The following is a 576,716-nucleotide window of genomic DNA, read 5'->3' as shown; positions in this document are numbered from 1 at the left end:
AGGAAATGCTTGAAAACTATGAGAATCTTATACGTTTTAAAGACTAAGGACTTCCATCTACAAAATAAAAGCCATCCTCAAATAAGTTGTATCATTGCCTTGCTTACTGTGTTCCTCCAGGCTTCCCAAAACTGTTAAGCAGAATCTCTTGGCTCCCAAAAGGGAACTGTCAAATATCAACGGTATACTGGAACCGTAATCTATGCTAGGAAAGTGACTGCCTTATAGTGTGTTGCTTATCCTAATTTACAGGTGGCGCTGCTGGAAATCTTATGGTAGATCTTTGGATGAGGCCTACCAAACTAAAGCTCAATTCAAAAAACATGAAGGCACTATTAAGTGGTTTCTTGGCGCCAGGTGGGTGACTTTAGTTAGGGGTGCATTTAAGTCTTGGTAGTCGTTAGGTTTAACAAGTCAGAACTCTAAACAACTTCTGTAATATGGAGTGTTTTTAAACCATTTTGGGTGAGTTCTAGTTAGGTCTATATTTGGAGAAAATTTCTTGGATGTAATAATCCAATGTTCTAAACTGCCATTGTAATTATTGTAATACATCATCCTACCTTGAAAACAGACTCAAGGGGAAATAAATGAGTAAATACAAGGCACAGAAAGAATATTAACTGAAAATCTATTTCCTTGCTGTATTTTAAGCTAAAGAGAGAGTAACAAGGTCACAACAACAAACATATTTGTATGTACCTCGACTTGAAAAACTCATAAAATTTAAAAGGTATAAAAATATTTAACATTGTATTTTCCAAACAGCACTGCCTGTCATTAGTTCCATGGAAACTGTTTTTTTTTAATTTGCAAACTAACAAAAATCTAGAGAATAACTCATCCACAGTTAGCATTCCAATTCTAACAATGGAGTAAAGCCATTTCATTTCAGCAAAAGAGCACCAAAATTTCTAATTGATACAATTGAGCAACTAAACCACTGGACTGATGGAATAGAGAATGGGAGCAGGTGTCCTGATGGAAAGAAATGGAAAGCCAAGAGGAAATATTGATACAGAAAAGATAGAGGTACTGTTACTATTGAATCACTTTGTAACAATTGTAAATACTCACCCACACCCAGCAGTTTATTTGCAATGTATTTTATAATACAGTAAGATTGTCAAGAAGTTTCATAGACAAGGCTATCTGTGCAGCCTGAAAGACCAAAACATCCAAAATACAACTGGGTAATTGAAAGAATTAAAATACTGGCTAGTATAGACTTTCTGGCGTGTCCAAACTACTTGTCAATATTTAATAATCTTTAATATGAAACTAATATAGGATTTTCTCATTATTGGCTTATATATTAGCACTTAGTATGTAAGAAGTTTTTCATTCTTTTTTGGTTCTTTATCCTAAAATAGATCAAGAATCATCATTTTCTTAGCCTGAGTATATTTTAAATTTGAATAGCAAATCCATCAGGTTAGCATCTTCTGCAACATCAAGGAAGTATCCCAAAGTAATGATACAAGAATGGAAAACATGTAGCAATTAACATGTTGTGACTAAAGTAGCAATCATTTAGTCAATTATTAGATTTTGAGTAAATGCGTAAATGAGCACATTTTAATTTTTATGTTATGGGTTAATCTATGGACCTGTCATTTAGTGTATTTTATCAGCCCATTTCCCAATTTTTGGGACTTAAAAGAATGAAAATAATAATATATAATATGGAGTTCAATTAGCATACTATGGAGTCCCATCTACACATTTTTGTTGTAATAGTTCAGTGTAATCCCACTGAGATACGAGGAAAGTTTCTCTGCTTGTGGAAACACTGATGTGTTCTCAAATAAAATTTTATATCCCATCAAACACAAGAATATCTAACTCAAGCAGATGTACAACAATTTGAAGTAACTGTAAGCCACATAACAAATGCTGTTTGCAAACAGAAAACACCTGTCAAGAGAGCAAACTCTAAAAACAGATCATTCTGAATTTGAATAGAAGCATTTATTATAAAAATGTTTTCAAGACAGGCATAAAAATGAGCAATTCTTTTTTAGGTGGCAATGCCAGTAAAATGTGACGCATGGAATATAAAATGACTATTATTTCAATACCTCCAGTTATATTGGACTACAGCTACCAGAATTCCATGCCAGCACAGCCAAAGGCATCCAGTTGACAATGTAAAAATAAGACTCCAGAATTAAGAAAATCGCTGTTGCATGGTAGTTGTTTCCATTCGTTTGCAAAATAAGTTTTTCTCTTTTGCACAGTGCTGATTAATTCCTACCTGTCCTGCTCCTAAGCAATCATGCATTCCTGGTGGCCAGACCCTAAGCCGTAGACTTATCAGCTATGCTTCTTTTTTCCTAAATGGAAGTGGTTTACACTTCCCCATTGAGTTCTCCCTATTAAAATGTCATAAAAGCTTTGTTATAGTTGGAGTTTATTAGGATGGTGTGCTGTGGAATCGGCAAAAAGACTTCAGAAGATGCATGGTTTCCATGAGTTGCGCATGTTGAATACCCAAAATTATTACATGAAAGAACCATCAGTTTGGCAGGAAATTAAAGAGTGTATGGTCCAATCATCTGCCCAGTGCAAATCTTCAAATGAAGAATGTTACCGTAACTACATTCAGATGATGGTCCTCTAATCTCTATTTCCATTGCAGAATCTCCAGTTTCCAAAGTCAGATTAATTAATCTACTGTTAAGCCATTTTTAGAAATTTATTTAATACTTACCTGTATTCTGCTTTCCAACAATTTCCATGCATTGTTTATGGAGGAAAGGGAAAACAATTTCCTGTGTCAGCCATTTGGAAATTTAGTAGCATTTCTCCCCTTGATTTTCTGCACCCAAGGCTTAAACATTCAACTGTTCCTCATATCTTGAAATACCCCAGATAAACAAGAAGTAAAATCTCTTGATTCATCTGCTTTAATGTTTTCCATGATTTCTTTGTACTGCATCCCGTGCTGGAAACTCTGTCCATAAAGACTGGGGTAGATCAACTAGCAAGAATCCCCCAATTTAGTAAGAGTTAAATCAACCACCCAGATGCTTACAGTTGACATCAGAACAAGTCAGCATTATTGCATGCTTGAAAAACGTAAACATCAGTTAAGCCATTGATGACTATTATACAGGGAAATGTTTTTCAAGGGAAAATTATTGCTGGATTCCGTTTATCAAAGTCTTCAGCGACTATTCAGAAAAGCCCCCTTTACATAATACGAATAGAGTATTATGTAAAAGGGGCTTTTCCAAATAGTCACTGAAGTCTATTTATATTACATACCATATTTTCCATTTCTGTGTAACATGTGCTCTGTCCCATTAGGTGGGTTACTTGAGGGAGAAGTAGGATACACTGCCACGTTATAAAGTTTTAGCTGTCACCCCACCGTGCTTTCCTAGTGATAATAAACTGGGGAGGATCAGCAAGCTTTCCTCAATATTCCCTACTCCAAACTTATGTTCATATTATGGTAAACCTATATCAGCAAGTCCAGAATGAAGAAAGCTAAACAGATGGATGGATAAAGACAGGAGGGATAGAAAAAATAGTGTTAACAGCAACAGCAGAGTATTCACTAAAAGTAGATAAGGCAGAAACAATCTCTGTACTGCTAAAATTCTGGCTCCTGTAACTGATAACTGAAACAGCGCCTCATGGGGCAATTTTATTTTTGAACCAAGGTATTTCAAATGTGCCAATTTATAGAAGGCATCCAAAATCTGAGACCCACGATTCCCCTGGAGTTGAAATTTGGCAAATTTGATAAAACATTTTATGTTATAACGATCATGAAGCAATGTATGACACAATATGTCATAAAACATCCTGTGCTGATGTTCGACTGTGCTATACAGTTCAGCATGGGCTACTTTCAAGGAAGATACACCTCTGACTGTATCCCAGACTTTCCAGTGAAAACAGTACATTAGAAGTTTTGTTATTGTTGAAGGCAATGAGGAATCTGTTAAGGAAATATCTCTGAAAGGAATGACCCATGGGGGCATAGGTTGTCTAGTTCCATTTAAAAATCAATGGTGACAAGACAGCTGTGGCTGATAACTTCCCTCCTGCCAAATAAAAACCAATATCTTTATTTCCTAAAGAAAAAAAATGCACATGATTAGTAAATCTAATTGGGCAGTTCTTGTTCACCACATCTATCCCATTATCATATAATATTATTCTTCTGTTATCTTATAAAACAAGGGATGAGGTTTGCTTTTACATTAAATATCAACACAAATGAGAAGGCAAACTTCAGTCATTGTTCCAGCCAGAGTAGAAAAAACATTGGCTGGAAATATATATGTATGTATGTATGTATGTACATACATACATACATACATGGAGAAAGGAAGCTATTTTTGCCACAACTTTCCAGCCAATGTTTTTATATATATGTTAAAAACTACAAGTTCCAGGTAAAACTGTGGAAAAAAGAGACAGACATCCCGATCTCTGGAACTAAAAATGTATATTGTTCACTAAGTATCATTAGCCTCTGCTAATGTTGTGTTTAGCCGGTAGCAGGTGCGGACGGCTGAGAAGAGCGAGGACTCAGATGAGGGGCCAGGACCATTAGGGAGTGGACTGCTGCCTTCAGAGATTGTGGGGGCAGGCAGCAGTGATGAGGTTCCTGAGGAGCCTGTGCCAAGTGCACATGCATGCAGGATTGCTCGCAGGAAAGAGCAGCTGCAACAGCATGGGCAACTCAGATTGCAAGGTAATGGCCCCTCCTTCAAGAAGATAAAAGCCAGTTGTGAATGAACATACTTTGCAGAAGGCAAAGACATTTGAAACTCCAGCCTCATGGACATTCCAGTATCCTGAATTTGTATTTGAACATTTTTTTCTTGCAAATTATTTCTTGTCTGTTTTCTTTTGGCAAATCTCGCACAGTTTGGCAAGGCTTGTGCTTATCACAGCTAATTATTTTGTAAAAGCATTACAAGGTTTTTGTTCCTTTTGGATTGTGTTTGATTTGTTGAAAAAGGGTGTAGGTCAGAACAGCTAACATCATCAGAGTATAAAATAACCATCAAGGAGATATGTGATTTTATACAACATTAACCAATGGCCGTTGTGCGCATGACTTTGACAGCATTCTCTCTAGTTCACTCCCTCATCCGAACAGACTTCCGTCTTAAAGGTCCCTTTGGTTTGTCCACTAGATTCATTTGTTGCTTTGCTTGTGATGGGAAGCAGTCTCTGCTCTTCTTGCAGGATCTTTCTTGGTGCCTCAATGCTTGGTAGGCTGGTAGCAGTTCAATGTGTCTATTAATGGAGTTGTTGTTGGAAAACCAGGCGTCCTTCAGTAAGCGTCCCCCTTTGGTTGCATCACGGGCAACAACTTTGGCCTCTTGAAAATTAAATATGTGATTGTGTTCCTTCATATGTGTCTGGATCTGGGAGCGCTGTTCTTTGCACCAGACAGCCAATTCATGTTTGTGTACTCTGGTCTGTTGTCACTTGGCTGTTTCTCCTACATAGTTGGTTGCAGTTACTGCAGTTGATATGGTAAACCACCGAAGATGCCTGTTCTTTGGGTAATGTTTCTTTTGGTGCATTACTCTCATTCTCAACATTTGATCCGGTTTGTGCGCCACCTTGACCCCATGTGGCAAGAGAATGTGTGCAGCAGTTTCAGATACCCCCGTATATATGGGAGCACCCTCCACATAGATGTTTCACTAGCACCTTCAATAGGTTGTCAGGCTCTGGGGGTAAAACATCTTTGGATAAAGTCCATAGAATAACCATTGAGCTTACAGACTTGATAGAGGTATGCCCGCTCTTTGGCTTTGGCTGTCAGTGTGCTACAATGGGTATCTATTCTATTGAACAGCGCCCAAATACAACTGATTTTGTGTGCGGTGGGATGATTACTTTCATTGAGCAAAATGTGGCTTGTGCTTGTGATTTTTTGATGTACACCTGTGTCAAGACTCCTGTCTGGGTTACAGCTGACTAATACATCCAAGAAGGCCAGTGTATTATTGGCCTCTTCCATCGTGAATTGAATGTCTGGGTATATGGAATTGAGGATTTTCATGAATCTGGTCTTATCTTGCTGTTTAATAATGACAAACGTGTCATCGACATAACTTGCCCCAAACTTGGGCTTGTATATTTTCATTGTTTCATATTCTAATTTCTGGAGGACTGCCTCTGCAATCACTCTCGAGATTGGAGATCCCATAGGTGCACCTTTTATTTGTTTGTACATATGGTGGTTAAATGTAAAATAAGTTCTAAGGCTGAAATTCAACAGGAGGAGGAGATCGTTTGTGCTAGGGGATTTGGGGTTCCATGACACTTTCTCCAATAATAGTTCCTTTATAGTTATGGTCGCTAACTCCTTGGGGATGGACCTAAACAGTGATACAACATCAAATGACACCATTGTTTCCTCCTCCCCAACCTCCACTCCCTCTGTTGTAGAAAGTCGGTAGAAGACTTTACGCTGGTAGTGGTGCCTTTGATCAGCTGTTGTAGCTGTCCATATAGCTATTTGGCTAAACCAAATGTAGGAGTGCCACAAAGGGAGACAATGGGGCACAGGTAATCCATAGAATCATGTTATGGCTAAGTCTTTTGGTCGAATCATTTTTAGATCCTCTTCATCCACTTTCCCTTGTCTGTTGAGTTTATCAGCTATCTTGTTAATTTGGTTCTTGAAAGATGTCATGGGATCCTTATCCAGGAGTCGATAGGTATTCCTGTCATTAAGAAGGTCATAGACCTTATTATAATCCATTCTGTCCATGACTACTGTTGCCCTGCCCTTATCAGCTGGCAGTATAATGATGGAATTGTCTTTTCTCAATTCCTGGAGGGCCAACATTTCAGATTTTGATAGTGATGCTCTGCTTATGGCTGGTAAGGAATCCTATCAGCTGTTGTCTGATGGAATTTTTCACCTCTTCGATACCTCTAGTCAAGAAATCATTGACTCGAGGGCTGCAGCAAAATCAACCGGTTTGGTATCAGTTAAATTTAAACTGGCATCATGTTGTAGAACCCAGACCTGTGTGTCAGTGAGTACTTTAGAGGATAGGTTGTTCACCAATTTTTTTTCATCTGGCGGGCCCTCAAGGACCGCAGTGTCTCTGTTTTTCGTCTAAGTATGATGTTTTTTTGCAGGCATGTGTCTCGTACCACTTGGGATATTGTACAATCAAGAGCCTTAAAGTGGGTGTCTGTTAATGCCACCCGACATTGTGCTTGGCATTGTTTGGTTCTTACCATTTGTGCACTGATTTGTCTGTGGCAGTCATTGATCATTGCATATAACATTCTGGACTGGCGAACCGCTGCATGGCTCTCTGGTGTATCTACTATACGGGTCTTTTCTGCAGTGATTTTGGTGGTAAGCCATTTCGAATGCAGTTATGAAGTAAGGCTAGCTTCTCATGATTAGTTGCCTTTTGTTGGGCATTAATCACATATTTAATTTTCAAGAGGCCAAAGTTGTTGCCCGTGATGCAACCAAAGGGGGACGCTTACTGAAGGAAACCTGGTTTTACAACAACAACTCCATTAACAGACACATTGAACTGCTACCAGCCTACCAAGCACTGAGGCACCAAGAAAGATCCTGCAAGAAGAGCAGAGACTGCTTCCCATCACAAGCAAAGCAACAAATGAATCTAGTGGACAAACCAAAGGGGCCTTTAAGATGGAAGTCTGTTTGGATGAGGGAGTGAACTAGAGAGAATGCTGTCAAAGTCATGTTGTATAAAATCACATATCTCCTTAAGATATATGATTTTGTTGTTTTACATTTTGATGATGTTAGCAGAGGCTAACAAAAGCTTAGTGAACAATATAAATTTTTAGTTCCAGAGATTGGGATGTCTCTTTTTTCACACACACACACACATATATGTTTTCTGAGGTTCTCGCGGGTATTAATATGTGGATCTTTGGTTATTCGGGTTTTCTCCCGCGTAAGATTGGAAGTATCTAGGCAACGTTTCGATGAAGAAGCTCTGAGAAGCACAGAGCCGAAGAGACAAGCCTGAAGATGATGAATGAGACTTCATCGAAACGTTGCCTAGATACGTTTTCACATATATGTGTATGTATGTAAGTATATGTAAATATATATATGTGTGTGTGTATATTATATATATATGTGTGTGTGTGTGTGTATGTATAATGTGTAATGTGTATATGTGTGTGTATATATACATATACATATATGAACACTATACAGAAGCCTGATGATGGCAGATGAGATTCTGCCGAAACGTTGCTACAACTTTAAAAGCACAACTACAATGATGTGGGAAAATACCCGAACAAAGCCGAATGTAAGTACCCACGAAAACTTAAGTGTGTATATATATATATATATATATATATGTGTGTGTGTGTGTGTGTGTGTGTGTGTGTGTGTGTGTGTGTATATGTATATGTATGTATATATGTATATATGTATATGAGATAACAGATTTTATCCCATTTATAAGCAAATTAGATAGCCACACAAACAAAGCATATTTCTTTATCTTTTCTAGTTTGGGCCATGTTGGGGAAAAAAAATTGGGACATGCTTCATTTTCTACTGAATTGTTATTAAGCAGTGTGATTTACAATTGACACATGATACACAGGGGTCATAAATGGAAATCATAAGAATATGACCATGTACATAAAATAGTATATTAATATAAAGACCCCAATAACATAGATAACCACCCAGACAGGGAAAATGCAAGGTTAGTCAGTAAAGTAACTTCAAGCTGCATGATACGATTTATTTCAAAATTCAGACAGAAACCCTGAGTAACCAGCTATACAATCAGTTAAATTAAAAAAGGAAAAAAGGAAAAGAGCAACAAAGACTTTTTTGGTTGCACTTAGCATCATGGAGGTGCTGGATTGTGCTGTTTGGCAGAGTTTAAAACAAACAAACAAACAAACAAACAAACAGAAACCCTTTCTCCATCTAGAAAATCTGAATATCTTCACCATTGAAAAAAGCATTTTCTTGCAGGCTCATTACACATTTAAAAGCTAGATACAATCTGGCATAGACTTCAAGAGTCCACAGGATTTGAAGATTTAGAAAAAGTATATATAATTCCAACCAGTCGGGTGGAGTTGTCTTCAATCACATGATGTTGAAAAGGGAAAGAGGGAAGAAGAGATGAGTCAGAGTTGTTCAAAACCATCTTGAGTAATGGCCGCCTGGTGTGGATGATAAGGAGCAGGAAGTTCAAGCTTGTGCACACGAGAACTCACAAATCATGTAAAAAGTGTGTGTCTGTACAGAGGGGCCCTTTTTTTAAAAAAGCAAAACAAGAACATCTCCACTGGAGCGATCTTGATGAGAGAAGCAGTGTGAAAGCACACTTTCAGCTGTTACCAGGTTTGAGTTGCTGAGTTATCAACTGGTCTAAGGCATGGCCATTTGCAGGTAGAGGTTTTTCGCAGGAAGATTATTGCATGTTCATCTTCTTACCTACATCTACATAGATTCCTTTGTAACTGTAGACTCTCTGTTCATTTAAGAACAACACATCACAACAACAACAAAAGATATCCATGAGGAGAACAAGAGCTAATCTTTCTGAAGGCACTTGGCCCTGATGGACTTCTTGGTGGAGTGACACTTTCCTGGGCCCCTGGAAATACCAGGGGAGTTTGTGCAGAGTCACGACTTGGGGTGGTGGAGAATTACCCTGTATTCCCATATCACAGAGTGGTAGATGGGAGCTTCTTAACCCGCCTCTGTGCCAACAAAGAGGCTTCGATAGGCTTCAGTTGGGGACTTGGCTTTGAGTTGTTCAGTGCAGAGTATGTGGCAGCCATGGCACCCTGGAAGAGAGATGAGCCACAGGAGTTTGCTTAAGAGACAGGCATGTATAAGATGCATAGCCACCAGGGTTGACATCACTACAAAAAACTGATTATTTGCTGATCTCTTTAGGCCCTCAAAGCACTAAACTATTCACTATCCCATCTGGCCATGCTGTTTGGAGACATAGCATTTTCATTCCAACCTAAGAGAAATTTCCTGACAGAGCAATTAATCACTGGAACGATTTGCCTCCAGAAGTTGTGAATGCTCCAACACCAGAAGAGATTAACAACCATTTGTCTGAAATGGGGGGGTTTCTTGCTTGAGCGAGTGGGGTGGAGGGTTGGACTAGAAGAACTCCAAGGTCCAACTCTTGTTATTCTGTTATTAATTCATGTACACATTCTCCGGTTTGGGGATTTAATATATCACTCCAAAGTGCGCTCCCAACTTCAAGGGCTCACCTCAACGAGCAATGATGATAGGGACAACTGATAGACTTGCCTTTCCTAGTTCCAAGGCTCTTATTAAAAAGGTTATCTTTATCTGTTTCATTATCCATGGAAATCTCGTTGCCCAAGATGAACAATTTTACTAGCGCTAAGCCTCAACTGAGACGGAGCAATTTAACCCTGCTTAAGGGAACAAATCAAGGTCTTGAAAGAAAGCAACGATCACTTATGTGTTTGTTTCTTCAGGCAAATACTGGTAAAAACAAGAATGGAGACAAAATGTTTGTAGACCTCCATGGAGCAATGAAGTCCACTTCTCTGGGAGTCACAATTAACTGCAGTTTCCCTGGTGAATGAATTTGGGGTAGGAGAACCATTTACTGTATGAAACAGCCTGACTTATTCTTAAAGAAATGTAATGGCTAGAGTTCCTGAAAGGAGGGCAGCCTTTTTATTTTAATCATTTCAAGCTAATATTAACTCTAGTAACTGCCTGGACAAGTCGCTGCAGTTTTCTTGACAAGGTTTTCCAAAGAGATTTGCCACTGCTTGCTGCCTATGGCTGCGTGTTTGACTGGTACAAGGCCAACCAGCTGGCTTTGTTCCTAAGGCAGGTCTAGCCCTGAAAACTTTAACCAGTACACCAAACAGGCTCTCTGCACCTTCCATTTACAGACTAGAATTCCTTCTCTCTCTCTCTGACTGGTGTTTTCCTGCTAGAAGCTGCAGATTTTGCCAACTGGGAAACATTTCCCCTAGCAAAAGCTGTATGTGGAAGTTTTAACCTAAACAATCCGAAGCGGCTTAGAATATCCGAAGAATGATTTCCTAAGGGTTTCCATCAGGTACATGCACATACATAGGACGGGGAGAGAGCTAGACTTGCTATTCCTATCCTGATGAGTTTGGTGTTTTAATTTATTTTTTAAAGTACTATCAAGTACTTTAAAACACAGGAAGTGCCAATTTCAAAGGACTTCTTCAGCCAGATTACTATTGTCTGCTTTGGCAACACTTGTTTTTTTCCCCCCCGCTTTTCAAACATGAGATGCCACAAATAGAACATGGATTTCCCACATGTAATCTGAGTTGTGCCAGCCTCTCTCTCCCATGTTCCTCTTTTTCCTCACTGACCCAAAGATACTGAGAGAAAACTAGGGCTGTATGACAGAATATGGCAGGAAGTACCGGTATGCAAATCTCTTCATACCTTTACAAGCTGTACATCCTGATGACTTAATTGTCTCTGAGGCAACTTGTCCTTCTGGGTTATCCACGGGTGTTGGAGTACCTGTATGGCAGTCAAACGCTGATGCGGATCAACATGGAGCATCTTGGATACTAAATCCTGCAGTAAGTATTTAGAAAACATAGCTGCTGAATATCATTTTCCCCTTGCCAGTTTCTTGGCTACAATGAAGGAGACAGTGCTGCTTCTTGGTTAATTTGAAAGTTACTTCCAGGTGTGTCACATATCTGGGAACAACAATGCCAGAAGATTTAAAAAAAAAAACTTTGCCCTCTCCCAAACTTAGATTCATTCAATAATACTGAATTATGAGAGAATTAAGACAGATAAACAACTTATTTTGTTATGGCAGAGCATAATTTAACTTGTGGGATTGGTTACCACACGAATAAGTAAAGGCTGCTAAATTGGGCAATTTTAACATTCCTGGATGATGAGGTTATGAAAAACTCATAACCATGACCCCAAACTCAGAATTCATAACTTAACCATATCAGAATGGATAAAAATTACTCTCCAGAATCAATGCTCCTCATGAGGAACATGGACAGGAAGGTGTGATGGCTCTCCTAGAAGCACCTGATCAGCCACTGGACGAAATGAAAGTGGACTAGATAAGCCCTAGTGCCAAACTCTCGGGTTTTATGACTCAAGCTGGCAACTGCTTTATCACTGCCTGAGCTTAAGATGCTAAACCTTACTTTGGCTGCATCAGAAACAGTGTTCCAATTTCCTCCTTTGAGGGAAAACCTTCCACCGCCTATCCGAACAAGGATCTCTTCGGGGGTATCACTGGGCCCATTTGCAAATGGAGTATACCTGAAAAAGGCACAAGGGGCAGGGAGAATGACAATAACCACATATTTAAATACATGCAATACCATAATGTCAGATGGAAGAGATGAAGACAACATCTAAAGCCACGGGTGTCAAACTCAATTTCATTGAGGACTGCAACAGGATTGTGTTTGACCTCGAAGGGGTTGGGGGTGGGCATGGCCATAGTGACCGTGACACGGGGGCCAAGTGCTAATGCAGAACTTCCCTGAGACCCTCACTCACTCTCATCATAATCTTCACCCCCCCACCCTGTTTTCACTGGCAGAAGACTACAGGAGGCCATTGTGACCAAAAGCGGGGCACAAGGGGGCTCCACGTGCACCCCCCTTTTGCTGGCAAAGGGCTGCAGGAGCCCCCACCAGCTCCCTTTTTCCTGGAAGTGGCACAGCAGGCCAGTCCTTTGTTGTTTCCCTGTGGGCCGGATCTGGCCTGTGGGCCTTGAGTTTGACACCCCTGATCTAAAGCATGGGGTGAGAGTACACATGAGTAGAGAAGACAGGAGGGGCCTGCAGAGGAATGAGATTTGTCACCCCCATCTCAACAGCATCCAATTTGCAGAAAACCCATTCAACTCCTGGTAGAGATTTAAGTACACATTATTTTCACTGTAAGGTTTGGTTATTTTTTAAATAACAGAGATCCACTACTTCGGCTCAGCAGAGGCCGGGATTCTCAGGAGACAAATGGAGACAGACTCTGAACTGAGAGATTTCGTAATTCATTATAATTATGAGCGTGTAATAAGTCACAGTGCCCTATTATGGAGCGGAATCATACGGTCTGGTCTGTTAATGATTGGTTGGGAATGGAAGATTTGCTGTGGGGCAAAGAATTGGCCGGCCTGACCTTCAGGTTTGTTTCCGTTCTCCAGTATAACAGCAATTGCTAATAAATGCCTGTAGCGGCTTGGAAATGTGCAAGCATTTCCTAATTTTTAAGCAATGTTATGATGAGCCTGCTAGATTTTATTGATAGCTAATTTATAGAAAATCTTCCCCAAAGAGCATAGAGGGGCTTCAAATGCCTACCCTAAGCAGAACAAAAAAAAAATCTTAATTGGGATAGGGTGATTACAATTCCAACTGAATCAATTTTTTACTCACTGATGGGAGAGAAAGGCTTAACATGTTGAGTAAACTCAATTTTGCATAAGTTAGTCCCCATAACAAGTTAAGCCAACCCTCCCAAATATTAATGTGTCTTGTGACTCATGATTGCTACCTACAAGTGATGTGAAGCCAGAAATTCTGAAATACTCAACAAAACAAACTGAAAAAAAACCCATGGTTAATAATAGCGAAGTTGCCAATAGCAGGGCAAAATACAGAATACCAGGATTGGAAGGGATCTTGGAGATCTTCATGACCAACTTCCTGTCAGGCAAGAAACTCCAACCCTTTCTGGACAGATTCCTATCCAATCTCTTCTTAAAAACCTCTAGTTATGGAGAACCCGCAGCTTCTGAAGACAAGCCGTTCCACTGATTCTTTCTGTGAGGAAATTCCTCCTTAGATCTAGGTTGAATCTCTCTTTGATTCATTTCCAACCACTACTTCTTGTCTTGCCCTCAGGTGCTTTGGAGAAAAAGTTGCCCCCCTTTTCTTTGTGACAGCCTCTCAAACCAGAGGCCTTCTATCATGTCACCAGTTAAGAATGCAGCCAAAGAGGAGACAGATTCTAATGTCTTGCTCAAACAGAAGATTCACCAAGCAATCTCAAGTTAGTCATCGTACCTATTACTTGTGTTCATACACTCTTTCCTAAGCACGAGTTGCAGCATTCACATTGTGCATAAGACCGTGACACATAATGGAGAAACCATAATGGCTAGGTTCATAAAAAAGATTAAACCAAAACTAAGCCACATGATGGCTTAATTCGATTGAATTGTCTCGCCCTATCCTGTCTCACAGAACTGTGAGATAAAAAGGAGAGGCAGAGGATCACTTATCTCTCCAAGCATTTTTTGGAAGGAGAGTGGGTGGAATGAAAATTTAACAAAGAAATACAGTCACAATTTTTGTTCTCCCAGCAACCCCAATACATCCATCTTACCCTGCTAGCATTGTGTAGAGAAGAATTCCTAAGCTCCAAATATCACAGGCCTCATCGTAGCCTTGGCGTTTCAAAACCTAAATTAGAACAAGAAAACATGGAGGCATAATTATCAACTGAAGGAAGAATGGGAGAAAACATTGACGAAAAGGGAAAACAGGGAAGCTGATGGTGCTCTCTGCTGATTTTCTTGACTCTGAAAAATGGAGAAGAAATAAAAGAGGCATGGGTGACATCTCCAGCAATTATAAAAATGCAGAAAAACCACGAAGTAGCTCAGTTTTGAGTTTCTCCTCTCTTATTACTCCTGAACATCCTGTTAAGATGATCAGTACTTGTTGGTCTTCTTTACCTTTTCTTACCCTCTTTCCATTTCCTGTTTATGTCATCTAAGAAAAAGTCAATTCCACTAATTTACAGCCATTGGCTGTGCTATTAACCAAAGATGTTTCAAATACTGTGTAGTTACAAAAAAAGCAACTGGTCTAATTAGCCATCTTATCTATGAATAGTTTCTAAGCAGGGAAGACAACAGTCTCTATACGCAACCTTCCCCATGGTGGATCTTCCAGATCAGAGATCCCCAATCTCCAGACCGCAGCCCACTACCCGCCTTTGAGCCACTCAGGTCGCAGAAATAGCAGGCAAGCTCGTGCACGCTCAGTTGTGTCAGTGGTGTACCCACCACTCACACAAATAGAGCTGCGTGCACACACTTGCCTGCTTCCATGGAACCATTCCCTCTCTACCCACCCCGCCGGGCCACAAAACCAGAAAGGTTGGGGAACTCTGTTTCCGATGAATTCAGCTTGCAACACCAAAGATTCCTGTTTTTTTCCTAGGACAAAATGGGAGATGCTTCACTCCATACAAAAAAGACCCTCCTTGCAACTGCAGAACGTCCCGTTCTTGCCTCCTAACATTACATCTCCCCTTTCAACATTCTCCTATCAACTCTTCTCAGGAGATAGGGACTTCCTCCTCCTAAGTACAGAATGATCATGGTGTAATCCTCCCAAACAATCTGGAAGGAGCCTGCTTGATGGGGGCCAAGACTACTTCAAGGGTCCCCCAGGCCTTTCAGATAAAAAAAAAAAAGGTAGCATTTGGAATTCCAGGTATATTCTGGCTTTCTTACCTAGATGACACCATGAAAGCGCAAGAAAGGAAGCCATGAGTATTTGGGATAGTTACAAAAATTCAGATCCAGTTTCTATGTTGGCCTTTATCCCCAACCCAAACATGCTAATATGATGATCTGGAGAAAATCCGCAGGAGGAACATAACTCAAGGCTTTCAGCTAAGAGCAAAAGTAGGCTTCATTTTCAGTTTGGGGACAGACAGCAAGTGTTCAGACAACCTTTGCGCTTGATTCCATTGTAGCACATTATCCTACAAATATTTGTAGGCACAAAGCATATCAGTCAGGTCTTTAATTTAGCTCACTTGGGTGGAGAGAGTGATTAGAGAGACCTTCCTAAAATGAATAATAGAACAAGTATGTTTTCCTTGAGAATTTGACCCCAACAAACTTAGGTTTATGAACTGCTTACCTCTGGAGCAACAAAGTTGGCGGTATAGCAAGGAGTCATGAGGAGCCCATTGTCTGCCCTCAGTTGCTTGGCAAACCCAAAGTCACAAATACGAATACATTCAGGGTTGCTGGACTCATCTACGTAGAGGATGTTGCTAGGTTTCAAGTCTCTATGGACCACCTGCAAAGCAAAAGTGGAAATTGCAGGTCATGAGCTTGCGACTGCTTCCTTCCAATTTACAGATATGTGCTCCCGTTCCAGATGTTAAGCGTCATTCTGATCCTACAACTGCAGTGTATTTCTGTTCTGCTTTTGGGTTACAGAGCCCCTAATAAGGATAACAAGAAAGTTAGCAGAAAACATAGAAAAAAGGATGCAATAAAACAGAAGTCACAATAGATTGATAGAAAAGGATTGCTAAAATAATGATGTAACGGAGACTACAATCAACCTGAGGCTGAACCCGCAGATTTTCACCATAAAGACGTTCTAGAGATTTGCTACCACCAGAGAAAAATAATCCCTGGGCCTGGTTTGTATATAATTGTTTGTATATAATTGTCAAATCTCATGTGACAATTGAATTTATAGCCAAGACAAAGCAGAAGCCATTGTTTTACTTTAATTTGGGCAAGTGCGTGACTGCCTTCAAATTCAATGCAGCATCCCCAATTGGGTACTAACGCCTGCAAAAGACTTGATGTCTATCCCTCCTGATGAATCTCCTCTGACGTTTGCCTTGTACTTCTTCCACACCCTGATGATACTTTTCTTCATCCTAATTTTAAAAAAAGAACCCCGACTCTATTGGATTTACCCTGACTTTTCCTAGTTTTGACATTGGTTTTTGCTGCAACACAGGTGATTTTTATTTGCAGAACAAATCAAAATATGCGATGCACATAAAAGTTTTGACATGCATAAAAAGCAACCATTTTGATGTTATGACCATATACCATGACACAAAGTGCAGGGCAGCCCAGGGAAGCGGGAGGATCCTTGCCAGCATCTTCTACTCACCCCTTGGGAGTGAAGATATTCCACAGTCTTGCAGATCGTGTGCAGGACGGAGCTTGCTTCTCTTTCTGAAAAACACTTCTGCTTGAGAATCCTGTCTAGCAGCTCCCCACCTCTCATTAGTTCAGTCACCAGGTAAACATGTTTGCCATCATCGTATACCTGCCAAATGGATATTTCTGAGCAGGTCTGAGAAAAATGATTTAACTTGTTTCCCCAAACCGTCTCCCAGCTTCATATACTCTACATACAACTTGAGGCCCGGAAATTGCACAGGATGCAATTCTGCACAGGGATAAAGATTTCTAAAATACAGAAACAGCATCTTGACAACCATGGAATTGTTGTGTATGATGTCTGAGTTCTGAAGCAGGGGCTTGTGTGTGTGTCCCTCTCTCTAGCAATATTATGCTGAATCAGAATTGACATTGCCAGCAGAAATCTGGTGGACTACAGCTTTTTAGGGCACCAAATACATAGGGTCACCTCTTTCACTGTAACCTCTGCTTGTTTTTTCTTGTATTTTACTTCAACAAACACCCTCTGTAAAAAGGAGAGCCTGCTCTGGCACCAGGAAGGAATTCAGAACTGCCTCTGAATACAGCCTCAAAATGTCTGTGTCTTTTACAAATCCTGCAAGGCCATCATAACCAGGGGTGGGATTCAAATTTTTTAACCACCGGTTCTGTGGGCATGGCTTAGTTTGTGGGCATGGCTTGGTGGTCATGTTATTGGCTGGGTGTGGCCAACTCAATATCACTCACATTGAGGCACGCATCTCCTCGCCTGGCCTCTCATGACTGTGGGAATGCTGCAACAGTCATAAGTGTGAAAAATAGTCATAAGTCACTTTTTTCAGTGCCATTGTAACTTTGAATGGTCATTCCACACAAGCAAAGTACCAGGAAAGGAGGAAAAAAAACTCCAGAGAAGTTCCAGAGACAGGAAGTCCAGTCCTGCCAAGAATGTAATAAGGGTTAACAGAGAGGCAGTTTCTGTAAGCAACACCAGAATGTCTCCTTCCTGCCTTCCTTACAGGATTAGGCCAGGAATTTCTTCTAACAACCAGTTCTCCAAACTGCTTAGAATGTTAACAACTGGTTCTAGCGAATAGGTGCGAACTGGTAGAATCCCACCCCTGATCATAACTGTGAGCAGATCTAATCTGGGAGTGAGAAAGAGAGCAAAGGGATGTTTGTCTACAGGGTTGCACTTTTCACCAATGAACTATAGGTAATTCACCTAACAACCACACTTGAAATTGGAATATTGGTCATTGAGTGAAGCAGTTACTAAGTGAGACATCATGTGATTGCTTTGCTGAATGACTGCAATCTTAGTACTCCTTGGTTGTTCGTTAAGAAATCTCATGGGTCATTAAATAGATGGGAGTCTCAGGTAAGGAGCATGGGATGCCTTAAGAGGATGCCTGTAGGCCATGCACAAGTGTTTCTCCATTCAGGAATGGAAAATCCTCCCTGCTGAAATCCAAGTAGAATTTTTCAGACCCTGAGTGGAAAGAAACTCATATATGGCCTATCCCAGGCTTCCCCTACCCCAAGGCACCCCATACTCCTTACCTTACGACGATGCCTCCCTGCTCTGGAATTGTAAATCCTCTGTGACTGGAAAATCCTGCGTGGATTTGGGGATATATTTTTTTTTAGAAGAGGGAGTCCTCGTGGCAGGCAATTTCCCTGCCAGCTTCCCCACTGATTTCCTGGGGAAGCCAGCAGGGAAGATACAAATGGTGATCCCATGATCACAGGGCGCTTGGCAGTTCACCGTAAGTGCAAACCAGCTGCCAAGCATTCAGATCGCAATCATGTAACTGGAGGGGCACTGCAACGGTCATAACTTCAGGCCTGGGACACAAGTGCTTTATTCAGCACTGTTGTAATTTTGAACAATTGCTGAACAAACAGTTGTTAAGCGAGGACTGCCTGCACAAATATTCTGATCTACTGTCCTGCCCGAGTCATGAATGAACAACTGCTTTTCCCTCACAAGCATAGTCTGTTGATAAGCTCTGTTTTGCTATGACACTCACGTCCTTCAGTGTGATGATGTTTGGATGCTGTCCGTACCGTAGGAGTATCTCAATTTCCTCGGAGGGATCTCGCTTACTCTTGTCAATAATCTGCAAGAAGTATATGCTGTCTTACAACAACTTACTACTACTTACTGCTTGGTGGGGGACAGATTATATTTAAAAGTTGAAAACATGACATATTTAATTGCAATCTCTCTAATAACCCTGCAAGGTTTTATTACTTAATTATTCACTGTACCTCTAGCCCATCCAATAGTCTTGAGTCATGTACAAAGCAATTAAAACATGCTATAAAATAAATATTAAGCAATATAAAAAGGCTTAATTTATAAAATTAAGCAGCATAAATCATCAGCATCAATCTAAAAATCACCATCCATAAAAATAACAACAAATGCTGAATAAAAGAATAAAGTTCTACATCAATTCACACCCGAGATTGGCAAATACAGTTTGAACACCCAAATTCAGTGATACGAGAGGCTAAGACTTCCTTGCGTATAGAACCCCCACTTTGCTCTCCTGCATTATATCCACAAGGATATAAAATGAAGAGTGGGATTTTAAAGGATTTCACCGTTCTCGGGCTTGAAGAAAGAGGAAACTCTGACCTTGACTGCGTATTCTGTGCTGGTTGCCTTGTGAATACACCGCTTGCATACCGAATAAGAGCCCACACCGATGGCTTCTTTAACCAAGTAACCATCATTAAACTGGAGATTCTTCCCATGCAGTTGCTACAAGGAAAGGCAATAAGGAAAAATCAAGTTTGCTAGACTACACACACAGTCTCTGTCTTGCTGAAGCTGAACCAAGGTGGAGAAATTCAGGTAAGGTTGTCTATATAGGTAGTCCTTAAGTTACAACCGTTCATTCTGTGACTGTTCTGTGTTACAAAAGGACTGAAGAAGTTACTTATAATAGTCCTCACACTTAAATGGTTGCAGCATCCCAACAATCATGTGATCAGAATTTGGTTGCTTGGCAACAGATATGATTGCAATGTCCTCGGGGGAAATCACATGATCACTATTTGCAACCTTCCCAGCTTTCTGCCAGCAGGCAAAGTCAATGGGGGAAGTTGGATGCACTTAACAACCAACTGATTCACTTAACAACTGCAGGGATTTGCTTAACTGTGAGGAAAAGATCATAAAATTGGGTGTGACTCACTTAACAACTGCCTTGTTTTAACAATAGAGATCCTGGCCCCACTTGTAGTTATAAGTCAAGGACTACCTGGATGCTATTTTCATATATATAATTGTTGCAGAATTAGTTCCTAATTAAAATTCTCCTCCTCACTAATCTAAATTGGCACTAAACACCATAGCACAAATAGCAGTTCTGGAGCAGGTTAGATTCAACAAATGCAAAAAATGCGTTGACATTCACATATTTCATAGAATACATACAAATCATCTTTGACAGAGACATAAATTGGCAACAATATCTTTATGTATGTATGCACAATTTTTTTGCTAAGTTAAGAGACAGCTTCGATATGGCTTTTAAATTACATACAAATTTTTGCTTGATTTGGGAACAACCCCTCCCCTTACAGGGGATTTGAATTTTTTTTTTCAAGAATTCTCCAGTCTTTTCTTACCTGAACTACAGAATGCAAGGGCATGGGTGGCGATTTAGCTTTCTCATCCTCTATCAGTCCAGTGGCCACAAAGCTGAATCCTCGGAAGAGCTGATGGGCTCCTGCACTAGGTGGAATTCCAGGTGAATCTAGAACAAAATGGAAAAAAGACTAGAACTCAACTCATCGGAACAGTAGTATGTCAGGAACTGACCACTGGCTATTCCTTCCCCAAACATCCAAGACAGAGATAGGACAAGAGCTGACTGGGGAATTCTGGGAGTTGAAGTCTACATATTTTAAAAGTTGCCACGTTTGAAAAATACTGCACTAGCCAGTTCTAATATTTAAACACAAAGAGCAGGATGAGGAACCCAGTGGAGTTGGACCAACCCTTTTCCCTCTGACCACTGCTGGCTTGGAGGTGAGAGTCCAACACCTGGAGAGTCCTATGTTATCCATAACTGCTGTTTCTACAATTCCATTAACTATAGGAACATAAAAGGCTCATCTGAGATGAGCAGAAAGGAAGAAATCTTATAGAGTCCCAATGCATCTTTTTGTATTTATTTTGTGAGAGACCACTTTTCAGAGACAAAATACCTTTTCTCTGTATTGGGAGAGGGTACAGAACCCGATATATGCAACAAAAGCCATGAGAAAAGGTCAAAGAAATGTGCGAAAGAACAGGCAAGGATCGAGTTCTTGTGGGTATGAATGAAATGATTTCAAAATGGAGGCAAGGGCTATTTCTGTGTCCTATGAACAGATGTCCATAGGTGTCCATACACACACACACATACACACACAAAGAGAGAGAGAGAGAGAGAGAGAGTGTGTCTTGTCTTCAGATTATTAAAAGCCAAACACCAACCTTTGGGTGTGCGGGAGGTAAATTCTTTGTCAAAATAAAAGGTGTCATCTGGCCGGCCCACAGCAGGTTTGAACGGTGGCTTGATTTCTCGACGGAAAAGTTTCTGGAGGATGAAAAATCATACAGAAATAAGATGATTAGGCTCAGGGTATCGATGCACCAAGAGAGCCAAAGATGCAAAAAAAAAAAAAATCAGTCATAGGCTTCATTTTTTATGGAAATGGTGCGCAAGTATTTGAGCAGTACCAGTTTGGCCATCAGGAAGACACTAAGCTGGGTTCCAATTGGTCAGCTATCTGCAAAAGCTTGGAAACCAAAGGAATTCATGTGTCTTGGGGAGGGGCTCAGATCTATAGTTCCAGGACACAAGCCAGCATACCCAGAGTGGCTTCTATCGTGGTTTACTCCATAAACAAGCCAAATCTATATACAGGTAGTTGTGATGACCCGTAGTCTCTCAAAATAACCCAAAACCCAAAACATATATTAAAGTCCGATAAAGCCTTCAACTTAACTTCACTGTTTTATTAGGCACAGTTTAAAGTCACAAAAGTAAATAATGAGGCAAACAGAAAACCAAAACAAACTGCATTGATGAGAGTTCTGAAGCAAGCCGAGATAACTAATCATAAACTCCAGAAAAATAACCGAGAAAAGTCCATGGGAAGAACGCCAGCAAAGATAAACCTCTTTCAAGGTGAACACTAATTGACTCCAGCAATTCTAACTACATAGTTGAAAACTTATATACATAGCTCCCACCTGCAAGCCACGAGGAGGATCATGGTAATCTCCTCTTGAGTAGACCTCGCTTTTCCCTGATCCTCTCCTCCCTGTGTGACCTAGGATGGATAGGGGATGGGCCTGGATCCTCCTCTGACTGCTCAGCCAGCCTCTGCCCTTCCCCAGCCTCCTCCACCACCTCTGGAGCCACGCTCCCACTCCCTGTTGGCTGTTCCTCCTCTTCCTCAGAGTCAGACTCCACCAGGGGCATGACAGTAGTCCTCAACCTAGAACCGTTTGTTTGGTCACCATTCAAAGCTACAATGGCACTGACTTATGACTGTTCCTCGCATTTCAGATTGTAGCCACACCCACATGGTCACATGATCAAAATTTGGCCTTGACAACCACTGTGTATTTACAACGATTGCAGTGTCCCAGAATTGTGTGGTCACCATTTGCGACTTTCCCAGCTGAGGTCTGACAAGCAAACTCGATGGGTTTGCTGAACAGCCACATTATTCACTTAACAACTGCAGCGATTTGTTTTAACTGCAGCACAAAAGGTTGTAAAATCGGGTGTGACAGACTTTGTGATGACCTTGCTTAGCAACACAAATTCTGATGCCAATGATGGTTGTAAGTTGAGGACTACCCGTATTGTCCTGTCGCTGAAACCAGAATTTTAAGATCATACCAAATGAAACAGGAAGCAGACCAAAACAATTCTATACTCACATTCCAGTCAATGGTAGAGTAGAAAGAGTGACGTTTGATTTCTTCAACACCATCTGGGCCAGATCCTGCAAAGTACGGTGCACTCTTTTTGACAAGTTCTACACACAGTGTAGAGTTTATGCATACAGTAAAAAACAAGGGTGGGCAACCATGGCAACTTTACGACCTGTGGACTTCAACTCTCAGAATTCTTGTTGGCTCAGGAATTCTGGGAGTTGGTCCACGGGTCAATAAAGTTGCCATAGTTGTCCACTCCTCATAAAGAATATGCTTGTCCACCCCATTAGCAGAATCCGATTTGTTTGGGTGCTGGGACTCAATATTTTGAATGCTTTTAGTTTTGACAAGTTTTGATAGCATCGTGCTATGCAGAAAACCTGCTGAAAGACCTACTGGGGTCCATCTGACTCCCTACGTCATGGATGGGGGCAGTGCGAGGATGCTCAGATGCAAAACTAGCACAAAGGTCTTACCTAACCTGTTGATTGGGTTCCTCTTGAAAAGGGCTCGCAGAAGACTTTGAGCTTCACAGCTTAGAAATTGGGGCATGCCCAGCTTTGCTCTAAACAAAAAGATATATATATATATCTTTTTACCAGACGAACACAATACAGAAGCCTAATGATGGCAGATGAGATTCTGCCGAAACATTGCTACAACTTTAAAAGCACAGCTATAATGATGTGGGAAAATATCCGAACAAAGCTGAATACCATACGTATATATTTAGGTATATATGTGCAGAAGTAGACATGAGACAGCAAAGGGGGAAAAACACTGCAGTACCATCATTTTTCAACTTCACAGTGACTTCTCTTGCTCGGAGGACCAAAGCAGTCACTTGGCACAAACTAGCCGAGAGGCTCCAAATGATATCCCTCACAGGCCTGGCTTTTAAGGAATGCAAAGCAGGCAGGGGTGAGATTCTACTAGTTTGAACCTGATTGGCTGAATTCCTTGTTCCCATGTCCAGCTTGCTCCAACTGGTTCACTGCAATGAGGAAGTGGGCCTGCTCGCCCCGCTCTTTCCTGTGCCTTATGCCTTTGTTTACAGCACAGCTGATTCACGTGGTGCCTCAGCTGTTTTCTTCACAGAAGCTGCAGTTGAAGGTAAGTATGGGTTTGCCTTTTTAAAATGTGGAGCGCGCATTTGGCGCGAATGCACACAATCGCCAAACCGGTGGTTATATGGGTGGAATACCACCCCTGAAAGCAGGGGTTCCTATTTGTAGCCCCTGGAACAAATTCATCTCTGAATCAAGTGATGGTTTCCACCCGTTTCAGAACTGGGCAAATTTTGGGGCCCACCATGAATTGTGAAAGCCTGTTTTTGATATTTGCACACACACGCACACACACAAATCTATCCTGAAGTGGGGAGTTGATATAGAGCAGAGGTCTCCAACCCTGGCAACTTTAAGACTTGTGGACTTTAACTCCCAGAGTTGAAGCACAAGGGTTAAAGTTGCCAAGGTTGGAGATCCCTGATACAGAGGAAGAAGTAGAAGAACCTGAGAGTTAAAAGAGGGATCGGCCTCCAACCTCTATGTCGCTACAAATGAGCTATGTCCAACCTTCTTTGAATTCTGTTTATCCTTACCAAACTCCTAGCACTAACCATGAGTTGAGAATATTCCTGAGCAGAGCAATAAATCAATTGATTTGGACCTTCATGTGTGGACCTGGTCTTTCACATCTTTTACCTATTCATCTAATGGCTTCCATGGCCAGGTGCATCCAGTTATAAAACAGATAGCTATACAAGAGAAATGGGTAGGGATGTTTGCCATCACCTTCTCTCACAATTCCAGGATGGTTTCTACCATCACTATATCTAGGTCCCCCTCCACCCGCCAAAATAAAACCTCAAAGCACCGAGCTGAGGCTATTTTTCAATTTTACCTTCTAAGAATGTCCATATAGTCTGTGAGATCCAACATACTCTCAGAAACAAAACCATGCTGGAAAGGTTTTGTAGCCTCACTTTAGTAAATAAACACGTTTCATGAAATTAATGTCAAGTACAGCAGAGTCTAGCAGATGCCAAGGCACACTGGCATCCATACACACTCTGGGGCCTGCATCTCCCATGCTGCCAATGCAGCTGGAGAGGATTACAGATTGTCTCCATATGTCCAACTTCTTCATTACGAGAACTGGAATTCAACCTATTTAAAGAGCAATGGATCAGTACAGCTGGATTTTGTGGCAATGAGGTTGGCAGACAATAATTTGGGGCGGGGGACAGGGGGTTATACTGTGTGTTTTTTTAAGGCAAATAGTTCAACCCCTCCTTTTGGTGTTTCCACAATAGTCAGGATAGTCAATGCCTTTTTAACTGTAGATCATAACATCTATTAAATCTCAGAGGGACAAGGAAGATCGGTGTAAGTGCATAAAAGCACCAGATAACCTCATCAGCTTGCATCTCTTTCCAAAACAATTCACCAACCGGGGGCCGGCCTCAGGCAAACCCTCTCCAGGATCTCCATGCTGAGACTCACTTGAGAATGAGCGTCATCGTTTCCTTCCTGTCCTTCCCTTGGAACGGCAAAGCCCCTGTCAGCATCTCAAACTGCAAGGAACAAGACATAAGAAAATCAATCGGCCAGGGAATTCCAGCAACAGCACTCACCATCGTTACTTTCTTTAGAACACAGAACATAAAATAATAGGGTTAGAAGGGACCTTGGGGGTCTTCTAGTCCAACTCCCTGCTCCAGCAAGAGGCTCCAAACCAGGGCTGTCAAAACGCGTGACCCGGGGGCCGGAGGCATCACATGCTGGACCTGCCCCCACCTGGTTTAGTGAAGGGGGAAAAAAGTCCCTATATGTCACGTGACACCCCTGATCTAAACTGTTCCAGACAGGTGGCTGTCTGGTCTCCTCTTTAAAAACTTCCAGCGATGAAGCCACCACAACTTCAGGAGGCAAGCTGTTCCACTGATTAATTGTTCTCAGGATTAATTTCTGATTAATTGTTGTCAGCAAATTTCTCCTTAGTTCTGGGTTGGATCTCTCTTTAATGATCTTCTAGCCATTACTTCTTATTCTGCCCCTTGGTGCTCTGGAGAATAGGCTGACGTCCTCTTCTCTGTGACAGCCCTCAAGACTGCTATCAAATCACCCCTAGTTCTTCTCTACATTAGTCCAGACATACCTAGTTCCCTCAATCATTTCTCATATGGTTTAGCCTACAGGCCCTTTATCTTTGTTGCTCTTCTCTGCATTCTTTGTAGGGTCTCAACATCTTTTTGTATTGTGGTGACCAGAACTGGATGCAATATTCCACGTGTAGTCTCACCAGTGCATTTCCTTGTTTTGATTTCCACATCCAAGGTTGCTTTTGCTATCAAGGAAGAAAAATGACTTCACCCTGGCTAGCCAGATGGGAAGGACCCTTCTCATTGGTCAGGACAAAAGCAGACTATGCCAACATGCAAGACATGCCTGCAGCATTGCCTTTGTTTGCCATTGGTATATTTGCACCAAGCACCGATCTCCTTAAAATAGCCCCAATTCCGTGTGCAGAAATTCCATGAATGTCTGTCCTTGGATTTCTCAGAGGACCCCCTACTGCAAGGTTAGGAAGGAAGAGGATAGGAAAGAAGTCCGCAAATGGCAGGAGAAAAAAGAAAAGAAAAATGAAGTTACAGAAGAACAAGCTGTGACAGATCATTCAGATATTAATTTGAAGGTGGACTTAAATGTGTTAAGCAGTGAGAAAGACGGAGGAAGATTACTGGATACAGAAATGAAACTGATGGATGTTTTGCTCCTTAAGGGAGATGTACAATTATTAAACCAGAAAAATGATTTGGATAACTTTTTGTTACTGAATCTATAAAAGAGCTCTGTTAAGGTCTTGAAGGACTTTATGAGAAAGCTAAGTTTTATTTATTGGGCATACAAAAGAAGCTTTAAAAGATTTCTGGTTTAAAAAAGGATTTAAAAGCAATCTCTGAGTTTATTTTTGAAGAGGTTAAAAATGAAGATTCTTACATTTTCAGGGAAAGAATACAAGGTGGGTTTATTCAATCAAGGTTAAAATACAAAATTTATTATATCTGGTTTCCCTTTCTGAGCTTTTACTCAATTGAAGAAATAAAGAAATGACAAAGAATAATAATGAGGTTTTTGGATGTTGTTTTTAATTAAAACATGAGTTACCAAGTTTATGTTGCATTTAGAGATGGCAGCAAATTACTAAAATTGTTTTTATTTGCTGGAATGAAAGAGTGAGTTGCCTTTTTTCTTTTTTCACTCTTTCTTTTAGCTTTTATTTTTTTCTATTTGTAATTCTTAATGAAATGATTGGAAATGCAATTATGCAGTCCAGAGATTACAGTAAGTGTGAAAAAGAAACTCAAACAACCATTCCTTCAATATAAGGAGGGACAGAGAGACATTAGGATAGGCTTTCAAGATCCCGTTCTTCTACGCAGCAGCAATAAAGAGGTATTGCTGTAATCCTTGTGGGGTCTGTTAAAGGGCTGGCAAAACATTTGTTAAGTCAATTTTGCCCCATTTCACCTTTCTTGACCACAGTTGTTAAGTGAATCATTTCGGTTGTTAAGTTAGTAACATGGTTGTTAAGTGAATCTGGCTTCTCTTGTCAGAAGATCGCAGAAGCTGATCACATGACCCTTAAGACACTGCAACCTTCATTAATATGAGTCGCTTGCCAAGCATCTGAATTTTAATCATCTGACCAGGGGGATGCTGCAACAGTCGTAAGTGTGAAAAAATGGTCACAAGTCACTTTTTCCAGTGGCTTTGTAACTTTGAACGGTCACTAAAGGAACTGTTGCAAGTCGAGGACTACCTGTGTTAAGGAGCTTCTCCTCCATTATCCAGATCAAATGGAAACTGATAGTTTTGAGCCAGCCCATTTTTGCAGGTAATCGCCACAAGAGGGCAGCACGTATTCAGCTAAAAACCATCCTTGCTTGCATTACAGGTACTTTTACAAAGATCTCTTGCTTGAGTTGATTTCAAGAGTCTCAGGTGTGGTGTGGAGGATTCCAGGAGGACCATCCAGAAAGTTTAAAAGGCTTCTGCTCAAGATGCCTTATTGGAGTAGGACAGAGGTCTCCAAACTTGGCAACTTTAAGACTTGTGGACTTCAACTGCCAGAATTCTCCAGCCAACATAGCTGGCTGGAGAATTCTGGGAGTTGATGTTCACAAGTCTTAAAGTTGCCAAGTTTGGGGACCCCTGCAGTAGGACTTCCAGGTAACTACACAGGTTTGTTTTAATTTTTCATCAGTCTAACTCACTAGAAGTCATGCTCTTAATTGAGCGTTCCCCTTCCAGACAGAAGGGCAATGCCTTGTTCTTGTGGGGTGTGTGCTTTATGTTATTTATTAATTAAATTAAACTGCCCATCAGCCGAAGTCTTCTCTGCAGCTTGCACTAAAAACACACTGAAAAATACAAGTTAGATCAAAACATGTGCAATTTTTTTTAAAAAATTAAAATGCCATGTAAACTAGGCAGCTGTAAGGAAGTCATTCAAATGTTTAAACTGAGATGAATTAAAATGCAATTAAAAGACCATTAGAAAAGCTGGGAAAATAGCAAGGTCTTGACTTGGAGCCAAGAACAACGCGATGGGTTGAGCCTCTTTCTGTGGAGGGAATTCCATAAATGGTGTCTCACCACTGAAAAAGCTCGTCCCCTTGAAGAGATCTACCTCACCTCCTTTGGGGAGGAGATTTGGAGGAAGGCCTCAAAAGCTGATCTTAAAGTCTGGGACATTTCTCTCCCTCTCCAGCATTACAGCCAGATTATTTCCAAGTTAAGCTGCAGGGTTGCACGAAACAGTTTATTCAAAAAGAAGTTTTCTAACTTGGAAGTGTGTAACTTGCAGGTGTGTAAACTTTTAATTCCTAGAATTCCCCAGCCAGTCTGGCCATTGCTGACAATTCTAGGAGCTACTCCATACATGTAGAAGTTGCCAAAATTGGGAGAGACTCATCTGAAGCCTGGTCAATTTTCCTGAGAGCTCTTAGGATGATTCCTCTTAACGTGAGTGGCAATTTATTAACAAACACCACAGCCTCATGTGGAATGCAGAGATGACCTATGCAACTGAGTCCTAATCACTACAGGTAGTCCTCGACTTACAGTGCTAAGCAAAGTAGTTTTTAAGTGAGTTGCGCCTGATTTGGTGACCTTTTCTGTCATGTTTGTTAAGTGAATCCCTGCAGTTTAAGTGAATCACATGGTCATTAAACGAATCCAGCTTTCCTCAGTGACTGCTTGTGAGAAATGATGCAAATGATGATCATGTGATCCCTGGGATGTTGCAACCGTCATAAACACATGCCAGTTGCCACATGAATTCTAATCATGCGATCATGGGGGGCACTGCAACAATCATAAGTGTGAGGACACACTCTTTTCAGTGTTGTTGTAACTTCAAACAGTCGCTAAATCAATAGCTTTAAATCGAGGACCACCTGCATAAATACCCGTGTTACAGCACCTCAGGGCTTACTCAACTAAACTTCCCAATGTCCCTTGGAAAGATGAACAGCAAGGAGGCGACTTTGGACTTTGACTGCCACTGGATGCCTACACCTGGCCTACAATTTGGTTAGCTCCATCATGTACCAGGAAATTGGAAACAAGCAGCATTGAAAAAACTGCAGAAGCAGGACAAGCCAAGAGCAAGGCAGGCTGCCCAAAGAAACCGCACAATGTTAGTGATAGCAAAAAGAAAACAATGTGTTTATGGCCCCCATTGTATCATTGCAAGTCCCACAGCAGAGATTTTTTTGGGTAATATATGGCCCGGCTTGCCTAGCAACTAACGGCCAAGGCATTTTCAGAAAGGTTTCCATAGGTATTTTAATTAGCAGTGACATGATAAATTTGGATTCAATTGACCACCCATTTGTCAAACCACTGAAAGATTGACCAGCCAGCTCTGGGAAGTAGCAAATGCCTCTGCAATCTTTCCAGAAAAAAAAAAGCCTCTTGTGACACTGATGAATGCTCCTATTGTTGACCAGTCGATGCTTGAGAAGATGAAAATTATGCAACTCTGCCCCACTTGGGCTGAAATCAATGTATTTGCAATCCATTTCAGTCTGTTTCCCAACCTGGGTTTCATAACAAATTAGCTTGGGTCACCTTTCCTGAATAGCGGCCTTCGCCTCACTCTTTCTTGATCCAAGAAAAAGTCTCTCTCTCGTGATAATGGACCATCTCTAGAGTGGTCTTCTCTGATTCCAATGCACTTTCTGGTTGTACATTTAGCTTCATGGTTTCAACCTGCTGTGAGACTATTTCTATGTCATTTTTTTAACTAAAGACATGGATGCTGCCAACTCTCTGAGAGCATCTGAGCCACTAACAAACTGACAGAAGGAACTGTACCATTAGTACTCCATAGGACCACCAGTCTGCGCTCTGGGTGTGGCCCTGGCGATTCACTACTTCTGGTGCCATATACTCCACGGTTCCACAGAAAGAGTAGGCCTTCGTCTCGTGGTCAATGGCTTCTTTGCTTAAACCAAAGTCTACAAGAGAGATAAGGGTTGGGGATGGGCAAGGTAAATTGATGTTGGAGAATGAAGAGCACCAGAAAATAAGGGAAAGGAAAGGTAGAAAGATAGTTTCTTTTTTAATCAAGCACAAGAAATATCAACAAGAAACAGGGGAGAGTATACCTGTAAGTTTGATATGTCCTTCATCATCTAGGAGAATACTGGGAAAGAGAAAACACAATAGAACACAACAAATAAGCTAGAATAGCTGAAATAAAACCAGGAAATAAACGCAACTAAACATCAACTAAACAGCCCTTTTTGCATGGGGGCGGGGGGAGGATAAAGATGAGTTTAAAAATTGAAATATTTTTGCCATAGACAAAAAAAAGTGAAGGATAAGAAGGCGGCTCTGAAGAGCAAATCACTCTCAAACACCTTGAACCCCTCAGCCTCCCGCCCGCAATGTTGAGGTGTTTATGTTCTGGAGCAGCTCTGGGTAGACAGGAGTGACTCAGCCCCTGTAGGCCTACCTCTTCCAGTTTCCACCTTTCTTCCTTGAAAAAAGGAAACTAAATGCATTGACAAAATTGGGCATTTAGGGGTGTACACAAGGGTGTAATCTCTGGGTCCTTGAGTGCCATAAATGGGATGCTGGGTAAGGCCTCAAGAGGCATTACATTCCACTAACATTGTTATTGTAAGCTGAACCCTCAGAGAACTATGTTGTTCTCTTCCATTCCCTTCTAGCACTGATGACGTCCCTAGTTTGGTAATGAAACATCTGCAAGAAAACCACCAAGCTCAAAAAGCAGCAAAGGCCCCACAGTTCAAGCCTGAACTACAAATATTTTCTTCTATCAGTAGAACTATGTTGCTTGGATGAGTTAGTGGTCCCTTGAGTGTCCACTGAGTAGGGCCACACACAGTATTCGCCACCCAGTAAGCTACCCTGGAGGAAGCCAGTCAACGAGCTTCTGGCCTGTGCCTACTTCTCTGGCTTGAGGTCCCTGTATACGATTCCCAAACGATGCAAGTGGCCGAGTCCCAGTGCCAGTTCTGCAAGGTAGAACTTCACATCTTCCTCTGTGAACATCACCTGAGAGGAAAAGAGAAAGGCCAGTTCAGGTAAAGCGATACAATAAAGAAAAACAAGGCTATCTATATACAGTACAGATAATCCTTGATCCACAATCATTTATTTAGCAACTTTTTGAAGTTACAACGGCACAGGAAAAAAGTGACTTATGACAGGTCCTCACACTTATGAACATCACAGTAACCCTGTGATTAAAACACAGGCGCTTGGCAACCGACAGATGTTTATGATGGTTGCAGCATCCCAGGTCACATGATTTTGTGATCTTCCCAGCAGGCAAAGTCAATGGGAAAAGCCAAATTTGCTTAACGACCGCCTGATTCACTTAAGAACTTCAATAACTGGCTTAACAACCATGGGGGTAAAAGGTCATAAAATTGGGTGTGACTCATTTAACAACCAACTTGCGTAGCAATGGAAATTCTGGTCCCAACTGTAGTCATAAGTGGAGGACTACCAGTACTCTGTGAGGGTATAGGGGCTCGCATGTGTGTGCAGGACCATATACAGGAAGGGTCAGAAAAGTCAAGATGTCAGATGTGAGTGCCAGAACAAAGCCCACTCTTTTCTTACAGATATTGTGAAGTTGCAGTTGCCAGCTTGACCCATAATGCATCTGTGACTATAAGGCTGTGGAATAAACAAGGACTCTATACTCTGCAGTGTAAGAATCCCTTTCCTCTTTTCTTTTAAACAATGTTCATGACTTCCGTATGAGATGCAATGATTGGATTAATCACAAACCCGATTTCTCAGCAATGACTCTTTCAAAGCTCTCTTTTGGATAAGGGGACAGGCTGAGAAGGGCAAAATTCTTAGAATACAGCTATTTTCCGGCACACAAGATCAGCATTTGCATGCAACGTTTTTGTTGTTACAGAAACTGGGCTCTCCTTCACTAGAACCCTGTGTCTTGCACCGGGGACCCATGGCCAGCATGATTAATTTGAGATCCCACTCTGTCAAAGATCATCTCTTTCCTTTCTATTTTGTTAAAGGTATGCCATATACTCACTTGCCTCTATTTTACAGGCAGGTCACAGAAAATGCATCAATTTTAAAAGCATTGTTGGAAGTTGCTAAGCAGCAGGAAAGAAGGGGAAAATGGGGTAAAGAGAGCAGAGTCTTAATTAGAAGCTATTCTGATTGATCCCTACTGCAAGTAGTCCCCAACCTATTACTGCATTTTGGGTGCTCAGCAATCAGCCCCTATTTATGTCTATTGTAGCACCCGACAATCATGTAACCATGATTTATGATCTTTTTGACAGAAATCAGAGTTTTACTTCCAGTGTCAGGCTACAACTACCCCATTCCAAATCATAGGCTCATTTCATGACCATGGCATCAGGTTTCCAAGTAATACACCCATAGTACACAGAACTCTGAGGCAGAACAGTTTTATTTGGATATATCATATTGGCACAGGCTGGTGAAAACTGATTCTGAATGTTCCTGTGGTATTTACCTAATTAAATTTAAGAGTTTTCCTCCTTCCCCAAACAATCAGTCACATGGTCCAATCAACGTGTCGTCCTGTTGCTTGGTAACTTTAACTCCTCCTCTCTCCAACCACCTGTGGGAATGTCCTTGGTTCCCAGGAGGAAGTATTTTATTTTGGCTACAAACCCCAGCTATCTATTCCCCGCTCTCTATCCCTCAGCTGCAGAGTGGCAACACTGAGGCCTCAAAATGTCCTTCGGTCAGGTCAGTTTCAGGGTTGACACATAGCTTCCCCTTAATGACTGCTGCTAAAAAGGCTATAAAATGTGCTGCCTGGGAAATTCTGGGAGCTGAAGTCTACTTCCTCTTAAAATTGCCAAGGCTATCGAACACCACTCTGGGTCAATGGTGCCAGCATCCTTACAAAATGTCTACACTGCAATGTCTACATTGCAAATCTTACCTCCAATGTCCAATAAACATCTGTAAGCCACGTAGCATACAAATACACTCACCTCTTTGGAAAGGCGCATGAAGAGGTCCCCTCCTCTGAGAAAGTCGAGGATGAGGTACACTTTCCCTTCTGTTTGGAAAGCTGAAACGCAAGGCAGGGAACAGAGATCAGCATTCCCTAAATAATTGGGGCAGCCTTCTGCAGTGGTGGCCCTGCATCATGGAAGCTGGGGAAGGCCGATATCAGCTAAACTTGAGGCATTCTTCCCTAAACTGGATGGCTTCCAGATGCATGATCTTCAATTCCCCAAATTCTCAGAAATGGCTATGCTGAGAAGGGCGCTTCTAGGAACTGAAATTTGTAGTGAAAACACATATGAAATGACATCAGTAATGACATACAGATAGTGCTCGACTTAAAACCACAATGCGGTTGTTAAATTGTATTGCTCTGTTATGTTACTTCTGTTCTATTTACACTCCTTTCGTTTCTTCCTTTCTACTGTTCTCAGCCACTTAGAGTAGCACCATGGTGAGATAGGTGGCAAATAAATTTAACAAATAAATGAGTCATCACATGACCACACCTGATTTTATGACCGTGATGGTTTAGCAAATCATATGACTGTTAAGTAAATCTGGCTTCCTCTGTTGGCTTTGCTTATTGGAAGCCAGCTAGGAAAGTTGCAAATTGTGATCACATGATCTTGGAACACTACAACCATTGTAAATACAAGGCAACTGACAAACACCTGGGCTGCAATCATGTGACTGCAGGGATGCTGCAACATTTATAAATGTGAGGATCATTCATCAGTCACTTTTTTCAGCATTGTTGTAATTTTAAACAGCTGTTAAAAGAATGGCTATAAATCAAGGTCTCCCTGTATATATAATGACACCATGATGCAAACTTCATCATTATAAATTTGTGGTGCCTGTGGCAAGTATTTTAACATTAGTCTGGCAAGGTTAATCATGCTTGGGTCATTTGTTCCTCCTAGTCCCACATCCAAAGATGCCCATGTGTGCAGTTTTGTTTATACTTTTAATCAGCTTTTGTTAGTATATGTTTGAAACATGTATTGCTTTGCATGGAAAAATCCTAGAATATTAATTTAATTTCTTTTTTTTTCTAAAAATTGTGTTAAAGTTCATTGCTTGAGCAGAAAAGCAGGGCACACTGAAAAAAAAAACTGTGTATCATCCCATAATGTAAATCAGAGTTCTCCAAACTTGGCAACTTGAGACTAGAGGGCTTCAACTCCCAGAATTCCCCAGCAACTGAGAAATTCTGGGAGTTGAAGTCCACAAGTCTTAAAAGTTGCCAAGCTTGGAGACCCCCCACTGCAAATAAATAAATGCCTCATCCAGAAAACCAGCTGCATCTATGCCCATGCTATTTGACAACTCTGAGTAATTATCTTTTTAGATTCTGCTCAGTAAAGTCCTATGAAGTAGCCCACAAAAAAAATCACTTACCTGCAATTTACTTTCCTCCTCAAAATCAAGAAAACAAAATCTTGTACTCACCATAATGGAGCTTCACGATGAATGGGTGGTTTACTTCAACGAGAATATCTCTTTCCATTTTGGTCCTCACACGATCACGCACTAGTGACAGAGAAGAGCATAATTCAAGGGGAGTAGAAGTCCACAAGTCTTAAAGTTCCCATGTTTGGAAGCCCTTGGGCTAGAAGAAAACCAGGCTAATGAATGTCCCTCATGTCTTCCACTGGCCAATAAATTAGGTTCAAAAGCATGTAGGAAGGACCACCTCACCTTTCAGAGTTGCCTTCTTGAGGACCTTCATGGCGTAGAGGTGGCTGTTATCTGGTGCGGTGATTTTTCTGACAAGAAAGACCTGTGCAGAAAAGGTCTAGATGAAAAACAGCAACACATCTAGCAGTATTTGGGAGGGTGGGGGGGAACAGAAATGGGAAGTAGTTTTGGAGCTATGTAATGTAAACACACACAGTTTACATTAACTATGAAATATATAGCCTCACCTTGCCAAAAGAGCCCTGTCCAAGAACTTTAAGGAGCTCAAACTGAGATGGGTCGGCCTTCTCGGAACCTTCTTTCACAAGATATGTGATTGTATATTCTTGGACAGAACCTTCATTCTGGATGTGATGGGAAAAAAAGAAAGCAAAAACAGGGTAAGCAAGGCACACACGCATGAAGAAAGATGCACCTCGTCTCCAAGTTTACAAAAAGTATGCACAGTCTTGTGACCCTAAAAACCAGTCAGATATTATTAGCAATATTTCCCTTTATAGGCTTGCAGTGAATTGATTTGAACGTGCACATATGAAAACGCTTTGAGCATTTAAGAAAAGGTGGCATGAATATTCAGTGATAAATGAGAGACATCCCAAGGCCGAAAGAAAGTACGAAGGCAGATAGAGGAGGGGGTCATCCATTTAGCCTACATTACCATGTGACCCCCTTCTGCCCACGGGCAAACAGGAACACAGTGTTTTTTGAAAGGAATTCTATTTGGCATTTCTTTCTTCCAGTTCAGGGACCAGGCGCACTTCATTTATGGTTGAAGCACAGCTTCAACCATAACAGCACAAGAGCAAACAATAGATACAAACTCAAGGTTAATCGCACTAAACTTGATTGCAGGAAATACAACTTCAGCAACAGAGTGGTCAATGTCTGGAATACTTTACCTGACTCTGTGGTTTCTTCCCCAAACCCCAAAAACTTTAACCTTAGACTGTCTACTATTGACCTCACCCCTTTCCTAAGAGGTCTGTAGGGGGCGTGCATAAGCGCACCAACGTGCCTACCATCCCTGTTCTATTGTTTCTTTTATTTTTCTTATATGTATCCATGTATTCATAACTATGTTTTTACTTATACCTATTATCTTGTAAGCAATTGACAAACCAAATAAAATAAATATAAATAAAAAAGCAGGTAACAATAAGGCGCAATTAGAACAAGAGAGCACGCAGGCTTGACTCACCAGGCTGCAGTTTTAAAACAGGCTTAGATAAGTGCATCTGTTTCACAAACTTCTTAGAAAGGGTTTTGTATAAGGGTTAAGTGAGTGAGACTTCCGGCTCTGGCACAATAGCTAGAAAGGGCAATTTTAGGAAATTTTTGCTCATGATCAGCATCAGTAAAGTTGAGCAAAATTTTGTCTTTAAACATATCACTGTATGTTTGTACAAACTACAATTCTGGGAGTTGAAGTCCACAAGTCATACAGTTGCCACAGTTGCCTACCCCTGCTCTAGGGCTATCTTTGATTCAAGGTGGTGAAGCTTAAGCCTTATAGGCTGACCTGGCACTTAGCTTCTGTTTCTGAAGAGTGCTGAGTGATTAGATGTCCAACTAAAATGTCCTACAATGCCTCAGATTAATGTTACGTCTATGGCAGTGTAAAAAAATAAAAATCAGGTCATGTCAGGAGGAGTCAATTTGTTGATTTCATTATGCGCCATCAAGTTATAATATTGTCCTTTTCAATAACCTAACAACTTCCTGGAAAAGTTCTATCTCCACCTGGTGGCTTTCAGGCCTTAGTAACAGTAGAACAGTTGCTGCAATAATTGAGTCCCCCCACACTTCTGGTGGTCTTTGTTTAGTTCCTTCCATTTTTTTCCCAGCATGCTTGTCAAGAAATCAAGGTCTTTCAATAATGTATATAAAAAAATTGAAAATAGTAATTTATGCCTCAAGTGAAAACTATGGACTGCTTTGTTCTGTGAGCCATTTGATTGTTTGTTTGTTTGTTGTTTGTTTCCCTGGCTATCTATAGCATTCCTGAGGGTCTTCTGAAACACCAAAGTTTAAAAACAGTCAATACTCTTCCTCTCCCACTTGTTCAAAATCCAACTTTCACTTCCATTTGAATGTCACAACTCAAACTGATGCCAGCATGATTGTGACCTTTGAAGGCATCACAGCACCTGAGTATCTTCTCCAAGGACTTTATTGTTATCCTTTCAAGCTTAAGAAAGATCATCTTGATGAAAACATGGAACAGACATTTTCTACATTTTTAAAAAAAAATCCAGAGCAACAAGATAACATTCAGAAGCAGGTCAAGCCGAGGCCTCCCTGATTTACTGGAGTATGAAAAAGGGAAGAAGGTATAGCAGAATTAGACTTACAAAGTTCTGCTATTACGGCAAATGGTTATAAAGATAATTTTAGTCTTCCTGTGGAGTTGATTTCCTGGTCTGGTTTACTTAGTGGATAAACTAACAATGTGTCATATTTCTTGACTTCTGGTTCTTTACTGTTAATAGTTGATCCTAAAAGACAGAAGTTATCTACCACTTCAAGATACTTACTTTCAGTGCTAAGGCTGATTGCTGGACCTGTTGATCAATTGGGATTTCTTTGTATTTAATCTTAACTTCAGAAACTGAAGGCTTGATTTTTTTGGCTGCTTAAGTGTAAGCAATTCGAACTAACGCCATCAAGGCAACAATTGATAAATCATCAAATGATTCAAAGCGCAGATTGTGCAAGACGCTGAAGAAACAGAAGATCGTATACTTAGCTTGTGCAAGAAGATCACACAAACTGATTATAAACAAGCCAAAATGATTCATTGAAACATCTGTAAAAATTATCAAGAGCTAGTAATGAAAAAGTGGTAAGAACACAGAGTTGAAAAAGTAGTTGAAAATGAGCAGATTAAAATATTGTGGGATTTGCAAATATAAACTGACAAAAGACTTGGCTTGTAACATAACTGATCAGTTGTGGTTGAGAAGAAGAAAGTGTGGATAATTGATGTGGCAACACCAGGAGATAGTAGTATAGAAGTCAAAGAATTAGAAAAGATCACAAAATATCAAATACTGAAAATTGAAAGATTACGGTATACACCAACTGTGGTGCTCCCAGTGGTTATTGGCAAATTGGGTGACCTACAAATATTGGATGGCGCATAGAAACTCTGCATAGTGGCAAAATTTCCATCTGTCAGTTACAAAAAGCCACACTGCTTGAATCTGCACGTACACTATACCAATTCATTGTGACATCCTAGGTTCTTAGAAGAGCTCAATGCATATGAAGGGCAACACCAGCTAAAGAACTGGCAGCTTGCATATAATATTTTTAATAATTTGAATCAAATGTGATTGTGGGCAACGTTACTGCTTTCGTTGTAGATGTACCTTACATGAATATGGTAGGATTGCAAGCTGCTTAATGCTGTCTGATAACTGGAACAGCATATAAATGTATAAAAACAAATGAAATTGTTGTATTCTTGTTTTTTCTATGAAAAGCCAGAAAGAAAATTTAGAAATAAAGAAGTCTCGGCATCTGATAGAGACCTAGATTTAACCATGTTTTATGCCCCTGCAGGTTTTTTTTATTGCCTTGTACCCTAAAATCTTGGGGCAGGGGAGGAGAAATCCCTTCTCCTTTTTTCTCTTTTAAAACCACATTTATGTTCATCTAGTGCAGGTCTCTAAACTCTATGCTGGCTGGGGAATCTGGGTGTTGAAGTCTTAAAGTTGCCAAGTTTGGAGACCTCTGATCCAGTGAACAGTAACGATGCAGATGGGCTTTCTGGTCTTCTGTCTTCAATAACAACATTCCCAACTCTGGACCTCTTCCAGAGCAGGGTGCATTTTGTATACATACAAACGTATCTTCATATCACCTCATACATCTGGCAAAACAAACAACATACTGGCAACCCTATGAGTCTTGACGCTTCGGTGCCCTGATCCACACAGTCGACAAGTTGCCAGATCCACAGCTTGATAACTTGCAAGCATTTGCTCTTTTCACCCGATCCCATATGTGTGTTTCCCGCTTCCTGTTCCCCACTCAAAACATCACTCTTCTCTTTTGCCATCTTCTTCTCAACCCTTTGGGTGGGTGGCAAAGAACGTGAATGTTTATGCCATCTAAATTACCCACTGTATCGCAAACACAGGCTCAAGTTTGCTGCAAAACACAGTTTCTGTGGCTGGCACAAACACCACAGGCATCCTGCCAGCTTCCCCAGACCATCTGTTCAGCCTCCTGAGCTGTTCAGTAGACCCCCTCCCCACCCCCACCCCATCTCTTGGAAGCCTTTGGCCCAGCAATCCTTCCTCTCTGCTTGGGGGAGCTTGAGACGGTGCCAGTGCTTGCAACTGGCACAAGCTGAACATGCCTTGCCTAGAATCAGGCTCCAGTTAAAAACAGGCTTCCTATTAAAATCCTCAGAAGGAATAAGTAACCACAAACTATACTCACAGACGATGTTGGAGGAGGGGGGGGCAGTTTTGCTAATGACCAAAAGGCTGGTGAATACTTTGCCAAATACCACTTATAAAAGTCCTGGGCAGTGTGGAAGTGTTGCAGCAGGACCAGGCAGACCTGGTTCAATTAGCCAAGGAAGTTCCCCAGGATTTGGGGCCAATTACGTTTTCTTGGTCCAACCTGACTCACAGGTTATGGAGAAAAACTGATGGATGTTTGTTTGTTGCCTTGAGTTGCAGGAAGAAAGACAGGATATATATCTAACTATGATCACTATAATAGAAAAAGAAAAAGAAACCTAAGGAACTTAAAAATGGTTCTGCTAGGTCAACGAAGGCCAGTCTAGCTCAACATTTTTCAGAGAATCAGATATTTGGAAAGGCCATTGGAGGTGCCTTCTGCTCCGGACAGAAATCTGAATTGAGGCATTCCTAAGAAATACTGTATCTCTAGAAATCTCACAGGTAGGATATGAAATTAAGAATTCTCAAAGTGATATACTGTCTGTAATCATGCCAACATCTATCTATCACGACTAATCAGCTGCTTGTGGATTATTTACTCAGGCACCAAATCATATTTTATTTGAGTTTCTTGAGCAAGCTAGAGTCAACCTTGAAGTTGATCAAGGTTTGTTTAACCAATTCCTGGTATGATTCCTTTCATATTTTTGCCACTTCTATTTTATCTCCCTCTGAATTGATTAGAGGCTTAGACAGAGCACGAAGATAAGCCAGGGAACAAACCAGAAAATTAAAGCATGACATCACTACTCCACTATATCATTACTCCTATCAGTAAGTCAATAACAACATATGAAGTCAAACTGTGGTTAGCTGTCATGAAAATAAACCATAATATAATCACTGGTTTTCTTCTCACATTACACTAAACCAAAACCAATCTATATTATTTAATCTGCATTTATTATCAAGTCATAACCACACCCAGGAAAGTATTAACTGGAATACTCTTTAACCAGAGTATCTTCTAGAGATGTAGACTACAATGCTCAGAATCCTGAGTGCTGGCTATACTGGTTGAAGGATTCTGGCGGCTGAAGTCCACACAACTAGAGGATTTCCAGACTGGGGCAAAGGAATTCTAGTTTTTGGCAGGAAATAACTCTTTCCCAATCTTTGAAATCATTGCGGACAGTGAATGTTGGTTGCATTTCTGCAGAAAGGTCCTTGGGGACACAGAAAAAAAGCTTCTTCATGCAAACTAATTGTGATAATTTCCAGAAGTATGATGTGTGTAAGCCATCCCAGGAGTTCATCCATGTCAAGATGAACTGGCTGGAGAATTCTGGGAGCTGAAGTCCACAAAGTTGCCAAGGTTGGAGACCCCAGATCTACAGTATTCTACCTTCCCCAGCTAACATCCTCTGTTAGACTATAATTCTCATCATTTGTCCAGCCACCATGGACTAATTTAGGAATGAAGGCAGCTGCCATCAGATATATCCGGATGGTAGCAGAATGAAGCAGTCTCATCCATATTCAACCCAGAAAATTTTGCAGCCTCGCTTGAAGAAGCCAAGGATTGCTTTGCCTGTGAGCTTTGCCCTTTCCCACTTAAGCAGGCATAGCCTCTCCAATCAAGTAGCCTTAGTCTACTCTTATGGCCATTCAAGATTCTTTTGCTGCCTGTCTTCAATCATTTTTGTTTGTCTCACAAGATTGGACAGAGTGAAGGTTTCCATGCCTCCTCTATTAAACAAGAACTGAGCCTTACAAAACCAACCAGAAGACGTTTTTTGTTGGATGCTATTCTGGTAAAGTAGTATTATTCTTAACATGATTAATTTCCAGGTATCTAGTTTAGCATAGCTGAGAGACAAATTATGTTTACTGAAAGTGCTATGCCACAATCCAGCAAAACTTCATTAAAACAAAATACAATACCTTGGAATTACAGTAAGGACTTTCTGGGAACAAACTCTAAATTTCCTTATCAAACTAAGTCAAGATCAGATGGAATGAATTATGTAGCAATCTGTCAGGCACGAACAATCAGACCCACACATGTACGGTATAAATTCGCTGCTTCATTGCTCAATGCCTATTTCAGAGCAATCTTCCCAGACTGGCAGTTGCCCCCGAGAAAGGCTAGATAAGGTTCAACAGCATCCAAGGGGGTAGGATTTGCTTTCTTTTCTCTATTTAATGATTCCAGACTGATTCCCCACTTGACCCCTCCTCCTGACTGGGACAGTCTCTCTTCAACACAATCATGGTCCATCAAGCCCAGCTGTTCACCAAGAATGAAACTTTGGGCTATGTTCCTCACCACTACAGCTTTTTCCCAGGCTGGTATCCTTCTACTGCACTAGTGGAAAAGTCCCATAATTTCAAGTCACTTTAGCTAAGGGGCAACAATTGTAAAAGCTACAGGTCAGGATACCCAGAGCATGCCAGCCTGGAGAAAGCTGAAATAAAGACTATGCAGCTGAGAGAACTACCCAAAAGAAGAATGTTTCCAAGCCTCCCCACCATTCATCCCTGAAGCTGCCTTGTTGCCCCAACTCGTGAGCAAACAAGCAGACATGCGTAACCAGAAAGGAGCTGGCCTGCACTACTAACCGGGTTACTGACATTGCTAGCAGAAATCAAGGGCAGATTGCAGGCTTCGGCACGCCGTTTCCCCAGAGCCAGCTGTGTGAGAAAGGCAAAGAGGCAAGGAAGCTTGAGCTGCTTAGCCATTTCCACTGGCCCATCCTGGTCAAAACAGCCCATTGTCAGCTGCAAGATCTCTACAGGAACATGGTTGAAGGCTACAGGCACGCTTAATCACAGAGGACCAGCTCCCACCATAAAAGCAAACCCACCGGAAGTGTGGGGGCTGCTTAGCTCTGAATGCAAAGAAGGTTAAAACAGAACTTCCTGCCTGCACCTCTTCTGTACTCCGGGTTGTGGTATGTCGACTTCAAACACTTCAACTCTCACATGTCTCAGTTTTAGTTTTTGCTTAAGACCAAGCTTCTACCTACAACTTCAGCGATTTTGCTCCCTGAAAGGGTTAATTTCCTCTCTAATAACAGCAAGATTTAGTCATTTATTTCAGGGTTAAGCAATGGGATAAACTTTGGCAGTGGTTTCCTCCTCTCTGAGCTTGCCATTTAGCTCTTGAACATTTCGTTACCAGGCTAGGTGTCATCATCAGTGGGACTTTGGTCGAAGTGTCTTGTTCTATTCCTCTTTACCTTATATATATGTCTTGTGTGGTCAGTTGGTCACGTGCCTGGCCATTCATTTGATGCTATATTTAAATTCTGAGAAGTTGTTGATTGGTCATTTGAATGGCCTGATGTGTTTGTATGCTAGATCTAAGTCAATATGCTTCTTAATTGAGATGCCAAATGGGATGAACTGTTACGGTGGAATGGAAGTCAAATTGCCTATTCTAGCTCCATTTTTATTGAGTTTCTTTTCTTTTGAATACCAAAGCATGGAAAATTGACATGCAGCAAAGCAACATGACAGGCAACCGCTGGATTGCCCACGTCCACTAGCATCCTGTATGCACTTACTTGACTGCATGAGATTGTTCCAATGACACTTGGCGTTTTTATTTCTACAGATGTTTCTGGGGCCATGGGGGAAGGCAATTTTTAGTTGACACAATTTTTTCCTTTTTAAAAAAAAGCATGTAAGTGGTACTGATAACTCTCTGAGGGCCCCAATTGTTTTTTCTCAAGAATGCTTCTTTCCTTCCCCCATGGCCCTAGAAACATCTGTAGAAATAAAAATAAGGGAACCATAACAATTAGGGAACCATAGCGGCATAGACAATATGGAAAGAGCCCTTTTATGGGCAGAGCATTTAGCTTCTTGGGAACTCCAGTTTCCCCTTTGCTCTTTTAAAAAACATCTTTTTCTATTTGTCGATTGAGAAACTAAGCTTAAAATAATGTGGGCGAGACCTGGAGTTCTTCCAGAACTAAGGTAAGTTGTCCCTGAATGCTTCTGTGTGTCTTTTCAACCTTAATCCTGATTTTTGAAGGAAAAATGGAAGAAGCAGGGGGTGAGCAGAGGATGGATACAGGAGGAAGAAGTTCATATGGAGAGTCTCCCCATAAAATTCTGTGCTGTCCTTGATGCTCTCTGAGCTTGATGGCCATCAGATTCACAACTCAGAAAGCACCAAGTTCAACCCTGAAGTACAAATATTCTCTTCTATTGGTACCATAACATTCTGTAGTAGGGTCAATGGATGACAAAAGCACTCGCCAAAACATCTCAGAAACCAGAAATACAACATTACATCTTGGGACATCTAGATCAGTATATAGGAAATATGGCAGGGGAATGGAGGCAAAGAACAACTCTTCAACTAGAACAACTAGAACAATTTCATGTTTCAGCTTTCAGGGTTCTTCCACTGTGCCTATTTTTGGACTCTTGGAGAGCCTGGTCTACAATTCTGTTGTTTGAATGCCAAGTTGGGTTGTACGAGGATATCCATCATGCATGGTTTATCTGTGGATGAGAGGGCTGATCTGGACATATATAACTGAGACCTATTTGAAAACAGAGTGAAGGATTCAACTCTCATAGATGTACCATTGTGGATTTCAAGAATGGCATCAGAACACTGCAGGACACTATGCACCCTTCGTGGATATGAATGGCCCTGACTTTGACAGCCTTTAGGAGAGATAGACTTTGACTTACAATCATTCATTTGGTGACCATTCGAAGTTATACTGAAAGTTGCATTGAAAGAGCAACTTACAACTGTTCCTTGCATTTATGACTGTCACAGCATCCCCATGATCATGTGATCAAAATTTGGGTGCTTGGCCACTGGCATATATTTATGACAGCTGCAGTACCCTGGAGTCCTGCGATCACCATTTGTGACCTTTTCAGCTGGTTTCCAACAAGCAAAGTCAACGGGGGAAGCCAGATTCGCTTAACAATCACCATAGTTCATTTAGCAACTGCAGTCATTTGATTAACAACCATGGCAAAAATATCATAAAATTGGGTGAGATTCACTTACCAATTGCCCTGCTTAGCAATGGAACTTCTAATAGCACTTGTGATCCTAACTCAAAAGATTACCTGTAAACCAGTGAAGACTTTGTTCTTCTCCCAGGTTGTTGGGTGAGCCATCCCTGGGGTTCTGGTTCTATGTTTCTGAGTTGCTCCAAACACATTACATTATTTTTACATTGTCTTTCAAATTGTCTTTATTGTAGGGTTATTTTTAATTGACTGTTAACCTGTCAGAATCATATGATAGGTGGGTGGCCATATAAAGCGAGTTCAAGACCCACCTTAGCCATGAAAGCCAGCTGGGTGATCTTGGGCCAGTCATTCCCTCTCAACCCAGTCCACCTCACAGAGTTGCTGTTGTGGGTAGAATAGAAGGAGGAAGATGTGTTGGATATGTTCACCCCCTTGGATTATGTGTAAAAATAACAAAAGTGGGATATAAATAAACAAATAAAAGCTAACTAACTAAAGAAATGCAATTCAGATCAACAACTGTGCTTTAATTACTTTATTAAACACTCAGAATATGCAGAGATGCAAGAGACAATACATTTGAAAGACACCAGCTTATGGAAAGGCTGTGTGTTTATTTTTGTTTTGATAGTTAATTTATACTATTTGAAATGGGAACCACAATTTTAAGGGACATCCAACACCAAGGCCCTTAAGATTATTTATTTTAAAGGGCCCATGCTAAGATTTCCCAACAGCTAAAATCACAAGAAATTTAGCATAGGTCCTACAGTTGCGATCTTCTTTCATGAAATAGTAACCCCATTTTTTTTAGCAATGTGCATCAGAATAGCAGATTAGCTTCGTCTCCCCAGGCTGATTGGTCCTGAAAATTAGTATCAGTCTCCTCTGCTTTTGGGATGAAACAAGAACTTAAAATCTTCCCTACACCCTTTTCTTTTTGCACAAATGCACCAGTCTTCTGCATTTCCAAACATGGGCTCAAACAAAGCATCAAGAGAGCCTATAACCTCAGAAGGAAAGAATGCAAGAAGTCCTATATTAATTCAGCTCCGGTCCAGTGCATCTGCCCTGTCTGAAAAAGTGGGATGCAAAACCAACAACCTTTCCTAAGAAGTGGGTGAGAACATAACTGACTGAGTCTTACCTTCTCTGTGGTTTTCATGTCTCTCTCAATCCAAGTGGGCTCCCGCTTTGCCTGCAGAATAAACAGGATTAAGCATCTGAGCAAGAACAAGAACAAATAGCCAAATAACTTTTTCCAAAGATGTTAAGCTGAGCTCTATTCCCAAATAAGAGGAATAAGACATAGGTGAATTCCTGTGGTTTTCAGATCTGGCTGTGTGGTGCAGAGTGCAGGATCTGTTACATATTAAGGTTCCATTTAAAAAAATATATTAAATTTCTAAATCAAACATTAAAACATAAACTAATTATAAAGGGAAAGGGAATAATGGGATAAGTTAAAAAGTGACAAAAATTCATTAATCAACTATAACAACAGGGACTTCTAATTTTTTTTAATACAGAAACAATACTACAACCACTTTACCAATACTTAAAATATCATAAGATACCAATGTTCAACATTCCAAAGTACCAATATTCATAATGCATTCTTGTCTTAATTTTAATTGAATATATATTGTCAAATATGGACAGCCATATAATTTTAAATGCACAATATTTCTCTGGTCACATCAAATCTAATCCTCAAAATCAAAAGCCATAAGTTGACTTTTCCCCTTGTCTTGTAAGAAATCTAACAGCAGCCTCCAAGTAGTCCAAATACAGGTGGTCCCTGACTTACATTCACAACTGAGCCCAAAATTTCTGTTGCTAAGTGAAACAATTGTTAAATAAAATTAGCCCCATTTTACAAGTTTTTTGCCACAGTTGTTAAGTGAATCATTGCAGTTGTTAAATTAGTAACATGGCTGTTAAGTGAATCTGGCTCCCCTGTTGACTTTGCTTGTCAAAAGGTTTGCAAAAGGTGATCACTTGATCCTGGGACACCGCAACAGCCATAAATATGAACCAGTTGCCAAACGTCTAGATTTTGATCATGTGACCTGGGGGATGCTGCAATTGTCGTAAGTGTGAAAAACATCATAAGTCATTTCTTTCAGTGCTATTGTAACTTTGAACAGTCACTGAACAAATGGTTGCAAGTTGAGGACTACCTGCATTGTCTCCAATCAAGGCAGTCAAATTCACCATCTTGGCTAGCAGCATCAGTTTCAAACTCCATTCTTTTGTTGGGGTTCTATAGTCCTCTCTCCATCTCTGTGCATATAGAAAACTTGCATCTTAACCTTCCATTCTGAACATGACATTTCTGGTTTGTATCGATGCAGGCACAAAAAGGAAGGGGCCCTTCAATGGTTTCTTCCTTGCTAGAAATGCAGCTTGAATTTTACAACCAGAAGCTACTAAGTCAAATAGAGTCAGGGTAACCACAGATTAAAAAATCAAGACGGCAATCACAACTTTGCAGCTGAAAATCTGCTTGATTATTAAATAGGAGGCAGAACTTTTGATTGCACTATTGCAGTTGCCATCTTGACAATTTTGACTGGTCAGAATAGGGGCTCAACTAAATACAGTTTTCTTGTCTGGCTATATATATAGGTCCTATGATGCCACTTCACTATTTGTGAAGCCACAAAAGTTTGCCTTTGTTTCGAGAAACCCAGCACACAAAAATGGAAGTAAATATCCTCTCCCCCACCCACCACCAACATTAGACAAGTTATTTACCATCCTTATTTGCCAATTCACATATTTGCAGTTTACAGCACAGAGAACAGAAAATTCAGATTTGTTTGCTTGAAGCAACTAATGCTTTCACAAGCAAAAAATATTTCTATGCTGTCTTCTAACATTGGGGAGGCTTAGGGCATATTTTTGCCAAATTCTTCAGGTTGCAAAATTGTTGTTCCAGTTTATAGTATCATTGCTATTATTGCCAAAACTGAAAGTCATACCAAAAGGACTCCACATATATATGGGTAGAATGCTGAGTATGTAAACACATTGTGAAAAGTATCCACATTTCTTTAGAGTCTGACATTGGAATACGCATAACCAATTCATGCATAAGAGTTTCCTTTTGCAAATGGAAGTATTCTCCTCTCTCATCCCCTACCTCAACAATTTGGAGAGGAACCAAATCTGGGAACACAAGTGGAAAGTACGGCAGCAGAAATTTATTCTAATAATTGTTAATTTATGTTTCAATAGAAGAGAAGATTAGCAAAGCACATTATTCTGACAAGCAGTCAAAAGACACTATGAAAACTCCTTAATCTCAAAACACATGGACAGGCTAAACCATGGGAAAATGTGAGCATCCTACGCCAAGCTAAAACAAAAAATGCTAGGGAATTCCTGGAAGCCTGGCATATAGACAAATCAGCCATCAAAAGAGATAATAAGAAATAAATCACATTTACCTACCACTAAAAAAAACAATTAAAAAAAGCTAAGAAGGGAACAAAAAGACCAGAACACATTGTATCCAGCAACCAACACCCAGATAAGCAGGGATTAACACCAGACAAATAATTAAGCAGAAAACTGAAGTAGTCAAGGGACTATCCCCCATCAAAATTGGCAGGGGAAACTACTATATATAAACAGGGAGTAAACTCCAACTCACTGATATTATCTAGTTGGATAATGAAATATCTGCAAGCAAACAACCAAGCACAGAGAGCACCATAACTAATGTTCAGCTCTATTAATGCAGAAAGCTAATTTTTCTAATGAAGCAGAGGTAGAATCAATTCCACTGCCCCCATCTAGTCAAATTTGCCATTATTCTATTTTTAAGTTTCTGAAGAATCTATTTAATTGTCTAGATACCTATGAAAAACTTCCCCAAACGGAAAATAGTAGTTGCTTTGTACTATTTTTGAGTGGGTGGGATGGCAAAGATGAGGTGATCAAGAATTGCACTTACTTTCAGCCATACTTTTAAGGTATTTATGAAATATTTTTCTAACCTGGGACTGTCCAGCTGGCCTAGGAATTATACAAGCTACACTGTGACCACATCTGAACATACCAAGTTAAAAAAAAACAGTATTACGAGCATCAGGAAGAAGCAATATAGGAAAACTCTAAGGATGATCAATAAACTGGTACAGGCTTCTTATCCTTCCAGTTATACATAAAAATTCAGATCATCTTCACAAAACCCAAAAGATCCGAATTCTCATTCCACTGTTACAGTTTCAAATTCTAAGTATTCTAGTAAATAGATCTGCCTTATGGATTGTTTGTTTTAAGATTCCCAATCAAATATGTTTCAGAATTCCCAGCCAATATGGCTATAATTGTAAAAAAAAAAATGCTGAACAATGTATTCATTACAAATTTCTCTGTTCCTCTCTGTTTCACTGTTCCTGCTGCTTACCCAGCAGTGTGTAAACTTGGATTGGAAAAAATGCCTTTATTATACTAACTTCTAACTGAAATTTAGGGTTGATTTAATGGATTGATAAACACATCATGTATTTGTTATTTTTTTTTTAGTATTTACATAACTGTTAATTATTTAACATAATGTTCCAGGGACAGGAACTTGTCACCTTTTAAGAGATGATGATTACATTCCCCAGCAGCTGCAACTGGAAGAGCCAATGAAGAGGCTCGCTTGGAAATGTAGCTGATGATCCCTTTGTAAATTTTCTGTTGCACTTTTCACCAATTAAATAACACCGGCAACATCTTTATTTTATGGCAAAGTGAGCAATTCCTTCAATGGGGCCTTGCTGCTCCCTCCTCATTAGTGTCAAACCTATTCACAGGCATCGGATGGTATCAGGGTGGTGAGACTGTAACATGTAGAGGTGATATTAAGCTAAGCCTTAGAACAAGTGTCAAACTCAAGGTCCTCGGGCTGGATTCATCCCACAAGCTGCATAGATCTGGGCCGTGGGGATGCCCTGAAAACAGCAAAGGGGTGTTGTAGCTGAAAACAGAGCTCACAAGAGCCACGTGCGGCTCTCCCAAGCTCTGTTTTCGCTGGCAGAGTGTTGCAGGAGGTCACTGCAGCCAAAAACAGAGCTTAGGACCCCCTTTTCTCTGGCAAAGCACTTGGGCCACCACAGGCACCCCCGACACGAGTGACATTGTGTGGCCACGCCCACCCTGGCCCCCAGAGGTGAAACACAACCCTGATGTGGCCCTCAATGAAATCCAGTTTGACACCTCTGCCTTAGAAGTATTTGGGAATTAACCAGCTTTATTTCTCACCTTGTAGGTTTACTAACCTTTTTCAAAGAAGATGAGAAAATGGATTGTTTGCTTTTCAGACATGTTTATTTTCAATTTAACAACAGCTGCACCATTTCCGGTCAATGGATTAGCTTTAATTAGAAAATGGCATGATGAAAAATTGGCCATGTTTATAGAAAATCCAACTCTGTTTATTAATATAGTTTTCACCTTTTGCAGCATTGAGTGGAGGCAGGGGCAAAAAAGCAAGGGTTTCATCACATAGTTTTGATATTAACTTTTTAATTTCTCTCCATCCTACGCAGATGACCTTGATGCTATGAACAGCCTTAATTAAGTATTAATTGAGGCTTCCAAGAGAAAGAGGTTGTATATCTATAGTAGTTATTCAAAAGGTGAGAGGAAATCCAGGCAGGTCTTGACTTACAACCATATGGAGTCTCGGAGGTGCAGTGGTTAGAGTGCAGTATTGCAAGCTACTCCCACTGCAATTTGGCAGATCAAATCCCACCAGGATCAAGGTTGACTCGGCCTTCCATCCTTCCGAGATGGGTAAAATGAGGACCCAAATTGTTGGGGGCAGTACACTGACTCTGTAAACCCCTTAGATAGGTCTGTAAAGCACTATAAAGTGGTATATAAGTCTAAGTGCTAAGTGCTATTGCTATAATGGAGCTTGCCCATTATGGTTGTAAGTCAGGAAAGTCATAAAGCAGATCATTCACATGACTGACTCAATGTTACAAGCTTTTTTTAAAAACAGTTGATAAACTACCACTGTAGCTATTAAGCAAATTCCACAGTCGTTAAGCAAACCAAGTGTTCACTACAGGTTGCCTTTGACTTACAACCATTTGTAGTTACAAGGACACCAAGAAAAGCAACTTATGACTGGTCCTCGCATTTACAACTTATCAAAGCATCCCCACGGTCACAGGATCAAAATTCAAGCACGTGGCAAACCGGCCTGTATTTATGACAGTTGCAGCATCCCAGAGTCATATAGCCACCAAGTAGAACCTTTCCAGGAGGCTTCCAACAAGCAAAGTGGGGGGAAGAGATGGATTCATTTAACAACAGCATGACTCCCATAACAACTGCAAGGATTCACTTAACAATTGTGGCAAAAAAGACTGTAAAATCAGACAAGACTCACTAAATAAATGCCTTACCTAGCAACAGAAATTCTGGTCCCAAAATTGTGGTCATAATACGAGTACTATCTGTATAGAGCGGTTTTGCCAAAGTCCAGAAATAAATGCTGGTTTACAAAATGAGATCACATGACTGCAAGGACACTGCAAATGGCCATAAATGTGGGTGGTTGCCAAGTGCCTGAAATGTTGTCCGGGGTGGGTGGGTGGGATGGATTCAGCCATGGAAACTTCAGAACCTTCAGGTCAAAAATACATAAATTCACTTGTAGACAATGTTTTCCATGATGAATAATCTCTGGATAAATGAGAAAAATTGAAATGGAATAAGCAACTCTACAATCATTGCATACCTTCTGAGTGAACTGTAACCATAACTTTGCTGAATTCTACAATATGCTCTCTCTCAAAAAAACTCAAGGCTATATGAAAATTTCATTCTGTTAAAAAAATGTATTGTGGCAGGGATATGTGCTTAAGACTTCTGCTAAACCAAATTTTGCATGAACATTAAAAAGTATGTGAATTTATACAAATTAGTGTATCCTGAGATAGATAGATAGATAGATAGATAGATAGATAGATAGATAGATAGATAGATAGATAGATAGATAGATAGATAGACAGACAGACAGATAAATAGATAGATAGATAGATCTGGTCACCCTGCATGTCATTTCACTTTTTTGGCTAAGGAATGGAATTAAATCACAATTTCAAAACGGAAAAAGAGAAACTCTTCTGCTTATTTGGTCATTTCTGAAGTTTGCCCTCACAATGAAGAGCCTAAAGGAAAACGAACAACACAGTTTCAACGATTAAGGGAACTTACAGTTTATTTCCCTGTATAGTAGTAACCACTGGGGCACAGGAGAGAGAGAGAAGGACCACAAGTATTAAAGCCTGCTCAGGTATGTATCTGTTGAGATGAGACCTAACAGAAGGGCACAGCCAGAGTAAATCCAGGCTTCACCAGGCTCAAAATTTCCAGCCATGGAAGAATTCCAAACTCTGCCTGATCTCTTCTGTACAAGTACGTGCATACACACTCAAATATTTTGACAGGAAATACTGTAAGAGTGCAGAAAGAAGCAACAACTATCCCCACCACCGCTCCTAGGAAAAGACAGGGGCACTAGAGTTTGTGGAAACAATTGTGTTTCCTGTTAAGTTACAACTCTGCTCTCAAATGGGGGAACTCAAGAGCTATTGCCCACAAATTCTGTTTTCTGCAAAATGACAGAACAACACACCCACAATTTTTGTTGCTTTTCTGCCTTTTGTGTAGTTTTAGGAACCAAAACTTCTTTTGCATTTTAGATGAGGGTGTGCTAGGTGGGCTGCTAAGAGTTTTAGTCCAAAATATTTTAAAGTTATATCTTGTAAGGTGGGAAGCGAACTACAGGCAGTTTATCTGAAAAATGCTTGCTAAACCTCAAAAACACAGAAAGAAAGGAGCAATTTCCTCCTTTGCTAAAGTGAACAAGAAAAATTGCAGCAGTTCTTTGAGAAAGAAAGAAAGAAAGAAAGAAAGAAAGGAAGGAAGGAAGGAAGGAAGGAAGGAAGGAAGGAAGGAAGGAAGAAAGGAGAGAGAAAGAAGGAAGGAAAAGAAAGAAAGAGGAAGGAAGGGAGGGAGGGAGAAGGAAGAAAGAAAAAGAAAGAAAGAGAGAGAGGAGAGAAGAATTCAACCAGGCAAGTGACGCTTCTGAGATTATATTTTGTGCTTGTAAACAAGCTGTCACATTACAGGAACTGCGCCCATGTCTTAGCAGAACTTGCTGCTAGAAAGAAGCAGAAGTGCCTGTGCTTAATACACCCCAAACCTGTTCAACATCTAGGAAGAATCAAAGATATGACTTAAACACCATTTATATAAATAAATACTGAAAGGAGCTTGGTGCTAATTTTTCAGATATACTGTAGGTTTTATGGGAGATCATGGGAAAAAACCACTGTACACTTTTGCATTTTGAAATGAGAGTTGCTGAAAAGCTCGCCAGTTCAAAAATATTCTACATGAACTTTGAAAAGTGCTGCTGAATTGTTCAGATTCCAAATTCATCTCTAGAATTCCCTTTTCCTCTCTCATCCCTTCCTCCATGATGCTACCGGCAGCAGGTTGGTTCCTTGTTGTGTGCCAGGTGAAGCTCTAAAGCAGGCCTAGTATAGTGTTTTTGAAGCCAGCACTTATTGCACTTCAGAAAAGAAGTAGGGATCAATAGTCTCCCATCTCACTGCACTCTGTCCTTGTCAATACTGAAAACATCATTTATTTGTTAGATTTATATCCTGGCGGTCCAGAGCTACATAGAACCACCACCCTGAGAAGTAAGTTGGACTCGAAGAGGACAGACAGTTTGACTCACATCTTCTCAGTGAACTACAGGTAGTCCTTGACTTACAACAGTTCATTCAGTGACTGTTCAAAGTTACGACACTGAAAAAAAGTGACTTGTGACCTTCTTTTACACTTACAACCGTTGCAGCATCTCCATGGTCACATGATCAAAATTCAGATACTTGGCAACTCACGCATATTTATGACAATTGCAGTGTCCTATGGTCACCTTTTTCAATCTTCTGAGAAGCAAAGTCAATGGGGAAGTCAGATTCACTTAACAACCATCTTGCTAACTTAACAATTGCAGCAATTCACTTAACAACTATGGCAAAAAAAGTCGTCAAATGGGGCAAAACTCACTTAACAAATGTTTCACTTAGCAATAGAAATGTTGGGCTCAATTGTGGGGTAGAAGCCTGCGGGGTAAGCTGAGCTAAGAAAACAACTGCTTTAAATTCAGTGAACTTCTTCCTTCGGGTAGATCAAAATCTTCCAGTGCCAATCCAATCTTAACCACTATACCACAGTTTTGGAGTTTCTGACTACGTCTGACACAAATCCAAATTTTAGCTTTTGCACAACTATGTTCAGAAGTGAACAAAAATTACAGAATAGGAATCCAATAGAGACTTTTAAAAAAGGATAAATGCAGTAAAGTAAAAGCAAGTCTTTTGTTTTTAGCCACTACATTAATTCTACCCTTGAAACTCAAGGCTCATGCAATGAAATTACTTCCAGTAGATTACATACCAGTAGATATTCTTCTTATTTAGGAAATCTGTGTATCAAAACAATATAGAGATTTACTTTCTTGTGAAATATTAAAGAAGGAAGAGTTCCTAAATTTCATTCAAGATATTTTGGGCTTCACACATTAATGTATCCATGTCTGCCTGTCTGTCCATTCTTCCTTCCTTCTTTCCTTTCCTTCCATCCATCCACCACATAAAATTTTCTTTCTCTTCTACTTTCCAAATAGCACCCCCAACACATCTAAAAACATCTGAATGAACACACTACCTGAATAACGATGAATAATAATTTTATAAAGAATTAGTCACATGAGTCTCCTGCAACAAAAGCAGCCATGAATTTTGTGGCATTTTAAAGACTACTGAAGTGGATTTATTATGACATAAGCTCTTGTGGACCATAGTCATCTTCATCAGTGCTTGAGTATATTAACGTATGTATGTATGTATGTATGTATGTATGTGTGTATACACACGCACACACACATATATATACACACACGCATACACACACACACACACACACACACACACACGGAAAGTAAAACAAGAGCAAAATAAGATCAGATACAGGTGAAGCATGAATAAAAATACATTAATGTGAAAAGAAGAACCAGGAACTTAGATTAGTTTCATCATCAAAAGAAAGGCTGTGCAAAAATAAACGTTCATCTATGTTTCTGGTTAAAACAATATCTCCCCCCAACCCGCACCCCCCCCAATGGTATCTTAAAGATTAATAAATTAAGGAAAATCCTTGCTTTTCTTTCAGGAAGGAAGTGCAATTCTGATAAAGAAATCAATCCTTTACAAATTCTTCTTACAAAAACAAAAACAAAGCGGAAGAACAACCAAGAGCCAAAAGAGGGAGCATATAGGAAGTCACTAGGTTCAGGCTTCGACATCTTTGCCAGGTAGTAACCAATGGAAGAGACTTCTCACCACCTCACTTGCTAGGCAGCCGTATTGGTGTAAGACAGATCTAAAGGGACAAGAGCCATACTAAGAAGCATGGTGCAGCCTTGTGACTTCTTTATTTAAATGTCTGCATCAAGATTGTAGTCCAGGATCATTTCAAGGCAGGCTCCCCACGCCCCATGGCACTCCTTCCCAACAATCTTGGCTACAGAATGGTCCCATTCTCTCCTTCCACTGGTTCCTCTTCACTTCCATTCCTGGTGGTTGCACATGGACTAGCTAAGATAGACCAAGTTTTTTGTTATCACCTGAGACAAGCCAAGCCAAGCCAAGTGCAAAAGACAGCCGCACTTGCCTTGGTGCGAAACAGCAGCCTCATCATCCTCTCCACAACTGCCGGGGAGCTCTTCTCCCATTGCCTGCCTGCTACCAGAGCCCAACATCAAAACGGAGCACACTCCCTGCAGAAGCTCTCGGTAGGTCATTTGGATAAAATTCAAAACTTTCAGCAGAAAGGAAACTGTAATTTCCCCACTGATAAACCGCAACAAGAGTTTCCAGCACACAGCTTGGCTGATGAATCAGATAGGTATTAAAAGAAAAAAAGACAAGAAAAACCCATGGTTTGTGGGGGAGGGGGATGGAGGATCCTAGTTTAGGGGATACTAACCAAATATATTTTCCCTGCTGTTTCCTGTGGAGCAAAGCTTGAACCAGCTAAGGCTAAAAAGGAAGTGAAGGCAACCACAAGACAGCTTTGCCTTCTCTGTCTTCCTGACTGTAGCAAGTTCCAACCAGCTTGCTTGATTCTCCAGACAGGAGTTCCTATGCCCGTCCTAACTCTCCTGCTGATGCCAAGTGTCCTACAGCAATACAGGTAATCCTTAACTTACAATGGTTCACTTAGTGCCCTTCGAAGTTACAATGGCACTGAAAAAAAGAGACTTTTATGATGGTTTTCCACACTTATGACCCACTGCAGCATCCCCATGGTCACATGAATAAAATTTGGATGCTTGGCAACGGGTTCATATTTATGACGGCTGCTGTGTCCCAGGGTCATGTGATCATGTTTTGCGACCTTCTGACAAGTAAAGTCAATGGGGAAACCAGATTCATTTTAACAATCATGTTACCAACTTAATAACTGCACTGATTCACTTAACAACTATGGCAAGGTCACAAAATGGGGCAAAATTCACCTAGCAAATGTCTCACAATAGAAATTATGTGCCCTGGACCCCCAAAAGCTGAAGATCTCCAAGAAACGATATTGGGTCTGGTGGACACAGTGCCTGAGTGCTGTTTGGGAAAAATATTTTATATTGCATGTCCCTACAGGATTGTATGAATAGGGAAATTATCTTAAAGTAAAAGTAACTGAGAAGTAGGTGGTGTCTTGAGAAACACAATTTCTAATCTTCTGTTTAATCACATGTCTATCCTACAGTAGATAAACTTGGATCAAACTGGATTGGAATTCTGGGTTTTATAATCTCATCTGGAGGGGAATGTCTTGGAGAAAAATAATTTGATGTACCCTATAGGACTGGCGAGATTATTTAAACAGGCTAACTCCCTATGAACTCCTTGCAAGAAAACATGAATGAGCCAAAAGTTACTTAAAATAATTTAGTGAATATAAACTTCATAGATTTCTGGACTAACAGCACGCAGGCAGTACCTACATATTAGACCTCATGTAAGCATTTTTTTAATGTACAGGTTGGATTTGATCCCAAATCAGTCTTGGCTGGTACAGGACTGGCCCTACCATTAGACAAAACAGATAGCATTGAAGAAACTGATTTTAGCTACCATACAATTGTATAAATGTTTCATAACACTCGATATATTACTATCATTTAGTCCCTTGCAGAGGGACTTCTGAAATGTTCATTCTCAAAAGTCAAAATAAATAAAAAAAGTTAAAAAAAAGCATCATGAGCTGTGCACCTGACATGGGGAGACCTATGATTGCTCCATTATAGCCACAAAACACTTTGCTGCTCTACAAGGTCTGCAAACACACAGAGAGGGCAAGCAGGAATGCACAGGACTACCGAACCCATATTATCACCAATTGTCCCCCACCCCGCCCCCGCCCTCAATGGGATCAACTGGTATAAAACCAGCATTCTGCAGTCATGCCAGTTCAAAAGTTGGGTGAAATGGCATTTGGGCTTTCTTGGCGGCTGAGAAGCTGAGGTCGCCAGGCAAAGGAGGTGCCCTTCTCCCAGCAGAAGAGGAGGGCAAGTCAGCTCTCTTCCTATCAGCAGATAAGCCACAGTGTTGGTTACAAGCAGAGTTGCAAGTACAGATTAGAGGTTCAAAAACAGGAAACTGACATTCTGGTAAAGAAACTTCAAAAGCACAGCTGTTCTTACCTGATGGGAAAGAAATGGTCTCTAGGTTTCACAGTGAAGACTGCAAACAATGACTGTAGGTGCACATCTTTCGACTTCAATTCCCACCCCTCACACCCATCACACGCTAATCCCCCTGGGAAGGTATATGGCAAACTGTTTTTTTTTAAAGGATTTTCTACTATGTTATCCTGAGGAATAGCCTCATCAAAAGATGAATCAACTAAAACTTTCTGGTGCCAAGTAGAATAATTTTTATTCCCCTAGGCATTTTAACAAAAGAATTTACAAGTTACTCTTGATCTATCTGGCTTGCAGTTTTTCACACTCACTGGCAGAGATGCAGACAGATTTCCCATCAGTGAATGCCTTGATGACGGCCTGGGGCAATTTATACAAAGATATAATTTGACAATTGAGGCTCCAGAGAGCCGGTTTTCCATCAGGAACAAGCCTAGAAATGTAAACAGCTTGCTCATGTCAAAATATTCTGGGTCTGGAGATGTTGGAGATGCCTCCGTTTGCACATAGGAAAATCTCAGAAGCAACTTTTCCACAAAAAAAAATCTGGAGGAATTTGACAGCACTTTTTGAGAATAGCAAGTGTTATTAAAAGGCTAACATTTTCATAATGAATTTATGCTTTTTTCACAAAATGTATTAGACGGAAAAGAGGCTATACTAGATTCCTCCAGTTTTAGGCTGCTATAGAGCAGTGTTTCTCAACCTTAGCAACTTTGAGATGTGTGGACTTCACCCCGCAGAATTCCCCAGTCAACATATGCGACACCCACCCAGGATACTGTGTATTCTACATTTGGGGTATCTGACCCACCAAATTCACCAACCCACAGCTGCTGCTCAGCAGTCCTTGGGAAATTTTTCCAAGTAGGACTCAATCACCAATGGTCCTTCCCCATTTAAAATAGTCTTTTAAAATGTTTACAGCTTAGATGCATTCATACACAACCATCAACTCATATATTATATTATTATAGTAGCTGTTTATGGCATTAAAAAAAAATAAACTGTACTGTAAACCAATCTAAGAATCATAGGAAGATGGCATGAAAATGTTTTAAACTGGCCAAGTGGAAAGATCACATTGCAGGACTGGGCCTGTTCCAAAATGAAAGGGTCTGCCTCTCATACTTCAAAGCCACATCCTGGACAGTTCACAGCTTGCCAGTAGAAATGAAGCAACAGGCCTGGAATAAATGATTCAGAGGTATGTATTGTAATCCTAAGTATTGTAAAACCTAACGGGTAAAACATATTGAGACATGCATTGAACGTGTCTCAAGTGTTTTAGGCCAGTGTTTCTCAAACTTGGCAATAAGAAGATGTAAGAACTTCAACTTAAATAATTTTTAGCAATGGCCATGCTGGCTGCGGAATTCTGAGGATTGAAGCCCATACATCTCAAGATTGACCAAGTAGGGAAACCCTTTTTGGACTATCACATGCACCATGGATAGACAGTATCTGTAGGGGGCATATACATCTAGACCAGGGGTCTCCAAACTCGGCAATTTGAAAACTTGTGGATTTTAAGCATGTTGTCTGGGGAATTCTGGCAGTTGAAGTCCACCAGTCTTCAAGTTGCCAAGTTTGGAGGTCCCTGATCTAGAGTCCTCACAGGTATCCACAGAGTACTTAGACTTCAAGGTCAAGGTTGCGACTGATCTTCCACCCATATTTATGTGCAATGAGCATAAAAAACAGACAGAGCTTTGGTCATATTGGGAGATGTGACTATTTTTGGGCGGAGGGGAGGAGGGAAACAGGGACAATAGTTTGTGAACAAATTTAATTCCTGGAGAAACTCATGTAGAAATGTCTCCTGTAGTTTTCTTGGCAATAATATGCAAGTGCTTTATCACAGCCTTGTTTCCAGAATGCTTTTCCTGCCAGTTGCTGAGATATATAAATCTATAGATACACAAAAATACCACATGCTGACACCTTGTGGGCAAATGATCAATTTTATTTCTGCAGAAGCAATGCATTTGCCTCTGCAGAGTTGTTTTAAAATTTGCATCTCTCTCTCCGTGTTACAACATAAAGACTATCGCTCGGAGGTTGTTTGATGGAAACAGAGAGCACCCACCATTCCTGGCCCAGTTTGTTGAGCTGTGGCAGTAACTCTTCTCTACAGAGCACCTCCCACAAAAATTTTCCACATCTCTGCATGCTGCACGAGATCACTGGAGATTAACTGCTGTTACCATTATGATGTTTTCCCAAATGTTTAACCAGGTTCAGTCTTCATCCTGTGTAGGAGTCTAGAATTCTGGGATGATGGGTCACATCCTATCCTTTTGGTGGCATCTTTCCAAGTTCTTGAAGAGCAGTAGCATTTCTCAGGCTTAACATGCCCGTTTCCCCTGTTCCTCTCAATAGGATTTCTCTTTTGATTCCCAGATCATTCTTATTGCCCATTTGGAACCAGATCATCTGGCCAGTACAGAATAGATTGCCTCTATCCCGTGATTGGGAAATTATACTGTGAATTAATAAGGCCTAAATTATCACTCAGCAGTGATAGAGAAGGAAACCTCTCCGAGACAAGCTTCCTGCCTTCCAGGAGAATCTGAATTCTAAAAACAGCCTGAGAGGTTGCCACTGTGACCCTGTGTTAAAAAGTGTTCTGTGTTGCAACAGTACAATTGTTAGAAATCCATTAATTAAACGTATCTCTGGCCCCAACACAGACTAAAATAGTTAAGTTAGGCAGAATTAGTTCAGTTAGGGTATGTTGCATGTATATATAAATATATAGCTTTCAAAATCTGTCCTAGCATGCTCTCTTCCATTCACCACCACCATCATCATCACCACCATAATAGCTTGTGAGGGACTTTGGGTTGAGACAGTAATTTGCCTCAAACAATTAATTAACTAATTAATTAGCCATCCATCTCATTTCAAAGCAATTCTGGTCGGCTGTCAAATTGCCCAGTAAGGTCCTACGCTTGCTATGTGTGTGTATGTGTGCATGCATGCATGTGTTTGAAACTTAAACCTGGACTTCTCACAGTCCATCATCGCTTTAACATTCAAGTGGCCATCTAATTCCAGAAAGCCTCAAAGAAAATCTCGTATTAATCATTAAGGACAACAATTAATATAAAAAACATTCAGGATTCAGAAAAATGGAAGGTGCCATTTCCATTTGAAATTAATCTTCTGCATTGCTTTTACTGATCAGTGTGAAACTTACACCTGTCAGTAGTGGTTTTAGGATCAAAACAACACTTCCTAAAACCTACTGAACATTTCCTATGAGAATGCCAGATGCCTCTCTTGGCAAGACAGCAAAGATGGAATTTCCTCCTACCGTAGTTAATATTAGAAGCTTAGCCCATGGCTTTGCTGTACTCCAGTGTTTCTCAACCTGTTGGCTGAGGAATTCTGGGAATTTATATCCACAGAACTGATAATTACTAAGGTTGAGAAACACTTCTGTAATCCATTAATTTTGCACAATTAGCTTTTCTCCCTTTGCCTTTATTAATCTGGGGTCATAACATGTGTGATGTTTGTGGGCTTTTAAAACATTGTCAAGGAGGAAGAGGAGGAGGAGAAGGAAGAAGAGGAAGAGGTGGAAGAAAAGGTGGTGGTGATGATGGTACTACTAGTAGTAGTGGTTACTTTGGTTGCCTTGAGTCAGGAAAACAAGAGAAAGTATTACAAATAAATAAGTTTGCCAGTGATGGAAACAACTGAAGCTGCTGGGATACTTCATTTAGCAAATAATGTGGGAGTGCTAATTACATATATGAGTGCCATGCCAATCAACATATCAATAATTCTGCCTGCAACTATCTGTGTCCTTCAAGTGTGTGTGTGTGTGCGTGTGTGTGTGTAGCATGGTCAACTCTATATTCTTACTAAGTGGCAAATAAGATCTGGAAACTCAATATTTTCTGGTGAGCTCTCTGCAGTTCAGCTGAGAAAGGTTGACAATGTTACAAAGTGAAATGGGTACTAAAAATAATAAGTAATGAATAAAATTCAAAATAAACGTGCATAAATAAAAATAAACATGCATAAACACTAGATTTTCTTCTTTGTGACTTCGTAACTTTAAAGACAATCAAAAGTTGAAAATTTTTATGTAGCGAACTTGTGTTGTATCATACACAATAGTTTACGACCGAAGTGGCCTATAAGCCCATTAAAGCAGAGTTTAAAATAAATGTCAAGACTTTAGCTCAGGAGGTCCAACCTTGGAAACTTTAAGACCCGTGGACTTCAATTCCCAGAATTCTCCAGCCAGCCAGGGCTTTACATTCTTATTATTTTTAGCAGAAATCAGGAACCTGGTGGCACCTTCCCGATGTTTTAATATATTGCAAATAGTGATGTCTGTATTGGTCTGTGATGGTAATAAAGTTATATTCTATTCTATTCTTTTTAACAAAATTTGCTAGTCAGGAAAGATGCCATCAGACTCCTCCTGATGTTTAGCTACAATACACTAAATGCTTCTCCTCCTACAACGTCTATTCTGGACAGTGTCTCTTTTTATGGAATTTAGGAATAATAATTCTCAGTAGTTCCAGTCAGTATGACCAACAGGACCTGACTGAAGATTAGGGTTTTGTAACCAGATCTTGTATTCCTGTTTCTTTTTTCCCTCAGTTTAATATAATTAATATAAAATAAATTTTATATACATAACGCATGGAAACATAAAAGGAGAAGTAGGGGGAAAAAGAAAAGAATAAAAGAAAATGTGAAAACGAAAAAGATTTCTAGAGCAACTTTCCATGCTTTTTGCAACAGTTACTGATACAAACATCATAATTACCATTTCCACCCTCAGAAATTATTCTTTATTCCTGTTTCCACGTAGCTTGGACAGGGGCTGGTGGGAATATGAAATGGATATGAACAAAAGAAGTTATTTATGTCTCAATCTCTTATTACGAGGAAGAAAGTTGCCACAGGAAGGAAGCTCTTTTTCAAAAGGTGTGAACTCCAGCAGATCACAAATAGCATCTGCCTATTGCTGGCAACACTCTGAGGAAATTTGGGAGTGGGAACCACTTCTTTTTTTTTATAGAATTTTTATTGGTTTTTAAAACAAACATAAACAAACAAAACATAAAAACATCAAGTCATCTTCTATATATGTACATACAGTGTGCCGGTTGGTTTACAAATTGTTTTTTGCTTCCATTTCATACTCTTCAATTATAATTACATTGTATATAATGTTGTATTTTCAATCAAATATTAAATATATTAATATTGTTAATCAATCATTTGACTATACTTTTATTCATTCATGTTTTACAAAATGATCATATTTTACTTAGTTTGTTTTTATGTCAATTCGTATTATCATCCCAGATCTATCCTAGAATCATTTTGTAGATATAATAACCAGTTCTTGAAGGGCTGGAAACTTGGTTCCATATGGTTTATTTTCCCTTATCACAGGTTAGTTGGCAGGATTTTAATATACACCTTTTTGTATATGCCTTCCCTATCCTAAACAAACTGACAGGAAACATCAGAAATAAAGTTTCTACCAATCCAGTAACACCACAGACATCCTGTACAAGCCATGATTGTATCATGGGCATCATGATAGATATGCATAAATTATTCTAATTATGTTATTTGTCAATTTGTGCCACGCAACCAATGCAAGTTATCTCATTCGCTCATTGCATTATAGTAATATGGTGAACATGTTGTATGCCCCCACTTGTCCTTCCTGTGAACAGTTATGAATGTCACACTCAACACAAGTGCTTTATGGTGGACCCATAACCACCAGGGCCAAATATAGGGACAAGCATCAATGGGTTGTGGTCTATTTGCTTTGGATAAGCAAGAACCAATCCTACTGTCAAATATCTAACATTTGCAATATTAAAGAGACTCAACCCTCTTCATGCCATGAATGGAGAGCCATTTGGGTGTTGTGGTTAAGGTGCTGGCTCAGAAACCAGGAGACCGTGAGTTCTAGTCCTGCCTTAAGCACAAAAGCCAGCTGGATAACTTTGGGGCAGTCCCTCTTTCTCAGCCCAACCCACCTGTCAGATTTGTTGCTGTGGGGAAAATAGGAGGAGGGAGCATCGTATATTTTTGCCGCCTTGAGTTACTTATAAAAGAATAAAGATAGGATAAAAATCTTTTTTAAACAACGCAAGGAATTTTCAACATGTGTTTAAAAGAGATGGTAAAGCTCCTTCTTCAGTAGCCCAGCCTGGCTGATGAACGACATGAAAGAAAACTAAAGTCACAAGGCAGAGTTTCAGATTAGCAACTAATTGCAGCAGGAAGTGAGAACGCACCACAAGTCCTCTCTTGTACTTCTGCTTTGTTGTTAAAAGCTGGGCAGTTCCACATTCCTGACAATTTTCTGTACACATACACATACAAATATACACAAAGTGTTACTCAAGAACTCTGGCCTAGTCTATACATGCAGCAGAGTAAGGAGCATACCACTTGAGATGTGGGGGGAGGGAATAATCACATTTTTGAATACCCTTTGCATAACCAGAAAACCAGGAGACCCAACTGGTTTGATTCCAGTGTTCCTCTTTGTTGCACTAAGCTCTCTTGTTTTTTGTGTTTGTGGAGCTTTGATTTGCAGCAAGAAGCAATATTCAGAATTAGAATCCTGCCTCTTCAACTGAAATGGTACAGCCTTAGTCCCACCTTGGAAGAATAACAGATGATGGTTACATAAAGACATGCTGTTTCAGCCCAAGTTTCTTCAGGCAATCCAGCATAGTCTTCTTCGCACAATGCACAACTTGGTGACTGTCAAGCCACTCATTAGCGGGGGAGAAAGGGGTCACCCTTGTTCCAAAACAACCGATATTGATTTGATAGAGTAATATCACAAATCCAAAGTCTCCCATCCCATGCACCTTCATTGGCCCTTGCTTTATTACCTACCTCAGTTCCTATTTAAATTTTAAAACAGAAACTATCAAGGTTGATTGCCTGGAACTTTTTTTATTTTCAAAAATGTCTTAGAATCATAGGAGGAAAAATGGTGAGTGGTTGCATTCTGTTGCTTTTGGAATAAGAAAATGGTCAAAAGTGTGTTAGCAGCCATGGGCCGCCCCTGAGGGGGAACACTACAAAATTGCCTTCTGCATTAGAAAACGACCAATGTTTTGTCAGAGAGCCCACAGCCAACTCTTCATTCCAAATTTGCTCAGGTGTTTTGTATAGATTCAAATCCCCCTTTGAAAGCTTCCATGGTGATTTCCATCACCATCATCATCACCACACTGCAAAGTCTTCTCAGCCTTCCCCAGACGAATTTATTTCTTTATTTGTTAAATATATTGCCCCTGTCTTGGCATGGGACTGCTCAAGGAGGTTTACAATAATAAAAAGGAAGAAAAATGAAAGGAGTATAAACAGAATGGAAGTAAAATAATAGAATAAAATAAACAATGGCAAAGGAACACAGTGAGAATAATACATCAACATGATAGCCAAAAAGATGGATGGGTGGGGTGCAAAGCAGAAGCAAGCGGGTGGCAGAGTGGTAGAGTCTGCCATCAATCCAGCTACCTGCAATGTGGAACTTTCACATTCTGTCTCCGGGTCAATTGGCAGAGCCAGGTCGTCTTTGGGCTCTTGTGGGAGGATAGGAGGGTGGGGGGAAATCTTACCTTAGAGCAGGGGTCCCCAAACTTGGTGACTTTAAGACTTGTGGACTTCTATGTTGGCTGGAGAATTCTGGGAGTTGAAGTCCACAAGTCTTAAAGTTGCCAAGTTTGGGGACCCCTGCCTTAGAGTGTAAGATAACAGAATGACAGTGTTGGAAAGGACCTTAGAGATCTTCTAGTCCAACCCACTGTTCAAGCAAGAGACTCTACACCATTTCAGACAAATGGCTGTCCAATTTCTTCTCAGAAACCTGTAGTGATGGCCGACTCACAACTTCTGAAGGCAAGCTATTAACTGTTCTCATTGTCAGATGTTCCAAAGGGTTCCTAACACTCATCAAATGTGCACGGTTGCAAATTCCAGTTTCTTTTACTTGTTTACACAAGATATCCAGTCAATATTTCAACATGAGGTTAGACTGGATTGGGCAAAAATTGATTAACACCAACTTCCCCAAAGCAGGGAAACTTCCATTTCTTAACGTAGCTTGACACAAATGGTAATGAACCACTGTAGTGACAGTACAATCCTCTAGGGAGCAGGAGAACTCCGCAGTCTAAAGAAAAGGGCTTGCAAACTTTGTTTCAAAGAATTCGCCGTTGCGAACTGAAGATCCGCCATAGCCTCCATCCAGAAAAATTTTATGTCCAGAGAACAAAACCAGAGAACCATGGGGGGCGGGGAAGGGGGGGGGAATAAATAAAAAAAGAATAAACAGAAATTCTACACAAAATTCAAGAGAAAAACCAGCTGCATTTAGAATGGATCTGAACGTGGATGGATTCACCTAATGACTACATGGTTTGCTCAACAACCATGATGGCTCACTTTACAACTATCATAAAAATGGTTGTAAAATCAAGTCAGGTTACATGGCGACCCACTTATTGACCCACAGCTACTTACAGCAGAACTTCCAGGCTTGTGGTTCTTAAGTGAGGATTACCCCGTGCCATAAAACACTGAAGTCCTACAATCGCTCAAAGGCAATGACCCAGGAATTTTAAAATCATATCCGAAAAGTTATTCTCAGTTACCCTACCACAGGAAATCAACTTTAAACCGGCTGTTCCTTGCTGAATCACCTTTCCAGTTGTTTGTGCAGGAAGACTCTATGGAAGAGGATCGTCTTCACAGTCCCCTCTAAATGTCTATAGGGAGGAAGCTGAGTTAACGTCAGGGGCCAGGCAGAGTGAGGGACCAAACACCTTCTAAAATCCAAGAACATCCCATGAGGCACCTAGGACAGGCTCTTCCAACTAGTCCTATCTCTTAGAGGTGGTTGGTGGCACCAACGAACCTGATGGTGACAAGGAAGTGATTTGCTCACACCAAAAGAATGGCTGATATTAATTTGTTCCACCTTCAAGTCATGTCCGTAAATGCTACAAAGTAAAGGCTAGGTCAAATATATGGCCCCCTATGTAAACTGGGTCTGAGGTGATCTGGGATAAGCCAATGGGTCCAAAGTCCAGTCTGATTCCACCCACAAGTCATAGAGGTGGAAATCCCTTTTACGCAGCAACCGTAAAGACATGCCAATTGCCTGGATTTTGATTTTGTGACTGCAACGGTCATAAATGGAAGGACCAGTTGTTAAGTCGCTTTTTTTCCACCACCACATTAACTTCAAACAGTTGTTAACCAAAGGGACATAAGACGAGGACTGTTTGTACTTTTGTGCCTATCAAGTTTCTGCTTGCCTGTGTTCAGTGACCTCACCTACGTAATCTTGCATTATTTAAACCAATAAAAAGACCAACTGACATATATAGCCTGCATTGATAGGTGGGACTAAAAAGCATGCATGACAGCCACCGCAGAGATACAACCCAACCAAAGAAAGGAGAAGGCCTGGAGCCCTGATGGTTGCAACCAAAGTCCCTAGCCTCTGCACGTAGCCACAAATCAAGAAAATGGCTGTTAAAAGCTTTCTGGCTAAAAGCTTTCCTTTTTTAAAAAAAAAGAAGAGACAGGACACATTATCTTTCTAGCCTCGTTGCATAGCCAACTAGCTTGAAAATAGGGCAGCAGAATAAGACACCAGGGGCAAAGAAATAGCCATCATGCAATTTAAGAGTGTAAAAGCCTAGGAAATGACTTTTGATCACACCAGAAATTGGCCTCCTTTGACTCGTGGAGGCGTTCAAGATAACCATCAGAAAAGCCAGACATGGAAGTTTGGACTTCCATTGTGTGTGGCAGATTTTTCTCCCTCTTCAGTTACGGGACTCTCATTTTGAGGTGTTCCAATACAGGTAGCCCTCGACTTTCGACCACAATTAAGCCCCAACTTTCTATTGCCTAGCGAGGTGGTTGTTAAATGAATTGTTCCTCATTTTATGACCATTTTTTACCACAGTTATTAAGCAAATCACTGCCATTGTTAAGTGAGTCATGAGGTTGTTAAGCAAATGTGGCTTCCCCCATCGACTTTGCTTGTCAGAAACTGGGTGGGAGGGTTACAAAGGATCACGTGATCACAGGGTGCTGCAACTGTCAGAAACATGCCAATCACTAAGCGCCTGAATTTTGATCACAGGACAATGGGGATGCTGCAACGTTCATAAGTGTGAAAAACAGTCGTGTCACTTTTTTCAGTGCTGTTGTAACTTCAAAAAGTTACTAAATGAATAGTTGTTAAGTCAAGGACTACTTAGAATAGGGGTGTCAAACTCAAGGCCTGAGGGTCGAATCTGGCCCGTGTGGTGCTTAAATCTTGCCCGCTGGACCGGCCTGGAAATAGCAAAGGACCAGGCCTGGTGCCTCTGGCAGCCAAAACAGGGCACCGGGGGGGGGGGGGCGTGAGTGGGGAGCCCCATGCCCCGTTTTGGCCGGCAGGGTTCTGCAGGAGGTGCCTGTCCGGTCTCCCCACCCCACCCCCTGCAGAGAAGTACAAGGCTGATCCGGCCCTCATCCAGTTTGAACCCCTGACTTAGAACAACCAAGGCCAGAAGTCTGGCTGGTGCAGAAGGCTCCCCAAGAAGGCAGCTTGTTCAGCTCCCCAAGAAGGCAGCTTATAGTGAAATACCACACCTGTCCTGAGGCCACTTCCCTGGCTGCCACTTTGCTAATATGCAAAAGGCAAGATCCTTTTACAAAGCCCAGCATGACTGAGAGCCTGGATAGCTGGCAGATAGCTGGCTCCATTATAGGATGGAAATGCCCATCCTTAGGGGAGGGGAGTGTCACATCTGCCAGCCCTTTAGGGGCACCTGACTAGAGAACCTTCTCCACAGAAATGCCCTGGCTGTGGAATTCCTTCCCTGTTGAATTACTGCATGGTTATGTTGCGCCTCATAAGCTTCCAGGGTCACCAGAGGTTACAGTGCCTTCAGTTCCCTGGTACTACTGGATGTTTCTCTCTGGGTGGGATTCCTGCCCTGTGTTCACACAGTTTTAACAAGCGCATGCTTTTGAAACATGTTTTATGGGTTTTATTAAAGACTTCATTGTAAATGAAGCAAATGTTCTTCAAATTAAAGGGTTTTGCTTGTTTTGTTACCCAAACTAGGTAACATCACCAGTGCTAGGACTAGCACTGATGATGTTGCCTAGTTTGGGTAATGAAACGTCCGCAAGAAAACAGCCATGCTTAGAGAACACCAAGGAGCCCCTGTGTCAACTCTGAGTTATAAATAGGGGAAGCCAACAGGGAAGATTGCAAGTTGGTGTCATGCAATGTCTGTCTTAAGGACATTGGCGGTGATTTGCTGAACAACAGTGGCAAAAAAGTTGTGAAATTAGTTGTGGTCACATGACGCCTTGTTTACTGACCACACCACAGTACAGTTTCAACTGAGGACTAACTGCGCAGAAGTCTTCTGTGAAAGTGACCAGGCCTAACAATGGTTGAAATACTATCGATGCCATTTCTAAAACCCTTAGACTCCCAACAGTGGCTCTCCCAACTTAGCTATCTCCGAACGACATAACTCCCAGAATTTCCAACTTCTGGGAATTCCAGCCCACACATCTGGAAAGTGTTAAAATTGGGGAAGGCTATTCTACAGTAGAACATGAATCTGCTGAAAACAAAAGGCATCAGCAGTTACCAAGCCATGAAGGTATACATTTTCTTCACACTCATTATGTTTTTGACCTTGAAACAGCTCAGAATGCAGGAGAGGAAGGAGGGTGTTCCAATATTACCTTTCAAGACTGCAGGAAGCTATTACATCTAATTCCTCATTCAGTAAATACCATAATGTAATAACAGCATGAGCATTTCAAAATCATTGCGTTAGCCTCATGCTGGAGCAGCTATCACAAAAGGTATAGAACCCTTTCCCAATATGGTGCCCTACAGATGTTTTGGGGGATCTCCAATCATCTTCTTCTTGACACCTGCTGGCTCAGGATAATGGGACTCATAATCCCACACATCTTTTAAAAACATCCAGCCCATTTACCTCAGATAGACTACTGTATTGGCTGTATCAGGCAGAGTTGACAGAGGTGTAGCTTTATCAACAATTTTCAGAAGCATTTAATCACTGGCAATTAGAAGGATCTTAAGTGTCAGCAATGAACAATTATTGGGACACCCCCACCTTTTTAAAGCATATAGGAAAGAGAATAAATTATGTATTCATAGGTGAAAATATATTGGAAACACCTGGGGAAATTATTTCTGCAGAAAAGTCTTGTAACTTCTATATCCATGAAAATCAGCACGAGCAAAATCTCTGTGGTCTTTCTGGGTTCTGCATGTTTGGGCAGGTAAGGGCTGTTGAAAAATGCATGTTATAAATGCATGTCAGTTGCCAAGCACCCAAATTTCGATCAAAGCGCCATAGGGAGTGCTGTGACGGTCATAAATATGAGAACCATTCATAAGTCACTTTTTTTCAGTGCCAGTGTATCGTTGTAACTTTGAATGGTTGATAAACAAATCATTGTAGGTCGAAGATTCCCTGTATAGTGGAATTCATCTCCCCTGCTCTTGCACATTTTTCTATTATATGCAGGCACATAATTTAAGACATGCAAATTCACCGGGAGAACCAGTAGTATAATGCTACACCAGATGCTCCCTTTAAAACAAACAGGAATTTGGCCTAAGTTACATTCCAGCTGAAAACTGTTATTGATTTGGCTGGGGTATAAAAGAAATGAAGAGAACCGGATTGGGACCAAAATGTTTTTGTGCTTAACTTCCCTCTCTCATTTCCCAATTGCCACACACAAATGAAAAAGGGGGCTCCGAAGATTAAAATATTACCTGGAAAAATAAATCATAATGAAATCATTTTTCTCCCACAAAAAGAGCTCAGACTGCTAGCCTGTGCATCCTCCATGTGCTGAAATTCAAGATACGTTGTTATTGCTCTTTAAAAACACAGAAGGCTCCAGTTCTCTTGATGCTTATTCAATATTCTTAACAGGTAATCAATTCTTATATAACCCTCTTTCTTTTGACATCTAACAACAGCTAATACAACACTTAGAAACGCTCCTTGATCTGTGGGTATCAAGATTTGTCCCCAGTGCAATAAAAGTGCTCGAGTAACTAACTTAAGTACTCTGTTGACTGAATTTGATTATCAGAGGTAGAACTGCAAATCTTGTTGTTTATCAGGAATGCCAACTCCAATTTGCTCTGACAAAGGGAAAAATGCCGGAGGTCCTTGGTGCTCTGAGCTTAGTTGTCTTCTTGCAGACATTTTATTCCCCAACTACTTTAGTAATGAAATATCTGCATAAAACAACCAAGCTCAGAGAACACCAAGGACCCCACAGTTCATTCCTGAATTACCAATATTCTCTTCTATCAGGAAAAAGCGTGTGAGGTGATATGTTGGGGAATGGATCTTGGTATGATATCTGGAGAGCAGAAGCCTCCCTCCCAGAAAAAAATATTTATAATTTACTAAGGATTTACTAAATTGGTGGGAGTTATAATAGTACAGGCCTCTGAAAAGTGATTTTTGCTTGCTATATATACAGTAATGGGGAGGGATTTACAGTCCCCACTAGACAATAACAGCCCTTTTTCTTTTTTTTGCAGCCATGGGATGCAACAGGGAAGCGTCCAATGATACCTTGATGTTAATGGTGTGCAGGGGTGGGATTCAAATTTTTTAATAACCAGTTCTGTGGGTGTGGCTTGGTGGTCATGTGACTGGGTGGACATGGCTTGGTGGTCATGTTATTGGCTGGGCATGGCCAACTCAATATCACTCACATCGAGGCACGTATCTCCTCACCTGGCCTCTCATGACTGTGGGGATGCTGCAACAGTCGTAAGTGTGAAAAATGGTCATAAGTCACTTTTTCAGTGCCATTGTAACTTTGAATGGTCACTCCACACAAGCAAAGTACCAGCAAAGGAGGGGAAAAAACCTCCAGAGAAGTTCCTGAGACAGGAAGTCTAGTCTTGCCAAGAATGTAATAAGGGTTAATGGAGAGGCAGTTTCTGTAAGCAACGCCAGTAATTAGGCCAGTAATTTCTTCTAACAACCGGTTCTCTGAACTGCTTAGAATGTGAACAACCGGTTCTAGCGAATAGGTGCAAACTGGTAGAATTCCCACCCCTGATGGCGTGGGCAGGATCAAGCATTAAACTTGCTTAATTTCAGGGTGTGATAGCACTTGTTCAGGCCTGAAGGCAAAGCCAGGTTGAGCTTGGGCAATGCTGAGATAGGAGACCCAGAATCAATAAAAGTTTCTTTTCGTTTTGTTTTAAAATCTGAATGCACTTTTGCAAAAAAAAAAAAAAAACTACTTTAGAGATTTCAGAATATGCAGAAGCTGCACAATTGTGCAGCTGAATTATTTTTACAATGTCAGGAAAAAGAAAAGAAAACAAACCCAAGCTGGTTATACGGAATGCAGTGCTTTGAAAGCTGATCCTTATTCAATTATTAATTGGAGTCTGTAGCTCAGAGAGCAGAGGACTGAAATATCTATTTAATGGCACTGAAGAGTTTACCATTTCATGCCAAGGATTAATGGCAAAGAGCCTTGGGAGGGAGCAGGGGTGCATGTCCAAGAACACAGAAAACATTAAGGAAAAAGAAACCAACTGCTTTGTTACGTACAGACTGATGAGAGTTCTGATGCTGACTCTATTCGGGTTTAGAAAGGCTGAAAAATTCATTTGGTGTCTTGTTTTCTTCAAAAATCCAATCTAGTACCAGGAAGCAGATGATGGGCTACGAGCCTTGGATCTGTAGGAGGCGGCTGCATACTCAGAATCTTTTATTTCATTCTCGTGATTCCATGCATGGAAAAAAGGGGCCATTGATCTCACAATTGCAGTTTCTTGACTTTTCTGGCAACAGACAAATCCTTCTCAGACAGACTGTCCACATGGGAAAGTATTCGCTTTGCCAGGAAGAGACCTAAGGCTCAATATCCAGCTGGAAAAGGACTCTGGTAACAGAAATCAGAACAAAAGCTAGCGTAACGTAATGGCTGAAGTGCGGGAGACTCAGTTCAAGTCGTCACTGAACCATGGAGTGAAATTGAAGTTGAGCCATCAGTCTCAGCTCAGCTTCCCTGCTGTTATATGGGTGAAATTAGGACACCCCCATAGAAGCCACCTTGAGTTCCCCAATGATGGGGCAATGTATACATGGGGAACAATGTATACTGTATATAAATGCAATAAAATGACTACTGTCTCTTCTACAACTGTCCCGTCTCTCTAAGCTATAATGAGAGCTGAGGAAAAGTGGACAGCTTAGAATATCACATTATTCCAACCATTGCGCTTATGATCAATGGCTGGCTTCATATATTGGGTGAATCTGGTCCTGGACACAGGTTTTCAGTTTAACCAGCACAGCAAATGTCCAAGTTGTCTGCCACCAGGTGAGCTTCAGCATAGCTTGATGATGGTGGCTAAGAAAACATTTCTCCCTGGGGTTGGTTGGACACATTTCCCAAGCAAGGTCCCAGGCAGCTTTGCTCCATCAGACTTGAAAACTAACATGCCCTAAATGCTGGTTCAATAGTGCAGCCAGACCATATACAAAATATGTATGAAGCAGCCATTACTAAGCATGGTAGCACTTCCATAGATAACGAAAGTGAGATGCAATTTGATGAAGTGGCTTAGGGAGCAGGCTGGAAACCGGGAAACGGTGAGTTCTAGCCTTGCCTGAGGCACAAAGCCAACTCAATGTCCTTGGGCCAATCACTCCCTCTCAGCCCTAGGAAGGAGGTAGTGGCCAACTTCAAAACCTTGCTATGAAAACTGTGAGGACATGTCCAAATAGTCACCAGGACTCAATACCGATATAAATGCACCCGCCCCAAAACAAAGAAAATACAGGATAGAGAGGCTCCCATTTTCAAGTAGTGGAATTAAGAGCTATAAATCCAGGGGGGATACCTAATAAATCTTGTCCTAGCAATTTTGCACCCTTCTCCTTTTTGAAGCAAATTTATGTAGCACTGGCATCCCATCATTGCAATAACTGTCTCACTCATGGAACACACAATCCATGTTTGAAGTAATTATTTTACCAAAGGGGTTTCTTTCGTGATGGTTCTTTCTGGCATCCACATCGATCTACTATGTATACATAACATCTAGTATCTTATAGAACTGCAATATTGCCCATTTACTTTGGGGAATTCTGCTCCAGAAGTATACCTTACTTAACCATGCCAGGAAAATAAAGCCAGGGAGATGTCCATCGTATTATGAAATTTATGAAATTGATTGTTTGGGTCTCTGAGCAGATTCAGAAAGGTAGAATAGGCACAGCTTCAAAAGAATGACAACTGGGAGTAGGCGCTTTGGATAAAGATCGAAGGCGCCCACTCCCAGTTCCTCACTTTTCTCCTTGAGGGCCAGCTCCTTGCCCTCAAGGAGAAAACTGATGCAGAGAAGTGAAGAAGAGTTTGCAAGAAAGGAAACTCGGTTTTTTAGAAAATGGCAGCTCTTAAAACATGCCCTGCAATGATGTTTTTACCCCCAAGCAAACAGCTTTTCTACCACCTTTTAGAAATCACAAGATATTCTCAGGAAATATACAGCAAATACTATATTTTATACTTGATCATACATCTACTGAGGAGTAATTGCATTCTGAAAAACTACTGACTGTGTTGTTTCAATCCCAGAAGTTGTGCCAGATTTTGGTGCAGTACCTCTTAAATATGTTCAAGCTATCGGAATTCCCAAACAGGAGAGCCAACAGCTATGCTCATTGATTCTGGGAATTGAAATTCCAATATCTAAAGGGACCTTTAATTGGAATAAGCTATTCCTTAGCCTGGAACTTTGCTTTTAAAACTTACCTCCTCTTTGTGTATGGGAGTATGGAGATGACCTTGAAGAAGGAATTTAATGATTATTTTGTAAACTCAAGTCTGAAAGAGAGGAGAAGGTGAGGAAAAGCTCAAGATTATCCCACTCTGATTCTCTTTAGCATAGATTCTCTGCCAGGCTTTCCTGGTTCTGTTATCATAGTCTGCAACAACAGAGTTTGAGTAGATCTGAGAGACTCTTAAGAATGTTGGTTAACCAACAAGGTTGGTGAATTGAAGAAATGCTACAAAGGAAGCAAAAGGCAGGTGATACTCCCAATCACCAAAGTAGCAAGAATAAGCCTGGAGTCTCCAGGGTGGCTTCATGATTTCATAAAACCTTTTTTTTTTTCAAAGCAGCCAACATTACAACATCTATCGGATAACAGTCAGAGATCAAGTTGCTTGGAAGTTCTTGCTCTTCTGTCAGCAGATTTATGCTTTGGCTGCAGCTTCCGAGAGGCTCAGGCACTTTATCCCAATAAAAGGCAGATTTGGATGTTAAATGTCCAAAAGATGTATGGTCATTTTTTTAAAAGCATCATTTTTGTTCGCTGCATTTGAAAAAAGTAAGCAGAATAAAATGACCAATTTTTAAAAAGACCTTGAAGTTGATGCCCATGCTTGGTACTTGCTACTTTTCCTCTGCACAGCAGCAGCTCACTAAGGCTTCATGGAGGGACGGAGGGTTCCTGCTGGGCAGGGGGATCAAAAAAATCAAGGTGACAGTCCACATCGTGCAACTGAAGCCTCCCCCTCCCCCCAAAACTACAACTTACACACACACAACAGCACAAGACTAAAATCCTTATGAGAAGACTATCATCCCGTGTGAATAGTTGGGGAAAATAAATGTAGAATATATCATAGAATAAATATAGAATATAGTCAGTGTTCAACTTTCATTAAACAATTGGCATTTTAACTATACTACTTTAATCCAGGGATCTCATGGGGAAGTTCTTTTTTTCCATTTACACCTGCCATGTAGAGGTAAGAAAAGCAGACCTGAATCATTTCATAAATGCGCCAACTCAGAAAGCTCAAACTGCCCAAGGAGCTGCTGATACAGTTCTACAGAGGAATTATTGAGTCGGTCATCTGCACCTCTATAACTGTCTGGCTTGGCTCTGCCAACAGGACAGACACAGACTTCAGAGGATAATTAGGACTGCAGAAAAAACAATTACTACCCACCTGCCTTCAATTGAGGACCTGTATACTGCAAGAGTCAAAAAGAGGGCTGTGAAAATATTTACAGACCCCTCACATCCCAGACATAAAGTGCTTCAACTCCTACCCTCAAAACAATGCTATCGAGTTCTGCACACCAGAACAACTAGACACAAGAACAGTTTTTCCCCGAACACCATCACTCTGCTAAACAAATAATTCCCTCAACACTGTCCAAACATTTACAAAGTCTGCACTACTATTACCATTAATCTTCTCATCACTCCTTATCACCCATCCCCTCCCACCTGTGATTGTATGACTATAACTTTGTTGCTTGTATTCTTACGATTTATATTGACTGTTTCCTAGAATGATTTAATTGCTTATTGTACCCTATGAGTTTTATTAAGTCTTATATCTGATGATTCTTGATGAATGTATCTTTTCTTTTATGGACACTGAGAGCATTTGCACCAAGACAAATTCCTTGTGTGTCCAATCACACAGCCAATAAAGAATTCTTTCTATCTATCTATCTATCTATCTATCTATCTATCTATCTATCTATCTATCTATCTATCTATCTAAAGCCCCTCCCCAGGATGTCCCTGCTCTAATCTTCAAAATCTTATTGATCATCCTTGCTCTGACATCCAGCAAGATAAGCTGCCTCTGTTTCTCTCCATCAGAAGCACAGTTGATCCTACCATTTTCTTGTTTTAGAACAAAGGGGTGAAGCAACTTTTACAAGGGAAATGAAAGTATTTGTAAAGGCCAGTGGAGTCTTGCAACATCCAGAATTCATAGAATAGAATTTCTCAAAAGAAAAGCCATTTCTAATAATCCTGACAATATTTATGTGAAAGAGAAAGAGTTACAGACAAGACAGGCAGATTTTAGTACTAAATTCCTGATGAAAAACAGACAGCCGTACATCTTTTGGATGGGCATATTGACATCCAAATCTGCCTTTTATTGGGAAAAAGTGCACAGCTGCTGCAGGAAAAAAAGGCCAAGTACCATAGTTTATGTACCACAGCAGTTTGACAACTTTAAGATGTTAAGAAATTAGAAGAATAGAATAGAATGGAATGGAATGGAATGGAAACAGGAACAGGAACAGGGATAGGAATAGAATAATCAGAGTTGGAAGGGACCTTGGAGGCAGGACTGGGATTCAATTTTTTTAACAATCAGTTCTGTGGGCGTGGCTTAGTTGGTAGGCGTGGCTTGGTGGTCATATGACTGGGTGGATGTAGCTTGTTGGTCATGTTATTGGCTGGGCGTGGCCAACTCAATATAACTCATATTGAGGCACGCATCTCCTCGCCTGGCCTCTCATGACTGTGGGAATGCTGCAACAGTCATAAGTGTGAAAAATGGTCATAAGTCACTTTTTTCAGTGCCACTGTAACTTTGTATGGTCACTCCAAAACAAGCAAAGTACCAGCAAAGGAGGGGGAAAAAACTCTAGAGAAGTTCCTGAGACAGGAAGTCTATTCCTGCCAAGAATGCAATAAGGGTTAATGGAGAGGCCCTTTCTGTAAGCAACACCAGAATGTTTCCTTCCTGCCTTCCTTACAGGATTAGGCCAGTAATTTCTTCTAACAACCGGTTCTCCGAACTGCTTAGAATGTTAACAACCGGTTCTAGCGAATAGGTGCAAATTGGTAGAATCCCACCCCTGCTTGGAGGTCTTCTAGTCCAGCTCCCTGCTCAAGCAAGAGAACCTATACCATCTCAGACAAGTGACTGTCCAGTCTCTTCATAAAAGCCTCCATTGATGCAGCACCCACAACATCCGAAGGCAAGCTGTTCCACTGGTTAATTGTCCTCCCTGTTAGGAAGTTTCTCCTTAATTCCAGGTTGCTTCTCTCTTTGGTTAGTTTCCAACCATTGTTTCTGGTCCTGCCCTAAATCATGCTGGCTGGGGAGTTCTGGGTTGAAGTCCACACATCTTAAAAGTTTCTAAGATTGAGAAACACTGTATAGGTAGTCCTTGATTTACAACCACTCGTTTAGCACCATTCCAAGTTACACTTACAGTGGTTGCAGCTTCCCCATGGTCATGTGGTCAAAATTCAGGCACTTGGCAACCAACGTGTGTTTACGACCACTGCAATGTCCTGGGGTCATGTGAGTGCCATCTGAGACCTTCCCACCTGGCTTCTGACATGCAATGCCAATGGGAGGGCCAGATTTGTTTAATAATTGTATGATTTGCTAAACAACTGCTAAACTCACTTAACTTTGTTTAGCATTGAAAATTCTGGTCCCAATTGCAAAGAAAGGCAACTAAAATGATTACAGACCTGGAGATTAAAAACCTATGAACAACAGTTGCAGGATTCGGGTTTGGCCAATCTAGAGAAAAGAAGGTGTTGTCGTCACTTTGGTCACTAAATGAACTGCTATAAGATGAAAACTACCTGCATAGATGAGGAAATAGGATCTTTTGGTACATATGGAGGATTATTTTTGCTTTCCTTCAATCGAGGTTGAAAAAAAAGTTTAATTTTTTATTTATTTAATTTATTTATTTATTTTTGTCAATTGCTCACAAGATAATAGGTATAAGTAAAAAACATAGTTATGAATACATGGATACATATAAGAAAAATAAAAAAATAAAAGAAACAATAGGACAGGGACGGTAGGCATGTTGGTGTGCTTATGCACGCCCCCTACAGACCTCTTAGGAAAGGGGTGAGGTCAATAGTAGACAGTCTAAATTTCTCTCCCTTTAGTTTTATTCCTCCAAGGTTTTATTAATTTACAATCAAACATAGCTAACCAAAACATAAATCATAAGACTTCTTTTGAAAAGTGGCTTAGCCCCGGGTTACATCTTTTTTTACAGACCTAAATCAAATTCACGCTCACCTTATATACCATTGGTTTTAGATTGCATAGTACTTTTTCAACATTGTCTTCTGTAAAATCGATATGTATTAGATCATTGTAGTTGTCTGTGGTTCGATTAGGAAATACTGGGCATGATCCATTGCTGTTTACAAATACTGAGCCAAAGAATGTGTTAAAGAGGTTGGCTTTAATGGTGTCTTCGTTGCAGTCTTTACCATTAGGTCCTTTCAGGGGTGGGATGGACCTTGAGTCTATTAGTTTGTTGTTTACAAAATTGTAGTTAGCATCTTTTAAACTAGGGGTCTCCAAACTTGGCAATTTGGCAACTTTAAGATGTGTGGACTTCAACTCTCAAAATTCTCCAGCCAGCTAGTCCACACGTCTTAAAGTTGCTAAGTTTGGAGACCTCTGTTTTAAATTAAAGTTTAGGAAACTTTCTCCCTCATCTTGATAATGAAACTACTTTGTCCTTTTCTCATCTGCTGATGGAAACTGGTCCTCCAAAACATATTTATTTATTTAAAATATTTATATAGCCACCCACCTTATATTGAGCTCTGGGTAGCTACCAACCACCAATTAAAACAACATCATTAATAAAACAGTGTAATTCAGATATCTATTAAAACCATAAACATTAGAAAAAATATGGATGGTACAAACACAGGCCAAATATATTGAGCAGGAAATATTATGCTATAAAGCGCAGTTTTTTAAAAAAACATCTGGAGTCTTACCTTTGGCAAAGCCTCTTTTCTCTCCTCTGGAGCTGCCTGTCCATTCTGCAAAGCGAAAGAGCCAAGCATCCATTAGCAAGGGGTATAGCATTAAGAAAAATCAAGCTATCTTAAGTACCTAATTCTTTCTTGGCTTCAAGCCCAAAGAAAACATCCATAGTTCAAGTTCCTTCTGTAGAAGTAACATGTTTTACCTGTCACTGATTTGAACTGCAAACTTTAGAAAAATTACACAATTAGAAGCTCCAAATTTGATGTGCCAAATTAAAATAAGAACAAGCAAGACGGCATCACCCAAAAGTTCATGTGTGCAGGTAAATGAAACAGAAATGGCCAAGAACAGTTTCATGTACCTTCCAGATCTAGAATTATTGCTGACTAAGCTGCAGCAACATATGATTCTTAAAGCAACAAAAATATTATGAACACATCTTGTTTTCGCGCTGAGCTAATTCTCTCTGGCTTGTTTAGCAGTTATTTCAATAGTAGGCTATATGCATTAGCACAATGCTAATTCCCAACTTAATTAAATGTTAAACAGTCTGGTTCATTGCTATATATGAATGCAGCCATTGTGTCTTGCCTAAGCAGAGGTCCAGTGGAGGATTGTAGCTCCTGGTCAGCATGCAGATCTGCATTGCCAAAGGTTAGTTAAGGGAAACAGAGTGTTATTCTGGATTCAAGTCCTTGACTTATAACCACAATTGGGAGGAGAATTTCCATTGTTATGAAATGCAGATGTTAAGTGAATTACATGGTCATTAAGTGAATCTAGCTTTTCCTCTTGACTTTGGTTGTCAGAAGCCAGCTGGGAAGGCCATGAATGGTGATCACATGACTGTTGTAAATACATGTCAATTGCCAAACATCCAGATTTTGATCATAAGACCACAGGGATGCTATGACAATTGTTAAGTGAGAACACTGGTCATAAGTGACTTTTTTCAGTGGCATAACTTTGAACAGTTGCTAAACAAATGGTTGTAAGTCAAGGACTACCTGTAATAGAGTTTGTCTACTTGAGCTGCCTGAGGATCTCATGCCCATCTTCACATTGAACCAGATGAGCTCTTCTGGAAACTCCTAATCCTATTCTTATCCATAATACTCATACCGAATCCATTCTGGGGATGCAGCCATGAAAGTAGCAACACTCACTAATCAGAGGGAAAGATAGGAACCCTAATGTTTCTAGAAACGTTGCTAGAAACGTGAGCTGTGGTGGTGCAATGGTTAGAATGCAAGCACCACAGGCTAACTCACTGCTCACTCCAGGAGTTCAATTCTGAGTGGTTCAAGGTTGACTCAGCCTTCCATCCTTCCCAGGTCGGTAAAATGAGGACCCAGATTGTTAGGGGCAATAAGCTGACTCTGTAAACTGCTTAGAGAGGTCCGTAAAGCACTGTGAAGTGGTATATAAGTCTAAGTGCTATTGCTATTGCGAACACTGAAGGCTTGAAGGAGTGAACTGCCCTCAAAATAGATAAGTGAGCTGTCACTCAACATTCTGTACCCATTAAACAAGTACAAGCCTAACGGATACAGAATGTCAACTGACAACATGTGAAAAGTATTCAAAAAGTATCTCTGAGGTGCCTATGAATGTGAGAGAGAGAGAAAGGGGGAGAAAGAGAAAGAAAAAGAAAAAAGCCAGAGAGAGAGAGAGAGAGACAGAGAGAGAAAGAGACAGAGGAAGGAAGGAAGGAAGGAAGGAAGGAAGGAAGGAAGGAAGGAAGGAAGGAAGGAAGGGAGGGAGGGAGGGAGGGAGGGAGGGAGGGAGGGAGGATGGATTGCATATGCACGGAATGGAATGGAACGTCCTGAAAGAAGATATGGTTTGCAGGCATCCTGAACAATAGTCCCACATGTTCATCTCCTTTTGCTGCAAGTCAGTTTTATAGCCTGAAACCTATCCGAGACTAAGGGACTGTCATGCCAGCTCAAGGGAAGGGCAGGAAGCATATTCTCAGCTGTGAGATGTTGTGGGGAGGGGAAGGGAAATTCTGTGGCAAGAGGAATGTTTGCCATTTTAACATGACCTTTCCCTCCTTCTGAACTTGCTTCAGGGGAGGAAAAAAAACAACTGAAATGCAAAAGCTTCGATGTTTGCTGCTGAGTTCCTAATAGGTGGCCGGGGGTGGGAGGGATGGGAGGGGGAAAGAAAAATTAAAAGTATTATTTGCCCAGTACATAACATTCTGGGCAAGGTGCCAATGAAAATTCTCACTCATCCAGGTAGAGTTGTCTATAGGTTGAGTCATGGTGGACTTATTTTTTGTGGGTTTGAGATGTTCTTGCTGCCCATCCAAGCAGCTTCTTCAATCTGAACAAGTTGGTTAGGGGAATCTGAGGAGGCAGAGAGTCGTTGGAATGTGCCAACTCCTAAAATTCTTAGGGGTATTTCTTAGGTAGACTCTCTGCTTACCCAGATTCCTCTAACCAACTTGTTCAGACTGAAGAAGCTGCTTGGATGAGCAGCTAAACATCTCAAACCAACAAAAAATAAGTCCACTTGCCATGACTCAACTTACAAACAATTCTGCCTGGATGATGGAGAATCTTCATCAACATATGGCCATAATTTTGGGGAAGAAGCCCTGAAGTTAGTGTGGGAAAACCCCTAAGAATTTTAGGAGTTGGCACATTCCAACGACTCCCTTGCCTACTCAGGTTCCCCTAAGCCAGTGTTTACCCACCTTGGCAACTTTAAGTCATGTGGACTTCAACTCCCAGAATTCCCATGGCTGGGAAATTCTGGAAGTCCACATATCTATGTTGAGAAACACTACCCTAATCAATGTGTTCAGGCTGAAGAAGGTGCTTTGATGGTGAGCAAAACATCTCAAATCAACAAAAAGCAAGTCGAGTTGTCCACGACTCAAACATGCTTATAGAATAGACAATTCTGGGCAAGATTATTATTATTACTTTATTGTCAGAGTGCAACATGTGTACAATGAGATTGGCTGAGCCTCCCTTGTGCACCCCTTCCCCCAACACAACCCACAGTGAGGACAGAAGTCCCAATCTTATTACACTATTTTCCCTTGCTACTTAAAATATTGCTAATTAAATATTGTAGGTCGTCCCAAGAATGCTCCAACAAGAGGTCATTGTGGCAGGCAGGTGGCCAGAGAGAATGCAATCACAGAAACCCTTTACAAGAGGAGAATTTGATCTACCCTCATGGAGAGACCCACCCCCAGGAAATCAGGCACTAACAAATAGAAAAGCAAACTGGATTTTAATCCAATTCTCATCCCCAATCACCTCAATGCAATCTTTCTTCTGTCCCATGTAGTTGGAATAAAAGGTAATAAAGCTTTAAATAAAATCAAGTTAAACATTTATATGCTCAGAGAGCAGGAAAGCAATATATTCACAAGAATGCCAAAGCCACAGGCAAGAAGCAGCTGGTTTCACCTTTCCTTCAACACCACCAAATCTTGTTTAACATCAATGGTTTCTTTTATTCATTAGCCCACCTACATTTTGGCCATCCTTCTTCAGTCTACCTTCTTTGCGGACTGAGGTTCTTGGGGTTTTTTTTTATCCTAATTAATACTCGATTAACATGAACTTATTAAGAGTAAAGTGCAATCTCTGCAGAAGCGGGAACTTTGCCCTCCCTGATATTTTAGTACTTGTTTAGTATTTCTTTGATTTGTCAATCACTTACAAGATACCAGGTATAAGAATAAACATAGTTTTGAATACATGAGATAGATACTTATAAGAAAAAAATAAAAAGAAACAATAGGACAGGGACGGTAGGCACGATTGGTGCGCTTATGCACGCCCCCTACAGACCTCTTAGGAAGGGGGTGAGGTCAATAGCAGACTAAGGTTAAAGTTTTTATTTATTTATGTAAGTTTTTCATCAAGCCCTTGCTCATGTAAACAGAAAAGAAAGAACTCCTGAAGCCTGCAATTCCAAGGGCTGGAAGTGGAATATTCTCATAGTGCCGGGGGCAATGTTTACAAACTGAGAAGCAGAACTGTACTTCAGCCAAGGGTGGGACTAAGTTGAAAGCTAAATCTGATTTATTGAAATCTGATTCAAATGAAATTAAATTAATTAAATACAGTTAATATGAATGTAGTGTTTTTCCAAATGTTTAATCGGTTGCTCTTCTAATTATCCTGTCAGGTAATAGTTACGTACAGGTAGTCCTTGACTTACGACCACAATCAAGCCCAAAGTCTCTGTTGCTAAGCAAGACAATTGTTAAGTGAGTCATGCCCCCATTTTGCAACCTTTTTTGCCATGGTTGTTAAGCAAATCACTACAGTTGTTACGTGAATTGTGTGACTGCTAGGTGAATCTGGTTTCCCCCATTGATTTCGCTTATCAGAAGCATCCTAGGAAGGTTGCAAGTGACAATCCAGGATGCCAGGATTCTGCAACCATTGCCAAGCAACCGATCGTTTGACTGTGGGGATGCTGCAGTGGTCAGAAGTGTGAGTCACTTTTTTCAGTGACATTGTAACTTTGAGCAGTCATTAAACAAATAGTTGTAAGTCATGGGCCACTTGTATTCAATGGGAAGTGAAATGTAAGGCAATTGGCTGTTAATTTCTGTATTACAAGAATTATACATAAGCCTTGGAAGATTATTTTTATATACAGTGGTACCTTGGTACACACCGTTAATTGGTTCCAGGAGGTGCGATGAGTACTAAAAAGGACGAGTACCAAACCAATCATGTGACTTATCATGTGACCTTTGGTTTCTGCCAGGAACAACCTCCTATCTGTCCCTTTTCCTTTGTCAGTGACCTTCCCAGCATGGTGGACTTCCTGTCTGTCTTCTGTGGCTGTACCCCACTTCCTTTTGCAGCCGACTTCCTGTCTGTTTTCCACAGTCTCCCCCTCCTACTATTGCAACACACTGAGTACTAAACAAATGCTGGGTATTGGGACAACATTTTCATGTCAAAACGTGTCATGTACCAAACTTGACCAGTTTTGAAACAGTTGAAAACCAACATACCACTTTACAATCATCGCTGCAAGATTACTATATCTGGTAAAAAATGGAATGACACTGCAATACCCACAATGGAGGAATGGTTGGTGAAGATGGCGGAACTACCAGCAATGGCAAAATTATTTGCTTAAAGAAAGATCAACAACTACATTAATGACTGGAACCGCCTTATGGACTTTTTTCTGAGACAAGGAAAAAAATGAAGTGGTGATTTATGGATTTGATGATAAGAAATGTAGATTAAGGAAAGAAGGAGATTACAATGTAACCTTAGGCACTGTGTAAAATATAAATGCATTTATAACTTATCTTAAAATTGGAAGTTACTTCTTTATTACTTTTTTTCTATTTCATGCTTTATTTCTGTTTCACTTTCTTATTATTTTTCTCTGTCCTTTTCCTCAATTTGAAATTTATATTGGTTTCATTCTGCTGAAAAATTCTTTAATAAATTTTAAAGAGAAAATAATATATAAAAAGCATTTTTAGAAGTATAAGGGAAATTTCCAGTTGCTTTGAAGTATTCTGAAATAAAAACCACACACTTGTGTGGTTAGCTCTGTGTTGGCTTACGTCTCTGTGCTGCTAATAAGCCATTTCCTTGAATTATGCTTCAGTAACTTTGTTAAAACACTGTGGGACTTTTAATATTCATTTCAGTGAGCATGTATAAAAAGGCTGGAGGTGTTAGGAAAAAAATGGAAAGTTTTCCCTTTAGATTCCTCTAATTCTAAAGTTGCACAGTAGTGGAATTTTTTAAAAAACCAAACACACCTTTTTGTGGAGGAGGAGAAATTAAACGCTTAATAAACATTAGACATCCCGTAACTTATTGGGACATTATTTCAGAAAAATTTTGTTACTTAAACAGAGAAACAGAAACAGAAATGTGGGCAGGCAAAAAGCCAATGAGGAATGACTTTTGATTTCCTGTGGGCTTCCCCACTGATGTTCCTTATGGGAAGCTGGCAGGGAGTATGGAAAATGATGATCATATCATTGCAGCTGATTACAGTGGTGTGACGGCATGGTGATACTGAAAGTAGCTGCAACTTTGCCAAACTTCAATCCCATAGCAGGCATGGGTCCTGGATTTTGTATGAATTCTTTAAATTAACCCAATTGATGTATGCTGATTCAAAAACTGGTGCCCTGGGATGCACTGTTTTGGCCAATGAAGGTTATAAATAGGCAGTGTTTTAGAAGTATATAAATATACAAAGTTCTACAACTCCAAAATAGGGAATATTTATTGCCCGACGGTTGAACCAAACCTTAAAAGCCAACGTTACAAAATGAGAGATTCAGTCTGTCCTGAAGTTTGTGGAGAACTTAAGAAGCTTATAGACAAAGTGTGGAATCATTTTTTCCAGCAACTAAAAGATTGCAAAGGATTTCTTAAGTGTGCAAAATCTTTACGAAAACTTGCTTAGTTCTTTTTTTTCAGCCTGAAAGCAGGAGGAAATTGCATTGTCAATTTTTAACAGTAGGCCATGGGATGATAGATGGGACTCCAAATGAAGGGGCTATGTTCAGCCCATCTCTGGTTTAAACTTTGAGACTCTACAGAGATAACAGTATGTTTTACTTTGCCCAAATTGTGGGTGTAATCAAGGCCCTAAGGAAACAATGCATGAAGTGTCTTGAGTTTATAGAGGCAAGCCCAACTTAGTCCTGAATACTGTACTTAGTACAGGTAGTTCTCGACTTACAACAGTTCATTCAGTGACTGTTCAACATCACTGAAAAAATGTGACTTACGACCGTTTTTCACTTTCAATGGTTGCATGATCATAATCACATGATCAAAATTTAGGCGCTTGGCAACTGTCATGTATTTATGACGGTTGCAGAATCCTGGCATCATGTGACACCCCTTTTGCAACCTTCTGAGAAGCAAAGGCAGTGGGGAAGCCCAATTCAATTAACAAAGGTGTTACTAACTTAATAACTGCAGTGATTTATTTAACAACTATGGCAAGGTCGTAAAATGGAGCAAAACTCACTTAACAAATGTTTTGCTTAGCAATGGAAACAGTGAACTCAATTGGGGTCATAATCTGAGGACTACCTATATTTCACTTAGAGCCAAAGTGGGGCCACCAGATGCTGATGAGCTCCATCAACAATTCCCAGCATTTTTCATTATGGAGAGGAATTCTGGAAGTTGGCTGGGGAATTTTGAGAGTTGATGTCCACCAGTCTTAAATTTGCTAAGGCTAGACACCCCGGACTTAAACTTGGTCTCATGTGGCAAGACAGAATCATATCGAATTTTTGTAGAAAATAGACAAGAAATCAACAAACTTATTTGGGCATAGGTTTTAGTGACTTGTTCGCAAAGTTGTTTTAAATACGTTTAACTAGGTTGATTGGTTTAAGTTCTGCTTTTGGTCATATCCTCACGCAACTGTTTTGACTTCTTGCATCAACCTGGAAGTGTATTTCAACAGCATAAATACAATTTGATCCAGGGCAAGTGAACAGGCCCATGAATTAGGATCAGAAACTTATTAAAACCTACACTGAAGTAGGACTGTCAACTCTCAATCCTCCTTATGCACAGAAAGCTGATCCCTGTAAATCTAAAAGAACATTTTATACTGCACAGACCTAGAGGAATCGAGCTACATTTAAATGTCCCTGGAGACCGAGATATTAGGTTGTATTATGTCATGTGCAAAGCACAGCAGTTTTTGTTAAGTGTTGATCCACAGGGCCCAAGTGCAGACCGAAAGAGTTTAATTTATGTGACAAATGAATTTCTAAAAACAACTCCACGGATAAAGTAAGGAAGCTTTGGGATCTGTAAGGGAAGATTTTCAGCTTGTTCCAAAAATGCTGCTCCAGAGCTCTTTAGGAAACCCTCCAACAATTACAGCAGCACAAAACAGATATACATTACAGAGGAAGTGTGCATCAAGGTCAATAGTATAGGCACGTGGGGGGTTAAGGGGGGAAGAGAGAGAGAAAGAGAGAAGGGACAAGAAAGAAAAGAAAGAGAAAAAGGGAAAAGAAACAGAAAAGGGAGAGAGAAGGGAAGAAAAGGGACAGACAAAGGAAGGGGGGTGGAAGGAAGGGGAAGAAAGAAAGAGAAAGAAAGAAGAAAGAAAGAAAGAGAGAGAGAGAAAGGAGAGAGGGGGGGAGGGAGGAGAAAGTGAATGAGATAAATGGAGTGTTTTGCTCTTTGCATTGGTCTGTTCTTTAAGGGTATGGGAGGGGGGTTGTTGCAAGGAAAACACTGAAGGAACTCAAGCGTATTCTGCTGGAGTTCTTTGAAGCAAAAGCCCTTTCAGAGGAGGGCAGGTACCAATATAGAATCAAAACCAGAGAAAGGAGATTTCAAAAGTGTCAGTGCCTTTTAGGCAATGTTTATTGCCAAATGTTCTCCAAATTAAAAAAAAAAAATGCTTACAAAGAAGAGTAGCTGTAGCTCAGGGTTAAAATGAAGGATCCTTTCTTGCAAGCGTTTCATTACCAAACTAGGTAACATCATCAGTCATCATCTGGGGTTGTTACCTAGTTTGGGTAATGAAATGTCTGCAAGCTCAGCGAGCGCCAAGGACTCCTCATAAAAATATCCTTCTCCAAACATTGGCTGAGAACACACCCACAGACTTTAATTGTCAATCCCAAATACCGAACTTGCAAAAAAAAAAAAAAAACCTCCCCGAAATACCGTATTCCTCAACTTATGATCACAATTGAGCCCCAAATTTCCACTGCTAAGCAAGGCAGCTGTTTAGTGAGGTTGGTCCATTTTATGACCTTTTCCCCACAGTTGTTAAGCAAATCACTGCAGTTGTTTAAGTGAATCATGCGAATTGGCTCCTCCCATTGACTGTGCTTGTCAGAAGCCAGTTGGGAAGGATACAAATGGTGACCACACTGACCCTGGGACCCTGCAACTGCCATAAATATATGCTAATTGCCAAGCACCCAAATTTTGATCATTTGACAATAGGAATGCTGCATAAGTCATTTTTCTTGGTGCCATTGTAACTTTGAACAGTCACTAAATGGATGGTCATAAATCAAGGACTACCTGTATTTTGACGATCTTTAGTATATCATGAGAATGACTTCAATGGTTTATCTCAAATGAGAAAACAGGATTTTTTCCCCCCTTTGAACAAAGAAGCATATTAAACATTGCTTAAATCAAAGGTCTCCAAACTTGGCAACTTTAAGACTTGTGGACTTCAACTCCCAGAATTCCCCAGCCAGCATAGCTGAATTCTGGCAGATCAATAATGCTGTTCTTTGGACTCTTATGTCTGTTATTTATATTGGCAGGTGTACACAACAACTGAAGTTTTGGAAAGGTTCAAAGTCTAGACAAGGCAGGTGAAACTCAAAGACTTTGAAGAACCAGGCCTGCATCCTGCCAAAAACACACAGCCCTGGTCGTCTTGTGGGATTAATGAATAAACCCCAAATGGGTCAGGATTAACTTTTCTTTGAGCTATTTACTCAATCATAAAACAAAACATTTCCACCGGAAGAGGAAACCAAACCACCCACTTAACCTAGCCTCTGGGGATACAATCCCCTTAAGCCAGGGTTCTTTCCCAGGTGGTTGGTATCTGCTCAAGCAAAGTTTGTGATCTGATATAAAATAATTTTTAGCTGGAGATGCTAAAAAAAATCAAATATGCACAGACAGGAGATTCACATGGTGATTGTCAGGCTTCTCCAGATGATATTCCCATGAGGAGGTTTGCAGCCAGAGTGTCAAGGACATAGCTCTGCTGAGATTGTCACTGGGGATACAATACTAAAAAAAGTCCTTCATAAAGCAGGAAGCCAACACTACAAATTTGTATTCAGGTCATGTATACAGAAGTTCCAAAGTTCAGATTCTACTCCTCATTCTCTCAACTTTACAGCATAACCAATCAAGAGTCACCTCACCAGCTCTTATTTTCATTTATTTATATATTAATCCATGTATAGGGCCATCCATGTTGCAAATCTAACTCTGAGCATCTAAAAGCACATGAGAACAATTACAAAACCTTATTAACAAGCTCTTGACCTCACAGTCATCACTGAAGGAGACAACCCTGGTCCTTCTATAAAGAAACAAACTGAAAAAACAGTCACCCTGGGATCAAATCAGCAGACTCTTGGCTGAATTCACACATTGAACCAAACCACAATGTAGTTCCTTGCCTATGGGCTAGTGCAGTGAATAAATCCAGGCATTGTGATGTATAAACAGATGGATGTGGTTGCAATCTCCATGACCCCAGCCACTGGATGTATTCAATGCACCATGATTAAAACAACCCATAACTTAGTGTAGTGCCTGAACACAGCAATTCCCTCATTTCTTTGGGTTGCTCTTTTCAATAAAGATGTCGAAGAAGAACATTGGCAAATTAATTGGCCATTCACTTGATATCATCCTCACTGTCTGCATTCACAGAGAACTCTAAGCCAATGTCGGCAAATTACCCCATCTGGCTAAGCTAAAACCAAACCAGTCACTGATTCTCTTGTGCAAACCTAGTTGATATATGGCAGAGTTTCAGATCAGTTTTATTTCTAGTCCCTACCTAGAGATTCCAGGAACTGAACCTCTGCTCTGAATTTTTTTAGGAACTACTCATAGTCCTCATTAAAGTTGTTGCCTTTCTGGCCAGCGCAGATAGCATGCAAGGAATGAATGAATGCCAGGAAACGGATTAAATAACTGAAATGAGACAAGAAGAGAAGTGAAAAAGGGTATACCATGAAGAGGAACAGAGAGGAGGGGGATTTCAGCTTCCAAACCATTTGGGCAGAGAAGCACCTGCATTTTGGGAAGGGGGAGACACTTCCAGCTCACCCGCTACGCATAAACTCTGAACAAGTTTGGAACTCCACATGACAAAAAGAAGAGTTTGTTGCTATTTTAGAGCACTGAGGAAGCACCCCAAAATACGCTTGTTATAATATGTATAACGAACATTGAATTACAGGATATGAGGGTGGGTCACCCATGCCCTGAGTGAGTCTGAGATGTATTGGAACACCAGCGCTCACCCTCCTCCTCTTAGCCTGGTCATGGTTGCTTAACGGGCCCTTCTTAGAAAGCTTCTAGAGCAAAGCTAGTGGGGAATTCTGGGAGTTGAAGTCCACCAGGCTTAAAGTTGCCAAGATTGGAGACCCCTATTCTAGATGGCCTTTAAAGGCCATCCATACATACCAATTCTATTTTCCTTAAGGCAAAGAAACCAGAATAGTCTGAAAATCATTATTTCTAGTTTAATATGTTATATGAATGCAGCCAACTGTGGGTCAACAGTTAGTATTATGGATAAAGCCAACTTGTGGCTACCATTATATTCTAATTCAACACTTCCCAAAATGATCTAAAATAATTTATTCTCAATTCTCCAAATATCACAATTTTAAAGCTGCTGATGTAGAAACTGCATGTGCCAATGCTCACTAACAGCCAAGCTGATAAAGGACAAGGTTTTTCACTTTCAGAATATCAGCAAACTTTGTAATCTCTGAAAGTCCCCTAGATTTTTACAATGCTTTCTTTTTAAAATGTGAACCCACTAAAGAGAGAACGCCTGACACAGTCCATTTCTCAACACAATGGTACCTCGGTACTCGACTGCTTCAAAATTTGTCGAATTGGTACTCGACACATTTTGACATGAAAATATTGTCCTGACACTCATTGTTTGTTTGGTACTTGAGGCACTGCAAAAGGAAGTTGGGGTCAACTGAAGAGAGTGGGCAACAAGTCAGCCCTGCTGGAATGGTCACTGTAAAAGGAAGCGAGGGACAGCCACAGAGGGCGGACAGGAAGTCGGCCATACTGGGAATGTTGCCGATATCAGAAAAGGGACAGATAGGAAGTCCTTCCTGACAGAAACAAAAGATCACATGGCAAGCCACGTGGTTTGTTTGATATTCATCCTTTTTAGTACTCAACATGACTCCCAGAACCAATTAAGGACAAATACTGTAATATGTACCACTGTATGTGGTTTATTTAAAGTAGGGGATATTAAAAAGATGTATGTATGCACTGACAGCCTAAATGCGCAATTATCCTTGCCAAATGACTCTGATGGTTCTTGCAGGCAAGCAGCTTTTTCCTATCCTGCTAATCTCACACCTGTTATCTGCTGAGCCCCAGAGAACACAGTCATGTTTTGGCTTCCCATACTTATCTGGCACCAGGCTCCTTGCCAGAGTGTTCAGATTCTACCTATAACTGTGAAGACAGCTATTAGTTTGTAATGGAATGTGAGAATGACCTTGGAAGATGGAAGGAAGAGATGCTGCCCAGGAAATGATCTGATAAAAGGGAAAGGAGCCCACAAATGAATAATGGGCAAAAAAGAAGCTTAAGAAAGGATCCACCATCAGTAACTAGGTGGTAAAAAGAGACAGTGGGAGATTTGTACTCTTAGGCTTGCAAGTTTCTGTTCATATTCTTGTAATAAGTTTGAATTAGTCCATCTTGTTGTGTTTCCTGCCTGGTCTACTTGAAAGGCTGACATGATTCTGAGGTCATGTGAGGACGAGGCGTTTAAAGGGTGTATCACTCTCATTTTGTATAAAGACCTGCTCTTATAACTTCACTTATGGAGAAGGGCCAAGAGTTCCTATCTGAACAGATATGGGCATCATTAAGCTGTTACTGGGCGGGTGGTTGGGAGGAACAAAGCAGTAAATATGTTTAACCTTTTTTTTAAAAAAAAAAAAAGCTCTAGAATGTGTTCGAATACTTATCGTATATCAGTTAGTTCCAAAGTATGTTTCCTTTCTTGCTTCCTGGTTGCGTTTGTTTGCTTTTGATAAATAGCAAAGGAATATGGCTTGACTTTGCCAGATCTTGCTATTTGCCTCAAGTCAGTCAGCACTACAAACCGGATGATTTGGTGGAGATGGGCGAAAGAGCAAAGAACTTTTCAATAAAGGAGAATATTTCTGGCTCAAGGTTGAAATGAGGGGTGCTTGGTGCTCTCCAGGCCTGGTGGCTTTCTTGCAGACCTTTCATTACCCAAAATAGGTAACACCATCAGTGCTAGAAGAGGGCGGGGTTTGCACTCAGCTTATATTCTAGAAGTTTGCCCTGTCAGTGCTGGTTGGTTTTAGAGGATCTTTGCTTGGGCTGTTTACTGTTAGCTTGTTTGGCAATTCCTACCATTTGGGTTATTGTTTAATTCTTGATTGTTGGACTGATGCTAATAGTAAACAGCCCAAGCAAAGAACCTGTAAGACTAACCCCAACAACACTGTCAGTGCAAGCCACTAGAATAAGCTGAGAGCAAACCCCACACCTTACTGGCACTGATGATGTTATCTAGTTTGGATAATGAAATGTCTGCAAGAAAACCACCAAGCTCAGAGAGCACCAAGGACCCCTGAAAGAATTTTTCATCATCACCAAGTAGAAATGTTATCTACCCATCCTTCAGTAGGCAAAAAACTAGTCTGAGATGAAATCGACTCTCTTATTCTATCTGGTAGCAAAGCCTAACAGATTTACATACTTCACATGGCCCTTGGATGGGATTGGCACCAACAGAAGAACCCTCTCAGGTAGTCCTCAACTTATGACCATAATTGAGCCCAAATTTATGTTGCTAAGCAAGGCACTTAAGGGGATTTTGCCCTGTTTTATGACCTTTTTTGCCACAGCTGTTAAGCAAATCAATTCAGCTGTTAACTTAGTAACACGGTTGTTAATCTGGCCGTTGAAGTCCACAATCTTAAAATGACTAAGATTGAAAAGCATTGCTCTACTCTGTTGCCCAATTAGCCCAAAGTCTAGATCCCCAGCAGGATACTGGGGGCACTCCTCTGCCCAGAATTCTCCAACCAGCACTGCCAGGTCCCTTGACTCACCTGGTTTCTTATCTTAAACCATGTTTAAAGCAAACATGATGGAGCTTTCAGCACAGCTTTTATTTGCAAAAGTGATTGCGTGCTTCAACATAAAAAAGCAGATAATTAATTGCACCCGGGATTCTCTTGGAAGGGTGCCTACCTGCCCAGAGAAAGAACAAATAAAAACAAGAGAGAGGCATACATTTGGGGAGGGGAGGCATTAGAGAGGGTAGCAGGAAGCTGTCTGCTTTAATGATGTCTCATTACAGCTAGTTATGAATGGGGCGATCTTCTTTCTGCTGTACCCCCTCCTGGAATGCCATTTTGGGAGACTGCCCACCATACACACTTCCAAATTTAATCCCCCAGCCCCAAAAGGTTGGGGACCCCTGACCCCTAGGCTAACCCAGTGGCTGGGAAATATTGTTTTAGAAACAATTAATAAAGCACGCACTGCCATGGAGTCTGCCAGGCTCCCTTTGAAATGTGTGAGGAGATTGAATGCTTTAATGAGGCAACATTATTCTTTTCAAGCGCAGAAAAGAACCCAGAGGACCAAAACATTTTTTGAGTGGGGACAAAGGTGGGGTGAGAGCCTATTGCTCTCCTTCCCTTTTATCGCGCAGGAAGTTTAATAATTCCTTTGATTACTGCATTGAGCCAGCTAGCCATGAAAAATAAATCACAACAGTACACAGAGAGAGAGAATAAAAATGCCATTAGAAAGATCAATAGCTGATCCTGTGTACAAGCACACCTAACTATGCATACAGAGACACAGAGGGTGTATAATTACCCCGAAGCAAAATGAAGGATATATTTCATACAGCCTTGAAAGAACTGTAATTTATTATTTAACAGCAGTTATCAGGGCTGAACCACCCACCAACCAGGGTTAACAAGCTAGAGGCTCTGTGGTTCATCTCATACACCTATCCGAATGATTAGCATAATGACCAGGTTCATATACAAAAACATAATAGCGCTTTTTGGGTTTGGCTGAGAGACTATGATTTATAAAACATGATTTACATTTAGCATTGTAAGCGCACTTAGCTAAAAGGGTTTTTTTTAATTAAATAAAGCCTTTAATATTTTAAAACTATTTTGGCCGTGTGGAACTACAGGCCACTATCCATGGAAGATGGAAATCTCCGTATCGCCTTTGGAATTGAACGCCTTCAAACGCAGCTGTTTCTGTTCTACTTATTCTACATCATAGTTAACCTGAGAGTTAATTCTGACCTTATGTTACTGTTTTAAAATGAGTTTCAGAGCACACAGTGACAAAGCCGACATTCTCTTCCATTGGCTCATTACTTCTGCTTCCCGAAGGCTCATTAGTAGGAACTGGGGCTGCGTTCAGAATGGAATGTGGACTTCCAACAGCCCCTTGCCAACGTGGCCAAAGCTTGAGGGCAACATTATCCCCAGTGCTAAGAACTCTTGTTTTGGCTGGTTATTGAAATTTAAAGAGATGGGGTTATCCAGTTCCCAACAATTTCCTGCTAGCACTGCTAGCTTCCTGCACTTGTCACAGAAAACACCACCAAGGGGATGCAGCTGTTTCCCAGATCGTCTTCTCACATCCCTACTTATGCACCAGAGGCTGCTTATCAAGAACTCCATGGCTGCTGTTTGGGACTCAACTAGATGCCTTCCAGGTGCTTGGATCTTCCTATTGGGTCGTGATGGCTAGGACTGATGGAAGAGACCGGATCTTCCATCAAAACATCTGGAAGAGACCGGATTGTTTTCTCTGCCTATATTTTTGGACTTTGACTCTGCTATTTATCTTATGGGCCAGCCTAAGTCTCGGGCATCCTGGCAGCCAACTTTCTCCTACCTCATCACTCCCTGCAAATCACTGTTCCTTATCAATGCTTGTCCTCCCTTTACATTCGTCCTTTAGAATGAGTCTGCACCAGCCTGCAGTTTGCCAGCCTGCTAGGTAGAACCGGGCACACTGCAGTTGTAAAAAAACCCAACACACCGAGGGAGCACCTGGTGAGATTAATCACACACGCGGAATCCAACCTTCCTTTGCAAAGGGGAATAAATGCATACCAAATCTTTTCACAGCAGCAATTTCATATCCCTCTCACATTTATTGTCATTTACATAGACTGCCTTGTAGAAACAAAAGATTTCTCTCTCTCTCTCTTTTCTACCTGCTTGGACCATTTTACCCCATCCAGCCACACTTTATTTCAGACCTTCAAGATCCAGGTTTGGCCATATACAGGAACTCCAAGACTAGATCCTTTCTGGAAAAGCAAACTGACCTCAGGATTTAAGTCTAGATCTCCCAGAGGTGCAGCCCAAATCCAAGACTGTCCCCCTCCCCATGTCATTCCTTGCAGTCTAGCACCCCCTCCCCGGTCTGAGCTGCCTCATTCTGCCCGTGGGGGTGCTCCTCCCTTCTGCCCTCCTGAAAACGGACCTCCAGCCCTGGCAGCAGACCGTTTCTTCAGCCCAGCACCAGGAAGAGGAAACCTTTCCCCCCCACCGTTGGCCCGCACCACCCAGCCCGGTTTCTCAACTCCCTTCAAAGAGGAGGCACAGGCAGGCAGGCCCCAGCCGTCCCCGAGGAGCAGGTTCCGGAAGGGTTTCGGAAAGCCGCTCATCGATCGGATTAACGAGGAGGTTCGGATTACTTTAATTAGGCGGAAAAGCTTTCCGGGACGGTGCCCTTTAATAGCTTCCAGCACAAGCGAGCCGGAATGTTGCTTCGGGCCGAGGGCTATTATTATGGGGACCATCCAAGTCGGAGCAGGGCTGCCGAGAGCGCCAGAAGCACCTCTTTCACCCGGGAGGGAGGGGGGGAGGAGAAAACAGTCCCTATCTCCGGTGTTTTCCTCCGCTTGATGAATGGCGCCCCGGGGACGGGCTGGGTACAGCCACCGCCTCCGCTCTTTCCAAGCCACAGTCGGTCGGTCGCAGCTGGGGCTACCCGCATGGCGCGGGGTGCTCGAGGCTGCCTTATCCGGTCGTGCGAAAGGCCAGGTGCGGCTCCAGCGTGACCCTCCCGGGCTAGAGGTTTGTGGGGCGGGGGGTGGTGCAGTCCCAGCCCGGTGCTGGAAGCCGCAAGCTCGGGGCTCCGCTCAGCTAGCCCTTCCCCGGGGGGGGGAGGTGTAGCGGGGGCTCAGTCCGACAAGTCGCCCCCTTCCCACCCTGCAAGTCAGGTCGGGCGAAGAAGGCGCTCCCCCTCCAACTCCCGTCCGGCTCTCACCTCCGCCGCGTCCAGCTCCATGTCGACCAGCTCCACCTCGGGCCAAGGTTCCGCTCCCAACTGGGCGAGCGGCATTTTGCGGCCGCTTTGGCTGAGGGAGCTCCCGGGAAGGCTCGGAGTCAGGCGGGCAGGGCGAGCGGGACTCTCCTCAGTCTCTCTCTCGCGCGCGGCGCCGCCACACTTTGCGCGCCTCGCGCTCGCCCTCCGCGGCGTGGGGCGCCTCGCAGCCCAGGAAAGCGAAGGCGGCGTCCAGCACCGGCCCCTGGCGCCCGATTGCTTGCCGCACGGCTGGCGGGGAGCGGGAGGGAGGGGCTCCGCGGCAGTCTTCGACCGGCTCCCGACGACGCCTGCCTGCCTGCTGCTTGCCTGCTGCCTCTAGTTCCGACCGGCGCGGCTGGCGGCTTCTCGCTTTTGGAGGTAGGAGAGCGGCTGGTCGAGGCTCCTCCTCCTCCTCCTCCTCTTCTTTCTCCCCGCCTTCCTGCTTCTAAGCCGCTCTCGCCCGGTTTAGCGAAGGTGGCCGCTTTCCCACGACGCCGTGACTCGCGAATTGCTCTTCCAACTCTGTGTTCCGCGTGCAAGGCAGCCACTCAGCACGTTTTCCCGTGGCTGAGTGAGCCCCGCTTGTTTTAAATGGGCCCCGTGAGAATGATGTGTGGCGGTTGCCCGAATTCGCGGGACACGGTTAAAACGTGACACGTGGGTTACTCATCCCGATGTTCTGGGCTGGCAGAACGGACTGCACCATGAATCAATCATAGGGGTGGGAACGCCCTACATGCTGGGCTAAAAAAGGGGTTGCCTCAGGGGCAATTGCCTCAGGTAAACCCATCTTGTGTCTTACACCAGGGGTCTTCAACCTTAGCTACTTTAAACCTGGAGGACTTCAACTCCCAGAATTCCCCGGCCAGCTTTACTGGCCAGAGAATTCTGGGAATTGAAGTCCTCCAGGCTTAAAGTTGCTAAGGTTGGAGACCCCTAGACTACACTATAAACAAGGATGCTAAAAATCGTAGGTTCAGGAGGAGAGAGAAAAATATGCTTAATTTAAAATAATTAAAAATAAAAAATAATTTAAAAAAATCTGTGCTAAATACTTTATAATCCATCCTGGTTTGTTTTAGGAGTATCCAGCATGTCCAGAAATCTCATCAAAAAGTTCTAAATAACAAGAGTTGAGAGAGATTTCAGCTCAAGAATATTGGCACATTGTGATAGCACACCACAAAATAGTCGTTGGGGTGAAGATATTAAAGGGTTCTAAATATATATTTGGTTAAAACTCTTGTGTCTGTTGTCTGTTTGCAATCTTCAATTGGGTGCAATGGTGCATCATACGGCAACCATTTTTGAATCGATGTACCTCAAATGGGGTAATTTGCAGACTCTATGACTCCCACGGGATTGAGATTTAGCAAAGCTGTGGCTGCTTCAGTGCTACAGCACTGCCACATTCACATGATCATCATTTCCAACATTTCCTGCAGGCTTCCTGCAAAGAAAATCTATGGGGAAGCCAACAGGAAATCAGAAGTCACTCCCACTACTTTCTTGCCTACCTGTGGTCATTCTGTTTCTCTGTTTAAGTAAGGCAATATCACTGAAATGATAGTACTTACAACCAGTGGTAGGATTCTTTTTTTTTTACTACTGGTTCTGTGGGCGTGGCTTGATGGGCATGGCAGGGGAAGGCAGGGATGGGATTGTACCAGTTCACACCTATTCGCTAGAACCTGTTGTTAACATTCTAAGCAGTTTGGAGAACCAGTTGTTAGAAGAAATTACTGGCCTAATCCTGTAAGGAAGGCAGGAAGGAAACATTCTGGCGTTGCTTACAGAAACTGCCTCTCCATTAACCCTTATTACATTCTTGGCAGGACTAGACTTCCTGTCTTAGGAACTTCTCTGGAGTTTGCTTCCCCTCCTTTGCTGGTACTTTGCTTGTGTGGAGTGACCGTTCAAAGTTACAAAGGCACTGAAAAAAGTGACTTATGACCATTTTTCACACTTACGACTGTTGCAGCATCCCCACAGTCATGAGAGGCCAGGCGAGGAGATGCATGCCTCGATGTGAGTGATATTGCATTGGCCACACCCAGCCAATAACATGTCCACCCAGTCACATGACCACCAAGCCATGCCCACCACCTAAGCCACACCCACAGAACCGGTTGTTAAAAATTTTGAATCCCACCCCTGGGGGAAGGATACTGTCAAAATTTCCAGTCAGAGGCGGTATTTGCTGGTTCTCCTAACTACTCAAAATTTCCGCTACCAGTTCTCCAGAACTGGTCAGAACCTGCTGAATGCCACCTCTACTTACAACCCAGTTCCGAAGTTCAGTGGTAGAACCTCCCCCCACCTCCCAAGGTCACATGACTGCATTTCAGGTGGCTGACAGCTAGCTCACTTTAATGGCCCGTTACAATGTTCCATGGTCACATGACCAGAATTTACAACTTTTCTGACGGTTTCTGCCTTGTTGGTCTGTTTTGGCAAAAAATGGCCCATAGGAATGAGTTGACTTGCTTTATGACCACTGCATTTATTTTACACCTGCTGCAAAAAATGTCATAAAATTGGGTCGGTTACATTAAGTCACTCAACTTACGACCATCATGATTTACAGTGGAAATTCCAGACTATTAGTAGAGGATTGCCTGTATTTATTTATTAAATTTATAAGCCATCCATCTCATGGTTCAAGGTGACTTAGGACAGATGTATAGATTGCAATCCAGTATTTTGCTGCTTCTCAGTCTGTGCTGTCCAGCCAGTGTATGGGAATTGGATAGTTAGGTAGCAATTGTGAGCTGTCCCCTTAAGGGAATGCATCATGGTAAATGTAGTTAAGGTATCCTGGGAAATATAGTCCATGTCATGTGACCACATCTGTAATCCTAATTGGTCACTAAATTGATCCTCGAGGGGTTGGGGGAGGTTTCCTCACTCTTGGCTGAACTCACGGACTCGTGGTAATTGTTCTACTTCTACCGCTACGAGATGAGAGAAAAGAGATAATCATCTTTTTACCTATAAGACAGATATGCAAAGGATTGGTCATTAAAGAAGAACTTTGTCACAAATGTGAGTTATGAGGATACCTGATGAACCAATAAAAGTACTTTGTTATGGATGTTTTGTGGAGTTTATCTATCTGTATCTGTACAGAAGACAAATCCTTTTTAAATATCTTTTCTTTTTTTATTAATTCTTAATTAATTTTATTAATCCTGCTCGGAAAAGGAGCGGGATAGTGAGAGCAAAGAAACTTTGTAACATTGCCAACTAGAGGCTTGAAAATATTCTATTTCCCTGTGACCAGACAAAGCTGAGAAAGAAAGAACTGAGACTCTTTTTCAAGGACATTGCTATTTGATAAGATAGAGGGAAGAGCATGGGAGAGTATTATTGCAGGTGCTCATCTGGGTTTCTATCAACAGCTGGAGTCTGGTGTTGAACCATAGGGGGAAAAAGGTGATAAGTTTTTGGAGAAGAGAGTTATAATAAGAGCCTTGGATAATCAAACAAAGTGCAGTGTGCCTTTTTTACTTTTCCTAAGTTGTGCTATCCCTCCTCGCCAGCTTTATTGTATTTTTTTTATCTTTTTTTTTTGTAATAACTATTTGGGTTTTTGGCTTTGTTGGAGCTTGTCTTTGTTTTTGTTTTGTTTTTTGTTTTTGGGAAGTCCAATCTCTACGTTTGCTTTTTATTTTAAAGGGAAAGCCTTAAAAGCCTTTTTTCCCCTTTCCTGGTATTTTTGTTTTTTCATCTACCTTTCTGGTTTATTTTTATGCACTTTTTTCTATTTGAGACCTTTCAATTGGATTAAGGTGTTGAAGAACCTGAAGAATTTTTCCTTTTCCTTTTTTTTCTTTTTTTTTCTTAAGTCTAAGACAAAGATTTTGACAAAGAATATGCTATTAAGACAAAAGGAAGAACTGGCAGATCTATTGAAAATTCAGGTCACGAATAAGATCAAGTACTTGGGGATATATTTGACACCAAGATATAGTACAGTAAAAGAGAATAATTATATTAAACTTAAACAGCAGATAGTGCTAGATTTGGCTAAATGGGAAAATTTACAACTGTCACTAATAGGGAGAATTTCAACAATCAAGATGAATATATTACCCAGAATTTTATATTTGTTTCAAACAATTCCAATTAGGCTTGGAAAAGACCACTTTGAAGATTTAAATAAAATTGTGTTGAAATATATATGGCAAGGTAAGAAAGCGAGAATAAAGTTAAAACTTTTGCAAGATGCTAGAATTAGAGGAGGATTTGGTTTGCCTAATTGGGAGTTGTACTACCAAGCTACAAATTTGATGTGGGTTAAGGAATGGATAACACTAAGAAATACTAGATTGTTGACATTAGAAGGACATGATTTGTTGTTGGGGTGGCATGCTTTTTTATGGTACAAAGGAACTAAAACACAGGGGTATTTTAGAAGACATCACATACGGGAGTCTCTGTGGTTAAACTGGGAGAAGATTAAAATACAATGTTATTTGAAAATTCCAGTCTGGTTATCGACTATTGAAGCATTTTCATATCCTATAATATACAAAAAGGAACAAACAGATATGGTGAAATATTGAATGAAAAGGGTGAACTTAAATCTATGCAAAAACTAGAGGAACAAGGTATAAAGATGAATTGGTTCTCATATGTGCAAATACATTCAAGGTATGATAAAGATTCTAAAGCAGAAGGTTTCTATGACTAACTGACTGACTTAGATAAGATTTTGACAGGTACTGATGAAAAGGTGATTAAAAAATTGTATGGATATTTATTAGAAATTAAACTAGAAGAAGAACAAGTTAAAGAAACTATGATTGCTTGGGGGAAGAATTTTGGATATGGGATTGATCTAGAGAAATGGCAAAAATTGTGGTCTCAAAATTATAAAATGACAATGTCAACAGCATATAAAGAAAATTTGTATAAGATGTTTTACAGGTGGCATTTCCCCCGACAAGAATAGCAAGAATGTTCAAGAATAAATCCGAAAAATGTTGGAAATGTCATCAGACACCTGGCTCATATTAGCATATGTGGTGGACTTGTGCGGATGCTAAAAAATACTGAACTAAAATCCACATGTGGTTGGAAAAAATGACAAAAAAACATACAGACTTGAAACCAGAGATATTTTTATTGGGAATTTTACCTGAAATATATAGTAAAGATTTGAAATACCTGATTGTAAATGTATTAACAGTGGCCAGGATTGTATTGGAACTGGAAAAATGAGAAAATACCATCACAGGAAGAAATCATTAAGAAAATATTGGAATGTGCTGAAGTGAGTAGATTGACATTTGAAATTAGAGAACAAGAGGATAAACAATTTTATAAAATTTGGGATCTATTCTATCAATGGTTAGACAATAAAGTACAGTAATGAAATATGTAGACTTTTAGAAAATAATAAATATATAAAGATGTACTTCTTTCTTATTATATCTACAAAATGATTTTAGGATAGATTTGGGATGATAATATGAACTGTTATAATATAAACTAAGTAAATTATGGTTATCTTGTAAAACATGAATGAATAAAAGTATAGTCAAATGATTGATTAATAATGATACTAAGGTATTTAATTTTTGATTGACAATATGAGATTATATGCAATGTAATTGTAATTGAAGACTACGAAATGGAAGCACAAAACAATTTGTAAACCAACCAGCACACTGTATGTACACCTATGGAAGATAGCTTGATGTTTTTATGTTTTATTTGTTTATATTTGTTTTTAAAAACCAATAAAATTTTAAAAAAAATGGTTACTCCCACCTGATTGACATCAATATCCAGCCACAATTCTTACTATCTGAGGTCACATTGATGGGAAATAGTCTATGGACTAGGCGTGGTGGGGGTTGGGTAATTAACTGAGTATTAAGAATACATTCTCACTTGTTTCTCATTTATTGTCAGCTCCTGCTGCAATTAAGCTGTTAATCTACAAAAATGGCACAATTTTTCTTTGTCCTATTTGCAGTAAAATATTTATTTCACTATCCTTCCTAAGCAGGTGATCTTAAGCTTGAAAATGTACTTTTCAAGTGAAGAGTACATTTAACTGTGTTTTTATGTCATTTGCAAAGGTATAAGACACATCTTCCAGAAGAAATGTCAGTGAGGATAGTTGCCTAACAATACAGAGAGAAAAGATGAATAACATTTCCAACAAATCAAAGGTACCTGTAATGGCATTTTCTTTCTTTCCTTGAAATAAAAGATGGATACGCTACCCCCGTGGAGCTTGTCTTTGCAGGCTGCTACAATCATACTTAGAGAGAAAAAAACACATTGAGAACATGACTGCCATTCAAAGCTCCATTATCTCCTTTGATGTGAACAAAAAGGAGAGGAGCAGCTTGGTGTGTCAGTGGAGGCAAACACAACGTGGCAAGTGGAATCAGCTGTCGTCTCCAGAGCACAAAGGACTGAATGCCAGAACCTTAAGCAAAAAGGCAAGTTTGAGAGCAGGGTTTCTCAACCTTGGCAACTTTAAGAAGGGTGGACTTCAACTCCCAGAACTTCCCAGCCAGCATGGACAAAGGTTGAGAAACAAAAAAAGAATTGAATGCCAGAACGTCCTCCCATCACCTCTACCGTTAGGAAGATTTCATAGGACTCCTTGTTTACAGAGACTTTGCCCTTGTGGATCCAGAGAGAGAGAGAAACTTTCGCCCATGTCCTTATAGGATGCCCTTTCTTTGATACTCCAAGACGTGCTCTGATCACTCCAAACATTTCCAGATATGAGGGTCATGAAACTATTTCCAAATATGAGGGTCATGCATTTATTATTTCTTAAGGGATGTAACCCTACACTCGTATATCATGGCCAATTATCCTCAAGTTACATCTACACAAAACTTTCAATTACATTATGCTAATTTTATGGCCCTATTTTTTTCCATTCCCCAGTAACAAATAAAAACTTCCTTTTTACGACCCTGTAATCTAGGGGTGTCAGATTCAAGGCTTAGATCTGGTCTGTGTGGCCACCCTAGAAACAGCGAAGGACCAGCCCGCGGTGCCTCTGCCAGCAAAAACGGAGCTCTGGAGGGCTGTGCACAGCCCTCCAGAGCTTCACTTTTGGCTACAACAGCCTCCTGCAGCCCTCGGCCAATGAAAATGGAGCTTGGGAGGACTGTGCATAGCCTTCCTGGGCTCCGTTTTCACTGGCTTAGGGCTGCAGGACATCAAGCTGGCCACATCCACTTGGCCCCCGAGGTGAAACCATATGCGGCCCTTAATGAAATCGAGTTTAGCACCCCTGCTGTAATCCTTTAATTTGGGATAGAATTGGGGAAGCTGCATAGAGCTGAGTATTTACTGACTGGGTACACTTCCTGACCTCACACAGAGTTTGCAGCAGATATTTTTTTCTTTGCGCCTTGAGAAACGTCTGCTGCTACCTAGGATTGAACTCTAAACCTTCCGAGTGGAAGGCAAGCACCTTCACCACTAGGCCACCACTCTGCTCTTTTCCCAACAACAAATGGCTGTTTTGAGCAATTTCCCTTTTTGCTGTACTCTTTTAGCGTAAAAGCTAGTCAACCATTACATTTAGTCAACCATTATAGTACAAAAGCACTGAAAAAAGTGACCTATAACTGGTCTTTACACTTATAACCAATGCAGCATCCCCACTCATGTGATCCAATTTGGGTGCTTAGCAATCAGCACGTATTTATGAAACTGTTCGACTGACCTTGGCTCATGCAATTACTCATTGCAACCTTCCTAGCCAGCTTCCGGCAATGGGGGAAGTCAAAGGGAGACACTGGATTCAATTAATGACTGCATTATTCACTTAACAACTGCAGCAATTTGGTTAACAACTATGAGAAAAAAAGGTCATAAACTGGGCACTATTCACTTAACAACCACTTCACTTAATAACCGAAATTCTTGTCTCAATTGGAGTTCTAAGTTGAGGACTTAACAGTAGACATCGTTAAATTAGTGAAATGCGATTGTGAAATCTGAAGAAGCACAGAATTCATTCTTAAATTTTAAAGTCTGTTACAGTACTCTGCAGAATTGCACATTCAATGAACTTTAAAATAACAGCAGAATCGCTTAACAGTAGTGGTGGTTTGTTGGCTGATTGCTTTAAGTAAGATAGGTTGACCTGCAATTACAGTTGTGTTTGTCTACTTTCACACAATCAACCTGCTGATTTACACAGACTCAATTAGACTGTTGTAGGTAAGACATGGCATTGTCTCCTCCCCTGTGCTCTATGGTAGTTAGCAAATACCATAATCAGAATATGGTTTGCATTCCAAACAAAAAAAAATTCTTAGATTGCATTGGGCTTTAAAGTTCTTCTCACTCTCTCTCTAACCTCTGTTTCCCGCCCTCTTTGGATTCAGTTAAGGAGTCAAAAGCCAATAAGTATGAAGAACAACAGGCTGTGGAAAACTGCTCTAATATTTGATAATTCCTAGGAATTCAGGCTTTGAATTCCTGACTTGCTGAGCAAAGATGGCTTTTTGAGTGTAGTATGTTGTGCAAATCCAGTTGTCACTCTCAAACAGAAGATACAAGAATTTAAAAGGTTAGAATGCAGTACTGCAGGCTACTTCTGCTGATTGCCGGCTGCTGCAATTTGGCAGTTCGAATCTCACCAGGCTGAAGGTTGACTCAGCCTTCCATCCTTCCAAGTTTAGTTTACTTTATTGTCATTGCACCTCGTATAACAAAATCAAACATCATCTTCAGTGCACATCATGAACCATCAAAATAAGCACATCCTTCACACTCCACATATTAAACACACAAGGTTGGTAAAATGAGGACCTAGATTGTTGGTGGTCAATAGTTTGACTATGTAAGCTGCTTAGAGAGTAAAAGCACTGTAAAGCAGTATATAAGTCTAAGTGATATTGCTATCTTCATCAACTTAGTTGCCAACTTTTTTTGTTAAAAGTCTAATTTTACTGTGATTTATGGCACAGTTATCAAATTAATTTGTACTAAATTCATCTGGAATCTTGAAAAATACATTGCTTTTATCTGTCTTTGATTAAAAACTTCACATTATTGATACTTCCAGGAAGAAGTATTTTCATGCTTGCAAACAGTGGAAGATGGCATTTGAATTTCCATGCCCCTCTTAAAAATTGTCACAACTGAAAATACCAGGAAAAGTGCTTTCACAGGAGACCGGCTGCTCCTTTGAAGTCCTGCTTTTAGAACGCTGCTTTACAATATCAATTTCCCTGCAACCGTATAAGCATGCGATTATATTTAGATGCCTTTGTTGTAAGTCTTTTATTGGAGGAAGGAAATACATGAATACAACACCATTATTTAAATGTAAATCGGTTCAGTTCCCATGAGTTTTTTTTTTTACTGGTGGAATATAGAAAGCTGCAAGTAAAAAAAAAAAACTAATATAATTTAGATTAGCTTCAAAACCCTACAGGTGTTTCTTGTGCCATTTAAATTGGTTGAGTTAATTAAGGGAATCGTAACTCGTGCTATGGGATTCAGAACTGGAGAAATATATTTAATCTTTTGATTCCTAGTTTTAATATTGATTATTTCTTTAAAAAAAGCAAATTACACATCCTTATGCTGTTTGGAAATTCAGAGAACCAAGAGTTGAGAAAAATCCATCATGAACTCTTAATCATTCTCAACTCTGGGTCCTCTGTAATTTCAAAATGTGTTCTATTTTTAAGAGCATGTTATTATGGGTAGTCCTCAGCTTACAACCATTTGTTTAGCAATCAAAGCGAGCACAGCTCTAAAAAAGTGTGTTATGTTTGCTCCTTGTACTGGTGGTACAATGGTGAAGTGCAGGCAAACTCTGCCCACAGTCTGGAGGTCGATCCTAAGGGGTCTCAAGGTTGATTCAGCCTTCCATCTGTGATGACCCAGGGTGGGATACAAAATAAAAACACAGTCACAAAAACAGGTGAAGCCCCTTTTATTCCTTCACTTTGCTTCAAAGCTCCAAATATCTTTGACTGGAGACAAAAAACTCCCTCACAAACAGTTACCAAAAGGAGGAAATGCCGTTTAAACTAAAAATGCCTATAAATTATAAGAGGAAAAACAACACAAACCACATTGAAGCAATTAAGGGAACCAGGCAAGATAAAGGCTTGAAGACCTCCACAGATATCGGAACACACACTGGGAAGGACGCTAAACTCAGAGAGGAATGACAGACTAGAGATATTTGCACGCTTTGTTTCCAGCACTGGCCCATACGCATGTCCGTCTTTAACCAGTTCTCACAGCTGCAGCCCATGAAGAGGATCAAGGCCCTTTCCTCCCCCATAGGCCATGCCATTCACATCTCTCCCTTATCCTCTCCTCCCTGCGTGCCCCAGGATAGAGAGGGGATGGGCCTGGGTCTTCCTCTGACTGCCCAGCCTCCTCCCCAACCTCTGGAGCCACACTTCCACTCCCTGTTGGCTGTTCCTCCTCTCCCTCGGAGTCAGTCTCCAACAGGGGCATGAACCCATCCTTCTGAGGTTGGTAAAATGAGGACCCAGATAATTGCCGGGTGTGTGTGTATGCAAATAATGTTTACATTGTAAACTGACCAGAGAGCATTGTAATACACTATGGGGCAGTATATAAGCCTAAAAGCTATTGCTATTCCACGGCATCCTCACAATCATGTGATTAAAATCCAAGTGCATGGCAACTGGCATGTACTTACAATGGTTGCAGCATCCAAGGTTACCTGATCACCATTTGCAACTTTCCCAGCCAGCTTCTGACATGCAATGGGGGAAGTGGTTTCAAAAAGCTCAGTGTAAAATTTGTGTAAAAAACTGTGGCAGAAAAAGTTGTAAAATTGAGTGTGACTAACTTTACAACTGCCTTTGCCTAGCAATGGAGATTCTGGTCCCAACTGTGGTTGTCAGTCAAGAACTACCTGGATCGACATTTCCAAGTCTCTATTGGTGATCTCCTGAATCTGCAAAATAAAGAATCTTTCTGCCATTAAAGACACGTCTTCTACCTCTGGATGCCAGGAGTGAATTAAGACTCTTTCCATGTATGCTATATATTCTAATACAGTGCAGGTGGTCCTCAAATTATGACCACAATCGATTCCAAAATTTCTGTTGTTAAGGGAAACATTTGTTAAGTGAGTTTTGCCCTGTTTTACAATCTTTCTTGCCAGAGTTGTTAAGTGAATCACTGTAAATTGGTAAATTAGTCATCCAGTTGTTAAGTGAATACGTCTTCCCCATTGACGTTGCTGGTCAGAAAATCACAAAAGGGCATCATGTGACCTTGGGACACATCAACAGTCATAAGTATGAACCAGTTGCCAAAGATCCAAATTCTGATCATATGATCATGGGGATGCTACGAAGGTCATAACTATGAAAAATGGTCATAAGTCATATTTTTCAGTGCCATTGTAACTTTCAACGGTCACTAAGCTGTTGTAAGTCAACTGTCACTAAGCTGTTGCAAGGACTTCCTGTATTTCTCAGTCTTTGCAATATTAAGATGCATGGACTTCAACTCCCAGAATTCTGAGAGTTGAGGCTCACACATCTTAACATTGCCAAATTTGAGAAACTCTGCTTTAATACTTAGAGTAGTGAAGAGGATCCTAGGAATTACACTGCTATTACTAGGTAGGCCAATGGAGTAAGATGCTACATCAGCATAATCTGTGGGTGCCACACATTCTCCATTCCAGCTAACATTGTGATCCTATGCATATCTTTTAAGCAACACACCCAAAGGTGGGATTTAGCATTTGTTAGTAAGGTGATTTGAAAAACTTTCTTCAGACAATTTGTGAAATCACATGAATGTAGGCAACATACATATTATTTAACCTTGCAAGAATGCTTTACCCAATTATGGGTGTCAGGATGCCCTAATATTTAACACTGTATGTGTTAATTCCTGCCCCGTGTCCTAAAGGATGACGAGTGTTATGTTTTGCTAAATTAAGAAATATATGCAAATGTCTCTGGCTTGTACATATCCTTTATTTTTGCAGAACAGTTACAGAAACAATTTTCAAGGTAGAATAATTCAATCGCTAGTCCTCATATAGCGACCACAATTGGAACTGGCAACTCGGTGGATAAGTGAAATGGTTGCTAGGTGAAACTGACTGTGCTTATGCTTTTACTACAGTTTTCTTTGCTTTACAGTCCTGCAAAGGTTGTTAATGCAAGGATTGGTCACAAAGTTACCTTTTCAGCACTGTCATAATTTTGAATGATGGTTAAGCAAGGCATTTACTGAAAAAGAACTACTGTACTCACTATTTTTAACCCAATAACTTTTTTCTCTTTTTATTTCCTGTTCTTATTCCCTTAGCCATTGTATATATGCATAAGGAAATGTTGGCATGAACGACAACATTCATCCATCGGAACTACAATAGGGTGTAAGTTGTTCTATTTGAAAAGAAAGGAAGTGGAGCCCCCAGCGATACTGTCAATTAAAGCATTCTATTCAATGACCTCAGTCTCCAGATTTAAAACAGATGAAATTTACTGAGCTACTAGTTTCCAGCAGAAATTCACTGTGTTAGAAATGGTGGCTGTCACATTTACCCCTCTTAATTTAAACCCATAATTTTCTTAAGGTGAGTTTTTGCAGATGCAAAACTACAAATCACATCATCTCAATTAACGTTGGGTCTCTCTTCCAACAATCCTGAAGGATCATGGATCCTGAAATCCTACATTTTTTTCCTGTGTTTCAAATACAAATAATGTGTTCTGTATAGTGGTTTAACACTAACCGCCATCTGTTCAAAGGGTAATCTTTCCTCTGCCCTCAGAAAGTGGACTCCTGCAAGTTATTGTTGAGGACTGTTGTGGCTGCCACAGAGAAGAGTGGGGTGAACCTATTTTCCAAAACACCTGAAGGAAGAACAAGAAGCAATGGATAGAGAACACCAGCCTAGAACTAAGGTGACATTAACCAGTGGAACATCTTGCTTTCAGAAGTTATGGGTGCTCCATCATTGGAGATTTTAAGATGAGATTGGATAACCATTTGTCTGAAATGGTCTCATCTCCTGCCTGAGCAGGGAGTTGGACTAGAACAGGGGTCTCAACCTTGGCAACTTTAAGGCTTGTGGACTTCAACTTCCAGAATTCCTCAGCCAGCTTTGCTGGCTGAGCAATTCTGGGAGTTGATGTCCACAAGCCTTAAAGTTGCCAAGGTTGGAGACCCCTGGACTACAAGACCTCCAAGTCCAAGGTCCCTTCCAACGCTGTAATTCTGTTACTATGTTCTTGTGGCAATATGATGGAACTGGAAATACAACCACAAGTTTAATCTGCATCAGTAGAAGATGACTTCCACTTTGTTCAGTGTTGGTCTAAGTATCACGGCATCATCCTTTAAGGATTTTGAGAAATTGAACCAGTTCAGAAAGGGGCAGCAAGAACAATAGAGTTAAGAAATTAAGTCTAGAATGACTCGGGGGAGGCATGGCCTCATAGAGACAGAGTATGACCATGGTAAAGGCAAAGAACCCTTGAGCAGACCAATTCTTTAGAACCTCTTCAAATAAAGAGGATGGGACAGGAGATCACCCACATAAACTCTGGACGGCTGCTCATCATGAGGAGACTTCAAGATAGCAGTCTTCTGAAAGACTAGACCATGGAAGATAAACAGAACAGCTATCACGCTCGTAGCCTCAGTGAGCCTTTCAAAGAACACCAAATTCACAAAGCTCACTTTGTAAGTGGTTAGAGTTTGTTAGCAAACAGTATACCGTCTTTGTTATATACACTGCATACTTCTGAATAAAGGGTAGAAATTTATCCTTGCAGCAGTTGTGAGATTCAAATTTTTTTACTACCAGTTCTGTGGGCGTGGTGTGGCTAGATGGGCGTAGCTTGGTGGGCATGGTAGGGGAAGGTTACTGCAAAATCCCCATTTCCTCCCCACCCCACAAACCTGCTTTCCAGCTCCGTTCTCCTGTGCAGGGCAACAAAAGAAGACCAGCCGATCAGCTGGGACTCAGGAGGCAGAGAATAGATGGGGGTGGGGCCAGTCAGAGGTGGGATTTGCCAGTTCTCTGAACTACTCAGAATTTCCGCTACCGGTTCTCCAGAACTGGTCAGAACCTGCTGAATACCACCTCTTTGTTGCAGCCCCCAGATGTTTTTGAAGTACAATGATCTCACACTGGTAGGACATTTGGCTACAACTGGATGGTTGCAAGGGCAGGCTACACATTACGGTGGTGCAGTGGTTAGAGTGCAGTACTGCAGGCTACTTCTGCCGACTGCCTGCAATTTGGCAGTTCAAATCTCACCAGGCTCAAGGTTGACTCAGCCTTCCATCCTTCCGAGGTCGATAAAATGAGGACCCAGATTATTGGAGGCAATAGACTGACTGTGCAAACCACTTAGAGAGGGCTGTAAAGCACAGTGAAGCAGTCTATAAGTCTAAGTGCTATTGCTATTGCTACTTTAAGTCATATGGTTTGATTGTGTCTTAATGTGCTAGAACAATTTGGCCAGTTCTTGTGGTTGATTCAACACGCTGAAATAGCACAACACATCAAGTCACCTAAAGTGTATTTCCATTCTGTGTTAGCTATTCATGCAAAAGACAATGCTTCCCCCCCACCCACTCAATGACCTGATGTTATAGAGGCCTAAAGGGACTGTACAATATGCTCATAAAACATAATGTTCCTTCCCTTCTGAACTGTAACCTTGATTATAAATTAACAAGCAAGCTTACCCACATACCTTTGCCCTGCTGGACACTTAAATGCTTAACTGAATTCAGCATTACCTGCATGAGTATGAGTTAAGAACAAAAGACACGTCCTACATCAGATGCCGAGACGTAACAAAGAGTCATCAGCTCTGTACCCCAAAGAACACAGCCTCCACATTAGGAGAGTCTTACTGCTTCTCCTCTCCCCAGCCCCCCCCCCATGTGTGGGTATGGACACATAGGGGGCAGCTATAAGGAGGACACATTTCATGGTTTTGCATCCAAAGGAAGCCACAGTTACACACAGAAAAAATATTGTTGCATGCATAGATTATTACTTTACTTTACTTTACTTTGTTGTCATTGCACCTCGTACAACGAAATTAAATACCATCTTCAGTGTACATTATGACTGAAAATAAACACAGTCACACATCCTTCATATTCCATACATTGAACTGAAAACCCCTGATTAATATTGCACTATACAGTAGAATTCAATAGAGCTACTGCCTTGGGATAGAAGCTGTTTTTCAGCTGTTTGTCCTTGTTTTTATTATCCTGTACCGTCTGCCAGATGGTAATAGTTCAAAAAAAGGGTGCCCAGGATGCAATGGATCTTTAAGAATGTTTTGAACTTTCTTAAGGAAGTGGGAACTATGAAGCTCTTCCAAAGGTGGGGAGAGGGCAACCCATGATCTTCTGGGCAATGACGTTAAGTTAACCCTCTATATAGGAAGTGTTGTGATATTGGAAGAAATGCCATTGCAAAACGGAAAATTCAGATATAAAACTTCAAGACAGTTGCCCTAAGTAGTGTCAGGCACAAGCAACCAGAACCACTTGTGAATAGTCTCATGCCAGACCCAGTGTTTCCCCTTGAGAATGGTCAGACAAGAGGTTCAGGGATTCTGGGAGAGGTCAGGCCTGTGTTGCTCACCCCCCTCTTAACAGCTCTCTCCAGTCTAGATGGAGATTCCTTCACAAGTAGTTCACATCTGGTTAGGGGTGTCCACAAGGAGTGGGCAAAAATATTAAGGTGGCCATGGTGAGCAATTGATATTCCACCTGGTTTTAGTGCATGATAACACATAGCAAAAGGGGCATTTCATTGCTTTCCATTTATTTATGTGTGATGTTTATATTGAGTCACCCAACCCAGCATCTAAAAGTCCTTCCCAAGAGAATCACACTCTTTCTCTTTTAAGAGGCTTTTGATTAAACATTTAAAAATAGTTGGAAAGTAGTTTAATTGTCCAATCGTGTCCCTCAGGGTTGCTGTTTCAAATCCTGCTGCTTTTAAAGGTTCACAGTTGTTAGCTGCTTGGTCTGCTGAGAAAAATGGGTAAAATAGGTATGAAAAATTAATAAACACATCCTCCTCCCCAACCATTTTGTCTCTCAAATCCATTACCACTTCAGATAGCTTTTTCTTCAATTAGTTTTCATTCTAAAGCAAGGCTAGGAGAAATTGATCTAAGAAAATAGCACTAGAGAGATAGTAGTAGTACAGTACAGTACAGTAGTACAGTACAAGGAAGCTGGTTCCACACATCATCCCAGCCATCATGGGACTTCTTTGATTTACAGTAGCATGTTGTGCAAGTCCATCCATGTGGCTAACAACTTAACACAATATAGAAACCTAGTTGAGATATTCTTCCCTTGCATCTTCCCTGGGATTCTTCCATTAATCTAAAATCAGATTCCCTCCTTACAATTCTCTTTTCTAAATAAGCAGGACAGATATGCACATCACAAAGCATAGGTGCACTCCACCACAGATAACCAGCTTGATCTCTGGCATTTATCATGAACTGATTTTAAAATAATTTCAACTCAGCTGTTTAAATTATATTAAAATTATTTTAAACTCAGCTTTCGTTGCATCATTCTTCAATTTACCCTTCTTTACATCCTCACCAGTAAAGTGAGTCAGGAATGGGTCTTCATCTTGAAGAGAATTGCTCTGTTGCTAATTTGCTCTTTTGAAACTGGAGCTCTGTCTCTTTCTACCCAAGATGAGAAATTTAATAAGGTTACTGGACCAGCATGCGAGAAAAACCAGCCAATAAGGTAAGCTAGGTCGCGATCAAGAAGCTGGAACTGTTGTTTTCCTACTGGAATTGACTAGCTCTTAAAGGAAGATAGAATTTCAGAGTCCCACCCAAGACCAGCTGTAGACTATCAGAAGTTATTAGCAGATACCCCAGGAGATCCTTGGCCATCAGGAGTTGCTTCTTAGGCACACCTTTATCTAGGTTTATGGTACTTTGTGCTCTTTCTCATGGGAAATTGCCCAAGTGAAAATATTGTTTCTAAGAGACCAAGAGAGTTCAGCCTCAAGACTTCCAGGATCACATTCTCTTTCCTTAATTCACTAGTCCTAGAAATTTCTACCTTTCCTCCTACAAAAAAAGGAAAAAGAGAGGCATGAGATTCATGCATTAGCCATTATTTGTTTAAACAGGGGTGGGATTCTACCAGTTCACACCTATATGCTAGAACCTGTTAACATTCTAAGCAGTTTGGAGAACCATTTATTAGAAGAAATTACTGGTCTAATCCTGTAAGGAAGCCAGGAAGGAAACATTCTGGTGTTGCTTACAGAAACTGCCTCTCCATTAACCCTTATTACATTCTTGGCAGGACTAGACTTCCTGTCCCAGGAACTTCTCTGGAGTTTTTTTCCCCTCCTTTGCTGGTACTTTGCTTGTGTGGAGTGACCATTCAAAGTTACAATGGCACTGAAAAAAGTGACTTATGACCATTTTTCACACTTATTGACTATTGCAGCATCCCCACAGTCATGAGAGGTCAGGTGAGGAGATGCGTGCCTCGATATGAGTGATATTGAGTTGGCCACACCCAGACAATAACATGACCCACCAAGCCATGTCCACCCAGTCACATGACTACCAAGCCACACCTACCACCTAAGCCACACCCACAGAACCGGTTGTTAAAAATTTGAATCCCACCCCTCTGTTTAAACCATGATTTAGTAAAATGGCTTGACCTATATCTCATGTAATTGTCTGATGAAATGTGTGAATGCAGCCATTTTGCACAATTGAATCTGTCTTTAAACAGCCTTACTTCCAACCATTATGCTAGGTTTTACTCATTTTCAATTTTTGGATCTTTATTTATGATTTTAGAGGAAAATAGCTAAACTGGCATTTTCAATTTCTTCAATACAAGAATAGTGTTCAAAACGAATACTTTGCCTTGGGACATAGCCATTCCTAGGCATCTATTTTTAAACACTGAAAATTATGACAAAGGTCTGTTTTTGGCAGTTTAACTGTGAAATGATAGCAGAAAAGAGGTCAGCCTGGTAGGAAGAGATCTAAGCCTTGCTTTAATAAGAGGATGAGAGCCAAATATTGCCTTGATGGGGCTCTCTGCCCACTAAGACAAGGATTGCCAATAATTATCAAAATCCCAGATTGTGTTTAGCTAAGACTTTTGTTCATAAAAAGCCATCGTGATCTGGTTCATACATAATGCTTAGTCATTACTTATACATAATTCCTAAGCCCCCAACCCAGTGTGGGTTGGTAAGTTGTAAGTAATCCTTAACTTACAACCATTCATTTAGCAACTGTTCAAAGTTACAACACTACTGAAAAAAGTGACTTACAACTGATCCTCGATCTTAGTTGCAGCATCCCCAGTCACATGATCAAAATTCAGGCATTTTGCAACTGGCATGTATTTACAATGATTGCAGTGTCCTGGGGCTGTATAATCACCATTTGCAAGCTTCCCGGCTGGTTTTCAACAAGCAAAATCAATGGGGGAGGCCGTATCCGCTTAACAATCACAATTTATTTAACTACAATAATTCACTTAACCAGGACAGAATGATAATAAAATCAGGAGTGGTTGACTCAACAATTGCCTTGCTTCGGAACAGAAATTCTGGTTCCAATTGTGGTTGTTAAGGATGACTTATACTCAACAATGTTCATATGTTGAATATTGTTCACCTACTTTATGTATAAGTCACCTGGAATCCATCTGATGGCAACGTTTGAGTGGGAAAATTCAGGACTAATGCCCCCTACTGATTTGACTCAAACAACACACCAAGCCGACACCAAACAAAAGCACATTATAACTTATCTCCACAAAGCATCACACGTCTGGCTTCAGATGCATTCAGGAGTCGTTTCAAGCTTCAGTAGGTTACTCCCTGCAGCTTACTTGGTAGCAAATATTTTAAAGCAGGGGTGTCCAATCCTTGCAACTTTCAACACAGCTGGCTAGGGAATTCTGGAAGTTGAAGTCCACAGGTCTTAAAGTTGTCAAGGTTAAACACCCATTTTAAAGAATTATGATACATTAAAATGAGAGTTTAGGGTTTCCAGCCATAGAGGACAAAAAGCAGGTTAAAAAGCAGTCAGTTTTGGTGGCTCTAGCTATCACCTAAAACCAAGCATCTGCAGGTTATGCTCAAAACAATCAACATCTGAAACAAGGTAGTCCTTAAACTTATTTTGCAGATGCTCCACTGATTACTTCAGCCTCCATAAAACATCAGGCTGTACTTCTGATTGGCAGCTGCATGCAGAAGGCGGCCATCTTTTTGTATTTTTTTCCAATACAGAATTTGCTTATTGCAACCAAGCTTGAGAAAACAGTATATAGGAAGAGACAGAGAGAGTTAACTCTCCAACTTATCTCACACAAAAAACTCACACACCTGCATTTGTTCAAGCAGGTAATCTATGGCTGTTGTTAAAAAATGAACAGAAAATGTTTCTAAGTTAGGAAAGAAAAAAAGTGTGACATAGTCTGATAACACATGCACAATTATATATCATTATTCATTTTGGGATTTGTTTTTCCTGAGCATTGAGCCCAAAGGAACATACATATAATGAACAATAATAAATAATTCCAAAAACTCCACGAGAACCATTACAAGAAAACATTGGTTCAATCAATACATGCATTATCCAGAAATATAAATCTATAGGTTATTGAATAAAGTGATAAAACTTAACAGGCCAAACAACTTACAAGAAGGAGAAATAAAGCTCAGCACAGATTTTGAAAAAACAGTAATCAGAAAATGGATTTTTTCATAATATAACATTTTTTACAATTTAACTGCAAAACTTTGGCTGACAGCCAAAACTGTGATTTGTGGCAGCTTTATTTAAGCCAGCTTTTCAAGCTTGGCTGTGGTAAGCTAAGGGAAGATGGGAGTTGAAATCCAAAATATTTGTAAGTAGCTGATTGGGGAAGGCAGTGCTAAGGATTCTCTTGAGCCCTTTTTGCTCCCTTCTCCACCCTTCAACTATAGGGTTGTTATGGTGTCCATGATGATGTGATCAAAGGCCTGCCATTGTGGACATCCCTCTTTACTTACAAATTGATTTATTATGCCATCAAGTTGCTTTTGACTCCTAGCAACCACATGGATGGATTTTCTCCTTTGCGATCGATCCCTAAGCTGTTCTTTGAAGTATCCCAAAGGTGTAGGCATCGTCAATGTAACTGAGTTCATTCCCCTGGCTCCTCTTTTCTCTTTCCTTCCACCTTTCCCAGCATTACAGCCCTTTCCAGAGAGCCGGGGTTTCACAAAAAAGAGCCCAAAATAGGATAATTTGAGCATGATCATCTGTGTCTCGAGTGCGAAGCCTGAGCTGATTGGTTCTGGGATCCATTTGTTGGTTTTCTTGGCCATCCGTGGTATTCTCAGGAATCTTCTTCAACACCGTCAATTCTCTTCCTATTCTGCTTCTGTAAAGTCCAATTTCCCCTTCCAGGGAGTGATACAGGGAATACTCGGTGGGTGGGTGGGTAGGAGGTAAAAGATCTCAAAACAATAAGAACAAAAGGCAAAGAAAAATTATAGGTGACCCTAGAGGCATGGCTTTGCTACACACCAGCCACATACCCATTTAGTTTTAGATTAATAGAATGTTTTTTTTTAATGGTCAGATGGGCAAGAAAGCTCCTGAATATTAGAGAGGTCTATTCAAGCAACCTGCCAGCTTTGACACCTTGGCAGATATCACACTAGCTATCTCAAGCATAACCGCCAGGGCTTCCCCAGATAATTATTAGCTTGATGAAACATTTCCCTTTTCTCACAAAAGTGTCCCATTTTTTTAAAAAAAGAGAAGAATCCCACTTCCCCTATAGTTCTTGGAGAGATTCAATCACTTCATTGCAAAGATATATGATAATATCCTACATGCTGAAAGTGAATTGCTTTTTTAAAAAAGTTGGATCAAATGTTTCAAATACAAGTAGTGGTTTTGTTGTTTGATGGCGCCACCGTGTGTTAGGAAAGAGCATGGACTTGCATTAAACTAGGGAAAAAGTAATGCTTATCAAAAACCCATATCTGAAATTTATTGATGGATCTTCTACTTCTTAAACCCACCTTTCCTCTGGAATTCCAAGCCCTCCCTTTTCCACTTTCTTCCCAATCCTGAAATAGGTTGAACAAGAGATTGATTTTAAGTTAATCACTGAGTTATCATGGTTTAGCTTGGATCTGAATTTGGATGTCTACAATCCTAGTACAAACAGTGATTAAATACCCCACTGGCAATGCCTTTATTGTATTTAAGGAAATAATGAAATCAGCTTACACATTCTCTAGAAATCTTCCTTAAGTTTCTACCTTAAGTAGTAGAAAAATTGTGAAACCATGAAGTTATACATTTACTTAACATCTTCTATGCTGCTACATTTAATTTCTTGGTTGATTGATCTGTGCTGCTAATTCCCATAGACTCAGTGGCTTTCAGGATGCTAAAGGGCTTAAAAACATTGCATCACTCCAGTCAACATCCAATGACTGTGTATGTGTGTGTTAAACCTCCACATTTTCCAAAGCTTTCTCACCTGACGTCTAGGTAAATGATGAGGATTGTACACTTGCTGTATGCTGTATTGCGGTCAATTAAGTTGTTACATTTGCATTGCAAACGTGATTGACTTAAAGTTACTTTAAGTATCCAACAGCTCCTTGAAATCACCATCCATTAAACTTCTTCCTGCCAATCCATGTTGTGTCAAGTCTTGCTGAAAAATAACTTTCAAATGTAGTTGTTAGAGAAATGGTCTGAAATAATTAAAAATGTAAACCTAAAGATCGAGACTGTAACTTTTCTTGTATTCTACTGCACTGAAAACAAATGAGGGAGTCACTACCTTTTTTCTTTTCCTTTATCTTCTGCCTTTCCTCTTTATCTTTCTTGACCCTTGTTTCTATTTGTATTTTATCTCCTAATAAACTTCAATAACAGTTTAATCCTTTCAAAAGTGTTTCCCAGGGTTCAGTAGTTTTGTTCAATGTGCAAATCCTGGCATTATTTGGAATGATGGAAACCCAAATGAACTATTTTATGCAAAACTGCAAAAGCCGCTGTTTTAATGGGGTGAATGGGCAACAGAAATTAAAAATGAAGTTTTAATGGAAATGCAAAGTCCACATCTGCTGGTGGGAGAGGAAGTCAAACTTTGCACCATTGGGATAGAAAGAGGCAGTGGCTAAGTAAGAAAAAGGATCTCATGGACTTACAACATGAACCTAGAACCTGAAAAATAAACAATGCAGATTATTTAAAAAAAATGGAAAACAAAGTGGCCCGGGTGATACGGCACATTATGCATCTAAGCAGTGTTTCTCAACTAGGCAGAATTCTGGAAATTGAAGTTCCATCTGTCTTAAAGTTGCTAAGTCTGAGAAACGTTGATTTTATAGTGTATTAACAGTTGGAATGCCATATTATATAGCACTGGCGATCCCATTTCAGAAAAAAAAACAACAACTCAGGAGCTGAAAAAGAGTGTAGTAACCAAAATGATTTGGAAGCTTCAATGCAATATTTTTTTTTTGATAGAAAAGGAGAAAATGTTTGAATCTGTTTAATTTAGAAATTCTTTGGGGGTGTGAGATAGATGACCAAGACATTAAGAGAGGTTTATGTTCCAAATCTGGGGACAAAAAATTCTAGAACTTGAAAATTATACTGTAATTGACTGACCAGAAATTCAGGGTATGCAGAACTAGTAACATTTAAGCCATAATTTATTTACTCTGTGGTTAATGTATTAATTCAGCCATTGTAGATTAGTGTGATGTGCAAATTCAGCTACCATTGCTTGTTTAATAATGGTTAAATTCTAGTGGTATATGTGAAACTAATCCATGCCACAAGACTGACAGTAAGCACCAATTTAGAATACTTTAATGATGGATTGAGGAGTTAAATGGGGTGAGAGGGTTATAACTATCTGCCCAAATATCTTATCTCCTTGTCCCTAAGAATGTTAAGGGATCCAGCTGGACTTCCAGATGTCCGGCAAAAAAAGGACATGTCCTGCATCTGGAAGCCCTAGCCTTGAAATCAACTATTGTCTAGGTTTCTGAACTATTTTCATAATAGTCATTAAACTTTTGGGTATTGTGACCTTGTAAACTGCCTATTAGTTTCTTTCCCTTATCCTCTTGATAGACTTAACTGCCTAAATTTATGTTTTATTTCCTGATTCCAGCATTTGGCTTCAATCCAGCCCCTTCAGATCTGATTGCTGTAGTCTATAGACCACATGACTTATCATATGTTGAAATTTGAAAAGCACATCAGTTCTATATTTTCACTTGCATATGTTCTTGAAACTAGAGTAGTTGGAAAAATATCGCAATTGAAAAAACAGACTTTCTGATGCTGCCGAAACTAATTTCGTATCGATGTAGGGTTGAGTATACTTTTTGGTCATTTGTTTGCTGTAATTTTTGTCATGGATGCCACAAAAGGTTTGTGCCACATAAAGTTAGTGTGCCCTCTTTTCCTCCCCGCTTATCCTCCTTTCTGTCCATGTTTCTCCTTTGCTATTCAAATATTTGTTAATTCTAGATCCAACCCACATCATGTGGTCAACCCTTTTGTTGAGTGGGGGAGGGAGCAAAGAAGAAACGGGAGGATTCCTTAGCATCATCTTTCACAATCTGTTAAATACCCCCACCACCACCCCCAATTTTGGACCTCTACACCCAACCCATCTTCCCCTAGCTGCCATGACCAAGTTTAGAAAAGCTGGCTTAGAGTAAGACTGCCACAAACAGCAGCTATGGCTACTAACCATTATTTTGCAGCTAAGTTGTACTAAGCACTTTGTGTTCAGTGGGGCACAATTCAGAAGAGGAGCACTTTGATTACACTCTCATCTGCTACACGACTTCTGAAAAAAAAAATAGCTGAAGTGTCTGAATTTGCAACTTGCAGTCAATCTCGAAGTTAAGCAATTTATTGTTATGGAGCACAAATGAGCCACTTTGGCATGAATGTGAATCTTCAGATTAAACTTTCAGTATATAGATCATGAGAAAGGAAGGTTTCTGGAGATGGGAGAAGGGAAGATGTGTTTTATCTCCTTTTCTTGCTGAATGAGGCATTTTCCATACTTTTGGAAGAGGAGACATATCACCTGTTTGCAGTTCCTCTGAACTGTTTAATACGTTCCAGTGCTCATGATAGGATGTACCCAATTCAAATCAATCACTGGAGTATTTCCATAGCTCCTGGCCATAGACTTTAAGGGGTGGCCATCTGGAAAACTGGCTTGTTAGCTTCTGCTGTCCTGGTGGTTAGGGGCTTTGTATTTGAATACTATACACATTCAGTAAAATGAGCTTGTCTGTCCCAAAGGTGCTTTTTTCAAGAGGCAACTGGACTTTCTGGTTCTTTTAAGACATTTTGCTTCTCATTCAAGAAGCTTCTTCAGCTCTGACCGGACAATGGAGAATGGAAGGATTTATATTCCTTGCAGACAGCTGGCCATTTATATTCTTTTAGTGAATTAAGCCACCTGGAGGTTTATCTGTGTATAAATCCTTCAATTTCCTTCAATTTCCCACCATCCAGTGGGCTGAAGAAACTTCTTGGATGAGAAGCAAAATGTCTTCAAAGAAAAACCAAAAGGTTCATTGCCTTCTATCAATCCCTATATTTAGGTACTCTAAATTTCTTCTACTGACATGTAACAATTCTGATTGCAAGGATTTCGTTTTTCTTAGGTAGCACTCCTTCAAACAAGAGTAATTGACAAGATCAGAGAAAAAGAAATTCAACCCTACACATTAATCTGAACAGATTCCATGCAAGAAAAGTTGAGGTTGAAAAATTGAAGACCAGAAACTCATCAATTTTGTGGAAATGTGGTTCAAATAACTTGATACTAAAATTGCTTTAGGGATACTTTGGGACATATCTATGAAATTCAGGCTAAGGGGAGTTTATAGTAGGCCACAGTGTTTGCATAATCTAATATTTTGCAGTCATAGATTTTGAAATGTATAATTATTTTCCTCCTAAAATCAGAAATAGCTTTATCAAATTCCTTGAGTCACTGATATATTAAAACAATTACAGATAGTCCTTGACTTACAAATTCATTTAGTGAGTTTGAAATTACAATGGCACTGAAAAATTGACTTGTTTCATAATTACAACTATTGCAGCATCAAAATTCAGACGTTGGCAACTGACTCATATTTATGACAGCTGCAGTATCCAGGAGTCACATGATCACCTTCTGACAAGCAAAGTCAATGGGGAAGCCAGATTCACTTAACAACCTTGTTACGAACTTAACTGCAGTGAATCACTTAACAATGGCAAGAAAGGTTATAAAATGCAGCAATACTCACATACCAAATGTCAGTCATAGCAATTTTGGGTTAAATTGTGGTTGTAAATTGAGAACTTTCTTTATGGCCATTTGTTTTTTTCAGTTTTATTTGGAGACAAATTATATCTTCTATGAATTCAAAAGTCCAAGTTGTTCTATTTGACCTTCTGGGGCATTTAACACAACCAGCCATCCACAACAGCTGGACTAATACCCATGATGCTGTGCTGCTACTGGGAGCAGGGGGGGGGGGTTCATGGCAAATCTAGAGCATGTTTGATCACAGGTGGCTTAACCACATGCACATCCCAGTTGGCTTTACTTGCTTTCTTCAGCAGAGGAAATATTTCATTCCTGCTTTATATTAACTGCAGCATGCAGAAAGTTGGGTTTACTAGTTATGGTAGCAGAGAAAGCCTAACATGGTTTATAAACATGGTTTATTTTCACTTTTGTATTTAAAAGTTAAATCAGTTAATTTAATTCAACTTTGTTCTTGTTCTAGAATGGAATTTGTCTCATTTGCTACATGCCTAGAAAACAGATGATTCAGTTTAGATTCAATATTCCCATGCAAAGAATGTCCTAAGGGTTTTGCAAAAGCAAATTGTAGTCTGTAGGATGGAAGAACAGGACAATATTAAGTAGACTCCAACCCTAACCTAAGCCAAGATTGATCAACTAAGCTAGTGCTAAGTAGGCAACATGTTTTCTAAATTCAAGTTTCTACAGTTAAAATTGCTAATGGACTTTTTACTTGATCCTTTCTCCATTCTCCTACTGCATATTTAAGAGTTTAACTTAGGGCCCTCTTGCTATTCCAGTTAAGATATTTTAAGTAATGCAATTAAAGACAGAAGCATACACACTGATTATAGTCCCCATGAGAGCTGCAATTTGAATTCAATCCTGAATTTAACACAAGTACTTAATTTGTGTTTGGATCAATTAGTGGTATTTTATTTAAGCTGTTGTTACCGTGTAATTGTTTCATCATTTTACTTTAAAAAGATAAAAGTTCACCTAATAAGCAGTAAGTTTAGTTTTGTCAACAAAGCAATAAAAAAACAATTTTGAAAAAATGATCCCCCAAATTTATCTAGCATTGTAACATTTAATAAAGTATGATACAAAGTGTAGTCTTTGATTTGTACAGAAAATTCGTTGTAATTTCCACTTCACAAACAAAATCTAAAATAACAGAAATCAACTTTATTTCATTTAACAATTGACTGTATATTTTCCAAAGGAACGTGGTAATATTCCATACATGCAATAGGGAATGCTGGGCAGTCCATCCCAGAACCAAAATGTGTATGTATGAAGTGGGTATGGAGTCAGAACGCGCATCCTCCACACAGGAATGCTCCAAGCTGGAGGATAGTAGGGGAAAATGTAAGGCCTACAGAGCTAAGACTAGGAAGTGCTAGGAAGATGGAAGAGTGGTCCATTTGGGCATGCTGAACGTGACTTCAAGCCCTGCAACGGTAGCTGTACTGGAAGATTGGGATCAGGGTAATGTGTTGTATTTGGATTTAAGTGTGGTGATGATGGGGAGCAAGATATTAAGAAAATCGGGGTGAGAATAGGAAAATAGTCATTTCAACTACATGGAAAATGCAGTACTTTCTTAAAAACTTTTGGCTCCTCAAAGTTCAAATAAGGTGCTCCAAACTAAATGCAGCAATCCTAGGATATCTACAAGGAATGGTAAAAAAAATCAAAATGGTGGCTATGACAGTGGATTGAAACACATTTTTGTGATGCACATAAAAACCAGGTAGGATTCAACTGCACTGTCCTGGCCACTATCAAGACTTTTTAAATCATAAGCTGCAGTAATCGCTACATGAGGAATAAAAAGTACTAAGCACAACTATGATAAAAAGGTCTGAATTTCAATGTCTGTTCTGATTAAAAAATAACACCTATAGCTCTTGTGCACATCTTGATTTTGCTATTGAACTGTTGAAAATAATGCTATGAACACCAGATAAAATTGGATTTACTTAATGGATAAGGATTTTCTAATAATCCACTATCAAAACAAGTGAATAAATGTATATGCTCACAATTGTGCTGGGTAGAAATAGCTAAACAGTGACATACACCTCATTGTCCTTACTAGATTTCAATCAGCCTCTGTAAGAGTCATATATCACTATTGGTAATTAATCATGATTCATCAACCTGATACAAGGATAAGCAGGAGCAACAGTATGAGAAGATGTTTTGAGTAACAGCAATCTACTAGGAACAAGCACAGTAACATAACTTATTAAATCACTTTAACAGTAACTATTGTAAAGAACCCACACTATCACAAAATCCAGTTATGTAAACACACTTGGAAAGTAGAAAAGGCCGTTAGCTATACATACTTTTTAATGAATGGAAGTGTTATTAAAACAGCTACTCTTAATGAAAGGAAAATAAATTCAGAATAGGAAAGTCTCAAATTTACAAAGCATGGAATGTTTAGCTCATGATTAAGATCCATGATGTTCGGCTCAGAACTGAGTATCTGGAAAGCTATAGACCAATACACTGGCAGTAAAGAGGGCCAGATTAGAAGAGGTAATTTTACATTACCATTACAAATAGTTCCTGATTTACAAGCTATTTGTTTATTGATTATTCAAACTTACATCAACACTGAAAGAGACTTATAATTTTCAGTTACGATTGTTGCAATATCCCTATGATTATCAGTTTGGACACTTGGCAACTGGCATGTAGTTTTGATGATTGCAGGTCATAAACTGGGGAAAAACTCAGTTAATTGCCTTGCTTAGCAATGGAAATTTTGGGCTCAACTGCCATAAGTCAAGGACTATCTCTGTAAGGGTTTTTAAAAAATTGTTTTCCAATAGAATTTTGAAGCAATACAACTCAGCAAAATTAAATTAATTGGGTGATACAACTCTTGCACTTCAATCTTGTATTAATGGACAGTTAACAGCTGTCCATTCTCTATTTTTCCATAAAGATTCCTCTCACTATTGCTATAGATACTTAAGAATCATTCATACTACTACTACTTATGAATGAAAATGAAAGATAACAGCATTAAATATTAGTTTGTCTATGGAAGTCTATCTTCTGGAAATTTAAAATTCTTTGTGTATCCGAAGAAGGTACTAATAACCGTCTATGTAATGTACAGTTAAGCTATAACATATAAACATTAAAAATTGGGCAGGAGGAAATGAACAGACAATAGAAGAGGGAAAAAAAAACAGTCAAAGCCAAACAATATCCAGCTTTATTAAAGGTACATTTCTTAAAACGATCAATCAATGGTATTCAGGCAGGACATGGGCTACAATTCGCAATGTTTTACAACAAGTTCCAACTCCCCTTTTCTTTGCACTACCAAAATGTAAAGTTACTATATAAAATCCAATTAATTGGAACAGGGAAAGTTTAGAGTGAGGGTGGACACTTTCACATTTAGTATGTTGTTTAACAACTTTTCACAAACCTACCCTGACTTTAAGCAAAAAACAAAAACTGCAGAATTTTTAATCTGAAGATTCACAATAAAGGGAATGTGGCTAAGTTATAAGCCATCTTTCTTCCCTTGGTATTTGACACCAGAAGTCTGGATTGCCTGATACTGTAAGAATGCATTTGGTTTTATGATAGCAAGTATTAAATGCCACGATACTCAGAGAAGTAATAAATGCAAGGGACACTGAAATAATTAAAATGAGAAATACAGCTTTATTATTTCTCAAAACAGGCATTTTAGGAATTTCAGTGTTGTCTGAAGCATTTCAAAAACCAATACAGATTGACAGCATTAGGAAATCCTCTCTTCGTGCCCATAAAGATTTCTTGTGGCAAAATTGAAGGGGGACTTTTAAAAGCCCAGATTCTAAGTAACAGAGTCAATGACACTTGTCCCCTCTTCTCCCTCTAAAACACAACAACAAAGCGTTCTGTGTGCTAACAACATAGCTTTAAAAAAAAAGTAAAACAAAATTCTGCATTGTTATAAAACTTGATAAAAAATAGTATTTCAAACTGTACAGTCACCAGAAGTACACAGTTATCAAAAATTCACACAATTCACTTGGCATCCCCAGCACCTTCAGCTTTCTGTGCCTGAAAAAGAAATGTAGTTCATCAGAGAGCACTTTATTTATGTTGTGCAGTTACTGTTCAAAGGATTAGTGTTTGCATTTAAGATGCAACTATTGCCAAAATAATCAAGCATTCTTGATGGGAAAGATAAATTTAAGCAACAAAGCAAATAATTTTACCATTTTAAATTATTTCAAATTTCTCCAGAACTCTACCACTAAATTCTCTTGCAATTGTTTTATTTTATTTGCATTTACTGAACTAGTAGTAGTCTCTATTCATATCTGCATATTGTAATAATGTGGCTACTTTCTCACCAAATCAATACTACTTAAAAATAAGCCTACAATATTATGTTTTGTAAATATGACAAGATAAAGTTAAATAGGCGAATGTGGAACGAGAAGTTTTGACCATGAAAGTCAAGGGAAAAACATTTTGGTACGTGTATGTCGTATTTGTTTTAAATTACAATAATTTTTTTAAATTGGACCCTGTTAAGGAAAGGTTCAGGATTTGTTGGGGATGTGATTACTTAAAACATGAGATTGATTGGGAGTGAAATATCGCAGTGTTCTTTTTTGATACATGTAATTTCACATAATTTTATTCTACAGTAGTCACTGACTTCGTACAGACTTCTTAAATATGGGAAAAAAATGAGATTCAAAGGTGATTTGATTGACTCTATAAACCAATACAATGACTCAGTGTCTATATTGTTAAATTCTTTTTTGTAAACTGTATCAAGATAATTTGATAAATCCAAATAAAAATTACTGATTCAATCTGATGATACACACTGAAGAACTGATCCAATGATTCTATATGACTTGAATCAAATTATTCTGATTTGTGCACCCCAAATGCTTATATTTTAAATTATTTGTTTGGAAATGAACAAGAAACATGATTACTATCTGCTTCTTTTAAACAGCATACATTTTTGTTTGATTTCTAAACACTAAAGTAACAAGTGTTAATAGTTATTATATACCTGGTCTGTTTTGGCATCTCCATTTTCTGCAGGATTGTTTCCATCCTTGCCTGCGTCAGCTTTCCCCTTCTTTCCCTTGGGTACCTTTTCACCTTTCTGATAATTGGGAAACAAGAGTAAGTTCGCTTAAGAGTTTATGGAGGCAAAACATTTTCAATCCAAGTTGCATACAATGTTAAACTTACCTTTGGAGCTGCCTTTTTAGGTTTGGGTTCTGGCTTTGGAGGAGCAGGTTTCTAAAAATAAAACTACAATTAATATTGGAAATATTTGTGCACTTGAACACTATCTGTGACACAAATACATGGTATTATTATGAGTTCTTTAGATGATTTTACTTTTACTAATTCATCTCTCGAAAGCATTTATCATAAAACATACTTACAGCAGATAACCTTGCTGATCTCCGCTGTGGCTATTTAAAAATAAGAAGAAAAGAGTTAATCCTGTTAGAATCAGCATGGTTCTTCTGTCTATTAGAATATGAAAAAGTATAACACAGATAGTCCTAGACTTACAACTGACGCTACAAAAATACAGATAGTCCTCCTCAGCTTACAATTGAGACAGTAATTTCTGTTAAGTCACCCCCAATTTTATAACTTTTTTTGGCCATGATTCATTTATTGTATGATTGCTAAGTGAATCCAACTTTCCTGATGGATGCTGCTTGCAGGAAGCCAACTAAGAAAGTTGTAAATAGTGAGCACATGACCCCAGGATGCTGCAGTTTATTGTAAATTCATGCCAATTGCCAAGAACCAGAATTCTGATCACATGACTGGAGATGCTGCATCAGTTGTAAGCGTAAGGAAGAGTTGCAAATCACTTTTTCCAATGCCATTTTAATGAATGCTCATTAAATGAATGACTGTTAAGTTGAAGACTAACTGTAATGAACAAACTCAACATTAAATAAGTTAATAAAGAATAAACGATAAAATTAAACAAATATCCCTTACCTCATCTTTTGTTTTGGCCTTGTCACCCTTGGTATCCCCTTCAGCCTACAAGAAATTTTAGACACAAAATGGTTAAACAAAAGGTTTTACCATTTATTTTGTAAATACTAAATGCATAAAGCAAATTGATGGTTACCTAAATTTACATACTAATTTATTAACTAATTCATTTATAATTTACATTTGCATAAAACTTCACAACCATTTCAATTGTCTATTTTTCTTACATAATATCAAATTCAAACTTTCCTAAATTAACAACCTGATACTACTGTACTTGTAAGTCATAAATCGGAAATAGCATAGAGTGGAATCAGCTCATTTTAAGAAATAACAATAACAAAAAAACCACAACCAGGTAGATATTCCTTTGGGTACTAAGACTTTTGGCTGAAGCATCCAAATTTTGGAAGAGAACACTTATGGCTCAGGGTTGAACTGTGGGGTCTCCGAGCTTGACTATTTGCACCCAAATTCTATTTGCAGTGAAGTGTCTGAAGGATAATACTCTTAGAATTGTTCCAGAATCTAACTTCTCATGTTTAGAATTATTCTAATAAATTAAAAATATCTTGTTTTCATATATTGATAAACACAACTTTGCATTTCTGCACATTACACAACCTTGAAGACAACTGTGCTTGTGAGTTGTATGATAACAGCACTGACAGATGTCTCTTATTCAGTTTCATTATTCCCCAACACAGCAGCTCTAAGCAATATAATGACTGCTTTTATTTCAAAATACCATGACCTCAACCAAATCCATGCGACACCAAAGATGTTATTTATTTCAGGAATTCTGATCTCACAGAATGAAGCATTTTGCCTAGCTCTACAACTGCTAGACTTCAGAAACTAATCTCACATTGAACTGCACAGTCTTTCTTTGCTTTAACAGCATTTCTGAATCCAAAGCACACTTCCATTCAGGCTTTTCCCCAAATTGTAACTGGGCAATGAAACCCAGAATGTCTCTTGCAGAAGATGTGAACTACTATTAGGCAAGCAAGTCAAAACAGGAGCATGCTGTAAAACAGTAACTCCTTGGCGGTGATGCTATTGCCCTGAAAACTAAATGGCTTCAGCCTACAAGCTTCCTTCATTTTAAATAACAAATGCGGTTTTCCGAACAACAGGTGCGAGGGGCAAGATTTAAAGCGCTGGGCAAAAAGAGGCATCATTTATCTGGCGGCCTTGCTAATCTCTAAGGCCCTTAAAAGAGGGCTTGGAATGGGAGTGTCCCTCTAATGGTTTTCCCGCCCTTTTTGAATTTACGTGCGTGTGGGGGAGGGTGGAGAGAAAAAGACGGCGTAACCTCATTATTTAAGCGGGCGAAGGAGGAGAAGCGAGGGGCCCTCCTGCTTCCCGCCGCCTTCAACGGACGGTGCATGTGGGTCTCCTTCCGGTCAACGGCCCTCCCGCCAAAAAAAAAAAAAAAAGGCGAACCGATCGCCCCGCTTTCTTTTCCCTCAAGTGGACTACTTCCCTCCCTTCTTCTTCCCCCCCCCCTCCGCGCCTAAGTCGGCGCGTGCCCCTTCCCGATTGGCAGGCAAGGCGAGCGCGCGGGCGAGGGGGCAGCCAATAATTAAGCGGTTTCTCGCGCTTCTCTGCGCGCGCGCTGGCCGTCTCGCGCTCTCTTGTCACAACTACCCTGCCCCGCCCGGAGCTTTGCCTGTGTAGTCGCTCGCGAAGTCAAACCCCCCCACCCCAACACACAGACACCGCGCGCGCGCCGCCTTTCCTTCATAGGCCACCAAAAATGCGCGGCGGTTAACGGTCGCTTCCCCTAAGCTCCGCCCCCTCCTCCATCCCCACTTTTTTAAGTCCCGAAGACGACCGTTGAGCCGTCTCGCGCGCACGCGCTTCCCCCCTTGACTCGCGACCGTTAATCGCCCGAAGGCGAACGAAGCGAAGGGGGAGGGAAAGGGAGCGAGCAAGCGATCGAGTGCAGGGAGGGAGTAGAGAAGAAGAGAAAGAAAATGGCGTCTGCTCTGAAAGCTCACCCCCGCATAAGCATCCCTCCCTTCGACTACACGAAATTCTTTTCCCTCTTCCTTCCCCTTCGCCTCCGGGCCCTTAAGTTTCTTTTCTTTTTTTTTTTTCCCTCGCCGCAGCCACGTACCTTTCTCTTGGGCATGTCAGCGGCGCGTGAGGGAGGGAGAGCGAGAAGGCGGCTCGGATTGAAGCGAGAAAGGCAAGGTCTCTCTAGGAGGAAGGAGAAACTCGGATGTATGGGAGGGAAAGCCGCGCAGAAAGGGAGGACGGAAAATAAAAACAAGGAGGGGGGGAAAGGGGATTCCGTTTGTTGGGCTCGCTCGTGTAGCTCGCGACCCCACTAATTTGAATCGGGTGTTTATAAAGTTTTATATAGAGCCGGACGCGGCCCAACCGGTTCCAGCCGGATCCCCACCGCCCCGACCAACCATTGGACAGAGCGGGTCACGTGGCGAGGGACAGACAGCCAGGGCGGGTTCTGCGAGGGGAGGTGAAGAGAGAGAGCGAGAGCGCGCGCGCAACTGAATGTCCACCTTTATCTCCACCAAAGCGGCCGTTTGGTCCTGCTGCAAGTAGACCTCAGATTGGTTTGATTCTTGAAAAGTGAGAACAGGTAGAATAAAGAAACGGTATGCCCACCCCCACCCCCGGCTCCGCTCGCTACTCCGAAAGAGATAAAGAAAAAATGGGTTATTTTGCTGGAGGGAACCGTTCCCCCCCCCCCTGTGATTTATAAATCTAGCGAATGGATGGCAAAAATAAAAGACTTTCAACGTCACTCTGGCTGCCACCCACCGTGGTAAATAAGAACACGCCTGGCCCCGAGTATTAATGCGTCGCACAAGTCATTCTCGGCTGACCCGGGAGACAGGGCGACTTCCCCACGACGATCTGAGAGCCGCACGGCTCAGGTCAGCCAGCCGAAGCTTTGCAGCCTTGTTTTTTTTTGGGGGGGGGGGGGGGAATCCAGGCAGCCTAATGGCTCTTTGGGGACGAGTGGGAAGGTGGAGTTCCCCGGCGCACCTGGGCAGCCGAGGCGCGCGTTTCCCTTCGGGAGGCGCAGAGCGAAGGGCCGCCGGGTTTGCGGACGAGAGCGCCTCTGTCCGACCGTTAAAACCCCGTTTGACAGGAATCTGGGTGCAAGACACGGGGGAAGATGGTGGCCCTGCGCTGGAAGGGAAGAGGAAGGTGCGGTCATTGCCTCGCCACGGCGGAACGCAACCCACAGCGCCCCCTTCCTTTTCAACCTTGGCTGCGAAGTGGCAGGGTCTCAGCCGGGAGCAGGCGGCAAGAAAGGCTTCACGTGAAGAAGGCGCCTGTGGAAAAAACAAACAAAAAACAAACGTAGTGGTGGGGGACAAGTGATGGCTGGTGGGTCCACCTTTCCTTCCCCCACACCCGAGGCGCTTCCTTCGTGGGGTCGAGCGGGGAGCTGTCCTTTTCAGCACCATGTGGTTATGCTACCACAATCCCCATCTATTCCAAGGTCAAAAACACACCTGCAAAAAGTAGACAGACCACCACCATCGCCCTCCTCTCACACAGTTGAGAACACAACCATACGAACTACATTTAACCAGCAATCCAAATTAGCGTTTGGCAACCGGCATTACAAAGTATGGCTGACCTACCCTTCTTGTGGACTGAGAGTTGCCTAGAGGCAACTGGTTGATTACTCTGGAAAGATGATGGACAAGTGTCTTTATTTTTGAACCTAACTGGTTTGTACCAAGTTGGAGGAACCTAATTTATATATCTGCTGTGTTTCTTCCTCTTGGGTCTCTGCTAGGGACTGAAACTAGCCTGCCACATGCAAAACATTCACTACCACTGAATATGCAGCCATTCTCTTAAGCCCACAACAAATCAGGTGCAGTAAGTGGATGGTTCTATTTAAAAATAGAGACTAGGATCTTTTTTCAGATGATTTATATAATTTTGGTTAGATTGTAGCTATGAATGGCTGGCCTTTCAGATTTTGTAGGGAACAGCAGCTAGTGATTCCATGTTTGTGGGTGGTGAAGAAAAATAAACGATAGCGCTGCTTCTCTGTAGCCACATTGGTGCTTTGAATTGATCTCCCATTGGAGATCAAATTTGCCCCTCACTTGTAATATTTAGAAAACTACAAAATTAATTATTCCAGAGAGGATTTTTGCAACCTTCCCAACTGAAGTTCTTGTGCTTTTCATTTCTTTTTAGTTCACTCCTTTGTCATTTATGTTGGTAGAGTATGTGATAATTGAAATCATGATTGTGCTGTATTCGTTAAGAGTTCTTTGGATACAATGGGACATGAATTCAATAAACTCAACAATTTTTCTTTTTGAGTGAAAGGCATTAGAAAAATTGGATTCTCAACTAAACACATATAACAATGAAACAAAGTGTTCCTCCAGTTGCTGTAGTTAATGGCTGGAGCCCATCCTTTTACATTTAAAAAGTATTGGAAAATAGTGTTTGAAGCCACTTAAAATACAGGGTTTTAAAGTGTCAAGTATCCTGCCTCAATTTTTTTAATCCATCTGCATTCTATACAATCAGGTTTATAGAATTCTAGATAAAAACTATTGGAGAAAACACTATTGTTTTGCTTAAAGTCTTGTAAGTTGGTCTCTTGCTTGAATTATCTAGGAGCCCTAAATACTAGGGTAGCATTTCTGTACCATGGCCACTTGAAAATATGTGAACTTCAAAGAATTCCCCAGCCAACATAAGGTGACCAAGACTGAGAAACACTACTAGGGTCAAGAAGCCTAGTATGGCCACAACAGACATCAGCTGAATTGTTCACCCAGGATCTGCACAATGAGTATGAATGCTTTAATCCTATCTTTGACTTATTAAGCACATAAAAAGGAATGCCCATTCACATTCAACTTGACATCTCATTGTCAACTTATTCATCAAAATAAGCTCAATGTGTCTGCTGACTGAGTTGTGGATGAGCATGTACTCCAGCCCACAATAAGCCATATGCAAGACTTTCATATAGGTATCTAGGAGTTTCTGCTGAATGGGTAAAGCAGATGACTGGCCATAGGACTGTAACACAATATAGCACAGTTATAATGCTGCATAGTAATTAGCCTTTTGTTGAGTTCTGGGCCACCAACAGTTGCTTTTTAGTTACCTATGTTCATCTAAATATCCAACAGGAATCAATGCTCAATGAAATAAGTTGTTCAACTGCACACTTTACAAACACAAGCAATATCTATAATGACACACACTACAACCCTGAAGGTCTGGGAGCCTACCTTTGATTTCAGTATCATATAGGGATTTTTAAAGATGTGAAATCTCTAATTATCTATTAAATTTCCCATTAGCCTTTTTCAGGAAACTATCAGAAATTTGTTTTTAATGGTTAATATATTATCTCATCACCAAAGGATTTTATGTGGTTGGGATTTTTATTTATATTTTTTTTACAGTAATAAGGATCTTCAGAAGTAGAGATCAAATGAAGCAGCCTTTCAGATATAATAGTAGTAACAGATTAAATTACTGCATGGGAACAAAATACCCATTAATTTATTGGTCACCATTTCCCCCCTGTATATGACCTCAAATTTATTTATTTTTTAAATGGCTCCAGCAGGTTGTTAAAAATCAATAGGCTTGACAACTGGGTTCATCCCTCACAATTTCAAAATTAAGTGCTTTAGAATGATACACCCATACTCTCATTTAGTCTTTGAAAAACAGCATGAAATAATTGGTGGTTTCTTTTGGGAAACAAAATTTTTGTACTTATAGTTGATGCCCTTTATCTTTTTCAGAGTTATTTACACCATACTGCACTTTTGTGTAAAAGGACATTTTGTACTGTTATCTAAAGCTAAAATGCCTTCTCAAACCCATTTGAGATACTGCATCAAAAACACCTTGAAGTCCTGTTGTACCCAGCACATTCCCATAATCTAGAAGGATATATATAGTTAACCTGAAGGATGATATTTTCTTAGCTTACTAAAGCCAGAGGAACAATGCATGTTCCTGAGAAACTTACGTACAATCTGTATCACAAGTTGGTATCAAGAATGGAAAACAAACGGTCCAAAACCAGTTGATATTAAAATGGAGGCAACAAAGAATAAACATTTAATTTATTCTAGAATAAATCTGCTTGGGTGCATGCAATGGGGTTTTTCTCTGATCTCCTCAGATGCAGCATCTCTGCATTCCAGGGTAGGCAGCTTCTCAGGATTCTGGTTAAGTCTTTGAATTGTGGAAGAGAAAAACAGCAGATTGTAGAATATGGAGCAAAGCCCCTCAGCATGAGCAGACTTTTGCACCTAGAAAGATTTGATGCTATTCTTTTCATTTGTTAGCTCTACACAAATACCTTTTGTTTCATTAAATTTGGTAAACATACACTTCAAGTGCCATGGTCCCCAGCCATGTGCATGTGCACATAGAATAAACCTAGGGTCCCATTTCATGTCATCCACTGAGCAGCAATTGGATTATTTGCAACCTGGCTCATTTTTCCCCCCTCTTCTCTCCCCTATCCTCAAGAGGAACCTTATCTTGCATCTGCCAATGCCAGTTTTTCTAGGAAGTCTATCCTTTTGTGCTCAAGGGCCTGCAAAAACCTTTGAATTCTCTCTTCCCGTTTAGCTTCGAATTCTCGCAAAAGTGTCCAGCATTTTTGAGTATCTCCACAGGTTGCTGATTCTTCATTTTTCAGTTTCTGTAAGACTTGTGCCTTATCAGTTTCTAACTGTTGCCACTTCCTTTGTTCCACGTATACATCTCTGGCTTTCTGGCAAAAAGAAAAGCAATAATGATTCACTTAAGTTTCTTAGCATAGATCAGCATCACTCTACCAGTACCCTCCACATGTCTTGGACTTCAATTCCCAGGACCTTTTGTCAGTACAAAACATACAAGGCAAACTATATTATGATTTGGCTCACTGGATTCTCTCTATTTATAAAATTCCCTTGGGCCAGCAAGTAATGAAGTTTTAGTCCTTTCTCCTGTAAAATTTTGTGGTCTTTTTCCAAACCTTTTCCTCTCAATTGGCATGGTCACTATTGAAGATCTTTGATGTTTGTACTTTTCCATTCATTTTTACATAACAGAATGAGATAGCTCAGAAAACCCACTTACAAAATTAGAAGCACATTTGCAGCTCATTCCAAATCAAGTTGGGTTGATGGGGCAAAACTGCTAAACTTTTTACTATAAAGCCAAAATGAATCAATGAGAATTCAGTGCTGGAAAATATTCAGCCCATTTGTCTACTGGCTAATAAAACCAGAACTCTACTTCACCCCTTTTTTAGATTTGCATGTACAAACTTTCTAAGATTTCTAAGAGTTCAAAGCCACTTAAATAAAATAATTATATCTTCATAGGACAAGTTCATCCTCTGGTCAAAAATACAAAGTATTGTAAGCAATTATCATATTATTGTCACTATTTGCACAATAAAGAATATCCATGAATTGAAAATCCAACAGTATAGGACTTCAGGGCACTATCTAGAGACCTGTCAGAATAATCCTATCAACTATTTGAATACATTCCAACATCTGTTGCTTCACCAATGCCCAAACCCTTTTGTGTAACTAGGAATACTGATCATCCTTTGAATATTCTCTACTATCCTCATCCCGTCCCCTAACGTTAGTCTGAAAAGCCTCAGCAAGCAAAACATGCTGTTTTCCTGTCTCTGAAATCTTGGGACAGACAGTTCAATTATTTAAAGTACATTTGCTGAGAGCCTGAGATTGCTTTTTCACTTAGCCTTTTCTTTCTTCAGACTTACTTGTAATGCATTGTAGTTCATCTGAAACCGAAGGATGGCCTCGCATAAATTCCAGAACGAATAATCTGGCCACAGAACACTTTGAAACACAAGGCAAGAATGGGACGTCTGAAAAGAAAAAGGCATTTAATAGAGAGACTAGAAAGGAAAGGAAAGTAATCAAAACACGCAACATTGCTAGATTATTTCAAAACAAACACTTCCTTTCCAATTGTTCCATGATTCTGAAATGGACAGTATACTCTGTCCCCTATATCATCTTGGGGACAAGGACTCTAAAAACTGCTCAAGAAAAACACCGGGCAAAAGTAGTCAGCTTAGAATCACAGAGTGTAAGGATTGGAAGGGATATCAGAAAAAAAATCTCGGCAACGCTTCCATTCAGTGCATCAGCTATACTAAGGAGATATATGCTGTGCTATAGTATAGACGGTATATGCTATAGCCCTGGAATATAGTTAAATGATAGTATGTATACTATACTACAGCCCTTGGCAGCATGCATCAGCCACAGAAAGTAAACCTAGAAAGACCAAACTATGACTGTTCCTGTCAGAAAGTTATAAAAGTGTCCTAAGATAGCCTCCTCCATCTTTTTTCCTTGCTATGAATGTTTAGATTGCAAATTCAAAGGCAGGTTTATTTTATTACCAACATTTGCAATTAGGTTCGTGAGTATTTCTAATATAAAAGTATTGGGCAAAAATGCTTAAAATAAATTTGCTTTCTGGAGTTTGCACCGTCTTGTATAGAAATCAGTCTTGCCAAAAGTATGAAGAAAGAGCCTGTTAAGAGTTTCCAGAAGAGTGTTAACCCCAGATATAACTCTTTACAGCAACTGTATAAAGATTCTCCCCCCGCTTTACCATTGACGAGGAACAACAAAGGGCATTTGTGAACCAGATAACGGCCCACCTACTTGGTAGTTCCTTAACTAGGATGGCAGAAGGCCACATTTTTTTTCAATGATCTCTTTGAAGCACTTATTATAGCAGTTTCCAGGAAGAGAGTTCGGGGATTTTGTTTTGTTTTTTTAAGAGGAGTGTTTATCACACAAGGTCTTTTCTTATATCCAACAACAAAACCCAGAGAGCTGAATGTCAGATGATTGATTGCAAAGCAAGAAAATACGGTTTTGCTAATTAGCGGGTGAGATATTACATTGCAGATTTACCTGCCAGAGCATAAAATCACTAAGTCGAACTTCTCCAGATGTTCTGATCAGGATGTCTGGATGAGGAGATTTGCAGGAGTAAAGGCATTTGTCGATGAGCGATTCTGACACATCACTGAGGAGGAAGGGAAGGAGGGAATAAGAGAGAGAGCATGCAGAATTTATTTTGAGAAACAATCTTAAAATGCAATTCAAGAATTATGTTAATTCACATAACTATTCCTATTATTGCTACAGTTTGGAGCAAAACTCACACAATATTAATGGCTATTAAAGTTATAGTTATTCACTATTAGTTAATGGTTCATAGTTAGTGGGTAATATTAACAAAGGTGCTAGTTATCTTTGAAGTCCTACATGGCACAAGGCCCAGTTACTTGAAAGACTGTTTCTTCTTCCCATCCCACTAGATTCGATAAATTGGGCACACTGCAGGTCCTCTTCCTCAGATGTTGACACCTGATGGGACCTGACAGGTACGCCTTCTCGGTGGTTGCTGCAGTCCTTTGGGACAGCCTGCCACCTGAGATCTGAATGATCTCTACCCTTTTAGGCTTCCATTAGTCTTTGAAGACCTGGCTCTTTCCCCAAACATTGGACTACGGTGGGGGTTGAGGATGTTTGGTCTGTTGCCTGGAGGGGAAGGATACTCTTGTTTTTAAACATGTTTTTATGAATTGATGTGAGCCACCTAGTCCTAGAGTCCTTGTACGAGATAGGCAGCTAAATAACTAAAAACAATTATGTGACTTCAAACCAACATAACAAGGGACACCTAGGTTTTCTTGAATGTCGCCAGTGTTTGGAATTTATTAAGAATGAGCAGAACAGATATTACACAATTTACACAACTGGACAACTATTTTGATATGAAGCAAATCACACTCTAATGCTTGTTTCTTCTGTCTCTGTACCAGTTTTCTTCTTATCAGTTGTTTAGATGCAATTGTCTTTAGAAATTATATGACTCTTTTTTTCAGCATTAGTCAACTGGATTCTGGCAAGACTATTAGTAGTTATCAGTCTTAATAGTATGCTACCTCTCAAATGTTATGATATGCAATGACATTATATGTCTTATTTGTTTCTATATGATAAATTTGTAATTTGGCAGAACCTTAACTTCTGAGCTAAAAGATCTCATAAAATCATTTATATAGTTAAAAACTAAATAAGTTACAGCTGCCCCTTGTTTAGAGATCACTTCAGTTAGACAGCATTTACAGATACAATGGTACAAAATGTTAATAAAAAATCATTGTCTGATAAATGGGTGAATTTACCAAATTTCATGAGCTTGACAACAAAAGTCTTTAGTGTGAAACTGACAGAGATCTGGTCAGTTTCAAGCAGCAGCCCAGCCATTATAATTAAAGTCATAGATGGGCTTGTTAACTTGCTGGAAGAGATAGAAATTTAAGCAATCTCTCCATCCTACAAAGAGGCAAAAAAAGGAAAAATAAATGTCAGGCACAGAACATGACCATTTAGTGACCATTTCATTTCACAAGAAATTTGCTGGAACATATTGTAGTACCGGCAGTTAAATGAGAAGTGCAGTAGCTAGTGGTTAATCAAAACAAACTGAGATTGGCTGAGTCTCCCTTCGTGCACCCCCACCCCACCACAGCAGGCACCAGGCTAGAAAGCAAGAGATTGTGAGTCCCAACTTAGGTCATGAAAACCAGCTGGGTGACTTGAGCCTTTCTCTTTCTTTCAGCTCAACCTACCTCACAGCACTATTGTTGTAAGGAAAACAGGAGGAAGGTGCATTGGATATGTTCACTGCCTTATTTGTGAAAATAGTAAAGGCGGATATAAATAAATGAATAGAAACATGATTTTTAGCCACCTGGAAATGCACAAATATAGCCAATTATTTTTTAAAAAGTAGTGGCATATAATTGAAATTAAAGATTTCAGAGTATAATCTGACTCAGCTGTAAAATATAGAAAGTGCCAGTGGTACCAAAGTTGGAGTTTGCTTTGTTAGCAGAATCTTGTTCCCATAAAGGGAGTCAAGTGCTTTATAATGATCCCTTCCTGATTGCCCCCCTTTTTAATATTTCTGGCTCCAGTGTTGGGACTAGGAAAACTCGCCATAGCCGACTCGCCCTGGCCAACTCATTGCAGGACAACTCGCCATGGGACAAGTCAATGCGGGGTAACTCAAGTGAGGGATGAGTGAATTGCAACGAGGCTTGTCTTGCTTTGGTTTGAAACTTCTCAAGTCCTCGAGGCTTGGTTGAGCTGCAATTCTCCTTTCCCGTGGCAAGTTTTGTCTCATGTTGAATTATCCTGTGGCAAGTTGTCCTGTGGTGAGTTGGTTGTGGCAAGTTGTCAGTATCTGGCTGACTGATTCTTCCAAGCACTTTGCATATCTGTTGCTTTCAAAGTTTTCTCCGTGCTTTAAACATTTACGTATTCATTTTTAGCCCACTAAATATTTTTGAGAACAGCTTCAAGAAAAAATGCAGACAGCTTCCAAGCTAACCCAAGGGCCATGTAAGTGGTATGTTCTATGGCAGTGGGGGTTCCCAAAGTGGGCAGTACCACCCCCTGGGGAGGCGGTGGGATGACTTAGGGGGATGCTAAGAGGCAAGGGGGGCAGCAGAGGAGTGCTGGAGGTGGGCCCCTCACAGGCTGCAATTCAGCTTCGCCCTCACCCCAGTTGCCTAGCTTGCTGGTGGCTGAGAGGAAGGCGAGCCAGGTCTGATCCGTTGCCGCTTGTGTCCCTCCTGGACTCTCTGCAGTGGCTGGGCCTTGCCGGCTAGGGGTAGGGGGGAGGCAACCAGGGAGCACGATGCCATGCCTCCCGCATTGCCCCGTGCCTGCTGCCCCTTCCCTCTACCACTTGCCAGCTTGCGTGCTTTGGCTGAATGTGGGCCGCCACTGTGAGAATGATACGAGTCAAGCCTCACGAGAGCAGATCTTCCACCCATGGAGCTTGCATAGCGGCAGCCCGCACTCAGCTAAAGCGCTCAGAGGGGCGGCTGGCAGAGGGGCGATGCCGGCATCATAAGCCTTGTGCTTCCTGGTTGCCTCCCACACTCCCCCTCAGCAGCCATGACCCGCAAGCCCCAGCAACCGACGAGAGGCAGGCTGGCGGTGAGCTGAGTAGCAACGGGTCTGCCTTGACTGGCTCACCTTTCCCTCTGCCACCAGCCGCAGGAGGAAGGTAAGTTTGTTTGCTGTGGTTTGGGCTTTCCTGACTGCCTACAAACTTACCTTCCTCCCGCGGCTGGTGGCAGAGGGAAAGGTGAGCCAGTCAGGGTGGGCTGGTTCACCTTTCCTGAAGCTCACTTCTCCCACGGCTGCAAAGCTGCAGCCTCGTTTGAAGTTCCCAGCCCTTTCCCCAAAACAGGGAGGGGTGGAAGTCCCACCCGCAGCCCCTTTGTTGGACCCAGAAGCCTTGCCTGCCAGCTTTTCCAGGCAACGCGGAACTGGGCATGAACGGACTATCACGCCCGGTCCCCGGGACTCTCTGGGAGACTCATCACGAGCGACGCTGCCGGGTGACTACCTTGTTGGAAGAGAGAGACAGAGAGAGAAAGGGAGAGTGTTTCAGGTGGGTCTCCTAGCTTAGTAGGAGAGAGCAAAGGAGGAAGGGAAGGGATAGGGAGAGAGAAAGAGAGAGAGGAAGATACAAGAAAGTAAAGAAAGTAAAGAAAGAAAGAAAAAGGGAGAGAGAAAGGAAGAAATGGGATAGACAAAGAAAGAGGGGGGTGGAAGGGACAGAAAGAAAAACAAAGAAAGAAAAAAAGGGAGAGAGGAGAAAGTGAATGAGATATCTAGTCCAATCACCTGCTCCAGCAGGGTTAGAAGGGAGGCACTGTGTGTGTGTGTGTGTGTGTGTAGCTGTCAAAGCTCCAAAAACAGGCCAAGTAGCTCTGGGGAGGTCAGTCATAAATTAGAACACTAATTTAAGCAGCCAGCCATTAAGCGAGGACCACTTGTATTTGGTTTGCCAGTCACATGGCCATGCTCATTATCACATGACCACCAAGCCATGCTCACCCAGTCACGTGACCATGAAGCCACACCTCAAATTAGGCCACGCCCACACCCACAGAACCGGTTAAGAAATTTGAATCCCACCCCTGGGTGGAGGGCCCTGAGGATGAGTTTCTAGCACCAAGGGGGCAGTGGACTGAAAAAGTTTGGGAACCATCTGGGCCTTACCTGGGTTGAAGCAGTCCTTCTTCAACGCCCCAAGCCAACTCTTTCACTGCATTACTGATCTCCTGTCTTGATGTATATGCAAAGCCAATGTTCAAGAAACACCTTTGAATGTGAAAAATAAAGATAGATTATTCACTGTGTAGACTGTAGAGGAAGCAGACCAAGGAATAAAGAATGTATCTACCCAGTAGGAAGGATGACATTGTACTGAAGGAACCAACCTAATCCCATGGACCTTACTTTGCCTGCCAGAAAGGGGCCACTGAGTCCTCTGTGACAGTGTTCACACATTGCATTAAACTTTATAGATATGGCTGTAAAACTAGTCAAACTTAGTCTCAATTAATAAACTACTAGTGCACTAAACCATAGGCTTAACATGATAATTAAACAAATCCACACTTCATTGGGTTCATTTAACATGTTAGCTCATACTGTATTCCAAATTTACAAGCATGATTGTTTCCCCAGCATTCTATGTGAAAGTTAAACAAATCATATTATGGTTACTGAACAAGCAAATCTAGACTGTAATCAAGACTCAGCATTCTACCTTTTTTTAATTAATCATATTTACACAGCCACCCATGTCACAAAACGTGACTCTGGACAGCATACAATAAATAACAGCTTAAGAAGGTGTTAGTTCAGACAGCTAAAGAACTATTCCATGTACAAAAGCAATGTTCCTCTATATACTAGGTGTAGGGAAGTAACAAAAGAAATACCGGGTGCTCTAAAGTCCTACTTGGTGGTTGGTCACTGTAGTTGAGAGAACCTGAACTAGGGCCACCCATTGAGCTAATCATGCTGAGCTTTCTTAAGAACCCTAATCTGCTGGAACATGCTTCTGAAAAGAAAGGCAACAGAGAGATAATTGGAGATACTGTATGGAGAATGGGAGGTCAAAAAAGGGCACTATGTAGCTAGCTCTCTATATGGGATGTGGGATCCAAGCTAAAATTCTGGCCTAGTGAAGCATGGTCCTTGATCTGAAAAAAACAAAAGTATGCAGTTCGGGAGTAGGAGAAAAAGTTCAAGAAACTGGAAACAAACTCACGTGTTATAATGCTTAGTTGCCAGCACAACCTTAGCAATCAGTTCCTGGATATCCTGTGGCAGAAGGGTCAGATCGCCAAGAATTCGAATACACACACCATGTTTCTCCAAGTTCTCTCTAAGGAAAGGGGAAAAGAAAAACTGAATTCTTAAAAAAAGGAAGCCAAGACTAAGCAATATATATAAAATCACATAACTGAGACTTGGTTATTCAGAAATAAGCTGATAGCTTGAAACAAGATGTGTGACATGGGGAGAGAAACATACATCAAATAGATTTCCTCATGAGCAAGAAAGGAAATGCAGCTACATGGATAATAGTAAGGCAGCAAGAGATTTGAAATTTTCCTATCAGGTTCTCCAGGCTTTTCATATAATACCTGGTAAGTTATTATTCTATTCAAATGCATTAAAATTAGCAAACATATATTAATGTAGTGGATTAAAAGTCGCCTATTATTGCACACGATGGCATTAATTTATTTAACTGCTCTTCATGATTCCAAAGGCGAATGGATAAGCAATATCTGTCCTTAGTTGTCAAATTGCTCACATTCTTCTCAGATGCAGCTCCCTCCCAAAAATTAAATAACCAAGCACCTAATTGGCCAGGAATATCAGTAATTGCATGCGAAAATGCAAAATATTAAATAATTTGATATATATTGGTTTGTCACTGAATTTATGCACTGCAGAAAGCCACAATATATGGTTTTGGCTTAAAATGCTGCATGAACCTGCGTTATAGGCTCTTCAACCATGTTTAGCATGATGCATGAACTCAGCAAATAATAATCATCTTGACTGAATGTGAAGGGGATTTGCACATTCTAAACAATTTAAGAGAAATATATACAATCATACAGGTAGTCTTTGACTTATGACAATTTGTTTAACAACAGTTTGAAGTTCTGATAGTACTGAAAAGGTGACTTATGACCTGTCCTTGAAGTTATGACTATTGCAGCATCCTATGGTCATGTGATTACAACTTGCAACCTTCCCAGCTTGCTTCTGATGAGCAAAGTCAATGGGAGAGCCGACAAGGAGGCCTGCAAATCATGATCACATGATTAACAACTGCGGTGATTCACTTAATCATGGCAAAATCATGGAATAGAAAAAAAAAAAATCTTACTGTTCTTCAAGAAGACGGATGAATTTTTGCCTAGCCAATTGCATCAAGCCCTCAACTTCTTCTTGGGTTCGCTTGAAATTCTCAATGCTAAAGGCATAAACTGTGACTTCCCGGATACCCAAACTCAAGCACCATTGTAATGTCTATAGAGGAAGACAAGTTAAGGCAGAAATAGAATAAAACCTTGGTTTAAATTCCCCATTTAGTGGATGTAATAGATTACACTTCTGTCTAGATATCACCTTCCCAACTATTGGGCAAGTCCATTCCAACTGAATCTGAAGGTGGCAATTTAAATTAATTTTATATCACTTAGTGATCTACAGATGTCATTTGCATCACATTATCAAATGATGCAATGTAGAACACCGGCAGTGATTTGTGTAATTTAATTAAGCTGCTTTGAATAATTTGTGTTTCAGCCTATGTTTGGGTTTAACAGACATTTCCTCACTGCGGTTGATCCATTCAACTGAGGCTCTACTATAATTATACATTACTTTTTGGGTATTTTAGACAGCTGATGCAAGAAAGCTTTACCGCTGTTTAGCAATATGTTTTCTCTTCTCTTAAATGAAGGGTGTACAATTTTTACGGGTTCAAGTGCTGCATCAGGTTTTACATGGAACTTCAAGGACCACATTCCAAAAATAATTAGGACCAAGCCCATTTTGTGAGGAAAATTTAGAGAAATTTAAAGGGTGAAATTATTACCTTAAAACTTGCAAAGTAATCAACTTGCTTAAGAAAAAAAACAGAATTGATAACTCCCTCTTTTTTTAGCCTAGTAACATTTCAAAGACTAATATTACAAAAATGGGATGATGGCAGGTTGCACGAGGCTTTCCAGATGCCCTTTTTGCATCCTGCTAAATTAACTGACGTGTTGATGACCTGAAAATCAGACACAATTGGTATCCTGGTACATGTATGTAGCACATCATCAATTTCTCCCTTGCACATTATGAACATCCAATCTAGAAAGATCCAAAGACGAAAAAAGATCTCTTTCTCCCTCTCTCTCTCTGAGTTAGCAGCGATTTCTTCCTCTCCATGAGTGAACTGAGCAAGGAACAGATTCTTAATATAGTTCCAATCTGATCACTTTCAAAGAGTTTTTGAAATTAGTCCAACTAGGAGCTACAGGATTCCTACTAGTTTTTTTTTTAACAGGGGAGTCATGCTTTGGCATGTCATAGTAATCATTTTGAGATAATCATCTTTGCATTCTTGATGTGATGCTCAGGAAAGATTCTTCCTACCTGTGTTAATTTTGCAAAACCATGTGAATGTCCTTCCAGCTTCTTTACTTTATGCTTCTGAGCATAACGACGATTGCCATCCATGATGAATGCAATGTGCTTGGGCATTGGCCCTGCCTGGAATTGAAGCAAGAAATATTAGCCTGAGAGCAAGAGATGTACAAGTGAGACCAGAATTATTTTGAGATGACCCTACAGTTGAAACATGAATTCTCTGCTCTGGCCTCCTTAAGAAGTATCCCAGGAATAAATCATGAAGTCTGCTTCTGACCAATGAGTCTACAGCTGACTGAGCTGCAGTTCTATACTCCTGAAATACTTTTGAGGGAGAGAGAAAGCGTGAAAAGGGGCAGAGAGAGAGAGAAAGAAAGAAAAATCACAATACCTCTGTACTTCTAATCCTATAAAAAACTTGCAAGAACCATCACTCCTGAGATGGGAAGAAGATCAGAGAAAGGAAATATGGTTTAGAAGCTACTTCTTCTGCAAGTGGAAGGACTACAGAACCATCCTGGAATTTTACTAACATACTCTTATAAGATGCAAGTTTTATTTTAAATGTAAATCCCACCTTCCCTTCCATAAAATACTATGGCAGGCATTAAAAAACCAATGATTCCCAGAATAGAATGAGAATATAAAGATGGCAGCATGAAGATTCAAGCTGCCATCTTCATGAAAATGTCAAAGCTTCGAATTCTGGAAACATAACTTGGCCATTTACTTGCAAAATACAATAAGGACAGCAGACATGAACAATTCCTCTACTCCTAAATTCAGTGAGTGGCAGCTTTGTGCAATTCTGCCCCCAAATCAATTATTGATGGCTATGTAAGAGTTACAAGCTTTAGCATTCTTCTGCCCACTGTATGCAAGCAGAATTTTTTTGGCCTCACAGAAATTTGCTTTTGCATCTTTTTACTCAAAGGTACATTAACAAATAGAATCTACATGAAGAGGAAGACAATTCTTAGCTGGCACAATTTAACCATCATCTAGGAATACAATTCTCAACTGTGATCTCTTCCAAAGTTTTGGACAAGGACACCTACCATCTGACCCCCTAAGCTGACTGGAATAACTGATGTTGAGGTCAAAGCATCTGGAAGAGCTTCATCTGAAGAATGCTGTTCCTCCTCTCCTTAAATATTAAAAATTGTGATCCAATATTTCTTAGGTAAGCATTGCATTTCAGTAACTGAAGATAACATTGAGTTAGCACATACCTTTATTACGCTAGCACAGAATCTCTCCCATAGGGACAATTCGCCTTCTCTTATCCACGACATGGCGCTTTCCCTCAAGAACACGTCTTTGAAATGAAGAGAACAAACGTCAATGAGCAGGAATTCTGAGACAGAGAAGAACCTTTGGATCCACAAGTATACCAACTCTTCACGTATGAAAGCCAGCACCATCTGCCTTCCCAATTGTTTTGTATACTGGAACTTGTGAAGGCCAGGCTGGCTGGGTATTGAGTGCTATACTCACTTGAGGGATAACAGATTGGGCTAGATTACCCCTTTCCCCCAATGTTGTCATTTGCTTGGGAAAGAGAATATAGATTTCCACCTAAGTATTCTAACTAACGCAACCAAGCCAGTTTGGTATAGTAGTTAAGGCATCAGGGTAGAAAGGGGGAGACTGTAAATTCTATTCCCAACTTGGGCCAGTTCATCAGAAGATGTTGCAAATTATCTCTTTGTTTAAGCACAAGGAGGAAAAAAAGAAACCTCATAATAAGCATGGTTGTTTCAGTGAAATGACAGGAATAGAAGCATGGCATTCCTTTTTGAAGGGTGGGGGGTGTTCTATGGGCCCTTTCCAAGCTAAAGTACTCCTTTACTCAAACTGGTTTCTTTCTGACCGCCCAAAAGTCTATAGTATTTTTGGCAACAATTTCAAATTGATTTACACCTGCTGTCTTCAAGGAATTCTTTTTTTTAATCTTGCAGCCAAAATTCTTCTGGGAATTTTGTATAGTTGCCCCCTTCAAATATGAGCCAGGCCTAGCTGTGCTCATTTCAAAGCCCAGACAAAGATGGCCAGGTGCAACAGCTGCCTCAGAGCTAATGGTTTAGGTAGGATGTTAGCTTCCATTACTATGAGGGGAAACAGTATTCCCAAAGACTAACTTTAACTGTATCGTTGATATTTTTCATTTTGTAGTAAAAATATAATTAAGGGTTAATATTTGCAAATAATATTTATAAATGCAATAAATTAAGAGGTTTTTTTGTAAAATACAACCCACTCATGTCATATGAACACTTTTTTCAGTTCTAGTTGTTTCACAAGTGCAGAAGTATAAAACTATTCAGACTTTTACTGTTTACACAGAAGCCAATTTAAATAAAATGTACATCATCATGCAATCTCATCTGTTCCATAAAATGGAATCTTGCTCCCCTTTGTACACACTTAAATTGACATCAGATTGTTCCACTGGTTGGGTTGTTTTTTGCAATGCTTGGATTTGTTAGGATGGAGAAATACCATCCTTTCAGGATAAATCCTGGTGCGTTGATTGAGACTTATTATACGAAGGTCAGCGTTACTAATTTCATCACTAATGATCAGATTAATCCACAGTTAAGGGCTGTTAAGCCCAAACCAAGCCAACCAGGGAGGATAGGCACACACAGCATGCTAACCTTAGTGAGCATTTAACCTTGGTTACGCTTTCTTTCCGTGGGGCTCGGCGCTGTTGTGCAAACTCACCCAGTCCAGTCAGGTTAGCTTTAGGACATACCGCCCTCCACGCCGGTCCTGAAAATGCATTAAATGAAACGCCCGGGGAATGCCCTCAATGAGAGGGCTCTTTGCACGTGGACGTGAGGACACCCGTCTACACGCCATTGGGGTCGCGTTCGGAAGCACCGCGGTGGAACCTTTCCCCCTTAAAAAAAGAGGCACAAGCGGACCCCGCGCCTTCCAGTCCCACCCCGCTTCATTCAAGCCGGAAAACCGCGGGGCGTCCTCCACGGCACCCTCTGCCTCCGGCAAGCGCCAAAGCAGGAGCAGCCCCGGGCCGGAGCTTCCACCCCACCCAAATCGCTTCGCGCGCTTGCGTCGTCCCCTGCCAGTCCTCACCTGTCGGGCTCCAGCTCGCGCCTGCCTGCGCCTCGGCGGTGCCGCCACGACTCTCCTGCCAGGGGTGGGACTCGCCCTTCCGTATATGTCACGCCGCCCCGGCTGCCGGCTTGCGTCATTCTCTCGCAACGGCACGCGCGTATGGGGGGGGCGGGGGGGGGGGGTAATCAGGGGGCGGGGCTGTGAGGGGGCGGAGCCGAGCCGAGATTCCGCGGAGTCGACTCTGTTGAGTCCGAAGCGCCGGTTGGCCGTGAGGGGACCCGTTGGGTGGCGCGCGGGCCAACGGCTGATTTGAGTTGCAGCCGTTCCGGGGGTGGGCTGGGAGGTTTGTCATTTGAATTTTGGTCCTTCTTCCTCCTCTGCCCCCCCCCCACACACACACTGCTGTCGTCGTTGTCGTTCTTGAAGGCTTAAAGGATGTTTAAGGACGCCGAAAGTAATCCTGACTGGGTTGCGAAGCTCAGTGGAATTCGCAGCGGAGTTTTTAAGCGTTTGACTCCGCCATGAAGTAATTCCTAGTGTGTTTATTGAGGCAGTTGACTTCCAGGCGAGTTGTTTATATAGCGATGTTTTAACCCAGCATTGGGGATTCTGGGAGTTGAAGTCCTCACATGTTCAAGTGGCCAAGTTTGAGTAATGCTGGACTGTAAGCCTGACACCCAGTGGTACCTCTGCGTAAATTGTACCCTTCGGTATATCATGCCCCAGTTGTGTTATTTTTTATATGGAAATATTAAGCTAGTATTTGCACTTGATTTTTTTTCCCCAGTAGTCACTAAGGGCTCAATTCTACAGTGTTGAAAATTAAGGTGGGTTTATACCGGTAGCATTTTTAAAGGAACTATGTTACCAAGGGTATTCCTATCCTGCAGAAAGGAAAGCAGATGTTTAACATGATGTTTCTTGCAGTTGTTTGTTGTTATGAATGAAATTTAACATCATTTCCCCTTTTTTATTAAGACTTGTCGAGAAAGGCATCAAAATCCATTTGGCAGAATTGTTGCCAGGGAGTCGGGTGATAATCGTAGGCATCCCTGCCCAAAGATTTTTGGAATGATATCTTGTAAATAATGATTACGAAAGTGTAATTAAAAAGGTGTGTGTCATATCTTGCCAGCAAACATCTGGGGAGCTAGATGAGAGTTCAGGGGACAAGGGCCTCCAGAAGTTGTGAATGCTCCAACACTGGAAGTTTTTAAGAAGAGATTGGATAACCATTTGTCTGAAGTGGTGTAGGGTTTCCTGCCTAAGCAGGGGGTTGAACTAGAAGACCTCCAAGGTCCCTTCCAACTGTTATTCTGTTCTAACATGGATCAAGACAAAGCAGAAAGAGCTAAAACTGGGAACATGAGGCAGATAGTATATTGAAAGAATGACATAGATGTCATCACTTGAGACTTTCAAGAAGAGATTGGACTGCCATTTGTCAGAAATGGTGTAGAGTCTCCCACTTGGGCGGAGGGGTTGGACTAGATGACTTACAAGGTCCCTTCCAACTCTGATTATCTGTTATCTGCAAGGGTTGACTATCATAGAGTTTACAAATCCAACTATCAACAGAAGAATAAAGAGGAGATAGTTGTTTAAAGAGGATTACTATATTACAGACTAAAGATTGAAGGAGTAAGGCTGAACATGGAGGAATTATGCTAGTGCAAGTTGAATGAGACAGGTTGATCAGTGGAAGAATTCCACAATGGAGAGACTGAACACAACTATTTTTTCTTGATGGACAAGTTCAAAAGAATGTTCAAGGCAAATCCATTGGTAAAGATCAAAGGAAGAGACAAGAAATAGAATATGGAAAGTAGATGAGTCGGAAGAATTTTTAACATGTCTATTGCAATCACCATGTAGATATAGCACAATAACAATTTGTGTAGGCTTAAGTGTTGCAGAGAAGTTGATATCCTTTCAGTGTGGGTTTCCCTGACAGTTCACGAGATAACCCGTTCTCATGCTTTTCAAAATAGTTCCTTCATTTTTAGTTTATTCAGTACCCAGTTACAAAGAAAGGATCACTACAGGTAGTCTGTATAGGTCTCCTTTTCCCAATCTGGGCAGCATGCATCTGGTGAATGAAATATTCACTCCAAAAAACAGTCTCCAAAACTTCTCATCATTTCAGTGAAGGGACTGTATTTAGCTACCTTGGTTTTTCTTAACCTTATGCTTCCAGATGTGTCAAATGATATCTCTTAGTGGCAGTATTAACTATCTGTATACCACTGGATGGTCTTGGTCGGGCATACTAGGATTTCAATACTACCTAGATATTTCTAGGGCAGGAATGCAGAGACTTGGAAGAACACAACATGGAAAACCAGGCTTCAAAAATCCTTCAGCGAAGCATCCCAAAATTCAAAAGGGAAAGCAATCCAGCTGAAAAAATCCCCACCATATTGACCTTGGGTACTTCACTAGAAGTTTGTCTGACTTGTTGTTCCAATTGATTTTGTGATTTAGATTTTTTTTTTCAAATGAAAAGAGACGTTAAATGAGATACTGGAATGCTACAAAGTGAAGTATCTTTTCCTAGTGTCATTTCTTGTTTCTTCTGATGACCCCATAGGCATTCTCAGAAAACAAAACTGGTGAATTCTGCAGGCTTTTGTTTGGAAATATTATTACTTGCCCAGAAATCAAAACCATATCTTGGTAAGGTGAGTGTTCTGTCATCCAGCAAATGGGTGCTTGTGTCAACTATTTTTGGGAACATGCGTGCCCTTGTCATGGCAACATAAAGTGACAGCACATGCAAAATGTTCTCAAAATTAATCAAACCCCCAGATGTGGGAATTTCTATAAATGTATTAAATATATTTTCCTTTTCCTCCCTTAGATATTATGGTAAATGTAGAGTGAGAGTAATCCTTGAAGAAAGCATCATGACAATGAGATTCAGGATGCCATATTCCATGGATGTTTTCTTGTAAGTAAATAAGTTTTAGTTGCTGTAGCTGTATGTCATAACAATGTAATATAGCTTTAAATGCAATAAAACAAAATCACAATAAAATTAACAAAGACATACAAAGAGATCAAAACAATAAAAGTCTGGGCTACAATTGAGAATTTAAATGTTTTTAAGTTTACATAGTAACAAAGCAGAAGTAGAAACTTTTGCAAAGAAACATAATCCTTTCATATCACGCCCCCCATCCTGTCAGAACCTATCCTTCCATCCCTCCCACCATCATCTACTCTTAACTGTCAGTACCGTCTCCCCCACTATCCATCTCCCACCATCCATTACAACTGATGAAGCTTCCTTGACAGGAAGTGAAATGTCGTCTTCCTCAAAAAAAACCAGTCCAGTTGCTTTTAAAAATAATTTAAAAAACACCTTTGAGAAAAGCAAAATTAGCAACATGATTACTGCATTAGTGGGAGTATCACAGTGAAGTCGGTTGGTTGATTAACAACATCCCTTCTCCCCCATTCGATTCCCGCCTTCCACATCTTTTAATTGAGTCATAGTATTTTGTAATTTGTATTTATGTTTTTAATTTATATAGTTTTATTTTTTATGATTGTAAACCACCCAGAGTTACCTTGAGGTAAGATGGGTGGCCTATAAATTTTATAAACAAACAAACAAACAAATAAATAAAAAGCTGGAAAAGCATCTGCAAGAAGACCTTTCCTTATGGTAATGCATCAAGTTAGAATGTATCTGCTAACTTGAAGTAAGCATCAAACGAGATATATTTTTCACACATGAAACAGGAGTAGAGGCATCTTGCCCTTCTTGTGATCCCAACTGGAAATCTGAGTGGATGTCATTCAGTGCCTCAAGTTCTCATGGATCTGAAATTAAACCTACTTAGTCTTTATCCAAATGCTGATAACTACAACATTCACACCTGCTCTCCAGATAGCACATAGATTCTCTATTCAAAGATCACTTCTGTGAGATAGCGCCTATATTTTCAAAATGCTGACTTAGCTTCAATGTGTTTCTAGGAGCGTCCTTGCATGCTTGTTAATCTTACAACATTTATTGGAGTTATATACTTATATGTAAGCACAGGTTGCAGAATTTCCAACCCAGTGTCACACTAGTTCCCAGGGAATTATCAAACTAACTGTCCACTTAATAGTGTTATTAAACAGGTTAGCAGAAGAAGCCCAAATATTAAGAAGGTTGTCCCATTGCATTCTTGTCATGATAGGAATGAGTGGAAGGGCTAATGAAGAGAGCTATTAATTTGGTAGTCTATAATTCCTGAATAGAAAACAGAAAAATATGTGTTAGCTAGTCAACTTTCCTAACTGAAATAAGCCAATTTGTTCAAGCTTGGGGATGAAAAAGATTGAGCCAAACTATATCTAAAGTCCTGTGGTAGTTCTGAAACACATCCAAAAATTCACAGATGACTGATCACTTTGTGTTAGAAAACACCAGGCCTTCATGCTGTGGTTAGCTTGCCACATTTAAAATGATTGGTGTGTTGTATAGAGAATGAGCGAGAAAGTATAGAAAAGAATTCCTCCAAATTTGGCAACTTTAAGATGTGATGGACTTCAACTTTCAGAATTCTGCAGTCAACATTCTCTATGTGGCATAGAGAATAAGATTGCATTGTCCTTCACTGAACATAAGAAAGACACAGGTGGTTGTTTTTCCTTGAAGAAGTCCCTCTCAGAGGCTGAATTCATACTGTGTGCTAGGTTATAATGTGTCTTATTTTATTTTTAGTTCAATGATGTGTGCACCCAATCTTTGTGGATTCCTGAATTATGACTAAAAATTGTGTTTTTTTCCATAACATATAATCTTGGAAACTGTGACTTAATTGTATCAACCCATTTAGTGTCAGAAGTAGAAGGCATAGTATGGAAGTGGGTAGTCTGAGGTTTCAGGACTCATATATTAATGGGAAAAAAAACAGGGATTGCTGTGCATCTCCAAAAATTGTTATTGTGATTTTTCTTTTCTCCACCCCCCACTTTTTATGTTAATGTTATAAATGTTGATACAGTGTATGATTTCAATGTAGATTTCAATGTAATTTATATGATTAAAATTATTGCCATTCCATGATTTTTAGCTGAAGGTATTAAAAATAAAAAGAGAAAAGCAAAAAAATCCTATCAGTATTAATTACAATTTGGGATATCAGCATAAGATTATTTAACTTTTCATCCAAAGTTGAGTATAACATAAAAAGAACCACTGCAATTCCTATCAAATTATTGGTTACATAATAGTTTCAGTCTTGAACTAATTATTGAATATTAAGATGTCTATTACATTGTTATAGTGTTCATGTATGTTGATATGTTGATAAGAGGAAATAAAATCACTGAAGCAAATCTAATAAAAGTTAAAATATCTAAAAAGGAAAGGAGGAAAAGAAAAAAAGGAAATAAAAATTATTGATTTGTGACTCCCCCTTTTTCTATACATTTTCTAATTTGTTATATTTGTAAGCATTTAGACTTTAAAAGCCAGACTGTAAGTGCCTTTACCATGCTGCCTGATGGGTTGCGTGTATGGATATTTTTTCAATTATGAAATTATTAAGGAGGAGGAAAAGATAATGGAGAGAACAAAAAGGTGGGTGCATTTTCAAATGCAATTTGAACCTGGGACAGTAAAATATACAAAGAAGGTGTATAATGAAAGGCTTTTGCAATCATTGAAAGGAGGTGGGGCATTAGAAAAACCAGTTCTTCCCACAGATTTTCAATCAATCCTGTAGAGGAACCTGAATAGCATCTTGTGAACAAGGCCTGTTTTTCAAGCCATTTCTTTTAGGGCGGCTTTGATGCTCTGTTGCCTTGGCTCACGAATACAGCACACAAATACTTCAGGAAATCTATTACATTAGTTTGGTGAGGTGGATAAAATGCTGTCTGGAAGCAGAGCGACTCCAGCTTCAGGTCCGCCTCTCCCCACCATAGGGTGACTTTGAGCCAGTCATGAGCTTTTACCAGAGCCTTTCTCATAAATATGGACACATGGATATGTAGAGTATACATACAAAGAATGCTCTGGCTGATGAAAATAACAGCTTGATTGTGTGCTAGGGAAAGGGAGACAGAAATGACAAAAATCAGGACTCTGGTGGGTCATTTATATATTTCACATAAAGCTTTAGCTGGGAATATTTTTAAGCCACCTTATGCTGTCCCAGCCAGTCTATGGGAATTGGATAGTTACTTAGGAATTATGAGCTGTCCCCTTAAAGGAAGGCATCATGGTAAATGTAGTTAAAGGTATCCTGGGAAATGTAGTTCATGTCATGTGGCCACATCTGTAATCCGGATTGGTCACTAATTTAACCCTCCATGGGTTGGGGGAGATTTCCTCACTTTTGCCTGAACTCCCTAACTCATGGCAGCTGCTTTCTATCGCTACAAGGTGGGTTAGAAGATAACCATCTTTTACTACAAGGCAGATATACAAAGGATTGGTCATTAAAGAACTTCGTCACAAATGTGAGTTATGAGGATACCTGATGAACCAATAAATGTACTTTGTTATGGAGGTCTTGTTGAGTTTATCTATCTGCATCTGCACAGCTTAAAAATCCACTACTGTGCAGAATACAGAAAACACCTAAAAACACATAACATCCAATTCTGGTAAGATGTAGGAAAAAATAGGAAACCCTAATTTTTCCATATGTTGTAATTTTATTCATTTTGCACTACTTTTGCCCACTGCATTGTTCAGTGCCCCCTCACCAAATTATATGTGATTTTCCACAACCAATTTTTGTGCAACCTAGTCTTAAAGGCTAATAGTATCTTGGTTCTGTAAAAGTGATTTTTGTAACAGCAGTAAAAACCAATGAATGTGATGTAGCAGGATGGTGAGGGAATTAACTCCCTTACTATTGGTCTAATATAGTTACGTTGATTACATCTGCATTTTGAAAAGAGCTAGGAAGTGCAGGCATTGGGGCCTACTATACTGTACCCTACAAGGTAAAAAGAAATTAAAAACAATACCCCAGTCAAGGAACTACAATGCAGACAAACAACCTAAGAGTAAACAACAGCCCAAAAGGAAATGAAAGAAGTGCCAAGAACACTTCCACAAACACTGACAGGGCAAGCCACTAAGTCTAACTTACAAAATAAGAGCAACCCCCACTTTCTTCTAGCACTGATGATATTACTTGGGTAATGAAATGTCTGCAAGAAAACCACCAAGCTTGGAGAGCACGAAGGATCCCTCATGTCAACTCTGAGTTGCAAATATTATCTTCTATTGATAAAAAGTTTATAGAGTAAGTCATATAGTCTTTTAAATTGTATTTTAGAAAAACATGGCATAATGAGTGATTTAAAAAAAAAATAAGACTATAAGAAAAAGCAGGAGATGAAACCAGAAATGGCAGTCCATCGGCTATTTCAGAGGGAAAATACCCAGGGCTTGATGTGGTTTTGGTTGCTTTGCTGGCCTTCACGTAAGATATGGGGCACAGGATATGTGGTTAATGCTGAAGGCATTGCAAACATGAATGGGAGGTTTGCTACTTAATTTGCTTTGCAGTTCAAATGCTCGGCAGATTTTTGGGGATAGATACATATATTAACAGATAAACAGTAAAGAGAGTCAGTATGGGATAATGATTAAGGCATGAGATAAGAAACTGGGAAAGTGAGTCTTGTCTTAGGCACAAAGCCAGCTGGGTATCATTAGGTCAGTCACGTTCTTCCTTGGCTCTAGGAAGGAGGCGGCGAGGGTGAATCATTTCTGAAATCTTGCCAAAAAAACCTGCAGGGACTTATGGGAAAGAAAATACTAAAGAGGAAAGGAAATTTTATTGGATATAAAAGTGTTAACCCTAACACTTTTATATTCAATAAACTTTAATGCTGGTCCTTTTTTCTCCCATTCCTCATAATGTAATGGAATTTCTGTTTGTTTGAAGCTGGGTGTCTGTTCACTTTTGAGACAACTAACATTTCTGTGCAAATAATACCATATGAAACTGAAAGAAAGAATTTAAAGCAGGATATAGAAGAGTTGATCATTCATGTTAAAAATGCAAGCTTAAAACTTCACCAAACATTTGCCAATTCTGAGCAAATAAAACATGCTTTAATCCACCACTAGAAAGAAACAATGCTAGTGACACAGAGAAGTTGACATAGAAAGAAGTCCCATTCTTTTATAACCATCTGCCTATCTCAGAAAATGGTAAGACATAAGCAGGCATCTCCCTCTAACCTCAAGTGTCAAGTTATTGAAGATTAAACAGCCAACAGCTCTACAAATGTTTGAATGCATTGGTAAGGGTTTTCTCTTACAAAAGTGCAACTATTCATTGACAAGAGTGCCAATTTTCTATGGAAGCTAAGCAAGCAGAGAGAGTCATCTTGGTAAAAGTGTACTGTTTCCTCCAGAAAGATAGTTTCTACAACCTGAGAAGTTCTAACCAAGCACAGTTTCTTTCTTCCAGTTGATCAACGTTGAAATCGAAGTCAGTTAAGGAGAGCAGCCAGTTGATGGGCCTTTGGGCAAGTACTGGCAGTAGATTTCCTAACCCAATGGATGGATGTAGCCTCAGATACAGGCAGGGCATTGATGCAGATTTGGGTGTTCATCAAGAAGCTTGGTGAAAGGACAAAGCCAATACCCACAGGGCTTCTCCCCCGAGTGCTGCTGGAGATGGGTTTTGAGTTTGCTGATACTCTTGAAAAGTTTGTAGCAGACCTGGCAGGGAGGCAAGATCCATTTTGGTTAGCAATGTTGGCACATTGTAAAATACCGTGGGTCATAGAAACTATACCTACATTCTACAACAGTGTTTCCCAATCTTGACAGCTTTAAGATGTGTAGACTTCAACTGGCTGAAGAATTCTGGGAGTTGAAGTTCACAGGTCTTAGTTGCCAACGTTGAGAAACACTGTTTTAAAAGGCGTCTTTGCTCATAATAACTCTTAGGTTTATTTCTTTCTTCACCAAGTTGGTGAAAATGGTTGGCTTCTGGTAAGAATTCCTTGTTTGATGAGATCCAGAAAGTGGATCTGGGTTCAGACACCCTGAATAAAATCTTGCTGGCAGGAATCTGCCCAGTAGGAATGGCCTAAGAGCCATCAAACAACCCATGAGAAGAGCCAGTTAGGATTTCTCTGCTCTGATTGGCTGGCAATTTGATGAGGAAAGAAACACCTACCAGGCATTCATGTGATTTCTTGCCTGAATGCACCAGATGATGTTTCTGCAGGTGAGCCAACTGGGTGAAACGTTTTTTACAGATCTGACACTGAAAAGGTTTCTCACCACTATGTACTCTCAGATGAACCTGTAAGGGAAAGGATAATAAAAAGGGATTACTTGCAAACGGATGGTAATAAGGCTGCCAAATCTTGACTGCTTCTATGAATGTTTATATGAATGGGAAAATCCCAGAATGAAGGATATGCTCATCATAAAATTGGTCTGGTAAAAACAATTGGTTTTCCACTTCTTTCTTGTGAGGTTTTTTTTTTTTTCCAATTTCATACTGTAGCCCAGTTTGCAAATTTTTTCAGGCTACAGAACCTGTTTTTTTTTTTATTCCAGACCTGATCAAAAGGCAATATTCTTTTAATCAGGAGGCCTGAAAATAAGCTGCATTCAAGTTTTTCTTTTTCCCCTTACCCAGGAATACATGGAGCACTGTTTAAAAAACCTTTGGCTAGCCTGTAGCCCCACTTTTTCCTGTTGATCTGCCATTTTATTAATCAGATCCAATCTGATTTAGATTGAATGTAAATCTTCTCCTATAGTTAAGATTAACTTCACCCACTAATCAGCAGGAACTAAATAGAACAGACTTTCCCAATGTGTATGTCTGATTTCAAGTCCTATGATTTACAATGGCTATGGTAGCTGTGGATAGTTATATTCTAGTATATCATGATCCCAAAGCATCTTTCTTTCTTTCTTTCTTTCTTTCTTTCTTTCTTTCTTTCTTTCTTTCTTTTTCTTTTTTCTTTTTTCTTTTTTCTCTCTCTGTCTCTCTCATTCATTCATTCATTCAATTTCTATAGCTGCCCAACTCAACCAAGTGACTGGGCAGCTTACAGTTCTAAAATTATAAAACTATTCATATTGGTTGGATGAAGAAATACCTGCTTTTTAAATGGACTAAAAATAGAAAGAGTAACTAAGAACCTAATAGCCAATGATTTGTAGGGCAAGGCCTTTTGCATAACCTACACAATGGTGGCAATATATGAGGTTTGCAATATTCACCAGGGTGCAAACAACACCTTGTTATCTAAACTTTTGTGGATGTCATGGGGCAGATCCATACTTTCTGCTTGACTCATTTCCATTGTGAAGAAAAGGATCTGTATTAGTGATAAAGGACACGTGAGAATGGTATGTGTGGAGACATCTGGGCAAGATGGAATTAAGAAGGAACAATTACTGAAAAAAAAAGGCAAGCACAGAGATCAGTCCACACAGGAAATAGCCAGCAAAACTTAACTTTCCTGTAGGGGTGGGAAGGACAAAAACTCAATCAATCTTGCAAAATTTGTATTCTGAATGGAGCTTCAGCCCAGCCCAGTTGCCAATTCACTAATCTAGACTGGAATGTCTGAAATTAAGTTAAGAAACATCCAGGAGTAGTATGAGAGACAAACAATTTAGGCTGCAGTGTGGAACCGCTCACAATCATTACATCCAGTCACTAACATACTGGTTTGGATATACCTTCAGATTGGAAAGCTGTCCAAAGTTTTTAGCACAGACATTGCACTCATATCTAATTTTGCCATTCTTCCTGTTCAACACGTATGACTTGGACTTGTTGCCTTCCTTGGACATTGAGGAATAGTTTTTGGGAGTACTGAGATTCACAGGCTCATGCTGATACAAAGTTGGAGAAGCAGCTTTCAACTGTTGACCTTTGAAGTCATGAAAAAGGGCTTGATTCTCATAATTACAGCCCAGAAGTGAAAATGTTCCAGCATAAAAAGAGAACAGATTTGGAGATTTAGCATTGTACTGTACTTGAGTCAAGATGGGAAGATAGACATTATGATATAGAGATTTCTTCATGATATCCTGGGAAGACAAACTTTGAGATTTAATTTTCTTTGAATTCGTTAGTGATAGACCTGGTGGGAAGCTGAGATCATGAGAAACTATTATAGATTTGGGATAATGGGCAGTCGTGGTGCTGGACATACGACAATAGGCATTGGGCATTTTGCCCATATAGTGATATTCTGAACAGGATGAATACTTGTTGCAAATATTATGTTCCATCTGTGGTGAAGTCATTGAGTTGCATGGACTAAATCCATGGTGATATTGATTTTCTTGTCCCATATTTCTCTCTCCTGGGAGACCAAGCATCACTTCTGCAAATTTAAACTTGGATTCTGTGCAGGAATTCTTAAGCTTCATGGGCTGTTTTTCAACTCTGTGAAAGACATCTGTCATAGGCTTTGTGTTTTTGTGGCCTGATATCTTCCTTGATGGCACATCCTGTTCAACATTTTCTTCTTCATCTTCCCTTTTGTCTTTTGTTGCGATAACTGTACAGTTTTTGTTATCTTTGGACTTAATCTGCGGTGAATAAGAAGCCACCTCAAATGAAGGTTCTGTTGGAAGATTTTTCAAGTTCAGACATTCTGTAAAGGAAGAATCAAAGTTACTTTTTACTAGTCTCACTTTGACTGACAATCAGATCTCTATCTCTTATCTGTCCTAGAGATGTTGTGAAGCATTCTTCAAAATTTTTAAAACTATTAAAAGGAGAAAAAGACAGCTGCCCCTTTATTTTCTTTTTTAGTAAATAGCAAATAATATAGAATAAGTTAGCTTTGATTATCTTCTAGGGAAAACAACTGTAGTGATTATAGGAAATACTTATTTCTTCTAATTTGTTCATTCTATTTTCTTCTCTTTGTCCAATGTCTCTTGCTGGGATGCATTTTATTTTAAGAAGAAGGTAGACACCAAACACAAGCCTATGACTATATAAATTAGTAAAATGAATGTGATCTACACAGAATAGTATACTGTAATATAACACAGGCACAAATAAAAAAAACAATACCTGTGAAGGAAACAAAGAATACAAGCAATCGTTTCCTCTTAACTGCCTATTTAAAATATTAAACATATATACAATACACATATCTATATTACTAAGCATTCAACATTTCAGAAAAAAATAGTACTTTATCTATAAATGAAGCATGTATACTAGTAATGTTCAGTTTCTAAGTGTTTCTGTTACCTTTGATTAACCTAGTACAAGAAGCAGATTAAATCCTGTACTGAAAACTGAACACATATTTGGTAGTTTATTCTTTTAAAATTAATGGTTACAATGACTTTCTAGATGTTGGCAACTAACAGTTTCCACCACCATAGCCACGTAGGCGGAAGCTTATGGGAATTTGAATCCAACAATACTTGAAAGTACTCCATCCACAATTATCTTTAAAATAGCTTCTGTTTTTAGTATTACAGGGTTCTAAGTCTGCAACTGCATAAAGTGAAAGTTTGGGACTCAGAGGGAAAAAAACAAAGTCAAATTTAAGAAAAAAGACACTATCATGGAAGCATTAAGGAATATCCCTTCTTCAGTGGAAATCATTAACCAAAGGTGATTTGAAAGCAAGAAAATATAATCAGGGCTCCACTACACATAGCTGGTAGATACTACAATTAAGTTTTTTTCTTCTTCATTCAGTTGTGTCCAATTCTCAAATACTGCTTGACAACTTTTCTTGGCAAGGTTTTTCAGAAGTGGCTTCCCTCCTTCCTAGAGCTAAAAGAAAGTGATTGGCCCAAGGCCACTCAACTGGCTTTGTGCCTAAGGTAGGACTAGAACTCACAGTCTCCCAGTTTCATCTGCCCTGACACTTTAACCATATCAGATTGGCTGTAATTAATTCCAATTAAATTATCTATATAATTAATTAAGAGTTAAGTTGTAATTATAGCTGTAATTATAAACAAGATACCAGTATTATAAATTTATATGGGTTCTTCCCAGATAATTCTAGGAACTGTAATAAATCCACAGGTAGTGTAGATTTTCTCATAGAGCAGGGCTGACATTCTGTGGCTATTCGTATGTTGCTGGACTAGATCCCTTGTTTTCTACATTATTGGCAATATTAATGGATTGCTGAGTTGTGGTTCATCAGTCTTTGGAGATGCACAGGTTTCCTATCCCATCCATCTTGAACAGTAGAATGTTTGTTTGTCTCAGTATGTAAGAAAGGTAGATCTTCCTTCTCAATTTGATTGCAAGTGGACTGCCTAATGGGTGGGGAACAAGGCGGTTTTTGCCAGAATTCTTGTTCTTCGAGTTATTGGCAAGAACAGATTCACGCAGTGTTATAACATTCTCACCTGGCTCAGATGTAAGTTCCCTTGGATACAAATACAGCAAGTGCCTGGATTCCTCATGGGTAGGACAAACCAAAAGTTCCATTCCTACTAAGATGGGAGTTATAGTATAGAAAAAGATCTTCAGGTTGTGTTGGTAGGCCATCAGGTTCTGAGCACGATAGGTGGGAGCTGGATTCACATAGCACATCCAGTTACTGAAAAAAGAGTCACTCACATCAACAAAGTGGTGAAGTTTTCCTTCTGCAGAAAAAACCTGAGCAAGAAAGAAAACAGAGAATGAGTGACGTATTAGGAAATCTTTCTTCAAACATTCTTTTTTTAAATTGGAACCTGACATAATGCAATACTTGTTGCAGATACTGTTCGTTAAATGCTATGCTTGGAAGTCAGTGTTTCACAACATCAGCCAAGATTTTTAAGGATCCTGGCCACTTATGAAACTCAAATTTGCATGATATAATGAATTTGTGGTCCAGTCATAACATTGTTTAAAGAAAGACACATAACTTTGTCAATTCACATGATATAACCTCTTGTTATAGAAGAATAACTTATTTCTGGATAACTATTGGGCAGAGCATTGTATGTTAAATCCTATCGTTATTTTACCTGGCCGGAAGAAGAACCATTTTCCAATGATCAATACTTACCCTCCAAAAGTGTTTCTGGTCCACATGGTTGGGAATATTTTCTCTGGTGTAGATTTTCCCAATCAGTGGACCAAAGTATGTACCTTCAGGAATGTACTCTTTGCTGATCACAGCTTTTATCTGAAAAAAAAAAAATTGAGTTGGTCAGCATAGTGAAGGTTTGCTTCATCTTTTCATATTCTTCCTTGTACATTATTTGGCAATACAGAAAAGCACTGAGATAGCATATTCTGACTGCAGCTTTTTGAAGCGGTGATGCAAGTACAAATCGGTAAAGTTCTCACAAATGAGGGCAAATAAATATATATGTCCCAGAATAATGTTGCAGGATCCAATCTGGGTCGGTCACCAGGACCAGAGGTTTAGTTTTCAGAGCTTTTGGACTCATGCTGGAGCCCATCCTCAGGGAACTTCTCCCTCACCCATTAACTTCCAGCTAGGTGGCAGCACTGGCATTGGCAAGCCCGTTTTATATATATAGGAAGTGAATTGTATGAATATACATGTGAAGTCACAGGCAGTCAAGACCAACAGCAAGATTTTCCTCTGTGCTTGTATGTGTGCAAACATATGCGTGCACATGGGTATTAAATACACTCATGGTTTTTATGAAAGGTAATCTGAGCTCACATGGACATGGGTTGGACCTCTGCATCCTTGCTGGATTCCTCGCAGACATACTGTTTCTTCTTTTAATTGAAGTTATGAAAATCTGCTAAAATTCTGAAGTGGGGAAAAGGTGGCTATGGAGAATTCTGATTGGCAGACATCGTTGTAATGTTTCTATAATAGTCATTCTAATAAATGTTTGTGGTTTGATTTCTTTTATGAAGATTCCAATTGTAAAGCTGTATAAACTTTACATATTGCTTTTGAGAATAAAGGAGCAAACAAGTATTCTGGCCCTAAGAAATACCTGGAAAACAAAGATTTTTTTTTTAATGAATGTCTACTCTTCACTTAAGAGCACAGATAGGTTTGGCTGAGGGTGAAATCAGTGGCTGGGTTTCCTCACTTCTAGCATAACATTTGTTTAATATGCATCTAGAATATGTGAGACCAGGCCAGAATTTATTTATTTGGTTGTTTATTTATTTATTTACATACACACACACACACACACACACACACACACACACACACAAATACCAGCTTCCTTCTGATATAGTTTGGTGGGAATAAATAAATGTTCCTCCTTCTTCTTAACTATCCTACAGGCTTGCCATAACTATGCTATTAGGAGTCCTCCTTTATTGAAACACACTTAGGTGGTATCGGTGAAAAAAGTATCTGCATAACAAAGAGGAACCTAGATATCAAAGGAGAACTGGTTAATTTACTAGAGAGTTCCAAGACTAAGGATTTCCTATTAATGTTGTGGATTTGTACTAAACCTGTAGCCATTCAGAGCTGTGGGAAGGATGGGAAAGCATTGGCTTTCAAATTACTTTTAATGAAAGTAATATCAACAGTTATTTATTGATTATAAAGAAACAAAAATGATAAAAGCTAGCAGCAGTGCAGATTAGAGAGGTTGTGTTGTGTGATCTGGGAGTTGTCTAGGTGGGGGGAAATGTATCAATAGTAGTTAAAGGAGAATGAGAATGTGTAATTTTGCACAGTCAAACCAATGGAATCAATGAATTAAATGGACTTAGGGGAAAGAGAATACTGGAAGTACCTTGTTGTTGCTGTCATGCTTGAAGTCCAGATTGACAGGTAAAGAAACTTGAGCTGGGGGATGGATGGAATGTGGCCCATAAAACTGGTCCTTCGCAATACAGGTGCAGCGCTCCTGAAAAGCAAATTCCCTCCAAGGGATCCTAATTGCCTCCTCCATTCTTCTCTCAGTCCAGCTACCATATGGAGAACAGAATCTGGAACAACATTTGTGGGAAGAGTAAAAGTACACCTAGTTGAATCCTTGAAATAACTCAATAACAATCCTTTCATCATGTGTCTAGTTTATATTTTGTTCATCAATATTTGTTCAAATTATTATGTTAAAGATTGGAAAAATAACATATCGGAATCAATTACTAATGTTCGTTTTTTAACCCCAGTTAGAATGGGCATAACGAGGAAGGGATATAAACCTCAGAGTGAGCAAATCAAAAGGAGAGAAAAGAAAATAGAAAATAAGAAGTAAGGATGCTATCTTCCAAAATTTATATTGCTCTTTCTGATGATGCAGAAGATTTTAGATTCAATGGTTCCCCTTTTACATGATTGTTTATACCAGTGGTCGCCAACTGATGGGCCGCAAGAAAATTTTGGTGGGCCGAAGAGAAATGTTACCCCCAGAGCACCCCTCAAATCCAGGCTGTGCAGGAACACAAGGTTGCGCCACCCACACATGACCCGCTGGAACCCTCCCTGCCCACTCCTTACCTGGCAAACTTGCCTGCTAAGTTGCTATTTTTCCATTTTTCCCCCAGACCATCAGCTGTTCTGCTGTGCCGGGAGATTTAGGTTAGCTAGAAAGCAAGAAATTGTTGGATTTCTTGCTTACCAGCTAATCTTTAGATCTTCTTTAGGACATTCCTTAGGACTGAAGCTTCTATTATTCAGTGCAGGTAGCCGATGGCAGAATGAATCTCTGAATGAATCTGTGTTTCTGTGAGCAACTCTATCTGCCTGCCTGCTTTGCCTGATTTTGGGTAAATGTTGCTCTTTTTTTATAAAAAAAAATCAATATTTACATACATGGTATTTTGTGAGTTTGCTTGCTAGGAAATTTTATGGTTCGCTTGCAAGCAAATTTTATGACAGACCCAGGTTGTCGACTGCAGAATCATAGATCTCTAAGTGAATCTGTGATTCTGTGAGCAACTCAATCTGCCTGCCTGCTATGCCTGATTTTGGGTAAAAGTTGCTTTTTTAATAAAAAATTCAATATTTACATAAATATTTATAATATTTACATACAAGCCATGCCCAACCAGTCACATAACCACCAAGCCACACCCACAAATTAGGCCACACACAGAGAACCGGTTGTTAAGAAGTTTGAATTCATATTAGTGGTTCCCGGGATTTAAAATTATGAGTTTGGTGGTCCCTGAGGTCCAAAAGGTTGGTGACCCCTGATTTCCTCTGAAATGTGGTAAACCAACCCTGCTATGTTTAGATGCCATATATCTGCATTGAACTTGGTCCTGTTTTTTCTCAAAGTCCTATCCTATTTCAGTAATAGGCTGCCTTTGCTTGTTTTGTTACATGTACATTGGGAAGGTGTATCTAAATGATACCATGATATGGAATATATTGGTGTATTGACAAATGCTTCCTTGGTCTCTTTTCTTATGGATAACAATGGTCACTTTTGTTCATTAGTAATATACTGAGAGTGCTTTCGGGATGACAATATATGACTTTCTGGGATTAAAGTGTTAATTTCTTGCTTTCTATCAATACCATACAGTCCTGTTAAAATATACATCTACACTGAAATTTTAATTTATATAGTTATGCACAAACATATGTGTTCTTAATTGCTTGATAACTTTTATCATGTTATGATTAAGGGAAATTTAAGAATTGAAACAATTGGCATTTATTAACTTTTTGTAATTAAAACATTCTCCTTTTCATAAATTATCCCTTTGATAATTGAAATAATATTAATTAATCTGCATAATTACCCAGATAATGGAGATATAGAGGGCTATAATGGATTAATGTTTACTGGAAACTCAAAACCACAATGTATATTGCTAAATTGAAAATCCTGCCACTACCTTGTATTTAATTCAGCAACAAAAATAAGCAGGAACAAACTGAAAGAGATGGTGGACTAGTGTCTATCTTCTGCTTTAGGGATTATCCTAAGTGGGAAACATTGTCATGAATTAGATTTTGTGTTGTAATGTTTTCATGGAGACATACAGGCTGGTGCCATGATGACATTATAAGCAATGTTGTTGGGATCAAGGGAAAAACCTCTTTTTAAAAAAAGAGTGCCACAATAACTTCTGAAAATTGGGTGAGTAGATTTGCCCATGTGTTGTTCTGCTACAAAACAAAAACATATTGGATCAATTCTACTGGCTGGATTACTATGATGGATTCTTGGAACTGCCTTTGAAAACTGACTGGGATTCTCAGCTGAACCTAAATACCATTTTTTGTCTTGACACTCACTGGTTGAACTACATACCCTAATTCCAACCTTCTCTCAGCTCTATTTCCATTTTGTTTTTAATTCCAGCCTAGGAGCAGGTATCTACAAATACTCATGTATCTGCAAGTAGCATCTTTAAAACAAAAAGACTGAAATTCTAATCTAATCTAATTAATTAAACTCAGTTGGCTCCCATCACACAATATTGTGAACTGAAACTCACAAAAAGGTTAATATTCTGCTAAGGATGTCATAATGTACTGACATTGTATATGTCAGAGGTGGTCTTTAGCAGGTTCTGACCAGTTCTGGAGAACTGGGAGAGGAAATTTTGAGTAGTTCGGAGAACCGGCAAATGCCACCTCTGACTGGCACTGCTCCCATCTACTCTCTGCCTCCCGAGTCCCAGCTGATCGGCTGGGTTTTCTTTTGTTGCCCTGCACAGGAGAACAGAGCTGGAAAGCAGGTTAGTGGGGTGGGAGGAAATAGGATTTTGCAGTAACTTTTCCCCAGGAGTGGGGAGGGAATGGAGATTTTACAGTATCCTTCCCCTGCCATGCCCACTAAGCCACACCCTCAGAACTGGTAGTAAAAAAAATTTGAATCCCACCACAGGTATATGTACAAATCCAAGCAGTATGACTTTTTGTAATTGACAGATGGAAATTTTATCAATGCACATATTTTCTAAGGGCCATCCAATATTTTTTTCTTGTGTGTATGGTATCTAGTGTGATAAACACTGAGACCACCACAGCAGGTTTATGACACTATCTTTCATCTTTGTTTTTCATATACTGACATTGTAATAATAATAGGTATTATTATTCTTTAGATCCACAAATGGTATGTAGGTAATTTACCATTTTTCTGCTACAAGACCAAGATAATTGTCCTAATTGATAAGCTATGGCTCAGTTAACATTATCTGAAGACAGCCATTAATTTACCAGCTGAATTCATATTTTAATCCCACTTATCTGGTGTTTTGCAAATACTGTATATAGAATTCTTAAGTGACTTTCTGGTTGAGACTTACTGGAGTTGGAGTTCAACACTGTCTATAATAGCTAGACTCTGTTCTTATAAAAGGCAAATAGTATGTTATCCACTCAGTTAATTGCATTCTCATTTATAATGAGAGTATGTTCATCATTATATTCTGTGATTTAATCTGTGTTCTTACTTGCTATTACATTCCCTGCAATAAATAAAAGGATGTCTTTTATTCCCTGCATTTCACCTTTATTTATAGTATTCTTCCTGGAATGAAGAGAAATATTTTCCCTGGGCTCTTTTCATCAGTACGATTCTGATATTATGTCAGAATTTTGTATGAATATTATCTGATGAATGATTACACGAGCTTAGGCAAATATTTATAAATCAAGGTTTTACCTAATCAAGCAGGTTCCAATAGAGGGTTTGGAGGATATGTGTCTTAAAAGTCCAAAAGATTATGAAATACAGGAGTAGAAGGAATTTCAGTAGACAGAGGCCATGTCCTTTGTATGACTCAAGTGCATCACTTGATGTGCTTGTTTGACACAGAATGTTCATGTTTCATAAGTCCCCCAAGGGCATACAAGCTCTCAATTTTCCTTAATAAAGTCTTTTCCTAGAACTGCTGCTTTAAGGATCTGCTACTACGTTAATGCTTGAACTGAAGTGTTTTAAACAGGTGCTATGTTTGAATTCCTGCACACTCCAAAGCACTCTTTCAGATTTGAATTTGAAGCACTTCACGGGCCTAATGACAAATTATTAAGTGTCCAGTAATTTCATTCAAAAGAAGCTTAAAGTTCTAGTAGTGCCCCAAATAGAATTTTCCAGTCTGAGATCTGTTGGAACATTAACCCTTATAATTCTTACTGCATGAGAATTTTCAGGATTTGCCATCCCAACTCACTTCAGTTGAGAATGTTGTTCTAAAACTTCACAGACTTATTTTAGGATAAGAGCCACTTTATAAGGTAGGATAGACCAACATATAATGACTAACCCAAGGTCCCTAAATGAGCTTCATGGCTAAACAATAATTTGAATATAAATCTTCCTAAACGTATTCCGATGAGCCCAATCATTATGTTTCACTATTGACACAGAATTACCTAGAAATCATTGATGTATGATGCCTCCAAAAGAGAAAGGTCAAACCAGTAAAACCACCCATGAAAGAATAGTTTCTTTGATGTGGGAGCTGCTGAACAGCTGGTAAAATTGGTATCCATAAAGCTGTGCTTTTATCCAAAAAGTTATGTATGCATCATAATTTCCTTCCACATTAACGATGTCAGCAAAGTTAGATTCCTTTTGACTATGTGGAAGCTAATACCTCCAGTACTTTCATCAAAAATGGGTAAAATGAAACAAAAAAATTAGAAATCGAAAAGAAAACATGTCAACAACTAAATAAATACATCGCAGTTCCAGTAAATGATTGTGTGTCTGTGTACGTATACACATGCGTGATTGTAGTGGGGGGGGAAGAGAAGAACAGCATACAAGAGATTGAGCACATCTTTAAGGAAAAATTTAACAGAAATTTCATTGCTGAATGGTTTGATGTGTGTCAGATTTTCCTAGAATAAAAATACTGTCATTTAATGCATTGCAAGCAAAGTCCTTTACATATGATCTATACCATTTTAAAATTACCTTTGTAGATCTTGGATAGGCAGTATTTGAACCCAGAGAATTTTCACTTCTCTGCACAGCTGTATGCTTAATTCTTAAAAATAATCCCCTATGAGTTCTAGGAAACTTTCTTTTGGATAAATTGGTATAAATTTCTAGCCTTTTTTTCTTGCAAGAAGCAGCTTGATGACTGTGTGATAGATTTCCTAAAGCTTCCCCAATCTATATATGAAATCTCTCCTTGCATGTGGCTACTTTTTAAAGTGTGGCCAGCTTGTCCTTTTTCCTTTGCATTTTATCATTCTAATTCGGAATGCTTTACTCATTTCACTTTTGTTTTTGTTTTTTATCAATGCGGCCCCCTGAGCATTGCAGTTTACTAAAGATGCTCATTATTGAGGAAGACATTTTGGTTTTCTCATTCAAATATCTCACCCACTGCCCTTCCTCATGGTGAGAACCCCTCAAGAGTCTGAAACCTTTCCCCCATTACGGAGTTGTCATGCTTTCCATCCAATCCATTGTTGATGTGGCAGAAAAATATACTGTCATAAAATTGGTTGTCTCCATTTCCAATTACTTTCCTGTTCTGTTGCAAATTCCTAGTTCTTTCAGTCCTCTGGCTTCCCTCTAGGTAACGGGTGAGAAAAATCTAATAATTTTACAGGCCAGAGGAGGATGTTCTTGGATGGTTTCAGAATAAGAGAAAAAAGACTGTTTTAATCAGTTGTAGCTAAGGATGATTGTCTCACTCAGGAGGTCGGAACAAGATGAAGAAAATATATGAACTAAAGAAAACAATCTCTCTCTTTTCTCACTGCAATTTTTCTACTGTTTATAGTACATTGAAATCAAGTTGAAAAAAAATTGCAACGCAAATAACATTTTTACTTTGTTTCAAGCCTTCCAGAGACATTTATTGGGTTTTTTTTTTAGTACGTATGAGTTGTTTCAAACTATGAGATGGGCAGCGCATGAATTTAATAAATAAAATACAGTACTGTATAATGAAATAAATTGAAATGTACTAAGTAAATGTGTAGTCTGGGACAATTTCCCTACAAATGTCCTACCCCTAAAAGTCAAAATGATAACTAGTTTTCTTATTTTGAAAGACTGAACTAGCTGTTTATCAGAAATACATCTAGTTTTAACAAGTCTGAAAATAATCTCAAAACACATTGGCCAAACACATTGCCCAGAGGGTTACACAGCAGCAGTCTAGGGTTCAGAGTATTCCTTAACCATAGTGTTTGATAAAAGTAAATGCTGCTTCTAGATTGTTGCATGCCTACTAATAATGATTTGATTTATAAAGATGATTAATTATAGCATTGTAAATGTTTGTGATATGGCTAAGCATACTTATTCTACTATGATGTGCAACTTTCATTAGATCTTTTCAAAATAACGGCTAATTTCCATTGAGATGAGGATAGTAATATGCAATTACATTTCCTCCCCCACCCCCTTTAAAATGTGATCTGACTAGTTTGTGGTTCAGTATTGAACAACTACGGCCAATGATTCGACTTAGCTTATCGTGTAAACTGCACCAATTATGTTTTAATGAAGGAATCCTGGTTTTGTATAATGTGTGGATCCACTATTTTTCTAAAATCTATTCCCCGCACCTAGTGTAATATGCAGTCCTTCTCTCTTAGCCCAAGGAAGGAGACAGTGGCAAACTACTTCTGAAAAATCTTGGCAAGAAAATGTCAGGGACTTGTCAAGACAGTCTCCAAAATCAGACATGATTAAATGAAAGGGAAAATAAAACCATCATGGTAATTAGCAATAACTGCATCCATCTCTGCAAAATCAATATATTTTCATGTTTTCCTCTGAGTCACTTACTTGGTTTTCTGGATGCAGTATTCCCTAGCCTTCTTCCACCCGCTGATACTCAAAATTTATTTTCTATGCAGTTTTCCTGAAAGCTCATGAACATGACGGGTAGTTCAGCATGACTAAAGCATTCATGCTGCAAACTCCTCTTTGTATTCTTATTTCCTTGCAGGTAATTTTTTTTATGAACACAATATATTTTTGTCATTCTTTCCATTTTTTCCAGTGCAACATTTATGCTAGCCATTTTTGTACTTTGTTCTTTATAATAATTTTCCTTTTAAAACAAACATTTGGACATTTTTGTTCATGTCCACCAAAACTTCTAACGATAGTTTCTTGTTAATAAGAATACCTGCCTGGCCAAAAAACACAACTTGTACCAACATACTGAGCAGTAGTACGTGCCAATTCCATTTTAGCCTAACATATGAATTAGCTCATGTGGTCAGTTTATGGTTTAGTATATCATGCATTACTTCCTTTGAAAAGTAACTTTGTAACTAGGATGCTGAAGAGAAACAAAAAAACTGTACTACAGATTCTTAAAGCTGATAAAATAGATGGTATCGTTATGCTAAATATTGTTTAAAAGCAATTTACTGACTAGTTTTATTTCAGTTCTCCCATTTCTGCCTCCTTTAACTGGTTTCTTATTCGCTTGTAGTTGTGTTTTTATTGTTTCATCTTTCTTTTCTCTCTTAGAATTTCTTTTTTTTAAGTAAAAAGGATTTGTAAATTAGAACTTTCTATAAAAAAGCTCCGCAGTAAAAATATCTATAAGAAGAGTATATTATAGTATGTTTATTGTATTATGTTATATTACTATAACATTATCATAAGGAGCTCGGATTATAGATCTAAAAACACTTATAGTAATTTATGCCGTACCATCATGCCTTTCCAAATTTCACCCCGAAGAAATGACAACCAATGGCCAAGACAAGGAGAAATCCATCAAGCGTAGGATATGTGAATATATATATAGATGAATAGAAAACAAAGAGCAACAGAACGTTGCTAAATAGTCCAGCAAAAAGCATAAAAAAGAGTTTTGGCTTCCACAGAGTTGGCTGGACAAAGAGAGCCTACCTTAGTTTGGGTTGCTGTTCCATCATCTATTAAAGTCGGTTTTGGGAGAGCAAAAGGGAATCCACCTTGATACCTTTTATGCACGATATGAATGATTCAGTCTGCATTCACAGGAAGTGTCCTTTATTCTTTGGTTCTCACTTTAGGTGGGGAGGGTGGTTAAACCAACCCATACCAAAAAGAGGATGGAGAGAACATGAGTGAAAACACTTGTGGGTGCTTTTATTTTCTAAAATAAGAATTGCCCTTTATTCCAAGCAGCATAGAGGAGATATCAGTTGCCTGATGATTCAGTGATCAAAATACATTTTGCACATACCTAACAGGTACTTTCCATACCCTTTCTCAGAATTTCACCCAAGCTCTGACATTTGAAAACAAATGTTCAAAATCAATATAGAAATAATCAGTGATGTTGATAATATAAGGCAGCAACTCCCCCCAAAATAAAATTCAAATATCTGTCTTATGCTTGAGTGTATCTTACTATGGAGTAATCCGGGCTTTGTCACATTTGTGAATTTTAGAGAAGTGCAAAATTCTTTCACAGGTTTGCATCTGTAGAAGAAACTCTGGTCTTTGGAGGTTAGTTGGAGAGGCAAAATGGTTGCTCAGAGAAACATATGGTAAGTGAGGTGTAAGATGGAAAAGCAAGAACTAGCAATTCCCAAAGTAAAGTTGATCAATCTCCAAGAATTCCTTTAACCTGGAAAAGTATGAATAAAAAGTTGAAGGTTTAAACTCTGGAGCATGGGTACATATACAATATAAAGGTTTCTGACATTTTTGCTGCAGCAAGCAGTCAACTGCTGTTTTAAAATTTCATTTTTGTGTGCAATAAAGTTTCTAGTGAACAATTATGTCTTGAGTTTTCTTCCAAGTCAAGAGCTGAATACTAAGTACGAGCCTGGAAGTTGTAATTTATTGCTAAACATACAATATTTTTTTCCTTAAGACTAAGTAAGGTTTTGATGGGTGTTTTGCTCAGTATAAGAGTAATATGTTCAAGTTGCCAGTTTCTGGATCCGGATATATTCATGCATTTTTCTGAACAGCATTACAGAGGTAGTTTGCCATGGCCTTCTGGAAAGTGTTTTCAACTTAATAGTCAACCCAACTATTCTAGATTTCATAATAATTTTGTATCCAAGTGCTAATTACGTCTGCTTCTGTTCCTTTTTTAAAAAATATCACATTTGGCTAAATGCTGCCACCTAGCTAAGTTTTTTATTCTGAAGTTCTGAACATTACTCAATTTGTAGAGAAAAGTAAGTAAATTTTCCTTTCTTAGTCCCTTCCATTGACATCTGTGATAAGGAATATGGGAGTTGAATTTCAATATTTCCCAGTGGAGGGAATTTTTTTTAAGCCTTTGGGGGTTATCTGCAAATATTTTTTGCTAGAAAGGCATTTTCTGGTGAGTAAGCCCTCTTAGGAATATAAGTCACCTAACAAGTATTTGGGTTAGAAATATATAAACCAGGATAAACATTTTAAAACTGTATCTTTAAGAAAATGCAAAACTGTAATTAGGTGTGGTTTCTCAAACGGCCATAAGATGGAGCCAGAAACCTGGGTTGTTTAGTCTTAGTCTCAGAAGAAGTCTCAGTGAGTCTCTGTTTTCTTCTGTTGTCGCACCTATTTGCTAGAACTGGTTGTTAACATTCTAAGCAGTTCGGAGAACTGGTTGTTAGAAGAAATTACTGGCCTAATCCTGTAAGGAAGGCAGGAAGGGAACATTCTGGTGTTGCTTACAGAAACTGCCTCTCCATTAACCCTTAGTACATTCTTGGCAGGACTGGACTTCCTGTCTCTGGAACTTATCTGGAGATTTTTTCCCCTTCTTTGCTAGTACTTTGTTTGTGTGGAGTGAACATTCAAAGCTACAATGGCACTGAAAAAGTGACATGACCATTTTTCACACTTACAACTGATGCAGCATCCCCACAGTCATGAGAGGCCAGGCGAGGAGATGCATGCCTCGATGTGAGTGATATTGAGTTGGCCACACTCAGCCAATAACATGACCACCAAGCCATGTCTGCCCAGTCACATGACCACCAAAGCACGCCCACCAACTAAGCCACACCCACAGAACCGGTTGTTAAAAAATTTGAATCCCAACCCTGCTTAAAAGAAATACCTTTTAGAATTTTATATAAAAGAAACAAAATTCTTTTTTGATTGAAATACAAACATTAGAGGGTGCGATTTTTTTTTACTTTCAAATAGAAAAGATTCTAATTGAACTCAGTACAAAAGGACAGCAAAATTTTGGAAAAAATTAAAGAAGATTTGGAAGAGGTTCAAATGGAGGTTGACTGCTCCAAAAACATAACAGATACAAAAGGAGCCTGAAAAAAATGGTTCTGTATCGGGTGCAACAGGAACGGATTTTCTAATCTACTGGCCTAATTATGAATTATAAATATTTAATATGGAATATAAACAGAGCAAGTCAGAGGTGGTATTCAGCAGGTTCTGACCAGTTCTGGAGAACCAGTAGCAGAAATTTTGAGTAGTTCAGAGATCCGGCAAATACCACCTCTGACTGGAGATTTTACACTATCCTTCCCCTGCCACGCCCACCACGCGATGCCCACAGAACTGGTAGTAAAAAAAATTTGAATCCCACCACTGGAGCAAGTGTTCCTCAAAAGGAAACCTTGGTTGGGTTAAATTTCAGGAAGGGAATGAGGGAATGAAAATTGCAAGTCTCTTGTGTTTCTTTCCATTTTTTTCACCAATTCTCTCCATAAAGGGTGTTCTTCAGTGGCTTGATCTGAGTTTTTCCTATGGCACGGGAAAGTTAGAGGTAGAAAGACCAATCTCAAACATCTCACTCTCATATGGAAAAAGACCAATGCCCTGGATGTATAACTAAACATTCGCCATTTTGCTATTGAATCGGGACATTATGAAATGTGTGCAGCTTGTGAGCTGTGTCGTTGTCCACTCTTGGTGTGTGGCTTAATGTTTTGTGTAACTTACAGTCTAATTTCTTTTTAAGGCTGCCCAAATTGAGTGCCACTGCAATATGTACATCAGCCATGTAAAGAAGGAGTGCGGCAGTGAAGGCTTTGGCAAAACTCATCTTGAAGCTGAATTTCAGATGGAAAGTTTCCTTAAGGGACTTTTTGTCCTTTTATGAGCAAGCATAAGGCAGACATCCGGTAGAACATTTTTCCATGGTGCAGATATTCTGTGTGAGTAATCTATATCCACTTTCTTGGGACTGAGGTCCTGCCAGGGACCTTTTTAGCAATGTGAGGAAGAAGAAGGTTCCCTGCCGTTTTCTTCTAAATGGCATATTCTATCTTTATTGTTTCCCTCATTCTAGTCCTTAACATCTACCCTCAGTGCCTTTACCCACAACCACATTGTGTTACAGGAAAAGCAGAAGTAAAGCACTCCCAGTAACAAAAGAACCCATAGTGAGAAACCACAGGCATTCAGAGCAGAATAGTGAACGATCAGAAACCTTGCAAGCAAATGTGCCCAGAGATAGGCTACTACAGCTCCTACTATACCAGTTTTACTAAGAGAGACTTACCCAAGCAACTTGCAACCTTCCCTGCTAGCTTCTGTATTGACTTTTTCCCCTTTCACCCCTTTTTAACCACCCCTGATAATTCTGTTGACCTATTTAGGTAAGTTAATATCTTCAGAACAATGACACAACTGAAATGATGACTCAGTCACCCATGGATTGTATAGTAATTTATAAAATGCCGTCTGTCTATCTAATATTAATGTTCACTCAGCATGCTTAACCAGATCACATAAACATTTAACACCTGCACCTATGTATATCACATGCAAAGCTTTTAATTTTAATTAGTGTGTTAGTATGTATGAACTAAGCCAAAATAATTAGCTTGGGGTTGAGTATATTGTACAAACCCACAAAACAGATTAGTTCAGGTTAATTAGATTGTGTAAGCACAAATGAAAATCACATCTCCTGACTGTCCTTTCTGTATAAAGGCTGATCTTTTATTTTTCTATTATTGAGTGGGTGCAACTCTCTAAAATACCTGAATGTTTACTTCATTGTTGTAAGTGTGAAGTTTCACAACAGATATTTATCTTTTTTTTCCTTATCAATTTCCCTTTTGATGTTTTTGCTCCTGTGTTAACACCTTAAAGCATTATCTGGTCGTGATAGATGCAGGTTCCAATTGAATAATGAATCATGAACCGGATATATGATGGTAAAACTGCAAAGACAGTTGCGGTACAGTGGTATCTCATTGTGACCTTGCTTTGCAAAGTTGCAACAGCTCAAAAAAACCCACCCTCTTTAAACTGTGCAAACTTTGAGGGTGGAGGTTCATTCTCCAAGCTAGTGTTTTGGTTTCCAAGCATTTTGTTACCAGGCTAGGTAATATCTTCAGCAGAGTTTAGGGGATGTTTGTATTTGTTTTTCTGCTTATAAAGGCTTTGAGTGGTCAGTAGGTCTTGTGATGGGTCAGATGTGGGTGTGTCAAGTGAGGGCCTTGTAATGGGTCTTGTGATGGGGAGGACATGTCAGGTGAGGGTCATTGGGAGGTGAAGTGCTGGTTGTGGGGGGGTTGGTTGAGGGTCAGTGCCGATGCTGATCAGTTCTGTGGTTGATTTGAATTCTGAGGAGTTCGTAGGCTGGTTGTAGGTCGATGTGAAAGTGTTTGGCCTCCCATCACCAGTGCAGCTTTTTATGAAATATGTAAGCCAATAAATCCATAATCAAAAACTGTTTCCACCACAAGTTTTATAGGTAGATTTGTATACAATTTGTAGTTTTATTTTGCTTTGGAGTTTATGCTACCTTTCACTGACTGTGGTTGCCAGGCACATTTAACACAATTAATGAAATTAACTGATTTTCTGGATTCACATATCCATTGAACAATAAACTAGCCAAGCATGTTGAATTCATGCAAAAAAAGATTCAAAGAGCTACAAACCCCACAAAGTTTAAACAATATAAGCTTTATCCACAGCTCATGGTTCCTTCATGAAGAGCAGGTGAAAGTCATGGTCAAAAGGGCTCCTACACAACTCCATCTTGTGTGCTAGTTACACTCATATCTTGAGAGGGAACCCTGCTCATGGTCAGTCATGCCATGGTCACCTCCTCTTAAATGGGGGCAGACCATCTGGAAACTACAGTTGGTCCAGAATCTTATAGCGCAGATAGTTATGGGCATATCCTGACACACTCATGTAACACCACTATTTTGCTGCACTAGTTCCTGTAAACTTTGGGTGTATTCCAGAGTGCTAGTTACTACTTATAAAGCTACTTTTGAGTAGGTCAGTGGCTCTCAACCTTTTCTTTACTACGGACCCTCTTTAAATACCTTTTGTGCCAAGTTGTTCTACGTCATTTAGACACCCTCTGGTTCAGTTCTGCTGTCTGAGACTTCCTGTGGGGATCTGCACCCAAGTCCTATCCTTATGGCAGCACCAACTATCATCCAGGTTGCAGATTTTGCTGTGTCTCTTCCTCTAACTTACATATTGATTGCTCTAACTCAAATAAGTAGCTTCTTTTATTTATAAGTGCTGTGCTACTATAGTAATACTTTTAGTGCCAAAGGTTGTATGCCTTTTAGTATTAGATTTAATGGCTTATTTTAATGTTAATGTCATAGCATTTAGTAGGGATGTCCTCAAAGTATGGTAAGAAAACAATCCAGATGGCTGTCTTGACAGGGAGGTCAAAGCTCTGTCTGTTTTAGTGCAAATCACATAAAAAGGAGATTGTCATATCATTGTGGATGTCATCTTGCCTTTTTTGACTACGGACACTCCTGTGGTAACATTTAGCTAACAGTTGTTCTCAAAAAACCCCAAAACCCTTAATCAGGATTAATTAGTACCTGGATGATTAACCCCCAGGAAATGACAGCCTATATAGGCTAGACCTGAACCTGAAGAAATGTAGTGAAGGAAGGCAATGGTTAACCACTTCCATAATCTTGTCAAGGAAACTACTGTATATGGACATTTCTACATAGTCACCAGGAAAAAAGGTTCAACCAAACAAACCTTCCTTTTTTATTTAGAAAGAAGGCATCTGAGCTACACGAAGAATAAACTTTTTAATGCTTACTATATCTGCCTACTTTTACGCAGTAAATAGCTTTTTAAAATTATTTTTGTCTTGAATAAATGTAAATGTTTATATTGATTGCATTACTACCATATGGTTGCCATGGTAGCCACATGGCTGGCTCCTTGTGGCAACCAGAAATCAAACTGAAAATTCAGGTTTTCTTAGGTTTGTTTTTTGTTACAGCTAACTAGTACTGGACTGCAAAATAAAATCTTGTGTGGCTCTCAGGCTTGGCAGACAAAGGATAAAATTTCAGAAAGGTTTAATTGAAGACACTGAAAAATTGTAATTTGGTAGAACAATAACCAACTTAGTCTAATATTCAATTCTAGCTATAGGGTCTTCCAATTAAACTTTCCTTAGATGATTAAATATTTGAAGTTCCATATTTCAGCACATTCTATTTATATAATATTCACATATATTTTCCATAGTGTGTTTTTTAAGGAGAAAAAGGCAGAAAGTGTGGAGTGTTATTTTATTAACAATTCTAAGAGCTGTCTACAATTGCAGACCAGAATTTTCAGGACATCTGATTGGCTTGCCCTGGATTTCAACTCCCCAAGTAGATGAAACTGTGACCTGAACAAGCTTAGTTGACTTTTTGTTGTCTGGTAATCTGTGACCCATAGATTATAAACCTTTTTCTTGCAATGGTGAACCTCTGGAGATCATCCTGCTGAATTTCAGTGAAAATTGTGACAGGCAAAAATTCAATTTCCTGCTGCTTTTCACAAAAAAAAGGGAGGGTACAGCAGGGCGAGGGAAAATGTCAAAGCTTTTGAGTAGCCTCAATACCCTAAAACAAAAAGAGAAACTAAAAATTGTAAATCCCAACTCTGCTTTGACTTCTGATTTCATTGTCTCACAATTCAGAGGGCTACTTAAAAAAGACTGACCTAGAGCCTTTGAGAATGTCCTTCCCTTATCTTTATCGGGAGAGAAATCACTTTATTTATTTATTTTTATAAATAACTCAAGGTTGCAAACATACATACTCCTTCCATACATTACAAGCATACATACATACTAACGAACATACTCCTTCCTCCTCTTATTTTCTCCACAACAACCTTGTGAGGTCAGTTGGGCTGAGAGAGAGGTATTGGCCTAAAGTCACTTAGGCGGCTTCCATGCCTAAGGCAGGACTAGAACTTACCATTTCTTAGGTTCTAGATGGGTGCCTTAACCACAAGGTGAGCATCCTGCAAATCAGTCGAATGGTGACAAGCATTTAGCACTTGTAGGTGAACTCTTTTTTAGATTTGGGATATGTTAAGGCATATGGCTGCATTTACACAATGCCACTTGATAACTGAATTGACCTATATTCTGGTTATGAACATATTGTAAGAATGCAACTACTGGGTGTTTACCTCACTTGAAGTCTTCTATGAACAAAATACAAGCAATGTTTTCCCAATTGTTAGCATATTGGCCTAGTGAAACAGTATAGCATGATATGAATGTATACATAAGATCAGTGTAGTACCTAAGGGAGGACAACTTTCCTTCCATCTTCTCCACATCCATCATGTAGTCATGTGAATGTAAACTATTAACTAGCCAAATGGGGAAATGATATCTGAATCAGTGATATCCCGTATTATAAGTTTGGGACTAAAATAGTAACCAAGTGCTACACTCAGTAGATTCTATGAAAACATACCTCTGTTTTTGCTGAATCAATATATCCAGAGCAGGCCATATCCTCAGTGATTGGAGTGGACAGCTGCCTGACAGCTCCTCAATCACTTTTTGGGAATCATTATAGATACTGACCAGTGCACTGGTCACTGAGGAACCCCAGGAGGTGGGGTAATGTTAGACCCTGACCTCCAATATTGATTTTTGCCCTTAGGCAAAGGTCATTGATATGCAAATAAAGAGCAGCAGAGGAGACAGCGGCCTGCAAAAGGCACACCGATGATGAGGGCCCCAGAGTTCAAAGTTTCTGTGGAGCTGAATAAAAGTTTATTTGTTTATGTTAGGTTTTCTTTAAACCCTCCTTTATTATTTTTATAAATAACTCAAAGTTGTGCAACAAATGATGATAGCAGTGGATGGTGGATCTTCAGTCTACCATGGATGGCCAGCTGTGCTTTGTCAGAGCCCTTTTGTTTTCCAGGCAGGAATCCTCAAATGTGTTTCACCGCACACTGAAACATTAGGAGGAATCAAGAGCCATAATGAAGCAAAGGCTTTACTCCCATGAAACACATTACTTAAGTGTAGTATTACATGCAAACAACTTTTTAAAAGGGCTTATTCAAAAAGATAACATTTAAAATCCAGCAAATCATCCAAATCAAAACCAACATGTATTGTATCTCTGCATAGTGCAAAAATGAATCTATTAGGTTCCACATCAAAGATTCCCAAGAGCACATTAAAATGTTATTAAATAAAACGAACAATAGCTCAATAACAGTTATTGGGGGATACACATACAACTGTGATTATAATGTGTTACTGATCTTGGCTGGGTTTTATGAATTTGTAACCCATCTTTGATTTGTACAAGCAGTTAATCAGATTTCTGTCTTTTATGACAGTTCTGCTTATGTGTGTATGTGTGTATTTATATTTATTTATTTATTTAATGCATGCGTGCTTTTGACTTGGTATTGTTTCCTGGTGATTATCTGGAGAAGACCCTAAACTTTTCTTGGCAAGATTTTCAGAAGTGGTTTTGCCATATAGTAGGACAATGTGTTCAATGAGCCATCAAGAAAGCAATGAAGCATGAAGCTGTCATATCTCAGAAAAACATTGAATCCAACATATTTGTGATACTGTAAGGGAAGGATGAAGAAAATGTATTTATTTTCATTTTCTCCACATTATTTTGAACAGGAAGAGTGCTCATCTCTGTTTTATGAAGCTTTATCTTGAGAGAACCTTCCTACACCATAAAGTAATGATGAATCCAACCAAGACAAAGTGCATTACTGATGTTAAACTGCCGGTGGTACTTAATGCCAGGGATAGTCCAACATAGCACAAAATGATCTCCTTCATGGTTATATTTTGAAGCATTGTTGGATATAGAATGCACACCTCCATTCCTCGTGTTGCAGCACATACCTGGGGGAAATGGGAGGACTGGGGTAGAAGATTTACAGGCTGTCAACAAAAGGGCAAAAGGTCACCAAGGGTCAGAAAGTCCATTTTAGAAAGATCACCATCCACTTCTTTCTAATGAAGCCATGATTTGAGCAAGTGACCACCAACCATCATTAAAGGAACAGGAAAAACTATATTTCTTTAACATTGCCTGGATAGGACTGAGAAATGCACAGTGATGATCTCTGCCAAACACTCCTGGGCTGCTGCTGGCACATTACAAAAGCAAATTGCATAGGAACTTTATTCCTAACTTTATTGTTGGTTAATATCCCAGCTTTCTTTGTGAAACTAAGTATGGCTTCCAGTTTATTTAGTTAATATATTCCAGAGGCTGGCCAACATCAAACAACTCTTGATGGCTTATATTTTAAAAGTAGGAACAATTTAAAGAGCAAGATCATATTCTTATTAATGTATATATGAAGTTTGGTGTTTGTTTGTTTTTAATCCCTATATGAACAACATTGCATGTTCTTATAATAAATTGTATTTGCCACTTTGGAAATTCTTTCTAACTCTCTTTTTATTTTACTACCTCAAACATTTGATTCAATGGCTTTTCATTTGGAGTCGGCATGCACAGAATAACTTTCTAAATTACTTGACTATTGTAGGAAGAGAGACCTGTTCGTTTATTGTAGCCAAATCAGAAAGAGTCTGATTATAGAAATACTTTATTAAAAGAGTCTGAAATACTTTATTAAAAGACATAAGAAGGCCAATGTGATCTTAGTGGTTAAGGCACCATGCTAGATACCAGGACACAGTGAGTTCTAGCCCTATCTTAGACATGAAAGCCGGCTGAGTGACCTTGGCACAGTCACTCTGTCTCAGCCCAATTCACCTCACGGAGTTGTTATTGTGGGGAAAATAGGAAAAAAAGAAAGTATTGGATATGTTTGCCACCTTAATTATCTGTAAAAATAATAAAGGCAGGGTATAAATAAATAAGCTATAAGTACAACTCATGGAAGCTTATGCTTTTTAATAAAACTTGTTACTTTGAAAAAAATATTACTAGGCTGATTTTTTTATTTATTAGAAAAGTAGCCGACAGTAGCTTCTCTGAAATAAAAAGAGGCTTGCTTCCAGGTGAATAGAAGGATTGAAACCCCAAAGTCAATGTTATGTTTATAGTTTAAATGTTTCTTTATTGCTTTCTCAGAGGAATGAATAAAATACAAAATTAGTAACCTGGTACTTCCTTTCCTATTGGTAGTTTTTTGACCTTAAAAAATAACTTATAAATCAAATAATACTGTAATAGGTTTAAAATATAATATGACACAAAAGGGGGAAGAAAACAAACTTAGATTCCATTACCGTTTTTAAAAAAAAATATTAATTGGAATAATGAAAGTATGTGAAGAAGCACAGGACACATAGATTCTCATTCCAATAGAGAATTGAGGGATGTGTAAGCCATGTTCACACAGCACACTAAGCCATGGTTTATGTAATAATGATTTAAACAGAGGTTTGATTAATATAGCATGCAAAACCATAAACTATGATTTGATTACAAATCATAAATGTTGGGTTCACACAATGGAGTCAAGGATGAATAAACTACATTATTCCTTCTTAATGTAATGTGTAAAACATAACCAGTTATGAAGCAACCATCCTTAAAGCTGGTGGGACTCTCCTGTCAATAAATTTGCCTAGAAAACTAGACTTTCGGATAATTCTTTTTATGATCAGTAGGGGGTGCAAAACGATTTCACTTTGGAAGAATCTTGCACTTAAATGCTGGGAAATATTGTATTAAATCTGCAAGAATTTTGAGAGCTTCGAAGTACAGAAATCAATTTTTAAAAAAGGGGGGCGAAGTCTTTAGAGATAGATAGATAGATAGTAAAAAAAGTTTGTTTTTTAAAATAGTAATGTTACTGCCTTTCAACAGAGATTCGAAACATAGGCTTCCAAGGTGTTTTGGTGAAATAACAGCTTATTTTCCGGAGTTACCATCCATTTTTCATCTATTGTATGACACAAATGAAGACCAGTCACCAAAACAGGTGAAGTGACCACAGGAATCTCATTTTGCTATTGCTTAGAATCTCTTGCTTTAAGTGGGAACAGTCAACTTCTTGAGGTCAGACACACTAGCCTTTTAATTTGAGGGGTTGTCTAAGGGCAATTTGGAGCAGGATAGCATTGCAATGACCTCACTGCAGTGGTTTGACATATTTGTCCCACTTTTTTTTTTTTGAGCCAGAAAAAATCTGGGCAACTTGGAGCTACCAGATCTACCACAAATACAGACAACCACTAGATGTCATCAAAACTTTTGAAGCTCAGATCTAATAGCTCTACAGCAGCACAACTTGTTGGCCATGGATGCAGCCATAATGTATGGCATTTCATGGCTACAGTTGTATAGTATAACTCACTTACACTGAAATTGCTGAATTAACCCATTTTATAGTTTTTTTCAATACACAGAAGTGTAAACTAACCAAAATGATTATACAAGTGCAAAGGTTAAAACAAAGATTCCTATCTATTTTTAAAACTATCACGCCCATCTGCCTCCAAAATGACTAGGCAGGCTTACAACCTTGAGAAAAATGAGTCTGGATTCAATATAATATAAAACAGATAAATGTAAAAGGTTAAATACAAATAAAATAAATGTTCACTATCACTTATTTATTAAAATATAACAAGGTGAAAACTAATAAGCTTAGCAGCTTACTCCTACTTAAGCATGTTCTTAAGTCTACTTCTTTCTTGTCTTTCCTCCATTCCCTTACGAAGTCACAGCTGCAAATGAAGTTGTTGTCTTGCATTAAAATGTTACAATTTAAGGTGAAGTAATATTAATAATAATTTTCTTCACAATAATTTTCTTCATCACATTAATGTTACAGTTTTTAAATTGGAGTTTTTGGCCATATCTTGTAGTAAACCTAGGAAATATTTCCAGAGTCACTTGTTGAGATGGGCAGCTATAGAAAAAAAAAACATAATTTAAACAATACAGTCAAAAGACGAACAGAGGTAGATGCAAGCATTTCATATTGACTCATCAGTATCTACATTACAATAACACAGTTGAACTCAGCCTCAAATATAAGATTTAGCAAGGGCATTAATTAAGCCTATAACGTATGCAGGAAAGCAATCAATGGCAAGCCTTACGCCTACAGGAGGCGTAGATTAACATAAAGCCGTTTCTGCACACCCAAGGAGGGCTTCAAACTGGCTTCAAATCATGGCCATAAAGTGCCTTCTTCAGCCATTGTGAGACACTTACTATCTACGGGTCACCAGGTGGATCAAAACTCTGCCTTTAAAGTTCTACTATGCCATTTAAACTCTCATTTCCTGCGGTTTGCTGAGGCAGCTGCCATTAACCATTTGAAGCTCCCCTTGTACGTGCAGAAACAGCTTTATGTCAATCTACGCCTCCCATAGATTGCCATTGGTTGCTTTCCTGCATATGTTACAGGCTTAATTTATTAATGCTCTTGCTACATCTTATATTTGAGGCCGATTTTAACCATGTTATTGTAATGTCGGTACTGATGAGTCAATACGAAATGCTTGCATCTACCTCTGTTCATCGTTTGCCTGTATTGTTTAAGAATAAAATAAATAATCAGTTTATTGGATTGCTTACATGGTGTCTTATATTGTGGGTTATTAGCGCTTCTGTCCAATCCAACAGAAGTGCCTGTGATAGCATCTTGTCAACACCTTTTTCCTCTCTGCTCAGTTCTTCTTTAATGAGACAGTCAGCATAAATCCTTGGGTCAATCTAGTTGGAGTTGAGAGCTGGTACCTAATCACTGAGTTTGCTCAGGGAATTGAATCATATAACCAGATCTCATTTTCCACTGTCTGAGGGGCTAATTTCTACTGAGCAAAGTGTGTTGTTGAAAAACAGCCAATGCACTTTATGTATTGTACAATCCCAGGCAATTAAGATTTACTCAAAGAACTATGTTTGAGCACACCATGATGATGGTAATTAATCTTTTACACCTCTCAGAAACCATTCTGGCTGAAATGCATGATATAAATGCTTTAAACCAAAAGCAAGCAACATTCCTTGTAGGCAGCTTTATAGCCCTTTTAAATGCAATCACTAAGCCTTTTGGAGAATTAATGCCCAGTTATTGTTTAAAAAAGCAACTCAAAAATTCCACTGTGGTAGTTTTAGAGGTATGATTATTTATATGACTTTGGGTGGTTAGGGAATGTAGAAAACTACACAGATTAATTTGGAGAAGGAATGTAACAGTTATCAGGAGAGGAGAACATTAGAAGCTTAAACTTACCACCTTCACTTTCTTTGCTATCAGAAGGAAAAAGAGAAAATGTCAGGCTTTTAAGGTTCTGTAGATTCTTTCTTATAGTGTCCGTTTCTTCGCCTGGCCTATTGTGAAGGCTGAAGGAGAATGAGGCTGAAAGTAAAGGGTCTGGAATGTTTTAGGGACACAGATTGTCCACTCCGAACAGACACAGGCAGATGCTGTGAATACCCAAATGTGCTTTCTATTCTTTCCAAACCAATATGAAGTGGAAAAAAATCTAAAACTTTAAAAAGATTTGTTACAAGCTGAGTTTAGTAGCTCTGTTTGCACAAAATTCTACGCATGGCCAGAGTTCTGTATGAAGAAATATTAGTGCTTATTTATTTATTTAATTTGTATGCCTTCCATATCATCATTGAACTACTCTAATAATCTTCACTTCACTATTAATGCTTTAATGATGAGGAGCACCTCTTATGGTTTTTTTTTAAAATAAACTTTATTGAATTTTATTACATTAAAACATAAAAAATATATAATAACAGATGTTTGTGGTGCTTATCGTGTAACAATCATTTGTGCGATATTTACAAATATTAATTTGTGCATAATTATATTTATTTTATCTTTATTCCATATTTAATAATTACTTATCCTTAGTCTGTCTCCGATCTATCCAGTTATACCGTTGTTCCCATACCTTATAAAATATTGAAGATTCCTTATCTTTTAAACTCAGCATTAATTTATCCATTTCAGCACAATTCATAACTTTTTGTATAACCAGTTCCTCTACAGGTATATATGGCTGTTTCCAACACTGGGCAAAGGCAATCCTGGCAGCAGTCAGCATGTATAATAATTAGTATTTTGTACTCTTTACATTTTTTGGGAAGATCCCCAATAGGAAGAGTTCTGGTTCTAGGTCTAGTTGTTCATTGGTGATTTCCTGTAGCCAATTTTGAATTTTGAGCCAGTATTTTCGAGTCTCTGGGCAAGACCACCACATATGATAATATGTTCCCTCTTTTTTTTTTTACATTTCCAACATATGGAACTCATTTTAGGGTACATTTTTGCTAATCTTGAAGCGGGTAAGTGCTACCTAGAGAAGACTTTGGAGGGCAAAAAATGGTCCTGTTTCATCACTTCCGGTATTTCTGGAAATACCGGAAGTGATGAATCAGGCCTGTTTTTCGGGCTGCAGAGGCTTTTCTCGAGCCTGTGGGAGGCCGAAAAAGGCCTCCAATGGGCCAAAAATCAGCTGGGAGGTGCGCACATGCACAGTGAGGTAAGTTTGCCTGGGGCTTGTGTGCCCGCACAAATGGCTGTGCATGCCACGTGTGGCACACGGGCCATAGGTTCACCATCAGGGACCTATAGCAATGTCATTGGTTTTTCCTTTTATATTGACCCATATGCATTCTAGGACAGTGGTTGCCAACTGGTGGACCAGGGACTATTGGTGGTCCGTGAGAAAATTTTGGTGGTCCATGGAGAAATGTCCTCCCGAAAGCAATTAATCCAGGCTGCACAGGAACACAAGGCTGCACTGGCCACCCACTGGCCCTTCAGCCGAGTGCAAACCTTACCTTGAGTAGAGCCATGCGAGCTGGAACTGGAAGGTAAGATCAATGGCAGGGGAGGGAAATCCGCCCCGGGGTGGCTTGCTGACATTGGTGGGAAAGTCAGTCCCATATTCCAGAGCTGCAGTAGTCACAAGACTGGACCTTTGGTCATCCTGGAGCAGCTCCTCCAGTCCATGGCAGGCCGGTGCACCCGGGTGGTGGAGTAGCTACTCTGGGATGACCAAAGGGCCAGTCCTGTGACTACTGCAGTTCTGGAATATGGGACCAATTTTCCCACCAATGTCAGCAAGCCACCGTCAGTCAAAATTCATATTAGTGGTCAGCGGGATTTAAAAGTATGAATTTGGTGGTCCCTGAGGTCCAAAAGGTTGGTGACCCCTGTTCTGGGAGGTTTTCATCAATTTCCTCAACCAGCCATGCTTCCTGGGGAATTCTGGGTGTTGAAGTCAAGTCTTAAAATTTGCAAGGTTGGGCACCCCTGATCTAGACCTTTGATCTTGAGCTCTCCCTTTTCCTTGAAAATGATATCATATAGTGTCTATAAATGCCATATTTTACTCATGCTTTATATTAATCAACTGAAGCTTAAAAACAAAAGCAATGCATTTCATATAGAATTTCCTAGTATATTATGTTTTTGCACAGAAATCAAGGATTCTGGGTGGATTAAGTTCTTGTTTTTTATTGAACCTTTGCAAGATGTATCATGTGTACATTTCCCATACGTTTCATTGCATCACAAGCAAAAAGAACATGCTCAGTTTATTTCAGAAAGCTGACATTGTGCCCAAGATTATTCCTTTCCATTTTCCAGAGCTAAATAATTTTACTAGTGTGGATTCAGGAATATTGAAAACAAAACTCATGACTAAAGAAAAAAGAGAGTCTTAACGGATTTTGCTGTGATTTCATTTTATTGTTCTAATTCTCCTCTCAGAGCTTGGACAGTGTGTAACCATGGTATATTTCAGCACCCTGGAGAGCACAAGAGCATCATCGAGCGAGTGGATCAGCACCTTGGACAGAGCGTGAGATTTCAAGTGACTCCTTCATCTATTTTTTTTTCCATTCTTACTCAAAATGTAACACTGTTCTTTTCTCACATAGACACTCACGTAAGCGGAGCTACAGGAAAATATAGAAAATATGGAAACTGTGGTTCTCTCTACATTGTTCACTGACCATATTAAATGAAATAGGATTTATTGTTGAGTATTGCATTACATTGTGAATCCCATTTAACACTGATTTTTCTTAACTGCTAGCATTTGTATTTTGTGAATTGCTTTTCAAAGGGGATGGCTTTCCCTTTAAATTCCCACAGCATCTTTTTTATTTTCAGAGTGAGCCCCAGTAAGAAAAAGTGAAGATTAAATAAACCCAAGCAAATAATAAAATGTGAATCCATAAACTTCCATATTGGGCAATGGCCCTCTTGGGTCCTTAACCATTAATTATTGGCAGAGATTAGTAGCTTAGTCTAGCTTTTATCCAGCTCTCCAGCATCTCTACTAAGCAACGCTTCCCAAAGACTGGAGTCTATATGATGATTTTTGAAACTGATCTGAATCTGTGAGTTTTAATGAGAACAGAATTAGGATGGTGCTAGAGGCCAGGACATTTTAATTGTAATTATAATCTTCCTTATGTGCAATGCTAATAGAAAAAAAACATTTTTTCTTTAATAATGTCACCAGGCAGGCCAATTCCATTTACATCCTTTGGGATGTAAATTCCACTGAGCCCAGTCAACATTTAGTGTATAGCCTACACAGACATTTAAACAGTTACAAGAAAGTCTAAGATGAGATTCTTTGTTAATAAGATAGCAAACTGAGTATGTGATTATAATAAAAGTTCATAAGTTTCTGTGTCCATATATATTATGTGAGAGGGAAGTCTCTCATAAGCTTCATTAAATGCAGTAGCTATGTTAATGTTTTGTTTTCATGTAATCAATTTTCTTCCTATCCATCTTGCAAATTTCTGCAATTCTAATTGCAAGTATGTGTGTCTTTTTTAAAAAAAAGTGCTCTTCAAATTATTTAATATGAAAGTTATTCATATCAAGTTTCTGATAACATTAAATTCAGAAAAAAATCTGAATGGAAATGTGTGTAAGTGTGAGCAAGAGAAAGCAAAGAAAGGTTTTTATTTAATAAATACAAATGAAGTAAGAGCAGCATATATTTTAGCAGGCTTCCAAACAGTTACTGATAAAGTAATCAGCTCTAAAAATTATGCCCTCATGTCATTTTCAGAAACAAAAAAGCAAGATTAAAGAATGTATCTGAAATAGATGCAACTATTATTTTGCTGAACAACACACATGTATGAAAACTTTACACACACACACACACACACACACACACACCTCTTAATCAATTTGCTTTTCCAAAAGCTCTGTTCTTTGAATCCCATGACGTATATAAACTACATATTTGTACGATTTGTAAATCAACTGTGATTGGAATAGATGTTGAGTATTTTTACCCTCAGCGCCTCTCCTTCAACTATCTTATGCAAATACCTAGATTTTGGGCATCCTTACGAACATTGTAAGTTTTAAAAGTTTAGAGTCAATGCCCCTTCATTTCTTTGGCAAACACCAGTCTCTTTGTATGATGCTTTGTTTAAGCATCCAACATGCAAAGGGACTTATGCATATTGCTAAATTATTTTTACCTCCAGTTCAGCTACCAGCATTTGAGTAAAAGTTAAAGCGAAAAGATGGGAGGGTGAATGGGAAAGTTTCTCAAGATGAAGTTGCTGTCCCTTTAAAGAGTTCAGCCTTGCTTCAGGGAAATAGCTGGCTGTTATTGTCCAGTTTGAACTGAGCACCGGAAATGGAGAGGCTATTTGCCCTCCCGGGTTCGTACTGGTCACTCCGGCTATTGTCCTTGGCCAGCCGTGAAATCTCCCCCAATCCCCCCAAAAGGAGGGGGAGGGGTTGAGGGATGGGAGGCAAACTGGGAAGCTCCCCTTCCTTCTCCTCCTGCCCCCAGACCACAAGATGCCTCACAAAAATCAGGCATGACCTCTCCCCGCCCCATCTGCAACCCTTCCACTGGCAGAGTGGGGGGGGGGCGGCGGCGAGGAAGATGATGGAGGGAAAAGGAACGTTAGACCTTTGGCTCTTTTCCCCTCCAGGATCATCAAATGGGCTATTTCCGCTCAAAATATAACTCCAAATGTACATCGGTTTGCAAGGGGAAAAGGACAGGAGAGCACAGGGAGCGCAAATTGCTCCAGAGTTCTGGTGGACTAAAGACAGAATCCCTTTCCTTAATTTAGGGCGAGGGGAGGCAAGAAACCAAATCGTTTCAAATAAGAGCTACGTTAGGAGGAGAGACGTGAGTTTCCGCCCCCCACCCCTCGATTCCCCAAGAATGTGCCCGCGCGTCCCTCCCGTCCCTCGTGCACGCGTTTCGGGGTATTTTCCTCTTCCCTTCTTTTCATCGATCATCGCCTTTTAGTGCTCTGATCGCCTCTCATTTTATCCGATTGTCTTTTAAAGCAGCCACCAGGCCCCGCCCACTCCAATCCATCAACCCTGGAGCTGCGGCGAGATAATATAGACATCAGGATACATCCACCAGCGCCCCTGCCTGCAAAGGAGTCTCAGCCCAGGAGTGTGCTCCAATCGCTTTGGCCACCACCTCTCCCCTCCCGCCCCAGGATTTGATTAAAACCGGATTGTGCCCTGCAAAGCCAAGATGAACGTAAACAAACTTGGTTAGCCCCGCCAAGGATTTTATTGGGGGGGAAGCAAATACTGGGTCTTCTTTGGATAACTTTTCAAGCTCACTGACCGATGTGCATACCAGCGAAAACCCTTTGCATACTATTTTATAATTCCAGTTGATTTTTAAAATAAAGATCAGCCTCTTCCTTGTAAAACAGCAGTATTTGCGATTCCACCGCTACAGAGCGCGTATTAACATGTAATACTTTAACGATTTCAAAGTTTTCATTTAAGACCTTAGACCTTTCATTAGCTCGATGTAAATTATTTAAAAACGTTCTCCCGTAGAGAGTAAAGGCTTCGAACAAAATAATGGATTGGTTTCCCAATTACCGCCTTAAATCTCATAATATCCGACTTTCTCAGTTTTTGCTGTAGAGATTTTACGAAGTATATTCAAAGTAAAAATATGTCTTGCTTACACATTTACACCTCGTCTTTATTACATCAAGTAGAAAGAATTCATCTAATTTTTTTAAATGAACGTTCTATTTACAAAGAAAATTAAAAAAAATGGGGAGTTTTCCCCCCCTTAAATAACCAAGTAGAACTTTCAAGTTTTCAACCACAGCCCGAATTTACTTGGGATTCCTCTTTCTCTTTGAATTATCTATCAATCATACATATTCACATATAAAATATAAAATACATTCATACTCCCATATTACTCTGCCTGTCTTCCCTCTGCCCTAGTTTGAGGAATACACCGGGATAAATCGGGGATCATTCTAACTTACCTATTAAAGAAAACACAGGGAATTTTATTTTATTTTTTAAAAATCACCCTCAATCTTATTTTTCTCCCGAAATACTGGAGGGTGACATAATGGGAAAATTGGGGGAACCAGCCTGGCCTTCATCCTTCTCTTCCTCCTCCTTCCATTCCCCAAACCAACCAGAGGAGATTCCCAAAAAGAATGGCGGGCGCGGCAATCAAGACCATTCATCAAAGAAAGAGGCTTAACTTGCTAATGGAGAAAGGAATGGAGAGGGAAGGAGAGGGAGGGGCCTCTCTTTTTAAACAGGTCGTTTAGGATCAAGCTGATTCGATCCTAACCCAACGGGCTAAGACCAGCAATGGGCGCGTCACTCTCTCTCTCTCTCTCTCTCTTTCTCCCTCTCTCTGGGTGTCAATCATTAGAATCTCCCGGTCTCTTGGCAATAGCAGAAAGTAGTCCGGATAGGAAGAAGGCGCTCCTTACCTCCCCCGGCAGGTAAACCCGCCCCTCTCTTCCAATTCACCAAATCGAGGAAAAATAGCACTCCCCCCCCCCACCTTTGGAATGGCCAAAGTTGATGGGTGCGATCGTCACGTGGCGAAAGTGTGTGCGTGCGCGCGCGACCTCCCTCCCGCCGCGCACGGCCCGCTTCCTCCCCCCTCCCCCTCTTGAACCCGAACCCAACAGAACCCCGATCATGACCGCCCTGCGGGCTTCCAGGGAACCCCTCCCCTTCGTGTTCCAAAGGCAGCAAGATTGATAACGTGTGAAAACGAAAGTTGAAGGGATGGTGGGGGGGGAATGTTGGGTTAGTGTGTTGTGCGTGTGGGTTTTTTTTTAAACTTTTGACACTAACCAGGATTTCTCCCCAAACCACCACCCCACCCCACCCCCCTCCCGGTTTCCCGGCTCCAGCCTGCCGGACGGGAGGCAAGAAGGTTACGTTTTTTGGTCTCCAGAGAGAGAAGAGCGCAGAGATTGGGGGAGGGGAGGGGGAGAGGAGGCGGGGAGGGGAGATCTCGCAAGGTTCGGCGTTGAGGGAATTCTATTGTCTCTCCCGAAAATTTGGGAAGCCATAGGAGGCCTCGGGCCCTCCCACCGCTATTGTTGCCACGAAGATGTAGCAAACCTTTGGGCTGGCTTTTTCGTCCCTCCTCTTGTTTTTGAATCTTCCCCCACCCCCTCCTGTCCTCTTCCCCCCCCTCCCCTCCCCTCTCTCTCTTTTTTTGGGGGCAGGGGAACTGCGGTGACACCCTCTCCGAAGCAGGCTGGCAGAGAGGAGGGGAAGCGGCTCCTGCTAAGAGTCCACCATTTCCATCAGGGGTGCAGAATGGGGTCTGTTTCTAACCAGCAGTTTGCAGGTTAAGTGAAATTTTCCTATCCAATTTTCCTCCCCCCCCCCCTCTCGTAAAATGTAGGCCTTTCTCCCTCGCCTCTCTTTCGTCTTCTTTCACTTTTCCTTCACTTCTTGTCCATCCTAGTTTGGACAAAAAAAAATTAATATCATAATTCTGCGCTCAAAGAGATATTTCTGGTTTCTTCTAATATCGAACCGGCCCCCTTTCGCGTGAAAAGACTTACCATTTCTACCCCCGTTTCTTACTTTTATTTCATTTTTATGACTTTTTTTTTTGAGGGAGGGGGGCACTATATCCTCTTCCTTGGTTTGCCATGTGCTTTTTTTTTTCTTTTAGGAAAGGAGGTGGAGGAAAGAGCTTGGAAACTTTTTGCCGTATTTGGCAGCTGGAGATGTATTATTTTTAAACGAGAAGGGCTGGGGTGTTATTTTTTTTGTTTTTTTAAAAAGGCGCACGTACAGATTCCCAAATGGTTTCGGGAGAGGAAAACGTTGCCCTTTCTGCCTTGCATTGTTTTCCCTTCAGTCTGCATTTTGCATTCGACTTCTTCACCAGCCTTTCCAAACTTCGAGGAGAATTTTCCAAAAGGCACCAGGACAGGAGCATTATGGGGTTTTATTTTCTCCCATCCCCTAAAAATATCCACCGGCTTCGCTCTCTTCCTCTCACCCCCCCCCCCCCACCTACCTTCTCTTAATGTTGCAAAGTTCGAAAGGAAAATGCAACAAATATATTTTAATATATTTAATATGTTGCCACCTTACGGAATTTGGACGAGCCAAGGGAAATGGCCAATATTTCCGCCCGTCCCCTCCCCCATTCCCGGGATTGTATCTTGTTTAGGGATTCCTCCCCCGGGTCTACCATGGAGGGACGATTAAAGGGTGGGCTTCCCCCACCCCCCGCGCGCCTATCCTCAAAAGAACCCAAGTGAAGGAAGCCGAGGATGCCTCCTCGGCTGGGCAGGAATTCCAAGCTGGTCTCCGGGCAATCGCGGCATGGCGGGGCGAAGGTGGTGTAGGCTGACCGAAAGACAAGCCGGTTTCCCCCACCCCCCTCGGGCCGCCCAGGGCGTCTCGTCCACCGGCAATAGGAAAGCGAGGGGGAAGCCGCCTTCCTGGACTCGCCTCGACTGATGAACCGCGTGTATGCTTCTAGGTGGCTGCGCGAAGGCGGGCGAGGAAGAGCCCAGCGGGGATTCGCCCAGGCCGGACGAGGAAAGCCAACCGCTGTTGCATGGCGCCGGGATCTGTAAGTGGTTCAACGTGCGGATGGGCTTCGGGTTCCTCTCGATGATCACCAAGGAAGGCATCGCCCTCGATTCCCCCGTGGACGTTTTCGTGCATCAGGTAAGCGGGGGGAGGGACCCGGGGAGGCGGAAGGAGGAGCGGGTCGGAAAGCTCGGATGGGGAAAGGTGGGGGGGCAGCGCGCTTCCTCCAGGAGCTTCGGGGTGTGTGGGCGGGGGGGGAGAGACAGCTTGGGGCCTAAGAGCCCGGCCAGCGTGGGCCTTCGGTGCTGCGGACGCAGCTTGGAGAGAGTTGGCGTCTTCGCGCAAAGTTTGGGAATTGCGCCTTGGGGCGGATGGGCCAGAGGGCATAAAGCAGCGCGGGGCGGGCGAGAGGCTTTTGCAGAAAGCGGGTCCCCGGAGCTCTGCCGGTTCCCACCTTCTCGTTTCTAAGAAGGAAGGTCTCTCTTCTCTCCTTCGCCGAAAGGCCTCCGCGGACCACACCTCGTCCCTGCGCGGTTTTGCTTTTAGGCGCATGTGGGCCTTTCCCCCACCTCCTCCGTCTCCCGCACCTCGCCCAGGCTTCTTTCCTCTTTCGAAGGCAGAAGGACCAGTTCCTGGGCTCCTTTGCTTTCTTTTGCGTCATGGTTAGGTGGCTGTAAAGCGATAGCGGCTTAATTTCATTTAAAACAAAAAAAAAAAAAAAACCCTTCCCCTTTCTTTCTAATAAATGGCCCGCTTGGGACTTTGCCTTTTAAAAATGGGAAGGGGATGCGGAAGAGCCGCGGCGTTAAAAGCAAGCCTTCGTGGTCACTAATCACGATTGCAGTGATGGGAGGGGAAGAAACAGTTGCAAAAAAAAAAAAAAATCTTCACAGGGAGCTACTGAGTGTAAAATCTTCCTGTCGCAAATGAAGAGGAAAAAGGATAGGAAGACAAGGCCTTATTCGCCTTGATTTCCATGGGGTAGAGACACAAGGAAGAGGATTCCGTGCTGCAGCACAGAACTAAGGAGTCATAACTAAATACATGATAATCAAATATCTTAACTTTGTTAACTTAGCTTCTTAGCATGGTATATTTGCTTTAGCAAGGCAACTCTACATTAGGTTGGCTTGTACAACATCCTATGTTACAAATCATGGTTTAAAAGAACAAATGCTGTGTTCACACAATCCACTAAGCCCCGGGGTCCCCAAACTTGGTAACTTTAAGACTTGTGGAGTTTAATTCCCAAAATTCCCAGCATAGCTGGCTGGAGAATTCTGAAAGTTGAAGTCTACAAGTCTTAAAGTTGCCAAGTTTGGAGACCTCTGCACGAAGCTAAAAGCAAACTAACTGGGTTTATGTAGCATTGCTTTATATACACTCTCCAAAACAGTTGGTGATGCTGCCAGCATCCTGCCCTAAAGTATCTTAGTATGGAACATAAAAGTGGTAGAGGACTACTGCTCCTTGAGATGTTGGACTGAACTCCCAGGAGTTTCAGCCAACATGAATGCTGGGAATTGTAGTTCAGCATCTGGAAGGCCATCCTTTCCTCATTTGTGAAAGGACATAGCATTAAAGTTTTTGTGCAATGTTACAATAACACATTTTACTAAGAAAGGCCTTGCTGCCACAATATTTCTTGGCTGCAATCCAGTAGGCATGACAGCTCCTATGCTGCTGATGTCAGGATGATGTGTCTCTGATTAATAAGAGGTGGTTGATATGCTTCCAAAAGTTGCTTGAAGCCCATTGCAGTGTAGTCTATTTCATTATTTGGGAACAATTGCTTTCCAGATGTGTGTGTGTGTGTGTGTGTGTGTGAGGATCCTGTACATACCTAAGATTCAGGTGGCTCTAATGTTGACATTAATAGATCAATACCAAGAATCTTGGGACAAGACAGTAGTACATTTTTGTGGGTAAAAGCTTAGTGACCATAGTATGGGCAGAATACTCAGCTACTGTGTTACGGTCTCCTAAATTCTGATAATTCAGGGAAAGGCTGCCCTTGGGGATTATTTAAAAACATAGGAGTTATTCAAACTAAGCTGGCCTGCGTTATTAATACAATTTTATTTAAGACTTCCACAGGAAACAGTGACCCAAAAAGGGTGTCATGGATGGTACAAGGGAAATTGAATGTCAATTGAGGTGCAGGATTTTTTGTTTTGCAACAAAAGTATAACAAGTGTGGCTTTAAAATCAGAAGTTACAAGGGGAAGATGATTCACAGATGATTTTAAGGATAAGAGAATTTCATGGAAGACAGGCATAACTGATAAGAATCCATTTCAAGTTTATCACTGCTTAAATAAACTTGATATCACCAAGATGGCTCTTAGGCATCAGAACAAAATGGAACTTCCTGTTCAAAGATAGTCTTCTAGATCCTTGTAGGAATGCCACACAATATACTATACCCATGAGTGTCAGAAGAGTTGATCACAGCCGGGAATGGAGAAGGAGGTTGGTAAATGTTATAGGTAAATGTTATTAAATGAATGAAATAAATATATTTGTGTCCCATAGATAAGGAAAGAAATTTACATTAACAAAATTGATTCATGTTGAATTTGAAATACAAGGTACTTTTGTTTTCTTTGCCCAAAGTTCATATCAGCTGACAATAAAATGGTTGCATTTTATATTTCACCCCAAAAAGGGAGGGAACATTGTTTCCTTGCCCCAGATGCAGCTCAAATTTTTATAGTATAGTACTTAATGGAGCTTTCCCAGATGATGGTGGCTATATAGTGGGATTTCTTTCAGAGTATTTCTGTACTGTAAGCCTATCTTTTTCCACATTTTAATCAAGCTTCCCATTTTCTCATTCCTGTTTTCCAAATTCTCTTCCCATTCAGCCTAATGAATAATCCCAGTGAACTCAAAAGCTTGCTCATTATTTTGGCTGATCCTATTAACAGTTATCAGCCAGCTGTGGATTTTACTTTTTCTCTTAAGTGCACCGCATATCTTCCTTTGCTTCTTGAAAGTAAATAATTAATCTGTGAAAAGTAGCACCTTTTGAATTAATTTCCTTGCAAGGGCAAGATAGCCACATTCCTCATTAGGCAGTTTTCTTCACTTTAATCATGTTTGTTCTTACTGCATCAGATAAAATACTGCAGTTTCTGGCTGGTACTTATTTCCTTTGGGGCCATGCCATTCTTGATGGTATTATGCTATCATCCACGTGAAACCTTTTATTGTTTACAGAGGGAAGATAAGCAAAAAGTTCTGATTGTAGATGATCTTGTTTATACAGGTTGAGAAACTGTGGTATAACACCAGTTCTGTAATAGATTTGAATTTAGCGGTACAGGGTCCAAATTATAATAAATGTGTACGCATGCTCCTTCTGATTCAGATGGAGAACAGAATGTTAAGATTTGATCATGAGTAACCCTTCTGAAACAAAACAGTTGTTCAGAAGAAAAGCCTAATTTAAGACAAGAAAATCCACTGTAACAACTAATTGGAAAAAGCTTCAAGATTATCTTTGCTTGGAAACACCTTTCCTTGTTTTAATTTACTTGAGTGGTAACTGAAGTGTGTGTAACGCAATCTTTGGGTAGAGATACAGCCTTTGTGCAACAAAGGCTATATAGACTCAGAAAAAAGCCCCATTAATTTCACCAAGGAATGGTTAGGTGGCCAAACTACAAACAAGATTATTCAGAAGAAGAGATATAGATGTTGACCTAGAAGCAAACCACTGTCCTCAACAGTTTGGAATTCATAGCAGATATCACAATGCTGTAATCTTACACATATTTACCTTGTTAAGTTGAAAGCACTTAGAGGAATGCATATAGGATTGCATTTTCAATGGTGCTAGTTCATATGACTAAATGTAGACTGTCCCTTTTTTTTAAACACAGAAACGATGATTGTAGATTTGATAAGGCTGTGAGGTTTTGAATGCATGCTTGGGTGTGTAAAGTATTTTATGATTCACATTTGCTGGCTTTTTTTGATATGGAATTGTATTTTATAATGTCTGTTCATTATGTAACGAGAGGTAGATGGGAACTCCACTTATTTTCAACTCTTAGATATTAAGTTAGTTGACCCAGGTAGAATTCATACATACATACATATGCAACACATATTAACACACAAAGCTGCTTTGGATAATTCTTTGGAATTTTCATGAAGTTTCACTCACACCCAGGCACATGATAAATCTACAAAACGAATGTATACAGCTCCTGATTTTGGTATTTTATTGACCCTCTACCCCTTCTCTGGGAATGATTTCCCCAAGTAAAGGTTTAGATGAGTTGATGAAAAAGCCTGAAGGGAATAAACCTGGAATGCTGATTCCCCTGTTTTCTTTGGAGAGAGATGCATGGAGGTACATTGGCTTTGTTTTAACCGCCTTGTCTGTTGCTTGGAATGTGGCTGAAATTTAGAGCTTTGGGAGACCTTTGAAACCCATTCCCATCACTTGGAAGGCAAAACAAACATTTTAGATTGATTTTACAACTGATTGCAAGCACTAATAATAGTCTGGTGCAAAAAAATTGAAGGATTCTGGATGTTTTTGTAATGATTTTGTTATGCTCCCATCTATTAGACAAAAATGAACATAACTGTTTATAATTTGTTAGACATATGCATGTTTGGGCCACATGAGGGTAAGGAAACCCTTAACATCAAGCTACTCTTTCCTTCTTAAGATTGACTTTAACCTGCAAACTCCAGGCTGAATGTTTTTCAACTTTCACCCTGCTTCCTTTCCCCTGTTGTTGTTGTTGTAAGAATTGCCTGAAAGAATTCTGGAGATCTTAAAAGCTTGATGCTGTATTGTATAATATTGTACCTTTTTTGTTGACCCTAATAAGGGAATGGCCTAGCTATAAATTCTGATTCTCTCTTAGATCAACACCCTCTTCCTTGTTTCTGTATTCTTTAATATCCAGACATGCTTTTATAGCCACAGTTTCAGGATATTTGTGTTCTACTATGTTGTCAAAATCTTGGGGAACTTCTTAGGACTGTGTTACGCATTCTTTTATTTAAGTGCCTAGTATATTAGATTTCACAAATTTATGGCATAATGATTATAAGTACAACTGATACATCTGATGAAAGCTAATTACAGTGAGTTTAGATACAAGGGGCCGGCCTTTCCTTCAGATGAAGAGTTGAAATCTCAGATCCCAGGGCCACAAAAGGTCTTTAAAAAGCTTTGAATGTTTCTCCCTCAAAACTGACTACCAAACTTTAGTGTGACAGAAGGGAAAATCATGAACTATCCATGTGAGGATGCTATTTAATATTTGACCTGCTTATTTTTAGGAGGGCTGCCTCTAGTATATTATTGTACATATCCAATATTATTGTACATATCAAAATCAGTCATAGCATGTTGCCAAAATCAACTTTTAACTATTGGCCCACAGAAGTTGCATCCCTTGGGGTATGAAAAAAAACTAAAGTTGTTTTTGCTTTTCGTGGCAGGTGCTGTGGGATAGGCAGTAAAAACAAAGGGAATTGCTTTATTTCCTCCTCAAGTTGCCAAAGTTACACAGCTCTGCTTTAGGTGATGGAAAGTACCCAAATGGCTGAAGGATGCTATGTTTAAGATTTCCTGGAAAGTTGCAGCCAATCTAAACAATGTTGAACAAAGTATTTTAGTATAAAGTGTCATTTGAATTTCACATTCATATCCCATACTTCTAGGATAATACATTATCAATAATTCTGTAAGGAAAGGTAAGTTAGGTTATTATATCTCCATCATCACAGTTGGTCATGGATATTTCCAGCTTTAGAACAATAGAGCAAATTATTCCTAACATCAGTTTGTGTTTAAGTAACCTAAGGCACTAGGGAAGATGAAAACTACAGCAAAGCCTCATCCCCAAATTCACCAGAGAAGATGGTTGTACAGACTCTTTTTTGACTTGGTCCAACTAGTAAGTATCTCTTTACATAGATTTTCAGATGTCCTGGCATTAATTCTATATCAAAATGCAAGAAGAAGCATCTGAGAAAGGAGGTAGAAATGACTGATTTTGGAGAGGATGACATTGTCTTTGTTTCTGATGGGGAAATCCATAAAGTATTGAGAATAAGCATTCCGTAGCTTGTTGAACTAGAGATTAATCTCAGGCAGTCCACACTGGTGATTGATAGCATTATTACTCTGTTGATATATTGCTGACATGGCAGGCTTTGGACAGAAATGGTTGGAAACTCTTATGAATTGTTATTGTGGATATTCTGTACGGGTAGAAGAACACATAATTGATCAAAAGTTATTCCTTTTTCCTTAGCCAACACAAGGAAATAATATATAATAACTTGAGCAGCATTGGCTCTGTTTTCAGTTTGTGCTTTGATTGAGAGCAAATGACCAAAAACTGTTTCTTCTGAGTTTTTTTTTAAATATTACCATCTTGAATCTGGTCTTTGAACATCCATTTTCTCAAGTGCTATTCAACAATTGCAAATATAGAAATTCAGAAGGTGTGTCATGCTAGTGTTCCTCCAATTCCCTGTGCTGATGGAGAAAAATGAACAATTATAGTTTTAATTATAATTTTTAACCTAAAACTAATACCCAATTCAAAACTAATACCCAAACTAGGAGAAAATAAAACTTATAAAACCATATGAATTTATTAAAATCTAATTCACACAAAATCACAGAAGTTAAAGCTGTAACATCATGACAACACTAGCAGAACAAATCTAAAATATGACACAGTGTAAGTTTTAGTTAGCCTGGACAAGCAAGTAGGTCTGATTCTGAATTGATTCTGAAAGCTCAGCATCATTTTATGCAGATGTTTTCTAACACAATGCTATTATTCAGAAACACCTATTTATGTGCATTATAACTTAAAATCATGGTATTCTACTGAATGGTATTAGTTCCCTAGTCATAGTGATCTTCAGAAAGCACTGTGAACTCCAAAGCAAATTTATCAACTAGGCCACAAAAATCCAAATGACCACTTGATGGCAGCAAAGGAGAGCATATTCTGTGCTGCCACCTATTGGTCATCTGAATTTTTTTAGAACCCAGATATGTTAGTCTACTCCAGGGGTGTCCAACCTTGGCAACTTTAAGACTTGTGGACTTCAACTCCCAGAATTCCTCACCCAGCTTTGCTTCTGGGAGTTGAAGTCCACAAGTCTTAAAGTTGCCAAGGTTGGACAACCCTGGTCTACTCCATATAATTAATTAGTGTTGTTAAGGAATGGGGCAAGTAATGAATAGCAAAGGGGAGCTTTATATCTCTTTTCAGATGATCAGTAGGTGACTTAAGAGCAGAAGCAGAACAACTCCATTTCAGATGTTGCTTTAACTATGGCCTATGATATTTGGCAAACTGCAGAATGGAGCCACTACATTGGAGCATTTTTGTTTCCTTGGGATCGAGAAATTCCAGCTCAAATAAATTCCTAGATGTACTAAAGAGAATGATATTGAAGTGTTTGACCTCTAAACTGCAATGTCAAATGCATTTTAATATGTCACTATTTTATTTTTCTTGCTTTTCAAATTTGTTTGCCCATATTGCATGGTGTAGGAAGACATTGCTGGGCCAGAAATGGGAACTAGACATGAGTTAACAGATGACCACTGTTTGGAAACCATCACAGGAAAAGAACACAAATCTGGCTTCTTTATCTATGCTTTGTGTCCTCAAAAAAACCAGATGGGGGATTTCTTTAATTGCATGAGGGTCAGAGATAACCCTCTTCTGGTCATTTACATATGTCAATGATAACCCACAGGAAGTAACTGTGGAAGAAAGAAGGGAATTGGCCTCTTTAGATCTATTAAATCACTTTATTACAGGAACCAGGTTTCAATAGCCTGTCCCAGCAGGGGGTTAGTTTCCATCTCCCTCTTTTTCTTCCTCTCTCCAACCGTCCACTTCTAGTTGTCTCATCTGATAACAAAGCAATCAAAATTTTGGCAAAATGGAGAACAGATTGACTTGTCTTCTGTTTTCTCACCTGGCTTTGCAATCTGAACAGATAACATCCAATGGTCATGTATGTGAAAGGCTGCTTTTAGATATTCATCAGAGCTTCCATTATGCTGTTGACAGCCATTTTGCTTCGTGTGGTTTGCATTCCTGCTAAATCTGGTTTACTTGGTGTTTGGTTAACAGTTGGTGAAGTGTTGAGTTGTTTTAGAGTTTCTGTTTGGAGGAAATATTTGTTACTTGCATATTTTTTTGCTGGTCAATGGATCTATGAGGCTCAGGAGCAAAGAGATAACAGCCTCAGGCAATTATTTTCCCCCTTCCCCCAACGCCTAATTCAAGCAATTAGCAATGTGTGTGGGGGTGGAATTTCTCTGTCTTCCCCTATAACTGGAAAGGCCCTGTTGTTGCACTGAAGACATTGATCCGATCCTGGTGTGCATATTTGCTCTACAACTTAGTAGATCTAATCAAGATTTTTGTGTGTGTTCATTTCTCTTACAAATTGAGAAACGTATGAAAATAATTCAGGGTTTTCTTTTTCTTTTATTAGTTAATGCACAATATATTTACATTAGGAACCATTCAATCACCAAAACTGGTAACACAGAGAAACCCTCCTGCCTGTATGAATCAGCTTTTGCACATTAATTTTGACAGCACCAAACCAATCAGGTGGGACAAGTATTTCACACATTCTGTCCGACTCCCATGTTTCAGTCAGGTAAGGACAGTTATCTCAGTCAGCTTGTCTTGTGGTCTCTCTTCTTCCAACTGTAGTCAAACTTCAAATTTGCAGGACTCAAGATTGTTAGAATTATGAAACCTGGATGAATATTATACAGGAATTTAATTCTGCTTTACTCAACATATCAGACAAACCATTATGTAAAGTTTTTGTTGGCTCAGTGTGTGAACCTAGCTATTGTTTATTCAACATACCACAGTTAAATAAACTTGGAATACTATTAATGTATTTACTTATATGCAATTTAATAAATAAATGTATCATCATTTCTTGAGCTCAAGGAAGCTTATATAGGACCCTCCCTTTATTTAATCCCCAGAACAACAATCTTGTGAGGTAGGTTGGGCTGAATGAGAGTGATTAGCCATGTTGCTAAAATACAAATGATGTTTTGGGTGAAAATAATCCAACTGCTACTCCTCTCCAAAAGAACCAGGAGTAAGATAATAAGAATGAGTAGTAAATATGAGATATGGAATAACGTTTGGGAAGGAAATGGTGAATTGGAAAGAGAGTTGGAGGCAAGGGAAGTGAGAGAGGAGAATGCTTTGCTTTAAAGGAGGGTCTCCAGTATTGTTTCTCTATCTCAAAACTTTAAGATGTGTGGATTCAATTCTCAGAGTTCTGGGAGTTGATATTCAGATATTTTAAAATGGCTGAGACTGAGAAACACTGTTCTTTTAACTTAAATCTAGCAGCCCAAAGATTACCCCCTTGTACCACCTTTAAATCTTCATAACAATACTGTGAAATAAGTTAGGGTAAGTTATGGTAGCTGGCTTTTGATCACTCAAGGATAAGCTTCACCCATCACTATTATTTTTGTTACCAGATTCAGCCATTTTTTGGATTCTCATGATAACACCAAGTGAGACATAGAGTAGACATAAGACACTAGCCTCTCCCCATAAAAACCTAGCTAGCCATGGTTTCAGTTTTTAAAAGTTGGTATGGTGTGTGAATCTAACAGTAGAGACTTTGAATTCAAATCACCATGGAGTTCATTTAAGATTTCAACTCAATTGTCTCTGGTCCAAATTCCTGGATTTAAAACTCTTAATCTCCCACCCCTTATGGAACTTTTCTGTATGTTCTGGCTGATTGGTGTTGTAGTCCAAAACCTCCAAATGATGGCAAACTGGACAGGCTGCTTTAATAATTGGGGCCCACCATCTAGGACTTCATAAAGGAGGACTGAAGCGCACCCACAAGTTAAATGTCTTGCATTAGGAATGAAGCTACACATCAGATGAAAAAGAGGCAGTCAATCGGAGAGAAAGGTCTTCTTTGCTGGCCAGCATTTGCCTCCAGGGTGAATGTACGCGCTCAGGTCTCTTAAGGGCAAATGGAGCCAGGCGGCACCTTTTCTTGAAAGGGCACTGCGGGGAGAAAATGCTGAGATAATCAGGCCATTGTCTGCAAGCAGCTTCTCTCTGGGATTGCTAAATTCCTGGGAAAGGCCACCGTCTTACTTGGGAAGAATTCATTTAAGGATGGATTTGCCTTAGAGACATTCAGTTGCTTGGGTTGTTTCTTTTCTTCTCTTCCTCTTTTCTTGATCTGGAACTGCTTCCAGTTCAAAAGAGCAAAAGTTTAACCAATCCTACAGAAACCTAAAAGTCAGAAATGAATTGTGGGTAGATGCCGCAGAATTCAATATTAAGAAACCTAGAAGTGGGTAGTTTAAATTAATTAGGGGACATCTAAAATGCAGTCTCCTCATCCAGCCCTGTCAAAATCTATGCCCTTCTTTTAGCTGGGGATGACTGGAATTGCAGTTCTATCTGGATAGTCCCAAGTTAAAGGAGCACAGTTATTACTTTCTTGATCAATTCTTGCTTTATTTAAGGCTTCAATTCCTTTTCATTCAGCTAGGATGGAGCAGGGATATGCAGAAAGTAGTTTGGAAAATGCAGATGAATACTTGGATCCTGGCTAAATATTGGTGGGGAGAACACTTGAAAAATAGCTAAGAGCATTGTTGAATTAAGGTACCATGCTGAATTAAGGTACACTGTGCTGCATCAAGGTTGTGGTTACCTTGAAAACCAGGTACACAATTAAAGAGTTTGGAAGTAAGCCTAGTCAATCTGGTCCACTCAACTTCTCCCACCAAGAACCTCCAGATCTATAGACATCATCTTCCAGAATGCTCAGTAATGGTCAAGCGGTTTGGGGAATTCTGGGAGTTGAAGTCATGTACCTCAAGTTACTGGAATTTTGCAATTATAATCCCAAACTCTGCTTGGAAACCTCTAGGAAGAAAATACTACCAGATCAATAATAATTTTATATTGAACAATTCTTGCTTGCTGATAATGTTAAGCTGAAACCTACAGTATCTTGTCTTTTTGTTCAAATTGGGTAACAAAAGTCCAAGAGATAAATAAAATAATATACACATCCAAAATACAATAAAAATATATGTATATTTAAAGATGATTCTTTCCCTGAGCTTCCCAAAGGAGAAATAGAAGCATTATTAAACCAGGATAGATTCTATGCTGATTCCTTCATATTGTTTTCCTGCTATGTATATACAATTGGTATCTTCCAGTCTGTTGGTCTCTCTGCATTTACAGCATATCCTATAAATAGAGCTATTCTTGAATGAAACTTGTGTACAATAAAACATGGCTGTCAAAATCTGGATTGGCATTTTTCAGATGTGAGCATATTATACAAATTTTAAAAGGAATTCCTTAGCTGCTTGTTAGTTCTAAACCTGGTTAACCCCCTCCCCCCAATGGTTCAGGAGCCAGTCCTAACATATTGTGCTGCCTTTGCTTTGAGATCATTGCTGAAAAAGCCTTCAGTCATTTCAAAGAGGAGGAAAGGATCTTTTAAAACCAATCATTCTCTTTGAACTATCATTTCTACTGCAACTTCCAGCCTTAACTGCCATGTAATAAATGTACACGATTCCCTGTGAAACATGGAGCACTAACTGTATTCTCCTTGAAACAAATCATGGCTACAGAGTTATACGCTACAATGGACTAGTCTGATTTTTCCATCACAGAGATTTCTCATAGCTAAAATCACTGGTGGGTATTATTTGATAATGAGACAAGAGCCACATCTCTACCTGATCTGATCCTTTGGTGTACATGGTGCACATTCTATCTGGGAAAAATTGATTTGATAGACAATAATATTTGTAGCTCAGGGCTGTACTGTGGGATTCTTGGTGCTCTCTGAGTTTGCTTTGAGTACACCACATACTCTTCTAGCACTGATGATGTTACCTAGTTGGATAATTAAATGTCTGCAAGAAAACAACCAAACTCTGAGAGCACCAAGGACCTCACAAAGCTTGATTTAGTTTACTTGTGTGAACCTATCTTAGGCTGGAATTGTATATTTAATGAAGCTTACTTCTATGAAAGTATGTGTAGCACTACATTATCAGTGTAGTGTGGTTTGGTGAACAAAGATGCTATGTAGATTTCTTTAACTATGCAAGAATGTCTGTGTCACCTTGAACAACAATTCTGTGAATACCCCCAATGAAGGGGCAATTAACAATGTCATATATTTGTAGAGCCATCTACAGTTCAACACGATAATGGATATAGACTGGTAAAAACTGAAACTTGTTCTGTCACAAATTGCTTTCTTTTGATCTGATGAGGGGTGGGAAATGCCACATCAGATCTGCTTAGCCTAGTATTTATTCATTTTTGCTACAATAGAGTTTTACAAGAATGAATGTCTGTATAAAATAACTATGCTCCACTGATCTGCAAGAAAAAATGAGGATTAGCCCCATATGCCTGTTACATTTTATTTCCTTCCGGCCTCATTTAATAAAGATAAACTTCTCCTGTAGCATAAAGTTGTATACCTGAAGAAGGGGAAAGTAATCTGCCAAGTAAAATTCAATTTAATATTTACAACGGTTCTTGGCACATTTGTGATCTGCAATATTTTATAAGAGGTGTATAGCAGCTAAAGACCATTTTAAACCATTGACAAATTCTTAAAAGTTCTGAAATATCTAGGTCAAATCTTAAATTGTAACAGAAGAGGACCAGATGGACTTCCAGCCATATTATTTTATACTATAAGGCCCTATTATGGAAAAAATGCTAGGCTAAAATCCTTTTGTTAAGCCTTTAGATGCTGCAAGGAATGTGATTTTTTTTTAAAAAATGTGATAGCATCTGCTAGGAACTAAAAAACATTCATTTTCAGAAATATAGGAAGTTGACTTGGTTATTTGCTTGATGACATTAGCATTTCACATATTTTGCTCTTAATGACTCTTAACATTGGCATCCCATGCTGTTTTAAAATACTTTGCACCCTGTAGCAATTGGAGGATCTATGGCTAAAAACAATGTTTGGGTTGTTCTCAATTAGTTGACCAGTCCTATGATAGACATCTCACTCCCAAATACTTACTTTTTGGGTTTACATCTGGACTGTGTGAGTGTCTTAAAGGTTACTGGGGAAGGCAGGTTTCTAGATAGCTTTCATTTCCCCAAGCTTGAGGTGGAGAGATGGTGAGATAGAGATGGCTGTAGACTTCTTGACATAAGTCTTAAAAATTATGGCTTTGGAACTAAAGAACTAGTACAATCTAGATAATAAAGTCCAATTAAGCTTTGGTTTTGTGAAATAGGCTTGTTTGCTGGAAAATATTGTTTTATTCTTTAATTATGATGTAATGGTATGTCTTTTGTGGCTATGGTGTGACCCCCTGCTTAGTCTCTTAAGTGAGGCTGACATAGTTTGCATAATGGTTTGTTTACTAAGCACAGTTGTTTGGATTTGCACATTGCATTAAAATGGAGTATGGTTGGATCTTTCCATAATAGCTTGTTAGAATTTTGAAATGAAAGAGAAACAATAGAACAAATGTAGATCTAGATCTGAGTGCTCATTCTACATAAAATCCTATTTTGAGAAGCACATTGATGATGATGAAAGTTAAATATCAGATCCAACATTTTGTGAGCAGTTCTGTAATTTGAGCCTATCACTGACAGTCTGTGAAACAGGATGGCTCTAAAAGTTAATAACTTGTACAGAACTATGACTTGTTTTCAGCTTATTTGCGAAGGAAAGTATAATGACTGGATTAACACAATCAAATCGGAACTAACCGCATTATAGTTTAATCTGAGATAAGAACTGAGCTATTGCCATCTTTCTGATCATTTTAAGAGTACATGAGTAAATTATATATATAATTCTATACATTTAGAATGATGAATAGATCAGAAAGATGGCAATAGCTCAGTTTACACATACACACACACACACCAGTATGCATGAACGTAAGTAGCACATATGCTGCCTTGGGCTTTTCAAAGGTGGAATACAGATTTCATTTAATTAACAATATAAAGTTAGAGCTTGCTGATTAAATAGGTTGTAGTAGAGATGCCTACTACATAGTACTACGTATGTAAAAGTAAAAACTATATTATCTTGTTCTACTATGCTAAAAAGAGTTGGAAGTCAATGCTTTTCTCCCCCTCCCCACTTTTCCCCTACACTTTCCTCTCTTCACTTTTCCTGCCTCTACTTTCCCACTAGATTCGTTTTCCTTTGTAATTTTATATTTTAATAAACCACTAAAATTCTTGAAAAAAAAAGAATGACAGCTGTAAAAATAAAACAAACAAATAAATAGAGAGAGGGGAGACAGACCAGACAGACACCATTCAGGAATATAAATTACATCTTTGGTTTAACATTTGTATGCATAATTTATTATGGATTCTGATTCATAGTCCATTCCTATGAATTTAAGAATATGTAAAAAGAGATGCTGTTTTTCTCTGTCTACTGAAAGAGCCAAAAATGATTTCATGCCAGACTAGCTAGAATAAAAATAAAGATATTGCAAATTTACTCATAGGTTAAAATAAATTCCACCTTAGAAATGGTGATAGTGGAAATGCAGTGAAAAATGCTCAAATTTGGCACTTTGCCCACCCTTGATATTCCTGATAGAAAGCTGTTGAGAAAAGACAAAGAAATTCACAATTAAATTAAGAATGTGTCTTATGGTTTCACCCCTGTGTTACAACAGAACTGGTACATACCTCTTAGCTGGCCCAGGAATTAGCAGCCCATCACTATCACTCATTGGTGACCTGATGCCAAAACAGTAACCTGGGCTGATAATTAATGATTATTAATCTATTTTCTGAGTATGTAGGATACATTTGAACCATAAACAAAGTAAGCAAGCTGAGTTTGCATATCAAGCCAAACCATAAAAAATGCAAAAACCGAAAACACCAATCAGATTTAACATTTGGAGCTTTTTAAATGTATGGCATGAAAACAACATTTTCAGAATCTAGTTTCTTTCATAAAAGGAGGATCTAAATGCAAATCCCCCATTCTGTATTTACTGTAGCGTTGATGTGGGCATTTTAGACAAAGAACAGTAGAAGAGCGTTGGGTAATCATTTAGGTAACCAGTGGGCAACTATCTCTGAAAGCATTCTCTTAGGCTCTTATTAAACATTATTTTTTCCGATAAAGTACTCTACAATCAGGCAGAACAGGGAACATGGCAGATAAAATGGACAAGATTTGCAGGCGTGTTTACTACCTGCTTGTAAGTTAGCCAGGCTAATTTATAGGCAAGAAAGAAATTGGAATCAGGAATATATCAGTAGTTTACATGACTGTTTGGCTTGAAATAGAGGCGGAGTGACTGTTTTGTGGGTGAAGACCGCATTTAACACTTATGTGATGCTGAAGGACAACAGTAGACACCACCATTGTGCGAAACGAATTGAATTTTACTAGCGGATTTATTAAGGCGAGTTTTGTGGGGCATCTCCTCTCTTCCCCATCAGTGTAATTAGCTAAAATATATCTTGCTGCCTTCATTGCAGTTGCCTGTTTTCAGTAACTTCCCGTGCTTCCAAGGGATACAAAAACAAAACACCAAGCTTGAGGGCTGAGAATGCTCAGCTCTGACCTGGGTGTATGTTGGTATGGTGGGAATAAGCATTCCCAGAATCAGTGAATAAAGCTGGAGGTGACCATTTATATCCTTCTTCGGAACTGGTGAGGAAAAGGAAGCTTGTGCGCGGCCACATCTTGTCAATGCTTTTGGCTTGTTCAAATTTCATCAGGATTGTGATGGATTGCTTATTTACAGTCTCCAGTGACAGAATTTACGGTGGGAAGGTTATTTCTGCGATGGCCACTTACATGTTTGCCATGATGGTAGAATATTGCATGTGGATGTTGTGTTTGTTCAGCCCCGCTTTTAACAAAGGGAGCTTCACTGAGATCCGCAGAGGCAGCAAAAGAGAACAGTAAGGTGGGCAGTCAATATCGTTCAGTTGGTTCAGATCTGAAAATGGCCAATGGGTGACACTCTTCCCAACGTTTAATCAGTCTGTGCTTTCTGCTATGGGTGTTGTTGGTTCTACTCTCCCCTGTGATCCCTGCACATTTTGGGTACTGTCAGCCAGTGCAACTGCAACAGAACCTTGGTCGCATTGCAATATTCCAGTGGTGGATATAAGGTGTCTGTATTTAGGATGAAAACCATGTTTATAAAATTGGACTGAATCCCCACCGAACATACTTTTTGGTTGTCCTGGCATGGTCGGAGAATCCTGTGATGGCTTCTTAAACGGGATGGCAGGTCTGCTGCTATGGGGACAGATCTGCAAGGGCTGTGGACTGCCCTCTACCAAAGATTCGGGGCTTCAGGAATGCCCCCCCCTCCTCCCCTTGTACAGGGACAACTTTAGTCTTCTCCTTTTCCTTCTCCTTTTTTTCCCCCCTTCTCCTTCCCCTTTCATTTTTTTTTTTCGTTTTTTTGGAGATGGCCTGGGAATTTTCCTGCTTTGTGTGTGGTGTGCCGGGATGAGGGGCTTTGGGCCTCTTCCTTTCAGATGCAAGGGGGCTATTTGACTAATTCAATGGGGCTTCAGTTTGATTACCTATCTGATAACAGAGGAATTCGAACAATGTGTGTGTTTTGGGAAGGAGCGGGGAGGGCTTGGGATGTTCTGAAGACCACCAGCTTCTTTTGCAGGTCACTTCAAAAGACCCAGGGCAGGAGGGAGGGAGGGCCGGGGAGGGGAAAGGAGCCTTCCTTGCAATTTTCTCTCCCTTGTTCCCCAAGGGAAGACAAGATTGCCTTTGGGGGCGGGGGTGGGTTGACCAATCTCTCAAGCACTCCTCAAAATAAACAGCAGTATTTCACTCAGCCAAGAGAGAGAGGCAGGCGTTGGTGTAAGCGGACGGCGGATGGTGTTAACTCCCCCCAATCATCTATATTTATCAGAGACATGTTGGTGTCAGACCTCGATGTAAATGGCTATTTGGGAGATACTTTGTGTGAACAAGTCCATCTGTAGAAACTCCGGTGGGTTTGAGCTGGGTTATCAATGCCTCTTAACACTTAAAAGTTTGTCTCTGCCAATATTAACCCAGATTTAGATCACTGCGGTAGACCCAGAAGGTGGAAACAGCAGCCAGCAGAACTGTCTCAGTTGTGGGTCTCCCTGTTTTGAAATCCGCCGGGAAAGTTTTGCCAGTTCTCACATAACTAAAATTGAAGCAACGGGCAACTGATAGGAGGAGGAAGCCAGTGCTCTGGGGTCACACACTAAAACCCGTTGAAAGCTCCAAATTGCACCAAAACAGTGCAGGATATTTCTATTGTTTTTACAGGTGGTCCTTGACTTATGGCCACAGTTGAGCCCAAAGTTTCCATTGCTAAGCAAGGCCATTTTTAAATGAGTTGTGCCCCATTTTACAACCTTTCTGCCACAGTTAAGCAAATCACTGCAGTCGTTAAGCGAATTGTGCAGTCATTAAGCAAATCTGCCTTACCACATTGACTTGGCTTGTCCAAAGCCTGCTGGGAAGGTTATGAACGATTATCACATGATTCCCAGCACATCCGAACAGATTGTTAAGGACTACCTGTAATTGTCTGCCTGGCGGTTTTATTTTTGATTTTTATCTTGTTTTTGTTGCCAGTTATTTTTGAACATCCCTTTGTGCTCTTGTTATAAAGAAAAAGCACAGCGATCATGGGGTGTGTGATTTGTTTATAAAGATACTTTGGGGAAGGTCTCGAGAAGCTTCTTAAGGTTTTCTGAGAAGGAACATGCTTTGTAGTGGACAAGGTGAGTAACTGAAAATAGCACCAGCTTTGTTTCATTTTTGTAGATCTGTGTTTCTGAAGCTTGGCAACTCTTAAGATGTCTGCACTTCAATTCCCAAAATTCCGCAGTCAGTATATGGGCTGTGGAATTCTGGGAGTTGAAGTCCAGACATCTTAAGAGTTGCCAAGCTTGAGAGAGACACTATTCTGGATGGTAGGAATAATAAGACAATGTGGGAAGGCAGATTCTCTTAACCGCCGCATGGTTCACTTAACAGTCGTGGCAAAAAGTTCACAAAATTGGGCATGGTGCTAAATTAAACTATCGTTCAGCAGAAGCTAGGCAAACTGTCATCTACACATCATTGCAATGTGGTTTGTTTGGGGATGATAATACATGGGAATGCAATTGATGTTTTGTACACCAAGATTTAAGATTTGGTAGGTTGTGTGAATATTTGTAAAAATGGAAGCCAGTTTTGGCAGAAAGGCAGGGTAATGACCTGCTAAAAAGGATTTACCAAGATAATACTCCCCTGGTATGAAATGCAGCTCTAATGGATGAAGAAAGTTTTGTCTTTGGAAGGCACTCTGTGGGAAAAGCTGATTTGTGGGAAATCTTTTGTTTTACTCTGTGGATTAAAAGCAAATTGATCTAAATTGCAGGAGGTGGAACAGCAATATGGCAGAGGAGACCAGAGTATCTTTTTGAATTATTTGAGATTAAGCCTGAAGGAGAATTCACAAACTGATTTGCTTGTTGCCACACCTGTGCACGTGCACACACACACATGATTATATCTATCAAAATTGTTCAGCAACCACTTTGGTGGATGTACTTTGTATATAGCAAGAATCAAATCACTGGGTGAATTCTCCATGCATTATACTCGGATACTCTAGTGAAAGGGTCTTCAAACTTGGCAAGTTTAAGACTTGTGGACTTCAACTCCCAGAATTCCTGACCTAACATGACTGGAGGAGGAATTCTGGGAGTTGAAGTCCACAAGTCTTAAAGCTGTCAGGTTTGAAGGCCCCTGCTCTAGGGGAATGTGGCCCGTCTGAAAGAGCATCTGAATGAACGAACATTAGCCAACTTCAGCTGATTTTGAAAAAGATAGGAAACATAGATTGGGAGATGGAAAACATCCTGGAAGAATGTAATAACAAAAAAACCTAAAGAAACATATACATGAGATTATTTAGCAGTCGGTATGAATACAGAATACATCTTCACGGCCAGCAGATAAAACTCTCTAACAGTGTGCAGTAATAGTATAAGTACAAGGCAAGCAACATTAATCAATGTGTGAACAGTGGTGGTGTTTGCAGACAAAGGTATGTCTGTTTTCTACCACAAAACATTACACAACATAACTGTATTTTTCGCACTATAAGACACACTCCCCCTCCCACAAAAGTGGGTAGGAATGTCTGTGTGCCTTAGGCAGTGAATGTTGTTGAAGCCCCGCCCACCCGCTGGCCCCACCCTTCAGCCTCTGCCTCCCAGCAATTTGCCTTCTTGCAATAAACAGCAAACAGCCTGGTCAGCTTCAGCACACCTTGATTTAGCAGCTGATTGACACATAGGCCAAAAATGGGGTGTGCAGAGGCAGCAATAGATGGCGATGGCAATGGGTAATGGCGATCCCCATGATCCAGCCACCAATCAGCTGCTTGTGCTAAATCAGGCTGTGCTGAAACTGACCAGGTTGTTTGCTGCAAGGAGACAAATTGCTGGGAAGCAGAGGCAGATTTTTTTTCTTTCTTGTTTTCCTCCCCAAAAGTTAGGTGTGTCTTATGGTCTGGAGCGTCTTATAGTACAAAAAATACGGTAATTTCTCACAGCTTTCCCCAAATTTGTACCCTTCCAATTAGTGGGCTGGAAATGATGTTATCCCAATATACCTAGAAGGTACAAGTGTAGGAAATCTGTGCTAGGAAAAACAATGGAAGTCATAATTATTTGCAAGCTTAATTCAAAGGCTTATTTCTTATTTTCTTTGTGTTGGATGGTGGGGTCCCTTGCATTGTTATGTAGTCAAAATTGTAAGGAGAGTGGTTTGCAGCATTCTTAGAGTCGGGCCCACCTACTGATCTCTATTTACATGGGAGGGGGTGTTAAATGGCCCCATCAGGATGTCATACTGGGAAGAGGCTTGGAGAGGAATCGGGAAATGGAGTAGAGAATCCAAATCCTGAACCAAAACAAAATATTTTGCACTGCAGAGTCTTTAGCATACCAGATAGAACAAATTAGATAATAAATAGGGAGTCGAATTTAAATGTGATTACACTTAGGCATCAAAAATATCCATTTGAGAGCCTGTTTTTCTGGTTTGTTCCTGCATAGTTCATAGCCCTTTCAGATGTGTTGCATCTGCAGTTCCTGGAATTCTTAAGCAGCTTTCAAAATATTGAGAATTCAGAGAGTGACTATATTAGCTGTGTGCCACTATAATGGAGACCTCCTCCCTTCTAGATGAATGAGATTCCAGGTGTGGTGAAGCAGCTGTGGCATGAATGATCTGTTCCACTGGATTTGAAAATCATTTAATTGAATCTTGTTGCTTGGCATCAAAGAGGGATTGTGCGGTGCCACAAGCATCAAGGGATAGAATTGTCGATCTTTACCGAGATTATGAATATTCAAGTTTTTAAATTGTTGAAGCTTTATCTAGTTCATGTTTAGACTCACATGTTTTTTATATATAGAGAGAGTCTTGCCTAAATAAACTGATTAGCTGATGCACCGAGGTCAGTGGCCTGATAATTATTTCAAAAGTGTGCGTCACAGGGTTTGCTCCTTTCTTTTGCAGCGTGTAAATAACCCCCAAATCTACCATTTTCAAGTTAGAGCAAAACACTTCAAATTTGTAAGACTTGTGGACTTCAGCACCCGGAATTCCGCAGCCAACCATGAAGGAATTGAAGTCCACAGGTCTTACAGTTGCCAAATTTGGTGACCCCTGAGTTCGAGCAAAGTGGAAGGCTCAGAAACTACACATGGCTAGGGCTTTTTGCACCCACACCCCCACACTCCAGGGCAGTAACAAATTGTAGTGGTTATAATCCTAGAAAATGAAGTGAAATAAAATTAATGCACTTTTTTGCTTTGTCTCTTTGAAGGCTGTACTGCACACCAAATAATTGACAGGACCAAGGCAAACAGAATGGGCTAGGATAAAATCTAAACTAAATCCAGTTTAATTGAGTTTGCATTACAATTAATATGATTACTCCTCCTCTACTATATTAGCATGTTTATCCAGCCAGGTCATTTAAAAATCTAATAAGTCCGGTTGTACAACACTGGAAGTTTGATTATTGTTGACTTTGGGGCTGACATTCTGATATGAAGGGTTTGTTTAATGAATGGTGCATGATATGGTTGAAATGCAGAAGGTGAGTATGTTATGTAATTCACATATTTCTCCTCTTTCCTCCACTCATACAATCTGCTTCATTAAAAGTTACAACTTGATGGGAAATTGCAGAGGGGGCATGACAGCAGTTTGGAAATTATTTCTTTATCAAATTTCAAAACCACTTAAAGAGGGACTCTGGGCAGTGAACAGATTATGTCCATCGCAGTTGAGGGCATCCATTTGGGAAATGCCAAACTGGTGTAGTTCAGGTAGTGTAGTGTATTGTGCTGCTTTTCGGTATTCTTAAATATGGTGTTGCTTACCCTTGAGCCCCAGGGAAGTGCCATCATCTGACCTGGGTTACTGAACAACTCGTGAATGAGGGGTTTGCTCCATTCATTAAAGGAAAAAAAAAGAATGAAAGACAAGAGGAAAGAAAAGGCTTGCTCTTCTCTGTTGTGTGCAGCAGATGGCCTGTATACACCCAGAAGGGACAGCCTGAACCGGCTTGAAAATGACTCAGGCCAGAGCAGCATGGATAGATTATTAATTCTGCCATTCTACTCCCTCCCCTCCCAAAAGGATTAGGGATATACATAGAGCTCATTTTAATAGTATGTGTGTGTTTGAGAGTATAAATTGCCCTGCTGGTAGGAGATAATGATTATGAGTTTATGGCAGCTAAACCAGTGGAAACTTGCAATGAATGAAACAACCAAAATTAAGTATAGTGGCATCAAATTTTGGGAATGATAATCCCTTTCACTGGGATTTTGACCTGTACTTGTGAACTGACTTCGGGGTATTATATATAAATTTGTGGGAAATGAAGCATTTAATTCTAGCTCTGAAGTTGTTTCTCATTCTCAGCACTGTTTTTAAAATTAGGAGCAAGTGCTTTGTTTCTTGCACTTTTGAACGCTGTCAAATTTTACGTTCAGAAGTCACAACTGGCTAAATTCTTCCAAGATACTAAATCATAAATTATGATTTACAGGATACAGTAATTGCGTTTGTATAATAGGCCAAGTCAAAACAAGTCATATCATGTTGTTGCGCAGTTCTTCTAGTAAAAATGTATAAGATGTGCTGGGGTGTTTGTTTGTTTGATTGATTGATTTTTGTTTTTGTTTTTTTAAGAAAAACTTTAAAAAATAGCTTTTCCACCAGACCCTGGACCGTAGTGATTTGTGAATTTGCACAAGATATTTTAATTTTTGTTTATTTCCCTGACATAGTGTGTGTCTCTGTGTTATTTTTATTTGTTTGTTTCTTTATTATTTAGTACAGTTCAGGGATGGACAACATTGGCAACTTTTAAGATATGTAGACTTCAACTCCCAGAATTGCCCAGCCAGCACACATCTTGAAGTTACCAAGGTTGGACACCCCTGTTTTAGTAGAACTGTTGAAGATGCAAATCTCTTGGCTTAATTCAACTTTCTGCAAAAAATGACCCTGGGTTAAAACACAGCCCTGAGAGCAGAAGGTTTTCAAACTGTGGATTATCTACTTCTTTTAAAACAAGAGCTGGACTTAAATATGGATTTGGGGCATGCCAAGCATATGGTTTCTATTAAACTATGTGCTTAGCTCCCTGGGGTAAGGTGTGATCTGGAATAATGTAAGATAATTTGCATAACTGGCCTAAGGTGCTATACTTAATATTGGGGAGGAAACAACCGCAGTTTTAGTGGGGGGTTATATAATGGTTATGTTATGTGCTATATATAGGGATCTCCCCTACCTTTTTACAGAGAGTTGGTTATATGTATGGCGGGTACTCTACATGGAAGTTACTTTATTATTTTTTATTACTTTATCAATTTGTTAACTGATACAAGTCAACTTAAGTTGAAGTTAGATTATTTTTGTTTTGCTTGTCGATTCTTACTGAGAGGATGTATTATCTGACGTGCTCTCAATTCCAGGAAAAAAATCATTTTTCATCTTGTCATTTGTTGTTACTATACATTGGTTATTATTTCTACCTAAGAAATGTTGGAAAAGATATAGCAGCTATTTTATTTTTTATTTATTTTGCAAATGTACATAACTACTTAAAGGTAAAGATGAAGGTTCCCCTCACACATACATGCTAGTTGTTTCCGGATCTAGGGAGCGGTACTCATCTCAGTTACAAAGTCGAAGAGCCAGCACTGTCCGAAGACGTCTCTGTGGTCACCAAGGCACACGGAACGCTGTTACCTTCCCACCAAAGGTGGTTCCTATTTTTCTACTTGCATTTTTTAAACATGCTTTCAAGCTTCTAGGATGCCAGAAGCTGGGACAAGGAACGGGAACTCATTCTGTTATGTGGCGCTAGAGATTCAAACCACCAAACTGCCGAGCTTTCTGATCGACAAGCTCAGTGTCTTAGCCACTGAGCCACCGCGACCCTAGATATAACTGCTTATCTACATATACATATCTTATGTTTTCGCGGGTATTTATATGTATGGTATTAAGCTTTGTTCGGGTATTTCCAGGTATGTATATATAAAACTGCTTATCTGCTAATAAAACTCTGGGCAATGAACAACACCCCCCCCCCCAAAAAAAAACCATAACACATTATATCAATGATCAAATTTGTATGAGAAACTAGCTCTTGATTTATCATTTCACTTTCATACTTGACCAGCACAAAAATACACATAAATAAATATTTATTTCTGAAAGTTGAGAAAAGTTGGTTGTGGAATTTAGAAATGAAACAAGCGGTTTAGGGAAAAGCTTCCCAAAATGGGTGAGGTGAGGGAAGAAGACCTCAGAGGGGTCTTCTCAGAGTTCCTGGGACTATAGAACAATAATTGATCTATTCTTATAGCTGAGAATGAATTAGGAGGAGTGTTAGGAGATGGTCTTTAGAGACCTGATCTGTGGTTCAAACAAATAAGGGGGTTCAAAGGAGGCTTCCAATCAAGCTGATTAAGTTTTAATTGGTTAGAGTCTGTGGACATCCATACAGCTTCTGATTGTTTCGGGTGCTGCAGATGTGTTTTTACATCGAATCAGAATTACTCCTGAGTAATTACCATAAGGCTAAGAGGATGACCTTATTGACTGTTTTTAATAAAATCTGAATAAGGATGCCATGCAGCACTTTTGAAAGAAAAAAAAAGTGTTCCCAGAAGCACAGGGACATCTAGGTAGCATTGGTCTGCAACTCTTGGACATCAAATATTTTTCCAGGATTATATTGAAGCAGCAAAGGGAAAAATGCAGCATAGAACATAGACTGGAAAGGCCCTCAGGAGTCATCTAGTCCAACCCCCCTGCTCAATACAGGAGATTTTATACCATCCCGATCAAACGGTTGTACAGTCTTATTCTTGAAAGCCTCCAGTGAAGATGGAATATACACAACTTTGGGGAGGCAAGCTGTTGCATTGATTAATTGTTCTCACTGTCTGGAAAATTCTCCTTAGTTCTAGGTTGGATCTCCTAAACAAGCTTCCACCCATTACTTTTTGTCCATCTGTTGCTTTGGAACAGGGTTCCCCAGCCTCCATTTTGTGGCCTAATATCGGGCGACATCCCATTCGGAACCGGAGCATGGAAGTGGTGGCCAAGCATGTGTGTGCAAATCTCCACTGGTGAATGCTGTGTGCACATGCGCAAAAGCATTTCCTCTTCCCCTCCACCTCCGCCAGGCCGTTGGGGCCGTTGGAAAGGTTGGGGACCGCTGCCTTTGCAGAATAAGTCAACCTCCTCTTCTGGAACAGCCTCTCATTTATTGGAAGACAGCCATCATGTCACCTCTAATCCTTCCTTTGAATAGGCGAGGTCCCTTAACTGTTCCTCGTATAATTTATCCTCCAGACCAAATTATCTTTGTTGTTCTCTGCACACTTTCTAGGGTCTCAGTATCTTTTCTGTATTTATTATTGGAGGTCAGAACTGAATGCAGTATTCCCAATGTGGCCTCACCATGAAGTATAAAGCGGTATTATCATTTCTCATGATTTTGGTACTATCCCTCTGTCGAGGCAGCCCAGGATTGCATTGGCTTTTTGGGCAGCTGCAGCACACTACTGGCTCAGACTTAAGTGGTAGAAACCTAGATCTATCGCAGTTACTACTGTTGATCCAGGTATCTCCTGTTCTATACTTATGCATTTGGTTTTTCTTCCCTACATGCTGTTCCTTACTTTTTTCACCACTGAATTGCATCTTGTTGGATAGGGCCCTATGTACTCAACTTCTGTCAAGACCCTTCTGAATCCTGAGTATCAAGTGTTGGCTGCTTGAAGGAGTTGCTGATAGTTCTTCATGGGCACCCCCTTGTGTTTCAAAGCCTTTTTGTGCCTTGAATCTAAAGCTGATAACCTAGGGGGGCTTTGAGGGGAATATAAAGGTGGGGGGGAGATAAGGATCACAGTGGGGAGGTGATGACAGAAATTGACCAAATAGTACAAGGACTACTGTGGGTTTCCTTTGGAGACTGGGGTCAAATCAGTGGGGTAGACAGATCTCCAGGGATTATAATCTTCAAGGATTATAAATTTCCCACCTTCCATGAAAAATGAAAATATTTTAATTGCAGTCCTATAAGTAATTCTGTGCGGTTGAGCTCCATTGAGTTCCTTTCCAGTGTTGATCAAACTGTTCCTAGAATATTGCATTCAGCTTGAGGCACCACTATTTAGGGAAGACACTGACAAAGTGGAACATGTCTAGAGAAGAACAGCCAAGCTGATAAGGGGTCCTGGAAGGGAGAACTTCAGAGGAATGGTGAGAGGTGTTGGGTATGTTTAGCCAGGAGAAGGGAAGACTGCAGGAAGTTTAGACGGTGTCTCTGAATATCTGAAAAGCTGTTATGTAGACGATAGGGGATAATTTCTGAAGAGTTGATGCAGAAACACAACAAATAATGTGTTTAAATTAAAATAGACTTTGGCTGGATGTCAGGAACAATTGCTTATAATACAAGTGTTCAGCAATGGATTCTTTCAGTGATGATATCTTTTTCACTGGAGCTGTTTAATCAGAGGCTGTTTAGCCCTCTGTTATTGGATCTGTAGTGGATTCTTCCATTTTAAAGAAGTTGGGCTGAATCACTGTTTCTCAGCCTTAAAACTTGAAGATGTGTGGATATTAATTCCCAGAATTCCCCAGGCAGCCATCTGGTAGAGAGGAATTCTAGGAACTGAAATCGAATATCTTCAAATTGCTGAAATGTTGGGTTAGAGATAATCTTGGTGCCTTCCATCCTTTCGATTATATTATTTAATAACCTATAATGCAATGGCTTTTCATAGGCATGTACTAGGTTGGGCTTGACCCCTGAACACAGGTATAAGGATGCATTTGTAACATGGGGAGAAATTTCTGAATTGATGTTATTGTATTTTGAGAAAGGTAAGTTTTGCTTCATAACAGTGTCACGGAGTAGAGTTTTCTTGGTCTGATTCAGTTTGCTGTCAGATAATGTTTCGAAATAGAACATGAAAATTCAGAAGAAATTCAATGAGGGGTATACATAGTTACATAGTTCTCATAGTTGGTTGTGTACACTGATATTAGAAGACTTGTTTTGAGGGTTGTGTTACTGGTCTTTCAGAGTTCTGTGTTGTTCCCTACCTTTTCAACTAGCTCAAAATAGCCCTTGGAGTATTCTGAGTTCAGAATTAAACATTGTGTAATCAGATATATTAATCAAAATACATCAATAAATAACACAATGAATATGAAAATACATGAAAATAGTTCAGCGTGCCAACTGTGTTTCTTTCTGGGCAGAGAAAGCTTTGTAACTTGTATTTTATGCCCGGTCCATGACCAATGGAGTGACCTTTGCAAGTGGTTCAAATCTTCAGTTACTTAAATCAAACATCCATTGCAAGTTTGTGGGTGAATATGCGTATTACATTCAGTGAAAATGCACGATTGATTTTACCTGAACGTTCTCTGCTTTGCTTGTCAGTATTTTATAATTTCCTTTTCATTGCTAAACTGCTCTTCCCGCTCTTTTCCTGGACTCCAGAGCAAGCTCCACATGGAAGGTTTCCGCAGCTTGAAAGAAGGAGAAGCAGTTGAGTTCACTTTCAAGAAATCCTCTAAAGGTTTGGAGTCCATCCGAGTCACTGGCCCTGGAGGAGTTTTCTGCATTGGCAGCGAAAGGAGACCAAAGGGAAAAAACCTTCAGAAACGCAGGTCGAAAGGAGATAGGTAAGGCTTAGTTTAGGGACTTGTTCAGTGAGTCCGGAAACCTCTTGACTTAAACAACGAAGTTTCAAAGCTTGGAAAAGCAAGGGATATTCTGTGTATTGGATGTATAGAAATCAGTTTTGTGAGAGTGGTTTTTTTTTTTTTTTTGGACTGGAAAAAGAAACAACAATCATTTAAATTAAGTTTGAATTAAGTTCCACATAACCTTAAAAGATGTATGTTTTTTTCTTTCTTTCTAGCAGTTTGGCATATTATGCAAATCCAGGCATTCTTTATTTATTTCATTTTTTGATTCTGTCTCACCCATATAGTACTCAAGATAGCTAATAACAATAAAACCTTGCTTGGCTTTCTAAAGTTTCCAATAATGTTCATTTTTCACCATCACTGCGAGAGCTAGAAATTTGTTTAATGCTAGTAGGAAGAAATATTGACATCTGACATTCTCACCAAGATAATGAGAACAATAAGATAATGAGCCAGTTGGATCTAGTGGTTAAGGTCCTGGTTCCTCCTTAACCATGAAAGCTGACTGGGTGATCTCGGGTCAGTTGTTCTCTCTCAGTCCAGCTCACCTCACATGATCGTTGTGAGGAAAATAATAAAGAATCATTAGGTATGCTCATTGTGATCTTGGGTTATTATGAAAATAAAGGTGGTATAAAAATCAAATAAATGAGCAATTTCAGTTGCCCGATGTCTTCTGGCATGATGGGAATGGCAAATAGGCATGTAGGCACACCAGTGCAGGCCTGGGAGAAGAGATGTTTGTAATGATAGAAAATACTTGTAGCTTGAGTTTTAGATTTTGGTCATGGTTTGCTTTCCAAGTTTGCTTTAATTTACTTTCTGAAGGTTTTGTTTCCAGACAAGGTAACATCAGCAGCAGGATTTTCTTGTCCTATTCTCTTTAGCGTATAAATGTCTTGTGTGCTACTGTGGTCAGTTGGCTGTGTGATTGGTTGTTCTCTTGGAGATATATTTAAATTCTGAGCAGCTGATTGGTTCTCTTGTTGATTGGTCATTTGAATGGTCTGGTTTCTTAGAGATGTCTTGTTTTAAAGGAGTAGCAGACGGTGCTCTGGATGTTTTGCCCTGCCCTCTGGAACCCTTTTCACTTTCAGATCCAGCATGCTAGCAATAGACTTATATCCCATTTCATAATGCTTTACAGCCCTCTCTAAGCAGTTTACAAAGTCAGCATTTTGCCCTCAACAATCTGTGTTCTCATTTTACTGACCTCGGAAGGATGGAAAGCTGAGTCAACCTTGAGCAATCCAGAATACTGCATTCTAACCACTGCACCACTATGGCTCTAACATATGCGGCTATGCCTACACAAAGATCATCACCTTGTTTTAATTAGCTGCCTTAATTCAGCTTCACCCAATCTAGTGCGCTCTGGAGGTGTTTGACTATATGTTCCATCATTCCCAGCCAGTTTTACCCTCCTTTGGTGGAGGCTGGGCCAGCAGTTGTCTCCTTCTTCCACATAAGTTGCTTCCTTTTGGCTTTTTAAGTGAATGGCAGATGCAGATTCCTAGGGCAACAAAGGAAGAGGTCAGAGTTCACACACACACATAACACACACACATACAAATCAGCTGAATAGAAATAGACCAACCCGTCAGCATTCATGTGCTTGCAGGATGGGCTGCGTGAACAGCAGCTCATCCCTTGGGCAACCTAGGAAGAGAGAGAACATCAGGGAGCCTTTCCACAGCAATACATGGAAAAATATATATCTGATAATACTTGTCCCCAGCCACGGGCCCTCCAGTTGTTCTAAAGATCATAGTGGCTGCGGGAGTTGCATTCTTAACACATCTGGAAAACACCGGATTATCTTACATTGGCTGGTTAACTGTTAACCGGCTGTTACAGATCTGGCAATTTGGCATAGCATAACTAAGTGGTTAAATTTAGCCTTTTTGCTAGCAGCTTGCATGAACTCGGCCCACTTGCTCAGGGTTCAAGGTGTGCACAAACCCATGAGATGGGGTGATTTGGTAACTTGATAAGACTTACTGACTGAAACACAAGCCTTTAGACCACACCCTTGGTTGATTCATGGTCGTCTATGCTTCCTGGCTCTCTAATATCTTAAATGGGTACCAGGCTATTTAAGAGAATCCACTTATTCTACTGACATAATACAGTTGGAAGGATGGGTGAATAGAATGGTAGTGCTTTTATTGCTGAATTATAGCCCATTTGCTGAGGAGTGTCCCAACACCAGAAGGCCAACAAAAATCTCTCAGCTGTCTGGTTGTAAAACCAGATATTCTTAACATGTTTTCAAATACATTTTATATATATATGCAGGTCTTGGCTTGTTTGGGTCTTTTCCCGTGTAAGATTGAGAGCATCTTGACAACGTTTCAACAAGGTCCCACTCGCCATCTTCAGGCTGGTGCTTTCGGCTTCGTGCTTGTGCGAGCAAAGCGTGATCGGAGTTGCCGTCTCCCTATATATACCTCATCGAAACATTGCCAGGATGCTCTCAATCTTACACGGGAAAAGACCCGAACACACCAAGACCTCTGTGTGTGTGTGTGTGTGTGTGTGTGTGTGTGTATGGTATTCAGCTTTGAGTATTTTCCCACGTCATTATAGTTGTGCTTTTAAAGTTGTAGCAACGTTTCGGCAGAATCTTATCTGCCACCATCAGGTTTCTGTATAGTGTTTGTCTGTGAGTCAGGCTTTCACAGCCGTTTCTGTTTTAAATATGGTGCTAGCCTACTGCTGTGTTAGAATGGTTTTTTTCTTCATCCTGATTGGTTGGGAGTCTTGGTCTGTGTTTATTGGTCTTGGAGTTTGCTGTGTTCTGCTTGATTGGTGTTTCTAATATCTTCTGTCTGTTTTGTAGTGTTTTTTTGTCTTGATTGGCTGGCAACATTGTGTTTCCTGTATTGGAGGCATTTAGTACGGCTTGGCTTTGAGTAAACGGACGGATATCATTTATCATTTATATTATTTATTATTTATCATTGAGGGAGAGAGAGAGAGTGCACGCGCACACGCTATGAGGTTTCCTGGTATGGCCCTGGCTCAGTAATTACATTGGTTTCGTTTAGGTTTTATTTATATCAGCCAAAATCATTAGGGCTCTGCTAGGTTTAACACTGGATGATATAATTCTCCTTTGTTTTGGCTAGTTTGTGGTAATACAGACAGCTACAGCTTTCCTGGAATAACCTTCCTGATTTCCCCTCCCATCTTGATTTCCTCTTTTTCCCCAGATGCTACAACTGTGGTGGCCTGGATCATCATGCCAAAGAATGCAAGCTCCCTCCACAGCCTAAGAAATGCCACTTCTGCCAAAGCATCACTCACATGGTGGCCAACTGCCCAGTCAAAACGCAGCAATCACCCAGTTCTCAGGGAAAGCCCCCGTACTTCCGAGAGGAGGAAGAAATGCACAGCTCACCCTTTCTTCCTGAAACCAGGGAATGATCTCTGGAAATCTGCCCAGTTGACCGGCTTCAGGGTATCAAGTCAGCCAAAATGGGAGCAGAGACCAGCATTGGCTCCAAGCTATGGGTGAACAAGCACTGGGCAGGAGAGCAGCAACTTTTATCTTTAGCAAAGGCAAAAAACTTGAGTGGAAGGGGGAACCCTTTTTCTCCTTTTAGTGGGTGTGGAATCTGAGGAATCCCTTTCTTAAGCAATCTTCAATTTTGTGAAATTGGAAGAAAAAGCCAAAGGTACCTTCATGACTTGGCTTTCTTCACCAACCCAAGTGAAGAACAAGAAAATGCAAAAACAAAAAAGTTACGGATCTCAGGATGTGTTTGTACTTGAGTTAAGTGTGTCTGTGTTTGTGTGTGTGTGTGTATGTCATTTTCACACATTGACAAGATCATTGGAATACAAATAAAATAACTGGCAGGGTCCCTGCTCTAAGACAATCTGAGGCTCAAGGAAGGGTCTTTAGGGACACAGACTCCCCAAACTGCCTACTCCATGCTCCCTTAACCGAAAATAACGGAATCCCCCCTCCATTTCCCTATCTGAACTGGGATTTTTGTTGTTGTTAGGAAAAAGTAGGAACCACAAACAGTAGATGTTTATGGGACCTGAAGGAGCATTGGCAGGCTCAGGAGTCTGATTTCTGCCAAAACAAACCTGGAGGATTAGATCTGTTTATCTACTGTGCCATGCAGTGGTATAGCCATGCTTCTTCCTGCATGTGCTTGTTTGGCTAATTCAGATGTTACACACACACACACACACACTCTCACACACACACACAACAAATACCCAGACAACAGACATATAAATTTGAATTTGACATACATCTGATACTGCTGTGCATGCAACCTTATATATTTTTCATTCACTAAATGAGGACAAGGGTTCTAAGTTTAAATATGTGTTTACTTTGGCAACCCCAGTCATCAGATAAAAACTGCTGCTCCATTGCCCAGCTTAATTTCTGTAGCTCTGCCTTTAATTTATTTTGTTCCCGCGGACAGCTGGACTTGCCGTGTGAAAAGCGGGAGGGGGTGGGTGGACCTCTCTGCTCTGAAGCCGTGATGTGAAAAATCTGCACTATGATGTGCGTGAATGACGTATCTTTGGGTTTGTTTGGGGTTATTTTGCTTTTCCTTGGGGGGAAATGTTCCCTTGTTTTAAAAGTATAAATATTCCGTTTTGTATTTTTGTATATTTTAAACTTTTAAGAGGAAAAAAAGGAAGAAAAAAAAAACCCGACACGATTCTGCAATTTATTCTCAGGTATTTTCACACATCTCAGGGATGGAAGAATCTTGGCAGCTCTGGGGCTGAATGGATCAGCGTTTAACAGCACAAAGAATAAGAAAGCCTCCCTTTTTAAAATGTTTTAGCTCTATCTTACAATTTGTGTGTGAGTGCATTGATGTTTCTAAATGCTGTATTTTAGTAGATTTCTTCTTTTCCCTTTTTTGGATACAAGTGAAGGTAAAAGGATTTGTGGCACAGTTCAGATGAAAGTGCTCCACATAGAGATACTTCTGTGGGGCTTCCCTCCTTCCCCCCGCAAAGTTGCATAAGCTAAAAGTTTCTCCAAGGACTGGCTTGGACCAGCAAGCCAAAGGGAAGGATATCCCACAACTGTGCACAATATTGGTGATGCAATTTGTATCCCAGGATAGTTTTGGTGCCTGAAGGATCTCCTCCTCTGTTCTATCTATCCTTTAGCCTTTTGGTTCATTGACCATTTCTGCATCACATCTCAAGCAGAATTTCTTGGTCATGCATTTTAGAGTCCAGACCCATATTATCCTTTACCTGTCAGTTTCGTGTAATGTTCAGGCATTACGGAGAATCTGTAACTTGGTCAGAAAACCTTGATGCCTCTTGAAAGTAGAGAAATGTACTTGCTGTGTCAGGCATATCAGCAGACACTCCCACTCATCCAGGTCAGGATGTCTTATATTCCAAGCCCCATGAAGTATTTGAGATAGACAAAAAAAAAATCCCTCTCTCCTTTCCATATTTTTGTCAGAAAAAGAAAAGAGAAATTATATTTCATTTGCTACCTTCTCACTCTGCCCCAAACCCACAGATCAAGGATGTCACCTCACTCTGCTGAATGGTAGGACTTGCCTACTGGATTTGATATTTCAAGCAGGAAGGGATCTGCAAAAATGGAGAGTTAGGTTGGTTAGGCAGCAAGTGAAAGCATGTAACACTGCAGATGTTGATAAATCATGGCTGTATTAGCTGTGCTGGCTGGGATGCTGAATTGTAATTTGGAGCACCCAAGTTCCTAGGTTTCTTCTCTGCTCTTCTTAGGAAGTTATGTAGGATCTGCTGTTTGATATCAAAGTAACCAGCTTTCTCGCAGCTGCTAAGGGGTGAATTTAGCATGCAGCACTCTTAAAAACATCTAAGTGGAACAGAGAAAACTAAATGTACTTTGGGGGCTTACAGAACTGAGCAATACAATTCAAGAGATGCTGAACAATGTAAAACTTCCATGTAATTCCTCCTCTGACTCACCCATCACAGAAATAGTGGCAGTGACATGGTGAGAAATATGCAGCTGGTTAATTTTGATACGTTGCTGTGAAGAAACTACCGTATCTACCTCAGGATAATTTTTCATGACAATAGGTGTCAAATACAATAGAACCCATTATGTAAGTTACTTTGCTCTAGATTGGTCAAAGAATGAATGCTTCCCTAGGCTGTGCCCAAAATTTAGATTGTGACACCTTGTAGTTTTGTATCTGCTTTTTATTAAGAAGAAGAAAAAGGATAAGTGACACTGTTCCTCTTTCTAGATGTTTAGTCTGTGTAAATATCTCATGTAAAGTTGTCTGATTTCTTCCCAATTTCTTCTTGGATTATTGTTTACAAATTTAAGAAAAATAGCCAAAGCAGGGGGTGGTATTTGCACCAGAGATATGGGGGTAGGATTCCCTCTTTGTACTTTATTGTAATTTGCCAAGTGAGAGCTGGTGAAGTCCCCTCTCCCCATCTCTCTTGTAACTGAGATCATTGGATTTCTGTATAACGGTGATTTATCTGTAAGAGCATTGAATGGAAAGGAAAATCATGTTTTGGATCTCATTGTAGTGAGGTTGGGTAGCATCAGCAGTAGCTTTTCATTGCTCTGTTTTCAAAAATGGGAAGGTGTGAGATTTTGGACATTGAAAGAAATGTCTTAAAAGTCCTTTGGCTTGGTCTTACAAATAAATTGCTGTCTGGCACAAGGAATGAGACTACAGTTTGGAAAGTGGTGGACACTATGCATAAAGAGTAAATGGTGTGAATGGCAGGCAGGGTAAAGCCATGTCCGCACTCAGGGTCATTGTGGTGTGGGGGAATTTGAATGTACTGGGGTTTGGGTGGGTGGATGGGTGGGTAACCATTTCTTGCATGGCTCCATGTTTGTGTCCTGCGAGACAAAACGAATGTAACTCCATGTTTACTGCTAGTAACCAAAGCTTGTTTTGTGTTAAACTCTTGAATTTTAATTAAGTGGATAGGTGGGTGGGAGGGAAGGGGTGGCAATAACATGGCAATTGTTGGGTTCTTTTGGGGGGTGGGGGGAATGTCTTGGCTGCAGGACTTTGTCCAAATAAGCAGCTTTCCTGCTGATGTATGTCTTGCAGTGACATTGGAAATCCCCAACACTGCATCTTTCTCTCCCCGTTCCCAGTTTTATACCAGTTATGGAAAATGTTGAAAATAAATAAAGTTGATGGATAACAATGTGCTTTGCATCTCTTCTTTTCAGCAAACAAAATCTTCCTATCTTTCTTCAAGACAGTGGGTCTTGTTTATAAGGCATACTTAAATGGATAAGCTGGGAAGGGAAGCTAAACATCTTGTGTGAATTCCAAAGTTAATTAATTTAGAAAATTTATATATATGCCCAGTCGTCATGTATAGCCCACAACCAATTGCAAAATATGTATTTAAAAACAAAAAAAAAACCCATAAGCATAATTACATCAACCAAGGCATCATAAAAGAATGCAATGTAAAAATTATTAAAGGACTTTTAGTCGCAATCAATCTCCCGATCATTAGGGAATTCAGTGAACTCCTATATTCTCAGTTAACATCTGAGAATATTAACTGACAAAAATCCTTATGGCATTTAAAGGCAGCAAAATATAGAAAGCCTTTCACTTGGCAGCCATCTAAGACTCCTCCTTTGATATGTATAGACTTCCGCTCCCAGAATTCCCCAGCCTTGTAACTTAGGAGATAAACTCCCAGCCTTTGCAGCTCTGAAGGACTTAACAAAATGGCTGCCAGGCTCACCTGAGATTGCTTGATGTTAGCACAGTGATAGCGAACATTTTGGGCTTAGCATGTCAAAAGTTCAGAAAATGCCTAGCTTGACTGCTCCTTCCCCCTCCCTCCCTCCCTCTCCCCCTTTCTCTCTCTCTCACACACACACACTACACTGAACAAAAACAATTGTCTACTCCCCCACCCCAATAAAAATAAAAATCTAGGCCACCCTGAACAGCTGCACTTGGGCTGGCCCTAAAATAGAGGATCTGTTTTGCTCTAAATCCCAGTGTGGGCTGCTGTAAAAGAAAGGAGGATGTCCTTAGCAGAGATAGGCTAGATCGGCTACCGAAATGACATGGGGTGGGGGGGAAACATGGCTTAATTCCAAAGCAAGAAGGCATGCACAAGCAACTCAAGACACCTCCCTAATTTACATGAGTGTAAGGGTGAGGGTGGGGATGAAATTAAAGCACAGTTGAACTTGCAAAATTCTGTTCCTGTAGCTAATAACACTGTAGTAACTTTTGAGCCTTCCTTTGAAGTGGATTTCATAAATCGATCTATGTAATGAAGTGACAGCAGCAAAAAATAGCTTGGTGCATGCAACGATCAGTGAGGCAGTAGAGCCTTTATTTGCTCTAGGTATTCAGCTTCCTCCTGCAACTGTTGTTCCTTGAACCCATAAGTTTTTCCCTTTGATTTTATCAGTATGTAACTGTAAACCCCTTTCCTATTCTCGTTTGCTCCAATTGCACATACTCCTCCTCCCCATTAGAAGATCCCACACTGGCTGTGTTTGAGGAGCATAACATTAGTTTTCTGGTGAGACTTCCAAACAATTCAGCTGCTGGCCAGGGTCCCGGAGTGACAACGCCTGTGAACTGTCAACAGGTGTCACACCTTTGCAACCGGATCTTTTTTCAGCAGCTGGCAAACAGGAACAGAAGGTAAAAGCCAATACTTTGCTGCAGAAGTAAAGCCAGTGAGGTTCACCTTGGCCAACAGGCTGCGATTGCGAAGCATGGCAGCATCGGCTCATTCTTCTTGATGGTTTCTTTCCAAGTGACCTCAGAATGGAGAGCCGGGCACCACTTTTACCCACGTTTGCCTCACTGACTAAGAAGGTGGGCTTCAGGAGACAGCCATCTGGCCTGTGGTCAAGAAGTGAACTCCGCCTCAAAGAACTTCATAACTCAAGAAAGGAGAATAAAAACGATCCCAGTTTGGTGGGAGAAACCATCCATCAGAACAACAGCACGGACAAAGGAAGGAAGGAAGACAGGAAGCAAAAAATCGCTGAAGGGTGAGTGTCCGGTAAAGGCCCAGAAGTGCCTCTGTACACAAAATTCCCTAACCTATCTCCTCTCTGTTGAACTACAAATCTTCCCCACTCAGCATGGTCCAGGGATATGGGAATTATAATTCAACTTCTGAAAGGGGATACAGTTGGTTGGTTTGAGTGTATTCTTTTCCAACATTGCATTTACAAAAGATTTTTAATGATTGAACTGACCCATTTCCTGGAACTGCAGTAGAAAGAGTCCACGAATTACAACAATTTGTTTAGCAATTGAAATTTACAACGGCACATTAAAAATGTGACTTGTGCCTCCTTTTCACACTTATGACCGTTGCAGCATCCCCATGGTTATGTGATCAAAATTGAAACGCTTGGCGATTGACTCATATTTATGACAGCTGCAGTGTCCTGGAGTCATGTTTTGCAACCTTTTAATGAGCAAAGTCAATGGGGCAGGCAGATTCACTTAACAACTGTGGCAAGAAAGGTCATTAAATGGGGCAAAGCCCACTTAACAAATGTCTCACCTAACATAAATTTCGGGCTCAATTGTGGTTGTAAGTCAAGGACTACCTGTTTATATTCCACTACAAGTTTTACATGACATAATAAGTCGCCAACATCTTCCCTTCCCTACCCCACATACATATCTCATGTCTAGCGTGCTATGCAGATGCAGCCTCTAGATTAGGACTGTCAAACTCTTGGCCCGCGGGCCGGATGCATTGGCCACGTTTGGTTTAGTGAAGGAGAAAAAAGTCACTTGACATGTCATATGATACCGCCATGACGATGCGGGTTTGACACCGCTGCTCTAGGTTTTTAACTAATCTTGTTAACTGCAGTATGTTTGTAAACATAACCTGGAAGTTAATAATGGGACTAGCGCATCCTGATATTATTACCGTAATTTGGGGTGAAACAAAGTGAAATGGATTCTTCACATGCAGAAATAGTCCCAAAATAGTTCCGGGCATCCTAGGATAAAATGTATAAACTGTTATTGAAATTTGAAACAAAAGAAAAACAAGTAAATATATGATAAAGTGGGCTGGACATTTTGACTGTAATACTGAAAAGGAATAATGGGAAATTTTACACTATAGTATAACCTTAAACAGAATGTATAAAAATAAACAGGCCCATTTCTGGACTTCCAGAAGGCCCATTTTTCCCCCTCCCAGACCCTCCGCGTGGATCCTGTACTTATCCCATCGAAAATAGGCCGCGTGGAGACTCCTGGGAGGGGAGGGGTGGGCAGAGCCAGCCGATTGGTTGAAATACCAGTTCGGCGAACCAGATGTAACTTTAACACCCGGTTCTCCCGAACCAGTCCAAACCGGTAGAATCTCACACCTGCTGATACAGGAGGAGACATTAAAGAGTGGTTAAACTGAACATTTTGCTGTCTATTTGGTCTCTAGTTTGCAACTCGTATTACTGACTACCCATTCTTAAAAAAAAAACCACTTCATGTCATAAAAGAGTGTTGCATGTTTCAAATAATACATAAACCGAGCACACGTTTTCATACAAGTTTTTGCCTTCTTAATTTTTTCTTAAAAGAACATGGAGGGTTCCAATTCTGTGAAAGTTGCTAATACACACATTGCTACTTTGAAAGGAAACTACAGGCAGTTCTCGATTTACAGCTGTTCATTCAGTGTTCCAAAGACACTGAAAAAAGGTGACTTACAACCAGTACTCGCACTTCCAACCAACACAGCGTCTATATGGTCATGTGATCAAAATTTGGGTGCTTGGCAATCAGTATGTATCAGAGGTGGTATTCAGCAGGTTCTGACCAGTTCTGGAGAACCAGTAGCGGAAATTTTGAGTAGTTCGGAGAACTGGCAAATACCAGCTCTGACTGGACATTTTACAGTATCCTCCTGCCATGCACACTAAGCCACGCCCACAGAACTGGTAGTAAAAAAAAATTGAATCCCACCACTGGTTTGTATTTACAACAATTACAGTGTCCAATGTGACTGCTGTTTGCAACCTTCCCATCTGGCTTCCAGCAAGCAAAGTGAATGGGAGGAGCTTAACAGATTAACAGAGTTGGAAAAGACCTTGTAGGTCATCTAGTCCAACCCCCCCCATCCCTTGCCCAAGCAGGAGACCATACACCATTTCTAACAAATGGCAGTCCAGTCTCTTCTTGAAAGTCTCCATTGACAAAGATCCCACGACTTCCGAGGGCAACTTCTGTTCCATGGGTTGATTGTTCTCACTGTCAGAATGTTTCTCCTTATTTCCAGAGGTTAAATCTCTCCTTGATCAGTTTCCATCCATTATTCCTTGTCTGGCCTTCGGGAGCTTTAGAAAATAGCTTGACCCCTTCCTCTCTGTGGCAGCCCCTCAAATATTGGAAGATGCTATCATGTCTCCCCTGGTCCTTCTCTTCACTAGATTAGCCATGCCCAGTTCCTGCAACCGTTTTTTGTATGTTTTAGCCACCAGTCCCCTAATGACTGAACAACTGCATGATTCACTTAGCAGCTGCAGTGATTCACTTAAGAACCATGGGAAAAAGTCCTAAAATTGGGAACGACTCACTTAACAACAGAAATTCTGCTCTCAATGGTGGTCATAAGTCCAAAACTACTCGTACTGCATTTCAAAGCAATGTGTGCGTTTCTTCTTTGAAAAAGAAAAAGAAAGCTTGCACTTGGAAAAAGTAAATGGGCTCCTTTTAAAAATCTAGTTTTTAATAATTGCCATTATCTTGCTTTTCAATTATGTAACCTCTGGAACATTTTTAGGCATCGATTTATTTTTCCAAACCGATATTCTGGAAAAGTTTCCTTGTTAAACACTTTGAAAAATTCAGCAGGGAACTGAAATTCAGGGGCAAATTCATAGTGGATGAAGGGAAGGGACAAAATACTTCATCCAAGCCCCCCCCCCCGCCCCCTCCACCATTCTGGCTCTAAACAACCCTGATGGTTACTGAATAGCCAAGGGCCTGCGTCTGATGACAAATGTAGATTTGATTCAGAATCCGTGACAAAGTGAATGTCGCCAGCCTGTCTGCAAGAGTTCACCTACCTTTATTGCCCTCATTTGCACTTTGAAAAATGCTAACAATATGCCACTGGCCATGTTGACAGGGCATTATGGGACTTGGAATCCGAGATGCTCAGAGGCTACTGAATTCAGAAAAGTTGGTGTAAGCACTTTTGATTGTTTCAGGAAACAGGCAGCAGCTGAGTCAACGCATGGATCTTAGAGGGATCATCTTTCAGATTCTATTTTGGTTTCTACCCCAAGGCATTTTGGGGGGTGGGGTGGGGGGGTGCTGTTTTACTTCCTCTTTTGCCAATGATCGGTTTTCCCTGCACTTCGCCCGGCTTCTGCAATCGTTTGGAATCCATTCGGTCACCTAACTCCAGTCTGTGAATTTCAGAATTTTCTGCTCAAAATGTATTTCAATTATTTATAAGCCCAGCTTGTCCGTCCTGTTTCAACAGTGGAGGATTCTCATTTGAAACCATAAAGATGAAAGCAATGGGGTGAAAACGAAGAGAGCAAAATAAGCAGGAATTAAATGCACACCCAAGAAACAGCAAATAAAAGCAGCAGAATTAATAGTATGATCTTACATCAGATGTAAAATATATGTGCTGGAATAAGGAAATGTTTCCTCTGCAGGAAATGTCATAAAATGGTGCTACTGCACACAGGTAGTCCTCAACTTATGACCACAATTGAGCCTAAAATTGCTAAGTCAGACATTCGTTAAGTGAGTTCTGTCCCACTTTATAACCTGTGTCACAGTTATTAAGTGAACCACTGCAGATGTTAAGTTGGTACCACGATTATTAAATGAGTCTGGTTTCCTCATTAACTTTTTCTTTCAGAAAGTTGCAAGAAGGGATTACGCCAAGACACTGCAAATGTCATAAGTATGAGTCAATTGCCAAACATCTGAATTTTGATCAGGTGACCACGGAGATGCTGCAAGGATTATAAGTGTGAAAAATGGTCATGTCACTTTTCTCAGGGCTATTGTAACCCTAAATGCATTGTTGTAAGTCAAGGACTACCTGTACTAATGAAAACTACCCCCTACCACGACATTTTGGTGTGGTTGCTAAGATGCTGGACTAGAAAGCAGAAGGCTGAATTCTAGCTTTCCCTTTGGCATAAAAAGCTAGGGTACAGCTAGTTTTCAACTTAAAACCATTTGTTTAGTGACTGAGGTTACAGCGGCACTGAGAAAAGTGACTTATGAACTGTTTTTTATACAACAGTTGCAAAATCCCCATGGTCACGTGATTAAAATTTAGATGCTTGGCAACTGGCATATATGTCTGATTGTTGCAGTATTCCGGGGTCATGTGATTCCCCTTTTTGTAACCACCTGACAAGCAAAGTCAATGGGGAAGCCAGATTCACTTAACAACTGTGTTACTAACTTAACAACTGCAGTGATTCACTTAACAAATGTGGCAAGGAAGGTCATAAAATGGGGAAATAGCAATAGCACTTATATACTGCTTCACAGTACTTTACAGCCCTCTCTAAGCAGTTTAGAGAATCAGCCTATTGCCCCCCAACAACCTGGGTCTTCATTTAACTGATCTAGGAAGGGTGGAAGGCTGAGTCAACCTTGAGCCTGGGGAGATTCGAGCTGCCAAATTGCAGGCAGTCGGCAGAGGTAGCCTGCAGTTCTGCATTCTCAATGTTAGTCATAAGTCAAGGACTATCGGTAATGATTTATGGAAATGTCTTTGGGAGACAGGAGGGAGAGCTACAGATTGGACAACGAGTGTGTAAAAGTGTGTAAAAGATACCTCAATCTCCAGAAGGAGGGAAGGTGTGTGTGATGACCCAGGGTACGATACAAAAGCAACAACAGGTGAAGTCCCTTTAATTCCTTCAACTTGCTTCAAAGGTCCAATTATCATTGACTGGAGAAAAAAATCCTCCACAAACAGTTGTGAAAAGGAAGAACTTCCGTTCAAACTCAAAGTACATATAAATTATAAATAGACAAAACAACACAAACCACACTGAAACAATTAATGAGACAAGGCAGGATAAAGGCTTGAAGACATCCACAGATATCGAAATACACACACTGGGAAGGATGCCAGAACTCAGATGACAGACTACAATTATTTCACGCTTTGTTTCCAGCACTGGCCCCATGCACAGTTTGTCCTTTTAAACAGTCCTCACAGCTTCAGCCCATGAAGGGGATCAGGACCCTTTCCTCCCCTGTAGACCACGCCATTCATGTTTCTCCCTTATCCGCTCATCCCTGGATGCCCTACGATGAAGAGAAGATGGGCCTGGAGTCTTCCTCTGAATGCCCCACCGGCCTGTGCCCTTCCCCAGTTTCCTCCACAACCTCCGGAGCCACACTGTCAGCTGTTCCTCCTCTCCCTCGGAGTCAGATTCTAACAGGGGCATGATAGTGTGAGAAGCATCTTACCAGAGGTGGGCTTCAAAATTTTTAGCAAAGGGTTCTCTGCCCGGTTGCTGGGTGGGCGTGGCCATGGTTGGCGGGGCCTAGTCAGCCTCCTGCACCACTCCCGGTGGAGGCGTTTTTGCCCTCCTCTGGCTCCAGATGCTTTCCTTGAGCCTCCTAGAGGGTGAAAACGGCCTTTCCAGGCTCGAGAGGCCCTCTGGAAGCCGGAAACAGGCCTATTTCCGGCCTTCCTGAACTTCCGGGAGGCCTGTTTTTTGCCCTCCCCAAGCATCTGCATGCGCCCTGTACTTACCTGCATCCAAAACGGGCCGTGTGGGGACTCTCGGAGTGGACGGGGTGGGGTGGACAGGGTCAGCCAGGAGTGGGATTTGGGGGTGCACCAAATTTTAGCTAGGGGCTCTCCTGAAACCCTGCGAACCCCCAGCAGCCCACCCCCCATATCTCACCCTCCCTAGTTTTCCAGAGAGTAAAGGAAAAGAAGATAGAAATACTTTCAACCTTGCAAGATTCAGTTAATATAACTTTACAATAAAAGTAATGCTAGTCTTCCTGGCTGTGCTTCTTTCCTGGACTACTTCACAGGCTGAGTGACTTCATCGTACTTTAATCGTAGCTTTATTTATTTTTTAGGATACCAGCTAGAGAGGAGAAAGTAGTATAGTGTTCTAGGTAAGAGCTCTTGGCTGTTGACTTATGAGGTATGCTGCAAAGCATACATACACACACATGGATGAGAGTGAGTAAGCCACAATTGGCTGGGCTCATTACATATGCCCTGAACCTGTGTGGCTCGGTTCATCAAGCCAAACCAGCCACATTAATTCTTAGTCTACAGGTCTAAAGAGAGAGCGAGAGCGAGGGAAAAAAAACCTTGCCCTTGGCAATCTGAAGCAAAAATTTAGCCAGCTGCTGCTGCTGCCCAGAGCAATACAACCTACCATCCTTGCGCTGTATCCTTGCTGGAGCTATGCCTGCTAAGTGTGGAAACTATTTTTTTCCTAAATATTCAGAAAGCTCCAGGTTGATTGTCTCTACCAGGAAGAGGTATTATAAAGCAAAGATGAATCACTGAGCTAAGTTGTGATTTCTACTTTCCCTTTGAATTCAAGGCTTCTTTTAACATTTTTCCTCCAGAGCAAGGAAGAAGGATGTGTTCTTTGCCCGTGGGAAGCGTGTTGCTGCAGAATCCTCAGCCTCCAAGAAGCGGCAGAAATCAACCTCAAAGGTCAGCCTTACTGCTTTCCGAGGCAGATTGCATTGAAAAAGATTATTTTCTTTGCGGGGAACTTTGGGAGGTGGAAGGTGGTGGTATATCATTCTAGCACGGCACAGCAACGTTAAGATGGGAGGACTTCCTGTCCCAGAATTCCCCAGCCAGCGTACTGGTTGGGGGATTCTGGGAGTTGACGTCCAACAAACCTTAAAGAAGCGGAGAAACATTTATCCAGCAGCTGCAAAACGCACCAGTTTGTTTCTGATCTTCTCCCTGCCTGCCGGGATGCAATCTTGTAATTTTTACTTTTTAACAATCTTTTACAATGTTTACATGCTTACAAATTTTAATGTTTTAGGCTCCAACTTTTCAGACCCCTTTAGGCACATGTTGGGCTGTTCTACAGGTTTTTAAAAATTCAAGAGATGGGTTAATCGGTTACTTTCCCTGAACAAGAGTGCCCTCTACTGAGAGCAGAGTGTAACTGTAAGGAGCTGAGCCTTTCACAAGATACAGTACTTCCTTTTAATATATAGCAATAGCACTTAGACTTATATACTGCTTTATAATGCTTCACAGCCCTCTCTAAGCGGTTTGCAGAGTCAGCCTATTGCCCCCAACAATCTGGATCCTCATTTTACCGACCTTGAAAGGATGGAAGGATGAATCAACCTTGAGCCTGGTAGTATTCGATATGCCAAATTGTAGGCAGCTGGCTGCAGTAGAAGTAGCTTGCAGTACTGCACTCTAACCATTGCGCCACAGAGGCTCATGCTGTGATGTATGTATGTATTTATGTATGCGTGTGTGTGTGTGTATATATATATATGTGTGTGTGTGTGTGTGTGTGTGTGTGTGTGTGTGTGAGTTTTCTTAAGTTTTTGCGGGTACTTACATGTATGGTATTCAGCTTTCTTCAGGTATTTTGCCACATCATTATAGTTGTGCTTTTAAAGTTGTAGCAACGTTTCGGCAGAATCTCAGCTGCCATCATCAGTCTTCTGTATTGTGTGCGAACACAATACAGAAGACGAACACAATACAGAAGCCTGATGATGGCAGATGAGATTCTGCCGAAACGTTGCTACAACTTTAAAAGCACAACTATAATGATGTGGGAAAATCCTTATCTTAGCGCATTGTTAGCAGGTGTTTATACTGATTATCCTGATTGTAGTCAGGATGACGGATCTCTCTTCTTTCCATGCATCTTTCATTCGTTATCAAAACTTTTCTCTGCTTCTCTGACCATTTGGCTGTCTGCAAACTTAACTGAAACATCATCAGATTGGATATTTGCTACGAGACAAGGTAGTCCTTGACTTAATAACCACAACTGGGGCCAACATTTCTGTTGCTAAGCAAGACAGTTGCTAAGTGAATTTTGTCCCATTTTATGACCTTTCCTGTCACAGTTGTTAAGTGAACCACTGCAATTGTTGAGTTAGAAACATGGTTGTTAAGTGAATCTGGCTTCCCCATTGACTTCCCCATTGTCAGAAGATCGCAAAAGGGGATCCCATGACCCACCTGGGACACCGCAACTGTCATAAACCTGAATCAGTTGCCAGGCATCCTACTTTTATGCACCTGACCAGGGGGATGCCACAATGGTCGTAAGCGTGAAAAACAGCCACAAGTCCCTTTTTTTTAGTGCCATTGTAATTTCGAATGGTCACTAAAAAAACTGTCATAAGTCAAGGACTGCCTGTACTTCTTTTCCTCTCTTTCAGATTGTCCACCTTCTTTTATTTAGCTGCTGTACAGGTAGTCCTTGACTTACAACCACAATTGAGCCCAAAATTTCCATGGCTAAGCAAGACAGTTTTTAATTTAGTTTAGTTTACTTTATTGTCATTGCACCTCGTACAATGAAATCAAACACCATCTTCAGTGCGCATCATGAGCATGAAAATAAACACCAACACACATCCTTCACACTCACACATTGAATTGAAAACCTCTGATATTGCATTAATATTGCACTATACAGTAGAATTCAATAGAATTGCTGCCCTGGGGTAGAAGCTGTTTTTCAGCCTATTTGTCCTTGTTTTTATTATCCGGTACCATCTGCCAGATGGTAATAGTTAAAAAAAAAAAAAGGGTTCCCAGGATGAGATGGATCTTTGAGAATGTTTTGAACTTTCTTAAGGCAGCAGGACCTCTAAAGCTCTTCCAAAGAGGGGAGAGGGCAACCCAGGATCCTCTGGGCAATGATGTTCATCCTCTGGATTATTTATATATTTGTAAATAAATAAATAAAACTTATTTACAAAATTAATATTATTTATATATTTGTAAATAAATAAAAAATATTTACAAAACTAATATTATTTATATATTGGTAAATAAATAAAAATTATTTACAAAATTAATATTATTTATATATTTGTAAATAAATAAATAAATATTTGCAAAACTCAAGTGAGTTTTGCCCCGTTTTGCAACCTTTCTTGCCACCGTTGCTAAGTGAGTCACTGCAGGGGTCAAGTTACTAACATGGTTGTTAAGTGAATCTGGCTTTCCCCTATTAAGTTTGCTTGTCACAAGGTCACAAAAGGGGATCACAAATGACCCCGGAATCACCGCAACCATCATAAATTACACGCTGCTTGCCAAGCGGGCGAATTTTGATCACGTGACCACGGGGATGCTTGCAACAGTCATAAGTGTGAAAAACAGTCATAAGTCATTTTTTTCAGTACCGTTGTAACTTTGAACGGTCACTAAACAAGCTATTATAAGTCGAGGACTAGCTGTTCTTTTAAGAACCTGGGACAAAAGTGAGCAAATCCCCATTAAAGCAGAAACTGGCTTTTCAGGTGCATCTCTGGGCTTCTGGACCAGTTGTGATCCAGTCACTTCAAAATCATAGAGAACAGGAAGGGAAGACTATCTGACCATAAGTATTTTCACTATAGGATTTGGGTGAAAGTTTTAATGATTCAGAAGTCTTGCAAAGCCTTATCTTAAAAACAGTCTGTGGGTATACAAGGAGTGGTGCTCAAACCTCTTTGATGTACTCGATTAGCTCTTGCAAAGCTTGCAGAAATTTGGTTTCTGCATAGGTTATTTTGCTTTTCTTTAGCAGCACACATTAGAAAACTTCACCCAGCACCTCTAGAGCAAAACAAAGGCTTTTGAGATATTCTTCCAACCAGGAGCAAACTCAGAGAAATTACAACAGAAACGGAAAATCGAGAGATTTGCAGAAGAGCAAAATCTTTAAGGAGGATGAAAATATCCTTGGAGGTTTTCAATACCCTAAAAAACCCATCAAAAGGATGAATGGGGTTGACCTGCTCTATCTGTGGCACTCTTGGTGGCACTGCCAGTATCAGGTGGCAGCAGAACCTGTTGGGGTGGTTTCAGAGTTCTCTTCCTTCCTCCCAAAGCTGCAGGAGGGTGTGTTACTAACTAATTCAATTCAAAGTAATTTTAATGAAGCTCTCAAAATGGTTAATACAGCTTCCTCCCCTCATCAGTCTGCTTTTATTACAGGGAAGTGCATAGGCCTAAAAAACAGTGGTGGGACTCACATTTTTTTTACTACCGGTTCTGTAGGTGTGGCTTGGTGGGCGTGACATGGCTTGGTGGGCATGGCTTGGTAGGCGTGGCAGGGGAAGGGTACGGCAAAATCCCATTCCCACCCCACCCCACTAACCTGCTTTCTAGCTCCGTTCTCCTGTGCACGGCAACCAAAGAAGACCCAGCCAATCACCTGAGATTCGGGAGGCGGAGAATAGATAGGGGTGGGGCCAGTCAGAGGTGTCATTTGCCGGTTCTCCAAACTACTCAAAATCTCTGCTACCGGTTCCCCAGAACTGGTCAGAACCTGCTGAGGACCACCTCTTCTAAAAAAACCCCTTGAGTTCCTGTTTGGAAGAAATACCCTTCTGGGTTCAGCTCCAAGTGGGGGGAAAGACCCTGGATTCATGGAAGTTGCTTGCAAAGAAGGTTTATTGATGAACAGGGTCACATGCCTTAGAGATCCTGGGCGAAGCAAAGGGAAGAGATGCTGGGAGTCCCTGGGTTTTATGCCCTCTCTTGGGATTTGAACTTCCTGAGGCACAGGAAGGGTACCCTGACTGGTTGTCAGACTCCCGTGGGGCGATGCTGGGGTACCTTGGTGGAATCCTGCTGGATGATGTAATCTTCCCAGGTGGCATGCGGTGAGATGGGTAGAGGGATAATCCTATCATGTCCTGAGGGCCAGGTCTTAATCCCATCCCCCTGGAGCTGAAGGAGGAGGGTGGGAGCTGCTCTTTGTCCTTAAAACATCTTTCTCCTTTTCTCATCCAAGGAAATGTAATATTCTACCTTTTTACATATTTCCTAGAATATTTCATTCTTCTTGGAGAGGGGTGGATGCTAACCTTCTACACCAGCTTAGGGGAGAATCACCTGAGCCAAGTGAAGTCTACCTCAGAGCTCAGCGGAGGGGCACGTGCAGGAGGAAATTGGCCCTGGAAAGGGCTGAGGAAACATTCCTGTGTAAAACGTGGGAGAGGCAGCGACACTCGGGGCAGATCACATGAGCTCAGTCTATAAATATGTGTCTGTATCGTATCTGACTCAACACTCCCTGAGGAAGGTGGGTCCTCCCGAGAGAAGACTTGGCAAGGATTTTTATATAGTGAGCCTGTCCTCCTGCTTTGCATACAGCCTGTTGCACGATCAATTTTCTGCATCCTCTGGAAAGAACTTCGTTTCCTAGACAGTTTGGATCAGCCTTTTTAGATCAGAGATAATCGGTGCTCTACAGTGGTGGGATTCAAAATTTTTTACTATCAGTTCTGTGGGCGTGGCTGGTGGGCGTGGCAGAGGAAGGATACTGCAAAATCCCCATTCCCTACCCACCTCCCTAACCTGCTTTCCAGCTCCGTTCTCCTGTGCAGGGCAACCAAAGAAGACCCAGCCGATCAGCTGGGACTTAATGGGAGGCAGAGAATAGATGCAGGCGGGGCCAATCAGAGGCGGTTTTCCAAACTACACAAAATTTCCACTACCGGTTCTCCAGAACTGTTCAGAACCTGCTGAATACCACCTCTGATGCTCTAGCAAAGGAGGGGGAACTTGGGGTCCTTCAATAGATTATATTGTACCCCATAACTGCTTGGCTACAGTGCCTCCAGAAAAACTGGGCTCCATGCCAACAAGGCCTCCATGGCTTCTGATTATGGCAAGTGAAGTCTGACATACTTTTGAAAGGAACTAGGCTACAGACAGTTGGCTCCAGGCAGTTTCCCACTGTTATTTTATACCACATACTTTATCCAACGAGATCTGCCACACATATTATTGGCTGTCCAAACCAAGGGACAGTTCCTTGCTCCCAACATCATCTTTACCTAGCTTCTCTTTTCCAATTTTTCTGTCCCCTTTTCCCCCTGCAAATCTTTTTCACTTGTATTTCTGAGATTATGCAATATTTTGAGCGATAAACTAAACTGATTATCTGGGTTCACCCAACACAGTCATGCACAAAACGTGTAAAATCAGATTAAATGTATATTAAATGTATGCATATATTCCGAGAATCTCCATAGACATTTAGCTATGCAGGACAAGTTAAATGTAGTATGTGTGAATGTTTTTTAAGTATTCTGGTTAAGTGTGTTGAATTAGATCCAGCCTCTGTTTCCACAAATTTCTTTGGGCTGCTTTATTTTCCAAACTTTAATCTTCTATGCTTCTCTTGAAGGTATCTGAAATATTTATGACTTTTTATCCATATTTCTTCTTCATTTTTAAATTCTCTGGTCTATTCCACTGCTCTGTGGGATTCTGAACTTTTCAACCAGAAGTAGCAGAGACTCTCTTCCAAATGTCACTCAATTCCATGTAATCCTTGACTTATGACCATAAATGAACCCAAAATTATGGTTGAGTTGACAATAGTAGTTGTACAGTGGATCACCACATGACCTTGCCATCTGATTTTATGTGTTTTTTTTTGTAGTGGTCATTAAGTGAATCCATTTTTACCAATGGGTGATTTTGCCAGAAATTGGAAGCAAATGCAGGAAACTGGCAAAAACCACTGAAAATCAGGGTGGTCGTAAGTCGAAGCACCATGTAACCAGACCTGATTTTCCAATCATTTGTTTAACGTCATCGTTAAACAAACCTCAGGGTCATAAATCTGAATCCACTCTCCCAAATGGGTGGGGGGTTTTTTTGCCAGAAACTGGCCAAAAAATACACCATAAATTGTGGTCACATGAAGATGGGATGACTCAACTATTTTATTTTATTTGTTTGTCAAACATGTACAAGATAACAAGTATAGGTATGAATATAAACATGAACGAAGGAAGTAAATACATATAATTTTTAAAACTAGTTGCAAATGTAGTATTTCAATGCACTTTCAATGCAGTCAAGTTTACATAATATTTAAAAATATTAGCATCCTATTATTTAAATAAATGAAGTATTGAAAATAAGAAAGAAGTAAATAATTGACACCATGTTACCTGGGAGGACTCAGCCTCCGTTCCAGACCTTCCAGTCCTGCCATCACTTTCTCTTCCCCAATCCAGGAAAACAAAAAAACAAAAAAGGAAAAGAGAAATGCAGGAGTGAGCTAACGAGAGAGAGAGAGAGAGAGAGAGAGAGAGAGAGAGTCTCATTTAGCTCCTTCTTAACAAACAGATTTCCTGCTGGGTTTTCTCTTCTCTGCCCTCTGCCAGCTGTCTGACTGACACCCAAAGTGGCACTGCATGCCCCACGAGCAAAATCCCACCTGCTTTTTCTGCAGTGGGCAAGAGGTATCCCCCAGCAGGATGGTATGGCCAAGGGCTCATAATCCAGTCCTTGCCAACGTTTGGGAGGCAGCTGGCTCACCTGGGGGCAGAGGCAGGAATGTGTGGCAGCTGAACTCTCCAAAAGGTGTGTATGGAATTGGAACAAGAGGATGCTTATTATTCAGTGGTTTCCTGCTACCTCAGCAGCTCCTCTGCACTGAGCTGTTTTTCAGTCACTGGAGTTGGCCCTGGGGGTAGGCATGGCTGCTATCCAGGCATGCTTCACCTCCTGCAGGAGAAACCACCCCCTTCCTGGTCTGGCAAAGGGGCCAAGGAGGTTTATATAAAAGGAAGCAGAATCAAATTAGGGCTGCTATACATAACGATAAATTCAGCTGCACAATAGCAGGCCTGCCCCAGGAACATTTTTATGTAATTGGAGTTTTTAGGGCCATAGAACTTGAATTCCTGACAACTCTGATTTCAGCGTTAAGGCCCAGAAGCTAAGCTGTCAGTCCTCATGATTGGAATGTAACTTAAATAGGAAGGCAGCCAGAGTGTTTACAAGAGGTGGCGTTCCTGGGCCCAGGATAAGAGCTTGACCTTGACCTCTTTTTTTTTTTTTGCCTTCCCAAATTTTCTATGCCCATTTTATAATTCGTTTATGATTTAATTAAAATCTATCATTTCATTACAAGATGGGCGGCAAATAAATTCAAACAAACAAACAAATAAAAACTGGGCCAGTTTACAAACTAGTGTAAAAATACAGCAACAACCTATAAAATCATTTTTAGGTCTAAGAAGCCACTCATGAAATTTTATGTCTAAATTTTAGGGAGGAAGAGAATGCAAAGTGGATGGGTGCTTGTAGGGGTGTGTATGCTTGAGTAAGGAGAAGTAGTTGTTTGAGAACTGCCAGGTTTAGCTTACCTTGTTGGGTAAACCTAGAAAATTATAGATTGTGAAAGAAACTTTGATTCAAATTTCAACCAATCCTGGCTTGGTGTGGTCTGTGTAGCCACATAACTCATCTCATCTGTCTTAACAATTTGCTTGTTCATACATACTTATCTCAGTGGCCCACTGAAAGTAGCTTATCACATGTATTAAATAACCCCATGAGGTCAAGGGATATTAATGACCTACGAATTTCATTGCTGGGTATAGTGCTGTGCTGATAAATGTACAGGTAGTTCTCACTTAGTGATGGCAGTTGGGACTGGCAACCTGATCCTGAAGTGAAGCAGCCACTAAATGAAATTGTGACTCTGCTTATAAGCTTAATTCAGCTTTTCTTTGCTTAACAGATCCGTGAAGCTCATAAATGTGGCAATTGGTCACAAAGTTATTTTTTAAGCATTGTTGCAACTGCAAACGGTCACTAAACAAAGGAGGGCTACCTGTATAATATATGGCTCCATTGCTGCATGAGCCACCAAACAGTTTAGCTCTGCTCTCAACCATCCTGCACAATTCCTGAACATTTAACAACTGTCTCTCACAAGCTGGTACGAATCAGTTCTAGCACACCCTTGGATGGGTAAGATGCTATCCAGCTCCCCTCAAACTATTTTCCTGTTACTTAGCTCCTCTAGTCACATCTGCCACAATTTCCCAGAAGGACGTGACACACAGACAAAAGGCTAGGGCTTCGAGTACATGGCTGTGACTACCAGTCAACCCTTCAAGCAGAACAGAATAGGAAACTAAAGTCATGCTAGCCAGTATTATTTTTAATGTAAAGTTATAGTGACAGAATCTTGCAGGTTGAAAAAGCTTCTCTTTCCCCCATCCCAAACGTATCTTTGTGAGACCTAGGGAGGGTCTTGTCCAGTGGTGGGATTCAAATATTTTTACCACCGGTTCAGTGGGCGTGGCTTGGTGGACGCGCTTTGCGCACCTGCACACACTTTGCTTGCGTGCACCAAATGCACACTTTGCACAGGCACAGAGGTGTTCTAACTCACCTCTTGCAAACCTGCATTATCCCAATTGCTTCAGCAACTGCTGTGCAGCACTCTTCTGTGCCGCGCAAAGCAGCTGCGCTTCAAATTCAGAGGATAAAGGGCAGGGATGGGATTCAAATTTTTTAACAACCAGTTCTGTGGGCATGGCTTAATTGGTGGGCGTGGTTTGGTGGTCCTGTGACTGGGTGGATGTGGCTTGGTGGTCATGTTATTAGTTGGGCGTGGCCAACTCAATATCATTCCCATCGAGGCACGCATCTCCTCTCCTAGCCTCTCATTACTGTATGGATGCTGCAACAGTTCTAAGTGTGAAAAATGGTCATAAGTCACTTTTTTCAATGGTCACTCCACACAAGCAAAGCACAAGAAAAGGAGGGGAAAAAAACTCCGAGACATTCCTGAGGCAGGAAGTCTAGTCCTGCCAAGAATGTAATAAGGGTTAACGGAAAGGCAGTTTCTGTAAGCAACCCCAGAATGTTTCCTTCCTGCCTTCCTTACAGGATTAGGCTAGTAATTTCTTCTAACAACCGGTTCTCCGAACTGCTTAGAATGTTAACAACCAGTTCTAGCGAACAGGTGCGAACTGGTAGAATCCCATCCCTGATAAAGGGGAGTATGGGAGCCCGGCAGAGATGGTATTCAGCAGGTTCTGACCAGTTCTGGAGAACCGGCAAATACCGCCTCTGACTGGAGATTTTGCAGTATTCTTCCCCTGCCATGCCTACCAAGCCACGCCCACAGAACCGGTAGTAAAAAAAAATACCTCCCACCACGGGAGCCCGGGCAGGCGGGTGGGCCTAACAGCAGAGTGGCAAGAGAACCGGTTTGGTCTCCGCTGCTCATTGCTGCTACTGGCTCGGCAGAACCGGGCCAAACTGGTAGAATACCACCACTGGTCTTGTCTGAGACGCTAGTTGGATTACGCTTCTATCCCAGACTCAGATTTATCTGACAATTGTCTTGGTTGTGGCTTTTCCTCCTGTACCTCAAGGTTATTCCTTCTTCCCACTAAATCTCCATCTGGCCTGTAAGATCCTACTCCCCTGGCCCTAGAAACAGGCCTTGGAAGCGTTCGAATGGCTCTTCCCTTCTCAACATTCTCCTTTCCATTCTACAGACCCGCTTGCTTAGCTCCTCGGAGCCCAGTCTCTGGAAGAACAGCCTCGTCAAGAAGTTCAGAACTTTTTCTTGGCACAAACGCAGCAGCTCTCTTGAGCTCTCCAATTGTGCTGATAATACAGCACGTGATCCTTGGTCTTTGGGGCGGCTTCACAGGCCGGCTGTTGGCAGCTGTGTGGATATGAAGAGTAGACCCGACATCTGCCCTCAACCCCAAGAGCCCGAGAAGGAGAAATTCCCGTCTCAATCAAGTGAAATGGATTCTGTATGGTCAGACTTTGTCCTATCCACATCCTTAGACACTCTGCATTGCTGGGTAGATAAGTCCTTCTCCATCAGCCATTCTTCTCTGGACTGTACAAAAGCATCCAAAATAGAAGAAGAAGAAGAAGAAGAAGACCTGGGGGAAACTCCCAAGTCCCTCTCTGATTCAGTTGAAAATATATTAGAAGAGCATTTAACTTCAGAAACTTCCCTGCTTTCTATTGTGGGGAATTCGGAAAACCTGAGCGACCACATTGGGCCCAGAAAGTTTGGACATTTGGGCAAAGGAACAAGACTTAAGAGTGTTATGGCAATCCCACACCTCCAGTGGTCTCCAGGAGTAGCGGAGGATGCAAAAACCACCCCAACCAAGAATCCTTCAATAATTCAATACGAGATTATGATCACAATGACTAAGTCAGAAGGAGAAGAAGACGTGGAAGCCAAACCCACAGCCGGCTGCGGTGAGCAAAGCTCGCCTTGCCACTCATCTGGGAAGGCAGCACTTTCTCTGGGGGTTGCTGAATTAGAGAAAACAGAGGGACAACGTCACCAGAAACCAGCCAGACCGGCTTCTCGGTTGTCAGCGTGCAAGGAATTCCAAGACTTCAACAGGTTGCATGAGGTGGAAACCTGTCAGGTGTGCAGTTTGATAGCAACTCCTGCCACGGAGAGCCCTACAGTTCTGCGGGGACTGGAGAGCAGCCCAAGGGAAGGAGCGCAGCGGAACAGAGCCGATCCCGGGCATTCACAGAATGGCACCTTGGTGGAAGGGAAAGGCGATATAGCATTGGAGACCTCGGCCAATAGGTACGTGGGGAACAGGGCTGGGAAGCCAGGCATCACAGCAGGTGTGTTCTCTGAACCAGCCCTGAACTAAGGCATGTCTCAGCAAAGAAAAAGAGAAAGCTGGAGGGTCATTTTTCTCCTTCTCAGTCCACTAAACCTTGGGAGGTCCCGGATGGCTGTTGGGGTAGTTTATCCCACAACTGCTCAGGTGGGGGCGTTTTAACTCTTAACCTGCCAGCCATCTTTGGTTGGGCACTGAAGGAAGCAGTTGTCAGAGAAAAGAAAAGATGGAGAAGGGAGGGGTGAACAGCTTTGGGGGCAAAGTTCCAGCTGGTCCAGGGTTCAGGAGTGTGCAGAATGTAGAGAGAGAGAGACAGAGAGAGAGAGAGAGAGACAGACGGACAGACAGACAGACAGAGATACACACACACAGGGACAGAGATGGAGAGATGGAGGGAGGGAGAGAGAGAGACAGAGAGACAGAGAAACAAAGTAAGGAATCAAGATCCTCCCCAATTCTCATCCTATTTGCTGCAGTCGTTGTGACATGATTTTTTGTGAGGAAAGGTTGGGGTCGATTGGAAGGGGATTATGGAAACTGTACTTCAGCATCACCGGAGGTGTTAGGGGATAGACAGCTGGCCAGCATCGTTGCCAGTTATTTCAATGGCTGAATAGCTGAAGGAAGAGGAAGGAATGCCATTGAACCAGTGGCTTTTTCTCTATAAAAAGTCTGAACCCAGCTTCCTTCCATAAAGCTGAGTGGCAAAGGAAGTCCCATCAAGTCTGGAGAAGATTATTCCTTTGCAAGATTGCACAGGGTTATAATTAGTGGGTCTGCAGATGACAGATGCATTTCCTCATTTTTCCAGAGCCTTTGGATATTGCAAAGGGCTGGGAAAGAAACCACAATGACTTGGGCTGTTGATGAGGACTGGGATTTTTTTATTCAGCAATCGCCTGACCCTTCCTGAGTTGGGACCCACTTATGCATTGCTCAAAAAAAGGAGAAAAGGGAACAGCAGTTTGCAAGATGGTTGCACAAGCTAATTTATAGGTAGAGATGTACATTTGGAAATAAGGACTATAATTTATATAGAAATTAAAGGTATTTCAACCTACTGGAGAAATACTTTGGCCAGGTGACAATTCCTGCCTGCAGTTGTGGATAGGTGTTTTCAAAACCCGTCTGCATCTATCTCCCCTCTTCTTTAAGATGGATGCAGGATGGGCAGTACTTTCAAATTTATTAGCTGTTTGGGAGGCTGAAAAGGCCATTTTGTGAGTGATGCTAAGCTGCCTTTTAAAACAGAACTAATTATTGAACAATGTTGGTCTTTTGCTTAAGTGGGTTTCTAATTCTCAATGTGTGTACCATGTGTGAAACTTTTATATGTGAGAGGTTTCCTATTGTTAACCACCTTGAGCTTGGAAGTGGGTGGCACATAAATAATAAGTAGACTCCCATAAATAAGGAACACCTTCAAATAGGTGCCTTTTGTAGAGCAAGGCACATGACTCCTTATTTCTTCTTCAGAAGACATCTGTAAATAGCAGTAGTTAGTGGGCAAAAATACATCATTGAAGACTGGGTTCCAAATATTAACAAATATTTAATCACTTCTATTGGACTGAGTAGAATTTGCTTCTGAATGAATGTAGATTGAATTGCGTTATGATCAGATAAAAGGTGAGTGCTTTATCAGCCGATGTATCTTCAGATAGATCCAGCATAGACATCTAGCTTTGTAATAAGACAGATCCATATTATGTCCTGTTTCGTTGTACTCTTGATCTTCTTGTTCACATTACTGCGGTTACCGGGGCTCTATAAAGCACAGAGGAAAGAGGGATGTATGATGCATGCTTATTTTAGGAGGGCACGTGTTGTACCATAGGATCATTGCCAAAAGAAGTCGAATGCTTCTTTCTCAGCAACTCCTACAGGAGGATTCCACAGCTTTTGCATTTGTTGGTGGGAATACATCCTTAGGTGAATTCTAGTTCAAAAGTTCAAAAATATTGGCTGCTATGGTGATCAACAATGGAGCTGTAGGATTAAAAGTTTGCCTTGGGATGTTGTCTTGGGAGAAAGAGAATAAACAAAAAAACAAACAAAGTTAAATATGAATGTAGTTTTGAATAGAGCTTTATTATTTTTAGAGCTAAAGCATCTGTGTGAACTGAAGGTTCATTTGTCTACTCATTCTCTCAAAGGTAGCAGTTAAAGGACAGAATCCTGCTTAGGCGACAATAGCAGATAGAGTCACATCCTCTGCCCACTATTGGCCAGACAGCATTAAAGAAAGAGGATTTGGGAGAAGGAAGCCCGTGTCATTCCTGTGGTCTATTTCTTCTGCCTTCTGGCCATTTCTTCCTTTGCTGGAATGGAGATCCGAAGCTTCATTCTGAGTGAAGGTCATGAGAGCCAGTAATGGCAGACAAGTAGCAGATCCCCAATATTTGTTTGTTGTCATGTGTTTCATCCTTGGGAAAGATTCAAGGTTTGGGATGAGAATCTGGAGCTTGCAAGCACCAGTAGGGGCAAGCCGGCTCTTAATGGGAGAAGAGAGCAGGGGAGGCAAAGTTGGGATGGAGGACCATTGGGGAGCAGGAAGGGCCTTTCTTGGGCCCCCTAGGCCAGATAGAATGCTCTGAAGAGCTATATTGATCCTTGTGTTGTAGGCTTTCATGTTAGAATTATGGTGTAAATAAGGACATGGGTGGGTGTGTTATAGTGGCTGCCACTTCTATAACTTTCTCTTTCAAAAACCAGCCATCAAATTAGTGTCTGCTTTGAAAAGTAATGTGAGAATGCCTGACAAGCCCAAATAGCTGGTCAAGAACAAGGAGGCAACAACAACCTAGAGTCCAGTAAGATGGCTTTCATGCTACTATTAGTGGTAAACGCAGAATCTTGGAAAATGCAAGAAGAATGTATTAGTGAGTGTATTTAGGTGGAGTCTCTTGGAATGTTTTGAATACTTTCTACCCGGTTTTGTTGTCACCTGAAGTGCGTTGCTATTTATGAGATATGCTACCAATGGGCACTCTTGTCTCTTGTTTGTTTACGTCTAATGCACTTTCCATTGCTGCCATAGTTTTACCATAGTGTCTCCCAGGGCCTTTTGGTATCATTCCATCAATATCCTGCAAAGATATGGTTGGCAGGCAGTGAAGGATTGGCTGGTAGTGCTGAAAACAGTAAAAGTGTTCTCCTTTAGAATACCAGAAACCCTTTCCCCTTGGAAGTTGCTTAAAACTTCTATGCCCAACCCTAGTTGGTCCATATCAATATTAAAGGCACTGGATTAAATAAAGATGGCAGCAGATTCATGTCTCTCACCAACACTTTTCACTTCACAATGCTGGCCTATAAAATAATGCTAGATTGCACTTCGTTCACAACTTTGGGAAAACTAGCTGAAATTCCAAATGTTTCTCTCCTTAATTGGTTATCAAGATGTTACTGTTAGTCATAAAGCTAATTAAACAGTCCACACATTTAAAGAGATGAAGCTAAGATAATTCCACTTTAGTGTCTGCAGAAGCGAACTTCTAGGCAAACCACCTCAGGAGAATAGAAAACAAAGGCACATTATGCATTTTTAAGAACTAAGAACTTCAGCCAGTTCCAATATAACCTGAACATTCCTTTCCTTGGATATGTCGTGCAAATATACCTAACCCCAAACATAAATGAATCAAAATGGTCTGAGAATTGAGCATGTGTCAAATGAGTTTCTTATTATTTGTCATTTATTGGGAACCTAAGTGTTTAGATAACCTTGCTGCTCTCTTGTGTTTGCCATGATGTATTTATTGATTTGGACAGAATAAAGATTGGTGCTATTCAGTAGCTGGACTGAGTAGGATAATCTAATCCTTAAGGTTGTCCTTCTAAGGTTAGGACACACTTTTAAAAAGAAATCCAGGATTCCTCTTAGCTGTCAGAAATACTTTTGATTTCGGTCCTATTTATAGAGCACCATTCCTGTTTTAAAAATTTTTTAAAAGATTGTTAGAAGCTTCCCTTTCTTTGCAGGGCAATAATAGTCAGTCCTTCCTCTGAAGCTCTTCATTTGAAGAACTATTATGTATAGATCCAATTAAGTGTTTCTCTTTTACATGAAGTTCAATTTAGTAGAGCTCTTGGGGTACATTGCTAGCAAAAAAAAACCCACACACCCAAGAATGGTTGCTGGAATTGGCTATGATTAGTTTAATGAAAAGAAAGACTAGGGGTGACATATATCTCAGGGGCTGCCACAAATATCTCAAGGGCTGCCACAAAGAAGAGGGAGTCAAGCTATTCTCCAAAGCACCTAAAGGCAGGACAAGAAGAATGGATGGAAACTAACCAAGGAGAGAAGCAACTTAAAACTAAGGAAAAATTCCCCGACAGTTAGAACAATTAATCAGCGGAACAACTTGCCTCCAGAAGTTGTGGGTACTTCAACAATGGGAGTTTTTAGGAAGGGATTGCACAACCATTTGTCTGAAACGGCTTAGGGTTTCCTGCCTGAGCAAGGGGGTTGGACTAGATGACCTCCAAGATCCCTTCCAATTCTGTTATTCAGTGTGACAAGGGGCTTAGCCATATAATCTTCCCACAACAGGTACTTTCACAAGTCTCAAGGTTGCTCACTCCTGGAATAAGGAGACTTAAGATCTGTATGTTTTTGGATTTTGAAGCATCTTAGGATGGATGCCTGGATAAAAACTTCAACTTTTCATTATTTTAACATGGTTTTCGTATGCTACAATAATGGCTATGCTACTTTGCATAAGGTGAAGAACTTTTAGTATTTCAGTTGTGATTGCTTTGCCACTGTGTTAATATTTTGAATTTTTAAGTGCCCATAGTATATATATTTTTTCTTATGTTTCTTTTTATATATATATAAAATTTTTATTTGGGTTTTCACAAAGCATAATACAAGTAAAATTTTCTTTTTTTTGAGAATAGCAAAGTCCCAGGTTATCACTTCTCCATCCAGACACAAATTCAATTTCATATTCATCTTTGTGTTCTATTCCATATCTTATTACTATGTTAACCTTTTCTCAATAATTTTTCCCTTCCCTTAGTTTTCTCAATCTTACTTTTAATTATCTCATTCCTTTCTAAATTCAATTATATATATATATATATATATATATATATATATATATATCTTTTTCTAAGTTTCAATACCTTTCTAGTCATCATATTTATACTTTTGTCTGTTCTGTTTCAATTTCATATTTTCTTTTCTCATTAAACAAAATTTTCCCTTATAGTTACTAAATGGAGTATGACATCTTTACATCTTTTAATTTTTATCCATTCAACTCTTATTTGAACTTCAATTTATGCCTTTACAATTATACCATTCAATGTAACACATAACTTCCAGTTGAATTCTGCTTGGTACATTTTTAAAATATGCACTAAGTTCTTAAAGAGAAAATATATATATAACAATAATAAATAAAATACTTATTCTATTCCAGTTCAACTCTATCATTAATGTTAGTTATAATCTTGTTTCTTATAGGTTCCAGAGAAATAACCATTCAGTCTGTGGTAGCCCAATTGAATATAATACTTCAAGATAATAAACCTGTATGGCGCAAGATTATTTTGACACTCTGTTATCTTTAGAATCAGAATAGAGCTGGTAGGGACCTTGGAGGTCTTCTAGTCCAGCCCCCTGCTTAAGCAGGAGATCCTATACCATTTCAGACAAGTGACTGTCTAGTCTTTAAAATCTCCGGTGATGAAACACCCACAGTTTCTGAAGGAAGCTGTTCCACTGGTTAATTGTCCTCACTGTTATCAATTCCAGGTTGCTTCTCTCCTTGATTAGTTTCCATCCATTGTTTCTTGTCCTGCCCTCTGGTGCTTTGGAAAATAAATTGACCCCCTCTTCTTTATGGCAGCCCCTGAGATATTGGAACACTGCTATCATGTCCCCCCTATTATTTTATATAATATGTTTAGAGAAAAGTGTTGACAATTTAACACATATTCTATTTATTGCATACAGATTCCCAAGTATTTCATTTTAGTAACACCTCTAAATAATAGATCCAGGTTTAGTGTTTCTAATGCAAAATGGAAGTTCATGTTGATTTCACATATTCCCATGGTCCACATATTGTGTGCATATCATAAAGATCCCAGATAATATCTAAAAGCTGATGACCGTCCTCACCACTCACCTCAATCATTTTAGGTGGTAGAGGAAATCAACATGCTCTGTCCTACTTGTTGAGTAGAATTCCTTCCTGTGTTGTAGTTCACTTACTAGTTTATATGAATATATATTAGTCAGCTTTCAGCCAGACAGCCTCCATCAGCATACAAAAAATCAGTAAGAGTCCACTGGAGTTGGCCGACCAATACATTTAAACCAAGCATGGCAACTTTAAGACTTGTGGACTTCATCTCCCAGAATTCCCCAGTCAGCATGGGAGTTGAAGTCCACAAATCTTAAAGTTGCCAAGTCTGGAGACCTCTGGTTTAAATAAATAATAAGTTGTTCCTATTCCAATTTAACGTAGCTTTTCTGAATGTGATGGTCTTGAAATATGTACATTGCACTATAATTATCAGACTTTTATCCTTACAGAAATATCCATTGGTCTTGTTTCCCGTGGGATCCCTTAATTGGCTTTTTCCTTCTTAAATACCTGGTCACAGAGATGTCTTTCTTTTTCTCCTTCCCTTTCTTCTGCTCACACCCAGCCCTGTGAAATATACGTGCTTGTTCTGGCACATACAGTATATTGTAGCCTTTGTTTATGTAAAATCAGTACATTATCATGGGCTTTGCCTTTGTTTATGTAAAATGAGTACATTATCATGGGCTTTGCTGCATGGCACAGTAGGGCATTTTAATATTGCTGGAAAGCAACGAGGAAAACAGATACTAGAGAATATTGCAGGACTTCATTAAAAGGTAGCTGGTTTATGAAGCACATTCCTCTCTAAGAGCTTTTGCTCAAGCAGTGACTTTCAAGTGATGTTGTAGAAGAGAGTCCCTCAAAAGTTTGCCCTGGTTGCTCCCTGATGAGAAGATCAATAACAGCCCAAAGGCATCCTGAAGGATGAATTGCCTGTTTCTGTCGCTCTTTTCCAGCATCCACAAGAGGATGTTGATTCAGCATATTCTAATTTCCTCTCCCACTTTATGTAGGACTCTGATGATGCACAATCTGAATCAGACTCTCCCAGTGGGTGGTGGGAATGATGGATGTAGTAATTTAACATATTCAGGGCGTAACATGTATCAGATATGTCTGCTGAAACATCTGAAACGTCCTCTAAGCATGTTAGGTGCCATGAAAATCTTAAAGGATTCTTGGGTTAGGAAGCTAAAACAAGACTGTTTTTCACGAATGAAGGCAAATATATGTGTCCCTGGATAATGTTGCGGGATCTAATCTGGGTCAGTCACCTGGACCAGAGCAGAAGTGGTATATTCAGCAAGTTCTGACCAGTTCTGGAGAATTGGTAGCTGAAATTTTGAGTGATTCGGAGAACTGACAAATACCGCCTCTGACTGGCCCCGCCCCCATCCCTTCTCTGCCTCCCATTGAGTCCCAGCTGATTGGCTGGGTCTTCTTTGGTTGCCCTGCACAGGAGAACGGAGCTGAAAAGCAGGTTAGTAGGGTGGGGAGGGAATGGAGATTTTACAGTATTCTTCCCCTGCCACGCCCACCAAGCTACGCCCACCAAGCCATGTCACACCCACCAAGCCATGCCCACAGAACCAGTTGTAAAAAGTTTTGAATCCCATCATTGGACCAGAGGTTTAGTCTTATGAGTTTTTGGACTCATGCTGGAGCTCAACCCTGTGGTGATATTCAACTGATCCCTAAAGATACAATTTCTCAAAGGCCATTTCCTCACTAGAAATGTACAGCATCTTCATAGCATCATCTGGCAATAAAGTGACACAAAGCTCATCCTTATTACTGTTATTTACACACAACAAAGTCTGAATAACTCTAGTAAACACCATAAGTTACTACCGAAAGTAAACACAGCCTAAAAGACTTTGATAGATTATTACACTTAATTCCCAATGTTTACATTTGTCATTTTGAGGGGTGCTTCTTGTGCTCTCTGAGCTTGGTTGTTTTCCAACAGACATTTCATTATCAAAACATCATCAGTTTTATTTTTTATTTATTTTTATTTATTTTATTTTATTTGTCAATTGTTTACAAGATAATAAGTATAAGTGTATACATAGTTATGAATACATGAAATGGGTACATATAAGAAAAATAAAAGAAAAATAAAAGAAACAATAGGACAGGGATGGTAATGAAATGTCTGCAAGAAAACCACCCAGCTCAGAGACCACCAAGGACCCCCCATTTCAACCCTAAACTACAAATATTCTTCTTTTTTGGTATATGTCGTTTTCTTTCCCTTCCCCATTTTATATTAGCAGCCATGTTTTGATGAAGGGAAATGCACCAATCTGTTCCACAATTCCACAGCCAATGCAGTCCTAAGATATAACAGGGCAATTGGTTAGTTGCCAAAAATCATATAGAATTTTTGGCATAGACCAGAAGTCTCTTGGTCCATTACAGTTTCTTTGTCCATGATTGGCATTCACTCAATGGATGTTAAACTTTACTCTTGATGATTTATTTTTTCTAATATCTCCCTTTTAGGTTGCTAACTCAAAAGTAATCAGATGGTGACTGCAGACTTGTTTTTGTAAGATTTGACTGGGCAGGTAGAAAAATGGTTTTAAAACACTGCTTTTCCGTCTATCTCCATAATGGGTGTAACCACTTAAATCCCAAACAGTCTAGATTTGACACTTCTGCTTTTAATATGCTTATTCCCCCACCCCTTCCCCCAGAAATTAACCTCCTTAGCAGCAGATGTGCTAAAGGCCTCTGGTTATTTCTGTAATAAACAACATTTTGTGACAATGCTGCCTTCCTTTCCCTCAGGCTTTAGACGCTAATGTAGGTGACATTTCCATTCAATAACTAAGTCAGAAAGAAAGTCAGATTAAAAAAATAATAATCAGGACAAACAGTCCTATATTTTATGATTTACTGGACATTGCTTTGATCCAGTAACAAGGTGGTGAACTGCCTGTAATTTAGCATTTCTTACTTATAGCTAAAAGACCCCCCCCCCAAAAAAAAACCCTTCAAACCTATCAAACCGATATGATGCACAGCCAAACCACCTATATCTCAGGGGGGCCATCAAAATATGATGTTATCTGTTTTTATAGACTCAAGAACAGCAACCTTGAGTGGGAACTCTGGGAGTACTAATCCTTAAACACTACAGATTGGAGAAGTATACTGCCTGTTCTATAAACACAAGGGATAAACCAGATCCTTTGAGTTCCTCCTATTTCTTCCATCCTTCTGTTCTTTGATTTTGAAAGTGTCATAAATACACGTTGCTGTGCAGCATTAAAGGTGTTCCAGAAACAAAAGGTATAAACCTCAGGTGTAAGCACTCATACTTGATCTACCTATTAGCAAGGTTAGCATAGCTAGAAGGAAAATTACTGAATGTTTACAGGAAGAAAGCTTGGACATTGATTAGGAAATTTACTGTTTCAATCTCCAGGGCATGTTTGTTTGTTTGTTTGTTTCGACTGAGAGTCCTTGCATCCACTAACAGGGCTATGTCCAAGAGAGAGGAATGTTGTTTCCCTGTTCTTGTTAAAAAGCCAGGGACCAAGAATCCATTTTGATCTGAGGAGGGTTTTACCTTATTGTGAATTGAAAACGGCCAGATGGATAAAGGAGGGAGACAGCAAGCACAAACTTTTCATGCCCAAGATTTCTGGATAAAGTAATGAGAATTGTGGTTTTAATTAAAAGAACAAATACATTTGGTAGGCCTCAGGGTAAGTAGCACACCTGGTTGCATTGTACATCTTAACAAGAAAAATGAAAAGAAAAAAGCCAGTGAGGTGTGTAGTGGTTACTCTTTGAATCCTAAAACCCAATCTTGGACTAGTCCCTGTTTTTTCAGTTTCACCTTCTTTACATAAAACCAGAGGTGGGGAGACCTGAATGTACTGTTTGAGCTTCTGGAAGAAAAGATAGGGTAGATGTTAAATGAATGGGTGCCTGATCCTTCTAACCGGAGTAATTGTAATAATTTAACCCTGGCAAGCAAAAGAAATAAAAATCTGTGCAAAGAATGTCTTTATTCTCTGAATTTTGCATACTCTTGTTTTTTTTTTTTCAGAAAGATGAATTTAATCCAAAATGTGTTGGCTATAGAATAAAAACACCTTTTCCTTTCCTTTCCCCACACATTGCTATGCTGTCCAGTTTGAACACTTCTAAAGGCCTACAATTTTCTAAGATAATGGAAGAGTAAAGAACGTACAGTCTAATAATCACAGTACAAAATGAAAAGGGAAAAGGGAGATTAGAGGATAGGAAGCGTTAGAGCAGCTGCTACCTGGTGACTTCCTGGTGTCTATAGAGACTGTGCGGTGGAGTGATGGTCTCTTTGGAAGAAAAAGCAGGCAGATATCTGTGTGTTTTGGCAGTTTCCCATCTATCCAATCACATGCCAATTCTTTCTGCAGGTAGGATCAGTCAATCATTTCAGCCAGCGTCCCAAATGCTTCTTCCACAATGTCCAGTTGAGGATCCAAGGTTGGGTTTTGACAAAACCTCTGAGTCCAGACTGGAGGACTTATCATACGCCTATAGGTACTCCTATAGGAGCATCTTTGCAGTCACACGATTTCTATTTGCACCCTTCCCAGCCAGCTTCCAACAAGCAGTCAATTAGGAAACTGGATTCACTTAACAACTCTTGATTCACTTAACAACTGGGGGAGTCATAAAATAAGGTCCGGTCATGTGATCACTGGCATAATGATCACATCACTTAGCAACCAAAATTCTGATCCCAATCGTGGCTATAAGTTGAAGTCCACCTGTGCAGCCTTTTTTCTTTTCAAGCCACTTAAGAAGAAATACCTTATTTTAAAATCAGTTGTTATGACTCCTTTTCCTGTTTCAGTACGGTTGCCATTAATAATTAGCCTCTTTTGTTGTTGTTGTTGTTGTATCCAAAAGATTAATGGATTAAGCATGCATTTTTTAAGGTAGTATAGGACTTAATTGCAAGGGTGGTATCCAAAGTCTCCAGCAGCTGTTTTGTTCTGATGGAGAAAAATGTTATGTGAACATAGCAATTATTTTAGTAACCTGGATTTAGTGTTTCGTGCTAATCTAGCTACTGTATGACAACCTTCTCCAACCTGGTATTTTCTTTTATTTTTTGTTAATAACTTCTGGGAGTTATGGAAGTGCGTTCAGGATGAACCTGGGAGACATTATGGGGTGTCTGGGAAAGGAATGGAAAAGGCTGCCATGGGTGGGTCAGCTTACCTCATCAATAGTAACTCTGCCAAGGTTGAATCAAGACTCTGCTCAGAGACTCTGCCTTAATTAACGCCCTATAAATGAGTCTAGGACAGGGGTGCCAAACTCAAGGCCCAGGGGGCTGGATCCGGCCTGCGGGGTGCTTAGATCTGGCCTGCAGGGCCACCCTGGAAACAGCAAAGGACTGGCCTGCAGTGCCTCAACCGGTGAAAACAGAGCTTGGGAAGGCCGCATGAGGCCCATCCAAGCTCCATTTTTGGCTGTGACGGCCTCCTGCAGCCCTCCCAAGCTCTGTTTTCGCTGGCAGAGTAGTCGGGCCACTACAGGTACCCCCGACATGAGTGACATTGAGCTGGCCATGCCCACCCTGTCCTCATCCACCTGTCCCCCTGAGATTAAACACAACCCTGAAACAGTCCTCAATGAAACCGAGTTTGCCGCTCCTGGTCTAGGAGAGGTCGCTTACCATTTCCAAAATTCTATATTTATCCCAGAGATAAATTAGAGGCATTAAAGGCATTAAAGACACTTTCCTGAAATGTATGTACTTCTCATCTCCTTAGACTTGCCCAGGCATGAGGCATGGCAGATGCTGGTGATATTGATGATGATCATACCTCCTTTTTTGAGCTAGGCAACTTCTTGACGAGGCTGTTCTTCCAGAGACTGGGCTCCGAGGAGCTAAGCAGCTCAAAATATCTGCGTTCATTGGGCTTTAGGTTGGCAGGATACACAAACATGTGCCCTCTTTGAACTAATGCTTTATGTAATGTGGATGAGGCCATAAATTTGAAATTATAAATGGTGAATTAAGCAGAATAAAGGAAACGGACAAGGAATGCATACGCCCATCATTCTTTCATTAACTTAGCTTTAACATTGGATTATTGAACTCTGGAGGGATCATTGGCCTAATCTCTTGTGTTTATTTTTGTAGCACTACTGTTCATGAGAAAATCAGTTTGATTTTGTTGTTAAAAGCTCTGGGCTAGAAAGCAGAATGTGGTGAGCTTTAGCTCTGCTTTAAGCATGAAACCACTTGGTGATTTGAGGCTAGTCACTGTCCTAGAAAAAAGACAACTCACCCCTTTGAAAAGTATTGCCAAGAAAACTGCATGGACTTGTCTAGGCAGCCAGGTGTCAAGATGGACTCAATGGCACAAATCATCATTGGAGTCACCACAGAATGACAAGAACTTAATAATAGATGGGCAACCCTTTAAGTAGCTTAAGGGCTATATTTAAAAATAAATAATGCGTTTGGCAGCTTTGTGGTACAATGACCACACATGAAAGGGGTTTTTAGGGATACTAGGCCAATCTGGTGCTTAATACTTTTTTTTTTTTTTGCAGCTGGAGCTACAGGAACTGTTCTTGAACATTAATGGGAAATTTAGATAGCATCTTCCCATCATTTTAAGTCAGTCTTCTCCGATCTTCTATCTTCTAGATGTTAAGAAGGTCAACTCCCATAATTCCTGCTTAATGCTAAGTCTGTTGGCTAATAATTATGGGAATTAAACTCAAATGTAGCTTGGAGAACAGAGGGATGGGTAAGAATTGTGTAAATAAGTCTTTAGATTTTGTTTCCAGATGTTTGGATATTAATTCCCCCAATTTTTCTTGTTGATGATTCTGGGAATTAAACCCCATATATCCAGATTTGGGAAGGCTGTTATACAGTAGTGAGTAAACAAAAGTGTTTAGTGGGCTGCTGCCATGCCCTCCTTCAATAACTGTTCAAATTAGGAGGTTGCCTTATACCACATCAAACTATTTGATCAGCAAGCTTAGCACTTTCTTCTCTGGTTCTACTGGAAGTGCCACTTTAGTGTATTTGGATGGGAGAGGAGAATCACAGATCTCTGCTACTATCAGATCTGTTTTGATCTGAATCAAAGCAGTTGTGTCTTTTTCCATGCAAGATATGTTCTATTGAGTGATGGTTCCTCCCTTAAGAAAAACTAGTGAAAGGATGCAATCTAGCCATTTAACTCCTGTTAAATTCAGTGGCTAGGTTTGCATAGCACTTTAAGCTATGATTTAACCATGTTTTATTGAATAAGCTACACTTGGTTGCATTTGCACTATACAATAGCAATAGCACATAGACTTGTATACTGCTTCACACTGCTTTACAGACCTCTCTAAGTGATTTACAGGGTCAGCCTATTTGCCCCCAACAATCTAGGTCCTCATTTTACCGACCTCGGAAGGACGGAAGGCTGAGTCAACGTTGAGACTGGAGAGATTTGAACTGCTATAAAGTGCAGGCAGCCGGCAGGCAGCAGAAGGAGCCAGCAGTGCTGCATTCACAATTGTTGGGTTCTGATACAATAAGTCAGAACCCAACAAAACACCCTGTAGCTTAGGATGATGTGTAAACCAAAAGCTAGAATTGCCATGTTATTTCACTGCTGTTACTATTGTGGGTGCTTTTGACCAGGTTCTGATGAACAAAAAATGATTAATTAAACTTGGGAACGGTTATTTTGTCCTATTTTTATCACACCAACAGTGACTCCCTCAGCTGTTTTCATGATTCCAAATGCCATAAGTTGAGAGCCACAAGAAAAACAAAGCCTCTTCTATTAGTTATTCTCTGTCAATGGAATTACCTTTCTGGAGACATTCACTTGGCATTAGTGTTACAGATATATTTGCAGTATTTATATAACTTTTTATTTTGCTCTTGGCTTTACTAATTTAGGGTGCTGTTTCCATCATGTTCCACTAGGTTTATCTCTTGTTTAAAACTTATACTATTTTTATTGGTAGTATGGTATTTTTATTTATTTGCACTCCCTCCACATACTAGTAGTCTGAACATGCAATCAATCCATCATCTCCTTCTGTCTTCTACAGCAAGGGTCTCCAACAGGGGTGGGATTCTACCAGTTCGCACCTATTCGCTAGAACCGGTTGTTAACATTCTAAGCAGTTCAGTTGTTAGAAGAAATTACTGGCCTAATCCTGTAAGGAAGGCAGGAAGGAAACATTCTGGTGTTGCTGACAGAAACTGCCTCTCCGTTAACCCTTATTACATTCTTGGCAGGAATAGACTTCCAGTCTCAGGAACTTCTCTGGAGTTTTTTTCCCCTTCTTTGCTGGTACTTTGCTTGTGTGGAGTGATCATTATAGTGAACAGTGGTGGGATTCAATTTTTTTTACTACTGGTTCTGTGGCTGTGGCTTGGTGGGCATGGCAGGGAAAGGATACTGCAAAATCCCCATTCCCTCCCCACCCCACTAACCTGCTTTCCAGCTCCGTTCTCCTGTGCAGGGCAACCAAAGGAGACCCAGCCGATCAGCTGGCACTCGGGAGGCAGAGAATAGATGGGGGTGGGGCCAGTCAGAGGCGGGATTGGCCGGTTCTCCAAACTACTCAAAATTTCCGCTACCGGTTCTCCAGAACTGGTCAGAACCTGCTGAATATCACCTCTGCATGTGTTCTATGAAGCATCACATATAATAGCATTCATAGTTGGTTCATGGTTGGAAAATAAAATGAATTCAGAGATTTAAAAAAAAAGATTGGTAAAATCTAGTCATTACAACATGAATAAATCTCTTTAAATCTGTTTCTCTCCATTTCCTATTTCTCTGATATTAATTTCAATTCCCCATGTTTGGGGAGGGGACTGAACGATTATTTTTAACCACCATTAGTCCCAGAAAACTATATCAACTGACCAGAATGTGAATAACTATGCTTTTTTAAAAAATAAATCATTTACAGCCTATTCAAGCTCTAAGGGATAAAGTCCCCTGAAAATGAATTAGCCTTCTGTCTGATTCTGCTAATGTACATTCCATCTGCAAGTGCTTATGCTAAACAGCAGGTGGTAGTATTAAGGCACTCTTGATAAGAAAGCCACTGAGAAGAATCAGCCCTTTCTAATGCCTAAATGGGCAGGAAATTCCAGAGATGTAGAATAGACTAGGGCAGGAGCAGGCAACTATGGCTTCTTTATGACCTGTAGACTTCAACTCCCAGAATTCCCGAGCCAGCATGACTTGCTTAGGAATACTGGGAGTTGAAGTCCACAGGTTGTAAAGTTGTCATTGTTTGCCCATCTCTGGATTAGGGAATCATGAAACCTGAATAGCTTGTAGGAGTCAATGGCCAGATTTAGCATAGGGTAATTTAAGCAGAGATGAACAACTGGCTGCTGAAAGGCCAGATGTGGGGGTTAAACCGCAGGGTAAGGACCCCAGGCCCCTCCCTGAATGAAATTCAAAACATTGATGCTGCAATTTTTATTCAGCCCTATCAACTCTGCTGTTTTTAAGTGGAAAACCCTACAAAGCCCTCAAAACATTTTAAAAACTTACTAACATTTAAAAACCAACTTGGAGAAAACGTGCAAAGTATGGCTTGTGGAATTCCTTTCAACCTTTTGACCAGCAGAGGTTGCAGGAGGAGGTATATGCATTGCATTTCTGTTTAAAAAGCTGAGTGTTGAATGTCTCTGTGTGTATGTGTGTTTGCTTCTGCTTCCCCTTCATTTCACAGATGTACCTTGGTGTGAGAAGCCAGGGCAGGCTGCATGCACTCAGCTCACATCACCACAAGGAGGCTGGGAATAAATTGTTTCCATAAGGGAAGTATTGGGATCCAACATGGATGAAATAGGTTGTAACCTTGAAAGCCTAGGTCTTGTTGCACAGGTTTAAGAAAAAAGGTTCAGTTCTTTTTTAGAAGTAGAGAGGAAGTGGCTCCTTTGGTGGAGGCTGGAGAGATGTGGAATGCTGCCACCCAGCATCTCATACACAGCCATAAGGTTGACTCATCCTGGAAATTAACAATGCTTCCTGCTAAGTAGGTCAAGACATCTTAAACTGAATGGTGTAACCTGCTTCCTGGATGCTAGAAATGAAGGGCTGTGTCAATCTGGCTCAGCTGGATTTTAAGAAAGTCATTCAACCATTCTGGATGAAACTACAGCAAGCGCTCCGTGGCTTTGGTTGTTGCCTTTGTTTTGGTCTTTTTGGTTTTTTTGTTTGTTTTACTTGGCAGGTTCTGAAGCAGGTGAATTTCCTGCTAGGAGAAATGTGTGTTTGTCAGAATTCAGAGTGCAGACCAGCAATAATAATAGCACTTAGACCAGGGATCTTCAAACTTGACACTTTTAAGACTTGTGGACTTCAACTCCCAGAATTCCTCCTCCAGTCATCTTAGCTCAGGGATTCTGGGAGTTGAAGTCCACAAGTCTTAAACTTGCCAAGTTTGAAGACCCTTGACTTAGACTGGTATCACACTGCTTTACAGCCCTTTCTAAGTGGTTTACAGAGTCAGCATCTTGACCCCAACAATCTGGGTCCTCATTTTACCAACTTTGGAAGGATGGAAGGCTGAGTCAACCTTGAGTGGCTCAGAGTCAAACTCCTGGAGTGAGCAGTAAGCTAGCCTACACTACTGCATTTTAACCACTGTTCCACCACAGTGGTCTAGGATCTCCTGTAGATGGGAATTTGGACATTAGGACAGTGCTTCTCAACTTTGGCAACTTTAAGATGTGTGGACTTCAACTCCCAGAATTCCCCAGCCAGCATGCCGGCATGCCAGAACACTGTATGAGAGATTTCCCCAAGAAACCCTGCTTGTGTGCTACCAGCAAAAGAGGAATTGCACTGAAAATCCAGACCCTCCTCTTTATGTGAAATAGAACAAAACAAAATAGAAATAGAACAGTTGCACTATTGCAGAGGTGGAGAAATAGAGGCCCTTCAGGTCTTGCTAAACGTTTGATAGCAATCTTGATTTTCAGGCTGGTCATTTCAGGACTTGGTTTACACAACGTAATAAATCTATTGAATATGTATGGGATATACAAGGTTGGGTAAACACTATTTAGCATGTTTTCATCCTGCTTTGCAGCAAAGTTTCCATTTTTATAAAGCTAATGCTAGCTCGGGGATTCTGGGAGTTGAAGTCCACAGATCGTAAAGAGCCCATAGTCGCCAACTCCTCAGAGGATTTGATCGTCTATGGAGAGCAAATGTAAAATGCATACTTGATGGCAGCCATTTTCAGCATGGAGTATTCTGTGCACTTGATGAGATTTCAAAGTCCACGAAAGCCTTCTTTATTTTTGTAAATGCCCCAGTGGGTAAACTCACAAACATGGTTCTCTTTGTATTGTTTTCTCAAAAGTGCTTTTTCAAAAGGCAACTGGACTTTGTTTTTCTTTGAAGATATTTCTCTTCTCATCCAAGAGGCCTCTTCAGTTCTTTTTATTATTTGTTAAGGAAGTATGAACATTTAACTCTATTCAATCAGAAATAAAGCTGGAAGTTGCTGTAAACAAGGATATCTTCAGGAGGGTAAAATAAAAGCTCAAAATGGTATTAATGACAATAGATGCTCTCTGCCCTTTTTGAGTATCTTGGCTTTTTTTGAACCTGCCCCTGCCTAGATGCCTCTGCTTCTATTGAAGACCTGGGGCATGGCACAAAGGTAACGCAGTCAAATAAGCAAGAAATGTCCCTTTAATACCTCCAACTTTGCCCCCAATGTCCAGGTTATTTTTGGCTGGAGAAAAAACTCTCCCAAGAGCAGTCTTTAAGAAACTCAGTTTGAAACTAAGTACATACAAACTGTAAATAAAAATCCACACAAACTACACTGCAGCAATTAACTGTACAGGGCAGGATAAGGAATTGCAGTCTTGAAAACCCAGAAAAACACACACAATTGGGAAGACACCAGGAAGCCAGATAAGCCTCGATGATACCAGATAATTCACAATTTGCTCCCAGCAACTTTGCTGTGCGCAGCATCCCTTTTTAAACACTGTGTTCCCAGCTGCAGCTAATGAAGGGAATCAGGGCCCTTTCCTCCCCCATAAACCACGCAACTCACATTGCTCCCTTCTCTGTTCCTCCCTGCGTGCCCTAGGGTGGGCCTGGGCAAATTCCCTCTACCTCTCCTCTCCTCTGCCCAGCCAGCCTTTGCCCTTCCCCAGTTTCTTCCCCTGCCAAAGGAGCCACACTCCCACTCCCTGTCAGCTGCTTGGCCTCCCCCTCTGATTTCAACAGAGGCAGGACATTCTAAATGATTTGTAAGCTGTATGACAGAGGCCCTGTTTGTTAGAACAACAAAAATATGTTGGCAATTTCAATTTTCTAGGGGGAGCTCCTTGAGCTATAGAGAGAAAGAGATTAGACTGATCTCTTCTCTGTTGTAATTTAGCTAGGGAACAACCTACAACCTACTTCATGGAGTTATTTATGACATTTCCTGTTCTTTTATTTTATTCCATTCTGTCATGCTCTGTTTTTATTATGCTGAACTTTTTAAATGTCTTTTTTAAATGAACAGATTTATCAGCTTCTTTCTCATCGTTTGTTTTTATATAGTCATGGTTAGGTCATTCACAGGGTTTATGTAAGTTAAATAGAAAGCAATTCATTATGTTATTATTAGATGTATAAAAGGCAAAGGCAAAGGCAAAGGTTTCCTTGTCCATTTGTGTCCGACTAAGGCACAGTGCTCCTCTCTGTTTCTTGGCCAAGGGAGCCAGGGTTGTCCCAAAGACGTTTTCCATGGTCGTCTGGCCAGCATGACTATACGCCGAGGCTCACGGAAAACTATTATCTTCCCTCTGAAATGGTACCTATTTATCTACTCGCATTTGCATGCTTTCGAAGTGCTAGATGGGCAGGAGCTGGGGCAAGGCACAAGGGCTCACCCCATTGCATGGTGCTCAGATCTGGAACCCAGTCTGTCACTCTACAGCCCGGGTTCTTTTTGATTTATACCCTGTCTTTATTCCATATATATCGCGAGGCGGCATGCATCATGCCCCCTTCTCCTATTTTTCTCCACAACAATATCCCTGTGAGGTGAGTTGGATAGAAATCTCTTAGCAATCTGAGCCAATGAGAAGCATTTTGAAATTACTGACCTACCTCTCAATCCCCTTTTGTGTTTTATGGGGTGACTATTTAGTGAGGAAAATGTACTCTGCATGTGTTCAGATGCCTTCTTTTTCCCCTTCTTGCTTTCTATAGTCTTGTGAAAAATATAAGAGATGAGTTTGATACTTATTTCAGATGTTTCCTTCTAATTTAGAAAAACTGTCTGGTTTTTAAGCTTTGCTTCTAATCTGAGCTCTTGAAGAAAAAGTGGACTATAAAATAAACAAATACATATATTGTGTAGATTGACAGAGTAGGCACTATTCCCTCTCACTTTTGCTGTGTTGTACCCCAAATTATCTTCCATGCCTATTTCTTTATTGGTTTCTGATAGAGGATAATATTTATAGCTCAAGGTTCCTACTGTAGCACTGATGATGTTATTTAATTTGGATAATGAAACATCTGCAAGAAAACAACCAAGCTCAGAGGCCATCGAGGACCCCTTATTGGTTTCTGTTTTGTAACTTGTTTTCCAAATTGGGATCTTTTTGCTTTTACCACTATGTCTTTGTAAGCAGTACGTCATGATTTTTGCAGCTGAGAACAGCTTGGATAGGAAAATGACTCATAAGGAGGTTTTTTCTTCTAAAGACAAAATGGAATTCCAGTGGTGACAATTCAGATGACCCACGCCATGCCACAATGAGCAAAGTAGGCAAAACAAAATGTGTTTGTCTACAAGGTTGTTTACAATCAAACATTAACAAGCGTTAATGTGCATTGCTATAATTGAGCTAAGCTTTACTCAGTTCCTTTATGCTTAAAACATGGACATCTCAACCTCGGACCAGTTTAGCAAACTATCCAGAGATTTCATGGCCTTTCAGTCTGGCACCTTCTAGATCAGGGGTGTCAAACTCTGTTTCCTTGAGGGCTGTATCAGGGTTGTGTTTGACTTGGGTGGGCTGGGGGATGGGCGTGGCTAGGTGGGCATAGCCAGCTTGATGTCACTCATGTTGGGGGTGCCTGTGGTGGCCCGAGCTCTCTGCCAGTGAAAACAGGCTCCCGAGCTCCGTTTCAGCTGCGACAGCCTCCTTCAACCCTCTGTCAGTGAAAACAAGAGTTGGGAGTGCTGCTTGTGGCACTCACGAGCTCCATTTTCAGCTGTGATGGTCTCCTGCAACCCTCTGCCAGCGAAAACAGAGCTCGGGAGAGCCACACGCAGCCCTCCCTAGCTCCGTTTTTTTCTGGCAGAGGTACTGTGGGCTGGTCCTTCGCTGTTTCCAGGGCAGCTCCGTGGGCCAGATCTAAGTACTCTGTGGGCCTGATTTGGCCCCTGGGCCATGAGGTTGACACCCCTGTTCTAGATGTCTTAGGCCTTTGAAATGATAGGTATCATTCTGGGAGGTGGTGGTGGTGAGATCTATCTATCTATCTATCTATCTATCTATCTATCTATCTATCTATCTATCTATCTATCTATCATCTAGCTAACTAGCTAACTAGCTATCTAGCTATCTATCAGATTTAGAAGATGCCCATTTTGCCCACAGAGTGATTTATGGGGCATACAGGTAAAACAAAACGATATAAAAGCTGAATTATTTTATCCCAGAAGTTGGTCCTAACTGTCGTTGATTCTTCTTTTAAAAAAAACTATATCCAATTGGATTGACCCTGACTCAAGAGCGACACAAAAGCTTTGAGCCCTGCCCAGGTTTTTTTCTTTATATTTCCCTATCAGCTAAATATAAATGTGGGGAGATGTTTTATTTACATATAAACATGATAAGAAAGTGCTTTCTATATTCTATCTATTTACTTCATTTGTTTCCCACCTTTATTATTTTTACAAATAACTCAAGGCGGGGAACATATCCAAAACACCTTCCTCCACTTATTTTCCCCACAACAACAACCTTGTGAGGTGGGTTGGGCTGAGAGAGAGAGTGACTGGCCCAAAGGCATTCAACTGGCTTCCATGGTTAAGGCAGAACTTGAACTTAGGGTCTCCTAGCGATTGACTTAAAGTCACCAAGCTGGGATTAGAACTCTCTGTCTCCTGGTTTCTAACCTGATGCCTTAACCGCTAGTCCAAACTGACCCTCTGTTCCAGAAATTGCAACTTTCACAATGTTAAAGACTTATAGACTTTAACTCCCAGAATTCCTCAGCCAGTCATCATGGTATCCAACCTACAGTATGCTGGCTGAGGAATTCTGGGAGCTGAAGTCCATAAGTCTTAAAGTTGCCAAGGTTGAAGATCCCTGCTCTGTTCTATTCTCTGTTCTAACTCTATTTTTATTCTATTCTTTATTCTATAATTTTTATTCTAATTCTGTTCTATTTTTACGCTATTCTCTGTCTAATTACTCTTCAATTGCTATCTCTGTACTATCACTATGATTATTAATATGATATAATATGATAACTTTATTATTGTAAGCCACCCGGAGTCACTGAAAGTGGCTGGACAGCCGTATACGTTTTCTTAAATAAATAAATACTATTACAATTACTATGCTATCATTATGCAATTACTATTTATTTTATTTATTTACTTAATTTCTATGGCTATCCATCTCAACCAAATGGTTTCGGATGGCTTACAATTACACTATTAATATAACAATGTTTATACTGTACTATATGTTATTAATATTCAATAATTATATCACTCTACTACAATTGGCTATAATACATACTATGCTCTATATTATTACTTATATGCATCATAGTTTCTTTCTTAAGCCCGGTCTATCTTAAGTGCCCTCTTGCTGAAATTTCTTCTCCTTTTCTTCTGACCAGCATGTAAATCTCTTGCACCTTTTCATTTTTACACTGGGCTTTGTCTTCCTGGGGAGTCCTCAACTTACAGCCACATTTGAACCCAAAATGTATGTTGTTAAGTGAGAAATTTGCTAAGTGAGTTTTGATACATTTTACAAATTTTTTGGCCATGTTTATTAAGTGAATCACTGCAATTGTTGAGTTAGAAACATGGTCGTTAAGTGAATCTGCCTTCCCCATTGACTTTGCTTGTCAGAAGGTGGCAAAAAGGGATCCCATGACCCCCCTGGGACACCACAACTGTCATAAACATGAATCAGTTGCCAGGCATCCTACTTTTATGCACCTGACCAGGGGGATGCTACAAAGGTCGTAAGTGTGAAAAACAGCCACAAGTCCCTTTTTTTTCTGCCGTTGTAACTTTGAATGGTCACTAAAAGAACTGTCATAAGTCAAGGACTGCCTGTACTTCTTTTTCTCTCTTTCAGACTGTCCACCTTCTTTTATTTAGCTGCTGTACAGGTAGTCCTTGACTTACAACCACAATTGAGCCCAAAATTTCCATGGCTAAGCAAGACAGTTCTTAATTTAGTTTAGTTTAGTTTATTGTCATTGTACCTCGTACAACGAAATCAAACACCATCTTCAGTGCGCATCATGAGCATGAAAATAAACACAAACACACATCCTTCACACTCCACACATTGAATTGAAAACCCCTGATATTGCATTAATATTGCACTATACAGTAGAATTCAATAGAATTGCTGCCCTGGGGTAGAAGCTGTTTTTCAGCCTATTTGTCCTTGTTTTTATTATCCGGTACCATCTGCCAGATGGTAATAGTTAAAAAAAAAAAGGGTTCCCAGGATGAGATGGATCTTTGAAAATATTTTGAACTTTCTTAAGGCAGCAGGAGCTCTAAAGCTCTTCCAAAGAGGGGAGAGGGCAACCCAGGATCCTCTGGGCAATGATGTTCATCCTCTGGATTATTTATATATTTGTAAATAAATAAATAAAAATTATTTACAAAATTAATATTATTTATATATTTGTAAATAAATAAAAAAAATTATTTGCAAAACTCAAGTGAGTTTTGCCCTGTTTTGCAACCGTTCTTGGCACAATTGCTAAGTGAATCACTGCAGGGGTCAAGTTACTAACATGGTTGTTAAGTGAATCTGGCTTTCCCCTATTAAGTTTGCTTGTCACAAGGTCACAAAAGGGGATCACAAATGACCCCGGAATCACCGCAATCATCATAAATTACACGCTGCTTGCCAAGCGGGCGAATTTTGATCACGTGACCACGGGGATGCTTGCAACAGTCATAAGTGTGAAAAATGGTCATAAGTCATTTTTTTCAGTACCGTTGTAACTTTGAACGGTCACTAAACAAGCTATTATAAGTCAAGGATTATCTGTTCTTTTAAGAACCTGGAACAAAAGTGAGCAAATCCACATTAAAGCAGAAAATGGCTTTTCAGGTGCATCTCTGGGCTTCTGGACCAGTTGTGATCCAGTCACTTCAAAATCACAGAGAACAGGAAGACACCCTGACTACAGGTAATCCTCAATGGCACTGAAAAAAGTGACTTATGACCGTTTTTCACACTTATGACCATTGCAGCACTCTCAGAGTGATTTACATTCAGTTACTTGACAATTGATTCACATTTATGACGGTTGCAGTGTCCCAGGGTCACTCAATCTCCTTTTGTGTGTGAAGCTCCCACCACTTCCGAAAGCAACTTCTGTTCCATTGGTTGATTGTTCTCACCATCAGAAAATTTCTCCTTATTTCCAGGTTGAATCTCTCTCCTTGTTTCAGTTTCCATCCATTATTCCTTGTCTGGCCTTTGGGTGCTTGACCCCTTCCTGTCTGTGGCTTCTCCTCTCTTGTTAATTCAGCCTATTTTTTTTTTTTTCCTGACCCTTCCACACAAGGCGTTAGATTTGGTTTTTTTAGGAGAGACCCAGAAGCATCTTTGGTAAAGATAACTTTTAAAGCTGCCCCCTTATTTTGCAGTGTGCCTGCTTTGGTATTGCTGCTGCTGTTGTGTTTAAGTAAAAGTTCCAGGAAATCAGAGGGAGGGAGGAAAGTGCCAGGCTCCAAGGAAAATGACAGTTAAATAACAGACAATCAGAGTTGGAGGGGTCCTTGTAGGTCATCTAGTCCAACCCCCCCGCCCAAGCGGGAGACCCTACACCATTTCTGACAAATGGCAGTCCAATCTCTTCTTGAAAGTCTGTGTAAGTGATGGCGCTCCCACAACTTCTGAGGGCAACTTCTGTTCCATGGGTTGATTGTTCTCACTGTCAGAAAATTTCTCCTTATTTCTTGGTCGAATCTCTCCTTGTTCAGTCTCCATCCATTATTCCTTGTCTGGCCTTAGGGTGCTTTGGAAAATAGCATGACCCCCTTCTCTTCTCTGTGGCAGCCCCTCAAATATTGGAAGGCTGCTATCCTGTCTCCCCTGGTCCTTCTCTTCAGTAGACTAGCCAGGCCCAGTTCCAGTAATTGTTCCTCATATGTTTTAGTCTACAGTCCCCTAATCATCCTGGTTGCTCTTGCCTGGCCTAAGCTTTTGCTTTCTTGTCTCCCATCCTATCCCATTCCCTCCCCACTCCAGCGAAACCGAAGAAGCTTCTCGGGAAGGCAACGGTAACCAACTTCAGCCTCAAAGTGAGGCTGCCCCTGAAAGAGACCTGCCTTGTCCTAATTCCAGCATGGAGAAAGTTGCCAGCAATGCACGTTCCCATCAAAGCAAGCCGGGAGATCCTGCCTCAAGCCCTTCGCCACGATGGAAGAAAAACCCTCCTGACTCTGTCAAGAAGACACCCTTTGGCAAAGTGTCGGCAGCCTCCCAAAGTGTCGAGGGAGAAGGTGCCAGAGCCAGCAGCCCCTCTAAAGTGTCCAAGCTGCTTGAGGCCTGGGAGAAAGGACTTGTGGGGATGGAAACCACTGCCACTGAAACCAGGCCCTCCCGTTCTCCTGTACCTGCCAGGCGCTTACCTTCACCCCCGGAGGGTGCCCATGTTTTTCACCCCACCAATTTCAGGAATTCTTTACCATCCAACGTGTCCTCGATGAATGCCAAGCGATGCCTTTCTCCAGAAAATGCCAAGCAGTCTTTTTCTCCAACGGGGAAAAAGAAGTCCACTTTCTCGGGGGACGCCAAGCGCTCCTGTTCTCCTGACCCTCGGCTTCCTTCCGGGCCAACAGCAGAAAACCGGAGATCCCGGTCTCCGGCAGAGAAGAGGAAGCCTCTGCCCCCAGCAGCAAAACCGCAGCTCCCTCCCCCACTCAAGGCCAAGCCAACACAGGTGCCCCGCTCACATTCTCCATTAAGGAGGAAAGACACCCCTTCCGGAACAGAGAATCCCTCCTTCTCATCCCTGGATGGTACCCAGCACTCGTCCTCCATGGCAGGAAACAGGTCCTCCTATTCTGTGGCAGAGATGCGGCGTTTGTACTCCAGAGGAAGCACCACTGTGGACACCAGGCGGCCATTGGCCATAGCAGTGAGGAGGAGTAAGTCTCCCTCATCAAATGCCAGGAGCTCACCTTCCCCAGCAGTTCCCAAGTGTTCCTCCCCCTCCTCGGACCTCAGGTCTCCACCCCTTCCTCCGGACAATGGATGGTTTTCCTCCTCCGCAGATGCCAGGTGTCTTTCCCCAGCACAGATCAACTCCTTGCCTCTTCCACCGGATGCCCTACTCTTGGCCCCCTCAGGAGACAACGGTCCCTCCTCATCCGCAGCAGAGGCTGAGGTCTCCCCTTCCCCAGTGGACTCCAGAAGCTTCTCTCCCATAGCAGTGGAGGGGCGTCCCTGCTCTCCCGGCCCACAGAGAAATTTTACTGCTCATGGGCCTGTCTTTGCTCAAGTTTATTCCCGACTTCCCAAGCCGAAGTGTCTGGTGGAGAAAGAAACGCAAGATGGCGTCAGCACCAGAGTTGCTGAATCACCTGGAGACACACACTCTCCTGCTGCTCTCCACAATCCTGACGACGCCGGATTCCAGAAAGAGAGCCAGGCCACCAACACTAACGGTCCTCAGGAGCAGAATCTGGACCTTCCTCATGACGGCTTGAACGGAACTGTCTCCCGGAAGGAAGGCCATACGCTAAAAGGGGACGGTTTCAAGCTGGACACTGGATCCCTGAAGGAAACCAACTTCCCTGGGGCTTTTGCACTTCAATCCTTAAGGGAAAGTTCTCCCAACAACAGCAGTTCTATTTCACTCTCTAGATCCTCAGGGAGAAACTACACATCCTCTGCCTCGGGCCCTGCGTTTTCTGAGGAGCCTTGTGTGTTCAAGCCAGTCCCTCAGGTACTGTGTTCCACCACTGTAGCCAAATCCCATGCCCAGTGGTACAGCCCCAAGGGCAACAACACAGTTGTTTTTAGAGCCCAACAGCAAGTCGTTGTGCCTCAGCCCGGGTGCTCCACCGTCTACCAAGTCGGGCGAGAGGTTGTTATGTCTGCCCCTGAATCAGGAAACAACAGCCAGAGCCAGCGAGATGAACCCTTTGCTCCTGGCTCCAACACCAGCACGGCGTTGGAAGAAACCTGGTCAACCCGGGCCAATCTCCCCAAGTCCCCACAGAGAGTCCACTCCTACTTCCCCGCATCTCGCATCTTCTCCACACCAGAGTCACAGCCTGAGAATGGCATGACTCACTCTCAAAATGCCAATGTGGGGGATGCCCAGAGGCCAAGGTGTGTGCCTACACCGAGCCCTGATCGCACATCAAACGGAGAGGCTGATCTAGCCAGGGAGGGAGCAGTAGTTCCACTCAGCGCAGCCCAGAGAGACGGCAGCCTGCCCCGCAATTCTGCCTCCCAGAAGCACAGCAGCAACCTGTTCGCTGGAAGCAGGTCTGAACAGGAGCCAGGCATGCCCACTGCAGGAGGCCTAATAACAAACAGGTCAAATCAAGACAGCAGCTGGCTAGGCGTGGGAAAAGCCAGCCTATCTGCCAAGAGGAGAAATAAGTGCTCCTCGGACACCGCGGAGGAAATTGGAATCTCTGCTGCATCTCAGCCAACTTCTCCGGGGGATCCTAAAGCCAGAACGCAGGATGATGAACTGAAGAAAGAAAAGCAGGTGTCGGGCAAGAGCCCCCTGATATTTGCACTGGAAGAAGAGAGTTCCCCTGATGGGAGCCTCTCTTCTTTCTCATGGCCCGAACCCCCAAGTGACTTAATAAGAAGCTTCAGCCAGATAGGAGAAACAGAACCCGAGGAAGCAGGAGAAATGGAGCATTTCGTAGACACCCTCCGCAACATGGACCCGGCTGAACTCCGGAAGCCTCCCAAAAGCCTCTCCAGGAGTTCGCGCCCTTCTACTCTGACCAAGCACACCATCCTTCCACCTATCGACGAGAACCACGTTGCTCCCAAGTCAAAGGCTTCTTTCCCAACACCATTAAGCCAGCTGTTTTCTCTCACCCAGGAAAACCCGGAGGAAGGAACAGGATCCAAGGGGGAGGAGCCAGGGCTGGCAGAAGAAGACACGGAGGAGATCGAGAATTCTTATCTCACTAATGAAGAGAAAGCACGGGATAGCAGCGTAGCCAGGAGATCTTCCTCTTGGGAAAGCCAGCAGTACAAGACCGAGGAAGACTTGGGGCCTTTCCTTGGGAAATTTCAGCAAAGCCGGGAAGATATCAAGGCCAGCGTTAGTGACCCCAGGGCTGTAGTGAATCGCCAGCCCAACTTGAAGAAAACCAATGTTCTTGCAGGGATGTCTCTTTTGTCCAACTTTGTAGACAGAAAGGTTGTGGAAGACAAGCCGTATTCTCGTTTGGACAACAGCTTCCTTTATAGCAAGTTCATTTCTCCAGAAAGGGCTGAAGCCAAGGGCCTAACCAAAAGGAAAGAAATGAGCCCGGTTATCCAGAAAAACAGGAGCCAGGCGGCTCCAAATGCACACCAGCAAGATGCAGGTCATAAGGGGTCACCGCTAACTACCCTCCATGCTAGGCATCACTTCCGAGCACTGGACACAGATGGTGGCTCCAAGCAGATTATTCTTCTGTCCAAGGAAGCAGAAACCTTGACACAATCAGAAATACAGGTGAGTGAATTGTTGCTGAAATCCATATCAAGTTGACTTTAAATGTAACTGTTCTCAAGCTTGTGCCTGCACGATGTCTTGGGCTTTCACTTGCATTATTATCCTGTGTACTTTGGGGATTATGGGAGTTGAAGTCTAGGGCATCTGGAGAGCCCTGGGTTAAGGAAACCTAAAATGAGACTATTCTGTTTGGTCTTTGCCGATGACAACTGTAATATTGTGTTTTGCTAAGGGTCAGTGCATGCGATCAGATGCCCAGGCGATAGGTTCTTTTGGATCTAGGGACTATAAGCACACCACTAAATAAAAATGGTTTTCTTTTAAAGCTTTATTGTTAGCTCATGCAAAGAGATTTAAAAGCATAAGATAAAAAGCATACATTCCCAAGCAAGATGACACCTAAATTGCTCACAAGCTGCCAGGAGTTCTTTAATAACTACAGCAAAGATACCCCAAGGATGGACACTTTCCACAGTTATCTCGTGTTAGGTTCTGCGCAGAAGGACTTTAGGATGGGAATGGAAAGTCTGAGAGTTTTACAATAAGAAAAGCTTGCAGCTATGTGAAAATTCCTCCCCCCTCCCTTTCTCCTTTATTCAAAAAACAAGAGTAAAAAGCAGGTTAGCTCAGAATGCGTTCTAAACTTCTAGACTTGTTCTTAATATGAAGGAAAAATCAAAATAATGTCACCAAATCCCTTGGAAAAATAACACCAGTGGTCCAAAATGCCACTACCTGTGGATCTCTTCTTGCCACTTTGTATGTTCAATAGCTCGGCTGTTTGAACTCTCCCTGAGGTCTGCAGTGTGAAAAAGGACATTGTACCCCTTTGCACCCCAATGAGTTTATCGTCTCTGGCTTCAGCCAGTTGCGGAACTGGTGGCACAGTTCAAAAGGATAGTTACAGGGCCAAACCCAACACTTTACTCCATTGCACAGCGCTTATAAGAAGCCACTTGAATGCTGTTGCCTGGACAAAGCTCCTTGTTGACGATCTTTAAATGGGACGGCTACAGAGTCAGCGATGCTCATTAAAGGAATAGAAAAGTGGTCGTTTCAGACAGGAGCAGAGATAATAGTAAGTGTAGATGAAAACACTGCAATATTCCATTGTAGAGAGCTGAACCCTCACCTCGAACTACAATTATTGTGAGATCTTGGGCGGGGTGGGGTGTGGGTTGGACTAGATCAGGGGTCTCCAACTTTGGCAATTTTAAACCTGGCGGACTTCGACTCCCAGAATTCCCCAGCCAGCACAGCTAGTTTAGGGCTCTCCAACCTGGGCAACAGATACAGATTAACCGAGTTGGAAGGGAGTCGAAGCTGGCTGGGGAATTCTGGGAGTTGAAGTCCACCAGGCTTAAAGTTGCCAAGGTTGGAGAGCCCTGGACTAGATGACCGACAAGGTCCCTTCCAACTCTGTTAATCTGTATCTGTAAACATGTCCAATCCTCACCTCCTTTTTTCCCCTTTATGTTTAAAAAATAATTTTCTGTGGCGAAGAGAACAAGAGGAACAAGAGACCGAGATGGTTCTGATATGTAAAGCTTTATGTTGGGGCATTGCTACCTGACAGTTTCACAACAGCGTCCTTTATGGAGCACAGGTTCCGACTCGTTTTCCTGCATACATATTCCCATTCCCCCCCTCCCCCCCCCATTGCTGTTATGCCAGGTCCTTTGAGCAATCTGGATTTCCATGCCAGGGCTGGGTGCACGGCGTTTCCAGAGCTGCGGTGTGGTGCTTCCAGAGCAAGAGGGATGCTCCTTGTGCAAGCAAGAATGCATTAAGTCAGAGAATTTTCTATGGGCATTGCAAAACTGACTTCAGTCGGTTGTGACACCGACGAAATGAGTTCTTTGATCAGATTGGCTTGCAAAATCAATTTCTGTAGAACATGATTCTGGGGCCAAGGAGAGGATGGGGAATAATAGAATAACAGAAGAGTTGGAAGGGACTTTGGATTGGACCACCTTCTCCCTTGGCTTTTGAAACCATAATTGCCAGAGTCGGTTTAATCTCAGGGTTCCCAAGCAGAGGTGGTATTCAGCAGGTTCTGGAGAACCGGTAGCGGAAATTTTGAGTAGTTTGGAGAACCGGTAAATTCCACCTCTGACTGGCTCTGGCCCCCATCTATTCTCTGCCTCCTGAGTCCCAGCTGATCGGTTGGGTCTTCTTTGGTTGCCCTGCACAGGAGAACGGAGCTGGAAAGCAGGTTAGTGGGACAGGGAGGGAAATTTGGAGTAGTTCAAAGAACAGGCAAATCCCACCTCTGACTGGAGATTTTGCAGTATTCTTCCCCTGCCATGCCCACCAAGCCACGCCCACAGAACCGATAGTAAACAAATTTGAATCCCACCACTGTAAAGTAATACACCCATAGCAAACAGAACTCCGAGGCAGGTAGGTTCCTCAAAGAATAGTTTTATTGGATATATCATATTGGCACGGGCTGGTGAAAACCGACTCTGAAGGTTCCTGTGGTTTTCACCTAATTAAAATTGAAAGTTTTCCCCCCTTTTCCCCAATAATCAGTCGCATGGTCCAATCAAAGAGCAATCTGGTTGCTTGGGCAACATCCCTCGTCCTTTCTTCAGCCACCTGTGGGAATGTCCTTGGTTCACAAGGGAAACTATTTTAGTTTTGGCTACCAAACCCCAGCTATCGCAATTCCTTCCACTCTAACCCTCATCTCCCTTGTGGCAACCCTGGAGCCTCAAAATGGCCTCCGTCAGGCCAGCTCCAGAGTTGACAATAATATTATATTTCAGATGTACAGAAATAACCCAACAATGCTCCAGACCTGTGTGGTGTTGGAGGAGAGGAATATTTGGATGCAATGCAAGAGACACATGTGGTGCAGGTAGTCCTCGACTTACAACAGTTCATTTAGTGTTAGTTACAACGACAATGAAAAATGTGACTTACGGCCGTTTTCCACAGTTACGATATTTGCAGCATCCCTATGATCATGTGATCAAAATTCAGATGCTGGGCCACTGGTTCACATTTATGACCTTTGCTGTGTCTCAGGATCATGTGATTCCCTTTTGTGCCCTTTTGACAAGACAAATCAATGGGGAAGCCAGATTCACTTAATCACCAGGTTACTAACTTATCAACTGCCATGATTCACTTAACAACTATGGCAAGAAAGGTCATAAAATAGGGCAAAACTCACTTACCAAATGTCTTGCTCAACAACAGACATTTTGGGCTCCATTATGATTGTAAGTCAAGGACTACCTGTAACTAAGGTGCCAATCTTAGTCCTTTTTCAACCATGGAAACACCCCGAGGTTAATCCGTCTCTCCCAGACCAACCCCCTGTATAAGGTGGTGGTTGTATGGGGAGAGAGACCCAGAGTGGGGTACCTGAAGCTCCTGAAGGAATGGTTGGTTATAAAACTAACAAGTTAAATAATATACGATTGATCTCCCAAAATGCATAATTTTTATTTATTCTGCAACTGCAAAGAATCTTCCTTCGATGAAGAAAAATTTCCACCCTGGCCACTTTTCACCTGAGCAAGTGCTGCCCTGTGATCTTCAGTAATTTCCCGTTTATTTTTCAATTTCAGGGAGAGGAACATACTCCTTTGAAGATCAACAAACGCCCCAGCAAGGTAGGAGGGTGAAAAGGAAGGGTGACTTCCCAGCATCTGGCAAAGAGATGATACCTTGGTAGACACAAAGTTAAGATGGCCGCTTTTCCTCCCCACCTCCACATTTCCTGTTTCTTGCTTTACTGCAGATCATTTTATACTCTGAGGCAGGCTTTGGAGGGCAGAAAAGAGAAATCTGGAATGATGTCCCGGATGCCACTTCTTGGAAACTTGGAAGCGTTGTCTACGTTCAGGTGATCCGAGGAAGGTAAGCAATGCCTTGGCTGGCTTGGGATAAGCATAGTGGGGAAAACAGGAGCGTGGCCAGGAAAGGAAACCAGCAAGAAAATGTTCAAAAGCTTCAGAGTGTGGTTGTTGAAACTTTGAAATCCTGTTGTAAATGACCCTGGGGAGGTCTGTCATAACTTTGAATGGTCCTAAAGCAGCCAGTCTATCAGGCTTGCTAGATTCTGTTCCCTCCCCCGCCCCTTTCTCTTTCTCACTGTCTCTTTCCCTCTCTTTTGCTTCTCTATCTGGAAGTTTTAAGGAAGAGATTGGATAACCATTTGTCTGAAATGGTATAGAGTTTCCTGCCTAAGCAGGGGGTTGGACTAGAAGACCTCCAAGGTCCCTTCCAACTCTGTTATTCTATTCACTCTGTTATTCTATTCTATTCTATTCTATTCTATTCTATTCTATTCTATTCAACTCCACTCCATTCCATTCCATATTTTCTATTCTATTCTATTCTATTCTATTCTATTCTATTCTATTCTATTCTATTCTATTCTATTCTATTCTATTCTGTTCCACTCAACTCCACTCCATTCCATTCCATATTTTCTGTTCTATTCCATTCCATTCCATTCCATTCCATATTTTCTATTCTATTCTATTCTATTCTATTCTATTCTATTCTATTCTATTCTATTCTATTCCATTCCATTCCATTCCATTCCGTGTCTTTTGTTTCTCTCCCATTTTCTCCCCTCTCTCTTTCTCCTAACTCTCTCTCCTCTCCCTCATTTCTGTTTCTCTCTCTTTCTCATTCCTCTCTCTCTCAGTCTCTGCCCACAAACACACACTCTTTCTTTTAAAAAGAAAAGTTAAAAACTAATATAAACTGATCTATAAAATACAGGAAAAAGAGGAAAAAGAAAGCAAGAGAAAACAAAAAGTGCAATAAAAGTTAAAAATAGAAAAAGAAAAAAAGTGGCTTTGGATCTTCCCCATAGCAATTACAAGCACAGTTGTACTCTCTGTGGGCTGCCCCAGAGTGGAGGAAGGGGGTCAGGCTATTTTCTAAAGTGCCTGTAGGCCAGGCAAGGAATAATGGATGGAAACTGAACAAGGAGAGATTCTGTCAGTCGGAGCTCCATTCAAAATCCAAGAAATAAATACTTCAACTCCATAAATTAGAGTAAAGAAACTTTTACTGGATTTTAAAGTGGTAGCTACAGGTAAAATTCTGAATCTAAGAAATTAGGCGCCCAGGTCACATATACAAAGGGGTGAAATTGATCCCACCCCCCCAAATCCAAGATCTTCCTCCAGTTAAAAGTTCTGAATGTGATCATGTGGGCATCTGCAGGTGGTGATGAGGCTTCTGTCCATTGACCTTGACATATTTTGATAAAAATTAGCAGTTGCACAGTAGAAAGACAGTTGAGCAAGGAAACAGAAACTCAAGAAGAAGAATTTTATACTCCCCCTCCTCCCTCTCATTTACAGCACAGGAATGTAACACCTCCAGCTTTCTTCCCTTCCAAGCCCCCCCCCTCCCCCCATTGCTAATGACAGCCGAAAGATGCAGAGCAGTAGAAGAGATCTTGAAGGCTGACATTTTCAACCTGGAAATAAGGAGAAAATTTCTGACAGTGAGAACAATCAACCAATGGAACAGAAGTTGCCTTCGGAAGTTGTGGGAGCATCATCACTTGAGACTTTCAAGAAGAGATTGGACTGCCATCTGTCAGAAATGGTGTAGGGTCTCCTGCTTCGGCAGGGGGTTGGACTAGATGACCTACAAGGTCCCTTCCAACTCTGATTATCTGTTATCTGTCTGTTAATATCTCTAAAGTTACTTCGTGATCCATTTTTTTCTGTCATTTAACTTGTCTAATTATCAAAAATACAAATCGCAAGTTCATTTTTTGTTCATTATTATCCAAAAAGTCAATAAACACAGGTAATATTTTCTCTCTGCTGCAATCAAAGTAGTTAGTGTATCCATCTTAGAGAGATCTGTCAATTCCACCAACATTCCTCCAGAGTGGAAAGTGTTGAATTTTTTTTTTACTACTATATCCTATCTCAATAGTCTTCCTCTTTCTATGGAGTCAATTTCCTGATTTGGTCCACCTTAAAGGGCTGGTCTCTCCTTCTTAAATACCAGCTACTGGGAGGGAACAGCACAGTAAAAGAGAGTAGTCTCCCTTATATATTGTGCATGAGCTGTCCAGATAAATTGGGCTAATTAAGTATTTTTCCAATGAGCATAATAGCTGCTCTTTGAAGTAAATGGTCTTTGCAATCATACCCGAAGTTTAATTATTGGATGAACACTGACACTGTTTTTCTACCACTGTTCTAATGCATAAAACTGTGTCTATCTGAATTGTGGAGCTTTGGAGAAGGGCAAATAGCAGGAGGATGGGAGAGTCTCCCAAAATTTTTGCTCCCCTCCATTTTTTGTGGTTGAAGCAAAATGTTTTGTAAGATATTTTTGATACATATCTGTATGCTTGTTCAGTACAGCAGAGAGGCTTTTCTCATTGAAGGAGCACGAGGAATGTGGGTGGGTACCCAGGTAACTCCATCAATATCACACATCAACCAATCCAACTCTAGAATTCAAGTTGAAGACTTGGCTCTAATGCAGGGGTCCCCAACCACCGGGCCCCAGACCGGTACCGCTCCGTGGAACATTTTCTACTGGGCTGCCGGTTTGCTGGGCGCCGCCATCTTGTTTTGATGAGAAAGTGCTTCCGGTGAGCTTTTCTGGTTGGAAAGTGGCGTTTGGATCCTGAAGGAATCCTCGCACCTTAGTTTCATCGGATGGGGGGCGGCTTCGAACAAAACTAAGGCGCGAGGATTCTTTCAGCACCCAAGGCAAGGCGAGCCGAGCGACCGTCCCGAAGCCCATCGACAAAGGTACAAAGGAGGAGTTGAAGATGGCAGGGAGAAATGGGGGACGGCTGGCTGGCCAGTCACTTGGCTCGCCTTGCCATGCGTGCTGATGCCGGTACCAGGCCGCGGATCATTTTGTGATGCCGGTACCAGCCCGTGGCACAAAAAATGGACACTGCTCTAATGGACACTCAACAAATGATGTTCCTTTCCGGTTCTCTCCAGCTGGTTGATGTATGAAAAACCGCGATTCCATGGGAGGAAGTGTGTGCTGGCCGAAGGGAACATGGAAATCAGTAACCCCTGGAGCATGTATTGCAAGGAAGAGTCAGAAAAAGAGGATGCCCCATTTCGAATTGGTTCTCTCAAACGGGTTGTGCAGGTAAAAGGGACTGAGTTCCATTGAAGTATCTTTCTTTTTTTCAGGGAGTTGGTTGGCCATGCAGGTGAATGTTGAAGTTGGAGCAGTGAGAGTATAGAAAGCTGCTGTTGTGGCCTGTCAGCTATAGGACCCTCCAGCAGCCAAATCATAGGAGGAGGCAAGGGGTGGGATTCAATTTTTTTAACAACTGGTTCTGTGGGCGTGGCTTGCTGATCATGTGACTGGCTGGGCGTGGCCAATTCGACATCACTCACATCAAGGGGCGCTTCTCCTCGCCTGGCCTCTCAGGACAGTGGGGGTGCTGCAACGTTCGTAAGTGTGAAAAATGGTCATATTTCAGTGCCATTGTAACTTTGAATGGTCACTAGTTTTAGACCAGAGGGAGAGAGAGAGGGGGAGAGAGAGAGAGAGAGACCTTAGCCCTCAGATGGAGAGTCAACAGCCCCCAGGTCTGGAGGTGGCTGATGAGGAAGAGGAGGAACAGCTGGGTCAGGTGCCAGTGTGTGGATGCGCAGGAAGCAGAGGAGAGGAGAGCAGTGGAAATCCTTGGGCTGATCCTTGGGAAGGAAGAGCCACTGCTGCTAGTGAAGCCACACCCTAGATCTGGGAATAAAAGGCAGGGGGCGGAGATGAATAGATGTGGCAGATAACTATTCATTTTCTGGCCAGATAGATTTGTTAACCTGCGTTGAGAGAGAAACGTTTTGCCGGTGCTGCTGGTTCTCCTAATAAAGGCCTCTTCACTTCAGAGGGGTTTTTTTTGTGTGTGTTTGGAGAGCTGGGTCAGAACAGCTGCCTTTTGCTGGATCAAAATTGTCTCCTGTCTGAAACTTGAGTTGCTGTGATTTGCAGCTGAGCCTCGTTCTTCAAAGCAGGAAGAGCAACTGAAGGCAGTGAAAAGCAAGATATAAACCTATGTGGTTCAGTTGCAGAGTGGAGAAATCACCTTTGCATATGATGAAAAGCAGGTGACTCACTATCTGTGGCGGGTGAGGAGGACCTTGGTGGGCAAAAGTGCCACCAGGAACACCATTATTTCCATACCATTATGGCATTGTCTCTTTTGGGTGAAAGAATATTATAAACATAAAATAACCAAATTATAACCCTAAGTGACAAGCTTCAATTTTTCAGTGCAAAGCACTTGACCATATTTTGAATGAATTGGTTTTGATGCATCATGTCTGCCTTGATCTGTTAGGCTCCTCTTGAAAATTACTTTCTGAAAAACAAAAGTTTTACCTACAGCTGAAATATGTAACCGTTGCTAAATGCTAGGAAGTAACAATTATGGAAATCAACTCTTTCTCCATTAACAAGCTAAACTTCTTTGCAGGATTTCAGACTCCCTGAGATCACTCTTTTTGAAGAGGAAAATGGCGAAGGGAAGAAACAGAGGTTCACCGATTCTGCAGAAGATTTACGAACATGTGGCCAACCCTTGAAGGCAGCATCTATCATTGTACACGCTGGCCTGTAAGGCACTTTTTTTCCCCCTCTCCTGTTTTGGGTACCTACCCACCTTATAAGAGGTGACCTTGAGCTAAAGTGCTTGGCTTCTTTTTATAGAGACTAAAATAGAAAGATCTGAAGAAGGACCATTAGCTCCTTCTCTAATGGAAAGCTTATTGGTTACAAGCAACAGTTCCACACAGCAGAACTTTGATGTGTGGCTAATTTACACAGTGTGTGGTGAGCCGGGGCGTGACACAAAGGCAACACAGTCTGATAATCAGTAGGAGTCCCTTTATTAGCTCCAACTTTGCCCCCAATGTCCTGGTTACCTTCTGACTGGAGGAAAAAACTCTCCCAGGAACAGCCTTTGGCTGCAGAGAATCAAGTCCAAAACGTGGTCAACAAAAACTGTAACTATAAGTCCAAACAAGGTGAAATGAGGTAATTAGTCCGGCAGGGCAGGAGAAGGAATTCCAGACGTGAAGGCATGGCAATAATTCAACACAGTTGGGAGGATGCCAGGAACGCCTCATTCAGCATGCATCTCTTTTAAACTCTCTTACCAGATATGGCTAATGAAGGGAATCAGGGCCCTTTCCTCCCCCGTAAGCCACGCAACCCATGTTGCTCTCTTCTCCATTCCTCCCTGCGTGCCCTAGGATGAAGAAGGGATGGGCCAAAGTCTTCCTCTGAACTCCCTGTCCCTTGTTCTACCTCTTTCCTGCTCTGCCCAGCCAGACTTTGCCCTTCCCCAGTTCTCTCCACAGCCAACAGAGCCACACTCCCGCTCCCTGTCAGCTATTCGTCTTCCTCCTCAGATTCAGACTCCAACAGGGGCATGATACAGTGGATGGTTAACAGATCCCACTGCCAATGTCAGTGATGGGTCATGTTGGGATACTGTGACCACAACAAATGCTGGAGGAAACTGATGACTGATGCCAATCCAGACAATCATTTAAGAGCTCAACATGGTCTGTCCATCTGGGTGTTCATTTCCATCCAGTCTCCTCGGATCTGATTGGAAATGAACAAGATGTGCAAAGAGACAGCAGTACTTTTATAGAGCCCCTGTTCATTTCAGTTTGGAAATTCAAGTGTTTATTTATTTGAGGCATTTAAGGGCAAGCTCTGCAGGCCACTTCTGAACTTGCGTGGAAAACCCAGTGTACGGTTGAAATTTGTATACAAAGTAATCAGTAATTCTTCTTGTTCATATTTTTCTTTTTCCTTTGCACACAATATAGAATTGTGTACATATTTTGCTCTGAACTGTGTATTTTATAGACATTTTACTTATTTTGTGAATTGGGGTAGATTGTGAAATTTGAAAATAAGTGAAAACCAACCAATCATTGCCATCTAATTCATGTATTAGCCTGGAAAACACAAACTGGGCTAGTTGGCTTAAAGCATTGATCAAACAGTCTCCCAGACGATCTCTTGGTATTACATTTCTGTTCAGTAGATATGTTATCATTATTTGTTTTGCCAGTTCTTTTACAGATCTCTCTATTCCACAGGTGGCTGGTTTATTCAAAACCGTTCTTTGATGATGACCCATATGTCTTAGAACCTGGTGGGTATCCCAATTTGCAAGCCTGGGGTGCAAAGGACCCCTCCATTTGCTCCATGCATCCAATTAAACTAGTAAGTATCCTCTAGAAAAATAGTGATGATATTTAGCTTATATATTGTCCCATGATGCTTTACAGCAGTTTTTGGGCAGTTTACAATGTCAGCATATTGCTCTCAACAATCTGGGTCCTCATTTTACCGACCTTGGAAGGATGGAAGGATGAGTCAACCTCGAGCTGGTCAGAATTGAACCCTAGGCTGTGGGCAGAGTTTGCCTGCAATACTGCATTCTAACCACTGTGCCAGCAAAGTTTCCTTCCCTCCTTCCTTCCTTCCTTCCTTCCTTCCTTCCTTCCTTCCTTCCTTCCTTCCTTCCTCCATCCATCCATCCATCCATCCATCCATCCATCCATCCATCTATCTATCTATCTATCTATCTATCTATGTTATTAACAGCATCTGACCAAGCAAGTTAACATTGCACAGTTTCATTAGTCAAATTTCAAGTTAGGAAAAGGCACTACAGATTTTTGGAAACCAAATGCACATATACACTCTACCCCTAATGTTCTAATTCATTAAGACAAGGTCTCAATTGGTTGTTTATTCCTTTTTTTTACTGATTCCTTAATGGATTGGCTAAGACAGAGGTGGGATTCAAATTTTTAACAACCTGTTCTGTGGGCATGGCTTAGGTGGTAGGCATGGCTTGGTGGTCATGTGACTGGGTGGACATGGCTTGGACATGTTATTGGCTGGGCGTGGCCAACTCAATATCACTCACATCGAGGCACGCATCTCCTCGCCTGGCCTCTCATGACTGTGGGGATGCTGCATCAGTTGTAAGTCTGAAAAATGGTCATAAGTCACTTTCTCAGTGCCGTTGTAGCTTTGAATGTTCACTCCACACACAAAGTACTAGCAAAGAAGGGGAAAAAATCTCCAGAGAAGTTCCAGAGACAGGAAGTCCAATCCTGCCAAGAATGTAATAAGGGTTAATGGAGAGGCAGAGTCTGTAAGCAACACCAGAATGTTTCCTTCCTGCCTTCCTTACAGGATTAGGCCAGTAATTTCTTCTAACAACTGAACTGCTTAGAATGTTAACAACCGGTTTTAGCGAATAGGTGTGAACTGGTAGAATCCCACCCCTGGGCTAAGATTTCAAGAGGCAAGGTCATTTGGTCATCAGTTGCCATATCTTGGAGATGTTCTCAAACCCAGAGAAATCTACTACAGTAACTTTATTTGTTTATTTGCTTGCACTTACATTTGCATTTTTGCTTACTGGAGAATTTGGGGGGTTGAAGTCCATACATCTTACATTTTCTAAGGTTGAGAAACCTTGCTTTAGAGCAGTGTTTATCAACCTTAGCCACGTAAAGGTGTATGGACTTCAACTCCCAGAAGTCCATACATCTTAAAATGGCGAAGGTTGGGAGACACTGCTGTAAAGCTTCATAGTCTTAAAAGGGGGATTTATTGAATTGCAATTTGAGACCAATTGCAGGTAAGCCAGAAATAAAATCACGTGAGTTAGCTGAGAAACTACTTAGTCATCCTTGATGATCCCATCGATATCAGAGCAACACAAATACCATGTATGGAAATCCTGAATATGTTAAAGACGTAGGCAATGTGCATTGCAAAATTTATTTTACAAATTGTCTATTTGGTTCTTAGCCTGATAGGGCAGGTTTAAATAGTACAGATACAGCATTTTTTTTATAAAAAAAATGTTGGGTCACTTTCATCAAATGTACTCAACTGGTATTTTACTTGTGCAAGTCAGCTGAATAACAGGTTTGTTTCTTTAACCACACATGTTTTTAATTTGTTTAAGAAAAGTGTAGTGCCTCATACAAATTAATGCATGCATGTTTGTACGTTTCTTCATTTACTTAATCATTGCTTACTTAGTTTATTGAAGCAGGCGAGACGTGTAACTAGATGTTACGCTGTGGAATGCAAGTTTGCGGTTCTTTATTCCACTCCCTTTCTTAATTTTCTATCTTTTCCACACACCCATTAGTACATTCAGTCCTGGTTGGGCTGTTCTAGGAATATCTCCCTTTATATTCTTTATTTTTAGGGAGTTGTTATACTTTGGCCAACATTGCAGTGTCCTGAAGTCACGGGCAGGCCCATGCTGTGACATAAGTGCAGTTTCGACTAACTCAGCAACCTCCTCCCCTTCTGACTGATTCAGAAATCAGTAAGATGACTTAGGCAACCCAATTCTTGTCTTAAAAAGGAAACCAGTATGGAACTGTTGGAATAGCAGCACCATAAAACCATCAAGAGCCATGCAGAGCATTGAAGCTGTTGAAGGAGCCAATGCATTTAAACATTTGTTTGCACATTCTTCAAAGAGATATAACTTTTATCAAAGGGCTTTGGAGGAAAAAGAAAGCATTTTGGTACCAGTACAGGTAGTCCTCAATTTATGACCACAGTTGAGCCCAACTTTTATGTTGCTAAGTGAGAAATTTGTCAAGTGAGTTTTGCCCCATTTTACAACTTTTCTTGCCAGAGTTGTTAAGTGAATCATTATAGTTGATAAGTTAGCAACCTGGTTGTTAAGTGAATCTGATTTCCTCATTGACTTTATTGGTCAAAACGTCATAAAAGGGAATCAATCCCATTACCCAAGAACACTGAAACCATCATTAATGTGAGTCAGTTGTCAAGCATCCAAATCACGTGACCATGGTGATGTTGCGGCATTCTTAAGTGAGAAAAACAGTCATAAGTCAATTTTTTCAGCACCATTGTAACTTTGAACATTCATTAAGTGAACTGTTGTAAGTTGAGGACTACCTGTGATAGTTTCTTCCACATTTTTTAAAAAAATTACAAGTCCTTTTGTCTTGATTGAGGGGAAATGTATCAATTTTGTTCAATTCTTACCCAATACTTACCTTTCAGGGGTAGGAGTGTGGGGAAAAAATTAAGATGGCAATAGTAAGGGAATGAAGTCCTGTCTTTTTTAGTGATATATGTTAAAATGGACCAAGCTTTAATTATGTGGTTACAGTTGCCATTTTGACTTTTTTGACCTCCATGCACTCCCTTGCTTTTGCCTCTCTGAACTAGGTGAATTAAGCAGCTGCTACAATTTCCAGCACAGATACTTTCAGCCAGAATATAACTTTAAAAAAAAACATATCACAGTCCAAGTTCAGTGCTATAAATATGCTTGACTTTTTTCATTTGTAAAAGAACTAAGGAATCAAAACTTTCTGCTTGTGCCGGTGAATTGATCAGGCTGTTTCTTTCCTACTTATGAACTTTTTAAATGTTAAGTGTATGCTATTTGTGAGGAAGTTTGAAATTTTTAATCAGTTCTTATTTTAAAATTCAAAGCAAGACAATTTTAAATGGATGGTAATCTAACGTCAGGAAGAATTCTTATGCAAAAGTGGTACCCAAAAATGTGTCAAAAATCTAGTTAATGATGAGCTAAAAGGGAAACCATAATTGATAAATCCATTTGTAGAATGTTCTCTTTTGTTTATTCTCATTTCAGAGTTCTCCAGTTGTTGAAACTCCTGCAGAGCCCAAGGTAATGGGATCATGGCCAAGTCTGATTGTTGGATAGAAACTCATCCTTGCAAAAAGTAGAGATAGAGAATCTGAGTTTGCTGCAAAATTGCATTTTTTAGAAGAATATATGCACACATGCACACATGCACAAACACACACAAACCCCTGTGTATGTATATTATATATATTATAGTTTGGATGTCAGAATCATTTTACCTTTGTATGCACAATAAAATAAGAATACAAAATAGGCCAATCTGTACATTTTGTAGAAACCTATAGAATAGGCTTTATTTTATGGTGCTTGCAAGTTACATATTTCTAAAGATTTTGCTTTAGAAATCTCCAGAAATGGTTTTGAAATTTCGGCTACAGTTAGATTAATCCATTAATATGCTGAATGGGACCTATAACACGCAATGCACCTCCTTCATACTATCTTTAAAAGTCTGCCTTCATCTATCTCACTCCCCTTCTTTCAAACTCTTGCATCTTCTCATAAACAGTCAACTACATTATAATCTGTAAACACACCTCATGTAAACAGAGAAAATGAAGTGATAGTATAGATATATAGAAGTCTCTATAGATCCTATAGTTATTGTGACATTAAGTACAGGGGATTGAACCTGCTTAGAAAGGATTAAGATCAAATTTGCTGATTAAATTGGCTTCTGAAATCAATAGAAAGTCGAACAACTTGGCAAGCAGGATGTTTCTGCTTTCCACAAGGGGTTGGTGTCAGGAAAAAACAGCTTTCTTTTTTTAGACAAAAAAAGTACCCAATGTACAGAAGTGGAAGAAAATACTTTACTTTTGCGTTTGTTTCAAACAAGGGGGAAGCCACATAAGAACCACAACAAATGAGCTATTTCTATCTCTAGTAAAACCACAGCGAAACAATCTTGCAAGTTTGAAAGTACAATTCTCCCCCCACCGGTCTCCTTTACAGCCCAAGAATCTAGGGTGGGTCTCTTCTGAACCCCTTAATCCTCCAACTCTCTAGCTGTGAGTGACATTGCCTTTTAGCTGACGGTTGACACCATCTCTTTGCCCAGTCTCCCAAGGTCTTTCTCACCTATCACTACACTATATTCAAAGATAGAAAATTGGGCATAAAAAGATAAGCATGTTATCTTAGATGAAAGGAAGATAAAAAGTGTCAAACAGAGTCACTTATTAGAGTTGGGCAGCTATAGAAATAGACTGAACAATCAAATAAAAACTCGTTATGGTGTCCACAGTAAGGTAAACCTTACGCACAGTTTACGGCTAATTGGTTAGACCAGATGACCTCCCAGGTTCTTCTAAATTCTGTATACAGATAATCCTCGACTAATGACTGAAATGGAGCTCAACCAAGATTTATGTTGCTAAGCAAGGCAACGGATTAAGTGAGTTGTCCTCCATTGTATGACCTTTCTGCCACATGTGTTAAGCAAATTACTGCAATTGTTAAGTGAATCATGTGGTTGTTAAGAGAATCTGGCTCACCTCATTGACTTTGGTTGTTGGAAGCTGGCTGGAAAGCTTGTAATTCATGATCACATGACCCCAGAACAGTGCAAGTATCACAAATGCACATGGCCAGTTGCCAAGTGCCTGAATTTTGATCACATGACCATATGGCTATTGCAATGGGGGGTCACAAGTGTGAAAAAACAGTCATAAGTCACTCAAGGACTATCTGTTATTGTGATTACAGATGGGAATCTCAGCATTTATTCATTCTTCCATCCCAATATTTCTTTTTTATTCTTAAAACCAGTATTAAAAATGTGTAAGCCAAGTAAATGTTCATCTCATTCCCTATCATTATTTCTTCTCCCAGGCTCTAATTTTTGAGAGGCCACATTTTCAGGGCCATAGCTGGGAAGTAAACCGAGATATTTACAGCTTAAGGAAGCCAGAAAACAACCAGGATTCCATGATGTCCACCGCTGGTTCTCTGAAAATCATAGGAGGCTGGTGAGCAATTTTGGTTGACACAATTTCCCCCATTTGTATTATGTTCCTTCTCCTATAGCAATTCTGGGAAGCAAAAACATTAATTTCTTCCAAAAAAAGCATACAGTTCCTTAGCTAGGCAAAGGCGAGCCATCCTGGGCTTTAAAACAATATTTTTGCTGATTGTTATTACTATTGTTTATTTTATTACTGTTTGTTATTGCATCATATTATATTTTATTATATTTTTATTACAATATACATCTGTACATCACTGGGGGATCCATCCAGAACCATGAAATAAATAAATCAAAGAAAAAAATGATGCAAAAATATTGTATCAGTAACTGGACAAATAAATTACAAAAGTTGTACAATTAGCACTCAAGAATATCATTGATGAAAAATAATCATAAAAATACATATTTAACAAGGAAAAGGATTTTAGAGAAAAAGATAAATACAAAAATAATATTTTCACTACAGGAACCATATTGTCCGTTGTTATATAGGCTGATTTTTGGAATGGAAAGAAAGAAATGTCCCAAAGGTACTTTTCCAAAAAGGCAACTGGACTTTTCGGGGGTTTTTTTTCCCCTTGAAAACATTTTGCTTCTCATCCAAGAAGCTTCTTCAGTTCTGACTGAATGGTCAGTCGCCATTCAATCAGAATTGAAGAACCTTCTTGGATGAGAAGCAAAATGTTTTCAAGGAACAAAACTAAGAAAGTCCAATTGCTTTTGGGAAAAGCAACTTTGAGATGACCATGACCTGGATGATTGAGAATCTCCATAGACATGAGAGAAAGAAAGTAGTTTTATATTCAGGAATCGGAGTAGTTTCCCTCTTTCCCCCTCTTTTATTGTTCGTCTATTGTCATCTCCAGCTGGGTTGGCTATGAGAAAGAAGGTTTTCGTGGCCATCAGTACCTACTGGAAGAAGGAGAGTACTGCGACTGGACAGATTGGGCTGGCTATAATGAAGACCTGTTGTCGCTGAGGCTGATCCGGACAGTAAGTCTGCCCATTGGCTCACTGAATTAAAAATGAGATATCTATGGTGCTTTGGTTCTGCAGTATCACCTAAGATTACACCTAGAATACTGCATCCAGTTTTGGTCACCACACTATAAAAACAGATGCCGAGGCTCTAGAAAAAGTACAGAGAAGAGCAACCAGGATGATTAGGGGACTGAAGGCTAAAACATACGAAGAACGGTTGCAGGAACCGGGCATGGCTCGTCTAGGGAAGAGAAGGACCAGGGGAGACATGATCAGTATTCCAATATTTGAGGGGCTGCCACAGAGAAGAGGAGGGGGTAAAACTATTTTCCAAAACACCCGAACGCCAGAGGAGGAATTACAGATGGAAACTGAACAAGCAGAGATTCAACCTGAAAATAAGGAGGAATTTTCTGACAGTGAGAACACTCAACCAGTGGAACAGCTTGCCCTCGGAAGTTGTGGGAGCTTCATCACTGGAGGTTTACAAGAAGAGATTGGACTGCCATCTGTCAGAAATGGTGTAGGGTCTCCTGCTTGGGTGGGTGGGGGTTGGACTAGACAACCTACAAGGTCCCTTCCAACTTTTGTTAATCTGTAAGAAAATGTTTAATCTTTAGAATAATGTTTCTCAACAAAAACTACTTTAGAATGTATGGACCTCAACTTTCAACTCCCTGAATTCCTGCTGGCAGGGGAATATTGGGAGTGGACATTCATAGATCTTAAAGTTGCTAAGGTTGAGGAACATGGCTTTAGAGGAGGGATTCCTAAAGTCTTCACTATCACACTTCTAGTGTAATTTTAATGTACACAACTTCCCTAAAAATCTAAATATCACAACAAACACAAACAATGAGAACAATACAATGAGAACAATATAATGAGACCAGAGGTGCGGATAGTGGTGGGGTATCCATGAAAAAAGTGGAATACTCAAAAGGTGGCAACCACACAAGTAAAGGTGATTTAGACTTTCTTAAATTCAAATTTTATTAGTTTATCCAAGTATAAAATACAAAGAAAAAAAAACAGATGTGAAAAACTAAGAAAAGGGGACAAAGGAAAAAAAGAGATATAGTATAAAGGACAAAAAGAAAAAAAAAGGCACCGATTGCTACTCTCTTTAGCACACTAGAAGATCACAACATTACAACCACAACTTTTGCTGTACAAACCATTTTTATAACAAAAAGTCTATCTAGTTTTCAAAAACAAAATCAAACTTTCAATTTTTTTCCCGTTGCAATCAAAATCCGGACGCAATTTCAAAATAGAGACAAGGTTAGATATATTCTCTTCTTTGGATAAAATAATCAATTTAATCATCTCTGCTTCTCTTTGCTGTGGGGAATAATATCTCATTCAGGTGACTTAGACTTAATAAAGACATAAAAAACAAAAAAGCATCTTTGTGCCTCATCTACCATCGTGTTACTCACTTGAAAGTAGTATTTTGAGAAAGGAGGATTTATTGTAACAATGCACATATAATCCTTGAGTTACAACTGCAATGGAGCCCCAAATTCCCAGTACTAAGACTGTTGTTAAATGAGTTTTCCCCCTGTCAGAAGGTTGCAAAAGGCGATCACATGACCCTGGGATAACTTGAGGGCTATTCAGAGGGCTATTCTAGGTGATTCTATCAAGAATGTGGGCAAATGCTATCATTTTTTTTTCATCCCTGGGCAGGACTTTGTGGATCCAGCCATTGTACTCTTTGAAGCCATGGATTTTGAAGATGGCCCCAGTGTTGAGCTGAGTGAGGCCCTGCCAGATGTTGAGCTGGCCAACTACGGGATCATAACACAGTCCATCCACGTCCTGAATGGAGTGTGAGTATTTGCTGAGGAAATGTAGAGAGTAACGAAGACGACCTTGATGGAAATAGGCAAAGTCTGCTACCGGGGCAAAAGGGACAGAAGCTTTCTTTCAGTTCTGGGGAAAGTAGAAGATATTCAGAAGTGGATGATACAGAGCCCTCCTTGGAGTACACCCGTTCCTCATTTAATAATCAAGTACTGTTCCAGCGATCAGGTTGTTAAGTGAAATGGTGGCCAAGTGAACACATGACTGAGAGAAAGAGGGAGAGAGAAATGCAGCAAAGAGCATTAGCTACTGCTGTATCAAGGAGAGAAACTTAGAAATAAGAAGAAATTTCTTGACACTGAGAACAATTCACCATTGGAACTTTTTGCCTTCAGAAGTTGTGTAGATTTTAAAGAAGAAACTGGACAGCTACTTGTCTGAAATTCTACAGGGCAGGGGTGTCAAACTCAATTTCATTGAGGGCTGCAGCAGGACTGTGGCTGACCTCGGGTGTGTGTGTGTGGGGGGGTGACTGGGTGGGTGTGGCCAACTGGGTAGGTGTAGCCAGTTTGATGCCACTCCCCAAACAGCTGGCATATTTCCTCTTTGCATTGGGTAGACTGGGCCAAAGTGCCACAGGCTGGCCCCTTATATTTTCTAGGACGGCCCCATGGGCCAGATCCAACCACATTGCTGGCCATATCCGGCCTGCAGGCCTTGTGTTTGACACTCCTGCTATAGGGTCTCCTCCTTGAGCAGGTTGGACTGGAAGACCTCCAAGGCCCCTCCCAACTCTGTTATTCTGTAAGGCAGGGGTCTCCAACCTTGGCAACTTTAAGACTTATGGACTTCAATTCCCAGAGTCCACAAGTCTTAAAGTTGCCAAGGTTGGAGATCCCTGCTGTAAAGTCTCATATTGCTCCACCAGCATTACTCAACGCATCTTCCAGATGTACAAGTAGTCCTTGATTTACAACCACAATTGAGCAAAGAATTTATGCTGCTAAGTGAGAAATTTGTCAATTGAGTTTTGACCCATTTTACATTTTTTCTTGCCACAGTTGTTAAGCGAATAACATGATTGTTAAGTGAATTTGGCTTTCCCATTGACTTTGCTCATCAGAAGGTCACAAAAAGTGATCACATGACCCCAGAATATTACAACCATCATAAATATGAACCATTTGTCAAGCATTTGAATGTAAATCACATGACCATGGAGATGTTGCAATGCTCGTAAGTGTGAAAAATGAAATCACTTTTTTCAGTGGTGGTGTAACTTTGAACGAATCCCTAAATGATTGTGAATTGAGGACTACCTGTATTGGGATATCAACTTTCTAAATTCTCAACCAGCAATGTTAGCTTTCAAACTTCCTCCTGTCCCAAGTTTGGCCAGGCTGGCTACAATACTAAATCCTGTCATCTCAGCATTCCTGGGACTAAGGGCCTCTTGAAGCACTCATGTTTTTAGATCTCAACTGTAACAGCTTTTGAAGGATAACAGAGGGGTAGAACTGATACCTCACCAGAACACTATTTTGCAATTAGTACATGAATATGGAGCTGGGGATAATTTTATTTCCTTTGCTGTGACCAGGTGGGTAGCCTATGAAGGCAAGAATTTCAGTGGGAAACAATACATTTTGGAGAAAGGAGTATATCGCAACTGTGAAGACTGGGGAGCAAACAGTTGCCAGATTTCCTCTGTGCAACCTGTCCTACAGGTAAGGATCTGCTAGTCAGATCACCCCATCAGTAATTAACTGTACTTTTCTTGAACCTGGTCTAAATACTGTGTCATAATTCACTTTTATTTCCCACTTCTCTCTCTACCAGGTTGGGGAACACAGCCTGTTCTTCATTTCTAAGGTGAGCAGCTGGCACTGAGAAGCAAAACATGAAGGTAGTTTTTATGTCACATTACGCTATTCAAGCTAGATTACCACATTTGAGTTGGTTTGGTCCATTAAATCAGAGGTGGGCAAACCCAAAGGCTTTACATGGTGCTTCTGGAGCCTTTACTAAACTGGATTGCTTCCCTCTCCTATCCCAATAATAAATAAAGGCTGTATTTAATATAGCTTTCCTGAAATTTCATAACCTTTGCTGTGCTTCTTCCGATAGCATTATTGCCATGATTCCTATGTTCCTTGCAGGAAATTAGCTAAATAAAAATTAAAAATGCAGCATACCTCCCTTCCCAGATTAAAAAAAATGTTGCTTTCTCCTGTAGTAACTGAATGATCAGGTTATTTATATTTTATAGATGCTGTATTTTCAGAGAAGCAGGATCAATAATCATATTCTTATTGTAATACATTAGGTTCACCTATAAAATAATGATCATCCTTTGAATGTCTCCCTGCAGCCCTGTGAGCAATGTTTCAGTGTTTCTCAACCTTAAGATGGGTGGACTTCAACCCCCAGAATTCCCCAGCCAGCATGGGGAAGGCAAAACCATTTCCTTTCCTTATGGAATTACGAAAACCATCATTTTAAAAATAAGATGATTACAACTACGAGACAGTTATTCCAAGCCACTTCAGTCTATCTCTTGTTCACATTTAGAATTTTTTGACTCCCCAGATCCAACTTTTCCCAGAGCCTGATTTCTCGGGGAACTCCGTGACTTTTAAGGAGGACCAAGCAACTCTTCCAGAGAACTTCATCCCCCATTCCTGTAGGGTCAGTGGAGGCAGGTAAGGATCTCTCATCAGCAGGGCCTCCTTCATTCATTCTCATCTTCTCCTTGCCATTCTGCCAGTATTTCCTGCTCTGGATCCCAAAGGAATGGTACTCGGTTCTCTTCCATTTAGGGAAAAGGAAGGAGGGCCCAGAGATTTCTACAGGAGGGAATTGAAGCAGTTGTCTCTCTCTCTCTCTCTCTCTCTCTCTTTGTAATAATCTTTTTATTTTAATTTACACCAACAGTCCATCTTCCATTTAAACAGTATGACATCTGGGTACAAATATCTTGTGCAATAACAATAACAATTAATACATATTCATATCAGTACTCTATATTTACTTTATACTATTATGCATAATATATCTAATTATTATAACAATCCCCTTCTTAATATATTTAATTCTTTTTCACATGTTTTCTCTTTTTCGCTAGTCTTCCTTAATTTCTAATTTCCATTTCTATTCTCCAGCCATTGATAAAATAGTTCCCATATCACATAATATTCAGTTTGTTCCTTTTCTTTAATTGCAAGGGTTAGTCTATTCATTTCTGCACAGGAGCACTTCTCAAAAGGAAAGAAGTCTATCCAAAGTACAGTTCAGAGAGTGAAATGACTGAATGGCTTGATAACTTTTCATCTAAAGCACCAATGTCAAAGTAGTTAAAATGTAATTCTGAGTCATTTTGTGGGATTTCCCCAGGCAGTCCTGTCAACTGAGCCATTGACGTCAATGGGGGGTGGGGGGAGACAACAGAGGAAAAAAAATTTCCATAGTATACTTGTAGCAAGGAAAAGTGGATGAGGGCAGTGAAGTCAACATTTTTCTTTTGAGCCTCTAAGAGGAATCCCTGTGCCTTCTTTGGGATTATATTATATATATAATTATAAAAAGTGTATTGTCTTTTTCTAAGAACAACATTTCCATTTTCATTTTCCAATCTTTCTAGCCATTTTTCCCAGGTGAGTGTGTTTTCAGTAAGATGCTGGTTTGCTCTTCAGAGGGTGTTATGGCAAATTTTAAAGGGAGACCGGGTTTCCATGAATTCATAATTGTTTTGTTGATGAGCTTTTGGTCTCTGTCTCTAAAGTCACACAGGTCAAATTCAAATTGTCTCTTCCTAGCTGGATTCTTTATGATGGCCACCAGTTTGATGGTGAGCAGCACATCCTTTCAGAAGGCGAGTATCCAACACTGAGCTCCATGGGTTGTGCCTTCACCCCAGCTATCTGCTCTCTGAAGAAGATCCCTATTGTAAGTAAAGATGACCATGCTTCTAAGCCTTTAACTGGAGTTCTTATTACTCAGTTGCTGCAGAGAAAAATACATTGCCAAGTTTGACTCAAGAGGGTCTTTTTCTTCTTGATTATCCAATTTTGGGAAGTATAAGTTCAGGATGGGAAGAAGTAGTTACACTTTCACATTAGGAACAATTAAGAAACTCCTTGTTACCAGATATGGAAATGATTGGTCAGCTAGTCAAAATGTCTGCAGTAATTTGATTTGAGCCATGAGGGCAATCTCTTGGTGTTGGGGGCATCAAGAAGAGCATTGTTCCTGCCCATGGGCTTCTGACAGTGCTGTTAGGTCACTGTGGAAAGGAAAGTCCCAGGCTAGGTGGATTGATGGTCTTAATGCTCTCCTTATGTTCCTTCATGCAATAATTTTGCATGTTGTATTTCTTTTATACCTCATTGTGTTGTGCCTCTCAGAAGCATTGGATTACAGTTTACATCATCCTCAGCCAACTTGATTATAGGCTGTATAGACCAATGACAATGGGAATGGTGATACAACATTCTTCTGAAGAACACCTCATGGGAAAGCTGCCTTATACTGTCCATCATCACTCAGCTTTTTCCCATTTTTCCAAGCAGAGACCTCGATATCAACCCAGAAAAAGGAAATCTGTACTCCTTGGCATAATTTATACCTGTTATGGTCATCTGCATGGACGTCTTTTCAAAAATCAATCTCATCCTTTAAACTCTTTAAATTTTTTAAACCGGAGTAGCAACCACTCACAGAATTTGAATTCTTTACTGAATTCAGAATGGAGTGTCAACCTCTCACCGAAAAGCTTTTCAAGCATACTTTGAGCCCACATTTTATTGTTTCACCGAATAACCCTACCTTTCTTTCATCCTTTTCTTTACTTGTCTTGGTTTTTTTACAGTTCTTCTCTGAGCCTTCCATCTTTCTGCATGGATTGGAGTGTTTCGAAGGGAAAGAGATTGAGTTGAATAGTGAAGTACGCAGTTTGAAAGCTGAAGGGTTCAATAATCACGTGCTCTCTGTTCGAGTAAAGGGTGGGATGTAAGTAAAGAAAAAAAAAATAAGGAGGTGGACTGTTGGTTCATTTCACTTTGCATTGAGTTTGTCTCCTTCCAGACCACACATTCAGCCCAGCTTCTCATGAAGTTGTCTCAAAATGTTTATCTGAACATTGAATCCATTTTCAATAGTGTTTATACATTATTGTTCAAATTGTTTCCTCCTTGTGTAATTGTATCAGCCATTTTCACCATGGAGCAATGCTTTTTATATGCATATCCTTCTAATATATGTCTTCAGGTGCATATTTTGCATTTGTTCTTATTTGATTATTCTGGCTTTGGTTACCACAGGTGCCTCTGAAGGATTCTGGGTTTGTGCCTTCAAGTCAGCATTGACTCTTGGCAACTGCCTGGAATGGTCCTTCCAGTTTTCTTGCAAGATTTTTTTTGAAGTGGATTGCCATTATTCCTTCCTAGGGCTGAGAGAGAGGGACTGGTTTAAGGTCACCCAACTGGATTTATGCCTAAAGTAGGGCTAGAATAGTTGGTGCCTTAACCACTACATCAAACTGGCTCTCACTGACTGAAGGACTGGGTGGTTTGAAAGCCAACACATCTCAAGAGAACATTAATTGAGGGCCATTGCTATAATATTATCATTTTTCAAGGCAGTACACATTTCTTCTTGAGACTGATTGTGTACAGAATAAATGTATAGCGTCCTTGGTGCTCTTTGAGCTTGATTGTTTTGTTGCAGATGTTTCATTACCTAATTAGGTAACATCATCAGTGTTGTGTAGTAATCACTATTATCTCCATAGTTTGGTAATGAAAAGTTAGGGGTAGTAACCCTACTACTTACTTGGGTAGTAAAACATCTGCAAGAAAACAACCAAGTTCAGAGAGCACCAAGGACCTCACAGTTCAACCCTGAGCTGCAAATATTCTCTTCTCTTGGAACAATTAATGTATCCTGGGCTTCTTTGAACAAAAAATATTTGATGACTGATAGTGATCAATGGGATTTTTGTTAATGCTTTTCTTTCTATGGTTGGTTTCATGCCAATTCACAGCTGGGTGCTGTGCGAACACAGTGACTTCCGAGGCCGTCAGTGGGTTTTAGAATGCATAGAGATCACCAACTGGCCAACATACAGTGGGGTTCAACATATTGGCTCCCTGTATCCCATCAAGCAGGTGAGTCTCACAGTTTTCTGATCATCTGGGATGGATGGGTAAACATGGGAGGAACTGAATGACCAGACTCAACTCTGGTGGCACTTGGGTAGGGTGAGGGATGCTAGAAGGAAATAAAGCAAACAGATAGGAGATTTCTATGTATGTTATAACTAAGAAATACATTATACATATTGCTTCTTCATCTAAGAAAGGATTGCAGGTCTGCATTAGGAATAATATCTCAAGAGTATAAGCTCTTTTGGAAAGAAAATGTTTGTAAAACAGTGGTCTCTCTTCTCCTGAAAAGGAAGAAGGAAGGTTTTCTCTATATATATCAGGGGTCTCCAACCTTAGCAACTTTAAGACTTGTGGATTTCAACTCCCAGAAAGCAAAGCTGGCTGAGGAATTCTGGGAGTTGAAGTCCACAAGTCTTAAAGTTGCCAAGGTTGGAGACCCCTGCTCTATATGGTGCATTTCTTCTTGGGGCCAAGAGTTAGGCTAGCTAGAGGACTTTGGGGGCATCTTTCAATTCTATGACCAATATAGTTCTTTGCAACCAGAATTTTCTGCCTGTATTTTTGTTGCTCTGTGTTCCTGTAACTGTAACATCTAAGTAAGCATTCCCAATCTTGGTTACCAATTCTGTAGAGATATTATTCCACAGTACAGGACTTGTTTACAAGCACAGACAATTCAAACTAATTCACAGTGTGCCATGTTTACCTTGTTCTCTCCTCCCCTTTTTGCAGAGAAGGGTCTATTTCCGAATAAAAAATCAAGAGTTGAAGTCCTTCCTGTCTGTGCCCGATGATGTTGAAGACATGAAAGCTGGACGAGTTCTGGTTTCGGAGATCAGTGACCAGAACAGCTGCATCTGGTACTATGAAGAGGGACTTATAAAGAACCATGTAAGGACCTTCATCCGCCTGGATAGAGATAGAGATTGAGGCAATCAAGAATGTATCAATCTGGTTCTAGACATATCCAAACATTTATATCAGGTCCGAGGAACTTGTCTACCTGTAGGACAAATAGTGTAGAAACAAGCAAGATGAGTATATATCCTAGATGTGGGACTTGCAACATTAAGAATTCCAACCATTTCTCCATTTGATCTCTTCATTAGATTTCTATCCCACTTGCTCAGATCGTCCTCCACCTCTGGAGTGAATAAAACAATTCAATTTGTCCATCTATATTGGCTACTTCAGTTTCTCCAAGATTCTGTTTTTTCTAAATAATCATTATGTAGTAACCCATGATCCTGTACTATCCTGTAGCAGAATGCAAATTCTCTATCTTTTAAAATGTTTGTAGTGGCTTTTGGGCCATCACTAAGATCACATGGTTGCCTCCAAAGACAGGCAAGATTGTCCATTCATCCATAGAAATGTCAGGAAAGAGGTTTTGGAGGCCTAGTGTCCAAAAGCCAACATTGTTAACCAGATATTTCTGGTCCCCCAAATTCAGTTGCTTCTTATCCTGGACTTAATAAGTGGTCATCATGATTAGCAACCATTGATGGAGGTGTATCATCCAAGAGTTGAAAGTCTTGCACAAGCCAATAATGTCTACCTTTGTTGGAGGATATAATCCCTTTAGTCTCAGCCAACTAATCCAATAGCTGTTATTCATGGTGATTATCGAGATTGTCCTCCAATGTATCTAGACCAGATCAGGTTGAGGAAAGATCTCATAATTAATGCTACTTGAAGACGAAGATAAAGAGTACTAATAATGCTACTTTTTACCAGAATTGGTAAAAATGCTTAACCTGTTCTTGGTTTTCAGGTTGCACCCAATATGAGTCTCCAGGTGATTGGTGCAGCTGCAAAGGGCACCAAAGTGGTGTTATGGTCTGAGAGTCGAATGCCTCGGCAGACATGGAGAATTGATTCATCTGGGAGAATATGCAGCCAGATGTTTGAAGATAAAGTTCTAGATGTGAAAGGTAAGAGAATAGGGAGTGATAATTCTGAGCTAATTCTAATTTAGCTCCAAAGAACAATTTCAGAAGACAGGATTTAGGAGAGACTAAACAACCTGTGCTGCATCGGGGCATTGTTTTAAAGATATTTGCTTACCAGATTCCTCAATGTCTTCAACAATGACAGAGCTTCTAATATACTGCCTTCCGTGGAAAAATCGGAATATATATATTGAGAGACATGTCTGCCTTAAAAATAGCCAGGGGTGAGATTCTACCGGTTTGAAACCGGTTTGGGTGAACCGGATGTTAAAATTACATCTGGTCCGCCGAACTGATATTTCAACTGACCGGCTGGCCCCGCCTACCCTGCCCCTCCCCTCCCTTCCAGGAGTCTCCACGCAATGGGAGGGGGAAAAACAGGCCTTCCGGAAATCTGGAAACAGACCTGTTTCCAGCTTCCGGAGGGCCTCCAGAGCCCGGGGGAGGCCATTTTCACCTTCCCAGAGGCCCGGGGGAGGCTTCCAGACCCTTGGGATGGCGAAAAACGCCTCTTCCGGAAGTACCGGAGGTCGTGAAACGGGCCTGTTTCCAGCTTCCAATGTGCCTCCAGAGCCCGGGGGAGGCTGTTTTTCACCTTCCCAGAGGCCTGGGGAAAACCTCTGGACCCTTGGGAAGGAGAAAGTCCACGGGAAACCAGAAACAGGAAGTTCTGGTAGGCCACACCCACCATGGCCACACCCACCCAGCAACTGGGCAGCGAACTGGTTGCTGGGATTTTTTGAGTTCCACCCCTGAAAATAGCCCATGTTGAACTGCATAGCACAGTCAAACATCAGAACAGGAAACGTTTAATGATATTTTGTATAATGTCATAGACTGCTTTATGGTAACGTTTATGTCACAAAATGCTTTATAAATTTTGCCAAATTAGGGGAGTCATGGCATCCTAGATTTTGGACACATTCTGTAAATTAGACCATTTGAAGTACTTTGGTTCAGAAGGTTTTGTCCCATTTTGCCCAGTTAAAGGTTACAGGAATCACAACAATATACAGTAGTGCTTGATACCCTGTGTTTCTTGTAGGCATTATGTCATAGTAATTTATAGATATGTAAGACAACATATATATTACAACAATATTTAATAGTTGATATTGTTTAAATTGCTTATATGCATTATGGTGAAATATTGTAATATATTATGTATATGACATTATATGACATTACCTCATGATAACATAGATAATTACACAAATAGTTAATACAGCAATGTAACATTTCATATTGTAAGAGTCTTTAAAATGCATGGATACGCTATGTGAAACAGAATACGTTATAATAATATAGTTCTTGTGCTTAAAATGCATATATAGTTAATGCATATGAATATGTTAAAAAGCATGCTGGAATTGTTCTCATGCATTTAAAATGCTTATCTGTGTTTTCATAGTAATATTTCATATACAGTATAATATGTAATATAGCTAATTGCAGTAATATAGCACATGATCTGCATTATCTTCTAGTGATGTAGAAATATGTCAATAGTGTGTAATATTAACTTAATATGGGCTTTTAATGCTGGGCTCAACTTTGTTTGTAAGTGGAGGACTACCTAGACTGGACCAAGTTGAAATGATATTGGAAGAAATTGATCTCCCACGTTGTGCCTTGTAGTTTATGTACAACTTCCCACTGCTTCTTTCCCACGCGCACTCACCCTTTCCTCCTCTCTTGCAGGAGGCAGAACTTATGACCGGGATCACGCTGTCCTCTGGGAATCCTCTGAAGAGAGACCCACACAGATTTGGGATGTTCAAGTGCTGTGAAGAAGGCAGTGAAGAGATCAGGAGCCAGACAGGAGCTTGCCTTGCAAGTCATGTTTGGGTTGGAAAAGACTGACCATGTTTTTGGTCAAGCTAAGCCAACTGTCTGAAAAAAGATCTGTTTGATGACACAGATCTGAGACTGACTTCCTCAGTCGGTTTGCACTGGACATTTTCTTCCTTTTATGCTTTTTTTTTAATATTTAGCTGCCCAGAGTGATGCTTTCCAAAGTACAGATTATTGCACAATTCGAAGAGGTGAGTTATTCACCGTTGACAGGGCTGGGACTCAAATAGGAAGAGTATCCCAGCTGGATTGGATATTTAAAGAGAAATTCAATTAACATAAAAACATATACATATATACATATATATATAGGCATGCACAATCATGCTTGTGCCTTTTACTCTTTTTTTTTCCTAAGGGAAAGGCCTTCCTACCTTTTAAAAAATCTATTTATGTATCTATGTACCATAAGATGCTTTTGTAAACTTATCTCTCTCTGGTGAATTTGTTTGATTCTCTTATTTCCCACTGAAATAAGCTCCAGGCATTTGATGAGTATGGAAATATACAGGATTATGAAAAAGGTTAGGCACTTTGTAGCATCTCCCTTGGCAGAAATAAAGGCTTACAAACATTTCCTGTAGCCAGATTATAATCTTTATCTTGTATAATTTGTTTATAATTATTTATAATTTTTTTCCTATTCTTTCTTGCAGAATTCTTCTTGCTCAGAAATATTTTTTCACTTTATTGCATGCACTGCATATCTGAAATCTTCCTGTAGCATATTAATAATATTAAAATCTGAGGTTACCTGTAAGGACATAAAGTATACAAAACTTGTCCACAAAGAAAATGTTAGTGATAATTAGCTGAGATCCCAAACATTATCCAAAATTGAATAAAAGGTTCATTTTGTAGGGAGGTACTGATCATCTATATTTCTTTCTATCATTAAACAGACTCTGGTGGAAGGTTACAGTGAGTTACAGAAATAATTGGGTCTCATCATAGTTTCAGCCATTGGAGGGCAATGTTTGATTTGAATTGTATATTGCAGTTTTGCTGGCAAATGAATTCTCATGTCTTCTATTAAGGAGGAGAGTTTCTCATATGATATTGCACAAAGCTACATTCGGTAGAGCCATAACTGGTAGTGGCTCCTCACAGGAATGTGTGAAAAACTAAATACAAATATATTTTGACCTCTTTCTTTAAAGTGACATCGCATTGCTCTTCTATTATCTATTCTATAATTGGACTTAGAATGACTGTGAAGAGTATTGGGGACCACTTCTTTATATTTGCTTTTATTTCTTTTCAATTGTTTGCTTGCTTGCTTTTTCTTTTTCCTTCCTTCCTTCCTTCCTTCCTTCCTTCCTTCCTTCCTTCCTTCCTTCCTTCCTTCCTTCCTTCCTTCCTTCCTTCCTTCCTTCCTTCCTATTAATTTGTGTTAGCTTTTGTCTTCTTGTTTCAAAGTTTTAATAAAAATTATATATGTATATTTTAAAAAAGGAATGTGTGAAAAACAAATGCATAGGCTATGCCAGTTTTTTAAAAACTTTTTTGCCCTGATGAGCCTTTTAAAACATTCCTGGAAATAATAATGTGATCTTACTTTCAAAGGTCAATGCTCAGATGGTTGGCTTAAGTCAAAGGCTATGGATGGAGAACACTGTAGGATTTCCATCCTCTTTATTAATGGGTTCATTTTCCTGGGTACTGAAAAAATAAACCCTGCTACCATTAAACTTATCTTTCCATAAAGTACCAGGCTGCCATAGAAGCCTTGGTACAAAACATTGATTTAGCATTGGAAATTTTAAGACTTGTGGACTTCAACTCCCAGAATTCTCCAATTTTGAAAGTTGAAGTTCACAAATCGTAAAGTTGCCAAGTTTGGAGACTCCAGATTCTACATAAAACAAAATAATGAAATAATTATTTCTCCTTCTCTTCAGCATAGCAGAGTCCTAACAACCCTTCAGCTTGATTCTGTCTTCTTCTGGCCAGGACAGCACAATCAAGTAAAGTCTTTCCACTTTCCTTTTCTAAAAATTCTTATGCAGCTTATAAACACCTTTGGAAATGAAGATGATTCTGAAGTCTCATAGAGGAATACTTGGCTTATTGGTGTCCATAAATGCTATGGGGAGGACCCTCCAAATAATGAGAAAAATGCATCTAATTAGATGTTGTATTTCTTGAAAATGACCCATAAATCCATCAAATCCCCATCTTTCTTTGGAATAATTTTTCAGGGACTCCATTCAGAGGAAAAGGAGAAACTCCCATTGAATTTGTGGCTTGAGGTCCTGAAACAAGAGAGTATCTTTACTTTAATAGCTGTGACAAGCTACACTGGCTTTAATATAGCTTTATGACAAGCTACATTGGCCTCAATATCCTCTTTTTCTTTCTTGTTTACTTCTGGCCAGTATCCCAGCCAGGTCCTGGGAAGAAAGTACATTGAATGTGGGAGGACAAGGTTTTCCTTGATGTGTGGAACCGGTTATGACACACCCTTTGGAATACTTTAAGGATCAAACAGTTGAGAAGAAGGAATTTGGAAGCCTTTGCATGTCCTTGAACCCACAGAAATCGATGCAGTTGTGGAATGTGCTGTGGAGAAATTCCATTACTGTAGAAGCATCCTGCAGAGCAGTCTTTCTCAAGTGTGGACTTCAACTCTCAGAATTCCCCAGCCAGCATATTGGCTAGGGCAGCAGTTCTCAATCTATGCTTCATGGATCTCTTGGAGTGTGTGTGTGTGTGTGTGTGTGTGTGTGTGTGTGTGTGTGTGATTTCATCACAGGGGGTCCACAAAGGCTTGAAGAAATGTTATGATTTAAATATTGAGTTAAGTCTTGGGGGTCTGTAGCCAAGGTTCTTGGTCACAAAAGGTATTTAAGGGGAGGTCTGTGGTGAAGAAAAGACTGAGAACCACTAGGCTAGGGGATTCTGGGAATTGAAGTCAACATATCTTAAAGTTGCCAAGCATCAGAAACACTGCTGTAGTGGGTTTGTTTCTGATTCCTGCTCCTCTTTAATTGCCTCTGCTTTAGGCCCTGAATATTCGTGAATATTCTCCATTAACTAATGAATGACAAAGTCTAACATGTTGATGTTGATTTTGAATGGTACCGGAACAAGAAGACAGACTTTATTGTGTGCAGCTAAGGGGTTCCTACGGCTTTCTCCTAGGCTATGAAGCAGAAAGGAGGCAACGTCGTGTTGTCAGGGCATGTTGATATTGTGGCTGGGTGCAAATGGGAAATGACTTTATGGATGAACCTGTTCTGGCTATAAAGTTTGTGAGGTTTTCTCCAGGGCTTAATGAGGCTGCTTAATGCTCGGTGTGCGTGTGTTCACGGGGGGGGGATAATCAAAGTAATTGAAAGGCGGCACTTCCTTTCCCATTGCGTCCATGAAGACAGAGAAGAAGTAAGACTGAGGTAAGCAGTTTGTGGTAGAGAAGAGGAAACGGTTTCCTATCTTTATCTGAAACATCAGGTTCACATGTTTTATAGGCAAACGGAGCATGATGTATCACAGCAGAGTGGGTGAGGAACACATACATCCTGTTTTGAACCTTGAAACAAAATACATGCCAAAGAAGAACTTCCACTGTATTATGCTTAGTTGTATCGGCCTCTTGGTTTTTCTTAAATCTTCCCCATTTTGCTTTGCAGCTGAACATGAAATTCCAAAAGGCAGGGTTTGTCTCCAACCTATGAAATCAGCACCAGAAACCCCATGTACGCACACAGTCACAAAATGAGTGGTTCGATGCCCTCCTCTCCCCTCTCCAAGAACTGATGGTGATAAGACCTGAAGGCAGAAAAAATTACCCACTTCCTGGATGGTGCATTGTTCAGCTCAGTGGGTGTAAGATTACTAGCGTTGTAGGCTTTGCGGCTGTCACTAGGAGTTGAGGAGACTCTGTAAAATGAGCAGGTGTTCTAGTCATCTTGACACCCTCAGAAGCTGCAGAATGTTTGCAAAAAAAGCAACAACAGCCCCAACCCCCTACAATAGCATTGTTTTTTTGCCAGTTTAAGTAGGAACACAGTCAATAAATAAGGCGAAAAAAAAGGGGGAGGCAAATTTGTCTTAAACAATAACCAGACGTTTAGAGCTTAAATCTGAAATAACATTAATTTCGGATTAATTTCGGGATTGCACTTTTATTGTTAGTAGGATACGTCAGTCTACTGAAAATGTAAAATAGTTAATCAGGGAGCCTCCAGGGACATATATACAAATGAAATATGATGTGATACAAGACTGTCTCCAGAAATTGGTGAGGTCTCAGAAGGTCCCTAAGAGGTCTCTAAGACTGGAGGGGAAGAAATACTGACTCCTGTTTGAGTTCTAATAGAACCTAGGGTTGGAAGGGCCCTTAGAGGTCTTCTAGTCACTCCCCTGCTCAGGCAGGGGACCCTATACTATTCCAGATAAATGCCTGACAAATATAAATACAGATAATACTACATATACTATAAATACAAAAAAAAAAAAAAACCCACCACAAATGCAAATAACAAATAAATCTAAACACATGCCCTGGTTTAGAGCTGAAAAAGCAAGCAGTAATTTTGCAAGAAAGAATTGCTAAAAAGAAGAGCTTGAACGCCATTGGAACAGAGACTTGGGAATTGTTTCCATCTACAAATAGAAATAAAAGCAATCGGGGGAAGGAGAGACCCTGTAAATCTTTCTGTCCAGAACTGAAAAGCAGATAGGACTTTTGCAAAGAATTACTAAAAGGGTTCGCACACTGTGGGACTCTCTGCTTGCAAGGATGACTGTCATCCCAATGGATTCATTTATGTATACTCACTTTTTATGCATACTGTACTGATTTCATGTATACATAATAAATAACTCCACATCAGCTTGAAGAGCAGTACTGAATGAAATGATACCATGGGCACATTTTTATTAATGGCCTGGATGAAGGAGTTGAGGAAATGGTTATCAGACTTGCTGATGTTGTAAAATTAAGAGGAAGGATCAACACTTTGGAAGAGAAAGAGAATATTCAAAAAGATTCAGAATGGCCAATAAAAACAACAGGATAAAATTTAGCAGGAAATATATATATATGAAATTCGGCTTCTGGGGTGAAAAAATATAGGAATCTAGTTCATAAATGTGGAAAAGATCTTGGTGTTTTACCAGTGTTTCTCAACCTTGGCAGGTTTCGGATATGTGGACTTCAACTCCCAGAATTCCCCAGCCAGCTTTGCTTTGCTGGCTGGGGAATTCTGGGAATTGAAACCCACACATTTTAAACTTGCCAAGGATGAAAAAGTAGGCCAGAGGCTTAGGGTGAGCCAATAGAGACACAGCTGCTTAATTAAGGTAAATACTATAGAAGACAATAAAGTCCAAGTCATAGGACATAGTAGTCTCTTTCTACTCAGTCCAATCTTTTTATATCCCTATGAGCTGCCCAAAGAATTTAGAAATTTTTATAAGGTGAGATCAGACTGATATACATGCCATGAAACCCACCATTTAGGGCAGGGGCATCAAACTCGATTTCATTGAGGGCTGCATTCAGGGTTGTGATTGACCTTTGGGGACCAGGATGGGCATGGCCAGGATGGGCGTGGCCAGCTCAACATCACTTGTGTCAGGGGCGTCTGTGGGGGCCTGAGCGCTCTGCCAACGAAAACAGGCTTGCGAGCTCCATTTTCAACCATGACGGCCTCCTGCTGCCCTCTGCCAGTGAAAACAGCGCTTGCAGGGCTCCACAAGCTCCATTTTCGCTGGCAGAGACACCGCGGGCTGGTCCTTCGCAGTTTCCAGAGCGGCCCCATGGGCCAGATCTAAGCACCCTGTGAGCCGGCTCTCGGGCCTTGAATTTGACACCCCTGATGTAGGGTTTGCCCTGTCTTTGCCTTACTTTCTTCAAAGAATTTACAGTTATTTTGCTCTTCTGTGAAACTAACTAAATAGCCTTGCCTTGAAGGATTTTCTTAAATAGCCCAGACAATTAAAAAAGACAGGATTGCCAGCTAGCCAAAAAGCTTTTATTTAAATCAACCTGCATATATATTACAGATGGTGACAGCAACCTATTTATAAAACAAACTTGTATCTTATGTTATTCTTTTCACTTTGAGCTGTTTACATTCTGTAAATGGCCAAATGCAAAACCTCTGATTACATTTCACATAAACGTAGGTGCAGTTACAATCAAAGACATTCTATATGTTTGGTTACTTCAAGTCCTCTCCTGTGCTGTTAAAGAAGGATAATCTGGTGGAACCACCACACTAGATCTTGCTTTACTGGTATTCTTGTATTGAAAAGCTGGAGCTCAAGATGAAGCCTCCTGGATGGAGGAATTACTTCTTTCTTTGAGACAAGAGAAGGATTCTCACAAGGTGGATTCATGGAAAAAGATATAATCATTTCTCCAGGGGTGACATCATAGTCACTTGGGAGGCCAAATATAAAAGAGCATCAGTCGGATGGACACCATAATGGATGACAGGCATGTGTGGCTTATGTCTCTTCCTCTGCAGAAGGATCTTGTGCCTTTTGTAGGAAAGTATGATCTGGATTATTTCTCTCAGGCACAGAAGATGCATCTGAGATATTTTATAGCTCTTCTTACACAGATTTCCTCTGAACAATGACAGTCATATGTAACATTACAAACAAATGCATGTACTTGAGTATTGACATCAGACATTTTCCTGGCTTTCTTTTCATTTCCTCGTTTAGCTGGCCGATGCAATGAAATCATGGCTAGTCCAACATGTTGGAGTAATTGCAGCAAGAGCAGGATGCTGGATTATTAAGCAATTAGCAATGGAAAAGAGCTCCGTTTCTTAAACTTGGGTAGGATTGATGAGCCTTCATGTTCTCATGAAAAGTGAAGCTCATTACATGTGAAGAAGATGGACCACCATCCACATCAGTGGCAGCAAAATGAAAACTGGGCTCTCAGACACCATTATGCCAGTGGACTTCTGAAAGAGAAATTGAGAAAGATGTTTTATATTGGGTCAAATAGGGTGTCCACAAACCTCTACACTAACAATTAGTTTATTCACTGACACATGTCCCCATTCATAGAGCTGGAATATATGTTTGTCCTGTATATACACATACATTTGACATCTATTTATGCTGCCAGAGTAGAGAGAGAGGTCTTCAGACTGTTCAGAGTAGCTTTGGAAAGTGAGATGGGTGGTATGCAAAATTTAAAAATAAAATGAAAATGAAACGTATGCAAAATAGAAGAACATGGAACATTTGCTCCCAAATATTGTTAACATCTGTTCCTCCTCCCCTCCTAACAATACCTAAGATATTCTAATATGATTAGAGAAGCAAAAGTTTAAAAAAAACAGAAAAGAATTTTTTATAGGAAATTCAGTGGTACCTTGGTACTCAATGGCTTTGAAACTCATCGCGTTTGGTACTCAATGCATTTTGACATGAAAATTTTTGTCCCGGTATTCATCGTTAATTTGGTAGTCAATGCACAAGTTAGAACGTGTCGGTGTCGGCTGCCTTGTGACTCACTGTTCCTTATGGGAAAAAATTGCTTGGTACTCATTGTTTTTGGTTCTCATCCTGGAACCAATTAAGCAGGAGTATTGGGGTAGCACTGTATATGGAAAGGATACTTTTTAGGGTTCCCTTTAAGCCACTCCATTAAAGCTAAAAGTCTAGGCGAACATTGACTGCAGGACAGATAGATCCAAACCACAAGGAGGAAGTGGGTGTGCCACTCAACTCAGAGTTCATTGTGCATTTTAAATAAGGTCTGAAAAAGAACATCTAAGTGCATCTAGCTTCAAAACTCCATGTGCTTCCAACTCTCCAAATCTCACCATATCTAAAAAATGCACAAGAATATTCAAAGCAGGTAGATACATGGAAAAATTGTGGAAAAAGCAGATTGTTGTGAATCGCCCTCACCCTGGGTCAAACAACTCTATGAATCTTAACTGGAACATGAAAACACGCATGATTCCTTTGGGAAGAATTTTTTTTAGACTCTGCACAGGGAATGCCTACTTAAGACATCTGTTGTCCCCATGGTCTCCATGCCATGCTCGTCACAGACCTCCTAACTTTGTCTCATTGTGTTCCAAGGGTTAATTAAAATTCTGTTTATACTTTCATAATGTGTTATGTTCCCCACTGCCCAGATCCCTGCACCAGTTGCTTAAGTTATCAGTTAAACCAAGGATCCCCAAACTTGGCAATTTTAAGACTTGTGGACTTCAACTCCCAATTTGGAGACCTCTGAGTTAAACCAATGCCACTGTTGCAACGGACACATTTGAACTTGAAGAAGCTATGGTTTCCTGTTCCTGCATCTTATTTTAGTGTACAGAAAAGAAAATGCAGAAATAGCTGAAAGGAATGTTTTAAGAAATGTATCTCCAAGGAAACGAATGTCACCCCAAACCTAGGACGATAGAATTGGTTTGGTTTGAACTGTGAACTAATTTGAGCAGACATTCTCTGAAATGTTAAAATAAAGTTCTCGGACGGAAATGAAATGTTGAAATCTCAGACCACGCTGAAATCAATGAGATTTTGGGAGAGCAAGAGGTATCTAGAAGTAGCAGAAGGTTGCACAATTGTACCTGAATTCGAAAGAAGTCGGCCAAGCTCTAATTGATTATATAATCTTTATTGTGAGCATAGATATGATTTAATGCTTGGAAGTTTTAGTTTTTGGACACAATTCAAATGTTAAAGGGTAGGTGGTCCACACTCAAATAATCAGTCAGATAGTCCATGAAAACCTTCGAAAGATTTCTTCTGTTGTGATGGGATTTGGATTCAGCCTAATGTACTTTATAAGGCTGTTTGGCAGTAGCACAGAGCAACATAAATATAATAATGATGATTTTTAAAAATAAGTGACATTTAGTGCAAGGCAGCAGACCAGCTAGATATTAAAACCTTATAAATGCCTCCTTTTGGGCAGCAATATGAATTGATTTGTTTGTACAGAAGTAACATTTATCTGCTCCATGCTTTACCGACATCAGAGAATGCTGTGTTGATTAAATTTAACTCCCAGAATAGTAGCAGTTGGTCATGTTGGTAAAATTTAGCAGGTCTGGAAGATCGAATCTTGAGAAAGTTGATCTGCACCTGTTCCTTCCTTCCCATTTTTTTAAGATGAAACACAATGAAACCGTGCTAATCCTGCTACCCAGTGTAAATTAGATACTGCAAGCGTATTGACTTTCTAATTTTTAGCCAGCAATAACAGCAAGGTCATTTGCTTCTGCTATCCTGACACTAAATGATTTGCTGGGTTTTTTTTTTTTTTTTTTTTGAAGAACCCAATAAACACATCTGCTTGTACAAAAAAGAAAAAAACAACAACATTAATCATGGCCGCTGTGTTTAGCTGATTCGAAAGGAAAATTAAGCAACAGAATATTTTCCATATTTTGCCTTGGCCCAACACAATGGGTCATAAACCAGCCAAATAGTCTACGTTAACATAACATGGCCAACTCACAAAAGTCTAACCAAGGTTAAAACTAATCAAGCCTAGATTTGGTCAAATAGTACGAATGCAACAGTTCTTAAGTTTGTAGCTGCCTGGATTGGGCCTGTTGTGTGAATCCACCCTCTTTTAACATCTTTCTTGACATGTGACCAAATTGTCACAATGTTAAAAATGATGTTTTGAGTTCTATTGAATATCAAGTCTGAGACATATGAAAACACAGCCAGGTTATGGTAAATCTTGCAAAAAGTGTTGGAAGTTTGTGAATGATGGAGAACAGTTTGCCCTTCAAGATAAGTTAAGAACTGGCTGGATTGACTAGAGAAGAATCGGTGAGGTCCTTGTCTTGCTGGACATTATTTTCTGAATAGTGATTTGGAGTGATAAATTCAAAAGCTTGGGACCAGAATTTCCATTGTTAAGGAGCAGAACAGAACAGAACAGAATAGGAGCTGGAAACTTGGGGTCTTCTAGTCCAGCCCCGTTCTCAAGCAGGAGAATCTATACTATTTCAGATAAGTGACTGTCTAGTATGTCCAACTGTACAGCCACAAAAGAAAACAGTCAGCGCAATGGCTGCAACGTGTGACAAAGTAGTTTGGAGTAGTAATTAAAGCACCAGGCTATCAGAAGAAACTGGGAGATGGTGAGTTGTAGTCCAGCCTTAGGCATAAGGGCAGCCATTCACATTCTCTCAGCCATAGGAACATCTGAAAACCCTTGCGAAGAAAACTGCAGGGACTTGTCCAGATAGCCTGAGAATTGGATGTGGTGGAAAAGGAAAAAAAAATGTGTACATGCACACCATACCTAAGTTATAAAATAAAAGAATGGAATAGAATAGGAACCAGATTAAGTTATTTTTAAATGACAGTAGTTGCAGTGTGTGTAAACCTAATTTTAAAAATGCAGGCATTGCATACAATGAATCTTGAACATTTAGAATAAAACTGAAGAAATTGCAGGTTGAGGTCAAATGAGTCAAAGAATAAATTCTTAACTGACACCCACAGTGAGGAAACGAGTGTTTTCTCTGTGCATTATCTAGTGGGTTAAACTAGGGTAACTGAAAGTTAATGAACACAATGGGGTTACTTCAAATTCTTGTTTCTCTCCAAAAGTGAAAGGCAAATCATACCGTATATAGGTTTGTGTCTAAAATAATAGCAAATAGATCTTTTTCATTTCAGTTAATTGCTCATGAATACCACAGCTTCCTTCTGCAGTCTTAGGGTTGTAAGTACACGGTAAACCACGATTCGTATTTTATAAATTACTACAGCTTAACCAAACCCAAATGATCTCCTTACAGTCACCACCTTAAGCTATAAGGCAACTTGTTTGGCTACGTGTTACAGGAACACAGCCAATGTGATTTTTTAAAAAAAGATTGTTCAAAACATTGTTCAAATATAATAATTATGAAGACACATTCATTTCTGGTGTGCTGTATTTCCAAGAGGCTGAATTTAATTGCTGGAAAAATAGTGCACCAGAAAGAAATTTTGTTTGAGTTTCTGTAAGAAATGAATTTTGAGTCAGGATGAGTTTTCTAGAATTTAACTGCAGTTAGCTAAGTGGGCACACGTTCTAACTCTTTAAGTATGGCCATCTCTGGAAACAGTCTGTTGCTATGTTGTTGAAGGATGATTTGGCTCTAAAGCAGTCTGCTTTAAAAGTTGATTAGGATAATGGTAAATATTCCTTTATAAGCCGTGAGGAGAGAGGAAGTCATCATGGCTTAGGTAAGCCCTCCAGTGTTCTCTGCTAAATGCCATGTATATTCTATATAAATATACCATATGATGTTCAGAAAAGGAATTGTATATGTTTGAGCAGACTGAATACAAGGCAACATGGCTGCTATTTTTATGAGATATGTTAAGCCAGAAAAAAGGAGGAAGGTACCTGATTGTCTCTTAGTCCATATTGCACACATCATTTTAACCAAAAGTTGACCCCAAAGGACCAGCACTGGAATTTATAAAACCTGGAATACTTTATGAAGTACTAAAATGATAGGACACATGTGCTCAGTGCTTTGACTTGAATGGGATGTGAAACAGTCCTAGGGTAGATGGATGAATTTGTGCTCAGTAAGTCAAAATAATTGCCAAGTACTCTGGTCTACTGGACTGGACAAAGCATCCAACCATGGGAATGGCCACCAGATGGCAGCAAAGAAATAGAGGGGGAATAAAACCATGTGGTAGTAGATTTCTGCCCCCCAAAACAAGGAAGCCTTGGTAGGTATAGTCTGCTTGCAAAAACCCACTAGGGAGGATGCTCTGAACAGCTTATGGAGACATAGAGAAGAGGAAGGAGGAGCAGAAAAGTCAGGAAAAAAACAGAAAAGAGAATAGTCCAAATGGGAGAATACAGTTTGATGCATTTGCAAAAATTTAACAGGATTCCCTCTGGAAACTGGAATGAAGATATGCCATTTTTTGCCAACTGACTATGGTAATTATTTTTGATCTTTATAAATAAGGATCACCTTATTTATAGTATGCTACTTTATCTACAAACTTTCAACAGTTCCCTCCCCCCAAAAGATACAGAAATAGGAGTTTTCAAAGGCCAACTAGCAATCCCAATAGGATGGTAGACAGTTTGGTATCTATCTATCTATCTATCTATCTATCTATCTATCTATCTATCTATCTATCTATCTATCTATCTATCTATCTATCTATCTATCTATCCATCCATCCATCCATCCATCCATCCATCATCTCATCCATCTATGGTATCATCCCATCCATCCATCCATCTATCATCTACCCAGTCTTAAATAAAAATACAATTATGTCAGTAGAAATCACAACACAGCATGTGTGAGAAAGGCTGTTTGGCATTACAAACAGTTAGCAAATAAGTTCTATATAACTTAGGGAAATTTCATCCTTAGTAGAAATCCACTAATACCAATTATGAAGCATAAACCATTGAAGTCTTATGGATTATTGCTTGGAAATCAGTTCTTCCACGTTTAGTAGAACGTCTAAGAAATATATCCCTCATTGAAAACCTGTACCTAGTTCACAAACACCTATTTCCTTCAATAAAAGCCTGATGTTTGAAATAACCAAAGATTCTAATTCAACTCACCTTATCATCTGTTGTATTTTGAGGTGTAGCTTTATCTTTACCTTCAAGTGAAGATTTATCTTGTTCATCAGCCATAACCAGGCTCACCAAGAGAATGGCACCAAGGAGCAAAGTGGCCTTCATGGTTAAGGTCTCTGCAGCTCTCAAGGTTGGAGCGTCTGGGAAAAGCAATCTCTTTCTTAGAAGAGATGCAGAAGGTTTTCTGCTAAGGCAAAAGCAGAAGGAACTTGCCAATCACAACCAGCGTCTTCTGATTTGCTTTTGTGTGGATGATGATGGGTGGGGATTATTATGGTTGGTCCTTTGACACATCCAGAGCTGATCTGCTTGCCTAGAAGAATAAAGCTGCAATAGCTTGGCTTATGGGAGTGCATTCAAGGGACAGCAAACCTTTGATCCGTCAGAGGACAGATAGACATTTTGTAAATCTTATTGCCTGAAAGGAGGGATCTGCAGGCACGACAACTGTCAATCATCTTCCTTTCTTCTGAATGAATATGACGATGTAATGAACCAGGGGACGATTCCAATGATTTCGCCTCTTGTCATGTTTCCCAAAAATCAATGCGGGCCAAGTCCAGTAAGTGTAAAATTCCTAATGTTTGGCAACTTGTGTCATTGCGCCAAAAGCTCCCATTTCAATCGATGTGACAACTGGTTCTTTTCCCCCGCCATAATTTTTCTACCTCAATTTGTAAATCTTAGTATTTTGTTCCTTACTCTGATGGTTTTCATCAGTTTGATTATCTCTCAATATTGCCACATCAGTGAAATTTACCTTGATGATAATATTCTCTTCTGAGGACTGATTTGGCTGTGATTTTTCTCTCTCTCTAAAAGTCAAATTGAATTTTATTTGCCTAAGCTGTTATGTCTATGGAGATCCTCAGTCATCCAGGTCATGGTTGCGCTTTTTTCAAGAGGCAACTGGACTTTATCGTTTATTTTAAAGATGTTTTGCTTCTCATCCATAAGTATATGGATACTTCCTTATCAATCCTTCCATTCCCCACAATCCAGTCAGAGCTGAAAAAGCTTCTTGGATGAGAAGTGAAATGTCTTCAAAGAAGAACTAAAAAGTCCAGCTGCCTCTTGAAAAAAGCACATTTGGGATAACCTTAGCTGTTATTATTTTAGGTCCTCTGCCATTGGTGACAGAATTAATGCTTAACAGGGCTGGTCCTATCAATAGGCAGATTGAGGCAGCTACCTGAAGTAGTAGAAATTATTGGATATCAGCAGTAGGGAGGCCCATCTTATTTTTCCGTCTGGAGAATAGAGATGCACATGTGCGATATACAGGTAGTCCACAACTTACCACCATTTATTTGATGACCATTCAAAGTTATAACAACATTTTTTAAATTTGAGCACTTGTGTTTACACTTGTGTTTACAGCAAAAGCACGTAGACTTATATACTGCTTCACAGTGCTTTTGCAGCCCTCTCTAAGCAGTTTACAGAGTCAGCGTATTTGCCCCAACAAGCTGGGTCCTCATTTTACCAACCTCAGAAGGATGGAAGGCTGAGTCAACCTTCAGCAGGTTAGGATCTGATTCCTGGTGTGAGCAGTGAGCTAGTACTGCATTTTAACCACTATGCCGCATCAGTGATCTAGGCCAGTGGTTCTTAACCTTTTTGAAAGAATTCGCCCCCTTGACCCATTAAGGAAGTTATCATCGCCCCCCTCCCCCAACATAACCTCTCAGTCACAACACAGGGAAGTAATTCTTCAATTTATGCAAACACGTTTTTTATTTTCTTTAAAATTGTCATCAGGACATAGCGATGCAAATAATTTATTTCCAGTCTTTTTCCCATATCTCAACTGTGTGAAAAATTCTGATGCCACCCATCACTTTACTCCCAAACTTCATGATACAAGTGTTTCATTATTATCTTATTTATTCAAGACACTTAAATGCAATGACCACTGAAAACAAAATTCAACTGCAAGAAAATGAAATGCCCGAAAATAACAGTAACATTTAATGATTTAATTACAAGTGAATATTAAGATGTAAAAAGATATATAAAAAGGGCATAAGAACAAACTGTAATGCAGGAACTAAGAATTTCAAGACAAAAACTCTGATACTAAATTAAGATTTGAGGAAAATATATATTCATGCACACTGTAAAAAGGCTTAAAAAGACATAAAGAAAATTTTTACAGAACATTTTAAAACACAGTTCAATCCACTAATAGCGAGCAATCTGATGTTTTTGTACGACAGATATACAGCTGTTCACTGTACAAAAAAAGTATCAAAAGTGTCCTCAAAACTTCTCGCTCCATCGCCCCCATATCACCCCCCTTCCGTTCTTTCACCCCTGCATTGCCTCTTTTTGTTCCATTGCCCCCTGAAAAATGAAATCACCCCCTGCGGGGCGATATCGCCCAGGTTAAGAACCACTGCTCTAGGCTAGGGGTCTCCAACCTTGGCAACTTTAAGACTTGTGGACTTCAACTCCCAGAGTTCCTCAGCCAGCTGGCTGAGGAAGTCTGGGAGTTGAAGTCCACAAGTCTTAAATTGCTAAGATTGGCAACCCCTGGCCTAGGCCCTCACCTGATTAACAGTAGGACTATGCATTCTTCAAAAATGATCAGAAGAGTTTCTTCAGAATGCAAGGGGTGTGAATGCAGCACATCTCTAAAGCAGCTGCTTTTTTCAAGCTTCCTCAGAAAAAAAAAAGACACAGATGAATAGATTTATTAATCTGCAGATACTTTAAACAGCTTCTGGGCTAAGGCTTCTGCAGATAGCAAAGGAAATAATCTGAATGATTTTCAAATCATGCTCCCCTCTACTGATATTGACTGTAAATTGGGACGGATCAATAAACCTGAAAAAATGGTTAGAGATTCTATGTTACTTTCAGACCCTTTTAATACCATGGAACCAGTGGTGGGATTCAAATTTTTTAACTACCAGTTCTGTGGGCATGGCTTGGTAGGCATGGCAGGGGAAGGATACTGTAAAATCTCCAGTTAGAAGTAGCATTTGCCGGTTCTCCGAACTACACAAAATTTGCACGACTGGTTCTTCAGAACTGGTCAGAACCTGCTGAATATCACCTCTGCATGGAACTGAAAAATGCCAACAGGAAGACTGCATTTGTCTAACTTGCTTGGGGGCTTCCCCAAGACACTTGATCAACCACTGTGGCAATGCTAGGCTAGATGCTGGTTGTTTGATTTAGCGGAATCTTCTCATTTTCAACTTTTTCTCTTGTCCTTTTTGACTACACAAAAATGGCATACAGATGTGCCAAAACATTTGCTTTAATAAAGTGAATTCATCTATCTTTGTGCTATTCGAAAGTCAGTGCATCAGGAGCAATAGCCAAAACCTTCCTTGAAAGAAAGTCTCTTGTTTACAGCATTGCAGAGAAAACAATACAAAGGCTTGCACAAAGTCAGTCTTAGGAAGAAAAAAAAGATTTTTAAAAGCCACAATGCCACAGATTTATATAAATCCAACGTTATATTTATGGCAGGGTACGTGGGATGAACACACACAAAATGTTTGGCTTTTGGCATTCTCATCTGGGATAGGCAGTTTGGGCTTTCCAGACATTTGGCATTGTATGGGGTAGGATCATCATTGGACAAATCAGTCCAGAATTGTCACTCCAGAGACATACGAGCAGGCTATTTTTATGCTACTTCGGAAGACCCAGCTCTCTGGAAAATGGTCCAATGCTGGGAAAGGTGAAAGGAAACAGAAGAGGGCAACCAGCAGCAAGGTAGAGGTAATTGTGGGGAAGACCCAAAGGATCCCCTTGGCAACATATAATCTTGGAGTAAATCTATCCCTGTGGTTGTTAAGAGCCCACAGTGACTTGATGGCATATTCTCCATCCACTCCATCCATCCATCCATCCATCCATCCATCTACACACACACACACACCTGTTCACTTGTCTATTTGGAAGGGGACAGATGGCGTCCAAGGCTGCATTGATTTCTCTTCCTGGCCCCCTTCCAAAAATAAAACAACAGTGGAGATACAAGTGATGCGAGAGATGCTCCGTTCTCACAACTCTGCCAAAATACATCAAAGAAGAAGCTGAATCCCTATGGAGATTCTCAATCTCAATCATCCAGGCCAGAGGTCTCCAAACTTGGCAACTTTAAGACTTGTGGACTTCAACTCCCAGAATTCTCCAGCCAGCTGGCTGGAGAATTCTGGGAGTTGAAGTCCACAAGTCTTAAAGTTGCCAAGTTTGGGAACCCCTGATCCAGGCCATGGTTGTTCCAAAGGCGCTAAGAAACATGCTAAGAAAAACTGAACTAAAGAAAGCCCAGTTGCCTTTTGAAACGCACTTTTTGGAGAAGCCCAGCTGAACAGGGAAGGCGGTTGACCGAGCTTGGAATGTTGGGAAATGTAGTCTCGGGAAACGCAAACGGGGGTCGGTAGCCTAGGCAACCGCCGGTAAACAAGATGGCGGCGCCTCTCTGAAGCCTCCGGGGGGACTGGTGAGTCCAGGCTGGGAGCGGGAGCCCCCCCGCCCCGCGCGCGCTTCGTTTTCCCACCTGTCCTTGACGAGGTCGCCTCATTCCCGCGAAAGACCTTCAGAAAAATCCCCGGCGCCTCCCCAAACTAGCGGGGCACGTTGGTTCTCATCCCAGCGAGGTGGCTGCCAAGTTTTCAAGACCGTGTGACCGTGCAACAGGGACGGGGGCAATTTAATTGGGGGTGGAGGTGGGGGAGATGGCGATATTCCAACGGACCATGGCAGAAAAGGGCCTTGGAAACTGACTCCTTAGCTAACAGTACCCAGTTGGTGGATTTGCTTAATGTAGTCTGTTCCCATAAAACAGGGATCCCCAAACTTGGCAACTTGAAGCCTTGTGGACTTCAACTCCCAGAATTCTCCAGCCAGCTATGCTGGCTGGAGAATTCTGGGAATTGAAGTCCACAAGGCTTCAAGTTGCCAAGTTTGGAGGCCTCTGCCATAAAACACAGCCTTGACTTCACAAGGCTCAGACCTCGGCTGGGTCCCTGAAAGCATGCGCTGAAGCTGAAATTCCCCCATGCCTTTCTCACCTAGCCTAAGAGGTTGTCTGAACCCAGCCAAGGAATCCCTCTGGCCTTAATAGGGAGCTTCATCTCAGGATAAGGATTTTGCATAAGGCTGATTCTCATTTTCTCCTCTGGGAGCTCTTTGGAGGTGTTGGAGCATTGGGAACCTATGGAAGTTGAGGTCCCACATTTGGTGAGTGCAAGGATGGGGTGGGTTGTATTCGGCTGCAGTGCGGTCCCATGCAAGAGCAAGTCGTAACGTTTTCAAGAAAGGTCAAACATCTTTCCTCAGTTTGGTGCTGATGGGATAAATTTAACTTTAGAATATGTGGATTGCACTGAAATATGTTCCTTATGTGGACTGAAATGGCCTTCCACCTTCTGGCACCCTCCAAATGTGTTGGAATTCAACATCCATCATTCACAGCCAACATAGCTAATAATTCTTCTATTATTTCATAGCTAATAATGATCTAAAGGATGATGGGAGCGGTCATTTCACATATGTAATAACCACCAGACTGGCAAAAGCTGGAATCAAGTCTACCATTTAGTGGGCAGATACTGCTTCAAAAAGAATAGTGCTCGTGTTTATCTTCTGCAGAGACAGTTATACTTCAGGATTGCCCGACACTACTATTAACTCTTTTGCATTCCAGCGTGTATTCATGTGTTGTAATCATGATATAGTTCACCTGAGGATATTTTTTCGCTGTTTTGAGCAAATACAGTATAATTTTACACAATGGTCATACACAATGGTCTCCAAAAGTTTATATCTCTTTTCTCCATCTAGGAATTAAAACTGTGTTCAAGAAACAAAAAATGTCATCTCCCTTCTCTTCTCTCGGCAAGATTCGCAGAATGCCACTTCAGTTGCAGCCAACAGAGTAAGTGAGGGTTTATTGGAGGAAATAATCTAAGTCTGTGGTAGAAAAAAAAATCCCATATTTTGGCTTCCGAATATCACAACAGATAGACAGTCCTACCTCTTTCGAATGACTAAAATGGCCCTTAAGCTTCTTCCATTAGTGAGAGCATTACCTGGGAGAGGTTAAACGTTTCTAATACACTTAGTTTCATTCAGTTTTACTACAGTTTGAAACTATTAGCCATGATGTTTTATATTTTTTAATTTCTTCCTATTTTAATGTTACATATTCCTACAGGAAATCCTAAATTATTGTTTGAGTTATGCATATGGTCTAACTTCCTTAAAAAGAAGAACTAAACCATTCCAAAGAATAAATCGTATGGCAACCCCACAAACGTGATTGCAAATGTGATATATTGACATGATAATTTGAATGAATTTTCCTCTTTATTTTTTAAATTGTTTCTTCCATTTGTTTCTGGATTTTAGGAAAAAGGGAGGACCACCCCCGATAAATATCCAGAATGGTAAATTAACAAAGCTTCATATCTTTTATTTTAAATACATGTTGTAAACATTGTAAGCGTTTCTTATAGTTTAATAAACCATAGGATTATTTTTACATCCCAGATTCATAAAAATTGCTGGTGTTTAAATACCATACCATTAATGTTATATATTTCTATAAAGCTTTTAAAAATCTCCCAGGAAACAATTAAACTATAGAACGCTATGAAAATAACCTTTGGGACATATATAGGAAATATGGAACTAAGAAAGTTCTTGCTTGATTTGACAAATTGGTTTGATCTGATTGTCTTTTACACCCATATAGATGACAATTAGCAAAAGATGGTAGGTGCAATTAATGCTGTTTTAATGTGCTATACAGTTTTCTGAAAAAAATGCTTTGAATCAGTCTTTCACTTTGTTATATCAGTCTGTGTGGGGAAAATGATAACAATTGATACCATGTGGCAATGGATATTTCTTTCTAAACAATAGAGTCCTTGGTGCTTTCTGAGCTTGGTTGTTTTCTTTCAGATGTTTCATTACCCAACTAGGTAACAATATCAGTGCTAGAAGAGCGTGGGACTCTCTCTCTCTCTCTCTTCCTCCCTCCCTCCCTCCCTTCCTCCCTCCTTCCCTCCCTCTCTCTCTCACACAGCAGAATAAAGAGAATATCATAGCTTTGCTCTTGATAATAGTGTATCCCTTTGATTCACAGAAGATGAAGCTGCTATGATGGATGAAATTCTAGGGCCAGGAGCTCAAATTCCAGTACAAATTAATTTGCCTTCTTGCTCAAATGGAGCTACAGCACAATCAACCATTCTTGGTATGAGTCAAAGAATTGGATATAGAATTATGTAGCTGTACTGGGTAATGATAAGCATTTACATTAGTCACTTTAGAATGAGTAAGAGTAAGTTTAATCATAATTCACTGTACAGTTTAAAAAGCTGACTTAATGAGACCCATGTCCCTATGCTAAAAATACTTCGTGGTTCCTGTTAGATTGGGACCACAATTTGAATTCCTAAATTTTGTGTATAGAACAAAACCAAGTAACAGCCCTTCTCCCTGAAATCAGATAGCTTCTCCTCATGAAAGTGGAGATACTGATATAGATAAAGAGCCAATGCAGACAACATAGCAAGTCTTCTGGAAGTATGGCCCATTTTTGAGCAATACAAAGTGCCCTTAAACTGATTGCTACTATGAAGGCTCATCTCCAGATTATCCTCATGTCCTGCTCATTTCATGTCTTCAGGGAATGCTCCCAGTGATATGGAATTGATGACTTCTATGATGCAGAAGATTGCTTCTTTGGAGCGGAAAGTCAAGAGCCAAGCACAAGCAATCCAAGAGAAGGTGACAATACAACCAGTGCAGGAATTGCCCTTGAACTATTTGTAACGGTTCACACTGGAAACTCTTGAAATTTTGTTAATATTTTACTTACCATTTTGTTATTTTAAATTTTTTATGCAATTTTTTTAGGCCAGCTTGTAGCAGATACCTCATTAGGATAAACAGCAAAATTAAGAAGAGTCATGATTACAATAAAAATAGTATAAAACAAGTAATATAATAAGATCAAAACAACACATTAAAAGAGACCAGATGATAATAAATGTAGATAATTTGGCACAGGATGTGCAAAGAAATTTAAAAGATACAATAAAAAGCTCTGTATGCTAAAAGGGCATTACTCTATAGTTGCTCTTACATTGGTATGTTTGGAGTTAATACTCAGAAATGTTTTCTTTGACAGGGCACTTAGGGAAAATTGCAGTCTTAAAAGCTGAATAGATGACTTGAAAAGAGGTACAGGTAGTTCCTTGACTTAAGACTGTAATTAGGACCAGAAATTCAGTTTTATGTTGTTATGGTTATAAGTCAAGGCACCACATAACCAGAAGTAAATTTCTGATTTTTTTTATAGTAGTTGTTAAGCAAACGTGGTTGTTAAGTGAATGGGGCAGTTGTTAAGTGAGGCAATTGTTAAGTGAACCTATTCTTTGAATGGACAGTTTTTGCCATAAACCAGCAAACAATATTGTGAATTAGTCACAGGACTATGGAACACCATGGCTGGTTTTAAATTTGACCGTAGAAGAGCAGGCAGGATTAGCGGGTGGAGTTAAATGTGTCATTAGTTTAGAATACTTACGTGTCCACAAACGCTCCAAGCCTCCTTGAATTCCTTTGACCCTTGTTGAGCACCAGTTTAGTGTGGGCCATTAGTTGACTAAATTCTTGTGTGTGGGCTGCAATAAATCTTTTGTGCTGCAAGTTAATGTATGGGTCCTGATCTTTTGCACTGTCAGGGGGAATAGAAATAGTCAAGGATAGGATAATTTTTCCAATGCAGAAAATGAAATGTGAATAGTAGCAGATGAAAACAGACAGGGGACTAATGTGCTTTCCAAGTTTCAGAAAATTGTCTGGCTCTGTGTCTATAATAATCAAATTGAGTTTGCATTAATATAAAAAGCAACTTGCTTTGACCTTTGCTTTTGGGCTGGCAGAATAAGAAGATCAGAGAACTTGAGGAGCAGATCAAAACCCTTCAGAAGAGAACAGGTAATGTCATATTCCTCTTCCTTTTCTTTTAGTCCTCAACAGCAGGCAGTGACTTGGGAAAGATGGGAAATGCAAAACAAGAGATCATATTTCATCCTTAGCATTAATAGAGAGATGGATTGTAGGACTTTGTAGACTACTAAGAACTGAAACTGATGAAATGTGGAAAAATAATATGAAGAATATATATCCCAAAATAAATTTGTCTTATTTTCTGTTCTGAATCAGAACATTTATTGATTTTTCATTTGGTTTGATATTTAAAAAGAAAAAGGAATTCCAAATTCTTTTTTTCCCCCTCCCTATAGAAAAAACGTCATCAGGGACAACCCGAGTTGAGGAATTGGAAACGTTATGCCTTCAGCTGCAACGTCAGGTTTGGGAAATGGAGGTTAGCTAAATAATAGAAAGAAATAAAATTTTTCCTTTTCCCCTTAGGAATCTGAGCTTTTTCATGAATTCAAGGAAAACTGACAGTTGTTGAACTGGAAAACTAAAGTGTGTCTCATGCAAACAGTAGTGGAAAGAAGATGGGACACACACAAACACCACCCTTTATGCCAGGAGTGTCAAACTTGATTTCATTGAGAGCCACATCAGGGTTATGTCTGACCTTGGGGGGAGGCTGGTGTGTGTGTGTGGCCAGAATGGGTGTGGCCAGCTCAATGTCACTTGTGTCAGGGGTGCCTATGGTGGCTCTGCCAGTGAAAATGGGCTCCTAAGCTCTGTTTTCAGCTGCGATGGCCTCCTTCAGCCCCCTTTGCCAGCAAAAGCAGAGCTCGGGAGTACTGTGAGCTCCATTTTCACTGGTAAAGGCACCATGGTCTGATCCTTTGCTGTTTCCAGGGCAGCCCTGTGGGCCATATCTAAGTACCCCGTGGGCCGGATTCGTTCGACACCCCTGCTTTATGTCATTCTCTGTTGCTATTAAGAAGAGACAGGAAGGACTCTGCATCTGCAGAGGTGGCTTTGTGATTCTCTTCCCAAACAACATTTTAAAATGTATTAAAATTCCCTACGTAAAAATGGCCTTAGTTAATGGCCTTATGAGCCATGGTGGCACAGTGGTTAGAGTGCTGTACTGCAGGCTACTTCTGCTGACTGCTGGCTGCCTGCAATTTGGCAGTTCGAATCTCAGCAGGCTCCAGGTTGACTCAGACTTCCATCCTTCCGAGGTGGGTAAAATGAGGATCCAGACTGTTGGGGGCAATAGGCTGACTCTGTAAACAGCTTAGGGAGGACTGTAAAAGCACTGTGAAGCAGTATATAAGTCTAAGTGCTATTGCTAGTAGTTGACTTTCAGGAAAATTAGTAATTTCAAATTTTAGCAATTTTAATTTTCCTATTCTATCTTGGAATGTACATATGTTGTCATTGCAGATAAAAAGATTAATGTACCAATTAATAACTACTATCAATTTCCTTGTCCCTAACTTTTCTATTCCCTCTCCCATAAAGCTTTTTCTGAATGACTATGGATTGATCTGGGTTGGGGAAGACCCTGATTCTTTGAGAGATCTGGAGTCACAAGAGGAAGAAGAAAGCCTGACATCAAAAACTTTTTGGAAACCAGGTTAACTGGGAGGAATGATTTTCTTTTTTTAAGAAGCATGAAAATATACGTCATCTTTTATTTTAATCTCATTTCTCCCCTTTCTCTATTGATTTGAAGAATAATGAAAGACATACTTTCAGTTTCTTGAAAGAGGAAATAATCTTTTTTTTCTTTGCAAAATTTCATAGAGTAGTTATGTATTTTGATATCTTCTCCCCATCAATGTTCATTATATAATCCTGCTGATACGTCTGTGGCGATTCTCAATTATCCAGGTTATGTTTGTCCGAAAGATGTTTTCAAAAGGCAACTGGACTTCCTTGGGTTTTTTTCCTTGAAGATATTTTGCTACTCATCCAAGAAGTTTCTTCAGTTCTGACTGAATGTTGTCCCCACCCTTCAGTCAGAACTGAAGAAGCTTCTTGGATGAGAGCAAAATGTCTTAAAGGAAAAAACCCAAGAAAGTCCAGTTGCTTTGTGAAAAGCACCTTTGGAACAATCCTGCTGATAGTTAGATTTGTGATAACAAAGAGCAAGACTTTCAGGTGGGTTTTGGAGGAAAGCGTTTGTTGACTGCTCCTATCAAAGCTGATTTGTTTTATATACTAGGAAACAAAAATTGGCCTTTTTAGTCCTCAGGAAATTATTCCATTCATTTTTCTATTCAGATGAGTTTTGAAATTATTTTGCCAGATTTCTAAATATTAAATATTTTATTTATGTTGTTTATAATTAAATTTAATTTTGTGGTTATTTTAATTATATACTTTTAAATTATATTGCAGATCCTTTGGAGGAGGGTGTGCAGTGATAATTATTGTAGAAATTTAGAAAACATTTTTAAAAGCCACAAACATATCTTACTTTTTAGACTGTGCTTTCCCTAGGAGGGAAACATCACTATATCTGTAGCATATGATGAGAAACTTATCAAATAAAACAATGCCTTTGTTATAGAAATGCAGATAATAAAATTCCATTTGTGTGCCACTGTCTACCAAACTATTGCTCCCTCCCCCCAAGGGTATTTAGACTACAGTTCCCAGAATTCATGTCAGGAGGACATCCGGAGGATATCACATTTGGGATTGGAAAGGTTGCATTGGAATGTTGCTTTTGCTTTTGCGAAGATGCAGTTCAAATACTGAGCTTGCACTAAAATTCAGAACTATGCCTTATCTTTGCCTTCTCACAGTCATTTCTCCTTTCGTGTAGGTGAAGCCATCATTTCTGAAACCCCAATCAATTTTGATTTGATTTTCAAGAATCTGAAAGATTTGAATGTGTTAGCTGGAGAAGGTGTGTCCCAAATCAAACACACTACAGGTGGAGCTCGGTTGAAGCGCTTGGATTCGGTTCCGATCACCTTCTATCAGAATGGGATTGTCATGTTCAAAGGGCCTTTCCGGTCCTATGAAGATCCTTCCACAAAGGTAGGGATCAAGCTTCGAAGAAATGAAATTGTTGGCTAGTAGCTAAACTAAGATTATCTGATAGCATTAGCACTGATGATGTTACGGAAATTGGGTAATGACATGTCTGCAAGATAACATCCAAGCTTCTAGAGCACCAAGGACCTCTCATTTCAGCCCTGAGCTAGAAATATTCTGTGGTGACCTGGGGTGTGGCACAAAAGCAACAAAGTCACAAAAGTAGGTAAAGTCCCTTTAATACCTCCAACTTGGCCCCCAATGTCCAGTTATCATTGGCTGGAGAAAAAAAATCTCCCAAGAACAGTTTTTAAAGGGAAGAAATGCCACCCAAACGCAAAGTACATATAAATTATAAATAAAAACCAACACAAACCACGCTGCAGCAATTAACAAGACAGGGCAGGATAAGGAATTGCAGACTTCAAAAGATAATGAAACACACACAGTTGGGAGGACGCCAAGACTTGACAAACAAAGATAATTCATGCTTTGCTTCCAGCAAGGTGCTGTGTGCAATGCCTTTTAAAAATCCTGTTTTCCCAGCTGCAGCTAATGAAGGGAATCAGGGCCTTTTCCTCCCCTGTAACTCACGTAACTAACGTTGCTCCCTTCTCCGTTCCTCCCTGTGTGCTCTTGGATGAAGAGAGGGTGGCCCTGGGTCTTCCTCTGAATGCCCAGCCAGACTGTGCCCTTCCCCAGTTTCCTCTACAGCCACCGGAGCCACACTTCCACTCCCTGTCAGCTGCTCGACCACCCCCTCGGAATCAAATTCCAACAAGGGCATGACATGTTCTCTTTTATTGGAATTTGAGAGTTACTAGTACATGTACAAAATAAAAGTCTTTTGTGACAGTAACATTCTCCCACAACCATCGCCAAGCCCTCTCCCCGTCCTTATATTGTGGCAGAATCTTGTCTTTTAGTGGATCTTTGGGCATTTTGATCATTACATTGGGAAAGACTGACAAAATAAAAAGCTGCAAAGATGCAACAGGCATATGACAAGGTACAATTTGGATTTTACAACAAAGAACAGCAACTAGACAAAATATTACAAGGAAGTGAAAAAAAAAGATTACTAAATTATACAATTGCTTATTGGAATTTAAAATGGAAGAGGAAACGGTTAAGGAGAATGTGGTAATGTGGGCTAAAAATTGCGGTCGTAACATCCACTTAGAACAATGGGAACGAATATGGCAAACCAGCTATAAATTAATGTGATTAATATCATATAAAGAGAATATAAAATGTTCTACCACTGGCACCTTCCACCGGCAAGATTGGCAAAAACGTTTCCCACTATGTCACCCAAAAGCTGGAAGTGCAGTCATAGCCAGGGAACCTATTTTCACATGTGGTGGACATGCCCCAAAGCTCGAAATACTGGTCTAAGATACAGGGATGGTTGGAAGAGATGACAAAATTAAAGATCAAACTCAATCCAGAGACCTTCTTATTGGGAATATCAGAACTATCATGAAGTAAAAAACAACAGCATCTAATACTACACATCGTCACAGCAGCAAGAATAGCCTTTCCCAAAAATTGGAAATTAACAATGGTACCCACAGATCTAGCAGTAATCAACAAAATTTACCAATGCGCAGAAATGATTAGATTAACTATGGTATTAAAAAACAAGGAAATAAAGAAGTATAGTGAAAATAATTAAAGAAATATCATGGAACAACAGAAATAAGGATAAATGTATAGCTATGTTTATATGTATAGTATAGTTATGTATATAGGTGTAGTAGTGTAGTAACACAGAAAAACAAAGTGTATCACGACGATTAATAACATAGATAAGTAAGAAATTAGGAATTAGATTTAATATATTTTTGTAGTAACATGTACACTGTTATGAAAACACTGAAATGTGAGAATGTGATTCTCTTTTTAAAATATTTTTTTCTTGAATAAAAAATAAAAATGAAAAAAATGCCACAAAAAGATGCAACAGGCATAAAAGTATAAAAAGAGATCATTGATTGAAAGACACTGTTCCTGTGGCTCAGGAGAGGTGGAGACTGTGGGTCACATACTCCTTCGATTTTCTTTTTGGTGGCCCAGTGGTTAGAGTGCAGTATTGCAGGCTACTTCTGCTGACTGCTGATTGCCAGCAGTTCAGCTGTTCAAGTCCCACCAGCTCAAGATTGACTCAGCCTTCCAACCTTCCGAGGTCGGTAAAATGAAGACCCAGATTTTGGGGGGCAATAGGCTGACTCTTTAAGCTGCTAAGAGAGGGCTGTAAAAGCATTGTGAAGCGGTATATAAGTGCTATTGCTTAGAGATACTGAAAAACCAAATTCTGCCAATAACTGCTAGGTATCCTGGCTGTTCTGATACTGCTTATCTTCAGTGGCTGCTTAAGGATGAACAGTCCATAACTACAGTGCAGGTTGCTAGATTCTGCACAGGAGCACTGGAGATTTTAATCCACCATAGGTTCTCCTCACACATACGTGCTAGTTGTTTCCGGCTCTAAGGGACAGTGTTCATCTCCATTACAAAGCCGAAGACGTTTCCGTGGTCATGTGGCCAGCATGACTAAATGCCGAAGGTGCACGGAACGCTGTTCCCTTCCCACCAAAGTGGTCCCTATTTTTCCACTTGCATTTTTTACGTGCTTTCGAACTGCTAGGTTGGCAGAAGCTGGGACAAGTAACAGGAGCTCACTCTGTTACGCGGCGCTAGGGATTCGAACCGCCAAACTGCCAACCTTTCTGATCGACAAGCTCAGCCACTTAGCCACTGAGCCACCCTGTCCCCAATCCGCCATAGTTATGTTATATAACAAGTGTGGCAAACCTTTGCGCTGCTTATTTCTTTCCCCTTTAGTATTAAACTGACCACAGGCCACACAGTTTATGGATTGTAATTTTAATATAGTTATGCATGGATAAAAATCCAGACTGGATTTTATCATATATTTTAGTTATTATTTATTATTTTATACTAAAAATTTTAATTGTATATTTACTGAGTGTTTTTATTTGTTCTGGTCTCTGGTCTATGACTGTAATAAAGTTAATTGAATGCAACATTTAGTTGTCAAACTGATGTGGAACCACACTTATTCCATGCTGGGCTTAGGCATACATCTCTGAAAGTTCAGCCTTGGAATAAGCAGTTTCCAACATAAATAGTGCCTGGTGTGTAATTTTGTGTCCCAGAAAGAAGGGTTGTGTAATATTATTGTTGATGATGATGACCATGTTTGAGAGGGAAAACAAAAGAGAATACAGAACTTGGTAGGGAAACATGAAACAAAAAGGAAGCACTGGAGACTCAAAATAGCAGCACAGAAAGGGAAATGGGATAATAAGATATGGAGAAGTTATTGAGAAGAATATTGATTTAGCAACTGTCCAATTAGAGAAAAGAAAAGGAGGATTCCAGCTGAAGCGGATTGGGTAGCCGAAATACTGCAGAAGTTAACAGAAGAGAATAACAGCACAGGGACCTTGGAGGTCTTCCAGTCCAACCCCCTTCTCAAGCAGGAGACCCTAAACCAGTCATGGCTGACCTTTTCAGCACCAAGTGCCCAAAGCGAGCGTGTGCGTATTCCCAAAATGCAATGCATGTGCACCCTGCGCATGTGCCCCTCCCCCACGCATGCACGCGCCACCCTCCGCCTACGCGCACATGGCTCCTGTGTGCGCCCTGCCCAATCACAACTTTCTGCTTTTTCATAATAATATGAAGAAGCCATTTCTAGGACTGAAAAGTTTTTTCTTCTCCCTTAATGGTTCGCTGTTCCGTTCTGAAAGCCAAATCTATCTTCATTTACAGTTAGCCTAGCTGGTGTCCTAGGCCAGAGGCCTCCAAACTTGGCAACTTTAAGACTTGTGGACTTCAACTCTCAGAATTCTGGGCAGTCCACAAGTCTCAAAGTTGCCAATTTTGGGGAGCCCTGTCATAGGCTATTTGAATGCATCACAAATCATGAAAGAGAACTCCTGCTGGGGTACTGATTTTAAAAGGTAATGTGTGGGAAAAAGCACCTTTCCTTTCCACCTGTGGCTTATTTCGCACAATCTGTCTGTCTCTCTCCAGAGACTTCTGAAAACAAGGGTTCCAGTATTGGGATATGGAGCTTTGGCTGAGAGCAAAGCAGGCTTTATTTCTCTTACATTGCCAAATGAGAAATTATAGAAAACAAGGTATTATTACTTCTCATTTGTTTGCCCCTTTCAACTGGAAAGTTTCACGTTTAAACAGCCGAGTCCTGTTGATTCTCATTCTGAAAGGGAGTTGGAGGAAGTGAAAATGAACTGTAAAGTGCCCTCTTGCTGACGACCTTTCTTTTTGAGACAAACACAAGAATCTACATGTTGCCTTCACAGTATTTCAAGTTCATTTATTGGACATCTGCCATGAATGGAAGCTGCTTCTTGTTTTCAGCCTGTTGCAGTTCCCCATCCACAATAACCAAGCTGTCTGGGGTCTTCACCACATGCAAATCCTAGAATTTGGTGTGACATTTAAAGTCTCCCCAGAAAGATATTGCAATGTATACAAATTAAGTCGCTTCTTTCATTTATTTCATTTATTTATTTGTATCCCATTTTTATTACCTTTGCAAATAAGTCAAGGTGTTGAACATATCCAACACATCTCCCTCTTCCTCTTTTCCCCACAACACCCCTGTGAGGTGGGTTGGGCCGAGAGTGTGTGACTCTCAGCCTAACCCAGCTAGCTTTCATGGCCGAGGCAGGACCTGAGTTCATAGTCTCCTGGCTTTCCGTGCCTTGACCACTAGACCAAACTGGCTCTCATATTATTGTTGTCTTACTGTCAGGATTCCGGCAGTTACCCCAATTAAATCATGAGTTGGAAGTTTTGGAGGCCAGACTTCCAAAACTTTAAAAGGATTTATTGGGAGTTAACATGTCCAGCACTGCCTGGGTTTAGCCGACTCTGAGACACATAATTCATTGTCACCCTTGATCCTGGTTTTCCCTCACCCCCTGGGTGTATCATAATTAATATTTTCTAGTGGGACACATCCATAGCCAAGTCATCAATCATGCTCTCCAGTTAGAATTTTGCGTGGCAGAAACTTCGGTCACCTAGTTACTATCTATGAAAACATTGATGGAATGCAAACATTTGCAAACTGCTGCACTGCTCCCCCCTCCCTTTCTGTTGGCGACTAAAAAGACCAGAGAAATATTTTATGAATTGATACTTATGATAAATAAGTTAGTTATTGGCTGAAAATTGTAGTTAAGACGCTTGATGAACTACTCCATTTTATGTCTACCTAGATTTGACATTTTTATATGGAGAAAATATATTCAGTGCTCCCTAGTCCTGTTATCCTGTATTCACCAATTAACAGAGATACTTTCATCCATGTCCTGTTGATACTCAAAATCTAAAAAAAAAAAAAAAAAAAAAACCAGGATGGGGCAGGAGTTTCCTTTGTATTCTGATTTTCTTTCCAGAAGAAAATCTTTGTTCTGTATGCTTAATTTTTTTAAAATTATTACCATTTCTACCAATTCACCTTTAACAGTTGCTAGGCTGACTGGCCTAGCTTTTCCTGGATTTCCACTTAATCACTTTCTAAAAGGGATGTGCACGTTCCACCAGGTACTCAGTATCCAAGGCTAGTTTCAGACTGGGTCACTCATTGGTCTTCTCATGTCCAAGTCTGCATTTCTTGAGATTGCTTGGTTTGTTCTTTTCAATCAGGCTGTTCCCTGTCTGCCATTGCTACTAAATGCAGATGTTCCCACAGAAAATGTTGACCTATTTAATTTCTTTTTTTTTTAATGGTGGGGAACAATAAACATTTTCTGTGTTAACCCCCTGATAAAAAGGGAATACATAAACGGAAATAGATAAGCTGTCAACAGGCAAATAATTGAATTTTTCTCCATTGTGGTTGCTATGTCATTATGGGGGAAATCTAATGAGTTGGTTCTGTTGTGGTTTCAGCATTGCCTGCAAGATATCATGGATGGCTTTTTCCCTTCTGAGCTGCAAAGTCGTTACCCCAATGGTGTCCCATTTCAGGTATATTTTTATAGCTTCCTGTTTTTGAACTCTGGGTTTCTTGTCACTCCAGAATTGAAATTCTGAGGTCATAATGCCTGCAAAAAGATACTCCACTGCAACTTAATACTGTGTTGATTCTGTGGTTTTATGATAACGGATCCGTACAATCAGCACAGCTTCTATGAGGTGTGTTGAAGTGTCACTGACCTATGGATAGAATACTTTCTGGTCAAGTTATTATACCTAATTTTTGTTTCATTCAAACAACAGACAATTGGTTTTTGTTGAATATTTTTGCAAGCTGTGAAAGTTTTTTTTAAATTTTCAGTCTGTTTGAAGAACTGAGAATGCTTCTTGTATCAGAAACTGGAACAATTTTTCTCATAAAACCTTCTTTAAAAGAGCTTAATTGTCATTTCTGTATTTTTGCTTTAAAGCAATTCTATTTATGTTAGGTTTCTTTTTTCCTTTTCCTTCTTAGTTTGCATTTCTTTAAATTTCCTTTTTAAAAATACTGTTTTATTTTTAAAATAAAGATAATAAAATTCAAAAATCATCTACTAGTGGTAGCAATTTCCACTAATTAAAATTAAATTAAAAGGTATTTTCAGTAGGTAAATAGTTTAAGAATACCACTGGATATTTCAGCATCATGAAGGCTGACAAGATCAAATTCTGTTAGAAAAATTAGTTTAGATTCTCATTATGTGACTGAGGGAAGCAACAGAGAAAAAAAAATACTGGAAACATGAAAAGCACATTGGCTCTCAAAAAAAAATCTTTACCAGAGTAATTTACAACAAAGATCAGAATGTATTTTTTTTTTAAAAGCAATAAATAAAAATACAGTTTAACTCTGGAGATTAATAGGATAGTTTCTTTATGAAGAATGGAAAAAAGGTAAACCCACAAGTTGGAAACAAAAAAAGTTAAACAGCAAATAGATTTTTTTTAATTTGAGAAAAGATAAGTACAGTTGAATTGTAGGAATCTGTATAAATTGCCTTCAGTTTCTTAGTGTAATAAATGATCCCTCATCCAAATATGATCTAGGTTTACCAAATGCTTACTCTTTTTTTTTAGATTAGTGAAGATTGGCAAAGTGCTACTGTAGCCTAGCTATACATTTGCCAATTTAACAAAGCAAGCAATGTGAAAGGTAGTTTCTTTGTTTTATAATTATCACAAGATACATACAAATACAATTTTATTTATTGAAATCAAGCCCCAAATAAAAGTAAAATATCATTTGTATACCAAAAGTACAAAAAAGCCTAAAGAGATCCTTTGAAGGTTGTTCATTATATCAAACTCAATGGCTTGCAAACATTAATTGCTGCTGTCCTTCAAAAGCAAAAATCCAGCTTGACCTGGATCAACGAACAATAAAAATATGAAGCTTTTCTGTCTGTGTGCATAAAAGAAGTAATATTGCAACATATATAGGATGAATTTAACAGAACTGGGGCCACGGGGCAAAATTGGCAAGTTATATGTATTTTATTAAACATCCTACATAGAACTGCTGAAGAAAAGATGCTAAACTGACTCTTAAAGAAGTAACTTTATTACAGCTAGGCTGTCCCTCTTGTTACCTGGTGGAGTTTGAAAACAGACCAGTCTCATTGTGTGACCACATAGCTTAGCAACAGTAGTTCTGGCAGTAGCCCCTGGTTACCTTTCTTAAGAAAGAATTGCACAGATTGTGACCACGACTTCCAATTTCTTGCCCGCTTCCTCATTGACTTGTTCCGTGGAAAGCCAATAGGGAAGTTTGCATGATCATGATCACATGACTAGTCATGATCACATGACTATGTCATGTTGTGACAGTCAGGAGTCTGAGCTGGTTGCTTGAGTGCTCCATTTTCAATCACACCACCCACGCCCTCACCCACAATCACTCCAATCCTCCCACATAAACCAGACATGAAACATGGCAAAACTAATTCTACTTTATTGTAAAGCTCTTGCAAATCCAAAGGCCTAAATTTGGCTCCATTTTTGACTACTTGATTTGTTAATGCGGGTCTTTTCCTAAGTTTCTTTCTCTGTTAAGGGGCTGCAGGTTCCTGCCTCTCTTGTCTAATTGTTTCCCCGGTAGCATCTCCTCCTCTCTTTCCCCAATATCATTCTTAACTTCTTACATTCCATCACAGATGCTGCAACAGCTAGAACTTTATGGACTAGTCTAAGTACCACTACATCAGAACTGTGGCAAATCTAAACAGCTTTGGAATGTCCTTGAGTTTTAATTTTATTGGAAAAGCTCCTTCTATATCAGAAGTCTCCAGACTTGGCAACTTTATTTTATTTTTTTTATTTGTCAATTGCTTACAAGATAATAGGTATAAGTAAAAACATAGTTATGAATAAATAGATACATATAAGAAAAATAAAAATATATATAAAAGGAACAATAGGACAGGGACAATAGGCACATTGGTGCGCTTATGCACGCCCCCTACAGACCTCTTAGGAAAGGGGTGAGGGCAATAGTAGACAATCTAAGGTTGAAGTTTTTGGGGTTTGGGGAAAAAAACCACAGAGTCAGGTAAAGTATTCCAGACGTTGACCACTCTGTTGCTGAAGTCGTATTTCCTGCAATCAAGTTTGGTGCGATTAACCTTGAGTTTGTATCTATTGTTTGCTCTTGTGCTGTTATGGTTGAAGCTGAAGTATTCATTGACTTTAAGACTTGTGGACTTCAACTCCCAGAATTGAAGCTCTGCTGGCTGGAGAATTCTGGCAGTTGGAAGTCCACAAGTCTTAAAGTTGCCAAGTCTGGGGACACCTGTTCTATATCATATACAGCTCTATGTGAGCAGAGCTGTGAGCTTTTGAGTTTCCAGTTTAGGGATTGGGAGGGTTTTTATTTTTATTTTATACTGTATTCAGTCTGCATTAAATCTTACTCTGGTCTACAAGATTTGTGTTCCCCATCTCAAAAGGGCAGGAAACCATCCTGTCCATTTTGTTCACAGCAGATTCTGGTAGCCCAGAGAAAACCACTTTGGAGGGGCTCCGTGTGGTCCTGAAATTTTTGGTACCCTGTCCTGCCTTGAACAAAGAAATGTATACGTTACACAAAAGTAGGATTGAAGATCCGAATAATGTCCTAGAACGTGTCTTATTTAACAAATGTACCCCTCCCTGCCTCTTGAAAGACAGTACAGTACATCAAAGAGACGGCACAATTTAGACACTCAGCAAGTTTCAGGCAAGGGAGGAAAATTGTAAGGCCATTTACTGATGCCTGGAATTTATTTTTGAACTTCCTTGAACATATTATCAGCTAGAACATTGCTAGAATAAATAAAACAGGTTGTTTTACTGATCCTTGTTAAGAGATAAGCCTCATTTAGGTAGAGTATTTATGTGCCTCATACCCAAGAGTGTGGGAAAATTTTATTACATTTGTAAACTTTCATTATTTAGAGATGCATGGGAAAGCCTTGTTGAAAAAGGGGAAACGTGGGCCACTGTTTCTAAAACCAGCCCATGTGTACATTGGGCTGGTGACTGCTGAGGAAAACATCTGCTCTTTTATCAGTTGACGGTTGGGGTGTGCGCCCTGAAAATGAATGCTTGGTTAGCTCTAGAGAGGAAATACAGACTGGAGGAAACAGAGAGTAGCAAAGTCACCAATATTCTGGTGCATTCTTGAAGTCTTAGACCAGAGGTCTCCAAACTTGGCAACTTTAAGATTTGTGGACTTCAATTAAGCAAAGCTGGCTGGAGAATTCTGGGAGTTGAAGTCCACAAATCTTAAAGTTGCCAAGTTTGGAGACCTCTGATATAGAAGAAGCTTTTCCAATAAAATTAAAACTCAAGGACATTCCAAGGCTGCTTGGATTTGCCACAGTTCTGAAGTAGTGGTACTTAGACCGGTCCATAAAGCTATGCTGGCTGGAGAATTCTGGGAATTGAAGTCCACAAGTCTTAAAGTTGCCAGGTTTGGGGACCCCTGTCTTAGACTGCAGCTCCTATTATCCCAATATCTCCACTGGATGTAGAGAGCACAGAGTGAGGTCTTTTTTGTAGAAAGGGTTGGTCAGAGGTGCATCAGACCAGCAAACTAAATATTTATTGGGGTCTCTACGATGCAAAGCGATTGTGTCGCTTCTATTTTCATGAATGAGGCTTCCAAGTATGCAGTTCCCCTTCCTCTCAGAATGCAAAGTCGGTCAGCCTGGAATGCCATTCTCCACCAATCCCACTCTCCACCCTCCAGTCAGAGCCGAAGAAGCTTCTTGGATGAGAAGTGAAACGTCTTTTCAAAAGAAAAACCAGAAAGTCCAAAAAGAAAAACCAAAAAGTCCAAAAAGAAAAACCAAAAAAGCCTTTCGAAAAACACCTTTTGGGTGATAGGTTACCCGAAGGGGCCTTTATTGCCAGCTAGGGAAGCAAAAAATGTGGAGGGGGTTTGCACTGAATGCCCAAACCGGAAAGTGTGTGCATGCGTGTGCATGTGTGTGTGCCAGTGCGTGCTTGCCTGGGTTTGGGTCATTTTTTGCCATTTTTGGGGCCGTTTTCAGGCTGTTTGTGGGGTAGTTTTTAGGCCATTTTCAGGCCACAATACCCTGAAAATGGTCTTTTTTTACTCTTTTGGGGGCTGTTTTGGGGGCATTTTCAGGCTGTTTTGGGGGGCATTTTCAGGCCAAAAATAGCCTGAAAACTGCCTGTTTTTGGACCATTTTCAAGTCACTTTTGGGGCCAAAAATATCCTGAAAACTGCCTGTTTTGGGGGGGCATTTTGGGGCACTATGGCACCCGTGAAGATCAGATGGCCAGCACGCATGCCCAAAGAGAGAGTTCTGTGCGCCAGAAAACAGAAAAGCATCCAGGAATGACATGCATGCCCACAGAGAGGGCTCTGTGTGCCACCTCTGGCACATGTGCCATAGGTTTGCCACCACGGAGCTAGTGTGTGTGTGTGTGTGTGTGTGTGTGTGTGATGCAGTTAGTCCTTGACTTATAACCATTCATTTAGCAACCGTTTGAAGTCACAACAGCATTGAAGAAAGTTACTTGTGTGCAAGAGTGGTGAAAGTTACTTGTGACCAATCTTCAGAGCATCCCCACAGTCAAGGGAACAAAATTTGGACACCTGGCAACCTGAATGTATTTATGACAGTTGCAGCCACCCAAAGTCAAGTGATTCTTCCTTTGCAACTTTCCTTAAGCCCACAATGGGGAAAGCTGGGTTTGTTTAGTGACCATGTGAATCGCTTAACAACTGCAGCGAATCGCTTAATAATCATGGCAAGAAAGGGCGTAAAATTGCGTGTGTCTCAATTAACCTTCTTGCTTTACAATGGAAATTCGAGTTCCATTTTGTGGTCATAAGTTGAGGATTAGCTGCAGGATACATGATATAATTGGATTGTGGTATCACTGTTGCAAATGCCTGTCAGATAGTTACTCATTTATGAAATGAAACTTTTTTCTGTTCATAATGTCTGGAATATATTCATGGTTTCCCCCTAAAAGACCACGAGAAAGAAAGATAAATGTTCTCTCCACAGTAGCTGAAAAATGTAGGTGATCTGTCGTTTTGTACTAATTCTGTTGATTTTATCAGGATTTGAGGTTATGTAAGACTAGTGAAAGAAAACAGAATTAAGAAATCAATCAAACTTTGAATAAGTTCTCTCTGCCAGTTTCCATTACTGTAATCAGCATTCATTTCCAAACATCTGACTCAATTTCAATTGAGCTCAAGGAGATTTCTTTAGAGATACACCTGTAAAATACCATAGTTTAAGTGTTCAGATATTTATAGTTGTGTGAGAATTAAAATCTAGTGATATGTGGTGTGGGAAAGACGAATGAGAAGTCCTTGTTTTTTAAATAAATGGAGAAAATGCATTTTAATTATTTGAGCATCTTGATTATTACTAGATATCTGCCATGGTTGGCTTCTAACACTTCTTATTTTGCATTCATTCTATAACTTCCTTTGTAAGAACAATATATTTATTGTGTCATAATGTTCAGTTCATTATGTGCAAGGCAACTCCTTGTTGGTTTCCTATAATGGGGTGTTATCAGGTGTGCTTACATTTCTGGTGTCTGAAATGTGGTATTTCCTTTGAATATTGACAGAAGAAGGAAGAGGTTGTTTCCATAGCATTTGTTATTGCTACTAACATCCAGTTTCATCTGCTTTTTAGTCTAACAGTGACCTCTGGAGTCTGGAATCCAACAGGGTACTTAACAGCAACGGGATTTATTCCATAGGTCACCGACAGGAGGGATGTCTCCTTTCAAGAACGGAAACTGCCAGGGTATTTTCCTGGCTATGGCCAGGCTGTTGGGCGTTCCAAACCAAGTGGCATAAAGGAGACAAATGAAATCTCAGGTGATGGTTGGTTTGTTTTTATTCAAATGTATCAGCCACCCAACTCCAGTGGTTGTACGTGTCTATTGCAGATTCAGCAATTCCAGGAATGCGGTTTGAGTTTGGTGCTACAAATACCTCTTTATTAGTTTGTTCCGCTATTCAAGCTTGTCCCCACCTTCCCTGCTGTTGAGCATTGAAGTTGTGTAGAGGATTGCAACTCCCATTAATTCCCAGATGCCAACACATCTGGAGGGTACCAGATTCCTAAAGGTAAAGGTTCCCCTCGCGCATACGTGCTAATCGTTTCCGGCTCTAGGGGGCAGTGCTCATTTTCATTACAAAGCCAAAGAGCCAGCGCTGTCTGAAGACGTCTCTGTGGCCATGTGACCGGCATGACTAAACGCCGAAGGCGCATGGAACATTGTTCCCTTCCCACCAAAGGGGTCCCTATTTTTCTACTTGCATTTTTACATGCTTTCGAACTGCTAGGTTGGCATGCATCCTCTTTGCATAGGACCATTTATTTTATGCTTAGAGCTTAAGTGGGTAGTATCCAGATAATATCATGCTAATTGTAACCTGGGTATCTCATTCATTAGATAAATACAGGTAGTCCTTGAATTACAACAATTCATTTAGTGACCGTTCAAAGTTACAACGGCACTGAAAAAAGTGACTTATGATCATTTTTCACACTTATGACTGTTGCAGCATCCCTATAGTCACGTGATCAAATCTCAGAAGCTTGGCAACTGACTCATATTTATGACTCTTGCAGTGTCCTGGGGTCACGTGATTGTTTTTCGCGCAGTCAATGGGAAAGCCAGCTTCACTTAACAACTGTGTTACTAATTTAACAACAGCAATGATTCACAACTGTGGCAAAAAAAGGGGTAAAATGGGTCTCACTTCACAACAAAAATGTGAGACTGAATTATCATAAGTCGAGGACTACATGTACTGAGTTAAGGAGGCACTGTTGAAAATGTCCACTTACAGTAGATGCTTGTGTTGTTTGTGCAGATAGCTACAATAATCAGACATAAGAAAGGTTGAAAAAGAATGTACAATAGCTGTAGATCATATCGAATAAGAGCTTCACTCCTTGACTACTGGAATTCCCTTTTGTGCTCAAAATCTATGTTTCTGTATTAGATGTATATTCCAACTATTTTCAGGAACTCAAGCTCCCTCCTTCTGTTTCTCATACAATTGTGGGTGGTTTTAATACACCTATATTTGAGAGGATTTTGCCCAGGAAAGAAACCTATAGACATTTAAGTTAATTAAAATGAAACCTCAGCATGGCTTTGTCATTGTTCACATACCCCATAAAGCATCTGCTCATGAAATCCTTTCTTTTGGCAGGTCCCAAGCTCACCATGGAACAATTTTTGAACAAACTTCCAAAGTCACTGGTTCGAGACGGGCAAGTGATAGATATCCGGGAAGATCTTAAAAAGACCCTTCAGGTAAGATGCTGTCTAATTTTGCAACCCCTTCTTCAAAGCTCCCAAAAAACCCAAAAACAAATAACAACTGAGATCTAAAAAAGCTATTTAGAATTATTACCAAGCCTTCTTGTTCTTTTTGAAATAGTTCTAGTAAAGAAAGCTTCCTTTCTTTTTTGATCTTTGCAATGTGTGGGCTGGTTGACCAGAAGGCTGTCATCTGACTTAATGTCTCTTAGGGCATTTGAACATTGGCCTACATTTCCCTCTTTGCTTCCAGGGCCTGGATGGAGCACAAAGCCACGAAGTAGTTTTGGTGGAGACGCCCAGCCTTACAGCACTGAGGAAGAGGTAAACAGGCCTCTGGAATCTTCATCGGTTCTTTCCCTCGTGCGTCTTGTTACGGCAGAAATCCAAAGCTGGAGTAGCACCAGGAGCACAGTGTTTCACAGTGATCAAGGCCATGTTTTATATATGGAACCCCCTGAGATATGATTCTGGTGTCTCCAGAATGGAGATGACGAATTGCTTGAGACCATGGAAGGTGATGTTGCTAGTCAGTGTAGATAAAATGGACTTCAGTGAATCCGTTTGGAGGTCTGAATCCATCTCTTTCCTTATCCCTGATTTTATAAGAACATAAATCTTGTGTGACATTGCCAAAATCTTTTTTGTGAAAAAGAAATGTTAGTGTTCGTTTTGGCTTTTTTCCCCCTGTTTTGTACATCCTCCTCTATCATTTTCAGAGGACAGCTTGTATAATGCAATCAATCCAACAAGCAAATCTGAAAGAATTGGGAGCACTTTTAACAAAAGGTTGACTCCTTTTCCTCAACAGTTTTGAGGTGTTTGCATGCCAGGCTCGATAACCAACCCCATTAAGTAAGCTGAATTTATGATTTGTCTTCCTTTTCCATCCTAATCTCATTATGCACCTGATCACTCCTGAGAAGCCAAGTCTCCCATATTTTATAATTTAGTGACTCCCTTCCCCCCGACACGTGCAGGCCACTGTTTTCCCTGAGACTGTTTTGCATGCTGGAGTGATGGATTGTGGATGCTAAGTATTTGTTTGCCAGAACTAGAACCAGCATAAGGTAAATAAAATATACAGTAGCCTTCTTCAGTCAATGTGTGTTGGGACTGTAGCATGACTGAAAGCTCTGCTTTCTGGGAAATGGTAGATTCAATACATTTGGAGAATGTTAGGACAGCCTGTATCTATTTTATAAAAGGGGTGATCATTCACACATACCTGGGTCTGCCTGGGTTATTCTGGCCTCCTTAGAGAAGCCATCGTTTCCATCACCATCTCCCTTTAACTCTTAGACTGGAAGGGAAGCAGAAGACAGAGTGTTCTGGCACCAACATTTCAACTCTCCGCATAAAGTCAGAGGATGGAGAGAAGACATACATTGTCAAAATGTCATTCACAGAGACCATTGGAGACTTGCGACAACATCTTGCTCAGAACAGGTAGGAAGAATGATGGTCCGGCCAAATTTGAGAAGGATGCTAACTAATTGTGGCAAACATCGGTTTGAAAAACTGAAAAACAAGCTCTGTCCCGGTTTTTGCATTTTAAACTTATGACTTGCCAAGTGTAATCTCAAGAAATAAAAGAGCCCTGGGAGTATTTAAGCATGGGTTCAGAGCCACACCTGAAACAAACTTGGGTCTCCTGCAGCTTGGTTTATGTTGTTCCTAAGTGCTAACCATTTCACTAGATCCTGGCTTCCTCCCACTGCAACCTCAATATTTGGGGCAAATGAGAAATAGTTGTTTGCAAGCCATAAATGGAGGCATTTTATTATGACTTGCTATCTTGGAAAGAAAGGAAGAGGATTTGTTTTCAGCATAAAATCAAGGAGGTAGGATAATGCCTTCTCTTCCTGATTACGAGCTGAGCACTGGTTGGCTGAGATATCCTTTGTTCATCATTTGGTTAGGAAGGGTAAGCTTTGTTTGGCTGTCAGATCCCTGTGAGTGCTTCAGTCAGATTCAGGTAGAAATACAGTACTTAAGCATTCTGGAATTTAAGAGGTTGGCACAGTCTGTGAAGCTCTGCGTTTCAGTCATGAGTCAGAAGATTTGGGTGATGCAGAGACAGAAATCTTTATGGATTCTACAGAGTGGAGTGGAGCGGAGCGGAGAATAAATGTTTGTTGACCAGGGACTTTCAAAATATAGATACAGAGGATTTGTTTACAAACAGTTGATCTGGGTTGGTCATCTAAATGTCTCAGAACTGTAACTCCCAGAATTCCTCATCAACCCAACCAAAGAAGTTAACAATAACACTTAGACTTATATACTGCTTCACATGCTTTACAGCCCTCTCTAAGCGGTTTTACACAGTCAGCATATTGCCCCCAACAATCTGGGTCCTCAGGTTCTTGAAAATGTAAACCCAATTCATCCAGGTAGTGTTAGGTTGGAGAGGATGCCTGGAGGCCCACTTACTTTCACATCCAGTAACTATAATTCTCCTACTGAGAAACTAGGATTGATTATACTGGTCATCAAGAGTCTCAGCCAGCGCCATCAAGCACTAGCCATTGTCTGATTGTTAACCCAACTTTTTGGGTGGCCTGACTTGCATGACTCTCACGATCTCTCTTCTTAAACTTCCTTCCATCTAAAAGGTAGTCTGCTATCCTCTTTTCTTCCCTTACATGTGCCTGCAATGGCATAGTATTATTTTTCTTGTTTGATGACTGATTGGAAATAAACTTCCTTCCCAAATGTTTTTTTTTCCTACAAAAATAAAAGCTGCATTTTTTCTGAAACTGGGCCACTGGAACAGCAGTTCTCCACAAGATAGTAGTATTACTGGAAATTTGGCAAAGTAATATCCAAAAGGGATTTATTGGTCTGATAATCTTTTTCCTTCAAACTGATTTAATAGATAGCCAATAAATCTGGAATATACAGGCACTGAAAAGGGTAATTTATGATCATTTTTTACACTTAATACTGTTGCACATCCCACGGATCATGTGATCAAAATTGAGTTGCTTGGCCACTTAGCATGCATTTCTGAAAGTTGCGCTGTCACGTGATCGCCATTCGTAACCTTCCCCGCCAGCTACTGTCAATGGGGAAAGCCAGATCTAATGATCACACCATTTACTTAACAGCTGCAGTGATTTGCTTAACAACTGTGGTAAAAAGGTCGTAAAATGGGGCAAAACGCACTTAACAAGTGTCTTGCTCGGTAATGGAAATTGGGAGCTCAGTTGTGGTCATATCTTGAGGATCACCTATAATTGAATTTTTGAGTTGAAAAATAAAATCAACTCTGAACTGCCTAAAACTGAATTCAGAAAGGCCACCAGATTGGAAAAGTTGGCAGGTGTGAAGTGAGTCTGTTTACAAACCTGGTTCTGCTTTTTTCTAGGGGTGAAGCACTGCAGCCCTATGAGATCCTCAGCACATTTCCCCTGCAGGTGTATAACAACGATGCTGCGAGCCTGGAGGAATGTGGGCTGGTCCCCAATGCATTTCTTCTGCTGAGGAAAAAACTCTCTCCTACCAAAGCAGGCGGGGAATAGCTGTAATGGATCACAGTAGATGATGCATCAGACTTGGCTGCCGTTCAGCTAGGACGTTGTGTGCCTTCTTCTCCTTCTCCAAGGTATACGAACCAAAGGTCTAACTGTATGAGAGCAGGTCCAGGATGGAAACAAGTAAAACTTGTAGTTCCAGCTACACGGGTTAGAACTAGCCACTGTATTCTGCCTTCCTGCCCCCCACCCCCACCCCCATCCCCTAAGTAAACAAGCCAGGGCAAACTAAAGGAAGTTGAATGGTTCAGATATAGTGCAGTGTTTCTCAAGCTTGGCAACATTAAACTATGTGGACTTTGTCAGAGTTTGTTGCAGAAAATCAGATCCGGACAGACACACACAGATCACCGATTCAACAGGATTCATTAACTTCTTTATATACATAATAACACATGAAGTAAATATACAATACCAATGGCAGATTTTCCTATGTGGCAGCAGTTACAGGCAAAAAACAAGCAGAGGAGAGAAGAGTTTCGGTTTTGATTCAGAGTTGCAGACTAGTTTGTACCTTTAGAGCTTAATACAGAGCCACGCCCAAGCTCCTTCCAGTTTCAGTTTCCAAAAAGTCCACATTGGCTGACGTAGTTGCTATGCCTATTCATTGGCTGACCTTGTTTACCATGCCTTTGCCAGTTCATGAATATTCTGTCAGACTTCGACTCCCAGAATTCCCCAGCTAGCCATAGAGCTTTATGCAACACTTTAATTTCTGATCCTGACAGAGGTAAAGACTTATTTGCCTTATTTGCCTCATTCTACCCATCCTGAAAGGAACTAAAATAAACTGGCCTTTATTACCATTCCTTTAGGAATGTCAGTCTATTTCCGCAAGAAAAACAGTTGGGCAGTCAATGCCAGTTGGCAACTTCTTGAGCATGGTAAAGCTTTTGTAAAACACAATACCCATTTGGGGCATCACGGCCTCCCCTCCCCCCCCCAGGGGGGCAAGATGTGCCTTCATTTTCTTTGTACTCCAACGTTGTAAATCATAAGCAGGAAAGGTGGACATTTCTGGATCCTGTTCTAAGCAGGGGTGGGTTTCTAGCAGTTCGCACCTATTCGCTAGAACCGGTTGTTAACATTCTAAGCAGTTCGGAGAACCGATTGTTAGAAGAAATTACTGGCCTAATCCTGTAAGGAAGGCAGGAAGGAAACATTCTGGTGTTGCTTACAGAAAGGGCCTCTCCGTTAACCCTTATTACATTCTTGACAGGACTAGACTTCCTGTCTCTGGAACTTCTCTGGAGTTTTTTTTTTTCGTCCTTTGCTGGTACTTTGCTTGTGTGGAGTGACCATTCAAAGTTACAATGGCACTGAAAAGAGTGACTTATGACCATTTTTCACACTTACGACTGTTGCAGCATCCCCACAGTCACAAGAGGCCAGGCAAGGAGATGCGTGCCTCGATGTGAGTGATGTTGAGTTGGCCACACCCAGCCAATAAGATGACCACCAAGCCACGCCCACCACCTAAGCCACGCCCATAGAACCAGCTGTTAAAATTTTTGAATCCCACCCCTGGTTCTAATCTATTAAGGACATCCTGAAAATCATCAAAGGGGACTGGGGGTGGGGGTGGGGAGCAAGGCTCTCCAACCTTGGCAACGTCAAGCCTGGCAGATTTCAACTCCCAGAATTCCCCAGCCAGCAAAGCTCCCCAAATTCTGGGAGTTGAAGTCCGCCAGGCTTAAAGTTGCCAAGTTTGGAGACCCCTGGTGGGGAGAGCTTTCTCCCTTTGGACAGAGTTAATGTATGGAGCAGACAAGTACCTGAAGCAAAGGAGGACCAGAGCGGTCCAGCTATTTTTTTTTTTCCTGGAAGAGCTGTGGCTGCAAGGGCTCACAGCTTTCCTCAGTTGTGTCTCTCTGGATGTCACGACTCCCCCCTACTTCATTGTCTTTTGGTTCTTCCAGCTGGGAGATGATGAGAATAATCAGCGTATCTGAATAGGCGTTGAGTGGGAGTGGCTTAGTGCAATAATACAGCTGGTTCCAGCCAACTTCCTTCTCATTGTTTCTCTTATCCTTCAACAGAAAGCGCTTTTTTTATGACTTACCTAACTAACCCTTTTATTACTCATTGTGGCTGTTAATTAACACAAAGTATCCAGATAGCCTGTTCATTTAAGTCCCAAAGTAAGCTTATTTCTTACTGTTGTCACTAGTTTTGTGCCCACGGGGTCCCATTTTTTGGTTAATTTCCCTGTGTGTAAGTCTATTTGGATGAAGACGTGAAGCATTAAGCAAAGGGCACCTTCGAATAGGATCTTTGTAGAGCTTCAAAAGAAGGCAGGCTGGATTCCTTCGGCATCCAAGTCTTCTGCTGTCTTTCCTCCCTTGGGGTTTGGACCTTCCAGAATTATATCAGGGTAGGGATTGAATTATGCATTACGATCCCCCCCACCTTTGTAGCAGCAGTTCTTTTCATGCAGAAAGCTAGATGAGCAAATAGAAGGCTTTAATAATTAAAAGCACATTTTGCCAGCAACGGCATCTATAGTGGTATGGTATTATATAAGCTCATGAGCTCTGTGTGCAAGGCTCTTCTGACCAGGAGGAATATCTTAAAACATTTACCATTTCTCCTAAGCCTGCCCCAAAGTTGCAGAAATATATTGATTACGAAAGATAGGCTAAAGGCTTTTTCTGAACTTTAAAAATCAGTTCTTGGTGCTACTAAACCACAAATGTTCCAGCACAACTTACTTTTACTAAGCACATGCTACACACGTAAGATGCTTGCAGTCAACTCAAGTGGGATCTTCCCAGAAAGAGCCGTGGACAAATGCTTCATTGTCACAAGAATATGTCTCTAATCACTAAAATTGCCTGCTGCCATGGATCCATAAAATTTGACAAATGGTGGTAACTCTTAGGGCTATTGATTCGGGGCTGATGGCTGCCGTGTCGGCGTCATCTGGATTTTTACAGAACAGATGTGGTAAGCATAATACTCCACTGAATCTATGGATGCCAGAGTAGGTATTTTGCCATTGTTCCCACCTGCAAAAAAGCAGCAAGTTGTCTTCTGGTTTTCAAGACCCCGTGCCAATCTCCCCGATGTTTAAAAATAGCGATGCTGAGTTTCCAACCAGCATTTTTAGAAGGTATTCTGTGTGATGCTATTTGGACCATAAACACACCAAATTATTCCCATTGGACTATGCCCTCATTAATACAGTACGCTCAGCCAAAATTTGCTTAACTGTGGTACGCTTAACTGTAGTATCTTAACTGATTGAATTTACATAACAAGCCAAGCCCAATATGATTCAGGGTTTGGGTTTTGCATATTGTAATCAGGTGTGTTTCTTTCCTCCCCTTTCCTCTCCATGAACAATAGACTCATTCTCCAAATGTTTATCTGTATGTAACCAAAGCAGCATTGTCTGCATACAAGAGGGAAATTGTAGTAAGCCAATTTAGCCCCAGTCCAACTGACTTTCCCACCTACTCTTAGTATAGATGGGGGTGGGAATGAATATTATGTACCATGAACAAGGGAACTCTTTTGGGCAACTTCTTGTACAACTGTGAAGTACAGCTGACATTTTATATTTACTTACTACCTCCTCCTCTCTGGGAGACAAAGAGAAGGATGCCGATTGGCCCTTAAAGCAAGAAGGTAGGACGCATTAAGGTCTTCTTGAGAAATGCTCTCAAGTATTTATCTATTTCTTGTCCTTTTTGCATTAGTTTCACCAAAAAGCAACCTTGCACATTGCCTCGTACTTAGGTGCTAGAGAAATGTTGTGGAAAGTCTCTTTCCTCGGGGAAAAAACTGAACTGTAGACATGGGGGACAATTTTCACACCCCCAAATAGTGCAATGACTTAGCCTCACATTACAAATGGTTACAAAAAGCCCAAACACTAAATCTTATTTTAGATGCAAATCACTGTAGGAGGCAGTTGTGGCAAACACTTCTTTGTACTTCTGCCATTCTTCCCGCACACTTAGGATTTTTTTTTTAAAAAAGATAATATTGCCCAGCTATACAATGAAAGTAACCAAGTTGCTGAGAGTTAGAAAATAGTTTTTCAAATGAATGGAGTAGCATCCAACTTCTGCATCCAACCAAACCATTTTTAATTTTTATTTAAAAAAAACACAGAACCACTGGGATGGAGGTTTTTAGCAATATTTAATGGCATCTTAACAAAAACATGGCTGTTTGTAACTTTTACTTTCAGAAATAAAAAAAGGAAAAAAAATGCACTTGGTCCAAGTTTGCAAAAAGCCAGTTCCAAAAAAAAGAGGAAGCAGGAAACAGCTGAGGCTAAAATAGAGTGGAAATTGCCTCCCCCTCTTGGGGAGCAGGGACGGTTTTTTTTTTTCCATTGCCAGATGGGGGCACCAGGAAAAAAAGCACTAATGGACTAGGAGAAATGCTCTTGCCTCCCCCTGGAGAACCACTTTAAGAAAGGCTGAGCTACACCACCATGCTGTAAGACAGACACATACACACACACACTCTCCCCATTAACCGCTGGCGGAGAAGGCAACGGGAGCACAAAACCCCCGTGCAGCACTTTTTGCATTGCTAGACAAGAAAAATCCCAGTAAGAGCAGAGGTCTGCTGCTCTCTTTCCTGGGTTAAAATGAAAAAGGAACTACAGGAACTGACATTTGCACGTTGAAGGACGTATGATGATAAGAAGGGAAGAAGCAACCAGCTCTTCCCTTTCAATACTAAGGGCAGCCTGAGCTTGGAAAAGAAAAGGGGGAGGAGGGGAAAGTAGGGGAAAGCTCCGCTTTCCAAGGTCCTTAATTAGAAGATTAGCATCAGTCTAACCCCATAGGCACGAGGAGAGGGGCCCAGCTGCATTCGAGGGGAATGCACCACCGGTCTTTGGAGACCACAGTGGAAGAGGGAATGCAATTCAGAGGCAGTTGGAGAAGAGGTTGGTCACGCAGAGCTGACAATCACTTGGGAGGTGATCCATCTGGAATGCAGAATTTCCAAGTCCCGGATGGTTTTCATGTGGGGAGGAAGGTTTTCATGTGGGGCAGGGAAGAAGCGGGCTCAGGCTAACTTCAGGAACTGCTGCAGGGTGTTCTGTTCCACTGCTTCCACAAACAGTTCGTAGTCCTGCCAGGTGGGAGAAAAGTAAACTAAAAAATAGGGCCTTAATGCAGTTTGAAAGGCTAAGAATTTCCTAGCATCAAACCAAAACAGCTTCTGGAGCCAAAGAGAACAGCTTTCATTACAGAATGTTCAAAGCTGTTCTTGTGCCTCAAAACTGATTATATAGTCCTCTCCTTTGTAATCCCGTCTAGATACTTCTCCTCACTTAACAACTGAGAGGCTAATCACAAGTCAAAAGTAACGTGCGAAGTAATACAATTATACTTATACTGCTTAAATACAGTTGTGATACTATTGCTTCCATATAATTTGTCCCCTTCTATCACATGAAAAACAACAATTTGGTGGAAACATCTGCAGAATCCCTGGGAGATACATCTAAAATCTTCAACTAAATGGCTCATTGGTGCTTTTGCCCAGACACCAGCTTGGGTGTGTATCCAAGTCACAATTACTATGAAAGCCACAAATACCCATATAACCTCTGATGTCTTTCTTCCTTAGCTGTTCTATCTGATACAAACTGAGTCACACCCCACTACCCAGGATTTGGTTAGAATAGAATAAATAGAATAGGAGAGGAGAGGAGAGGAGAGGAGAGGAGAGGAGAGGAGAGGAGAGGAGAGAATAGCTTTATTGGCCAAGTGTGATTGTACACACAAGGAATTATAAGGGACAGGCATGCAACTTTCAGCATTAATACAATCCATACATGCTGGAAAATCTTTTTTTTTCACAGAACAAGGCTAACAATCACTCTGGCATGATGACATTTCACAGTAAATGCCTTTTAACCTGCAGTATGTCACTTGTCAGTATCAGTATTAAGGCACAGAATTAGAGATTTTTACAGATACTTTCAGGTAGAGGGAAATGAGAGTATCCTTATGCCCACGGGCTGCTCCCTCTGCAAACGACCCTCCAACTTTGTCAGGAAATGGCTCAGGAACATAATTTAAGCTGGAATCAATATTCATTCTCCTCTCAAAGAAATGCATCACTATAGCCTATTCATATTTTCTCCTGCTGTCAGCAAACCAAATGTCTTCCTCACCCTTACATTAATGATTCATTTTATAGTCTGAGACATTTTGTAATAAGCACCTAAAGAGTATGGAAATGTACAGAAAGAGATGGGATTTCCCCTCCCTGTCCTAGCAAGACTCCCTGTCTAGTTTCATGCCAAGCCCAGCAAGATTACAGCTTTCCTTTAAATTACTCAAGGGATGTTCACTGTAACAGGCTATTAAAAACGTTTGGAAATAGCAAGTGTTGCCCTACACTTCATATTTGAAAAAGGACTGTTGACAAAAATTCATTTGAACATTTGCTGGAGGAGCCTAAATCTCCAGATGCGAAACCCCCTCCAGATGTTGATGAACTACAACTCCTAATAGCCCCAGCCAGCATGGCCAATATTGAGGGATGCATTGAGCAATATTTGGAAAGATAGAAGCTTCCTTTCACCATTCTAAATAATGCAAACCAACACAAGTAAGAATACTACCACAGTCATATTGCACATAAGGAGTTATTACTCGTGAGTTACCCTCAGAGCACAGCCCTTGTCATGCAGGCCATTCATTCATTTAACATTAATATTAAAATCTTGGCCTGGTCACAAAATGAGGCTACCGAAGTCAATATTCCATCCTATGTTTGCAGACCAGCCTCTTATGTAAAACTACAAGTTAATTATTAAAAGTCAGAATTTCCAGCTGGCCTAGCCAAGAGTCTTGCTGACTGGGAATTCTGGTTAATTCAAGGCCAGCATGCATGGAGGGTACAGAGGGAAGGGCAACATTCATTCTCATTTAAAAGGGGCCAACAGAACCAAACAAAGTCCGGGTTGAAAGCAAAAGAAACAATGAAGCCCAGAGATGAGCAATTAATGCAAAACAATTGTGAGAGGCACCAGATGGCAGCACTTAGCCAACCTTGGCTGATCTTTAGAAAGGGGAAAAAAATTGATCAAGCAGGGATGGGCATAATATTTACCAGGAAATTCAAGATTGCAGTTCAGACTGGGAAGTTTAAAAAAACGAAACACACCCTGGAAAAAGTCAACGGCACTGGCATGCCTCATCGGTATTGTACCCAAATCCATGGATAGTCCCATGCCAGGAGACATATTTACCACGATCATGATTGGTTCTTCTTCACCCACCTCCAGTTTTTAAATGCTCTTGCTAAAGGCTGGGGAGGTAGAAATGCTACTGCTGTCCCAGGGAAAACTCCCAAATTGTAATGTAAAATACAGCACCTACTACTGTGCCAGGGGCCACTCACCCCGCAATAGTGGTCCCCGTTGAAAATCTGGGGAGGAATGGCTTTGGGGTTGCCTGATTTGGTCCTCATTTCTTCCCGAAGGGCATTGTCTTGGGAGATATCCACCATGTTGTACTTGATGTTCTTTCCATCCAAGATCCTGGTCACTTCGCTCTGCTGGGATTTGATCTGTGGGGCAGGCATATCAGTGGGGGAAAGGAAGAAGAGGGAGAGAAAAGGGGAAGAGGGTGAATCACCCTGCCTTGGGATTATGCAGAGAAGGCAAGTGAAATACTAAGAGCCAGTCCTACTTCCAGTGAACGAATCCCGATCCTAGCTAAATACAGGCAGAATCCTCCCCTAGTTCAAGGAGATCAAGCAGCCCCCCACCGGAGTAAGGATGGCTCCAACGCCTGGGGATGGGGAAGGAAGGAAGGCAGGCAGGCTCCACGCCTCCCCTCCACAAGGGGGAAAGAGCCTTTGGTAAAGGAAGACCCTCCCTCCCCTTTGTGACAGGATTGGATTTCTTCCCGTTCAGGCTTTCCTCAAATCGCTCCAGTCTCTCCACTGGCGGTGGGCGGGAATTTGGAGCCGAAAAGGCGTCGCTCCTCTTCCCCTTAAGGAATCCACCCTCGCGGGGAACCCAAAGGGAAGAGAAACCCACCCAAAAAGCTAAGAGGAAAGGTGCATAGCCCGCCCTCCTCCAGATGTTCTGCCCGGAGGAGGCAGAGGCGAGCACATCTGGAACAGCTGGCTTTGGGGGCGGGGCGCGAGAAGCAGGGAGGCGAAAGTGCGGAGAGAGCAGGGCCGTTCGGGGTGGGGGGCGCGCAGGCAGCAGCCCCTGGGACGGAGGGGGGGGAGAGAAGACCCCACCCCCCGTAGGCAGCGCATGCTGCAAAGGGGCGGCACCGACTTCTTGCACGGACGGGCGCTGGTGTGTGTGTGTTGGGGCGGGGTGGGGGTGCTCTGCGCTGGCCTTACCTCCCGAGAACCGGTCACCGAAGTGCTGTAGATGGTGAGGCAGGCCATGGCTGCTCCGCTCCCTCTCGTTGGGCTGCCCGCTGGCTGGCTGGGTGGGTGGATGGATGGGGAAGGAAGCGAAAAGGTGGGCAGGGCTCCGTTGCCTCCCCAACCCCAGCCAGCACGTGACCGCAGCCCGACCAATGGGGTGAGTGGCCGCGGGCATGCGGAACAGGCAGCACGCCAGGCTCAGCTGTCCGCCGCCTGCCAAGCTGCGGTCGGAGGGGCGGCAAAAGATTCAGAGGCGGCCCGCTTCTCTCCCCTCACCCCCGCTTCTCTTCCGGAGCTGCAGCCTCGGGATCGGCCTCGGCGGGCCTCCTTGCAGCTCTTCCGGAGTCCCCCGCCCAGAAAAGGGGCGCCTGCGGGCGTGGAAGGTCTCTGACTCATCAACTGGCAACGCTTCTTGTTGTGGTTGTCTGTACAAATCCAGTGGATACAGGATAATTGTTCCACTGATCAACCAAGTCTCTGTTTCACACGTTGTGCTTTATTTTTTATTTTTTTTACAAGTTCTTTACGCTTATTTGTGTTTCTGGTTGCATCTGGCTCACGAATCCCCGACCTTCCTATTTTCAGCTCGTTTTATTAGGAAAGATGGGGAAAAAATGGCAGCTATAAAAATAGGTGGGTTTTTTTTTTACTTCTGCTTCTTAGATAGCTAGGCAACTGCTATACTTTCACCCTTAGTTATTTTAATAACTTTTTAAAATTTGGAATCTGAATGGATTTGCAGCAATTTTATTGCTACACTGAATTTGCATCAATAAGAAATGTGTATAATTTCAGTAATACATTTTCTAAATTTCTCATTTAAGAGTCAGATGTGGTCCCAAAAATCAAGGTTGGAATTCAAAACATTCCATATACTTTGATTAAACGCAACTTGGTCAATTCTACCAAAACAAAGAACTTTTCTTTCTTATTTTTAAAATAAATTTAATTTCTTCTGAAAGAAATATGTTAAAACAATGAACACAGCTTAAAATACTCCTAGTTTTAAAATGTAATGTAGAAATTGTGTAGTAAACTACAATCTTAATGAAATTCAGTGCAATCCTTCTATTAAGGATATACTTTATATTTAAAAGTTCTACTCTTTTGCAATAAAAATAACCAGTATACAAACAGATTTTCCTTGTCTGCAAGCACAACAAAATGTTATACCCCTGAAATTTCCCCTATGCCTGTACAAAAAGTTCAAGTAAAAATGTATGCCAAATGCTGACAATAAAACAGCTTCTGTCACAATTTCAGATCATAGCTTTATAAACATTCCCTCTATTTTTATTAAACTTTTACTAAAGGCTAGTAAAAGTTGTCAAAATATAGAATACTAGCTATTACAACTGTATTGCATCTGGAGAATTTGGGAAATAGCTGTCTGCAAACCAACAAATGTCAAACAGACAGTGTATGGGCTGACGAGGGTGGCTGACATTATCACACTAATATATTTTCGAAAGCTTTAAAAGAATGTCGAGAAAGTATACAAATTAGTGGTACAATAAACTTATTGTATCCAGATAGTCTACTAAAAAATAGCAGCCATTGTTTACACATTTATTCAATTAGGTTAACTGAGTAAAAGTAACTCAAAATAAAAATACACTGATAGTTATTCAGCAAAAATAAAATCCATGAATTATAGGAAAATAAGGACACACTGCTTAGATCCACACATAACTACAATATATTATGACATTCTAAACTCTTGGGAAAAACTCCATGTATGAAGGTCAGTTAAGCACCAGTTAAAGAACTGGCAACTCTGGTTTTAGTTTTTTGTTTATATGTTACTTATGTATATATTGCCTGATCCTCAGTGATTCTGGGCAATTAAATAATAGAATTCTATTCTAACCCAGAATAGGATTTGAAATAAGGACTTAGAAAGATACTTAAAATAATAGTTGAATCTATACAAAATTAAGACAGTCCTCCAAAGATAAAGAAATAGTGAATTTCATTCCCCACCCCCCAAAAAGAAATTGGAATATCTAGGACCCTAGCCTAGGCTATAATGATAAAAATCCACCTTAATTATATGAAGAAACATTCAAGGGATTGTCAAAAATATATTGTTCAAAGAATAAATAGCACTGATTACAGTCAACCTTTACAGGAGATACCACTAAATGAAGTAGTTTATCATAAGCAATCTGTTTAACTAAATTACACGAGTATTCATATACTTAGTTAAATACATCTACAGCTGGGATTGTAGTCAAAAAGACTGTAATCAAAAGAATGGAGAATGCTTGATTTGCAGTTCTCTTATTTGAATAATTTCCACAGGTAAATATTTGACATGTTGTAGGAACATACTCAGCTTTCTGTTCAAGGTCAATTTTCAATTTCAAGAGCAAGCGTAGACCATCTACATGCCTTCACATAGATCATGCTACCTACAATTGACAGGAGTTCATCAATATCAGTAGCTACCGCCAGCCATGCTTGTCCTAATGTAAGGTCTTTTTGTAAAGTGCTGGCACAGCATTAAAGACTCCTCCCATATTACAACCTTGTGGAGGAATGAGCATTAATCTGTTCAGTCATAAGGACTAACCAATTTAATTATCACCTTCCTGTTTCACAGAAGGGTTAGTTTTAAAATCAACCTGTAATTCTGTCTATTACAGTGTATAAACCTAATTGTCCACATGACAGCAATACCGAAATTCAGTTTCTCTCTTTCCAAAGATTTATTTCTAGGAGAATTAAGGCATTTCAACATTTGAATTCATACATTCTAGAATGTCAAGTTAATGCTTGCATAGATAACAGTGATATGAAAATACAGTTTAAAAAGTGCATCTGCATTGAAAATGTATGAACCCAAGATGGCACATGGACATTGAAAGTGTCCATGCCATTAGCAGTGGTCATATCCTAAAACTTTCAATAATGCCTTCTACAATTTCATCATATTTATAGTTTCAGGAAGGAATCGGAAAAAACCTGAGAGTACAAGATTATCTTAGAAATTTCAAAAGCCTGTTTAAAAAAAAACAGATCTTTCTTCACTGTTCAGACTTTCTTTACCACAGCCGATTCAGTTTTTCTACATACAGACTGCCATTTTATATTCAATCCTAACTCATGAAAGATTTCGCAACCTCACAGCAATTACATTACAAAGAAAGTCTCCATGATTGTAGTGTCTGAAAAAACGTTTCTGCCATAAATTACAGAAATGAATGCTGGAAGACACTTTCCTGACTGCAGCTGCTAACAGGAACCAGTTCCAGAATTACAGGATACAAAAAAAAAAAAAAGTTTTTGCCACACCCTTATAGGCTTGTTTTCCTTAGACAGCTTTCCTGTCAAGAGAAAATCTGATTTGCAGTTGTGGGAAGCATCTTCACCTGAACAGGTAATAAAGGCCTCCTGAAAACTCACCCTGCACAGTACAAACTTAGTTCACATCTTCCACTAATTTGGCCTTCACTGTGTAATGCAGTTATCACCCACATCTTGAGCGTATCTGTCCGAAATAGCAGTCCGCAAATCTTCAATCTCTTTGTGTAGCTGTTTTACATCCTCCAGCTTCTTTGCTAGCGTATCTGGTTTCAACAAGTCTTTTTCTTGTTGAACAGAATAATGTACAGCTGTGAAATCAGAAGAAGGGTCTCAGATTAATTACAGTCATTTTCCAGTGAAAAATCAACATTGGGGATTTGGCATCTAATCCCTATAATAACTATGAAGTTGGGTTTTTCCCTTTTTTTAAAAAAAAATGCAGTTTTTAAAACTCTTATTAATGATCACGGAGATCGCCTCCAAGTAGTTTGGAGTTAAATGGATAGTGCAGAATATCACAAATGTAACCATTACATCACAATCTTGAAACTACACAAGAAAAATCTAGGGAGCTCCACAAGAAGCAATCATGCTTAAATAAAATGGAGGGAAGAGTTAAAAGGTACTATTAAAGAACATCAATTGGCAAGGTAATAGGATATAAGGGTGCCTACATGGAGGGCAAGAACAGCAAGTGACAAAATGTACATGATGTCATAACCATGCAAATGCCATGACTTAAGAGATTTGAGTCAGGTTAGCAGGACCCAAGTAAGTAAGGGGAAGATCTGCACAAGGGGGTCACTGGGTAAGTGGTGTCATGGTTTGCTGTGGACACCATGCTAAGAAAGCTATGAGGGGATTACAGTCCTACTATAAACAAAGGGACCATAATCTGTCACTATGGACAACAGGCTCCTATGACTTACTGTGAATGCCTAACAGCAACGACAAATTGGGATCTTTTCCTTGAGCCCGCTGAGTAACCACACTGTAGACAGACTGCAAGTCCTGTAGGCAGCTGGCTAGTTCACTATGCAGCTCTTGGGTCAGGCTGGCTGTTTCATCTGACAGCAACTGGCCCAGCTCCATCTGCCGGAGATGCTCCTGGAAGGTCAGGTTTTTTTCCATCAGTTCTTGGTTCTGAGAAGCCAGCTAAAAATAAGATGTAAAAAAATCAGGGCTTTCGAAAATGATTCCACAGCTCTGGGTTTCACAAGCATGTTTGGGAACATCGGAAAGTCCATCTGTATCTTTTGCCTTTAGTTCTGAGATCACTTAGCATAGTCTAGGCTTAACCATCACACTGCTGGGAGAATGAAAAGATACATTTGCAGGAATTGGGATATTTGGTTTTTACAAGGAAGAAAAAACAAAGATTATTGCATTTGTGCTACTAGGAAAATGGTCTTACAAAGAAAAGTGGAAATTATTTTGATAGGAGACATTCCAATACATTTATGCCTTGCTTCACAGAACAGAACTTCCAATTTGGAGAGAGTTTTAATTTGTCCTCTTTTCCCCACCCGAGAAGCAGATGCAATCTATCTTGATTTAAGAGAAGGGCAATGTGGTCAAAATATAGAAAAAATAAAATTCCTATAAAATCCTTGTATCCAGGAAAGCTAATCTAGCATACTTTTTAGTATCTAATGCTCCTTAGATACATTTCAGGGAAGTAGGAATTGGTATAGAATTTAGATTGTCTTAGCTTACAAAGTATTGGAGAATGAAGGAGTTACAAGTGCTTCGCATATTCTATGGATATTTGTGATTTATTTGTGTTTCATTTATTCAGAATGGCACCAGATAGATGTTTGCAGTCCAACCCCTTCCCTCCCCCAGGAGGGAGGGAGACGACAAAATGTAGATTGTCCTGCTTCATCCATTATCCAACTTCTGCTGGATTCAGTTGGGCAACCATATCTCCAGGAGTCCACATAATCTCCACCCAGCCTTCTTTTACTACAGTATGTTTTTGTATTACCAAAGAAGAAAATCTAGCAGCTAGATGGCACTAGATGTAAATCACATCTCAGCATGATAACAAAACTGTAGGAATCAGCCCTAGCAGAACCATAATCTCACTTACAATAATGCAGAACACTGATAGCGTACGTGCTGGTCAAAAGGCTTTGAATCATGGGACTACATGCCCTCTCCAAGTCTCATGTAATCCCTCTAAACTGTGTTTGTTTTTACTTTGAAGTGGCAGAAAGGAGACTTATTTAACACACATAGAGAAAAATAACATTCTTGTTATCTTAATTCTGTTTTAATTAAACTTAAATAAAATGGAGTTTTTCTCTTCTTGTTTTCTCTTCTTTTTAAAGTATAGTCCTTAATATTCTACTCAAAGTCAAAGTACAGGCATTAATTAAAAAAAGATTATGCACTTCTGAACTAATTAAAAGGGAAGGTTCAAATCAGGCTACAGATTTAAACTGGGAAAAAAATCAGATGGATAAGGATACACTATGTAAAAACAGAAACTGCAGTAGTAAACTAGTAAGAAGAATCAGACAGTCTAATAATTGCGATTGTTAAAACTGCAAATGTTTTTTTTTAAAGAAGCTATACCTCTTTCACAGCTCTGCGTAGCTGCTGCAATGCATTTTCCTGCTTCAACGCTTCTGCTCTCAGAGCTTGGGCTGTACCATCATCCTGGGCAATCTGTTCCTCCAGATCCTGGAAGACAAATTGAGACTATGTTACTAGTGATGTGTTACTTCAACAAGAAGTTTGCCTTTAATTTTTCAATAAGAAGCTCACCTTTATTTGTGAAGATAACTGATCCAATTTCTTCTTCTGATTTTCCACAATCTAAATTTAAAAAATAAAAATGATCAAATGTTCCCATACATCTTCCACCATATGTGCTGCTGCTGAATGAATGTGCTCACAAGGATTTGTATCCATGTGCGCGAACTAACCTAAAGGACTTGAAAAGTTTTATTCCTGAGGATAATCCCATACTCAAATTGCTAATTAGCATAATTTATGGGTTCTTTTATTGCAAATCTGACTTATCCCATACAATGCAGCCTTAGTTTAAAATCATTTTTACAGGAAAAGCTAAACTTCCAAACATCTGATATAAACAGTTATAAATAATATTTATCCAAAGAGACAGAACAAAATTAACAACCCACATCAAATCTGTACAATGCCTAACTTTCTCACGTTATTTTCCTGAAAACATTCACTTCTTCAATAAATGTGTATCACATGCAAATGTATCTATGTAAGCATCCACCGGAAGCTGCACTAAAATGGGAGTTTAACAGTAACTGAACTAACTTTAAAATTAATTGCTGCAAAATCAAGGTATTCTACACTTATATAATTAGCCCTTTATCTGCAAATAGCAAAAAAAGTTGCATAGATAGCAAGGAAAGGCACTGGTGCACTGAGGAAGGGAAGGGAGAACACAAAACTGAGTGAAGATGAGGAGATAAAGAGAAGACATCACGACCAGGAAACAGAAAAGCGTGTTAGTTTTTAAAAGGGTTAAAATAAACTAGGCAAACATCCCACACAAGACACTCTTTCTTTAAAGGCAATGGGGGAAGATTCCCATGTTTGTAACTGTAGATTATAGAATCAGCCCAGGTATGTTTATTTTAAGTGAATGTGGCTGTAAATTTTGATTCTTTATGATATAAACCCAACTTTGATTGGGTTTATAATCTTGACCAGGTACATCCCAGTCTGATCAATGAGATATTGCAATGAGATCCTAAAACAAGAATATTGATATTTACAAATGATCATAAAGGAAGAGAATGCTGATCTTCTATTCAATACGAAGTAGATGCAGAGTTAAAAGCTCCAGCCTCATCTTTGGAGTTACCTTCCTGAGAAGATCACGTTCTTTGTGCAGAGCCTCTTTTTCTCCTCTCTCTCTCTCTATCTCTTGGGCATAATCTTCTGGCACTGAAGGCTTCATCTGCTGCATTTTATCTTGTAAACTAAGAAACAGGAAGTTTTCATTAAATGAACTGAACTTTATACAAGCTCACCCTTTGAAAGTGAGTTTCATCATTCTGCCTCTAAAGCAAATTAAAAACATTGCTCCATTCCAAAGACATGCGCTGGTACAACACCCGCAACTATTAAAGAGATTCTCCAATCTTGATTCTGTCTATGTTGAAGTTTCACGTCTGTGAGAAATTGAAAAGCTAAAGTTGTCTACGCACTATGCCCTTCTATTCTCACAATCAAGCCTAAACAACAAGGCAGGTTCTCTTACCAGTGTTACCAAATTCCCATGGTATTCAAGGAAAAAACATGGTGGAAGCAAGCAAATAAAGATGCCATCAAAGCCTGATCCAATGTGGTTGCCCCCACCTACCCCAAGCCAAATGCCCTGCAAGGCTGATTTTCGTAAAGACGCTCAGAAAGAAGTCAGGCTTAAAAGGGGTAATAAATAGGGGCACCCAGTTGAGGGAAAAGCACATACTGGAAGGAGATATAAACACAACCCCCTCCCAAAAGAATTATCCTTCCCCAAACAGAGAAAGAGCTCATATATAATATATAATCCTCGACTTATGACCATAATGGAGTCCGAAATTTCTGTTGTTAGATGAAACATTTGTTAAGTGAATTTTGTCCCATTTTACGACTCTCCTTGCCACAGTTGTTAAATGAATCACTATACTTGACAAATTAGTAACATGGTTAAGTGAATCTGACTTCCCCATTGACTTTGCCTGTCAGGTGGTTGGTTATATGACCCCAGAACACGGCAACCATCACAAATATGAGTCAGTTGCCAAGCGTCTGAATTTTGATCATGTGACCATGGAGGTGCTGCTATGGTCATAAGTATGAAAAATGGTCATAAGTCCCTTTTTTTCAGTCCTGTTGTAACTTTGAACAGTCACTAAACAAAATGTTGTAAGTTGAAGACTACCTGAAGTATCTTCTGTGACTGCTACTCCTGGGATTTTTTCTGAGTCCAAAACCAACACACTTTTGACTCTGTAGTCATTTTCCGCCTTCCTCTCTCTGGAGAGAGGAAGCCAAAACCAAGTAGGACAAATGATGAAATAAAGTGCCATGCCAAAAGAATGCAAATCCTGCCCAATTTGTACATAGGCCATGAGGACACACACCTTGTAAAGAGGGTGGGATTTGTGCCCTGCCATTCCTTTCATCCTTTTAGTAAATCTGCTGGGTTCTGTGAATGCCTCTGTCCAAGGACAATTCCCTATAGATTCTTAAAGCATATACTGCTTTGCCACAGTTGGCTTTCAAGGCTCTTTTCTCCTCTCACTACAGTTCCCATCACTAGAATCAGGATCGAAAGGAGCCATTTGGCCCTCTTAGTGCAAGAATCTACATTAAGGCATCCTAAACAGATGAGCTGTCCAGGCTCTCTTTGCACAGATCCAATGAAATGGAGACAACCATCTCTCTGGATAATCAGTTCCACTGTCTAACAGTAACTAACATTAACATCCTTTTTTTCTCAAATTCCAATGAATCTGCTTTCCTGTAACTTGAAAACCATTATTGCACATCCTACACTCTGGAATGAGAGAGAAAGGCCTTGAAAGTCTTCTAAGTGAAGGAGTTTTAAAAATGCTCCTCTATCTCCTCTTAGGTGTTTTTTCCTTAAGGCTAAACATACTTCAGTCATTCTTCTTCAAAGGAGATTCCGTCAAGAACTTGTCTCTTTTTATTCCCATCCCTTTCTCTGATACTCCTGTATGGGCCTGCTGTGCCTGCTATTTGTAGGAAGGTTTTATTGCCAGGCAGCACAATGTACTTCTAGATTATCCTAGAAGCGAATGCTCTTGTTTTTTCCACTTCCCTGGTGTTACCTGCGCACGGTGGAAAGCAGTTCCATTTCTTTGTGTTTCTGCACTTCTAGCTGCCGCTCCTTCTCTCGGCAGTCACTGCGAACATCTCTTAGTTCCCTTTCAAGAGTAGTCACCGTTTCTTGCAAAGTGCTAACTATCTTCTGAGACTGCTTTAACTAAAACATTGAGGGTAGGGTGGGGTGGAGAGAGAACAAACACATACATCAGACTTTAAAGGAATTCCTTCTAGCAATTGGACTGTTCACAAAGCTAACACATTTACCCTGTTCAAGTTTGCAGGCCTACACTATCCAGCCCCTCTTCAAAGCCAGCTGCATCCAGAAGGTGCCCTCCTACCTGTTGACTTTGTTTTTGATGATCCTCCAATACTGGGAGGTCAGCAATATAGCGCTCCAGAGCCTCAATTCTCTGCTGTTTCTCATGGTTCTGGTCCAATTCTTTTTTGCATTTCTTTTTCAGCTGTTCAATGTGCTTGTCTCTGGACTTGATCTGCAGGACAGAATATCAGGAGTAGGTAGCAGCACTTTCCATTTTTGGTTTCAGATGCAAAAAGGCATCGCCCGTGACTCAAAATGGACCATTATGTGCAACAAAAGGAAGTGATTCTGGGGCATAACCTATGTTTTAAAAAAACATACTTTCCAGAAACATGGTTATGGGACACAGTCTACATTTTACATTACATAAAGAGCAGGGATTTAGCTTTCTGCTGAAAACCTGAAGCATTCTAATAATACTCCAGCCTAACTTTAGTGCAATCATTTTGGGAAGATGTTAAAGCTTTATCTTTTGTTCCTTTCTTTTATTAATTCATAAAAACATCATTTCCCATAACACTTCTCTATTATACAATAGGGTATGAAATGTATCAAAGTTTGAAGTGTGAATATTGAAAGAATCAAATATTACAACAAAAAATTGCATTCCCATGTAAATAAGCAGACATTGGGACATCTGTTGGGGCTTCATCCCCAAAAGCTTACCCTTTCTTCTTGTTTCTTCAATTCCACCGTATGCTTCTGTGTGGTCTCTTTGTGAGTCTCCTGGATCCGTTTAATACCAGCTTCTGACGCAGCCAATTTCCTTTCCAATTCAATCTTTTCCTTATTGAGTGACTCTGTTTTTTCAGTAAACTGGGCTCGTAAAAATATATTCTCGCTCTGTAACTCCTGCAAAATATATTAAATAAAATAGTAATAGGCAGAACATCTCCTAAAAATCCATACTCATCATCGTATTCCTTGAAGAATTGCAAATTGAATGTGAGCTCAGTAAATACTGGGGACAAGAAGAGAAACACATCAATATTTGAAGGACGAGCAGAATATCTGATTCTCTTCAGTGTGCTCACCAGAGAATCAAGCAGCTCCAATGCTTAGGGAACAAAACACCTGTACAGAAAACACCTGAGTGCTTAGAAGTGAAGATGCTCGCCTCATATTCAGGAGGCTAAGAGTGCAGTCCTAGGCAGCAGCAGGTCTTTCTCTATCAGGGCACAGAAAGAAAATATTTGCTGCATAGGCATCAGGAAGGGCATCCAGCCAAAGCTCAGCTCCAGTAAGTTGCCTTGACTCCAATAAAAGGAATTTTAAAGAAAAAAATAATTGCAGAAATTAAAGGTTCCTGAAGGAGCAGCTACACAGCATGTTTCTTCTCCATTCATGTCTCCTCCAACCCTGCACTGAATTTAAAATTCTTTCCCCAATAGCATATTTCAAGTGCCACCAGTTATAAGGGTTACCTGCATTCTGAACAGATGCATATCCCCATAAGGAGCAGGATGGCCATAGAGGGCACTGTGGACTTGCATTTCACTTTCTTGGAGTTTCTGCTCCAGCTGGGAAATGTGCTGTCTCTGCCTATGAGAATAAACCCGTGCAGTATATTAACACTGACAAAATTAAAAGTATAAAAGGGAACATGAGAGGGCTTTCAGTAAAATGGTTAAATAGCATTTATTTTTTCATTTTGGAACTGAGCAGGAAATCAATACATGGACTCACAGAGTGATGTATGGGGAAAAGCTAAATGAGAAAGTTATCCACTTCCACAATTCCCCTCGTAAGTCAATAAAAGCCTATTAAATGCACTCAAGAGAAATCACAACTCACCCTAGAAGCAAAAGATTTGTTATTCTAGTTAAAAGACAAGCTACATATTAGTGTAACCAGAAGGAGCCATGCACTTCCTATTTAATTGAGAGAAGGAAGAAAACCTCTGTTTAAAAAGTGGTGTTCTTCCCCACTATTCCTATGTTTTTGACACAGCAAACACCAAAACTGTTTGGTGTCTGGGCAAAAATAGTCTTGAACAATATACAGCAATTTCTTCCATGGAAATATAAAACATAAGCTTAACCACTCATAAGTAAGTTGCAGAGTATTCAGTGAAGTTTATTATGCCAAGGATTGTTTGCTTTTCTATCAATATGAAATACAATCTAAGCATTGTTATTTCCTAGTGAAAAAATCTAGAAGGTAAACTAATGTTTAATTTCTTACCTGTCAATGAGAATTTCTTTCTCCAGGAGCAAATTTTCATTTGTATTTGTAATGCCAATCCACTGAGCTGGATCAAGTGTGTGCAGTGAAGTACTGTTCACCAAAGGATAGTAACAAGTTGCTTTATTTTGCAGCTGGAATTATGACATTCAGAAACAAGGCATGAGTGTCAGTGTTAGATTTGAGGGGGAAGAGGATTGTGTTTAGATTTTTTTTTGTTCTCTTCTCCATATGTTAAAACATGGAAGCTTATTTCAGTTTATATCCAAACACCATCAGGCATATATAGTCTGTGACATAATTTCATATTATTGTGTGCCACTATAAAGCATCTAGAAGATAATGCATATTTTATGGCAGAGCTCCTTGAAACAAGTTAATAAGTCACTCTGTTCAGAAAATAAAAGTCAACAGCAGCAAAATTTAACTCAATAAAGCAATCCTGAACTCATTTGAACAACATCTAATTCTCAAAAATTTGGTTCTGGCTTATTAATGTTGCATTTTGGCTGACATAAATAATATTGTTAATATGACTCTGTATTGATCACTGGAATTTGCAGATGAATATTTATCTTGGCTGAATCTGTCTATATATGAACTTGGCATAAAATAATTATTATACAATACTGGTAAAAGAAATCTACACCAAATTTGAAATGATGGACTGTTGATATTATTTTGTTAACATTTGACTTTTTTTTCAATCAAGAAACTTTCAAGCATTATCATAATAGTTTTTGGAACTATTAATAACAATTTTAATTTCTACTCCATGCCCTATTTTTCTTTAAATTATTATACTTATCAATTTTCAGATTGCATTTTTAAATTTGGTAATATATATTTGCATTTTTCTTGTATTGATTTGCGTTTAATGAAACATTGCCCATGTGTCATACTATATCTTTTACCTGCAACCTCTCCTTGAAAATGTAGAGTGCCACCACTTTTCAAAAGCCTATAAAGCTAAATCTACAGCCATCAAGTCCTTGTTTTCTTTCCTAAAGGTTTGATTCTACAATAAAAGCATTTAGGAGATTATTTCTCCAGAGGTAAATACTAGAATGCATCAGGCTTTTAAATTAAGACGTTTCTAAGGATTCTCATTCAGCATTGGTTCACTTTAAAAATAATATGCAACATTAGCTCTGGTCAACATACTCATTGGCAGAAAAGTTACAGGCAAAAACACTACATATGCAGACATTCCCTATAGACAGAGATTAAAATAACTTACATGCATCTGTTCCAGTTGCAGCCGAACACAATCCATATGTTGTTTCCAAGCACTGTGTGCACAATTTTCATGTGGAGGTAGTGTACAAGCTTCCAGCTTTGATGTTTGAGATTGAGCAGCCAAAGGGTTGGAAAACATACTAGCAGCATTAAGTCCCAAGGGTACTTGCTTTCCACAGACTCTATTGTAATCTGCTGGTGGTTTAGTATTCTGCAGTATTTTATTGTATTCCTTTTTTAAGCCAGCAGAAGTGCTATTTGAATTGTCTGGAGTGTACATCTGGAGTTGGGACCAAGGACCAAGAGAATGCCTATCTAGAAAAGCAGAATGTGTGACTTCAGCATCTAGGCTGATAGGTTTCTGAACACATTCCACACCTGACTGACCGGAAGTATGAAACAAGGATTCATTGTAACCATTTTCTGCTGAAGTCTGATTCAGACAAAGAGAATTCCGGTTGATCACCTGGGATTGCCTTAAAGTATCAGAGTCATAGCTGGACATCCGTTCTCCCATGTTACCCAGTAAATTTGGCATGGAGGAAGCCAAAGTGGTCTGAGGAGAGCTTAATTCACTTGCTAGACAAGTTGATCTGTCCAATGTGGAGGGCATGACATGAGCTGTAGGAATGGCCACTTGGGTTTTGATGGGTTGAAATGAAGAACCATAGGTGAGACTGCTGGATCCTAGAAAAGAAAAAACCATACCGGAATTAAAAATGAAATTTTATAGATCAGCTGATATTTCACTTACCCTGGCTTTTTTGTATACCAAGTATCCAGAAAATTGCTCAGAACAGATAATTACTGCTTATAGTAATTATAATAATGATCATTAGCTTTCTTAATGTATAGTGTTATGACTAATAATAAAATCTAGATAGGCAATCAGATTAAGCCTTTTTGATTAAATAAGACTTTGTAATCATGTAGCATTTTAGTTGCTCATAAAACACAAGTTAAAGCTTTAGAAAATGTCAAAACTTACTTAGATCTTAATTATACTCCCATCCACTGAATTGAAATCCTCATTTGTTTCCAGATATATAAAGGAACAGGCTACTATTCCAAGGAAACAGTTAACTAGTTACTGCTATGAAAATGCAGTAAATGGTTCTATGTTGGCACCAGGCTCTTCTGAAAATAAGCGTATGTTTTTGCAAATCATTATATGGGATAGGAAGTTGAATGCTGAAAATACTGACGTGGAAATACCAGAGCTAACTAGATGGTCGTATGAAGTTATTCTTAGTAGCTCTCAGATTTCAATACAGGAAAAACAACAGCAGCTATACTAAACTGCAAGGGGCATGGTGTTCTAACAGTTTCTCACTCATGAGATTCATCATATAAATTTCAAATGTATATATAACACCAATTCAGATTATTAGGAAGTGGATTGTGAAGTTAACTTTAGATAAACTGCTAAAATCGTTTTTAAAAATGTGAGAAAAAATGGATTGATCAAAAATTTGTCTAATAAGGCAATGCAGAAAAGTAGATTAGTGCTGTTTATGTTTTAGTAAAGAGAAAGCCAGTTTGATCTAGTGGCTAAGATACTGGACTAGAAACATGGGAATCTGACTTGTAATCCTGCCACAGAAGACAAGTGGGTGATATTAGTTCAGTCATTCCCTCTCAATCCCAGGAAGAAGGCAATGGCAAACCATTTCTGGGGGAAAATATTGCCAAAAAAACTGCTTAGACATGTCTGTGTCAAATCCAGGAATCAATTTAATTTGAAAGGAAAAGCAAAATAAAGGGGGAAATGTTAAATAAAACTTCCTAGGAAGACTATCCCTGGCACTAAATAGTACTTCTTTAATGTCTAATAAGACAAGTATTTGGAGAAAGGTATCCAAATATTAAAAGACCTGTCAGGCTAGCACACACAGAAGGAGACAATGCTTTAGAGACTCAGTTGTACACATGAAATTAAACTGCCTTTCAGATCTCCATGCCTGAATATATGGAGGAGACAGAATTGTGAGGCTGAATTTCTGAATGTGATCCACTTAACTAATCAGACTAATCTGTAGCAACCTGCACAAACTGTTGGAGCTGTTCTTCAATTTATTGGTCCTCACTGAGTGTATTGTCTCAAGATTTTTACAATTTCATCTAATACGGGGAGTAAAAAAAATTAAAGGGATTCTAAGAATTAAGAGATTAAAGTAAAAAATTACCATCATTATTGCTTGATGGGGGGGCTCCGATAAATGTTCCCCCAGAGGCAGCCATTCTTGATTTATGATAAACACTTCTCTCTAAAAACCACAGGTTGATCTGGAATGTTCAGATCCGTACCTAGGGAGTTGAACATAAGAGCAACAATATAACACTTTCATAAATATAAAAAGGTAATAATCTTCCTAAATTAAGCTTCAATTCTGGTGACTGCTTTCATGGATTTCTGTTCTGATCAGGTCTTCAAAACTTTGATGCAATCAGACCAAGGTAGAGGCAGCCGAGTCAAAGCTCTCCAACTGATCTGAAACCTTCCCAAAATCTCATTTATGCCCAGAAGACACTTTGACCAGGATGTTTTTATTAATATATAGAACTCAATAAGTCTTCAGGAAGATGGTGTATCAGCTGACTTCTGAATTAAATTCTGGGCTGCCACTCCACAACAAAATTTTTAAATGATAAATCCTAGCACATAATTTTACAATAGCATTAACAGAGAATAGCAAAACAGCCAATATGCAATGCAGACCAATAGCAAATATTATGAGCCAAGGTATTTGTTTAGTATCCTATTTTTCAAAATGGAGTTTTTAAAGACCATCAGATTTATTGTATCATTATCACAGCTTTTTTCCTCCCAATTTACTCAATATTACCTTGTAACACTTTTGGATTCTTTCCCTATTACTCGGCTAATTATATACAGACTACTTAGGTCTCTCAACTAAGAATGAACCTTTCATGAATCTGACAACATATAGACCTAATCCATGAAAGGAAGGAATGAGTAAACATTCTTGTATATTATCTATATAATTGCCAGAAAGTTTTATTTTCTTCCATTCGTTTGACCCTGCAATTCTGTTCAAACTTAGCTGGAATGAAATCCCACTAACGTGAAAATCAGTTTTTAAGTTAGTATTAAATCTGTTTGCTGCCCATCTTGCTGTGAGGTGACTTTGGGTGGTTTATTGGCTGTGTTCAAATAACATATTGACATATAACATATTACTGAGTTAATGTTTATACAATACAGTAAACTAGTGTTTCTCATAGTATGGTCTGCAGATGCCTAGGAATTCCTAAGACACTTTCAGGGGGTCTGCGAAGACAAAAGTATATTTTAACATTGCTTTAATTTCTAATAAAGTAAGTGCATAGAGATAGATATAAGCTACCTAAATAAAACTCTTTCTGCCATTTTTAAGAATGTTTCGACCCTAACCCTAACCACTGGACTAAACATCAAATAACCAAAGTATTTTTGTTGCCGCAATCAAGTCAAACAAAAAAATAACGAAGCTTAGACCCGTGTTAATTACAGCTAAATAATTCATGTTTCAAAATAGATGCTTGTTCTATGGCCCCAGAAAAAGCTGTGTGGTGGGTGTGGTGGGGACACCAGAGCAAAAGGATGATTGTGGGGAGAAAAACTATGCAGATTTGGTTTGTGAAAGAAAAATTGTATACATACGTATGGACATGTTTTAGCTTTTAAAAAATGTGCTTAATTTTGTGCTCCAGCCAGAATCTACTGGAGTTGGATGGCCTATACATTTAAATACAATAAAATACAGGTAGTCCTCAACTTACAATCATTCATTTAGTGACCATTCAAAGTTACAACGGCCCTGAAAAAAGTGACTTATGGCCATTTTTATGAGCCTCTGTGGCGCAGTGGTTAGAGTGCAGTACTGGCAAGCTACTTCTGCAGCCACCTGCCTACAATTTGGCAGTTCAAATCCCACCAGGCTCAAGGTTGACTCAGCCTTCCCTCCTTCCAAGGTGGATAAAATGAGGACCCGAACTGTTGGGGGCAAGAGGCTGACTCTGTAAACCGCTTAGAGAGGGCTGTGAAGCACTATAAAGCAATATACAAGTCTAAGTGCTATTGCTATTTTTCACACTTACAACTGTTGCAGCAGCCCCATGGTCAGGTGAACAAAATTCAGACCCCTGGCAACTGGCATGTATTTATGACAATTGCAGTATCCCAGGGTCATGTGATCACCTTTTGGGATCTTCTGACAAGCAAAGTCAAAGGGAAAGCCAGATTCACTTAAGAAACGCAATGATTCGCTTAACAGCTGTGGCAAGAAAGGTCACAAAATGGGGGAATACTCACTTAACAACTTAACCACAGAAACGATGGGCTCAACTGGGGTCCCAAGCGGAGGCCTATACCTGTAAATAAATCATTCATGTCACCATTATATACCAGGGGTTTCTCTCCACCAAGCTTGATGGCCCAAAGTTTGGGGGATACATGTGGGGGGGTTGTGTGCTTCCCCAATGCAACAAGGCCCCCTTCTAGCACCAGTTCTGCGCATGCTCCAGACTAAGCCGCTTTTCCCCCAACCTGTAGTCCTTTCGACCCATCAGACATCAACTCCCGTTATCTACAGCCCGAAAGTGAAGGCGATGAAAGATGGACATTGTAGTTCGCGCTGTCTCGAGCGCTCCAGTTGGGGCAAAGTATTCAATTGGTACATAATTTCACTTTCCGTGTTCCCCCCGCCCCCAAGAAAAAAGCAGAGATATCAATTCCAGAGGTTGAAGCACTGAAGGAAGGAAAACGAGAAACTCTTCAGGGCTGGAAACTTTTAAATCAAAAGGAGAAAGTAATTTTTTGATTATTACCTCCGAGGGAACCTCGGGCCTCCACTTAAGAGAACTTTAAATGGAGACTAACGACCACCGCCAGCGAAAAAAACAGCGCCTCAGAGACCGCGGCGATAAGCCTGCCCCCGAGCCGTGGGCTACCGCGCGTGCGCAGCAACCGTTGCCAGCGGGAGGTTACGCCATCCCAGGCGCGCGGCGTCCGGCCCGCTGTCTCTTTATTGGTCTTCACCCCCCAGAGTAGAACCGTCCGCGATTGTCCAATGGAAATTCTCTTTGGGTAACAAGCTCCGCCCCTCGCCCCAATTTAAATTGAGAGCGGAAGAAAATTGTTCCTTGCCGCTGGCCGTAGGAAAACTGTAAAAATCATGTAAGAATGGACCTAAGTTGATTAGAATCAGGGGTCTCCAACCTTGGCGACTTTAAGCCTGGTGGACTTCAACTCCCAGAATTCCCCAGCCAGCTGGCTGGGGAATTCTGGGAGTTGAAGTCCACCAGGCTTAAAAGTCGCCAAGGTTGGAGATCCCTGATTAGATGATGTTGCTTCTCTTAGGGCGGTGTGATGGAGAACCTGTTGCTTGGTAAAACTCACCCCTCCTCTGTCAGCGTTACCATTTTTTTACTGGACAAAAGGCAGAACAGCAAAATCTGTCTTATAAAAAAAAAATGATAGAAGGTTCAAATGCACAAATTAAAAAGGGGCAGTGGGGTGAGAAAGGCAAGTGTGAAAGGTTTTTTGGGGATGGGATTGGGAGGAGGTCTATAAAATGAGCTATTCCATTAATCTGAATTATTCAATTTTATCCTGCCTTTTTACATATTTATAGGAATTTACACACCTGCATACAGTATACACATGACCTATATACAATATATATGTATGTCAACTCAAGGTAGCAAACATGCCTAATACAGTACTCCAGCTTGCTATTTTTTTCATAACAATCCTGTGAGGTGCTTTGATCTGTGAGGGAAGGACTGGCCCAAAGTCACTAGTTGGCTTTCATGCCTAAGAGGACTAGACCTCAAAGTTCCCTGGTTTTTAAGCTAGCATCTTCACCACTACGCCAAACTGGCTTTCTACAGTTAAAGAAGAAATGTGGTTGTCTAGACTTGAGCCACTGCAAACCAAGCATTTCTACACATTATTCCTGTCAGAATAGAGCTAGAAGGGATCTTGGGAGCTCTTCTAGTCCAACCCTCTGGCTGAAGCAGGAGTCCTTATAGCAGGGGTGTCAAGCTCATGTCACGGCAGCATCATGTGATGTATTGGGACTTTTTTCCCCTTCACTGAATGAGGTGTGGGCATGTCCAGCACATGACACATCTGGCCCATGGGCCGGGAGTTTGACAGCCCTTCCTTATACCATTCCAGACAAGTGACTGTCCATTTATTTTCTTAAAAACCTCTAGTGATGAAGCACCCACAACTTCTGAAGGCAAACTGATCCACTGATTAATTGTTCTCACTATTAGGAAGTTTCTCCTTAATTCCAAGTTGCTTCTCTCCTTGATTAGCTTCCATCCATTGTTTCTTGTCTTGCCTTCTGGTGCTTTGGAAAATAATAATAATAAAATAAATCAAGTGATACTCCTTGTTTCAGGCACTTGATCAGTGACCCTGCTGGATCTTCATAAGACACAAGATACCACAGTGAATTAAAATCGCCTTCAGGATGCAACTGGACAATAATCCAAAGAAATGAGAAAAATTCTTGCAATTGCACACTACATACAGCGTAGTGTTTAACCACCTAATAGCAGAATCCTGAAAGATTTTACTTCAAGTTTCTAGGGACTGCAGGCTAACATTGCAATGTGTATTAGGAGGCTCAAAACATCCTCCATTTCTTTGCAGACAACATACTTCAGTTAGTCAAATTTAACATGACATATTGAATATGTGTTAATGAAAGTTCCAGAAAATTTTAGTTGGCTCTGGGTTTTAATTTTTACTATTCTTCCCCTCATGTTACAGAACCATCAACATTTCATTAGGTCCCACGGTTAGACCTGCAGTAAACATACAATGTATGTATCACTATTCTATCAGTTTTGCCTTGCACATTTACCTGAATTTCTCTCTGTCCAAAACCAAAAAGAATAAACGATATAGAGGAATGCTCATCTGTGTTTCAGTGCTTATTAACTTAAGACATCTCATGGTTCACAACTATATTGTCTTCCAATTCTCTTAGTAAAAGCCAAACAGCCTTAGTAATTTCAATAAAAACATTGATCCTGGTGACCTAGAGAGTGCTGAAAAGTACTATGGGGCAGTATATAACTCTTAAGACTAAATGCCATTATTATTCATTCTGTTGTATTGCAGCTGGATTGTTGGCAAATGGTCATTTTGAAAATAAAAATAAGGAGAAAAATAATTAAACTACCTTTAATTATACAAACATATTGTGACTACAAACATATTGTGACATTTATTTATATAAATGTCATTTCTTACATGTTTACAGTATCCCGGTTCTAATGCAAGTTGGTTTTCAATATAAACTATCATTACTGAAAACCACAAACTGGTTTACTCAGATGTCTCTCAGTTGCTGAATATACTCAAGGGAAAGTTTCATTCTGAAAGATGCTGGAGGAAATGGCTTGTTTTGAAGAAATCTGAAGGGCACAAAGTCTGTGCTAGTCAATGCCAGCTTCTTTCCCAGATGCTTAGCCACTTTCTTCTTCGTTGGTCTTCTATTTTGCAGTTGGGAAATCTCCATCGTTACATAAAAAGCCAACAATCTTTCTCCATTGCCACCATCTTTATAATCCATCTCTCTAAAATGAGAGAATCATTTGGAGCTATTGTTGTTGTCTGGATAAAACTTTTAGACCAACCCAACTGTAATCCCAATGCCCTCTAAAGATGAAGCTTGTCATAACACATTCCTATCCAAAATTTAGAAATGACAAAAGTGCACTTCTATCTGGTGTTCCGCAAGTGGAGCTGGGGGAAGAAGGTTTTAGCTCACAGGACAGAGGTCCCACAGATGTTACGGATCTGCAGCTGCCTCCAAGTTGAGGTCAAAACTTGAATCTAGTGAGCCATTGTCTTGGTCCAGTTTTTTAGCCCACCACATCTGTATTTCCTGGTATAACTCCTGATGTTGTTCTTTCCAGCTCCTGAATTTTTCAGAGTTCAGTTCGGTGTCCTGGAGTAGAATATCAAGTAATTGGAGCTCAGCAGTTTTGGCCTGGGGAAGGAAAGGAATGTTCTAAGGCTGGTGCATGACTCACTTTTACAAGGACAACAGAGGCCAAAATAGCACAGCCATTTGGAGTGGCTTTTAAATGGTTTGCTAGATCCCTTTCAAGAGAGACAAGGGCCCACCACCCTTACAAAGCTGTCGCAAAATATGTTGGGGTCTTGAGAAGCAAAACACCCGATATACTAATAAACTTCCAGTTACAAACTGTTCTCCCTTGAAGTCGTACTGACTTTATTCATGATATTTCTAATGCATCCAAGAGCCAAAAGTGTCTGGCCAGATTCCAAAAGGATTTAAAACTATTGACATTTTCTAAACTTTTAAAAGGAAAAATAAATAAATAAATGAACAAATAAATAAAATGCTGTTCAAAAACAGCAGAGGAAACATCAAATCCATTGTGCCAGATTGGTTCAATCTCTTACGTTATTAAGCCTAAAAGAGGACTATCTTTCCTTGGAGTAAAAAGACATTACTATGCAAATCAGGTATGTCTAAGCCCACACTATTGGGGAAGTCTTTATAAAGAACAAGGAAAGATTCAACCTGGAAATAAGGAGAAATTTTTTGACAGTGAGAGCAATCAACCAATGGAACAGAAGTTGCCTTCTGAAGTTGTGGGAGCTTCATCACTGGAAGCTTTCAAGAAGAGACTGGACTGCCATCTGTCAGAAATGGTGCAGACAGGGTCTCCTGCTTGGGTGGAGAGTTAGACTAGATGACCTACAAGGTCCCTTCCAACTCTGATAATCTGTATCTGTATCTGCCTCACATGGGCTGGACACTTGGCCTGGATACCAGCGCAAGAGGTCAGATGGACACCAGGCATGACATTAAAAAAATCTCCTTTGATATTAAAATATTTTGGTCTCAGATTGATCTGGGTTGTAAAAGGAGCACATCAAAACCTTGCATTGGACCCAGAAACAATCTGACAGTGATATATCAGCAGTATAGAAGCTACTTTTATTGATTGAGAATGCTGGTGGCCCTATGTGGTACTTTCCACTACTGTGTGGATCTGCAGGATTTCAGACACATCTATTTTCCCTATTTGGAAAAACCCAAGAATTGAACTTGGGATTCTCAGCTTAGAACAAATGCTATTCCCGTCCTCTCACTGATATCCCCAATATATGTCATCTGAAGCAAATTCTTATAGCCTTCTTAGTGATAAGTTCAGCATAGGATCTTATAAGGCCTTCAGCTCTTGTTAAGCCCCATTAAGGTTTCAAAAAGGAGAGTTACTCTGGGAAACCCTTTTCAGGATTTATCCCGAAACCTCCCAGCTAAGTGCATTGTATGGGTCTTGGGGAAATCCTGAGTTAAATCTTTATATAATCATGACAGTGGGCTAATTATGGTCTTCCTTACTTCTCCAAAGGATTATTGTGAGGCTCAAGCAAGCAAGAGATGGAATTATTTATGCTACTGTCTTTGCAAGAAAGGTAAAATATGATACAAATAAAATCCACATTTCACACATTTTGCAGGCTAGGATTCAAGAAAAGTAGCCATTAAAATATATATTTAAAAAAAAGGATTTTCCTCTTTTGTGCTTATTTAGCGAAGTATATTACAGTTGTAAATGAGCTAATTTACCTCCATCTTCCATAACTTTTTCAGTAAACAAACAAAAAACAAAAAAACCCCAACAAACCATAAAACAAGTCCTACCAACCCCCCCCCCCCGCCCCCCGGCAAGGCATCCATCCCATAAATAGAGCTCTTTCTCAGCACAAATTTATGTTCCACCTGCCTTGAGTGTGCTTTGAAGCGTCCGAATTAGATGTACTTTCTCGTTGATCTCTGGGTTCTTGTTACGTTTGACAAATGATTTCCGGTAATATTCGCGGGTGAACACCTGCTGCTTCCCAATAAGAGATACTCCTCCTTGTTTCAGACATTTGATCATTGACTGAAGCTCTTCTTCTGCTGGATCTTCGTAAGATACAAGATACCAATGTGTAACATCAAACCTCAACTTTTTTACTTTTATATAAGAACATAAACTAGCCGTTCCTATAACAACAAACCTATCTAATCAGCAAAAACCCCAATTAAAGATTCCAACTCAAACACAAAGTCCAAAAGCTGTTTCCAAGTAAGTACAAAATTGTGTTCTTTTCTTTAATCAGAGCAATCAATTTGGCCACCTCTGCTAACTCCATCGACTAAAAACGTCCTCTATTTCTGTGCAGACTAGCAATTCAGACCTTCAGAGCCATGAAGCCAGCCTGCTACTTGGGAAAAGAGAGAAGGAAGGAAAAGGGTGATAGAAAGAGGGAGAAAGGGGCTTCGTCAAGAACAGAATGGCACCATCTGTTCACATTTATTGGCATGAGGATGTCCTAAATAATAGTACCAATAGAACACACTCAATATGAAAATAAAAACAGTTGCCAAATCTTCATTTGGCTATTGACATATGCACACACATGCCCATACTCCCTGTCAGTTTGGCAGAGGAAGATGAACACTGTAGTCTGAAATATTTGAATAATTCCAGTTGGAGAAAGCTGGCCTAAAGTTTCATACCAAATTTTCTCCGTTTCAGTTCATCCGCTTAGAGATGTTCAACTATTCTAGCTTACCTTTTTCCTATTTGCCTTTGCTAGGGGAACACTTCAGAAAACCTATAGAGAAATCTGCATCATTTCATCTTTCTGCTTTAGGAATGATGTACAATTATAGTTGCTTTTTCCCCAACATTTCACCTGCCAGGTTCTTTCCAGTGCAACTTGGGAAGGTACCAAAGGTGAGCTCACCTAGAGAAGAGGGAGGTGCTGTTTTCTCATCTACATTGTCCTGGAAAAGTGGGCTGCCCACAAGGTTTTGGCTACTCCTAGTAGCCCCTGTTGGCAACGGAGCTTTCTCCAATTCCTTCTGCTTTGTCTGCCAGAAATGAAGAACAAAAATAATGGATGCAGATGAAATATAAGTAAATATGATCCCCCTTGAGCTCAACCTCATTACGTCCAACATTGTTCTGCAGTGATCTCTTCAATGGTTGCCTTGCAATCCCTCCCAGCCAAATGCACAGATTCCCACCTTAAGTTTGCATGCTGGGATCAGGACCCTTTTTGGAAATCACAATATGCCTGTTGTAGTTGCCTCTCATTCCCCGCAAATAATAAAGTCCCAAACAAGTTTATAAAAGGCATCAAGATATTTTAAAATAAGAACAGCCCACTATTTTTACAATTGTGCTCCATCAAGAAGATATTGACCTGATCAAAGTTATGCCTAGGAGAGTCATCCTCGGGATCCTCTGCTTCCGTTTCGCTGTAGCAATCTAAGTCAGAATGAGTCCAGAAGAAAAAGAAAATTGAATGGAAACTCTGAAAAGGGATGAACTGCATCACACCAGCTTTCTGCCTCCATCTTCAGGATTCTATCATCCCCAGCCATCATATTCCTTCCCGTTTCCCCTAATCTAAGAGCTGTGGTGGCGCAGTGGTTAGAATGCAGTATTGTAGGCTACTTCTGCTGACTGCCAATTGCCAGCAGTTCAGCAGTTTGATTCTCACCAGCTCAAGGTTGACTCAGCCTTCTATCCTTCCAAGGTCGGTAAAATGAGGACCCAGATTATTGGGAGCAATATGCTGACTCCGTAAAACCACTTAGAGAGGGCTGTAAAGCACTGTGAAGTGGTATATATACATCCTATTGCTATTGCTGTCTTAACTATGCATGCCTGTCTGATGATGGAGGCAGATATTTTTGTCTGTCTGATTTTTGGGGTGTGTGTGTTATAGAATTGTCCTCTTGCTTCAGGGTCATCTTGCTTCTTGTTTTCAGGTCAATTCCTTATTTAATATATGTGATGCAGATGTATCACGTCTACTTGGTCACTAAAAAACGAACTACTTTCAATAGGCACTCACCTTCTGGGTTAGATGGCCCAGATTTACAGGACGCTGTATATTTGGTCATTGATGTGATCAAATGGCTGACCCACCTGGGAAGAAACACAGCTTGTAATTTTCTCAGGTTCCAAGGTGTCTTCCTTGCAATATGAAATGCTATGAATATGAAAATGCTGAAAACAAATTTGTCTTGAAAGCAATGCCTTTTTAAGGCTTTGTTGCTAAACTTTTATGCTTCTGGAATTTGCCAAAGGCCAGCAGCTTCAAGAATCTGTCTGCAAAATTTGCTGGTAACAAGCACTCCCTTATATCTTTGGTAAATTCTGGCTGGAATCAAATCAGCAAAGCTTTCAGAGAAAGCTGCCTGTTTATAGTGCTTTCCTTCCCTGTTTTATTTCATCAGCAACAATCTGTTTAAACAGGAAGATCCAGAATGAAAATGCCGCTCAGGTTGGGGAAGCTCTTTGATACTTCAGGTTTTGATAGAGATGGTGATGATCAGTTTCTCTTGTTTGTTTATTTACTAAATTTTATGCCACCCATCTCTCTGGTAAGGCATTTCTGGGAAGCTTTCTTCCTAGATCAGTCCCTCCATCATCCCCTTCCTTAGCTGAGCCTAGGAATGTATTTCCACTCGTGTCCTTGTGAAGTACAGCATTCCAAGTTTCCATAACTTTGATTACAAAAACAATTCTAAAAGGAATTGTGTTGCACAGATGAACTGATAAATTATATATAAATTAATAGGTTCTGCCAGTTGGAAAGATGAACAGAAAGTGACCAGGCCTACTTCTCTGCTCCTGTGACCCTCTATGATGGAGTTGCATGAAAGACTTTGGGATCTGCTAATATTTCCTGAGGAACAATCTCAAGCTCTTCATGAGTGTCAATCAAACGCACTAGAGGCTACTCACATGCTCAGATCAGCCAGGGTTTCTGCTGCAAAGATGAAGGGCTTGTACTTCTCATGGGTGAGTTGGAAAACACTGGATAGGAAAAAGAAGTGACGGTAGTGGGATTTCTCACAATTCCTTGCTACTGGGAATCACACCTATACCTAATTATCAATCTGCATGGATACAGTTGCATATGAAGCTTGGAAAGGATTGTGTAATCAGTGTGACTTTCCCACCTTGAATTCTGCAAAGTGTATGGTTCCCTCAAGCCTATCCATAGTGCCCTCGGATATACAAATGGTAATTTGTAGGCTATGTAAGGATTTAACACAGAAATCCAGTTTGCTCTTAGTGCGTATACCTTGTCAATTAATAAACCAAATGTCAACTAAACATACTTTTTAGTTGTCAGCAGAAAGGGAGGGGGGAAAGCAGTGCATTCCTTAAAGGCTTCAGATAATCCCTTTGGCAACCGAAGCTTCTGGCATGCCAAATTATTACTGGAGAGCATAACTGATGACTCTTGGCTATGGATGTGTCTCATTGGAGAATATACATCCAGGGGGTGGGGGGAAGACCCGGGTCAAGGGTGAAATGAATGATGTGTCAGAGTCAGCTGCAACTGGGGAACGGCAATATTCAACTCCTAATAAATCAATCTTTTTCACTCTGAGAGATGCGGCTAGAGACTTATGATTTGAATGGGGGTGAATTTGTTGGAGCCCTGACACCAAATACATTTGGAGCCCACAAACTGCTGAAGGATCTCTTCTAGCTGGAATTATGAGAGTTTAACATATCTGAAGGACTTCAGCATTGGAGAACGGATTGACAGCTTGTTCCTTCTCAGAAAATGGCTCCGCTGAGTTTACACTCACTATTTCTTTTTCTGTTCCTTGGTGCTCTCCAGTCTGTAGGCAGATACATTCATCAATCCCACAGCCTTCTCATCCTGGTTTTCAGAAAAGGAAGAGGAAAGAAAGAAAAGAAGAAAAGAGGTAGAAGTATTAAGCAGAAGGGTTTGGGACATTTTAAAGACTTTTAATCTATCACACATTTTAAAAAAAAATGAAGCCAGACTTCATTAAATGAATGGAAAAGACTGGAGTTCCTCCATTCAAGAGGATTTGATCTACAGATGCTTGTGACAAGGTAACATTGGCTACTCTTAAAGGAACAACCGAGAACCATTCATTCTTTGCTGTCTTTTGTACAAAGAAGCTCTAAAATATTCAGTGACCCAGATCAAAAAACCAAAACAAACCTTTAGGGAATAGATACTGCTTTTTAAAAAGTTGAATTAAAAATTCACTTTTTTATGTTTGCATCCCATCGAGAACTCAAGCAGCAAGCATACACTTCCTTTCCATCTTTCCACAAGGAATTTCTATGAAGCTGGATCTTCCCAGTCATCCTCCTGCACCTTAACCACTGTACCACACTGTCTGTGTGAAAAATCCATGCAGGCTAACTAGCCAAATGTGTGTATCTTTTGAAATGCAACATAACTGGAAGTCAAGACTGGTGAAGGCCAGGCTAAAGCAATCACTGATTTATTATCAAATTTATGTCCCATCTTTTTGCACAACTCTAAGCAACATGCATAATACTTCCATTTGTTTTCTCAACAAGAACCCTGTGAAGGAGGCTGGGCTGAAAGAGAGGGACTGGTCCCAACTCCCTCCCCTCCCTCTTTCCTCCCCTCCTCTTCTTCCTCTCCCTTCTCTCTCTCCTGTGTTTTCCTCAAATCTTTCTGGAAATGGAAGAGAACATTTTGATGTGGATCTTCCAATCCGCGTGGTAACTACTTGTCAGCTGAAATCAGGACCACATGAAATGGGAAAACATACCCCCTGACCTTGACATTTTGAAGGGCTTATAATTTCCTGGGTGTAACATCACTCAAGAACTCAATCTCTAACATGCTATAAGTCAGGGCATCTCCAAAATAGTGGCCTTGCTCATTTAGTGGCACTCACTCATAAAGTTATTATCTTGGCCTATCCATGCATTGTTGTTATTTTTAAAAAGGTTTTTAAAAAAATAAATGGAAAACTGATACGCCTCAAAGGAAGTCCAGCCTCTCTTTGAGTTTAAGTATCTTGGAATGCACTCACTTTGGGGTTGCTGTACCAGTAAAGGTTGTGTCCTTTCAGCACAAACCAAAACCGTTTCCATTTCTGGGCCATGAAGCCCATGTGATCCTTCTTTTTTAAGAGCCAACCGTCACAGTCCACCTGTCCCAGTTCCTGGCAGGAGATGCGTCGACGACTTAATCGGGTAGTGACTCCTCATTAAAGCAAAAGGAAAAAAAAAAGATTGCCTAACACACCACAGTTAAGTTCAATTGATGGAATGAAAGAATTGGTGGAGTTAGAAGAGATCCTGCTCTCACACAGTGCACATTCACGCACGCACATGGTGCACATCCAGACAAATGCACCAAATCTTGCTGACTTTTGGAAGGAGTTCACTCAGGGATGTCCAACCTTGGCAACTTTAAGACTTGTGGACTTCAACTCCCAGAATTCCCCAGCCATCGGGGGTGGATGGGTAGTGTATCAAAATCCTTCATTCATGATCCTTAGTTTAGTAACTATTCGAAGTTACAACAGTGGTGAAAAATTGATTTATGACTGGTCCTCTCACAAGTGTTGCAGCATCCCTGCAGTGACATGATCACAATTTGGGCACTTTGCAATTGGCAGGAATTTATAAGGGTTGCACACTCTGGGTCCTGTGGTCACCATTTGCAGCCTTCTCAGCCAACCTCTGACAAGCAAAGTCAATTTGGGAAACTAGATTTGCTTAATGATCGTGTGGTCTATGAAAAATCTCAGTCACCCAGATCTGGATGTTCCAAAGGTGCTTTTTCAAGGGACAACTGGACTTTCTGGTTTTTTTTCTTTTGAAGATGTTTCGCTTCTCATCCAAGAAGCTTCTTTGTCTCAGAGCTGAAGAAGCTTCTTGCATGGGAAGCCAAACATCTTCAAAGAAACACCAGAAAGTCCAGTTGCCCCTTGAAAAAGCACCTTTAATGACCCTGGCAAAATAGATCATAAAATTGGTTGTGCTCATGTGATGACTCACTTAGTGGCCATATCACTTAATAATGGAAGTTCCAGACCCAACTGTGGTCATAAGTTGATGGGTCCCCGTAGCTTGATATTCAGGCACCCTGCCCTTGGTGAATGCAGAGAGGTTCTACTTACCCTTCTGCCTCCTTTGAATTTCAGTGCTGCCCTGTAGGGATCACATAGAGAGAGAAGAAAACAAGGTGACATGATTGATGAGGGACTTGAAATATGCAACCCTCTTTCAAAAACACAACTTTCTCTACTCTTTCCTCCCAAACCCAGTTCTTCTGAGGCCGAGTGGCAACAGGTTGGACAAGGAAGTACCATATGTGCACGTGAACTAATCAATGCGATTAAACGTTTGGATTTGGATGTCTGCATTCAAATCCATTTTGTAAATCAAAAATTAAAACGTAGCATTTGTTTGCACGGTCCTAATATATGTAAATCTCACATAAAATGCCTCTTATATTAGCATCTTCCCTGTGAAGGTGTTAGTCCTAAACAAACCAGTAAGTTAGTAAAAGCGGGGGGGAAAGTCTTACCTCTTTGGAATCAGCCGATGCCAGCCCCTGTTGCCCTCTGACAAATCCGTTCTCATGTCTTGCAGAGTTTCCTTGTTGATGCTCTTGCTTCCTGGGACTGGAAGGGACAGTGGCATCGGGAGATTTGGGCCCCATGGCATCTGCTCCAAAGCCCTGCCTTTCCAGAGCAGGATCAGCCAATGCCTCTGGAAAAAAACAGAACGAAAAAAAACCAAGCGCTCAATAAATTAGATCATTTTGGCAGGAGGCCCATACAGTAAAAATAATGCATGGAAAGCGAAAACCCAGCAAGTATGAGGAGCAAATCCATTGTCTACTTCCAGATGTACTAAACAAGAGAATGTCGTAAGTGGCAATGAGCCAATACAGACTTTAACATGGAATCTATCTGGTTTTGGGGTCCATTTGAATTTTTTAACTATTATTCTTTGGTTTTGGGGTGGTGGGGATGATAATGGTGATTCCTGAGCTCCATGGGAAAAAAATGTGATATAAAAGTAATATATAAATCAACCACTGGATGGAAGAGTCCAGGATAATTCTGCAGTTCTTCACTAGACCCAACAGATCAGGCTCCTTACCTGCTCCAGAAAGGACCTCTTCCAGTCTACAGATATTATCCACAGGATGCCTGCAACCAATTCTCTTCTGATTCTCTTGAGCAGTGGGAAGATCAAGCACAGAATTCTGGGTTCCCTCGAACTCAGCCGTCATGCTTTAACAACAAGGGAAAAAAATATATAACCTTTGACCTGCTCTATTAGATAACAACTACATGTTGCTCGTCAGAAGCCCCCCTGCCAGATATCAAATGGCATTCCTGCAAGATGAATGCATGTAAGGTCAAGTAAGGGAAACATCTGAGTATTTGTGGGCCCCGAGAACTCAAAAATTGGCTGCTGTCCCTTCTTTTGCCACCAAATGTCAGGAGATGCTGGATCTCTATTTCAACTTATCAATCCTAGTTATTTTCCAGCCCAGCCTTCCTTAACTAGATGCCTCCCAGTTGAGACTGAAACTCCCATCATTCCTCAATCAGCCTCCCACTATGCTGGCTAGGAATTCTGGGAACTGCAGTCTCAGAATATCAGACATTGTCAAACAGGGGAAGACTGTACAATCATTAGATCATAAGAATAAAACTGTAAACTTTCTTTTAACAAAACAAGCAAATGTTTTTTTGCACCATTTAATCTCCCAAACAGCTTATTAAACAACGAGAGAAATTGAAAAAATAATGTGTAATTCAGCAAGGGGAGCACCCTATCAGTGGTGGACCAGTACGCAAGTAATTGTTGAGAACAGTTGTGGACAAAATGATTGGTGGGCTGGTTTTTCTACTCACAAAGAGGAGCTACAATAACTAGGTACAAAACATCTGTTTACAAGGTTATTAGCTACTCTCCCTTCTGTATGTCTACTTCTATTCCTCTTCTGGGCAAGGGTACACATTTCCAAACCCCTGGTGAAAACATCCCAACCCTTGAATCTTCTATGAAAGCTCATGATACCACCCGTTTGTGACCCAGAAGCATTGCTGGGTTTGATGACGACAGAAGACAAGGATCTGGGCCATCGTCCCCAAGGACACTTACAATCCCTCCCACTTCCCACATGTTATATGGGGGAACCCATAAAAAGATGGAAACAAATTAGAGGAAAAATGCCTAATTTTATTATCGGAAAATTTAAAGTGCAGCCAAGATGTAGCTTGAGTAATAGGAAGGGGGAAGGTCACTAATTTCTTCAAGAGATATTTATCTGTTCCTTGAACCAGAGTGTCTCCTCATGTTGCAACATTCTCATTTGTGGTTTCTTTCCTACTGAAAGCTTGAGTGAAAATGGCATTGCATATGTTGTTATGGAGGACTAAGTCACATCTGCATAAACATCAAGAAGCCAACCTCTACTAGGAAATTTGTAAACAGTTTCTGGAACCTTCTACTCTACTCTGCTATTTTTATCTTCTATTGCTATCTACTTCACTAGCAAGAAGATAAGAAGGTAGAAGAAAAGAAAGAAGCCATGACCTGCACATACCACACTGTCTAACTCTGGGAGGTGGGATAGTCTGGATCCTTAGCAATTGAACAGCCATAGAGACTTCAAAGTTCTACCCACTAAAGCATTATAGGAATGTGAAGTCAACTCACTGAAGGGTTCCAGGTCGGAGAAGCTACCATTGGCCAACTGAAGTGGCCATTTCAAGTCTTAATTTTGAATACTATGAAAATGATCTGGTTGTTACTTGTTTGATTTATTATTGGTTATTTAGTCATTTATTAGTTTTTTATTATTATTGCATTAATGCCAGAGAGAGAAAGAAAGCAAGAATATGTGCATGAGAGTTATATGTGCATGTATGCATATAACTGCACAGAATTGTTTGGAGGCAGGTTGCATATAAAATAATAATTATAACCTGTGAGATAGGTGGGGTGATAGGCCTTGTAGGTGGAGATTTGTACCTTACGCTTATTGTGCAAATCCAAGTACTTTACCATTGAATGTATTATAGATAACTACAAAATGGGTTAATTTACTCAGCAGATAAGTAGGTTGCAAGAATACATCTATTATATATTCATCAACTTAAGCCAAGGGTCTTCAAACTTGGCAAGTTTAAGACTTGTGAACTTCACCTCCCAGAATTCCTGAGCTAACATGACTGGAGGAGGAATTCTGGGAGCTGAAGTCCACAAGTCTTAAAGCTGTCAAGTTTGAAGATGCCTGTCTTAAGCAATTACTTTGAAGGTGTCAGCACAGATGAAAACTGTTAGGCTGAGCGTATAAAATTCTCATACATCGCCAGAAGACAATATTTGTAGCTCAGGGTTGAATTGTGTGGCCCTTGGTGATCTCTGAGCATGATTATTTTCTTGAAGGCATTTAATTACCCAACTAGGTAACACTTTGGGGGCTAGAAGAGAGTCTGGTAGCAACAAAAATTAAAAGAAAATAAAAAGACCAAAACACCTCCTCAACCAGCAACTGACATCCTGATAAACTGGGATTAACAGGAGGATTAATTCCAAACGAACAATCAAGCTGTAAACAATGCCCAATCAATCCAGACAAACAAATAGTAAACAACAATGTAATCAGAACTACTAGAAGAAAATAACCCTTGACAAGGCAAGCCACTCCATTGAAACATAAAGCACTTCCTTCTAGCACTGAAGATGTTACCTAATTGAGTAACAAAACGTCTGCAAGAAAACAGTCAAGAGCAGAGAGCATCAAGAACTTCACATTCACACACATATTTTGCAATACGTGGAGAAAACATCTCAGGCTTGACCAGAAAGCATTCCTCTCTTTCCCCCAGAGAATCTCTGAGTCAGGCCCAGCTCTAAAGATAGCCTTCTCTGCATCACAGGAATGTTCTGTTTGCTCTTCGCATTCTCTTCACTAGGCCATGGACCAAGAGCCAAGACCTTCACATGTCCACAGTTCTCATCCCTCATCACCAACCACATCCCACGGCAATCTTGCCAACAAACAAGTCCTCCACTTGATGGATGCCTGACCTGGATGTTGGTGACGCAGAGCTGGCTGAAGAGTCATCGCTTCTTGAGCTCAGGTCTTCTAAGAAAGCATGGGGCTGCTGGGGAGTAAACAAAGCCAGTTAAGGATAGTATCTGTCTAGGGTGAGAAGTAACGCTTCCTGTTGCCAACTGATCTCCACTTTCAGCCTCCCGTTGAGTCACCAATGAAACTCCCGGGAAACCATAAAAGTAGGAGATGAATCACTGGTATATTTGGAGGTAGAGGACAATGGAATTTTTAAGGTGCCTGTCTTTGTTGTCTAATGTAAAATCAAGATGCTGTTGTTTATTATTATTATTATTATTATTACTATTGGGGTGGTCTAAGGCCTAAGATCTTGGAAAGATAGACCAGAGAGATCTTCAGGGGTTGTCAAATGGTAAGAAGGCATCTAAGCAAGGAGGATGAAGTAGGATAATGATGCTGGGGGTTCTCCATTTGGGGGAGGGGGATTTAAAAGATGCAAAAATATTCCACGGTTCATGAAATGTAGGTGGGAACTAAGATCCGTGATTTTGGGAAGCTGCATCTTAGGAATAGGAAGGTATGACATTCCTTGGGATGTCCCACTATCACAATACAACCATAGGGACTACATTGTTCCCTAAGACAACCACTCCAATCTACCACATTACAGGGTTTGCCCTTAACTCTAAAAAGATGTTCTAAAGCTGTGTTTCTACATCTCAGCAACTTCAAGATGTGTGGACTTCAGCTCCCAGAATTCCCCAACCAGTATGGCTGGCTGGGGAATTCTGGGAGTTGAAGTCCACACATCTTAAAGTGATTGAGATTGAGAAGCACTGCTCTAAAGATAAAGAGGTATGCTCATCATTTTCCCTACTGAAAGTGGAGAACTGTGGCCACCAATTTCGTACATGAAGGACCACTTCGGGCAAACAGATATGTGCCCTTCCACATGAAGCAGAATTCTGCACTAGTCAGGTTCTGGCATTGGTGAACATTGCAATGATTGGTGCGTCGATTGTCTGGACATTGCAACATATGCTTCAAAAGTTGTGGGGGCTGAGAATTGTAGGAGTTGAAGCTTTTTCAACTATGAAGCACTGGGCTGGGAAATTTGACCTGGCCTAAACTTACTTGCTGGTGAAGAGGAGATTCTGGGGGACGGGAAGACTCTGAAGAAACCAGTGGGATTTTCTTCAGCACCAGCGTCACTCGACTGGATTCCAGAAGCTTCTTCACAAGATTCATCCGGGTCCACCCCACCTGCACAATCAACCCTTTGCCTTACTTTTAATGATAAGAATGGGGGTCTTGAGTGCTGTTATCATTTGATGCATTGGTTATGCACACTGCATCGTGAAGCAATATACAAAGGCATCATTTTACATACAGGTGGTCCTTACAATCACTTGTTTAGTGACCATTTGAAGTTCTAAAAGCACTGACAAACTTACAACTGGTCCTCACACTTATGACCATTACAGCATCCCCATGGTCACATGATCAAAATTCAAGCACTTGGCTACCAGCATGTATTATTGATGCATCCTGGCCAGGGGTGGGATTCTACCAGTTTGGACCAGTTCAGGCGAACCAAATATTAAATTTGCATTTGGTTCGCTGAACTAGTATTTGAACTGACCCACTGGCCCCGCCCACCACTCCCCTCCCCGGAGTCTCCACACAACCCATTTTCGATGCAGGTAAGTGCAGGGTCTGCGCGGAGGTTCTGGGAGGGGGGAAAGTGGGCCTACCGGAAGTCCAGAAACAGGCCTGTTTCCGGCTTCCGGAGGGCCTCCAGAGCCTGGGGGAAGCTGTTTTCACCCTCCCAGAGGCCCGAGGGAAGTCTCCGGACTCTGGGGAAGGTGAAAAACAGCCCTCCCGTAAGTTCTGGTAGGTCACACCCACTATGGCCACGCCCACCCAGCAACTGGGCAGTGAATCGGTTGCTGGGATTTTTGAATCCCACCCCTGATCTTGGCATCACATGGTTGCCATTTGAGACCATCCCAGGTCACCTTCTGACAAACAAAATCAATGGTAGAAGCCAAATTTGCTTAAAGACTGCATGATTCATTTAACAACTGGAATGATTGGCTCAACAATTGTGGTAAGAAAAGTCATAAAACTGAGCATTATTCCCTTGCTTAGCAACAGAATTTCTGGTCTCAATTGTGGTCTTAAGTCGAGGACTACCTGTAGATAAATGTGGTTGTGACTTTCTCTTACCAAATATGGGGTGGCCATAAGAATTGGTAGTGAACTCCATTTGTGAAACACTCTCCCCAGCAGACCAGTTTGGTACATATAGCCTTAAATTTTTCACATCCCAAAATATAATTTGCCTTTGAGGCAACCTTTGTAGAGCAACGGATCATTGTTTTTGTGGTTAATTGTATTATGGCAGTATTATTTTGTGGTGTATTTTAAAAAAATCTCTATTACATCTCTGTCCATACTTTGATATGGGGTACATCAAAATGAATGCACATGTTCAGAGACAGCTGAAAGCAGCTTCCTACTGCAATCATGAACACCTGGAAGAAGACATGGCTGCTTTCATGAGTCAAATGAGAGGTGCTTCGTGCATGAGCCTTTGTGTTCCAACGCATCTAATTGCAAGGGTTTGCACATCTCTATGCTCTAATCTGGTAGTGCTCATGTGTTGGCCCGTGCGACATGTCATTTTGCTAAGATTTTAGTGTATTTGGGACTTCACGTGAAAAACACTCCAACACAATCACTACAGCATAACAGCAGAAAGTATACTGTCAAATTATTTTTGCAATCAATGACATTTCCCAATTAAAAATATGATCTCCCCAGGTAGAAAAAAAAATCATCTGCTCTAAACCTTGGTGAGTCATTGCAGAATGTATTTCTGTTAATTTAAAAGTTAATACACGTGAGCAAATGCAGAGGCTATGCTGTCCAGCTATTGTAGGAGGAGAGCCTGCGTTAAGTCTGTGGGAGCAAAAAAACCGCAGGAAGTCTCACGGTACCTTTCCTGACTAATGAAATTTTATTAAAAGGCAGCAGTTTCCATAAGCTGCAATCAGTCAAGCCTGCTATTTTGCAGAGGGCCGTTCTCTTATTTGAAGAGGTGCCCTGTTTTATGCCTTCTTAAAGATACACAATCACAGGAAGAGAAGCCAGGAAAGTTGGAAGTTACCCATCACCACTTAGCAGGTGGGCAATACTCAAACAAAGTCTTTCTCACACAATAAGGAGCTAAATCTTAGTTTAAATATACTGAAGTTTATGTTTATATGTGTATATTAGCACATGGACACTTTTCCATCTTTTCTCCTTAGAATAGAATAGCAGGAAACTCTATATACCATTTCAGACAAATGGTTGTCCAATCTTGGGTGATCCTGAGGACAAAGAAAAACTTCCAAGTGCTTCAAAGACCCTCTAAAAGGATGCAAATGACCAGCTGCCTGCAAGGAATATAAATCCTTCCATTCCCCACTCTCAAGTCAGAGCTGAAGAAGCTTCTTGGATAAGAAGCAAAATGTCTTCAAAGAAAAAACAAGAAATTCCAGTTGCCTCCAGAAACTGATTGTCCAATCTCTTCTTAAAAACTTCCAGTGTTGGAGCATTCACAACTTCTAGAGCAGTGGTTCTCAACCTTTGGGTTGAATGACACCCCCCCGTTGGGGGTCGAACGACCCTGTCACAGGGGTTGCCTAAGACCATCGGAAAACACATATTTTCGGTGGTCTTAGGAACCGAGCCATAATTTTATGGTGGGGGATCACCACATCATGAGGGTCACGGCATTAGGAAGGTTGAGAACCACTGTTCTAGAGGCAAGTTGTTCCACTGATTAATTGTTACAACTTGCCTCCAGAAGTTGCGAATGCTCCAACACTGGAAGTTTTTCAGAAGAGAAGGAGAGAGAGAGAGAGATGCTTTTCTCGGCCGTAAAGGATCTCCCCATCCTCCAGCAAAGCAAATTCATGCAGCAGAAAAATTAAGGCAGGTTGATAATTAAGATCTATCCCATTCAGGTTCATCTCTCCCTTCTAAGATAGCTCAGCACCACAGTACATTCCTGCCTCAGAAACCAAGTAGAGAAGAAGCCTCGACTTACCACCACCTGGTCATTGACTTGGACTATTTCATCACCTGGGAAGACCTTGTTGTATTGGTCAACAGGAATCTGGAAGGGGAAAAAAACAAGAGACCCTCAAGGACAAGGCTGCCTTTGGAGAGAAAGGGCTGAAAAGGCAGTACGGACAGTCTCACGGTTTGTATAATTGTAGTAAGAAACTTTTTGGACAGAAAAAGTCAAACTCTTGGGGGTTGGAGGAGGAAAGATTCCTGCCTGGGGGATTAAGTATTAACTTCAAGCTTGACCTTTTGGTTAATTCTACTCAATAAAGAATGCAAGGGAACGAAGGAGGCAGCTGTGCCAAGGAGAAGAGGGGAAGGGAAGGGAAGGGAAGGGAAGGGATAAACGGTAATTAGCCAAGTATGATGCAGAAACTCCATGGCGGAGAAGCAATAATGGCAATTGCCACATTTTCACAGGCAACAGTTTGAAAAAGAAAGAACTGGCCTGTTGGAGAGGAGGTCTATTTTAAAGACCGGAGTTACGGTGATTCTTGCTAGTCTTGGGAAGGTGCCTTGGAGGGGGAGAGACAGAACTATGAACTGAAACCGCTCCCACCGTATACTCACCTCTCGGGCAGTCCCCGATATCAAATGGAGACAGGAGGGCAAGGACTTAATCTCTAGGCCCTGCAGAGAGAAGATTTAGGAGACACGCTTATCAGCTCAACTCTGGCTCTGCCAGAGACAGCTGCCTCGTGTGTACGTTCAGTTCCCGGCACCTCTGTCGAGTCACTGGATAGCAATGGCTCATCAAAAGAGATCAGCCTTCCCTAATGCACCACCCTTCAGATAATTTGACTGCATTTGTTTCCAGCCAATCCCCAAACTTGCTGTGGAGGGTAGGAGGCACAAAGCATTTGAAGGAGGTCCAAAACATCCAGGTTGAGGAATGCCAGATGATGCAAAACTAGCCAAGATGGACTAACCCAGTGGAAGGCAATTTCATATGTAAACAGCTCTGACATGGACCATATATATGTCCCAGCTTGGGGTTGTTGATTCCTGGATAATTTTATATATGTACAGCTATAGAGAATTATAATTAGAAACTACATATAGAAAAACTATCCAGGAATGGACAACCCCAAGCTGGGACATTAATCATTGTTCAAAGGAACCTAAAATAAATGAGGGGATGTCCACATAGAGATTAGCTGCGTAGCTTGAGAATGATAGATGTTGGAGTCCAATACTGGTCAAACTTGTGTGGTATGTGGGGGAAATTCCTGTTCCAACCATAGCAAGATGAGATTGATAGAGGGGCCCTTTTCTGAAACCCCTGGAAGAATGACTCCATAAAGGCATCTATAACAGTTCTTGTGGTATCAATCACATGGTGGGACTTGGAACAAGACTTTGCAACATGAAGTTCTTCAGGAGGCCAACTTCTCCATGCTGAACTCTTCTCTCCTTCACCCCATTCTTCATCTGCCCTGGCAATGGTACTTCAGCATCCCATGTCCCCCAAGCCCACTCTGGCTATTTTGGCTCTTCCTTTCTTTCCCTTTATGTTTTCCCTCTTCAGACATTTTAGGCACTTCCTCATAACTTGAGATTCCTCAAAGATATCTCAGACCTCTCTCTTTTGTGTTGGAGCTTACAAGATTACCAGTTGGGGTCCAAACCCTTTTAGATCTACAAGGCAAACATTATTTATCATACAAGATTTGTGTAGACCTGATTAAATTACATGGAGAAGAAAATATGTGTGAAAAAAATTAGAAGACATTGTGCCTCATTAATGATTTTGATCATGCCCCAAAACCTTGCTCAGACCCCCTAATGAGTACTCACAAGAGAGGAAAGGGATATTTGTAGTCAAGAACTGGCGTAGAATGAATTAAGTTGGTGGACATTGACTTCAGTTATTTTTGTCCAAAACAGCTGTAATCCTGACAGTGCCAGACTCACCAAATTGTCTTCTGGACCTGCAGGTTCAAGCTCCACCGTTTCCAAAATGGCTGTTTGATCCAGGAGATTCGCTGGGCTGCAGTGCAAGATATGCTCACAGATTCCAGAGAGGTGTCTTCCCTGCAGAGTCAAAAGGCAAAGGCTCTGGGGAAGCATGGCTTGAACTATGGTGAGGACAGTGGTGTCCTCAAAAATGACCACTCGAAGAACAAATGAGATACAAGGAGCTCCAACACGGACCTGTGAAATGAGCTCAGCTACAACTGGGCAAATGCTACTGAGTTATTTTTATAGACTTTCTGCAGATCTTTTCAGATCACTTAGGAAACAGTCAAAAGGCAAATCTCTCTTATGTAGAAATAAACAATGCTCCCCACTAAAGATACAGTGATGGTCACCTGCCAGAAGGCTTTGGCTACACCATTTGTGGTTCACAGCAGTCCAGTACCATGAGTGGTTTAAAATTGGCCCCAAATTAAAACCCATTCTACAACCCCTCAGTACAACTTATGACACCCCCTCCCATCAGATCAAGAGGTATAGTTGTGGCCCTTATCCTTCAGAATTTCCCCATATCTGCCTGGGGATGGATATATGGAAATAAAGTATTTCCAATAGACATATGGCTGAGCAGATGGTCTATCCTAAGAGGTCTAAATTATCCTTGGTTTAATCCCCCACATTTCTTCTTTTGTGTGTTAATTAGAGAAGAGGAGGAGTTAGGAAGATACTTGCATCTCCACCAATGACTTTTCAGACAAACCCATTTAAGATTCTGTATATAAGGCAATTATGTGGCTATTAACCAATAGAAGGTTGGGGAAATTGTAGTTTCAACATTGTGATGGGGACCCAGACGTTTTCACTACTTACGATCACCAAAATTCGGTCCTCTCTTTCAGATACAGTGCACTCCTACAAGAACAAATGCAAAGAGAGGTACATTAATAGAAACTAGGGTTGTTGATTCAAACTAGACACCTTTTCTGGTTGAACTAGAAAACTTTTCACCAAGACCAAAGGTATGATAAATTCACAGAAATTCAGATGGCATTCCAATCCTCCTCCTAATTGGATTCATGGTGATTCCAATTTGGAATGTCCCATGGAATTTGGAGACCCATGCATTGCCCAAAGCTTTAAAACAAAGTCAACCGGGAATGGGGTTTAATCTTAAAATGGTCACATTATCAGCTTAAGAGCAGGAGGCATGCATCTTATAAATGTGTATGAAGTTTTACACAACTGTTTTAATAAAGGATGGCCATAATTCATCATGATCATCCATGCATAATTTATGTCTGGAAGCAACTTATTCATATATTTACTGTATATGTATCAGCAGCTCTTAATCTTTTTGTTATTGCTTTCTTTTCCACTTGTTGCTTTACATAAGCAAAGGCAAATAACTCTCAGCAACAATCCCACCACTCAGTCATGGAAGATGCAGGAAATTCTAAAAGGCGACAATGTTTTGGCATCCAGGAATACCGCAAGTTCAAGTTTTAGTTGTTACCTTACTTGCTTTTCAGCCCAATTTAAATCCGCCAATATCACACATTTGAGTAATTTTTTAAAAATTAGCTTTGGCTTGTTCAAAGCAAAGATTTCATACAGAATAACAAAGATGGAAGGGACCTTAGAGGTCTTCTAGTCCAACCCCCTCCTCAAGCAGGAGACCCTATACCAGTGGTGGCTAACCTTTTTGGGCTCCTGTGCCAAAAATTGTGGGTGCACTCGCGTGCCAGCACCCAGAAGGCAATGCTCCCCCCCATGCCACTGCGCATGCGTGCATAATCCCCTACCGCTGCTGCCGCCCCCTTACCTGCACTGCATCTCCCAGCTAATTTTCAGCCCCTTTGAGGCCTTTTTCAGCTTCCCAGAGGCTTGAAGAAAACCTCTGCAGCCCGAAAAATAGTCCCATTTCATCACTTCCGGTATTTCTGGAAATACAGGAAGTGACAAAACAGGCCTATTTTGGGGGCTGCAGAGGTTTTCTTCAAGCCTCTGGGAGGCCAAAAAAGACCTCAAACAGGCCGAAAATCAGCTATGAGGTGCACACATGCGTAGTGAGGTAAATTTGCCTCTGGCTTGCGTGCCGGCACAAATGGCTTTGCGTGCCAACTGTGGCACGCGTGCCATAGGTTCGCCATCATGGCCCTATATCATTTCCGACAAATGGCTGTCCAATCTCTTCTTCAAAAGCTCCAGTGATGGAGCACCCACAACTTCTGAAGGCCACTGGTTAATTGTTCTGTCAGGAAATTTCTCCTCATTTCTAGGTTGGTCTTCTCATTGATTAGTTGCCATCCATTGCTTCTCTTCCTACCTTCAGATGCTCTGGAGAATAGGTTGATCCCCTCTTCTCTGTGTCAGCCCCTTAGATATTGGAAGACTGCTATCGTGCCACCCCAGTTCTTCTTTTTATTAGACTAAATATACCCAATAGCCAGTTCTTTGCATGTTTTAGTCTCCAGTCCCCTAATCATCTTTGTTGCTCTTTGTTTTAAGACAGTGCCCTTCCCATTAACCTTCTTGCTGCTATCCGTTCAATTTCACAGTCTTAACAACACCTAATCCGGTCAATTTCCATTATTCCCAGTCAATTTCACAATTGGAATAGGGATTGTACAGCAAGAATCTGGAAGAGGAGCAGGAGGAGGAGCAGAATGGGAAGAAATTTTTTAAAGGAAATAACATTGTGAAGAATGTTGGAGCCTGAGTGGCTTATTCCACGAGTAGGTTAGTTACCATACTTAACAGCATAAAGCAATATAAGATTTCACCTCTTTTTCAGCTCAATCATAGAGTACTCTACACATAAAAGCATACAGTATAGAACCAGTTTGGTGCAATATTTGAAGGCATCAGACTAGCAACCAGAAGATGGTGAGTTCCAGTCCTGCCTTAGGTACAAAATCAGCCCCAGGAAGGAGGCAACAACAAACCACTTCTTGAAAACAATGCCAAGAAAATGGCAATGCTTTACCCAGGCAATCTCCAATTGGTGAAAATAAAAACCAGAAGTGGAACTAGAAAAGACTCTCATCAAGTTACTGATAGTGAATGCCAATAATATTGAACTAGACATGTAGAAGAATAGAATAGAATAGAATAGAATAGAATAGAATAGAATAGAATAGAATAGAATAGAATAGAATAGAATAAACATATCATTTTAAATGTACACTAATCAGCATACATTAAAATGAAATTTTGTTGCATTCAGTTCTTAAAAGATAATCATATACCATATATCCACCCTTCTTCACACACATATGACACAGAGAAACATCACAGTCTAATTTGGATGTATTATATGGCGGGGTAGAGGAGGGGAGAAAAGAATCCTGAGAATTTATAAGATGGATGACATAAGAAACAAAGTTGTTACAGAATCTAGTAATCCTGCTATAGATAGTTTGAAACCTCCTCCCAGAGGGCAGCAACAGGACGTGGGTATGTGGGGTCCGCAACAAGGCTTTGAGCTCTAAGCAGATGGCACTTATAAGCAGTATCCAGAATTACGGAAAGCAAGCTTCCTATGATCTTCTTGGCTGCCCTTACCTCTCTCTGTATGGACTTTCTATCTGAGGCACTGTTGCCACCAAACCAAACAGTGATGCAGTTTGTTAAAACGCGCTCAATTGTGCCTCCATATAAAGTGGCCAGGACAGAAGGGAAAAGTGTGCAAACACTGGTTTGCACATTTCACTAAAGATAACATCTGAGGCCACCAAAATATGTAGATATCTATCTCACTAATCTAGAAATTGCCAAGGATGAAGAAGGTGGCTAAACAGAGCAATAGACAAATCTAGTCAAAAATAGCTTTCCTTCCTAAAGACAGGGAGATACAGAAACTGTGCTTAAGATTTGTATACAATTACCTCTGCATCTTCAGGTGATACTAGGCAAGCTTCCTATTTCTCCCCTCCCCTACTGCCCATTTAAAGCTACACATTGTCCTGCATTGGGGCAATTTTTCTTCTACGTGCCCTCCTATCCTTTCTCATGCTTTCTTCCTTTGGTTGAATGTCATCTCCAGCATAACTATCTATTGTGAAATCTCCCCAGCAAATTCCACAGATTCCATTCAAGAATAACACATATGCTATAGAGATACATATGTAAAGAAAGCGAGGTGATAGCAACACCCAATGAATATTCTTAGAATGACTACCGAAGAACCTACCTTAATTTGTAGTTCTCACTCCTAACAGATTGTAACCTTCAGCCCATTTGTTCCCTTTGAGCAGGAACTTCTGAGAACTCCAGCACCCAGCCTTGCCTCCGATCCCAAAGTGTGAGTCACGGGATGACTTCTATAAAAGACAACTGGCTGGCCTCCCCTTCCAACTTGGTTCACTCTTTCTCTGTCCTTATTCCTCCCACCCTTCCTGGTCAGCTGTATTTCCCTCAGTTCACTCAAGTTCAGCTTCTTTTTCAGTTAGCCAACATTAAATCTCAGGCAAGGATAGTTTTTCATCACCTCCCAGAATAAATGCCTTCACTGTCTTCTCTAGCTTTCCTATGAGCCGGTGATCATAAGCCAATCACATCTTGCTCAACTAACATTCCCAACAGCACCAGTCATCTTTCTTAAAATTGAGAGATGCTGGAAGGCACAGTTCAGCCACATAGGATCATCTCTTTCCCCAAAGAGCATTTCGTTGAGTTCCATCTGTTGATAACTATGTAGATAATTTTAATATACAATAGGTCCAACAGCTTCCAATACATGCAACGTGATCCTCGTTTCCTCTTTCAAACCTGTAAGAATACCTACAGATTATATCCTTACAAATGTTAATATAGTATATGAACACTATCATAAAGCAAATTAACCCATTAGCCACACAAAATAGAAATACTTAACTATCCATACAATCAAAAAATCTACTGAAAATCAGTAAAAATAGATTTTTCTAACAATGTTCTTGTTCTAACTAATTTGCAGAATAGGCACAAGTCATCTCTGGAGTGTAAAATTCTTCCCTGGCCAAAGTGCTATCCATTACTACCTACCTTCTGCACAGTCTCTGCCAGATCACCACAGAGCCAGATGATGTCTCGGCTGGCTGAATAATCATGCAGGTGGGAGAAGAGATACCTGCAAGAATAGAATTGTAAGCTCCTGGTAAGATTCTGTTGTTCAGGCAAACTACTAGGGGCCAGATGGAGGAAGTGGACATTGCTAAAAGTTCTTTCTGTTTGCATGGTGTTTTTTTTTTTCAAGCAGGAAGACTCCTATTCACATGCACTGATTCACTTCACAGGTTATCCTAAAACAACTATATTTCTAGGGCACTCAAATTCAGAGTAGGCACCCTCATACAGTAAAAGCAAAGCAATAACCAGCCTTCTTGACTTCAATTGAACTAAATAAACTATGTGAAGTATATTAAAGGTCAGATGCTAACTTAACTATGAAGTATTTTGGCAATTTATTAGTGTTTTTTTCTGCCAGACAGGTGTTGGTGGAAAGAAAGAAAGAAAGAAAGAAAGGAAGGAAGGAAGGAAGGAAGGAAGGAAGGAAGGAAGGAAGGAAGGAAGGGAGGGAGAGAGAGAGAGAGAAAGAAAAAGAAAAAGAAAGAAAAAGGAGGGAGGGAGGGAGGAAGAAAGGAAGACGAACTTGATTGGGTTCACATGAAGCCACTTTTAATCGATTCTCTTCTGATGTTTTGAAATACGATTGGACATTCATATTTACAATCCAACACATCCAGGAAACATCAGGTTGGGAAAGGCTGTCTAATCCATAATTTAGCTCAGGAGGAGACAGCTGCTTTTTTTCTTAAAGAGGATCTGCAGAGGAACATGTCAATAACGGAGTGGGGTTTACAAAGGTCAGGGCCATAGCTAAAAATTGACAGAACCATCTGATCTCTCTCTGACATCCCACTCAGGCCTTCTGTTGCATACCTCTTCCCACCCACTCAACAAGAGGCTAAAGCAAACTGCATTTTCAAAAAGTGGACTGTGATTGTTTATTGAGGGCAGCAGGAAATTATGAGCAACCACACACCGCCCTCCCATGTTTTATCAAGATGACAGCAGCCTTGGATACGCACACCCTTCCCAACATCTAAGCAAATAAGTACCTGTTCAGCCATAAAAAGAGGCCTTTCGCAGCACTGATCAACTCCACCACAGATGCCAGGAGATCCAAGCTGGACTTTTCGGTGGCCGCTCTGTGATAAGTGCTCACTTTTCTTCGACTCAGAATGCAGACCTCGATCGTCCGAAGGATCCCTTGCAGCTTCTCTGTGAGTGTCCTCAGGTTGGAGGTTGTCAGCTCATAGTTCTAGAGAGAGGAATACAGACCCAGATATTCTGTAAGGAAAGCAACGTTTCACCCTTTCTCTACCAAAGCTATCGGCCGTCCATTGAGGGTTCGCTGGGTTTTCTTTTCCCCTGCAGACACCCACCAAAACACAAAGCTGCTCCACAGCTTCCAGGAGCAGCTCCTGGTGGCCGATGCAGCTCACGCCCAGATTCTCCAAATCCCGATAGGATAACCGGAGCAGCCTCTTCCCGGTCAGCTCCCACGTCTCCACCGGGTAACTCTGTAATGCTGGATCCAAACCTAAACAGAGGAAGCAAAGCAAAGCAAGTGATTGCCTGGATTTCACCAAACCAGTCCAAATCTTTTGAGAACTGTAGCCTAGCTCAGGGGTCTCCAACCTTGGCAACTGTTAAGACTGGTGGACTTCAACTCCCAGCAAAGCTGGCTGAGGAACTCTGGGAGTTGAAGTCCACCAGTCTTAAAGTTGCCAAGGTTGGAGATCCCTGGCTTAGATCATCATACGCACACACCTTGCCTCAAAAAGAGGCCAGCTTCAATCCCTGCAGTAACAGGTAATCCTCAACTTACAACCACAATCGAGCCCTGAATTTCCATTGCTAAGCAAGACCATTGTTAAGTGGTTGCATCCCATTTTACAGCCTTTTTGCCACAGTTGTTAACTGCAGTTGTTAAATGAATCATGCAGTTGTTAAGTGAACCTGGCTTCCCCCACTGGCTTTGGTTGTCAGAAGTTGGCTGGGAAGGTTACAAATGGTGATCGCTTGACCTTGAGACAGTACAATAAGTAAATTCAAGCGGCCACATTTTGATCACATGATCATGGAGATGGTGCAACGGTCATAAGTGTGAAAACTGGTCATCAGTCACTTTTTTCAGTGCCCTTGTGACTTCAAAATGGCCACTAATCAAATATTGTAAGCTGAGGACCTGTACTATTTCTCCCTTTCTCTTTAAATGTTATTTGAAAATTTGAAAATTGCTTAGGGTTTCTTTAAGGCCATTGTTGCTTCTACTTGCCCCACCAAATCTGATGGGAATGACAGGAATCAGGCTGAGAATAGAAATAGCAAGAGTAGGAGTAGGAGAAAGGATAGGATAGGATAGGATAGGGATATTGGCCAAGTATGATAGGACACACAAGGAATTTGTCTCCAGTGCATAAGCTCTTAGCATACACATATACAACAAAGGGATAGGTCATAGATCACTAATCATTGACCATCCCATCGGTCATCCATTGGTACTGTTTTCAGCTAGGATTGAAACATATGAATCCTTTTCTTTGGGTGCTACCATCATTTGTCATTTCTATGCTAGAAAAGGCCAATAGATTACTCAGAAATGTTCACAGGGCGTGTGGTCAAAATAGTCACAATAATTGCCACGATGTTACAGTTGAATCTCCTAACTTTGGTTGCACTCTTATGGTGGCTCTCTTTTTTTACCATACCCTGGAGACACTGCCATCACTTAAAAGACAATTTGCAATCCCCAGAGCCAAATTCTAACAGCTGCACAAAGGCTTGGCATCACAATCCATTACATCAGGGTTTCCCAAAGTTAGCGGCTTTAAGACCTGTGCTGGCTAGGGAATTCTGGGAGTTGATGTCCACAGGTCTTAAAATTGCCAACCTTGGGAAATCCTGCGTTAGACTGATGGATGGAATAAGAACAACTTTTTTTCAGAGATAGTTTTCATTCTATCATTAGCCAAGGCAACGAGACGGTTTGAATCACTGTTTCTGCTCTATTTGAATGCATTTGGCGATTTAGATTGCGGTTTTAATAAGATTTACAGTTTTAAATTAGCTGAGTTTGTGCTTGAGCCATGGAGAGGGTGAGGCAGAACAAGCTTTTTTCCTTGAAAGACAGCAAAGAATGACCATCAATAAATAACAGTATACCGAAAGTGTCAGAGGATAATGGAATGTGGCGGATGACATATAAAAGCCACCTTAAGCACAGCGCTAAATGCATTTACACACACATATTGCATATACATACCCCTAGGTGTTATGTTTATATATCCTTCCTCTGAATGCTCAAGGGACTTTTTATTTTCTCTTCCCAACAATGCGGGATAGGTTGAGGGGTGCCAAGAGCTCAGTCCTAATTCACTATTTTAAGGGCATGGGGTGGGGTGAGGGTCAGATAGTTATTTATTTAATAGATTTGTATTGCTGCCTATACACCATGGTGACTCAAGGCAGCTTACAACATATAAAACCACAATTTAAAACAACAAAACTCGTAAAATCAAATAAATTAACATAGTAAAATCACACACACCCACCTCCCCACAAGGACAGCAGATCACACAAGCCATTTAATGGGCTCCATAAAGCTCTGGGTTCCCCAGGCCCGCTGGCAGAAGCAGGTCTTCGACACTTTCCGGAAGAGAATCAGAGTGAGGGCCAGTCTAATCTCTGGGGGAATGATTTTCCAGAGGGAGGGAGCCACCACGGAGAAGGCCCTTTTTCTGGGACCCACCAGGTGTATCTCCCCCGGGGATGGGACCCGCAACGTTCCTTGCCTCTTCGCTCTGATGGGTCAGGTAGATGTGGCCGGCAAGCGGCTTTGTTCCTCATAATATTGAAGAGAGCAAGCATCAACAACCCACAGCCCATTCAGAGCTGCACATGTTCTGTTAAATCTAATCTAATTCTCTTGCAGATTTCAAGTTCCCCCGTCTTCCAAGAAAGTTAATTTCGAAGGATCCGCCCTAAGTTTCTTCTCTTGTTTTGAGAAAGAGAAAGAGAGAGGGAGAGAGAGAGAGTTTAAGGAAGGGTCCCCGAACTTGACAACTTTAAGACTTGTGGACTTCAGCTCCCATAATGTTTAAGGCAGGGGTGTTTAAAGCAGGGGTCCCCAAATTTGGCAACTTTAAGACTTGCAGACTTCTGGGAGTTGAAGTCCACAAGTTGCCAAATTTGGAGATCTCTGGTTTAAGGAGTTGAAAAGAAACAAGGAACAAGGTGGGGGTTTGTCACCCCCAAATTATTGGCTAAAGCTCCTCTCCCCCAGCCCGCAGTCTCATCAATTCCTGAAAAGTACCAACTGCGTTTGGACGCTAAACAAGCCTCCCTTTCTGAACCCACCTGCCCCTTCGCAGGAATGCAGGGGCACCTGACTCCTCTCAGGTTGCCATGCCGGCCCTGGCAGGTGAGTTCCTCTCACCTGGGACCGCAGCGGGTTAGCCACAGAAGGGACGGAGCGAGTCTCGTCGAAACACACACACCTTTTGGGGGGGGGAGGGGGAGGGAGGGAGCCCTAAGCCACCCCGCCAAGATCGCCAGGTCCTACCTCGGATCCAAGCCAGCACCGTCTGGGAAGTCCAGAGAGACACAGGCTCCATACTCGGGCCCCGGGCTCGGCCCCTCCCTGCAGGCCCCCCCTTCTGTTCCGGGTAGAGGCTTCCGCGTTCGGGGAATCGGGGCGAGCGACCGAGACGAACCTGAACGTTCCAACAGGTAGTCGTCAGCCGGCCGGCTGATTGGCTCAACCTTCTGTCAGTCATGGGGAAACACCCGCCCACTACTCTCGCTCTTGAAAGAGAGAGTTTTTTTTTTAAAAAAAAGCTGGACTTGAAACATTCTTTCGTTTGGGGTGGGCAATGTACCCCTTTATATGAAGCCCCCACCCCACCCACCCCACCCCCTGAGCCAGCACTCAAATGCAGATAATTTCAGGCCACTCAGGTGATGCTCTTCTAATTTTTTATATTATACGATGTCGGAATCGTTTTATCGATGGTTAGAGAAAAAAATACGAAAGTTAGAGATGAGCAAATAGAAAATATGTTTATAGAAATAAACAAGTTAAGATGAGGATTGTTGTAAAAATTAGATCTATTACGTATATCAGCAGTAAGCTAAGAGTAGAGAATTAATACCAATGTAATGATCGTGGCTGGAAATTTTAATTGTTATGGCACAAAACACACACACACACACACCTACACACACACCCCTCCTCTGCACGCACCTCGCTGGGTTATGGTCGGGGGGGAAAAAAAAAAGCAAAGCCAAAACGCTCAACTTTGCTCTCTGCCTTAAAGGGACAGGGGCCGTTCATCGGCCAGAGGTTCGGCATCCAAGGGCGGCGATCCTAAGCTCGCTTCGAGAGGGAGAGAAATTCCACGGCCGGGAGCTGAAAGGCGCTTCTGGGATCGTCCGGGGTCGGGGGTCTTTCAGGCCCCTTCCAATTGGGATCTTCCAAAATAAACAAGACAGTTTTCACTACAGATACGGATGAACAGAGTTGGAAGGGACCTTGTAGGTCATCTAGTCCAACCCCGGTCCCCCCCCAAGCAGGAGACCCTACACCATTTCTGACAGATGGCAGTCCAGTCACTTCTTGAAAAGCTTCCAGGGATGAAGCCCCCACAACCTCCGAAGGCAAGTTTTGCTCCTGGTTGATTGTTCTCACTGTCAGAAATTTCTCCTTATTTCCAGGTTGAATCTCTCCTTGTTGAGTTTCCATCCATCTTCCCAGGTGTTGAGATTTTAGTAAACCTGAGCTAATTCTGCATCCAGAAGTGATAGAATTGGACTGCTTATATTTCCCTTTTTTAAAACCAAAAAACCCCATACGTACATAAAGAGAGGATTATACAAGTTATAAGTAATTATGTGTATGTGTAAATATGCACATGTTCCTATAATCCCCAAAATCCAATTACTGCATCCTGTTGCAAAATGTGGTCTAAATCCTAAAACAGATGTGATGCAGTATAAAAAGGAAAGTCCTTTCCTGAATCAATCAATCAATCAGCAAACCTCAGGGGAGGAAAGAATAACCCAGATGATTCCAGCTGGTCAGTCCTTTCACAGGTAGGCCAGATGAAGAAACTGGCTCTCCCAAGTTTGACTAGAAGTATAATAGGCTATACCAGAGGTGGTATTCAGCAGGTTCTGGAGAACCGGTAGCGGAAATTTTGAGTAGTTCGGAGAACCGGCAAATCCTATCTCTGATTGGTCCCGCCCCCATTTATTCTCCGCCTCCCGAGTCCCAGTTGATCGGCTGGGTCTTCTTTGGTTGCCCTGCACAGGAGAACGGAGCTGGAAAGCAGGTTAGTGGGGTGGGGAGGGAATGGAGATTTTACAGTATCCTTCCCCGGTCACTCCCACCAAGCCACGCTCACAGAACTGGTAGTATATTTTTTTGAATCCCACCACTGGGCTACACCAGTGGTGGGATTCAATTTTTTTTTACTACCGGTTCTGTGGGCGTGGCTTGGTGGGCGTGGCAGGGAAAGGTTACTGCAAAATCCCCATTCTCTCCTCAATCCACTAACCTGCTTTCCAGCTCCGTTCTCCTGTGCAGGGCAACCCAAAAAGACCCAGCCGATCAGCTGGGACTCGGGAGGCGGAGAATAGATGGGGGCGGGACCAATCAGAGATAGGATTTGCCGGTTCTCCAAGCTACTCAAAATTTCCGTTACCGGTTCTCCAGAACAGGTCAGAACCTGCTGAATACCACTTCTGGGCTACACGCAGAGGTCTCCAAACGTGGCAGCTTTAAGACTTGTGGACTTCAACTCCCAGAATGCCCAAGAAGAGATGGAAAGGGAGCTCAGTGGCTTTCTTCTCCCTTCTTCCAAATCAGGGTGGGGTTTATTTACAGTAATAGAATCTTGAAAGCCTGACTGTGTTTTTCATTCTCTCCGTCTAGCCTCCTAAAGAATGAGGGTGGAGCCAATCTGAGTTCCGTTCTAGTGTCTGATTTGTTTCCCAGGATTAGAACATGTTTTTATACATGTTGTTGCAACCACCTTGGTTTAATTTCTCCAAGGTCATCTGTGGCTCTCTGCACATCTGATGACGTCCTCATTCCATCTCTGTGATTGGGCTGCAAACACTGAGATAAACAAAAAGAGGGGTAAAGTTGTCTTTGAGACGCTGGTCTAGAAACCCAGAGACCGTGAGTTCTAGTCCCAGTTTAAATACAAAGCCAGCTGGGTAACCTTGGGCCAGTCCCTCTTTTTCAGCCCTGGCAAGTAGGCAATGGCAAACCACTTCTGAAATCTTGCCATGAAGAGCGCAAGGATTTGTCTAGGCCAGGGGGTGTCCAACTCAAGGCCCAGAGGCCAGATCCAGCCCACAAGGTGATGAGATCTGGCCTGTGCTGTTCAACCAGTTTATGGGAATTGGATAGTTAGTTAGCAATTGTGAGCTGTTCCCTTAAGGGAATGTATCATGGTAAATGTATCCTGGGAAATGTCCATGTCACATGACCACATCTACAATCCTGATTGGTCACTAAATTGGCCCTTGTTGGGTTGGGGGAGGCTCCCTCCCTCTTGCCTGAACTCATGGTAGCTGCTCTACCTCTACAGCTACGAGATGGGAGGAAAGGGATAAGGAGATAACCATCTTTTTACCTACAAGACAGATATGCAAAGGATTGGAAAATAAGAAGAACTTCATCACAAATGTTGAGTTATGAGGATACTTGATGAACCAATAATAAAGACTTGGCATGAATGTTTTGTTGAGTTTATCTTTCTGCATCTGTACAGAAGACAAAATCTACCACTGTACAGAATACAGAACAGTAAAAAGATGGTTATCGTCACCCTGGGAACAGTGAAAGACTGGACCGGGTGCCTCTGCCAGGGAAAATGGAGCTGCATGTGGGTCCTCCCAAGCTCTGTTTTTACTGGCAGAGGGTTGCAGGAGGCCATCACGACAGTGGTGGGATTCAAACATTTTTACTACTGGTTCTGTGGGCATGGCTTGGTGGACGTGGTGTGGCTTGGTAGGCATGGTGTGGCTTGGTGGGCGTGGCTTGGGGAAGGACACTGCAAAATCCCCATTCCCTCCCCACCCCACTAACCTGCTTTCCAGCTCCGTTCTCCTGTGCAGGGCAACCAAAGAGGACCCAGCCGATCAGCTGGGACTCAATGGGAGGCGGAGAATAGATGGGGGCGGGGCCAGTCAGAGGTGGGATTTGCTGATTTTCCGAACTACTCAAAATTTCTGCTACCAGTTCTCCAGAACTGGTCCAAACCTGCTAAATACCACTTCTGCATCACAGACAAAAAAGGAGCTCAGGAGCCCATTTTCTCTGGCAAAGCATTTGGGCTGCCACAGGCGCCCCTGACACGAGTGACGTTGAGCTGGCCACATCCACCCTGGTCACACTCACCCCCAGCCCCCTGTAGTCAAACACAACCCTGATGCAGCCCTCAATGAAATGAAGCTTGACACTCCTGATCTAGGCAGTCACCAAGATTCAACACCTGACTTGAAGGCATAAATATAAACAATGCTCCTTTGGATTTCTGCAGACCAGATTTGGTGGCTTTCCTATCATGCGATCTGTGACTGCAAACAGGATGCCCACCTCTGCTCTGAAACATTTATGGTGTCCTCCCAATGAAACAAATAGAGAAACATGAATGAACAGGATGCTGGTTTTCCATGCACAGCCCTGAATGGCTCATTGGCCCAGGAAAACTGTGATCCCTTTGGGTTTCTCCCTTATTAGGGTCTTCTCAAAAATCCAATACACATACCAAGACATATGCATGATCACTATAAACATATGCATGATCACTATAAAATTCATTTAAAGAGAGAGAGAGATAATAGTACAATTTGTGACATGTGATAATCATTTGCGACCTTCCCAGGTGGCTTCTGACAAGCAAAGTGAAAGGGAGAAACTGGATTGATTTAATGTGTGATTTACTGAACAACTCTAGGGATTTGTTTCACAACTGTGGCAGAAAAGATGGTCAAATTGGGTGTGATTCTCTTCACAATCACTTTGCTTAGCCACAGAACAATTAACCAGTGGAACAACTTGCCTCCAGAAGTTGTAAATGCTCCAACACTGGAAGTTTTTAAGAAGAGATTGGACAACCATTTGTCTGAAGTGGTGTAGGGTTTCCTGCCTAGGTAGGGGGTTGGACTAGAAGACCTCCAAGGTCCCTTCCAACGCTGTTATTCTATTCTATTCTATTCTATTCTATTCTATTCTATTCTATTCTATAAATTATGATATTATATTGACTGTTTTCTAGTATGATTTGATTACTTATTGTATCCTATGACTATTATTAAATGTTGTACCTGATGATTCTTGACTCTTGACGAATGTATCTTTTCTTTTATGTATACTGAGAGCATTTGCACCAAGATAAATTCCTTGTGTGACCAATCACACTTGGCCAATTAAAAAAGAATTCTAATTTTAATCCCCATTGTGGTCATAAGCTGAGGACTGTCTGTACAACTTCCAAGTCAAAAGGAAAGTATGAACAGGGTTAGCAAATATTGTTCCAGAAAACAAACAAGAATTCTGCATTCCAGAACACTCATATTGCAGTGCAGAGATTACAGTATTCCACAATGATGCATCATTGTCAAGGCACAACAATATTGGAGTTTTAGTCACTCTCATGGAACCTGATAGGAGGAAATCCTGTGCAACTCCCTTTTCAAAGCTGCATATGTTTAAGAGAAAAATATTTGCACATCATCAATAGCCGAAGCCAAGATAAATATTTATAGTCCTGTCGGGATTACAGCTTTCAAGAATGACTGACCAAGCGTTGGCTCTGTGACATAATCATGAAAAACAAAGTATTGTTCATGGGAAATGCTGATGTGAAAGTTAACCACCACAAGGGGGAAGCAGAAAAGAATGCCATATCTTATCCATGCATAATCATCTCCGTTGGATCATGGATCTGTTACTGGACAATGGTAGAATAAGGTGAGATCCTTAAGAGCCACTTCAGGAGTTCTGTGCCTATCAGTTTAGAAGCGAATCAAGGACACTCAAAAAGAAAAGCTGAAAATCTTTCTGCAAATTTCAGAAATACAGAAGTTTATACAGGTAGACCTCAATTTAAAGCCACAATTCAGCCCAAAATGTATGTTGCTAAATGAAAAAAATGGTCAGATGAGTTTTGCCCCATTTTATGACTTTTTTTGCTACATTTGTTAAGTGAATCCCTGCTAAATCCCTTGTTAAATTAGTAACACAATTATTAAGTGAATCTGGCTTCCCCATTGACTTTGCTTGTCAAAAGGTTGCAAAAAGTGATCCCATGATCCTGGAACACTGCAACCGTCATAAATATGAGTCAAGTTGTCAAGCTTCCAAATATAAATCACGATGCTGCAATGGTCATAAGTGTGAAAAATGGCCATAAATGACTTTTTTCAGTGCCCTTGCCACTTCTAATGGTCACTAAGTGAACTGTTGTAAGTTGAGGATAATCTATAATGCAAAGAAAGATAGGGAAGCCAAATGCAGAGGAAGATTCCATGACTGAAGAATTCTACAGCCATAAATACTTTAAATTTCTAGAGTAATTCAGCTCCTTCCTCAGATAAAGTCCTTCAGAGTTAATGTAGACCCCAAAGAAAAAGAATTCTGACTTTCCTATCAGTTTTTAATTTTGGATTCCTACAACACATTTAATGCTGTTGTTGTTCATGTCTGAGGATGATGCCCAACATTGAACCCTGAAGAAACCAGAGAAGTTTTGTATAATATTATAAGCCGCTAAAAACAAATGAATAAAAACTAATTGAGCTTTGCCGTTTTAATTATTTAACTGACTTAGATGGGTAGAGTTGAGAAAGACAACATTGCACGCTCTCTCCTGTGGAACCTAGATCAGACCCGGCTGTCTTCACGCTTGGGGGGATCTCTCTCTGTAATTTCAAATTACACCCATTTATTAAAGGCATATTTTTACAACTCTTAGAATTTTGAGCCCAAGCTCAGCTAACAAAGTGCATCATAGCAAGCACCTGCAACTTGGAGAGTCACAAAATTGGGAAAGGGACATTCTAGGAAAGTGATTGTTTTGGACCAGAATTCACACACAAACACACACACACAAATTGATTACCCCAACCTAGCTCTTGGCAGATGCATCCTTTGTTTCTTAAACTTGGAAAGAGAAAGATGTGTGAACTTATACTCCTGGAATTCTCCAACTAGCTTTCTGTCTGAAGGATTCTGGGAATTGAAGTCCACACCTCTTCAAGTTGCCAATGTTGAGAAACACTGACCTAAAAGTTAAGAATCTCTGAGGATTCAAGATGATTGAAAAAAGTGATGGGGCAAAAGTAAACAGAGCGTCCAAGAAGTGGAGCTCACATGAGAAAACTTCATAGCAAAGAGTCCCAATTAGGACCCAGTGATGCTTGATCCTCCATGAAAATAATATGGATGATTGCTGGTACAGCCACTTTATGCATCTGATATAGGTAGTCCTTGACTTATGACCACAATTGGGATTGGAACTTTCATCCATCAGTTATGCGGTTAAGGGGGTCATCATGCGATAGATGCCCAATTTGAGAACATCAACAACTCTTGCAGAGGATAATTAAGAAGATTTTGGTCTTTTGTATTAAATGCATTAGATATTTGTACAGTATTTCATTTATGAAACCTATAGACAACAATCACAATAGCATTATCACTTAGACTTATATACTGCTTCACACTGCTTTACAGGCCTCTCTAAGTGGTTTACAGAGTCAGCATCCTGTCCACAACAATCTCGGTCCTCATTTTACTGACTTTGGAAGGATGGAAAACTGAGTCAAATTTGAGCTGGTGAGAATCGAACTGCCAAATTGCAGGCAGCCGTCAGTCAGCAGAAGTAGCCTGTAGTACTGCATTCTAACCATTATGCCATCACCACTTATCAGGATGCATGGAGAACACATGTACCAAAGGTGGTATTTAGCAGATTCTGACCAGTTCTGGAGAACCGGTAGAGGAAATTTTGAGTAGTTTGGAGAACCAGCAAATGCCACCTCTGCCCAGCTCCGCCCCCACCTATTCTCTGCCTCCCGAGTCCCAGTTGATTGGCTGGGTCTTCTTTGGTTTCCCTGCATGGGAGAACAGAGTTGGAAAGCAGGTTAATGAGGTGGGAAGAGAATGGGATTTTGCAGTAACCTTCCCCTGCCACACCCACCAAGCCATGCCATGCCCACCAAGCCATGTAGTAAAAATTTTTGAATCCCACCACTGACATGTACTAAGTGGATTAAAGTGTTGATGATGTTACCTAGTCAGGTAATAAAATATCTTCAAGCCAAAAACCAAGCCCTAAGGACACCACTGTTCAACTATGAACTACAGAGTTTCTCTTCTATTTGAACATGCATCTGCAGATGATCCATTGCGAAACTCTGGTTTATGCTGTGGTCAAAAGCATCCTATGATAATGTGGTGACTCATCTAAAGAAAACAATGCCTTTTAACTTTTGAAGATAGTTAAATTTAAAACAAGACAAAGAGGAGGGAGATATGATGGTGGGATAAATAATGCATGATATGGAAAACATGGGTGGAAAAAGGCTTTCTCCATTTCACATGAAACCAATGAAGCTGAACAGTGGGAAGGTCAGGGCAGATAATAGAAAAATATTTACATTCCTATACATAATTGAACTTGGTAATTCAGTGCTACAAGATAGGGCAGAACTCAGTTTGAATGGCTTTTAATAGAAAATTAGAACAAGAGGATAAAAATATAGAGAGGGGATAAAAAATAAAATATATAGAGAGAACTTGGAGGCTAGTAGAAATAAACCCAGAGAAAGAGAAATGGTTTTAGAGAATGCAAGATAACTTTATTAGTACTGATATATATAGAGAGAGGATAAAATATAGAGAAAAGATACATTATATATAAGCAGCCAGCTTATAGGTACCAATGGAGGGAGGGGGGAAGGAAGGAAGGAAGGAAGGAAAGAAGGAAGGAAGGAGGAAATATTGTAAACAACATTTCTTAAAAATATGGAATTATTTAAAAACAAGAATAAGTCCAGTGACCTCACCATTACTGATAAATGCTGACAAATAAAACCGTATGATAAAGTCAATACAAATCTAATAAGTAATCAGAGCAGAACAATGGAAAATACTATGGAAAAAGTTAATAAAATATACTCCAAGTTACAATTTAAAGGAAAAATGGTATAAAATGTGTTATAGAAAATAACTCCATCAATAATTGCCAAGATAGGCAAATCATATTACAATAAAAGTTGGAAATGCTACAACAAAAAAGGACAACATTTTATCATAAGTGGTGGGAACATAAGAGAAACTCAGAAGTACTGGAAAAATACATTAAATTATTCAGAAAATTCTAAAAAATAAAATTTGAACTGAGCCTACAAACATTTTATTAACTATAATTTCAGAAAATAGAAATGAAAAACATCCCAATTTGCAGGATCTAGTTAGGGTAATGAAACATCTGTCACAAACAACCAAGCTCAGAGAGCACCAAGGACCCCTCATTTCAACCCTGAGCTACAGGTATTTTCCCTTATTGGTACATCACAATTTACCCAGATATATGCTGACAGCCGCAAGGACAAATCTGACACAACAATGGAAAATATATATTTTATTGACAATACAAGATTGGGAGACCCAAAGTGGAGAAAATTGCAGCAATGGTTAAACTAGCATTCGGTAATCAAAATCTAGCCAAATTTAAGCACGAATGGCTCCCTTACATACTACACCTCACACAGTAAGGTAACTTAAATATTTGGTTTGTAGGGAAAAAAATGAGAAAAAAGAATAACAGATGAAATCACTTAAAAAAAGAGATTTGGAGAGCCAGTTTGATCTCGTGGTTAAGACACGAGAAATCAAGAGACCGTGAGTTCTAGTCCCGCCTTGGCATGAAAGCTGGCTGGGTGACTTTGGACCAGTTGCTCTCGGTCATCACAACCCTCCGCACATGAGTTGCTGTTGTGGGGTAAACAGGAGGAGGAGGAAGGCGTACTAGGTATGGTTGCCGCTTTGGGTTATTTATAAAAATAATAAATATGGGATGTAAACAAATAAATAATAGATGCTAGCAATAACCTTCAGTGTAGAGTACAAATATTTAAGCTGTGGTTAGTTGTGAAAACAAATGGAGAATACATTACTAAAAAGTTTTTCCATAATGCTTTATTTTTTTCCCTTTGTTGTTGTTTTTAAACTTTATTCTGGTGTAATTCTTAAAAAAAATTGTTAAAAGATTAATAAAAAGAAAAGAAAAGACACTGCTATAGGAGAAAGAACCAAAAATTGATGGAAAATAACTATTTATGGCTGTTTTGTTAAATAAATCACAGTTAGCTATATAGTATATGCAATGTATTATTGTTTGACGACCACAAGGGTTGCATTGGGGTTTTGTTGGCCAAGTCCAATTAAATTATGCGCCAGTGTCCTGTGAGAGTGTAATCCAGATATATTGCATGAGATCCAAGTCCAAGCTAGCAGGTATGAAATCCTTGGAAGGAGAAATGGGAAAATATTCTTCTACAAAGCAGAAGCTGAATCAACTTCTTTCCCAGAGTGATTCTGAAATTATTGCTTGTTCTTGAAAAGTGATTGACAATGTTTTTTGAAGGCTTTTTCCATGATGTTTTGGGGAAAAAATGCTTCCCATTAAAAAAAAAAAAGAGCTGCATCTTTTCCTATAATATTTGCATATCTTACCTAGAGTTACATAACTAGAAATTATCATTTAATCAAAACACTGCTTACCACAGTAGACCTCCAAATGAACATCAGCAGTTGAATTTTAGTTATTGGACTTCAGTTCCCACCTTACCCAATCATTGATCTGGTTGGTTGGGTTGATGGAATCATCATCACCATCCCACATATTTATAGTGGACTTGGAATGACTGATTCTTCCAATGATGGATGGATCTAGATCTAGAACAGGGGTCTCCAACCTTAGCAAATTTAAGACTTGTAGACTTCAACTCGCAGAATCCTAGAACAAAGCTGGTGGGAAATTCTGGGAGTTGAAGTCCACAAGTCTTAAAAGTTGCCAAGGTTGGAGACCCCTGATCTAGAACACCGGGTACTCCATGAAGGTTTGTTTCACAACATCACAGTAGAAGCTGGTTCTCAGTGGGTCTCATGATGTTATATTGCTCCCAAATTTTGCTTCCCCGATAAAAGCATGGAAAAAACTTCCTCTTGATGCGTGGATCGCGTGCGGTCAACGGAGCAGGGAGTGCTGATTCCTTGTGACAGCTGCTGCTAAGGCAAGCAGTGGCAGGCTCATCATTGGGCAGGAAGGGAGGAGGGCAACATGAAAAAACATCTCTTGCACACAGTCGTCCAGCGCTATTGCTAGGAGTTGATACGTGAGGACCAGGATCTTGAGCCTCCTAAGAGGTACGTGCCTTTATATCCATTGCCTTAGCATCGGAGGAAGACATGAAGAGAGAGAAGATAGCAGGTTGGAGAATGCTGAAGTTGGTTGAAAATGCTAGGGAACCAGGGAACGTGTTCCATCAGAGAAAGTGATGGCGGCATTTCACATACCATACATTTCAGGGAGTTGCCCTGTTGTAGACAAGGATGAGCCTGAGATGCTCATTAAATTAATGAGTAACTCAATCAACAACCCATGCAATTAGTGCCACGTCTTTTGCCAGAACTTTGGGGTCACCAGAATAGTGATCTACAGTCAAGTCCGGCAGACCATTTCTCTGCCAGATATCAACGCTCACACGGTTCCCTTCCTCCTGTCATGTCCATTTTCCCTTTCCTTCTACAGCTTGATTCTGCTGAAATAACTCAAAAAAACCACCAGAAGAGAGTTAGGAGGGGGAGCTCTCTCTTTTCTTCTGCTATGATCTTCTGCCTACGACGTCTGACCCCAGGATACTTCCGACTGTTGCAGGTAAGCAGAATTTCCTCCTGTATCAGAGAGCAGAGCGACAGAAGGATAGACAGACAGATAGGAATTATCTTGCTCAAAAGTCCTGAATAATGTATTTGGTATCAGAGGCTGCAGATCAGAGGGATCTTAAGTAATCCTGGAAAAGACAACAAAGGGGAAAAAATTAGCAGGATTCCCTCTTTTTCTCATATTCAGGCTGTGAGGGCAGACCCTATTGTAGCCTAAAACATCCACAAACAAGAGGAAAACCTATGGAAAGATCAAGGTTTGTAGAAGGCCGTATACCGGTTAAGTTCTCGTTTAGGAAAAAACAATCTTCAGATATGGCTATGGGGACAGAAGGTGGGGAAGCAATGATGATTTGGTAGCAAAGGAAGGCTGACATTTGAAAGTGGAATGAAAATCTTATGAAAAGAAGGGGCACGGTGGAATTCCTGGAATTCAAAACAGGGACTTCTCTACAACATTTTGTTATGGAATCTGCCAATATATATGTTGTTTTATGTGGAAAAAAACACTTTGCTATTAGGTAGAATTCTCTATTTAAATCAAATCTAAGTCCAGTTTGAAGATAAGCGGAGCAGAGGTTCAGACATGATTCTCCAAACATACCAGCGCCTGGGTGAGGACCAAGCAGGAATACAAGTCGCCTGGTCCCTGTCTTACTACTTAGAAAGTATAATGTGTTGTGTTTATGTTTCAGTTACTGTATTTCAGTAATTTCTGCATGGGTATATCTGTTTGTCCTCTTTTGTGATGGTGCCTATAAATGTGTGGTTTAAAAAAGGGCAAATGATGGCCACAACTATGAGATCAAAGTTCTTTGTGTCTTTTATTGTATATGCATCACACTGTGGTGGCTGCCATCTTGGTTTTGTGGGCTGCCAATACCCCTCAAAGCGGAGGTGGTCAATTTATGATATTCTTGTTATTTGTAATTGGATCCCCTCCTGTTGTGTTGGATTGCATCCAGGTTTGAAATGACCAGGCAAAACACACACATATAGGTAGTCCTTATCTTATGATGGGTTGTTTAGTGACTATTCAAAGTTACCACAGATCTCCACAGGGGAGTTTATTACTCAGTTCCAAAGTTCTAATTGCTTCCCCTATCAACGGGGGTCCCATGACAGCATTTTGGGTGTTTGGTAACTGGCATACATTTATAGCTGTTTGCAGCAGCCTATATTCAAGAGATCACATTTTGCGTTTTTACCAAAAACTAGCATTTACTTCTGGTTTTCAGCAAAACCAGCCCATAGCGAACAATTGATTTGTTTAACAAGAATTATGTTTGCTTAATGACTGGCACAGAAAAGGCCATGAAATTGGGTTGGTCACATGGATGATCAAATTGATGACTGTCACTCGCTATGACCATTATGGTTGTAAGTCAAGAACTACCTGCATTTTGTACTTTCCATTACATTTATTCATTTTGTATGGTTCATCTTAACGAGGGAATTTGGATGGCCTATGAAATTAAAGTAAAAACAATTGCAACAATACAAAAATTAAAACACACAGCAGTCGAGAAAATATCATATCCCATAAACACAGAGATGGCATCCAGCAGGTTCTGACCAGTTCTGGAGAACCGGTAGAGGAAATTTTGAGTAGTTCGGAGAAACAGCAAATCCCACCTCTGACTGGCCCTGCCCCCATCTATTCTCTGCCTCCCAAGTCCCAGCTGATCGGCTGGTCTTCTTTGGTTGCCCTGCAAAGGAGAACGGAGCCGGAAAGCAGGTTAATGGGGTGGGGATGGAATGGGATTTTGCAGTAACTTTCCACTGCCATGCCCACCAAGCCACACCCACATAACTGGTAGTAAAAAAAATTGAATCCCACCACTGCATAAACGATAATATAAGCAAGAAGTGGGTCTCTGCACATGCTTGGAGCCAGGTCTTTAGGGCCTTAGGAAAGGCTACCAGAGTTGGAGCCATCCTGAAGAGTTATGGTGGCTCAGTGTTTAGAATGCAGTACTGCAGGCTACTTCTGCTGATCACTGGCTGCCTGCAGTTCAACAGTTCGGGTCTCACCAGCTCAATCTCTGAAGGGAAGGCTGAGTCCGAGGTTGGTAAAATGAGGACCCAGATTGTTTGGGAGCAATAGGCTGATTCTGTAAACCGCTTAGAGAGAGCTGTAAAGCACTATAAAGCGGTATATAAGTCCAAGTGCTATTGCTATTGCTATCACTAGAGGGAGAATGTTCCATAAAGGTACTGTATGTTATGGGAGAGAGAAGCTCTGTGTATCTCACTGATCCTTGTAGAAGGGAGTCCATGTGCAATGCAAACCTGAGTGGGTTTTCTTCTGAGCAGGTTCCCCCGAACACAGTAAAACCTCTTTCCTAATAGGGAGGAGGCAAAACTTGCTTGTTTGTATTTTAATGCAAAGGTACTAAAATCATAACTGCTAAAGCTTCAAGCAGTTTGGAAGGCAATTATTCCAATTATTATTAATATTGGTGTAATGGTTTAAGGCGCCAGGTTAGAACCTGGGAGACCATGAATTCTACTCCTGCCTTAGGCACAAAACCAGTTGCACCACCTTGAGCCAGTTCTTAGCCCTCAAAAGAAGGCAATGGCAAACCACATCTGAAAATTGCCGTACCTAGTCCAAACATTCATCAGGAGACAACACTGACTTGAAGGTGTGTGTGTGTACATGCATACAAACCCATGTACACCATGACAGCTTCTTGGAAGAGTGTGCCTATCATGTGCTTTCTCAAAATCCAAAAAGTATTTTGGGTCACCAGGTAGGTTCAGTCCGCAAACGGCTGCATCCCTCTGTTTAAAATGTTTAATGTACTTCCCATTAATGTATTTTCCTACAGATGCAGCTGGCCAGTGGGTTTGAATCAGAGTCCGAAGATCGGCTCGTGAATCACTTGGCCCTGATCTTAGCAATTATGGGATTGAGCCTTTCCTACTACAGTGTCCGGCAGCTGTCTGAAGAGATCAAGCCTCCCCCAGAAGCTCTGGGCCCAGCTACCAAACAGGAGTGACCCAGACCAGAGAAGATGGCAGAATCTCTGGTACTGTATTCAACCTGTGTGGACCCTTGAACATATTGCTGGTGGAGTTTGTAGGAAGCCTTTAGTCGTGCACATTACAATGTGTGTTGCCTTTTATGTTCTTCTCCTATAATGGAAGGGTACTGTAATTCTCGAAACTCTTTTCATCTGTGCTTACTTTGCTTTTCTGGATTCTCACCCAAAAGGATAGACCCCAATGTTTTCAAACCTACACATTCCCCTTTAGTGGGGCCATCATCTACAAGATTGCAGGGTTTCACACAACTGTCTCAGCTGAAGATCTGGTTCATTCACGAGTCTCTCCCTGGATTTCACCCTGCTTTCTTGGTTCATAAAAAGCTTTTTGCCTGGCTCTGCCACCTTTCAGGTATTCTAATCCCTAAGGAACTTTAAAAGATTTTTAAAAAAACCCCAGGATGAGGGCAATAGAGTTGAATAGTTTGAGAAAACCCAGTGATTTTGTCTTAGCATGTTGTATGAGACGAACAGTGGAATTGTTGTTCAGTAATCTGGAGTCTGGCTTTAACATCTTGTATGAGTCTCGCAAAGAGGAGAAGGAGGATCTTTAGGTTATGGGAGGTCAACATTGAATTGGCATCCTTCAGTCTCAAGAGACGATGGTATTGTTCTATGAAACCAGTAGCTGCCACTTCCCGTGTTGTTTCAATGCTGTATGCACAGCTGGAGTGTCCTCTCCAGAGCACGGGGTCTGGGTAATTTAATATGGAGGATAAACTGTTACCCAAGCAGCAGATCCACCCTCTCCACGTCACTGACATAGTCTAATGGAATGGCAGAGAACAATCCACCCATGGAACAGAAGTTGCCCTCGGAAGTTGTGGGAGCTTCATCACTTGAGACTTTCAAGAAGAGATTGGACTGCCATTTGTCAGAAATGGTGTAGGGTTGGACTAGATGACCTACAAGGTCCCTTCCATCTCTGTTTATCTGCTATCTGCTATCTGCTAAGTCTTAAAGTTGCCAAGTTTGGAGACCTCTATCCTATACTGACAGTTTCATTAACATTTTTCTAAGCTGTGACTTAGACACCCACTCACTGGATCATTTTGCTGCTTTACTGCGCTAGTCCTCGGTGGGTGGATTGAGAGCTGCCTCTTCACCCAGTGAATAGCAGCAGGGCCGAAACCGCTTCTGGGCTTCCCTTGAGCTTCTTTGGAGGTGGCTTTGCTTGTCCCCGAGCTCCATTTCCATTTTTCTTCATTTTCTAGCCAAGGTGGCTAACTTAAAAGGCAAAGGGTTGTGAAACGTTTTCCGATGTGAACTGAGGAGGGAAAGGGGAAAAGATGGGACAATTGGAAAATAAAATCAGGTCAACCCTGGGTTCTGTGTTACAGATGGGAACGGAGAACTCCAAGGAAAAAACCTCTTTGTGGCGTTCTAAAGAAAGGGGTTTCCAAGGGGTCGTTTCCTTCCTTCTAATCTACGGCGATGGGAAACTTTGGGGAGAAGGGAAAGAGCGGGTTAGAACAACAGAGCAAGGGATTGTGTAATGTTCCTGTGCCTTTAGGCAGAAAAGCTGCTTTATGAGGAACTGCAGACTGCGAGCATTGCATAAGAGAACATGTGTCCAGGCATCTGTGACCTAAATAACATTAAAGTGGTGATTAGAATAGAGGCTGGGGATTCAGGCGAACATTCTTTTTTCGATTAGAATAATGCATCAACGGGGCATGGGGGAGGAGGGGAATGAACATATATTTCTCCTCCTATAACGAATAAAAAAAAACCCTCCCGTATCAAGACAATCACATCCAAGGTCAGCTATGATCAAATCGGTCCAGCCATGCCAGAGATCTTTGCAAATATTATACTGAAGTTTCTTTTATTGGCAGGGATTGGCTACCTTACAATATGTAACTGGCTGGGGACCCAGTATCTCCATGGCAGGCAAAGCAATTGCTTTCTCATTAAAGTTATGATCGCTTTCTAAAGACACTTTCACGCAGGATCTCCTGTTGTACCTTCCCATCTCAGCCTCCGACTATTCATGCCGAAATTCTGAAAAACCTACAGCCCCAATTGTTCAACCTGCTTACTGCACCCGATATCAGTAAGCTGGGCTGGAGCACTTTGCACCTGCTTGAAATAAGAGGTCTCTACTCCTGTATTTTACAAAAAAAAAAAAGTGTTTTAAATATTCTGTGTCATTTGGGGACTTCTCAAAAGCGAATCCAGCTTTTGTCGCATGATGGTTGAATCAACAAATGTTGATTCGTGTCCCTAAGAATTGTAGTTGCTAAAAGCTATTCTTAATACGTTTTTTTCTAGCTGATGTGAGTACAAAGTAATGTTCGAAATGCCTAATAAAACATTTCAAAGCAGAGGCTAACACCAGGGATTTTGTCTTGTGTAATTCCTTGCCTATCTCAATTCATGACTCATCAAAAGAAAGAAAAAGAAATTATAGCTAATAGGATATATGGGAAGAAAGGTTATATAATTTTGCATGCATTATACAGGCTGCTGGATTCTTCTGTCGTACAGCTAATACTAAATATTTTACTTGGAGCAAAACCTCTGTGGAGTGGAAAACTGGAACACCCTTGTTTTTCTGAGTTTGCACCAAACAAAAACAAAAATCAAGAGCGAACAAAGTTTTGAATGTTACATTCCAAGAGCTCAGTTTTGCATTAAACTGGCGCTGCAGGGTAAACACCAGCATTTAGAGCATACTATAATTGCCTCTCTGGCCTCAACTCCACAACAGGGAACATGCCCAATGAAATTTGCATAGATCATACCCAGCTGTCAAGTGCAGGAAAATCAGACGTCCCAGGCAGTTCAAATGAATATAAAGATTTATTGCAAAACCTTATGTTTTCTGCAAGAACCTGAACTGCTAACCTTCAAAGCAAATTGGTGGTAGATAAGAGTCAGTGGAATTCAAAGCGGGCTGGACTTAAATCTCTTGTAGACACTAAGGAACTCAAGACTGATGATACCCTTTAATTCAGGCTTGTCCAACCCGCGGCCCAGGGGCCGCATGCGGCCCAGGTCGCCTCGTAATGCGGCCCAGTGCCCACCCCAACCTTCGTGCCAGAGCCAGTGAGGAGGAGGAGGAGAGGCAGGCGCGAGGCGGGGCGAGGCGAGAGCCAGGCCAAGCAGCAACAGAAAAGGGGGGCGCCGTCAGAGCGCCACCTCCTGCTGTTGCTGCCGCTGCTTCTGCCCCCGCCGCTGCTGCTGCTTCTGCTCCCGCTGCCACCACTTCTTCCCCCACCGCCGCTGCTGCTTCTACCTTCCAGTCCTGCCTCATCCAGCCGGGCCATTTGCAGGAGGAGAGGTAGGGGCAAGGCGGGCAAGCTTTCTTCCCCCCCACCCACCGCAAAATTTGGCCGGAAAATAAACTGTGATAAAAAAACCGTGATAAAAAATAAATAATTTTTAATAAATAATAAATAATAAAAACATCTCACTAACTTCATTTCCAAATAAATTTAATATGTTAACTATGTTTTCTATGGTTTTTTTGGATGATCAGGTATCGTTACTGTTATTTTATTTTATGTGCGGCCCAAACCAAATTTTCATCTTCTAATGTGGCCCAGGGAAGGTGAAAGGTTGGACACCCCTGCTTTAATTCCTTCCCTCAGTTCAGCCTGATCATCTCCTCCAGCAGCATTTATATATAGCTGGTCAGTCTGTAATCTTAAGACTACATCCTACAGAAAAAAAAAAGAACCTTTTAAGCCAAACTGGGTTCTTGATGTTTTAATAGTCATATTTTAAGGCACCAGGCTAAAAACCTGGAGAGTGTGAATTCTAATTCTGTCCTAGACATGAAAACTGGCTTGGTGACCTTGGGCTAATCACTCTTTCACCTCACGGGGTTGTTGTCAGGAAAAGAGAAGGAGGAGGAAGCATTAGATATGTTTGCCATTTTGAGTCACTTATAAAAATTATAAAAGGCAGTATATAAAATAATTAAATAAAGAAATACCTGGTTGAATTCTCAAATTGGCCAGTAACTCTATCCATTCAGCCTGATGGATTTCTAACCAGGTTAAACTCTGTTTAGCAGTTTGAGAACCAAGCTTCATTGCTGCAGCCTGGTTGAGTGTCTTATGCTGCTATTTCTTTAATAACAGTTCATTAATAACAAAGTTAATTGAAATTAATGTTATTATGTGATCTGTCATTTAATTCTGCGTTTCTTCTGCATGCAATCAGATTAAACTCCCATCTCTTGTAACCAGGATTTTGTATCTCAGAAAGGGGGTCCGCTAATAGGTTTGGGGTCTGCCCCTCCCGTTACTTGCTTCAGCTTTACTTTCCAGGCAGCCTCTAGCAAATTTTCATTTGGTTTTTCTTAAAAAGGGCCCATATAGATCAGTGTACAACAGCCTTCAAGAGAAAAGCTGTTGTCATACATTAATTTATGCAATGCCAGATTAAACTAAGAAATCTACAGAGATTTATCTTAGCATCTTGTGTCAAGGAAAGCATAAATGTTTGATTTGAGCATACCATGTTATGTGAACGTAATTATGCACTCTGAACCCATATTTAGGGTTACAAAATTTCCCAAGGATGTCATGCAAGATGTTGCATTTACCCAAAAGCACTGATTTTGCAAGATAAGGCCATTTTCAATTGTATTATCCAGTCGCTCAATTTAAAGGAGTTGCAAGTAGCATTTGGTGGTAATGATAGGCCACAAAATGCTTTCATAGGCACCACATTGCTAATCTTTAAATCCATCCTAATGCTCATTCTGGTATGTTTAGTTGTTTCAACTATCAATGCCTTCATCTCTGAAATAATATCCCCCTAACCATGAAGACTAGAAAATTAAAAAAAAATGCAGAACCTTGGAATGTAGAGGGAGGTAACAGAATTAATCACAATTAATAAACAAAGTTCAATTTAGCACTTTGTCTCTATCACACAGCAAAAGGAAAGTGCAGTTATGATGAAAAACGTTTTTCTTTCTTCTTCCAAAGAAAAAGATTTTAGCTTTGCTGATTCAGAGCTAACAATATGCTGCTTCAGCAGATGTCAACAGCTAAATGTGCACCCTGGGATATGTCTGACTAATGTAGCAAAGGATTAATTCTGTTCCCAGTGTGCTGTTTAGATCATCTAAATATTTTAATGGAACAAATCCTCCATTCAATGGGAATGTGAGATGTGATCTAGTTCACTCATCTAAACTATAATTTGGTTTGTTTTTGGCTTATGCAAATCCATTCCTCTGGCTTTGTGTTATTTGAAAACTATCTTTTTGCTCAACATATCACAGCAGAACATGCCAATGTGGTTATTTGTGAATATCCATGGTAATACAATCATCACAAAAATTGTAGAGAAAATAGCTAGGATATTTCTACATGGCCTAGAATGAGAATGAATAGAAAGAATGTCCTGGGGAAATGGGGAAGGGGGATATGTGAATCTTTGATTTTTTTAAAAAATGTTTTCCTTGGATGATGTTAGTTCTTTGACCTAGGACAGGATAAATGTCAGACATGAATAACTAGAAGCATTTGATGAGTTCAAAGCACAGAAAAGTTTATTATTGCTACTTCTATATAAGAATCTTGTAGTAATGCAATGACTCTAAACTGATGACATGTTTAACCCCACTTTCCAGCTCAGCCTGCTATTCTCCTACAGCAGAGGTTGGCAACTTGGCAACTTGGGGGACTTCAACTCCCAGAATTCCCCAGCCAGCATGTAAGGAAACAGAGGATTCATGGAATGTTACCCTATAATTGTAAGGTATACTAATAGAATCTTGAAAGCCAGTCCAAGAATATATCTGTCTTATATCAAACAAAATCCATGTCTAGCTGAGTTTCTTTCTTATCATTTTTTCATTCTCTGGGCTGTTCAGTCACCAAGTCCTCCTTAATGGTTTGCTCATTCCTTCAAAATTCCTTTACAGATTCCAAATATAAAACTATATCCCAGATATAAAACCAAGGCAACAGAAGCTAGATATAAAATGCTGAACAGTACAATTATTTATGCAACTCATAAACCACATTGCTGCGGTTACCAGAGAAAGCTTCATGCGAGATGCTTATGGATTGCAAATTTAATACTAATTTATCAGCAGACTACAGTATGACTTTATGAAAGGAAATTTTGGTAATGGCAGATCTCCAGATCCTGCAATTTTGAAAATAGCACTAGCACTTAGCAATAGCATTTACCACTTCATAGTGCTTTACAGCACTCTCTAAGCAGAATATAAAGTCAGCAGATTGCCCCCAATAATCCGGTCCCTCATTTTATCAACCTTGGAAGAATGGAAAGCTGATCAACCTTGAGCCAGTCAACATCGAACTGCTGGCTGAGGATGGAGTTGACATGTAATACTGCATTCTAACTACTGCACCACTACAGTTCCTTGCCATTTGTCACGAAATCAATTCAAATATATTGCAAAGGTGCAAGTACATCCCAGAATATATCTTTCCTACTCCAGGTTGGCATTGTCTTTCTCCTCTTTGTAAAAGAATTTTCAAAATACATTCTCCAAATACTTCATTTCCACAAAACTTAGAACATTGATTTTGGTAGAAAACGTTACAAGGAAAAATGACGTAGAATTACCAAATTGCAAAAGTGATATAAATTAAAATCTGAATTTCTTTTGGCAGGAAAAGATGTTTGTGTGTAGATGAAGGGTGGTCAAACTGTGTGACTGGTAATACTGAACTAAAAATAAGTATGGTTCAAAACAAGAGGATTTGCTTTCCTAAAAATATAATTGTAATTATATTTAAACTGAATTGTATAGTCACATATTCACGCTTTCTATCTCTAGCCATGATGCACTGTGCCTTCTTAAATTGTTTCCACGAAGGAATCTCATTTACTGCCTACTTCCAAATAACTTTGTCTCTGATTTCAAAGATTAGATTGGAAATTGGGATATAACTCACTTCTCTGCTCTAAGTGAAAACAATGATTTTAAAAAATCATGGATAGAAGCAACAAAGGGAGATTGCAAGAGAACATGTTTCATGGCTGGCTGGGGAATTCTGGGAATTGAAGTCCACGCATCTTAAAAGTTCCCATAGTTGAGAAACATTGTTTTAGTCATTTGAATCAGGTATATTTACTGTCGTTTTTACTTATCACTTATCAAGGGAATGAGGAATTAAGTTTGCTTAGAGTGCTTGTTAATAGGAGTGATGTACAAGCCTCAGGAAGTAACTAAGGAACGGAAATTCTGACATGATCTGCACACTCAGTTCATATCATCTACAGGGCTCTTGCCTTCTCCCAGGTATTAATCGTGGCTACCCAGTCATCAAGAGGTGGTTCACTTCTATCTTTATGTTTCAGTTCTTAACCAACATTTTATCTCTGAACCAAACTAGAATTTGTCTCCCTTCCCAAGTGATTCATCAGTAGCATAGACTTGTAATGCTCCAATTTAGAGGATTTCCCCTATTGAACAACCTAAGGCACCCATTTTCAGATTCTAGACATGCTTTATGAGAGATTCTGACTCGTGCCATCAATGTGATTTTTAAAAGCTCAAAAAAAAAAAAAAAAGGTCATCGGTTACTCCTCTTCTTACAAGTTACAGAAAACATCCTTCTGTCAACCCATAAAACATTTCTATGCCTGTTTTAGGATTGCCACGAACAGAAGTGGAGAGGAAATTCGAAAGAGCACTGCAGCAGTTTGGAATCGAAAGCGCATTCCATTTTTATCTTGTAAAGATTGTAACTAAGCGACCAGAGTTTCTGCCTGGGCAAATCTCTAATCAGAGAATGTGATTGATGACTCTTGGCTATGAACATATTTTGTTGGAGAATATGAATTATGATGCACCCAAAGGGGTGGGGGAAACCAGGTGACAGTGAATTACGTGTCTCAGAATCAGCTTCAAACAGGTCGTGCTGATGTGTTCGTTCCTAATAAGTTCTTTATAGTTTTTGAAGCTTGGCTTGAGGCTCATGATTTAATTAGGGCAACTGCCGGAATCCTGACACCTTCAACACATTCAAATCAAACCCCCAAAGCAAAATAGGAAAGGATTAGCCAACCAGATTGTCGGCTCATTTATTAAGTGGGCTCAATGGAAGAGTGGAACATTAAGAGCAAAGTAACATTTAAAACCATTGCAAGAGAATCACAAACAAGCTCATTTGAACAGCACGGCTCCTGCCTCTGACTTGCGGCTGAACTCTAATTCATACCAAACAAGAAGGGGCTAAAATGTCTTTTTTTTTTTTCCATTCAAGGGGGTTGATCTTTCTCATCTGCATATACATTTCAGTATAAATACCGCAAACATACTGCAATAAATAATAGTACAACTTTAAGGATAGCATATGCCAAACCATCTAGTTATACCAATGCTTTCGCTATCTTGGTTATCTCCAGATTTTTCAGATGGAGAAAAAATGTCCTTGTGCCTTAGCCGGATTCATCCATCTCATCAAGAGGTTGTGTGTGGACTTCAATTTTCTTGGGAGGAATGTAGGACCCCATTCCTGCAGCCCTCTCAGCTTCCTCTTGGGTGTAGGGCTCCTCACTCAGCTGTTTCAATCTTTTAAAAAAACAGAAACAAATCCAAATGTTTGCAAATCCTGACATGCCAGTTGATGAAGGACACAAAACTTTAATGGAATCCCATCTTTGTTGCTACTGGCATACATTTCGATTATTTATTTGCTAGATAAATGTGACAGGTAGGCCATTCAGAAGAATGTGTTCAGGTTCAAGAAAACGGACTGAAAACAGTACTCCCTCCCCCGCCACCCAATTAAATAAAGTTAACATTACCTCTTTTTGTGAACTTTTGATCTGAAATGATCCTTCATACTTTTTAAGTCAATGAAATATCGCCTAAGAAGACAGAAGAAGAAACAAGCATGCTGTAAGCTGATGGAAACTTAGTTGGGTCTAGTGATTAAGCTGTTGGGCTACAGGCAAGGAAAGCTGAATTCTAATCTTTAGAAGTAAACAATACCTCATTCAAGGAACTGCCAAACAAACTAACACTAAACAGCCCAATCAAAGAACCTCCATCATTCCCACAAACACTAACAAGGCAACACATTAGAATATAAAATGAGATCAAACCCCACTCCCTACTAGCTCTGATGGTGTTACCTAGTTTGGATAATGGAATGTCTGTCAATATCCAAGATCAAAGAGCACTAAAGACTCACATGCGCGCGCACACACACATACAATTCTAGTCTTTCTTTAGTGTATGTCTTTGGCCAGTCACTATCTTTTAGCTATAGGAAGAAGCAAGGAGACATTTTTGAAAAACGCTGCTTAAAACCTGCATGGATTTGAGGTGGTTTGAAAGCAATGAATCAATCAATATACTAGGATATATTTTGCTCCAATGCAGTTACTAGCCTATTAGGCCAAAAATAACTACAAACCACTCCTTAATATTATTTCACTTTCTAAAATGTTCTCATCTTCTCAAGGACAGATTCTATTTACAGATAAAACAGGAAAAACTGCACTCTGCTTGTAATAGTTCCACTCCCTACCACTAACATCAAAATCTAACATCAAAGCTGCATCAACAAATGTCTTTAATAATATCTAACACTAGCCCATTTTCACCACTGATGTTTAAATCTTGGGTTTCAGATTCAAACTAACAAATCTAGGTTAGAAGGGAACCCAGATAACACTAAATGTAGTTAAGATTTGTGCCAGTAAACTGTTCAAATCAAGTTAGAGCTGTGGGCACTCAAAGAAGTCCACAAAATGGGAGGAGGGAGTATAATAGGTATGCATTACTTAATTATTTATAAAAATTAAGGAATAAAAATCTAAAAGAATTAATGGGAATAAAGTTTCCTCTGGGATGGGAAGGAGCTGTTTGAAAGCAGTGAAAGATGATGGCTGACTTGCCTCTAGCCTTTCTCAAATTTAGGCTCATTGGATTTGCTGATTAGCAGAAAAACCAAATTAATTTGCTGACTTACACCTTTGTACCTTAAGTGAGAACTTTGCTACAGGGCTATCATAAACTGCTCTCCATTCCATGCCCCTCCCTAAAATGGAAATAATGAGTTGTACAGAATTGTCAAATAAAGTTTTTAAAATAAACTTTGGCCTGCAGTTTAAGAAACTGCTTATCTTTTCTCACCACACCCCCACCCCCACAAACCTGAAAGGAAATGTAAGTTTCATCTTTGTCCCCTTTGTCTACAATTAGGGCTCCGGGTTTGGATTACCAAAATGTGTTTGGGATGGCAAAATAATGCAGAAATCTCTGGCCCTTTGTTACCACCTAGCATCTGTCTGGTTTTTTGTTTTTGTTTTGCATCTTAATTAGTTTATTTTTTAACCCCATAAAACAGGACTTCTTCAGTCCTTTCTTTGAAAAAGAAAAAAAACAGATTTTTCAGTTTTTCTATATACGTTCTGCAGCTAAAATCTTACATGTTGATAGGCAACCCTCATTTATGTTTAATGTAGCATTTTTCAAAATTGGCTACTTTCAGCCCAGAACTTTAACTCCAAGAATTCCCCCCCAAACAACATGCTAACTGGGGAATTTTGGGAGCTGAAGTGCACACATCTTACTATCGTCAAGATTGAGAAACATTAGTCTAACTCTAAGGATTTTCTATCCCACAACCGAGAGTTGGTCAGATCTAATTCTTATCTCTATATGCAAGGGGTATTCCACGGGGACCAATCCCTCCCCCCCCCCCAAAACCGCCTTTCCCTCTTGACGCACGCGCAATGCAGGCAGTAATGCTGGGCATTGCCGGGCAGGTCGGGATCCAGCTCTTGGCGCAGAAGCTTCGTCGCGTTCTCAGGCAACATGTCGTGGTGGATCTGATCCAGATCTCGCCGCCGCCGCTTCGTTTTCCACTGGCGGGCCAAGGAATGCGTCTTATGCGAACCCGTTCGACGGGAACTCTTGGGAGCCATATTCCAACTCCGAACCTCGCCAGAGAGAGAAAGGAAGCTTCACGTCCGCTTCCGTTAGGTGCATGTGACGTCATCTCATGGCGCCACCCCCCTGAGCGTTTCCAAAGTGATTTGAATATGGATGAGATGAAGTTCCGTAGCCAATCGTGGTTATGAATAAAATAACCAATGGGAGCGCCAAGGAAACAAAACATCTATGAATATATTTATATATTTCTAGATATTTAATATATATCTCCAAGTTTCCACAATTCATCTGAATGTAATAGCTGGAAAAAATAAATGACATAAATTAACCAAGTATTTGCGAGACTGGGCAACTTTAAGATGTGTAAACTTTAACTCCTAGAATTGACCCCCATTCTGGCTTTGAAAAACACTGAATTATCCTAACATCAAATATTAATGGTGCAGTTCAGTTCAAAGCCTCATTTACAAAGATACAAAAGTTTGCAATTAAACCAAATTCAGGGGAAAGGAGTTATGTAACAAACAAGCAACATGACCTGAAATTCATTAAAGGACTTCAAATGAACCAAGCATAGTTGTTTGTTGGATTTATAGCATGTGCTGTATTTCTGCTACAGAATGACATTCAAAGTTGCTGGCAATTGCATAATAAATTTATTTAACATAGTGTTATAATTGGGAATATCGGTGTGATCCTAAACAAAAAAGTGCCACCTTGGCTTTAGTGACTGGTTTCCTTGGCAGAATCATGGCTTTGTATTGCCTTTTTCCAGGATATTTTAATATGAAGCCTCTTCTCCAGTGCTAGGGCAGGGGTCTCCAATCTTGGCAACTTTAAGACTCGTGGACTTCAACTCCCAGAATTCCTCAGCCAGCTTTGCTTGAAGTTGCCAAGGTTGGAGACCCCTGATCTAGAACATCCTAATAGATTGGAGGTTGGAGACCCCTGTGCTAGAGTATTTTCACAGTACAAGCATCTCCAATTTCCTCATAAAACCATTTGAAGCCCAGCCCACTTATAATCATTCACTTTTTAAGATTCAGAATGCATGATGTAGAAAATATCTTAGAGGTCATCTATTCCAATGTCTTGCTCAGGGCAGTAATTCAGTGACTAGACTAACCCCTGAGGTTCCATTGTTTTCAATAGAAAAAGACAAGGAAGAATATTCAATCAACGTCCTGTCCAGACATCCACCATCAAAAATTTCACCTCTATTCCATACAAAAAGATGTTTCGAATTTCTCACATTCATTTATCAATAGATATGTCTGTATGACTTTCAGAGTGTTTAGTGCATTTATTACATTTATATCCTTTTCACCTTTTGTTGTTTGTTTCAACAAAAATATTTTTAAATATACTAGATAGAATTTTTTTAGTTCCGCTCTGTTGCTGCTTGTTAAACTTCATGTTTCTTATGACAGCACATTTCTTGTTCTAACATTTCTGTTATTAGCAACTATGTATTGTATATGTATAATGCAATGCAGGCTTTTGTTGAAAAAAATAAAACTAATACAGCTTCAGCCTCTGTTTCCTGATCTGATCTGCAGGTCTGAATCTACCATTCTTTGACAAGAAAAGCCATCTTCCAGTGATTTTTCAATTCTATCCTTTCTTGGAATTCCACTTTAAACCTGTAAGAGGAACATAACTAGAATGTAATTCCATCCCATTAAGAAGCTGTGCTGTAGTTCACATCTTCTTAATGCTGAGTCACAAAAGGTGACCCTTTGACCTAAGGCACTGTTGTGGTTTTTGTGTGCGCGTGTTTTCCTGATGTCCGGCTAATCCTTTGGGAAGAAAATATATATCAGGATTCCTCATCAAAAGATTTTATAAGCAAAGAGCAATAACTCCTCTAGGCTAACCAACTTTCATTTGGGCTTATTGATCTACTTTTCTCTTGCTTTCAAAGTTGATCATAATATTCTGTTTCCTGTTCTATAATGTTAATACATACAAACATACATGAACACTGCCTTACATTACAGCAGGTGATACTTCTCTGGGAAAGGGTCTGTATGACAGAATCATGAAAGATGATCTAACTGCAAAATTATGAGTAGCATTTCCCTTTTGGATGGAATGATGAAAAGGTCTCTTGGGAGATTTCGGTTTTAATGACCTTGCATCTTCTTGATTCAAATCTGCAACAAAACCCCACTCATTTCCCCAAACCCGATTGATTCATTAATAATAAAATAGGTCATGTCTCCATGATATACAAAAGGATAAAACAAATTGTATGGAAAAATACATGGTTTTCCTTCTTAAGAACCTGTAAATTTTAGATATTTAAATAATCCAAACATTATAAATAATATTATTAGATCAGTTACAAGGTGCAAACAGTGGGGTATAATGCACCAACTCAAGATGTGAAATTTGACCCCACAAGCTCTTTGGGTGAGTGAACTTAAAAATTATTTATGAATAGATTTGCATGAACACTCAAATCTAGCGGTGTTTTGTGCCCTACTTTTCCATCAAGTCAATGGCTTGCCATGGATTAACTAGCCTGATTATTTATCCCTATGGGGGATAAATGCGCTCATGTGCATCAGAGGTGGCATTCAGCAGGTTCTGACCAGTTCTGGAGAACCAGTAGTAGAAATTTTGTGTAGTTCAGAGAACCAGCAAATACCACCTCTGACTGGAGATTTTACAGTATCCTTCCCCTGCCATGCCCACCAAACCACACCCACAGAACCCATAGTAAAAAAAAAAAAATTGAATCCCACCACTGGTGTCCATACATGCATTTTGGTCTCCAGTGGTTTAGATATGTGTGGCAGTATGTAACGAAGGGGTAGGACTTAGGTTTTAGGGGGAGTTTGGGAGAGAGGATAGTTTGAGAAGGAGGCCTTTCTTTCTCACATATCAGTTCGTTAGAAAAATACTTATTTTATCTCCTCTCCCGATCTCTAAACAAGCATCAGAATTTTTTAATGCCATCATTTCCAGTGTTCCGGATGTCCTTTGAGCCACAGTCACCCTCATTAAATGACATGATAAATTAATCCCAAGTTTTAAGTTTGGACAAAATTCACTTTACAATTCTTGGCTCTAAACACACTTCCAAATAGACTTCAGCTTTGTGAGAAACCCATGTTTGGGATGTAGAATGGCTATGTGAAGTTTAGCACAAATGAATCTGTGGCATTAGCATATGGTTGTCATCACAAGACAAAGGAATAGCCAGTTCATTAACAATTCGTTATCATGTTGCTGCACCAGGTTGAGAAATAGTAAGACATTTACTGATATGGAAAGGCAGTGGACAGGCATCTGTCATTAGCTAAGGGGAGAAGGGCCCCAGCGGAAGCAAGTTGAGTGAGGAAAATAGAACACCTCCCTGCCTTCTCTTCAACAGTTAGAGCATAATCTGGACAGTAGCAATCCAGCTTCCTTGCAGGTTTTAAGACACCATTTGGACATTTGGCAGTGTGGGGAGGAGAGATTGGCATTCTGCCTAAAAGCAGAAACTAAATCCAGGAAGGAGAAGATGCTGGTCTGCAAGGCTATCAGCCCTACAAAATAATTTATCTGTCAGCGGCTATTTTAAGCCTGCTGCCTAGCTCCTACATTCCAAAGCCCGTTCTTGCAGGAGATCAGTTACAGGCTGCAGACAATGGGGTGTAATGCAGCAGCTTAGGAACACTTTCCTTGACAATTTCCTTGTGATGCCAAAGTGGGAGAAACAGCCTGCTTGGGATTAGGGAACTTCCGAAGCCAAGTGGCACATTCTGAAGACGATGGGGCTTTCTACACACACACAAAAATGTGTTTGCCCATAAAGAAAAGTTTAATGGACATGGGTAGCCTAGAAGGATTAGCTTTCCGTGTGTGAGATGAAGAAGACAGCCAAATTTTTTTTGCAGAACTTATCTGGGGGTGGGTGCCTGTTTTTTCCAAGAGCTGTCATCCATTATTATTCTGGGTCAGCCATGTATCTGATTCTACTTTGTTCTTTGAGATGAATGCCGTATGCTTCTGAATTGTTAATGAAGACACCAGATCTAAGGAGGCGGCGGCTAGAAACAGGTGTGAAGTAGCAGGACACACTAGTTTCTCGCAGAGCTACTAATATCCTGCAGAGCGTCCAAAGCAGCTGAGTGCCATGGCACAATGGCCACTGGAACTTAACTTGTTTAGCGCTCAACGCAGAAACTGAAGAAAGAACTGTAAAGCTTGAAGCTTCTCTAGCATCTGAATAAACCGAGACCCCAAAAGCTGAACTGGCTGTTGCAACAATGACTCAGGGATTCTGGAGAGTCTACAAGACAAAAGTAATGCAAGCCCTTGGTGGAGAGCTCCAGGAAGAAGATCTCCAAGATGAGGTAGAGCAATCCATAATCAGGCCTCTTCTTTTTCCTTGGTCATTGAACATGGACTTTATTAGCTTTCCCATCCATTCCAGATGGATGGACCTTCATTCCAAATATTTTCCTGCTGGCAAAGCCATTGACAAAAATGCTGGGGGTTAAAGGGCACACATCTGGAAGGCAGAGAAGAACCCAGATCATAAGTTTAGAATAGGCTAGGCTAGGCTAGGCTAGGCTAGGCTAGGCTAGGCTAGGACAGGTCAGGACAGGACAGGACAGAATAACAGAGTTGGAAGAGACCTTGGAGGTCTTCTAGTCCAACCCCTGCTTAGGCAGGAAACCCTACAGCATTTCAGACAATACATTCTACTTTCTATTTTTTATGAGAACTAATTCTTTAGTCCAGAATGGAAACAGTCAGTGAGATACAAATGACTTTAAATAATTTACTTACATTCTAACACTTGCATTTTTTTTAAACAAATAAATAAGGGGCAGAAGGTATGCTGTAAAGCAATATCACTTCTGGCATCATCTTTACATTCAAAAATGCCTTGAGGTGGACCGCATATACAGTAGGTCTCGTCTTGAAAGAGAACAACAATGGGAGGTTGTTACCCAACTGATTCTTTCAAAATGAGACTTTTTCTGTTTGATCAGGAAAAAAAACCTGCAATGATAAGCTGAGATGGTTAAGATAAGCTGGGACAGGACACTAAAGGAAGTGGTAAAAAACAAATAACCAATCTGATCGCTGATCAAGTGGTTATTTCTGACTACAGGTAGTCTTCAACTTACAACTGTAATGGAGCCCAGAATTTCCATCATGACAGTTATAACGTGAGGCATGCAAATGTGGAGGGATTGATGGGCATTTTTTGACAGAAACTGGCCAAAGTGGCTGATTTCCAGCCAAAAAAGCCCTGTAAATCATGTCATGTGACCATGGATTGCTGCAACGAGGCATAAAGTGAGTCGGATGCCTAATGCTGGAAATGTGGTCTGGTGACCATCAGCGGGGGTGGGTTGCTGCCCTCAGAACTGCGGAACTGCATCATAACTGCATTGGGAGCGTTTGTGGCAACTTTGAATCGTCACTAAGCTAAGAGAACTTACCTGCAGCGAAACTCAAGGTGGCAGCTTTTTCTGAATGGGTAATTCTTTCCCCAATAGCCAGCATGTGTGCATGATACCAAAACCAAAAGTTCCCCCAACCTTAGTTGAAGATGCAGTTGTGTCCTTTGATTTAAGAAATCCCTGGTGATTGATTGAATCGGATTTTTTTCTATCATCGACTGGCCTATCTAAGCCTGAACTAATTTCTCTGTGATGCAGGAAAACAAACAACATGCCTCCCCCCACACCTCTTAGGTAAGGGAAGCATTGGAAACTTCATAACTTTAGGAAATTTGATATCTGTCCCATTCTGGAATGAAGTTGCTCATTCTGCCCAATCACAATAGCGAGATCACCTTTGCAAATCATTAAATAATCACCAATATTTTTTTGTATGTGCACCGATCTGTTTTATATACAACTGCTCTTATCTGATCAGTAGAATTTTGTTATACTGTCTGCAAAATGAGGGAGACTGGCTGCCCACTGACAATCCACCACTAATTATATTATCTTGTCTGTTTAATGTTCCTTGTGTCAAGGCTCCAACAAATCCACCCTCATTCAAATCAAAAGTCTCTAACTGCATCTCAGAAAAAGTAAATTGGTTTATTAGAAATTGCCATGTTGGAGCGTGGCTGGGTGCAGCTGATACTAAATCACACCATACACTTCCCCCTTAACATTGGTCTTTCCCCTAGCCCCTGGATGTGACTTCTCCAGTGGGATACATCCATCTCCAAGAGTCATCCATCATGCTCCCCAACAACCTTATAGTCCAACAACTTTGGGCTGCCAAGGTGATTACCTAGGCATTTCAAGAATTCCTTGTTTTCCTCCACTCCCTTTTTCTGGCAGCTAAACAGAGCAAAGGAGTATCTTTTTAATTGATACCTTGTTTGCAATGCTGGTCTGAGACCATAATATAAATTGTTGTTATTATTAAATAATCTTTGAGATGGGGGAGGGGAGATGTTGAAAGATGATTTGCAACACTTCATTTAAAAATGGAGTAAGGCAGCTCAGCTAACTTTATTCTGCTCTCTCTACTGAATAGAGCCACAGATTCCTATTAAACTTTTTTTTATTAGTTTATCGAAGTATAAAATACAAAGAAGAAAAAAACATGGAAAAGTAAGAAGAGAGGAAGGGAAAAAGAGGGGGTATAGTGTAATGGGAGAAAAAGAAAAAAGAAAAAGACAATCCAACTCTATTGACTGGAGCTACAGATTCCTGTAGAAGCAAAAGGCCACTGTTGCCTGTTCTTGCACCAACAATTCTCAAAAGATGATCTCTTATTTCAGAGCGAGAATCCTCAGCTGGTGGAAACGACAGACTCCATAATGCTGTCAGAGGAGGGACTGAACTCAGTTTCTCAATTGGCTCGGCGGGTAAGAACAGTAATTATCTTCATCCAAAGAGCTTAAAGTATATTTTAGACTTCTGAAGTTATTGTTGCATTACAGACAAAATGGCTGGAAAACTTTGAGGTCCAAACAAAAAGCAACTCGTGACTAAAGTTATGATCACGCGAGAACAAAATGGCTGGCTCAGCCTCTGAGAGGAGGGGAATTTGAGAGGAGGGGAATCTGTCAACTCTAGGATTATCAATAACAATTATGCATCAACATCTTTCCAAAATCAGCATGGTTTTCAAAAAGATTGTGCAGAAATGTTTAAATTGTAAATGAAACGTTGCTAGTTGGGCCAATAGGAGAAAGCTGCCCTGTGGTGTGAAAATATGTTAGTATGAGCAGAATAAAAGAAGGAATAATGGGGGGAAATTAAGTGAAAGTGAAGTTTTCATCCAAGTGACAGGTAGTTAATTGAATTGGATTGGATTGGATACTTGATTTGGCCAAGTGTGATTATACACACAAGGAATTGGTCTCCGGTGCAGATTGATATTGACATAAAGGACATTTCAGAATCGAAGCTATAAAATAAAGGGATTTCTTTTACTTGAAAGAAAGAGTATTGCAAATCTATTCAAAACATTAAAAGGCAGAGACGTCATGATGATTACAAAGCTGAATATTATCAGTGCCATGGTCTTCCCAGTTGTAACAGATGTTATGAAAGCTACAAAATCAGAAAGGTAGAATGAAATAAACTGGATGCCTGTGAATTGTGGTGCTGGAGAAAATTATTGAGAATATCTTGAATTTGCAAAAAATAGGTCATTATTTAGTCAACCCAATGAAAGCACTAATAATGAAACAATCTGGAACGCATAACGCAAACAGCCAAAAATCATTACAGAAGCCCAATGACTGAATAGGATAGTACTGGAGAAGACCCTTTTTCAGAAGATGATCATCTTGGGGGACTTTGAAGCAAAAAAAAAAGGAGGGATGGAGCAACCACTTGTGGTCCAAAGGGGTCACCCACTTCTGACCACGAACTATCCATCATCTCAGATATTTTTTACTTGGCCCCAAGGAAAGGATTCATCTCTTACTGAGCATCCCAAATATGCTTTTTCAGAAGGCAACTAGACTTTCTTGTTTTTTCATGGAAGACATTTCATTTCTCATCCAAGAAGCTTCTTCAGTTTGGACATCTTCAAGGAAAAAATAAGAAAGTCCAGTTGCTTTTTGAAAAAGCACCTTTGTGACAACCCTGAGTTGGATGGCTGAGAATCTCCATAGAGTCTTATTGTTGAAGAGTTGAAGAGTTCCAGCACACTATCCATTACAGCTCCAGAAAGAAAAATAATCATACAAATGCTTGATTTGAAGGGAAATTGCATTGAGGAAAGGACTCTGAAGTTTGTCTGAGGAAACCTCTTACAATGATGTCTACCCACATCCCAATTGTCTGATTTTGGTATGTAGGTCCAGGGAGCTGGAGTCAAAGGCTGGAGGACTATGTCATCTTTGTTCAGTCGGGAGGATGAAGATCAGTTGCTGGCTCCTGAACCATCTGCTGACCAGTAAGAGATATCTAACTAATTATAATTCTTAAATTGCCTGAATGGGGCAAATATGAAGATCAGTTGCTGGCTCCTGAACCATCTGCTGACCAGTAAGAGATATCTAACTAATTATAATTCTTAAATTGCCTGAATGGGGCAAATATACACCTTCATATCAATCACTTTTTATCCTCTTTGCAGTGATTTTCAACCTTGATAACTTTAAGACATGTGGACTTCAACTTCCACAATTCTCCAGCCAAGCCAGATAAATATAAGGAAGTTGAAATCCCCATATCTTAAAGTTTTCAAGGAAACATTGTTTTAGAGAAATAACATGTACACGGAACCATCCCTTTACCCGGAATGCCTGTTCATTTTTATAGTCGTAACAGGCACTCCTCCCTCTAAACTCAGAGATGCTCCAAAATCTGCAAAAAACAAAAATATCAGCCATCAATCAATTCACATTCCTGGCACTTTGTTCAAAACCACAACTATCCTGAATGTTTCATTTCCTTATGTTTTTCTGATATGAGCTGTTCGTGTCTACAATTGGCCGAGAAAGCTACTGCTGCCCAAAGAATCAGGAAGGAAATGCACTGGGCCTTCAGCTTCCTTATTTTTGTCTAGAAATAAGAGTTAGTGTTTTGTTTTCTAGTCACCCTCACCTTGCAAAACCAGATTAATATTAAGGGGTGTGTTGGCTTGGTTTTTGTCTCATTGTGGTTGACGCTTTTGCAATTACGTATAAATATGAGACCACCCTTGGAATACTGCATTCATTTCTGGTCACCATGATATAAAAAAGAAGTTGAGACCCTAGAAAATGTGCAGAGAAGAGCAACAAAGTAAGAACTCTGGAGGTTAAACTGTACAACGAATGATTGAAGGAATTAGGTATGTCCAGTCCAGGGGTCCCCAAACTTGACAACTTTAAGACTTGTGGACTTCTATGCTGGCTGGAGAATTCTGGGTGTTGAAGTCCACAAGTCTTAAAGTTGCCAAGTTTGGAGACCTCTGATCTAGTCTAACAAAGAGAAGGACTATGGGTGATATGATAGCAATATTTAAAGGACTGTCACAGAGAAGAGGGAGTTAACCTATTCTCCAGAGCACTTGAAGGTAAGCCAAGAAGTAATAGGTAGAAGAACATTAAAGAGAGATTCAACTTAGAATTAAGAAATTTTCCTGACAGTGAGAACAATCATTCCATGGAAAGGCTTACATCTGGAAGTTGTGGGTGCCTCCATCATTGGAAGCTTTGAAGAACAGACTGGACAGCCATTTGTCCAGAATGGTATAGGTTCTCCTTCTTGAACAGGCAGATGGATTATTTCCAAGGTCCATTCCAACCTATTATTCTATATGGATATAGCCATACTGGTGCCCATTGGAACAGGGTCCCTGCAAACTAATTGCAAACATTCCACTTTGCCTAGCTAGAATCAGTCAGCTGTTCCTTTTGACCTTCTGCCCTCCAGTGGGTCAATAAAATATGGCACACAATTGTTGAATGGAGTCTTCAGCCTCCAAGAGTCATTCATTCATTCATTCATTCATATTTATTATAGGCGCTCAAATCCAATGGATGTTTAAACTAAACCTTCAAGCTATACAAAAACTCTAGAAAATATGCTCTTTATTTTTATGGTATCCATTAGCTTCCATTTATCATTTTAAAAAGCTCAAACGAGATTAAAATGGTAAAAATGACAATTATTAATCTATGAAAGCAAAGCAATATCAGATATAACAGTGAAGATCTTAAGCGCCTCTAGGCCAGACAAGGAATAATGGATGGAAACTGAACGAGGAGAGATTCAACCTGGAAATAAGGAGAAACTTTCTGACAGTGAGAATAATCAACCAATGGAACAGCTTGCCTTCGGAGGTTGTGGGAGCGCCATCACTTGAGACCTTCAAGAAGAGATTGGACTGCTATTTGTCAGAAATAGTGTAGGGTCTTCCGCTTGGGCAGGGGGTTGGACTAGAAGACCTACAAGGTCACTTTCAACTCTGATTATAACTGGGAAAAGTGCTCTTTAGGAAAATTTCTAAGCAGGCATTCAAAATTCACAAGTGGCAACAACCATAAAAAAGAGAGAGAGAGAGATCTACTATAAGAAAGGCCTTCCTTTGCACATTGTACTATAACCATTCTCCCAGGTAGGTTCCCAAACATGCCAAGCTCAAGATATGGTCCAGATAGTATTGTATTGGTACCTTAACATTCTTTAGGATTATTATGGACTAATGTTAATGCAAAGCTTTTTAGGATTAAGGTCACATTTCCAGATAGTTTCCCACTTAACTCAATAGGTGTTTTTTTTTTACTATACATTCCATCTATGATAGTTTAGATAAGCATCTCCTATGAAACCAAATCAATTACTACAATATTGTTTTAGGGAAGATCAGAGAATATATTTTACATGAGAAACATCCATTTTAGTTTCCATTACTCTTGGGAAGGGTTGGGGAAACTTATGTCTGAAATTCTGGTGAGCCATTTCCACTTGGCCAAGAAACTGAGATGAGCAGTGTGTCCAACTGACAGGAGAACCTTTAACGGTAGCTTTGCTTCCACTAAGAGCAAGATCTGGCTTGGCCTTAAGCAGCTTCTTGTGCTTCCAATTTTATTCTTAGAATTTGGGGGACTTAATTAACATACAGTCCAATGTAGTTTTAACACCTCTCCTTTCCCAAATTCTTCTCTCCTTTCAGTCCTCTAGCTGCAAAACCAGCAGAAGAAGCAGCTGAGAAGAAGACCGCTGGCCTTTGGGATGTCTTTGCTACTAAGTGGCAGCAAACTTCAGCTCTGGAAAAAATGACTGCCAAGGTGGACCCCAGCGAAGAAATGGTTGAGGGCAGCGTGGGTTCTGGGGTGATGCCTGCTGAGGAAGTCAGTGACCTTGGCCATGACAATGATCTACGAGACGCTGAAGGTGTGGCCTTCAAGTGGAGCTTCCTAACCAACAAACTGGCTGAGTTGAAGAACAAGAATATTCCCAAAAGTAACTAGGACAGACACAGAAATGGAGGACTTTGAGTGAGTGATCCTTTCTCAGTGGTAACAATATATATTATTATTTTCCAACAGCTTTCTGAAAAAAAGTGCTGGGCTTAATGTGAAATATTCAGTTCCAGATATGGGTGTTGTTTAGGATAATAACTTTATGAAGCCTTTACAGAGTGTATGTCTCCAATGCCTTCATTCCATTTCTCTTCTTTTCTCTTTATAAGACTGTTCTTAGAATAATTATATTAATGGACACTTAAGAAAATCTCCCTTGCCAGAGACTGCTGACTATCAAAAAAATGAGCATCTCCTTCTCTCTTTCCACATTCATCTATTTTGATGGCACTAAGAAAGCAGCTGTTGCAGAACAATTAATCCAAGAGTCCAATCTATAGCAGTCTACAAGCTGATTCTGTGATAACTTGCTGCAATTGATAGACTTGGATGGAGAAGACCTGGATACAGATCCCTGCTCAGCCATGATGAGACCTGAACAAGAGATCTCACAGACTTATGATGATAAAAGGGGAGAGCTCCATGTATGGAAATTCCAATCTCTTCACACAAAGAAAAGTATGATGCAAATGTTGACCACCAAAAGTAGTTAAATCTGCGCACGGAGACACTTTCCAATAACCGATAAAGGCATTTCGAGCTTGCCAAGGAGATCTCAGAGGTGCTTGGTGCTGGTGTTTGTAGTGCTGTTAGAGCATGGAAATTCTGTTTTCCTGTAATTTCCAAGTTTATTTATTTATTTATAGGATTTATGTGCCGCCCATCTCATCCAGAGCTGAAATTCAATTCCTGGTATCTCAGGAATGGCTGAGGAAGATCTAAAGCCCTGAACAGCTGTTGTAAACAACATAGATGGTACCAAGCACCAAAGATTAAAAGCAGCTTGATCTTAGGGAGTTTCCTTTATCCCTGTTAGACATAGTTATGAGGCAAAGTGCATACCTTGTATGTAAACAAAGTCTCCAGTTCAATCCCTGGTATCTCTTAGCAGGGCTGGAGAAAAATCCAGTGTAAAATCCCGTTTTAAGGTTGGTTGGTTTGAAGATTATTTCAGATCATCCTCAAATCTGGTTGGGGAATTATAGTGGAAGACAGCGCCCAAATCAGGGTAAGATAGACTTCTAGATTCATAGCTTATGGAAGCTAGTAGTTCAGGTAGACAAGGATTATAACCCTAAAATGTGTCAATAGATTGGAGACTCATTTGGCTAAATATGTGGAGTAAGAGAGAATCCAGGCTACAAAACTAGAGTGTCCAAGATTCTGCTACAATCTTCATCTATTCCTGGCACTTCTATTTAACTGGACAAAATGTTTTTCCTCCTGCAACATGCATGGGCAACAGGTGACTTTCAGGGAGTAATTAGCCTCTAACCGCTCAGCCCAAATCTTTATGATTAATGGTGCAGCATGATGGGGAAAATAATAAAGCTTCAAGCATCTACTCTGTAATGAGATCCTTGTCTTCTATGAACCAAGAATCATCAAAAGAAAGATTGAAGGATTGAAAGATTGACAATTCTGTCTTATGGATCTCCACTCTCAAAATGTTTCTGTTGAAGCTGGCACCATTTTTAACAAAGATAGTACCCCTGGATTCACAATGCTGGTTTGTCATGCTGTGTAAGACTATCTACATGTGAGTTCAGTGGTTCTCTGCAGAATTTTCAGTCCTGAACTACTACAAGCAGACATTGGACATAACTACCTCATTAACACCTTTGAAAACATCATTGAAAACATCCTAATCTGTAAGGATGTTCTAGACCAGGGGTCTCCAACCTTGGCAACTTTAAGGCTTGTGGACTTCAACTCCCAGAATTCCTCAGCTAGCAAAGGAATTCTGGGAGTTGAAGTCCACAAGTCTTAAAGTTGCCAAGGTTGGAGACCCCTGGTCTAGATACTTATCTAGTGTTTCACTGCTTGAGAAGAGGCTTCAGTTCAAACATGGTGCCTCTGCTACTCTTCCCCCTTCATGATCTGTCCCAAGTAATATTTAAATCAAGTGTGTTGAAAATTAAATATGTTAATAGCCAGAAATAGCTTCAGACTGATCATTGTCTTTTATGTCACGGAAATGTAAGTTCATAGATAATTGTGGACCACTGCTAAACCTAGTCATAATTCTAATTTTAGGCATTAAAAGAGATTGGTTCAGACTTCTGCAAAAAAATAACCTGTTAGAATTTAGTGAACCGAAGGCTCCGTTCAAAGACAATTAGATCACATCACCACTTGGAATAGGAGAAGAGAATCAAATTGCTGTTTTCTCCTTGAAGCCTCAGAAAGGGGATGTCTCTGAATCATTTCAACATCCACCAACACTTTTCTCTGAGCAGATAGTTGGACTCAGTTAGATTCCACAATTTGGATCAACTCAACTCACTGCATTAAATGAATAATTTTAATCAAATCTTGGGCGATGTGCATGTTTTTAGTCTCTGCCTCTTTCCTACAGCTTGCTGCTGGGAGGAAAGACAACAGAATATCAGAGGGAAAGGAATTGGCATCCATACTGACCTCGTAGTCTGGCTATAGTCATATCTTGGTTCAGCCACACATATTCAAGATCCATCAGAATATACTCAAGATTTTCTTGATATGCAGCCCTTAGAGCAGTGTTTCTCAGTCTCAACAACTTGTGTGGGGTTCTAAAAGCATCCAGGCTGGGGAATTTTGAGAGTTGAGGTCCACATATCATAAAGTTGCTGAGATTAAGAATCTCTGTCTTAGAGGCAGAGGAAGATGGTCTCTCCTTAGCTATAACTAAACTATAGTCTGTAAGCCTTTTGCACAAGGACAGCAAAGGTATACATAAATAATTTTTCAAAGAAATTAGGTGTTTTGCATACTTTTGCAGTGTTATCTATGTTGCAGATTAATTATTTTGTTTTTGCTCATTAAGGGGGAAGACATGACGTAGGGTTCCTAAAGGACAGGAAATGTTCTACAGCGTCTTCGACTCTTGCAACTGACCACGTTTTGAAATATAGGCTTGCAAAATTATAAAGTTTGGAAATGTAGTTGTTCAAGTTGTTCATTTTAATGGAATCTTGTATTTTCACGGAATGGGCTAGAATAAATTGCCTATTCAGAGTAAATATAGTTTTTGTATAAAAGGATTGTGATATATATAGTTACCACAAGGTGGCAATAGATAAGGCTGTCATCAGAACTTAAAAACTTGTTAACTTTCTGCAGAACAATAATCTAGAGTTTGTCAGACAGTATTCATCACTCGTAGGCTGCAATTTTTCATGGGCATTCAATGGAAAGTATCAATTGTCTTAGGATGCATATAAGATCTGTGCAAGCACGCTGTTTCTGAGATGAGCCTTCAATTACAATAAACCTTCAGTTATAAAAAAAAGGTCACCTTTCACAAGCTGATACCATAATAATGTCTGAGATTTTATGCATCCACATTATTAAAGATGAAGCTTTATCATTTATTTATTTATTTATTTGATTTAAGAAATGTACATTATATGGCTGCCCAACTCTAGCAGATGCAACTCATGGCAGTTCTACAAAGGATATTTGGACAACTCCCAGATCATCTCCACACCTTTATACCTGACTTTTGACAGGTGTGCCCTTTGTTTTTATTTTTGGCAGCTCTGTTGTGAAATTAAAAAATAAAAAGCTCTGAAATCAGTTTTTCATGGGAAACTATGGAACCTTGAAGAGCCCCAGGGGCGAATCATTTCTCTACTGGCAGAATTCTTATGTCTTCCCTTCTCCTGGTTATTTGTGAGGAGCCCTGGTGGCGCAATACTTAAAGTGTAGTATTGCAGGCAAACTCTGCCCACAGCCTGGAGTTTGATCCTGATGGGGCTCAAGGTTGACTCAGCCTCCCGGAAAGAGAATCCAGATTGTTGGGAATGATGTGCAAATAATGCTTACATTGTAAACTCCCCAGAGAGCCCTGTAAAGTGCTATGGGGCGGTCTATAAGCCTAAATGCTATTGCTATTTGTACTTCCACTATTCTAATGGGTCCATAAAGGGTAATAATGGTTTTACAGATTTGTATCCCCCACCCAGCTCCCCCAATGAAGGGATAAAAGAGTTGTGATTATATTCCTACTTCTTCATGTTGATATATTTTATTCCCTTCCTTGTTTTCTGGAAGGGAATGGAGAATTTTGTCTCTGTGTATGCTAGAGATTTGTGTTCCTTATTCCCAAAACTGCAAGAAATTCATGGGGTACATTTCAAATTGTGATTAAAGATTAGAAGCAAAGGAGGTATGGAAGGATCCTTAGGGAGTCCTTTTTGATTCTTCCCATCATCAAAGTAGTGAATAGTCTGAACAGAAGGAAACACAGCTGAAGAAAATCCTCAGACCTCACCTAGAAATAATTTCAGTTTTCCAGAAGTACATGCATCCTTTTTCCGACTTTACAGAAGTCAAGGGTTATGTTCTGTGCCTGCCTAGGGCTTCTCCCAGACCAGAAAATAAATTTATTGTATCTATTAATCAAATTTATAAAACCACCCAACTCATACATGGTGACTCCAGGAGACTTACGGCATTAAAAATCCACAATGTAAAACTCATAAAATCATCCAGCCTGACATTAGCTTAACCCCCTCAAGATGCTGTTTTGCAAAAGTTGGTTGGTGTTAAGCAAAGGCAGACAAGTTCATCAACAACGTTTTTTAATTACAAACACTGGGAAGCAGAATCATCTTGCAGCGCAGTGAAGCAAGTCGTACAGGCTTCGACATAAAGGAAGAGCCAAGCACACTGGACTTGAACCAAGCTATCGGGAAAAAGAAAGGTTAGATGATTCAATAGCGAACCATACTCAGACAGTTCTGCCAACAGGAGTGGAAATTCCTTAAGAGCTCAGCACTTTGTTAGGAGTCTAAATGAGCAATGATTAATAACCCAGCCAGCTGATGTACACAGGGGTTGTTTGTTAGCAGGATATATCAGGATATATCTTTGCAACAACCTCATAGAACAAGTGCTAGGTAAACCTAACCTTCCGCTTTAAGAAACTTCATGGGCGAGTAGAGATTTGAACTAATTTTCCCTGTGTTCTCTGCTGCATCACAATGGCTCTCAATCAATGAGGAAAGAGAGGAAAATGTATTCATCTGCTCTGGATGGCAACAAGAAATTTTAGCCCTTAAAGTAGCCTGGAAACTGTGTCCTTATTGCCTCATTGCCTTTAGGAAATATTTTATCTATTTGAGGCCCCTCTGCCTCTGTTAGATTTCAATTCTCAGTATGGTAATTAATCATTATTATCCAAGACTGGGGAAAATTCAGCAAAAGTTCAAGACCAACTGGTTCTTAACAGTGTCCCTTTGAGAAAGACACATCTGGCAATATTCCCTGCTGTTTCCCATGGTGAACCTTGCCATCCCCTCAGAGGTGGGTATTCAGTAGGTTCTGACCAGTTCTGGAGAACCGGTAGCGGACATTTTGAGTAGTTCGGAGAACCGGCAAATACCACCTCTGACTGGCCCCGCCCACACCTATTCTCTGCCTCCCATTGAGTCCCAGCTGATTGGCTGGGTCTTCTTTGGTTGCCCTGCACAGGGGAACAGAGCTGGAATGCAGGTTAGTGGGGTGGGGAGGGAATGGAGATTTTACAGTATCGTTCCCCTGCCCACCAAGCCACGCCCACCAAGCCACGCCCACCAAGCAACACCACGCCTACCAAGCCACACCCACAGAACTGGTAGTAAAAAAAATTTGAATCCCCACCACTGCATCCCCTCCAAAGCAGGACTTCTCCGCACTGGGGATCAAGGGAGAGTCTTGGATCCCAGAACTTGATGAGTTCATACGGTGGATTCTTTGGACCTTGTTTGGGCCTGCTGGCAGCTATAAAGCCATTTAATGACACGGGCGTTTCGCTCAACGACAGAGACCGATGCAGGCAGCTTGTCATTTGGGTCTTCAGCAGACAAGGGCTCCCCATTGTAGGAAAGGCCATCATGTTCTGAACTAGCTGATCCGATGCAGAAGGAACCGGCTTCCCAGCTGCCTGGTTTGAAGCGTTCAATTCCGAGCACCTCTACTAAATTGTGGTCCAAGCCACAGTAGTTAAAGAATCGTTCTTTCTCTGAAAGAGGAAGAGAATAACTCAGAGTCAGCTCTTTCTTGGCTCCTGTTTGGCAATGGCCAGAGGAAGGAAAGGGTTGGTCAACACGGAGCTGAGAGCTGGCCTGGGTTTTTGGACTTGGCTCAGACTCACAACCCATGAATCCATCTAACTTGTCCACTGAATGTGCAGTCCTTGCGTCCTCCTTCTCTGCAGGTACCCAAACCATGGAGTTCTCTTCTTGGGTCTCTTCCAGATGTCCATCTCCTAAGAGACTCCTTGAAGAAGAACAGTTATGAGGTCCATCTCTCAGCGGACCCTGAAACAGCCACTTCATTAGGTTGTACCCTTTGCTGTTCTCCTTGTTGACCAGAGGACAGTCGCGTTTTTGCCGGTAGATGACAAGTGAGTCAGGCCTCAGTAGGCGCCTGCTGCCCCCTCGCCGCGCTATGGGGGACTGAGGAGAAGGGGGCTGCTTCTTGGGTCGGAGGCCATCTTGGTCTGCTGTCAAGCCCTGAGGATATTCACTCCGCTGGTGGAGGGTTAGGGGTCTCCTGCAGCATGGGGAAGACTGGGGAGTGTGGCTGAGCAGAATGGGCTCTTGACGGCTGTTGATCACTTGCCGGGATTTGACATATTTGGCTTTGTCCGCTTCCAGCCTCTCTACGGCACTTGGCGTCCGCCCACCACTGCTCATCTCCAGCTGCTTACGCAAGTAGTCAGGCCCTCGTGTGAGCAGGCCCAGAGGGGAAAGTCCATCTCCTGGAGAAAGAGGCCTCATGCTGTATCCACAGTTTCAGATATCGTGCAATTCCCAAAACCAGGTTGTTTTGGGTAACAGGTTAAAAGAATTAGCAGAATTTTGCCCAACACCACACCTTGGAGAAAAGGTATACGGTTGTCCTACATGAAGCTTTAGCTACTCTTCCATAATCTCTTCTGCAATGCTGGAAACCACTTTACCTGCTTATTTGTTTCCGTTTATTGGAATTCAGTCATGCTTCCAATGAAGAGTGAAATCTTTCTCTGAAGAGAGAACACCGTTGGATGCTCGCCACTCCACGATGGTCCTAGAAACAGAAAAGAAGATTAATGAGATAATGCAGATACAGAATGGTATTTCTTATCACATTAAGATTCTTGAACGATGAGAATTTTCAGGAAATACAGACACAATGAATCAGCAATGATTAATATTTTGATTTATTTTTTTTAATGAAGTTCAAGCGTTGACCTACCATTTGGGAAACTCCAATGTTCCAGCTCAAAATGGATTGGCTGCAACTATGCCAACTTGTAAAAAGTCTTACTCCAAAGTAATTCCCACTTTGTTCTATGATTTTCTGAATGTCCCTACTAAGGATGATCTTCTTTAGCTACAACTTTTGTGATTTAAGTTCCATAATTCCTGACCAGCATGAATAAATGATAAGGGGATTTCAGCTCATCACGAGATAGAATTCTTAATTCAGTCATGAACAGGCTGCCTTAGAAAACAGTATTTTGTTTCATCAGATATTTTTAAGCAAAGACTGGATGACTATATATTAAGTTTTGTAACTGTGAGTTTCCTGTGTCAGCAGGCCTGGGAGAAACTTACTCCAAAAAGTAAGCAGGCCTGGACAAAAACTAAATTTGATTTCATTTAACATCAATCATATCGGATGACATACATTTAGCCAGTTTTGGTGCAATTGTTAATTCTAGACCCATCTTTGGCACAAAATTGGCTGAATGACCTTGTGCCAGGCCTTCTTTCTCAGTCCTAGGAAGAAGGCAAGGGCAAATCACTTCCAAAAATCCTGCCAAGTAAAGTGTAAGGACTTGTTCAGTCACCAGAAGTCACAACTGACTTGAAGATGCAAGAATGAATGAATGAATTTTTCCCTTTCTGCTACATTAAATATAGTCAATTGTTTACAAGAATTGAAGGGCAGATCCACCACTGTATGACTGTCTTCAAGGTTGGCCAGATTAACAGAATCCTCAGGATGATTATAGCTGATTATTAAGATAAGATGTTGCAAAATAACAGTATCTTATAAGCCTGACCATGTTTTCCCGTCTTATACCACAGGGATTAAAGGAGGGGCCAGACTAAGACTCTTCCTATGGTAATAGTTTCCTTGGATCAAAGCATATTTTAGCACTTTCTGCTGTTGGAACAATTTCCGAATCCTTTCTCCAAGGTCATCTCTGTGGCTCCCATCAGTGACTAACTCACCAAGTTATTCCATCCAATTCCTGGCAAATTTCACTTAGTCAGGCCATATCACTTAGATTCAGCCAAAGTCTTGGCCCTGGATAAAGAAAGGAAATATTTAATTGTTATGCTCCAACATTAAAATACCAGGTGCTTTGTTTAAAACACATATTTATTCCAGCATGTTTAAAGATGCTCTACAGGGCTAAAAGATAAACAGATAATCAGAGTTGGAAGGGACCTTGTAGGTCATCTAGTCCAACCCCCTGCCCAAGCAGGAGACCCTACACCATTTCTCACAGATGGGAGTCCGATCTCTTCTTGAAGGTCTCAAGTGATGGCGCTCCCACAACTTCAGAAGGCAACTTCTGTTCCACGGGTTGATTGTTCTCACTGTCAGAAAGTTTCTTCTTATTTCCAGGTTGAATCTCTCCTTGTTCAGTTTCCATCCATTATTCCTTGTCTGGCCTTCGGGTACTTTAGAAAATAGCATGATCCTCTTCCTCTCTGTGGCAGCCCCTCAAATATTGGAAGACTGTTATCCTGTTTCCCCTGGATGCTCCAGATAGATTCATTTCAGAAGAAGAAGCTTGCTGGGTGGGATACCAAATGAGTTCCAGGGTTTCATACGGAGGTTTACAGAGGAAGCCAAGCAGGAAGAAAAAGAGGAACTACCAGCCTTATCTTTATAGGCTCAGCCATTCCCAGAACAAAGCAAACTCCACGAGCAAAAATGAGCACAAAAGCTGTTCTACCTTGCTCCAGGCAACTGGTTGTATGGAAGTAGCCAAGTCTGAGGCAGGAAGATTGAGACAGTGGGAGGTTAAAAAAAGCCAGACTGGGTGTTATGGACTTCCTTTCTGTTTCATGCCATTCGAAGCAAATCTCAGTTCCTAAAAGAGGATTGGTCTGAGGTGGGCCACCACGCCTGCTTCCTCTTCATACGGCAATGCCCAGCAATGCTTTAGAAACGGATGCCTGGCTTTTTAATCTGGGGAAAAAGCGGGCACGGAGAACTTGTCACTTTTTAAATTGTTGGAAGAAATATCCATCTTGTTCAGTTCCAAGCTGGGAGAAATGCACTGGGAATAAAATGAAGACTGGAGGCTGATGGCAAAGAGAGGTTTACCCTTTATTGATGAAGCAGAACCAGCTAGTGGGATCCTACCTGTTCCACTACTGGTTTGGTGATCGACACACCTAGCACGCGCGTGCAGCTTTCCACACACCAGCTGAGCCTGCAGCACCAATCAGCTGAGAGGATAAAGAAGAGAAAAGCACAGGGGTGTTTAGGAGGGCCAATCCTGCCCTGTTCTTTTCTTTCTCCTCTCAGCTGATCCTTGTCTTTTTCCCTCCTCTCAACTGATTGTGGGAGGCTTTTTTTCACTACCGGTTCAGGTGAACCGGGGCGAACCAGTAGCATACCACCACTGAGCAGAACCACCAACCACATATAATTCTGGGCAGCTGACAAAATGGAGTTGAGAGTGGGTGGGTTTTTATACCTTCTTTGGGCTTTGTATTTGAGCTTCCTGTTCCTATGCAAGATCATCATCATCATCATGATGTTTACTGGCTAGGTGGCCTTCCTGTGGCCAATGTGGAATTTTGTTCAGCAGATATATTCTCTGTGTGCCCAGAGGGATAAATATTTGCCTCCACCTAGGATCGAACTCACAGCTCCCTGATTGTGAGGTGAGAGCTCCACCACACCACTTTCTTGTGAAAGAACATGTCCTTTAATATTCCATTGGCTGTTGTCAGATTCCTATGGGGTCATGTAGTGGTCATAGCTGGCTCTATAGGCAAAAGAGGCAATGCAAATCATAGGTGTTTGTCTGAGCTCATTTGGTCAGCCTCCGGCTTATTGTTTATCTGAGCCGCCAGGTGAAGTTTGGACTGCTCTGGGGGTCATGTAACGAAGGGATTTGTGTTCTGAAAAGGTGTTAGGCAATTCCTAATGGCTTTCGTCCTATGTTGGATCTTGGGTGAGGGACTACTTCTAATCCTATCACTTTGCTTTTGTTAGCAGTAAAACTTTGCTGCAAGCAGTTTCAAAATATCCTGTCTTGAATGGATTTCTGCCTGCGGTATTTGCTTTGCTTATGAATAGAGCCATCTAGATAGTTGACTTCTTTCAATTATCTCTTTATCTCTTTAAGTGCTGACTTCTGCTGTGGGCTATTAAGAATAGAATAGAAATTTATTATGGTCTTAGACCAACAATAGACATCACTATTTATAATATATATTAAAAAATACTGACACATTATAATACATTAATAGTGGATAAAAACATCTGTTAAGAAAATACATGTTCTCAAACAGTTAGGGTTACTCCCTGGTTTATATGAGTGGAGAGCCAATAAGTATGTGTGTAAATATCATTTTCCAAAGTTTGTTCTATCTCCAAAAATTGTCACAAATTGACAGCTATAATTCTGTAACCCATTTTTTTTCTAGTAGACATTGCAGCAACGCAGAATTTTGCCACTGCACGCGTAATAGCTGGGTTTGAATCCTGGAGGAGAAAGTCTACATCAAAATTGTCTGCCCTCCCTGGCAATCTCTCTAGTGAGGGGAGAATATACAATGACCTATAAACTCTGTATAACTCACAGCTCAATAAAACATGTGAGATATCTCCAACTTCTCCTTTACCACACATACATACCTGTTCTGCTATTGGTGTTTTCTTATACCTGCCCTGAAGGAGTGCTGATGGGAGAATATTAAATCTGGCTCTGAAGAATGCTATTCTTTGTTTTGGGAAGATCAGATCAGTTAGATATCTTGCTGATTCCCACACTCCCTGTTTAATTCTGTCCCTGCTCTGGAGAGCCAACCTATTTAGTTCTTCTCAGTACTCCATGTCCTTCATTCTATTGATTACTACTTGCTTTGGTTGGTCAAAGCCTAGGGACATTAAGAATACTGGTGAAAGTCCATAAGAGCCCAGCTTGTGGTCCATTGCCTGTTTCCATGGGGAGGGGTAGTTATCAGTCAATACTAGAGAGGTCAGTCCCTCTGGGAAGAAATGCATTTTTAGCCAATGAATGATCATCATCTTCCAGGCTCTTACCTGGGGCTATTGAGAAAAAGTTGGGGGCTGCTTCCTGCCTCTAAAAAATCATGTTTCTCTATTTCTCATTTAGGGATAATTAATACTCTGCCTTTTTAATATTCCACAAAATATTTCATTCTTTGGGGGGGGGAGGTGGGGGCTTCCCACAAGATGTTACTGAATTATAAGCTGCCAACATCTCTCATTCTTGGCAATGCTTGACTGAGGCTGGTGAGAGTTTGAGTTTATGAACATCTGGAGAGACTATTCTGGGAAAGATCTTGGAAAAGGCTGGGAGGGCCCAGAATGGGTGAAAAATGGTAGATTACTGATAGGATCCGATAGGCAGAGTGTGCTAGAATCCAGCATGACCATTGGAGGAATTCTACCATTCGGTTTCAAAGCTGCTTGCAGAAGCGTAGCCAGATAGACAGAACGCAGTGAGTTTCTGAGATCTGAATCGTGAATCCTTTGTGTTTTAACCAATCAGAATGACATGATGGAAATAATCCACCTGGGAAGATCCATTCAGGATGTGCCCACTGAGTTTTGCTGAGCAGAAATGTCTTCCTGTTCACGTTTAGGGTTTTTGTTCTTGATATACCTCTGACTACACCTATATCCGAACCTTGACTAGTGGTAGGAATCTTGTAGTAACATGAATAGAGAATTCCATAGACCAGATTTAGTTTTTGCTTCTTCAACAAATGAGGATGTCTACGCTAGGCTAGTCTTCTCCAATCTGAAGCTTGCATAGGTATCAGAAGTATAGCTCCAAGAGCTACAGGTCCCTCTCGTTGGGAATCCTGTAACCCTAGCTCACCTGGAGCAAGGATCTCCAACCTTGGCAACTTTAAGCCTAGTGGACTTCAACTCCCAGAATTGCCCAGCCACCTGGGGAATTCTGGGAGTTGAAGTCCTCCAGGCTTAAAGTTGCCAAGGTTGGAGACCCCTGATCTGGAGATATCAGGTTGGAGAAGATAATTGCACAATGCTGATGCAATTCAGTAAAATTATTGTGGCCTTTGCCTCTTCGGGTTCTTTCCAGTTCCCCAGCCATTCACCCTTGCTAATTTTAAAGAGTAAATGAATACCAAAACGAATAAGGTTGCAATGAAAAATTGCTAAGACTTTGCTTTCCTCTCCAGTTATTCTCTAGTTAATCATTTGCAGATACAGGAAGACAGTTGATGGAATTGTTACAGTGATGGGCCGTAGGTCCTTAAAAAAAATGCTCCCCTATAAGATTTTCAACAACTTCTTCCCATAACTGCCACGGATCTTCTTGTTAATGGGCCCGCTCTCATGTACAGAAATTTTAAAATGGGAAAGATGGCAAATCAAAAAGTGGCTGATATGTCAGAGAGTGCCACTGAGCTCAATAGGTTCTGTACCCATTTCTGCCCTTCACTGAGATTTGCAGGTAGTTATTTATAAACTAAGGGAGAAGTAAATGGTGTCAAAAAGGCCATCTAATTCCACCGGAGCCAATAGATCTCTAAACTGGAGTCACACCCAATATCTAGCATCTTGTAACCCAGAACCATTTGACTTTGGGAAAATAATAGAATAATAGAGTTGGAAGAGACCTTGGAGGTCTTCAAGTCCAACCCCTGCTTAGGCAGAAAATCCTATACCTAAGGTGGCCAACTTTTTATACAATGAAAAGGAGGACATAAATAAATTGAAGAAAAAAAAACTAGGCCACTTGCGCATGGCACACTCTCTCAAAACAATTGTCCTGTGTGGAGTGCATGCGTCTCATAATCGTGTCTCACCGCACTGTACGGAGCCTTGACGAATCGCCATGTCAGATACAAATATGTCACATCACACACAACGGATCTGCTCGGCATCGATCAAATATGGAGATTTACAGATTAGTCTTCAAATATCAAAAAGGAGGACATGTAGGAGGACACTTTTTGAGAGAGGACAGAACTTACAAAAGGAGGACTGTCCCCCCTAAAGGAGGGAGGTTGGTCACCTTACTATACCAATTCAGACAAATAGTGGTTGTGAAGGCGCTGGCCTAGAAACTAGGAGACTGTGAGCTGTACTCCTGCCTTAAGCACGAAAATTGGCTGGGTGACTTTGGGCCAAGCACTCTCTCTCTCTCAACCTCATCCACCCCACAGGGTTGTTGTTATGGGGAATATAGGGGGAGGGAGACGTATTATGTATGTTCCCCACTTCGAATTACTTCTAAAGTAATAAAAGCAGAATGAAACTCTAATAAAATCCTCCCTATATAATAGCACTAATCACGGTGCCCTTCGGTCTTGATACAGATCGCCGATGCTCTTGTGTTTTTCAGCACAGCAACTGGAGCAGGATGGAGCACCTAACCAGCTGCTTGAGATGCCCAAGTTAAAATTTCAGTAATTGCACAACTGTGTTTCTTCACTTGTTCCTAACCAATCAAGCAGAAGCCACATGCTGAACCCGCTGCCCCCTCCGTCTGGGCTGAAAAACAAGGGAGCCATTTCCTGCATTGTCTGTTCTATATTGACTTTCTTAAGCTCTGTCTCTCCCTTCCCCTTCAGCCTCAGCAGTTGTTGATGGCCCCGTTTTTATATATATAAATGGAGCCCTAAATAAATAAATAAATACTATGAGAGAGAGAGAGAGAGAGAGATGCAGAGAGAAAATTCTAGGCTAGTGTAGGAAGTTAGCACCCACCCCTCTCCTAGAAAAATGAAATATCCTAGGAAATATTAAAAAGGCAGAATATTTCCCCTAAAAGGGAAGTAGAAACACAGAGAGGCAGAAGCTTACCCCACCACCTTTGTTAATGGGCAGGCCATTAAGGCTGGACCACAGTATTCCACATAACAAAGGCCTCTACCCATCTCACCACCTGACCTGGGAAGATTGCATCAGCCAGCACTCAGGTGAAGCCATGTGGTCCAGCTAAGAGCCCCACCCCTGGGAGTCTGACAGCCAATGGGATACATTTCTTGCACAGGAACAGGAAACACTAAGGTGGGGCCCAACAGAGGGTATAAAACTAAGGGTCTCTCAGCGTCTTGCCCCTTTCTTCTTTTCCTTCACCCAACATCTTGAAGCATGTGATCGTCCTTGAGCTCCAAAGCCATGTGGTCCTGTCCACCATTAAACCATCTTTCCAAACAGCCTCCGTGTTTCCAGTGTCTTTTTCCCCACTTGGAACTGAACCCAGAAAACGATATTATCCTTCCAACACTAGAAATAAGTTGACAGTCCCAAAGCTGTAAATCTTTTAGTATCTTTCCATGTTCCCTAAAGATGAAAGATGACTGAAAACATAACTCATATGAGGCTTTTCTCATAAGAAACCTAAAAGGGTTCCCATATTATTATTCTGATCAAAGAGAGTAATATTTTGTCTCACCTGTGATGTTTCTCTGAATGACAACATGGCCAATGGGAACTGATGTTCAATACAATTAGGCAGCAACATCTACCCTGTTATACAGGTGCTCCTTGACTTGCGACCATAATGGAGCCCAAAATTTCTCTTGCTAAGCAGTTAAGTTAACTCTGACCTACTTTACGACCTTTTTGGCCACAGTCATTAAGTGAATCCCAGCAGTCGTTAAGTTAATAACATGGCTGTTTAACTGAATATGGCTTCCCCACTGATTTTGCTTGTGAGAAGGTCACAAAAGGTGACCACGTACACTGCAACGGTCATAAATATGAGTCAATTGTCAAGGGTCTGAATTTTGATCAGGTGACCATTGGGAATGCTGCAATCGTTGTAAGTGTGAAAAACGGTCATAAGTCACTTTTTTCAGTGTTGTTGTAACTTTGAACGGCCACTAAACCAGCGGTCACCAACCTTTTGGACCTCAGAGACCACCAAACTCATAATTTTAAATCCCGCAGACCACTAATATGAATGTTGACTGACGGTGGCTTGCTGATGTTGGTGGGAAAGTCGGTCCCATATTCCAGAGCTGCAGTAGTCACAGGACTGGCACTTTGGTCATCCTGGAGCAGCTGCTTCTTCACGCAGGTGCACTGGCCTGTCATGGACCAGTTTTGTGACTACTGCAGCTCTGGAATATGGGACCGACTTTCCTACCAACATCAGCAAGCCACCCCGGGCTGGATTTCCCTCCCTCGACATCAGGGGTGGGATTCAACCAGTGTTACTACCGGTTTGGTGACTACGTTTTGCTGCGCGCGCATGTAAGAAAACCTTAGGCTGTGCTGCCCGGACAGTTGAAAAGTGTTGTGCGCAGGTGTGCAGCATTTGAAAAGCCTCATTTTTCCTGCTTTTTCAACCACAGCTGTGCCACGCAAAGCAGCTGAGGTTGAAAAAGCAGGAAATAAAGGACAGGTAAGAGCTCGGGCGGGCAGGTGGGCCGGCCAAACAGCAGCAAACACAGAACCAGTTCAGTGTCTGCTGCTCTTCAGAGCTACCGGTTCTTTAGAACTGGGCAGAACCAGTAGCATCCCACCCCAGCCCGCCATTGATCTTGCCTTCCAGTTCCAGCTCGCGTGGCTCTACTCAAGGTAAGGTTTGCGCTCGGCCAAAGGGTGGGGGCCAGCAGGTGGGCGGGCCACGTGCATGGCGCAGCCTTGTGTTCCCGTGCAGCCTGGATTAATTGCTTGGGGGGGGGGACATTTCTCTGCGGACCACCAAAATTTTCTCGTGGACCACCAGCGGTCCCCGGTTGGCAACCACTGCACTAAACGAAAAGTTCTAAGTCGAGGACTACCTGTACCCCTGTAATAATACATTCTATCTATTATGATATATACACCCATATACAAGCACAGACTCATGCATAGATACCTAATTGCAAAATGTTTACATTCGACAATTATAAAAAGAATTGTCACTGTTTACTGTAATGACAGTATACTTTATATTTTGGCTAGGTTTTTGTTGTATTTTGTAATTTGTTTTTTTAAAAAACATTAATCTATTGTTGATGGATTGCATAAATTGTTTCACTTCTGTTTGGCCCTCGAGGACTTTTGCAATATTTTTTTCTTAAGTCCTCAAGACATTCAGCCTTGTTTGAAGGCAGGATGTCTTAGACTCAACATTTGCTATTTCTGCTTGGAAAACAGGCTCACATGAGCGTCTCAGAAGCCTTCCACCCACTCAAAAGAGGTTACGACATGGTTGTACAGGCTTCTGGGAACGCTACTGAGTTCCCAACTCGGCCTGGTCCACAACTAATGCTTGACCTGCACAAATATGAAGGGGTTTGTTTCTGGTGCACCGAAAACATCTGAAGCCATCTACTCTGCAAACCTCTGGAATAACATCATATCTCAAGCGTTATGCACCTAATCAAACATTGTTTGCTGGCAGTTGTGGGGACAAAGCAGAGCCTCTCCTTGGGGATCTAGACATGCCCTGGTGAGGTACTCCTGTCCAAAGAGAGTTTTGAACCTAATCAAAAAGGCAGCTTGGCTCACTTGCTCAATCTTTCTTGGAGCTTGGCTCACCAACAGCTAAGAGGAACACCATAAAAATACCCCCTCCTCCCAAATTAAAACCATCACTGAATTCTTATGTTATTTAGCAGTGTATCAAGAATCCACGGTGACCACAATTTCTCACGAGACCTGGTCATCGTGCTATCACGTAAGATGTGGAAGGGCTTCAAAAGAGGCCCATGTCATGACTCCCCTCCCCAAGAAGCCAGCTTTCCCTAAGACCCGTGGATCTGAGGAAGAGGATTTACAAAAACAGGTTACAGAACAAATTTCTACTGAACTTTTGCCTCTTGAATTCACAACTATAAATAAGCCTGTCTGGTGCTAGCAGTCTCCTTCCACCCTGGGCCACACCCTCCAAATTTGGAGGTTTAAGTACAGACCTCACCAAATGGGATACATATGCCCAGAAGCCAAACACCACACCAGCCACAAGAGACTCCTCCACAGGCGTATTTTGAGTTGCCACTTGCTCGCCAGAGGAAACGTATCACCATGGTCTCAAGAGTTGGCTCTCCGACAAGAATCTTGTGTGGTTTGGGGTGGGGGGGCTTTATCTACCCCAAACCATTGCCTTTTGGATGTGTGGATTAGCATTTGATCCCCAGGCGTGCTTCCCCTTCAGTGGACTACAGCATCCATCACACTTCACTGTCTTTAAGGATGATGGATAATATAATCCAGGGCAGCTGTAAGACCTGCAAGATTGTGGACAGTTATGCTATGGATTTGATGGATCTGTTATTAGGATAGCAGTCCTCTCAAGTCCACTTTGAAAAAAGCTTATCTTAAGGTTGACAAGATTAGGATCCAGTCTGCCTAAATTTCTGTCAGCCCAAACTAGGTGAATGAATACATAACATTGTACAAAAATAGCAGATAAAATGGGGGGAAATGTAAATATTCTCCCTGCCAGTCATGTCCGACTCTACCCGTGACCTTTTGCTTCTGGGATTAAAACAACTGCTTGGGGTTTACACCAGATTCTGAAACAGATGGATTAAGTTCACAAAACACACCAAGATATAAAGCTGCCAGCCACATTTTCACCTACCATGCCTTGTAAGCGTGGATGGATATATAACCAATAAAGAGGTGTTTTTTTTCTCCCCACCACAATTAAGCACTAAAACACACACACAGAGCCTGAACCTGAATGGACAGTTGATCCCTTTGAATCTAACTGGATAGTTTATCCCAGGGTTTCTCCACTTTGGCAACTTTCTAGACACGTGGACCTCAACTCCCAGAATTCCCCCTCCTGCACAGCTGGCTGGGAATTCTGGGAGTTGAAGTCCACACATCTTAAAGCTCCCAAGGTTGGCTGGTCTACCGTGATTCAAATGAAGTGGAAGAGCATTCGTAGTCAGTAAGATCATTAGCAAAGCCAAGGAAGGCCAATTCCTGAACAGCTGGTTCTCTAATCTGGCAGTCACCCAATATGCTGGTAAAAAGGTCTGTTTATGGACTCACCTTCTATTCCCTTTTAAAAGCATGACAGCATCTTCAATAACATCAGAGCACCAGAAGATTCTTCGGGCAAGTAAGGGAAGTGAACGGCGGCGTGCGGCCAGCCGGCAGCTGGTCTGTGTGCTGTATATACAGGCTGTCAAGACAGGAAAACGCTAATCCACACCCTCTTCGGTCTTAACCCCTTCTGAACCACATTGTTGCTTCAGTCTGCTTTTGACCCCTCTTTGCCCAGTGCTTTTCACATTGTTTTGCCAAAGAATTCACCTTGTGCTCTCTGGAACAGAGGAACACAGACCTTAAAATGAGTTTCTTTATAAGGAAACATGTGGGTGGGTGTTGATTTTGTATTTTGCTGCACTTATAATGTAGACACAAGTTTTGATAATTTGGTTAAATACTGGGGGAGCGAAGTGGCCATGCCATCAGCTCGGTACAGCCAAGAATTTATTTAATGATCTCAGTCTCCCAGTGTGCAAAATGGGAATAATAAGAGCAGCCTGCCTTGGCTCTTCAATTCTGTTGGAAGTTAAAACCTACCCGTCTCCTAGGAAAATGAAATATTTTAGGATATACTAAAAAGGCAGAATATTTCCCCCTAAAAAGAGTAGACACTCTGAAGCAGAAACTCACCTTTGCTAATGGGCCATTACTCTGGCCTAGGCCAGTCTATTTTACATAACAAAGATCTACTCCAGGTAAAGCTATAATAGGAATTGCCCACAGCCCTTTCATTACATCATCACCCAGCAAGGCTCAACCAAGCCTGGGACTCAGGACAGCCTACAGAGTTGCCCCTGCATGGCCCAATGGGAGTCTGACAATCAATCAGAATACAAGCTCAAATTCAAATCCCAACAGAGGGTATAAAACCCAGGCATTTTCAGCATCTAACCCCTTCCTTCTTTCTTCATCCAGGGCATGTGATCCTGTCCACCATTAAACCATCTTTCCAAGCACACCATGTTTCCAGTGTCTTTCTTCCCCACTTGGAACTGAACCCAGAAAGGTATTTCTTCCAACAATTCTGAAGACAGCTGTATGCATATTGGTTAGTGACATATTCTGAAGATACCAAAATCATTCATTTTGCAGGCTAATTCCAGATGGTGGCCACAGAAATGGAGACAAAATGGGATCTTGGACAGCTACAAATTTGCAAGAAAAGAAAAAGCTTGCCTTTGTCCTTAAGGGTAATAAAAGAAAATATTAATGGCAGCTATGGAACGTAGTTTACCAGTTAAAAAAAATAAGGAAACCCTTGGAGAATGGAATGGCATATCCCGCAAGAGTTGTTTTTCTAGCTGCTATTGTTAGGTTACTGATTGTAATACACCTGTCTGCCACTCTTGTTAAATTCTAACTTCAGGAGCGATCAGGAGCTCATCAGGATCCTTGCAGAAGTCAGATCCTCATTATTTTGAAAATGAAATACACAACACCAAGTCTCAACTTGAAAGCTCCAAATCACATCATTCATGGCACCATATTCTTAACCTTGATTAGCGTTTCTCAACTGTAGCAATGTAAGATTGTGGACTTCAACTCCCATCATGCCCCAGGGAGCATGTTGGCTGGGGTATTATGGGAATTGAAATCCATACATCTTAAAGTTGCCAAGTTTGAGAAGCCATCTTGTAAATCAAGGAAGCCAGTAGGATTTATTCTCAAGGAAAGGTGGCTGTAGTTGATTAAAGGCACTTCCACTCACCCCAACTCAAGAGATACGTCAATTCATGCTGGTTCTGATTGTGATTAAACCCCCTCTCCAAGGACTCTACAGTCAACCAATGATGGAGCGCGTAAAATGAATCTGATCCAGCACCCCATTGCTGACCATATGGTTATCTTGAGTGAGTTATCCAATGGAATCACTATGGAGCAGGCTCAGTGGTGGGATTCAAAAATTTTTACTATCAGTTCTGTAGACATGGCCTGGTGGGAGTGGCAGGAGAAGGTTACTGCAAAATCCCCATTCCCTCCCCACCCCACTAACCTGCTTTCCAGCTCCGTTTTCCTGTGCAGGGCAACCAAATAAGACCCAGCCAATCAGTTGGGACTCACAAGGGAGGCAGAGAATAGATGGGGACAGGGCCAGTGTCAGAGTCAGAGGCGGTATTTGCCGGTTCTCCTAACTACTCAAAATTTCCGCTACTGGTTCTCCAGAACTGGTCAGAACCTGCTGAATACCACCTCTGGGCAGGCTGACAAATTGCCATGATGTAGCTAGCCAAAGACTTTGGAGAACCTTATCTACTTACTTACTTATTTACCTTACCTTATTTGTTTACTTACTATTTATTTTATTTTATTTATTTTATTTTATTTATTTTATTTTATTTATTTATTTCCTGCCTTGTTTTGTTATAAATAACTCAAGGCGGTGAACCTTTGTCATACTCTTCTCTTCCTATTTTCCCCACAATAACCCTGTGAGATTATTTGGATTGATGGGTGGCTTGTATTTGCCTACTTATTATGTTTTACGTGGCTTTAATCTGGTTTCAATTTCAATAGGGGTTTTGCAGTTTTTGTTGACATCTGTATTTTGTTGGTTAGGGGGTTTGGCATGATTGTTTTAATTCTGTGTTGTCCATCCATGAGGCACGGGTGGCTATACAAATCAAACCAGATCAATGAACAAAAAATACAGATAATGAAAGAAGCATGGAAAAGGAACTCGGTCTGATTCCACCCTAATTCCCTGGGATGTAAGAAGCAAGGAAGGGACAACACCGTCAGGATTTCAAGATGCTATATCTCAATAAGGAAGAGTCCCAGTCGTTCTCCTGGAGTTTGTTTCCTAACTAGCTCCACTTCAAAAGAGTGACACATGGTACCACCATCCCCACTCCTGACAAAGATGCTCATATTCAGAAGACAACTCAGGCAGTACCCAACGTACAACCACAATTGGGACCAGAATCTGCATTGCTAAGCAAAGTGGTTTTTAAGCAAGTCACGCCTGTTGTTAGCAACTTTTTTGGCCATAGCTGTTAAGTGAATCATATGGTTGTTAAGCAAATCCAGCTTCCCCCATTGACTCTGCTTGTCAGAAGTCAGCTGGAAAAGTCGCAAACGGTGGTCACATGATTCCCCCAGATTCCGCAGTCATCATATATATATATATACACGGTTTCCAATGGCCCAAATTTTGATCACAATTCGATGAAGATGCTGCCATCTTTCTAAGCTGGAGGAACTTTTTAACAGTGTAAGTCACTTATTACAGTGCCTTTATAACTCTGAACAGTCCAAAAACAAATGGTTGTAAGTCACACACACTACCCCAAAACAGCCCAATGTGTTGATGGAGATTATGGAGGATGAATGTGGGAAGACATACATCTTCCATGAGAAAACAACACAATCCAGACTCCAGGAAATCACATCCTCTCATGCTGAAAACTGGCAGTTTTTGAAGGGTTTTTGTTTTTTGTACTTTGTCCAGAATTGAACTAGAATCAGGTTACAGCCCAATCTTGACCACTGTGGACTTGGTGTTATGGGTCACTGTTTTTTAACAAGAAAGCCAATAACTCCATCTCAGGCAACCGATTTTAAGAGTCATGGAGGAGGAGCAGCTTTGTTAATTATTACATTTGTTATTCTCCTTCTTTTGACGCCAGGAAAGGAGAAAGGCACTGCCTAGGTCAGGGGTCCTCAAACTTGGCAACTTTAAGACTTGTGGGCTTGAACTCCCAGAATTCTCCAGCCAGCTATGGATTCTGGGAGTTGAAGTCCACAAGTCTTAAAGTGGCCAAGTTTGGAGACCTCTGGTCTAGGTAGCATTTTTTTTCTTTCCTGTCTCAAAGGCCAAAATAATACGGTTAGATATGGGCATGATGTCGCTTAGATGTAGGTGGGGGTACAGAATTTCAGTTCTCAAAACTGGTCCTGGGGAAAAAATATATATATATTTGGGCAAAGTTTCAATAACAAAATAGGCTTAATGCTGAAGGATTCAACAACTGGAAATTTGGAAAAGGAAAAAAAAAATAGACCATTGGTTCTATTTTAAGATGTTTTTAAAAACACAAACATGGGGGGAGGGGAACCTAAAACATAAAGAAAAAGGAACAATACAAAGAACAACAACAAAAAAGGCTTACAAGCTAACAATATGTATCACCACTCATTGTTGACTCCTGACCACTGCGTGGACTAGTCCTTATGGGGTTTTTCTTGGCAAGATTGCTTGAAGTGGTTTGCCATTGCCTTCATCCAAGGGCTGAAAGAGTGACTGGCCCAAGGATACTAGCTTTGTGCTAGCTTTGTGTCTAATGCAGCCAGAATTCATGATTTCGTCTAACCTGGTGCCTTAACCAGTACACCAAATTGGAGAACGATAAACTACTCCACATTTTAAAAATTCTATTTCTGAAGCTCTTCTGTAATAACAGGGTCGTGGAAATGAATGGATCACTGCAGACTATCTAGTCTGACCTCTGCTCAGTTTAGAACAAGGGCCTTCAAACTTGGCACGTTTCAGACTTGTGGACTTCAACTCCCAAAATTCCTGAGCTAACATGCTTGGAGGAGGAATTCTGGGAGTTGAAGTCCACAAGTCTTAAAGCTGTCAAGTTTGAAGACCCCTGGTTTAGAAAATGCAATCAACAGAAGGCTATCTAGTTTGATTGGAAGATTTCCCATGTCCACGAAAGTCATGAATTAACCTGATGTCTTTGACTTCTAAGGAGATCAGCCCAATCATATGAAGCCACTTCCATGCCCTCCAAAGTAATTTTTGATATCAAGGCCTAACTTACCTTAAAAGGTGTGGAATAATATTGGTCAATTCTATCCACTGGCCAATATGAAAGCTCAGTGAATAACATTCAGACAACATCCTGCCCTTGTTATAGTTTTCATTCATGTTGTGTGTGTCTGCCTGATGATTTCCACCCCCACCCCAACCAAATAATAAGCAACTGCAATGAGGGGATGATCCTTCCTTGCATTTAAAGAAGGCGGCTGAATTTCTATCAGGTAGGGGTAAAAGAAGCCAATGTTCCCACCAGCAGGAGAACAGAGAGTTCACAACCTCTGCAAAATTGCAATGTTTCAAGCTGAAAAACCAAACTGGCTGCTACTTTACAATACGCTGCAGCTAAGCAAGATCTTAAACTGATTTTGCTAGCAGACAGTAGTGAGGTAAGATTAGACATGCTTGAGCTGATTCAGAACTGACACAAAGATTTCATGAGGAAGTGTCCTTGATTGCAACAAAACCAAGAGCTTCTTGTGACATCTTAAAAACAATCATGTATAATGGGATGGCATAACACACAACCTTCTCCAAACTGGCCATGTCTTAGAGAAGTCTGCATTTACATCTATCCTACCAGGAGAAAGAACAGGAATCCAATGCAAGTGGAGAAAGCACCAGATTAGAGAAAGTCTTTATGGATCGGCATCCATTCCAGTTGATCTTTTATGGAATAACAGAGGTGGAAGGTGTTCTGTATAGAAATCTACATACTCGAAATCCGGCAACCCGGATTGGCTAAAACGCACTGCCACCGGATTGGCTGAGTGCGCGGCACTGATTGGTCGCTCGGGATCGCCCGCGATTGGCTGAGCCGATCGCGGGCGATTCAAACGACCCGATTGGCGCAGCACTCAGCAGAAAGGTCTTTTAACGCGCTTCTTCCCCACTTTCCCCACTTGTGTTTTACCCGAATAAAGAGCTGAACCAAGTCACTGCCTCGCGTCCTTTGTGCGTATGAGATATACGACACTGGCGGCGAAGGTGGGATTCTAGCAAATCCCACACCGCACGTGGCCCACGGAACCGCAACCGGCAACATGGCCAGCGGCAACGTGCCACCCGCTCCTTTCAACGCCGCTACTGAAGAATGGGAATCTTACATCGACCGATTCCTCATGTTCTTGGAGAGCAACAATCTCAAGGACGCGAACGGACAGAGAAAGCGGGCCGTTTTTCTCACGCACTCGGCCCTGCGGTTTTCAAAATGGCAAAAGCCCTTGCCAAGCCGCTCGATGTGAAGGTCATGGACTGGGCGACCTCGAACCCCTGCTGAGGAGCCACTACGCACCCGCTGTGCCCACCCTCATTCGTCGGCACGAATTCTACCGCCGCGACCAGAAGCAAGGTGAGAGCGTCAGCAAGTTTGTGGCAGAGCTCAGGGACCTCGGAGGGCTATGCGGGTTTACCCGATCTAGGCGAAGCCCTGAGGGACCGCGTCGTCCTCGGCCTCCGGGTTCCGTCCTGCAAAGCCGGATCATGGCAAAGGCGACATCTCCCTCGCGGATGCCCTCGCAGACGCCACGGCAGCAGAAGCGACCCGGAGATCCGCAGCCCAACTGAAGCAAACCAGCACCGCAGAACGGACCACCGCAGCCGCGACCAGCGACAACTACCGAACAGCCACCTCCACGCACCACGGCGACCTCGAGTCCTCCTCAGGCTCGGAAGACGCGAGGAAGATGTCCATCGCATGCAGACGGGCGCGACCGGCGCGACCCACGGAACCGAAGATCAAAGTTCCAGTGTGCCGGCTGCGGGGTGAGCATCCAAGGTCAGAATGCCGTTTTTAGACGCGATCTGCCGCCATTGCGACAAACGGGGACACATCGCAAGGTCTGCCGCCTAAAGAGGAACCACAGCCCCGCCACCGAGACACAACCCCCGAAGACGCGACACCACCAGGCGCAACAACACTCCACCAAGAAACCGCGATCGGGACAGCGAGAGCCGCTGGAGCCGGGAAGCGAGGAACCGCCGTTTACACAAAGGCCGCCAGCGTGAGGAAACCCACCAAATGGTCATCGTCGGCCATTCCTCCAACTGGGACAGCCGGAAGGTCCACGTGGAGGTCGAGATCGAGGACCGCCCCTGCAAAATGGAAGTCGACTCCGGGTCGTACCTGTCCATGGTCGCATGGCGGAAATTAAGCGACTAGTACCTTCCATGAAGCGGCACGAGCTGGAGAGCCAAACACTCGTCCTCAAAGATTACCAGGGAATCGCATCCCGTGGTGGGGACCGGGCACTTCAAGGTCACTTTTAAAGGGCGCACCGAAATACTTCCGCTAACAGTCGTCGAGCGAGACCGCCCCAGCCTATTGGGACTACAATGGTTTGCGCCGCTGGGACTAGAAGTGACCGGCACCAACCACATCACCGAAGCAGACTGGGAGGAACAGCTCGTGCGCGACTTCCAGGAGGTCTTCGACGGGAACCTAGGCAAGTACCGGGGCCCCCAATATCGTTCAGCCTAGACCCCACCATTGCACCCATCCGCCTCAAACCCAGGCGAGTACCTTTCGCCCTCCGACCCAAAATCGATGAGCAATTAAACAAGCTCATCGAACAGGAATCCTCGAGGCCACAGATCATGCCCGATGGGAGACCCCATAGTCACCCGATAAAGCCAGACGGGTCGGTGAGAATCTGTGGGGACTACAAGGCCACCCTAAACCCGCGCTACAACAAAGCGCCTACCCCGTCCCAGTAGTACAACACCTCTTGCACTCACTGGGAGGAGGCAGGTCTTCGCCAAACTCGACCTGGCACAAGCCTATCAGCAACTGCCGGTAGACGAGGAAACCGCCGAAGCGCAGACAATAGTCACACACCGGGGGCCTTCCGCTGCAAGAGGCTGCAATTGAGTCAGCGTAGCCCGGGGTATTTCAAAGCCTGATGGAAAGACTCCTCCGGGGCATAAAAGGGTGGTGCCGTACTTTGACGATGTATTGGTAGCAGGGCTGATCGGAAACAATTAGAGGGCCGCCACGGGAAGTACTGAGGAGATTCCAAAGCGCGGGCTCAAGGTTAAGAGAGAGAAGTGCCAACTGCACACAACAAGGGTCGAGTTCCTGGGGTATTTACTAGATCAGCATGGAATCCACCCCACCGAGGGCAAAATAAAAGCCATTAAAGAAGCCCCGAAGCCCCGAAACAAAACGGAATTACAAGCGTTCCTGGGGTTAATAAATTTCTACAATGTTTTCCTGCCCCAAAAGCGACCGCGGCGGAGCCATTGCATAGGCTGCTCGACAAGACAGCCACCTGGACGTGGGGAGGCGAGAAGAGGACGCCTTCAACAGAACCAAGGACCTTCTCACATCAGGCGCTGTCCTCATCCAGTACAGCGAGACACTCCCCATCACGGTAACGTGCGACGCATCCCCTTTCGGAGTAGGAGCCATCCTCAGCCACACCTCGCAGACGGAAAAGAAGCGCCCATCGCTTTTCTCGAGGACCCTCTCAAAACCGAACGAAACTACAGCCAATTGGATAAGGAGGCTTTAGCCATCGTCGCGGCCGTAAAAGAAATTCCACGAATACCTTTACGGCAGGACCTTCACCATAATCACGGACCATAAACCACTGCTGGGAATACTGGCAGGAGACCGGGCCACACCAATCATCCTCTCCCCAAGGATGACAAGGTGGTCCGAATTTCTTGCCGCCTACAATTACCGACTAATCCACCGCCCGGCAAAACAATTCCGCACGCAGACGCCCTCAGCCGCACACCGTTGCCAACCCTGGACGACGACCCAGCACCAACCACGTCTACCCTGAGCATCGAGACCTTACCCAACCTACCCCTGACCGCGTCAGACATTGCCCTAGCAACCAATAAAGACAGACGTCTGGCGCAGGTCCTGAGATGGGTGGGGAAAGGCTGGCCAGAAAAAGAGGAAGACAGCGAGTTCAAAGCTTACCGGGCCGACAAACAGAACTGTCAACACAAAAGGGTTGTTTATTGTGGGGGACAGGGTCGTAATCCAGGAAAAATTACAAAAAAAAAGTCCTAAGCATGCTACACGAAGGGCACCCGGCATCGTTAGGACAAAAGCCCTGGCCAGAAGCCACGTCTGGTGGCCAGGGATGGACAAAGAGATCGAAGCCTGGGTAGCCTCCTGCAAGCAGTGCCAGGAATCAAGACCAAAACCCCCGCCGCCCGAGCCGAGAGTGGGAAACCCCCAGGGGTCCATGGTCCCGAATCCACGTAGATTTCGCGGGACCAACCAAAGGACACACCTTCCTGATAACCGTAGACGCTTACTCAAACTGGCTGGAGGTAAGCAACATGAAGACGACCACCACAGACTCCGTCATCAGAGAACTCAGCAAACTCTTCGCAACCCACGGCCTCCCAGATGTCATCGTATCGGACAACGGCCCCCAGTTCACCGCACTACCGTTCGAGAAATTCCTAGCAGAGCGAGGAATCCGACACGCATTAACAGCGCCGGCACACCCGGCGGCGAACGGTAGGGCGGAGAAAATGGTCCAATTCACAAAAAGACCATCCAAAAGATCGAAACCGGCGACATACAGGACAAGATAAATCGAATGCTCCTAATTCAACACATAACCCGAGTACCACAACAAACAAGAGCCCAGCGGAGCTATTAATGGGAAGAAAACTGCGATCCCGCTCGACCGCCTGCACCCCACATACAACCCGGAAAGACCCCCTGATTCTACCAGCAAACACAGAACATTCTCACCGGGAGACAAGGTTTACGCAAAAAACCTCACCGGAGACCCCCTCTGGGTACCGGCAACGATCACCCAAGCAACAGGGCCACTCTCGTCCGCCTCCAAACAGCTGACGGACGGCGTGGAAGCGCCACATCGACCAACTGAGATCAAGAACCACCGCGGGAAACACAACCGACACGCAGATACCAGGTACAGAAGGGAACCGGCAGGACACCAACCAAGAGGGGAGGGAAGACCCCAAAGAACAAACCCACCCGAAAAGGAACCAGCAGTACTCACCACCTGAAGAACCGGAGAGCGACCCACTCGAAGCCTCGCCTGGAAGGAGCAGCCGAGCCAGCTCAACCGACCCCGGAAGCCCGAGCGGGAGCAGCCAAGCCAGCTCAACCAGCCCGGAAAAGCCGGCGGGAGCAGCGGAGCCAGCAGCTCGACCGACCGGGAAGACCAGGAGGAGCCGCGGCGGAGGCCTGACTCACCCTTCCAGGCGGTTCCATCAACGAGGCGGAGAGCGACAGGAGTCCCACCCGAACCGGCCAACAACCAGATGACAACTGACCAACGCAAGTCAAGTAGGAAAATACGGAGCCCGCCTACTTACGGGACTACGTCACGTAGGACCAAACCAAGAGGGGAGGGGTGTTCTGTATAGAAATCTACATACTCGAAATCCGGCAACCCGGATTGGCTAAAACGCACTGCCACCGGATTGGCTGAGTGCGCGGCACTGATTGGTCGCTCGGGATCGCCCGCGATTGGCTGAGCCGATCGCGGGCGATTCAAACGACCCGATTGGCGCAGCACTCAGCAGAAGGTCTTTTAAGCCGCGCTTCTTCCCCACTTTCCCCACTTGTGTTTTACCCGAATAAAGAGCTGAACCAAGTCACTGCCTCGCGTCCTTTGTGCGTATGAGATATACGACAGAAGGGACCTTGGAGGTCATCTAGTCCACCACCACCCCACCCCACCCGCGCTTGAGCAGGAGAGTCTATACCATTTCAGACAAATGGCTGTCCAGTCTCATGCATACACTTAGAGGTAATCTTTGGTTTGGCAGGAACAGAGTTAAAAGCTGGGACATCCTTATTCTCGCTGCCAATACAGCCAAGAGGAAGTTTGGGTCACACTCTTTCCTGAGGAGATTTAAATTGCAGGAAGCCACAGGAGAAACTGAGGGGTTATTTTTGTGGCTAATCTTCTCCTGCACAGAATGTTGTTTCTTTTTTTAGAGAAATGGAAAGGATGCTTTTCCTTGCTTTCCCACCCATATGCAACAACACAGATCCCACAGGGGGAGCAGAGACCAACCCCTTGGAAAATAACAGACTTGGGGGATCATAAGAGTCAGGCTGAGAACAGTGAGAAATATTTAGACAACAACACACAGTCGCAAAACAGAGACTTTCCTCTGCCTTGATTGATGGGATTGTCATGCAAGCTTTATAAATATGACATTTATTGATCAAATTTGGAGACTGCCATCTCCCTCAGAGAATAGTTCAGCAATTAAAATGTTAGATGAGGACAGGGGGAACCTGGGTTCATGTCCATTAGGAAATGAAGAAGCTCATTCGGGTCCATCCGTCTTTCAACCAACCTATCTCACCAGGTAGCTTCATTACTGGAAGCTTTCGAGAAGAGACTGGACTGCCATCTGTCAGAAATGGTGTAGGGTCTCCTGCTTGGGTGGGGGGTTGGACTAGATCAGGGGTCACTAACCTTTTGGACCTCAGGGACCACCAAACTCATAATTTTAAATCCCGTGGACCAGAGACCCTGGGAAAATCCCCCCAAAAGTCTGCAGGAAAATTCCCCACCCCGTTTTCCTATGGATCGATCATTCTTTATTTGGGATTGCAGGATACCACCTCCAGCTCTGTTCTCAAGGGGAGAGAGGGGGGGGGGATATCCTGCAATCCCAAATAAAGAATGATCGATCGGTAGGTAAATGGGGTGAGGGATTTTCCTGTAGACTTTACTGGGGATTTTCCCAGGGTCTCTGGAATTTTCCCAGGGTCTCTGTCTGCAGATTCTTTATTGGGGATCCCAGGATACCGTTTCCAGCTCCTTTCTCTGGGAGAGAGAGAGAGAGAGAGAGAGAGAGAGAGAGAGACTGACTGACTGACTGATTTTTGGCTTCATGCAAGGAAAGCAGCAGAAGCAGCAGAAGTTTTTCTTTCTCTCCCCCAAACTCTGCCAGAATGGCATAGCCTCTTGGAGCAGGACGACTTGCAGGGTCCCAAAGACTCATTTCTGGCAGAGTTTGGGAGAGAGAAAGAAAGACTTCTGCTGCTTTCCTTGCATGCAGTCATAAGCAGAAGAAGAAAGAAGCGGAAAGAAGCAGCCCTGTGGTCAGGCCAGGCACATGGGGTGATTGGGCAAGTTCCCCCCTCTGCCATTTCCCCCCTCCCCTCACTACCTTGTGTTGTTTGCAATGCAAGCGACGCAATCCTTGTGTTTCCACGGGCCATGTGGGCAGTGCAGCCTTGTGTTCCTACACAGCCTGGATTAATTGCTTTGGGGGTGTGTGCTTTGGGTGTGGCATTTCTCTGTAGACCACCAAAATTTACTCACAGACCACCAGCGGTCCCCAGCCCACTGGTTGGCGGCCACTGGACTAGATGACCTACAAGATCCCTTCCAACTCTGTTAATCTATCTATCTATCTATCTATCTATCTATCTATCTATCTATCTATCTATCTATCTATCTATCTATCTATCTATCTATCTATCTATCTATCTGCTGTTGCCTAATGTTGCAGGGATAAAAATTGAGGGTGTAATCTCCATCTAGGTACCTCTGAGATCTTCTTCACTTATATTTTCCTTCGAGGTGGCTGCTCTCCAGAGCGAAAGCTGTAAAATCATAATTCAGGAAGAAAACCACTGAAAGGGAAATGAGTTTTTCCACAGCAACAAACAAAAATAAGTCTAGAAGTGAGGGCGCAGGGCTGAAGTGGCCAGCCAGAGAAGTGTAAACAAGAATTTTAAATAGCTTGTTTCGGAGAACTCTTTTGAATGTGAATCATCTCAGGTCCCAGTCATTTTTCCATGTTATTTTAGGAAGAGCAGAGATTAACAAAGGCAGAACAGAACAACAATTTGCAGTACTGCACATGCCATCGAAAGGGGGTTAAGGAATGGGTTGAAGTATAAGTCCAAATCTCTAGAGCAAAGTTTCTCAACCTTGGCCACTTTAAGACATGTGGACTTCAACTCCCAGAATTCCTCCGCCAGTCATACCGAGTGAGGAATTCTGGGAGTTGAAGTTCACACATCTTCAAGTGGTCAAGGTTGGGAAACTACGCTCTAGAGCAGCAGCCCCGCAACATTTTGGGCATCAGGGACTGGTTCCATGGAGAGAGATTTTTCCACAGACTTGAGGGGGTATGGTTTCATGTGTTGCCTGCATGCTGTGAATGGGGCTTCACTTGTTTGCTTGTTTCCTGGTTTCTGGTATACTGTGGACCAATGTTGGTCCATGGACTGGGGATTTGCCAAGTTTGCAGAGCAGGGGTGTCCAAATTTGGCAACTTTAAGACTTGGTCCCTTCTAAATCCTTTCAGGGAACAGTTTAAGCAAGTCTTCAGCAGTGGTGGGATTCAATTTTTTTTTACTATTGGATCTGTGGGTGTGGCTTGGTGAGCGTGGCAAGGGAAGGATATACTGCAAAATCCCCATTCCCTCCCCACCCCACTAACCTGCTTTCCAGCTCCATTCTCCTGTGTAGGGCAGCCAAAGAAGACCCAGCCAATCAGCTGGGACGGTAGAGAAGGCAGAGAAGTCATGGGGGCCAGTCAGAGATGGGATTTGCCGGTTCTCTGAACTACTCAAAATGTCCGCTACCGGTTCTCCAGAACTGGTCAAAACCAGCTGAATATCACCTCTTGCCTTCGGATTCTGTAAATTGTCCTCATATTTTCCTGCCTTTCCTATAAAGAATTTAGAAGCTGAATTAAAACAGTTTTCTTACCCACCTAGGTATCATCTAACAAGCAAAGCTAATGGGAGAAGCCAGATTTGCTTAACGACTGCATGATCCACTTAACAACTACGGCCAAAAATGGTGTAAAATGGCATGCCACTCACTTAACAACTGTTTTCCTTAGTAATGGAAATTTTAGGCTCAATTGTGATCGTAAGTCGAAAACTAACTGTGTTAACATACTTGTGTATCCGCCTCATAATATTAATTATTTTAAATACTCTTCTTTTGGGATGGTTCTGAGTTTTGTCAATTCCTGAAATCAAAGAATAACTTTCATGATGACCTCTGGAATTTTTAATGCCAGAAACTTTATTTCTTTTTTTAAAAAGAAGTTTAGTAATTTGGGACAGTGTGTTTAGTCATCAAACTACTTTCCCACCCCCCTGATATGGTTCATTCAAGGGGTCATAGCACAGAGATAGCCTCACTCTGGAAAATCCATTGTGGAATGGGTGCCAAATTTATTTTATGATAATAGCAAAGGAAATTTTATCCCAGCCAATGTTTCACAGCAGTTTTGGAGATAAATGGCATGATGTGTAGTATTTCTCTTAGAATTCTTGCCAAGCACCATACCCATAAGCAAGTGATGTTGTGAACTAACACTGTTGAATCTGGGTTTTTTCCTCTCCGTTTGATCTGCTTTCCAAATTGGACAGTAAAGCTAAGCCAAGGTATGGTCCGTGCCCCTCTTAGAGCTCAGTCCCACCAGGCATTATTATATAGCAAGAAATACGCATGTCTCCAGTATGAAGGTAGGAAAATTTTCGGAAATAAAGTCTGCTCAAAGATGCTGCTGCTTATAGAGAACAAACGTTGAATAGAATAAAAGCACAGCTGACCTATCCCAACATTTGAAGTATTTCTAGCAGGACTACCTGATTCTGTAACAGCTTTGTTCCCTATGCCATATGTCTGATAAACTCGCAAGATTCATTTTTCTCGCCATGTGCTGTTTGCGTCATATAATATATGCAGGTATATGCATAATTATGTTCATTTATTTATTATATTTATGTAGTATATATTGGAGTTGGTGACCCTTTGAGAGCTATATGCAATGAAATTTCATTTTAATGTATGCTGATTAGTGTACATTTAAAGTGACAATCAAGTTATTCTAAGGCTTATTCTAAGTCATTCTCTGGCATGCAAGGATCAGTCAGTTACGGAGGGAGAACCTCAACAGAGCGATGCAATAATCCTGTTCCTTCCATGATCTGGAGCAGCTGTCATTTAAGACACGTTGGAAGAGAATAATGAAATTGTATAAGACAGATGGATATAAAAAATGTATACAATCTAAAGTTAAAGAGATATAATTCGAATAAATAGAAGGAAAGGGAGTAATAAAGAGAAGTTGGGATAAGATATGAAGTTGAACAGATCAGGTAAATATATATATATACTAAATTGTGTTTATATGGAAATGTGATAATTTGGAATAATTCTGTCTTTAAATAAGATGTATCGGTCTTTTCAGAAAAAGATTTCTTACGTCATTATATTTTATGTTTTGTTTGTTTGTATATTGTTTTGTAAAATTAATAAAATTTGCTTTAAAAAAATCTAAACTGATGGGTCATCATATTTGATGGTAGCAACTTATGTCTGTGTCTTGAGTATAACTCTGAGTTAAAGGCAAGGGAGTTGGAAAGAGATTCAGCTATCATCATATTCTTTACAATCCCATTGACTTAACAACCATTCATTTAGTGTGATTGTTCAAAGTTACACTGGTAAAGGGACTTGCAACTGGTCCTTGTACTTACAACCAGAGGTGGCATTCAGCAGGTTCTGACCAGTTCTGGAGAACCAGGAGTGGAAATTTTGAGTAGCTCGGAGAACGGGCAAATCCCACCTCTGACTGGTCCCGCCTCCATCTATTCTCCGCCTCCCAAGTCCCAGCTGATTGGCTGGGTCTTCTTTGGTTGCCCTGCACAGGAGAACGGAGCTGGAAAGCAGGTTAGTGGGGTGGGGAGGGAATGGGGATTTTGCAGTATCCTTCCCCTGCCACGCCCACCAAGCCACGCCCACAGAACCAGTAGTAAAATATTTTGAATTCCACCGCTGCTTACAACCATTGTAGTATGCCCATGATCACGTGATCAAAATTCAGGCATTTGGCATCTGGCATGTATTCACGATAGATTGCAGTATTCCAGGGTCACATGATTGCTATTTGCAACCTTCCCAGCTATCTTCCCACAAATCAAGTCAATGGGGGAAGCCGGATTCCATGATTCACTGAACAACCGTGGCAAAAAAAAGTCATAAAATCAGGCATGACTCAATTAACAACTTACTTCCTTAGCAATAGAAATTCTGGTCCCGATTATGGCTGTAAGTTGAGGACTATCTGTATCGTCATAGGTGCCATAAATCCATCCATCCATTATGGAAACGATACAAAAAACCTTTCCAAGGGTTGGATGTCTCTGGAAAAGGGAATTCTATGGAAGTAGCTTCCCTCCAGTCATTTACTCAACCTTTCTCAGGAAGTGAGCCTGTGCAGGATTTCCTGCTTGCCAAATATGTAGTCATTGTTTTTTTTCCTGAAAGTTAAGATTGCTCAACAAGAGCTCTGTGGAAATGGCATGAATGTCAGATTTAAGAATAGGTGCCTCTTAGTATCCTGGGATATGGTGCTTGTTTTGATTATTCACTTATTGTTATTGCATTTGTCCTTCAGGTGAGAATATAGCATTGAATGCAGCTGAGATCTTCAAGCAGAGAAAAAAATAAAATTTGAAACAAACTCTTGAGAAACGTGCCACCTAGAGGGTATAAAAGGTACTGCAACAATTCCCAGTTGCTATTATCCTGTGTCTTGTGCATTTCTGGCCAGTATTGCTCAACCCATAAATTATGAAAACACCTTTTGAATCCTCCCAGCTTGCTTAACATGCCATGTTGAAAAGCAAAGACCTCACATTTCTTTTTATCATGCCTAGAAAATATTTGATTTGGTCGGGTTACTGGTCTATTTATTTTAGAGGTCAGTGATGTCGAACCTTTTCAGCACCGAGTGCCCAAACCAAAACGCATGCATGTGCACATGCTGGAAACTGACAACCAACTGGCTGATGTGCATGCATGCGCCAACCAGCTGGTCTTTGTGCACGCTGGAGCACCAGAAACCAAAGACCAGATGGCCAGTGTGCATGCATGCACCGGAAACCAGAAAAGCAGCTGGTGACAGCATGCATGCCCAGAGAGGGGTCTGCATGTCACCTCTGGCATGCGTGCCAGAGGTTCACCATCATGGTTATAGGTTGTCCAGCCTGAAGAATTCAGAGGAATACCAATATTTCTCAATGCTTTGTGATGTTGCAGTTTATCTTGGTGGAGAAAATGGCTTTTTTTAAAAAAAAACAGGACTGACAAGATAACCTGTGGCTCACAATAGCACTATAAAGTAGGCATGGGAAAGCAAGCTATGTATTAAGATCTCCAGGAAATAGAACATAGATTTCACAATGAATGAAATAGATTTCAACAGAAGGCTGCAAAGCTGTCTACGTACCATCTTAAGCCATAACGTTATTTGTTTGAATTTGAACCCTGTTACTGTGATTATAAACATGGTTTATGGCTTATGTCATTGTGAATTAACAAACTACGATTAAAATGAACCATCCAGGTTGGAGAAACTGTTTAAAATAGATTAAACTCATTCAGAAAACTCCTTGTAGTTTTTTTAGTAGCAATATGGAAATGTTTGTCTATCTTCTTCCAAAATATTTTTTTTACGGTACTGTCTAGTGTAGCCTTCAACCCTAGGTATTTTTTGATAGACTTAAATGCTAAACTGAAATTTTCTGGCTGATTCCCCAATACTAACCAAGTCTGATCTTGTTTGGGGTTTTTTTGCAGCCAGCCAGGGTTGGCTAGGTGTTCTATCAGCATAGGCAAGAAATATTTAGAAACGTACACTTTTAAAAACACTCAAAACACAAACCCAGTATGTTTAACCAAGACGAATTGGGCAGGTATCTTCAACTGGATTTTGAACCGAACAGTGTGAGTTTTCATCTGTAAAATGTTCAAAGGGCAGAAACCTCAGATGTTGTTTAGCTTCCTTTATGAAAAAATTATGTAGCTAACCGCACCAGCCAACCATCTATCATTATGCTGCAGTTTCAACCAGAAGCCCTCATTGGCTGATGAATGAGGAAGAGCACCATTTGAAATGTTCTCAGAAAACATAAACAAATCGAAAGTAGGAAATATGACACTGAAATTCTGCAGGCTGCTACACAAAGCTGCTCCTCCCACAGGTGTAGATAAGCACACAATCGTTAGGGCAGGGGCAAATATGTTGAGGCAATATAAGCAAGAATTTTTGAAACCTGATATGCAAGAAGCTAGTTTTCAGTTCCACAAGACGGAATTTACTTATTTATAAATTCTCTCAAGTTTCTAAAGTGAGATGTACTAGCTCCATTCAGATCACTCAGGGAGTGCTAATTTTATCAGCTAAAATATACCCTTAAGCCATAGATATAACTTGATTTTTGGGAATTGTGTTGCAAATCAGGATGTGTACTTCTTTCACAGAAATGAACAGTGAACAAAATTACTCATCAATGTCTTATAGCCAAGCACGTCCAAGAGAAGTACTATCAGAGTCTATTTTGCTCTAGCTGAACCTGAACAGGAAATCAGATTAAGCTTTGTGCCTGTTGATTCTTGAATAAGGACATTACTTGAAGAACAGGTATTTAAGAATGTTTGAGAAATAAGAGTGAAGCCACGCTGTAGATTAATTGACAAAACTGTCCACCTATTATATTGTTTTTATTGACTCCTAAAATAGGCCATGTGAACCTAAAATAGGCCATGTGAATCATTGCCATTTTTCATAACTGCTTCTGTAATGAAAGAGATGTCAAGATTTACTCCAACTCAACTTCTTGCTCAAAAAAACACCTGTTGATCTACCTATCTATCTAGCTGTCTAGCTATCTTCACCACACAGTCCTGGAAAAAATCAACAAAATATAATTCATTTAGCTAATAAGAATGTTAAAAATCATATTACAATCCGTGGGTAAATTTGGACTTTTATTTTTTTTTTAAAAAAAGTCATGAACTCAATAAATTACACAATAATTTCCCCTTAATAATTTTTTCACAAAATAAAATTTACAATTTATAACAGAAAGCTTTGAAATTCCTTTCTCTATTGAAGTGCTGATGAGTTATTTTTTATTCTATGTTATGCTGGTGGATTGTTCTGTGACTGCTACAATTGGTTTCAAAGATTTTACAGGAAAGCAAACCAAACACAAGCAACAACAAAAATCACACACAGAGATTTTAAGAAACAATTATTCAGTATGTAATAAATGGAACAATCAAGTTGGCATTCAATGCCAACATACTAAGCACCATGAACAGAAATGACCAGGGAAGTTTCCCCAACTTTTAAAAATAAGAAACAAGTGCACTTTTAACATTAACTGTGTTACTAGGCAATATATAATTTGCTCTATTTGTAGCTTCTGCACTGCACTGAAAAGTACACCAAATAATATATCCAAAAATCTGAAAGACTTGTTTTGTGCCAAGAAACTGTATGTAGTAATCAGACTAGTTATGACATATGTGGTGGAGAGTTGCTGGTTCTTCTAATACATAAGAACTGTCAAGATCCTGCACTCATATTCTTTTTGTTTCACACAAATATTATGTAACTGTTCAGCTGATGGGAGATACAATGTCATTAACCACAGGATAACCACAATGCAATCTTGTCTCTAAAGGCACGATCGGTGCTTTAAAGAATGAACTTTACTTTGAAACATTGACACTCTAAATGTATATAAGTCAAGCCCTTGTCTTATCCTCTCAGTTAAAGGACGAACATTACCTGGATTCTCAGCTAAAACAATTTAGCACTGCAAGCCAAACATATGCTACCCTAGTTGAAATTCTCTTAAAATATATCTCTGAGTTAATGTGACATTTGTTATTTTAGCAAAAAAATAATAATTTGATTTTTTCCAAAATTGTATCAACTATTAAAGTAACAATCATATGCATACTTATTAAAGTAATAATTCTATGCATATCTTACCTCACTGAATTCTGTGAGACCTACTTCCTATTAGCAAGCAAAGGATACTACATCACTGATAACTACATTGAACCAAAAAAAAGTATTTTTCAAGTTTTAGAAATATATCCCCTTGAATGTCCCCTTGTTTAATATGGACATAGCAGCTAAGGAATAAACAAATATATTTTCTTATCTACTTTTCAGATTCTAGGCATATCAAATAAGGATTTTAAAACATAATTTCTACAGTGCTTCTTGTAAGAAAACATAGGGCAGTTCACCTTCTGGTTTCTGTGCTGCAGCTGACGGCATCAGGACAGTTTCAACCTGTTCAATAAAATGTTTTTGACAACACTCAAGACATATACTACACTATTTCCTTTCATGAAATTTATCTATTTACTCATAAACTGAGTTTTCATTTGTTTACTGTACCAGGTTTTCAATTCTTTTTAACTGTTATGTATGAACAAGATGCTGGGATTCACTTTAGCAGTACAGACTCCAGTTGTGTTCCAATACAGCGGGCAATAGTGGTAATGTCACATCAGTGTGGCACAATGGTAATGGAACGAACATTTAGGCTTCTGGTTGAACTAATTATACATGCCACTCTCTGTACATGTGTTAAGAAAACAGTGCCCAATTTTCTATAATTTTCACCCAAACTGCATGGGGAAGTGGGGTAATAAATTTCTGCCGGACAACAAACTAAATCTTGAGGGAACCATAGTTGAAGATATTTTTTAAAAATCTTCCTTTTTTAAAAAAAAATCCTGAATTCAAATAAGACTTAATGTCAAATATAAAATATAGCTGTGACCAGTAACTCTGGGTCTATGATATGATCATTTGGTTATCCTTGAAAAACATAGCTAAATGTGTCACAACAAAGTGTTGGCACCTCAACTGGAATGAGCCATCAACTTATTTAATACAACCTTCCATACAAATGCAATCTTCCAAATTAAGATTTTCCCTTCATTGCTTGAATCAGAGGTTCTTGTGCATCATACTGTAGACCTCATTTCGTGTCATCACATTGTTTTAAGGGGAAGAAAAGGGAATGGACACAGACGCTGGGGCATCAAAGAATCTGTCACAGTCATTCAATTCTATAAATTTGGAACATACTTTTCCATATTGGAAGGGGTTACATCACCCATTGTGACATAAATATATACACATTTACTCTACAAAGTGGATTGATGATTTGCATTACCAGCATGCAAGTCTTCTCCTTCAAGGGCATTCAAGATTCTACAGTAAGAAATTGGAATGTTTGAAATATTCCATAAAGTATTCCTGGAAAAGTATTGCCTAACTTGTTAAATTTTCCTGACAAGTTGGAAAGCTTTTTACAGATGTAGCTTGGGAATATACATATTTGGATACTGAAACAAGAAGAGCAACCTTTTGCTTAGCGTACAAAAATAAAGAGAAATGCAATGGGGAAAACACATGGAACCCTGACACATAACATGTGGGTTAGTCTGGTTTTTGCTTGTTTAAAATGCTGCACCATTGTTACACACATTTCTGCCAAAAAGGCAAAGTACTTCGGAAGTCACGTGTCCCAACTGCTGTCTTTAAAAGCAATTTTGACTAACCGGAGTTCTAGTTCAAAAGCATCTGGCCGATCTTGTGGGTTAGCAGCAAGCATTTCTTTAATCAGCTGTTTCATGCAAGCATTCATTTTCTTTTTCTTAACAGGTATGAGTAGTTCCATTTTTGGATTTTCCAGCAATGCCTCTCCAACAGGTACAATCTCACTCCCTTGTTTTACGTAACTGCCCAAGAGTTCTTTCTTTGTCTCTGTGTCTATGAATGTGATCCTTTCTAACATTGCCCAGATTATAATCCCCAATGCAAAAATGTCTGCTTTGGCAGTGTAGTGACCTTCCCAAACTTCAGGAGCCATGTAGAAGTCTGTGCCACAAGCTGTAGACAGAAAACATTTATTTACATTCACAGGCTCTTCGGGATTTTGTCCTGATGCTGAACAAACTTTGCTTAGGCCAAAGTCAGCTACTTTCAAAGTAGGTTCCAGGTCACTAGCATCCATCCTGCTTTGAGAGATCAAGATGTTGTCAGGCTTGAGGTCGCGGTGAATGATCTGATTTTTGTGCAGAAAAGCCAGAGCACTGCTAAGCTGAAGCATAAAACTAGTGTTGGTCTTACGGCTGGGCTTTCGGGATAGGAGGTATTCATTCATATCACCTCCATCACAAAAATCCATCACAAACCAAAGATAGTAGGCACTTCTGGGATCAAAGGCAATTTCACCTTTCAAGGAGGTCTCTACAAGCTACAATACAAAGAAATTTCATGTATATATTAAACAAACATGATTCAAATCCCAATGTACAGCACATTAGTCAAGCCATGAGTGACTGTCCAAGGGCCCCCTAAATCTTGGAAAATACTGGCTTCTAAACAAAAAAGTAGAACTTAGTTTGGAACTATGTTTATTTAATATCATTTTTCATTTGATCAACATTTTCTGGTCTTTAATATAAGGATTTTCTTACATCGCTTATGTCATGATGCAGTAGAAAAATTATATGAATTTCATCATTTCATTCTCTTCTGAAAATGCTCATATGTAGTTTATAAAGCTAAACCAAGCTATACTTTCATTTCTGATATGTGGGCTAAAACAGAAAGTGAGTCTATGTGAGTCATATTATGCTGATCCAGAATGTTGTTAGTTTGGTTTGGGCTTAATATGAATTCATCCTTATGGCTTATAAGTGGTTTATGGCTGTTATGTAAACCAAATCTTTATAACTTAATAAATCATAATTGTCCATGTTCAATTTATGCTAAGCTAAAACAAACAAGATTTAGGAGAAGGAGTGGCCAACCCTGAGGGTGGGGTTAAAAGAAGGCTCGGCCTATCTCAACATAACCACAAGTGAACTAAGTCCATCTCCCCTTTGAATTCTGTGGACACTTATCTAATTTGAAGAAGGTACCAATGATTTAGTTGAGAACATTCCTATGCATAGGCTGTTTATCAATAAGTCAAGTTAATTGGACCGTCATATGTGGACCTGGTCTTTTGCATTTGACACATCACATAATGGGCTGGTAGTTTGTTCAACAAACCATGAATTAGCATAATATGTTAAATGACAAACACTACAAACTATAAATTTGAGGTAGAAATCACAGATTACCATTATGAGCATAAACACAAATGTTAATTTAACTCTTTGTAATAAAACTTATTTAATAGACCACTGAGCACAATTATTTCTTTATTTGTATAATTAAATGTGACCAGACTAACCTGAAAAAACAATAAAATAGCACAACCACAAAACAGGAGGCTTTAGCTTTTAATTTTAAAAGTTAAATTTAAATGTCCCAAGTGTATTTCTATATTCTATTAATGAAATATATATTGCTGAGCAGCTCTTTTGACAATCTGCTTGGCATAAAAAAAACTAACTTGTTTTCATAGACTGTCATAATTCTGTAGCATACTGGATGGGGAGGACAATTAATCTTAAAGCTTTTTAATGGCATTTTAAGAAGAGTACTAATATATTATTTTAATGGCATTTTATTCTTGATCTTATTAATCTCAATATATAATTGAGTTCAAAGAACAAAACCAATTTCATTGGAGTTGATCAAGCTATTTCTTACCACAATGTTGATTTTTTTTAAGTGGTCCCACATAAAAGCTATTAAAAGGATTATTAATGTACCTTTTCCATGGGGAGCAATTTTTTCCTTACAATGCTACAAATTTTTTTTACCCAATGTATAACCCACATTTCTGCTTAAACAAGCACTCAGAGACAATTAATTGAATAGTCTGGGAAGACCCAGTGTTCTACAGTGGAGGTGTACTTTGTTGTTTCCCTGAAGCTTAATGTTGCTTAGTGGCAAGATTTTTGAAATATCTAAAACTATATCAAATACAGAAAAGCAAACATATTTGCTTTCCTGTATTTATACGGAATGGCAATCTCTATTTCACTGTTCGAAAACCAAATAGCTGTTCCTTTTTTAAAAACTTTTAATACAATGTTTCTTTCATTCATTGTCTGCAAGTTCATTTACCTGTAAATAAAGCGAAGAGCTGGAACCATGGGACATCTTCTGAACCATGCCGTCTTTTTGCAATATGCATTCTTCCAAGTGGATTACATTTGGGTGTTGGCTTTTAATACTACTAAGTGCCCAGAACTCACGCAAGGCTAGTTCTACGTTCTCTGGAGCATGACACTGAATTTTCTTCACTGCAACACGTGCAGAGGTTTTCCTTACTACTGCTTCATATACCACACCATAGCTGCCACGACCAACCTCTCTTATTAGATCGTATTTTGGCTGGCTACTCACCATCTTCAAGGTCAAGGTGTCTATGGAGATAAAAACACAAAAAATGTAGCTGATTTTTGTTTTCACACATCTTAAGATAAAAATGGAGTTTTTGTTAATCCACACACTGTAGCTGACAAAATATAGCACAATTTATTGCTTAACATTTGGCACAGTTCAAGCAATTAGTTTCATCAACAAACTATTATTTAACATGATGTATGAATTCAGTCATATAATACTGTATAATGTATCTAATCAACTGCTAGCTGTTACCGTAGAATGAAAGTCTTAAGCAGTTTGGTATAAGGTTACTTGGAAACCTTTTTGCAGTTATATGAACCTGTCAAGGCCTACTATAGCTTACCTGGCTGCAAGTATAACCTATCATTTCAGAGAACAAATCCAGTGCTAAGAACTATCATTGTAGAATTCCATTTGTTAAAAAGCATATCTGGATTTTAATAAGGTTTTTATTGATCTGGTTACTGAAGTTGAAAATTGTAATAAATGCTATTTATAGCTAACTTTGAATGTCCCTGTCATATTCTTCGTATTTTGCAAGCCATCTTGAAGAACCTTTATATCCTAAAATGCAATATGTGTAACAAACAAAATCTCATGACTACTACCCCATTTTGCTACTGGTACCACCCTGGTACAGTACTGGTACACTAAATAATGCTGATTCAAGCAGTGATTCTGGCTGCCCATATGAAGATACTTCTCTTACTCTTGAACATTTAGTAGTATGTAAAAATATTACAAACAAAATACTTAACATTAGGAAGATATTAAGATGCATGAAAGTATAAAACAAAGGTACTAGTACAATCCAGAAATTGGCACCTTGTTTTTTTCCTATGAAATGGATAAGATTGAATGCAGGGGAAGATATGTTTTAGCTATCTTTTTCTTATAGCAGTATGGAAAACAATGCTGAGACCACAATAATCAAATGAAACAAGGAATGCTGCTAAACATCCTCCAATGGCAGAAAAAAAGAGTTGCAGGACAATGTATTATACACACACAGCATATTTGAGCAGAGAACTGTAATGGGTAATTCATAGCTCTTCATAAACCCATTTTTAAAATAAAAGTGTAAACAAACTGGGTCAATCTGTACAGCAGCAAAAGCGTATTTTCTGCGCAAACCTATTTAATGGACCAAATATCAACTTTCTTGCTCATACCTTTGCTCAGTTCTCAACACTCTAGTAGGGTTGACTAGAATTTTACCCGCCACATTCTAAAGATAACAATGCAGGCTTATAGTTGTTATGGAAATGCCTTCTTAGAGGCAAAATTATTCAGCCCAGGAAATGGCTTGATTCCATTGCTCATTTGACCCCCCACCCCCATGCCAAGTCAAGCATATCATATTCCTGGAAAGCAAAAGAAACACCTGGGTGGAAGAGGCCCAAATTCCTCTACAGGTAGTCCTCGACTCTTGACCGCAATCATGAGCCCAAATTTTTTGTTGTTAAGAGAAACGTTTGTTAAGTGAGTTTTTGCCCCATTCTACAACCTTGCTTGCCACAGTTGTTAAGTGAATCACTGCACTTGGTAAGTTAGTTACCCGATTGTTAAGTAGATCTGGCTTCCCCATTGACTTTGCTTGTCAGGAGGTCGCAAACCACATGACCCAGGGACCCGGCAACCGTCATAAGTGCAAACCAATTGCCAAGCACCTGAATTTTGATCAAATGGCTATGGGGATGGCTTCAAAGGTTGCCACTGTGAAAAACAGTCGTAAGTCACTTTTTTTTTAGTGCCGTTGTAACTTTGAGCGATTACTAAGCGAACTGTCTGTAAGGACTGTCCCTTGCGTACTGCCTGTACTCAGTTCAGGAGAATTGTCCACATTTTGATATGAAATTAATCCCACAGGAAGCTCTTTCTCTAAATTCCTCTTTCACAACCTGGAAGGAGAAGTCACTGCTGCATCCTTTTTATATTCCGAGCCCAGGCATTGTTTATTCAGGAATAGGTTTCTCTGTAATCTACACCTTGGGCCTCCTGAAAGGGCACTCCAAAGGTGCACCAAACGCTCCTGCACCGCCAAGCGGCATGACCGGGCAATGGCCCCTGCAAAGAAGCCGCAAACACCCCATTTGGGGAGTGGGGGGTTGTCAGACCTCTCAGCTGAGGCCAGGACAAGCCAACACCACCTTTAAAGACCCCAACCCGGCAGTCTACCCACCGTCGACCGCGGGCCCCGAGCTCGCCCTCGGCCGCCAAGCGCTTGACCGGCTGCAGCCGCGAAGAGCGTCCCCGGCCGGCCTCCTTCTCCACCGCTGCACGGGACTCGGCAGCCCGGCGTCATGCTATGTGCGGACAGGCCGGGGTTTGACAGCCGCGGCGGCCGCCGCTTTCGTATCTGGACACGGACGGACGCCCGCCCACAGCCACCCGCCTGGCGTGGGGAAAGCAGGCGGCCGTGACAGCGGCAGCCTCGCCCGCAGCGCCAGGGCCCGACGACACGGTCGCCCAAGGGCCAGGCCGCTCGCTGCAGCCTCCTCCACAGGCCCAGGACAGGGGCGCGCACCAGCTGCCCGCCATGCTCCCCGGGCCTGTCAAGAGGCGTTCCTCGCCGCCCCGGCGCCTCCCGGCTTCCCGAACGCGGCCGAGCGTCGCTTTCAATGTTTATTTTTACCTCAGAGCTGCCGCGGAGCTCTCTCCTCCTGGCCGCCATTATCGGGCTCCCTTCCTCCCCCCCCGCCCCGCTTTACTTCTCCCGGGTTCCCTGACACACCCCCTTCTGGGCCCGTCGCGCGCACCCTGAGGGGCGGTCCCGCGCTCCGGGAAGTCGGCCCGGGCGCTCGCTCGCTCCGCTTCTCTGATTGGTTCAATAGGAAAGGCGGGCCTTCGGCGTCCATTTCGCGTTGTTGGGGGGGTGGGGCGCGGGCGAGCGCGCGCCTCTTCTCATTGGCTGTCCACCGCTCTCTCTCGCGCGCGCGCGCCGCCATCGCTATATTAGGCTCGCGCGCTCGCCAGGGAATCCTGCAGAATAGTGTTTTTTTTGTGCTGCATGGCTATTTTGTTGCATTTGGTGCTTTGCTTGCTCGGAGCATTGCATTGCATTGCGGCACCGCGGTGCTGCTGCTGCTGCGGTGCAGTTCTCTTGCTGCAAGTGCGGGCATTGGCTGGAAGGGCATCGTTGGGAATGGAGTAAGAAGACGCTCAGAGTCGGCTCTGCGGCTTGGGCATCTCGAGGAAGACCCCGGACGATGCACGGCGGATTTTCCAGGGAGGTTTGGGTTGTGATGAGGACGGTTTGTTCCAGCGGCTGTCCATCGCGCACGCAGCCTCCCTCTCCCGGGAGCTGTGGACCGTCTTTGGTGGCGCCTGCTGGGCTTTTCACCTCCTTTTTGCAGCCCTCTCCCCAGCCCGCGCTGCCCCCTCTTTGACTGATTTCCCCCCTGCCCAAAGCCTGCCGTGGCGATCGCCTAGAGATCTTCCCTGCTGGATCTTGTTTGCATCTCTCACCTCTGTTTTCCGTCCTCTAATTTGGTGTCTATTTAATGCTTAATTATTTAAATTAAATTATTTAAAGCTGATTTAGCTTGAAGAAGGCGAGGGAGAAAATCCGGTTTTCCTCATGAATAGTCGATTATTATTTTCCTGGCGTGGGGCTGGTAGGTGGCATTTTTGGGTGGCCGGCTTGCTCACCCCGCCAGTCCATGGAGATGCTTCTTTGTATGCTGCAGGGACGTGAAGGTTGAAATCTGAGGGTGGGATTTTCACCACGCTTCTCTTCTGCAGCTGGAAAATACAGCTGTTTGTATTTTAATTGGAAGCCCCACTGCTTCTCATTTTTCATAACTGGTTGAGAAGAGACCTTATTATCTATGCAGAATCTGCACAGATATAATGCTTTGAAGAGTGAATGCACCACATCTTTTTTTTTCCTTTTCTTTGATACTATTTTTATAAAATTTTATTAAGATAGACTTGGTATGACTTGATGATTCGTTGTAAAATAAATTAAGTAAATTATAGTTATCTCGTTAAAGTATGAATTAAAACTATAGTCAAATGATTGTTTAGTAATGATATCAGGCTATATAATTGTTGATTGATAATATGAGCTATTATATAATATAACTACAATGGAGACTACGAAATGGATGCACAAAAAAGAGTGGTAAACCAAGCGATACACTGTCTGTAAGTTTATGAAGGAGGATGATGTTTTTATGTTTTATGTGTTTTTGTTCGTGGTTAAAATTAATAAAACTTGTTTTCAAAAAAAAAAAAAGAGTGAACGAACCACATCTATGACATGTGAACTATAGGGAGTGCCCACTCAAATGCAGGATTGTTTGTACTGTACATTTTTCTTGGAGATTCTGATTTTTCCCACTTTTCTGCCCCCTCCTTCTGAAAGGCTTGCAGAATTTTCTCAGATATGTTTTCCCCACAGCCCTGCAATGTTTTAACAAGCCTGCAGAGGGCTGAGAAATCCAAAACCCCTTCCCCTTTCTGCATTTATTTATAATCAAATTTATGGATATATATTTATCAAATTTATATAGTTACGCATCTATTGGAGGCAACTCTGGGTGGCATATAACAAATGGGTAAAACCACATATAGAAACCACAGATGTAAAATGACATTAAGAGTGTATGTATGTATGTATGTATGTATGTATGTATGTATGGTATTCAGCTTTCTTTGGGTATTTTCCCACGTCATTATAGTTGTGCTTTTAAAGTTGTAGCAACGTTTCGGCAGAATCTCATCTGCCCTCATCAGGCTTCTGTATTGTGTTCGTCTGAAACATTGCAACAACTTTAAAAGCACAACTATAATGACATGGGAAAATACCCGAACAAAGCTGAATACCATATGTGTGTGTGTGTGTGTGTTTTCATAGATTTTCATGGGTGCAGGTATGTAGGTCTAGATGTGTTCGGGTCTTTTCCCATGTAAGATTAAGAGTATCTTGGCAATGTTTGGGCGAGGTCCCATTCGCCATCCTCAGGCTGGAATCTGGCTCTATCATCTCTGCCATAAATTCCATTTAAGGATGTTTGTAAATATATAACTACTGTGTGTCTGTGTGTGTATGTATGTATGTATGTATGTATGTATATATATATATATATATATATATATATATAAATTTTAATCCAAGTTCTTAACTCTTGCCATAAAATGCAACTACAAGTAGTCCTGAAGTTGTGACCATAATGGACGCCCAAATTTATGTTGCTAAATGAAACATTTGTTAAGTGAATTTTGCCCCATTTTATAACTTTCCTTGCCACAGCTGTTTAAGTGAATTGTTGCATTTAGTAACATGATTGTTAAGTGAATCTGGATTCCCCATTGACTTTGCTTGTCAGAAGGTTGCAAAAATATGACTTGGACACTGCAACCGTCATAAATGCATGCTGGTTGCCAAGCATCTGAATTTTGATCATGTAAGCAAGGGGATGCTGCAACAATTGTAAGTGTGAAAAATGGTCGTAAGTCACTTTTTCAGTGCTCTTATGACTTTGAATGGTCACTAAATGAACTGTTGTAAATTGAGGACTACCTGTATTTAATTAGATTGTCTGTACTCTATTGGGATTCTGTGTTGCATTTTTTACACACCTTTCCTCTTTTGCTTTGCCTCCTTTCTCAAATTAAAAACTTCTTGTAGTTGAATTCAGTTTTATACTGAATTATTTGACCCCCTGAAGTATTAGGTGAATACATATAATACACCTGCCAGTATCCTTTGGTTTACATTTGCTTGTCCAAAGATGTAGCACTTACCAAAATGCTAGAAGTACAGTTCATCGGTTTTACTCTGGTATGTTGTCAGGAAAATACTGCCCAGCCAAACTTCTCACACACTCAGCAGAGAGACAGGGCGTTCAAAATAGTCTCCCAACTATAGTAGAGTTGTCATGGTGCAAAAGGGAAATTAAGTAGACATATGGGTATGTCTAGTCTGGTGAAAAGCATTAGAAATGACATGATAACAATATTCCAATATTTGAGGGGCTGCCACAAAGAAGAGTGGGATAACTTATTCTCCAAAGCATATGAAGGCAGGACATGAAACAGTGGATATAAATTAATCAAGGACAGATATAGATTAACAGAATTGGAAGGGACCTTGTAGGTCATCTAGTCCAACCTCCTGCTCAAGCAAAGACCCTACACTATTTCTGACAAATGGCAGTCCAATCTTTTCTTGAAAGCTTCCAGTGATGAAGCTCCCACAACTTCTGAAGGCAATTTCTGTTCGTTCCATGGGTTGATTGTTCTCACTGTCAGAAAATTTCTTATTTCCAGGCTGAATCTCTCATTGTTCAGTTTCCATCCATTATTCCTTGTCTGGCCTTTGGGTGCTTTGGAAAATAGCTTGACCCCTTCCTCTCTGTGGCAGCCCCTCAAATATTGGAATGCTGCTATCATGTATAGTCAACCTAGAATTAAGGAAAAATTTCCTGACAAAACAAACGATCAGTGGAACAACTTGCCTCCAGAAGTTGTGGGTGCTTCATTACTGGAGGCTTTTATGGACGGCCACTTGTCTGGAATAGCATAGGGTCTTCTGCTTGAACAAGGAGTTGGACTGGAAGACCTCCAAGGTCTCTTCCAATACTGTTCTGTTATTTCTGCTAAAATTAGGTTTCAGATTATCTGTCGGAAGAGGGCGCCTTAGAGCTTCAGAAGGAGCTTAACTTTGTATCTACCACAATAGAGAAAAGGCAGAGAAATCCTTTGGCTTAATATTGGCACCAACACTTCCAGTCCTATGACATCCCCTGGTCCATTTCTACACGGTAGTGCTCAGTTTCAGAGGCCTTGTAATGAATATACTACCAACATCTTTACTTGACTAGAAGGACGTAACGTGAAGGGAGACCTCTGCTTGGTTGTGACGCCTAGTATGAGTTTTGCAAAATGAGAAAAAGACACGGAGGGAGGTGTTTGCCTCTCTGTAGGAAAAGATGCAAAAGCGGGCAATAAAATGAAATTAAGTCCCCCATAAAGAAAAACTGCAAATTGGGCTTTCAAATTTAGAATGAGAGTAAGGTAAAGTTACGGTTGAACTAAACCAGACAATAGGTTACTACTGTATATATGCTTCCTATGGTTTTTACATGATTAAAGCTCAGTCATTCGTTGTATCAATTTGACAATCTTTATAGCTTGAGCCACATCATATTTAAGAAAATACAAAATAATAGAATTGGAAGGGAGCTTGGAGGTCTTCTAGTCCAGCCCCCTGCTCAAAGCATGAATCCCGAAACCATGATTGTACATTCCATGTTATATATTTGGCAGGCGGTTGCCAGGACCGCAATAGATAAGAAAACATGCAAAGTGGTGGAATATAATTTGCTAGGGTTTGGAAAAGTTGGAGGAATTCTTTATTTTTTTAAACTCTGAGAAATCTATTGCAGAAATTGACCATAATTTGAGAGTTTTTCTGAATCTCAGTGGAAATGCATTCAGCGCACACAGTCAATTCAATCTTAGGTGAATTTTACAGGAGACAGGAAAGAGACAGAAATGCTCATTGTCCAAGAACCACAATAAAATACTTTAAGGGAGCAGGATTCTGGTGGTTGCAGCTTTGCTGAAGCAAAGAGAAAGAGGTTTTGCAAAGCGCCCCTTTTTAAACGGGCCTATTTTGTGGGGATGTCCATGGAAATCAAGGATAATGCAGGATTTGGCAACCTTAGCAACTTTAAGAGGTATGGACTTCAACTCCCAGAATTCCTCAGCCAGCAAGCTAGCTGAGGAATTCTGGGAGCCATACCTCTTAAAGTTATCAAAGTTGAGAAACACAGGGTGACTGCAGAATTTGTTGGGTGACTTTGGATAGGAGACCCCACCCCAACCAGTCTCTACAACATAATGGTGAAAATAAAATTAAGGCAGATTTCCTACCTTGCAAGGACCTTCTACCTTTTAAAAGAAAACATTAGCTCTAAATGAAGCCAGATTCATGGCCCCTTTTCAATTCCGTTCATTAAGAATATTCAAATCCTTCTGGGAAGTCATTTGATACCCCCTGGGCAAGGGTCTTTTTATAGCTTGAGTGCTCTTACCAGCTTGCATAACAGGTGGTAGTCAACTGGTTAAGCGTTTCCAAGTAGCAACGCTTGTTGATTTCTGGTCTTCATTGTGCAGCTTTTAAAGGGCCAGGCTCTGAGAAAGAAATCCAACCCTGGAGCACCTATCCAATCAAACCATAGAAATGGGCACAGTAATCAAACATAGGTCCACCCCTATTGAGCTTCCTGGCATGTTTGAAAGATATAGCAACGGGCTGCTCCTTGCTTTTATCTTGCATATCATGCACGGATTGTAAGATTCTGACAACCTAAACTATATATTTTTGCAAGACCTCATAGCTCATTTGCTAAAACTCTGAACAATAGCAGCCCACCTACTGTAAATAGAGTAAGAGATACGCACATGGATCACTTAAGAATGATCTCGAGGGAGAACTAACTTCATGGAGCATCCAAGAGAGATCTCAAGGGGGAAATAACTCTAGGGAGACTTAAAATAGCCAACCAAACAATTGCTGTGACAGGAGATATGACTTGCTTAATAAAATATAAATGTTCAAGCTCAAGGTATTTACTCAAGAGTTAAGTTTGGTGTCTGAAGGCCAGAGTTCCTATTCCTTGTATTATTTAAATGTTATAATTGTGTGCAGCTTGTTGTACAGAATCTTAAACATCACCTTTTAGAATGAAATGGTACATATTCCCAAATAATGTACTTGGGTATTTAAGACACTCCTTTCTTGAGAACATTAAATTGGGGGTTTCTGAAGTATATCACTGTATCGAATGTCTGGTTAAGTTGGCGCTGTTCTGATATAAGTTGCTCAACTCTTCGTGGAAAATGAACCTCAAAAGGCTCTGAGAAATTACATGATTACCTAGAATAAAAACAACACGAGTTTTTGTATGAGGGCAAGAGAATGCTTATGATTGAGATGTTAGAGTGGATCATTAAGAATCAGCTTCTAGTCTGAACTTGATCATACAGCTGCCTAAGTGACTTTATAAGTCATAAAGCCTTTGATAATCCAGGCCCTACACATAGCATATCTAAGGAAAATACAGGAGGGTTATGATAACGGATCTGCATATTTAATTGTACATATACTGACAGCAGCAAGGATTAGCTATGCAAAATTCTGGAAAAATGAGAATAATTTTAGAATGTGCTGAGACGGACAGATTAACCTGAAAAAGAAAAGAAAAAGAAGACTCAGAATACTGCTTGATATGGAATAAATTCTATGACTGGTTAAAGACAGAAGGTAGAAGTTCAAGAAAGAAAACAATGATTTAAATAAAAACAGGTGGCATATAACTACAATATTATAAGTATTCCTATTAGAAAATAGGACAATATTTTCTATAGTACTAGCTATGGTTCTTATTTTTTGTAAATAACAGACTCAGACAAAACGTTGCATTCAAAAATGTTTATATATAATTTTTTTAAAAAAGAAAAAAACACAGGATTTGAAAGCGTCAGATACATTGATAGTTCTCATTCAAGGCAGTGAAACTAACCTGTCACAAGATAACACTAAGCTGTTTCAATATTTTAACTCACACTTTCATTGTTCTGTTTATTGATTTCTATTGATACGAAACAAACAAACAAACAAAAACCTGGAAGGATGAAGTAAGAAGAAAATGAGGCAAAAATAATGGTTCTCCTCCCAGACCCAGCTGGTCAAGTATCTCTCAATCCAATCTCCATCAGATTATTGCTGAGAGAATAAAATAGGAGGCAGTTCCCGCCATCCAAGGAACACTGTCTTTGGTCCAAGGGAAAATTCAGAATAGAAATTAATTCACATGAAAATGTATCCCCTGCCTGACCATTGCAGTCATAGATCATGATTCTTGTAAAGTGGGTCACCTATGTGATTGGTCCAATTTTATGACCTTTTTTGCAGCCGTCATTAGGTGAATACCACAGTTGTTAAATGAACCATTTGTTTTCTATGGATTGGTTTTGGTGAAAACCAGAAGGAATGGTGGTTTTCAGCAAAAATGTCGTAAAACATTATTACATGATCATGGGATGCTGCAAGTGGTTGTAGATAGGGCTCATCCATTAGAATTTCAGAAGAGGTCATAAGTACTCTGTGGAGGTTGGTCAAAATGCCAAACAGTCACTAAGTGATTGGTCATAAGTTTAGGATTATCTGTACACTTTTAACGACCCCATAATCCCTTGCGGGCTGGAGTCTTGGCAATGGAGCCAAGTGTTTACTGCCGGATGCCCTTCCTGTCACCAATGCAGAGTTTTGTCCAGCAGATATATTCTCAGTATGCCCAGAAGAGAGAAATATCTGCCTCTACCTAGAATCGAACTCACAGCCTCCTGATTGTGAGGCAAGAGCTCCACCTCTAGACCATCGCACCACTCCCATTCTGGGAGATTACAATAACAGAACAAAATAAAACTAACCCCAATGTAATATCAAACCCCAATAAAAATGTTTGTAAACAGTCATGGCAAAACAAAAATCTATAAAGGTATCTCAGCTGTACCATCTACATCAGAAGCTAGTGGGGACAACATGACATTAATAATCTTATAAAAGGCAATAAGGAAATGGGGAGGTTGTTTCCACTCTCTGATCTTGTTTCATCACACATAGGCTGGGAACCCTGAGCAACTATCTAAAAACTGACTTTACCTCCTGGAGTTACATGAAGACTGAGCTATGTGGAGCTTTGCAAGTCAAAACCAATAGTATGACTTATGGGAGCAGTGATCACAGCAGACACCATGCTGCTAAATCTCCTCTTTCCTATTGGGAGCCTGGTCACTGCATTTTGAACTGTTGGAAATAACTCAAAGCCAACGAAAGAAACTTGGATCATTGAAAACAAAGATTTTATTAAAATAAAAAAATAAAAAGGCAGTTTGCAAAACGCCAGTGACCTTTTAAACCTCAACAAGCAGGTTCGAATCAAAAGCCACACTTTTGAATTCCAAAACATACTTTATATATGGTTTCATCTCAACGCCCAAGTTCCCTCCTTCTTGAGAATCATTCCCTCCCAACTTCAAACTCATGGAAATCCTACACACGAGGAGTTCTGCAAACTGGTGCATCAGCCACAACATACTCCCAACTAGCCACCACATATTCCCAACCAGCCACAGCCTCCAACATTGCCTTGAGAAGGAGCTGTGAATCCGGGAGGATCCCTACTCACCGATCTCTTTCCTGCAGAGAAATACAACTCAGTCTTGAGCCAAGCTTGGAACAGAAACTAAGCCAGATCTATCATTTACAAACAACAGCTGAATCTTGCTGGGATTTAATTTAAGCCTGTTTTGATCCACCCAGTATCTCATGGCCTCCAGAGACCAGGTCATAACCTCCATAGCATCTCCAGGCTGGCCTGGGGTGGTGATGTACAGCTGAATACCATCCCCATTCTGATTATATTTCATCCCAACCTCTCCCAGTACTATCACACAGATATTGAATAGCAAGGAGAAAACCCAAGCCCTGTAGCACCCCACATAGGATAACAATGTCTCTGACTGGAACCACTTACTTAGTAAAGGAGTGGAACCATTATAATGTGGCACTTCTGATTTACAACCTGTGTAGGCTACTCAGAAGAAAAATACCATGACTGGTGGTATTAAAAGCCACCAAAAAAGCTGAAAGGATTATTGGGGACCTCCTTGGAGGCTCTGATGTAGGGCATCCACCATAATGACTGTTTCCATCTCATGCAGTTTTGAATTTGGATAGGAAGGGATTTGGAAAACCCGTTTCCTCAAGATTCTCTGTACAATTACCTTCTCCAAAATCTTACTTCCAGAATGAAAGACTAGAAAGTAGGCAGAAACCATGCAAAAATGTTTAGACTGGGGGACAGTCTCTTCTGAAGCAGAGATATCATTGCTCCCTGGAAAACAGATGGTTCCTTTCCTTCTCTAAAAGAGGCCTGAAGTATCTCCCAGATCCTAGTACCTGCACTCCACCTAGCCAGTGGGACAGGAGTCTACTGTGAGTGGCATCACAGATGGCAGATGTCAAACCACAGCGAATCTCATTCCCTTATCTCTACAAGCAAACTAGAACCCCAAATCTCCTCAGAAGATCAATTCTGAGCAAGACTCTGCCCAAATGATATCTAAATCATAAATGTGAGCCATTTTATCTGACCAAAGTCCCATAAATACATCAGGGCCTCCAGAAACATCTTCTCGGCTATCATTTCCTCAAAAGGTGTGGGTAGTCTTGAATAGGGCTGCTGGAAGAGAATTTGCAGCTACCAAAAGAATGAAGAAATAGAGAAACAGCAAACATCTGTTTCCAGAGGAGACAGCTAATGGAAAAAAAATGGTGGAAACTCAGCATTATGGAACTCTTGATACAAAGGGCCATAGGAAGATATGGGCCTCTTGATGGGCCAAGGAGCCAGTCCTGACTGCTGGGTTTTTAAGCATTCCCTCTGGGAGGTCACAGATGAGTCCACAGTGACAGACAACGACGGCTGGTCAAGGAAGAGCAATTCCAGGCTACGGTATGATGTTTCTGGAAGACAAAACTTGTTAGTAAACAGCAAGCATGAGCTAAATCCATGTGGAATAGCTGGTTCGATCTATTTGGGAAAGTGCCAACTGGGAGAGATCTAACATCTGGGTGTTATTGGATTGCATATCCTGTACCAAATGCTCACCAATAGGATTAAGCATTTTCTATTTTCTCAGTACACAGACTCCTTTCTGTCCATCGACAATATTGGGTATCAATATGGGGTATCAGTTACAAGGTTAATGGCCGCATATTAGTCTTAACCTGAGGACCTGCAACAACCTATCACAACATCAAGTTTTCCAGGGAATCATGTTTTCTTAGGAGCTGTGGTGGCACAGGGGTTAGAATGTAGTATTGCAGGCTAATTCTGCCGAACCTGACCGGCTCAAGTTGACTCAACCTTCTTTCCTTCCAAGGTTGGTAAAATGAGGACCTAGATTGCTGGGGGGCAAGATGCTGACTCTGTAAACCACTTAGAGAGGGCTGTAAAGCACTGTAAAGCGGTATATAAGTCTGCTATTGCTATTACAGGATCATAAAAGGAATAATAATAATAATAATAATAATAATAATAATAATAATGAAATAACTGCAGCAAACAGCATTGTGCACCAGGTTATCATTTTTGCATATCAACACTCAAATAATATCTAGGATCCTGGGTGCCAAATATTTCTGACATTAGATTATTATGAGGGAAGAGTGCCAAATCCAGATAAATGTTCAGCAAATAGTAAATATTATGAGAATATTCATCGCTGTTTCATAGTGGGGGATTTTGGAGAGCAGATTCCTTGTTGGTCCCCAGTTTAGCTTCCTTCTGCACTTGCCTTAGGGCTGATGTCTGCTGATTCCCATGATGAAGGTGGCACTTTCTAATATTCTAATGCACAAGCAAACTTTACACACCTTTTGTGTGGCAAGAGGTACAAAGTTAATAGACACCAGCTGAGTTAAAAGGAAAGATTCCCAAGGACTGCATAAGCATCTGAGATACTTCAGAGACAGCTCTGTAACATGAGGTGTTCTGGAAAGTGGATCTAAATTATTTCCTTCCCCCCTTCTCCCTCCCCCCCCCCAAAGATGAAGAAGATGATGAAGAACTGAATGAGGAAGATGAAACAGAAGAGGAACAGCCAGTTGGGTAAACAGATGATAAGAAACAAATGGGAAATATAAGTCCTTGATTTATGACAACAGCTGGGACCAGAATTTTTACTGCTAAGCCAGGCAGTTACTAAGTGGGTTGCAACTGATTTTATGACCTTCTTTGCCACTTAACTTAATGGTTGTTAAGCAAATCACTGCAGTCATTAAGTGAATTCAGCTTCTCCCATCGACTACGCTTGTTGGGAGTTGGCTGGGAAGATCCCAAAGGGTGATCACGTGACCCTGGGATGCTGCAGCATGCTGGTTCCCAAGTCTCTGGGTTTTGATCAAGGGATTCTCAGGATGCTGTGATGACCATTAATGCAAGGACCACTTTCTTCAGTGTCATTGTAACTTGGAATGGTCACTAAATGAATGATTGTAAGTTGAGGACTGTTGGTATACTGTACTGCAATATATCTCGGCACTGAAGGAAAGATAGTGGCCAGGATATAGTCAGCCTATTTCGTGCTTAAATGCTGATTCAACACTGACTTCGGTTCTACTTTCTTGAGAGTCTTTTTAGCTTTAAGTAGAACAGAAATTGCTCCTGGGGAGGAAAGCTATGGCAAATCTAGACAGCACATTAAAAAGCAGAGACATCACCCTACCAACAAAAGTGTGTATAGTCAAGGCTATGGTTTTACCAGTTGCAATGTATGGCTGTGAAAGCTGGACCATAAGAAAGGCTGAGCGCCAAAGAATGGAGGCCTTTGAACTATGGTGCTGGAGAAGACTCCTGCGAGACCCTTGGACTGCAAGGTGAACAAACTGGTCAATCCTGGAGGAGATCAACCCTGACTGCTCTTTAGAAGGCCAGATCCTGAAGAGAAAACTCAAAGACTTTGGCCACCTAATGAGAAAGAAGGACTCCCTGGAGAAGAAACTAATGCTGGGAACGATTGAGGGCAAAAGAAGAAGAAGGGGACAGCAGAGAAGGAGGCGGCTGGATGGAGTCACTGAGAGCACTTGGCATGAGCTTAAATGGACTCTAGAGGATGGTAGAGGACAGGCAGGTCTGGTGGAACATTGTCCATGGGGTCACGATGGGTCAGACACGACTTCGCAACTAACAACAGAAATGCGCAGTCTCAGCTTCCAAGGCCAGAGATACCCTTCCCCAATACCTGGAAATGGTTTCTAAAATGTAGTCTGATGTCAGCAAAAGTGAATATTAAAGATATAGCTGGAGAGGCAGGGCAATTAAATGTAAACAAGATGGAATCAGACGTATCAATTTGGGGAGTATGGCTGCCAGGATGTTTCTCCAAAATGAAGTGTGGTCCAGGATAGCAGTTTTCAGAAATGGAAAATCTGTTTGTGATCATAAGTAAAAGAATATTTTCCTCCCACTTCCTACAGTACTATTTAGTTCCCTTACGGTATCAGCAAATATAAATTGCTTTGGCAATTTTTGAAAACAATCGCATATCCCTTGCTATTTGATAGGAGCTCTCCATACTCGTTTCATTTGATCTGGTTTATTTTACTCTGGTCTTCTCTATCCATAAATATGCTTTGCGCTCAGCCTAAATTTATTAATGATAAACTCAGTCCAGTTGGTTATTTCTTACAGTACAGCAACCTTCCTACTCAGACAGGAAAAACAGCAGCTGTTGCTATATCAACGAAGCATTTTAGTTCATTTCTAGTGCAATTTGTTTACTTTGGTAAATGGCACTTGTTCACATCATTGTATCTTGACTGGTTTTGGTCGGCAGGGTTGATTAAATATTATCAGCCTGCAATTTTAAATGTATTTTAAGTGTGGAGAAGCATTTTGCTACAGCTGGGCCTAGCACATTGCTTCATCAGCAATGGTAGAAAGCTAAGAGTATCTAATGTGTTGTAGCTTATGCAAAGGTTATGTTTTGTAAATCTTCCGCACAGCCTTGTATTTTTATTACATTAGTACATTTTCTCACAGGGAGGATTTCTATGTAATTAGGAAACAGAAACTGCCCTCATCCTAAGGCTACTAAGAACACAGCCAAATTTCCTGGTACAATGTTTAGCTATTCCAAAAAGATTGAAGATATTAAAGTGTCATTGTTTCTTCCATTAGCTGATCACTATATCTTGTTTGAGTATGTACTGTATCAATATTAGTTTACGTCAGAGCCCTATTTGTGGGATAATTGTGTTCTTTTGCCAGCTGTTTATGGTGGATTAGAAAACACTATGTTCTTTTTTTTTAGAAAAATCCTAAACATTCATATCATTAATCAGATGTATCCAGTTATTAACACACTACCAGGGAATGAGTTCTATGGAGACAATTCACAGTATATATGCATTAGGTCAATATTTCTCAACCTTCGTGTCCCAGAATTCCTCAGAATTCAAGGGATTCTAGGAGTTGAAGTAAACACATCTTAAAGTTGCCAAGTTTGGGAAACATTGCATTAGATCGTTGGGTAAGGTTGCAACCTGCATCAGTTGAAAGCTGTGGGCAGATTTGCACATCATGTGAATTTGTGGTTCGTTTAATCATAGCTGATTAAAATTGGCTTCACACAAAAGCTAAGCCATAAACTCTGGCTCACAAATCATAGTAATTGCATTTGCAGAAAACAGGAAGCCCAAATTATAATAACCATATAATCATATTATGGTCTAATGGTAATTATGGTAATGTGTGAATCCAATTGTTGATTTGGAGCTATGAATGCACATACATACACACATGCGTATGTTTGTCCTAAAAAAAATGGTTTCTTTGGACTGTTATTAAATAGATCCAGATATAGAAGCTAGCATTAGGGTGCCATCACAAGCACTTTCCAATCTGCCTATTGCAACATTAGGAAAATTACCACAAATTCCCAGTGAATATAACAAGCTTTTCCTAGCTCATATATTCTTCTGCAAAATGAGTGTGTAATAACCATGTTAAACCAATAAGGGCAGATAGCATAAATCATGGACAGGTGATTAATTCAGTGCCTGGGATCAATCTATAGCCAGAACCTTGACCTCTGTCATAGCAGGCAAAGGGTGGTGTGCAGCATTACCCAGAAGGAAGGCAAGCAAAGGTTCAGATCTCACTTTTCCTGGCCAGATATGTGAGAGTTAGACCAATACCTCTCCAAGCAACAGCTGAGACTCTCTCAGGCCTTTTTGACCAAGGGTTACTCAGCTGTTTTGAAAATTGTTCTTACTGTATACCAATATCTCTATTAATTGTGAGGTCCTTCCTTCGTTCTGTTGGAAGAAATATCTTTCTGGGTTCAGTTCCAAGTGGGGAAAAAGACACCGGAAACATGAAGGCTGTTTGGAAGGTTTAATGGTGGACCACGTGGCCCAGAGCTCCAGAGTGAAAAGGAAGGATGATCACATGCTTCAAGGTGAAGGAAGAGATCAAGAGCGAGCTGAGGTGCTGAGAGTGCCTGGGTTCTATAACCTTTGTTGGGATTTAAATTGGAGTTTGTATTCTGATTGGTTGTCAGACTCCCATTGGGCCATGCAGGGGCAACTTTGTAGGCTGTCCTGAGTTCCAGGCTTGGTTGAGCCTTGCTGGATGATGATGCACTGAAAGGGCTTTTCAGCAATTGCTATAGCTTTACCTGGAGATCTTTGTTATGTAAAGTATTCTGGTCCAGGCCTTAATGGCCCACCCATTAATAAAGGTGGGGGTGAGCTTCTGCTTCTGAGTTTCTACTCTTTTTAGAGAAAACATTCTGCCTATTTAATATTTCCTAGGATATTTCAATTTTCTGGGAGAGGGGTGGGTGCTAACTTCCTACACTTCCTTCCTTCCCTCCTTCCTTGAGAAAAAAATATCCTGAGTACTCATCCCCAACTGTCCACATCTGTCAGATTGTGTCTTCCGTGAGTATTAGACATTAGCATCTGCAGGGAAGTAAAAAAAAAAAAAGTAAAAAGCATGCAGTCAATAAATTCCCCTAAGTAGTTTTCAGCTGCTTTTTAGTGGCAACACTAATTTGAAAACTGAATTAATTACCTTGGGATTAGATAAAACTCTCCCTTGCTAGGTATCTTCAGATAGATATTTGGCCAGCTTCCAATCAGAGATACTCTGCATTTGAGTTTTCTGTAGTAAACCTCCAGTGATGTACGATAGCATGATACCACACTCATTTTTAAACTGGGTTTTTGTTTTTGTGTTGGCTGGGGAATTCTGGGATTGGAAGTCCACATGTTAAAGTTGCCAAGGTTGAAGAAACACTGATAAAGAATGTTCAATTGAATTTTTCAGTTTTTCAGAAGTAGTCTTTTTTTGAAAGAAACTAGAAGTTTCCTCTTTGAACCAATTAAATGAGAATTGCCCAAATTGTATAGAAGACCTTCTCAGCATACACTAAAAAAAGATGAACATCCTCTCTCTCCTTGCAGATTTCCCACAAAGATCACAAAAACTGAATTGCTTGAGAAATGATATGAACAACTGAATGATTGCTACTTAGTTCCTGGAAATTTGAAATAAACAGTTACTGGTCTTTGAAAAAAAATATCAGCAGAAGAGCAATGTGATCATCTGCACCATCGTGAGTTTCTATTCCTGGATTCTTTATTAAGCAAGTTCCTCGCTCCGTCAGTTTGTGTCCAACATAGTTTACTTCCAAATAGTTATCTACAAAGAATGGCAGTCTTTGTCATGGAATTATTTCTCCAACAGCTCATGCACCGTTGGAAATAGTCTTTTCTTAGCCATAGAAATTCTTTAGAGGTCACCCCTAAATTCTTTACAAGGAGCTGTTAAAAAAAATTCTCAGGTTGACATTAGAATTGCTTGAACCTCCTGAGACATTTTATAGCTGAAAACTGCAGAAAGGTAGTGTATTTTACATGCAAGATTAGACAATGTTGCCACCAAACATTCCATGAATTTATAAGTTACACTGGTTGGGTTCACACAATATTAAATCAGGTCAATCACAAAAATAGCACCTGCCTTCACACAGAGTGCTAAATCCAGTTGGTTTAATGCAGTTAAATAGCAATTCAGTATACTGGGAAAATGTGGCCAGATTAAAGTGGACAAGCATAGCTAACACCGGATAGGACCCCCGAGTTGGAAAGATGGTTTGCATATTATCTTTCTTCTACCTTAATGTAGGGAAATGAGCCAATGGGAAAATAATTCAGGTAGAGTTTGAAGAGTTTGAAGAAATCCAGGTTCCTTTACCTTTGGCCTAGATGGGGTCCTGGCGGTAGGTAAGGTCACCTTCTCATCTTCTACCCTATTGGGATCATCTTTTCATGACTTGGGTTGAGTCACCGGGGAATCCCGGCCCCCGAGGCCAGCAGCAATTGTAACTTTCATGAGAGATGAAAGATGTTGTTGGATCCCCAGAAGAGTGAGGACAAACGAGCAGGGCCAGCTGTCCTTCTAACTTGCTCTCCAGTTGCTTTCTTACATGACACTGGAATGATCCCTGGGGATGCCAATCTGTTTAACACCAGTCTTGCTGGCATCAAAACCCTATGAGTCACAGTGCTAAAATTAAGTGGTTCCCCCCCCAGGCACTTGCTGACCACCAATATTTACAGGTCTGTATGTCAGTCTGGAATAATAACCTGTTTATTGCTTGAGTCCTCAGATAAATTAGAACGTGGAATCCTGGTCAAAGAAGCTGGCTTTCTGTCTTCTTGTTTTAGAGCAGGAGTTCTTAATCTGGAGTCAGTGGATCGATTTTGAGGGCTTATTTAGTATCCTATGACTATCACTAAGTGTTGTATCTCATGACTCATGATGAATGTATTTATGATGACTATGATCATGATTTTATCACTTATATCTTTTATGTACACTGAGAGCTTATGCACCGAAGGCAAATTCCTTGTGTGTCCAATCACACTTGGCCAATAAATTATTCTATTCTATTCTATTCTATTCTATTCTATTCTATTCTATTCTATTCTATTCTGTTGTTCTGTTCTGTTCTGTTCTGTTCTATTGCCAAGGGATCTGGGAACTTGGGTAGGGGAAAATTATAACTTTATTTTCCCTCTAGCAGAAAATTAACTTTTCATTCAAGTGTTGACAACCACTTTATAGCCGCTGGACTGCAAAAAATGTTTGCAGTGAGTTCAGTAAATCTCACTTTCTAAAATTATTATCTAAAATTACAATTTGACAGAGTTTCAGCTCAGGATGATGTAAGGCAGGGATGTCAAACTCAAGGCCTGGGGCTTGAATCCGGCCCCTGGGGTGCTTAGATTTGGCCTGTGGGGCTGCCCTGGAACCAGCAAAGGACCGGCCCACAGTGCCTCTTCTGGTGAAAACGGAGCTCGGAAGAGCTGCATGCGGCCCTCCTGAGCTCCGTCTTCACTGGCAGAGAGTTGCAGGAAGCCATTGCAGCTGAAAACAGAACTTGCGAGGGCCGCGGGCAGCTCACCCAAGCTCCGTTTTTTGCTGGCAGAGAGTTGCGGGAGACCGTTGCAGCTGAAAATGGAGCTCGGGAGCCTGTTTTTGCTGGCAGAGCTCTCGGGCCAACACAGGTGCCCCCAACACGAGTGATGTCATGCTGGCCACACCCACCCTGGCCACACCTACGCCCCCAAGGTCAAACACCACCCTGATGTGGCCCTCAATGAAATCGAGTTTGACACCCCTAATTTTAAGGGGAGGCCAAACAAAAAAAATCAGCATCGCATCATTACCAGGGAAGCTTCAGAAGCCACAATGCTTCTGATTCTGCAGACAAAGGTTCTGATTCTGTGGACACTTAAGGTAGTTCCCTCTCTGGTCTAGTGAGAAGAATGAAAACAATATTGTGGAGATGTGGCAAAAAAAAAAAAATTGCAGGACCTGCACAACTGAAAATCAAAGTATCGGGTGCGGTGGGGCAGGGGTTAGGGAGGCAAAATGCTTGCAAGTCAACTGAATTTTAAAGATCCTGCTCTCCTCTGCGCTCTATTTTTATCACTTCTTCCTGAGCTGCTGAAAGGCCTTCTGGCCATGCACTGATGAGTTTTACAGACAGCAGAGCTGCAAGAGAGACAAAATTAGATGGTTTACATTGACTTGTTGCCCGAGTCTGGGAACCGGTGCTGGGCCGTGTTTCTTTTATTAACACTTCTGCCTCAGTGACAGCTGGCCCAGCCTGTAGACTTGACCTGCGGGGGTGGGGGGGAGCTGTCATTTTTCTCTCCTAGTCTGTTCAATTTCTTTTCCTATATCGCCGTTCCACTTTGTACAGGTTATCCTCGACTTGCAACCACAACTGGGGTCAGAATTTCGGTTGCTATGCAAGGCAGATGTTCAGTGAGTCGCACCCAAGGTCCTTAAGCAAATCCCTGCAGATATTAAAGTGAAACATGTGGCTGTCACGTAAATCCAGCTTCCTTCGTTGACTTTGTTTTCAGAGGTTGGCTGGGAAGGTTGCAAATGGGGAATCAGGTGATCCCAGGGTGTTGCAAAATCATAAATACACATCGGTTGCCAAATATCCAAATGTTGATCACGTGAGGAGGGATGCTGCAATGTTTACAAGTGTGAGGACCAGGTGCAAGTCACTTTTTTCAGTGCTTGTTCTGACCCAAGCCTCGCTCAAATCAAACAAACACCAAATGGGTAGGAGAATAAACCTTTTCAATGCGTCTCCGTGAATTCTGTTCATTCACAGCAAAGAGTCATTAAAACTAATTGTCCCAGATAAGAGCGAGCCCTTTCAAGGTTGCGAAAGGCTGCCAAGAACACAAGATTAATTGCAGAGAAATATCCAGAACTGGAAATCTCTTTTCCGCCTTCCAAGTCCCAGCTAATCGGCTGGGTCTTCTTTTGTTGCCCTGCACAGGAGAACGGAGGTGGAAAGCAGGTTAGTGGGGGTGGGGAGGGAATTGAGATCTTACAGCATCCTTCCCCTGCCACGCCCACCAAGCCACGCCCACCAAGCCATGTCATGTCCACCAAGCCACGACCACCAAACTGGTAATAAAAAATGTTGACTCTCACCTCTGTACAGGTAGTCCTTGACTTACGACCCCAATTCAGCCCAACATGTCTGTTGCTAATTGATATATTTATTAAGTGTGCTTTGCCCCATTTTATGAACTTTCTTGCCACCGTTGTTAAGTTGCGAATGACACAGTTGATCAGTGAATCCGGCTTCTCCTATTGACTTGACTTGTCCGAAGGTCGCAAAAGGGGAACATGTGACCCTGAGAAACTGCAAACCGTCATAAATATGAGTCAGTTTCTGAATTTTGATCACATGACCATGGGGATGCTGCAACGGTTTTAGGTGCGAAAAACGGTCATAAGTCAATTTTTTTCAGTGCCGTTGTAACTGTTGTAAGTTGAGGCCTACCTGTATTATATCAGTCACTTTAAAAGCTCTGATTCTACCTGTCTGAAGGGACCATGGCAGCTGCCTTTATGTGGGTGTCCACAAAGAAGAGGCAAATGATGTCATAGGAGTTATCATGTCATTACGCAAACGACACAAACTATATGCAATGCATAATGGCATCATTGGCCTCACTTGTGTGATGTCACTATGGCTTCTACCCCAGCTGTGCTATATGTGAAAAAAGGGTGAAAAACAGCCATAAGTCACTTTCTTTCGCTCTGTTGTAACTTTGAACAGTCACTAACTGAACTGTTGTAAGTCGAGGACTACCTGTATTCAAGCAGGAGGGACAACCTACGTGTATCTTCCTCACCTTGGTTTTAGGCACATTCTTCTGGTTTTCTTTTGCTCTGTCTTTATCTTTTTTTCTCCTTTTTTTCGGGTTTTGTGTTTTAACTTTGGAAATAACAAAAATTTAAAACCGTTTTTCCAAGGATTTAAAATTTAACCTTAAACTGTCTACCATGGACCTCACTCCATTCCTAAGAGGTCTGTAAGGCAGCGTGCATAAGCACACCAGCGTGCCTACCGTCCCTGTCCTATTGTTCCCATTTATCCATGTATTTGTATCCATTTATTATGTACTGTATATAGCTGTTTATACATATGTTTATATGTTATGTTCATACTTGTTTTCTCATACATGCTTGACAAACAAAATAAATAAATTAAATAAATAAACAACAGAAAATACTTTTGAATAAGCAGGTGAGTTTCTTTTTCAGATAGTTCAGTAGGGGCTAAAGGCCTTAAGAGTTTGCCCTTATTGTTTAGTTAAAATTACCATTCTGGAAAATTGTCCATTAGATCTGATCCTGATTTCTGGACAAAAGAAAAAAAAACCTCTTAAATTAAATTTTTTAACCTCTGTTTCCTCCTAAGTTCATGTCTTCTGGCTATCAACAATTGCTTTCGTAATACTTAACCAGCGTGACTCTTAATCATATTAGATGAGAATTTTAGGAGTTGTATTTTGATATGTTGGAAGAAATACCTTTCTGGGTTCAGTTCCAAGTGGGGAAGAAAGACACTGGAAACATGGTGACTGCTTGGAAAGGTGGTTTAATGGTGGACAGGGTCATATGCCTTGGGTGAAGAAAGAAGGAAGGGGTGAGATGCTGAAAGTGCCTGGGTTTTATACCCTCTGTTGGGATTTGAATTTCAGCTTGTATTCTGATTGGTTGTCAGACTCCCATTGGGCCATGCAGGGGCAACTCTATAGGCTGTCCCTGAGTCCCAGGTTTGGTTGAGCCTTGCTAGATGATGATGTAATGAAGGGCTGTGGGCAATTTCTATTATAGCTTTACCTGGAATAGATCTTTGTTATGTAAAATAGGCTGGCCTAGGCCAGAGTAATGGCCCATTAACAAATGTGTGTGGGTGGTGGTGGTGGCTAAGTTTCTGCTTCTGAGGTGAGTTTCTGCTTCTGAGTTACTACTCTTTTTAGGGGAAATATTCTGCCTTTTTAGTATATCCTAAAATATTCCATTTTCCTAGGAGAGGGGTGGGTTTTAACTTCCAACAGATACATCTGGATGACACCAGATTTCTCACATCTCTTCAGATGACCAATAAGCATTTGAAATAGGATTCCTTCCCATTTCCTGCTTGGTCTGTAGCTTCTTCATTAACTTTATTCTTTCCAAGCTCATTTGCAAATCTGTGGCTCTCCAGATGATCTTTCCTGGCTTGTCAAAGTAATGAAAAGGTTGTTTTCATTACTTTTCATTACAAAGAAACAAAAAGTTGTTTCTTTGCTGCTGGTGGATGCCTAATCTTTTAGGGGTCATCGGTATCCTAACAGAGTGGTCCAAATCTACAGTAAGGGAGGAGGGGAAGCCATAAACAGCTGTTGTTTTGGCTGGATATTTTAGTAATGCCACCTTCACTCCCCTTTGACATGCATCAACTGATTGGTCAGCTGAGATCCTTGGCTTCTTGTTCAAGAATTGGATGGATGGGAAGGGGTGTCTGTTGAGTCATTTTGCAATGAAATGCAAGGGTGCCTTTGAGCAATCCTAAGTTCTTGGCGATGTGCCAAGCAAGCCAACACCTCTGGATGTAGAAACTGTAGCAGGTACCTTAAATCCTTTTGTAGCTTTTTGTTGATAACTTTCTAATGCAATTTTTCTAAATCAAGCAACCCTCCTGATGGTTTGTATTACTTTTCATCATCCACAGTTTTGTTGATTCTTCCAGAAATGTCTATGTTGACACTGTTGGAAGAAATATTCTTCTGGGCAGAGGTGGTATTCAGCAGGTTCTGACCAGTTCTGGAAAACCAGTAGCGGAAATTTTGAGTAGTTTGGAGAACTGGGAAATCCCACCTCTGATTGGAGATTTTACAGTAGCCTTCCCCTGCCACGCCCACCAAGCCACACCCACAGAACCGGTAGTAAAAAAAATATTGAATCCCACCACTGCTTCTGGGTTCAGTTCCAAGTGGAGAAAAAGACACTGGAAACATGGAGGCTGCTTGGAAAGATGGTTTAATGGTGGACAGGACCAGAGGTGGGATACGACAGGGTTAACTACCAGTTCAGGATTTACGAGCTTCCCTGCAGGCTGCGAACCGCACGCCTGTAAATCGTCATCAGCGGCTGCCTGCAGAGACACAGCCTTTGAAACAGCCCTCTTTTCCTGCTTTTCTAACTGCAGCTGTGCCTCGTTTGGTAGCTGAAGTTGAAAAATCAGGAAATAAAGATCAAGATGGATGAATTGTTTTTTACCTCTGTTGAGCCCCAGTAGTGGTGCAAGGGGTTGGGGCAGGGGTCATAAAATATCAGGGGGGGGGTTGGGGGGGGGGGGGGGGACAAATTTTTCCCGCGGGGGGGGGGGGGGGGGGGGGGTTTTTTTTTTAGAATATCTCGCCCAGGCCTTGATGGGCTGCCCATTAACAAAGGTGGGGGTATGGTCTGCTTCTGGCCTTCTTAAAAATTCCTAGGTATTATTTTTAGGGGGGGGGGTCTGCTACAATGAATCCTTTATCTTTTTTTTTGTTTATTTATTTGTTTTATTATCCAGAGTTACCCAAGATAGCAGCCTATACGTTTTATAAATGTAGGTGGACAGAACAGGTCGAAACCTGCACCCTCTTTTGGACAGACGAGGCCATAAGTCTTCAAGCTGTCAAATTTGAAGACCCTGCTTTAAACTAATGAAAATGTAATGATTATTTTAAGGATTTTGCAACTTCTAACGATTTGGTCTTCCAAGCTCACAACAGTAGTCATATTCTGAACTTAAGCATGTTTTACAGCTCAATATGCTATTAGAAAAAAGTTGTCATAGTATGTTGGAATGTCCTCTGGGGGTAAGGAGAGGAGACGCTACCTGGTCCTAGGGAATGATCAGAGAAGAGACAGCACAGCCTGCAGCTGCATAATGGGCAGAGAAAGAGACACGGAAAGGAAGCTCCTTATCTTCTCGGGCTCCAAAAGAGACATTGGACATTTGTCCTACAGTTAATCCTCAACTTACGAACACAATTGAGCCCAACATTTATGTCGCTAAGTGAAAAATTTGTGAAGTGAATTTTGTCCCATTTTACGACCTTTCTTGCCCCGTTTGTGAAGTGAATTGCAGCAATTGCTCAATTGGTAACACAGTCGTTAAGTGAATCTGACTTCCCCATTGCCTTTGCTCGCCAGGTTGAAAAAGGCAACCCATGTGGGATATTGCAACTGTCATAAATATGAAGCAGTTGCCAAGCATCGGAATTTTGATCAAGTGACTATGGGGATGGTCAGTGGTGATATTCTACCGGTTCGGCCCAGTTCTGCCAAGCCGGTAGCAGCGATGAGCAGCAGAGACCGAACCAGTTCTCTCCACCGCTCTGCCCAGGCTCCCATGCTCACCTTTATCTTCTGCGTTTGAAGCGCAGCTGCTTTGTGCGGCACAGAAGAGCGCTGCGTGGCAGCTGCTGAAACGGCCGGGAGAGCGCAGGCTTGCAGGAGGTGAGTTGGAAGGCTTCTGTGCCTGCGCAAAATGCATGTTTGGCGCACGGACTCACGCAAAGTGTGTGCACGCACACAAAGCATGCCCACCAAGCCACGCCCACCGAACCGGTGATAAAAGTTTTTGAATCCCACCACTGATGTAAGTATGAAAAACAGTCATAAGTCCCTTTTTTCAGCGTTGTTGTAACTTCAAACGATCAATAAACAAACAGCTGTAAGCCGAGGACTTGTATATAGACTTGCAAATTTCTGTTAGTGTAGTGTAGCCTTACAATAAAATAAATAAAATAGAATTAGCTGATCCAGCCATGTTTCCTGTCTATTCTACCTTGCAAAAAGAAAAATTAGATGGGTGCAACTAGAGATGTTGAGCAACATGGCTAGGTTAAGTCATTCCTTGGAACTAGGCCTGGCAATAGCCAATAAAATTGTTGAATGGCTTGAGTTTAACCCCCAGTTTAAAGAGCAGACAAGCTTGTGTTGTTGTTTGTTTAGTTCCCAGGAAAGGGTGACCAGTTTACACAAACACAGCTCTAATTTCTTTGTTGGAAAACACACAGGGGAGGCAAAAGAGATAAATAATACAACATCCCTGGAAGTCTGCTTCCCTGCTTTCGAACATATTGTCCCTTAGCCTTGTTTACAGGAGTCCCACCAGGGAGACAACTGCACATCCCTCCTTCCATGTGACAGTGTGTCAGTCTCTCGGAAACACGACCCTCTTCTCAAATTACTCTGCCAGCCAAACACATGTGACTCTCAGATAAATTATAAATAGATAGGAGGCAAGCAAACGACAGAAAACCCAGTGACTTAGTTTGAAAGTCAACCCAGCAAGGCTCAGTTCTAAAACTTGAGCTTGTCTCTCCGAAGAGAACCCTAAGCTGAGCAATTCCAGAATCGAAGGATATAAGTGCTGAACTGGACAATGGATTATCAGTCGAGCATCTTCCAGGACAATAATCCTATGGAGAATCTGGAAAAACAGCTGATCTGCCCTATTTGCCTAGAGATGTTCTCCAAGCCGGTGGTGATCCTACCTTGCCAGCATAACCTCTGTAGGAAATGTGCTAATGACGTTTTTCAGGTCAGTATGCCTCCATTCAGCCAGTTTTGTGCATGTTTACTCAGTAGCTATACAGGAAGACTTTGAGATTCAGTTGACTATCTGTGGATGGAAAAGGAACAGAACAGAACAGAATTCATACAATGAATCTTGCAATTGAAATACAAATATAACAAGTAGACTATGTGCTTGCTTAGCTCTCAGTCATCTAGGGCAGGAGTCTCCAACCTTGGCAACTTTAAGACTTGTGGACTTCAACTTCCAGAGTTCCTCAGCCAGCTTTGCTGGGTTAGGGTTAGGGTTGAAGTCCATAAGTCTTAACGTTGCCAAGGTTGGAGAACCCTGATCTAGGGCAGCTTCAAGGTTAGAAAAATTCTCCCTATTTAGGAATCTTTTGTTTTAAATTGGACATGGACCAGATTTTAAAATAGAGAATCCAAGGAAATGCATTTCAGTCATCTGAGAAAAGATAAAATGGCAGACAGTGAATGTGTAACAATCTCTGCTACGTTTGAAAGATTCATTAGCCATTGCTGTGCAACTATTAAGAAGAAAATAGCAAGGATATAAATATAGCGAACTTGCATTTGTGGTCATGTTAAATGCAATGACATTGTCCTAGCTGTGAAATATTTTCTCACTGGTGCTTTTTTAAAGCTCTGGAGCCTTAGAGACTGCATGCATTATCCACTAAAATTCAGTTCTATCTCCACTTTCAAGTCTTGAAGACCATCTTGGAATCATTCCTCAGATAATGTTCACATCTTCAAAAGGCTTTGGCTAAGTAGTAGCTGATAAGAGCTCAGCTCTGGCCCTCTGGGGGCCTGTTCTACTTCTGACATTGGCTTCCTGATTTGTTGATTGTTATTGTCAGAGCTCCAAGGCAACACAAAATGGAAGGGCAAGAGGCTGAGGAGAATCTGAATATAGTTTCCCAAAGATCTCATTGGCTTGAAGGCAAAGAGGGAGAGGAGAGAGATAACCGCCTGGTGAAACAATGGGTTGTTTTTAAGTGTTCTCTCATCCTGGAGATTCTCAGATGTGTTGGTACGGTCAACAGGAGCTGCATTCGCAACACATCTGTAGGGCACTTGACTGCAGAAAGTGCCTTTATTATTGCCTTCTCACTCAATGACTTCTTACATATTTATAATTTCCATTTTATATTAAAAAGGGTATATCAAGACATGGGATAAATGCATGTTTATTTTTTTAAAAAAATGTGGAATGAATATCTTTAAGAGGAAGAATTATTTTTTATTTAATGATTCTTCTTCTTGTGCCATATCTGTTATTGGATATTGGCAATCATGTCAACAATCCTAATGATGGTTTACTTACTGAATACATTTTTGCCAGTATTCACAAGTTAAGGGCCTCCAGGTGTGTTGCGACTTCAATCCCAGGATCTTAAATCATCATGAAGCGTGCTGATTGGAAATTCTTGGAAACGATTTCCCATTACATTTAAGGAGGCTTATGCTGGTGCCAATGAGGTTGATTCATAACATGGGTTCAAAGGAATCTGATAACTACCAATCTCAACGTAAAAATGGACCAGGTCATATAATTCCGTCTTTGAGTGTCAAGTTTGGTCTAGTAGTTAAGGTACCAGATTAGAGACTAGGTGTCAGTGAGTTCTAGTTCCTCCTTAGGCATGAAAGCCAGCTGGGTCACCTTGGGCCAGTCACTCTCTCTCAACCTATGTTGTAAGGCTCAGATGACAAGCGTGTTGATCAATTCCTGACACAGCCAATGGATCTGTTTGACCCTTGGTTGATCTGAAAAAACTCTGATATACATCAGTTTTAGAAACTGATACAATATTTCTCTGTATTATAATTATATTCTCAAAATCACGAGCAAACCCTTGACAATACCAATGTGAATTCTACGTTCAATTGCATTCAACAACAAGCAATCCCTTGCTACAGAAGGTTGCCTAGCATTACTGAATCTGCATAAGATTAGGTGGACAATGGACCCAGGTGAAACATCTTCTTTCAGCCAGTTGATTTCCACTGGTTCCAATGTCCTGTCCCTCCAATTATTTCTTCATATAACATAAAAAACCCATTGCCATAGAACATAGTAAAAGCATCTAGGGGAAAATGGATTGATCCTATAATTAGTATATCCAGGTCTAGGACTATGAGTTCTGCAACGAGGAAGGATATATTTTAGAGCCTAGACAGTCAGACATCCCTTCATCTATTTTATTTTCCATTTTTCTGGATTAATATCCTGTTTCCCAATAAACCAGTCAATATCCCATGCTCACCAAGCATGCCTACTAAACATTGTTTTGCGATAGATCCTCTTCAAAATATAGTAGGTTTTTTCATATTTTCTTTTACAAGAATTTCCTAGTACACGAATTTTGGCTAGCTTCAAGAAAGGGTTGGACCAGTTGATGAAAATCATGGAGCTCAGCAGTTATTAGTCTTCCTGTGGTAGAAGTGAGACTGCTTCTGAAGGCCATCAACTGGGAGACTTCGTTGTGCAGTTGGTTGGGTTGTCCTCGGAGAACTGACTGCTGGACTAAATGGGCCATTGCTTATGTTCTTATGAACAGTTTGCCTTATTTTGGCAATTCATATTATTCTTCATGTAATCCATAAAGACAATGGACACGATTCTTCCATGTCTAACATCTAATTAAAGTTCTAGGAAAGATGTACAAGAAAATCAATAATTCAGGATAACCACATTTTCTTGGGTGATTTCATGAGCATTCATTGATGACCTTGAGTCCTCCAAGAACTGAGGTGGACCAGCAAACCTTATTCTTATGTTTTAGTTAAAGAAATAAGGAATAAAGTCTATCTAGCTACAAACACTAATAAGTTTTTTTGAATACTTATTTAGTTATGCATTTTTTAAAAATTCAGGTGCATAATATTTCACATAAAAATTGGTGCAAAAAGTAATGAAACCAGATTAGATTAAATAATTTAGCAAATTGAAATTGAATTATCCTGTCCAATGTCCAGCTCTGAGAAATAGTATCACTGCAATTTGTGCCCAAAATAGATTCCAGTTGAAGCAGTTACCTCATTAGTTGGCAGTGGCACTGTGTTCCAGTGACACTGTCTGTTTTATGAACAAAGCATGATGGGAGATGATTCTTTTTATCAAAAGGAATATTTTTAAAGGGGAGAGGAGGAAGGGAAGAAATCAGATTATTTTGAATTTTTGAAGCTTTTCACACCTGGCTCCATCCTGATGTGCTGAGTTTGAAATGAATAGGATTGATAGGAGCTGAAGTACTTTCTGGACGGTGCAAGATTTGGGGGGAAAATGTGTAGCTTGTTTAATTTGGGGGAAATCCCTGACGTCTGGATTAACATGGTTGATGGCATTTCTAGGCTGCAAATCCATACTGGCAAACAAGCCGAGGAACCACCATATCAGGAGGACGGTTCCGTTGTCCCTCTTGCCGACATGAAGTCATCCTGGACCGCCACGGAGTCTATGGTCTCCAGAGGAATTTGCTAGTAGAGAATATCATTGATATCTATAAACAGGAATATTCAAGGTTGGTATGAATTCCACTTTGTTACAGCTTGGAAAAGGAATTATCCCTTAAAAGCCATCATGTCTTAGCATCTTCCAATAATGTCTTAACAAACATTTCCAGAGAGAGAGCATCAACAGGAGTAGAGGTCTCCAAACTTGGCAACTTTAAGACTTTGAAGTCTACAAGTCTTAAAGTTGCCAAGTTTGGGGGGCCCCGAACTAGAGAAAGGTGGATGAATGACAAAGCACCATCAAGTTATTGTGACTTTTTACCAACCACGTATATTCTTCAGTTTTATATAGTGGTCCTTGATTTACAATCATTCAACAGCACTGGAAAAAAAAATGACTTACACACTAATGACTGGCACAGAGTCCCCACAATCATGTGATCAAAATTCAGGTGTTTGGTAAGTGGCTTAGATTTAGGATGGTTGCAGCATCCTCAGGTCATGTGCTCGCCATTTGCAATCTTCCCAACTGGTTTCTGACAAGCAAAATCAAGAGAAAGGGGGAAACTGGATTCACTTAATGACCATGTGATTCACTTAACAATTGCAATGGTTTACTTAGCAACCAGGGCAAAAATAGCAATAGCCTTTAAACTTATATACTGCTTCACAGTGCTTTACAGCCCTCTCTAAGTAGTTTACAGAGTCAGCCTATTGCCCCCAACAATTTGGGTCCTCATTTTACCGACTTCAGAAGGATGGAAGGCTGAGTCAACCTTGAGCCTGGTGAGATATGAACTGCCAAATTGTAGGCAGCTGGCTGCAGAAGTAGCTTGCACTACTGCACTCTAACCACTGCGCCAGAGAGGCTCCAAATGTTGTAAAATTGGGTTTGACTCTCTTAAACAATAGCAATTCTGGTCCCAATTGTGGTCATAAGTCAAGAACTACCTGTAATTGAGTCCATCCACCATGAATGGGAGAAGGAGTGGCAGAATCTGAGGGTGGGATGAAAAGAAGAATCCTTATGTAGTCACAAGCAAAATAAGTCCAACCCTCCTTGAATGCCCGTGACCCTTATCTAACTGTAAGCAGATGCTGTTGAGAAGATTCTTATGCATAGAATATATAGCAATCAATTAGTTTAATTGAACCTTCACCTGTGGACTTGGACTTTCACAACTGACATCTTGCTGGTGGTAGTCCTCTTTCATTCTTTCTTGCATCAAGACAAGTTCCTTGTGTGTCCAATCACACTTGGCCAATAAAGAATTCTTTCTTTCTTTCTTTCTTTCTTTCTTTCTTTCTTTCTTTCTTTCTTTCTTTCTTTCTTTCTTTCTTTCTTTCTTTCTTTCTTTCTTTCTTTCTTTCTTCTATTCCTTTCTTCCATCCTTCCGAGCATTAAAGTAAGGCACGAGCTCCCATGTCTGGGACGCAACAATCCAGACAACCAAAAGATGGCAGTAAAGGAATGTGAATAACTCCCAACTCCTGTTTGTCATATGGTGGCCCTTGGAATTTCTGCAGCTCAGATTTTGTAGCTGAAGGAAGGTGGGACTCTGTAGAACCAAAAAGCTGACCATCGTAACTGGGATTCATCCTTGGGGCTTGCCTCACTCATGCCAAGACGAAATCTGCAGTAGACTAATTGGATTAACAAGAAATTTACAATAGACTGAAAGGGCAAAAAGCAACAGATACATAAAATAAAACCCATCTTAATGCGGCATCTTAATCCAATTGAAAAATCCAGGCTGAAAGTTCTGACTTTTTTCAGAACAGCAGCTACATGGACTTTGGGTCCGATCTAGGCTATTTTCATTCATTCATTCTTTCCTTCATTCATACACATTCAAACTCACATCCACTAGGAATTAGTGCTGCTTTAAGTCAGGTTAGCAAACACAATTATCATGGTGTTTGGGTTTTTTTAGAAACCCTATAGAGGAAACTCCAACCGACTGACTAGTCCATGTCCATGAAGGGTCAGGAAGTTTGGGTGGATTACCAAGGGATCCGAATATAGGAGCAGAAGTGCCATAATGCTGATACTTGGGAGGTGGGGGCTGCTATCATAAATCTTCCTCCAAAGAAAGGAAACCTGTTCTCAGAATAAATGGCTCCACTTAGACAGAAGTGGAAGTAAGATCTAAACATAACTTCACAGGGAGGTTAATATTAGACAGAAGGCTATCGACACTCTGCTGTGCAAAGGATCAGCAACCAGTCCACACTTTCAGCTTGATTTACTTACTAAAGTTTTACCGTATGAGTGAAAAAATTAAATGAGAAGAAAGAGCTAGGAAATACTTGCCCTTAGTGAGGAATATTTCTGGTGCCAGTTCCTAGAGATTGATGGAACGTGAAACAAGCAAGTCTAATGACTCTTCACTCCCTCCCTCTTTAATAGACACTCCATAGAAGTGATTTTCTAGTAGAAAACTCACTTCTATGGAGTCCTTGGTGCTCTCTAAGCTTGGTTGTTTGCCTGGAAACATTTCATTACCCAGCTAGGTAATCTCATCAGTGCTGATGTTTACTTCAAGCTGCGTGGACCTCAGCTCTCAGAATTTGCAGCCAACTTGCTTTGAGTCTATAGCAATGCTTCTCAACTCTGGCAACTTAAGATGGATGGAATAACTCCCAGAATTCCTCAGCCAGTAAGCAAGGAACTTCTGCAAGCAAACAATCAGGTTCAGAGATCAACTAAGATTATATTCAACCTTATATTATCTTCTATTGAAAATAATTTCTCACATGCATTTTGTCAGATTGCCTCTATTGTTTCAGGGCATCATAATTAGGCATTTGAATAACCCATACAGCCAATCTGATCCTCTGTCTTCATGTTTTACTGACCCATGTGAGGAAGATTATTTATGTGAACTCTTTATTTTGCCATATTCTGCCATATTTACATTAACCACAGGCCATGCAATTCCCGCACCACCAAACTTTTACATAATGTAAAGTGAAACATCTAAAGCAAGTTTAAAATATTTTCAAACCTGCAGACCAGTGGTTGTAAATAGTGGGATATAATCATCATGAGATGTCAAATGAAAAAGATACAGTGACTGTTTCAATATCAGAGGTGGTATTCAGCAGGTTCTGACCAGTTCTGGAGAACCGGTAGCGGAAATTTTGAGTAGCAAATCCCACCTCCTACTGGAGATTTTATAGTATCCTTTGCCACACCCACCAAGCCACACCCACAGAACTGGTAGTAAAAAACAATTGAATCCCACCACTGCTCAATATTACCTATTTTGGGGCCGAATATGACTTTCAATCTGTTTTCCCACTTCTAGTCAAACATTTATTTATTTGTTAAATTTATATCTTGCTATCCAAAGTGACATTAACTAGGGAGACGTTCTTTTCTGGACTCTTCCTTTCCTTCCTGTCTTCTACAGCCGTCCTCTCAAGAAAGGAAACCACCCAATGTGCAAGGAACACGAAGATGAAAAGATCAACATCTATTGCTTGACCTGTGAGGTTCCTACCTGCTCTATGTGCAAAGTCTTTGGAGCCCACAAAGATTGTGAAGTGGCACCTCTTCAAAGCGTCTTTCAGGGACAGAAGGTAGGAGCCAAGTTTCACTGTAGGCATAATAATAATATAGCTTAACTCTCCAACGTTCAACTCAATATTCACGGTCATTTGCCAGATTTGGGGCAGAGAGGCTTGAACATTGCAAGATGGCAGGCAAAGCATCATAATGTAAACACCATCCTTTTGTTGGTCTTGCATGTATGTTCAAAAGACGCATGATGTTTTATCGTGACATTTTACCTGCCTACTTTGAAGATTTTGAGGACACCCAAATTTCAGGACTAGAACTCACAGCCTTCTGGTTTCTACCTGGTGCCTTAACCACTGTGACAAATTGGCTCTCCGTTTTCTATTCAAATGATATCTATGATATCTATGGAGATTCTCAGTCATTCCAGGTCGTAGTTGTCCCAAAGGTGCTTTTTCAAGAGGCAACTGGACTTTCTGATTTTTCTCTGAAGACGTTTCACTTTTTCATCCAAGAAGCTTCTTCCATTCTGACTGAACGGTGGGGAAATTTTATTCTCATGAATGAGGCTTCCGAGAATGCAATTCCCCTTCTTCTCTGAATGCAAAGTCGGTCCCCACCAATCCCTTTTCCCACCATCCAGTCAGAGCCGAAGAAGCTTCTTGAATGAGAAGCAAAACGTGTTCCAGGAAAAACTGCCTCTTAAAAAAGCATCTTTGGGATATTTAAATGATAGCAATTGTTTTTAAGTAAATAACTGTGTTACTCAATGTATGCATAGCCTTTTCATGGTGTAATCTTTTTGATTATGCACAAACAAAAAAGACCTTCCTGACCTAATTCTGAACAGTCTCAAAACTTCCTGGAATACTGCTTAGCAGCCTCTACGGGAGTGAATATCCTCCTTCTTCATGCCTGCAACTTGACCATATGCCCAGAGACCAAAAAAAAAAAAAAAAAGGATTGCATTCCTTCACCTTAAAGGGGTTCATATCCAGTGGTATGCAGAGGAAGTCTTGGGCCAGAAGGTGCATCTCCCATTTGGGCTAAGAGGTGAATTAGAGACCTCTGGACACGTCACAGTGTGTCTTTCAGGAATAGCATCTGACCCTAATGCAGTTGATATGGATACATAAACGACTGCAGTTGACCAGCAATCATCAGCAGGATATATTTGGAGCTACAAGAGTGGAGAGATGGCAGCTTTCTCCCAGAAAGCAGTTGCATGACAAGCTGTGGTCTTTCTCCGAACTTCTGATGGGCTCCATACAGTAGTGTTGTGGTTCGCCAGCAGCCGGTTCAGATTGCAGCAGAATCGGACAGTGAGGATGTGAAGGGTCAGGGAGTCTGGAGACGACTTGGACGAAGGTCCTGCATCCGATGCAGAGATGGGGCCAGGACCATCTGGGAGTGGGCTGCTGCCTTCGGAGTCTGACAGCAGTGAGGCAGAGGACCCAGGGGAGCCTATTTCCAGTGCACGTATGGGCAGAGCTGCTAGAAGGCGAGAGCAGCTGAAACAAAAGGGACAACTCGGGAGTAAGGCTGGGAGGTGATTGCTCCTCCCATAAGGTATAAAGGTCTGGCCAAGATGATGAAACCTTTGCAGGAAGCAAAGTAGTTTGATTGGTTCAGAGTCATTCTTGAAGCTCTTTGTACTTCGGTTGGTTTCTTTTCTAGTTCATTTGATACTTCTGTTTTTGGCAGCACTTCACAGAACTGAAAGGTGTGTACTTTTCTCAGGGGACTGTTTAAGATTAATTCCAGCTGGGAATGAAAACAATTCCCAGTGTTGCTGGGAAATCTTCTTTTTAAAATAAGTGTGTGCATAATTACAGTTTAGGAAGCCTGGGTCAGAACAAGTAGTTAATCCATCACTTTTCCCAGAGAATAAACCGATCCATCACTACTCCATTTTCCTGCAGACTCAACTATGGTTACAGCCATCTAGAATTCTTGGTGCCTTCACACAGGGGCACTGCAGAGGTTTAGGAAAACAAGAAAAGCAGATATGGAGTCTCTGTCATCCTGCAATTTAATTTTAAAAAATTCTATCTCCCATTTCTCTTGTCCCAGTGATTTGGGAAAACATTTGAAAGTGGGTCCGTGCATGGAACTTTCAAGCTGTCATTCAGCCTTTGTGATAAAAGCTCATGCCTCTCACCCCAAAAGAGCAAAAGGAAAAACAGATTTAGCACTTCAGTGTACCACTTTGTGGAACCAATCTAGATCAAAATATGCACAGTAGGTTGGCAGTGAGACAACTGGTTCAAACAATATTTTAGAGTCTCTGGCAGATGCAGTGTTCAGCCAGTTGGTGCAAAAGGATTGTTGGCTTTGGCATCCAAATGTGTATGGATGTCAGCATCATAAAAACACATTTTTGCCATGGATTAAAAAATAGTATGCCAATATTTGCAGGAGAAAGATTTATAATTTGCCTCTGGGCTTAATCGGTTAACTGAGTTCAGGTCTCCATTAAACTTTCCTCAATCTTTTAAAGCCACCCCAAAATGTTCAAAGATTAAAAGGAAAAAAAAGTCCCTGTAATCTCTCTATATAAAAGTGAAATACCACTCACGCATCATCACAAAATCTCCAGAACCGTAAAGACTATAAACTTGAAATTTGGTACGTATGTTCCTCTTGGCTTCTAGGTGCTGACTAAAAAAGGATTTTTCAAAATGACCATCAGAGCATTAGTATTCCGTATATTATTATTAACACGCTCTGATGCAAAGGAGTTCTACTCCCCCTCCCCATCTGAAAAGAAATCTATTCCAAATGCAAAACACAAGCAGAGGAGAGGAGTTTCAGTTTTAGTTTCACAACAGCAAGCAGCTTTAGTACAGAACAGTTGAGCTAAGTCACGCCCAGGCTCCTTGCTGTCTCCTTGCTCACTCAGCAAATACTGTTTCAGTTTCCAAACAGCCCTCAACTCTCTCACACACTGACAGGATGCTAGCTAGATGAATACTGATGGATGCTGGTAGGCAGAGGCATAATTTCCCCCCCTTATTTTCCTCTCCCAAAACTAAGCTGACCACATAGTTTTGTAGCGAAACACGGGTATCGAGCTAGTCTAATATCATTAAAGAAGAGAGCAAAGAAGAAAACAACCAGTCTTGACAATAATTGTACTGCAGTCTTGAGTCGTAGCATTTCTCCGTGATATTTCTTTTCCATTTCTCTTCCTCGCAATTGATCAAGAAGAACCTCAGCGCACCCACTGATTCAGAAAAGGAGGCGTAGAGAGTCAATCTATTTTTTTATCACTTTCTCTTGCAGACTGAGCTAACCAACTGCATCTCCATGTTGGTAGCAGGGAATGACAGGGTGCAGACAATCATCAGCCAGCTGGAGGACTTGTGCAAAACGACAGAGGTGAGGAATACGACAAATGGCTGAGCCTTTAGAAATCTGAGCAGCGGAAGAGAAATCCAACCCACAGGGACGGTGGCTCAAGACAGGTGCTGCCCGAGAAGAGATGGAAAGGGAACCCAGTGGCTTTCTTCTCCCTGCTTCCAAATCAGGGCAGCAGTTTATTTAGACCAGAGGTCTCCAAACTTGGCAACTTTAAGACTTGTGGACTTCAACTCCCAGAAGTTTGGGGACCCCTCAGTTAGACGAAAGAGCTGAAAGTCTGCCTAGTAACTTAAAATCCCAATGCAAACTCAGTGCTTGCGTAATTTGCTTAGCCCGACGATTGTATTCATATTCGGATTTCTAATTTTCTGATTTCTAATTCTAGTTAAGAAATCAGGAATCGGAAAATTAATCCAGTGGGGATTTCTCATTCTAATTACAATTCTAAATCTTATTCTAACTAGAAATGAGGCTAATTTGCACAGCACACTAAATGGCGGAAAGAACTAAACGAAAGTTAAAATGGACATAGCTTAAAATATTGCAGACGCATCAGTGGTGGGATTCAAAATTTTTTTTACTACTGGTTCTGTGGGCGTGGCTTGGTGGGCATGGCTTGGTGGGGAGAATAGATGGGGGCGGGGCCAATCAGATGTGGTATTTGCCTGTTCTCCGAACTGCTCAAAATTTCCACTACTGGTTCTCCAGAACTGATCAGAACCTGCTGAATACCACCTCTGAGATGTATCCACCTGTCCTTTAACTCAGCAGCCCCCAACCTTTCTGGCTCCATGGACCGGCAGCCCCAGGGGGTGGGGAAGGCGTGGAGGGTGGGGAGAGGGGATGGTTTCACTCATGCGCAAAGGAAGCTTTGTGCTCTTGTCCACTGCTTGCGTGGCCCAGTTCCCAACAGGCCACAGATCAGTACCGGGCCACAGACTGGGTCAGAGGTGGTATTCAGCCGGTTCTGACCAGTTCAGGAGAACCGGTAGCGGACATTTTGAGTAGTTCGGAGAACTGGCAAATCCCACCTCTGATTGGCCCCGCCCCCATCTATTCTCTGCCTCCCGAGTCCCAGCTGATTGGCTGGGTCTTCTTTGGTTGCCCTGCACAGGAGAACGGAGGTGGAAAGCAGGTTTGTGGGGTGGAGAGGAAATGGGGATTTTGCAGTAACCTTCCCCTACCATGCCCACCAAGCTACGCCCATCTAGCCACACCACACCCACCAAGCCACGCCCACAGAACCAGTATTAAAAATTTTTTGAATCCCACCACTGTGCCGGGTGTTGGGGACCCCTGCTTTAACTTATTTGATTAAGTGTTTGGTGCAAGCTCTTTTGCCCGATGCACCAAACACATGTTGTACGATGAGGAAACTGGGGACAGAGCACTGACTGCAAGCCAGAAGATCTTTGTCTGGTCTTTCCTGTGCCATGAACTTACAGAGATTCTCTATAGGGTATAACCCTAATACAAGTGGTCCTCAACTTGCAACAGTTCATTTAGTGACCATTCAAAGTTACAACGGCACTGAAGAAAATGACTGTCAGCGTTCCAGAAGTCCGGAAAATAATGGATTTGCTGGTGCTAATATGGCTTCCAAAGCTGACAGTGACTTATGACCAGTTTTCACACTTGCGACGGTTGTAGCATCCTCATGGTCAGGGGATCAAAGTTCAGGTGCTTGGCAACTGACTCATACAGTATTTACGATGATTGCAGTGTCCCGGGGTCATGGCAACCTTCTGACAAAGAAGGTCAATGGGGAAGCCAGAGTCACTGAACCACAGTTTAACAGTGATTCGTGTAACAGCTGTGGCAAGAAAGGCAATAAAATGGAGCAGACTCACTTAACAATTGTTTCACTTAGCGACAGAAACTTTGGGCTGAATTGTGGTTGTAAGTCGAAGGACTACCTGTAATTCTGAGTTGGGAAATGCGGTGTTTGCAATCTACACACGAGAGGCAGATTGGCGCATAGGTAGTCCTCCACTTGCAACCACAATTGGGATCAGGCGTTCTGTTATAAGAGGTGGTATGTCCCAACCTGATTTTGCCATGCCATTAAAGCAAATCGCTGCAGTTAAGTGACTCAGGCAGTCGTTAAGCAAATGTGGCTTCAACCATTGATTTTGTTTGGTGGAAGCTGGTTACAAATGGGCATCACCTTCCTGCAACTGTTGTTACTATAGGCTGCTTGCGAAGCAGCCAAATTCTGATCATGCGACTGTGGGGAAGGCACAACGCTCGTAAGTGTGAGTGTAAGTCATTTTGTTTTCAGCGCCATTGTAACTTTGCATGATGCCTAAATGAATGTAAGTTAGATATTGGCCTAGAACGGGGTGTCAAACTCAAGACTCGCAGGCCCATGAGGGGCTTAATTCTGGCCTGCAGGACAGCCGTGGAAATGGTGAAGGACTGGTCCATGGTGCCTCTGCCAGCAAAAATGGAGAGGGCTTCAGCAGGTCATCCATGCTGAAAATGGGGCCTGGGGACTGCATGCACCCTGGTCTTTGTTTTCGCTGGCAGAGAGCTAGCAAAACAAACTAAAAGCAAAACAAAAGGAGAACTGTTTCCCCTTTTGCATTTGAGCAACCCAAAAGGGACAGGAAAGGAGAAAGAGAAAGAGGAAAGACAAAGAAAAAGAAGGAAAGATGGAAAGAGAGCAAGGAAGGAAAAAGAAGGAAAGAGGGGAGGAAGGGTTTGGTGCTCTCCCTGGTCTCACCTTCCCCCGCTGGAGACAATGGATCCCCCCAGCCCCACCCGGGCCACCACAGGTGCCCCCGACACCAGTGATGTTGAGTTGGCCACGCCCACCCTGGCCATGCCCACCTGGCCATTCGAGATCAAACACAACCCTGATGTGGCCCTCAATGAAATTGACTTTGACACCCTTGGCCTAGAAGCTTGGAGATTGTGTGATGGTCCCACTTTTAAGGCACAAAGCCAGTTTGATGACTTTAGTTTTGGTCCTATGAGGAAGAAGGAAAAGGGTAGACCAAATCTTGCCAAGAAAACTGCATGAATTTGTGTAAGCCAGGGGTCTCCAAACTTGACAGCCCTAAGACTTGTGGACTTCAACTCCCAGAATTCCTCCTCCAGTCATGTTAGCTCAGGAATTCTGGAAGTTGAAGTCCACAAGTCGTAAACTTGTCAAGTTTGAAGACCCTTGGTGTAAGCAATTGCCACAAGTCAGGGCTGACTTTTAGGCACCCAGATACAAAATCAAAACATTGGCGGTAAGGGTGCCAAACTGGGAAGAAAACAATCTATGAAGATTGATATGCTCTCCTCTGCAAATGTCTTATCCCAGATATATTTGCCAACTAGAATCAGCTGGGAAATCAAGATATTTTTTTAAAAAGAGCTGCCATGTTCTCCTTAACCAATCAAGCACTGGCACCTGTCTAAATGAGTTCCAGAGGGTGGCTTCTTGTGTGAGATTTGTTCAGAAGGAACCAACTCAGCTTGTCCTTCTATTCTCCTCTCTGTGACAGGAGAACAGTCGGTTGGCTAAGCAGTCCTTGTGTGAGAAGTTTGAAGCTCTCATTGCTGTCATTGAGGAGAAGAGGACGGACCTTCTGCAGCGCATCTCCAAGGAGCAGGAAGAGAAGACTGGATTCATGCAGAACCTCATCCAACGGTATAAAGATCAACTGGAGAAGTCCAGCAAGCTGGTGGAGAGTGCCATTCAGTCTATGGAGGAAGAAGGAGGAGCCGCTTTTCTTATGGTGAGGAAAAATGTTATACAGTCGAGATCCCTTCATCTACAGCTGTGTAGATTTTCAAATCCCAGACCAAGATAGCCAGAACTGGGGATCTGACTAGGACCATGACGGCGAACCTGTGGCACGCAGAGCCATTTGTGTCAGCACGCGAGCTGCAGGCAAACTTACCTCACTGCTCATGTGCGTGCCTCACAGCTGATTTTCAGCCTGTTTGAGGCCTTTTTCGGCCTCCCAGTGGCTTGAGGAAAGCCTTTGCAGGCCAAAAAATAGGCCCATTTTGTCACTTCCTGTATTTCCTGAAAATCAGCTGAGAGGTGCACTGCGGGTAAGGCGGTGGCGGGTGTGCATGGATAGTGCGCGCATGAGCAGGAGGCATGGGGGACACACGCATTGCCTTCTGGGTGCTGGTGTGTGCGCACAATTTTTGGCACAGGAGAAATAAATAAATAAATAAACAAATAAACTGTACAATTACACTTCAATTTTTTCTGTGTGTGCCTTCAAGTCAGTCTTGATACTTCAAAATTTTATCAGGGCAATCAACCAAGCAATCATTTCTAGGAGACTCAAGATGATTTTACTGATTTTAGCAATTTTAAACTGAATGCTTTTCATTCACTTTTTGACCTTTCTGTTTCTCCTTCCAGACTGCCAAGCAACTTATTAAAACGTAAGTCCTGAAAATGTATTTCTAAACTGCCATTTTTGTAAACAAACAGTAAATCCTAAGTAAATAACTTCAGAGAGTTTCCAAGCAGGAAGGACACTGTATGGTTGAGAAAACATTGTGACATTTAAATTACGTTAAAGCTGACTAGTAGATGGACTAGTTCCTTAGCTTAATTGTCTAGTCGCAATGCTCCTTTTAACGGAAAGTTGGGGGTTAAGGTTCATTTCGTGTCCTGAAAAATATACCATCAACTAATTGAAACCTATTTTATGTATGACGGAACATTTATCTGTGGGGCTTTGTGGAGAATGAAAATGGAGGGCAGATCCAAAGAAAGTTTAACACAGAGTTACAGATAATCCTCAACTTATAAGAGTTCATTTAGTGACTGTTCAAAGTTATAGCGACACTGAAAAATAGTGACTGATGATCATTTTTCACATGACTGTTGCAGCATCCCCATGGTCACATGATCAAAATTCAAGTGATTGGCAACTGACTCATAGATTAGATTAGATTAGATTCAACTTTATTGTCATTGCCATGGATACAGGCAATGAAATGCTGTTAGCATCCAACCAAAGTGCAAGACAACAGTAAAATATAAATATATGTCTGCAAATATGCAAGGCATCTATGAATATGCCAATGGAAAACACAACAAAATGTATGTACATGAGCACACAAGGAAAAGTGTGACTGCACATATATGAACATATACAACTGTACAAAATGTTTATGGACACGTTGAATATAAATACAGATGCACAGAGAATTATACAAAATACATCATATTTATGACGGTTGCATGTGAACAGCTTTTGTGATCTTCTGATCAGCAAAGTGAATGGGGAAGCCAGATTCACTTAACAACCGTCTTACTAATTTAACAACTACAATGATTCACTTAACAACTGGGGCTAGAAAAGTCCAAAAATGGGGCAAAACTCACTTAACAAATGTCTCACTTAACAACATATTTTGGGTTCAAATGTGATTGTAAGTTGAGGACTACCTGTATGTATAAAAAGGAGAAAGGGTTTTCGATCAGCCTCCCTTCCATTCCATGTCTTTTGGTTATTTTATGTATCTAAAATATTGCCAGCCATCCTTCCAAAATCTTGGAGTTGGTTCCCATAATGGTGAAAAGACCTAGAATAGAATAACAGAATTTGTGGTGACCTTGGAGGTCTTCTAGTCCAGCCCCCTGCTTAGGCAGGAAACCCTATATCTGTGATGGCAAACCTATGGCACGCAGACCCATTTGTGCAGGAACATGAGCCCCAGGCAAACTTAGCTCACTGCACATGCGCATGCCTCCCAGCTGATTTTCGGACCTTTTTCGGCCAGCCAGAGGCTTGAGGGATGCCTCTGCAGGCTTTGCAGGCTGAAAAATGGGGCCTGTTTCATCACTTCCTGTATTCCCGGAAATACCAGAAGTGATGAAACAGGTCCATTTTTCGGCCTTCAAAGCCTGCAGAAGCATCTATCAAGCCTCTGGTAGGCCGAAAAAGGCCTCGAACAGCCGGAAAATCAGTTGGCAGGTGCAGTGCAGGTAAGGGGGAGGGGCGCATGCACGCAGTTTTTGGCACAGGAGCCCAAAGGGGTTAGCCATCACTGCCCTATATCATTTCAGACAAATGGTTATCCAATCTCTTCCTTAAAAGGGGTACCACACAATTTGTTTGAATGACAGCCCAAAACCTACAGCGGATTGGCTAATAGCAGGATAAAAGGCAACAACATCCTTTCTCGTCTGCTTTCCAGAATCCTGGATGCATCAAAAGGTGGCCAGTTGGAGAAGGTGGAGACAGGCTTTGAAAACATGGACTACTTCACTGTAGATTTGGAAAGTATCACAGAAGCCTTGAGAAGCATTGACTTCGAGGCAGGTATGATCATCCAGACATGCCCATTCAGGATGTAAGAAGTACAGTATAACCTGAAGTTTATATTGGTAATGTCTCTGAATTCAGTATGGCTTTTCTAAATCTTCTGATTTATCAAATACATTCCTCTTGATGGAGAAATTGAAAACAGTCAATTGAAGACAGCCCAGGTAGCAAAGGCAGTTCTTAAGCATTATGTTGTTCAGACCAAGGAAAATATAAGGTGTAATAATTAATAAGGAAATTGAGCAGCACGGAGGCCTAGAGGTGAAAACGCTCACCTCCCTCTCGGAAGGTTGAGAGTTCAATCCTAGGCAGCAACAGATGTTTCTCTATCAGGGTACAAAGAGAAAATATCTGCTGCAAACTCTGTATAGGTGTCAGGAAGGGCATCCGGCCAGTAAATGCTCATTTCCACTCAGTTGCCCTAATCCCACTCTGAAGCAAGGGTGGCACAGTGGTTAGAATGCAGTACTGCAGGCTACTTCTGCTGACTGCCGGCTGCCTGCAATTCAGCAATTCAAATCTCACCAGGCTCACGGTTGACTCAGCCTTCCATCCTTCCAAGGTGGGTAAAATGAGGAGCCAGATTGTTTGGGGCAATAGGCTGACTCTGTAAACGGCTTAGAGAGGGCTGTAAAGCACTGTGGAGTGGTATATAAGTCTAAGTGCTATTGCTATTTGAGAGGGCTGGTAAAGCACTATAAAGTGGTATATAAGTCTAAGTGCTATTGCTATTAGCAATAGCACTTAGACTTATATACCACTTTATAGTGCTTTACATAGTGCTATTAGCAATAGCACTTAGACTTATATACCACTTTATAGTGCTTTATAGCCCTCTCAAAGTGGTGGGATTCGATCTGCCAAATTGCAGTAGGGATAGCTTGCAGTACTGCACTCTAACCACTGCGCCATCGAGGCTTCATAATGTTGCTATTAATGGGTCATAAAAGGAATGATGATGATGATGAAATCACTGCCGCAAATAGCATTGTGCACCAGGTTATTAATTTTGCATATCAACACTCAAATAATACCTAGGTGTCAAATATATTTCATCAAATACTGACATTAGATTATTATGAGGGAAGAGTGCCAAATCCAGATAAATGTTCAGCGAATAGTAAATATTATGAGAACATTCACCGTTTCATAGTGGGGGATTTTGGATTCCTTGCTGGTCCCCAGTTTAATTTCCTTCTGCACTTGCCTTAGGGCTGATGTCTGCTGATTCCCATGATGAAAGTGGCACTTTCTAATATTCTAGTGCACAAGCAAACTTTACACACCTTTTGTGTGGCAAGAGGTACAAAGTTAATAGACAACAGCTGAGTTAGAAAGAAAGATTCCCAAGGACTGCATAAGCATCTGAGATACTTAAGAGACAGCTCTGTAACATGAGATGTTCTGGAAAGTGGATCTAAATTATTTCCTTCCCTCCCTTCTTTTTTTCCAAAGACGAAGATGATGAAGAACTGAATGAGGAAGATGAAACAGAAGAGGAACAGCCAGTTGGGCAAATAGATGGTAAGAAACAAATGGGAAATAGATCTTCCAGAAAGATAAATTCTTTTTTTTTTTTTTGAGATGAGCACCAAATGCACCATTGCACATAGTCCTCAAGTTACAACCGTTCAAACTTGAATCATGTATTTACAACAGGTTGCATTTACAGCATCCTTGGTGGGGGGTGTGGTTCACGCATTTGCAACTTTCCTAGCCAGCTTCTGACGGGCAAAATCAATGGGGGAAGCGGCATTTGCTTAACGCCAGTCTGATTCACTTAACAACTGCAGTGATTTGCTTAACAACCGTAGCAAGAAAAGTAATAAAATTGGGCCTAACTTAACAGTGATCTTATCAACATGGTAGCAGTCTTCCAATATTTGAGGGGCTGCCACAGAGAGGAAGGGGTCAAACGATTTTCCAAGGCACCTGTGGGCCAGATAAGGAATAATGGATGGAAACTGATCAAGGTGGTGGTTTTGGCTCTTGCCTGCTTCTTCCTAACCTTGAGAAAGTTTGGCCACAGCCGAAATCTGTAATGCTTTTGTCTTCAAACGCTTTCATGCATGCATTTCCCTCCTGTTTTCTTGCAGGTGCACAGTAACCAGGAAAAAACCCCATGAAATTCCAAGGAGAAAGCAAGCAGAATAACTGGCTCCATAGGATTTGGACAGGGAGAAGGAAGAGGAGGGATGGGTGGGAGGGAACGCAAACTGGATGCCCACCAAGTTAACAGGGCAAAAAGCTGATGAAGGATCGTTTGGGATGTAGAATTCGTGGCAATGCAGGAAGGCAAAAAAAGGCACAGAGACACTTTATACATGGGTGCAACATGGAACTTTTCATACATGCGATTTTTTTTTTTTGTACATAATTGTTCAGGACACTTGATTTTTTGAGGTGGGGGGGAGATAAGGAAAATATAAGATTGTGTTGTTAGCTCCACATCAGAGCACATCCTTCCACCAACTGAAGGCAGTGGATTCTTGAGAATTAAGTTAAAATGTTTCCATGAGCAGACAGGAGTTGATCAAGCAAAAATCAATTTTGCTCTGCTTTTTAATCTATGAAAAATACTGTCTGCCCCTAGAAGCAAATGTAAATGACGTTTGTTGATTTTTCTTCTTTGTTGTACATAGTTACATAATAAAATAAATTCCCATTTTATCTGGAGGCCAAATGTTTTGTAACAGTAGGCAAACAATCTGTAAAACTTGTTGCCACAAAAAATGGTGATGGCTTTATTATAAGCCGGTCTCTCAAAGAATTATGTGTAAATAGGGGAAGGGAATATAATTAGTAGCTATTCCCCCTCCCCCCCGATTGCTGGCTAAAATAGACCCTCCATGTTTCAGTGCAGTATACTTCTGATCACTGTAGAAGAATGTGAGATACTCCAGATGTGGGGTCAAAGGTAGCTGCCAAACCTTTTTTCCAACTTCTGGTTTAAAAAACAAACAAACCCAAAACCTGCCCCCATGCTGAAAGTGGGTGCCTCTTAGAATGCAGTTCTGCACACACTACTCACTCCACGAGTTCGATTCTCACCGAGTCTCAAGGTTGACTCAGCCTCCCATCCTTCCAAGGTTGGTAAAATGAGGACCCAGACTGTTGGGAGCAATAGGGTGACTCTGTAAACCGCTTAGCGAGGGCTGTAAAAGCCCTGTGAAGGGGTATACATGTCTAAGTGCTATTGCTATTGCTACTACACCTGGCTGGACAAAGTCCATCACTGCTTCTCAACCTTGGCAACTTGATGTATGGACTTCAACTCCCAGAATTCCCCAGCATCAGGTTGGGTTGGAAGAATTCGATTGGAAAAGTTGAAAAAGACTTAACTGCATCATCCAGGAGAGGCTGCATGAGAACGTTTGGAGAACGGATGTCCCAAATTCCAGCCTTTTCCTTAAAGGGTACAAAATATGATCATCTGGGTATCTGAGATGATCCCTGCTGTAGCTTGAGCTACTATTTCCAGCAGTCCCAGGCAGAATGGCTTGCGGGGGTGGGTGGGGGAAGAGGATGCAGTTGTAGTTCAAAAGCAGCTGGGATGGTTCTGCCGTCTTGTGGATCAGATACCAACAGAAGTAGTTTTTGCAGATATGGAGACATTCCAAACATTGCCAAACATTTTTTTTCCAACTTTGGTTAAAACACAAACCCAAAACCTGCCTCCTTGCTGAGAGTGGGTGCTTCTTAGAATGGAGTTCTGCGTGCACTGCTCACTCCAAGAGTTTGATTCTCACCAGCTCAGCCTTCCATCTTTCCGAAGTCAATAAAATGAGAACTCAGATTGTTTGGGTGGGCAACAAGGTGACCCTGTAAACAGAGGTTTACAGAGAGGGCCGTAAAGCACTATAAAGTGGTATAAAGTGGTATATAAATCTAAGTGCGATTGCAAGCATCGGGGGAATTCAATGTGCTGGAAATGTACTCTGGCTCCAGTTTTATTACAGTGACTGGATAACAAATAATTCGAAACAGGAAAAAGAAAAAAACATTTTACACATAAAGAGATGTTTTCCTTTATTATGACTGTGCAGTCCCCACAGCTGCCCTAGGAGGCAAATGCAGATGCATTTTTAAACCAAGCTGAATCCAAGTTAGATTTTATGGCATTTTAAAGATACACTAAAGGGATCCCTCGCCTTATAGCCATTCATTTACTGATTATTCAGAGTTACAACGGTGCTGAAAAAAGGGACTTGCAACCTGCCTTCACCCTTACGACCATCACAGCATCCCCAGGGTCACTTGATCAAAATTTGTGCACTTGGCAATCCTCATCTATTTAGTTGACAGTTGTAGCATTGTGGGGTCACTGTTTGTCAACCCAACTTTCCAAACTAGCTTCCAACAAGCACGCTTAATGGGGGAAGCCAGACTCACTTATCAATGGTGTGATTCACTTAATGACCATGGTGATTTGCTGAACAATTGCAGTGAAAAAGGTCACAAAATTGGGCGGAACTTACATAACAGCCACCTCACTTAGCAACAGAAGTTCAATCCCAATTCTGGTTGTAAAATCAAGGACCAACTGTACATCTTTTCTCACAGGCACGATCAGGTTTTCACTGTTATTCTTCAAGCTCTGGTAGTGTTATCTAGGACAGGGGTCCCCAATCCCCCAGCTGTGGACCAACCCCAGGCCACAGCATGCCAGAAACCAGGCTGCATAACAAGCAAAGTCCCATCCGTGGGATGCAGGCAGGCCACGAAACCTCGACCCTCTCTGGGCCATGGAAAAACCTCTCTCCATGGAACCATCCACGGTGCCCAAAAGGTTGGGGGCCACTGCCCTAGACAGCACCACTTCCTCCATCTCCCAAGCTCATTCCTGCATACCATCACCCACAAGCATGGTCCAATAGGCTACCTTACCCGAAAGGAAATTTAAGCAATTATTTTTGCTTGGAATCTTTGATGTCTCTCTCTCTCTCACACACACACAGAGACAGACAGATGGAGAGAGAGAGAGAGAGAGAGAGGGAGGGAGGGAGGGAGGGAGATATTATCCTACATTATCCTACATGGCCAGAGGTCTCCAAACTTGGCAACTTTAAGACTTGCAGCTAATGAAGGGAATCAGGGCCTTTTTCTCCCCTGTAACCCACGTTGCTCCCTTATCTGTTCCTCCCTGCATGCCCTAGGATGCAGAGGGGGTGGGCCTGGGTCTTTCTCTGAATGCCCAGCCAGACTGTGCCCTTCCCCAGTTTCCTCCACAGCCACCGGAGCCACACTCCCACTCCCTGTCAGTTATTCAACCACCCCCTCAGAATCAGACTCCAGCAGGGGCATGACAACTTGGCAACTTTAAGACCTGTGGACTTTAACTCCTAGCTGGCTGGAGAATTCTGGGACTTGAAGTCCACAAGTCTTAAAGTTGCCAAGTTTGGGTGTGTGTGTGTGTGTGTGTGTGTGATTTAGACTAAGACCTGAGAGTCTGCCTTGTAACCTAACATCCCAATGCAAACTCAGCATAGTTGATTGGAGAATTCTGGGAGTTGAAGTCCACAAGTCTTAGAAGTTCCCAACCAAATCCCACCACTGTCAAGGACCACCCATATGCGAGATACTTGTCCTCAGTTGACAGAGTTAAATCCCTTTCCTACATTTGCACAGCAAATGAAGTCATAAACCGCCGAACTGTGATAGGACTGGCTAGTTTATAGTTCACTGTATGTGTAGTGCTTCCAAATGTTTCATGGATAATATGGTAAATACAGTAAGTCCTTGGACAGGAGGAAGTACTAAATCAGCTCAGAGTAATTCCTATGGTTTGCATTTGTACTTAGCGCTCCGTCTCTCTCTACATCTACCAAGTGTGGGTACATACATAACCTCCTGAGCCTAAACATATTAAGAGTATGTGCTATACTATGAGCTTAGTTTCACCAAATTATTCGTCAAATTTATATAACCACCCAACTCACAAACAAGTGACTCAGGGTCATGTACCACAAGGATAAAAACTATTAATATATATATAAAAAAACTATTACAGATAAGTCCTCAACTTATGACCACAATTGTTGTAAAGCGAGTCAATTGTTTGTTAAGCAAGTTTTCCCCCTTTCCTTGACCCATTTAAGTGAGCCGTTGCGGTTGTTAAATTAGTAACACAATTGTTAAGTAAATCTGGATTTCCCCTTTGACTATGATTGTCACAAGGTCGCAAAAGGGCATCACACGACTCCAGGACACTGCAGTCATCAAAATATGAGTCAGCTCCAAGCATCCGAAGGTAAATCACATGACCACGAGGATGCTGCAACCATCAGGTGAAAAATGGTCGTAAGTTACTTTTCTCAGGGCTGTTGTATCGTTGGACAGTCACTAAGCGAACTGTTGTAAGTCAAGGATTGCCTGCATTAACAAAATGTGCTGTACTATGAGCTTCGTTTCCCCAAACTATTTGTCAAATTTATATAACCACCCATCTCACAAACAAGTGACTCTGGGTGATGTACAATAAGGATAAAAATGATTAATATATTAAAAAAAACAATGATTGTTATTAAGAACTTTTAGAAAACCGAAGGCTGTGAGAGAACACACATTAGGGTGAGAGCAGATGCTAGTAACAATGGGCTCCACTGTGTTCTGTGGGCTGGCCTGATGGCATAACATAATGTACACTGAAGATGGCATTTAATTTCATTGTACAAGATGCAATCACAATCAAGTAAAGTAAACAGGTTTTGAGACGCTTCCAGAAAATCAACAGGGATGAGGCCAGCCTTGCTTGGGGAAGGAGGCAGAGGAGGATATTCCCTAAAGTGAGTGCCGTGGCAGAAAAGGCATTCTGCTCTGCTGGCTGGAGAATTCTGGGAGTTGAAGTCCACAAGTCTTAAAGTTGCCAAGTTTGGAGACCTCCGTTCTAGAAATACATATAACTGTTCGCGCCACGGCATTCATCTGGAATTTCCAGATACTCTTCAAAGGCAGCCCCACATGGAGCGCATTGCAGCAGTCCAACTGGGAGGTGACTGACCAAGAGTCGAGCCTTTTGATTGAAGAACAGGTTATTTTGATCGATGCACAGTGCAGTCCAGCTTAGAGCGGGGAGGCAAAAAATGTTGCGGGTCCCATCCCTGAGGACACCTGGTGGTACCCAGAAGAAGGGCCTTCTCCATGGTGGCTCCCTCTCTCTGGAATATCATTCCCCAGAGATTAGAATGGCCCCCTCACTAATATTCTTCTGGAAGGCGCTGAAAACCTGGTTCTGCCAGTGCGCCTGGGGAACCCAGAGCAGGATGGAGCCCATTAAATGGCTCGTGTGATTTGCTGTCGCCGGGACGGGGGTGATTTTGTTATATTGTACTATATCAATTTGCTTGATTCTTTTTGTTAGTTTTATTGTTTTAAATGTGGTTTTATATTCTGTAAGCCGCTTTGAAGTTGCCATGGGTGAATAGGCGGCAATATAAATTCAATAAATAAATAAATATGCAAAGCGCCAGGACTCCCACTTGCTCTCGGGAAAGGAATTGTGGATCCCTAGTTCAATCACATCCAGCACCAAAGATGTCATAAGCCTAGAACCAGCAGGCCCCATAACCCCAATCCACTCACTCAGCCTTGTCAGGATTTAGTTGAAACTGTTGTTCCTGCTCCAGACTCCCCCAGCCTCTAATTACTGGCATAAAGTGAGCACAGCATAAGTTAATTTGCCAGGAACCAAAATATAAAAATGACTATCCTCAGTGTACTGATAACTCAACCTCAGTGATGGATGAGCTCACGCACAATCTCATGTATGTAGTAAACAGGAGAAGGAAAGCATCAACTCTGCAGCACGTTAATATGCTTGTCAATTTTCGACTTCTGGGTTGAGCCCTCCTCGCTGACGGACCGTAGATCATGACTGTCCGCGGGTATCTCTTCGTGCTCTTTCGTTGGAGAGTCCCGATCATTGCGATTAGAGGCTGAAGCTGTCTTGGAGGGGCGGTGGAGTAAGGGGAAGCCACAAGCCAGGTTGAGGGGAGCCGCATCTCTCCTCCTGGGCGTGGTCCTTTTCCCTCCCGAAGACGACTGAAGTGGGGGTCCAAAATGGCCACCCCCAAAGAGGAGGACTCAGCTGGACTAAGATTTGTGCAGGAGGGAAGAAAGAGGTGGATAACATCTGAACCGGGACAATTGCGCGAAACAACTAAACAAAAAGTACCCCGGGATTAAGGTAACATTGAACTTTTAAGAAAAGAAAAGTGAGTGGCGAAAATACAAAGGGATAGGGAAAAAAATGAAGAAAATAATTTTGACAGCTAAGCAGGGCTTCGAACCGGGAAAGGAAGACGCCGGAACTAAAGATTTAATGAAATTGGACTAAAATATTTTGGCAATAAACAGGCATAAAATAAAACTGGACTTAAGACTGTCAAAAAATAATAATAATAAAATTTACAATTTGGAGACTGGATTGTGCTGGAATATTGAGGTTCGAAAAACCCTAAATAAAAAAAATAGGGGGAAAAGGTGAAGACTTTGTATAACAGAGAATGCTATCTTCTGACAAAAACTTGAACGCAAACAAAAGGGAAAGCATCCTGTTTCTGTATGAACTTGTGTTGATATAATGTTAAAGAAATATTGAAACAAAGAACCTTAGAAAGTAAAAGTTGAACCAGAATAAAGAAAGAAGCAAGGAAAGACTGATTGTGAGATTGATTGATGTTTTTTGGTATAGACCCTGACCTGGAACAATTGAGAACTTTAGAAAACTGGAAGAAGAAAGAAGGAAAGTAAAAGTGTTTTTTGTGACTTCAATGATTATAAAATATAAGAGTGTGTAATGATGATATCTCTTTGGGAATTAAAAATGGAACTTAAAAATAGGAGAGAATTACTACAGGAAAGAGGCGAATCACTTTGCTCTGTGTTAGAAGAAATAGAAATGGCGATTGAAGAACAAGAAGAAAGAACTTCAGAGGAGGAGGAGTTGATTCAAGGAGAAGACATCTTAAATAGACAATTAACACAAAGAACACTACAAAGACGAGGGGAAAGAAGGAAGGCTAAAAGGTTGAGATTTAAGAAGGTAATCAAAAAGGGGAATACCTGTGAAATCAGGAGAGCTAGAAAGATCCAGCAGAAAAGGGGAAAGGAAGATATCAAGAAAGAGAGGGATATAAATCGGAATGAGATAGGATATGGGAAAAAGAGGGGGAGGAGAGGTAGTGAGAAACAGGTGCATGAAATAAAGAAACACGGAAATAGTAAAATGATGAAAAGAAATCATTTTATTAGAGATAATGGTTGATGCATTAAAAAGGGGATTCTGCAGGGTGACAAGGGGTAACAAGAATATATTTGCAATTAAAAAAAAATACTTAGAAAATAGGGTAATATAGATTATTAAAGGAGGGATAGATACTGATAACTATTATTAGATGAATATATATTTTTATTTTTATTCTTAAAAGAAAAGTTAAAGTTTATTGAAGAAATTGTAATAATTGAAATGAACGTGAAGATGTTTAAAAATGAGGTCAATATCAGTGATTAGAAATTGAATAGTCAATTTTTTCCCTTTTACTTTTTTGAAATTAGAAATAAAATTAAGGGGGAAAATATGTTGCAGAATCCAAATGAAAAGATGTAATGATTATTATTGTAACTACTTAAAAATAATGGCTTATTGGGAATTAGGATGAGGGAATAAAGGTATATTTTAACCACTTGAGGTGTTACACTCAAAGCAGTAAAGGGGGGGAACCTATATTTGTTTCTTTTTCTTTTGTGTTAAAACTTGTATTAATCTAGAATCTATAGAAAGAATGTGTGATGGAAAGAAAATATGACAGATTAAAGAACTACTTAAATTAATAAGCCAAATACAGACTATTAAAAGGAAGGAGAGACATTGGTAACTTTTTTATATTATTATTAGGCAAACATATATTGTTATTTCTATTTTTAAAATAAATATTAAAGGATTATATTTGAAATAATTGAAATGAAACGAAAAGATGTTTTGATTGAGATTAATGTAAGAGACTAGGATTAATTTGCTTGTTTCTCTCCTTTCTGAAAGTTTGGAATGGAAAAGGTAATAACAGAATTAAGTATGCATATATGAATGTATAATTAATGTCATATTTGTATGCAAAAGTGATGACACAGAAATATGTTGTCCACTAAAAAGAGCCTTTTGTTTTTATGTGAAAAATTGAATAAAATTTGTTTTTTAAAAAATATATATGCTGGTCAATTTTCATCCAGCATCCAAGATGATAAAGCAACATATAGACTTAAAACCTGAAATATAAGAACTGAAGGCAGGATGTCTCCCCAGTCAACACCAGAGGGAACCATGGTTGATGGCATTGGAAGCTGCTGAGAAGTCCAGGTCAGGTGAGGATCTTGCCCTTCTCAGAGGTTATCCACTGAGGGACCGATTCTGTTGGCATCTCACACACGGGCCTGAATCCCAGCAGAAAAGGATTCAGATAACCCACTTCATTCAGGATCCTCCGAAGCTGCTTCTCAATCACCCAAAATAAGTTTGATACTGGAATGAAATTTTTTTAAATAATTTATTTTATTTTTACAAACATTCCATCACTCATTTAAACAGTACATCATCTGGGTGCAAATATCTTGTGCAATAATATTTCTAATTAATACAAATTCCTTACCATAACAACAATAATTACATTCTTATTTTAACCTGCTAATACATGATATATTTTATCGTTATAACCACCCCCTTCTTAGGTCCTTCTCCCCTATATTCTTATAGTTTAATTTCTAACTTCCACTTTTATTTTCCAACCACTGATAAAATAATCCCCATATCGTGTAATATTCAGTTTGCTCTTTTTCTTTGCCAGTATTAATCTGTTTCATTCTAATATTCTCCTGATCACATCCTCTTCTGTTGGAATTTTTTTACTTTTCCAATTTTGAGCAAATAATATTTTCTAGCTGCATTTAATACACGAATGATTAAATACGTCTTTTCTTTACTATAACCTTCAGGTATCATCCCCAATAAAAAAATATTTCAGGTTTTAAGTCTATATGTTGCTTTATCACCTTCGACACTGGATGAAAATTGACCAGCATGGGGGCAGAGGGGTTCCAGCAATGGCTTCTTGAAGACGGGGTTAGTTAAGGTATCCTTCAGAGGCAATTTTTCAGTTTACCACAACTAGACTCCATTCACACCACACACACACACAGACACAGACACACACACCTCACTTCAACCAGCTAGGAGGGTCATGTGCCTGAGCTCAGAGTCCTAAGATCCCTGTTCATGTCATCAGGCAAACTATTCAAATATATACACCTTCCAGGTGTTTTGGACTACAGCTTCCATCAGCCCCACCAGCAAACCCTTTGGGGGAGGGTCCATGAAAACTTGCTAAGGTCAGTTGGTCACAAGACAACTCCATGCAGGACAAGAGTTAGACTAATATCAAAGAAATGGTGGAATAATTAAAGGAAGGAGGCAAAAGCAGGGATAGAAATGATATGTGAAGGACAAAAATTAAAATATTTTTTCAATTATTTTAAATTATTAAATGGAATTGTCGCCTGGGGAGTTGGCCATGGCGAATTGGCATGGTGAGTTAGCTGAGGCGAATTGGCCACAGCGAGCTCAGTTGTCCCATTGTGGGGTACACCATCCATACCTGAGGAGGAGCTATGTGGGTGGTCAGCCAACAAAACTTCCTTGCTTTTTGATCAGCACATATTATATTAATCTGGGATTTGATAGACCACCATTTCTTGAACCAACCAACTTTAAGCTGGAGGACTTCCACTCCCAGAATTCCCCAGCCAGCAAAGCTGCCAAGGTTAGAGACCCCTGCATTACAGGGCTCAAACCACGTCACACAAACCGCAAGGATCGGATTGCAAAAGCCCCGAGCTGAGAAGCAAACAGATCACCCGGTGACTTCGCAGGATGGGAGAAAGCGGTTAAGGGCGGGGAGGCGAAGGCGCCGGGCAAAGGGGTTGCATTTGCGCAAATTATTATTTATTTTTTTTAAAGCAGTCGCGTGTGCAAAAAAAGGACCTGGGTGCCCATCGCTTTTGCGGGGTTTTGGAAGGGAGTCGAACTTCCTTTTTAAAAGCTCCAGTGTAGATTTTAGGCTGGTTTTCGGCTCAAAGGGAACAGAAATTGCGGCGCAAAGGATTTTCCACTCGCGCCTGGAAAAAGGTCCAAGGTCCCTCCCGGTAAGCAACTGAAGCTACTTCTAAACGTTACCCCGAACACGGTTTACTTGAACCACGATTTACTGTCTTCTCCTATAACCGCAGATCCTGAGAGCCCGGCAACCTGGGTTGGCATCGCCCAAGCTTCCCTGGTTTACCACCGTCGGCGCAGCCTAACCGCGCCAGCTCCGGCGTCTACCCTTAGAATAGAATAGCAGAATCGGAAGGGACCTTGGAGGTCATCTAGTCCAACCCCGCTGCTCGTGCAGGAGAATCTAGTCCAACTCTTAGCCTCTACCTAGGATCGAACTCACAGAGTCCAATTTATTGTGAGGCGCCCCCAGCACCCGAGAGGGAGCGGCCGACCTGGAGCAGCAGGGCCCCTCAAAGCTGCCTTCAGAAGACCCCCAAGGCTTTCCTCCCCCGGCTTTGGGGGTCTCTCCTTCCAGTCGTCTCTTCTGGGGCCGAGGGTCGCGGGCAGCGGGGGCGGGCCCTGCCCTCCAAACTTCGGCCAACTTTGCGGGCGGAGCGCAGAGTAGCGCCCGCTTCTCCCCCGCGGGCCTTTGCGCACGAATCCGCGACGTTTTTCACCCGGGCTGGTCCTCGCCCAGCCGAGATAAGAGGCGGCGGAGCTGCGGCCCCCGCGTGCTTTTCGGGAGAAGGAAGAAGAAGAGGGCGAAGAGCCGCGGCCGGGCAAGGGCGCACCTGTTGGCAAAGGATGGATTGCCCTCGCGGCGGGGTGGAAAAGAGCCACCTGCTTAACGGGGCGGAAAGCAGGTGAGTCCCCGGAAGGGTTCCTCCCTTCCCTTCCCTTGTTTTCTTCCCTTCTTTCCTTTCCTTCTCCTTTTCTTTTCCCTTTCCTTTTTCCTTCCCTTCCCTTCTTTTCTTTCTTTCCTTCTTCCCTTCCCTTCTTTTCTTTCTTTCCTTCTTCCCTTTCCTTTCCTTCTTCCCTTTCCTCCTTCTTTTCATTTCTTTTCCCTTTCCTTTCCTTTTTCCTTTCCTTTCCTTTTCTTCTTTCCTCTTCCTTCCCTTTTCCTTCTTTTCCTTTCCTTTCCTTTTCCTTTCCTTTCCCCTTCCTTTTTCCTTTTCCTTTCCTTCCCTTCTTTTCTGTCTTTCCTTCTTCCCTTTCCTTCTTCCCCTTCCTCCTTCTTTCTTTCCTTTCCTTTTTCCTTTCCTTTTTCCCTTCTTTCTTTCCTTCTTTAACAACTTCTCCGCCCCAACAACGATGATGCAAATCACCTCTGCCCGGGTTGTTCAGCCACCCTCTGCTATCGTGGCTGGATTTCGTGGCTGAGCCTCCCCGGGTATGGCACCCCAGCCTTAGAGCAGCCTCCTAAGCCAAGGTTTCCTCGGAAGTAAATTTCCAGGGGCTGCTCAGGTGGATGGGAAACTGCCCTGAGGGATCCCGATCTTGGCCAGAACAACTTCTTATTCACTTTGGAGAAGTCCCGTTCCTCGCCTTCCCAATGCCTCCAATCAAATGAATCAAAGGATTCTCAATAAGAGAAAGCCCCCACTTTATTTTATTTTATTTATGTTTTATTTTTATTTTATTTTGCCAACGCTGATTTTTTTTTAAAAAGTTGCAGACATTGGAATAAGCAGTTCCCCATTTGGAGTTGTTCCATTGCAACCTTATATTCTCATCAAGGCGTTCAAATATATCCTCCTCCCGCTACTTTAAAAAACAAAGTCAAGTGTTGGCAAATAATAAAAGGGCTGCTTATTGCTACCCCTGTTGTTCAGGAACGCCTGCATTCTATAGTAGGAAGCCGCTCTTTGGGAGGGCTTCATCTGTTGAATTTCTGCTTGTTTTGTATCTGCTTAAGAGCAGGGAGCAGTGGTGAGATTCAATTTTTTTTACTACCAGTTCTGTGGGCGTGGCTTGGTGGGCGTGGCAGGGGAAGGATACTGCAAAATCCCCATTCCCTCCCCACCCCACTAACCTGCTTTCCAGCTCAGTTCTCCTGTGCAGGGCAACCAAAGGAGACCCAGCGAATCACCTGAGACTCGGGAGGTGGAGAATAGATGGAGGTGGGGCCAGTCAGTGGTGGCATTTGCCAGTTCTCAAAACTACTCAAAATTTCTGCTACTGGTTCTCCAGAACTGGTCAGAACCGGCTGAATACCACCTCTGGCAGGGGTCCCCAAACTTGGCAACTTTAAGACTTGTGGACTTCAACATAGCCGGCTAGAGAATTCTGGGAGTTGAAGTCCACAAGTCTTAAAGTTGCCAAGTTTGGAGACCTCTGGGCTCCAAGGCAGCCGCAAGCCCTATTCTCCCAAAAGAAAAACAAGATGGCGTCAGGTTCCTGCAAGCCTCCCCACCAGGTGTGCTGTGAGAAAGTCATTATCTTTTGCAAACAACTTTTGAGGTCTTTTAAGTTTGTTCAAAAGATGTTTACACTGGGAGTCGGGGAAGGGGGGAATCTCTGGTTTTCCTCAAAGGATTAATGCAAGGAGATGGATTCCCATTTTTAATATGCTCATCCCCGAGAGTGGGACCAGACCAGAGCTTCCAGTTCTGGACTACTTAAAGAACTGGGATCCTGCAACTATCATGGCTTGAAGTGGGTAGCTGGTTGGAGGTGCTACCAGTAGTTTACAGATATAGGTAATCAGAGTTGGAAGGGACCTTGTAGGTCATCTAGTCCAACCCACCCCCTGCCTAAGCAGGAGACCCTACACCATTTCTGACAAATGGCAGTCCAATCTCTTCTTGAAAGCCTCCAGGGATGAAGCTCCCACAACTTCTGAAGGCAACTTCTGTTCCATTGGTTGATTGTTCTCACTGTCAGAAAGTTTCTCCTTATTTTCAGGTTAAACCTCTCTTTGTTCAGTTTCCATCCATTATTCCTTCTGTGGCCTTCTGGAGCTTTAGAAAATAGCTTGACCCCTTCCTCTCTGTGGCAGCCCCTCAAATATTGGAAGACTGCTATCCTGTCTCCCCTGGTCCTTCTCTTCATTAGACTATTTATTTTATTTTATTTATTTATTTTATTTGTCAAAAGCTTACAATATAACAGGAAACAAGAATAAACATAAGTTTAAGTACAAGAAATAGGAACTAATAATTGGGGACAATAGGACAGGGACGTAAGCACGATTGTGCGCTTATGCATTCCCCTTACAGACCTCTTAGGAATGGGGTGAGGTCAATAGAGGTTAGTTTGAGGGTAAAGGAGTGGAGGTTTGAGCAGGTGACAACAGAATCAGGTAGTGAGTTCCAGACATTGACCACTCTGTTGCTGAAATCATATTTCCTGCAATTGATTGGAGTGGTTTACATTTAGTTTATATCTGTTGTGCGCTCTAGTGTTGTTGTTGTTAAAGCTGAAATATTCATTAACTGGTAAGATGTTGTAACGTATGATTTTATGTACTATGCTTAAGTCTAATCTTAGTCGGCGTAGTTCAAAGTTGTCTAAGCCAAGAATCTCAAGTCTGGTGATGTAGGTTATTCTGTTGTGAATAGAGGAATGTAGTACTCTTCTGGTAAAATACTTCTGGAGTCGCTCAATTATATTTATGTCAGATATACAGTGTGGATTCCAGACAGCAGAGCTGAATTCAAGTATTGGTCTAGCAAAGGTTTTGAATGCCCTAGTTAGCAAAACAATATTACCAGAGGAGAAGCTTTGTAAAATTAAATTTACAACTCTTAAAGCCTTTTTGGCAATACTGTTGCGGTGAGCTTTGGTGCTTAGATCATTCGATATAGGAATTCCAAGATCCTTGACAAAGTGGGGGTCATCACTTAGCAACTTCCTGTTTTGAGCTTCCCCAAAGACGGACCGCCGGCCACGATCATGCGCGGCTTTGGTTCGTGCTTCGGCGCCGGAGAGCCCCAATCCTTTGGATTCGGGGCAGGAGCTACCTCATAGGGTGGCAGAGGAAGGGTAGACTGTCAGCTGGGTAGAGGGGAGTCTCAAATCCCCTCCCCGGCTTGGCAATTGGTCTCTCCTGAAGACGCCTGAAGCGGTGGTCTAAAATTGCCACCCTGAAGAGGAAGATTAGACTGGAATAAGATTGTGCAGGAGAGAGAGAGAGAGAGAAGCGAACAGCAGGAGGAATGGGATGATGTAATCAAATGGAAGATACCCCCAGGATTAACATTTCAAAGAATCTTTAAGAAAGAATCTAAGCACCTAAGAGAAAGAGAAAAAAAAAGGTGTGAATTGCTTTTGATAGCATCGGGGCTTCGAAACCGCAAAAGGTAGAAGCTGGAGAAGGAACTATATAATCAACTTGGATAAGTATACTTTGATTTTATATTGGCACTAATAAAGCTGAACTATAGACTGTTAAAGAGGAAATTTAATATCAATGGGATTTTATCTTTTTCTTGTTGGAAACTTGTGGTTTTAAAAAGCTCTGAATAATAGAGAAGAAAAAAAGAAAAGAGGGGGTGAAGACTTAGCATAATAAAGAGTGCCATCTCAGTTAAACTCAAACTTGTTTTTCTTTTAAAAAACTCTTGTTTCTTGAAATTGCATGGAAATTGATACAATAAAGCAAGAACTTTGAAAAATTGAAAAATTGTAACAAAGAAAGAATTAGGAAGAATCTGCCTTTGGATTAGTTGCTGATTCTGACATGAATTTGGCACTGGATTAGCGGAGACTTAAAAACTTGAGAGGAAGAAAAGTTGCCTGTTGGAAATAAACTTTAAAGATACTATTTGGATTAAATTGCTAATCAGAAAGTTGTAAAATGGTGATTTATCTTCTGGCATTAAAAATGGAACTTAGAAAAATGAAAGAAACACTACAAGAATGAGGTGAATCGCTGGTTTTTGCTTTAAAATTTATTGAAAATGCGACAGCAGAATATGAACAACAAAGACAAAAGGCAGAAGAGGAGGTGAAGCAAATAATAGAAGAGACCATCTTTAGTGATCATCGAGAACCAAGAACTCTTGAAAGAAAGAAGAAAAGAGTTGGAAATAAATACAGGAGATTTAAGAAATTAAATAAAAAGGGGAATATCCAAAGAATTAAAAAAGGGAAAAAGAGTCATCAGAAATTCAAAGGGCAAAAGGAAGCTATAAATAGAGAGAGGGATAAAAACTGGAGTGAAAGAACAAACGAGAAAAGACAGGGGGAAAGAAGGGACAAGAAATAGGATTTGGAAACAAAGAAATATGGGAATTGTTAAAAAAATGGGGAAATCTTTAATTGGACACAGAGATAATGGGTGATTATTATATAGAAAGGGGATTCTGCAAGGTATTGAGGGGTAATATAAATAAATTTATAGTTACGAAATAGGGACATATAGACTGACAAGATACTTGTCAATACTGTACCTGTCAACAGCGGTGTCCCCCAAGGCAGTGTTCTAGGACCAACTCTTTTCATACGCTACATAAATGACCTCTGTGATCATATTAAGAGCAACTGTGTTCTCTTCTCTGATGATGTAAAGCTGTTCAATACCGCAGACAATACTGCTACCCTTCAAAAAGACCTCGACTATGTATCAGAATGGTCAAACAAATGGCAACTTCAAATCTCAACAAATAAATGCTCTGTCTTACATATTGGCAAAAAAATATCAGAAAATAAAATACAATCTGAATAGTCAAAACCTTGTTGATGATCCAAACTCTGTCAAGGACCTTGGAGTACTCAATCTCTAATGATCTAAGTGCTAGAGCCCACTGTAACTACATAGCCAAAAAGGCATTAAGAATTGTTAACCTAATCCTATGTAGCTTTTTCTCTGGTAATATCACACTACTAACTCAAGCATACAAAACATTTGCTAGACCAATACTCGAATACAGCTCATCAGTCTGGAACCCACATTATATATCTGATATTAGCACAGTTGAGAAAGTCCAGAAATATTTCACAAGAAGAGTTCTCCACTCCTCTACTCGTTGCAGAATACCTTATGCCACTGGACTTGAAATTCTAAACCTAGAAAACCTAGAACTACTCCGTCTTCGGTCTGATCTAAGTATGGTATATAAAATCATACATTGCAATGACTTACCTGTCAATGAATACTTCATCTTCAACCATAACAACACAAGAGCACACAATAGATACAAACTCAAGGTTAACCGCACCAAACTTGATTGCAGGAAATACAACTTCAGCAACAGAATGGTCAATGTCTGGAATACTCTACCTGACTCTGTGGTTTCTTCCCCAAACCCCCAAAACTTTAACCTTAGACTGTCTACTATTGACCTCACCCCTTTCCTAAGAGGTCTGTAGGGGGCGTGCGTAAGCGCATCAACGTGCCTACCACCCCATTCTATTGTTTCTTTTATTTTTCTTATATGTACCCATTTCATGTATTCATAACTATGTTTATACTTATACCTGTTACCTTGTAAGCAATTGACAAATCAAATAAATAAATAAAAAGATGGAAAAACAGAATTGTTATTTTTTGGATAATGGAATCTAATGCTCTTCCTCTTTATGTAGAGAGATAATTGTAACAAATAATGGAATAAGTATATTAGATATATTGAAATATTCTTAAGATTGGAATGTTGGCTTTTTTGGTTTAAATATGAATGGGATAATTAATGGAATATGTGTATTAAATATATGGAAATAAATGAAATGATATAGGAGGAGAGCTGAAATGGAATTAACTTTAGGGCTTAGGATTGTTTTACTGTTTGAATGAGTAGATTAATATGTCCTTTTGGGGGGGAGGGAAATTTAATGAAATTTAAAAGGAGAAAAATCATGCAGAATCTGATTTATATATGCTATGTTGTTTTAAAGGGATTATTAAGTTTAATGTTTTGGGTGATGTTAAATGTTTTAACAAGATTTAAAAGGGGTGAAAATAAATGAATTTATAATTTAGAGGTTGGCGCACTTATATTGAGATTTCAGGGGGAAAACCAATTTATAGAAGAAGTGCCTTTTTAAAAATTAGAATTTAAGATGAAATATACAAATGTGACAGTTAAAAGTACTAAAGTATAATGATTATGAAGTTATCATAAGTGAATTAAATAATGAGATAAATATTTGGAATAATACAATAAAGTAGAAAATGTATAAAAGCACTGGTAAGATAAGGAATTGGATATAAAAACTGAATATGTAACCATAGTCATATTTGTATGTATATGTGAAACCTGTAATCATGCTGTTCACTAAAAAGAGACGTTAAAATATGGAAAACTGAATAAAACTTGTTTTAAAAAAAAAACACAAGATCATGGCAAGACTAGCCATGCCCAGTTTCTGCAACTATTCATCGTATGTCTTAGTCTCCAGTCCCCTAATCATCCTGGTTGCTTTTCTCTGTACTTTTTCTTGAGCTTCAACATCTTTGTTGCTATGTTGCTAGTTGCCGCAACATTTGGACTACTGTATTCCCTGTCTATTCCCACCTAGTGTAAAACCCCTTGAATTGGAAAGTGGCAGTAATAGGGTTTCAAAGGACAGGTAGGGCCAGAATATTTTGGGCTATGGTATTTATTAGGTTTATAATTTATATTTATTAGATGCTAACTCCTAAAATTGACAGTGAGATGAGTGGAGATACATTTAATAAATCTATAAATAAAATAAAAAATAAAAATTTAATCAGAAAAAACATGGAAGGCTGCTTCTGATTTTTGCCCTCTTCTGTATTATTATGGTTTGCTACACAGCCAGATGTTTAGATTGGATTTGGCATTTATATCCACCTGCTGAATCCCTTCCAAGGACCCGGATGGGCAGATGTTTTTTGGCCATGTTAAAGGTGCAGGATGTACGTTGTTTCAAGTAAAGCTGCCTTTTGCACTTGGCTGATGGTGATTTTGTATTATTAGTACAGGTAATCCTCGACTTACGACCACAACCGGTCCCAAAATTCATGTTGCTAAGTGAGACATTTGTGAAGTGAGTTTTGCGCCATTTTACAACTTCGCTTGCGACAGTTGCTAAGTGAATCATTACAGTTAGGTTAGTAACTGAGTTGTTAAGTGGCTTCTCCATTGACTTTGCTGGTCAGAAGAATGCAAAAGTTGATCCCATGGCCCTGGGACACTGCAACTGTCATAAATTTGAACCAGTTGCCAAGTGTCTGAATTTTGATCACATGACCATGGGGAGGTTGCAACAGTCTTAAGTGTGAAAAATGGTTGTAAGTCTTTTTTCCGAAAGTTATAATGTCAGGATTCTGGCAGTTACACACACCACCACCCCCATTTAAATCATGAGTCTCAAGCCAAACTTCCAGAGCTTCAAAAGGATTTATTGGGAGTTAACATGTCCGGCACTGCCTGGGTGTAGCCGATTTTGAGGCACATAATTCATTGTCACCCTTGACCCTGGTTTTCCCCTCACCCCCCGGGTGTATCATAATTCCTATTCTCCAATGGGATTTCTATGGTCTTATTAGAGTTGCCGCATAATATGATTTGATGTTGGGTGAACATAATATCCGTTGGGTTCACACAACGCTTCAAGCCATTAAGCCATTGGTATGAATCCTAAACCATCATCAATCAGTGCCTTACAGTATTAACCTGATGCAGTAAGGCTTCTGAACTTGGAGCTCTCCAGATGTGCTGCACTTTAATTCCAGAATCCCCAACCAGGGATGTTCAATAGGTGTGATGCAGGTGTAGGTGCACCGGCAGCAACAGAAGGGGAGGATTGTGCTAGCTCAAAATTTCACCAGGTAGAGATCAGGGATCAGGCAACAGTGTATTTGCAAGCTGGAAAGAGGTTCAGAATAACTAGATCCTTGAATCTCTCAGGGTGTCTTTAGCTTAGAAAGTGATAGCTTTAGTTTGGCAAGGTTCTGTTTACAGCATTGGGTGTACGCAAATAAAGGATTGGATTCAGTTGGATCTCACTGTCTCAAGGCTTGGGCCTGACAATAGGACACTTAATGCAGGTATAATTGAGTAAGGGAGGCTAATAGGCAAACCTGTAAGTATGTAAAAGTAAAGGTTGCCTCTGTCCAGTTGTGTCCGAGTTTAGTGGTTGGTGCTCACCTCTGTTTGTTAGCGGAGAGAGACAGCATTGTCTGAAGATGCTTCTGTGGTCATATGGCAGCATGATTTTATGCTGAGGTGCAGGGAGTGCTGTTACTTTCCCATCAAAGTGGTACCTATTTAACCAATTGCATTTGCATGCTTTTGAACTGCTAGGTTGGCAGGAGCTGGAGCAAGAATGGGAGCTCATCCCATCATGCGGCGTTTGGGTCTCAAACGGCCGACCTTCCAGTCAACGAGCCCAGTGGGTATATGTGTTAATGCTTTTGGGGTGGAGAGAGACTCTCTTCTTAAAACCGTGTTCTTTCCAATGCAGGTCTTATTCAGGAGTCTCAGGAAAGGACTTCCACGGTTCCGTGGTTGGCTTTGTACCTGGCCTCTCTTCGCTCGAGCTGGACCTCAAAGGAAACCTGCACTGTCACTCCAGCTGGGCATCCAGCAATGGCAACAATGCTGACCAAAAGCGAGCTCGTCGGAAGCTTTACCTCGCTTCCGTCATCTGCTTGATCTTCATGACAGGGGAAATTGTAGGTAGGTGTCTATCATTTTGAAGGCTCTGTGAGGTGCTTATAAGCCGCTCTTGGGAAGACAGCTGATGGTTGGCGTGAGCCAGTGGCATTTAGGGCAAAGGGATACAAATTGTTGGTGCAGTTGACCTTGGGGAAAATCCGCAAGAACCTAGAGAGAAAAGAGGCTGAAATGTTTTATCAATCCTGGGAAATGAGATGATGTGCTGAATTGATTGACACTTCTTTAATTCACTGGAGAATCAGAAGGGGGAGGGTTTGGCGGCACGATCACATTGGCAAGATTCTGAGGTTAGCCATGATGGCACAGTGGTTAAGTGAAGTATTGCAGGCAAACTCTGCCCACAGTCTGGAATTCGATCCTGACTGGCTCAGGGTTGATTCCACCCTTCCAAGATTGGTAAAACGAGGAGTCAAATTTTGGGGGCAAGATGTAAATAATGATTCTATGTTGTAAACTGGCCAGAGAGTACTTTAAAGGGGGGGCTCCAACCATGGCAACTTTAAGACTTGTGGACTTCAACTCCCAGAATTCCCAAGCTGGCTGAGGAATTCTGGAAGTTGAAGTTGCCAAGGTTGGAGACCCCTGCTGTAAACCACTATGGGGCAGTATATAAGCCTAAATGCTATTGCTATTATACCCAATCTCAATAAAAGTAAGTTTAGCCTTCCTGTGGGATTGAATTTCTGGCCTGGTTCACCTACTGCAGGGGTGGGGATGATGGGCCTTTTACGACTCGTGGACTTAATCTCCCAAAATGGCTGGCTCAGGAATTCTGGGAATTGAAGTCCACAAGTCATAAAGGGGCCATTGTTCCCTACCTCTGACTTAGTGGGTGTAACAGACATTCCTGAGATCATGTCTGCTATGATCTGCATTGAGCAAGCATGCTGCTGTCTTGAAATGCTCCAGACATGCAGAAATCTAGCGTGGCAGGGAGAAAAGCTAGGAAGAAGAATCTGGACACAGCCCATAACTCTCTTTAATCTCTCCAGGAGGGTATTTTGCACACAGCCTGGCCATTATGACCGATGCAGCCCACCTGTTGACTGATTTTGCTAGCATGATGATCAGCCTTTTCTCTCTGTGGATGTCGTCTCGACAGCCTACTAAAACGATGAATTTTGGATGGCACAGAGCAGGTAATCGGGACCATTTTTTTAAAAAAAAAAAGCATTAATGGGGCACTCTGTGAACCAGCACATCTCCTTAAGGGCGAAATATAATTTTGTAGAATGGCTGCCATATGAACAAATGAGCCCCAAATTTCCCTGGTTAAGACACAAGTGAGTTTTGCCTCATTATATGGCCACAACTGTTAAGTGAACCTCTCTAATTATTAAGTGAATCATGTGGTCATTAAATGAATCTGATTTTCCCCTTTGAATATGCCGGAAGCTGGTTGGGAAGGTTACAAATATGATTGCATGACTCTGGGACAGTGCAACTGTCATAAATACATGCCAATTATGATCAGTGACCGTGGAGATATCGCAACATTTGTTAGTGTGAAAAAAGGCCATAAATCTCTTTTTTCCAGTGTCGTAACTTTGGACAGTCACTAAATGAATGGTTGTAAGTCAAGTATTACCTGCATTTATAATCCAAGCCCTCCTTTTCCCATTTCGAGGAAATTTCCTACCCACGTCTACCTGCGGAGCCCAACTGGAAAAACTTGGTTTCTTTCTGAATGGAAAGCAGCGCAGGTTTGTGAAGATGTTTTCTCTGTTTCCCGATTGGGCCTTCCAGCCTGCGTTGTTCCTCTCTGTTCACTCACGAAGCACATTTTAATTGGATTAGCTACATTTTCCGGCATCTGCCTTTGCCCTGCGGGCTAACCTTTAAGCTCAGTTACCTTGTAGATTTAGTGGGGTGGATGAATTTAGGAGGCTTGACAGGTGTAGAGTTCTGTGCAGAAATAGCCAGGGTTAATGTGTTGTGTGAACAAAACCTGTATTTTTTTCTCTTGGCACCTGCTCAGCTTGCTAGGGTGGCATATTGCCAACCTTCAATTACACCGTTGCTGTTGACTTCTCAGTACAGACAGTGACTTTGTTTGAGTTCCTTGGCTTCCTCGTACTGTTGTCTTCAGTTCCTTGTCTCCAGTTCTTTGTCTTTATCTTACCTGGAGTTTTCTCAAGCTGATCTATCGCCAGTGATCCAGCCAGAGGTTTTTGCCTAGATTTTAATCACACACACACACACACACACACACACACACACACACACACTTTGCAGGTACTTAGTGCCTGAACTGCAACAAAAAACGGACCATTAATCCTTAGTGATAGTAGCCACGATTTTAGTTTAATTCCCGGTCTCCCTCTTGCTCAGGAACTTCCTTTAGCAGATCTGTCCCCAGGGATCCAGCCAGCTCCCTGAATTTGATCTGGATACTCTAATCACAAATACACAAACCTACGATGTAGGAACTTTAGTGCAGGAGTTCCCAACCTTGGCAACTGTAAGACGTGTGTACTTCGACTCCCAGAATTTCCCAGTCAGCTTTAGTGACTGAACTGCAGCACAATCGGTCACTGGTCCTTTAGTTCCAGCTGTCCCTTGGACTCTTAACCTTCCTAAGAGACCAGTGCTGGCACTGTAGTTATTGGCTGAAATAAAGATGCCTTCAAATCTCAGAATTTGTATGCAAGGATGTGTGCGAAACTTGTCAACCAATACTTTAATTTGTCTCTTTTAACACAACTCTCAGTTGATGTGTAGTTGAACTCAGCATAGCTCCTACGTTCCTTATTATAGAGTTTAGGGGGAAAACTAGAAAAATGTAAACATATTGTCTTCCTTCCTTCCTTCCTTCCTTGGTCAAGACACAGTAGCTGAAAACTCAAAGCTATCCTATAAATTTTATTAATATCGTTTGTTAAGCTTTGGCTTCTTGTGAAGACTGAATCAATTGTGGTTAACTGCATAATACCACAGTTAACTGCATAAAAGCTGAACCCAACCAAGATCACAATGGAAGCCATCTGCTCCAATATAGCTGGGCTGAAATGAATCCATTGCTCTTTCATTTAATTGACAGAATGAGCCGATTTGTTGAAAGAACATTTAGTTCATGAGTATTTGGCAGAGGTGCCCTTTATTAATTATGCCTTGGGTGAGTGAGTCAGCATGTGCCAACTTGGGAGTTTTCCAACCTTTCATGCCTAACCAAAGATTTTTGACTTTTGCTGCAGAGATTTTGGGAGCCCTGGTGTCCGTTCTCTCAATCTGGGTGGTAACTGGCGTGCTAGTTTATCTAGCAGTGCAGAGACTGATTTCTGGTGACTATGAGATAGAAGGAAATGCCATGCTTATCACTTCTGGCTGTGCTGTGGCTGTAAATATCATGTAAGTAAGATTACATCAGGATAATTTTTGAACAATGTCCTAAAACCCCTAAGAAAAACTTGGAGTTTACCAGCTGATGGACTCTCATCCTGGCGATACAGATAGTCCTCGACTTACGACTACAATTGACCCAACGTTTCGGTTGCTAAGCGAGAGATTTGCTAAATAAATTTTGCCCTAATTTACAACCTTTCTTGACACAGTTGTTAAATTAAAGTTGTCAATTAAGCTACCCCAAAGGTGCTTTTTTCAAGAGGCAACTGGACTTTCTGGGTTTTCTTTGAAGACGTTTCACTTCTCATCCAAGAAGCTTCTTCAGCTCTGACTGGGGTGGTGGGGAATGGAAGTATTTATACTCTGCAGACAGCTGGTCATTTGCATTCTGTTAGCAAGTCCTTAAGGTCACCTGGAGGTTTATCTGTGTCATCAGGGTCATCTAGTCCAGTGGTTGCCAACCAGTGGGCCAGGGACCACTGGTGGTCCGTGAGAAAATTTTGGTGGTCCGCAGAGAAATGTCACCCCCAAAGCAATTAATCCAGGCTGCGTGGGAACACAAAGCTGCGCCGCCCACGGGAACACAAGGCTTGTGCCGCTTGCATTGCAAACAACACAAGGTAGTGAAGGGAGGGGGGAAAGGGCAGAAGGGGGGGGAACTTGCCCCACTCATCCCACGCACCTGGCCACCGGGCTGCTTCTTCCCACTTCTTTCTTCTTCTGCTTTTGGCTGCATGCAAGGAAAGCAGCAAAAGTCTTTCTTTCTTTCTCTCCCCCAAACGCTGCCAGAAATGAGTCTTTGGGACCCTGCAAGGCCTCCTGCTCCAAGAGGCTGCGCTGGTGCGACAAGTCTCACAAAGACTCATTTCTGGTGGAATTGGGGGGAGAGAAAGGAAGACTTCTGCTGCTACTGCTGCTTTCCTTGCACGAAGCCAAAAGTCTCTTTCTCTCTCTCTCTCTCCCACTGTGAATGGAGCTGGAGACGGTATCCTGCAATCCCAAATAAAGAATGATCAATCGGTAGGAAAACGGGGTGGGGAATTTTCCTGCAGACTTTTTGGGGGATTTTCCCATGGTCTCTGGTCCACGGGATTTAAAATGATGAGTTTGGTGGTCCCTGAGGTCCAAAAAATGATTTAAAATGATGAGTTTGGTGGTCCCTGAATCTAGTCAGAGCTGGAGAAGCTTCTTGAATGAAAAACAAGAAAGTCCAGTTGCCTCTTGCAAAAAAGCACCTTTGGAACAACCATGACCTGGATGGCTGAGAATCTCCCTAGAGATTCAGTTAAGTTAGTAACATAGTTGTTAAGTGAATCTGGCTTCCCAATTGACTTTGCTTGTCAGAAGGTCACCAAGGCTGATCACATGACCTCAGGAAACTGCAACGGTCATAAAAATGAGTCGGTTGCCAAGCATCTGAATTTTGATCACATGACTATGGGGATGGTGCAACGGTCGTATGTGTGAAAAATGGACATAACTCATTTTTTCCCAGTGCCGTTGTGACGTTGAAAGGTCAATAAATGAATTGTTGTAAGTTGAGGAACTACCTGTACATGGAAGCTTCTTTGTGGATGGGCCAAATAGAGGGTTCTCTTTGATCTGCTTGGCATTTGAAAGGCTCTTGATTCCATGCTGCTAAAATAATTGGGTGGGAGTAGAAGTATTTGCCAGAAACTCTGTCACAGGCACCTTTAGTGCATTTCTGGAGATCAACCTTAGAGTCTGCCAAACTCCCTGTTTCTCCTGATGGTTTTAAAACTCTTTTATTTGAAAAAAAAAAAAACAAGCTAGAAGGTTAGTAGACCTGAAAAGCAAAGCTTCGCCTCCCAACGCTGCTATCAGCTGCTTTTGGTGCCTGCAAAAAAATAAAATAAAATAAAAGAATAGGTGGCTCAGTGCTTTGTTTAGAAATCTGCATTTTCTCGAACCAAAGACAAACTGCCTATCTGCACGCACACGCACACACCCCGCAAAGGAGCCGGAAGCAAGGAAAAAAGCACATTAAGGAACTTGGATCGGTTTCACCTCTTTGTGGTGCCAACCTGGATCTGAATTTCTGCCATTGTATTGTGCCCCTCCCCAGCCCAAATCTCCACTGAAGTGAGCCACAATATATATATTTTGTGGTACAGAACATGAATTACAGTAACTGGCAAAGAATTAAAGTTCTCTCCTCCCCCCCCCCATTCTACAGTAGGGTCCTAATCTGGTGATAGACATTTGTGAACAGGAAACCCTTTGCGCCTGGACAGAACTGCAGAGCTGAGATATGTTCTGACCAAGCACTGGACTTTTTCCCTTCAACCGAAAAGAATGAACTTCTGAAAGCTAGATATTTCAGAAGGAATCCTTTATTGAAAGTGAGTGATTCCCAGCACTACTCAAAGCAGAGTATAAGACGTTTCCAGGCATACAGAAATAGATAAGGGGAGTTAGAATCCCTCCCCTTATTTAAATGTGGATTTAGTCAAACAAAGAACCAACAAGTTAATTCCCCTCTCCCCTTCTCTGGGAACATATCTTAGGAGAGTTCCCAGGGGTATCTTCTAGAGCTGGAATTTTTATGGTCCCTTCTCATCTTGTTATCTCTTCAAGAGGTGACAAGTTTCTAAACATCCGGCTCCAATCCTCCAGTTGTATATCATGTGCAAGTTATACAATATATCAGTATAAGATTTAATATATTCAGGCTACATCAAAAAGGATTACTTGTACCAACTCCCCCCCACTTCTTCTTCCATTGAAGAATGGCAGATACATGGATCTGACACTTCCTGAGACAGTAACAATCACTTGCTCTTCCCAAAAACCATTTTTTTTATTTCAACGGCTGTGCATTATATGCATTCACAGCTCGTAATGAGTCCCAAACAGTTTATGAATAGTCCAACAGAAGTCTGCCATAGTCTTTCGGGATAAGGTTGATAAGCACTCGCCTTTATCTCCCTTGAAATGCTGCCAATGACTAAATTGCCAATTAGCTGTACAAGGCCAAATGGAGCACAAAGTTAACACGGAGCTTCAGATTTTAAACCAACCAGAATGAACAAAGTTGCTTCCTGCAAAGGCTCATGTCCCTTTGCTTTTCCTTTATGTCTTATGGGAGGGGCCGATCACCTCCAAACCTTACTCCTGAGTCGCCCCTTTTGTCTTAACTGTTCTTGCCTTCTGGCAGCTCTGCACAAGCGCGTACTGGGAACAGGCTCCCCCTGTTCCTCTGCCTCACTGATGTCATATTCTGACTCTCAGATGGTCCTGGCCCCAACTGTGTTGGACGCAAATCCCTCATCTGAACCCTTCCCAGACTCCAGGACTAACCCATGTTCCTCCCCACTGTCCAACTCTGCTGCCAGCTCCACAGATAATTTGTATAGGTATTAATTGACTTCTTTGGAAGGTGACTAACAAGCAAGGACTGGAGTGCTTAACCCCAGACATGTCATTAGAAGGCAAAATCACGAAACTGTGTCTCACTTATTTTGGCCATGACATGCACTGGAATTCACTTAGAGTGGTGTGGTGGCCTAGAGGTGGAGCTCTCGCCTCACAATCAGGAGGCTGTGAGTTCGATCCTAGGTAGAGGCAGATATTTATCTCTCTGAGCACACTGCAAGTATATCTGCTGAACAAAACTCTGCATTGGCAACAGGAAGGGCATCTGGCCATTAAATACTCTGCTAGCGCCATTCAGTTGCCTAGACCTGACCCCACAAGGGATTATGGGGTCGTTAAATGAAGATGATGATGCGGGGAATTCACCGGAGAAAGCAATTATGTTTGGAGGAGTTAATGGTAAAAGGAAACCAGGCCACCAAAGAACACAATGGCTGAACACCATCAAAGCTGACACCAACCAGAGCATAGAAAAACTCAAAAGAAGTAGTGCAAGATGGAAGATGTGGCCCATAGAATCGCCAAGAGTTGGTTGTCATTCCTGTCTTATGACACAATTGGAACAACAATGTCTGTTGCTGAGTGAAAGTAGTCATTAAAGTGAGTCACGACCACTTTTAGTATTGTCGACGTCCTTAAGTGACTCACCCAGTAAGAACCAAATCTGATTTCCTCATGATTTGCTGGCTGGGAAGGTGACAGATGGTAATTAAATGACCCTGAGAAGCTTCAACCATCACACTTACTAGCCAGTTGCTAAGTGCCTGGATCACGATTGTGTGACCATGGGAACCCTGAGACAGCTGTAAGGGCGAGGACTGGTCGCAAGTCACTTTTTAAAATCACTGTCACCACTTTGATTGGTTGCTAAGCAAATGTTCTACCTGTAAGGACTACCTGTGATTTATCCCTAACCTTCACAAAGGACCCTTGTTATTGATTGATTGATTGATTTAACAGAATCACAGAGTTGAAAGGGACCCTGGGCATTTTCTAGTCCAGCGGCCCACAACATTTTGGGCACCAGGGAATAGTTCTGTGGAGAAAGGTTTTTCCATGGACCAGAGGGGGCGTGGTTTTGTGTGCTGCCTGACTACTGCAGATGGGGCTTTGTGTGTTTGCACAGACCGCCTGCTGGCGTGCCGTGGCCCCAGGGACTGGGAGTTGGGGACCCCTGTTCTAGTCTAATCCCTTGCTCAAGCAGAAAACCCTATATCAGGAGTGTCAAACTCAAGACCCGCGAGCCAGATCCAGCCCATGGGTGCTTAGATCTGGCCCATGGGGCCATCCTGGAAACAGTGAAGGACCGGCTCGCGGTGCCTCTGCCAGTGAAAATGGAGCTTGTGAGGGCAGTGCAAGCTCCGTTTTTGGCTGTGACAGCCTCCTGAAACCTTCTGCCAGCGAAAACGGAGCTTGGGAGGGCATGCAGCCCTCTCGAGCTCCGTTTTCTCTGGAAAGCGCTGGGGCCACCACAGATGCTCCCCACACCAGCGACATCGAGTTGGCCATGGCCAACCTGGCCAAGTTGTGGTTAGCCGGCAGCAATGGGGAGGAGGTTCCCGAGGAGCCTGTGCTAAGTGCAAGTGAGAGCAGGATGATTCATAGAAGAGCAACACAGGCGACTCGGGAGTAAGCATGCTAATTAATGTGCCCTCCCTCCAGGGAATATCAGCCTGGTTTCAAAGGGTTTTTGCTATGTAGAAGGCAAAAAACACTCTAAGGATCAACATTGTGGAGACTCCAGCTTATCTGAAGAATTCTGTCAAGGTTTTTCTGGTTGGACTAATTGGCTGCAAGCCATCTTTTATCTACAAAGAAGTTATTTGTAGATTAAAGCTGTAAAGGTTTGAGTTACTGAGTTGGTCTCTGGGAACATGGTTGGGTCAGAACACCCCCAACGAGGTGGCCCTCAATGAAATCAAATTTGATGCCCCTGCCCTATACCATTTCAAACAAATCCAGTCTTTTCTTGCTTGTTTGCTGCGTGGCACAAAAAAGAATGCCAACAATAAAAATAACAAATCCTCCCACTCTTTTTAAGCCCCAAAGCCAAACAACCTGGCAGTTCCCCTTCTAAGCAAGGGGACAAGTTTGATCAAAGCCTATGCTCTTATATTCTCTTTCTGGTTTTGTTTCTTCACCTCAGACAGTCCTCAGTTAAACCCTGGAGAGCAACTTTGTCTGGTGCATAGGTGTCTATTTGATTCCTAGTGAGATTGCACTCCCCTTCTGTTTATGAATAACAAATAGAGGTAGTCTCCTTGACTTAAAACCATTTGTTTAACGACCGTTCAAAGTTACAAAGGCACTGAGAAAAGTGACTTATGATCGTTTTTCATCCTTATGACCATTGCAGCATCTCCATGGTCATGTGATCAAAATTCGGATGCTTGGCAAATGGTTCATGTTAATGCCGGTTGTGTGTGTGTGTGTGTGTGTGTGTGTGTGTGTGTGTCTCGGGGTCATGTGATCAGCTTTGGCGAATGGGGAAGTCAGATTCACTTAACAACCATGTTACTAAGTTAACTGCAGCAATTCCCTGAAGAGCTGTGGCATGAAAGGCTGTAAAATGGGACAAAACTCAACACCTTGTCTCACTTAGCAGCAGACATTTTGGGATCAATTGTGGTCGTAAGTCTAGGACTACTTGTATCCCAACCCAATCATGGATAGCTTTCAAACTCATGGGGTCACTTTGGCACTTTTAGGATGTGTGGACTTCAACTCCCAGAATTCCCCAGTTGATGTCAGTGTTCCAACGAGTATCCATTCCAGCCAGTAACTCCAAGACAACCATAATCTCAAAGTACTTTTATTAGAATAGAAACTTGGCACCTTTGTGGAATTCCAAAACTAAAGTTTCCCTCCGGACTTCCCAAAAGGACGCAACCTACAAACTATCCCCTTTTTTCCACATCATACATCACATGAACCAATCCCCCTTCAGTCCCAATTCTTCGTGTGCCATTCACAATGGCCTTGAATTACTAAAGAATTTATTTTGTCTACTGAGAGCTACTCCAATAATATCAGCCCCCTCCATTCCTCCACCGCTATGTGGCAGCTTTTAATAATGATTCCAAAGCTGACAGTTGAAGTCCAGGCATTTTAAGTTGCTGAGGTTGATAAGCCCTGATCTGGAGCAATTTATCCTCAGATGGTTTTCTCTGCCTTTCATTTGGCCTGTGCCTTTGTTGCAAAATGGGATGGGATGTGTGTGAGCAGCCAATGTCATCTTCTCCAGACGACATCATCATCATCATCATCATCATCATCATCATCATCATAACAACAACAACAACAACAACAACAAGTGTCAGTGCCTGGAGACAGCAGAATAGAAGAGAAAGAACTGGAGAAGGTCACAAGATACACAAAGACATACAAATAGAAATAGAACAACTATGGCAAAGGCAAGCAAGGGTAGTACCAATCCTCAAACACGCACCTCACCCACCAAAATTCCCTGCCCCCTAAAACACAGAAGCATCCACTCAACAGACCAAGTAATATTGTCCAACAGCTCACTGATGGTGGTCCTTAAGTTCATTGTTAAGTGCAATTATAGCTCTGGGATAAAAACTGTTTTAATTGTTCTATATCTTCAGCCAGAAAGCAACAGTTCACAAAGATTGTGAGCAGGATGGGAAGAGTCTGAGAATGTTGTGTGACTTCCTCAAACAGCGAGACGCGAAGATGTTGTCCAGGGCTGATAGCTGGAGCCTGATGATATTCTGGGCAGTTTTTAATTATTCTCCGTAGAGCTTTTTTGTCTTACTCTAATGTTTTGTTCTTACTATAATGGCTGCTTCTGTGGAGAGTGAATGTAGTGTGGGCAGAAACAGGTTCAGGGTGAAATGTCCTCCTTAAGTCTTGGATAGTAAGCGATGAGGAATGCCTTAATGGCAAGAGGAGTTAGGAATGTGTAACATTTTTCTTGTCTTAGCTTAAAAATATTCATTTATTCGTTGGCATTGCTTGCTGAAAGGTCAAGATAAAATACCTGGGGAACGTCCCTTCATTTTATGTCAGTGAGGTATGTTGGACAGAGAGAGGGAGGTACAGTACGTTCCGAGATTGACTGGGGGCAGAGGGAATGGCTTTGGAGATAGGAGGAAGAGCTGCTACCAAGGCAACAGTCAGATCAAAGCCAAGAATGTAATGTGAGTAAACATCTCAGACTTGCCTAATACTTGAAGATAAAGGGAAGGAGGGGGAAACTGCAATCAGACTTGAAAAATTGTGCAATTGTAACTTTATGAAGGTAGTCCTCGACTTACAACTGTTTGTTTAGTGACTGAAGTTACAATAGCACTGAAAAAAGTGACTTATGACCGTTTCTCACACTTTCAACCATTGCAACATCTCCATGGTCATGTGATCAAAATTCAGCCGCCTGGCAATTGACTCATATTTATGATGGTTGCAGTGTGCCAGGATCATGTGATCAATCCCCTTCTGACAAGCAGCGTCGGTGGGGAAGCCAGATTCACTTAACAACTGTGTTAAACTCAGAAAGTTGGATGTGTTTGTTTGTAGTCCTCTTGAAGAGGTATGCAGAGCATCTAATTGAAGAACGGGATTGTCACGGAGGAAAAAATCATGTTATTCACTTAACAACTGTGGCAAAGGTCGTAAAATAGAGCCAAATCCATATAACAAATGTCTTGCTTAGCAACAGAAATGTTGGGCTCAATTGCGGTCATAACTCAAGGACTACATGTAGTAAAAGTACCACTGACCAAATCTCCTAGTACCTGGTCAATCTTTAAAAAATGACATTTTCTTGGTTCAGTTCCAGCCTCTTAATTAATGTTCTGTTTACAACTAGCACTTTATTAATATCTTTCTATAGGATGGGCATTATCTTACACCAATCAGGACACGGTCATAGCCATCACAGTCACAAGGAGGGGACGCAAAATACTAGCGTGCGAGCTGCATTTGTCCACGTAGTTGGAGACCTTGTGCAAAGCATTGGAGTTTTGGTGGCTGCTATCATAATCTACTTCCAGGTAAGAGTTCCAACAGGGATATCATTATTATTCTTTCCTCTCGATCATAGAATAGGGCCCCAACAATTTTATGGGACTACCAGGTTCCATCGTTCCTTGTGATCTTGATTAGTGGATCACACGTTTAAAGCAAGAAGTGGAAATATGTATAAAACTAGTTAAGTCAAACTCATTCATCCTGTTGGATTACTGAAGAGTTTTGAGGCTGCCGGGGACTTCATTCCCACACCTTAATTTGAGGAAGGTAGGGCAAAGGTCTCCAAACTGGGCAACTGTAAGACTTGTGGACTTCAACTCCCAGAATTTTCCAGCCAGCATAGCTAAGTCAAGGACTACCTGTAGCCATTTTGTTATCATATTTGGGCAGTGTGGATATGACTGCTGAAATGTCACAAATAGGAGGCTGCATGTGGCCTACTCCCTGATTTAAAAGAAGGTAATGACTGTCAAATCTTCAGCTTGGTGCCTCGCTGGCATTCTGCCACCCCTCTTGGGAAGCAGAGGGCGGGGAGAGGAGAGGAAACAGGCCAGGGGTGTCAAATTTGCACCATTACATGACATATCGTGACTTTTCTCCCCATAGCTGGCTAAGGAATTCTGGGAGTTGAAGTCCACAAGTCTTACAGTTGCTAAGTTTGGAGACCTCTGGGCTTGACGGAAACCAGAGGTTGAGAACCAGCTTATTCCAGTCCTCAGGGAGGCGGAGACTGAGAAAGGAATGCAAATTGCACCAAACATACAAGCCATTCCCAAAACACCTATGTGGCATGCAATTGGTCAAGGAGGGGCCAGCCAAGGGTGGAGGAGGGCCTGGACAAAAGGGAAAAGTTTGTAATCTTTTGCACGGGAACTTCAGTTCCAGCCTGCTTTGTTTGCAACCACTAATTCTCAGTCAAAGAACTGTATCATGTCAACCAAATGGAGTTGAGAGTCGTTCTTACTTAGGAATCCAGCTGTGACAAGCCTGACATTGACCCTCCCAGTGGTGGGATTCAAATTTTACTACCGTTTCTGTGGGTGTGGCTTGGTGGGCGTGGCAGAGGAAAGATATGTAAAATCCCCATTCCCTCTCCACCCCGCTAACCTGCCTTCCAGCTCCGTTCTCCTGTGCAGGGCAACCAGAGGAGACCCAGTCGATCAGCAGAGGCAGAGAATAGATGGGGCAGAGCCAGTCAGAGAGGTTCTCCAAACTACTCAAAATTTCTGCTACTGATTCTCCAGAAATGGTGAGAACCTGCTGAATACCACCTCTGGACCCTCTTGTTCCTACGCAGACATCCCCTCTGTGGTAGAGTTGAATTGAATTATTGAATACTAGAATTGAATTATTGAATTATTCAATAGTTGAATTCAATAGTTGAATTATTTAATACTAAAGCAGAACCGGAAGCCGCTGGCTGTCCAGAGGAAGTTAAGGAGGTTATGATTTCTGCTCTTTCCAGCCATGCTGACTGGAGGCCAACCCCAACGTTAGGAAGGCCATGGGTGCTTCTACCCTAGGGTAAGAAAGAATGCTGCAAGTAGACGTCGGCTGTGACTCACTGATGACATAATTGCCAAGCCAGATCTTAGAAAAGGACTCGACTCTTGAACAAAGAGAAGACTCATGGGTTATTTTCTTCTTTTTTTCTAGCCAGAATATAAATACGTGGATCCTATCTGTACCTTTGTGTTTTCCATCCTGGTCCTTGGAACAACACTGAACATTCTCCGAGATGTTATCCGTGTGCTGATGGAAGGTCATTTCCTAGGGCTGGGAGATGGGATTGAGAGCGTTAAGTTGGCTTTTGAAGACAGCAGGGCCATGTTGACCTTCGTATGATAGAGTAATAATGTAATAGAATGGTATAATAAAAGTATGGCATAAACCCCACCTAGGGGAGAAATGTCTGGAGATTCCCCACCATCCGGGGTCATGGTGGTCCCCAGAGTGTTTCTCCAAAAGCCAACTGGACTTTTCTTGTTTTATTTCCTTGGCAAAACGTTTCTTCAGTTCTAACTGCAAGGAATAGAGATCCTTCCATTCCCCACCATTCAGCTGGAACTGAAGAAGCTTCTTGGAGGAGAAGCAAAATGTTTTCAAGGAAAAAATACAGTTGCCTTTTGGAAAAGATTTTGAGCCTCTAGAAAGAGTGCAGAGAAGAGCAACCAGGATGATTAGGGGACTGGAGGCTAAAACATGAAGAAAGGTTGAAGGAACTGGGCCTGGCTAGTCTAGTGAAGAGAAGGACCAGGGGAGACAGCGGTCTTCCAATATTTGAGGGGCTGCCAAGAGAGGAGGAAGGGGTCAAGCTATTTTCTAAAGCACCTGAAGGCCAGACAAGGAATAATGGATGGAGTCTGAACAAGGAGAGATTCAACCTGGAAATGAGGAGAAACTTTCTGACAGTGAGAACAATCAACCCATGGAACAGCTTGCCCTCGGAAGTTGTGGGAGCACCATTATTTGAGACTTTCAAGAAGAGATTGGACTGCCATTTGTCAGAATTGGTGTAGGGTCTCCTGCTTGGCGGGAGGTTGGACTAGATGACCTACAAAGTCCCTTCTAAGTCTATCTGTTATCTGTAAAAGCACCTTTGGGACCTCCAGAGGAGAAACCCTGGGTTTGCTATTACAAGCTCCTTTAGTGCTTTCACAACACTAGTTGCCAAGTGTCAAGAATGCATCATCATAGATTGTTGTGAGCCCACACACATCAGCATTGTGCATTGCTCCCAACTTTTGTCTTCCAACTGGAGGGGTAGAAGCCTCCTCAGTGCCTCCTACCATCCCCTACTGAGGTTCAGAAAGCCATTTAGAAACCACTCTTAGAAAGACGGTTCCAGGAGGAAATTAGACTGGATCTTAAGGGACAATATTTGTAGTTCAGGGTTGACATGAGGGTTCCTTGGTGCTCTCTGAGCTTGGTGGTTTTCTTGCAGACATTTTATTATCCAAACTAGGTTACAGCATCAGCACTGATGATATCTAGTTTGGGTAATGAAACACCTGAAGGAAAAAACCAAGCTCAGAGAGCATCAAGGACCTTCCAGGCTGGATCTTCTACCCTCCGCCCATTTGGAATGGCTTGCTAATCAGAAGAGTTGATTTCCCTAGAAAAGGAAACTATTTTAACTTGAAAAGCTATGCCATCCATGTAAATTGCAGTGATGTTAATTTAATGTGATAAGACTTTTAGCACACCCCATTCGTGTGTGGGGAGGGCTCTTGGCAGTTTATAGTACAGGTAGTCGTCAACTTACAACTGCAATTGCACCTAAAATTGTTGTTAGAATAGAACAGAACAGAACACTTTATTGGCCAAATGTGATTGGACAAGGAATTTGTCTTGGTGCAAATACTCTCAGTATACATAAAAGAAAAGATACATTCGTCAAGAATCATAAAGTACAACACTTAATAAAACCCATAGGGTACAATAAGCAACCAAATCGTACCAGGAAACAGTCAGTTTATGTTGCTAAGTGAACCGTTTGTTACGTGAATTTTGCCCCATTTTATGACTTTTTTTGCCCCAGTTAAGTGAATCTGTGCAGTCGTTAAGTTAGGAACACGGTTGTTAAGAGACAAAAAGGGAGCACATGACTCCCAGGACACTGCAACGGTCATAAATATGAATCGGTTGCCAAGCACCTGAATTTTGATCACATGACCTTGGGGATGCTGCAATGGTGGTAAGTGTGAAAAACAGTCACAAGTCACTGTTTTCAGCACTGTGGTAACTTTGAACAGTCATTAAATGAACTGTCGTTAGTGGAGGATTACCTGTTGTAATCAACATATGGAAGGGCACGAAAAGTTATGCTTTACCTTAGCCTCTCCATTGCTGGGTAGTGAAAAGTCAGTTTGAAGAAAAAGAACACCTTATATAAATTACAAACTCAGCTGAAGAAGGTCTTGCCCAGCTTCTGCTCAGATGGCAAGATGTAACTTTGGGAGTCTCCCAAAAAAGAAGATAAGATAAATTTTCAGCTGAAACAGATAGAATAGATAGACAAAATTCTTTTTATTTGCCAAGTGTGGTTGGACACACAAGGAATTTGCCTTGGTGCAAATGCTCTCAGTGTACATAAAAGATACATTCGTCAAGAGTCAAGGTACAACACTTAATAGTCATAGGGTACAATAAGCAACCAAATCATACTAGGAAACAGTCAATATAGATTGTAAGGATACAAGCAACAAAGATACCGAAAGCTTCCATCATTTAAGCCACTGAGTCATCCATGATAGGAAGCCCATGGTGTGTGAAAGATGTAGAACTGCAAGATCCTTCGCATCCTGTTGTTTGGACTCATTTCTTCCATTTCCTTCTTATTGTCTTATAGGTACTCCAAAAAGCATAGATTTCAATGAGGTGAAGACCATCCTGCTGTCCATAAGTGGCGTGAAAGCAATCCATAGCCTCCACATCTGGGCTCTAACAGTGTCTCAGCCGGTGCTGTCAGTCCATATCGCAATCAGTAAGTCACATGATCGTAAGGCAAGTTTAGAATTTGCATCATTCTGGAACAAGGATAATATACCCAGACACCCAAAATAACTATAGTTCAGTGTTTCTCAACTGTAGGAACTTGGAAATGTGTGGACTTCAATGCCCCAAATTCCCCCAGCCAGCATGCAAATCCACATCTCTTCAAGTTGTTGAATTATCGAGTCATGCCCACTTTAATGACCTGTTTTGCCACGGTTTTTAAATCAAATTATGGCAGTTGTTAGGTGGCTTAGTGGCTAAGACACTAAGCTTGTTGATCAGAAAGGTCGGCCGTTTGGTGGTTCAAATCCCTAGCACTGTGTAATGGAGTGAGCTCCCGTTACTTGTCCCAGCTTCTGCCAACCTAACAGTTCGCAAGCATGTAAAAATGCAAGGCGGGACCACTTTGGTGGGAAGGTAACAGTGTTCCGTGCACCTTCAGCATTTAGTCATGCCGGCCACATGTCCATGGAGACGTCTTTGGACAGCACTGGCTATTCAGCTTTGTAACGGAGATGAGCACCACCCCCTAGAGGCAGGAATGACTAGCACGTACATGTGAAGGGAACCTTTACCTTTACTGCAGTTGTTAAGTGAATCACATGGTCATTAAGCGAATTTGGCTTCCCCTGTTGACTTTGCTTTTGGAAGCCTCCTGGAAAGATTTCAAATGGCAGTCATAGGACCCCAGGATGCTGCAGCTGTCATAAATACAAGTTTCCAATTTTTGATCATGTTACCATGGGGATGCCATAAAAGGTTGTAAGCATTAGACCTGTCTGTAAGTCACCTTTTCGGTGCCATTATAACTTTGAACAGACACTAAGTGAATGGTTGTAAGATTATGATGGTGAGAGTTTACCAAGAATATTCCATAAATGTTTCTCTAAAGTTAGCAAAATTAAGCTTTTGTGATGACCTGTAGTCTCTCAAAATAACCCAAAACCCAAAACATATATTAAAGTCCGGTAAAGCCTTCAACTTAACTTCACTGTTTTATTAGGCACAGTTTAAAGTCACAAAAGTAAATAATGTGGCAAACAGAAAACCAAAACAAACCGCATTGATGAGAGTTCTGAAGCAAGCCGAGATAACTAATCATAAACTCCAGAAAAATAACCGAGAAAAGTCCATGGGAAGAACGCCAGCAAAGATAAACCTCTTTCAAGGTGAACACTAATTGACTTCAGCAATTCTAACTGTGCAGTTGCAAACTTATATACATAGCTCCCACCTGCAAGCCACGAGGAGGATCATGGTAATCTCTTGAGTAGACCTCGCTTTTCCCTGATCCTCTCCTCCCTGCATGACCTAGGATGGATAGGGGATGGGCCTGGATCCTCCTCTGACTGCTCAGCCGGCCTCTGCCCTTCCCCAGCCTCCTCTACCATCTCTGGAGCCACACTCCCACTCCCTGTTGGCTGTTCCTCCTCTTCCTCAAAGTCAGACTCCACCAGGGGCATGACAGCTTTACTTAAAGAAAACTGTCTTGATGGAAGTTCCTCCAGCCTGAATCGGTTAGGGCTGTGCACTCTGTGGACATTATTCAGAATTGTTTTGAACCTCACCTAAGACTTATTAAAGAAGGGCCACTTTTTAAGCTTCTGCCCAAGGTTGGAAAGGCAATTCTCATGAGGTGTGTCAGATTATGCCTGAATAAAGTTGTGTGGCTGTTAAGAACAGCAATAGCACTTAGACTTACATACCATTTCACAGTGCCATACAACCCTCTCTAAGCAGTTTACAGAGTCAGCCTATATAATCTAGGTCCTCATTTTACCCACCTGGGAAAGATGGAAGGCTGGGTCACCTTGAGCCTGGTGAGATTTGAACTGCCAAATTGCAGTCAGCCGGCAGTCAGCAGAAGTAGCCTGCAGTACTGCACTTTAACCACTGTGCCACCGTGGCTCTTCTCTAAGACTATTAGAGAAGTGCTGTGCTTGCATTTCCATAAGACCTAAAGCAGTTTTTCCAAATAATTTTCGAAGCCTTCCCAGACTAAATTAGGACCATCCTTTTCCATTCTTGAGTGCTGGCTTTTAAAAGGGGAGGAGGCTTCAATTTCCCCACCATCTCCAATATTTGTCCTTTAGCTTTGTCATTTTTGTCCCAGATAAAGATGCTGATGCCCAGACTGTCTTGAAGGAAGCCAGCTGCCAACTGCAAAAAGCTTTTGATTTCCACACAACAACAATCCAGATAGAAAACTATTCGGAGGACATGAAGGATTGCCAAAAATGCCAGAGCCCCACAGACTGATCCACTGTTGCCAAGTAAGCTGGAGATGGATGTCCAGCCATGTTAAAGCTGCTACCTCAAAGTATCCTAAGTGTAACCCTACTTACTGACTCTTTGTGGCTAAATCCTTCTTCTGGAATCATCCAATTGAAAGTGCAATTCTTAACTTGTTTGAAATGAAGCCAAAAGCTTTCTTTTCCTTCCTTCCTCCCTCCCTCTCTCCCTCCCTCCCTACTCCCTGATTTATAACAGAATGGCAGGAATTTCTTGTCTGTTTATGTTGCCATGGTATCTGCTTTGTGCATCATTCCATATCTGCTTACTAGACAAGCATCTCTCAAGTTTTAATTTCAGTCAATCAGCACAATCTTATATTCACTAGTTTTAGAGGTCTCATTACCATTCTAGAACTAAAACATGCCAGGCTAGGACCATTTTAAAACAAATATAGCACTGTCTATAATACCTTAGCCATCTCTTTGTGATCCTAGGATAAATGGACTTATTTGGAACTGATAAAATTTAATATTAATACTATAGAAAAGTGAATTAAAAATAACAAAAAATTAAGAAGAAAGCGATACAGAGCACCATCTAAGGGTTAAAGACTTCCTTCTTTTATGTTTCTATGGAAAATTACTGGTCATATAGAGAAGAAATGGAATAAAAGATTATTAATATAACAAGATCCTCAGAAGCTTTATTAAAAAAAAGAAGGGGGAGATTACAGTTAAACATAAAAGAATACAATACTTTGAGACTGTCAGAGGTTGATTGTGACAAGAAAACAGAAGAAAGAGAAAGTGAGATAAAAGGAGACTTTTGACAAGGATTATAGCAGAAAAACTTGACTTTAACAAAATAAAGAATAACTTAATAGACCAAAGAAATGGAAGAAATAAGTAAAGAATTAAAGTCGGAGCTCCAAAATGAGAGAGAGATGATTAAAGAAAGAATGAAACTGGCGGAGTTAATGCTGAATAAAGTAATGGCATCACGGCTCGCGGAAGAACAAAGGAAGCTCAGAGACGATGAAAATAACAGCCTTGATGAACATGAAGAACAAGGACCATTGTCAAAAATGGCTGACAGGCAGAGGGAAACAAAAACAGAATTAGAAGGGAAAAAGAAGGAAGATTGGGGAAACTTAGAAAAGGGAAACCTAGCCAAAATTAAAAGGAATGATAAAGTTATGAGATTTAGAGATAAGGGTTAGGGATTGTATAAAGGGGATTATATAAACAAATGTATGTGAATTATGCTGTTATGCACCCTTATATTGGAGGATTAAAAATGAGATATATTAAGAAGCTATTTTAGCAACTTCAGGGGGGGAGACCTTAAAATATATATGTTTTAAAATATACAGTTGATTATTTAATGTTAATATGTTTAAAGTTGGGGAATGAATTATTAAATCAGATAGATTGAGGGGATATACCATGTGGATCCTAAATATATTGGTTTTTATTTTTATTCTTTCTAGATTGTTGATTATATAATTGGCCTAGGAAAACTTTAGGATAATAATGATGTGTAATGTTGAATAAAATAGGTGGTAAGCTGAAAATGGAAATAATAGGGGATACATACATACATACACATATACATATATATACATACATACATATACATTCATCTAAATGTGGATGAAATGATATTGATATTGAATTAATGAATTTAAATATGAAATGGAAACTTATTTAAAGATGAGTGAAATGGACAATGATATGAGATGATATTATATAATATTGGTGGAAATGAAAGTATGATTATGTACAAGTATTATAATCTGGAACCATGTTGCCCACGTAAAGAGATGTGTAAAATTAAAAACTAAAAAACTTTTTGGGGAAAAAAAAGAAAGGTTGAAATTTACATTGTCTTCTGATCTTAAAGAGAATTTTTATAAAACGATGTACCTTGGTGTACAATGCCGAATAAATTATCTAGAAGGCATTTCAAATGTATGTTGGAAATTTGAAGGGACATTTTGTCATACTTGGTAGACATGAAAAAGCTAAAAAAAAGTTTGGTCTCAGACACATTCTTTGATACAGAGGATTTTAAATTTTAAAAATTAAAAGTTTAATTGAAGCCAGAGGTTCTTCTTTTATTACATGGATAAAACAGAAAGGAGCTATTGCAGTTAAATATCATTCTGAAAAAAGGGGTAATGTTTGGATTGTGTACAGGTAGGCTGCGACGTACAATCATAATTGAGCCGAAAAGTTCTGTTGCTAATTGAGATACTGAGTTTTGCCCCATTTTATGACCTGCTTCCTAAACCTTGTGCATCTTGTGCATCCTTCTCAATAGGATTACAGTAAGAAAATGGCTTTTGTTAGACTTTGATCCCAGGGCTCTTCATACCACCCCGCATTGATCTTTCCCCAGATTGTACATGCTTCTTAGATTATCCAACCACCATTTTGCTAAAATAGCAGTAACGAGCAAATTTTCTATCATTTCAACCACGGTGAAGCTATGAAGATGCTATAACCACTAGGGGGAATTCATTATCACCCAACCATTGTTGGCAAAATATAAAACCTGTCCTCATAATTATTAGCTCAGCCTAATGGAGGTTGGATGGCTTCACATCCTGTCTCACTGCTCTAATATTACTTGGAAAACTGAAATGACAGCTGTTAACACATCATAGCATGGCTTCTCACAACAATGGGTAAGCCAGTTACTATGTCTGTGTGAATATACAGTTTGGGCCCCTGATTTGAAAACCATTTGATTAAATCTCTACTTTGCTTTTGAATGAAACTGGGAAGTTGATTCAGGCAATTGAATTAGCTCCGAATTGATACAGACAATTTCAGTCATTTTTGTATATGCACGCTAATGTTCTTTTTTTCCAACTGATTCAGGAATCCAGATCCAACAAGTGGGTTTGGGCAACTAATTTGAACAATCTCTCCAAATGATTTTTTTCTATTCAATTGGGAATAGTTGAGTTGGATTCATTTTGGAGTTGATGACTGAAATCAGATTGTGCATGGCTTGTGCAAGCCTATGGACTACAAGAATCACATTTTTTGATCTTCTCATCACTTCTTATCGCCCATCCCCTCCCACTTGTGACTGTATGACTGTAACTTTGTCGCTTGTATCCTTACGATTTATCTTGACTGTTTCCTAGTATGATTTGATTGCTTATTGTACCCTATGACTACCATTAAGTGTTGTATCTTATGATTCTTGACTCTTGACGAATGTATCTTTTCGTTTATGTACACTGAGAGCATTTGCACCCAGACAAATTCCTTGTGTGTCCAATCACACTTGGCCAACAAAGAATTCTATTCTATTCTATTCTATTCTATTCTATTCTATTCTATTCTATTCCATCCCATCCCATTCCATCCTATCCCATCCCATCCCATTCCATTAATCCTTCTATTCTATTCTATTCTATTCTATTCTATTCTATTCTATTCTATTCTATTCTATTCTATTCTATTCTATTCCATTCCATTCCATTCCATTCCATCCCATTCCATTCCATCCCATTCCATTAATCCTTCTATTCTATTCTATTCTATTCTATTCTATTCTATTCTATTCTATTCTATTCTATTCTATTCTATTCCATTCCATTCCATTCCATTCCATTCCATTCCATTCCATTCCATTCCATTCCATTCCATTCCATCCTATCCCATCCCATCCCATTCCATTAATCCTTCTATTCTATTCTATTCTATTCTGTTCTGTTCTGTTCTGTTCTGTTCTGTTCTGTTCCGTTCCGTTCCGTTCCGTTCCGTTCCATTCCATTCCATTCCATTCCATTCCAATTTGTCTTTTGAAACAGTGCTCTCCCTCTTAGTGATGAAACCCTAAATTCAAATCCTGCAGCCAACCACTGGAGGGCATTAGAGACTTATGTAACAGGACTGATTTCCTCTTGTAGGTGAGGCACAGGGAAAGTGAATTAAATTGGAGCTCCTTTATGTATCCATCTGCTAACCAGTAGCATTGAATAAGCCTTCCCACTGTTTTATTATTCTTTTGGCATTTCCATTTTTACTTCTGTTTCATGATTGTAAGACGCGGACAAAAATACATTGCTTTAATTACTGCTGTTGTATTTTGAAGCTAGTAATATTAAAAGCCCTTCACCTACTTTATCTCAATAATTCCTTAGGATAACAATCTGCATGGAAGGCTGGTAGGGCTGCCATATTAAAAAAAAAATGGCTTAGAGAGGTTGATAATCCCTACAGGTAGTCCTTGACTTAAAACCGTTCATTTAGTGACCGTTCAAAACTACAACGAAACTGAAAAAAGTGACTTGTGACTTTTTCATGCTTACAGCCGTTTGCATGGTCACACGATCAAAATTTGGATGCTGGGCAACTGATTCATATTTATGACAGTTGCAGTGTCCTGGGGTCGTGCGATCCACTTTTGTGACTTTTTGACAAGCAAAGTCAATGGGGAAGCCAGATTCACTTAACAGCCATGTTCCTAACTCAACAACTGCAGTGATTCACACAACAACTGTGGCAAGAAAGGTTGTAAAATGGGGCAAAACTCATTTAAATGACTCGCTTAGCGACATAACTTTTGGGCTCCATTGTGGTTGTAAGATGTTGACACTCTAGAAAAAGTGCAGAGAAGAGCAACCAGGATGATTAGGGGACTGGAGGCTAAAACATATGAAGAACAGTTACAGGAATTGGGCTTGGCTAGTTGAATGAAGAGAAGGACCAGGGGAGACATGATAGCATCTTCCAATATTTGAGGGGCTGCCACAGGGAGGAGGGAAGGGGTCACGCTATTTTCCAAAGCACCTGAAGATCAGACAAGGAATAATAGATGGAAACTGAACAAGGAGAGGTTTAACCTAGAAATAAGGAGAAACTTTCTGACAGTGAGAACAACCAACCCATGGAACAGAAGTTGCCCTCGGAAGTTGTGGGAGCACCATCACTTGAGACCTTCAAGAAGAGATTGGACTGCCACCTGTCAGAAATGGTGTAGAGTCTCCTGCTTGGGCTAGACCTACAAGGTCCCTTCCAACTCTGATTATCTGTTAACTATCGGTATTAGATTATGTTCAATATTGTTTTTGTCAATGTAATTATGTAGATGTGTTCTATCAATAAGTGCTTTATTTAAATGGTTTTATGTATTATCTGTTATCCTGTTTCATTAGTATGCTTACTTAGGGATTTATTTAATGATTATACAGTATAAAGTATGTATTTGAGAATAAATACAGAATTTTGCCCAGTTCTTCCAGGGCTGATATTATTGGCCATAATTTCCAATTTCAAGTTCTTAATCTCCTATGTTGACTTCCCCCCATTCTGGTCATCTCCAGAGGTCAAAACTATCAGAGCTATTATCTTCAGTCAGCACATCTATATAGTCATAATGACTAGCATTGAACGTCATGCTAAACCATAATAATGTAATTTGTTTGGGCTGCTTTTCAAATGTGCAAATCATTCAATGTGGGCTGTAATGTGGCTTCTGGCTTTGGACAATAGAGGAGCCCACCAGCTGAACTGGCAGTCAACTCCATGATGAATCATGATTTTTCAAATATGTAAAATGGTCTCCCTGCAAAGCCAAGCTTCTAAACATAATTGACAAATCACAGCGAATGGGTTCATGCAAAACCAGATTCCAGAGTTGGGTGGAGCTAGGTGGCACCCAAATTGAAATAAACACATTAAATCAAACATTCTGTGCTTTGCTTGTTGTATAAGCTAGGGTAGGACCTAGTATATCAGAGACAACATGTTAACAAAGGCTAATCTTGTAGCATTATTTCTCAGCCTTGGCCGCCTCTAGAATTCTGAGAAGTTGAAGCCCACACATCTTCAAGTTGTTGAGGTTGACAAACGCTGTCTCATAGTTTATCCCCTTTTTTCCAAAACCTTAAGGATCAGCAGATTCCTCCCTTGAAGGGTAAGGAACTATGGATCAGTATTATTTCAGGGCAGGGTGGATTCACAGGCAATTTGGGATAAAGTTTTGGGTAAGGATGGATCTTAAAGGTAGGAAATTGTCTTCTTGTTGCCCTCTGGTTAAGAATGGATCCGTTCACTGCCCATATCAGAGAGTCTACACTGCTAACGAATAGTAACAAGTACAAAAATGATCTAGTCCATTTTCATGCCTTATAGCAGAAATGAACCTGGACTGTTTTCATTCTGATCTAATTTAAGGGGCCTAAGTATAAATTGAAATAATTCTGCATTCTGCCCAGGGGGTGGGGGAATGGGCAAGATACCAATGAAAGAAAACCTTTTAAATTTGGTTTGATTATCCAGTTTTATTTCACTATTTAAGAATCATATGATTTATGATGGAAGTTGTACAATGTCCAGGAGCCAAGGACAATTTTCAAATCTGGAAAAGTAAGCAAAACCCCAAATAAGAGTCCACTATTAAGAAAATCACTTGAGTAAGCAGAAGTGGTAAATTGGTGGCCATTTTAAAAGACCCACAAAAATACTGTAAGCTGAGAACCCAGTGATTAAATTGTTGACTATCCAGTTAGATGCAGATCTTAGAGAATTTAAATTGTGGGTTAAATTGCATGATATTGTGAGATAGTGGCATTACAATAAAATACTTATGTGCTGCAAACCCCTTTAAAAATGATGCATAGACTTGCGAGAATGCTTAAGAATAAATCGGATAAATGCTGGAAATGTCATCAGATACCTGGTTCATATTACCATATGTGGTGGACATATTCGGACGCGAAGAAATATTGGACTAAAATCCACACATGGTTGGAAAAAATGATAAAACAACATACAGACTTTAAACCAGAGATCTTTTTATTGGGAGTCATACCGGACATATATAATAAAGAACTGAAATATTTGATTGTAATCTTTTTAACAGCAGCTAGAATTGTATTTGCGAAGAACTGGAAAAATGACAAAATACCTATGTAGGAGGAAGTTATCAAAAAATTATGGATTGTGCTGAAATGAGTAAACTGACATTTGAAATTAGAGAACAAGAAGACAAGCAATTTTATATGATATGGGATTTGTTTTACCAATGGTTGGATAAAAAGGCATGGTAATGTAATAGACTAGATAATTTTGTGTTAGAAATTTAATAGGCTGATATAAAACATAATATAGATATATATAACCACTGGTTGAAAGTATAACACAAATTTTAAGATAAAACTTGGAACATATCATATAAAATGATGGAATAAATAGTTTAGTCATGGATGATTAATAACTGATAAATATATAAGCATATGTTAGTTCAACAATGTAAAGACTGATATAATTAGACTACAAAAGGATAGCACAAAAGATACGTAACCAACTGACACACTGTATATATATAAAATGGAAGATGGTTTTATGTTTTCATGTTTTGTATGTGTATGTTTGTTTTTTAAAAAATTAAAAATAATAAAAATGATGCATAGAAAACCATTATTTTAAAAGGGGAAAATATAGATTGGCATTCAGTATGCTCAAATTATTGTGTGAAATTTGAACTGGTAATTTCCCATCTGTCTGGGCCTGTAAGGTCCTGGAAAAGATCAGTTCAATTCTGAGATAATATATATTGGCTTATATTTTGCGAAAAGAAATTATGAATGCGATATTTAGAGGCAGAAATGTCCCTGCAAGTATATTTTTGGCATCTCTCCTGTTTCCTGACCCACTAGATTCTATGTTGTATTTTTTTCTAAACAGTATTTATTGCAATATAACAACAAAGGGGAAGCTAAATATCAGCCGCCAACGCTGTTTTTATTTCTAAGTGTACCTATGGGACCCACATAGATCCCGTAAGCATTCTAAGAAAATAAACACTTGGGTGGATGTGGCACAGAGTTTCCTGGAAAGATTCCCACACATAAAGGGAAGAACAAAACACAACGTAGGTGGCAAGGAAGAATCTCACCAGCTTCATCCATTCATTCAATTTATGTATTACTGGCAAATGGCTGCTTTATGGTGTTTTATCTCTCTGGTGGTATTCAGCAGGTTCTGACCAGTTCTGGAGAACCAGTAGCCGAAATTTGAGTAGTTTGGAGAACTGGTAAATACCACCTCTGGTTGGTCCCGCCCCCAACTATGCTCTGCCTCCCGAGTCCCGGCACAGGAGAGCGGAGCTGGAAAGCAGGTTAGTGGGGTGGGGAAGGAATGGAGATTTTGCAGTAACCTTCCCCTGCCACCCCCACCAAGCCACACCACGCCCAGTAAAAAAAAAAATTAAATCCCACCACTGCTTCAGTTGCCACTTTGTAGCCTACTTCAAAAATTGCAAAGGCACCAACAGCTCTTTAAAAATAAATCCACTCGGCGCGCATTTGAAAGGCACACTCTGTACAGTAGGAGATGACCGGGGAGAGGTCAGGCAGGTCATCAGTCTAAAGTCTTTTCGCACCCACAAGAGATCTAAGTCCAGCCCATTTTGAAATCTGTTGACTCTTATCCATCACCTATTTGTTTGTTGACTGTTAGTAGTTTAGATTCTTGTAGAGAGTGTTAGCATGCAAACAACCTATAGCTATTTGAACCGCCCTGCTTCCTGATTCATTGCACCTGACATACGAAGCAGGGATCTTAATGTATTCTGCTGTTTTCAAAAATTATATATTTGAAAAAGAAGGAAAAAAGGCTGCTTTGTGATTAACAGGCTGTAGGTTTCCTTGCAGACAGGATCAGTTGATTGATAGATTTTTACCTTAAGGCCTGCAAATGGGATGCTCATAAATAACAATGACTTTGCTTTCCCAAAGGTGCTTTTTTCAAAGCTTTCTAGCTTTTCTTTGAAGACGTTTCGCTTCTCATCCAAGAAGCTTCTTCAGCTTTGATAACTTTATTACTTTGCCCAGAGATAGTTTAATGGAGAACTAATTCCCTGGCTTGTAGGGAGAAGATTTGTGCCACGGCCAAGAAAGGTCTTTTCAAGTGAAGAGAGCTTTAGTTAAGGCAGTGCTCTTGTCCTACTTTGGCAATAGACGGAAAGAAATACCCCTTTTCCTAGCTGGATCGCATACTTTTGTTCCCAGACTCTGGGATTTATCTAGCACAGGGGTCTTCAAACTTGACCACTTTAAGACTTGTGGACTTCCACTCCCAGAATTCTTCCTGCAGTCATGTTAGTTCAGGAATTCTGGGAGTGGAAGTCCACAAGTCTTAAGGAAGAGGATTCCTCCATCTGTGTGTGATTTCTGTGTGTGATTAGTAGATTGCTGGCTATCACTCTCATTAGTTATATACCTGGCTTTCTAGACATAAATATTAGTTTGTTAGAGACCAGCGATAAAACAATGGTTTTCTTGTAAGTTCCATTTGTAGGCTTTCTCCAGGCTCCTTGGAATTCAGAAGTGGTGGTTAAAATCCTGGAAGATACCATACTGGACAAAGCTGGTTGTAGATCACGATATGAAAGCTACTAAATGTGGATCCTCAACCACCCAACATAGTATTTTCCAGATGAGAAGGATGGTTTGTTTGAATGCAGTTACTAAGCTGATATTCTCTTTATCATTTCCTGAGTCTTCCTTGGCTTGACACCTAATTGTAGCATTATTGACGTCTGTTAATCAGCCATTTGGATGTGAGAAACATTTTAGAGCAACTTTCAGCCCCATCAGGAAAGGAAATCAAGGAATTACGTCTCCATTTGGCTTCATTCCCATATATTTTTGCCAAGAGAATAGTAACCAAATCCTTCCCCCAAGCAAAAATACAAGCATTAGCCTCACCAATCTTTCAGCAGATATTATAGCAACGTATCTATCCTTTATCCTCCTTTCCCATCCCCCCACTTTTTTTCCATGTTGGGAAAACCTCGACCAAGTCAGTAACTCTTGGCAACTTCCATGCAGTCGGATTTCATTCCTCAAACCATAGAGTCCTTGGTGCTTTCTGAGCTTGGCTGTTTTCTTACAGATGGTGCTTTACCCAACTAAGCAATGTCCTCAGTGCACCGATGACGTTACCTAGATGGGTAATGAAAAGTCTGCAAGAAAACTACCAAAGCACAGACAGCACCAAGGACTCAACAGTTCAATCTTTAGCTGCAAATGTTCTTTTCTATTGATTCCTCAGCCCTTCAGAATCATTTCCGAAAATCTGCATAATCCTCATCAGGCAGAGAACCGACTGAAGAATCCTGGGGAGCATTTCCACTGAGCAACAATAGGAATGCCAAAAGCAATAGCCAGCCAGCAACTTACTTCCCACCCACACACACACACAGTTTAATCCATCATTTTTTTAAAAAAAAACAGTATCACTGCAAAGGAGGATGGCAATGCCACCTCTCTGTTCTGTTGGAGAAAACATCGTAAGAATAGCATGGCATATTTAGAGCACTTCAAGCCGTAGAAGAGGAAGGGGATTTTGGAGGCACAACAAGACACCGGCTTCTCCAGTGACAAAGTGTTCCCTTTAAGCTTTGTGTTTCTGCTGCAAAACTGCGTACACAGCAATTCTTTTTCCTTGCAATATAGTTGACCCAGAAATTAATCAGTTCAGCTGCCGAAGACAGAGAGCCAGGCTAGCATACGGTACAGGAATGCATTCTGACCTCTTGGCTAAAACATGTTGCAATTGGTAATGCTCCCTTTTGCTTATGAACCCCAATTTTCCCAAACTTTTCGGGGAATTTAACATTTCTGCCCCATAGGCCAGTGGAGCTTACAAACTGGAGGAAAGGATGCTATCTTTTATCATCATCCTCTCTGCTTGGCTCACTGTCAGAAGTAAATACTTTGCTTAAAACACCTTGCTTTTCAGAGAGGTTCAACAAGGAAAAAATCGGCAAATGGCTTAAGGGCTCTCACCTCTTCACAAAACATAGAATTATAGAGCTGGAAGGGACCTTGGAGATCATATAGTCCAACGCCCTGCTCAAGGCAGGAGAACATACACCATCCCGGTCAAATGGTTGTACAGTCTACTTTTGAAAACCTTCAATGATGGAACAACTCTGGGATGGAACAATGATGGAACAGCTCTGGGATGTAAACCTTTCCATTGACTAATTGTTCTCGCTGTCAGAAAATTCTTCCTTATTTCTAGGTTGGATCTCTCTTTAACCAGTTTCCATCTTTAGTATGTCTTGTTCTACTTTCTGGTGCTTTGGAGAATAAGTCAACCCTCTCACCTCTGTTGCAGCCCCACAACAGAAGCGGTGTTCAGCAGGTTCTGACCAGTTCTGGAGAACTGGTAGCAGAAATTTTGAGTAGTTTGGAAAACCACCTCTGACTGGCCCCGCCTCCATCTCTTCTCCGCCTCCCATTGAGTCCCAGCTGATCGACTGGGACTTCTTTTGTTGCCCTGTACAGGAGAATGGAGCTGGAAAGCAGGTTAGTGGGGTGGGGAAGGGAATGGGGATTTTGCAGTATCCTTCCCCTGCCATGCCCGCCAAGCCATGCCCACAGAACCAGTAGTAAAAAAATCTGAATCCCACCACTGCCCCTCAAGTACTGGAAGATAATTATTGTTGTGGTTTGCCGGCAGCAGGTGCGAACAGCTGAGGTCTTGGAGAGCGAGGACTCAGATGAGGGGCCTGCGTGTGATGCAAGGATGGGGCCAGGACCATCAGGGAGTGGAGTGCTGCCTTCGGGGATTGTGGAGGCTGGTAGCAGTGATGAAGAGGTCCCTGAGGAGCCTGTGCCCAGTGCGCATGCGCGCAGGGCTGCTCAAAGAGCAGCTGAAGCAGCAC

At 40.9% G+C, this 576,716-nt stretch overlaps 16 protein-coding genes and 3 long non-coding RNA genes across 44 annotated transcripts; 8 read left to right on the top strand and 11 right to left on the bottom strand.

The window, feature by feature from the left end:
* Positions 1-8,742: 8,742 nt before the first annotated feature.
* RPS6KA1 (ribosomal protein S6 kinase A1) lies at positions 8,743-96,620 on the bottom strand. 8 transcript variants are annotated; one of them, XM_087939682.1, is made up of 24 exons: positions 96,167-96,380; positions 79,100-79,144; positions 45,774-45,824; positions 42,236-42,307; positions 35,423-35,539; positions 35,196-35,277; positions 34,947-35,027; positions 33,476-33,555; positions 31,411-31,517; positions 30,602-30,639; positions 30,309-30,451; positions 25,428-25,498; positions 23,397-23,485; positions 22,924-22,988; positions 21,463-21,565; positions 20,610-20,737; positions 19,612-19,737; positions 18,998-19,087; positions 16,951-17,109; positions 15,949-16,110; positions 14,396-14,472; positions 12,202-12,319; positions 11,462-11,599; positions 8,743-9,816 (listed from the first exon to the last, which is right to left on the bottom strand). In XM_087939682.1, exons 1-24 carry the CDS (start codon positions 96,239-96,241, stop codon positions 9,694-9,696), a joined length of 2,340 nt encoding a protein of 779 aa, XP_087795808.1. In that variant the 5' UTR covers positions 96,242-96,380; the 3' UTR covers positions 8,743-9,693. The 8 variants fall into 8 exon arrangements, with proteins under 8 accessions (XP_087795808.1, XP_026558331.2, XP_087795804.1 ...); XM_026702546.2 differs by lacking the exon at positions 42,236-42,307 and having other exon boundaries at positions 96,167-96,620; XM_087939678.1 differs by lacking the exons at positions 42,236-42,307; positions 45,774-45,824 and having other exon boundaries at positions 96,167-96,579.
* A 28,189-nt stretch (positions 96,621-124,809) lies between these two features.
* On the bottom strand, positions 124,810-129,955 carry HMGN2 (high mobility group nucleosomal binding domain 2). 2 transcript variants are annotated; one of them, XM_087939676.1, is made up of 6 exons: positions 129,741-129,955; positions 127,616-127,660; positions 127,039-127,068; positions 126,839-126,889; positions 126,654-126,778; positions 124,810-125,677 (listed from the first exon to the last, which is right to left on the bottom strand). In XM_087939676.1, the coding sequence occupies exons 1-6, from the start codon at positions 129,753-129,755 to the stop codon at positions 125,605-125,607; spliced, it is 339 nt and encodes a 112-aa protein (XP_087795802.1). In that variant the 5' UTR covers positions 129,756-129,955; the 3' UTR covers positions 124,810-125,604. The 2 variants fall into 2 exon arrangements, with proteins under 2 accessions (XP_087795802.1, XP_026558334.1); XM_026702549.2 differs by having other exon boundaries at positions 126,654-126,749.
* Positions 129,956-133,691: 3,736 nt separating this feature from the next.
* DHDDS (dehydrodolichyl diphosphate synthase subunit) lies at positions 133,692-147,455 on the bottom strand. Of its 4 annotated transcripts, none has more exons than XM_087939674.1 (10): positions 147,304-147,412; positions 146,865-146,979; positions 145,437-145,522; positions 144,211-144,327; positions 142,949-143,091; positions 141,812-141,928; positions 140,752-140,853; positions 136,570-136,684; positions 135,396-135,503; positions 133,692-134,384 (listed from the first exon to the last, which is right to left on the bottom strand). In XM_087939674.1, the coding sequence occupies exons 3-10, from the start codon at positions 145,497-145,499 to the stop codon at positions 134,145-134,147; spliced, it is 1,005 nt and encodes a 334-aa protein (XP_087795800.1). In that variant the 5' UTR covers positions 145,500-145,522; positions 146,865-146,979; positions 147,304-147,412; the 3' UTR covers positions 133,692-134,144. The 4 variants fall into 4 exon arrangements, with proteins under 4 accessions (XP_087795800.1, XP_087795801.1, XP_026558335.1 ...); XM_087939675.1 differs by having other exon boundaries at positions 146,932-146,979; XM_026702550.2 differs by lacking the exon at positions 146,865-146,979 and having other exon boundaries at positions 147,304-147,455.
* Positions 147,456-147,710: 255 nt separating this feature from the next.
* Positions 147,711-188,340, top strand: LOC148124900 (uncharacterized). 2 transcript variants are annotated; one of them, XR_015744768.1, is made up of 5 exons: positions 147,711-147,811; positions 148,264-148,366; positions 149,876-149,966; positions 150,146-150,235; positions 187,007-188,340. It is a non-coding gene; the product is annotated as an uncharacterized LOC148124900 (long non-coding RNA). The 2 variants fall into 2 exon arrangements; XR_015744769.1 differs by lacking the exon at positions 187,007-188,340 and adding an exon at positions 179,947-180,829 and having other exon boundaries at positions 150,146-150,239.
* Positions 155,283-171,127, bottom strand: ZNF683 (zinc finger protein 683). Its single transcript, XM_026702843.2, has 7 exons — positions 170,987-171,127; positions 162,968-163,163; positions 161,287-161,406; positions 160,637-160,889; positions 157,973-158,898; positions 156,444-156,572; positions 155,283-155,980 (listed from the first exon to the last, which is right to left on the bottom strand). Exons 1-7 carry the CDS (start codon positions 171,010-171,012, stop codon positions 155,831-155,833), a joined length of 1,800 nt encoding a protein of 599 aa, XP_026558628.2. The 5' UTR covers positions 171,013-171,127; the 3' UTR covers positions 155,283-155,830.
* A 3,523-nt stretch (positions 188,341-191,863) lies between the features above and the next one.
* LIN28A (lin-28 RNA binding posttranscriptional regulator A) lies at positions 191,864-224,072 on the top strand. The gene is made up of 4 exons (XM_026702844.2): positions 191,864-191,894; positions 193,050-193,240; positions 220,272-220,456; positions 223,699-224,072. The coding sequence occupies exons 1-4, from the start codon at positions 191,864-191,866 to the stop codon at positions 223,910-223,912; spliced, it is 621 nt and encodes a 206-aa protein (XP_026558629.1). The 3' UTR covers positions 223,913-224,072.
* A 5,077-nt stretch (positions 224,073-229,149) lies between these two features.
* On the top strand, positions 229,150-304,172 carry CRYBG2 (crystallin beta-gamma domain containing 2). Its single transcript, XM_026702555.2, has 22 exons — positions 229,150-229,499; positions 236,074-236,164; positions 245,992-247,067; positions 271,729-275,179; positions 278,761-278,805; positions 278,934-279,052; positions 282,139-282,295; positions 283,632-283,771; positions 285,274-285,400; positions 288,855-288,890; positions 290,703-290,839; positions 291,705-291,831; positions 293,512-293,654; positions 295,229-295,355; positions 295,468-295,500; positions 296,218-296,330; positions 297,444-297,573; positions 298,496-298,635; positions 299,669-299,792; positions 300,525-300,683; positions 301,567-301,726; positions 303,446-304,172. Exons 1-22 carry the CDS (start codon positions 229,270-229,272, stop codon positions 303,532-303,534), a joined length of 6,954 nt encoding a protein of 2,317 aa, XP_026558340.2. The 5' UTR covers positions 229,150-229,269; the 3' UTR covers positions 303,535-304,172.
* Positions 304,173-309,557: 5,385 nt separating this feature from the next.
* On the bottom strand, positions 309,558-316,648 carry LOC148124899 (uncharacterized). The gene is made up of 2 exons (XR_015744767.1): positions 316,158-316,648; positions 309,558-310,527 (listed from the first exon to the last, which is right to left on the bottom strand). It is a non-coding gene; the product is annotated as an uncharacterized LOC148124899 (long non-coding RNA).
* On the top strand, positions 316,587-346,320 carry UBXN11 (UBX domain protein 11). 4 transcript variants are annotated; one of them, XM_087939666.1, is made up of 15 exons: positions 316,587-316,737; positions 321,984-322,077; positions 322,551-322,588; positions 323,290-323,400; positions 323,836-323,936; positions 325,097-325,151; positions 325,460-325,542; positions 326,610-326,724; positions 327,922-328,139; positions 334,092-334,169; positions 340,395-340,515; positions 341,866-341,969; positions 342,229-342,299; positions 343,278-343,424; positions 345,349-346,320. In XM_087939666.1, exons 1-15 carry the CDS (start codon positions 316,722-316,724, stop codon positions 345,500-345,502), a joined length of 1,506 nt encoding a protein of 501 aa, XP_087795792.1. In that variant the 5' UTR covers positions 316,587-316,721; the 3' UTR covers positions 345,503-346,320. The 4 variants fall into 4 exon arrangements, with proteins under 4 accessions (XP_087795792.1, XP_087795793.1, XP_087795794.1 ...); XM_026702556.2 differs by lacking the exon at positions 316,587-316,737 and adding an exon at positions 320,651-320,797; XM_087939667.1 differs by lacking the exon at positions 323,290-323,400.
* Positions 346,321-349,644: 3,324 nt separating this feature from the next.
* SH3BGRL3 (SH3 domain binding glutamate rich protein like 3) lies at positions 349,645-354,247 on the bottom strand. Its single transcript, XM_026702557.2, has 3 exons — positions 353,858-354,247; positions 352,898-353,065; positions 349,645-350,611 (listed from the first exon to the last, which is right to left on the bottom strand). The coding sequence occupies exons 1-3, from the start codon at positions 353,903-353,905 to the stop codon at positions 350,546-350,548; spliced, it is 282 nt and encodes a 93-aa protein (XP_026558342.1). The 5' UTR covers positions 353,906-354,247; the 3' UTR covers positions 349,645-350,545.
* A 2,332-nt stretch (positions 354,248-356,579) lies between these two features.
* Positions 356,580-371,734, bottom strand: CEP85 (centrosomal protein 85). Of its 6 annotated transcripts, none has more exons than XM_087939669.1 (14): positions 371,598-371,734; positions 371,083-371,141; positions 368,954-369,074; positions 366,769-367,454; positions 365,529-365,662; positions 364,769-364,886; positions 364,011-364,196; positions 363,364-363,516; positions 363,028-363,182; positions 361,050-361,167; positions 359,969-360,019; positions 359,777-359,902; positions 358,126-358,351; positions 356,580-357,504 (listed from the first exon to the last, which is right to left on the bottom strand). In XM_087939669.1, the coding sequence occupies exons 3-14, from the start codon at positions 369,006-369,008 to the stop codon at positions 357,341-357,343; spliced, it is 2,172 nt and encodes a 723-aa protein (XP_087795795.1). In that variant the 5' UTR covers positions 369,009-369,074; positions 371,083-371,141; positions 371,598-371,734; the 3' UTR covers positions 356,580-357,340. The 6 variants fall into 6 exon arrangements, with proteins under 6 accessions (XP_087795795.1, XP_087795798.1, XP_026558343.2 ...); XM_087939672.1 differs by having other exon boundaries at positions 359,777-359,884; XM_026702558.2 differs by lacking the exon at positions 371,083-371,141 and having other exon boundaries at positions 359,777-359,884.
* A 1,968-nt stretch (positions 371,735-373,702) lies between these two features.
* Positions 373,703-402,538, bottom strand: CNKSR1 (connector enhancer of kinase suppressor of Ras 1). Its single transcript, XM_026702561.2, has 21 exons — positions 402,347-402,538; positions 399,165-399,322; positions 398,838-399,040; positions 397,762-397,846; positions 393,607-393,648; positions 392,734-392,853; positions 391,390-391,449; positions 390,800-390,868; positions 387,835-387,963; positions 386,715-386,791; positions 383,766-383,899; positions 383,185-383,369; positions 382,775-382,805; positions 381,680-381,852; positions 380,441-380,514; positions 379,581-379,652; positions 378,685-378,758; positions 378,028-378,092; positions 377,566-377,692; positions 376,557-376,738; positions 373,703-374,782 (listed from the first exon to the last, which is right to left on the bottom strand). The coding sequence occupies exons 1-21, from the start codon at positions 402,396-402,398 to the stop codon at positions 374,582-374,584; spliced, it is 2,313 nt and encodes a 770-aa protein (XP_026558346.2). The 5' UTR covers positions 402,399-402,538; the 3' UTR covers positions 373,703-374,581.
* A 10,388-nt stretch (positions 402,539-412,926) lies between these two features.
* On the top strand, positions 412,927-419,143 carry LOC148124898 (uncharacterized). Its single transcript, XR_015744766.1, has 3 exons — positions 412,927-413,230; positions 413,616-413,741; positions 416,584-419,143. It is a non-coding gene; the product is annotated as an uncharacterized LOC148124898 (long non-coding RNA).
* A 5,649-nt stretch (positions 419,144-424,792) lies between these two features.
* ZNF593 (zinc finger protein 593) lies at positions 424,793-427,713 on the bottom strand. Its single transcript, XM_026702564.2, has 3 exons — positions 427,487-427,713; positions 425,554-425,616; positions 424,793-425,317 (listed from the first exon to the last, which is right to left on the bottom strand). The coding sequence occupies exons 1-3, from the start codon at positions 427,681-427,683 to the stop codon at positions 425,185-425,187; spliced, it is 393 nt and encodes a 130-aa protein (XP_026558349.1). The 5' UTR covers positions 427,684-427,713; the 3' UTR covers positions 424,793-425,184.
* Positions 427,714-431,641: 3,928 nt separating this feature from the next.
* Positions 431,642-439,407, top strand: C10H1orf232 (chromosome 10 C1orf232 homolog). Its single transcript, XM_026702563.2, has 4 exons — positions 431,642-432,000; positions 434,406-434,492; positions 435,939-436,036; positions 438,746-439,407. Exons 1-4 carry the CDS (start codon positions 431,914-431,916, stop codon positions 439,041-439,043), a joined length of 570 nt encoding a protein of 189 aa, XP_026558348.1. The 5' UTR covers positions 431,642-431,913; the 3' UTR covers positions 439,044-439,407.
* Positions 439,408-443,702: 4,295 nt separating this feature from the next.
* Positions 443,703-457,424, bottom strand: FAM110D (family with sequence similarity 110 member D). Of its 4 annotated transcripts, XM_087939663.1 has the most exons (3): positions 457,302-457,411; positions 447,344-447,419; positions 443,703-446,189 (listed from the first exon to the last, which is right to left on the bottom strand). In XM_087939663.1, exon 3 carries the CDS (start codon positions 445,898-445,900, stop codon positions 444,857-444,859), a length of 1,044 nt encoding a protein of 347 aa, XP_087795789.1. In that variant the 5' UTR covers positions 445,901-446,189; positions 447,344-447,419; positions 457,302-457,411; the 3' UTR covers positions 443,703-444,856. The 4 variants fall into 4 exon arrangements, 3 of the variants coding, with proteins under 3 accessions (XP_087795789.1, XP_026558630.2, XP_087795790.1); XM_026702845.2 differs by lacking the exon at positions 447,344-447,419 and having other exon boundaries at positions 457,302-457,424; XM_087939664.1 differs by lacking the exons at positions 447,344-447,419; positions 457,302-457,411 and adding an exon at positions 446,358-446,476.
* An 18,394-nt stretch (positions 457,425-475,818) lies between these two features.
* On the bottom strand, positions 475,819-483,950 carry PDIK1L (PDLIM1 interacting kinase 1 like). Of its 3 annotated transcripts, none has more exons than XM_026702565.2 (3): positions 483,830-483,950; positions 480,910-481,211; positions 475,819-479,140 (listed from the first exon to the last, which is right to left on the bottom strand). In XM_026702565.2, the coding sequence occupies exons 2-3, from the start codon at positions 481,192-481,194 to the stop codon at positions 478,400-478,402; spliced, it is 1,026 nt and encodes a 341-aa protein (XP_026558350.1). In that variant the 5' UTR covers positions 481,195-481,211; positions 483,830-483,950; the 3' UTR covers positions 475,819-478,399. The 3 variants fall into 3 exon arrangements, with proteins under 3 accessions (XP_026558350.1, XP_026558351.1, XP_087795788.1); XM_026702566.2 differs by having other exon boundaries at positions 483,377-483,893; XM_087939662.1 differs by lacking the exon at positions 483,830-483,950 and adding an exon at positions 482,367-482,528.
* Positions 483,951-507,915: 23,965 nt separating this feature from the next.
* On the top strand, positions 507,916-527,552 carry TRIM63 (tripartite motif containing 63). The gene is made up of 9 exons (XM_026702572.2): positions 507,916-508,254; positions 511,602-511,771; positions 515,120-515,288; positions 518,512-518,607; positions 522,087-522,320; positions 522,965-522,987; positions 524,755-524,879; positions 526,338-526,406; positions 526,979-527,552. The coding sequence occupies exons 1-9, from the start codon at positions 508,096-508,098 to the stop codon at positions 526,987-526,989; spliced, it is 1,056 nt and encodes a 351-aa protein (XP_026558357.1). The 5' UTR covers positions 507,916-508,095; the 3' UTR covers positions 526,990-527,552.
* A 9,227-nt stretch (positions 527,553-536,779) lies between these two features.
* SLC30A2 (solute carrier family 30 member 2) lies at positions 536,780-567,116 on the top strand. Its single transcript, XM_026702570.2, has 8 exons — positions 536,780-537,830; positions 546,340-546,554; positions 547,547-547,693; positions 549,749-549,902; positions 558,148-558,307; positions 559,941-560,046; positions 562,636-562,770; positions 564,895-567,116. Exons 1-8 carry the CDS (start codon positions 537,772-537,774, stop codon positions 565,038-565,040), a joined length of 1,122 nt encoding a protein of 373 aa, XP_026558355.1. The 5' UTR covers positions 536,780-537,771; the 3' UTR covers positions 565,041-567,116.
* The last annotated feature ends 9,600 nt before the right edge of the window (positions 567,117-576,716 follow it).

The sequence above is a fragment of the Pseudonaja textilis genome, chromosome 10, assembly GCF_049901715.1.
Source record: "Pseudonaja textilis isolate UNSWEBS1 chromosome 10, rPseTex1.2, whole genome shotgun sequence".
NCBI lineage: Eukaryota > Metazoa > Chordata > Lepidosauria > Squamata > Elapidae > Pseudonaja > Pseudonaja textilis.
The sequence above is the reverse complement of the archived record's forward strand: the minus strand, read 5'-3'. Positions and strand labels throughout refer to the sequence as shown.

Excerpts from the sequence above, each read along its gene's own strand:
- C10H1orf232 (XM_026702563.2), top strand. The coding sequence starts at position 431,914 with ATGACTCAGGGATTCTGGAGAGTCTACAAGACAAAAGTAATGCAAGCC. Across the intron at positions 432,001-434,405 it reads AAGAAGATCTCCAAGATGAG|AGCGAGAATCCTCAGCTGGT; the intron begins GTAGAGCAATCC and ends CTCTTATTTCAG. Across the intron at positions 436,037-438,745 it reads CCTGAACCATCTGCTGACCA|TCCTCTAGCTGCAAAACCAG; the intron begins GTAAGAGATATC and ends CTCTCCTTTCAG.
- UBXN11 (XM_087939666.1), top strand. Across the intron at positions 322,589-323,289 it reads CCCGATAAATATCCAGAATG|AAGATGAAGCTGCTATGATG; the intron begins GTAAATTAACAA and ends TTTGATTCACAG. Across the intron at positions 340,516-341,865 it reads GGAGACAAATGAAATCTCAG|GTCCCAAGCTCACCATGGAA; the intron begins GTGATGGTTGGT and ends TTCTTTTGGCAG.
- HMGN2 (XM_087939676.1), bottom strand. Across the intron at positions 127,069-127,615 it reads AGGCCAAAACAAAAGATGAG|CCACAGCGGAGATCAGCAAG; the intron begins GTAAGGGATATT and ends ATTTTTAAATAG. Across the intron at positions 125,678-126,653 it reads GAGATGCCAAAACAGACCAG|GCACAGAAAGCTGAAGGTGC; the intron begins GTATATAATAAC and ends TTTCTTTTTCAG.
- ZNF683 (XM_026702843.2), bottom strand. The coding sequence starts at position 171,012 with ATGATGGAACAGCAACCCAAACTAAG. Across the intron at positions 163,164-170,986 it reads GAACAGCAACCCAAACTAAG|ATTCTGTTCTCCATATGGTA; the intron begins GTAGGCTCTCTT and ends ATGTTGTTCCAG. Across the intron at positions 161,407-162,967 it reads AGCATGACAGCAACAACAAG|ATAAAAGCTGTGATCAGCAA; the intron begins GTACTTCCAGTA and ends TTTTTTTTTCAG.
- CRYBG2 (XM_026702555.2), top strand. The coding sequence starts at position 229,270 with ATGGAGAGCCGGGCACCACTTTTACCCACGTTTGCCTCACTGACTAAG. Across the intron at positions 296,331-297,443 it reads TGTAGGGTCAGTGGAGGCAG|CTGGATTCTTTATGATGGCC; the intron begins GTAAGGATCTCT and ends GTCTCTTCCTAG. Across the intron at positions 298,636-299,668 it reads GTTCGAGTAAAGGGTGGGAT|CTGGGTGCTGTGCGAACACA; the intron begins GTAAGTAAAGAA and ends GCCAATTCACAG.
- PDIK1L (XM_026702565.2), bottom strand. The coding sequence starts at position 481,194 with ATGGTGAGTAGCCAGCCAAAATACGATCTAATAAGAGAGGTTGGTCGT. Across the intron at positions 479,141-480,909 it reads GCTCTTCGCTTTATTTACAG|CTTGTAGAGACCTCCTTGAA; the intron begins GTAAATGAACTT and ends TTTGTATTGTAG.
- CNKSR1 (XM_026702561.2), bottom strand. The coding sequence starts at position 402,398 with ATGGAGCCTGTGTCTCTCTGGACTTCCCAGACGGTGCTGGCTTGGATC. Across the intron at positions 391,450-392,733 it reads CAGGTCCAGAAGACAATTTG|GGCCTAGAGATTAAGTCCTT; the intron begins GTGAGTCTGGCA and ends TTCTCTCTGCAG. Across the intron at positions 378,759-379,580 it reads ACCCTGGCTGATCTGAGCAT|GTGGGTCAGCCATTTGATCA; the intron begins GTGAGTAGCCTC and ends GTTTCTTCCCAG.
- RPS6KA1 (XM_087939682.1), bottom strand. The coding sequence starts at position 96,241 with ATGCCGCTCGCCCAGTTGGGAGCGGAACCTTGGCCCGAGGTGGAGCTG. Across the intron at positions 33,556-34,946 it reads CATCGTGAAGCTCCATTATG|CTTTCCAAACAGAAGGGAAA; the intron begins GTGAGTACAAGA and ends CTTGCGTTTCAG. Across the intron at positions 16,111-16,950 it reads AATATCTTCACTCCCAAGGG|GTGGTCCATAGAGACTTGAA; the intron begins GTGAGTAGAAGA and ends TTTGCTTTGCAG.
- FAM110D (XM_026702845.2), bottom strand. The coding sequence starts at position 445,900 with ATGAGGCCTCTTTCTCCAGGAGATGGACTTTCCCCTCTGGGCCTGCTC.
- TRIM63 (XM_026702572.2), top strand. The coding sequence starts at position 508,096 with ATGGATTATCAGTCGAGCATCTTCCAGGACAATAATCCTATGGAGAAT. Across the intron at positions 522,988-524,754 it reads GCCAAGCAACTTATTAAAAC|AATCCTGGATGCATCAAAAG; the intron begins GTAAGTCCTGAA and ends TCTGCTTTCCAG. Across the intron at positions 524,880-526,337 it reads AAGCATTGACTTCGAGGCAG|ACGAAGATGATGAAGAACTG; the intron begins GTATGATCATCC and ends TTTTTTCCAAAG.
- ZNF593 (XM_026702564.2), bottom strand. The coding sequence starts at position 427,683 with ATGGCTCCCAAGAGTTCCCGTCGAACGGGTTCGCATAAGACGCATTCC. Across the intron at positions 425,617-427,486 it reads CATTACTGCCTGCATTGCGC|GCGATATTTCATTGACTTAA; the intron begins GTGCGTCAAGAG and ends CTGTCTTCTTAG. Across the intron at positions 425,318-425,553 it reads TCAAAAGTTCACAAAAAGAG|ATTGAAACAGCTGAGTGAGG; the intron begins GTAATGTTAACT and ends TTTTTTTAAAAG.
- DHDDS (XM_026702550.2), bottom strand. The coding sequence starts at position 145,499 with ATGTCGTGGATAAGAGAAGGCGAATTGTCCCTATGGGAGAGATTCTGT. Across the intron at positions 144,328-145,436 it reads TCTGTGCTAGCGTAATAAAG|GCAGGGCCAATGCCCAAGCA; the intron begins GTATGTGCTAAC and ends CTTCAATTCCAG. Across the intron at positions 135,504-136,569 it reads GTGATTTTATGCTCTGGCAG|ACGTCCCATTCTTGCCTTGT; the intron begins GTAAATCTGCAA and ends TTTTCTTTTCAG.
- SLC30A2 (XM_026702570.2), top strand. The coding sequence starts at position 537,772 with ATGGATTGCCCTCGCGGCGGGGTGGAAAAGAGCCACCTGCTTAACGGG. Across the intron at positions 546,555-547,546 it reads CATGACAGGGGAAATTGTAG|GAGGGTATTTTGCACACAGC; the intron begins GTAGGTGTCTAT and ends TAATCTCTCCAG. Across the intron at positions 547,694-549,748 it reads TTTTGGATGGCACAGAGCAG|AGATTTTGGGAGCCCTGGTG; the intron begins GTAATCGGGACC and ends CTTTTGCTGCAG.
- LIN28A (XM_026702844.2), top strand. The coding sequence starts at position 191,864 with ATGGGGTCTGTTTCTAACCAGCAGTTTGCAG. Across the intron at positions 191,895-193,049 it reads TTCTAACCAGCAGTTTGCAG|GTGGCTGCGCGAAGGCGGGC; the intron begins GTTAAGTGAAAT and ends GTATGCTTCTAG. Across the intron at positions 220,457-223,698 it reads CGCAGGTCGAAAGGAGATAG|ATGCTACAACTGTGGTGGCC; the intron begins GTAAGGCTTAGT and ends CTTTTTCCCCAG.
- CEP85 (XM_087939669.1), bottom strand. The coding sequence starts at position 369,008 with ATGGCTGCCTCTGGGGGAACATTTATCGGAGCCCCCCCATCAAGCAAT. Across the intron at positions 360,020-361,049 it reads AACGTGATCTTCTCAGGAAG|ATTGTGGAAAATCAGAAGAA; the intron begins GTAACTCCAAAG and ends TTTTAAATTTAG. Across the intron at positions 357,505-358,125 it reads GTTGCTGTTAGGCATTCACA|CTGTACATTATTCTGTTCAA; the intron begins GTAAGTCATAGG and ends CTGATTTCACAG.
- SH3BGRL3 (XM_026702557.2), bottom strand. The coding sequence starts at position 353,905 with ATGGCCTGCCTCACCATCTACAGCACTTCGGTGACCGGTTCTCGGGAG. Across the intron at positions 353,066-353,857 it reads CGGTGACCGGTTCTCGGGAG|ATCAAATCCCAGCAGAGCGA; the intron begins GTAAGGCCAGCG and ends CCTGCCCCACAG. Across the intron at positions 350,612-352,897 it reads ACGGGGACCACTATTGCGGG|GACTACGAACTGTTTGTGGA; the intron begins GTGAGTGGCCCC and ends CCCACCTGGCAG.